The sequence below is a fragment of the Staurois parvus genome, unplaced genomic scaffold, assembly GCF_062004578.1.
Source record: "Staurois parvus isolate SC_StPar_1 unplaced genomic scaffold, SC_StPar_1.0 ptg000682l, whole genome shotgun sequence".
Classification (NCBI taxonomy): domain Eukaryota; kingdom Metazoa; phylum Chordata; class Amphibia; order Anura; family Ranidae; genus Staurois; species Staurois parvus.
The window spans coordinates 7,076,424-7,531,864 of NW_028318478.1; the positions used below are offsets into that span (position 1 = coordinate 7,076,424).

The 455,441-nt window shown below is 41.6% G+C and overlaps 1 protein-coding gene and 2 pseudogenes across 2 annotated transcripts; 1 reads left to right on the forward strand and 2 right to left on the reverse strand.

Annotated features, from left to right (window-relative positions):
- Positions 1-44,585: 44,585 nt before the first annotated feature.
- LOC149447573 (uncharacterized) lies at positions 44,586-46,342 on the reverse strand (annotated as a pseudogene).
- Positions 46,343-56,297: 9,955 nt separating this feature from the next.
- Positions 56,298-393,285, forward strand: OTUD7A (OTU deubiquitinase 7A). 2 transcript variants are annotated; one of them, XM_089652433.1, is made up of 14 exons: positions 56,298-56,428; positions 188,476-188,584; positions 207,146-207,294; positions 253,577-253,730; positions 293,978-294,160; positions 302,605-302,823; positions 327,892-327,993; positions 332,581-332,708; positions 334,579-334,691; positions 348,235-348,362; positions 351,000-351,149; positions 374,299-374,413; positions 377,575-377,659; positions 379,992-393,285. In XM_089652433.1, the coding sequence occupies exons 4-14, from the start codon at positions 253,646-253,648 to the stop codon at positions 381,411-381,413; spliced, it is 2,730 nt and encodes a 909-aa protein (XP_089508559.1). In that variant the 5' UTR covers positions 56,298-56,428; positions 188,476-188,584; positions 207,146-207,294; positions 253,577-253,645; the 3' UTR covers positions 381,414-393,285. The 2 variants fall into 2 exon arrangements, with proteins under 2 accessions (XP_089508559.1, XP_089508561.1); XM_089652435.1 differs by lacking the exon at positions 188,476-188,584 and having other exon boundaries at positions 56,307-56,428.
- LOC149447575 (signal recognition particle RNA) lies at positions 294,642-294,926 on the reverse strand (annotated as a pseudogene).
- Positions 393,286-455,441: the final 62,156 nt, after the last annotated feature.

Below are 455,441 nucleotides of genomic sequence, written 5' to 3' on the forward strand. Positions count from 1 at the left end.
CACATACACACATAATGAAACAGTTCCAGCATATAGTGGTGCATAGTTATTGGTGCATTTAGAAATGTTTTATCTTTCTTCCATAGAAAAGAGAACAGTGACTACTACTACTACTACTACAGAGATTTTGCAACAAGTCTGCCCTCTGGAATACATGTTATCTCTCTCTAGGGAAGGCCTACCTGTCCTAATCTTTATCTGATCAATTGAGGCTCAGTTAAGTGACGCTTAGATTAGGTACATCACTTGCTAAAATCAAGCTGTGGATTATTGGTCATAGTCTCGAAAATTATCCAATACCTCTAGACATGTTAAAGATTATTTACACAGGAGTATTTCTGCAGAAATGCAGTACAGTCCATTTAAAATGATTTCCTATGGGACATGTTCACATCTCCGAGTTTTCACCTGGTGCGTTTTTTGGAAAGGGTCAGGGACTTTTTTGATTTTGGTTCTATAGACTTCAATAGAAACACTGCAGAAAAGCATGTAGTGCGTTTTCACTGCATTTTAAATCTGCCTAGCAACAAGAAAAAGAAAAAATTCCAAACGCGGCAAAAACGCAAGTGCAAAATGCAACGCAAAACACAATGCAGAAACAGCTTAAACGCAACCTGCATAGGTGTGAACCTAGCCTTAGGTAGTCACAAACATTTAAACTCTGAAAGTCCCTTTCGTATGCCATATGTGAATTCTTTAGCACTTCTGGCAAAGAGAGATCATAGGCTTCCCAGGATAATTGATGCAAAAAGCAAACAGTTGAGGACAGGGGCGAACTGACCATTTGGAAACTCGGACACTGCCCGAGGGCCCAGGGTCAGTAGGGGGTACCATGAGATGTCCCTGGTACCTTTTTCATAGGCTTTTATGAGTTTGGGCAAGGACAGAGGGGCCCCATGATCCCCTATTGCCCGGGGGCCCCATGAGTTGTCAGTCCGCCCCTGGTTGAGGACCATCAGAAGATCCCCATCCCAGCTCATTATACTTTTCATTAACTTCTGGTGTTCAGTGATGTATGATGTGATCATCATGTAGGGAGGACTTCTATTACCCTGTAAGGCATATCTTTATTACGGCCTCCCAAATCAACTGACCAAGTGCTTCTGTGTCTTCAATATGGTCTTAGAAACTTGCCATGATACATCGGAACCAACAGTCATCTTCAGACACTGGTAGCCTGAACCTTCCTGTGTCGATCACAGATGTACATAATCCCTTGGCAGGGGCCACATCCTATTTCTCAGCCCCAGCTTCTAGAGACACACAAAGGGTTCTATCCCACCGAGGCAACTAGGCTGACAGCAGGTGAACCTCTGAGGTCTCAGTCTGGCCCATACCTATTCAGACAGTTTACTACAAGTAGCACAAACATATACCTCTTAGCTCATCTTTGCCTTTTTCTGTCAGGAAGCAGTCACACCTGGTTCCTGTTTAGTAGAATCTTTCTGAGACAATGAGGATGTACATCCAAACTACAAAGTTAAACAGTACTCCATTAGAAGATCCTAATGCTCATGCAGTTTCTTTCTCGCTTTTGCCCCCTTTTGGGGGTAGTCCCACTCCCCCAGGGGGCGGTGAAGTCCCTGGATAATGACATTTTTTTAAATACTCCAGCTCTCCATAAAGAATTCCTCCTCCATCTGCTTCTCCACTGTGCAACAAACCACCCAAACTTTCCCCACCTTTCATTATACATTCCCAATCCAGAAATGCTGAACGACTGCACCAAAGTGAAACCACCCCTTAAAGGTCCCTACATTCACGCCAAAAACAGTATCCAGTTATAGCACAAACCAGTTTAAATAATGGATACCCTTATATTTTCTTTTAGTTTTCTTGTTGCCTTAGGCCAGGGGTCTCCAAACTTTCTAAACAAAGGGTCAATATACTGTCCTTCAGACTGTAGATGGGCCAGAATGTGGCTGGCGGGAGTAGATAATGTCCCAGCATCAGTGGATGTAAACTATACCTCGTACTTGGTGGTCAGTGGGAATAAAGCGATTACATTGCACCTGTGGTCAATAGAAGTAGAAATAGTGCCCCATCATTGGTATCAATGGGAGGAACAGTGCCCCATCATTAGCATCAGTGGGAGGAATAGTGCCCCATCATTGGTATGAATGGGAGGAACAGTGCCCCATCATTAGCATCAGTGGGAGGAATAGTGCCCCATCATTGGTATCAGTGGGAGGAATAGTGCCCCATCATTTGTATCAATAGGAGGGATTGTGCCCCATCATTGGTGTCAGTGGCAAGAATTATGCTCCTCTGTGTCCAGTAGGAGGAATAGTGTCTTGTTGTAGTAGGAAGAATAGTGTCTTGTTGCAGTAGGAGCAATAGTGCCCCAAGGGCTGCATAATGGCCATCAGATTTGGCCCTTGGGCCACAATTTGGAGAACACTGCCTTAAGCCAATGTGAACAGTAATACTCTTTTGTGCAAATTCTGCCTTTTGCCCTCATCTGTTTAAAATAAGTAGTTTTAAAAATGTTAATGACATTGTCTGATATATGTCTAGAGATCAACACTGCAGAGAAAGAATGATGAAGAATGGTTCCATCAGCATCTACATCCCTCTCCAGTTTTGCATACATGGGAGAGACTAGCAGTTAGAGAAAATGAAGAATTCATTAGAATTTGTATTTATTCTAGCTTATTCTATCATTAACATTCTGACCAATCTGCAATTCAATAAAGATCTGTTTGTTGAATTTGGAAATATTCTGTGTAAGAACTAAATTCACTAAGCATGAGTTAGGCTACCCACTTCAAGTTTTCCATCTCTTGGATTGAAAATTACAAAGTTTGCTAAAGGTTATAAAAAGTAATAAGCAAAAGGTGTAGAATGCAGGAAATTGCATCCAGCGTTGGCACTGAATTTTTAGTATTTGGTAAGCTTTAGCAGCCACTTAAAACCACATTAACACACCGAGAATTCGGACTGCAACTCGGTGAAAGCATAAATATTACATTTAGTGCAGCCTACTTATCCTAAGTGCATTTATGATGAATGAAGCCATTAAAACTGGCCATAGACTCTAAAAGAGGATTAAATTTTACTTATCATTCAATAACTGAGTTTTTTTTTTACCTCAGACGCCCTGTTACACATATATGTTCTTCTCCTATGATCATTTGTATTTTTGTGGATTGCATTATCACATTACAGGGGAGAACTCTCCTGCTGCACAGGGATCCACGAAGAAGAGGGAGATTACTATTGTTGGGAGGAATCATATAGAGAAAGTGGACAGAATAGAGGAAGGCCCAATCTATATCTAATCTGGGCCTAATTTTTGAAAAAGACTTAAAGCTGAAGTTTATTTAAAAAACTCTTTATAGCCTTTGTCAGCTTAACTTAGCTACAGAAGATCCTGTGGAAATCTTCTGTGCAGGGGTGCCCTGTCCTCTTCCTGCTGCTGAAAGGCCGGCCTTGCTTGGTTAGTCTTCTCAGAAGCTGCTATGAAAAAGTTCCAAACAAGGGCCCACCTCCTCGTCTCTTTTCCATTGAGAAATATTCTTTCATTGGTTTTACTGCTTGTAACACAATTTGTGAACAGGGGAGATAATCCTGTGACTTGTCAGACTCTCCTCCATTCACAAATCATGTTACAGTAAGCAAAAGCAATGAAAGAACAAGTCTCAATGGAGAAGGATGGTGTCAGGAATGGGCTCCCCTGCCGTGTGGGCTGCAGTACCGGTGTTTGCCAGCGGGTGCTTTCAGCAGCCAGGATCTAACTCCTGCAATCAAGCCATCACCTGAGGCTGATTGCAGGAGGTGTATTTAAGCAGTACCAGGCCTGCAATCAGTGCCTTGGTGTTTTCCCATGAGCCCCTGTATCTGCATCCTGTTGTCTACCTGCCTGATTCCCCTGCTTGACTCTGACTCTGATGGAACTCTGCCTGCACCGACCCCCGCTATTCCTGACCATTCTCCTGCCTGTTCCTTTTGTACCTTATCCACCCGATTGATCCTGACCATTCTACTTCTCCAGCTCTGTCTACGCCTGTGTTCCTGAGCATCTAATTATTAGTTGGGGGTTTGGTTTTTGGTTGCATGTGCGTTTCTGTATATTGGTGTAAGCTCTTAATAAATTATCTTATTACATCATTCCTGCAGTCTGCTATTCCCTGTGTCCATCCACACATCTCTGGTCATATCCGGATCCTTGACAGAGGGAGGAAGAGGCAAGTCTTTAATGGGAACTTTTTCACAGCAGCTTCACAGAAGACCCAAAACTACTAACCCCCATAGTGCCGGACGTTTAGAGACAAGAAGAGAATGGGGCATCCCTGCAGTGAAAATTTCTCAAAGATCCAAATGCCTGCACAGTATGAGACATTTTTATTGCTAAACTTCAGCATTAACTATTTAGCTGCCAGAGCCATTTTTTTGCATTTTTTTTAGCTCACATTTTAAAAAATAATTTTAGGGCCTGGAGATTATTTAAAACTCCCCAAAATATTATATATTTTCTGAAAGCAGAAACCCTAGAGAATAAAATAGTTGTAGTTCCATTTTTTTATGTTAAATGATATTAGAGCATCGGTTTATAAAATGCTAAATTTAAGTAACAAATACACTAAAATTAATATTAGGGCACATAAACGCAATATATTACATTTTTTGGGTACTACATGTTGGTGAAAGTAAAAAGGTTAAGTAGAACTAAAGGCAAAACCTTTTCTCATTTTGGATATAGTAGAGGACATACCCCCTGTAAGTTATGTTTGCTTTTTTTTTGCATCTGTGTCACATTGGGGAGATTTCCCATCACTTCCTGTCTCGTAGCCAAAACAGGAAGTGAGGTAAAATCTCTACAAAGTGAGGGAGTCCTTGGGTATCACCAGGGTTACCAAAACTAGTGTCCCCACTGGAAGATTTCCCCTCTATTCCTGTTCTGGTAATAACTCAGAATTTGGGATATTCTTTCACATTCACTTTTGGTGATAATGGTAAACAACATAATACACATCACATGTTTGCAATTTCATAATGAAGGGCAAAGCAGTAATGAACCCTTGTAGAAATGGCAGAGAACAAATGCAAAATGTCATCAGACATTGCTAACTTTGTCTACATTTTTGTCAAACCGTATGAATGCATACAAGTGTAGAGCTACCACAGCAGGGGCCCCATGATAATGCATATCCCCAGTGGTTGCCCTTACCTTGCAAGCCTTCCCGACACCTCTGATATTCTGGGTTCAACAGTATAGAACAGTACAGAATAATAATGCAAGAGACACAATTCTTTAGTAACACCTCTATATTAGACTTGTTCAAAAGAGTAGGCTACAGAAATAATAGCTTTAGGATATACAACCCTAGTTAACACATAAAAACAGAACACTGGTAAAGTAGGAATAATCACTTAACAACGTTTAACAAGGTTTAACATGTTATACAGTACATCCATGAGTAGTAAGCTTCAACTTTAAAATTGCAACACCAGCAGTAAGAGGGGGAAGAAAAGACTTGTTGACTTATCATCTCCCTCTGTGCTACCAGCGCCACAGCGGAGCATGCAGAGATTTATGTAAATATGTACTCTGGCTTAAATAGATATAAGTACCCTACGTTAAATAACAATGGCCTTAGAACAGAAAAGGTCTTTTTAACTAGAGATTGCGACTTGAGTCCTACGATTTTTAAAGTTCCTGATATGGTGGCATCCGTTGTCTTCTGCTAGCAATGGTGGGGCCCATAAGCATTAGTGAATACTGGTATTTCAATGAAGTTAAATTGATAAGCCATGGTACTGCTCAAAGCAAAGGTCTCTTGGTAACTGAGATGTAAAGGTGTCTGCATGCAGTGTCTCTAGAGTGATGACAGAAAGAGGTTGGGCATCCACTTGCTTATTAATCCTATGGATAGCATGGTCTTCAAGGAACAAAAGTTCTTGCCAGGCTCTTGGCTGTTTGCAAGGATGTGCAGAGTTTCTGCTTGATGGCCTGTTAGCGCAGTGAGCAGAGGTGTCTGTGTGAAGACCAGACAGTGACACTCCCGAGGCAGAGAAGCTGATGCGATTCCTTTGTGGCGATCCCTGTCACCATTGTGCTGAACTGATGTGCAGAGTCTCACAGCAGCAGGCCAGCAATCTGTCTGTGAAGGAGAATAGCAGTCCCCCTGTGTTCAGCTCTAAATCCTGCACCAAGAGAGAGAGCCAGTCCCATGTTGTAGAAAATATCTGCTTTTCCCGCCTTCCTTCTCGTTTGCCAGCTCTCTGGTTATTGTAGTTCAGTCAGCACTGAGGAATACAAGATGTGTTGGCTATTGGACTACAGGTCCCAGGATCCTCTCCTGTCAGAAAATCTGAATCCACTCTGCTAACAGGAAGTGATGTAGCAGTCCCTGTACTGGGCACTAGGGTAAAAGGATTAATCATAGTCTCATTTGTAAATGTCAATGAATGGCATAATGATATAGCTGGCACCTGGTGCACAAGTGAGTATGTAATTGTACTTGGTACATGTACTTCATACCTCTAACAACAAACTTTGAACTTTGATAAGGAGAGTTGCATTTCCAGGCACAGTATATGGTACTTTAGCACTAAGGTCCTTCAGGGTGTCTACAACTGCTAAGGGTGACTATGGATACTGAAATCTTAATCAAGTGTTTAAGGTTACCTGGACATTTCTGTTCTGCAGGGTCTGTATAATTTTTATTCTCTTTACACAACAATGCCAGGGTCAACACGGGATGTCAAATGTACACATCTCATTTCTTCTACTTCTTCTGCATGTACAGTATTTCAGCTATACAGCATATTGACACAAAGTGATTGTGTATTAGAATCTTGATGCAGTTCTGTAATCTGTGTTGATGTAGTTACCTATAGCATAGATGCTTACTGTTCTGGATTTGCTGGGAGAATTCTGCATCTTGGCCTGTGTCCCAGGATCACAGCATCACCTTTATTGGAGTTACTGAATATGTAGGATAACTCAAAAAAGGGTATTAACTAAGGGGATGGTAGCCATGAATGGGCAGTTCCCGCATATTTAGGGGAGGAACAGTGCTAGAAAGTGGATTTAGTCCAGGCGTGGCTCTCATAAAGGGGGTGTGTTGAGTGTGGCCTGTGGGCAGTGGTACAGTGTCCTTAGACCTGGACTGATATGCTGGTAAGTATACTTTAGTATTTCAGTTTATTTAAAGTGCAACTAAAGGCAAAACATTTATTTTCATTTTGGAGTAAGGGAAGGTTACAACCCCTGGCAGTATTTCGTCATCTGTGTCCCATTGGAGAGATTTCCCTTCACTTCCTTTCCCATAGCTGAAGCAGGAAGTGAGAGGATAAGAGATCCATCTTTAACCACTTGAGCTACGGAAAATGTTACCCCTTTCATGATTTTTGTTATGAACTACTTTAACTGGCAATTGCACGTTCATGCAACACTGTAAGCAAATTACATTTTTAAATAATTTTTCTCACACAAATAGAGCTTTGTTTTGGTGGTATTTGGTCACCACTGGGTTTTTATTTTTTATTATATAAATGTAAAAAGACCAAAAATGTTTTAAAAAAAAAACAAAATTGTCTATTTTGTGATATAAAACATATCCAATAAAAAAATCAAAACATCAAATTTCTTCATAAATTTAGGCCAAAATGTATTCTACTACCTTTTTTGAAAAATAACTCAAATTAGTGTATATTATTTAGGCTGTATGAAAGTTATAGTGTCTACAAACTGGTAGACTGTCTAAAATGGTATATATATTTAAAAATTGATCAGTTCTGATGTACTGAAGGCCTATCTCATTTGAGGCCCTTAAAATGCCAGGATATTGCAAATATCCCCAAAATGGCCTCTTTTTGGAAAGTAGACAGTCTGAGGTATTTAGTAAGAGACATGGCCAGGAATCCAAAATGAGGGAATCACGGTGTGTCACCAGGGTCACCAGAACTACTGTAGTGTCCCCATTGGAAGATTTCACCTCTATTAGTGTTTCAATGTCAACTCAAAATTTGGGGTTTTCTTTTACTTTCACTTTCAATGATAAGAGTGAACAGGAGAAATAGAGACAGTGAATCTCCATAAAATATATGGTATGTCACAAATACAGCAAAAACCAAATAATTCATACAGTAAAAACCATAATAAAGAACATAAAATGTGTTATTTCATCCAAAAAATATATGTGGCCTTAAACTGTAATGAACACATGATAAACAATCAAAGTGCAAAGAAGTGCAAATAGTTTATCCAAAGGTCATAGCTAATGACACAAAACATCTCAGAAATGTGTTTAAAAGTGCAGAACCTCCTTATCTGTATCTTGGCACCACCTCTTGTGATCACCACTAAGGGACTTTGAATGTGGTATGGTTTTTGGTGCTACACAGGCTGGTCTGAGTATTTCAAAAACTGCTGATCTACTGGGATTTTCACACACAACCATCTTTAGGGTTTACAGAGAATGGTCTGAAAAAGAGAAAATATCCAGTGAACGTCAGCTGTGTGGTTGAAAATGCATTGCTGATGTCAGAGGTCAGAGGAGAAAGGGCAGACTGCTTTGAGATAATAGAAAGGTAACCGTAACTGAAATAAACAATCGTTACAACCAAGGTATGCCATCTCTGAATGCACAACACATTGAACCTTGAAGCAGATGGGCTACAGCAGCAGAAGACCACACCTGGTGCCACTCCTGCCAGCTAAGAGCAGGAAACAGAGGCTACAATTTGCACAGGCTCATCATATTGGATAATAGAAGATTGGAAAAATGCTGCCTGGTCTGATGAGTCTCGATTTCAGCTACGACATTCAGATGGTAGGGTCAGAATTTGGCATAAACAACATGAAAGCATGGATCCATCCTGTCTTGTATCAATGGTTCAGGCTGGTGGTGGTGGTGTAATGGTGTGAGGGATATTTTCTTGGCACGCTTTGGGCCCCTTAGTACCAATTGAGCTTTCTAAACACTATGGACTACCTGTTGCTGACCATGTCCATTCCTTTATGACTACAGAGTACCCATCTTCTGATGGCTGCTTCCAGCAGGATAATGCACCATGTCACAAAGCTCAGATCATCTCAAACTGGTTTCTTCAATGTGACAATAAGTTCACTGTACTTGAATGGCCTCCACAATCACCAGGTAGAACTGGAGATTTGCATTATGAATATGCAGCTGACAAATCTGCAGCAACTGCGTGATGCTATCATGTCAATATGGACCAAAATCTCTGAGGAATGTTTCCAACACCTTCATAAAAAGTGACAGTGAATTTACAAATTTAGCCTAATATACAATAACTGTGAGATATAATATCTCTATATACCTTTATCCCAAAAAATGAAAATTATTATTTTTTATATATCCAGTCCACTACAAAATAAAGTCCACTCAAATTTATATACAATCCACCAACTAAAAGTCCAAAAATTTCTTCCAACGATGTCCCAAAATATATCCACCTCAAAAAAAAGGAAAATCACATAGTGCATTACCCTTTATACATCACAATTTCCATATAATTTGTATAGTGAATATTAGTGGAAAATAGTGAAAAAACGTGAATCAAACGTGAATAAGTGAAAAATTAATGTATATAACACTCAACAGTGCCACATCAACGCCACAGCAAAGTTTAAGTGCACACTTCTATTTATAGTAAGGGTACCCTTACCAACTATCCCAAAATAATATGCTTCAAAATGCTTCAGGAACTTTCCAGACTAGTCCTCTCATAGATTTTACTTCAGACCTCTCTTGTTACCACGGTACTCTCTGATCTCCTCAGACACTCTGTTTGCATTCATCTCCAAGAGAACACACAGGACATAGTATAATACCGCCAGATAGATATATCAAATATACTTTAATGTAAACTGCTCACATGATAGAAGATTTAAAATCGCTTAATAGGTAATAGAAGGAGTCTCACGACCATCCAGGGAAACGTCCAAGTGTAACTCCACGATTTTCCCTTCTCCAAGATGGCCGCCAGTAAACTTCCGGTTCCGGTAAAACGTCTTGACGTCACTACCCTTGACGCGTTTCGTCATCGACTTAATCATAAGGGGTGTGACCGTCAAGCAAACAAGTTCTATTTATACCCCTCCTCCTCATGGCGTCAGACTGCTCGCCGCCATATTGGAACAGGGAGCAGTGCCAGCAATGTCCGATACATACCCATAAGGGTACGATATATACTTCTGTACAATACGCAAAAACGGCTTAATACATGGTCATACATCACCACTCTCGATAACATTATATAAGACCGTGGCTGGTATTATTACAAATAGATTATAAAAACATGTCATTCTATATACATATGCACAACCTACTCCAATCAAAATAAACATTATCACCTATTAGACTCTGAAAGCATTATATCCCTTATTACATCCATATATATTCAAATCTTACACTATCAGCCCTAAACCTCATATAATCATCCCCTTTACATCAAATACAGTCATTATTATTAATTAAAATCAATCATAAAAATTACAATCTACTCCTTATTGTGACAAATCACTATCTTTCTCCATCTAGACAGATATACATCTAATAGTACACTAATAAAACCCAAACAAAATTAAAGAGGAACTCTACTTGTTCACAGACTTCATTTCTATACTACTCATGCTCATTTAATACTATAAAATCATTATTAAAACTTTGTATAAAACCATACCCCAATACCTAATTTCTATATAATAAAATAGATAAATAATATACCACTCCCCCAATGTATCATCATTATATCAATTCTTACAAGATAATTAACACTAGAGTCTTATTTATTAAATTTATTTATATATTTATTTATTTAATTAATTACTTAAATATTATTAATTCCATTTATTTTCATATTTCTTTATAAATATCCACTATTTGAAGGCCAGTGCACTTTCATACTATCAATTTTTACAAAATAATTAACACTAAATATATCAAATTTATTTATGTATTTATTTATCTAATTAATTTCTTGAAAATTAATAATTCAATATATTTTTTTATTATATTTATTTATAGATATCCTCTGTTTGAAAGCCAATACAATTTTTACAAATACTTAGTCTCCCACTCATAAGTTCTGTAGGAGCCCTCTGCATCAAATCTACTCTATATTCAGGACCAAGGGCTTAAATCCTCTCAAAAAATTACCCAAATCAAATCCCTTATCCCCTACTACTTCAAACAATTATCTAAAAATCTTTAAAAACCATTAAAAATTCGAAATAAAACAATTCAGGTCCAGGTCTACATTAAGGCCATTAGGTTTTAGTGTCTGTAACTCAAAAATCCAAAAAAATCTAGGCCACTATATAAAAGGTTGAGTGAGCATGTCACTAATATTAAAAATGGTAAGAAGGATCATTGTCTTTCAAGACATTTTAAAGAGTATCACAATTGTGACCCTAGTGGCCTACGTTTTTGTGGGATAGACAAGATAGAGACACATTGCAGAGGGGGCGATAAGGTTAAGGCCATTTCAAAAAATGAAATGTTTTGGATTTTTGAGTTACAGACACTAAAACCTAATGGCCTTAATGTAGACCTGGACCTGAATTGTTTTATTTCGAATTTTTAATGGTTTTTAAAGATTTTTAGATAATTGTTTGAAGTAGTAGGGGATAAGGGATTTGATTTGGGTAATTTTTTGAGAGGATTTAAGCCCTTGGTCCTGAATATAAAGTAGATTTGATGCAGAGGGCTCCTACAGAACTTATGAGTGGGAGACTAAGTATTTGTAAAAATTGTATTGGCTTTCAAACAGAGGATATCTATAAATAAATATAATAAAAAAATATATTGAATTATTAATTTTCAAGAAATTAATTAGATAAATAAATGCATAAATAAATTTGATATTTTTAGTGTTAATTATTTTGTAAAAATTGATAGTATGAAAGTGCACTGGCCTTCAAATAGTGGATATTTATAAAGAAATATGAAAATAAATGGAATTAATAATATTTAAGTAATTAATTAAATAAATAAATATATAAATAAATTTAATAAATAAGACTCTAGTGTTAATTATCTTGTAAGAATTGATATAATGATGATACATTGGGGGAGTGGTATATTATTTATCTATTTTATTATATAGAAATTAGGTATTGGGGTATGGTTTTATACAAAGTTTTAATAATGATTTTATAGTATTAAATGAGCATGAGTAGTATAGAAATGAAGTCTGTGAACAAGTAGAGTTCCTCTTTAATTTTGTTTGGGTTTTATTAGTGTACTATTAGATGTATATCTGTCTAGATGGAGAAAAATAGTGATTTGTCACAATAAGGAGTAGATTGTAATTTTTATGATTGATTTTAATTAATAATAATGACTGTATTTGATGTAAAGGGGATGATTATATGAGGTTTAGGGCTGATAGTGTAAGATTTGAATATATATGGATGTAATAAGGGATATAATGCTTTCAGAGTCTAATAGGTGATAATGTTTATTTTGATTGGAGTAGGTTGTGCATATGTATATAGAATGACATGTTTTTATAATCTATTTGTAATAATACCAGCCACGGTCTTATATAATGTTATCGAGAGTGGTGATGTATGACCATGTATTAAGCCGTTTTTGCGTATTGTACAGAAGTATATATCGTACCCTTATGGGTATGTATCGGACATTGCTGGCATTGCTCCCTGTTCCAATATGGCGGCGAGCAGTCTGACGCCATGAGGAGGAGGGGTATAAATAGAACTTGTTTGCTTGACGGTCACACCCCTTATGATTAAGTCGATGACGAAACGCGTCAAGGGTAGTGACGTCAAGACGTTTTACCGGAACCGGAAGTTTACTGGCGGCCATCTTGGAGAAGGGAAAATCGTGGAGTTACACTTGGACGTTTCCCTGGATGGTCGTGAGACTCCTTCTATTACCTATTAAGCGATTTTAAATCTTCTATCATGTGAGCAGTTTACATTAAAGTATATTTGATATATCTATCTGGCGGTATTATACTATGTCCTGTGTGTTCTCTTGGAGATGAATGCAAACAGAGTGTCTGAGGAGATCAGAGAGTACCGTGGTAACAAGAGAGGTCTGAAGTAAAATCTATGAGAGGACTAGTCTGGAAAGTTCCTGAAGCATTTTGAAGCATATTATTTTGGGATAGTTGGTAAGGGTACCCTTACTATAAATAGAAGTGTGCACTTAAACTTTGCTGTGGCGTTGATGTGGCACTGTTGAGTGTTATATACATTAATTTTTCACTTATTCACGTTTGATTCACGTTTTTTCACTATTTTCCACGGATATTCACTATACAAATTATATGGAAATTGTGATGTATAAAGGGTAATGCACTATGTGATTTTCCTTTTTTTTGAGGTGGATATATTTTGGGACATCGTTGGAAGAAATTTTTGGACTTTTAGTTGGTGGATTGTATATAAATTTGAGTGGACTTTATTTTGTAGTGGACTGGATATATAAAAAATAATAATTTTCATTTTTTGGGATAAAGGTATATAGAGATATTATATCTCACAGTTATTGTATATTAGGCTAAATTTGTAAATTCACTGTCACTTTTTATGATTTTGCACACCCTTAGGGGAGGGTGTTGATGGTGTTATAGGGCATTTATTTTATTTTATTTTATTTTTGAGGTGGTTACTTTTTAATTATTTATTTAATTTCCAACACCTTGTTGAATCTATGCCACAAAGAATTAGACAGTTCTGAAGGCAAAAGGGGGTCCAACCTGGTACTAGTAATGTGTACCTAATAAAGTGGCCGGTGAATGTATATCCTTGCTTTTCAAGGCATGTGTACGTTCTTTATGTCAGGTATGCCAGCAATTATTGATGAACAACTTTCCAATGTTGGAAGATACAGTATCAATGTCAGGGAACGAGAAGATCGCCGCAGTGCACGAATCTGCGCATGCGTAGGATCCCGACAAGACATGCAGGCAGGCAGACACTAGGACCCATGCGCGCCTGTCACAAATGATGGTGCCAGGCAGGCACTAGGACCCAGGCGCGCTTGTCGGGCTATTTAAACTGGCCATTGCAATGTCCAAGTTGCCGTATGGTCTTTATCCTCTGCTTGTGTCCTGATCCTGTGTGTGTACCTTTATTGCCGAACCCAGCCTGCTCCTGATTACTGCTGACCGTCTCCTGCCCTGACCCCTGGCTTGCCTTTGACCACTCTTCTGCCTGCTCCTGATCGTCTTACCTCCTGTTGCTGAACTTGGCCTGTGACCCGACTATCCTTTGTCTGCTGCTCTGTTTCCGTTCTGCCTCCACAGTTACCGACCCGGCCTGTCTGACTCCGCTACTTGCTTCACGGTGTATCTGCATCCAGCCATCCTGCACGGATCCATCCGTTTACCGCTCAGGTCTTCCCTGCCTCTTTACGTCAGGCTCTTACCCAGCTACGTTCCACTAGCGTCCTCTCTACTACAGTTTGGGTGTACCCAGGGGCCGCGACCTGGTCTCAGCCTGCTCCAAGTCCATCCCCACCATCAGGGGCTCTGGTGAACAAGCAGACTGGGGCTTAGACTCCACGCCCTGGGGCATCCCAGACTGTGGATCCATAGAGCTACCGTTAGATCGTGACAATCAATGATTATGTTAATACTATCTGCATCAGCAATTGGAAGGAAAGATATCATCTGGCGCATATCAGATAGAACCAAGATTGCTATACCATTTTGAAATAACTGAAAGAAGATTCAAGGTTACATACAATGGAAAGAAAGAAAATTTTCTTCCAGTGTTATAGATAGATACAAGGAAAAATCAGCATAGAAAATTGTTTACATGTTTATAGATCATTGGGATAAGGTACTGTAAACCCGGGTGTCCGTTTGTGATATGTATTGTATCCATCTGTACTGAAGAAAATGCACCACAAATATTAGCTAGACATCTACATTCACAATTATGGGGAGAAATCCTTTAATGTATGGTATACATTTTCCCTTTATAGAACAATGGCACAGCTTTGCTCTGCAGCCAAGGAAACTATTGATTTACATTTAAATGTCCTTCTCTTGGAGTAGAGATAGGGAGGGGAGTAATCACATCAAGACAGAATTCTATACGGTATCTCATGAATTAAGCTTGCACAAAATGACTACTGAAGCCTGATAGTCTTCCTATGTAAAGCTGTCATAAACATCAGGGGGCAGATGGCTGCAAGGCACAATCCAACCATCTTTCTTTTAATAAAATCTTTCCAAATAAACATGGTTAGATCTCAGTGCAGAGAGGAGAGGAGAATCAAGGTGTTGGGGGATGGGTGTAATCTGATTGCACCCATAGATATAAACATTGGCCGCAATCATGCAATAATTGTCTATGCCTATAAAACACATTATTCTTTTCTGAACACAGAGACCTCCGATGAGTTACTTAGGGATCCTACCATTAGCATACTCACTGCCCTAGGGTGTCAACACTCACTCACTGCACTGTATCTATGGAGCTGTCACTCTAGGACAGGAAGTGTATTAGGACTACAGAACACCTCCCCTTCCTTCATCTCCATAACACGGGGAAAGTGCTCTGTAGTTCACAGTGAGATGCTGATGACGTTTTTTGAGATTTTAATGCAGAATTGTCAGCTCACTACAAGAAGTTATAGGCTCACTGGTTTTCTGGGAGGATCGACATATATTTTTCTACACATATCGAATGGATATAATAAAACACTTGTTATGGTGTATTTAGCAGATTAATTGGGAGCAAGTACTCATGTTATTAGCCTCAGTCCCATTGACTTCTATTAGATTGCCCAGTTTTGCCATGTTTTCTGAAAGTGCACCAAGTCCAGCATGTCGCATCTTTGGTGCGTGTTCAGAAAACACAGCAAAAACTAGCCACCTAATAGAAGCCAATGGGATCGTGGCTAAAAATGTATGTAAAATGCACATTAACCACACATACACCCACACTGCAGCCAAAACCGTCACAACAGTGTGAACCTGGCCTAAAAGCATAATGCGAGCAATTGTGGGCGTTTATTAGTTACGTGACCTCACTGACCAATGAGAATCCTTTAGAGGCTCCTTTCTTCTGGGACCTTGTCCTGTAACAAAGAAGAGATTCCCATTGGTCAGAACGGTTATGAGAACAGCACTGACCAATGAGCACTCACCAATTCAATGCACCAGTGCCTCCCACACTCCCCCTCCTAGAGATTGCAGCTCACTTTTATAGGGTTTCAGCAGTGCTGACAATCCAGAAATCTGTGGGCAGGACAAGCGGTGGCCAAGAGTTGATTGGCAAGCAACAGACTTTTGAATCAGCAGTGACAATGCTGACAATGTTCATGGCCACTACAATCAGGCACAGCCTACATGAGAGTGACAACTCTACTCTGACTTTGGGACAGTGCAGCTTCATTGCCACACCATCACAAGAAGTTGCATTAGGTGAACTTCACTGGCACGATCAATCTTTGTGGTATTTTGCTGTAAGTCCGGATTCAATTTTTAATGGAAGGTCATGGGAATACTTTAAACACTAACATACTAAACATAAAATATATTGTTAATTATGTTATCTGATACATTAATTTATAATTTAGTAGCAAAATTATTTTAAAATCAAGATATGCACCTTCAATGAAGCAAGATAGGTTTCCTAACTTGGCCAACATTATATAAAGCAGTGGTGCACAATTTCAGCCCTTTAGTTTTCTGTACAGCTATGAAAAGAACACACCTCCATTCTGTTTGCACATGGGTGGGGGAATGGTATGTTGGATTCCTGCCTGCCTTCCATTAGGTAGAAGCTGCACAACACTTAGTTGTCAAGAATGTGCTGATGCCTATGACCGAGAATGCTCAGACGAATATATCTGATGTGTTACCAAATAATGTTACTTCTTACTACCATGGGACATTGCTAAACCACTTTGAACCCCAATGCCAAATGCAACTAGAGCACTCACACATCTTTTTATTGACAATAACCTTTACCCCTGGTTCACATCTGTGAGGGTGGTGCTGCTGCGGAATCCGCACAAATACTGGCAGCGGCACCACCCACACAGGCAGGTGCCATTAATTCTAACGACACGCCGCCCACACTGGAAATCACAATTGTACTGAGAACCTCGTTCAAGTGCGGGCTGCGATTTCCCAAGTAGTGCAGGGACTTCCCTGCATGTCCCAGGGCACGGGAGTCCAGTCAAATGAATGGGCTCTTGAGATCCGGCATGACCGCACAGATGTGAACCAGGGGTTATACACACAAATAGTTTATAGTACATAAAAAATTTTTAGCTACTGAACTCTTTTTTCATTAGGAAGAGAAAAACATGTTTGAAATAGGGGCAGACTATATGGCCCATCAGTGGTCTCCACCTCTCCTACCAGTGCTATCACACCATTGTGGCGTCTTTATTAAGATTCACCAATGAACTAGTCTAGTGTTTATTAAAAGTTGTAATTTAAAATTTACAGTTCAGATGTACAAAAAAACTGCCAAATTCAGCAAAAATATACAAATAAATGCGGTGGGTGAAAAAAGGTGAAAATGTAAAAGGGTGACACCCTAATTCAAGAATGAAAAAATAATGTCATGGAAAGTTGTCTTGGTTGGACTACATTAGTCTTGCTTTTAGAGATTCTGTATACAGGCATACCTCAGTTTACTAACACCTCGGTTAATGTAATTTTCGGTTTACGAATGAAAATCCATTGAAAATAATGCTTCGGTTTCCGAATTGTTTTCGCAATACGAACGGATTAATTGGTTTTCAATGCATTTACAAATATTTTTGTAATCATGTCCTTGTACAGTACTATGCGTTTAAAGTGCATTTTATAAAGAGTTTTGAAGAGATAAGACTTTTTTTTCTGACCCCCGAAATGGATTAATTGGTTTCCAATGCATTTACAATTTTTTTTAATCATGTCCTTTTATACCTTTAAAGTGCACTTTATAAAGAGTTTTGAAAAGATAACATTTTTTACTCTTTTCTGATCTCCGGAACGGATTAATTGGTTTTCAATGCATTTACGAATTAATTTTTAATCATGTCCCTGTACAGTATTTATGCCTTTAAAGTGCACTTTATAAAGAGTTTTGAACCAATAAAAGACTTTTTTTTTACTTTTTTCTGACCTTCGGAACGGATTAAGTGGTTTTCAGTGCATTCGTATGGGAAACTGTGTTTCGGTTTATGAATTTTTCGCAATACGAAAAGACCTGCAGAACGAATTACATTTGAAAACCGAGGTACACCTGTATAGCCCTACAGAATAGACAGTGTACAGTCCTTGTGTGTTTATATACTGCTTCTCTGCAAATAGGAAACAAGAACTTTATTACAGAGAAAAGACATAAACACTGCCTATAAATACTAGCATCTACTGGTTGAAAAATATATCTCTTCTTAATACTGATAGTTGTTGCACAAAATAAATGAACAATGTATTCCAACACATGCATTAAAAAAAATCTTGCTCAAACAGATAGGAGCATTGGCTTCCCCAATATCCAAAATTTTACTGTACAAGCCATCTCAAGTGCATAGTCGACTAGAACATTCACAAATAATAAATTCATAGTGTGCAATTTTATTCAAATGTTATGGTCAACCTCTGGGTTAGCAGACATTGTTCTTTCATAACCTTCCACCTCACCATGGGGGCTTCTTTAAGGACATTCCACATGGTCTGAAAGAGAATTATGATCTTTTATATGATTACACCTCTGACACCCCCTGCCATTAAACCCAGAATTCCCTCCTGGCTAAGCCAGACGTTTTCTCTCCAAATAGCATCATGTTCCCAGACTCACAAAGACACATCTTGTCATTTAAGCACCCTTAACGCAATAAATGAGAACTGATGCCATTCTGGACATATTTCCAGATGCAACACTTTCTGACCTCCCCACAGCATAGATAGCAACAATTTGTACTTTTACGCCTTTTGAATCTTTGTGCATCTCCTGAACCTACTCTCCTATATGATATCAATAATGTATGCTTGCTCCAAACCCTGTCTCTAAAGGACCTTCTCTACTCTAGAGAATGGGAAACAGATATTGATTAGAGAGGAGATTCAAGGTCAGGTTGATGTAGAGTTTGACATGAACTTTGTTTGTTCTCTGTTCTGGAAAATGGCAAACTATCATGTTTGTTCTTCACTGCACCAAAACACAATTATTGTAAACAGGGAAAACTTGGTGGAAGTAGCACATGAGTGATACCAGTTGGCAGCAAAAGGTCCGCACTCCTCCTTCTTCTGTCTTCTCCCTTTTCACATTCCCACTACACGAGAATCTTCACTTTGAATCTGTGGCCTCAAGAACCACACGTTGATATCTGTGAGCAGTACAGGGATGTGAAGAGCCCAACGGGCACAGCTTCCAATGAGGATGGGGTGCACAAATTAAATCTGAGGGGGCACAGTCCTCCTCAACACCTCTCACTAGATCCAGCCATGTCTACACCACTTATGTATTTTCCACTAGGCACAGAAATAGCACAAAGCCTGAACTCTTTTACTGTTCAGGTGTTTGCCTGTTCAGTAGGTTTGGCCACATCTCCCAGTGCAAGAGGGACAGAAGGAGAGGGCGGATTTCTGAAGTTGTAACTGCCCCTTTTAATCTTTCAAACAGCAAACAGACTGTTACAAAGACCTATATGACAGACGAAGTGCCCCTGCTGGAAAACCAAAAGGACAGGGGAAAGAAATAACAGTTTATTCATCATTATGGTAATATATGTGAATTATTTAGCCTATCCCATACTTCTCCTTTAATATGAAAATAAGTGCTTTAACACAGCAAATCCAAAGTCCAGTGTCTAATCAGTGCATTAGTCCTTTGATTAGCTTTTTAATGTGCTCCACCACCAATTGACAGTTTCCACCACCAAATGCTCCAAAACCACTTACCAGATGGAGTTGCTTGTATTTATCTTAAACCAGCATACAGACTTTCATCGCACATAATTGTCTAATTTATCAATAAAAATTTAAATATTCACCAAACACTTACATTAAAAAGTGTCTTCACCAACACCAGTATAAACCGCATTGGGCTGTCAAAACGAGCCAAGTCCAGCCACTCCCCTGTAGCTGAAAGCTCTAGCCTGATCGACTGTCATGGTGTCACATCCACAGGCCACGCCCTATGGGTAGCCAGCCTGTACAATATTTCCGGATGCTGACTCTGAAATAATACACTCTAATTTTTATTTCTGTTAAAAAATATGGCTCACAGTATTTCATAGACTTGTCTTTTGCATTGGTACATGTCCCTCATAGCAGTGCATAGCTCCCCATGCCATTTGTTTGACTTTGTGTGCTTATTAGCCTTAAAAATGGCCAGAATTGATTTCCAAGATTTGCTCCCATTGATTTCTATCTGTTTTATACTGTATATATGGTGGCCATGTCCTGAGATTCAATCATTCTTGACTGAAGTTCATCATTTTAAAAAGATTACAGGTATTTTCAGCCAATGAGTCCAATAAGATTTAAAAGTCACATGGCCAAAATAAAGATGCTTTTTCCTTTGTGTTAAAGCTTTGTGAGTTGAGCCTTAAGCATTTTGTAGACAAAACACGAGAATCTATTTTGTCTATATAATCTGTTCAATATTTCAGGCAGTAAAGTATTCTAATGTGTTAATCACAGATATAAGTGAAGTGAAAATGGTGATACTTGTTTTTGCTTGCTGCACATATGCAGGATGCATCACTAATACCTGCAAATAGATATATTTATAAAGGATTAACTGGGAAATTCACCCACTGACAGAGCCAGATCATCCACAAGGCAACTTAGACAGAAACCTAGGCCCCAATGGATTTCAAAGGGACCCAGTTACAGCCTTAATGACCCTACAGTGAACCAGGGGGTTAGAGAATTTGGCCAAAGCTGTGCACCTACCAGTCATTTAACCTCTTGGTGCCGGCCGAACGCAAATGTGCGACCTCCCAGTGTTTGGGCCTAGATGCCGAGCGGCTGAACATTTGCGTTCTATTAACAAAAATATGTGCTGAGAGCACTCCCAGCACCCACGTTCGGTACTCACGAACCCCTAAAGGGCCAGGAGGCGCCGGCGCCAAGGGGTTAATAAAGGGGGATACACTTGTAGGCAGTTGGTGTTTGATGGGTCATGCTTGTACAGTTAATGCAGGTGTGGCATCTTCTCGGTGCCTATTGCTATTTGTATCAATGCCAATCACAAAAATGTGGTGGAAAACTAGGTACCTATCCTGGAGCTCCATTTTGCTTTAATCTGTCTTTGTCTAGTAAATGCCCAAGTGATATTTGACACTATTTACTGAAAATGCAATGGTTTGACAGCTCAAATTTTTTTTACAAACAGGTTGAAGTATTGTCAGTTAAATTAGCAGGGAATGTAACATTCAACTTTTCTTTAAAAATAGAATGATATGATTGAATGTTACAGTAAATTTCTTATTAAGGAACAAATGTTGCCAAATGTCAGGGAATGTAAATATTAGTGTGGAAATGTTCATCGGTTATACTTTATACATATGGTGAATGTTGGCCAAAAAATGTGGGCAAATGTTGGATCACTTGCCCACTGAATAGTTTACAAATATACCCCATAAAGTGTAGCACTGCTCTAATCAAATTGCCCAGCAGATGGCGCGTGTAATGTGGCACACATAAGCTGAAAATGTTGAATAAGGCGATAAGCATGAATGGAAGCACAAAAAAAAAAATTGCAGAATGCATGTCCAAATCACCAGCAGTGTTTTTTGTACATGTGAACTAAATAATCTTTAGAGATAATTCTCAGCTCTCTGGCTGTGTATGTCTTCCCATTTTTACAAAACCTAAGGTAAGGTATTATTAAACATAAAACTTGCTAGAGTAGAGGTTGATTCATATACTTAAAAGAGGCATAGAAAGAACATTTTATTTATAGAAAACATCAGAATGCAAAGGTTTAGGACATGTGCTAAAGTCTAGCTTTTTATTATTTTATTTGGAGAGAACCCTTCCAATGCAGCACACTTCTAATGTCATCAGGTGGCCATCTTTGAACATGGGTTTTGAACATAGGACTGAAACAACTAATCAACATAATCGATTATAATCGAACATGAAAATAGTTGTCATCTATTTTCATAATTGATTGCTTGGGCAACCGAAATGTTCTAAAAATAAAAATATTCAAAATAACTATTCATTAATGTATGGCCCTCATAAGTGAGAGCAAGCGCAGGTAGCTTGTATCCAGCTACCTACCTATGACAAGGGAGTCTGTCATGCATAATAATATACTACAGTCCTGTCTGAAAATCTGAAAAACAGCGTTTTAGGTTTTTTAAAAAAAACATTTCTTTCAATAAAAATGTTGATCTCTGAGTCTGATATGTACCAGATTCAGCCTCGAATAGTATGTACCAGGGGCGGACTGACCATTTGGAAACTCGGGCACTGCCCGAGAGCCCGGGGTCAGTAGGGGGCCCCATGAGATGCCCCTGGTACCTTTTTCATACGCTTTTTTGAGTTTGGGCAAGGACACAGGGGCCCCATGATCCTCTATTGCCCGGGGGCCCCAAGAGTTGTCAGTCCGCCCCTGGTATGTACGGTATATCTCTTATGTCTGTTATTCTCAGAGTGGATTAGATATTTTGTTCCCTAACAATAAAGCTGGTTGTGTATTTACGTGTATTATTTATGTGTATTGTTATGTGTATATAGATATTCACGTATAAATTGTCTTTTTTTTACAGTTTACATATTAAACTAAACTAAATTATATATAAGTAAACTGCAGCGCTAAACATTTACAGAAAATCACAAATATTCAATCAGTGTAAAAAGTCCTCCTGCAAATATAATGTAAGAGAATGGGTGCTCAGGTGATCAGGTGACTTGATCCTGGTATCCGTGCATGTATGTGATAAAGCAATGCACACTCACCAGACCCGCATAAAATATGCACCTTTGTATATAAATGATCCAGATGTCATCCGGTAATGGGTGGTCCTTCCTCAGCTGTATATGAGGCTGATGATCCTCTCCACTTAGGGGTCCCCCTTATAAAAGCAGCTAGTGCAGCGGTGATGGAAACCGTGGCAAGGAGACGGGACAGGCTGCTCCACACCATCTACGCAGCTCTGATCCACCAATCACAGAGGGGCCCGGCTTCCTAGCTGCTAAGCGCCCAAGTAGCCCTGTGATCGGACGACCATGGCACAAGGCGCGGAGTCCTCGTTCGGACTGTGCGGACTCCGCGCCTTGTGCCACGGTCGTCCGGCCAATCACAGAGCTACTTGGGCGCTTAGCAGCTAGGAAGCCGGGCCCCTCTGTGATTGGTGGATCGGAGCCGCGTAGATGGTGTGGAGCAGCCTGTCCCGTCTCCTTGCCACGGTTTCCATCACCGCTGCACTAGCTGCTTTTATAAGGGGGACCCCTAAGTGGAGAGGATCATCAGCCTCATATACAGCTGAGGGAGGACCACCCATTACCGGATGACATCTGGATCATTTATATACAAAGGCTCATATTTTATGCGGGTCTGGTGAGTGCGCATTGCTTTATCACATACATGCACGGATACCAGGATCAAGTCACCTGATCACCTGAGCACCCATTCTCTTACATTATATTTGCAGGAGGACTTTTTACACTGATTGAATATTTGTGATTTTCTGTAAATGTTTTGCGCTGCACTTTACTTATATATTTATTACGGATTGTTAGGGGTTATTGGTACCTCATCTGTGCATAGCAGCTTTACAATATAAAATACTAAGGCGCTTCCTCCCAATACTTTCATAAACTAAATTATACACCACATTTTTCTTTAGAATTTTATCTGATTAATCGAAACAATAATCGTTCAACTAGTCGATTATGAAATAATTGTTAGTTGCAGCACTAGATTATTATAAGAAAAGGGCAGATTCCTCTGGAGAATATACATAAAACATGGCTACATTCCTGCACTTAGGGAACCTTTTAGCCATGCTGAAAATGTTCTCCCTGAAAAATAAATTCTACATTAACCTAGTTTAGTATTTAAGGTAATTGTGGATATTTTATTTTGGCTTTCTCTTCCTTCCAAGGTCAGAGCTATTCATAAAAGCTGAAAAAAAAGAAGACAGGAACACAAGTGAACTTGTTCAGTGATCATTGATGTTTCAGCTATTTTCCCCTGAGAAAATAAAGCTAGGAATTGGGTTGGTCATAATGGGACACTCCTCCACCTTTACACACGTTTTCCTTTGTGCAGCACTATGTAATAAACAGATAAAATTGAACAAGCCATATAAAATGTCAATCATTTGCAAGAATTCTGTCTTTAATTGATATCATTACAGCCCATCTCAAGACAGCACCTTAAAAATTCCAGCCTGTGCCTAAAACTTTACATGTATTGGAACAAAGTGGTGGATAAATGAACAGAGCTCTACAATTAGACATAAATCTAGACCCCAAACAATGTATTCTTTGCATCTTAGATAAAAAGGTTCAGCAGGAACACACTATAGAGACGGCATCCAGAGCACTATTTCAGGCCCACAGGCCTATTCTGCCCAATTGAAAACCTGAACAGCCCCCAACCATACGTAATTGGCTCACCTGTATGGGAGATATGCTACGCTTTAAACACCTCATATATTCCATCTGGGGATGCCCAGGAAAATCTGAGAAGCTGTGGTAAGAATAGATGAATACTCCTGGCTTATCTCTATTAGATTTGATCATGGCCAGACTCCTGTAGTGGTTATATTGTTGTTTCTCTGGATGCCCCCTTTCTAAATGTACATTTTGTATGCCCTGTTTTCTGTTGACCAATGCACCCGCGACCTGTTCAAGCTCTGCAATGGATGATGTGCTGACTGGTCTCTGTCAATTATGTCAATTTGCTAACTGATACATGCTGTAATAACTGTTAATGTAATATGTTGCTGGAGCTCCACGCTGGATCTGTTTTCTTATGCAATCCCTTGAATAAAGATTCTATTTGTATTAAAAAAAATAACCCCCTTTCCCCCAATCCCCGCACAAAGCATCTACCTGTTTCTATATTTTACTTAATTTTTCATAGCTGGGTTTTTGTTTTGTTTTTTGTCTTCTTAGACCTTGTGATGTTACTACAGAGGTCCAAATGATCCTACAGCTGCAGCAGCCAAGAAGAGGGATTCACAATTTGATAGGTGCACTGGAAAATGTTCAGAAGATTGACAAGGGCAGAGTTATACAGAGTAAAGTGGTGTTCAGTGGTGAGAGCCTGTATATACTGCACCAGCTCCCACTTCTGGTCTCTGCCTATTGGGGGAAAAGTTAATGCCATAATATCTGCACTGAATTGATAGAACTGCAATGGGGTGACTGGTCAACCTGTTAAAAGAAAGTGGGCAGTGGCGATTGGTCACTATCACAGAAAACTGAGACATTGATAATAATATGCAGTACTGTTCCACCATTAAAAGAAGCATGGTTATGTGACAACTATGCATATATAACTAATTACCAATCTAGGAAATACTGTAGTAAGCTCTGCTTTAATACCAAAATCAATTAAGGTCATTGTTATGAATGAGTCTGGAGATGGGTTTTCTCTGAAAAAATGGGGGAGATTCTTATGTTGCTGTTCCCCAGTAAGTTACTTCTTGTCCATAGTTAATAAAGACTTAAATCACCCACTGGGCTGACGGATATGATTTGGCAAAAACAAATGTCTACTGGACTAAAATTGTAGGCTGCCCTCTTAACCAGATCTTTTTCCCACTATATGGAAAGAAAATGTAATTTTTATGTTTGCCAGCTTATATTAAAAAAATATTAGGATGAAGTCTAGGTATGTGAAAGAGATGCTGGTCAACTGACATCTGAATACAAAGATTGAGAGGTTTCTTTGCTGGACCTCCATGTCAAAATGGGATGCAGGATGGTGTCTTATTAATTAAAGCAGCTATTCTAAACCTTTTCAACACAGAGGAACTCTTGAAATAACTTTCTGGTCTCAGGGAATCCCTGCTAAAAATTACTATCTAAAACTAATGATACAATAGTATGATGGTCATTGGGAAGAATGCTCCTTGCACTTGTGGACATTGGGAAGAATTACCCCCTACAGAGAGCTAAAAAGATCAATGGTTCCAGTGAGAACTTATCTGAGAGGCAGAAATTGCTCATTGCTCAAGGAATCTCCAGCAACCTCTGGAGGAACCCTAGGGTTCTATGAAACCCTGGTTGAGAGACCCTGGACTAAAGGGTTCTTTGTGATTGCAATGCATGGTAATAGTGATAAGCACTAGGACTAGGGAGCTAGCAGCTTAAGGAAAGAGACTGGTAAAAAATAAAATAAAACCAATGGGGGTGTCTTAATAGGCTATAGGACATATAATTTAATCCTGACCAACCAACAGAATCAATGAAAAAACAGAAATTCCAGATTCTGTATACCAATGTTACCCATTATTTCAACACATGGACAAAAATTGACTGAAAAACAGAACCCTTCCCCCTCAAAGCACACTTTCCAATGTAAAAACAGGTGACAACATTTTCAGCCAGCCATTAACCAAACCTTCCAGCACACATTAGTGTCTCAATCCATGGTACAGGTACCTAAGGTGCTTATGCCAAATATTTCCCACATCCATATCCCTATCTCCCTAAGGGGTAAAGTGCAAACAGGACAGGACACTCAGTTCAGGATAGTGACAGTCATATGAAACAGATCACTGTTATTGCGATCATGGCTTCCAAACAAGAGAATAATGCATGCAGCTGAGCTAAGGCATTTCACATTGTGATCATTACAGATCATGCTATGAAATCCATAGAGACTGCATGATCTGTAAGCAAGTCCATTAAATGCGCGTAAATAGCCAAGCGTGCAACAACCTTGACATACACTGACCCAGAGTTCATAGGCAGATGATAAAGTGCAGCATAGGAGCAAAGCAGGATAAGTAGATATCAAGCAGTATCAAATGCACCTATCCGCTAAGGAACGCAGGTGCAAAGTGTTGTCACACCACTGTAAATTCAGACAGGCAGGCTTACATTGCCAGTATACATCACTGCCACACCAGGGACTCATGGAGCCCTTTAGTGAACAGGTGCAGCTTAGTCAAGCATAAAAAGCTCTCCTTGCTGCCATATATAGTTCCCCATGCACGTTCCCCCCTGACATGGGTGTCAAGGAAAAACACACTCACTGGGGCTCAATTTAAAGTGAAGTCAGGGAATGAGACTTTACAGAGGAACTACAATTCTTTTAAAAAGAAATGACTGTAGCTGCTGCCTTTTAGGAAACAGACATTCACTAGTCCAGGATTCCAGCCCTGTCTTCACCCAGGCCTGTTTTTTACCAGTCTTCAGATCCCTGTTGTTGCCATGTTGGCTGTGGGAGCTGGTTGTGACTTCCTACTTTTTCACAACCAACTCTCCATTGTTCATGTATCAGATCCTGCTGCGCTGTCACATTAGTCCCGCAGCCTCCAGAGGCATGTGATGTGTCCCAGGAGATTGTGGGTGGCCAAATTTCCGTAATTCTCACCTAGGCAAGAACAGCAGAAGTTGGAGAAGGTACCAGTTGGAAAAAGATATCCATCCTCACTATTCCCCAAAAACGCTTTCAAATATCCAAAGACATGCTGGTAGGCTAATTGGCCCCTGTCTAAATTGGCCCCAGTATGTGTGTGTGTATGAATGTGAGTTAGGAAACTTAGATTGTAAGCTCATAGAGGGAAGGGACTGATGTGAATGTACAATATATAGCACTGTTACATATACAGGTACCTGTAATAAATAAATAAATAAAATATGTTAGAGGAGGGGGAGGTGAGGCAGATAAGAGGTACTTACACTTTTAAATGAAGGTCCGCTTTAAGAAAAGAGATTGGTCTCTGGTGGTAGCTTGACAAACGATGACGATAGCTTTTCCTATGCCAAGTGTGTCGCTGAGGTGGACTTTACAGTAGATGCCAATCTTCAAAAAAAAGTTCTGAAACTGAACTCCTTTACATGTTGAAACAACATTATTCTACATATTTAAAGCAGAACTAGTCCGCAATACTCCCCTCCCCTTCACTAGACTGACATCAACAAGGTCCCTAGTCGGCGCTGGCAACTTTTCTCAGGCCTCTTCTGGGTGTCGGGTCTTTCGCCATCTTGACTGACCAGTGATTAATGACGTAACTCCTGCATATGGGCGGGGGTTCATTTATCTTAGGACACAGGAACCATACCAAAAATGTACCATGAGCTGTGCATGTGCAAGTGTACAATTTATAGGAGACTGCAAGCATGCAGGTAAATTATTTCACTGTAGTTTTTTTTTTCTTTTAGACTTTAGTTCCACTTTATGTGTAGTTTAAAACTCAGGAATGCTCTTTTTCCTGGCTTTAGGCTCACCTAAACTATGTAATATGAGGACCTGCTTAAAATATCTATTCAATTTGCAATCAATTAGGTAAGCCTTTGCACTTACAGACTTGTTGGTAGATCTAAAGGCAACTGTAATGTGTGTGTGTGTTGAGCCTTTTAGACACATATAAAGAAATAAGTAAACGTATCATACTTTTCTGGCTATTTAGTGGAAACCCATTACAACAAAATGGTAAAGGAAAAGCATTTGATGGTGTGGAAGGATTTGTGAAAGACATTGTTGGTGTCTCTAGGAGTGATAAATTGACTGTCACATGAAATCCAAGGAAAGAGAAATCTATAAACATCAGTTAATAGAAACAGAAAGGGTTCACAATATGCTGCAAAAGGGGATCACGCAGCAACAGAGAAGTGAATAAACTTGTCCAAGCATTGCAGTCAAGGCATTGTGACCAAGTCTGACCAGCTCAATAGACGGAGCAGCCTTCAGATGTTAGATTTTGATAAACTGATTTGATTTACTTTTTCATCAAACTGAGAATGGCTGCAAAACATTTAAGCTTGCATGATCATGCAATATGAGCACTCTATTCAGTGGGTCAATGTGTGGACACCATGTGCTGCTGGAATTGTTTTCTTAACCCCTTGGCTCCGGCGCCTCCCAGCCTTTTAAGGGTTTTCAGATGCTGGGAGGTGGGGCGGGGTTTGTGATCTTGTGACTGCCGTGAGTGGCTGTCACAGCGGTCACATGGTCAGAAAGCTCCCAATCACACAAGTAGAGATGGGTAACGGTAACTGAGCTGGGAGCACGCATGGTGCACGCTCTCGGCTCAGTTCTGTTTTTCTGGGTAAGCATATATGCAGCCTCTTGGCGTTAAGGCCCACCCACCGAGAAGCCACATAAATGCTTGCAGCCAGCAGGAAGGAATTAATGTTTCCAACCGTGTCTGGTTGTTATTTCTGGGTGGAATCAAGAGTATTAAAACCACACTATTATTTTAGTGTCATGTGTATTGGAATTTATAGTGATATCAAAGACTTGCTTCTTTTTCCTAAAATAAAAAAAAGATGTTACAATTACAAGAATTTTGCACAGAGCAGTCTCTTACCTCCTCGTCTAGATTCCCCCACTGGAGTGTGGAGTAGGAGGTTTGCTCTACAGTATATTTCTGGTAAACAGACTCAAAAGGGAGGGAAGCAAGGGATTTTGTGGAACCTCAGCTTAGCTTCCATCTATATTTTTATGGACTCCCAAGTCCAGAAATAGAGAAAAAATCTTCCAATTAGTGATGAACTGAACACCCACCTGTTTGGTTCACAGTCGAACATTTGAACCTACCGAAAGTTCAACCACGAACTTCGAACATGGACAATTTACTGAGCGGTATCTTACTGCATCTGAGTATGTGGTAAGATACCGCTCAGTTACTAAAATAACGCATGACTTTTATTATTAAATCATGCAGTATTTTAGTAGTGAAACATTCGTTCATGTTTAAAGGTTCCTCGCTGACTGCTGAATGTCAAAAGAATTGTCAGCATTGCCCGACAATTAAAACATTTAAGAAAAAACAGCATGGGGTCCCCCCTCCCATCCATACCAAGCCCTTCAGGTCTGGTATGGGTTTTGAGAGAAACCCTCCCGTGCCAAATTTTTTTTTAAAATGGTGTGGGGGGGTCCCGGGGGAGTCCCACCCAAAATCCATACCTTTATTATTATTATACAGCGCCAACAGTTTGCTCAGCACTTTACAATATAACGGGAGACAACACAGCAACAATACAGTTCAATACAAGAGGGTTAGGAGGGCCCTGCTCCTTGGAGCTTACAATCTAGGAGGGAGGGGCTAGTGGTATAAAAGGTATTAACTGTGGGAGATAGACTGGTAGGAAGAGTAGAAGATTCCATTATTAGCTGAGGGCAGGATAGGCTTCCCTGAAGAGATATGTTTTCAGAGATCTCCTAAAAGTGAGCAGAGTAGGCGATAGTCTGATAAATTGGGGTAGAGAGTTCCAGTGGATGGGGGAAGCTCTGGAGAAGTCCTGGAGACGAGTATGGGAGGAGGAGGGAGCTAGGGAGCAGGAGGTCATGCGAGGAGCGGAGAGTACGGTTTGGGTGATATTTGGAGACAAGATTGGTGATATAATTTGGGGCAGAGTTATAAATTGCTTTATATAGTATTGTTAATGTTTTGAATTTTATCTGTTGTGTAATGGGAAGCCAGTAGGGGGATTGACAGAGAGGGGTGGCTGATACAGAATGGTTAGTAAGGTGGAGGAGTCTGGCAGCAGCATTCATGATAGACTGAAGAGGGGATAGCTTGCGATGAGGTAGGCCAATGAGGAGAGAGTTACAATAGTCAAGGCGAGAGATAACCAGGGAGTGAATAAGTTGCTTAGTAGTTTCCAAGGTTAAGAACGGGCGTATCTTGGAGATGTTGCGGAGGTGAAGTCTACAAGATTTGGACAGCGATTGGATTTGGGGCTGAAAGGACAGATGGGAGTCTAGGATTACACCTAGCACCCTAGCATGAGGGGAGGAACTGATGGGTTTGTTATTGATCTTGATGGAGAAGTCAGGGGAGGGGGCACGGGCTGGAGGGTATACTAAGAGCTCAGTTTTGGAAAGATTGAGTTTGAGGAAGTGGAGTGACTTCCATGCCGATATGTCACTTAATAGGTTAGTAATGCGAGAGGAGACTGAAGGAGTGAGGTGAGGGGTAGAAAGATAGATTTGAGTGTCATCAGCATAGAGATGGTACTTAAAGCCATGGGAGTTTATCAACTGACCAAGGGAGGAGGTGTAGATGGAGAAGAGTAGGGGTCCAAGGACGGAACCTTGAGGAACCCCTACAGAAAGAGGGAGTGAAGAGGAGGAGCCAGAGTTATAGGTAACACTGAAGGAGCGCTGCGATAGGTAGGAGGAGAACTAGGAGAGAGCAGAGTCTCGGAGGTCAAGAGAGTGGAGTTTTTTGAGGAGGAGGGGATGTTCAACCATATCAAAAGCCGCAGAGAGGTCAAGTAGTAAGAGTACAGAGTAGTTGCCATTAGTTTTAGCAGTTAGTAGATCATTAGTGAGTTTTAGTAGGGCAGTTTCAGTGAAGTGTAGTGAGCGAAAGACAGACTGTAAAGGGTCGAGAAGGTTGTTGTCAGTGAGGTAGGAATTCGGGCGATTGTAGACTAATCGTTCTAAGAGTTTAGACGTAAACGGGAGCAGGGAGATGGGTCTTAGGTTGTTCAGGTTGGTGGGGTCCAGGGAGGGCTTTTTAAGTATGGGAGTGATGTGTGCATGCTTTAGAGGGGAGGGGAAGGCACCGTTAGAGAGGGAGAGATTGAAGATATGAGTGAGGGAGCATAGGATGGAAGCAGAGGATGACCATAGTAGTTGTGAGGGGAGAGGATCCAGGGGGCAGGTAGTGTGATGGGCTTCTGAGAAAACCTTAGTGACCTTTTCAGCAGTAGAAAGGTCAAAAGAGGAAAGTGTTGAGGGAGGTTTAGTATAAGGTATGCTAAGTTGGATAGATGTCTGTGCAGTGGAGATGCCCCTACAAATTGCATCAGTCTTGTTTTTGAAATGATTTGCAATCTCGTGAGCAGTGAGTGAGGTGTTGGGTGGAGGTGGAGGTGGAGAAAGTAGAGAGTTAAAGTAGAGAAGAGACGATGAGGACTGGATGATAAGCTATTGATGAGAGTGACAAAGTAGGCTTTTTTGGAACCATGGAGGGAGGAATTGTATACCAGACCCTTATCCAAGCATGCAGCTCGAGTGAGTGCCCCCCCTCCTGAACCATACCAGGCCACATGCCCTCAACATGGGGGGGTACTTTGGGACAGGGAGGGCTCCCCTCCCCCAAAGCACCTTGATCCCAAGTTGATGGGAACAAGGGCCTCTTCCCCACAACCCTGGCCGGTGTCTGTGGGTGTCTGTGGGCGTCTGTGGGCGGGGGGCTTATTGGAATCTGGAAGCCCTCTTTAACAAGGGGACCCCAAAATCCCGGCCCCCCCCCATGTGAATGTGTATGCAGTACATGGTACTGCTACCCATTCACAAAAAAAAAAGTGTGGTGTAAAAAAAGACAGAAGACAAGTTCTTTATTAAAAATAAAAAAAATGTCCCCCCCCAAAGTAGATCCAACGTCAATCATTATGCTTGCCACCACTACTGACCCGAAAAAAAGAAAAAAAAATCTGCTCCGCCCTTGATGCTGGCTCCCGCAATCTGAGAGCTGATGACAGTTCTTAAATAGGGTGATGGCGTCACAAGGGGCAGGATCACCCCACCCCTTGTGACATCATCATGCCCTGTGATTGACCAAAGCATTGTCAGGGGGCAGGATGCGAACAGCCCGCTGAACACCCGTACCGTTCATGTGTTAACGAACACATGAACGGCCCATGTTCGAGTCGAACGTATTATTACTTCCAGTGGCGACATATGTTCTGGTGACAAATTTCTAAGAGAGATTCCCTCTCACTTTCCAGTGAAATATCATTCATAGGCAAGCAGCAAACAAAAACTCTAACAAACTTTTTACTACATTCCATGCTCCATCAAAAAATTAAAAAAATTAAAAAAATATGAATTTCAACATACTTTAATAACTAGCTAAAGTGATATTATCCTGTGTATCAATAGTGACTATAACGACTGAAATCATACAAAGGTATGCAGTCAACTGGCAGAGTTTAAAAGATATTTAGTTTACCAAAAACTGAAAACCAATATCAATTTTAGAGTTATACAAAAAAAAGTGTTTTTCAGGGAACAAGTAAGCAGGGTTAACGACTTACAGCTTTTCTGAAGCAACAATCTCCTGTCTATCCAGGGTAGAGTGACTGTGCCTTCTGATAATGCACCCACCCAGCAAGATATACTGATTCCTTCTCAGCTACTCAGCTATATACTGAATGTTTCTTCTCAGCTTTGGCTCGACATGCCCTCCATTAAGAGTGCCATCCAGTTACGACTCGGCACACCGTCCATTAGGAGCGCAGTGCGCGTGCGCCGCTAACATCACCAGCATTGCTAAAGTAAATATCTTCTGAGCGGTGAAAGCTTAGGAGATATTTACTGTACCTACAGGTGAGCCTTTTTATAGGCTTACCTGTAGGTACAAGAGAAAAACATGACTTTACTACCACTTTAGGTATGTACTCACCACAAAAGTAGCAGAACTTATTCCAAAAGTAGTAGGTCATTCTGGCACTGATGAGACACTTCTGCTGTAACCAATCGTCCTATAGCAGGTTTATAACTGGCTTACTTGTTATGCAAATTACATGTGCATAGACAATGCTATGCCTTGAAACAATCACATCATAATACATAGTGTAGCACTACCCCTTAAAAAGCTGCTGGATTTTGGGTCCCCCTTTTTCCTGCACAGCCAGACAATGCACATTTTTGGCAAACACACGCAGTCAAGAATCCAGTCCATGGGCTTGTTGATGTTGTTTTTATTTAGGGGAAAATAACTTGGATAGCGATGAGGGGTTATGGGACGCCCAACTGTTTGAGGACACATTTCATGTGTTTATGTATCAAAAAATGGATCCTGGACTTTACCCCAGCCAGAGTGGTATCAGTCCCTTTAAAGTGTTACTAAACCCAGAATAGTAAAATCAGTCTGTATATGTAGTAAAGCATGCTTGTTATACTCACTGTGGAACCTAAGGGGTTAATCCTCTACATTGTGTAAAAACGCTGTTTGATCTTGTCTTCTCTGATCCTCCCCTTCTTCCACTGTCCCCCTCTTATCTCCTGATAAGACATATTGTGTGGAGACACCACGTTCTGTGTACTGTGGGAGGCCAGATATAGTGAATGCAGGGTCCTGGGTTTAGTAACACTTTAAAGCGGAGTTCCACTCACACTATAAAAAAAAATAAAAGTCAGCAGCTACAAAAACTGTAGCTGCTGACTTTTAAAAAACAGCCACTCAACTGTCCCACTAGCCTGCGGTGTGTCCCCTGCTGCCCATTTCACCGGCTGTCCTGTGTCCCAGGCGTCGGCAACTTTAGTGTGGGCACCTGGCTGTGACAGCTTGCGGCTGCACAGCCACGTGCCCACTGCGCATGCGCGAGTAGCGCTGCACTTCCTGAATGGCCCCGCAGTCTTCTGGGACCTGTAACGTGTCCCAGAAGACTATGGGGGGGAAGGGTAGGAGGACAAGTTCCACTTCCGATTGCCTAGGCAATCACAGCGGAAGTGGGAGCGGGTACCTGTCAGTTTCGGGTGCCCGCTCCCCAAAGGTGCCAATCCTTAATGGGGAGCAGGGGACCAGTCTTTAAAGCGGAACTTCCCGTTTTGGGTGGAACTCAGCTTTAAGGATCAGTAGCAAAGCTATTTTAAGGAGCACTGGGGTTTATTTATTAAAGTTGGAGAGTGCAAAATCAGGCTCACTTCTGCATAGAAACCAATGAGCTTCTAACCTCTGCTTGTTCAATTAAGCTGTGGCAATAAAACCTGGAAGCTGATTGGTTTCTATGCAGAAGTGAGCCTGATTTTGCACACTCCAACTTTAGTAAATTAACCTCACTATGTCCCCTCGTGTGAACGCTCCCAATGAGAAAATGCCAACCCACCTGGCCGTTTTGGATAAGTGTCCCGGAGCAAGGGATTAGGTTAACTGTGGCATTGTCTCCATGAAAGCAGGCTGGATATTGCATCTGGTAGCCTTCTGCCTTATAGGCTTTGGGGCTGTAGAGAGGTACTCAATCTGTCCCTTGTATCCAGCTGCTTTGGATAGACTGCTTGATCAGGCCTTTTTAGCTGTGCTAGTCTTCCCATGCTGAGCAGGGTGCCTTTTGGACAGGACTTGTAGTGAAGTTCCCTCTTACTACCCATATGAAAGAAAAATATATTTGAAATATATTTTTAAAATATTCTTCCCAAATATATTGACATATATTTGAAATACTACAATTTTGGCCAATTTCAATATATTTCAAAATATATATATATATATATATATATATATATATATATATATATATATACAGTATATGTACTGCATGTTGAAATTTGTTTTTATTACAAAATATGTGAAAAAAAATTTTAAACATACATTTCAAATATACTGTATGTCTTTAAAAATACAAATCTACATTTTTTGAATGCATTTACAAATATATGTAAACATATATGTTAAAATGACTTTTTTATATGTTAAAAAAATCTGAAGAATATATTTAAAAATATAAAACTCTTTATGAAGTGCACTTTAAAGACAAATACTGTACAGGGACATGATTAAAAATGAATTAGTAAATGCATTGAAAACCAATTAATCCGTTCTGGAGCTCAGAAAAAAGTAAAAAAAAGTTGTATCTGTTCAAAACTCTTTATAAAGTTCACTTTAAAGGCATGAAGGGACATGATTAAAAATTAGTTTGTAAATGCATTGAAAACCAATTAATCCGTTCCTATTGTGAAAAAAATCTGTAAACCGAGGCATTATTTTCAATGAATTTTCATTCGTAAACCAAAAATTACATTAACCGAGGCATTCATAAACCGAGGTACGCCTGTGTACATATATATATATATATATATATAGTATATATTATAGTATGTGTGTCAAGTTCATTCCTGGAATGGACTAAAAAAAAAGAATCTCGAACAGCTCTGCATTATTCTAAAGATCGGATGAAATTTGAAAATAATGTACTTTCTGATCTTTCTGGCTGCCCACTACTTACGTCATCGTGGACATCTCCTCGCCCCTCCGTAAACCATCTATGCCAAAAGCATTCACTGAATGTTCAACATAAGATAAAATTTCATTCACACTTTTGCCAATTGTTATGCAAAATTGGATGTTATTCTTCTGCTCCACATTCCTGTCACTTATTTTCCATCAATGCACACAAGTTATTTCCTCTACTACTCCGTAAAGACTGAGTACACTGGTCTGCAACCCAGGCGAGTATAAGTTAGAACATGTCAAAACACGCTTGAGTGAGAATGGCAGTGTGACTCACTCCCATAGTGGGAGTCTGGCATTCCAGGGATTAAATTGTCAAACCTTATATATATATATATAAATATATATATATATATCACCCTGTTCCAAACTATTTTGCAAATTATATATATATTTTTTTTACCTAAATAATTGATGTAAATAACAGTCAGCATAATTCTCATGTTATCAACTATTAAGAGTACAATTCACATTTTATTGAACAAACCTCCTAACGATAACAGTATTTTTTTTAAACATAAAAAACTTACAATGCACTGTTCCTAATTATTACGCACAGTAAGTTTCAAAACACTTTATAGGTTGTAAAGAACTGAAAATTGTCATTTGTTGTGTTTGCAGCATATTTACTGAAATCAAAAGCTATTTCAATCAAACTTTTTACAACATTTTAACTTTTTAAACATTTAACAGGTCACGTTACATTTTAACATAGGACCCCTTATTTGATAGCAGCGTCACAAGTCTTGCATCCATTGAATTTGTGAGTTTTTGGACAGTTTCTGCTTGAATTTGTTTGCAAGATGTCAGAATAGCCTCCCAGAGCTGCTGTTTGGATGTAAACTGCCTCCCACCCTCATAGATCTTTTGCTTGAGGATGCTCCAAAGGTTCTCAATAGGATTGAGGTCAGGGGAGGATGGAGGCCACACCATGACTTTCTCTCCTTTTATCCCCATAGCAGCCATTGATGCAGAGGTATTGTTTGCAGCATGAGATGGTGCATTGTCATGCATGAAGATGATTTTATTACGGAAAGCATAGTTCTTCCTTCTGTATCAGGAAAGAAAGTGGTCAATCATAAACTCCACATACTTTGCAGAGGTCATCTTTACACCTTCGGGGACCCTAAAGAGGCCGACCAGCTCTGTTCCCATGATTCAAAAAATGACTCCACCACCGCCTTGCTGACGTCGCAGCCTTGTTGGAACAGGGTGGCCGTCCACCAACCATCCACTACTCCATCCATCTGGACCATCCAGGGTTGCACAGCACTCATCAGTGAACAGGACTGTTTGAAAATTAGTCTTCATGTATTTTTCTGCCCAATGCAGCCGTTTCTGCTTGTGATCATTGGTTAGTGGTGGCGGAATTGAAGGTTTATGCACAGTTGCAAGACTCTGGAGGACTCTACACCTTGATGTCCGTGGGACTCCAGAGGCACCAGCAGCTTCAAATATCTGTTTGCTACTATGTAATGGTATTTTAGCAGCTGCTCTCTTTGTCCAATGCATGTATCTGGCAGAAATTTTCCTCAATGTGCCTTTATCTGCACGAACCCGTCTCTGCTCTGAATCAGCCACAAATCTCTTAATAGTGCGATGATCACGCTTACGTTTTCGTGAAATATCTAATGTTTTCATACCTCGTCCAAGGCATTGAACTACTTCACTGTTTTCGGCAGCAGAGAGATCCTTTTTCTTCCCCATATTGCTTGAAAATGGTGCTCTGCTTAATAATTTGTAACACCGTCCTTTTGTAGTTTTTCCTTAAATTGGGCTCATCTGCCATTCTAATTATCACAAGTGCTTGAGATTGTTTTCAGTGATCAAAAGAGCCCTGAGACACAATGCCATCCATGAGTTAAACTGAAAAACAAAATATTTAATCTTTGTGACACTTAAATAGAATTTGCATAATAATTTGGAATAGGGTGTATATAGGTCAAACCTCAACACCTTAAAATAACCAAATAAAAATAGATAGAAATAACGTCCATAATGTAGGGTGATCCATGCTTGGTGATCATCAACATTGGTGCCTAGAATTGGTGAGGTGATGCACTTGCCAGAAGTACATATAATATGAGCATTATATGTAAATCTTTATGATGGAGTCATCGGGACCTGGTCTGAGGCTGCGGTGTCATCAGACTCAGCAGTGGACACGCAAGATGATATCTCACACTCGGGGGTTTCACTCCGCTCACAGACTCATCACACAGCTTTAGGTATTAACTCCACACTCCAAAATGGCTCCACCTTGTGAGGCTCGCAATGAACAAGCCAGGGGCAGAAAATGGTACTAATAGTGTAGTATTGTTTTATTTAGATATGAAACATATCCAGAATAAAGGTAGACAACTCATATGTGATTAAAAGGATGGCCTTCCTGGTGGCCATGTATAGCTAGGCGTCAAACTGGAGGGCTCCTCTGACGCGTTTTGTGCAACAAGCACTTTGCCAAAGGGGTGAAGCCCCCCCCCAGAAGACGCCGATCTCGTGCGCCGCATAGAGGGACGGCGCATGCGCGGACACATCATTAGCCGCATATATATATATTAAAATGCCAAAAATAGATTTCTATAAAATGATATATAATATTTTTAATTACAGGTCATTTTTGTGAGTAGCAGCCAAAAATCTACAAGATACGCCCAAAATTGTTCAATTAGCAAAATCTTTGTTGTTCAGAGTTACGGTAAGTAGTGTAATTAATCCTGTAGAGAAAAAATGTTTTAGCTAAACTTTAACCACTTGTTGACCCGTCACATACCTGGTACGTCATTGATCATTAAGTGGTTGTTCCGGGATGATGACTGCAGCTGCAGGCATCACCCAGTACTGTTTGTTAGAGCTGACAGTCGGCTCTTTTGTAATAGCAATCGGAGTGGCTAATTAGCCACTCAATTGCTATTACAAGCAGCAGGAAAGAAACTTCACTTTTTCAGTCAACATGAACTATTTTTAATCCTTATGTTGCTATCATTAGTAAATACAGAGTAAAATATGTCATATTTACTTTGTTTTACACTTTTTTTTTACATTTATTCAGTTATGTCCTGGCTTACAGACCTAGGCAAATGATGTCCTACATCCCAGGAGTCTTCAGGAGAGAAGGAGGGACTTTCTCAGATAAGCACACCGTCCTGCCTGCATGCCTGAGCTTAGGGGAGATGGATTCCAGAAAGTAAATGCTACATGAATCATCTGCATGATACAACATGAATCAAGATGGCACAGAAAATCTAGGGGTATTTTTCAAAGTGATTTCTCAGCAAAATAAAGCACGGAGACACAGATGGATGAGGGGATTTTGCTTTAAATAGTAAAAATTAATTAAATAGCATTTTTGATTTGTGGTGCTCAGATGCAGCGTAGTGCTGCTTTAACTTTAATGCAATGTGTATCCAAAATTACAATGTTTCTTTTAAATAATGATGGTCACTACTTCCTGGAATTTAGCCAATGTGATTATTGAAGTCAAATAGATTGACTTCAGTTTGACAGATATCAGAGATTGCAAACTGCAAGTGTACCCATCAAACAGAATGGGACCTGTGAAAACTGCACATTGCATAAAACAAGTTGAAGTCTTTATTATAATGTATTTATTCTGCCAGTTTCACCTAACACATCTATCTAATGTGTTGATTTTTTTGTCTCTTTTAAACTAGGAAATGTTTTGTGATAGGTTAAAGATTTATAGTTCCAGCATATGCTTCCATTTTATAACATCAGCATTGAAATAACAATACAAGCAATAGTCTGCCTTTCTGCTAGACACTTCTTTCTATATATATATATATATATATATATATATATATATATATATATATATATAAGTTCATAGTGTTCAAAATGGATACTCTGAAAGGGGGGAAATTGATGAAAGATATTACTGCAGTTCTCTTTATCCACATCAGTCCCAAGCCATTTCTGGCACTTTTTGTTTACATTTTTAAATATGTATTTTTTGCTAGCAAATGTCTTAGAACATCCAAAAACTTTTTTTAAAGCAGTTTTTTCAAACGCAATTTTTGGAAATAAATAAACTTTTTTGTTTTATTGTAAAAGACGATGTTGCGCTGAATAAATACATAACAAACATGTCAAGCTTTAAAATTGCACACGCTCGTGCATCGGTGATAAAAAGCGTAAATTTTACTATTCGTAGGTGACGCTTTAAAAGCCTTTACAGGTTACCACTTTAGATTTACAGAGGAGATCCAGTGCTAGAATCACTGCCCATAATCTGACGATCGCAGCAGTACCGCAAACGTGTGAGACAATTGGTGTTTGCGTGTGTTCGACTTTTGACGCATGCACGGTGGGGGGCACCTAAATTTATTTTTTTAATTACTATTTTTTTTGTTACACTGTCACTTTAAATAACATTTTTTGATCACTTTTATTGCTGTCCCAAGGAATGTAAACATCCCCTGTGACAGCAATAGACATGACATGGAGGATCCAAACCCCTCCTCTGCACTTGAAAGCATTCATAACACCAAGATCGGTGTTTTTCAATTGTTTTCAGATTTTTAAAAATGGCGCAGAAAGTATCAAAGTAAAATGGAAGTGATGTCAGGTGATCGCTCCCGCTTTACAATAGAGGAGAGCCTATCAAAGCTAATTCCGGCTTTGCTCGGCTATCCCGCTGGGATGGGAGATCCTAAGAGAGCTGCAGGAGGGGGGGGATGTCCCCACCTGCGGCTTGTACAAGCAATTGAGCGGCTAGCTAGCCGCTCTGATTGCTTGTACAAGAAAGCTGCTGGCTGCCGGCTCTAAAAAACAGTACCAGACATCACAGGCATCACTCCGGTACAACCACCGAAAATCCAGCGACGTACAGGTACATTGCTGGTCCAGAAGTGGATATCAAGTTCTGGGATGAATCCTGGGAAGAATTAGTATGATCAACACTACATCACTTTATTGTCATTCCAACCAGCGAGTCTGGTGCTGCTCCACAAAGACTCACTGATCGGCTACTCCACATGTGTTTCTGCCATTGTACTGACCAACTACCCATGGCACTCTAGGATGGACATGAGCATCTAAGATGTAAGTGTGCTACAGTATGTTTCAATAAAGTGATGTAATATCAATCTTACTACTTTGTTTTCTTTTATGTGTTTTCATGAAATATAGATAGTCTTTAATCACTTGCCTACTGGGAACTTTTACCCCCTTCCTGCCCAGGCTGATTTTCAGCTTTCAGCGCTGTCACACTTTGCATGACAATTGCACGTTCATGCAACACTGTACCCATATGAAATTTTTATCAAATAGAGCCTTTTTTGGTAGTGTTTAACCACTTCAAGTCCAGACACTTTCACCCCCTTCCTGTCCAGGCCAATTTTCAGCTTTCAGTGCTATCACACTTTGAATGACAATTGCGTGGTCATGCAACACTGTACCCAAATGAATTTTTCAGCATTTTTTTGAGACAGATAAAACTTTATTTTGGTGGTATTTATTCACCACTGGGATTTTATTTTTTTGCTATATAAATGAAAAAGTCCAAACATTTTGAAAAAAAAGTGTTTTTCTTATACAATTTTGCAAATAAATAATCTTTCTTCATAAATCCTGGCCAAAATGTATTCAGCTATCTTTTTAGTAAAAAAAATAATAACTCAAATTATTACTATTATTATATTATTATTATTATGCAATATTTATATAGCGCCAACAGTTTGCTCAGCACTGTGCATTATAATGGGAGACAATACATGAGACAGTACAGTGACAATACAATACACGAGGGGTTCGAGGGCCCTGCTCCTTGGAGCTTACAATCTAGGAGGCAGGTACAGGGCTTATATAGCGCCAACAGTTTGCTCAGCGCTTTACATTATGGAGGGAGACAGTACAGTAACAATACAGTTCAATACAAGAGGGATTAGAGGGCCCTGCTCCTTGGAGCTTACAATCTAGGAGGGAGGGGATAGTGGTACAAGAGGTAATTAGTTGTGGGGGATGGAGTGGTAGGAGGAGTAGTGGATTCCAGTATTAACTGGGGGCGGGGTAGGCTTCCCTGAAGAGATGGGTTTTCAGAGTGCACCTAAAGGTGAGCAGAGTAGGCGATAGCTTGGGGTAGGGAGTTCCAGAGGCTGGGTGAAGCCCTTGAGAAATATTGGAGACGAGCATGGGAGGAGACAGGGGAGAGTAGGAGGTCTTGCGAGGAGCAGAGAGTATGGTTTGGGTGGTATTTAGAGAGAAGGTCGGTGATGTAATTAGGGGCAGTGTTGTGAACGGCTTTATACGTCAGTGTTAGTGTTTTGAATTTTATCCGTTGGGCAATTGGAAGCCAGTGGAGTTAGTTTATAACCAAAAATACGTTTATAACCAAAAATTATAATTTGTAAAAAAATGTTTATACATTTTGTTTTAACATACTGTCAACCTAGCAGTACAATGTCACCATAGTGACACTGTACTACTTGTGGGGGGTGATGAAGATTTTTTTTTTTTTTTACACTGATTGCTTTTGCACCCATAAAGGCTGTAAAAGCAATCATTTCTTCTTCTCTCTGGATGCATTCTTGCACCCATTGAGAAATACTGTGAGAGCTGTGATTGGTCACAGCTTGTCACATGGTACAAGGCTGTTGTGAATAGGCTTGTACCATGTGACCTCTGTGATCATTCACAGATTTTACAAGTAGTAAGCAATGATGTCAGGAAGTGACATCTTGCTTACTACTATTCATGTGATCACTGATTGGCCAATCAGTGATCACATGATCAGGACCTCACACAGAGGTCCTGTACAGCGATCGGTGTTCCGCTGTGTCCTCCGGACACAGTGGTCACCAGATCGCAGTGCCGCACGCTTCAGGCAGGGAATGCGGGAGGACATTTATAAATGGCCACCCGCTACTGCACTGCTCCCATCTGTCTGTTTATGTACACGGGCCAGACGGGAAGTGGTTAATCACCACTGGGGTTTTTATTTTTTGCTAAACAAACAAAAAAAGACAAACATTTTGAATTTTTTCTTAGTTTCTGTTAAGTATTGTAAATAAAGGATTTTTCTTCTTAACTGATGTGTGCTGATGAGGCTGCACTGATGAGCATTGATAGGGTGCACTGATGGGCACTGATAGGCTGCATTGATAGGCTGCACTGATGGGCACTGATGAGATGGCACTAATGGCCACTGATAGATGGCACTGATGGGCATTGATAGACAGCACTGATGGGCACTGATAGGCTGCACTGATGGGAATTGATAGGCGGCAATGATGGGAACTGATAGTTGGCACTGATGGGCATTGATAGGCGGCACTGATGGGAACTGATAGGTGGCACTGATGGGCATTGATAGGTGGCACTGGTAGGCACTGACAGGCATCACTGAGGAGGCACTGATAGCCAGCACTGAAAGCCAGCACAGATGGGCGCTGAAAACCAGCACAGATGGGCACTAATGGGCACTGAAAGCTAGCACGGATGGGCACTATTGGCCGTACTGATGGTGCTACACTGATGAAACACTAAGAAAATGCCACTTACCAGCTCTCCTCTCAGCACGTGATGTTAGTGTAAGGAGAGGACTGCCGATAACCAGCATTTCCTGTTTACATGTGATCAGCTGTGATTGGACACAGCTGGTCACATGTAAAAGGAAGCTCTGACTGGCCCCCTACTTGGACACCTGGTCAGTTGGCACCAACAGATGCAAGTCCCCACCTGCTTCTTTTAGGATGGAACAACAACCCTACCTCTGCCATATTGTGCCCATCTCTTTGTCAGAGGTCTTCCCTCCACATCCCCACCATTAGCTGTTATGATGAAAATAAAGGAATGCCCACACAAAAGATATACACAGATATACACAGAAGATGGCATTGTCAGATTACATCACATAGACATACCACTTGACCATCACATATAGTGGACAAACCACAGCAGTCATTATGTGAAAGCAGCACACAGTATGCTATACTCTTAACACAACTTCCCTTTTGCACAGTCTTTCTCCTTCCCAGGTCCACCAGGGAAACTCATTGCAGAGAACACTTGGCCTAGCCTGAAATAAAATGTTGCTACAGTGCAGTGTGAGCTGTAGTTTGGCATCAATTTGTTGTTGTATCTAAATCTGTTAGTAATTCTAACACTCCCCTCCCCCCAGACTGACAATGATGCTGTCCAAAAGTGTCCCCTGTGCGCATTCATCCAGAGTAGGGACACTCTAATACAAGAGGTGTCTTACTGGCCAGATCATAGGAGATAAAAAAAAGTCTTAAAAAAGAAAACTAATGCAGCCAACACATCTAAGGATTTGTAAGCTACAATATGTTGCATTTTTTGTTTTTGTTACAACTCCTGTATATAACCCTGCATAACAGACAGTCAACAGTTTGCATGTGTTTATCTGCTTGCTTCACTGCAACAGGAAACAGGGAACTTTTATTCAGTGAAAAGACATAGAGTTTATAGTACCACAGATGCAGCTACACACTTATAAACACTACAATCTACTGGTTGAAGAATATATCTCTACTGAATACTGATGTAGCTGTTGTATGTGAACACTGTATTCCAACACCCTCACTCAGCAACTACTCCTTATATTGGTCCAGTTTTGGATCTCAGTTTTATAACTTTGTTTCTTGTAAGTGGTTTTGTCAAATCATCTGAAATCATTTTATTAGTTTTACAATACATAAGCGCAATTACATTTCGTTTAACCAGATCATGAATGTAATGATGTCTGATGTCAATATGCTTTTTTTCTTGCATTGAACTCATTGGTGGAAAGTTTGATACATCCTTGGTTGTCCTCATATAGGATTGTAGGCTGAGACATTGGCTGTCCAAGATTTTCAAGCAATTGACGTAACCACACAGCTTCTTGACTGGCATAGGCAACAGCACTGTATTCTGCCTCTGTAGAAGACCAAGCTTCTGAGATCTGCTTGTTGCTAGACCAAGATATAGGACTGTTTCCTAATTTGAACAAGTAACCACCTTTGGATTTGGAAGTGCTTAGGTTTCCTGCCCAATCAGAGTCCACATATCCTACAAGGTTCAGGTCACCAACTGTAGACAGCTCCAGACTCAAGTCTTTCGTTAATTTGAGATATCTCATGACTCTTTTGATTGATGTCCGGTCTCTTTGACATGGTTCAGTCACACATCTACAAAGACGTGACCATGCAGCTGTGTTATCTGGATCTGTAGTGGTTACAATATATAGCAATGCCCCCACTGCTTGTTTGTACTGATCATCGGTAGGAAGAAGATCATCATCCCCTTCCGTTTTAAGGCATGCTGTGTCCATTATATAAATAAAAAAAGGAATGCGCTAAATAATAAATATTTAAAACTAAAACAAACAAAATAATTGTGCAAAAAATCTAAACAACACAAGTGTCCATATAATCCTGTGTAAAGTCCAACCACCATACAGAATACTGAAGTCTTGTGTTGAACCAATAACACCGTGATAAATCAACGACCAAATGAAATGAATAAACTCACCAGAGCTATATGCTGATCAAATTATAAATCAGCATAAGGTGTTGATTCCGCTCCGTGAGGACGTCGAATGACGAAACGCGCAGGGCGGGGCTTAATGGATGTGACATCAGGACGTTCCCTGTGACTGTCGGCTGCTCGTCCGCGCTGAGCGGGACTCGTCCCTTTCCTTTTCAATGCTGTTTATGCTGGTGTCGGCCAGGACACCTTCTTTGTGAGTGCATACCTTGTTTTAAATAAAAATTTAGTGGTTTTAAATGTGCTGCACCATCATGTCCTCTCTTTAATTCCCGAGTGCAGTCCTATTATATGGAGAAAAGATGATTATATGAATGAAAGGTTTCCATTTATGCTGGCTAGCTTGCTGCAGATTATTGCTCCTAGAGTCTGGATATTCTCTACTGCTGCAGATCATTGCTCCCAGAGTCTGGATATTCCCTACAGATCATCGCTTCCAGAGCAATAGTGCTTATGCTGATTTATAATTTGATCAGCATATAGCTCTGGTGAGTTTATTCATTTCATTTGGTGGTGGATTTATCATGGTGTTATTGGTTGAACACAAAACTTCAGTATTTTGTATGGTGGTTGGACTTTACACAGGATTATATGCACACTTGTGTTATTTAGATTTTTTGCACGATTATTTTGTTTGTTTTAGTTTTAATTATTTATTATTTAGCGCATTCCTATTTTTATTTATATTATTTACACCTTTTTTTGGGTTAGGTTTGCAGCTTGGTCCTGGTATAAATTATATTTTATTTATCTTTGTTTTTGGCGCTCTTCTGATATATCTGACATGCTGTGTCCATTGGAGTACTTGCTTCTTTGGCTTCAGTCATGTCAAACAGCTAAAGCACTGCCTGAATTTTAGATTTCTGATTTAACAGGAAGCTGCCATCTTCTTCATGCGGTATTTTAATTCCTAGGTAATATGTCACATCCTCAGGATCTTTAGTCTCAAAAGTCTGGTTAAGATCTGAAGTCAACTTTGCAACTTCTTCATTCTTTTTATGAGCAACAATCAAGTCATCTACATAGAGTAAAATATACATATATTCAGAATCTACACATTTTGAGCATAGACATGAGTCAGCTCTGATTTGTATAATTCCTTCGTCTAGCAAGACTTTGTTTATTTTTAAATTCCGAGCTGATTGCTTGAGCCCGTAAAGTTATTTCTGCAACTTGCACACAAGATGCTCTTCTCCATTTTTCACGTATCCTTCTGGCTGTGTTATATATATTTCCTCTTTGATATCACCATTAAGGCTGTTGTGATATCATGGCACTTCAAAACCATTTTGCGAGAAGCCAGTGTTCTGAAAGTACTTTTTATTGCAACTGGAGCAAAATTATCATCTTAATACTCACCACATTTTTGTGACTACCTTTTTGCCACTAACTGTGCTTTGTACCTACAGACCTTGCCTTCAGAGTTGCATTCCCATATAAGAAAAATATATTTGAAATATATTTTTTAAATATTCTTTCCAAATATATTGACATATATTTGAAATGCTACAATTTTGGCCATATTCAATATATTTCAGTAAATATATATATATATATATATATATATATACAGTCAGGTCCATAAATATTGGGACATCGACACAATTCTAACATTTTTGGCTCTATACACCACCACAATGGATTTAAAATGAATTAAACAAGATATGCTTTAACTGCAGACTGTCAGCTTTAATTTGAGGGTATTTACATCCAAATCAGGTGAACGGTGTAGGAATTACAACAGTTTGCATATGTGCCTCCCACTTGTTAAAGGACCAAAAGTAATGGGACAGAATAATAATCATAAATCAAACTTTCACTTTTTAATACTTGGTTGCAAATCCTTTGCAGTCAGTTACAGCCTGAAGTCTGGAACTCAAAGACATCACCAGACGCTGGGTTTCATCCCTGGTGATACTCTGCCAGGCCTCTACTGCAACTGTCTTCAGTTCCTGCTTGTTCTTGGGGCATTTTCCCTTCAGTTTTGTCTTCAGCAAGTGAAATGCATGCTCAATCGGAATAAGGTCAGGTGATTGACTTGGCCATTGCATAACATTCCACTTCTTTCCCTTAAAAAACTCTTTGGTTGCTTTTGCAGTATGCTTTGGGTCATTGTCCATCTGCACTGTGAAGCGGCGTCCAATGAGTTCTGAAGCATTTGGCTGAATATGAGCAGATAATATTGCCTGAAACACTTCAGAATTCATCCTGCTGCTTTTGTCAGCAGTCACATCATCAATAAATACAAGAGAACCAGTTCCATTGGCAGCCATACATGCCCACGCCATGACACTACCACCACCATGCTTCACTGATGAGGTGGTATGCTTAGGATCATGAGCAGTTCCTTTCCTTCTCCATACTCTTCTCTTCCCATCACTCTGGTACAAGTTGATCTTGGTTTCATCTGTCCATAGGATGCTGTTCCAGAACTGTGAAGGCTTTTTTAGATGTCGTTTGGCAAACTCTAATCTGGCCTTCCTGTTTTTGAGGCTCACCAATGGTTTACATCTTGTGGTGAACCCTCTGTATTCACTCTGGTGAAGTCTTCTCTTGATGGATGACTTTGACACACATACACCTACCTCCTGGAGAGTGTTCTTGATCTGGCCAACTGTTGTGAAGGGTGTTTTCTTCACCAGGGAAAGAATTCTTCAGTCATCCACCACAGTTGTTTTTCGTGGTCTTCCGGGTCTTTTGGTGTTGCTGAGCTCACCGGTGAGTTCCTTTCTATTAAGAATGTTCCAAACAGTTGTTTTGGCCATGCCTAATGTTTTTGCTACCTCTCTGATGGGTTTGTTTTGTGTTTTTCAGCTTAATGATGGCTTGCTTCACTGATAGTGACAGCTCTTTGGATCTCATCTTGAGAGTTGACAGCAACAGATTCCAAATGCAATTAGCACATTTGAATGGAACTCTGGACCTTTTATCTGCTCATTGTAATTGGGATAATGAGGGAATAACACACACCTGGCCATGGAAGAGCTGAGAAGCCAATTGTCCCATTACTTTTGGTCCCTTGACAAGTGGGAGGCACATATGCAAACTGTTGTAATTCCTACACCATTCATCTGATTTGGATGTAAATACACTCAAATTAAAGCTGACAGTCTGCAGTTAAAGCACATCTTGTTCGTTTCATTTCAAATCCATTGTGGTGGTGTATAGAACCAAAAATGTTAGAATTGTGTCGATGTCCCAATATTTATGGACCTGACTGTATATACTGCATGTTGAAATGCATTTTTTATATATTACAAAATATCTGAAAAATATTTTGGCCATATTTAATATATTTCAATAAGTAAGTATATATATACTGTATATATATATATATATATATATACTGCATTTTGAAATGCATTTACAAACATATGTAAAATTATATGTTAAAATTACTTTTTTATATGTTAAAAAAAATATTTTTAAAAATATTTTCAGATATTTTGTAATATATATAAAAAATGCATTTCAACATGTAGTATATATATATATATATTTATTGAAATATATTGAATATGGCCAAAATTGTAGCATTTCAAATATATGTCAGTATATTTGGGAAGAATATTTTAAAAATATATTTCAAATATATTTTTTTTCCATTTGTGTTTGGCCTTAAATATCTATTTGCAGCTGATTGTACACTTATCATGAGGTACAGTCAGGTCCATAAATATTTGGACATCGACACAATTCTAAAATTTTTGGCTCTATACACCAAGGGACCAAAAGTAATGGGACAGAATAATAATTATAAATCAAACTTTCACATTTTAATACTTGGTTGCAAATCCTTTGCAGTCAATTACAGCCTGAAGTCTGGAATGCATAGACATCACCAGACGCTGGGTTTCATCTCTGGTGATGCTCTGCCAGGCCTCTACTGCAACTGTCTTCAGTTCCTGCTTGTTCTTGGGGCATTTTCCCTTCAGTTTTGTCTTCAGCAAGTGAAATGCATGCTCAGTAGGATTCAGGTCAGGTGATTGACTTGGCCATTGCATAACATTCCACTTCAATCCCTTAAAAAACTCTTTGGTTGCTTTTGCAGTATGCTTTGGGTCATTGTCCATCTGCACTGTGAAGCGGCGTCCAATGAGTTCTGAAGCATTTGGCTGAATATGAGCAGATAATATTGCTCGAAACACTTCAGAATTCATCCTGCTGCTTTTGTCAGCAGTCACATCATCAATAAATACAAGAGAACCAGTTCCATTGGCAGCCATACATGCCCACGCCATGACACTACCACCACCATGCTTCACTGATGAGGTGGTATGCTTAGGATCATGAGCAGTTCCTTTCTTTCTCCATACTCTTCTCTTCCCATCACTCTGGTACAAGTTGATCTTGGTTTCATCTGTCCATAGGATGCTGTTCCAGAACTGTGAAGCCTTTTTTAGATGTCGTTTGGCAAACTCTAATCTGGCCTTCCTGTTTTTGAGGCTCACCAATGGTTTACATCTTGAGGTGAACCCTCTGTATTCACTCTGGTGAAGTCTTCTCTTGATGGATGACTTTGACACACATACACCTACCTCCTGGAGAGTGTTCTTGATCTGGCCAACTGTTGTGAAGGGTGTTTTCTTCACCAGGGAAAGAATTATTCGGTCATCCACCACAGTTGTTTTCCGTGGTCTTCCGGGTCTTTTGGTGTTGCTGAGCTCACCGGTGCGTTCCTTCTTTTTAAGAATGTTCCAAACAGTTGTTTTGGCCACGCCTAATGTTTTTGCTATCTCTCTGATGGGTTTGTTTTTTCAGCCTAATGATGGCTTGCTTCGCTGATAGTGAGAGCTCTTTGGATCTCATCTTGAGAGTTGACAGCAACAGATTCAAAATGTAAATAGCACGCTTGAAATGAACTCTGGACCTTTTATCTGCTAATTGTAATTGGGATAATGAGGGAATAACACACACCTGGCCATGGAACAGCTGAGAAGCCAATTGTCCCATTACTTTTGGTCCCTTAACAAATGGGAGGCACATATGCAAACTGTTTTAATTCCTACACCGTTCACCTGATTTGGATGTAAATACCCTCAAATTAAAGCTGACAGTCTGCAGTTAAAGCACATCTTGTTAGTTTCATTTCAAATCCATTGTGGTGGTGTATAGAACCAAAAATGTTAGAATTGTGTTGGTGTCCCCATATTTATGGACCTGACTGTAGCTCTGAAAGTATCCATGTCTGCAGTTCACTAAGACATGTCATCTCTTCATCAGTAGCTCTATTCCACTTTTGTTTCTCATGGGTTGGAAGTCTTTGCATCTCATCCCATGAATCTGGCTCTGGTTTTAATACTACAAGACCAACATAGGACAGATGTTTGGCTAGGATGCCTTTATTGCTTCTGGGGGATTTCCTGATTTAAGCCTCTTGTGGCTTGGTTTCTTCTTTCACAGTATTTAGATTGTCTGTTTTAATTTCTATTTCTGTGCCACTACAAGAAATAATGACCCCCTTTGGGACTTTCATGCAGCTGACATGACATCACACATATATTCATAAGAATGTTTGTATATACTTTATTGTACAAAAATATTATTCAAAAGTTCATTATATCCTAAAATCATACTAGTGGCTCTGATATACTGTTCTAGAAGTATGATCCCTTGCAGGGTTACAACAATACAACATTTCCAAAAAGCTCCGACGCGTTTCAATCATTCCAATTCAAGATTTTCTTCAGGGGGCATGAACACCTGAGAGCTCTCTAAATGAACACATCATGACAAATCATTGTAGTGCCATCAATAACAATCATATAATCTCCATTTTCATACTTACAAAACAACAGTTGAACAGTTGATGTACTGTATAGCAGAGCAATCTAGTAGAGATGAGTGGCCACGTGGACATCTCACAGTCTTTTTTTCTTCTGCTATACCTATCAGGCATTCAACCATTCCCAAGGGGTGCCTTATGTAATCCTGCATATACTGACCTTTCATCAGCTTGGTTTGGTATAGCTTTCTAATAAAGTTTATTGCTGAGATTAGCTCTTTCATGCACCTTTGTTGTAGTGTTACTGGCCATTTTATTTTATTCTGTTGCAGTCTTCTCTTTGTTGCTGTGTCTTGCACTTATTTCCTGTAGTGGGCTATGACTGGGAAAATGAGCCCATAACCTGTTAGAAATTCTGTATATAGCCCTACAGAACATACAGTGCACAGTCCTTGTGTGTTTATCTGCTTGCTTCACTGCAACAGGAAATGTTTAATCAGTGAAAAGACATTGAGTTTATAGTACCACAGATGCAGCTACAAACTTATAAACACTGCCATCTACTGGTTGAAGAATATATCTCTACTAAATACTGATGTAGTTGTTGCACAGAATACATGAACACTGTATTCCAACAGTTTTGGGTTGAGTACTGCTTTAAGAGGGGATATGATGGCAATAAACACATTTTTAAATGGTGATATGCATTTGGAGGAAACTATTTAGCCTAAGGTCTATAAAGAAGACACGATTCAATGAAATTGGATGCAAAACACGTTTCAATCTGAAATTGTAAAAGAGGTTCTTAACTGTTAGAGTGGTAGGGATGTGGAACGCTGACTCTGCTCGTGATTCCTAATTGCCCAAATGTGAACTGGCCTTACTTTAAAGTGGTTGTAAACCCTTACATATACCCAATGAAGTGACTAGCCTTAGATGATACATAGAAATGAAACAAATCCTCCTACATAAATTGTACCTGTTTATCTGCAGCCCTCTCTTCACTATGTAGCACTATCCCCTTAGGAATCACTAGAAGATTTGGGTACCCCTATAGTCCTGCACAGCCAGGCAACAGGCATCTTCACACAGGCTATATCCAGAGTCAGAAATCACTCCTTGAGCTTTGGTTTTGTTGGTTTATTTAGGGGGTTTGAACTGGGATAGGATCAGGGGTGTACAGGATGCCCAAGGAAACTGATGAACTGAGGACAACTTCACAGAACTATTTACAAGTATTCTCTGCAGCACAGTCTCTGCTGGAGAGCTGGCTAGCATCTTCTTAATGTACCACCCTAGACCCTATATTAACTTCTCCCCTTCACCCAGCAATCTGGAGGTATCCCTGAACAGGAAATCTGGTGCCTGTTACTTTAAAAATGGATAGTCCCAAATAGGCAGTGAATCTGGTTTCCCACCAGAGTACTCCTTCCTCTATCCGCCCAAGGGGGTGCAGGGGTACTCATTTAGGTTTTCTCCTGTACCGCAGGTGGGTTGGTGACTGCTTCCAGGCCTTTCCAGCTGGGTTGCTCCTTCTCTGCCATACAGGTGGTTTGCTCTGGGGGCCAGTGAACGTCTAAGTTTCTCCCTTTCCAGCTCCAGGCCTGCAGGTAGGCCCAATCCCACTGGGCCTCCTCGCAGCCTCCTGACTTCAGCCTCACATCTTCCTCCCTGTCTTCCACCTGAACTCTCCTGCAGCTGAGCTGGCTCCAACACTTGTAAGGGTGTCCTGGCCCCTGGGCCAGTGCTTCCACTAGGCAAACTAAGCAGCCACCTAGGGTGCACTGCCACCTAGGGGCACCTGGGCGCAGCACAAGCCAGCGCTCTCCCTGTGTGGCCCTTTGGAACTCTTGTATGAATTCCTAATTTCCCTGCAGAATCCCCCTCTCCTCAAACACAGCAAATGAGGGTATCTTTACTCTGCACAATTGTCTCACAGCCTGTCTACACACATGACCATTTAGTACATATATACACACATGACAGTATTCCATCTAGCAGGGAAGTGTCGGCTCCCCCTAGGATGGGAAGTGATGACTTTAGCCCAGGATCCCTGGCGGTCAGCAGTCTCTGAGCAGAAGATCGGTCAGCACATAACTCTGGTACACACACTGGTACACACAATTCTTTAGCTGTAACAAGGAGCCAGCCAGTGACTGAATGGGGCCAGTGTAGCAGCTGAGATGCTGCTCCTTCCAGTGTTCCTCTCCGACTCAGTCCCTTACTACAAGCCGTCTGGCAGCTGCTGATGCTGATCACTGTGGAGTTTTGTAACTGTTTCTTTTTTTTCTCTGTCTGATGAGTAATACAGTTAATTTATATTTGGGTAATATATATTTTGTCTTTAATATTGGTGCTGGTGGCATCCTATGGCATTTATTGTTGCAAATTAAAAGAAATGTAGCTGTTTCATGTTTTGTTGATTTAATGTTTTCTACCGGTTTAAATTTTTTTTTTGGGGGGGGGGTTGGCGCAAGTAGCTGGTCTTGCCCATGGCGCAAAATAGTCCAGCACTGGCCCTGCCTGGCCCCTCTCTGTCTGGCCAGAATCCCTCAAAAGTGCAAGCAAGCCACTCCTCCAAAGACCTAGAGCAAAGGGAAATTCAAGAGGGGCTGGTCTACAGAGCCTCTCAGCTCCTGGCCACAAATTGACCTTCTGGGTATTACACCCAGGATGCTACTCAGCCCTCCTCACTCAGGAGGAGCCACAATCAGGACTCTAACTCCCCCTAGCTAAACTAGGAGGGTGCTACATTTACACGTGTTGAGAGTACAGAATTTATAAAGCTTGTTTGAGCTGTCAGAAAGAAGGGGGTGGAGAGCTTAAATTACACACTGTGGAGCTCAGTGAGGAGAGCTCTGAGAGCTGATTGGAGGGAAGGGACACCCCCCTTCCTCATTACACAGCTCACAGGAACAGAGCTGAGACTGTCCCTCTATTGGAGTTCCCTCCCGTCACCCTTTTTCTCAGGAAAACTTGTCAAAATTAATTTATGCTGATAGAAGAGGAACGAAGCAGCAGACACTAAGACCCCATTCACACCTGAGTGTTTTGTAGCTTGTAGCTCAACAAGAGCACTCAACAAGCAAAAACCCAATAGGGTTGATTTACTAAAGACAAATAGGCTGTGCACTGTAAGTGCAGTTGCTCTAGATCTGAGGGGAACATACAAGGAACATAAACAGCATGTTTGCTTGCACATGACTGCAAGTGCAGTTGCTCTAGGTCTGAGGAGAAGCTCTGAAATGAGGTGAAGCTCTGCTGATTTCTATCATCCAATCATCTGCAAGAAAAAATGCTGTTTTTTTAAATTTTCCTTGCATGTTCCCCTCAGATCTAGAGCCACTGCACTTGCAGTACACGGCCTATTTGCCTTTAGTAAATCAACCCCATTGGCTTTCATCAGAGTTTAGGGGCATCTTTCTCCTGAATGCAGAAGGATCACGTTTAGGAGAGGAATGTTTTGGCCAAAAAACACCAAATGCAGCAAAAACGCATGAACTTGTGCCTAAGAGCTAGCTGCCTTTAGCACATGGGTGTTTATTCATTTCAATGGCAAGTACTCTAGCCAATCAAATGAATACAAATTCAAGCTCAAACGTGGCTAAACACATTTACACATGGTTTTGCTGCATTTAGCCTTTTTCCTGCTGCCAGTAAATACCCAAAAGCAGCTCCATTGTCCATGTAGCCTTTGTGCTCTGGATTGAGAAAAGAGCACACTATAGAGGGATGTGCTTTGTTCATGTTTCATATCTGAGGTTTACAACCAAGGGGTGCCAGGGAATCACATCCCATGGGGCCACTTTGTAATACTTGTGGGCCTGACAATCCCCTTGCTCAGTGTGCGGTTCCACATGTGTGTTTATATGAGTCTGTAATTTAGTTTATTTTTATTTATTGCAGGTACTTATACAGCGCCCTCAATTTACGAAGTGTTTTACATACACAGCTCCAAAAAATTAAAGCAACATTTTTTAATCAGAGTATAGCATCCAGTCAATTAAACTCCTGGGATATTGATCTGGTCAGTTAAGTAGCAGAGGGGGTTGATGATCAGTTTCAGTTTGGTGTTAATGAAATTAACATCAGATACACTAGATGGGCAACAATGAGATGACTCCCAAAACAAAAATGGTTTTACAGGTGGTTTTACTCATATTTTCTGTTTTTCACTAGTTTAGCATTTGGCTAGAGTCAGTATCACTACTGGTAGCATGAGGCGATACCTGGACCCTACAGAGGTTGCACAGGCAGTCCACCTCCTCCAGGATGGCAGATCAATACGTACCATTGCCAGAAGGTTTGCTGTGTCCCCCAGCACAGTCTCAAGAGCATGGAGGAGATTCCAGGAGACAGGCAGTTACCCTAGGACAGCTGGACAGGGCCGTAGAAGGTCCTCAATCCATCAGCAGGACTGGTATCTGCTCCTTTGTGCAAGTAGGAACAGGATGAGCACTGCCATCAGTCACATCACATCAGTCCCTGTCCTCAAGCAGCGTAATACATTTGCATTGTGCTTTTTATGGTGTTTTTAGTTGGTTACTGAATTACATTTACAATTTCTGTTGCGTTCACGGAAAAAACAAAATACGGCACGCTGCCGCGCTACTCTTTCTAGATACACCAAACCACCACAATGGTGTAAATGGGGCTATTGGATGAATCCATGTGTCCCTCGTATGAGTTTATACTGTGATTACACAGCTATGTGCCTCCATGTGCCCTCTACCCCGGAGATGAGGACTTTGCTCGGCTCACGTGCAGCACACATCCAGCATCATCAGACACCGGAGGACCAGCAGCGACTAGTTACGGCGTTCAAGGCAACAGCCAATCACAGCCTTTCTTTCCCCTCGAGCAGCCATCACCAAACCTCTCCCCTCCGCCTGTCAATAAATCCCGCCCCTTCTCTCCTCACGGGCGCCACCTACCGAGCAAGTGTTATGATCGACAAGCCGCTTAACCAATGGGCCGCCCCCGGCCGCTGTCACTCACAGGCGGAGGCTCGGGGATCTGGGCGGGGCCGGTCCGGTGTCGTCACACATCTTGAAGACAGGGGGGCGGTCCGCCAGTTCTGCAGGGTGAAGTAAGAAGAGATCGGATGCTGTGTTCGGAGATTGGAGGCAGACCCCGCTAAACCTGCTGCAGGGATGTGCCCGGAGGAGGCGGCGGGTGAATGACACAGGTGAGGGAACCCCGGCCGGGGAAGGATCGCATGGAGTGTGCATTGTGTGCGATGTGCCTGCACTGCAGAGATGGGGGACAGCGATCGGTGCCTGTGTCCCTGCACGGTCACTCCGCATTGTCTCCTCACCTTGAATGGATGGAGCGGGCTGCCAGTGTGCACTGCAGTGCCGGGGCGGCCCCGTCTAGGTGTCTGACCTCCCCGATGGACGGAGCCCGGTCCCCTCCACACCGAGCGGGGGGATCAGTATCACCCTCTGTGTGTGTATGGAGGAGACCTGAGCATGGACCCGATCATCATCACACCATCATCATCCCCATTATTATCACCCCCACTATTATCACCCCCCTGTGTCTGCATGGAGGAGGCTGTAATGGACCAGTGTCCATGGACCATGTCATGATCACAACCACCATCACCCCCAATGTTATTATTATCACTCCTCTGTGTCTGCATGGAGGAGGCTGTCTGATGGATCAGTGTCCATGGAACATGTCATGATCACAACCACCATCACCCCCAATATTATTGTTATCATCCCCCTGTGTCTGCATGGAGGAGGCTGTCTGTGATGGATCAGTGTCCATGGAACATGTCCTGATCACAACCACCATCACCCCCAATATTATTGTTATCATCCCCCTGTGGCTGCATGGAGGAGGCTGTCTGATGGATCAGTGTCCATGGACCATGTCATGATCACAACCACCATCACCCCCAATGTTATTGTCATCCCCCTGTGTCTGCATGGAGGAGGCTGTCTGTGATGGACCAGTGTCCATGGACCATATTATGATCACAACCACCATCACCCCCAATATTATAATCACCCCCTGTGTCTGAATGGAGGAGGCTGTCTGATGGATCAGTGTCCATGGACCATGTCATGTTCACAACCACCATCACCCCCAATGTTATTGTCATCCCCCTATGTCTGCATGGAGGAGGCTGTCTGTGATGGATCAGTGTCCATGGACCATATCATGATCACAACTTCCATTACCCTCAATATTATAATCAAACCCCTGTGTCTGCATGGATGAGGCTGTCTGATGGATCAGTGTCCATGGACCATGTCATGATCACAACCACCATCACCCCCAGTATTATTATTATCATTCATAGGATTGTTATTGTTGTTATCATCATCATCATCCACCTGTCATAGTCCATACCTGCAGCTCTCAGGGTCATTGATGAGGGGATCACATCCTCTAATATCAGGGTGATTGCCCCATCCTTTCATCATATCAGGGTGACCACTGTGGGTGTCAAATCAGGGCCATCCATGTGACACAGCGGGTGTCATTGCCTGTCAGTGCTGATCACAGTTGTCACTGTCGGGATTGTCATGGTAGACACTTGTTTTTGCACTGCCACCATTGCTGCTGTCATGTACAGTTACCGTCATGGACATCACTGTGTGCCGCGTGGGTGTCATTACAAGGGGACCCCTGTGGGCTTCATCACAACTTCATTGTAAATGGGAGTCACATTGTAATGTCACCTCGGAATGGCCCCTGTCATTGTCACCGGCAGTCGTGGTGTCATGGTGTGCACAGTCACAGGACATGTCATTGTGGAAGTTGGCACTGTTATCCCGGTGTGGTGAGACGTCCTGGCCATGGGAATGGTGGAGTCCATCAGTTTAAGGCCTCATTCACACAGCCATTAAAAAAAACACAATTGCAAGCAGGCTTTTATATTATTATTATTACTGTTGTTATTATTATTATTAACATCAACATCCACCTGTCATAGTTCATACCTGCAACTCTCAGGGTCATTAATGCGGTGATCACAACCACTAATAGGGTGTCTTCCTCATCCATTCATCATATCAGGGTGACCATTGTGAGCGTCATATCAGGGCCATCCATGTGACACCGCAGCTATCATTGCCTGTCAGTGCTGATCACAGTTGTCACTGTCTGGATTGTCATGGTAGACACTTGTTTTTGCACTGCCACCATTGCTGCTGTCATGTACAGTTACCATCATGGACATCACTGTGTGCCGTGTGGGTGTAAATGGGGGTCACATTGTAATGTCACCTCGGGATGGCCCCTGTCATTGTCACCGGCAGTCGTGGTGTCATGGTGTGCACAGTCACAGGACATGTCATTGTGGAAGTTGGCACTGTCATCCCGGTGTGGTGAGACGTCCTGGCCATGGGAACGGCGGAGTCCATCAGTATAAGGCCTCATTCACACAGCCATTAAAAAAAACACAATTACAAGCAGTTTTTATATTATTATTATTACTGTTGTCATTAATTTGATTGTTACTGTTGTTATTATCATTATTGTTATTAATATCATCATCATCCACCTGCCATAGCCTTCACCTGCAGCTCTCAGGGTCATTGATGAGGTGATCACATCCACTAATACAGGGTGACTGCCCCATCCATTCATCATATCAGGGTGAACACTGTGGGTGTCATATCAGGGCCATCCATGTGACACAGCAGGTGTCATTGTTGTCACAGTCGGGATTGTCAGGATGGCCCCTGTCATTGTCATCGGCAGTCATGGTGCACAGTCACAGGACATGTCATTGTGGAAGTTGGCACTGTCATCCCAGAGTGGTGAGACATCCTGGCCATGGGACTGGTGGAGTCCATCAGTTTAAGGTCTCATTAACATGACTGTAAAAAACACAATTACAAGCAGTTTTTGTATTGTTATTATTGTTATTATTGTTAACATCATCATCATCCACCTTTCATAGTATGTTTCTGCTGCTCTCAGGGTCATTGATGAGGGGATCACATCCTCTAATATCAGGGTGATTGCCCCATCCTGTCATCATATCAGGGTGACCACTGTGGGTGTCATATCAGGGCCATCCATGTGACACAGCGGGTGTCATTGCCTGTCAGTGCTGATCACAGTTGTCACTGTCAGGATTGTCATGGTAGACACTTGTTTTTGCACTGCCTCCATTGCTGCTGTCATGTACAGTTACCGTCATGGACATCACTGTGTGCCGTGTGGGTGTCACTACAAGGGGACCCCTGTGGGCTTCATCCCAACATCATTGTAAATGGGGGTCACATTGTAATGTCACCTCGGGATGGCCCCTGTCATTGTCACCGGCAGTCGTGGTGTCATGGTGTGCACAGTCACAGGACATGTCATTGTGGAAGTTGGCACTGTCATCCCGGTGTGGTGAGACATCCTAGCCATGGGAACGGTGGAGTCTGTCGGTTTTATTGTAACATTGGACATCTTACACTGATAATACCGTGTAAATGTCATCATGCCTGGTGATCATGGGGTGCCATTTGTATTACTGTCAGTAGAATGTCAGTATTGAAGGCCAGATTTTGACTTTTAAACTGGCATTGGTTAGAACCGGATTGGCGGCTTTGGGAAATACCAGCATCCTTTAGGGTCACCATACACATTATATTCTGAATCTTTGTACAATCATCTTTAGACTTACAATGATGATATAATATGAAGACCTATGTATGCTACGCTAACATTCTGCATCCAGTCAGGCAGGCCCTTGCACTTCATAGTTGATGGTAGATCAAAAAGAGATTGTACAATCAGATTGTAACATGTGTGGTGAGCTTAGTCTTGATACTTAGGCTGCATTCAAATCTAAGCTTTCCATGAATGCACCACATTCTGCACATATTCACAAAATGCATGAAAACACTGAGATGTGCGACAACCAAAAACACGCAGTTAAAAAAAAGTAAAAAAAAGCTCAACACCCAAAGAGGTACATGAGCTTCTGCCACTTGTAGGGAAGCCAATTCAAACCAATGGGTTACCATATGCATCTAGCACGAAAACGCACGGAAATGCGCACAAATAACACATGCAAAACGCACGTTTAGATGTCAGTGCATCCTTAAAGAGGACCCCCCCCCCATGTTTTTTTCCCCCCATTCCTGTATTGTTGGGTTTCTTCAAAACACATACCCGCCCAAAAAGTCCTGTGTTGTCCTGTTGAGATTTGCTCTTCCTGCATAATCCTGCGCCACCAGTCAAGCTCACCATACACCAAGTTGTGTGATAGAAATCGGACTACTAATGAATGTGGAGTGAAGGAGTTGGGTATTGCGTAGTGGAGCACTTTATGGGCATTTTATGTGTATATATTTTTCAGCACGATGGACAATTTTATTATGTGATGAAAAATGTCAGTTTTGAGCATGTGAATAACAGGCACTAATTGAATGTTATGTTTGGGGTGTATAAATATACTGCACTGTATTTTTATTTAGCCATGCTTGTTACCATCTGGTTGCACAATCTCCTTTAGATCTACAAACGAGTGCAAGGGCTTCCCTGATTGGATATAAATAATTGGACAGATCTGGTAGGTGCTCATAATACGTAGTTTTGGTAGCTCTACTGTTGATTGTACAGGGATTGTATGATCAGATTGTTACGTGTATGGTGACCATTACTGATGGAAGCTTGCTGCTCTTTGGGGTTTCTGGATGACATGCGTCGGGCTCACCCTTTGGCAGCTCTGTGCCCCTGGTGATGTAACGTGGTATCCCAGGAGGCTGCAGAACCAAGTACATGTCATTCTTGGCTACGTGAGAATGGCAGTTGGGGACTGGGCAAAAAAAAAAAAAAAAAAGTAAGGGGAGGGGTGCAGGTTGGACAGAAACAAACTCCATTTTGGGAGTGGAGGTCTGCTTTAAGTAGATAGGGCCCAGAGTGTTCCTAGCATGGGAGTTCCGGAGATTTCTTATGGTCTGTATTACTTGTATGTCTATCCAGGTACACCTACCTCCATGTCATCACTTAGGCATGGTATATAGTACACTTGGTACTTGCTAGGCCAACGCCGGCACTATATTATCAGGTCATGGAGTACGACAAGTGCACACAGAATCTAGGATTTCATGGTAGCATGGATCGCTGTGCCTTACATGTGATATATGGTCTGGTGTATCCAACAAACACACTGGATTGGTATTATCCCTCAACAGTTGGTCAGATTCAGACCTACCCCCTGAAGATGACCAGACCCAGAGGTTCTGATCCCATTGGCACAGATTCAGCACAGTGAAACAAAAAACAAGAAGCGCACCAACCTTGCGCATTACCTCAGTAACAGAATTTATTAATTGAAGATAGGTACTCACAAACAGCGCATAAAATCAGGCATGTAGTCCTCAAAGGGACTTCAAAGATAAGAAGCCAGCGCGAATCCCATCATGGGGGTAGACACTCAGTATAGCTGACGCGTTTCGAAGGCTATGCCTTCTTCCTCAGAGCTCTGAGCTATACTGAGTGTCTACCCCCATGATGGGATTCGCGCTGGCTTCTTATCTTTGAAGTCCCTTTGAGGACTACATGCCTGATTTTATGCGCTGTTTGTGAGTACCTATCTTCAATTAATAAATTCTGTTACTGAGGTAATGCGCAAGGTTGGTGCGCTTCTTGTTTTTTGTTTCACTTTGCAGTATCGATCGGCCTTCCCCAGCCCTGTTTTGGAGCTGCACAACCTTGAAATATGCTGGTGGTCACTTGCTCTGGTGTTGGTTCCATCTATTTGCCACCGGTCTGGGCCCTAGAGCGCAGGAGAAATCGCAGATGACAGATTCAGCACACAAGGACTATGTAATAGTGCAAGGTACAAATCAGTTAATCAAAGGATTTGATTTTTAAAAGGAGAATGAATTAGATCAGTACATTTTCAGCAGATGTTTAATCTGCCTATGTTTTTCTTTCCCGGGTTCCTCCTTCCCTTCCACATCAATATGCCACTTTTTGTTTTCATGATAGACCTTATTTTGGACCCAGTGATGTCATCAGCACTGGGTCTCTGTGCTTCTCTAGGCAATGCAAGCAGATCATGGCTGAGACGGTGCTGTACATAGCTTTATGATAACATCTGAAAACAGAGCATTCCTCAGGAGCCCTCAGCTCTGATTCAGGTAGTCAGCTAGCTTTTGGGAGGAGTTATGAAAATATGAAAATGCCTTGATGGGTGGGTGTCAGTTCAGAGTGGACGTTCCCAGGCAGACTACATTTGCATGCAGACTGCACTAGGTAATGCTAAGCTTCCAAGACTTTAATGCCATTGATGGAAAGCGGTGGACCAAGGACGGTAAGGTTGGAGAAGAAAGGACTAGAAGATTCTGGATGACCTCCAGCCAGGAAATGGAGTGGGCTTTATCTGACGTGTTGCAGCTTCTGATGCACACTGAGAAGCTGACATTGTGCAGTGAAATGTTAGTAAGCCCTTTCAGTACAGAAGAAGAACATGTACAACTGTGCAAGAGTGAAGGGAAGGCTGGAGTCCCTTCCAGTGGCAATTCTTAGGGCTCATGTACACTGCAGCTGATAAACTCACGTTCAGGAGCTGTTCAGTGTTTTTTTCAGCAGCCCCTGAACTCTCCCTAATGTTTTCCTGTGTGTTCATGTACACTATGTCGTTTACAGGCATTTAAGTTTACAGTCGTCTTTTTGAACGCAGAAAACATGCGTTCAGTCGATTTTATCAGTGTTTCAAACGCAAACTGCTTGTAAACGTGTGTAAACGCAGCTAAACGTGGCAAATCGCGGCAGATCGAATATATAAGCGTTAGGGTTTGAAAAGGTTTTTTTAACTCTTCCAGTTCCCAATGCTGTCCAGAGCCTTTTTTTGCATCATGAAAAATGCCTGCAAAGCGTTTTCAAGGTACTCAAATGGACAAAACACTGAACACAGGATGTTCCTACCAAGCTTGTCACACATTGTAATGACCAATTCACACCTCAGACCTCCCCCACCCTTGGAAACAAAAGATATGTTAATGACCATTCACACCTCAATGTCCTCATGAAGACCCCCTATCAGGTGCCCTTAATGACTCCCTCCACCTATCCCACCCTTGGAAACAAAAGAAATGTTAATGAGCAACTCACACCGAATTATCTCAACGCATACTGCTGTCTCTGCTTCTACTCTCTGTATTTCTCTGAAACAGTCTGAAATAATTAATAATTTACCACTTTTCAGTGCATTCTGGGCATTTGGGGGGTTCTCCTGTGCTTATCTTTAAAAAACGCTTCTAAATGCAAACACGCATAAACGCGTTATGCAAACGCAGCTAAACAGATGTTTTTTAACCTACATTTTCCAGCAGTCAGTTTCCATCGTTCAGAAGTGTCCCGTGTACATGGGGCCTTAATGTATCTCCAGACTGGTAATATATCAAGTATCACATTATATGTGCCAGAATATTTTTGTTTTTAGCATTTTTAATACTTTTGCTATTTACATCACTCATATGTTAGTAAATACATGTTTATAGGGCCGGGCTTAGGCAGTGTTACATCTCATTTTCTAAACGCAATCAAGATGGTCCCCAGATGGTTCAGCATTGTTGTGTAGCGGCAGTGTTGTATGAGCAATAGTCTCCGCCGTATTCCTGAATAGATTTTATTTTTATTTCAGTTTTAAAAATAATTGTTTTATTTTTTTATTTTTTCCATATTTTTCACAAAAGGATATATTATTATTATTATTATTATTATTATTATTATTATCTTTCCTAAATCTATATGCAATTTGAAATGTAAGTTCACCTTCAGCAGGATTTTCCCAAACTCCCCCTATGTAATATCCGTGTGCTCTGAATAGTACATACCAATGTTCCTCATGTTTTAAATGGTGAACATCTCCCATTACACATGAAGTTGTTGGGGGGCTTCTCTACACAAATACTGACCCCTCAATCCCACTATGTCCTGTTGTTTTCTGGACATTGTAATTGTGTGCCCCATTATGTTCCTTTAGTCTAGGGGGCTTGTAATAGACAGAAATACTTAAAGCCCATCTCTGGGTGAAAGAAATAACAGTTTTTTCATGCAGTGGAGCTGTGCCGGCACTGCATGGGTTAAAGTGTTACTAAACCCACAACTGTACAATGAGGCCGGTTCACACCATAGATACGCAGTCCAGATGCGTTCCGGATGCGTGTTTATGGCGTGTTCCGGTGCATTTTTGATGCTTCCCCGTTAATTTTTCCCCTGTCTTTTTCTTCAATTTAAATAGAGACATGTGCTTTCCAGTGCGTTTTTGGTGCATTCCTGGTGTGTTTTACTGTGTTCCAGTAGAGCTCTGTGCAGGAAAAATGCAGCCTGTTCTACTTTTTTTTCTGCAACCGGAACACACTGGAACTGCAAACACATTGTGTAAAACGAATGTTTGATCCTGTCTTCTCTGATCCTTCCCTTCATCTACTGTCCCCAATCCATCTGCAGATAGATCAGAGCTTTGGGGGTAAGCTGCACATGCTCAGTTTGGTGTGCATTGCTAGAGAGTTTTTTTGTTCTTTGGGAGCGTGCATATGATCAGCTCAGGGCCAATCAGCGCTATCCAGACAGGGGGTCAGTGGTTATGCAGACTTATAGGACAATCAGGGGAGAATGAAAACTCTTGCTACAAGCTTTAACCAGTGCTCTGATGAACACTGATAGAAGTCACAAGACTGTTTTAACTGCTGATGAGAAAAGGTATTTAGCAGTTTTTATTTACTAACATAATTGCATTTCCATGTCCTGTGTACTGTGGGAGACCAGATATAGTAAATGCAGGGTCCTGGGTTTAGTAACACTTTAACTGCTCATTTTTGTCAAGGGGAAAATGACTGGTTTGGCACTCTGTCTTGATTTGTGCAGCATTCCTGACGTCATGAAGCTCAGAGCAGGCTTCATAAACCAGGAACAGTCCACCGCTGGACCGTGGGGGAGCACTGTTTTCCAGTAGAATGAAGGATCAGGAGAGTATAAGCTTTCTCATCACCCCTAGACAAAACGAATAGTTAACCCATGAAGTGCAGGCCCAGCCGACATGCCTGCATGGGAAAACGTCTTTTTTGCCTGGAGTTGGGCTATAAGCTGGCCACGTGAAGATTTCTCTCATTCAGCCTCCTGGGCAGAACAAGAGAAATCAATCTATTCCTCCAGCCACCTATCCATCTACAGGCCACCCCTAGCTCAAATTTCAGCAAATTCAGCAGAAATCGGCTGAAATATGATCCATGTATGGTTAAATATACTTTATTCCTCATTCTTCCCCGCCAGATGATCAGTCCTTCCTTTCTACATCAGTCATGCAGCTGGCTCCTCAACAAAGTCATCAAGTACAATGTGGGACCAGAGGTCCTGCTCTGTATATGAGAGTGTCGAGGACCTACATACATTCAACGGCTGGAGCAGGATGGAATAAGGTAAGTATTCCCTCGGTTATATCCTCCAAACAACTTTTGGGCCCTTAGAGTGCATTCACACCTAATGCTTTGGACACTGATTACATAAGAGAACCCCCCGCGGGGGTTCCCGGCAATTAGCTGTGGGGGGGGGGTTGCCCCATTGAAATCAATGGGAAGCTGCTGACTCCCATAGCTAATTGCGGCCACTCTCTACATTTGCAGGTGTGAATGAACCCTCACTACACAAAAAGGAGATTTTTATCCTTTGACTGGCATTTAGCTGATAATCTATGCTTGTTCCAGGTCAGGGACTCAAAGTGTTAAAGCCAAAGCATCAACATGACTGGTAGGCTTCATAAAAACGATAGAACTAGGGCTTGATGGGACGTGAGAACAGATATGGAATGATCTTGTTTCATTTTCCCCTGTGCTTCAGATATAATAAGCTGGGAAAGGGTGCAACGTGACGTGAACTGTTACTTGGGTCCGAAGATATGCTCATCAGGTATCACTGGACCACAGAATTTTGAATGCACTGGTGGAACCAGTATAGAACTTTGGATGTCCACATCAGACTCATAGGCTAAACATTGGAGAGCAGGCTTTTTGAAGTCTTTTATTAATGTCTTTCTTCATTGTACTGAACATATCACATAGGAAGTATATGGAAGACATGAAGGAACTTGAAAACAGGACTTGGAGTTCCACTCAAAAACGGAAGCGCCACTTACTTGACTCCCCCCCCTTTCACTGCCATATTTTGGGGGGGACCAGATGCCTTTTTGACAGGTATCCGCTCCCACTTCCGGCTCAGTTCGCCGTTCGGCCCCCTCCTCCTTCCCGCAGTCTCCTGGGAACTTGCAGGTCCCAAAAGACTGCTGGACCAGTCAGGAGGCGCAGTGCGACTCGCGCATGCACAGTGGGCACCTGGCTGTGAAGCCGCAAGCTGTCACAGCCTGGTGTTCACAGTTGAGATGCCGGCACCATGGAGGAGAGAAGGGGAGAAGGGACAGTGCAGGTGAGTACATCTCTGGACTCTGGGGCAGGTAAGTGTGTGTTTATTAAAAGTCAGCAGCTACAGGTATTTCTTCTTGCATCACCATGAGTTGTGTGGCTTAATGCAACCTAATATTACGCTGACATTTCAAGTTGCAGGGCGGGCAGTGTCCTTCCATTAGATCAATGGGCACCATCACCAAAAGAGTTCTTCGATTTTTTGTGATACTGGAAAAAATATTTCAAACAAACCTATTTCAGATTAAGACTGTAGCTGGCCATACACTAATGGAAATTTGTGAAACATTTTTCATTTTAAGAATGTTCGTTTGATTTACTGATTGTTACTGGGGTCAAATTTGTTTTTTTACTGCAGTGATGAGAACATTCAAAGGACCAGAATGGAACATTTTTTCTAAACAAATCAATTTTAACAGTGAATGTGTTTTTTGTTTAGGAAAGTCCATTCATTCTGAAACTAAATGTTAAAAGCCGACAAAATTGTGAAGTACTATTAAACAATTTTCACCAAGCCATCAAATGTACTGAGAATGTTCGTACGACTATTCATATGATGGTTTGTTCAAAAATCCCTTTGAAAATCTACTAGTTTATGGCCAGCTTTACTCAACAAGTATTTGGAGTTTCTAATTGGTCATTTTATGAGTTTCTTGCAGTTTCCTGAATTAAAAGGAACATCTATTAAAAATGATGCTACTTGATGCAACCAAAGCCCCATCTAGTGCTGAAGCTGCTATTGCCTGACTCATTTAGAACACACCGCTTCAGCAAGAGACATTGGGGTTGATTTATTAAAGGCAAATAGCCTCTAAGGCAGCGGTTCTCAACCTGGGGGTCGCGACCCCTTTGGGGGTCGAACGACCATTTTCCAGGGGTCGCCTAAGACCATCGGAAAACACATATTTCCGATGGTCTTAGGAACCGAGACACCGCTCCTGTCTCCGGCGATGTGTGGGCGGGATATGCTGCCCCTGTCACCGCCTCCTCGCCGCTGATTGGCCACCGGAACTGTAGCTCAGAGAGGCACACAGGCGGCCAATCACCGGCGAGGAGGTGGAGCTCGGAGAGGAGGAGCCGAGCGGCAGCGCGCGGAGATGAAAGAAGATCGAGGGAGCTGCAGGAGCGAGTGAAGAGAGAGGCCAGAGAAGGAAGACAGCTGACAGGTAAGTGCAAACTTTGCTGCTGCAGGCTGTAGATGGGAGAGGGAGAGAGCGAGCCCAGGCTGGAGCTGGAGTCAGCAAGGTAAGTATCATTGGTGTCAGTGGGAGGGATAGTGCCCCATCATTTGTGTCACTAATACCAACGATGGGGCACTATTCCTCCCCCCACTGACACCAACGATGGGGCACTATTCCTCCCCTCACTGACACCAACGATGGGGCACTATTCCTCCCCCCACTGACACCAACGATGGGGCACTATTCCTCCCCCCACTGACACCAACGATGGGGCACTATTCCTCCCCCCACTGACACCAACGATCGGGCACTATTCCTCCCCCCACTGACACCAACGATGGGGCACTATTCCTCCCCTCACTGACACCAACGATGGGGCACTATTCCTCCCCCCACTGACACCAACGATGGGGCACTATTCCTCCCCTCACTGACACCAACGATGGGGCACTATTCCTCCCCTCACTGACACCAACGATGGGGCACTATTCCTCCCCCCACTGACACCAACGATGGGGCACTATTCCTCCCCCCACTGACACCAACGATGGGGCACTATTCCTCCCAATGACACCCACAATGGGGCACTATTCCTCCCCCTGGCACCCACAATGGGGCACTATTCCTCCCACTGACACCCACAATGGGGCACTATTCCTCCCACTGACACCAATGATGGGGCACTATTCCTCCCACTGACGCCAATGATTGGGCACTATTCCTCCCCCCACTGACACCAACAATGGGGCACTATTCCTCCCCCCACTGACACCAACGATGGGGCACTATTCCTCCCACTGACACCAACGATGGGGCACTATTCCTCCCAATGACACCCACGATGGGGCACTATTCCTCCCCCTGGCACCCACAATGGGGCACTATTCCTCCCACTGACCCCCACAATGGGGCACTATTCCTCCCACTGACACCAACGATGGGGCACTATTCCTCCCACTGATACCAATGATGGGGCACTATTCCTCCCACTGACACCAATGATGGGGCACTATTCCTCCCACTGACGCCAATGATTGTACACTATTCCTCCCACTGACACCAATGATGGAGCACTATTCCTCCCACTGATACCAATGATGGGGCACTATTCCTCCCACTGACACCAATGATGGGGCACTATTCCTCCCACTGATACCAATGATGGGGCACTATTCCTCCCACTGACACCAATGATGGGGCACTATTCCTCCCACTGATACCAATGATGGGGCACTATTCCCCCCACTGATACCAATGATGGGGCACTATTCCCCCCACTGATACCAATGATGGGGCACTATTCCTCCCACTGACACCAACGATGGGACACTATTCCCCCCACTGATACCAATGATGGGGCACTATTCCCCCCACTGATACCAATGATGGGGCACTATTCCTCCCACTGATACCAATGATGGGACGCTATTCCTCCCACTGACACCAATGATGGGGCGCTATTCCTCCCACTGACACCAACGATGGGACACTATTCATCCCACTGACATCAGTGATGGGGCGCTAGTCCTCCCACTGCAAAATTACGGTTATGAAGCAGCAACGAAAATAATTTTATGGTTGGGGGTCACCACAACGTGAGGAACTGTATTAAGGGGTCGCGGCATTAGAAAGGTTGAGAACCACTGCTCTAAGGGAATGTTCACTTTTTTTAAGCTCAGTAAATGTGTTGAAGATCTTCTGACTTCTATCGTCCAATAAATTTTTTTATTTTCCTGGCACTCAATTGGGTATTTTGTAAAGTGAATTTTCACAGCTTTCAATAAGCTATAGGAAAATTCCCTTGCAAATGAGCAGCTTATTTGCCTTTAGTAAATCAACTCCATCGTAATATACCTATCCTTGAATTAGCATTTTTTCTGGAAGCCAAGCGATTGTATTCTCAGGCCCCGGACGGGAGCCTTGCCTGGTAACAACCACCTTGAGATGCTCTCTTTAATTTTCTGTTAAGGAAAAAATATTTCAATACAATTCAACCATATCTATCTGTCTGTCTGTCTATCTAGTGATGATGATCACTGATGATCAGTGTAGCCCCAGCAGTACCACCTGTCAGTGTCCATCAGTGCCAGCTGTCAGTGCTCATCAGTGCCACGTGCCAGTGCCCATCAGTGCCACATCAATGCCACATATTAGTGCCTACCAGTGCACATCAATGCCACATATCAGTGCCCATCTGAGCTGCCTTTCAGTGTCACCCATCAGTGCCATTCAGTGCCACCTATCAATGCCAATCAGTGCCACCTATCAGTGCTGCCAATCAGTGTCGCCTCTCAGTGTGCATCAGTGCCGCCTATCAGTGCTGCCCATCAGTGTCAGTCGGTGCCGCCTAACAGTGCCAGTCAGTGCCACCTAACAGTGCCAGTCAGTTCCGCCTATCAGTGCCAGTCAGTGCCGCCTATCAGTGCCATATATCAGTGCTGCCTTTCAGTGCCCATCAGTGCCACCTACCAGTGCCTCCTCATCAGTGCCCATCAGTGCCACCTATCAGTGTCCATCAGTGCAGCCTATCAGTGCCCATCACTGCAGCCTCATTAACGCACATCAGTGAAGAAGAAAAATCACTTGCCCTGTAGGCTTGTGGTTAAAGTGGAACTAAACTCCCCAGTATACTCACTTCCACTTTCCTGGAATACAGTGGTTACATCCCTCTTCAGCCCCCTTCATCTTCTCCCTGGGAACCGGGTTTTCAGCCTCTCAATTGGCCAGCGGGGGATGTCCAGGGAGCCATTAATTCCGGTACAGCCAAAGTTTTCCAGGAATGCACGCTGAACTGCGAATGTGCAGCTCAGTGTCATTCAGTAGAAAACTGCGAGAAGGCAGGTAAGTTTGTCTGAAAGTTAGGTTTAGTTCCATTTTAACTGAAGAAGCTGTTCAGCAAAGGCATCAGTTAAAGGGTTGAGACAAATCAATTGACACTGACAGGGGCACTTACAGTGGTCTGCTTTTATTCATTTCTGTAAAATGTTTATCCCAAGGAAGGAAATATAAAACTATTTCTGTAACTGCTTAATAAATGTTAGCTGGAGTTTAATTTGTTAGTCGCTTATGTAAAGTCCATCTGGATCTACTAGTCCATCTAACACTACCCTCTCCACTGATTGACAATGGTGTTGTTCGATGGTGGCTAGGTTGCTCCTCCATAGATACAGTGGAGGAGTGAATGTAGCCACCCTATGACTGGTATTGTTACTTGCTTAGACTGCCACCTTAAGCTGTTACTGGCGGATAACCAGGTTAAAAAAAATAAATAAATAAAACCATGGAAAAAGAAGAAAACTAATATATCAACCACATTCAATGATTGGTAAGCTACAATATATTACATTTTTGTTTTTGAGTTTAGTTTGCTTTAACTTCAGAATTCCTTTAAATAAGGCCTGCCGTCTGGTAAGACGTTTTAGTTCCTATTTATGAAAATGTCTCCCAGAAGACAAATCAGTGTTAGTCAATGGTAAGAATATTTATTTTTATTTTCAAATATGCACTTCAAAAAGAACTGTTGGAGAGCTGGATTGTGGTCCTGTTGAAATTTTTTGGAATATAGTTGGTTGATGGGGCAACACAGAAGTTCTTTCAGATATTCTCAGAAATGAGACCATTAGCATCTCTGTTAGTAATTATAAAAGAATATCAGTTTATAAATATTTGAGATCTCTGGCACAGTGCTTGGTGTCCATTGTTGAGATTCTTTTGTGTCGTCTGTTTGCGTTCTTCTGAATACTGATTCGGGTCATTAAATGTCCTTCACTAGTGATAAATGTAAATGCGTTGCATTGGACACAGCTGTAGCCGAGCCTTAAGGGAACTTGTTGACTGCCCTATGATCATCATTGCTACAAACGACTTTATCTTCAGAGGGATTGAGACTTCTTTACCTCTGTGATCATCTCTTTCTTGATGCTCGCAGGAATAAAACATCATCTGCATAAATTCCAATGAGGGTCTTTGGTTCCTCTCCTAAAGCCTAGTACACATCATTAGAAAATCAGATGAAGATATCTGTATTCGGAACAATTGTTTGATTTCCTGTTAGCTAGTATACAGCTTTTGAGAGACCATGTGGACCTTTCAGATGAAAATTTCCAAAGGGATATGCTGGAAAAATTTTCTCGTTAGTTACCAGAACAAACGATTTACATTTAGTTAGTACAGTATTTGTCCTTAAAGAAACTGAATGAGCAAGACCACGTATGATTGTAACAGAGTACGACCCAGAAGAAGATGGCATTAAAAATTATTTTTGTAAACACAATCTTTTTTTTAAGGAGCTATAAACTGAAAGTTCTTTTAAGTGAATAGCAATATAAAGTTTACCAGTATTGAGAATATTCTTGGGACAACAAATAAAGGGTTATGATTATTAGTGATTCTTCTTCTTATTATTATAAATAATAGTTATTAAAATATGATTATTATTTTATTTTTGTTATTAATAATAATAATAATAATAATAATAATAATAATAATAATAATATTATTAAGGATCACTAATAATCATAACCCTTTATTTGTTGTCCCAGAGATAATCTGAATACTATTGGGGCATTAGGTAAGTTCTAGAGGGGCTGCTGCGCACAGAAGGTTTTTTTTACCTTCATGCATAGAATGAGCCTTTACAACCTCTTTCAATAAAATCTACCGTATTTTCCGGCGTATAAGGCGACTGGGTGTATAAGACGACCCCCTAATTTTCCAGTTAAAACATAGGTTTTGGGTTATACTCGCAGTATAAGACTACCCCCCTTCCGAGGCAATAAAATTTAAAAACATCAGATTTTTTAATTGAAATGGTTATGACTTACCGGTACTTAAAATCCTTCAAAATCCTCATGTTCATCCTCTGACATCATAAGTTCATCAATGACATCTTGTGATACATTTGTAAGACAGTCATCATATGGATCAAATTCCAAATCAGATGGTTACCGCTGGATGTGTGGTAATACGGTAGCTTCGGCTACATACAGTATACAGTATATATACAGCCCGCTGGATGTGCAGTAATGTACATACAGTATACCGCGCTGAGCCAAGCTGGCTCTGTCAGCCCACTGGATGTGCGGTATATACAGTATACTGAGCCAAGCTGTTTCAAAACATACCGGTACATCCCTACGGTAATCAGACCGCTGAATGTGTGTATGTACAGTAGCTGAGGCTACATACAGTATACACTGGGCCAATCACAGCGAGCAATGTATTCTACTATTGAATACAAAGCCTGCTCAGATTGGCTGAGGTTGTGACATCATCCTTCCACCTCTCTGACTCAGCCAATCCAAGCAGGCTTTGTATTCATTAGTAGAATACATCGCTCGCTGTGATTGGCCCAATGTATACTGTATGTAGCTGCAGCTACAGTACATACACACATCCAGCGGGCTGATTACAGTAGGGACGTACCGGCACATCCAGCGGGCTGACAGATTAATCTGTCATATGGACATTTGTTTTGAGCCAGCTTGGCTCAGCACGGTATACTGTATGTACATTACTGCACATCCAGCCAGCTTGACCCAAACAAACTCAAGTTTCACATTTTATACCCCGCGTATAAGACGACCCCCAATTTTTGGGGTATATTTTTAAGTATAAAAAGTAGTCTTATACGCCAGAAAATACTGTAATTAGATAGAAATTTTGATCCTATAAAATACAAAAAGAGGAAATAAATCATGGGAACAATAATAATAATATTTAGTTATTAAAAATATGATTATTTTATTTTTGTTATTATTATTATTGTTATTATTATTGTTACCATGATTTATTTCCTTTTTTTTTATTTTATAGGATCAAAATTTCTATCTAATTAGATTTTATTGAAAGAGGTTGTAAAGGCTCATTCTGTGCATGAAGGTAAAAAACCTTCTGTGCGTAGCAGCCCCTGTAGAACTTACCTAATGCCCCATCTCGATCCAGTGATGTGCACAAGAGCCTTGGCTCCCCTGGGTCTGTCCCACCTCTTTGGATGAGATAGCAGCGATAGCCATTGGCTCCCACTACTGTCAATCACAGCCAGTGAGCCAATGAGGAGGGAGTGGGGGGCCAGGCCGAGTCACGCTCTGTATGTGAATAGACACACAGAGCAGCGGCTCAGGAGCGAGCCTCTTTGGGTGCCCCCATTGCCAACTGCTTGCTATGGGGGCACTAGGCAGGAGGGAGGGGCCAGGGGCACCAGCGGAGGACCCAAGGAGTGGAGGATTGGGGCTGCTTTGTGCAGAACCATTGTACATGACATGTTTGTTATTTTTAAACTACAAAAATCAGCCTTTAATATCACTTTAAAGAGGGTTGAGACAAGCCATTTAAATCCCAACTCCAGGCAGCTAAAAAAGTATAATTTGCAGTGCAGCTGTGACTGCACTGCAAGGCTTATTTGCTTGTTTTTGTCTAGGGGAACAAAAAGATGATCTACTTACCCAGTCCTGCGCTCCTTCCCACAGCTAAACCGGTCCCCACTGCTTCTATTCCCCCGCTTCCCAGTGTCCTAGGGTCCTGACGTTACCAAGACCAAAGCAGACCTATAGCCCTGTATAGCCCCACTGCTTCTATTCCCCCGCTTCCCAGTGTCCTAGGGTCCTGACGTTACCAAGACCAAAGCAGACCTATAGCCCTGTATTGGACATGATAGTGCCAAGGCAGTCAGTCGCCAGACTGTGAGGGAGTACAACCTCCCGGGGGAGCTGAGGTTTATGTAAGTACTGTAAAACTTTTTCTCCTGTACCCTAGACAATATAGGTTATTAACCCTTGCAGCGCAGGTATAACCCCACTGAAAGGAACAATTTTTAATTGTATTCTTTCTTTTATTTTCACTTGGTGACCTTGCCAGTAAGTCTGTTATTTTTTAGAAGAACAAGCTGTCCTGACGAGTTAGCAGTTAAAGGGATGAGACAAACCGTTTACCACTAACAATGATAAGCTTTCATTCATTTATTTATATAAAACCGTTATCTGAAGGGTAAAAAAGTTTGTTGTAACCACTTAAAAAGTGTTAGCTGGAGTTTGACTTCAATTTGTTAACCATTTGCCGACTGTCCCTTAGCAGATATATTGCTACAGGGCGGATGTGCTGTGCAAAATCATGTATATATATAAACGTGTTTCTACACTTCCTGGTCGCGAGCGCGCATGTGCCGCCAGCCCACCACTTCTGCTTTGATTTGTCACAGCAGAAGCAGATCAATGGGTGACAATGGATGAGTTTCGGAAAACACACTGATCATGTAGGAGACTGACAGAACACAGCTCAACAAGGCAGAACTGTGTCCTGTCAGCGGCAATGGGCTGGATTTTCTTTACCTGCAAAGCAGGGAATAGAATCCAGCACATTACCTAGTGAAAACAGCACACATAGTACCCAATACACTTAGAAATTCACTTAGAAATACACTAGAAATTCTTTGCTATAAGCAATCAAATTGTGTAAAAAAATACTGATCACTTCCCCAAAGTAGTACAACGTTACTATGGTAACAGTGCAATTTGTAGAAAAATCTTAAAAAAAGAGAAAAAAGTTTATAAAAAATACAAACAAAATACAAAAATAAAACAAATTGGAAAAAAAGTATCACCAGTCAGTGGCCCTGTTCACCGCCACACCAGTTATATGATGACACTGTACTGCACTGGTGACAGCATGTAAAAAAAAAAATTTGAAAATAATTTTTTTCATTTCTTCATTTTCCCAAAAATTATGCCAAAAAAATTTGAACTTCAAAAAAACTCGCCATGTCTCTTATGAAGTACGTCGGACTGTCTACTTTGCAAAAAGTGGTCATTTGGGGGATATCTGTACTGTTCTGACATTTTTGGGCCTCAAGAAATTAGATTGGCCGTCAGTACTTCAGGACTGATCAATTTTCAGATACAGTATATCCCATACTTTATGAACTGTGTAACTTTCCTACAGACTAAATAATAAATACCGATTTGGGTTATTTTCACCAAAGATATGTAGCAGAATACATATTGGCCTTAATTTATGAAGAACAATTGTTTATTTGCAAACTTTTATAACAGAAACAAAGAAAAATGTGTTTTTTTTCAAAATTTTCAGTCTTATTTTGTTAATTTAGCAAAAAATAAAAACCCCAGTGGTGATTAAATACCACCAAAAGAAAGCTCTAGTTGTGTGAACAAAATGATAAAATTTTAGTTTGGGTACAGTGTTGTATGACCGCGCAATTGTCATTCAACAATGAGAATGCTGAAATCTGAACATTGGCCTGGGCAGGAAGGGGATAAAATTGCCAGGTGTTGAAGTGGTTAATATCGCTTTAAACCTCTTTTAGTAGACACAGCAGGTATTCACTGAGCAGTTAACAGCTCCTTAGCCACTTCAAGTCCGGACACTTTTACCCCCTTCCTGTCCAGGCCAATTTTCAGCTTTCAGTGCTATCACAGTTTGAATGAAAATTGCACAGTCATGCAACACTGTACCCATATGAATTTTTTAGCATTTTTTTGAGACAGGTAAACCTTTATTTTGGTGGTATTTATTCACCACTGGGATTTTTATTTTTTTTGCTATATAAATGAAAACATCCAAAAATTTTGAAAAAAGGTGTTTTTCTTATAAAATTTTGCAAATAAATAATCTTTCTTCATACATCTTGGCCAACATTTATTCCGTTATCTTTTTAGTAAAAAAAAAAAAATCAAATTAGTTTCTAACCAAAAGCTATAATTTTTCAAAAAGTTTTTATATTTTTATTTATTTTTTTATATTATTATTTTTGTTAACATACTGTCACCCTAGCAGTACAGTGTCCCCATAGTGGCACTGTACTATTTGTGGGGGGTGATGAAGATTGTTTTTTTTTTTTTTTTACACTGCTTTTACACCCATAAAGGCTGTAAAAGCAATCATTTCTCCTTCTTTCTGACTGCATTCTTGCAGCCATTGAGAAATACTGTGAGAGCTGTGATTGGTCTGTGATCATTCACAGATTTCACACGTAGTAAGCAATGATGTCAGAAGTGACATCTTGCTTACTACTAGTCATCTGGTCACTGATTGGCCAATCAGTGATCACATGATCGGGACCTCACACAGAGGTCCCGTACAGAGGGCAGTGGATTGCGGTGCTGCGCGCTCCCAGAGAGTGCGCACAGCCAGAAAGAGCGGGCGCCGTTTATGAACAGCAACCCGCTCCTGCACTGCTCCTGTCCGGTCCATGTACATAAAGTGGTTACAATCAGTGATCACATGATCGGGACCTCACACAGAGGTCCCGTACAGCGGGCAGCAGATTGCGGTGCTGCGCGCTCCCAGAGAGTGCGCACAGCCAGAAAGAGCGGGCGCCGTTTATGAACAGCAACCCGCTCCTGCACTGCTCCTGTCCGGTCCATGTACATAAAGTGGTTACAATCAGTGATCACATGATCGGGACCTCACACAGAGGTCCCGTACAGCGGGCAGCGGATTGCGGTGCTGTGCGCTCCCAGAGAGTGCGCACAGCCAGAAAGAGCGGGCGCCGTTTATGAACGGCAACCCGCTCCTGTCCGGTCCATGTACATAAAGTGGTTACAATCTTAGTTTTGAGTTTTTAGCCTAAAAAAACTTTAAAAAACGTAAAAACTTAAAAAATATGCCAAAGAATTCATGACATAGAGAGAAAGTTGGATTATGTGTTTCTCCTCGGTGGTACGGACATCTGTCATTTTATTACTCATTTGCTTGTTCTGTGTGTGTATTTGGTTGCTGTGTATTCTGATCCCCTAGGAATGGGAAGAATTGTTGAATCAAGATTGCAAAATGTATGCTTGAAATATCAAATGTCGGTATATAAGTAAACAAGTCTGTAATAAAAGGCCTAAAGTTGTGCAAAGTGTAAACATCTCCTCGTCTATGAACTCCAGTATAATAGCAGCCGGGGCTGATCTTGTAATTGGCTGCTGTTACAGGACTGATCAAAAACATGGCAGTACAACTATGTAACCAGAAACTGTTCGCCTCAGCAGGCTTGTGACTGCACAACCTCCGCCGGTGAGCACAGACTAAAATCTTGTGTTTCAGTGCCTGCAGATCCTGGCGTAGTGCCTGACTAGACACCCGAGTCTTCCATATAGTTCATAAATCACAGCTGTAATCGCAGCAAGGGTTTGTTATTTAAAGAAAATAGATTGAACACTATGTGAAGCGCCTAGAACAACCAGTAGGGTGGATGTAATCAAATACTAATTAAAAGGCACTTTTCCATGTATCAGATCCTGTAAGTACATTCTACCTCCACTGCAAATTACACACAGCTAAACCGAAAGGCAATGTTTACACTTGATTACATCTCGCTGCTGAATCTTCCACCTGATCAGCGTTTCTCTGCCCTTTAATGCGTATTGTATCGGTTATATACTGTAAGGGTCAATTAGAAAAATAAATGGTAATAAAATACATTGATATACAAAAAAAAAATACGTAAAGGCTATCACCCAAACCGTACTCTCTGCTCCTCGCAAGACCTCCTGCTCTCTAGCTCCCTTGTCTCCTCCTCCCATGCTCGTTTCCAGGACTTTTCCAGAGCTTCCCCCATCCTCTGGAACTCCCTACCCCAATTTATCAGTCTATTGCCTACTCTACTCACTTTTAGGCGATCTCTGAAAACCTATCTCTTCAGGGAAGCCTATCCTGCCCTCAGCTATTAATGGCATCTTCTACTCCTCCTACCAGTCCATCCCCCACAGTTACTATCTTTTGTACCACTAACCCCTCCCTCCTAGATTGTAAGCTGTAGATAAAAAACGCCAAAAAGCCAAAAACAGCAGCTATAAAAACATCCAGTGTGCATGAGGACTAATCGTGTGGGTTTAATACTGTTTTAAAGCTCAAGTGCAGCTAAAATAAAAACATCAAAATCAGCATAAGGGACATAATCACCGTCTTCTCCTGGCGGAGACGGCTCCCACCATGGGCTGGGAGAAGACAATAGTTCCACGGGACGAATTCCCCCATCAACACTACCTGTGTTTAAGGGGAAATTGAGCAATTTTCTTTCCTGAAATCCATGGAAAATCTCATCGTCTATGGCCGGCTTTACAATCAGTAGGATGTGTCCCTTGTGCTAATGCCTCTTCTGTTAGATGAAATCCTGCTTCGTCCATTTCCACTTTCCAAAAAATTAAGGTGGCAGGGGTTAATAGAACCGGGGGAGCTCTCACTGGCTCTCCTCAAGAGTGCCCAACAATGCCCTCCTTTTCTGCTAGCTTCTCCATTGATTGAAGCTGTACTCTATGAATGGAGGAGGGGCGGTTGATTGAAACCTCCATTCATAAATCATGTTTCATTCATAGAAGCTGTAGTGTGAATGGAGGAACTGGGCGAAAAGTGCGTGCATAGTCAGGCTCTCTTGACGAGAGTCTGTGACACCTTCTCCAGTTCTGTTAACCTCTCAACCTTAATCTTCTGGAAAATAAGTGGGGGGGGGGCATGGACAAAGGAAGATGTCACATAACAGAAAAGACAGCACAAGGGATACATCCTACTGACGGTAAGTTATGTTCCTTATGCTGATTTTTATGTTCTTATTTTGGCTGCACTTAGGCTTTAAAACAGTATTAAACCCAAAAACAAAAATTTATTATATTGCAGCGTACCAATTCTTAGATGTGCTAGCTGCATTCGTTTTCTACTTTCCAGGCTTTTTTCCTTTATTTTCACCTGGTAATCCAGTCAGTAAGTCTTATTTCTCAACTTCCTTTAACAGACTAAGCTGCCCAGCAAAAGTGGCAGTTAGAGGGTTATTCAGCTTTTATTTACTTATGTAAAACCTTTATTCTAAAAGGAAAAAAAAAACCTGGCACTGTTTTACTGCTTAAAAACTGTTAACAGGAGTTCACCTTAAAAGCTTGGTCATACCAATGCAATATCAGGTGCAATTTGCGAATTGAAATCACATCTGAAATCGCATCTAATGAATGTGAATGTCAGTGTCTTAACGTGTGATTTGCTGCAGCGAGATTTGTTAAGTAGTTCTTGCATTACTTTTTCTGCAGTTGCATGATTTCACATGCATAGAATATAATAGAAATTGCAAAGCAAATCGCAAGAAATTGTTGAAAATCTTCACAAGTCGCAATAAAGTCTTCAGAAATTGCACCTGAAATCACTCTAAAATCGCACACAAATTGCACGGTTTTAAAACGCAGCGGTGTGACCCTTGACTTAATTTTTTAGTCAAGTCCATCTAAATCTACTAGAGCATCTAACACTACCCTCACCACAGATTGACAATGATGTTGTCCAAAGGTGTCTCCATTGCTCCTCCATCCAGAGTGGAGACACTCTTAAAGGTGGGAATACATGATTAGAAAATCGACCGATCAGTCATCCAACGACCGAGAGGCGTTCGTTCGTTCGTCGAAATCGTGGCCCACATTAACCAATCTAAAAAAATTGTTTGTCGGGCAATACGTAGTGTTGACGTCTTCCGTACAAGTGGAAGTGATGCGGTGTGCGAGTGACCTTGTAGCCACGCCCTTCCGGCCAGAACGAGCGATATACACAACAATTAACAGCAATGAGTATAATATCGTTTATTACATTACCTATATACATAAATAGTAATACATAAAATTTAACATGAGAGAGTTTCATTATCTCATTAGACCAATCTACTTTTAACATTTGGATTTTTCGTTCGTGTTTACGAAAATTCCTTGGACATAAACATCCGGGTCATCTTCTGTTTCCGCTCATGCGTGATAGCGCTTGATAGATTTTTTTCGTACGACCGTCATACCACCGCATAGAAAATCGGTCATTCGTATGCGAAATGACAACATTTTTCACTGTTGTTCAACCTGATTTTTTCGTTTGCAATATCAATATCAGTTATAACATCCTGCTCATCAATGAAGAGAAAATCATTCGATCAGTGGTTCCGCAAAATTTTTCGTACGATTTTCTTATCGTGTGTATGGGGCATAAGACGGGAAGTTTACTGGTTCCATCACTAGGTGACAATAAATGAAAAAAGCCTAAAAAAAAGAAAACTGCCACATAAAGGATTGATAAGCTGCTATATATTAATGTTTAAATTTGGGTTTAATACCACTTCAAGGAATGTTCTCATGTAATTCATATTTTTCTTGCGCTTTTTGCATTTATTGCACTATGTTGTGTGAATTACATAAAACATAAGTATAATGTGTGATTTTTGCTAATAGGTTACTTTTGCAAAATGGGCTCTCAAGGTTTATAGCAACTGAAAAATAATGCTTGTTTTGCATTTATTGTCTTTGTAAGATCAATTTCCAAGTCTCACATCTGTTTTCTTTGTTTCTCCCTTACTAAGCGCTGTGCCATGTAAATCTATTTTGCAATATCCAGCACTCTGAGATATATAGAAGTCAGTCACAGCCCCAGAAGTGCTTACAAGTAGCAGAATAGCCACTTTCCGCCCTTAGGACATCATATGACGTCATCGGGTTGAAGTGGTTATACTGGGATGATGCCTGCACCTGCTATCAACATTTGCAGGAGATCTCCTGTAAGGCAGATGTGATTCGAGTGGCCAAATAGCTACTCAATCATTTCTGCGGATGGCACAACGGGGTCCCCCCTTCCTGCCACCGCCTTTCCCTGGCTATCCCGTCCAATCGCGGAGCCTGGGACTGCTGCAACCGGCAGCAATGGCGGCACTACACAGAGAAAGAGGAACTAACATCATTCCTCCCTGTCTGTGACACCAGAAGTGATGAAGATTTCAGCACTTTTGGTTTTTTGGCTCTTTGTCTACCTGACCGTTATCGGCCATATAAGCAGCTAGGCAGACTGATCTGTGTCTGTCGGCTGCATTGGTGCTAGAGGAGAGATTTGGGGTCTAACAGACCCCAGATCCCTCCATAAAGAGGACCTGGCAAGGCCTATGCTTCCAAAGGGGATCTTGTTCATCCTTTGTGAAAGCAATAAAGTAGAAAAAAATGAAAGAGACAGTGTAAAAAAAGTTTCAAATAATATTAATAATAATAAAAAAACGTAAAGTGCCCCCTCCCCCTGTTCTTATGCGCAAACGCAAAGACATACATAAGTCCCACACGTATATGTGAACGGTGATCGCACCACACTTGTGAGGTATCATCACAAACGTCAGAGCAAGAGCAATAATTCTAGCTCCAGACCTCCTGTGTAACTCTAAACTGGCAACCTGTAAAGGCTTTTAAAATGTCGCCTATGGAGATTTTTAAGTACTGTAGTTTGGCGTACAGACGTCCGCTATTTTAAAGTGTGACATGTTAGGTATATATTTACTCGCCATAACATCATCTGTTATATTTTAACAAAAAAAAAGGTTTTATATCGTGTTTGTGTGCATTAAAATTCATTAACGTTTATTGTTTACCAAAAAAATCGCGTTTGAAAAACTGATGCGCAATTACAGTGTGACATAAAAAGTTGCAACACCCACTATTTTACTTCCTAGGGCCTCTGTTAAAAAATACATAATGTTTGGGGGTTCTAAGTAATTTTCTAGCAAATAAAATACTGATTTTTCACATGTATAGTGCCTTGAAAAAGTATTCATACCCCTTGAAATGTTCCACATTTTGTCATGTTACATCCAAAAATGTAAATGTATTTTATTGGGATTTTATGTGATAGACCAACACAAAGTGGCACTTAATTGTGAGGTGTAAGGAAAATAATAAATGGTTTTCAAATTTTTTTACAAATAAATATCTGAAAAGTGTGGCGTGTATTTGTATTCAGCTCCCTTTACTCTGATACCCCTAACTAAAATTTAGTGGAACCAATTGCCTTCAGAAGTCACCTAATTAGTAAATAGAGTCCACCTGTGTGTAATGTAATCTCAGTATAAATACAGCTGTTCTGTGAAGCCCTTAGAGGTTTGTTAGAGAACATTAGTGAACAAACAGCATCGTGACGACCAAGGAACACACCAGACAGGTCAGGGATAAAGTTGTGGATAAGTTCCAAGCAGGGTTAGGTCATAAAAAATATCCCAAGCTTTGAAAATCTCATGGAGCACTGTTCAATCCATCATCCAAAAATGGAAAGAGTATGGCACAACTGCAAACCTACCAAGACATGGCCGTCCACCTAAACTGACAGACCAGGCAAGGAGAGCATTAATCAGAGAAGCAGCCAAGAGGCCCATGGTAACTCTGGAGGAGCTGCAGAGATCCTCAGGTCAGGTGGGAGGCTCTGTCCACAGAATAACTGTTAGTCATGCACTCCACAAATCTGTTCTTGATGGAAGAGTGGCAAGAAGAAAGCCATTGATGAGAGAAAGCCATAAGAAGTCCCATTTGCAGTTTGCGAGAAGCTACGTGGACACAGCAAACATGTAGAAGAAGATGCTCTGGTCAGATGAGACCAAAACTGAACTTTTTGGCCTAAATACAAACTGCTATGTATGGCAGAAAACTAACACTACACATCACCCTGAACACACCATCCCCACTGTCAAACATGGTGACAGCATCATGTTATGGGGATGCTTTATTTTTCACCAGGGACAGGGAAGCTGGTCAGAGTTGATGGGAAGATGGATGGAGCCCAATACAGGGCAATCTTAGAAGAAAACCTGTTAGAGTCTGCAAAAGACTTGAGACTTGGGTGGAGGTTCACCTTCTATCAGGACAACAACCCTAAACATACAGCCAGAGCTACAATGGAATGGTTTAGATAAAAGCATATTCATGTGTTAGAATGGCCCAGTCAAAGTCCAGACCTAAATACAATTGAGAATCTGTGGCAAGACTGCAAAATTGCTGTTCACAGACGCTCTCCATCCAATCTGACAGAGCGTGAGCTATTTTGCAAAGCCGGGGTGCTGAGTACAAATGCACGCCACACCTTTTAGATATTTATTTGTAAAAAAATTTGGAAAACCATTTATCATTTTCCTTCCACTTCACAATTATGTGCCACTTTGTGTTGGTCTATCACATAAAATCCCAATAAAATACATTTACGGTTTTGGTTGTAAGATGACAAAATGTAGAAAATTTCAAAGGGGTATAAATACTTTTTCAAGGCACTGTATATGAGAAATGTCAGACTTGGCCTATGTGGAAAGTTGATAGGGTATTGAAAACAAAGGGGATCATTTAGATTAGACACTTATTAGCCAACATTGCCCCAATAGTCTATTTAGTCTTTAAAGGGCACATATGGTCTTGTAGCAAAGAATATAAAGCAGAAAGTGAAGGGTAGGAGGACACTGCCCTTGTGTTTAGATAAAGGTTTAGCATAGTGTGGAAATGTATTGTTAATCCTCACTCCCCTATATATTTTCTTTATTTATTATGTTCAAGATTAAAAATAATTTTAGAAGAAATGTTTTACTTTTTCAATCAGTTAAATATGAAACATTTCCTAAGCATATTTCATATTTATATTTCCAGCAAACAGTTTAAAGTGGTATGAAACCAACTTTATAAAAACTGCTGCCCCTTTTGGACTCTGTCATAAATGCTTCCTCTGTCTGTCAGCTGTAATGTACACTTACCCATGCATGCGCGACTCAGCATACATCAAAAGCACCCGATCTGAGCTGTGATGATAAACTAGTATGAAATGCATACTAGTACATTATGACTTAAACCTGCAGGGGGGCCTTTTTTAAATTTTATTTTCTAAGTTTGCAACCACTTTAAGAGCTAGGCTTATTTTCAAATGCTTTCCTGTCTAGCTTTAGCAGCTCTGCTGAAAATACTTGATAGAAGCGCAAGCTGAATTACCTTAAGCTGGGCATGCATGATTCATTTTTGTTGTTCCCCAATCCACAGGCGGGGGCAGACGGGGGTAATTATTGTATTCTGACAGCGGGGAATCAGAATACAATGACTAGTGTTGCCAGCTATAGGCATTGATCGGTTGGGCAAAACCCAACATGCTGGTTGTACCCAAGTCGATCCATCAATCGACTTGGGTACAACCAGCTTGCCCATTCAGGGTTCGAACATTGGCTGTTTTTTGCTGGACTGGCTTTACACAACTGAATAGGTAAGTGAAGTGACTCATCCAGCCTGTACTACCAGGATGGGGTCTTTTGGAATTTCAAAGACAGAAAGTCTGAATGCAAACAGTTCCTGCTATGCTATTTTGAAAAGTCATGATGCATGTGTATCAAGGGTACACTCTGTATTAAATTTTTAATTCTGCATTGAAATTTTCTACATACAGAAATATAAAAATACATTTTGTTTAGTCTGGCCACAGCACATTCTCCCAAAAAGGTTTTGGCTTCCTCAGGTATTTTGGAACACTCTTCTTTCACCAACTGCTCCAGGTCTCTTAGATTGAAGGGGTTCCTTTCCCCAACTCTTGTTTGGGGTCTCTCCACAGGTGCTCTATGGGGTTGAAATCTGGACTCCATGGCACATAATGTCGTGCACAAGGTCAAGACATCCAGAGCCTGAAGCAGCAAAGCAACCCCAAAACACCAGTGAACCTCCTCTATGTTTGACTTTATTCTTTTCTTTAAAGATCTCATTTCTTTTTCTGAAAATGGTAGAATGATGTTCTTTACCAAAACACTGTAATTAATTTTTTTCTTTCGCCCATCCACAGGTTCAAGGCAGGGGCAGGAGGGGGTAGTTATTGTATTCTGACAGCGGGGAATCAGAATACAATGACCAGTGTTGCTGGCTATAGGCATTGATCAGTCGGGAAAAACCCAACATGCTGGTTGTACACAACCAGCTTGCCCATTCAGGGTTCAAAATGTGTCTGATTTTTGCTGGACTGGCTTTACATAACTGAATAGGTCAGTGAAGTGACTCATCCAGCCTGTACTACCAGGATGGGGTCTTTTGGAATTCCAATCAAAGACAGAAAGTCTGAATGCAAACAGCTCCTGCTTTGCTATTTTGAAAAGTCATGATGCATGTGTATCAAGGGTACACCCTGTATTAAATGTTTAATTCTAAATTGATATTTTCTATATATAGGTGTTAAAACATATAAAACTTCAGTTTACGGCTTGTAATCATAAAAAATAAAATTGATTTCTAAGTGTTGTAGTTTCTCCTTAGGTTCCATCTAATCCCTTGGTATATGCATGTTTCTATGGCAGCTCTAGGAAAAAAACTGGAGAGGTTAGCTGGCACTTTCAGTTATGTACTATGGAGAGGGAAAAAAATAATTAGGTAACATAGAGAAAATAGGGGAGAGGAATCCAGTGCTAAAACCAAGTGAAGACCTGATTCCTCCCCCTTCCTTCTTATAGCATCATCTTTACGACTAAAACCTAGTTGTACTCCTTCATATCCTAATAAACACTTTTTAACAAAGGAAGAATCCAAAAACATATTGCTGGAACTGAATGCCATTTTTTTAATTTAGTAACACATTTCCTTCACATCAGGTTTTCTTCTTTTTGAAGTATTTGAGAATTTTTTTTTTTATTGCATTGAAAATAAGTTAAATAACCGCTTATGGTAAGGAAAAAGCAATGCTGCTTTAATCCCTTGAGCTACATGCAATACCTTTAATTTTATATACTTAAGGTACAGATTATTATTTTGGTACATTATATGAAGTGTGAACTTCTGAGTTATTACTATTATTATTATACAGGATTTATATAGCGCCAACAGTTTGCTCAGCGCTTTACAATATAACGGGAGACAATACAGTAACAATACAGTTCAATACAAGAGGGATTTGAGGGCCCTGCTCCTTGGAGCTTACAAGCTAGGAGTTAAGTTATTAACTGGTACAATACATCACAGTACTTCTCACTGATTTATAGTCAAAACCACTTTCTATGTATTTGTTACTCTGGAACTGAATTTTGTGTTTCAATATATGTATAGTTTTTAAAGGAACTTACCCAAAGCATATATTTCAATAATTTTTTTGATTGTAAATTCTTTCTGATACCTTGTTGGTAAGATATCTGTGCTTGACGTCTTTGGTCTGCACATTTGCTGTCTCTTTTTTGATGGGTCACACTCTCCCTGTTGGATCATGTGTTATGGAGAATGCAACAGAAGGTTCAGAAGCAGCAGTCTCCAAACTGCGACCCGGGGCTTTATCCGGCCTTTTGCTTTACCCGGGGCTTTATCCGGCCATTGGGGCACTATCCCTCCCACTGATAAGAGACTCTATTCCTCCCAATGACACCTACAATGGAGCATAATTCCTGCCAAAGACATCAACATTGGGTCACTGTTTCTCCCACTGACACCAACAATGGGGAACTATTCCTACCCCTAATACCAAAAACGGGGCACTGTTTATTCCAGTTGACACCAGGTTTCTACTTCCACTGGCCACAGTCAAGCCCCCCTAAATTCTGCAGGATAGTATGCTGGGCTTTTGTTTAGAAAGTTTGGAGACCCTTGTTCTAAAGCAGTGGTCTCCAAACTGCAGTTTGGGGGCCAAATGTGGCCTTTTGCTTGCCTTATCCAGCTCTTGGGGCACTATTCCTCCCACTGACATAAACAGTGGGGAATGATTCCTGCCACTGACACCAATATTGGGGCATAATTCCTGCCAATGACACCAACAGTGGGGCTATATTCCCCCCACTGACACCAATAATGGGACACTGTTCCTCCTACTGTCACTAACAATGGAAGACTATTCCTCTCATGGACACCAATGATGGGGCCTTGTTACTGATGCTAGGACATTTTTACTCCCATTGGCAATAGTCCTGCCCCCCTAAAGTCTAAAGGACAATACACTGCTCCAAATTTAGAAAGCTTGGAGACCCCTGTCTAAAGCATGCAAAGGTGGAGTAGGAACACCTGAAACTCCCCAGGGGGACAGGAATATACAACCAAGGCCAAAAATATCGACACCCCTGCATTTCTGCCAGATAATGCACCGCTTTGCCCAGAAAATTGTTGCAATTACAAATGTTTAGGCATTCTCATGTTTATTTCTTTTGCTAGTATTAGTATGACACAAAAAAGCGGAGAAACAAAAGCCAAATCTGACACATTCCACGCAAAACCCCCAAAATGGACAAAATTATTGACACCCTCAGTTTAATATTTGTTAGCACACCCCTTGGAAAAAAATAACTGAAATCAATAGCTTCCTCTAGCCATCAGTGAGTTTCTTGCACCTCTTTACTGGAATTTTGGACCGCTCTTCTTTCACCAACTGCTCCAGGTCTCTTAGATTGGAAGGGTTCCTTTTCCCAATTGTTGTTTTGGAATCTTTCCACAGGTGCTCTATGGGGTTGAAATCTGGACTCCATGCACATAATGCCATGCACAAGGTCTTGACATTTAGTGCCTGAAGCAGCATAGCAACCCTAAAACACCAGTGAACCTCCACTATGTTTAACTGTAGAGACTGTATTCTTTTCTTTAAAGGTTTAATTTCTTTTTCTGAAAACGGTAGAATGATGGGCTTTACCAACACACTGTAATTCATTTTTTTCATTCCCCTATTCACAGGTTCAAGGCAGGTGCAGGAGGGGGTAGTTATTGTATTCCGACAGCAGGGAATCAGAATACAATGACTAGTGTTGCCAGCTATAGGCATTGATTGGTCGGTAAAAACCAACATGCTGGTTGTACCCAAGTTGATCGATAGATTGACTTGGGTACAACCAGCTTGCCCATTCTGGGTTTGAAATTTGTCTGGTTTTTGCTGGACTGGATGAATTTTGATCCATCTACGACTGGCTTTACACAGGTGAATAGGTTAGTGAAGTGACTTATCTAGCCTGTACTACCAGAATTAGGTCTTGGAATTCCAATCAAAGACAGAAAGTCTGAATGCAAACGGCTCCTGATATGCTATTTTGAAAAGTCAAGATGTATGTGTATCAATGGTACACCCTGTATTAAATTTTTAATTCTGCATTGAAATTTTCTACATACAGAAATATAAAAATACATTTTGTTTAGTCTGGCCACAGCACATTCTCCCAAAAAGGTTTTGGCTTCCTCAGGTAAGTTTGTAAGATTGTAATTGATACAATTACAGGAGCATCACAAACTTTGAATGTAATTATTTCTTACAATTTTGAGAAGCTGCCAATAATTTTGTCCAGTTCATTTTTGGGGTTTTGCGTGGAATGTGTAAGATTTGGCTTTTTATTTCTCCTCTTGATTGTGTTATACCAATACAAACAAAAAAATACACATGAGAATGCGTAGACATTTGGAATTGCAACAATTGTCTGGGCGAAGTGGTGCATTATTCGACAGAAATGCAGGGGTGCCAATATTTTTGGCCATGACTGTGGTTGTGAATTACAGCAGAAGGTTATTGTTGTTGGAGTATCTGAGATATATGTGATATAAAAGTCTGTGGGAATGCAAAACCCACTTGAGTCAGGTCAAATGTAGGCCAATTATAACTGCTAGTGAAATTCTGAATGCTCTCTGAAGCATTTCAAACTGTTATCAAACTGATGTCATTGCCACAAACCCATAGCCCATTGACACGGGCCCTTAATCTGGGTACACACTGGCTGGAAATTGGCCAGTTTGGTCAGTGATTACAGCTGTCTCTCCCAGGGGTGTATTTACCGCAAGACAAACAAGGCATTTGCCTAGGGCGGCATTTTTCAAGGGGGTTGCGCTGCACTGCCCCTTGGAAGAAAGGATGGAAGAAGGGACACATGGGGACCTGGTGGGTTCCGAGAGATGCTGTGGGTTTCATAACGGTGTATGCACAGCCCGACTCTCGTTCCTGGGAAAGTCCGGAGCTGTGAAGGTGAGTGTCTTTCTCTCCCTCACTATGGGGGATGGTGACTGGTGTATGGGGGGTAGTGGTAGTGGAAGGGCAGAGGTGTTCTTGGTTAATGTCAGACTCTTTCTGTGGGGGGGGGGGGGGCAATTTTTGTATTGCCTAGGGCAGCGCAAAACCTAAATATACCACTGGTCTCTCCAACAGAAGCTGATCTAACAACTGGCTTTTGTATTAGGGACATGCTGGAGAACCATCATCAGATCAGCCAATTATTTTTACAGCAGAAATATTTTACTTCTGTTTTGTCAGTCATTTTTATACACTAGTTAGGTGTTCTATCCACTACGCTGTCAGCTCTATTCAACTAGTATATCAGATATTCTTATTTTCAGCTGATTTTTGCTATATTCAACTGTTTAGTCATTGTGCTACATTGCACTTTAGTCCTTACTCAATGATGTGTATCTAAACACATTGGGTACCCTGGGCCGTTCTGATTCACATTATTGACCCTATGCATACATCCAAGTACAGTATATTTTTTTAACTCGCTTACTTGACCGTTGTGTGTTTGTGTCTTTCTTGCAAGGGAATGCTTTAACCCTTTGAGGACCAAGGGACGTATTTGTCCCATGTTTTTAATTGCGTGTATCATCTGATTAAGAACTTAAAACTCTTTTTTTTTTTTGGTTTGAGTCAAAATATTAGTTCTTATCAACAAACAACAAATGGATCTAGCTTTTTGCCAATTATTTCATGAAATGGCTTAGTTACAGCAACTGAAGTGTATGAATTTTAAAAACAAAAAAATTGATTCTTTTGGCGTTCCAAAATCTTACGGTCCTCAAAGGGTTAATATATTTTTCGTATAAGGAATAAAGTTTTGTCCACAATTTATGAATGCTACTCTGCATGGGTAATTTTATTACCGACTGTCTTCAGTCTGTTCTTTACAGTTGTTGTTTTTTGATACATTAATCCTGGTATTTACCCACATTAATATATTTTTTAGATGAGTCAAACAGCTATTATATAGGTTTGCCTGGCTATTTCTGTGGTGCATATATTGCGGTGTTCAGATCAGCCAATGAGTGTAAATGCTGATCAGTGTATTCTGTCGAGGGGAGGGGGGGAATAAAGGGAGTCCACCTAACGTTCTCCCTGTGCTTGTGTGGGTTTCCTCCGGGTACTCCGGCTTCCTTCCACACTCCAAAGACATGCTGGTAGGTTAATTGGATCCTGTCTAAATTGACCCCAGTATGTGTGTGCATATATGAGTGTAAGTTAGGGACCTTATTGTTATGCAGGATTTATATAGCGACAACCATTTTGCTCAGCGATTTACAATATAATGGGAGACAATACAGCAACGATACAGTTCAATACAAGAGGGTTAGGAGGGCCCTGCTCCTTGGAGCTTACAATCTAAGAAGATTGTCTTCCCTTTGAGGGTTCGGGACTGATGTGAATGTACAATATATATATGTAAATTGACGGTGCTATATAAGTACCTGTCATAAATAAATAAATAAATAACAAAATACAAAGACATAGTGGGGAAGATCGCTGCACCAGCATTACTTGTGTTGGTACGGCGATCTGCCAGGTTTTCTTCATTCATTCCAGCTGGATGAATAAAAAAAAAAATCTTGCACTCTGTACCGGGCTTTAATCTAATTATTTGCAAATGTAGTGTTGGCTAAATTTGAAATGGGCAGAGAAGTGCAACAATATTTAAAAATAAAAACAGTTGCAGGAAATGTATCGCACATTGCTTTCCTGTGCTGGAAAATAAGCCTGAGCATTAAAACCTCTCCAACCTAGTTACTGACTGATTATGCTGAAATTATTTGACGTTATGAAGAATGCATTGGGTGGTGTAAGGCTCTTTGCATGGCACAGTAAGGTCCCCAGTAGGGGAAGTACTGGGGATTTAGATTTCAACAGATGTAGCCTCAAGCTCTGTTTGTCTAAATATAACCATATGTAAATGATGGTCATGGCATCATTACTGAATTCATTTTTTGAGAATAAGTAAATCTAATACTGGCAAATGTTGTTACTTTGCAAACGCACCGATTACTGTCTTGGTAATTCTGCCCAAGAGGCAACGCGTGCATGGAGCATACAGAGATAACCCAATCAATCAGCCAGAATACCCATCTGTAGGACAGCAGTATTGAACTAAAATCACCCAACAGTACTGACTATAACCAGCCCAACTAACGGAATGACATTGAATCAGCAGGTAGTGATGGGGCCAGTGACACCACACTTTTGTATTTTAGATTACTATGGATTAACTTTACCAGATCCACTAGAAGGAACAGTTCATTGTTCATATTGCAGATCTACTGTAACCAGTTTCAGGATCATGACCAGGGGCGGACTTACCATTTGGGAACTCGGGCACTGCCCGAGGGCCCGGGGTCAGTAGGGGGCCCTATGACATGCAAAAAAAGAGAGGTTGTGAAAAGAAATTCACAAAGAAAGCGGCTACATTATGAACAGAATGTGATACTCAGAAAAATTTCCAAAAATTATGCTTTATTACACATACAAATTTGACATATGGGCAATCGCCCTGGTTTACCACCACCTCAGTATGAGACAATACACACAGACCTAAAACCATATAAAAAGACACCAGTACCGGTCTAAATACCTGTGCAAAAAGGACAATGACTACAAGAATCTAAAGTCCCTGTGGCACTGGCGCATAGGTGAACACTTCCCAAAGGAGGTGTATACAAAAAATTATACCATAGGTATACCATAACACGTGTTATAATATGTAGACTATGCTACTACCAGAGTGGTTATATCCCAAACAGGGAGTTTCAAAAAATTATACCATAGATATAAATATCACATGTATGCAGTACGGCAAGCACAGTATGCGTCAAAAAGAAGGCATGCCTCAAGGCCTATATGAAACAAAACATAAATGTCATGTAAATAATGCAGTACATTCCTATGCCGGCACAAGTGGTTGGGGCCCATTCATCTGTGATTATTACCAGCTGTTTCCTAGGGCTCTTGAAAAAATATGCTCCATTTTTACCAGGATGGAAGGGTAGATGCATAAAGCAGCGCACTGCTTGAAATGGTTTCTTCACCACTACATGTGGACTACATACCACTTTCTGTGAGAAAAACAAGACACATCCCAATAGATCTTCTGCCTGTTGAAATACATGTGGTATATCTTGTTTCCTATACAAAGCACCATGATGTCCCCATCCTGTAGTGAAACAGACAATATATGGAAAGTCACTGAAAGAGCTTACACTCTATAAAGGATATATAGGTCATATATGTCACATAGGACCATATATCTAGTGTCCCGCAACAGTCCACTCACCACCTGTGCAATGGATAATAGGAGAGGAAAGAATATCCTTCATAGGTACTGCCATACAAGGCCAAGGAGGCCAGGGAGCCACCGCTGACATCCGCCAATATACCGCGGGCTCCAGCCTCTTCTCGGCGCCTGTGCTGCCTAAGCTTGCCTCATGGCATGTGAAAAATGGCTTCCTCCTTGTAGGTCAGCGTGCGTTCCACCTAATGCGCATGACCGGAAGTGACGTATCTGACGTATGACGTTTTTCACATGCCATGAGGCAAGCTTAGGCAGCACAGGCGCCGAGAAGAGGCTGGAGCCCGCGGTATATCGGCGGATGTCAGCGGTGGCTCCCTGGCCTCCTTGCCTTGTATGGCAGTACCTATGAAGGATATTCTTTCCTCTCCTATTATCCATTGCACAGGTGGTGAGTGGACTGTTGCGGGACACTAGATATATGGTCCTATGTGACATATATGACCTATATATCCTTTATAGAGTGTAAGCTCTTTCAGTGACTTTCCATATATTGTCTGTTTCACTACAGGATGGGGACATCATGGTGCTTTGTATAGGAAACAAGATATACCACATGTATTTCAACAGGCAGAAGATCTATTGGGATGTGTCTTGTTTTTCTCACAGAAAGTGGTATGTAGTCCACAGGTAGTGGTGAAGAAACCATTTCAAGCAGTGCGCTGCTTTATGCATCTACCCTTCCATCCTGGTAAAAATGGGGCATATTTTTTCAAGAGCCCTAGGAAACAGCTGGTAATAATCACAGATGAATGGGCCCCAACCACTTGTGCCGGCATAGGAATGTACTGCATTATTTACATGACATTTATGTTTTGTTTCATATAGGCCTTGAGGCATGCCTTCTTTTTGACGCATACTGTGCTTGCCGTACTGCATACATGTGATATTTATATCTATGGTATAATTTTTTGAAACTCCCTGTTTGGGATATAACCACTCTGGTAGTAGCATAGTCTACATATTATAACACGTGTTATGGTATACCTATGGTATAATTTTTTGTATACACCTCCTTTGGGAAGTGTTCACCTATGTGCCAGTGCCACAGGGACTTTAGATTCTTGTAGTCATTGTCCTTTTTGCACAGGTATTTAGACCGGTACTGGTGTCTTTTTATATGGTTTTAGGTCTGTGTGTATTGTCTCATACTGAGGTGGTGGTAAACCAGGGCGATTGCCCATATGTCAAATTTGTATGTGTAATAAAGCATAATTTTTGGAAATTTTTCTGAGTATCACATTCTGTTCATAATGTAGCCGCTTTCTTTGTGAATTTCTTTTCACAACCTCTCTTTTTTTGTATGCCTTTTTTGGCTACTGAATGGAGACCATTTACTGGGTGATACGGGAATTTATTGTACGACCTCTTAATAACTATCTTTAACAAATGGCCCTATGAGATGCCCCTGGTACCTTTCATAGGCTTTTTTGTTTGTGGTTTGAGTGTGGGGGAGGACACAGGGGCCCCATGATCCCCTATTGCCTGGGGGCCCCATGAGTTGTCAGTCCGCCCCTGATCATGACTTGAGATTTGTGTTCCTGTTGTTGCTGGAGAGATTTGCAAGGAGATGGAAAGAAGCTGGCAAATTGACAGGAAGAACCATCAGTGGAATACAATGGCAAGTACAGCTTTGTGAATATGTTCTCCTTAGAGAAACAGCCAACATGCCTACTTTCTTTGTACTTCCATGCTGCATCATTGTCTAATACATAGCTTTAGAAAAAAAATAAGTCGTTGATTAGATCTCTTTGGCAAAGTTTGCACCTAAAGCTGTATTAAACCCAAAAGCAAACATTTATTTTATTGCAAACAAATAATATAAATAGATAGGCGCTACATATAAATTCTAGGTCTCCTTATATGACCAAAAAGTGCATCTGACCACCTTCATTGGGGTCAAAAGGTCTGGTGAGTGAGCAATTTTTATATTCCCTGCCGGCATGTGGTTAAGATATGTCATTTTCTTGGTTAGGGTCACAGCGTAAAGAAATTGAAAGGACTGTCACCTTTTCCCAAATATAAATTTACTTGCTGACTTTTATTATTTTTGTATTTTTTCTGTTTTTGATGTTTTTCGCAAAGGCAGTGGAAATATAGCACCCACCTCTAGGTGTAATACAATCTTATGTTATGATTTAGGGGCAAGTTGTGATACAAGCCTCTTATAACTACACGCACAATTTATAATTTGTATGTAGCGCTTGTCTATTTCCAGTGGAAATTTTCTAACAGGGAGGTTATACAGAAAGGCTAGCTTAAATCTACTGTGGTTTACTACTGATAATGGAGATAATTATGGTACATATTAACTCCTCAACCCCTTTTCATTCCATAGGAAAATCCAGTTTAGTGGTAAAATGTAAGCATAAAGCTGGCCATACATTAACCACTTCAATACCAGACACTTTCACCCCCTTCCTGCCCAGGCCAATTATCAGATTTCAGCGTTGTCAGACTTTGAATGACAGTTACTCATGCAGGCATGCAACATTGTACTTAAATTAAAATTTTTAGCATTTTTTTGAGGCAGATGGAGCTTTCTTTTGGTGGTATTTAATTTAACCTGTTGGATTTTAGACGCTCAATCAGCACTGCAGGCTAGACTGCAGCACTGATCAGAGTATCCTGAAAGTAGGGATGTTTCCCTGCTGTCAGAATACAAAAAAATACAGTGGGGAGGATTCCCCCATCCATCTCAAATGTGTAGCTGGGGGAATTAGGTCAGTTTTTTTTTGTTCAACTCACATTATTATTATTATATAGTATTTATAAAGTGCAAATAGTTCGCTCAGCGCTGTACATTACAAAGGGGGACAGAACATGTGACAGAACAATACCAATACAATGCAAAACATGAGGGGATTGCGGGCCCTGCTCTTTCGAGCTTACAATCTAGGAGATACAGAAGATCTATTGATTGAAGTCTCCTCATTCTGTATTATTTATATTTTATATATAATATATTTACTTTATGCAGTTTTGCAACATTAAAAAATATCTTTTAAATTTCCTATTTCCCCAACAATAGATATTGGGCATCAGATTCCAGGTTTTATTGTTAAAGCTTAAGGCTAGGTTCACATCTGTGCGGGTGGTGCCGCTGTGGATCCACACAAAAATCCATGCAACCGCACCACCCGCACAGAGGAATGCAGACCCGTGGGTGGGTGCCATTAATTCTAATAGCACACCACCCGCAATGGAAATCGCAACCATACTGGGAACCGAGGTTCCCGTGCGGACTGCGTTTTCCGAAGAAGTGCAGGGACTTCTTCCCTGCGTGTCCCGGGGCACGGGAGTTCATTCAAATGAATGGACTTTCATGCCCGTGTAAAATGCGGACCGCAGGAATGTGGATATGTGAACCAGGGGTAACTGAGCAAGCTGAAGTTAGAATCTGATTGGCTACCATGTGCAACTGCACCAGATTCTGAGTGCACCAGTTTTAGTAAATTCCCCCCATTGTCTCCAGATTTAATGTAAAAATGTTCTACTTCAGTAAAAAAAACAAAACTGCAACTGGGGCCCACCTATGAGTACACAGGTGTATGTGGATGCTATTGTGAATGATTAATGACTTTTATGTTTTCAATATAAAAAATGTAATATACCTTATTGTACACAGGTGCAATGCATTTTCTGAGAAAAAAAACTGAGTTATGGTCCAAGAAATTCAAAATAAAACCTGTCACAAAAATATTGGATTAAACATCCCTTAAAGAGCACCAACACGGGCCTTTACTTGCCTTCCATTTTAAGGATATAGTCTATGGGGTTGCTTTACTGAAGGCCAACAGGCTGTTTAACTAAATTAAATTTTCCCTTCTATTTCTGTATGTGGATGAACGGCACTGTAATTATTTTAGGAAAAAAAACAAACATCTAAATATCTTTTTCCTAATAGGTATATAGCTGTCACATGGCCCAGCTCTTTCCCAGCCAGGCAAACAGTGACAGGAGGAGCTTCTAGTCTTCTGCTGCTGGTCACATATTTAAAATAAAAAAAAAACAGCCTTTGGAATATGAAGTAAAAATAAATATATATATATATAATTATTTTTTTTTTAATCGAATCTTTATTATTTTTTGACAGCAACATGGTGTGGGTGGGTTTCTGCCAGTCGCAGGCTGTGTCACGCCCCTCCAGTCTGTGTCTGAGAATAAGAGGGAGGGGAAACCTCCATCAATCTATATATACTATCCCACCCCTGTTGTTTTTAGCTGGTTAGTGGGAATGGAGGAGGAGGGAGGGACTGGGCTGTCATTTATCAATGTGTATACGCCCACATGCTTGACTCTATAGTCACATGGGCTGCTCAGATGTTATAGGGAGGAAATGCTCAGCATAGAAACTCACCGAAAACTGAGCATGTGCAAAGTTGCCAACACTGCTCTGCAAAATCCCCAGCTGCATTGGTGACACAGACACAAGAGGGCGATAGAGAGCAGCAGGATCAACCAGGTTATTTGCAGGATATAGAAAACGAATCTCATAGTGACTAAGTATGAACAGCATGTAATACAGCATTTATTGATAGTTTTTTATGATGTGGGTTTAGTGACACTTTAAAGCGGATCTAAAGTCTCCATTTAAAAAACTGCAAGCAGGCTTTTTATTGTAAAAGAGACATGCAATACTGTGTATGGCCAGAATTATGCTGTATACCTATAGGCTTTGTAATTATATGATAAAGGGGCATTTTTATTTCTTAGTATTTTGGGTATTTTCTCAAACCACATCAGCTTCCTTTTTTGGCTGCTCTTTGATTAGCACTGCAATTGTAGCAGGCATATAGAACACTGTAGTTATCTCCATCCAGACATAATACATCCTTATCTGCAGACTCAAGGTTATGCAGAGGGTCATGTGTGCCAGCAGTGTAGCTGCTTAAGTGAAATATTTCCCATTCACTTAGATGGCCAAATTTCTACTGTAAAATTCCATAAACACTTCTTTTAACACCAGAATTCATTTAGGCAATAATTTTAGATCTTGCTAGGTAAAGACGGCTTTATAAATAATTCAGCATTGTGAAATAAATAATATTTGCATGCTCAAAATATCTCCTGTCTCTAAGGACAGGAGAGATCAGTCTCTCATTCATAAGCAATTATTTTTGCATTTTTGTATTTTTACCTGGAGCTCACTATATTTTTCCTGTAATTTAAAGCCTAAACAGTATGCAGGACTTCAACAGATTCGCCTACTGGGACCTTCCTTCTGAAGTAATTTATTTCTTAATTCCACTCTGTGTGTGGTCACCTAGTACATTTGCCATGTCTTGTAAAAAGCTGCCTCTGTACAATGTAAATTAGATTTAAGAAAGCTAGGTGCTTTCAGCTGTTTGAGAGATGCAATTCCCAGGAGCAGGACATGGTGGGACTTGTGTGGTTCTTTGGCACTTCGAGGACCACTAGCTGTCTGTGACCGGAGAACATGCACACTTTTCTCTAAAATTATATTGGTTAGTGTCATCACTTGGCATTGAGTTCACATAAGGGCCCCAGTCAGATGGACACACCCATTTTGTTTTTGTGCTGCCCTAGGCAAAAAAAAAATTGGGCGCCCCCCCAAATGAGAGAGAAAAACAGAAGAAGAGAGAGGGAGAGAGGAAAAAAAGAGAGAGAAGAAAGGGGGAAAGAGAGAAAGGGAGAAAGAAAGAAAGAAAGAAAGAAAGAAAGAAAGAAAGAAAGAAAGAAAGAAAGAAAGAAAAAGAAAGAAAGAAAGAAAGGGAGAAAGAGAGAAAGAAAGGAAGGAAAGAAAGAAAGAAACAAACAGAGGGAGGGAGGGAGAGAGGGAGAAAGGGGGCGAGAGAGGGAGGGGGAGACAGGGAGGGAGAGAGAGAGGGAGGGAGGGAGAGAGAGAGGGAGGGAGGGAGGGAGGAGAAAGGGGGCGAGAGAGGGAGGAGGAGAGAGGGGGGGAGAGGGGGGAGAGAGAGGGAGGGGGGAAGGGGGAGAGAGAGGGAGGGGGGAAGGGGGAGAGAGAGGGAGGGGGGAGGGGGAGAGAGAGGGAGGGGGAGAGAGGGAGGGGGAGAGAGAGAGAGGGGGTAGGGAGGGAGAGGGAGAGAGAGAGAGAGGGAGGGAGAGAGTAGGAGGGGGGAGAGAGAGGGAGAGAGATGTTGTACAATTGTTCCCCTCACCTGATTGCATAGAGAAGGATGAGCTGGCAAGATCCACTCCTCCAGCCACAGTCTCTTCTTAAACTCCTGTCATAGGAAATGTGCTGTGCCTGGATGTCTGCTCTCCGGCTCCTTGGTGATCTTGCTGCAAGCAGACCCAGAGGGAGATGGGGTGGGGCTGCAGTATGTGGCGACCATAGGGGAATAAAAAAAATCACCGATTACCCAGGGGGAGGACAACTGACAGCTGGGCGGTTGTCAGCGGAGGTATAAGCAAAGGATTGGGGAGAGATCAGCAGATATTGTGTGCTGGAGTTCCAGCACTTCCTGAATGTGTGTATGTGAGCTTTCCCTGCTCCCTGCCGTGGTCAGCTGTCTGCTATCAGATGAACACAACTCACCTGGTTGCCTGCCCTGTCTCCCTCCAGGTGGATTCTCCGCTCTCCCTAAAGATCGGCCCTGACACCTGCCCTGGTCACCTGGTACATGAGTCTCTTCTTCCGGGGGGGGGGGGGGGGGCAGTGCCCCCCTTAAAATACCTCCCTAGGCAAATGCCTTGTTTGCCTCGTGGTAAATACACCCCTGTCTGTACTCCTGTACGGAGGGCTGTGTTGATTAAAGTGTTACTAAACCCAGAACCCTATATCCGGTCTCCCACAGTAAACAGAACATGGAAATGCAATTATTTTAGTAAATAGAGATGTTTAAATACCTTTTCTCATCAAGAGTATATAGCAGTCTTGCGACTTCTATCAGTATCCAGCAGAGCACTGGTTAAAGCTTGTAGGAGGAGTTTTCATTCTCTCCCGTTTGTCCTTTGAGGCTGCAGGACCTGTCCTTTGAGGCTCTGTCTGGACAGCGCTGATTGGCCCTGTGTTGATCGCATGCACTCTCCTAAGAAAAGAAAAACACTCTAGCAAAACACACCAAACTGAGCATGTGCAGCTTGCCCCCAAGGCTATGTTCTAACAGCAGATGGATTGGGAACAGTAGAAGAAGGGGAAGATAAGAGAAAACAGGTACAGACATCCTCTTTACACAATGCAGAGGAATAACCCCTTAGGTTCCACAGTGAGTATAACAAGCATGCTTTACTGCATATACAGACTGATTGTACTTTTGTGAGTTTAGTAACACTTTAAGATCCAGTGATGGAGGGAAACATCTTAGAGCAGCCGTCTTACTAGGTGGACTTTATATGTTAGTGTACACTCTCCAGCGCTGCAGGAATCAACTGACAGAATGAAGCCGGGGAACCAGGGCAAAAGGTGGCTTATAGGACTTTGACTTTTAAATAAACCTTGGATAATGCACTAGGTGATTGCACCACCTGTTCGCTGTTTTTCCAGTTTTTGGACTTTGTATTTTGCATCTTTAGGCCTTGTACACACAGGACACACAAGCTTTAACCAATGCTCAGCTGGACACTGATTGATGTCACAAGATTGCTATACAGTGGAGAAAATAATTATTTGATACCCTGCAGATTTTGTAAGTTTGCCCACAGAATATCAACCAAAATCCAGAAAAAACACATGATACAAATTTTATCATTTTAGTTGCAGTTCAGTGAGTAAAATAAATATTTGATCCCCTACAAACCAACAATAATTCTGGCTCCCACAGTTTCGAGCTGAAACTTCGAGTTGCCAAGTGACAGCCAAGAAATCTTAAGGATTTATAGACGATCTGTAAAGAAGAGTTGGACCAAAACCCCTCCTGAGATGTGTGCAAACCTGGTAACCAACTACAAGAAACGTCCTACCTCGGTGGAGAAACCCTTGTTGGCAAGCACAAAGTACTAAGTCATGTTTTGCTTGGGGATCAAATACTTATTTTACTCACTAAACTGCAACTCAATTTATAACATATGTATCATGTTTTTTCTGGATTTTTGGTTGATATTCTGTCTATTATTTAAAATACACCTAAGATAAAAATTATAGATGCTTCATTTCTTTCTAAGTGGGCAAACCTACAAAATCTGCAGGGGATCAAATAATTATGTTCCCCACTGTATATTGCTGATGAGAAAAGGTTTTTAGCAGTTTATATTTACTATAATCATTGTATTTCCATGTACTGTGAGAGACCAGATATAGTGAATGCAGGGTCCTGGGTTTAGTGTTTTGAGTGTTTCACAAAATTATTATTATTATACAGGATTTATATAGAGCCAACAGTTTGCTCAGCGCTTTACAATATAACAGGAGACAATACAGCAACAATACAGTTCAATACAAGAGGGATAGGAGGGCCCTGCTCCTTGGAGCTCACAATCTAGGTTAGAGATACCAGTATATTGCATTGGGCTGAGATTATAATTCTTTATTATGTGGATATTGTTCTTTTAAGAAAAGAAGATGGATGGAGAAATTGTACTCACTGCCAGTGCTTGTTGATTGCTTGGATAATGCTCAGCTATTATTCATTTTTATTGACAGATAGATCTGGATGCTGATATCTTGTATTGGTAAAATGTGATATCTGTGAATATGGGAATATACTGTATAGGTCATGCATGTACAGTATGTAAAACATAGCTAATATATGTAGCCCAGGATGTTTGAACCATTTCTAAAGATATAGAATTTACAGTTATACCTTGGCCGTTGTTGTGTACTACTACCACTATGGTGGTGACAGATTCTTAAAGAATGAGGCCTCATTCACATGGGGCATTTTAGTCTGTGCCCTGTGCAGAGGCGTGCACCCCCATGTCAGCAGTCCCATAGCTGTCAGTTGGGACGCAGCGGCTTCAAACACACATCTGCTGCTCCCAATGTGACATCTGTTGCTGTGTTTGGGGCTGTGCATCCGCATTTTTGTCATATTGGGAGCAGTGGTGGTGTCCGTGCAGCCGCTGCATCCCAATAGACAGCAATGGGTCTGCTAACACATGGATATACCTCTGCATTCCCATGTCAGTAAAACACAGCCCTGCATGGGGTACAGATTAAAACGCCCCATGCGAGTGAGGTCATAGCCCCAACTTCACAAATTAAGAGCCTGGTGGTTATTGATCAGCTCTGAGTTGGCATACAGAGGTATGGCCAGACTCACAGTGGGCAAGCGCTCATGTATGTGGCAGCTTCTTGCACATGGCTGTATCCCCAGCCCCATTCAGCTGTTGTCTGGGATGTTAACAAAGGGGCCAGGCATACTGGTGATATCATTACCCAAATATGACATTGGTAAATGACTTGAGTGCAGAGGCGGACTGACAATTCATGGGGCCGTCGGGCAATAGGGGATCATGGGGCCCCTGTGTCCTTGCCCGAACTCAAAAAAGCCTATGAAAAAGGCACCAGGGGCATCTCATGGGGCCCCCTACTGACCCCAGGCCCTCGGGCAGTGCCCGAGTTTGCAAATGGTCAGTCCGCCCCTGCTTAAGTCACAAGGGAGGTGCCCTGATGGGAACTAGTCCCTGTTGCTGCAGCGCCTGTTAGGGGGGCAGAGCCTGATGGGGAACTGAAAGACTAGTTTTCCATCAGAGTAATAGGTCAAAAATAACAGCAGATGAAAATCCTTAGGAGTCTAAAGTTAAGGATTGAATACACTTTTCCCTTTCCGCTCTCTTTGACTTGATTGAATGTCTTCCACTGGGGGATTCCCATCTTAAAGGCAAGATTAGGCAATCTTAAAGAGGTGGAGATCTACGTGAACAACATGGGAGACGTCAAAGATCACCGGGCACAGTATCGCCCAGTGTTGCATCCTCACACCTGATTTAAACCTCTAATTGCCGTACTATCGTATCACAACCGCGTGCATTGCACGGCAATCATGGGTTTAAATCAGGTGGTGAGAAGGCAACATATCGCCTCCTCAGCACCTGCCAAACACACTCGGGTCACTTTGCAGAGGACCAGCAACGTCTGCTGCACCTGTGAATGAGCCCTTGGTTGCATTCGGTAGCGGCACTCTTAGGGCTCATTGAGGTGGGGGGTTGTAAAACCCTGCAGTTGAGTCACGGTTTTACTGCCCCCAATCCCTACCCCTTTTAGCTGCTGAGGCAGTAGCCAAAGATGTACACATGTCGCAGCAGGAATTAAACCCCCTGTTGCTTTTTGATGGGCGCTACCGCCTGTCAATCGAGACCCGTTCAAGTAAATGGGGCCGCTTGGCAAGTTCTCCCTCAACTTCATGCTTCTGTGGGGTCCAAGGGTTAAAGCAGGACATGAGAGAGCAACACACCGCTGCCCGTTTAACCCCTTGGTTGCTGTACTGCACAAAGTTGCAGGGCACTTGCAGAGTGGCTTCATTCACCTGAATGGGTCATGCTTGGTTGGTGCTGCACCCACCAACCTTGACAGAGCGTAGGAGCCGGCACTACAGAGGAGATATCGGCTTATGCGGCTCTTGCTCCAACTTTACAAGTACTCTGCATTGCACTCTGTTTGATGCCCTGAGATGGAGGGACAACAAGCCCTGACTGTGATCTACCATTCACCAGACCAAGATCTACTGGTTGCTGACCCCAGTTCTTGATGAACAGCAGATCGTATTGAGGTGATTTGAGAGTCTTTATTGAGATGCATAGCAGCTATGAATCTTCCCACCACCATATGCTGTCAATCACATGAAAGCAGACCTGATGGAGATCAGGCTGTGCCCACCACACTACAAAACTCCTTAGCCATGCACTGGTGTGTGTGATGGGCATAGTGGCCGGGGAGGGAGCGCACTGAAGGAGAGTCCAGGGTGCAGTATAGAAGCCAGATGGAATTTTAAAGGGTGGAAACAACACTCTTTATGAAAACCGTCCCATTGTTTTAGGCTTCCTTTTGTTTTTTTAACCTTGTGAACTGGCCTGTAAGTCTGTTGTTTATTTTTTTTATTTGTTGTTTATTTTGTTTTATTGTTCTTGTTTAATAATAAAAAAATAAAAAAGCTGTTCTGCAGATGTATTAGTTAGAGGGTTGAGGCAAACTATTTACCACTGATGGGTGCTTACAATGATCAGATTATATTACTGTAAAACATTTATCCCAAAAGGAAAAAAAAAAAACTTCGCTGTAACTGCTTACTGGAATTTAGTTTCAGTTTGTTAGTGTATCTAAATCTGCTAGTACATTTATCTTTAATCTATTAGTGAACTCTGTCTATATCTGCTAGAGCATCTAACACTCCCCTTCGCTCAGATGTCCATAGGTGTCTTTGTTGCTCCTTCATCTTGAGTGTAGGCATTCTAATACAGGAGGTGTGTTACTGGCCAGATCACCAGGTGTAAACAGGGGGAAAAAAAGCCTAAGAAAAGAAAACAAATGCAGCCACCACATGTAATGATTGGAAAGCAGCAATATATTGCATTTTTGGTTTAATATCGCTTTAAAGAGCGAATAGTTGTCTGTGCATCTCTTTTTCCAAGTACTAAGCCGATGCTTCCTTCTCTCCTAAACTCTTCCAATGTGAAGGATGACAGTGATTGGGAGGAACATACTGATAGATTCCAGAACGCCACTTTACTGATTGCAGATTAGGCTACACTTAATCAAACTGATAGATCTAAGATGAGATTTAAAAGGGTCTCACAGGCATCTGAATTGTGAATTACTGCAAACACCCTCGGCTCCCATTTTTTTTTTTTGCGGTGAATTGCATTGGTAAAGAAAATGTGCAAATTGTTACCTGGAACGAATCTGTTATTTGGTGGTCAGTGTTTGCAATGTGGAGGAAGCATGTAGAGAACCTAGATCCAGACTCCTGGCAGCCTCTAAAGCACAAGTGCCTACAGATGTGCTGATTCTGCAAAACAGACAGGTTGTGGCCCTGTGAGCCACAATATTGCAAAAAACAAATAGATTTCCATATTAAGATATCTTCTGAAAAGGATGATCAGATTTCCCAGAAAACATAGTGAAGAAATCCAATGTCCATATTTTTAAAGCTAAATGTCAGGCAGATGCCAGTGCTTTGATTCATGTGTTAATGTTTTTTGGCATTACATAATTTACATGTCATTGTGTTTATCTTTTTGGACTGCAGATATACTGATCAGAAGTCCTATGAAGTTCTGACACAAGCTGTTTTCAACAATTCAGCCTCTCTTTGCGGGCTAGTTTTATATCTTATAGTTTACTTTTTTTTTTTTTAACTTTTTTTCTTGTATTTCTTTATTTATTTTTTTTATCTAGTTGATCTGCTTCTCCCATTCCTGTCTACATGATATGTACATATGGATCTCATAGAAATCTCCTATCTCATGTACTAGCAGAAGTTTGTGCAGCAAAATAAAATGGCTGTAGAATTATATCATTGAATGTATTGCATTATATAAATGTATATTCTGTATGGGTGGGGGGGTCATTAATCAGTAGATCTTGGCCTGGTGACTGCTAGATCACAGTCAGGGCTTGCTGACCCTCCATCCCAGAGCATCAGAGTGCAATGCAGAGGGACTACTTGTAAAGTTGGAGCTGTAGTAGAGAGCAAGTGCCGCATAAGCCGATATCTCCTCTGTAGTGCCAGCTCCTACGCTCTGTCAAGGTTGGTGGGTGCAGCACCAGCCAAGCATGACCCATTCAAGTGAATGAAGCCACTCTGCAAGTGCCCTGCAACCTTGTGCAGTACAGCAACCAAGGGGTTAAACAGGCAGCGGTGTGTTGTTCTCTCATGTCCTGCCCCCCTTGGACCCCACAGAAGCATGCAGTTTTGGGGCACTTGCCAAGCGGCCCCATTTACTTGAATGGGTCTCGATTGACAGGCGGTAGCGCCCATCAAAAAGCATCAGGGGGTTTAATCCCTGCTGCGGCAGGTGTACATCTTTGAATGATGCCTCAACAACTAAAAGGAGTAGGGATTGGGGAAATAAAACCTTGACTCAACTGCAGGGTTTTACCACCCCCCAACTTTACATATCAATGAGCCCTAAGAGTGTTGTTGCCGGATGCAACTAAGGGCTCATTCACTGGTGCAGCAGGCACCACTGCTCCTCTGAAAAGTGATCAGAGTATGTGTGACAGGTGGTGAGGAGGCGAATGTTCCCTTTTCACCACCTGATTTATACCCATGATTGCCGTGCATTGCAGTTGTGATACGATAGTACGGCAATTAGAGGTTTAATTCTGGTGTGAGGATTTGGGTGACACTGTGCCCGGTGATCTTTGACTTCTCCCATGTTGTTCAGGTAGATCTCCACCTCCCAAAGGTTTCCTACCCCTGGTATAGGCTGTGTATTACACATATGCAAGGTTAGCTCTTCTTTAGTGATTTTCTTTACAATTTGACACAAAAAAAAACAAAAGTCCTTTGATTGTTCTTACCGATGATAGCAAAACACTTGGCGGTATTAATAATACTAGTAATAATGAGAGATGCAGAATAGACAGTTCTGTGGTCTTCTTTCTGTTAGGTCTGAGTGTGTATTAGAAGCAGGGCTTGATGGGTTTACATTGCACTGTCTGCTGTTGCTACATTACGCTCTGTGATGGAAAGTAAAGTTGGGGCTCTTCTTCTGCGTATGTCTTTGTGGCTTTCAGCCTCGTGTGCAGTGTTTCATCTCTGTACCTTTAGTAATGTTCAATGTGCAGCCAGCATTAAAGCAGATTTGTGGTCGTGGACCTGTGGGGGGAGGGGGGCTTGTCTTTTGTGCATAAAGTGGAGTAAAGAAACATAAAAAGATAAATATAGACATCAAAAAACAGAACTAAGCTAGGTTCACACCTATGCAGGTTGCGTTGAGACGTTTCTGCATTATGTTTTGACTTTTTGTACTTGTTTTTTTGCCGCATATTGATGTATTTTGCAGGGTTTTATTTTTTAATTTTTTAAAAGTTTTCTTGTCGCTAGGCAGATTTAAAACGCAAAACACATCAAGAACACATAAAAAATGCAACACATGCTTTTAGGCAGCATTTGCATTGAAGTCTATAGAACCACAAACGCAACTTTTTGCAGTCAAAAAAGTCCCTGACCTTTTCCAAAAAATGCACCAGGTGAAAACACACAACTGTGAACAGGTCCCATAGGAAATCATGTTAAATGGACTGTACTGCCTTTCTGCAAAACACTGCAGAAAACACTTAGGTGTGAACCTAGGGTTAAAATAAAAATACAAAAGACAAGTCCCCCTCCCCCCATAGGTCCACGACCAATAAAAAAAACGCAAGCAACCAATGGAATAAGGATGGGCAAGTTTAGGAGAGAAAGCTAAGGCTTCAGGCACACTAGATTAAAAAAATCTAGCAGCGGTGTTTAGGTTTTTGTTTTCTGCCTCTAGAAGCAAATAATGTTATCCTATATGTCCATGCACACTTTGTAGTCTAAAGGCGTTTTTTAAAGTGTTACTAAACTAACAACAGTAAAATCCGTCTGTATATGCAGTAAAGTATGCTGGTTATACTCACTGTGGAACCTAAGGGGTTAATCCTCTGCATTGTGTAAAAAGGCCGTTTCATCCTGTCTTCTCTGTTCCTCCCCTTTTTCAGGCGACCACCTCTTATCTCTTGATAAGACAGACTGAACCGTAGGCATTTGCACATTTTTTTTTTTTTAGGAGAGTGCATGTGATCAGCACAGGGCCAATCAGCACTGTCCAGACAGAGGGTCAGGGGTTTTGCATCTTCATTAAGAAGAAAGAAAACTCCTCCTACAAGCTTTAGCTAGTTCTTGGCTGGACACTGATAGAAGTCACAAGACTGCTCTAACTGCTGATGAGAAAAGGTATTTCGCAGTTTATATTTACTAAAATAATTGCATTTCCATGTTGTGTGTACTGTGGGAGATCAGATATACTGAATGCAGGGTCCTGGGTTTAGTAACACTTTTATAAGCTCAGTGTTTAGGAGCAGAAAAAAAACTCTCTGGTTTGCATTTTTAAGAGTGATTTTCTGGCAGAAAAAAAAACAATAAATGCTCCTACAGGCTCCTAACCTCTGCCAGTTAGAAGAAATGAAGGGAGGTGATCAGCGCAAAACTGCTCAAAGTCCTGGGCTATCCTGGTGTGAGGTGATGGTGATGCTGTTGATGTTAAGGAAGATTGAAATGTGGGGGCCATTTTCCATTTTTTCAATTTCTCCATTTTTTCAATTTTTTCAGCATCTGCGACTTTCCATCCATTTGCATTTTAATTCTCTTCCCCTCCACGACCTGAGCTATAAGTAGGTATTTTTACTGTGGCTCATTTCACAGGTTGAGAGCCACTTTTCCACAAACATTCACTCTTTCTTTCCGTTTTACCTCACCCTGTGCCCTCCCTCCCCTTTTTTTTTTTGTTGTTTTTCTATACTTACCTTTATCACCTCATTATTCTACTTACTAACTAACCTTCTCACTACCTGATCTCTAGCTTTCACCTGTCCTATACCCTACTCATATGTTCGTTTTCATACCATAAGTGATACCAGTGATATGTCCGACCTTGGATTCACATCTGTACATGTATTGTTATGACTGCTTTCTTCTAATAAAAATCTTTTTTGGAAAAAAAAAAATTCTCTTCCCCTACACATTGTCACCTTACAACAATGATTCAATTACTTGTGTACCCATACGATTGGTTAATTGAGTGATAATTAGCCCCCATCTCCATATATATACAACATCGGGCTTCCACCTCCCCCTGCTTGATAAAGGAGCGCACTTCCGCCTTTCCCGGCCAGCGCATGCTCTAAAACGCGTCGCAGTGCATCTTGGGTATCTGACGTCATCACGGCCACGTCGTTACTGCGTTCCAGCGTGCGTTCCACCCGGCTTTGAGTAAAGACGTGTGCCCCGGCTGGCTCCACAGCTGTCCCGCTCTGGCCACCACGCTGCTCTAGCGGCATACTGATTACTCCATACCGATGACAGCTCTTTACTCTGCATACCCACCTGTCCGATGTTTACACCATACCACAGTTTTTATGCTATTCCTTACCTCATTAATGTGAGTGTTCCTACCTTTGATTATGAATAAAGTGTTATGCTGCACTTAGAGGCGCTTCTTCTCCTTCTCTCATCCTAACCTCTGCCAACTGTTTCTAAGTAGCAGGTTGTTAAGGAGCGAGCATCTGCCACATCCTTAACAACCAATGACTCATCAGCTGTCAGCAGGATTCCCCTCCTGGTTATGTCAATTTTCTGACATCTGTTCTGTTTAAATGCTGTTGCTACCCTAAAGCAGGTAATTCTAGTAAAACATCAACTAACTATACATGAACAAAAAGAGTTTTCTATCCAGTAAAGGGCCAGAATACTTCCCAATAGATCTAATCAGCATCTGACGGAATCTCTGCCACATGTTTACGCCAACGACTTTAATTGTTTATGCTGTTTATTCAGAATGGATATATTGAGCCCTATACAGTGGATATAGAAAAGAATCACCCACCTTTGAAATAATCACATTTTGTTGCTTTGCAGCCTAAAATGAAGACACATTCTCTTTTTTATTTTCTTCTGACATGTTGGTGTTATATCTTTCACTTGGACGTTATAAGCTGAACTGAATAAGTACAGCTGGATAAAACAAAAACTGTGTCTGTCTTCATATCAACACAAAGTAACAAAATGTGATTATTTTAAAGGGGGAGGGGTGATTCTTTTCTATACCCACTGCATGTAGTATATGTAAACCCTCAGTTTAATCCATTCCGTTAAATATAGAAACGAAAGGCAAAAGTTTTGTGTATACATATAAAAAACCTTATAAAAAAAAAGAAAAGGTAAGGGATTTATAAGGTTTTTTATATGTATACACAAAACGTTTGCCTTTTGTTTCTATATTTAACGGAAGGGATTAAACTGAGGGTTTACATACTGTATACTACATGCAGTGGGTAGAAAAGAATCACCCCTCCCCCTTTAAAATAATCAGATTTTGTTGCTTTGTGTTGACATGAAGACAGACACAGTTTTTGTTTTATCCAGCTGTACTTATTCAGTTCAGCTTATAACGTCCAAGTGAAAGATATAACACCAACATGTCAGAAGAAAATAAAAAAAAATAAATCAAAAACAGAATGTGTCTTCAATTTAGGCTGCAAAGCAACAAAATGTGATTATTTCAAAGGGGGGATTCTTTTCTATACCCACTGCATGCAGTATATGTAAACCCTCAGTTTAATCCATTCCGTTAAAAATAGAAACGAAAGGCAAAAGTTTTGTGTATACATATAAAAAACCTTATAAATCCCTTACCTTTCTTTTTTTTTATAAGTGATCACATACCTTCTGTTTTCAGATGCATAAGGAGCTCAGAGAGCTAGGAGAGGAGAAACAGCAGATACTGATCTTCCAAGTGAATGGCTGTGCAGGGGGCGTGTCAGTACAAGAGTGATCATTGGAGGAGAGAAGGATGGGTTCTCTTCACAGATAGAGAACTGACCACACTGTGTTTGCCTGCCTAGTGTGCTCAGTTAAAAAAAAAAATAGGAGATCAAGGGGACTGGCAGCAACACCAGGAATTTCACACAAAGGAAGCAATACAAAGACAACTTGATACTTTCACATGGCACAGAAGGCACATATTAGGAATATGAAATGTTGGGTTTACATATTCTTTAATGTAAAACATTGTGTTTGCTCCTTCTTGTATAAGGCTGTTATCATTATTAATTAGACCAGTGGTAGTGAAATTAGTAAATAAAGCGAGCCTCAAGTGAGGCCCGCTCACTGGAGATCAGTGAATATACTGACCTCCAGTATGTTCTGAGCGCTGTATAATAGCGTTTGTCTTTGTAAATTTGACATTTCTAATATTTGTACCCCCTTATATGCAACACATCTTCAAGTTGTGTTTGTAGCAAAAGTTAATATGATGACAAAATTTTTATAAATTTGTGTTCATGATTTTCTGAATGACATTGCGTTCGTTTACATATGACACAGTAAGGCTACATTCACACTAGGGCGTTTAAAATCGTGGACGGAATCGACACGATTCTGCCCGCGATTTGAAAACGTGCTGTGAAAATGTGAACACGTACAATTGCTTGTTCAGGTGCCATTCATTTTAATGGCACCTGAAAATGCATGGTGTTTTTACCACGACTGCGGCATGTTTTTCAGTGCGGCAAATCACGCAAACAAATCTACGGGATGCACGACTTCCAAGAAAGGTTTCAGAACCGTTTTTGGGCGTTGCGCATCAATCGATTTTGCTTGCGCGATCACGGCGTGTTTGCCACATGGAAAAATGTGTTGCGATTGTGGCAAAAATGGCCTGCATTTTCAGGTGCCATTGAAATTAATGGCACCTGAACACGTGAGTGCCCCTTTTCACACTTTCACAGCGCATTTTCAAATTGCTGCGATTCTGCCCGCGATTTGAAACGCCCTAGTGTGAATGGAACCTAAAAGCAAAGGCCATCAAGAACATGCAATGTATTTGTTGGTACCTAGGAAGATTTTTATTATTTTTTTTAAGGATTTAATTCCTTTATTTGTTTATTTTTTTATTATTTATTATTTACTTATTTATATTTATTTAATTTATGAACATGGGATTTTGGATTGGATCTAAGAACTTTGTGTTGGACGCTTTTTATTAATTCCCTCTATAGATTTCCTTATGCTCCAATTGAGGTTACATTACTTACTAGCAAGACATTTAAATTTTCTCTGTTGCCTTCATTTTAGAAATGCTCGTATTTTATTTTAAAGTGGCGACAATTAAATCCTCTGCATCTGTCACCCTCCACTACAAAGCAAAAACTCAATCAAGGGTTAATGTTGAGTTGGAAGGCAGAAGTTTGACTCCTCATTTTCGAACCTCTGAGTGCCAATTGATTTTTGGAGTATGGGAAAGATCTGGAGAGATTTCTGAAAGGATACTGAGTGAAATGTAACTTTTTTATTGTCCATGGAGAGCCTATTTAATCCATGGGGCTCTAGTACTATTGATATTATAATAACAAGGGTGGGTTCAGGTGACTCATTGTTTGGAGTGTGGGAAAGGCAATACAAGGACAAGTAGAGAGAATTGTAGTCTTCTTCCTCAATAATTTTTGTTTTGGACCACAGTGGGATATACCAAAGGCCCATTAGAGTTGTTTTCAATGTTGAGATGATGAAATAAATGCTGTATGTGTTGCAAACAATCACTACTTATTTATATTTGAAAATTCTGTGATGCTCAAATAAAAATAATCTATTATACTAGCATGCTCACAAAAATATATAAATGTGTGTGAATTTTAAACAATATCCATTCATCAAGTGAGGGTTCTCTCCCTTAAGTGCGGTTAGACCTTGTATAGAGGTCTACGTTTCTGGTAAGAGGCTTCAGTATCCCTCTTGGTGGAGTGCACAGTGGTGAAGAGTGGAGGCACAGGATATCCAGGACCGTGTCTAGGCGCACAAATAGAGCAACACTTTGTAAATATTCCTCCACTTTTTTCATGAACTTTCATGTCTTTTGGGACTATTTATTTATTCATGTATTTATTAATTTAATTTATGATTTCAGCATTTAATAACATATGCATGCAATTATTTGGTTTATGCACTTTTAGACACATTTATTTTGCTAGATCTATTTGTATTGGTATGTGTAGTGAGTGCTGATATCTTTTATTTGGTGATTGTTTAGATTTTTGTCAGATCTTAAGCTATTTTTAAGCGACACTTTAATGCAGGATATTTTTGGTGTAATAAAAAAAAAATTACTGTTTTGATACACCCTCAGTTTATTGCTATCAGTTTTTTTTTGTTTACAAACGATTTTATTGCATAAAAGTAGACTGTAAAACAACAGCACATTGTCAAATAGAACGTTCAACAATAACAAGGCACTTTTGAATAGTACAATACAGAGAAGTATATTAATGTAAGAAAGAAAAAGAAAAGAAAAATTAAGATTGCAGAAACATGAAATGTGTAAATGATGAGGTAGATTAAATGATACATCTGTCAACAGTATATGCCATACGACTTTCACTGGGAATGTTATTAATCATGCAATAGATGTCTACAATCCCTCCATGACTCCCACTTTTTATCAAATAAGTGCATCCTATCCAATAGGGTATAATGAATGCGTTCCATGAGCATTACAGTATCAATTCTGTGTGAGACGGAGGTCAAGGGTACATCATTGGACTTCCAGTGCAAGGCAATAGACCATAAAGTGGCAATACATATAGTATGTATCAATCTCATAATGGCATCAGAGACCCCCGGGATATGAGCCCCCAGTAAGCAGGTCTGCATAGACAATCGTACCTGGGTACCCGCCAGTGAGGTAGCCACCTCAGATATCTTGCACCAAATCACAGATACCATCAGGCAATCCCAAAATATATGAACCAAAGTTCCCGTAAGGCCACAGCCCCGGAAACAGAGGGGGGATGTTTGTGGGAACAGTACATGTAGTCTTGATGGGGTATAATACCATCTGGTCAAAACCTTAAGGGCCGTCTCACGAACAGAAAGGGATCTAGAGCACTTACATATGTTATCCACCATGGAATCCCAATCCTCATCCGAAAAGGTGATGCCACTATCCACCTCCCATTTCTGTCTGTATAAAGGGGGTGTAGGAGAAAGTCAAAGATTGATTATAAAGATCAGAAATAAGGCCCCTTCCTCTGGGAGAGTCACGGCTGACACGTTCAAAAAAGGAAATCGGGGAGGATGGTACAAGGCCAAAATGTGAATCAAAAACGTGTCTAATCTGTCGGTAGCGATGGTACTTACGAAGAGGGATATCAAAAAGCTTGCGCAGCATATCAAAAGTAATGAACTGCTATCAGTTTTTTAAAACTACAATTGGGCTTTAACAGTAGCACAAAATGGCGTACAACGAGATACCTCTACATAACTATATTCAGTGAACAAATATAATATTACACTGTGCACCTGTAGGTGCAATACCCTGCTATCCAGTGTGCATCGTCTACGGAATCAAGATGTTGTACATACGATATTATCCATCCGTAAAATCCACTTGTTGTATCTGTCTGGGTCTGTGTGATTACAAAGTGCATAAGTCACCAAATTATATTAGTATCATATAGTAGATCCAGAGCAGCTGCAGAGTGCAGTTTAAACAAACCCACCTGTTCAATGTCACATTGATATGAACATGTGTTGTATAATTAAGAAATGGCGTTACTCTTTCTCTCCTTCCTTGCTCTCAAAATAATAGCCAGAACTATTGGGTGGACCGGGATTATAGGCTGCATTTGACCTGCTTTTTCCTGCAAGACAAGAAGATCCGAAATGACCAATTGTGTTCAGACAAATGCAAAACACAACAGGCCAAATACAACCTCAGAATGGCCATCTACCCAACACAATCAAAGTAAATTCAAATCTGTATTTTAAACCTACAAGTAAGGTCCCTTTCACACGGGCCATGTCCAGTCTGATCAACAGATGATCCGCAAAAAGGTCCTCTGCTGAATTGGAGCAGAATGCAGCATATGTGCATTTTGTGACATTGGTGTCCATCATTCAGTTTTTTTCTGCAGGAGCTTTGCAGACTCTTTGCAGATATTGGGTTTATGGGCAGCCGGATGTAAACAGATTTGAGTTTATTTACCTCTGACTACCTCCGGTCTAACACATTCAGACTGAAAAAAACGGAACAGGACGCAGACCTTTTATATTTTTTGCAGGATAGACCTGGAGGTAATCAGATGTAAGTTGATGTATGTCTGTTCACACCTACCTGCCCATAGACTTGCATGCAACTTCTGATCAGGACCACCTGAAAGTCTGACAAGCGAACCTGATCAAACCACCCATGTGAAAGGGATCTGAAGCATACTCTATACTCAAGTCAAACACAGTATAATAAAACGCACTTAGCTCTGAAGGGAAATACTAGTGGTGTAGTGGCCAGGAGGACAGTGCACACAACAGAAGAAGTACCGGTCTCTTTAAATCGGTAGTAGGCTTGACTTACAAAAAAAAAATCTCCTTGCAAGGTAATGTCATAATGTGCTAGTATGCATTATGCGCTGTCACCCCTGATAGGGCTTCAGTTTTCATCCGGTCTTCATTCCTGGTTCGTGGGCTTTGACACCAAGGCGTGATGACGTCTCTCCCATGGGAGTTCTGAAGCATGGGTATGCCATTCCTTCCGTGTCATCACCGGCTGCAGGACACTGAATATCTCCTAACCAGTGCACAGTTAGGAGATATTTCTTGTATCTACAGGTAGCCTTTAATATAAGTGTACCTGCAGGTACAAGTGTCCAGTGGGGTTTACTCCTAGTTTAAAGTGTTACTAAACCCACAACAGTAAAATCAGTCTGTATATGCAGTAAGGCATGCTTGTTATATTCACTGTGGAAGCTAAGGGGTTATTCCTCTGCATTGTGTAAATAGGCTGTTTGATCCTGTCTTCTCTGGTCCACCCCTTCCTCTACTGTCCCCAATCCATCTGCTGATAGAACAGAGCCTTGGGGGCAAGCTGTAAATGCTCAGTTTGCTGTGTATTGTTAGAGAGTTTTCTTTTTCTTGGGAAAGTGCATGTGATCAGCACAGGGCCAATCAGTGCTGTCCAGACAGAAGGTCAGGGGTTATGCAGCTCATAGGACAATCAGGGAAGAATTAAAACTCCTACAAGCCTTAACCAGGGCTCTTCTGAACACTGATAGAAGTCACAATACTGCTGGATAACTGTTGATGAGAAAAGGTATTCAGCAATTTATATTTACTAAAATAATTGCATTTCCATGTTCTGTGTACTGTGGGAGACCAAATATAGTGAATGCAGGGTCCTGGGTTTAGTAGCACTTTGAGTGTGAATCCAACATTTAATCCTTCGCCAGCTAGTCCATGGTACTAGTTCACCTAAAGTTCCATAGCAATAAGCCAGCATACCACGCAAAGAGAGTTCTGGATATAACAAAATTATAAGGCTACCTTTTTGAAACCATGGTTTGGATACTAAAATAGTGAAGTATTGGTAATTCTTTGCTTCCCCCGCCCATAACTGAGTTGCAGAGTTTTTGAGGGTGCCATTTTTTCTCAGTACCCACTCACACATTCTCAAGTCTTGCTTAGGCAAACATGACGTCAATCCAGCCCACAGCCTTCTGGGACACTTCGCACATCTCAAGAGGCTGCAGGACCAGTCTCCCCGCATGCGCAGTGGGGAGCTGGCTGTGTTTTATCAGGAAGTAACAGCCGGCTCCCAGATCCAAGTCGGTGGTGCCGGTACCTGCAGCGGATAGAACAGTCAGCTTTGAGAAGACTGCTGGAATCTATGGACTGGTAAGTATCCGAAAGTATTTGTAGCTACTGACTTGTAATTTTCAAAAAACATGGAAAAGTTCCTCTTTAACCAGTTCATCTCTTGCACCTGTATACTCTGCACCAGAGCAATTTTTACATTTCCACTAAGGACATTTTCATTTGACAAAGACATAAAGGATTTTTTTCCATTTCTTTTGTACGCGCAAATGAAAAAAAAATTAAGAAAATGAATAAAAATACAAATGTTTTACTATTAATTGCAAAAAAATAAAAATGACAAATATAACAATAAGGAAGGAATCAGAAGAAGGAGTTAAAGTATTTAGGGCTAAGTAATGCAGGCCATATATAATTCGAATTCCGAACGATTTTTCGTCCAAAAATCGAAAACGTTGTTTGCTCGGTAATCCGATGGTGCCATCAATGATTTCAAAAATCAGCTGACCAAGTCATAATGTTCACCCCATATAACAGGCGAAGCTTCTGTTCCTTCCAGGTTACAGCTCATGCGCATATTCTTTTCGGAAAAGTGATCGTACAATTTGACCATCATTGAGTCGAAAATCGGTCGTTTTTCATGAATTTTCCAACATGCCCGATCACTGAAAAGGGGAGGAACCACGAATATTGGCCAGTGCCATTGACCCACTAACAGAGCGTCCGATTATTCTTAGGTCCGATTTTCGGCCGAAAAATCTGACGAATGTATGGCTGGCCTTAGGTTGATAAGGGGTTAAATAGGAAACACATATTACTTTGTAAGGTTGCATTAATTAATGCCACATGCAGCTGAAAGGTCATTGCTTTACCCTAGGGTCACACCTAAGCGCTTTCTGCAGCGTTTTGCAGAACCGCACTACAGTCCATTTAACATTATTTCCTATGGGACACATTCACATCTCCGCGTTTTCACCTAGTGCTTTTTTTGGAAAGGGTCAGGGACTTTTTTTGAACGCAAAAAGTTGAGTTTTTGGTTCTGTAGACTTCAATGGAAACACTGCAGAAAAGCATGTAGTGCGTTTGTGCCGCGTTTTTGATGCATTTTGTGTTTTAAATCTGCCTAACAACAAGAAAAAAACCACAAAATGCATCAAAAACGTGTAAAAAAAACGCAGGTGCCAAAACGCAACGCAAAACGCAATGCAGAAACGGGTCAAACGCAAACTACATAGGTGTGAACCTAACCTTAATCAGGAAACAAGGTAACTAGTCTGTAACAATTATGTTCTTACATTGTACAGTATTTCTCTATGGAAGCTGCACTGATGGATGTTCTCTATGATATTGGAAATCTCTGTCAGGGTGAACAAAGACCAATTATTACATTTTTTGTGGATGAGAAGGCAACAAAGTGTTCACCGCACATGTGCTTCAAAAACACTTTTCTTTTTTCTCTAGAATTTTTTTACTCCATTTGCACAGAACGAATGTACAGGCACTTTCATTGGGTGAATGGCTATGCAGATTCTTTATAAATCAATTCCTTAGGCCCCATGTACATGGTACACTTCTGAACGATGGAAACTGACTGCTGGAAAGGTTAAAAAACGTCTGTTTAGCCGCGTTTGCATAACGCGTTTATGCGTGTTTGCGCTTAGAAGCATTTTTTAACGATAAGCACAGAAGAACCTCCCAAATGCCCAGAATGCACTGAAAAGTGGTGAATTATGAACTATTTCAGACTGTTTCAGAGAAATACAGAGAGTAGAAGCAAATACAGCAGTATGAGTTGAGATTAGCTTAGGTGTGAGTTGCTCATTAACATTTCTTTTGTTTCCAAGGGTGGGAAAGGTGTCTGGTGGAGGGAGTCATTAAGGCCACCTGGCAGGGGGTCTTCATGAGGAATTTGAGGTGTGAATGGTCATTAACATATCTTTTGTTTCCAAGGGTGGGAAAGGTCTGAGGTGTGAATTGGTCATTATGATGTGTGACCAGCTTGGTAGGAACATCCTGTGTTCAGTGTTTTGCACATCTGAGCACCTTGAAAACGCTTTGCGTGCATTTTTCATGATTAAAAAAGGCTCTGGACAGCATCGGGAACTGGAAGAGTTAAAAAAAAATTTCAGACGCAAATGCTTATAAACGCGATTTCCTGCGTTTAACCGCGTTTACAAACATTTTGCGTTTGAAACGCTGATAAAATCGACTGCTGAAGTTTTTTGCGTTCAAAAAAAGGACTGTAAACTCAACTGCCTGTAAACGAAGATGTGTACATGGACACATAGGAATACGTTAGGGAGAGTTCAGGGGCTGCTGAAAAAAACGCTGAACAGCTCCTAAATGTGAGTTTATCAGCTGCAGTGTACATGAGCCCTTAGACTTTTTAATTTGCATAATTCCATACTTGTCTCAGGTTAGTGAAGCAGAAAGTATTGGAGTCAGAGTCCTCCAGGCAACTGGGACTTTTAGATGGCTATGGCATTGGCCACTTCATTTCTCTCAAAGCCGGTTTTATTTAAGCTTTTTAGTTGTAGGTATTACCACTGATGTGGTGCAATTTCAATCCTGTTTCCAGTGCGATTTCAAAGGGCAGCTATAGTGCGAGTCAATGCGGTTCACATGCGATTTTGAGATGCCAGCTTCCTAATGCGACTCATCCTTGCTATCAGCCAGCCAGGATGAGTAATCTGTTGTTAAGGAGCTTCCTAACAGTGATTAGTCATCCCTGCTGTATGCGGGATTCTCCACTGACAGCAGAATATAAACAAAAGAGAATGCATTAAAAAAAAAAAAAAAACAAACAAACAGTGTGAGGGTCACCATGCCAAAAAAAAAATGCATGTCCCCCCAAAATCCATGTCAGGCCCTTAGGTCTGGTATGAATTTTAAGGAGAACTCCATGGAAAAAAAAATAGCATCAGAAATCGCCTCAGTGTGAAACCAGGCCTTAGGGCTTGGTTACACTTGCATTAGCCTTCTGAAGAGCACTCTATTGTGGATCACTTTACAGAAGGTGGTTGACAGGCAGTGAGGGGATGTTATGTCCCTAAAAGCCTACATCAATGTGCTGCAACTGTGTGCAGTGAATGCAGTTGCGGTGTGGCCCCATGCATCTGAATGGGTCACATTTAGTGGGCGGTACTGCTCCCAGACATAACGGGGGATCATTTTGCATCATGCAAAGCATCGTGGACAATCATGTGTATACCCCAGTATGGCTGCCTTTGCCTGGTTCACACCAATGCGATTTTTAGTGCTGTTTGCTTTTTGCAGAAACGCATTACAGTGCTTTAACATGATTTCCTATGGGACACGTTCACATCTATGCTTTTAGAGCTGCTGCGTTTTTTGAAAGGGTCAGGGACTTTTTTTAGGTGCATAAAGCAGCTTTTTTGCTACAATAGAGTTTAGTGGAGAAGCTGCTGAATGTGTGTTGTGCATTTTTGACATGGTTTTGTAGTGGTTTAGCCACGTGTTGCATTTTTTTCTGCTCACCAAAAAATGTCCACTTTAACAAAAAAAAAATGATAAAAAAAGTGGCAAAAACGTGTGCAAAAATGCAACAGTCACTGCAAAGAGCAATGCAGAAATCAAACACAAACTGCATTGGTGTGAATAACTGCAAATGTAAACCAGGCCTTAGAGGCTCCTTGTTGAGAACTGAAGAGGGATCATCAAAATGAAATGCTTGTTCACACTAGCGTTTGGTGTGCTTTAAAACCCTGCATTTGAGCTGTGTTTTTACTGCCCCCCCAACTGCTCCCTCTTTAGCTACAGAGGCGGTAGCCAAGGGTCTACACATGCCAAGGCAGGAATTAGATCTGCGGATGCTTTTGGTCAAGTGAACGGGTCTCAAGTGAACAGGGCCATGTTGTGGCATGCTAGTGCAATACAACGCCCTGACACTGCATGTCACATGCTCTCTGAAGAGTGATACAAATGTGGCTTACTATTTAGAGATCAAAGCATGTGTGAACGAGCCCTTAGAGCAGGGGTGGGCAACTGTGGCCCTCCAGCTGTTGTAGAACTACAAGTCCCATGAGGCATTGCAAAACTGACAGTTACAAGCATGACTCCCAAAGGCAGAGGCATGATGGGACTTGTAGTTCTACAACAGCTGGAGGGCCACAGTTGCCCACCTCTGCCTTAGAGGAATAAGTGTGTCCAGATGCAATTGTTTCCGTTCAATAATATCTCTTAGGAATGGTTTCCATTCCAAGAATCTCACGCTAAATTTGATCGATTAGAATTTGCTGTGTAATCTTTGTGTTTGCTGCCTTAAAAAAAAAAACTGTTGGTGGAAAGAAAAAGAGAAAAGCCAGTGATGTTATATGATGTGACACCGTCGAGCGATGACAGCGATTCTCTCCCCTTGCTTTGAGTCCGGTGGTGAGACAACCTGGGGCTGATGAACAGGGACTTCAGAAGCTACTGTGACTGGCTGGAGGCACATTTGCTGTGCGATTTCAATGCTCGATATGCTGCAAACAGCTGGGACGTCATTGATTTCCAGCAGAACATCACCTGATCACATCATCATCACTTTGACACTGCAGATTCCCATTCCTTTTTTTTAATTTTTTTTCTACATCTGTCTTTTTTGTCCTCGTTTTATTTCTCATTTCCCTTCAAGTCTGACACAGATACATTTCAAATATCAGGAAACCTTCACGTCCTCAGGGAGTGGAAAAAAATGAGTTATCACAGCGCGGTCATAGGTTACGGACATAATTCCCAAACGGCGTGCTGCATGACTGCAGAGATGACTGTTGACTGCTTTGCGGATCATTACTGTGCGTTGTGTTTTGCCTAAGGAATAGGAACGAGCAGATGTCGCTTTACCAGCACCTGCCATCGTATAATAAATGCTGCAAAGGATTGACAGTGAAGGCAGGCACGGCCCTGGCGACTTCCTCTTATAAGGGCATAGTATATTTTGTAGAGGCGGTATTAAGCCCCACCCCCACGAGCATTAAGCCCTGCCCCTTTGTGTACAGATTTTCTATGGCACCTCTGAACCAAACAGATATGACCCATGCAGGCACATTGGCACCTTTGCTGGTGAGTTAACACAGGCATCATGTACACTAGGGCCCCTTCCACACGGGCGTTCCATTTTTTTCAGTTAAGATCAGTTTTTCATCAGTTTATATCCGTTTTTCACCAGTTTACATCTGGTTTTTATCCTTTCTTCATCCGTTTCCATCTGTTCTTGTCTGCTTACATCCATTTTTCGGCCATTTACATCCATTTTTCATGGTTTTCATCAGTTTTTGTCCGTGTACATTCATTTTTCATAGTTTACATCTGTTTTTGTCCATTTACATCCATTTTTCATTGTTTACATCCGTTTACATAAATTTTTCAGCCTTTTTTGTCCGTTTAGATCTGTTTTTTGTCCGTTTACATACATTTTTCATTCTTTTTTTGTCTGTTTACATCTGTTTTTGTCCATTCCATTTTTTTAAAGAAAAATAGAGTTTTCTTCCGTTTGAAAAAAATGGATGTTAACGGATTCGGACATTAACGGATGTAAACAGATAATCATCCATTTTTCACCAGTTTACATCTGTTTTTCATCCTTTCATCTGTTTGTCTGTTTACATCCATTTTTCATCCATGTACATCCATTTTTTATCGTTTACATCTGTTTTTGTCCGTTTACATCCATTTTTCATCATTTACATCCGTTTTGTTCGTCCATTTACATCCATTTTTCATTGTTTACATCAGTTTTTGTCCGTTTACATCCATTTTTCATTGTTTACATCAGTTTTTGTCCGTTTACATCCATTTTTCATCGTTTACATCTGTTTTTGTCCGTTTACATCCATTTTTTGTCAGTTTACATCCATTTTTCATCCGTTTTTTGTCCGATTACATCCGTTTGTCCATTCCGTTTTTTTTTAAAGAAAAATAGTTTTCTTCCATTTAAAAAAAATGGATGTTAACGGATTCGGACATTAACGGATGTAAACAGATGATCATCCATTTTTCACCAGTTTACATCCGTTTTTCATCTGTTTACATCTTTTTTCATCAGTTTACATTTGTTTTCATCCATTTTTTATCGTTTACATCTGTTTTTGTCTGTTTACATCCATTTTTAATTGTTTACATCCGTTTTTCGTCCATTTACATCCATTTTTCATTGTTTGCATCGGTTTGTGTCCGTTTACATCCATTTTTCATCGTTTACATCCGTTTTTGTTCGTTTACATCCGTTTTTCATCTGTTTTTGTCCTGTTACATCCATTTTTTGTCTGTTTACATCCATTTTTCATCCGTTTTTTGTCCGATTACATCCGTTTTTGTCCATTCCGTTTTTTTAAAGAAAGAGTTTTCTTCCATTTAAAAAAAAATGGATGTTAACGGATTCGGACATTAACGGATGTAAACAGATGATCATCCGGTTACATCTGCTAGTCCATAGAAATACATGGGTATCTGTTTTTCATCCATAAACAGACATACGGAATGACCTTGTGAAAGGGGCCTTGGGGGTTTATTTATTAAAGCTGGTTCACTCAGAATCTTGTGCACTTCTGCATGGAAATGAATCCGCTTCCAGGTTTTATGGCTAAAGTTTAATTGAACATGCTGAGCTTAGAAGCTGATTGCCTACCAGGTACAGGTGCACAAGATTCTGAGTGAACTAGCTTTAGTAAATAATGCAGGCCATAGACGGGGAGAAAACCAGCCATTTTTTTAACAAAAAAATGAAAAATCGGTCATTCAATAGGCCGACATTACCACCAACAGTAAACAAAAAAAAAAAAAAACGGCCGATTTTCTTCCTGTCTACGGCCGGCATTTAATTACTTCTGTCCCTGCAGATTTTGAAGAAGAATTATTCCAGTCCGCTATTATATTTGACATTAAAAAGTATTGTGGTTGCAACGTTGTATCTATTTGTATCCATTTTGGATACAGATTTTTTTTCCGGATACAAATAGATACATTGTTGCAACCGCAATACTGTTTAATGTCAAATATAATAGCGAACTGGAATAATTCTTCTTCAAAATCTTCAAAATCTTCTTCTTCAACATCTTCTTCAAAATCGGCAGATTTTTTTCCAACTTTACTGATCAAAAAAATCTGACAAAATCCAGAAAAATGGCCAACCAATTAACCCATTAATGGTGCGGAAATCGGCCGATTTTCAACCCATCTATGACCTGCATAAGTCCTCATGCACACTGGATGTTTTTACAGCGGCTGTTTTTGGCTTTTGACATTTTTTTTCTACAGATAATAAACCCCCCCAGCATGTTATCCTATGTGTTCATGCACACAGAGACTGTAATCAACATTTTTTGGCTGGAAAAAAAGCCCAGGACTAGTGGGTTTCTAGAGGATTTTTTAGCTGTAAAAACGCTCTAACGCTGAAAAACGCGGTAAAATGCGGTTAAACACTGCAAACCGGCATTTTTGGACAGTTTTTTTAGCTAAAAATGCAAACATGGGAAAATGCCACTAAGCCCTAATGCAAAGGGGTAAACAGGACTGGGCGGAGCCTGAACATGGCGGCAGGGGAGAGCTCAATGTAGGAGCTCGTGGACGGAGCTCCGTTGTCTGACCTCCCCAGGCCTCCAAGCTTATCCCCTGGGGCATGTTAGAGCCCTGCGGTGGGGACGAGGGAAGAGAGAGGAGCGGCTGGTGACTGGTGAAGAGAGAGTCCCTGGACGCTGGGAGACGAGAGGGGCCGGCGCGATCACGTGACCGGCCGCAAGGCACCTCTGGGAGATCAGGAAGCCGGCCGGCCGGCGTTTTGCGGGGAGAGAGCAGCGCCGACCTGTTTGCCGGGGGCCGACACACTCTCCCCCTATCCCCCTAGTAACCCAGGAGCCTAAAAGAATGTGGAAGGAGAACCATTGAGACCTGGACAAGGAGTCTGAAGAGACCCTGGGGAGTTCCCCCCCATGAACAGACCCTCAGAGGAATCGACCGAAAAGGCACTCACTGGAAGAAGACATAGGAGGAGGGTGAGTGACAGACGTGAATTGCATTTGAAGATTTATTAGGCTGACATCCAAGAAATAGAGTGTATATGAAAGGGGGGACCCCTAGAGACTGTATAAAAGGTGGAAGAGGCTCGCAGAGAGAAGAGGAGAGGCTCGGGGGGAAGGAGGGGGAGAGGGGTGAAGGAAGAGGAGGAAGAGAAGAGAAGGAGAAAAACCAGCAGGGGGACAGGGCAGAGACTTGAAAGTTTAAAGAAATAATATCCCGCCCTACCCACAAATTTATAAAGGACTATAAGAAGGATAAGCGCCACAGAGAAAGATGAAAAACAAGAATGTAAAAGGAAGTGGGCTTAAAGGGTCCCAGACTGGCACAATTAAAAAATATACATCCCAAGGAAACGTAACCCCAGAAAGACCTCAGAGCAGATCTGAAAAAGGAGAAGCAGACCTTAGTATGGAAAGAAGCCCTAGAGTATCAATAGGCCCTGATACTAGTAACCAGCAAATATCAGGCAATACAGAGGCGGAAAAAGACCTACAAATACCTAATAAAAAGGAAATGGCAGAAATGTTTAAAGAACTGGAGAAAACAATAAAACAAGAAATGGTAAACATTCGCAGTGATCTGGGACACCTCTTGGAGAGAGTTGAGGAAACGGAGGAGAAAGTTAAAGGTCAGACCCAGGCTATCTCTGAACTTGAAAAAGAACTAACTAATATAGGGTAAATACAAGAAAAACTGTTATATAAGGCTGAGATACAAGAAAATAAAGACAGGAAAAGAAACATCTTGATACGTGGGGTCTCAGAAAACTTAAAGGGAGAAAGTCTGCAAGAGGTGGTTTGTAAAATATTTAACATTATAACAGACAGCTCTGAAATGGAAAGGTCTAAAATAGAAGGAACCTTTAGAAAAGGAAAAATCCTGAGAAACCTGGGGAAAGAAAGGCCGAGAGATATAATTGTTAAATTCTATGAACTTCGGGACAAAGAAAAAATCTGGAAGAAGACTAAGGGAAAATCAGTAATTAAGTATGAAGGAGGAGACATACAGATATATGCGGATCTGGCTCCAGAGACTTTGTGGAGAAGGAGAACTTTGAGACCCCTACTGGAAAGGTTGAAAGAACAAAATGTGCAATATAGATGGGGGACTCCCGAATGTTTAATAGGATGGAAAAATGGGACTACAGCATACCTTAGGTTTCCAGAAGATATGAAAAATTTTTGTGACAGTTTAAAAATTCAAAGAACGGAAATCCCTGGCTGGGAAGAAGAACGATGAGAAAGTAGAGCGAAGAGAAAAGAGGACTGGCAATGTGTGGGGGGGAGAGGTGGAGGGGGGGAGAGGGATGGAGGAAGAGAGAGTTTTTTTTTTTTTTTTTTTCTTCTTCTCCTCTCACCTTCTACCCCCACTCTATTGCCTTAGTTATGGATTTTTTCTTCTTTTTTTTTTTTTTTTTTTTTTTTTTTCTTCTCTTTTCTGCCGGTGATAAATCCAGGGAGGCTTGGGAGGTTATGGGGAGGTTAGACAAGGGGAAAGTCGTCCATGGACGGAGTTTTAGCCCAAGGACCAAATCAAAGGTGGATTTTTAATCCATAAATGATTAGTAGGCAAATGTTAGGCCTAAAAAGAGGGGGGAGGGGAGGGGGGAGGGAGGGGGTTGGAGGGTTGGAAGGGTGGGAAATGGGAGAGGGAGGTTGTTTTTCCTGCAAAATAAAAGATGATATAAAAGCAAGTGAGAAGGGAGAAGGAGAGAGAAATAAAAAATATAGATGGAGGAGAAAAGAGGAAACTTAAGGAAGATGGAAGAGATTCAGTTTATAACATATAACATAAATGGGTTGAACTGTCCCGGGAAAAGATATAGATTATTTAAAGAATTACACCATAGAGATGCCTCAGTGATATTTTTACAGGAGACACATCTTGAGATAAGTTCAAATGTTAGGCTGAGGTCTAAAAATCACCCAACATGGTATTATGCAGATTCCCCGGTTAAAAGAGCAAAAGGGGTAGCAATAGGCCTGGCAAAGAACGTTAGGTTCGAGTTGGAAGATAGAAAAACAGACCCAGATGGGAGATTTTTGTTCTTAAGGGGCAAGTTACAGGAGATCGAGTGTACACTGGCTAACATTTACTGTCCTAATAAAAAACCGGAGGAGTATCTGAAAAAGGTGTTGAGGAAGTTGATGGACTTTAAAAAAGGACGTTTGATCCTGGCAGGGGACTTTAATTTTTGTATGGACCCACAAAGGGACGCCACCTCCCATATAAAGACAGAAGGAAGTAAGGCCCTGAAATTATTGAAAAAAGAACTACACATAAGTCAATTGGTAGATGCCTGGAGAATTACACACACGCAAGATAGAGATTATACTTTTTTCTCAAATATGCATAAGAGATATTCAAGATTAGATTATATATTAATAGAACATCAATTAATTGACCACCTGACCCAGGTAGACATAGAGACAATATCTTTGTCAGACCACGCTCCAGTTACTATGAAAATGGAATGGGGGAGAAGGAAAAGCGGAGGGCTGGGATGGAAATTGAATGAGACACTTTTAGTGGAAAGGGAAATAGCTCAGAAAATAGGGGAGGAGATCGAACGCTTTTTTAAGGAGAATCAGACAGGGGAGGTGTCAACAGCCACAGTGTGGGAGGCACATAAAGCTTATATAAGAGGAATATTAATGGCGATTGGGGCAAGAAAGAAAAAAGAAAGAAAGGAGAAAATGAATGAGCTCTTAGAAGAAATAGGTAAATTAGAACAAATACATAAGAATAGAATAACAAAAGAAATAGAGCTGAAGTTAAAAAAACAGAAGGAAGAACTGAAAGAAATGATAGAAGAGGAGAGGAGAAAAGTATATAATAGAGTTTTAAGTGAGAGATATAGATGGGGAGAAAGACCTGGAAAGTATCTGATGAGAGCCTTGAGGAAAAAGAAAAATAGAAATTATATAGAAAAAATAAAAGATGCTAAAGGAAACATGAAACACTCAAATAAAGATATCACCAAAGCCTTCATAGAATATTACAGGAAACTGTATAATATAAGCCCCTTGGAAGGTTCAGAAACTATAGACAGTGAGAAAAATCAGAAAAGAAAGAAATATCTGGAAATGGCTAGGTTATTAAAATTAAATGAGGATCAACTAAACTCCCTAGATGCAGATATCTCACAGGAAGAAATAAAACTAGCATTAAAGGGGACAGTGTCGGGGAAAAGCCCAGGTCCAGATGGTTATACAGTGAGATACTATAAAAAATTTAGTGAAATCTTAGTACCAAAACTCAAAAACTACATGAATGCACTAGGTGGAGAGATGGAAGTAAGAAGAGAATCATTACAAGCCCAACTCGTGCTCATTCAGAAAGAGGGAAAAGATCCCTCTCAGTGTTCTAGCTATAGACCTATTTCACTATTGAACACAGATACTAAGCTGTACGCAAAAGTCCTAGCAAACAGATTGAAAGAGCTAATGCCTGGATGGATACATGAGGATCAGGTGGGTTTTGTTCCAGGGAGGGAAGGAAAAGATAATGGAGTACGATCATTGATGCTAATCCAAAAGAGTAAAAAGGGAAAAGAACCGGTGGTACTACTGTCTATAGATGCTGAAAAAGCGTTTGATAGGGTAAACTGGAGATTCATGATGGATACTCTGGAAGCTTTGGGAATCGGGCCTAGGATGAGAGAGTGGATAGGAAAGCTGTACAGATACCCCTCGGTGGTCATTGGGGTAAATGGGGAGAGGTCAGAACCCATTGAGATGTCAAACGGAACAAGACAGGGATGCCCATTGTCCCCATTGCTGTATGTTATATCTCTAGAACCTCTATTGTCAACAATAAGATTGAATAGAGACGTAAAGGGAATCCTGATAGGAGATACGGAACATAAAGTTGCTGCCTTCGCAGACGACTTGTTGTTCTATGTAGGAAACCCCAGGATAACACTTCCAAACTTAATGAAGTCACTAAAGGAGTACGGAGAACTATCAAATTTAAAGATAAATCCAACAAAAACGGAGATTCTAAATATAAACATCTTAAAAAACGAAAAAGAAAAGATACAAAAAGAATTTCCCTTTAAATGGAAAGACAGAGATATAAAATATCTAGGAGTAAAACTCACAGCCTCACATAAACATCTATATAAACTAAACTATATTACACTGATTAATGAGATTAGAGATGAATTAAAAAGATTGGAGGGAGGAACCCTGACATGGATGGGTCGTATTAATCTGGTAAAAATGGTAATAGTACCAAAAATCATATATAGATATCAAATGATCCCAATTAAACTCCCAGAGATTTTCTTTAAAATAATTAAGAAATTGATAACAAGATACATATGGAGGAATAAAAAACCAAGACTGTCATACGAACTGCTAAGTAGGAGGAAAGAAAGAGGGGGTTTAGGGCTCCCAGACTTTAAAAGATATTACAAAGCGGTAATACTGGCAAGAACCATAGATTGGATATTTAATAATAAAAAAAGCTGGGGGAGAATAGAGAATGAACTCAGCGGAATAGACTTGGGAAGAATGATATGGGTGCCAACACAGTATAGGGGTTTAAATGACAATGTAAATACATACACTTTGAATGTTTTAAAGATTTGGGATAACTTACACAGAAGTATGAAATGGACTTTTAATTCTACACTGATTCCACTAAAAAATACAGAGTTTTTCCCCCCAGGTAGAGAAGAAATAGGAGGGAAGTGGTTTAAAAAAGATAAGGTGCAATTAGGAGATATCTTGGTGGGAGACGAAATAGGAGCATTTGGCGAATTGAAAAAAAAAGAGGGAGAGATTTTCACTAAATTAGACGAATGGCGGTATTTCCAATTGAGGTGTTTTGTCGGAAGTTTGCCAAGACCTTTAAGGACAAGAGACAATTGGAACTTGTTCGAAAAGACATTGGGAACACAAGGTGATGGGAAACACGGGATTGCTAGAGTTTATAAAATACTCACTGAACTAGACACAAACACGAAACCAACATATTTAACAAAATGGGAAACGGATATGGGAGTTGTGATAGATGAGGAAAAGCAGAGGAGAATGTATAGATTAACTCACGAAAATGTCTCTATGAGAGAAGTAGAGATGAACTATAAGTGTTTGACAAGATGGCACATTTCATCAATAGTAGAAAATAAGATGTGTGGTGAGAGTACACCGCTGTGTTGGAGGGGATGCGGAGAAATAGGCACAATATACCATATATGGTGGGGATGCCCAAAAATCCAGATATTCTGGAAAACAATAATCCACTTAATAAGAAAATTGACAGGAATAGATATAAATCTAGATCCAGAAGTATGTATCTTGCACATCACGGATATAACGGTAAATAAATATAAAAAATCAGGGATATGGTACTATATAAATGCTGCAAAAGCCCTGATACCCAAGTTCTGGAGGCAAATAGAGGCACCAAAGGAAGAGGACTGGATTGAAAGAGTCGAGCAGATTAAAAAGATGGAAAGGTTGTGCCATACCCAAGAAGATAAGATGGAGGTTTATTATGGGAAATGGGAGAACTGGGAAAAAGCTAGATTATATATGAGATGTAGGAAAGAATAAAGATAACAGAAAAATTTCCACTTGCTGATACAAGAAGACGCAGAGAAAAGATAGAATAGGCAGAGGGGATACGGGGTGGGGGGTGGAGAAGGGGGGGAAAGGTTGCATAGAGTATATAAAGTAGAAATGTTGGTTAATATAATATTATAGAATATATTTTTATATATATATATTTATATTGTGATGATGAAATGTAATTAAAATGGAAAATTAATAAATATTTAAATTATAAAAAAAAAAAAAAAAGCCCTAATGCAAAACACTAAAAACACAAGTTTTTAACGTGACTTTACACAGCTAATGCTACCAGCATTATTAAAACGTCCAGTGTGCAATTATTATAATTATGAGGGCTTAACCTCATAATTAGTTGTGGGAAATTATCCACGTGCCTTGCAGAAGATTTACCCCCCTTCATGACCAGGCCATTTTTTGCTAAATGTCACTGTGTTACTTGAACTGACAATTGCGTGGTCATGCAACGCTGTATCCAAATAAAATTTATGTAATTTGTTTCCCATAAATAGAGTTTTCTTTAGTTGGTATTTGATCACCACTGTGTTTTTTATTTTTTGCGCTATAAACAAAAAAAACCAGACCATTAAAAAGAAAAACAATATTTAAAAATTTCTGCTATAAAACATATCCAATAAAAAAATCTAATTTCTTCATAAATGTAGGCCAATATGTTTTCCTCTATATACATATACTCTACAGGAGTATATTGATTGGTTTGCTCAAAAATTATTGCATCTACGAACTATGGTATATATACTGTAATTTTATTTATTTTTTTAATACTAGTAATGGTGGCGATCAGCGACTTATAGCGACACTGCGATATTGTGGCTGACAGTCTGACACCGACAGTTTGTGGGAACCAGTGACACTAATACAGTGATCAGTGCTAAAAATAAACACTCACTGTATTAATGACACTGACTGGGAAGGGGTTAAATATCTTGGGCAATCAAAGGGGTAACTGTGTTTAACCAGTGTTTTGTGTACATAGTAGTGTGATTTCACTAGGCAATCTGCTACATTTTATTCTCTGCTACACAGGGAAAGAAAATCTAGCAGATCACTGATTACCTAGGCAGAGCTGTGTCCTTCACTTTTCTCCCTGATCAATGGGTGTCGGCGCTCATCCATTAGCCGGCACCTGTTGATTGGCTTCTGCTGGGATTAGTCACAGCAACAGCATGCATGTACGCACGCACCCTATGCCACAAAGTGAAAACTTGTGTTTGTATATGTGATTTTGCAAAGAATGGCCACCCTGTAGCAGTAAATCTGCTATAGTGTGGTCTTGAACTGGTTAAAGTGGCTGTAAACCTCTGAAATGAAAAATCAACAGAGCACCACCCCCTATAGAGTGTACTTGCCCAGGGTCGGACTGACAACTCATGGGGTCCCTGGGCAATAGGGGATCATGGGGCCCTTGTGTCCTTGCCCACACTCAAACCATGCCCAAAAAAGCCTATGAAAGGTACCAAGGGCATCTCATGGGGCCCCTTACTGACCCCGGGCCCGAGTTTCCGAATGGTCAGTCCGCCCTTGTACTTGCCTCTATCCAAAGCACCAAGTGTGATTTCTGACCTCTGTTATCTGTATGACTCACTTCAAACAGGTCATGCTGATACCACAGAACCCTGCACCCCCTTCAGCACACAGCAGGTGATTGACAACCTCTGCTGTGCATGTTTCCTTATGCGAATGTGTAAAGGGGGGGGGGATGTCCATTCCTTCCACTCAGTTATCAGATTACACTCAGCTCTCCTCACTAAGCTGTGCAGTATGTGACATCATTTTCTATCCCCCTGCCTGCTGCAACTGAGAGGTAACCTTTGATATGTGTGTTTTAAAAGGCTGCAGAGGAGAGATATTTACAGATAAACAGGTACAACTTATGTAGGAGGATTGTTTTAATCTGTGTGTATCACCTCAGCCCAGTCACTTTAGTAGTTATATGTAAGGGCTTACAACCATTTTAATGGTACCCCAGCATACCTAAAGGAATGCACTCCGACACACCTGCAATAGTGTATGGCCAGCCTTAGTGCCCCCCCTCCCCAGCAGTACATGATACGTTTTCCTTTGTTCAGCTGCTGGAAATGAAGACATTAGCCATTGTTTCATGGTGTGGAGAAGCATGTGACTCACTGGATGTCATGCAAGAAATACTCGGTAGTTTTTTCTTTTCGAAATGGTTTTTACTTTCTAGATGGACAAATGGCTGAAATATATGTGAACTCATCTAACAAAGGATATGTCATGGTGTCTAGCCTCTTTTCTGATTCATACATTTCCGCCAGACAGCTCAGTCAGAAGGATGACACTATATTGTCTTATGGAGCTCGGTCACACGTACAGCAACCCTTGCTGCCCCACAGTGGATTGTTTTTCAGAGGGTGCTTGACAGGCAGTGTGAAGGCAATATGTTGCCGCCTAAGTGCCTGATTTAACCCTGTAAATGCCCCACCACTGGACCACAATGGCATGCATTGCATATGGTTGTGGGATGGTTTTGTTGCAGCCCCATAGACTTGCATGGGTTACGTCTGGCGGCAGTAACACACTTCAAATTTAACACGATGTTTAATTTGTGCCATGACAATGAGGCACAGCATGGCAGATGCGGCATGAGTATTGCCCTGAGTGACTGCATGCCCTTTTTTCAGGCAGGTAGTTGGGGGGAGTCTTGCAGTAAAACCAAAGCTCAACTGCCTGGTTTTACCGCCCCCCCAGCCATATGTGTGAATGAACCCTTAGTGTTTGTTCAAGTTGGTACACTGTACAGTAGGGCCAACACATGGCATGCATTGAGGTGCTTTGTGAAAAAATAATTGCATGCATCAAAATGGCTGAATTCCTTCGACTAGGTTCACACTAGAACATGGCACGGGAAAACCGCAAAACCATGAACGTTTTACGCATTGCAGTCAAAATGCACTACAGTTGCGATCTGCAGCAGGTGTCAATGTGAAGTTAACGACACCCCAAACGCAGGTCAAAAGACCATGCAATCCACTTGCAGTGCGTTCCCAAAGGTAGTGCATGCAAAATGAATGGGCGCAAGTCACACTGCACTGAATTGCATGTGAATTGCAGAGGAATGAGATTCATGTGCGATTCATAGTTTGAACCGAGGTTTAATGTGGAATTCTAGGCTGTAACTATTTACTATTAAATCTGCTCCCACCCCCTCCTTGCAGCTTGTATTATAACTACTCTGTAGAAGGAAGATGCTGAGCGGTGATATCACCCATATATTTACTATGGGGCATCCATTGTTGGCTGTCCTTCCTCTCCCCTGAAGCTGCTGCTGACCATGTGACCAGACAGGAGCACCCTGAGAATAAATGAGTATATGCATTCTTCCTTCTTAGAATAGGATTTAGAAAGGGGGTAGGAATGGATTTAAGAGTAGATAGATATAGCCAGAAATTCCAGTGACAGCTGTCTAACACCCCAATTGCACTGGGTGTGACTTAGCATACGATTTGCATGCCATGTGACTTGCAAATCGTATGCCAAGTCGCACCCTATTGTCTGCAATTACAGCGGTCATATCCAGAGGCGGACTGACCATTTGGAAACTCAGGCACTGCCCGAGGGCCCGGGGTCAGTAGGGGGCCCCATGAGATGCCCCTGGTACCTTTTTCATAGGATTTTTGAGTTTGGGCAAGGACACAGGGACCCCATGATCCCCTATTGCCCGGGGCCCCAGGGTTGTCAGTCCGCCCCTGGTCATATCGGTGTGGTTCCGACTTGGTTGGAGCCGCACAGATTTCTAAAGTAGTATATGCACTACTTTTCATGCAATTGGTATAGACACCCCATAGACAGATGGGGTGTTAGAAGGGAATTTACTCTAACTTGTTGCTTCTCTTGGGGGCTTCTCTGGGGAAGTGAAGGGAAATTTCCCAACAGGACAAAGACAGCAAAAATGAAATGGACATATTTTTTTTCTCTTTTCCCTACGCTATGCAGAAAAAAAAATGGCTATGCATAACATTAGCAAACCAGACAGACATTATACAAACTTAAATATTTATTCATATTAAACTTTAGGTCACTCCCATTGAAAGTCTGATTTACAGCGAAATGTCAAGTGTGTGAATAAACATTGTAACACTTCCCCTGTCTTTAATTATTTTAGGATTTCCATTTGTTTTTCGGTTACTAAATATTACAGGATTGAAATATCATTGTGCGTCTTGAATAGGAAATCACCACCTGTGAATCATAGCATTGAGAACTCACACTGCGGAGTAGTTAGGGTAGCAATTAGTCATGTATTTATGCCTTTTCAGAAAACGTTCTGTTTAACATTATATTAAAAGAAAAACGCCATATCGGTTGATTTGATGAAAGGGCCCCTTGTGACGTGACCCCTTGAATTGTATGGAAAGAATGACTCATTAAGCGGGAAGTTTTTATTGCATGTGTGTGTGCAGCTTTGGGATCACTTTGTGCTATGTTGTTAAAGTGGATCTTTGTTTTTTTTGGGTGGGGAGCGGATACAGGTACCTGCTCCCACTTTCTCCCAGACTGCTGAGTGAAAGTTCCGCTCACCCCCCTTTGCCCGCAGCATTCTGGGACACATAACAAGTTTCAGAAAGAGCAGCGCGGCTCGCGTATGCACAGTGGGAAGTTGGCTGCGAAGCTGCAAGGAATCAGAGTTGGCTTCCCTTAGTAAACATGCCAGCGCCAGGGACCCAAAGACTGGTGAGGACCTGGCAAAAATGCAAAAGAAAAACAAAAAAAGGGCGCACCGGACTAGTGCATTATTGCTCGTTTAGAGGCTAAGTCCTCGAAACGCGTCAGTAAGTTGGTCATTCAGGGTTCCATTGTTGTGGACTCAGATGCTAAATGGATTGCACACCTTTGTTCATTGTGATGTGCCTGTGTTTTATATGTTCATTGTGAGTATGATACCTACCTTTTTATTCTTTCAATAAATATTTTAAATAATAATGTACTAGGCCAGTGCACCCTCTTTTTGTTTTTCTTGAGGACATCCCTTGATCCCTGGATAGATAAGTGTCCTTTTAGTAAGAGTTTGCAGCTAGAGTATTTGTAACTGCTGCCTGTTAATTTTTTGGGGGGGACTGAAGCTCCTCTTTAACTGCCTGCTGACCGCGTCACATGTATGGCGGCGCCGCACCCTCACATTTATCTGCTACGTGATCCAGCACCTCTGAGTAGGGGGCGCACATGCGTGCTACCCTGGCTGTGCTGTTATTAGTCACAGCACAAGCTGATCAGCAGATGCCGGCCAATGATTGATTTCAGGCACCTACTGAACAGCTCCAACATTCAGGAAAAGGGAGCTCTGTGATGTAAACAACAAACAAGAGATCCCTGTGCTCAAATCCCAACAGCTAATGCATGCATTTATCCATCAGGTGCTAAATGGGTGTAACCACATATTAACACTAGAAATTCTGAAGACCCTCTGCACCCTGGTATATACACTTTCAAGCAGACTATGCAATAAATAGGGATATTTAGTTCACACATATTGCAATACATGCGTCAGCTGGCCAACTGCGTCAAAGTAATCCCTCTATGGCCAGTCCTACTCTGCCCTGCCTACGCAAGTGCTACGGTGGACACAATGCTGGTTTTTAACATTTTTTTTAGCTTAAAAAAAAAAAAAATAAAATCGCTAGTGTGCATGGAGCCTCATAACTAGATGCTAGGAGCTTAAAAATAAGATAGTGTGCATGGTTCTTAAAGTGAATAATCAGACTTAAAAAGTGTTACTAAACCCAGGACCCTGTATTCACTATATCTGGTCTCCCACACTACACAGAACATGGAAGTGGAATTATTTTAGTAAATACAGTTGCAAGAAAAGGTATGTGAACCCCTTGGGATTACGTGGCGTTTTGCATGAATTGGGCATAAAATGTGCTCTGAACGTCATCTATGTCACAACAATAGAAGAACACAGTCTGCTGAACATAATACTACACAAACATTAGATGTTGCCATGGTTTAATTGCACATAACATGTAAACATTCACAGTGCAAGGAGGAAAAAGTATGTGAGGTCCTAGCTTAATGACTTCTCCCAGAGCTAATTGGAGCCAGGAGTGAGCCAACCTTGACTCCAATCAGTTTGATGATATTGGATGTGTTGCTGACAGCTGTCCTGCCCTTAAAAAACACACACCTGTTTTGGGTTTACTGGTTTCAAGAAGCAATGTCTGATGTGAACCATGCCTCGCAGAAAAGAGCTCTCAGAAGACCTACGATCAAGAATTGTTGACTTGCATGAAGCTGAAAAGGGTTACAAAAGTATCTTCAAAAGCCTTGATGTTCATGTGTCCACGGTAAGACAGACTGTCTACAAATGGAGAAAGTTTAGCACTGTTGCTACTCTCCCAAGGCGTGGTCGTCCTGTAAAAATGACTGCAAGAGCACAGCGCAGAATGCTGCATGAGGTAAAGAAGAATCCCAGAGTGTCAGCTAAAGACCTACAGAAATCTCTGGCACATGCTAACATTTTTGTTGATATATCTACAATAAGGAAAACATTAAACAAGAATGGAGTACATGGGAGGACACCACGGAGGAAGCCATTGCTGTCCAAAAAGAATATTGCAGCACGTTTGAAGTTTGCAAAAGAGCACCTGGATGTTCCACAGCACTACTGGCAAAATATACTGTGGACAGATGAAACCAAGATTGAAATGTTTGGGAGGAACACACAACACTATGTGTGGAGAAAAAAAGGCACAGCACACCAACATCAAAACCTCATCCCCACTGTAAAACATGGCGGAGGGAGCATCATGGTTTGGGGCTGCTTTGCTGCCTCAGGGCCTGGACGGATTGTTGTCATTGATGGGAAAATGAATTCCAGAGTTTATCAAGACATTTTGCAGGAAAACGTACGACCATCTGTCCGCCAACTGAAGCTCCGCAGAGGATGGGTGATGCAACAGGACAATGACCCAAAGCATACAAGTAATTCAACAAAACAATGGCTGCAACAGCACAGAATACGCCTTCTGGAGTGGCCCAGTCAGAGTCCTGACCTCAACTTGATTGAAATGCTGTGGCATGACCTTAAGAGAGCGATTCACACCAGACATCCCAAGAATATTGCTACACTGAAACAGTTTTGTGAAGAGGAGTGGTCCAAAATGACTCCAGATCGTTGTGCAGGTCTGATCTGCAACTACAGGAAACATTTGGTTAAGGTTATTGCTGCCAAAGGAGGGTCAACCAGTTATTAAGTCCAAAGGTTCACATACTTTTTCCTCCCTGCACTGTGAATGTTTACATGTTATGTGCAATTAAACCATGGCAACATCTAATGTTTGTGTAGTATTATGTTCAGTAGACTGTGTTCTTCTATTGTTGTGACTTAGATGACGTTCAGAGCACATTTATGCCCAATTCATGCAAAACTCCACGTAATCCCAAGGGGTTCACATACCTTTTCTTGCAACTGTATAAACTGCTAAATACCTTTCCTTATCAGCAGTTAGAGCAGTCTTGTGACTTCTATCAGTGTCCAGCAGAGCACTGGTTAAAGCTTGTAGGAGGCATTTTCTTTCTGCTCTAGGAGGATGTAAAACCCCTGACCTCTGTCTGGACAGTGCTGATTGGCCCTGTGCTGTTCACATGCACTCTCCCAAGAACAAAAAAAAAAACCTCTCTAGCAATACACATTAAACTGAGCATGTGCAGAATGGCTATGGGTTCAGTCTGTCTCATCAGGAGATAAGACATTATAATTTGAACAAGAAGAGGAGCAGAGAAGTCAGGATCAAACAGCCTTTTTACACAATGCAGAGGATTAACCCCTTAGGTTCCACAGTGAGTATACCTAGCATGCTTTACTGCATATACAGACTGATTTTTACTGTTTTGGATTTAGTAGCACTTTAATCTGCAGTACAGAGCTTCATACGGAAGCACGATGTTATTAGTACTTCTTGTTATGCAATAATGGCAGCAAGCAGCATGCTGTCTGATTGTACCAATTTTATCGCATTTGTATTCTGAGACTGTATTGTAGAACAGCTGGCAGTATTTAAGAACCTTCTGTGTAAGTATATATCCCTGTCTTATAGGCAGCAAAACATATTTTTCCCAGTGTGCTATACAGGACACCCCTAAGGTAGTCACTGGTACCTCGCTTTTAAGACTGTTTCTAATTTATCTTAAATGCTGATGATATTTTTCTGTTAGAACTCAACACATTAAATCATTCACATTAGTTCTTGCATTATTAGAACCAGCACCCTAATTTCGCTGTCTAGTGGTTTTGCAAGAAAAGGCGGTCACCTTTTTTTCACCTATGATGCTATTATACCTCTGACATCTACATGTACCATCCACCCTCCCTCCCTTCTCCCCAACATTCCCCTAGGTGTCTCTGAATTCTGGCAATGTTTGACTTCAAATTCACAGTCCACATCCATTAATGCAATACTGAAGCTGCACCAGCAGATAGAGGTGTATATTGATGGGTTGGCAAGTGGAGGGTACAAAATCTCTACCTTTGGGGTTCCAGAAACATTCATGAAAATAATAGAATAAGAGATATTTGAATGTTTGAGGGACCACATGAATAATATTTTAACTATCAAAAATAATTTTATTTAAAGTGGTTTTACTAGCGGTGCATACTTGTCACTTACCTGACCAGAGGCTGCAATAGAGAGAGGGCTAAGTGCAGTGCGCCCCTGGAGGTGGAAACAGGAGGTGCAGTGCCCAAAGAAGCACGGGTTGCCAGTGGTGTTGCTGCTTGGAAATGTCTGATGAGATGGAACCCGTGGGTGCTCCAGTTGCAGGATGCATTTCTCCAGAGAACACGTGGATCCCAGAGGATGGGTAGTGTAGTCAGTAGCTAGAGCCAGGATCAATTTGAACAGCAGACAAGAGCAATGTCAGGATCAAGCCGGGGTCATACACAGAGTAGCAGCAGACAGGAGCAAGGTCAGGATCAAGCCGGGGTCATAAACAGAGTAGCAGCAGACAGGAGCAAGGTCAGGATCAAGCCGGGGTCATACACAGAGTAGCAGCAGACAGGAGCAAGGTCAGGATCAAGCCGGGGTCATACACAGAGTAGCAGCAGACAGGAGCAAGGCCAGGATCAAGCCGGGGTCATACACAGAGTAGCAGCAGACAGGAGCAAGGTCAGGATCAAGTCGGGGTCATACACAGAGTAGCAGCAGACAGGAGCAATGTCAGGAGCAAGCCGGGGTCATACACAGAGTAGCAGCAGACAGGAGCAAGGTCAGGATCAAGCCGGGATCATACACAGAGCAGCAGACAGGAGCAAGGTCAGGATCAAGCCGGGGTCATACACAGAGTAGCAGCAGACAGGAGCAAGGCCAGGATCAAGCCGGGGTCATACAGAGAGTAGCAGCAGACAGGAGCAAGGTCAGGATCAAGCCGGGGTCATACAGAGAGTAGCAGCAGACAGGAGCAAGGTCAGGATCAAGCCGGGATCATACGCAGAGTAGCAGCAGACAGGAGCAAGGTCAGGATCAAGCCGGGGTCATACGCAGAGTAGCAGCAGACAGGAGCAAGGTCAGGATCAAGCCGGGGTCATACGCAGAGTAGCAGCAGACAGGAGCAAGGTCAGGATCAAGCCGGGATCATACGCAGAGTAGCAGCAGACAGGAGCAAGGTCAGGATCAAGCCGGGGTCATACAGAGAGTAGCAGCAGACAGGAGCAAGGTCAGGATCAAGCCGGGGTCATACAGAGAGTAGCAGCAGACAGGAGCAAGATCAGGATCAAGCCGGGGTCATACGCAGAGTAGCAGCAGACAGGAGCAAGGTCAGGATCAAGCCGGGGTCATACGCAGAGTAGCAGTAGACAGGAGCAAGGTCAGGATCAAGCCGGGGTCATACAGAGAGTAGCAGCAGACAGGAGCAAGGTCAGGATCAAGCCGGGGTCATACAGAGAGTAGCAGCAGACAGGAGCAAGGTCAGGATCAAGCCGGGGTCATACAGAGAGTAGCAGCAGACAGGAGCAAGGTCAGGATCAAGCCGGGGTCATACAGAGAGTAGCAGCAGACAGGAGCAAGGTCAGGATCAAGCCGGGGTCATACAGAGAGTAGCAGCAGACAGGAGCAAGGTCAGGATCAAGCCGGGGTCATACGCAGAGTAGCAGCAGACAGGAGCAAGGTCAGGATCAAGCCGGGGTCATACGCAGAGTAGCAGCAGACAGGAGCAAGGTCAGGATCAAGCCGAGGTCATACGCAGAGTAGCAGCAGACAGGAGCAAGGTCAGGATCAAGCCGGGGTCATACGCAGAGTAGCAGCAGACAGGAGCAAGGTCAGGATCAAGCCGGGGTCATACGCAGAGCAGCAGCAGACAGGAGCAAGGTCAGGATCAAGCCGGGGTCATACGCAGAGTAGCAGCAGACAGGAGCAAGGTCAGGATCAAGCCGGGGTCATACACAGAGTAGCAGCATACAGGAGCAAGGTCAGGATCAAGCCGGGGTCATACGCAGAGTAGCAGCAGACAGGAGCAAGGTCAGGATCAAGCCGGGGTCATACGCAGAGTAGCAGCAGACAGGAGCAAGGTCAGGATCAAGCCGGGGTCATACAGAGAGTAGCAGCAGACAGGAGCAAGGTCAGGATCAAGCCGGGGTCATACAGAGAGTAGCAGCAGACAGGAGCAAGGTCAGGATCAAGCCGGGGTCATACAGAGAGTAGCAGCAGACAGGAGCAAGGTCAGGATCAAGCCGGGGTCATACAGAGAGTAGCAGCAGACAGGAGCAAGGTCAGGATCAAGCCGGGGTCATACACAGAGTAGCAGCAGACAGGAGCAAGGTCAGGATCAAGCCGGGGTCATACGCAGAGTAGCAGCAGACAGGAGCAAGGTCAGGATCAAGCCGGGATCATACGCAGAGTAGCAGCAGACAGGAGCAAGGTCAGGATCAAGCCGGGGTCATACAGAGAGTAGCAGCAGACAGGAGCAAGGTCAGGATCAAGCCGGGGTCATACAGAGAGTAGCAGCAGACAGGAGCAAGGTCAGGATCAAGCCGGGGTCATACAGAGAGTAGCAGCAGACAGGAGCAAGGTCAGGATCAAGCCGGGGTCATACAGAGAGTAGCAGCAGACAGGAGCAAGGTCAGGATCAAGCCGGGGTCATACAGAGAGTAGCAGCAGACAGGAGCAAGGTCAGGATCAAGCCGGGGTCATACGCAGAGTAGCAGCAGACAGGAGCAAGGTCAGGATCAAGCCGGGGTCATACGCAGAGTAGCAGCAGACAGGAGCAAGGTCAGGATCAAGCCGGGGTCATACGCAGAGTAGCAGCAGACAGGAGCAAGGTCAGGATCAAGCCGGGGTCATACGCAGAGTAGCAGCAGACAGGAGCAAGGTCAGGATCAAGCCGGGGTCATACGCAGAGTAGCAGCAGACAGGAGCAAGGTCAGGATCAAGCCGGGGTCATACGCAGAGTAGCAGCAGACAGGAGCAAGGTCAGGATCAAGCCGGGGTCATACGCAGAGTAGCAGCAGACAGGAGCAAGGTCAGGATCAAGCCGGGGTCATACGCAGAGTAGCAGCAGACAGGAGCAAGGTCAGGATCAAGCCGGGGTCATACGCAGAGTAGCAGCAGACAGGAGCAAGGTCAGGATCAAGCCGGGGTCATACGCAGAGTAGCAGCAGACAGGAGCAAGGTCAGGATCAAGCCGGGGTCATACGCAGAGTAGCAGCAGACAGGAGCAAGGTCAGGATCAAGCCGGGGTCATACGCAGAGTAGCAGCAGACCGGAGCAAGATCAAGCCGGGGTCATACAGAGAGTAGCAGCAGACAGGAGCAAGGTCAGGATCAAGCCGGGATCATACGCAGAGTAGCAGCAGACAGGAGCAAGGTCAGGATCAAGCCGGGGTCATACGCAGAGTAGCAGCAGACAGGAGCAAGGTCAGGATCAAGCCGGGATCATACGCAGAGTAGCAGCAGACAGGAGCAAGGTCAGGATCAAGCCGGGGTCATACAGACAGTAGCAGCAGACAGGAGCAAGGTCAGGATCAAGCCGGGGTCATACAGAGAGTAGCAGCAGACAGGAGCAAGGTCAGGATCAAGCCGGGGTCATACAGAGAGTAGCAGCAGACAGGAGCAAGGTCAGGATCAAGCCGGGGTCATACACAGAGCAGCAGACAGGAGCAAGGTCAGGATCAAGCCGGGGTCATACAGAGAGTAGCAGCAGACAGGAGCAAGATCAAGCCGGGGTCATACAGAGAGTAGCAGCAGACAGGAGCAAGGTCAGGATCAAGCCGGGGTCATACACAGAGTAGCAGCAGACAGGAGCAAGGTCAGGATCAAGCCGGGGTCATACGCAGAGTAGCAGCAGACAGGAGCAAGGTCAGGATCAAGCCGGGGTCATACGCAGAGTAGCAGCAGACAGGAGCAAGGTCAGGATCAAGCCGGGATCATACGCAGAGTAGCAGCAGACAGGAGCAAGGTCAGGATCAAGCCGGGGTCATACAGAGAGTAGCAGCAGACAGGAGCAAGGTCAGGATCAAGCCGGGGTCATACAGAGAGTAGCAGCAGACAGGAGCAAGATCAGGATCAAGCCGGGGTCATACGCAGAGTAGCAGCAGACAGGAGCAAGGTCAGGATCAAGCCGGGGTCATACGCAGAGTAGCAGTAGACAGGAGCAAGGTCAGGATCAAGCCGGGGTCATACAGAGAGTAGCAGCAGACAGGAGCAAGGTCAGGATCAAGCCGGGGTCATACAGAGAGTAGCAGCAGACAGGAGCAAGGTCAGGATCAAGCCGGGGTCATACAGAGAGTAGCAGCAGACAGGAGCAAGGTCAGGATCAAGCCGGGGTCATACAGAGAGTAGCAGCAGACAGGAGCAAGGTCAGGATCAAGCCGGGGTCATACAGAGAGTAGCAGCAGACAGGAGCAAGGTCAGGATCAAGCCGGGGTCATACGCAGAGTAGCAGCAGACAGGAGCAAGGTCAGGATCAAGCCGGGGTCATACGCAGAGTAGCAGCAGACAGGAGCAAGGTCAGGATCAAGCCGGGGTCATACGCAGAGTAGCAGCAGACAGGAGCAAGGTCAGGATCAAGCCGAGGTCATACGCAGAGTAGCAGCAGACAGGAGCAAGGTCAGGATCAAGCCGGGGTCATACGCAGAGTAGCAGCAGACAGGAGCAAGGTCAGGATCAAGCCGGGGTCATACGCAGAGCAGCAGCAGACAGGAGCAAGGTCAGGATCAAGCCGGGGTCATACGCAGAGTAGCAGCAGACAGGAGCAAGGTCAGGATCAAGCCGGGGTCATACACAGAGTAGCAGCATACAGGAGCAAGGTCAGGATCAAGCCGGGGTCATACGCAGAGTAGCAGCAGACAGGAGCAAGGTCAGGATCAAGCCGGGGTCATACGCAGAGTAGCAGCAGACAGGAGCAAGGTCAGGATCAAGCCGGGGTCATACAGAGAGTAGCAGCAGACAGGAGCAAGGTCAGGATCAAGCCGGGGTCATACAGAGAGTAGCAGCAGACAGGAGCAAGGTCAGGATCAAGCCGGGGTCATACAGAGAGTAGCAGCAGACAGGAGCAAGGTCAGGATCAAGCCGGGGTCATACAGAGAGTAGCAGCAGACAGGAGCAAGGTCAGGATCAAGCCGGGGTCATACGCAGAGTAGCAGCAGACAGGAGCAAGGTCAGGATCAAGCCGGGGTCATACGCAGAGTAGCAGCAGACAGGAGCAAGGTCAGGATCAAGCCGGGATCATACGCAGAGTAGCAGCAGACAGGAGCAAGGTCAGGATCAAGCCGGGGTCATACAGAGAGTAGCAGCAGACAGGAGCAAGGTCAGGATCAAGCCGGGGTCATACAGAGAGTAGCAGCAGACAGGAGCAAGGTCAGGATCAAGCCGGGGTCATACAGAGAGTAGCAGCAGACAGGAGCAAGGTCAGGATCAAGCCGGGGTCATACAGAGAGTAGCAGCAGACAGGAGCAAGGTCAGGATCAAGCCGGGGTCATACAGAGAGTAGCAGCAGACAGGAGCAAGGTCAGGATCAAGCCGGGGTCATACGCAGAGTAGCAGCAGACAGGAGCAAGGTCAGGATCAAGCCGGGGTCATACGCAGAGTAGCAGCAGACAGGAGCAAGGTCAGGATCAAGCCGGGGTCATACGCAGAGTAGCAGCAGACAGGAGCAAGGTCAGGATCAAGCCGGGGTCATACGCAGAGTAGCAGCAGACAGGAGCAAGGTCAGGATCAAGCCGGGGTCATACGCAGAGTAGCAGCAGACAGGAGCAAGGTCAGGATCAAGCCGGGGTCATACGCAGAGTAGCAGCAGACAGGAGCAAGGTCAGGATCAAGCCGGGGTCATACGCAGAGTAGCAGCAGACAGGAGCAAGGTCAGGATCAAGCCGGGGTCATACGCAGAGTAGCAGCAGACAGGAGCAAGGTCAGGATCAAGCCGGGGTCATACGCAGAGTAGCAGCAGACAGGAGCAAGGTCAGGATCAAGCCGGGGTCATACGCAGAGTAGCAGCAGACAGGAGCAAGGTCAGGATCAAGCCGGGGTCATACGCAGAGTAGCAGCAGACAGGAGCAAGGTCAGGATCAAGCCGGGGTCATACGCAGAGTAGCAGCAGACCGGAGCAAGATCAAGCCGGGGTCATACAGAGAGTAGCAGCAGACAGGAGCAAGGTCAGGATCAAGCCGGGATCATACGCAGAGTAGCAGCAGACAGGAGCAAGGTCAGGATCAAGCCGGGGTCATACGCAGAGTAGCAGCAGACAGGAGCAAGGTCAGGATCAAGCCGGGATCATACGCAGAGTAGCAGCAGACAGGAGCAAGGTCAGGATCAAGCCGGGGTCATACAGACAGTAGCAGCAGACAGGAGCAAGGTCAGGATCAAGCCGGGGTCATACAGAGAGTAGCAGCAGACAGGAGCAAGGTCAGGATCAAGCCGGGGTCATACAGAGAGTAGCAGCAGACAGGAGCAAGATCAGGATCAAGCCGGGGTCATACACAGAGTAGCAGCAGACAGGAGCAAGGTCAGGATCAAGCCGGGGTCATACACAGAGCAGCAGACAGGAGCAAGGTCAGGATCAAGCCGGGGTCATACAGAGAGTAGCAGCAGACAGGAGCAAGATCAAGCCGGGGTCATACAGAGAGTAGCAGCAGACAGGAGCAAGGTCAGGATCAAGCCGGGGTCATACACAGAGTAGCAGCAGACAGGAGCAAGGTCAGGATCAAGCCGGGGTCATACGCAGAGTAGCAGCAGACAGGAGCAAGCTCAGGATCAAGCCGGGATCATACGCAGAGTAGCAGCAGACAGGAGCAAGGTCAGGATCAAGCCGGGGTCATACAGACAGTAGCAGCAGACAGGAGCAAGGTCAGGATCAAGCCGGGGTCATACAGGGAGTAGCAGCAGACAGGAGCAAGGTCAGGATCAAGCCGGGGTCATACAGAGAGTAGCAGCAGACAGGAGCAAGGTCAGGATCAAGCCGGGGTCATACGCAGAGTAGCAGCAGACAGGAGCAAGGTCAGGATCAAGCCGGGGTCATACGCAGAGTAGCAGCAGACAGGAGCAAGGTCAGGATCAAGCCGGGGTCATACAGAGAGTAGCAGCAGACAGGAGCAAGGTCAGGATCAAGCCGGGGTCATACAGAGAGTAGCAGCAGACAGTAGCAAGGTCAGGATCAAGCCGGGGTCATACACAGAGTAGCAGCAGACAGGAGCAAGGTCAGGATCAAGCCGGGGTCATACACAGAGTAGCAGCAGACAGGAGCAAGGTCAGGATCAAGCCGGGATCATACACAGAGTAGCAGCAGACAGGAGCAAGGCCAGGATCAAGCCGGGGTCATACAGATGTAGCAGCAGACAGGAGCAAGGTCAGGATCAAGCCGGGGTCATACAGAGAGTAGCAGCAGACCGGAGCAAGATCAAGCCGGAGTCATACAGAGAGTAGTAGCAGACAGGAGCAAGGTCAGGATCAAGCCGGGATCATACGCAGAGTAGCAGCAGACAGGAGCAAGGTCAGGATCAAACCGGGGTCATACGCAGAGTAGCAGCAGACAGGAGCAAGGTCAGGATCAAGCCGGGGTCATACGCAGAGTAGCAGCAGACAGGAGCAAGGTCAGGATCAAGCCGGGGTCATACGCAGAGTAGCAGCAGACAGGAGCAAGGTCAGGATCAAGCCGGGGTCATACGCAGAGTAGCAGCAGACAGGAGCAAGGTCAGGATCAAGCCGGGGTCATACGCAGAGTAGCAGCAGACAGGAGCAAGGTCAGGATCAAGCCGGGGTCATACGCAGAGTAGCAGCAGACAGGAGCAAGGTCAGGATCAAGCCGGGGTCATACGCAGAGTAGCAGCAGACAGGAGCAAGGTCAGGATCAAGCCGGGGTCATACAGAGAGTAGCAGCAGACAGGAGCAAGGTCAGGATCAAGCCGGGGTCATACAGAGAGTAGCAGCAGACAGGAGCAAGGTCAGGATCAAGCCGGGGTCATACAGAGAGTAGCAGCAGACAGGAGCAAGGTCAGGATCAAGCCGGGGTCATACACAGAGTAGCAGCAGACAGGAGCAAGGTCAGGATCAAGCCGGGGTCATACACAGAGTAGCAGCAGACAGGAGCAAGGTCAGGATCAAGCCGGGGTCATACACAGAGCAGCAGACAGGAACACGGTCAGGATCAATCCGGGACGGTAACAGGAAATCAGCAGGAACACAGGAATGGGAGGGCTGACGATAATCCAGCAATCACTGAGCAGAGCTGCAGTCCTTATACAGGCCATTGAGTGTCAGCAATTAGTGCACCCTGCGTGTCCTGGGTGTTTTCGTGCACAGGAATGCTTTATTACGTGTCGCCCGCCTATGCACATGCGCACTTCTTTGCGCGAATTGGCGTGGCCATATTGCGCATTGGCGCATTTGCCCAGGCTTCCTCGTCTTTTCCTCTGACAATACTCAAACATTATCACATTAACCTGCAAGAGGGCTATTTTTTATTTATTTATTTACAGATTGCTACCACTTTAAGTGAATTCAGCAACTCCCTCAAAATAATAGAACCTCGTCTAGTGCTTTCCATTTAAAAGTATTTATTAATAAAAAAAGTACCATTTAATCTACTCATATCAGCAGAAATAAAGCCAGCACAGCAATAATAGTCATTTCCTAGGAGATCGGGAGCAGCGAAACCGGTGAAAATCACTACAAGCAGCCACTCGCTGATGCAGCCAAGCTGACATGATGACGTCACAGTGCGTTCCGCTCTTACGTGTTGCGTCCCATGGGAAGTACTTCATCTGATGTCCCTCCCATGGGAGGGATTAATTAATAAATATTTTTAAACAGAGGACACTAGATGTGGTTCTATTATTTTGAGGGAGTTGCTGCATTCATTTAACAAGATTTTAGGAGAGCCTGAGGGGTATACCAGAATCCATTTAAAGGTGGAGAAGCAGAGTTATTTTCTTTTGATACCTCAAAATGCAATGCCAGTTTTGACTTGAGGTTAAATCCAAGGTGAGCGTGGATTACTGGAACCATGTCCTGTGGTCTGATGAGACCAAGATAAACTTATTTGGTTCAGATGGTGTCAAGTGTGTGACAGCAACCAGGTGAGGAGTACAAAGACAAGTGTGTCTTGCCTACAGCCAAGCATGGTGGTGGGAGTGTCATGGTCTGGGGCTGCATAAGTGCTGCCGGCACTGGGGAGATACAGTTCATTGAGGGAACCATGAATGCCAACATGTACTGTGACATACTGAAGCAGATCATGATCCCCTCCCTTTGGAGACTGGGCCTCAGGGCAGTATTCCAACATGATAACGACCCCAAACACACCTCCAAGACGACCACTGCCTTGCTAAAGAAGCTGAGGGTAAAGGTGATGGACTGGCCAAGCATGTCTCCAGACCAAACCCTATTGAGCATCTGTGGGGCATCCTCAAACGTAAGCTGGAGAATCGCAAGGTCTCTGACATCCACCAGCTCCGTGATGTCATCATGGAGGAATGGAAGAGGACCCCAGTGGCAACCTGTGAAGCTCTGGTGAACTCCATGCCCAAGAGGGTTAAAGCAGTGCTGGCAAATAATGGTGGCCACACAAAATATTGACGCTTTGGGCCCAATTTGGACATTTTCACTTAGGGGTGTACTCACTTTTGTTGCCAGCAGTTTAGACATTAATGGCTGTGTGTTGAGTTATTTTGAGGGGACAACACATTTACACTGTTATACAAGCTGTACACTCACTACTTTACATTGTAGCAAAGTGTCATTTCTTCAATGTTGTCACATGAAAAGATAGAATAAAATATTTTAAAAAATGTGAGGGGTGTATTCACTTCTGTCAGATATTGTATATACAGTGATACCTCGGTTCACAAACGTACATTGCTGTATGTGCTATCTACTGCGGGTGTCAATGTTAAAATACTGACACCCCAAAACAGATTGCAAAACTCAGTGTGATTGCAATGTGATGCGATTCAGATGTGAAAAAAAAGAGTCTGGAACCATTTTGGTGTGGATGTGATTTGAGCCATACAAAATGTATGGCTCAAATCGCACTGCACAGACATCCCATGTGATTTGCACAGATATAGGGTGTGATTCCTATGTGAATCACATGCGGTTTCCCGCACCGCACAAGTGTGAACCTAGTCTCTAACAATTAAAATAGCTAATTATAGATAAAATCCCCATATAAAATCATGACATATCTTTGTGTTTATTGTTGATATAACAGCAACAACCGGAATTATTTTAACCTCACCATTTATCATTGTCCAGCTATCATATCATGTGTCCATAGAACTGTTCCTATATATATATATATATATATATATACTGAGCAGCCATAACTTTATGACCACTGACAGGTAAAATGAACAACACTGATTATCTTGTCACAATGGCATCTGAAAGTTGGTGGGATATGTTAGGCAGCAAGTAAACATGTTGTTCCTGAAGTTGATGTGTTGAAAGCAGAACAAAATGTTCATTGCAATTTGTTGTGTTTGCGGCTACATAGCCATAGACTGACCAGGGTTCCCATGCTGACCCGTGTCCACAGAAAAAAGTGCCTACAATTGGCATGTGAACATCAGAAGTGGACCACGGAGTAATGAAAAAAGGTGGTGTGGTCACATTTTCTTTTACATCATACAGATGGCCGGGTTGTGCGTGTGCGTCCCTTATGGGGCAGAGGTGGCACCAGAATGCAGTATGGAAAGAAGGCAAGCCAGCATATATTATTTACACTGTGTGTGTTTGTGTGTGTATATATATATATATTACACTGCTTACAAAAATTAAAGGAACATTTTTTAATCAGAGTATATCGTTAAGTCAATTAAACTCCTGGGATATTGAACTGGTCAGTTAAATAGCAGAGGGAGTTAATCAGTTTCTTCTGCAATTGGTGTTAATGAAGTTAACAACAGGTGCACTAGATGGGCAATAATGAGATGACCCCCAAAACAGGAATGGTTTTACATGTGGAGGCTACTGAGCTTTTTTCCCTACTCATCATTTCTGACAGTTTTTCACTAGTTTTGCATTTGGCTAGGGTCAGTGTCACTACTACTAGTAGTATGAGGCAATTCTTGGACCCTACAAAGGTTGCACAGGCAGTCCAACTTCTCGAGGATGGCACATCAATATGTACCATTGCCAGAAGGTTTGCTGTGTCTCCCAGCACAGTCTCATGAGCGTGGAGAAGATTCCAGGAGACAGGCAGTTATTCTAGGAGAGCTGGACAGGGCCGTAGAAGGCCATTAACCCATCAGCAGGACAGGTATCTGCTCCTTTGTGCAAGGAGGAACTGGATGAGCACTGCCAGAGCCCTACAAAATGACCTCTAGCAGGCCACTGGTGTGAATATCCCTGACTAAACAATCAAAACAGATTTCATGAGGGTGGTCTGAGGGCCCGACGTCCACTAGTGGGCCCTTTGCTTACTCCTGGGACTATGGAGCTCAGTTGGCATTTGCCATTGAACACTATAATTGGCAGGTCCACCACTGGCGACCTGTGCTTTTCACAGATGAGACCAGGTTCACCCTGAGCACATGGGACAGACGTGAAAGGGTCTGGAGAAGCCATGGAGAACGTTCTGCTGCCTGTAACATCGTTCAGCATGACCGTTTTGGTGGTGGGTCAGTGATGGTCAGGGGAGGCATATCCATGGAGGGACGCACAGACCTCTACAGGCTAGACAATGGCATTCTGACTGCCATTAGATATCGGGCTGAAATCCTTGGACCCATTGTCAGACCATATGCTAGTGCAGTGGGTCCTGGGTTCCTCCTGGTGCACAACAATGCCCGGCCTCATGTAGCGACAGTATGCAGACAGCTCCTGGAGGATGAAGCAATTGATCGCATTGAATGCCCCCACACTTGCCTGACCTAAATCCAATAGAACACCTCTGGGATATCATGTTTCGGTCCATACGACACCGCCAGGTTACACCGCAGACTGTCCAGGAGCCCACTGATGTCCTGGTCCAGATCTGGGAGGAAATACCACAGGACACCATCCCTCATCTCATTAGGAGCATGCCCCGACGTTGTCATGTATGCCTACAAGCACGTGGGAGCCATACAAACTACTGAGTACCATTCTGAGTTGCTGCAATGAAATTTCAGCAAAATAGACTAGCCTGCTGCATCATTTTTTCACTTTGATTTTCGGAGTGTATTTGAATTCAGTCCTCTGTAGGTTAATAATTTTCATTTCCATCAAACGACGGGGCATCCTTGCATTCCTAACACATTACCCAGTCCTTATCAGTGTAGATATCCAGCATGATATTTTTCCCCATTGAGATCTGATGTGTTTTCAAAGTGTTCCTTTAATCGCTTTGAGAAGTTTATATACGTGTCAAAACCTGTCCTGTTCTTGGTGGCTTCCACATATTGGATATTGCTTGCCGTTTAAATAGTTGGGAGATAAAAAAAAACTAAAAAATGTATGGATGCTCCTTGTTTGTCTGCAACAGTGGTCTCCAAACTGCAGTCCGAGGGTTAGATGTGGCCCTTTGCTTAATTTCATCTGGCCCTTGGGACATTATTCCCTCCACTGTCAGCAACAGGGCATAGTTCCTGCCACTGACACCAAAAATGGGGCACTATTCTTCCCACTGACAACAATGATGGGGCACTATTCCTCCCCCTAATACCAAAGATGGGGAATTGTTTACTGCCACTGACACCAGAATATTTTCTTCCACTGCTGGCCACAGCCTGGCCCCCCTAAAATTTGAAGGACTGTAAACTGGCCCTTTGTTTAGAAAGTTTGGAGACCCCTGGTCTACAATATTGGTTAAGCTTCTGTCCAGTGGTAGAAAGTGGTTTCTTGGGTTTGTTGCTGTGCCCATTTGCAGATTCGAAAATAATTTGCCAGCATGCTTGCTATCACTGCAGTACATTTTTGTTTTTGTAATTCCTTTATTTAGCATAAGTTGCATTATACAGTACAAACCAGGTAAACAATATTACATGGTACAATTACATAAGTGGGCAGGTGTCATAGACAGCAAACTGCAGTAAGTTATCACTTTTTGATGACCTAGCTTTGTCCCCCTGGGCCCCCGTGTGCCCCTGTATTTGCCACTGAGAGGGTATTTGGCATTTGGTGTTGGGCCTGTTGACAGTCAGTAATTGTATACATAGAAATACCCAATCACGTGCAAGGAAAATTAAAAATAAAAAGCCAGTTTTGCACAGGATTGGATGATGAGAGTCGTTAAAGCGTTAGCTCATTCACTAAGCTCTGGGGAAAATTCCCTTGCAAAGTGCAACTTCCCTTGCAAAGTGAACAGCCTATTTGCCTTTAGTAAATCAACCACACAGCATAAGAAAAAGGGGTTGATTTATGAAAGAAGAATAGGCAGTTTATTTAGCAAGGAGATTTTTCTTAGCTTAATGAATAAGGCTTAGCTCTGCTAACTTCAATCATCTAATCATGTAGAAGAAAAATACAGTTTTTTTTTATTTTCCCTGCATGTGATTATGTGAATTTCACAACATTCCCTAAGCTAAGGGAACATTCTTTTTCAGAGTAAACAGACTATTTGCCTTTTAGTAAACCAACCCCAAAATATCAAGTGACAATTAGATACATCTCAGGATATGGAGAAAGATCATTATGTCATTTTTCTACAGAGACCACATTTTGATGAAATTTTCTGCTGTGTGTAATATACCTGTCATCTATTCCATCCTTCCTATAAAGCCTACAGTGACTTTATTATTAGCAATATCGAATCTTTCAAATACTGAGAAACAACACAGCGAGAAGCTGTCAGAATATGGTTAATCATCTTTTGCGTTAGTGAATTAAAAGGCATTGTGTTTTCTGAAACGGCTTCTTTCCAGAAGTCACGTATTTTCAGACACAACTAAAATATGGTCTACAATGCCTTGTTGACCAGAGTTATGGAAAGGTGAATTGGGCATACCGGATTATAATATCAATGCAAATATTTTATATAAATGCTTTACTTAAAGCTGTACTCCGGGTATTTAAAAGAATTATTAAAAATGCCACCATCCCAGTTGATAAAGGATTTAAAGTGGTTCTAAAGCCTAACGGGTTTTGTTTTTACCTTAATGCATTCTATGAACCTTCTGTGTACTGGAATCCCCCCTTGTATTTAATCTGAGCTCATTCAAGATTCAGCTCTGTGCATTAGAGCCGTGGCTCTTCCAGGTCTGTACCTCCTCCTGGGCAGATTGTAGAAGTGGGAGCCATTGGCCTCTGCTGTTGTCAATCAGATCCTGTGACAAGGAGCAGGGGGCGGTGCCGAGCAGCCCGGTCTGTGTCAATTGATGCAGACAGGGTGGCTCGGGAGTGAGCCCGCATGAGTGCCCCCGTAGGAAGTGGCTTTGTATGTGGGCACTTGTCGAAGAGGAGGAGCCAGGAGCGCTGGTGGGGGACCCCAAAAGAAAAGGATAAGGGCTACTCTGTGCAAAACGATTGCACAGAGCAGGTGAGTTGACATGTTTATTATTTTATTTGAAAAAAAAAAATCTTTAATATCACTTTCACACTAATTTTATCTATGAGATAAATTTATGACATGAGGCATGACTTTGAGCCACGAGTAAAGGATAAGTTCACCTTTTACTAAAAATAATATTTTTTTGTTTCTGGAGCCTCTAAAGCATTGCACTAGCGATCAGCAGTTCAGGATGTATGGGCAAGCTGATATACTGACAGGAAGAATCAATGAACTATCACGGCGCTCTACAATGTTCATTGAGTACTACAAGGCGACAGCCGCAAAGACTGTCGGGATTTGTAGTTCATTCATTCAACCATGAATGAATGACGCAGCTGAGCAGATCCCTGCATGGCCGCATTTTTTTTTTTAAATTGTGACAGCTAGCGGGGAGAAGATTCCTTGCTATCTGTCACAAAGAGGAGCAGGGGCTGGTCTGCTCGTAACATGTTACATGTTACACCCTGAATATAGTGTAACATGTAACATGTTAGGAAAGGTGAACTTATCCTTAAAAGCCTGACTGGCGAAACGTGTTGGCTTTCTGTATGACTGTTTTACATGAATTATAAAAAAGAACACTAATTTTAACCAACACATTGTGGCGCCAGTTTCTCCGTTTGCAACTTTGTGGCAGCCATATGTCCGGTCCTCTTCTCTCCAGTGATGAAATGTATGGGTAATTCTACTATCTTTTAAAAATCCCCTCCCGGTCCCATCCCTCCGTGTGCAGCCTGGCATGGTAAAAACGTTCCTTCCTCCCCTTTTCAGCGATCTATTTTGTATGTCCTTGCCGGACATTGTTTCTTACACAAATGTCCCTGCTGGTTCCATTGAATGCACACACTTCCCGTGGACCTGTTCAGTCAAGACAGCTGGAACATGACTTACCCATAGGACCAACTGACATCACTCAAAGGACCAACTAACGTCACCCATAGGACCGACTGACGCCACCCATAGGAACTACTGACGTCACCTATAGGCCCTGAAGCCTATGGGTGACTTCACAGCTCCTGGAATTCCCAGCCATTGTCGAACATTTCCAGAGCTGGAGCTGCAGGATCATATGACTAGAACAGAGAGGACAAAAAAAAGGTAAGTATACAGATTTTTTTTTTTTATACATAGATACACAAGAAAAGTAGGAGGGGTGGAAGGGAACCTTTTGCGGAATAGTTATGCTAGCCTTGAATTCCACTTTAATTATAAGAAAATGCATTTTTACGTCTCTGTTGCTGGTAGAAAGTTCCCTTCACTTCCTGCCTGGTAAAATAGTTTTAACAGAACAAAAGTGGAGAGAAATCTCTAACATTTTAAAATATATTTTTTAGAATATCATATATACAATATTACAGTTAGATGTGAGTAATGTCTTTCTATAATATTATATACAGTCTTTGTTTAATGCTTGATTGTTCTTCCTTTTTATCATTTCTAATAAAATAGTTTGTAGCTGACCATTGCCTTTATTAAGTGTTGCCTTGGAAATGTTTTGTGCTGAATCAATGAGGATGTTCAAACAATAGAAGGGAGGAATGTCTGTATCAGCTACTAAAAGGAGAATAGTATATTTCATATTATACAGCATTTATTTCTGTAGATATTTCATCGAAGGGTCTGTCCAACTAAAACTGTTTAACTCTGGACCAGGGGCGGACTGACAACTCATGGGGCCCCCGGGCAATAGGGGATCATGGGGCCCCTGTGTCCTTGCCCAAACTCAAAAAAGCCTATGAAAAAGGTACCAGGGGCATCTTATGGGGCCCCCTACTGACCCCGGTCCCTCGGGCAGTGCCCGAATTTCCAAATGGTCAGTCCGCCCCTGCTCTGGACACTGGTAGGATGAACCCCTCCCTGGCTTCCTATCTCTTGGAGACTATCCCTGCTGTGTTCATGGGTCTTTTCTATTTTTCCATAGATATTTACTGCTGCTGTTGTACAAGGGGGTCTCATAACGGCTGCTGGATTTTTCACAAAACACACAATGAATCCAGCATGGAGATTAGAAAACCTTCACAATTGCCCTGGAAACTTAAAGTGTCACTAAACCCACATCGTTGAAAATTGTCAGTACATGCTATATTATATGCTGTTCATACTCAGTCACTATGGGATTGTTTTTTGTATTCTGTGAAAAACCTAGTTGATCCTTCTGTTCACTGTCCCTCCCTCCTTGCCTGTGTCCCTTCTGCAGCCAGAGATTGTGTAGACCAGCCTTTGCCACATCTGCTGAGCATGCTCCAGTTTCAGTTCCCTTCTAAGCTGTTAATTTCCTCCTTTTTCTTATCTGTGCAGCCCATGTGACTATAGAGTCACTCATGTGGGCGTATACACTCCAGATAAATGACGGCCCATTCCCTCCCTCCTCCTCTATGCCCACTAAACAGGTCTGCGCTCTGGGACGGGATTTTACATGTTGATTGATGGAGGTGTCACCACCTTTTTAATTCTAAGCACATAAAAAGAAAAGACCCAGGCATGAAACAGGCTGTGATTGGCAGAACCTCCCCCTAGATAGCCCACGCCATGTTTGTGTACAAAAATAATAAAGATTTGAGTTCAAATACATATTTGTATGATGATTTAAAACATTTATTTAATTTTATTTATGTATTTTCCCTCTGTATTCCAAAGGCATTTTTTTAACATGTGAAAAGCAGCAGAGGATTGGAAGCTTCTCTTGCTCGTGTTCCTTTGCAGACAGGCAGGGAAAGAGCTGGGTCACATGACAGCTGTATATATCCCAACCACGGCACCACCTACCTGGAGTTTGCATGTTCTCCCTGTGCCTGCTTGGGTTTCCTCCGGGTACTCCGGTTTCCTCCCACACTCCAAAGACATGCTGGTAGGTTAATTGGCTCCTGTCTAAATTGGCCCTAGTATGTGATTGTATGAATGTAAGTTAGAGACCTTAGATTGTATGCCCCTTGAGGGTTAGGGACTGATGTGAATGTACAATGTATATGTAAAGCGCTATATAAGTACCTGAAATAAATAAATATTGATCATGAAAAACGGTCCTTAGATAATAAATACAGTACCATCATCAATATACATAAAGAGAGGGATAGTGCCAATTAAACAGTGTGTGTTTAATATCACTTTAATGGACCTAGGAATTTAGTTACAGATATCCCATGGATGAATATACCAATAAATATAAGAAGCTAAATTCCATAAACGTTGATTGCGTCATGCGTTCCTGTTATAAGAGTGCATCATGTTAGATTATTAAGCCCCATTCACACTTGGGCATTTTTTTGCTTGTTTTCCTAAACCTGACTAATCCTAACTATGCCTGACTACTCAGAATCAAATTCTTTCTAATTGCCTCTGCTCACACTTGTACACTCAGTCGCCCTGTATTCTACACCCTGTGTTCAAAAAAGTCTTGAGCTTATTCAGGTGTTTTGAATCCCCTAGACTTCAAGGGGAATGATCATGTTTTTATGGCTGTTCTTTTCCTATAGACACTGCTTTATGTTGTGGGTATAATAACACTTAAAATTAGACCTTGCAATCCATTCAAGGTGAGTCTAAGGTTACGTTCACACTAGCTTTGTCAGCAGGTGTCAGACAGGTGTTTGGGAAGCATTTTTAACGATTTTAATGAAAATTCTGCACATGGCAGCACACAGTGGTGTTCACACTGAAGCTTTAGCGTCATGTCAAAACTGACGCCTCATGTTGAGTCAGGAGGAGTTGAAGCCTCCCATTCAAGTCTATGGTGCCGCTCCTCAAATGCCTGGCAGGCGTTTGCGGGGCGTTTGCAAGGCGGTTGCGAGGCATTTGTGGAGCTTCAATACCATTTAACTTCATTATAGGCGTTTGTGGTGCAGTTTAGGACGTTTGGGGAGCGTATGAGGAGTGTTAAAAATGCTTCCCAAATGCCTGTCTACCGCCTGTCAAACGCTATAGGGGTGTTTGGCAAGAGTTAGAAATAAGTCGTGTGAATGAGCCCTAATTGGTAAAAGCCCCCCTCATACATGGTAATGCCCTTTAAATTAAATTGAAAAAAACACCTTAGGGGAGAACTCCTTCAAGAGATATCCTGGGGAATGCTGAGTACCCTAAATCTTGTGAAATGATGCTGCAGCAGAGGATCAGTACAGTAGCATCTTCTCACAAGAATTTTGCTTCATGGCTTTCCCCAAGATATTACCAAAAAGTATGCTGATGTCACCTTTTGCCTTTTGCACAGTGGCTAAATGGTTAGCACTTCCATCTGGCAGCACTAAGGTCATTGGTTCGAATCCCAGCCACAGCACCACCTGCCTGAAGTTTGCATGTTCTCCCTGTGCCTGCGTGGGTTTCCTCTAGGTACTCCGGTTTCCTCCCACACTCCAAAGCCATGCTGGTAGGTTAATTGGATCCTGTCTAAATTGTCCCTAGTATGTGTATGTATGAATGTGAGTTAGGGACCTTAGATTGTATGCCCCTTGAGGGTAGGGACTGATGTGAATGTACAATATATATGTAAAGCGCTGCGTAAATTGACGGCGCTATATAAGTACCTGAAATAAATAAATAGGTACCACGGAAACGGCAATACGGTACTTATGTTAATTTTTTTCCCCATTTTTACCATCGTTTTGAGATTGGGTCCAAACATCAAATTTTAGTGCAAGGTCTGCTTTTATCAGACATTTGCAGAGACTTCTTAATGGCCTTACTAAAGTTATGTAACCATTGAAGGGGTTACTGGAGGGGTCTAGAGGTTTCCACATATTGTGGATTGGGGTGCAAAGACATCTAGTTACTCCCCAAAAGTATGAAGGATCATCAGAGGCCTCCCCAGCAGAGTAAAAGAATCCAGATGCTCCTCAGGTGCTTGTTCAATGGCATTAGCAATGTGGGGCCACATGTGCACTTTAGTGGTTCAGGGATGATGTACTTCTGGTTAGGCTGGTAAAAAAAAAATCTTTCCTGATGGCTAAAGATTAAAAGATTAAATGGCTTCTTGTGTATTTAAAAACCTATATTTTGTATGCCATCTGTTGCTTCTGCTAAGGAAATGGCAGTATACTGTATTTACAGTGTCGGGTGGGTGGAATATTGCTTAGAGATATTGTTACTATGCTTGAGACATAGAAACAGAGTAAAGGATCCCTATAGGATTAAAAATAGTGCACAGAAACAAATATGTATTTGATGAATGAAGACTACACAACTCAGAGTTTATTCTGACTCAGTGAAAACATTGATGCAACAATGCAATGAACTGTGCAACAATTAGAACTGAATTTACTTGAGTTTTTGCAGCCATTTTCATTAGCTTTTCACTATACGTCTGAGTTGGACTACCATCTCATGAACCCTTATGATTCTGTGTAGCTTCTTGTCACATGATTCTATACAGTGTAGCCTCCTGCACAATCACCTGTATGTTCAGAGGGCTCAGATATACGGCATCATTAGAGCGGAGTTCCACTCGCGCTGTCAAAAAATAAAAGTCAGCAGCTACAAAAACTGTAGCTGCTGACTTTTAAAAAACAGCCACTTACCGGTCCCGCGGTGTGTCCCCCGCAGCCCGTTTCACCGGCCGTCCTGTATTCCAGAAGGCCGGCATCTTCAGTGTGGGCACCCGGGTGTGATTTCTTGCGGCTTCACAGCCGGGTACCCACTGTGCATGCGCAAGTAGTGCTGCGCTTCATGAATGGTCCTGTAGTCTTCTGGGACCTGTCACGTGTCCCAAAAGACTACAGGGAGGGAGGACACCTTCTGCTTCCGATCGCCTAGGCGATCAGACTGGAAGTGGGAGCAGATACCTGTCAAATTGGGGTACCCGCTCCCCCTGCCCCCCAAAGGTGCCAATCGTTAATGGGGAGCGGGGGAGCAGTCCTTAAAGCGGAACTTCCCCTTTTGGGTGGAGCGCCACTTTAAAAATGGTAGGCTGAAATTCAGGGCCATCCAGAAAACAAGGCTACTAGCACTGTGACTTCGCTGATTGGGTTTAGTCATCACTGCTGGGGGAGAACACATCGATCACTGCTAGCGGCTATAGCCGCTGGTAGTAATCGTGTGCTAAAACAGGCTAGTTGAATCCAAGTTGATCGATGGATCATGTGGTTGAGAAACACTGCTTTAGCACTTTAATGGAATACCAACACCTAGCAACACCTGGCAGATAATGTACCTGATGGTCTTTATTCTATGGGCGGCACAGTGGCTTAATGGTTAGCACGTGGGCCTTTCAGTAAATGGGTCATGGGTTCGATTCCCGACCATGGCACCTCCTGCATGGAGTTTGCATGTTCTCCCTGTGCTTGCGTGGGTTTCCTCCCACACTCCAAAGACATGCTGGTAGGTGAATTGATTCCTGTCCAAATTGGCCCTAGTATGTGTATGTATGAATGTGAGTTAGGGACCTTAGATTGTATGCCCCCTGAGGGTTAGGGACTGATGTGAATGTACAATATATATGTAAAGCGCTGTGTAAATTGACAGTGCTATATAAGTACCTAAAATAAAATAAATTCTGTGTTCAAAATAAAAGACATGTAGAAAAAAAACCAAGCCACAAGAAATTCAATAAAGTCTGGAGAGTCTGATGAGGCTCAATTGCAACCTTAGACCCTACAGATGACATTATCATCAAAATATTGATTTTGGGAAATCTAGACCAAAGATGAGTAAAAAACAGTGCTGGAGGGAAATACATATGCTTCCATTTATGATCTCTCCTAAAACTGCACGCCATCTGGCTATCATACTGCTCCAGTGTCAGCTGTGTTTTATAAAGCTGCCTATACATGGATCGAAATTTAGCAAATTCAGCAGGGACTGGCCAAATTTGATCCATGTGTGGTACTCTGGTTGAACAGACGTTGATCTACTGTTTGACATTTGTTCAACTGTCCTGTCAGATTTTCGCCTCTCAATCATAGATCAGTGTATTCTGACAATGGGGAAGTCTCCCTGCTGTCAAAATACAGTGACACAGGAGGGAGGATTCCCCTATCCACCTCAAATGTGTGACTGGGAGAATCGGGTCAATTTTTTCATTCAACACGAATTGAAGAATAAACTGACTAATCCTCTCCTGTATTAAAAGAGGTATAGTCTCCAGAGAGAGAGATATCATATTACCCCTGTACAAATCATTAGTAAGACCTCATCAGGAATATGCAGTTCAGTTTTGGGCACCAATTCACAAAAAGAACACTGGGGAACTGGAGAAAGTACAGAGAAGGGCAACCAAACTGATAGGCATGGAGGAGCTCAGCTATGAGGAAAGATTAGAGGAACTGAATTTATTCTCTCTTGAGAAGAGGAGATTAAGGGAGGATATGATCAACATGTATAAATACTTCAGTGGTTCATGTAGTGACCTTGGTCTAGAGTTATTCACCCTGAGGTCATCACAGAGGACAAGGGGGCACTCTTTACATCTGGAGGAAAATAAATTTAATTTCCAAACACAGAAAGGTTTCTTCACAGTGAGAGCTGTGAGAATGTGGAATAGACTCCCTCAAGAGTTGGTTCTGGCCAGTTCAGTGGATTGCTTTTGATAGTTCCTGGATTGTTTCTAAGATACACAGAATATAACTGGATACTAACATTTATAGGTAACATTGATCCAGGGAATATCCCATTGCCTCTCTGGGGATCAGGAAGGATTTTTTTTCCCAGCAGGAGAAAATTGGATCATGTTTAAATAGGGTTTTTTGCCTTCCTCTGGATCAACTGTGGGCATAGGATTATAACATTTTCTTTTTTTTTTTTATAGTTGAATTGGATGGACTTTTGTCTTTTTTCAGCCAGACTAACTATGTAACTATATGTAACTATGTAACAGGCCGCTTAAGTCACTGGCTCCCGGTCTAGGCGTTCCCTTAGGGACAGTAGCTATGAGATAGCTTTTCCCTGTATAGGTATTGGCCAACACTTTTCCCATCTGTAGAACTAAAAGTTATTTTAACATTGTTACAATATTCTAAGCCAGGGTAAGAACAGTGGAAAAAGAAAACATTCTGTGTAAATGAGGGGATTCTGTCAGTGGGGTGTTACTTTGAGTGTTAATGAATGTGTGCTTATCGGATGATATACACACTTGTTTGAGTGCAGCAGGTCTGCATGACAGCCAGGCAACCAATATTTACAGAAGGAGATCAATAACTGCCTCCTACATTTGTTTCTCAGCGTAGGTGACCAGAGTATGTACATTAATATTTTTTAACATGATGCACTTTGCTGAGAAAATGTAAATGTAAATTTCCTTGTACAATTCTGCTCACTTTTAGCTTTGAACCTACGCTGTAACTGACAGCTTTTGGTCAGTGCTAGCCAAAGGGAACTAATTAGCATGGTTCTCCACCGTCGTGGTCCATGATCTGTTCACAATGTTAGCTAAAACACACCGATATGCTCCAGGTGTCAGTTTATTGCTTTCTTTTTATGAATAGAGAATGAAATGCAATTTTTGAAATTACAATTAGTATATACAGTGTGTATGTGTATATATATCTATCTATCTATCTATCCATTCAGTCGTATCCGACCCTTGGCGATTGCATGGACCGTCACTCGCAAGTGACTTCTTCCATGAATTCTCTTAGCAATTATTTTATAGGGTAGGTTGCCCTACCCTATAAAATAATAGGCAGGTCTTTCCTTAACCCCTACCATGCAGGAGATCCCGCATGGCCAGGGATGTATATATTTTTTTTTTCTTCTTTTTTTGGTCCATGTGGTAGACAGTAATAGGAAATATGAGCAGGGTATTTTGTAAAACATTGGAAGAAATCAGTGGAAAAATTAATTAGTCATAAATCAACCACCTCCTTAGTACTATAATTACCCTATAACACAATCAACACCTTCCCCTGAAAGTGTACCAAATTATATAAGTGACAGTGTTTTAACAAATACTCCAAAAAAAAATAATACTACAATCACCTTAATCCCCAAATTTTTACAAAATTATATAAATCCACTACCAATATAAAGTCCACTACAATTCTTTTTCAAGTTCACTAAAATATCCAATCAATTCTTCCAACGATATTCATAAAAAGTCCACCTCAAAGAAAAGAAAACTCATATAGTGCATTATCTTTTGCAAAATTATATATGTATATAAAAAAAACTTTTATATATACTTCCTACAGTGAATATAGGTGAAAAATGGTGAAAAAACGTGAACCAAACGTGATCAGTGAAAAACACATCAGTGTATATAACACTCTTTTAGTGCCACATCAAAAAACTCAAATTCAAAAAAGTGTACACTTCTAAATGCAGTAAGGATACCCTTACCAACTTTCCCAATATAATAGGCTTTATAGTAATCCAGAAACTCCACAGGCTGAACCGCTTAGGAATCTTTCCTCTGCTGTATCCTGCAGCCACCACACTCTCTGGATTCCTCAGACACTCTGCTCACAGTGTCTCCAAAAAAACATACAGGACATAGTGTGATACCGCCAATAAAATTAACAACATGGACTTTATTTAAAACTGCTCACTATGCCAAAGCTTTTAAAATCGCATTAGAGGGAGTAAAGGAATCTCACGGTCATCCAGGGAAAACGTCCAGGTACACCTGCTCGATCTCTCCCTCATCCAAAATGGCCGCCAGGTAACTTCCGGTTTCCGGGAAAACGTCTTGACGTCACTCCACCTTGACGCGTTTCGTCATCGACTTAGTCATAAGGGGTGAAAAATTAATTAGGTTAACAAATTTGTGGTACACTTATTGTCACACTAAGGGCCCGTTCACACTTGACTTTATTTTTAACTCTTGCCAAACACCGCTATAGCATTTGACAGGCGTTAGACAGGTGTTTTGGGAAGCTTTTTTTAACGCTCCTCAGACGCTCCCCAAACGCCCTATGCGCGGTTTTGAGGCGGTTGATAGGCATTTGCCAAGCATTAAAACTGCACCACAAATGCCTATAATGAAGTTAAATGGTATTAATGCTCCGCAAACGTCTCGCAACTGCGTCGCAAACGCCTGCCAGACGTTTGAGGAGCGGCACCATAGACTTGAATGGGAAGCTTCAACTCCTCTTGACTTGACCAGAGGCGTCTGGTCTGTATTGCCGCAACGCTAACACTTCAGTGTAAACAGCATGCAATGTGCAGAATTTTCATAGGCATTTGAGAAGCATTAAAAATGCTTCCCAAACACCTGTCTGACGCCTGCTGACAAAGCTAGTGTGAACATAGCCTAACTCAAGCAAACGGACAGCTAAATTTGGTCTGGACATGCACACATCAATGGCCTGTGGGCATGAAAGGCTTAAACTTTGCTTTCATTAACTCATGCTGTATTTTTACTAAAATGGTTAATCGCAAACCTGGTTGCTTTTGTCGTTTGGGATTGTTTGCACAGTCCACATGCTGTTCTATACCAAATCCTTTTCGTTCATACACAGAAATTATATTTGAATTTGGCTATTATTCTGTTTTTCATGGACGATCAATAATGTTTATGTTTATACACACTTTAATTATACTAGGTGAATAAAAGAAACTGCTAGATTAAAATTGGAGTTATCCATCATGCAGGTTTACCTAGAGTCAGTTTAAATACGCTTTGATGACTGAAACAAAGACATCATACTGTATGTTCATTGGTTTAGGCAGACACATCATTCAACTGTCAATTCAATTTAATATTAACATCTAAAAACAGGTGTTCTAGCATGTTACCTTTACTTTGCAATGATGCGCTTAGGCTGGGACTGGTGTTTGTACCTTTTTTTTGCCCTTGAATCTAAACTTTTTTTGTGTGTGTGTGCGCTGAGCAAACTATTTAAATACAATTATTAATACATCCTCGTACACTGTTTTTCTGTGTCATGATAGGTAATGCGCAGTCACCATCTTAATCCTTTGCCTGCCCCTGCTGGCTCTTAACTGCTATTATCTTGGCTGTTGTCCCCTGTGACAGCTCAATGAGCAATGCTAGAAGATTACATTTGACGAGGGCGCATTTTGAGAAGCGTTACATAATGGATGATTTTTCTATCATTATATAGTACGCAGCAAAAGTATTCCTCTCCTATCTGACCCGAATACTATTGAGATTATTTTGCCGTGATGGAACAAGTTAATGCAGTGTATGTGATGAAGATAGTTTTTCATTTTAATTAAAAAAAAAAAGCCAGAGATTGTTGTGTAGGATATAGTTAGATTTCTACACAATAGTTTTATACCAATTATGATACATTTGACTTTAGTAAAAAAAAAAAAAAAAATATATATATATATATATATATATATATATATATATTTTTTTTTTAATTATACACACAAACACAATATATATATATTAATTATACACACAAACACAATATGTGTTATAATATTAATTATACACACAAACTATATATATATATATATATATATATATATATATATATATATATATATATATATACAGTGGGGATCGAAAGTTTGGGCACCCCAGCTAAAAATTTGTATTAATGTGCATAAAGAAGCCAAGGAAAGATGGAAAAATCTCCAAAAGGCAGCAAATTACAGATTAGACATTCTTATAATATGTCAACAAAAGTTAGATTTTATTTCCATCATTTACACTTTCAAAATAACAGAAAACAAAAACATGGCGTCTGCAAAAGTTTGGGCACCCTGCAGAGTTAATATCTTGTACTGCCCCCTTTGGCAAGTATCACAGCTTGTAAATGCTTTTTGTAGCCAGCCAAGAGTCTTTCAATTCTTGTTTGAGGTATCTTTGCCCATTCTTCCTTACAAAAGTCTTCCAGTTCTTTGAGATTTCTGGGCTGTCTGTCAAGCACTGCTCTTTTAAGGTCTATCCATAGATTTTCAATTATGTTGAGGTCAGGAGATTGTGAAGGCCATGGCAAAACCTTCAGTTTACGCCTCTTGATGTAATCCCCCGTGGATTTCGAGGTGTGTTTAGGATCATTATCCATTTGTAGAAGCCATCCTCTCTTTAACTTAAGCTTTTTCACAGATGGCATCAAGTTACCATCCAAAATTTGCTGAAATTTTATTGAATCCATTTTTCCTTTACTCGTGAGATGTTCCCTGTGCCACTGGCTGCAACAGAACCCCAAAGCATGATTGATCCAACCCCATGCTTAACAGTTGGACAGAGGTTCTTTTCATTAAATTCTGTGCCCCTTCTTCTCCAAACGTACCTTTGCTCATTCCGGCCAAAAAGTTCAAGTTTAACCTCATCGGTCCACAGAACTTGTTTCCAAAATGCATCAGGCTTGTCTATATGTTCATTTGCAAAGTTCAAACGATGATTTTTGTGGTGAGGACGTAGAAGAGGTTTTCTTCTGATGACTCTTCCATGAAGACCATATTTGTACAAGTATCTCTTTATAGTGGAATAGTGTACCACAACTCCAGTGTCTGCCAGATCTTTCTGGAGGGATCGTGCAGTCAAACTTGGGTTTTGAATTGTTTTTCTCACAATCCTGCGAGCTGTTCTGTCTGATATTTTTCTTGGTCTTCCAGATCTTGCTTTAACTTCCACTGTTCCTGATGACTGCCATTTCTTAATTACATTCCGAACAGAAGATATTGACATCTGAAAACGCTTTCCTATCTTCTTATAGCCTTCTCGAGCTTTGTGAGCGTCAACTATTTTCAGTTTCAGTTTTCTAGACAACTGCTTAGAAGAACCCATGGTGCTGATTATTGGGGCAAGGTCAGATGAGTCTGGGCATTTAAAACCTTTGAGATTGACATCACCTGGTCTTCCCAGACAATGATTGAGAACAATCCATGACACTGGCAGGTCTCAGCTTGGCAAAGGGGGCAGTGCATGCTATAAATTCTGCAGGGTGCCCAAACTTTTGCAGACGCCATTTTTTTGTTTTCTGTTATTTTGAAAGTGTAAATGATGGAAATAAAATCTAACTTTTGTTGACATATTATAAGAATGTCTAATCTTTAATTTGATGCCTTTTGGTGATTTTTCCATCTTTCCTTGACTTCTTTATGCACATTAATACAAATTTTTAACTGGGGTGCCCAAACTTTCGATCCCCACTGTATATATATATATACGAGAGGCATTCAAGTCTTTTATTTTACAGGTATAAAGAGGATTCTAGCATAGTGGTACTACATTACATGCAGTAGTAAGTGGCAACTTTAGATTGTATGCCCCTTGAGGGTCGGGGACTGATGTGAATGTACAATATATGAATGTAAAGCGCTGCGTAAATTGATGGCGCTATGTAAGTACCTGGTATAAATAAATGTGTCCTATTATTGATAGGCAGCGCATGTGTCGCCGGTCAGTCCAGAGATCATTTATCCAGATCGCGAACAACAGTGTTAGTGCGTGCATGGAACAACGTGTGGTGATGAAGTTTCTTGTGAACGAAGGCGTAAAACCCGCGGATATCTCCCAAAGACTTCAAGCACAGTATGGTGATGAGATACTGACTCGCATTAAGACATCTGAATGGTGTAAACATTTCAAAGATTGCCGTATGTCCATCAGTGACAATCCCGGCCGTTGTGGTTCCCAGCCCACAGCAGTCATTCTTGTGACCATTTAGTGCGTGGAACGCCAGATCCTGGATACTCAATGCATAACCTGTCATGAAATTGCACAAAAGGTGAATCTTTTTGTGGGAATGGTGAACACAATTATTCACAAACGTGCATTTTTGCAAAATGTTAGTACACGCTGGTGCCACTATCAGCAGTGAATATTACTGTTGTGTTCTGAGTGATGTGCATATACATCTACAGAACAAATGGTCTGGTTTGATCACTAGGGGTGTTGTGTTTCTCCAGGACAACGCACAAGCTCTTACTGCTCACCACACTACATACACATTATAGACACTCGGCTGAGTGATTTCCACCTGTTTGGACCCCTAAAAGAGTTCCAGCATTTCAGCACTGATGGTGAAGTGAAGCAGGCTGTCCTAGGATGGTTCAGGTGTACTGACAAATCTTTCTGTGCTGAAGCTTTCCAAGCATTAGCTAAAAGCTGGGATACGTGTATAAATGTAGCAGGGGAGTATGTCGAAAAATAAATGCAGTTTCCACTCCTTGAAATTAGTTTTTTTATTACCGTATTTTTTGCCATATAAGATGCACTTTTTCTTCCCCAAAACTGGGGGGGAAATGTCAGTGCGTCTTATGGAGCGAATATGGAGCGGCCGGTTCGGTATTTCCACCGCGGCCGTGTCAGAATACCGGGCCGGCCGCTCAGCTCTGCAGCGGGACCTTACCTGTTCCTCTATCCAGCGGCGTGCTGTCTTCCCGGCTTCTGTAGTGTGGGCACTGGGCATGACAGCCGGGTGCCAAGTGCGCATGCGCAAGAAGCGGTGCTTTTTGTGAATGGTAAGGCGGTACCTGGGACACATGACAGATCCCAGAAGCCGCTGGACCAATCACAAAGCGCAAGTGCTTCTCGCTCATGTGCACTGGGCACCCGGCTGTCATGCCGAGCGCCATTACAGAAGCCGGGAAGACAGCGCGCTGGTCATCCCTGTGCTGTCCGCAGTCTCTGGTCATCTCCTGTACTGTGTCTGCAGTCCATTAGTTCAGAATTTTTTTTCCCTGTTTTCTGCCTCTAAAACCTAGGTGCGTCTTATGGTCAGGTGCGTCTTATACGGCGAAAAATACGGTATATAAACTCAAAAGTCCTGGTTTGACTTGAACACCCCTCGTATATATACTCACTGGCCTGTTTATTGGGTACACCTGTTCAAATGCTTGGTAACACAAATTGCTAATAAGCCAATCACATGGCAGCAACTCAATGCCTTTAGGTATCTACACGTGGTGAAGGCGACTTGCTGAAGTTCAAACTGAGCATCAGAATGGGGAAGAATGGGGATTTAAGTTACTTTGAATATGGCATGGTTATTGGTGCCGGAAGAGTATTTCAAAAACTGCTGATCTACTGGGATTTTTCACACACAACCATCTCTAGGGTTTACAGAGAATGGTCCAAAAAAGAGAAACTATCCAGTGAGTGGCAGTTGTGTGGACAAAAATGCTTTGTTGAGGTCAGAGGAGAAGGGGCAGACTAGTTTTATATGATAGAAAGATAACAGTAACTCAAATGACCACTCGTTTTATATTTTAAAATAGTTTATATTTTAGAATTAGGAAAATAATTTGAGATATATATTTTTTTATTTTATTAAAATGATTTTAAATAATTTTAAAAATTACTTTTACATTTTAAAATTATATTTTACATATCATTTCTGAACAGGTTTTCAGATACCAGATCTTTAGATTGTAGATATCAGATCTGGGGGCTCTTTGTGGGTATCAGGACTTGTATTAAGATTTCCTTTCATCGTATTGTCATGTAGATTTATGTGTCTGGGCTTCACAGGGTACTTTAGTGAAGGGACTACTTTCAATTGGAATTGCAGCCATAGTACACATTTGAAAAACAGTATAGATATTATATACGGGCTATGTCACTGTCCTATCCTATGCCAGTTTTTCACACCATACAGTTTACTCCAAAACAGGCAGCAGGTGCTCTTAAATATTTATCTGTTTAAAGTGACATTAAACTCTAGTTTAAAAAGGAAAACAATAAATTCAAGTATGTATTCTTAACTCAAAAAGGTACCACCTATTGCCCTCAGCCTCTTCCAAATCGCTCAATTTGTTACTTTTTTTTTTTTTTTTTGCTGCTGTAATCTGGCTTCCCAAGTTCTATGGTCCCATTGTATGTAAAACCGTTGCCACTGCCTCTTCTTTGCTCCCAAGATGGACTATGGATGCATAGAGCAGTGGATATAACTACAACTAATGTGCACTGCTTGTTCTAAACAAATAGAAGTGAAGGGGAAAAGGAAAAGTTTGGAAGCTCACAAAGGATGTTACAAACAGGCAAAAAACACAGTAAGAAACAATTTAATAAAAAACAGAGTACAGGGCCGTTAAGAAGTGGATGTTTTTTAAATGATTTTTTTGGAGCATAAGGATATTGTTTTGTGTCACTTTAAAACGATTCTAAAGGTAATTTTTTTTTCGTGGAAAATAACAAACATGCTATACTTACCTGCTGTGTGCAGTGGTTTTGCACAGAGCAGCCTGGATCCTCCACAGGTCTCCTGCAGGCTCTCCTGGCCCCTCCCTCCTGTCAGGTGCCCCCACAGCAAGCAGCTTGCTATGCCCCCCTCTCTCCTCATTGGCTGACTGGTTGTGATTGACAGCAGCGGGAGCTGTCTCAGCCAATGAGGAGGCAGAGACCGGGACAGCTGAGGCTGCCTGTAACATCGTTGGATTGAGCCTTTACAACCACTTTAACCTTTATCCACCCATACCTATATCTCTTCCCACCCATTTCTAATGGGTGCAGCTCATTAAAAGAGAAGTATGGGTTTCATAAAATTAAAATTCTACTCACCTAGGTGGATGCAGGATCAGTCAAATGATGCAGCTGTCCCCCTCCGCTTCTAAGACTGAGATGTGAGTGAACAAAAGCAGCTGATCACTCAGTTCTTGGTCTTCACCGAACAGAGAACAGTCACTGTCAGTCCCTGGCTCCCTGCTCTGCCCCACCAGCGCTCACTGGAGCACCGTGCTGTGGAGGGGGTGGGAGTGACTGGCTGAGGGTCTCTGCGGTACACTGAGAGGCTGATTCAGCCTACGGTCCAGGCATCTGGGTGGATCCCAACCATATTGTCGGGATACTTTCAGAGCCTGGGATGGCTTTGTGATGTCAGCTGACAGCAAACTTATATATGTTTGTTTATTTAACTGTTTGTGTAGCATTAACCTTTAACGTAGATCTAACCCTTAAGTAGATAGCATTTAGTTAGCTAGATTCAATTATACTATATATCATAATTCATTGTATTTTTTATATATAAAATACTGTTTTTACCTTTTTTGCAGTCTTTTACATCTCAGTGCTGCTGATCTCCTCCATAAGCTACTTTCTATATACATACTGTACACTTGCTCTAGCATTGACTCAACATCATTGTCCTGGACCGGCTTTCTGACAACAGTGACCATGCCTGTGTAGTGTGTGTGTTGATGTGACCTCTCATAGTCACCACCAGGGACACAGGAGCAGGAACTGCCTGAACAAGGGCCACCACTTATTATTTTAATGAAAAATACTGAAATCAACTTTTAAAATTACATTAATATGTTTACATTTATATGATTTTGGTGGTTAGGTTTATGTCTACTTTAACATTGGTTTTATTGCTCAGTACAGTTAAAGCGGGATCTCCACTCCCAAAAACTAGTTTGCACCCTTTGAATTCAACTTCCCTCCACAATTTTATAAAGCCACATTTTATTTAATTTTTTTCCTAAGGAGGAGCTCCAGTCCCCTCCCAAAAAATAAAGGTCAGCTGCTACAAATACTGTCAGCATCTTAGGTAAGGGAAACCAGCAGTGAAGCCTTCCAGCTTCACAGCCGATTTCCTACTGTGCATGCGCAAGCTGCGCTGTGGTTTGTGAATGGTCCCGTAGTCTTCTGGGACCTATATGTGTCCCAGAAGGCAGTAGAAGAAATGAGGAGGGGGGGGCAAACTTCCTCACAGATCGCCTTGGCGATTTGACCCAGAAGTGGGAGCTGGTACCTGTCAAAAACATGTACCGCTCCCCCCAAAAAAGTGCTAAATGTGGCAGTTGAGGGGGGGAGGATGCAAACAAGTGGAACTTCCACTTTTGGGTGAAGTTTCCCTTTGCTTCTAACACTAATCTGCCCCCCACTTCCATTCCAACCTAGGTGATAATGACGTGTCCTTTCCTCCAGTAGCCTCTTGGGATTTCTACATCAGATATCTCAGGAGGCATTGGCTTCTACAGTGTGGGTGGAAAAGGGCGGACCTATGGTCAGAGGAGGATGGACTTGTGGCTGGAGGAGGGTAGACCTGGTGATGCATCACAGCTGCAAAAACCCAGAAGACAGTCTGCTCCTATTAATCTAAAATTGAAGGTGGTGGTGCAGGACTCAGTGTGCATCTGGGGATCATCGGACCATAGCAGAACATACTGGATTTGCTGAGCATGAGAGTTTGGTACTTGTGGATAACCCCAATGACAATAGTGGAGTTCTTAAAAAAAAAAATGGGGGGGGTGAAGTTTGTGTATAAAATTTATCATGGACTGTTCTATTACTTGAGTTGGTAACAGCATAATAAGACCCTTAAAATGTATTGTGCTGCCCACCAATGCTTGACATCATTCATGTTCATTAATAGAAAGGTACAGTACATGTGTTAATGGTGAATGTGGTGTAGGTGGTTCTGTGTGTCAGCAGGTAGGTGACTGACAACTTGTTTGCTAGTTTAGAGATCTTTTGTGTAATGTCTTGCCTCCAACATTGGCCTTCTTCTGGGAGAGCTTCCAACCAAAGACCGCAAAGCAAAACATTGATTTAATTTGCCCTTTTGAGATATTTTTCTCCCTAGAGAAAGACAGATTAGCTTGGTGCCATAGATCCAAAATGGACAAATAATGTAATTAGTATTTGTCCTCTAGTCTCCACAATACAAACAGAGTAATTGAAATGGACATAAGTTCGTAATGGGAGATGAATCAACGTGTCTCAGTATTTCCAGCTTCTTATCGACAAAGCTGAAGCTCTGTATGTTTAGTGCTGTCAATATTTTGATTTGATCATTAAAGGTGGCATAGGTCTATCTGGACGCATGTCCCAAGTGGCCAAAGAGTGACGTGTCATGGTCATCAAGAGAATATCTTAATGAACTTCATTAGTGCTTGTGTAGTTTTGTAGCATTATGGGAATTAAGCTTTAGCATCTCCTCTGTGCTTTGAAATTGTAATGGAACACAGAAGAACGACCATGTAACGGTACATACTCTCGTTTGTGTCAAAGGTTTTATGAATCAACAGACAATTATTATTATTATTATACAGTATTTATAAAGCGCCAATAGTTCGCTCAGCGAAAAAAGGGGTTTAATACAAGATCTTTCTATAAGATGTTTATTATACCATTGGGTTTTTGGGAAGAATAATGTAGGAAATTAACAGTGCCTACATGAGCATTAGGATAAATCAACTACTTGCTTATTGTAGAAGATATATATCTATAGACAAAACAGACTATAAGAGGCATTTCTTCCCTCAGACATTTAAAAAATGAGGCCCAAAGTATCCAAGAAGTGCCTTACCAAAGACCTTCATGGTAGAACCACACGGTATAAAACAGAGAGAAAATATGTTGCCAGTACAAAAGTTTTTTATTGAAGAGATCACATATCTACAGATAGTGCAAATCAACACAGGAACCCTTCATCAGCATCGCATGACTGATGAAGGGGTCCTGACCATCCTAAAAATTTCCCTTCGCATAGCACATGCTGTCCTGATAGGAGCTGATGCGAAATCTCTCTGACTGGTGTTGGGTTTGCTGGCAGCTTGTTGCAAGCATGGATATAAATGGAAAGGTCTATCAGTTTGAAATTGCAGGTCATTAGATACAATCCGGAAAATCCAGTAAAGCTATAATAACACTTTTCTTGTGGTGGTTTCCTTAAGAAATACCTGAGCCTAATTCAGGCAGTCATTTTTGCCAGTGTTGGTAACATAACTAACAGGTGTGGCAAATTCAGGTAGTTCTTGCTATTGCCACTTTTAGAACCTGTCGCTATAGTAGTGACAGATTTGAAGAATTTCCGCCATATCTCAGCTTAGGAAGCTGGGGAATAATTAAGAGCAACTCTGAGTTGGCATACGGATGTATGTTCAATACTCAGAGCGGGACTTGTCTCTTCTGGGAAATTGTCATGTATGTGATAGCTTCCCATGAAGTGCTTTATCATGGCCCCATTTTGCTGTCGGTCGCAATGCCCGTAATTGGAAAGATGACTTTTCACTGGCTGGGTGCAGTAGAATGGGGAACTGAAAGACTAGTTCTCCATCAGGTCTACTTTACTTTTGATTGACAGCACATGGCAGTGGGCGCATTCGAAATCTACTATTGGAATAAATAACAGTTATGGATCTGCCCTCTGCTGTGTGCAGTCAATCAGAAGTAAAATGGACCTGATGAGAACTAGCCTCTCAGTCCCCCATCAGAATCTGCCCACCACTTGTACACAACTTCTGGACCATGTATCTGCCAGTATGATGAGCACAGTATTTGGGGAGGGTGGAAGTGCAGTGATGACGGAGTGTCCAGTATGTGACTGGTAGATACATCAATTGGGTGCAAGCACCGATATGTTCATTACTGCGCCCCAACGGAATCCTATGTCACCCTTCATAAATTCTCTCCAATATGAGTTTGTTAATACAGACTACAATAATAAGGGGTTGATTTATTAAAACTGGAGAGTACAAAATCTGGTGCAGCTGTACATGCTAGCCAATCAGCTTCTAACTTCAGCTTGTTGAATTAAACTTTGACAAAAAAACTGGAAGCTGATTGGTTTCTATGCAGAGCTGCACCAGATTTTGCACTCTCCAGTTTTAGTTAATCATCCCCTTTGTGTCTGTGAAAGCATAAGGAGTGCTGTTTTCCTTTGATGTAAGCCATGACTTCCTTATGGATATTGATATTTTAGAGAGGAAGTCTGTCCTACTTCCCACATCACTGACATGGATTAACAGATAGCCTGCTCTGCTGGTGGCTGAATACATTAAAGAAATCCCTTCTTGACTAGATGATAATTTTGAACTCGTTATTTATTAGTTTGGAGTGGGAGAGGATAAAGCATCACCAGAATGGTCAGAGACATGAAGAATATTTCAGGAAGTAAGAACACCAAGTATGTCTGATGTTGTAGCCTTCCAGTTTATGGCTGAGAATTAGGGCTGCTGCTGACAATGTTAGTGCCTTGCTGGGTTTACCGGAATGGAAATAACCAGGAATTATAGCTCTTAGCTGTCCCTGATTTAGGACTGTCCCTCTTTTGGAATTAAATTCCTCTAAATTTCTTTCCTCCTCAGTTGTCCCTCTTTTTTGGTCTGATGAATAGACACCTATAAATAATGCATTATTTAAAGTGATTGTAAAGCTTACTTTTTTTAAATTAAAATGATAAACATGTAATACTGACCTGCTCTGGGCAGTGGTTTTGCACAGAGCAGCCACGATTCTCTTCTTCTGGGGTACCCTGCTAATGCTTCTGGCTTCTCCTCTTGAGTGAGTGCACATAAAGCAGCTTTCTATGGGTGCACTCGTGTAGACTCGATCCTGAGCCACGCTGCCTGTGTCTTTGGACAGACAGTGCGGCTCAGCTCAGGCCCCTGCTCCCTCGTCAGAAAATTTGATTGACAATGAGGAGGGTGAGACAGAGAGAGCTGCTGCTCTCGGGCACAATGCTGGATCGAAATATGGAACAGAAGGTAGACAACCTTAAGACTGTAGAAACACTTTAATAAACAAATGTTATATGCATACTAAACTCTTCATCAGCTCTCTAAGGGCTCATGTACACTGCAGCTCCTAAACTCACGTTCAGGAGCTGTTCAGTGTTTTTTTTCAGCAGCCCCTGAACTCTCCCTAATGGGTTCCTATGTGTCTATGTATACATAGTGGTTTACAGTTGTTTACAGGCAGTTGAGTTTACAGTCGTTTTTTTGAATGTACCAAACTTGTGTTCAGGAGTAGATTTTACCGGCATTTCAAACGCTTGTAAACGTGTGTAAATGCAGTTAACCGTGTTTATAAACGTTTGCGTTTAGATGTGTTCCATGTCCAGATGCTGTCCAGAGCGTTTTTTCATCATCAGAAATGCATGTAAAGCATTTTCCATGTATTCAAATGGACCTAGGACACCAGCGCAGTTAGTTCCAGGTTTCGTGTGAAGCAAAAAGTGTTAGAAAGCGCTGCATTGTGCTCATGATGGGATCCATAGTGAATACAACCAGAAAAGACAGGTCATCTCAACACATACTGCTCTCTCTGCTTCTGCTCTCTCTATTTCTCTCAAAATGTCTGAAATAGTTAATATTTACTATTTTTCAGTGCATTCTGGGCATTTGGGAAGGTCTCCTGAGGTATCTTTTAAAAACGCTTCTAAACGCAAACGCACATAAACGCGGTATGCAAATATAGCTAAACTGAAGTTTTTAACCTAGGGTTTCCAGCAGCCAGTTTCCATCATTCAGAAGAGTTTTCCAAACGCCCCGTGTACACGAGCCCTAAATATTTGAATTTGCTGTTTTGAAAAGCCAATAAAAAGGCTGTGAATGGTGATGAACGTAGTTGTTGTTGTTTCATTTTCTGCCTATTATTTCTGTATGGTCTGTGCAACTGAGGAGTTGCTATTGTTTTGGCCTTCGCCTATATACTTTGAGCTAAAAGGTGTTCCTCTTTCCTATTTCAGAAAGTTGAGAGGTATGAAGAATCCAAACACTATTAGTAGAACCTGTAATAAATTGGTTCTGCTAAAAAGGTAGCTAGAATGCAAGTAAGGGGTGTAACCAGGAGAAGCAGTTGCTTGTGACTTCTCTGTGTTCCCAAATTGGTTTGAAAGAGTATCTAAAGCCAACATTTTTTTCATGTAAAGCGAAAAATAGTCTCCAAATTGAGATATGTCCCCTAGACAATTGTCTCCAGTACAAGTGTTCCCATTGGAAGGTTTTTGGTTCTGGTGACAACTCAAAATTTTGGATTTTCCAACACTTTCTGACTAGGTGACAGAGGTCACCAGGACACCAGAGTCCTCCTCACGTGAAAGGGGCCTTAGAGTTTCTAACTCCTCATCACTCTTTCCAAACCAGAGTTTTGGTTTTAAATACTGGCTGGCCATAGACAAAACAATTTTTCATCTAACCTGATGGAGATCGAACAGTACAAATAAGATCTACATTGTCATAAAAATCTTAAATTGAAACTATAACTGTTTGAAGTCAGTTTTATTTACATTTTATACAGAAAACAGAGGGCGAACTGGCCTAGTGCATTATCGTAAAAAACATTTATTGAAATGATAAAAAATAGGTATTGTACTCACAATTGACATAAATGTCAAAGGCACATCATTTATGTCAATTCTGAGTACGATACTTATTTTTTATCATTTCATTAAATGTTTTTTACGATAATGCACTAGGCCGGTGAACTCTCTGTTTGTTTTCTTTATATCCAGTGTATTTGGACTACCCCGGTCCATTGAGGACAGCAAGGAGTGCATATTCCAGGACATCCGAGATGTAGCCATAGCCCTAGCTGAGTCCAACCCCAAGTGCAGGAGTATTTGAGTTTGCTGTTATTTACATTTAACAGGGTTTAAAACACATTTTTTTGACAATGTCTCCTGACAGCAGAAGTATACCTTAGTTAAGCATTAGTGAAGGGTTCCAACAGAGCAGGAGGACAGCAAGGGAGCACATGAGTGACTATAGCTTGGTGGTTGGGTTGGTTCTCAGGAGGCATTTTGTCCTTCATGTGTAAGTGGACAGTATAACTTTATATGGAGAATATGTGGTCAGGCAACCTGACCTGCTTATCACCTGAGAGCGATGACAGTCTTTGAGGAAGCAGACTTAGAGACTAAGCAGTCCAAATAGCCAGGAGGCTGAGTTATTGCAGTCTATGTGCAGACAGGTTGTGGGTCTGTGTGGACCAAATTATCTAGGAGGCTGTCCTTTTCTTAGTATCCTGTGTCGTGTTGAACCCTTACGTGGGAAACTCAATGTAAAAGAACTCATGTTAATGAAAATGGGTGAAAAAGTCCTTATAACACAAGTTGGTGAGTGGACTGAACTCTTTATCGAAGTGTCCATTCATACTAAATTCTCCTTTTAGCATGCGGGCAGCTGTTAATTTTCAGCTGCAGTAAGCCGTAGCGGTGGAGTAGTGTGTTGAACGTTTCAGGACATCTCACAGTTTCTCTTTGTTTCTCCTTTTTTTTTAACTGTATATAAGTGCACAAAATGACACTTCATTCATGTCTCCAGACAGCAGTGCAGTGCGTTGCTGTGACATGCGGTGCCTACGTGTGCAGCCGACTGCACCTCACCTCCGGACTGCGTTCTGATGCGAACAGGGCACACCTATCAATGACTGGCGTTTATCCAGTACAGGCAGTTGCCAGGCACCACGCTCTATATGAACGAAACCCTTGATTACAAACATTTAGCTTTGATGAAGAAGGGATGCCCTTCGAAACGCGTCAGCTGTGCTCTGAGTGTCTACCCCTATGATGGGACTCGTGCAGGCTTCCTAACTTTCAAGTTCCTCTGAGGACTTACATGCCTGAATTATTTCGCTGTTTGTATCATTTTGTATTTAATACATTTTGGTTACTGAGGTAATGCGCAAGGTTGGTGCGCTTCTCGTTTTTGTTTCACTTTGCAGTACTGGTCGGGCTTCCCCAGCCTTGTTTGGAGCTGCACAACCCTATATGCACTGGTGATCGAATCTTACAGTTCTGGTTCCATCCATTCGCCACCCACCTGGGTCTCAGAGCGCAGGAGAGTTCATTTCTGGTTTACAAACATTTAGGGCCAGTTCACACCACATGCAGTCCAGTGTGTATTTTTTTTGCATCAAAACGCATTGATAGTAGGTTACATGGCTTACAATGGCATAGCACAGCAGCAGTGCGGTCAGTTCCAGTGCGTTCCAGTTCCAGAAAGAAAAGCAGAACATGCTGCATTTTTTCTGCACTGAACTGTATTGTAACGCAGTAAAATGCATCAAAAACGCACTGTTAGAACCTATCTGCACCAAAAAATGCACCAGAACACACGTGTCCTTATTTAAGTTGAAGAAAAAGAGAAGGGAAAAAATTAACCGGAACACATCAAAACGCGCATACAGGAACGTATACGGACTTCGTTTCTATGGTGTGAACCGGTCCTGAATACATAAAAACACCTTCTACACAGGACTACACTTTTGGAGGAAACACACAAATTTCCATAGAACTGTTTGTCATTACATTGACTGACTTACAATGACGTCATTACGCTGACTCCACTGCACACCGCTCTGTGATGTTGTTCACACTGATAACATCTTACGTGAACAATGCTGAGATTTGACATCCTGTTTGAAAACCGATGTTTGCCAGTTAGTCATTTTGCAGTCATTTTTGCGAATGAAACAACCCGATAGTTGTGAGTATTTGGCAAATCTTTGTTGTATTGGGAAAAAAAATGTTCAGCAGTTGGTGAGCCTGTGTTTCACGCAAGTGTTTAGAATTCACCTTTGCTTTAACCTAATTTGTAGATTTGGTTTGTCTACTAAACTTTATATTTTTTCTGGTTTTACAGTGAATGTTCGTAAGCTCTGGACATTCAGTTTCCGTACAGTTTGTTTCTTATGGATGGCGTCTTTAGAAAGCAGCCTTAGCCTAAGTAGAAAAGCCTGTGCCCTGCCATTATGCTGCAGAAGAGAGCCCTTGCTCTCCTTGTGGAAGCTGTGGTGTATCTTCAGAGGTCTGACACCCCCTGCTGTACCAGTGCTAGATATATCAAAGAAGGGTCCCTCTGTAAATTATTCTGGCAGGAGATAGGCTGCGTTCTAAAGAAAATGAACTGTAAGACTTCTCATCCTCTCCATGTTCCAGCTCAACCCTCCCATTTTCCTTGCATCATGCCTGCTAGTCCTCTGGGTTGTGTTGTCCAGCATCATTCATCTTACTTCCTGTGAGTTCGGCTGTCATGGCCACACCCCTTGGGGGTGCATCATCAAGCAGCTAGGGTTTAGAGGAGAAGACTGCAGAGAACAGTGTTCACATGTTGCAGATGAACACTGTTCTCTGCAGCCATAAAAACAGCCTATCACCAGCAACAGAGCAGACGAAGAAGGGTTGGGGTACAGGGAGAAAATAGGGGAGAGAGCTGAAGTTGCATGGAGAAAACATAAGGACATAACTTTAATGACATAAGTACTTCTGCTGTGAAGCTTATGGATGAATTGCTCCACAGTGCCTGTGGCTACAGAGGTCAGTGAAGGCTTGCTTTGAGCTCATTTACTGCCTTGTAAGAATAATGTATGTCCATAGCGTAGCCACAGGTTCCCTTTAAAGTAAATATCTATAGGTGTAATGGTAACTAAAAGTAACTGAAATGTGGTGAAATTGTCTGGGGACATTCAGGGGTAAAGATTTCTAGAAGCAAAACTGAAAACGTTAAAAGTTGTAAAAATAAAGATGTCCAATGGACACTATTTAAAGCTTCACTTGTTCTATAAATCATTTAAGAGCACATAATGTCTGTTATTTCTTCTTGTAATATAAAACTATGGAACATACCCATGGAAGAAGTCAAAATATTGCTAGAATTTATTTTAGGGGAAATTTGAAATAATGATGAAGCAGATATTGCTGTTTCTTCTTTTTTCTTTACACATCTATTTTCCTTTGCACATTATGTATGCAGCAGCACAAACAACTTGCCAGAAGAGGTTGGCGTCTTTAAATATAGCTCATCTTGTAGGAGGAAGGAAGTTAGCGTTTTCTTTCTCTGTCTTTTAATTCACCGTTTTATGGAAATAATGATTCTTCTTTACAAATAACTTTTCCAAGAACCAAGCAGTTGAAGTTGAACTGAACAAGTATTGGCAGTGTGTATAATAGATACAGCTTGTTTATATGATGTAACTATGATGTATATACATGTCCAAGACCGCATTAAAATTGACAAAGTATATGTAAACCCTCACCTTGTAAAACAACCCATACCGATTAAAATAGAAATTAAAGGTAAAACATTTGTGTGTAAATATAAAAAAAAATTATAAATACCTTTTTCCTTGTATAAGGAGCTAGGGGAGGAGAAACAGCAGGACACTGATCTTCCCAGTGAATGGCCAGTGAATGGGATTGTGTGTGGGGGGGGGGGGGGGCATGTCAGCACAAGCTTGATTATTGGATTATCTCCCAGCACAGCTACAAAACTGACCACACTGTGCTCTCCTGCCGAATGTGGTCATAGTAGAGCAGAGGGACTGACATCTTTTTGTGCCGAAGATTTCCAGACAGCAGATAAAGCAATTCTAAAGGTTTTTTTTTTTTTTTTGTAAAATAGCAAACTTGTCTATACTGTACTTACCTGCTGTGTGCAGTAGTTTTGCACAGAGCAGCCTGGATCCTCCTCTTCTCAGGTCCCCCGCAGGCTCTCCTGGCTCCTCCTTTCTGTAGGGTGCCCCCACAGCAAGGAGCTTGCTAGGGGGGCACCCGCTGCTCTGTGTGTTTATTCACACATGGAGCTGCTGCTTGGCCCTGCCCTTTCTCTCCCCATTGGCTGACTGGCTGTGATTGACAGCCAATGGCTCCTGCTTACTGTGTCAGTCAATGAGGAGGCAGAGACCCAGGACAGCCGAAACTGTCATTCACATCGCTGGATCACGATGAGGCTCAGGTAAGTATCTAGGGGGCTGGGGGCACTGCTGCAAACATTCTATGCATGGATGTAAAAAACCTTACGCCTTTACAACCACTTTAAATGCTGGAATAAGTGTATAAATGTCGCAGGGGAGTATGTTTAAAAACAAATGCAGTTTCCACTCCTTGAAATGTGTTGTATGTACACAGGCAAACAGAAGATGAGGCAGATAAGCATTGGCCAAGCTGAAATACTTTTTTTAGGTTATTCGAGAATAAATGGCTTCTGTAAGATCATTAGTTGGCTCAAATGTAAATCTGCTTTCACATATGGGTGGATTCCCATCAATAAAATAGACTTTTCTACTTTTAGAATTGTTGATTGAAGATCCATTACTCATTTATATTTCATATACATTGGTAACACTAAAATAGGAAACTTTGTATTAGGCAATTACTACTGCACAAGGCAGGACATTGAGGGAAGAATCAAAAATGGGAAAAGTTTGTCTCCGCTCATTAAGATTTATGGTTTGGATTGATTTGTCAAATGGTTTTAGTTAATTCTATGCAGGATAGACTGGTCACTTGTTTCCAACTTGACATTAAAGGATTGGATAAAAGCTGGCACTTCAGCCTCCTGGCACGTGAAGAGACCCTGTCATCAACTTAAAAACATAAAAACTTAAAAACATAAAAGAAAACATTTTAAATGCTTATCTGCAGTGATTTTCCTTTCAATAAATGCTTTTATTCACTTACAATGTGCCTTGCAATTTGCTAGAAAATGTTACTGCTTTAGGAGAGTCAATTTCCTAGCAAAACCCCCTCTCTCCTTGTATGTCATAGCCCCCTCCTCTTCTGGAAGTTAGTTATGACATGCCCTTTTATCTAACGTTCGGGGGAGGAGTGAAGGGTCAGTTCAGTCTGCTGGGTCTGCTGACATCACATTCAAAATTGTCATGCACAGCAGTAGACTTACAGCGGAGCTCCACCCAAAAGGGGAAGTTCCGCTTTAAGAACTACTCCCCCACTCCCCATTAAGGATTGGCACCTTTGGGGGGCGGAGGGGGGGGGAGTGGGTATCCGAATTTGACAGGTACCCTCTCCCACTTCTGGTCTGATTGCCTAGGCTATCGGAAGCGGAAGGTGTCCTCCCTCCCTGTAGTCTTTTGGGACACGTGATAGGTCCCAGATGACTACAGGACCATTCATGAAGCACAGTGCTTCTCATGCATGCACAGTGGGTACCCTGATGTGAAGCCGCAAGCTATCACAGCCGGTGCCCACATTGAAGATGCCAGCCTCCAGGAATACAGGCCGGCATGTGAAACGGGCTGTGAGACACACACCACAGGACCGAGGGACAGGTAAGTGGCTGTTTTTTAAAAGTCAGCAGCTACAGTTGTTGTAGCTGCTGACTTTTATTTTTTGACAGCATGAGCGGAACTCCGCTTTAAGGTTTTTCTATGTCTACACAAAAGCGGCTTTTAAAGTTTAATAACATGCCTAAAATGTGCTGTAGAAATAGGAAGAGATACCCTGACCGCCACACACCTCGCCCAACCACTGGTTAGCAGGTTAAAGCAGCCTTACATTTCTTCTAACCTTACCCCTTACATCTGTACTAACCTTCCCCCTTACATGTGTACTAACCTTCCCCCTTACATGTGTACTAACCTTCCCCCTTACATCTGTACTAACCTTACCCCTTACATCTGTACTAACCTTCCCCCTTACATGTGTACTAACCTTCCCCCTTACATGTGTACTAACCTTCCCCCTTACATGTGTACTAACCTTCCCCCTTACATGTGTACTAACCTTACCCCTTACGTCTGTACTAACCTTACCCCTTACATCTGTGCTAACCTTACCCCTTACATCTGTACTAACCTTACCCCTTACATCTGTACTAACCTTACCCCTTACATCTGTACTAACCTTCCCCCTTACATCTGTGCTAACCTTACCCCTTGCATCTGTACTAACCTTACTCCTTGCATCTGTACTAACCTTACCCCTTACATCTGTAATAACCTTACCTCTTACATCTGTACTAACCTTACCCCTTGCATCTGTACTAACCTTACCCCTTGCATCTGTACTAACCTTACCTCTTACATCTATACTAACCTTACCCCTTACATCTGTACTAACCTTACCCCTTACATCTGTACTAACCTTACCCCTTACATCTGTAATAACCTTACCTCTTACATCTGTAATAACCTTACCCCTTACATCTGTAATAACCTTACCTCTTACATCTGTAATAACCTTACCCCTTACATCTGTAATAACCTTACCCCTTACATCTGTAATAACCTTACCCCTTACATCTGTACTAACCTTACCCCTTACATCTGTAATAACCTTACCCCTTGCATCTGTACTAACCTTACCCCTTGCATCTGTACTAACCTTACCCCTTGCATCTGTACTAACCTTACCTCTTACATCTGTACTAACCTTACCCCTTGCATCTGTACTAACCTTACCCCTTGCATCTGTACTAACCTTACCTCTTACATCTGTACTAACCTTACCCCTTACATCTGTAATAACCTTACCTCTTACATCTGTACTAACCTTACCCCTTGCATCTGTACTAACCTTACCTCTTACATCTGTACTAACCTTACCCCTTACATCTGTACTAACCTTCCCCCTTACATCTGTAATAACCTTACCCCTTGCATCTGTACTAACCTTACTCCTTACATCTGTAATAACCTTACCTCTTACATCTGTACTAACCTTCCCCCTTACATCTGTAATAACCTTACCCCTTGCATCTGTACTAACCTTACTCCTTACATCTGTAATAACCTTACCCCTTACATCTGTACTAACCTTACCTCTTACATCTGTAATAACCTTACCTCTTACATCTATACTAACCTTACCCCTTACATCTGTACTAACCTTACCCCTTACATCTGTACTAACCTTACCCCTTACATCTGTACTAACCTTACCCCTTACATCTGTACTAACCTTACCCCTTACATCTGTACTAACCTTACCCCTTGCATCTGTATTAACCTTACCCCTTATATCTGTACTAACCTTACCCCTTGCATCTGTACTAACCTTACCCCTTGCATCTGTAATAACCTTACCCCTTACATCTGTACTAACCTTACCCCTTTCATCTGTACTATCCTTACCCCTTTCATCTGTACTATCCTTACCCCTTACATTTGAACTATCCTTACCCCTTACATCTGTACTAACCTTACCCCTTACATTGAACTATCCTTACTCCTTACATTTGTACTAACCCATAAGCAAAGCCCTATACACCTACCCACTTACCCAAGGCATAAACCCGTTTTGCAGCTTATTTTTTTCCTAAATCAAATCCTTGTGCACGTCCTGCTGTGAAATCAAATAGCACTGAGATCCCAGCACTAGAAACAACTTGACTGCAGCGAGCACATAATCATCTACTAATTGTATCAACATAATATTAGTTCAGTATTATTTAATGGCTATCAATGAATGGGAAAGAAATGCATGAGATGAATTACTAATTGTATTTATACTCTCCATTTTCTGTTAATTTCCCTTAGATATAAGACATTGTAAAACAAAATGGGTGTCTCAGCAAGGCCTGATTTGACCTTTGTGTCAATGGAAAAAGCAGCCTGCAGGGAACACTACTGGGAGTTTTTCATTTTCCTTTGTCCACTCACGGGGTTTCATATGACTTGTTTAAGTGTTACAGAGAATTGTTTGGTGTTCAGTTTGTTTTTAGTTCTTTTTAAGTTTATTATTACCATTGGTCATTTTCACAACATGCTTTATGGTTGCATACAATTTTTTCTCCTTAAGCAGGCCATAGATTATGCACTTTTCTTTCCTTCAACCATGGATGGAAGGAAAGAAAATTGCTTGATTCCCCATCACAGTCAGTGTTGATGGGGCAATCCCTCCCGCAGCGCTATTGTGTTCTGCTGGCGGGGAGCCTTCCCAACTGGCAGAACACAATGATCACTGCTAGCGACTATAGTTGCCGACAGTGGTTGTATGAACATAATCTGACTGGCTGGTTGAATTATAGTCAATGAATTGACTTCAGTACAACCAGCCTGCCCATAAATGGTTTGAATCTCAGAACGTGCTGAACTGGCTGAGATTCCATCCATCTATGGACGGTTTAATTTTTATAGGTTTCCTATGTAGTGTTATTACCCTATTGTCTCAGTTAAAGCCCTTGTTTTTCTTCATTTCTGGCTACTGCAGAGGTCATTTTTTTTCTAGTACTGGAGTTGAGCTTTAGACTGGGTTCACATTATTCCGGTGCGGGTCATCGCATGTACTTTACACAGGGATCACACTGCTTTGCTGTGCAAATTACATGCGATGTGTGTACTGTGAGATTTTAGCCATACATTTTGTATGGCTCAAATCGCATCTTATCTGCACCAAAAGGTGCAGGACTCTTTTATCCACGCACCTGAATCACATCCCATGGGTGTTCTCACCCATGCGATGGGATTTCTGGCAATCGCACTGCGTTTTGCGATCTGTTTCAGGGTGTCATTGATTTAACATTGACACCCGCACCAGAACGCATGAGCGCCATGTGTTTGCAATGCGGTGTGGGAAACGCATAGGATTTGCAGTTTCCCGCACCACATTAGTGTGTAACTGATCTTAAAATGAATGGGATCATGTAGCCTAAATGTTGCATGCATTGTTCGGGTCAATGTAGTTTAACACCATGTCCCGCGAATATTGAACTGTTCGACTTGTAAAAAGCTCCCTTTTCAAGCCTGAGTGTTACCTAAAGCTTCAATTGTATAGGCATCTCCATAGTTTCTGCATGGAATGCAGGTTCTTGCTGGCAGAGCTAGAAGATCCTGTGTAAAAATATGTGCCTAAAGTACATTTAGACATGTACAGCGTTTAGATGTATACAATCTTCTAATGACTCTATGCATGCATTTACATGCGTTTACATGCATTGACACAAGGGCTTAACAAATTTGCTTTAAATATAGGAGCCAGCTAAAAAAAGTTAGCAGCGAGTTTTGTTTTAGCTTGGGGCAGGTTGTCAGCGACCCGGGGCAAGGCAACTTTTGGGCAGCAAACTTCATGCGATGTGATTTGCCAGCACTGCAAAACCGCACCATGTTTTTATAATGATAATGGCACCTGAATTATGCATTATACAATAATGGCACCTGAACCTGTGTTTTGCCATCATGGTGATTCTGCTGCAATCCCAAAATGCCCAGGTGTGAATGGAGCCACCCTGGTTCACACGTGATTCTGGATGTGTTTCAAGATCACAGATTCACATAACAGGCTAGATATTATGTGTTCCTATTGAGGTGGTTCACTCAGATGCAATCCATACACATTGTGTTTTGAGTGCCATTACTAAAAGGGTCCTGTGCAAGTTTGTAGCCGTGTGTTACAGACTCGCAAGTGATAAAGTGGAGTGGCATGTGATATAAGTGTTCACAAAGGTTTGCTATTGACTGGAGTTTTGCATTGAAGTCAATGGGAGGCTATTTTGCATTGGTGGCAGTAGGGGGTGTTTTTGCATTGAAGTCAATAGGAGGCGATTTTGCATTGAAGTCAATGGAAGGCAATTTTGCACTGAAGTAAATGGGATGCAATTTTTCATTGAAGTTAATAGGAGGCATTTTTGCATTGCAGTCAGTGGGAGGTGTTTTATATTGAAGTGAATAGGAGGCAGTATGTGAACCTAGGCGTCAGGAAGCAATTTTTGTTGTCATGGCGATCTAGCACCTGGGATTTGTTGAGCCTGATTTACACACATATAATATGCAGATATGTATGGTCTCAGATGCAGTGGTGTCCTACTTTTTCTTTTTTTTTTTGGTAGCAGCGTACAATTTCATTTGTAGATGCAGATTGTGTTTATGGTCTCACTGATTTCTATAGTGATGTATTTAGATGCGTACAAAGCTATACGCTGTATGAATCTAAATGCTGCCTTTTAGATGTCCGAGCGAATGAGCTGTAAGACCTCTGTTCTGTTTGAGTAGATCAGATGGTAGTTGAGTGTAAACGGACAGCGAAGTCTGTTTACACCCCACCACCCATTGAGCAGAGTGGGCTATGTGTCATCTGTCTGCTCTGCTTCGATCAGCAGGGGAATACACTACGTCTGAAAGGGGTATTGGGGTATATATAGCACCATCCCACACACAAAAAAAACAATGTTTCAGAGCCATGTAGAGCTCTTTTCCCAAGGTCACCTTTTTTATTCTCTAGCATAGCCTTTTACAACCTTTTTACCCCAGAAGAACCTTTGAAAAAAATGTTACTGCCTCAGAAAAGCCTTCCTTAAACTAATTCGTTGGTGGTCAGTGGGAAAAAAAAAAACATCTTACATTGGAGGTCAGTGGGAAAAATGCACCCTTACAGAGGTAGGAAGAATGCTCCCCATACAGACAGCTAAATAGATCATTGGTGTCATGGCGCTGGCTCTGCCAAGTGGTGTTGGCCCTGGCCCTGGAACCTGCAAGATCAATCAGCCATAGCTCTGTGGCTTTGTGGAATAGACTTCCTCAAGAGTTGGTTCTGGCCAGCTCAGTGGATTGCTTTAAAAAAGGCCTGGATTCTATCCTAGATACACAGAATATAACTGGATACTAACATTTATAGGTAAAGTTGATCCAGGGAATATCCGATTGCCTCTGGGGGGATCAGGAAGGACATTTTTACCTGCAGGAGCAAATTGGATCATGCTTTGTTGGGTTTTTTTCCTTACTCTGGATCAACTGTGGGTATAGGATTATAATTTTTTATTTTTTTAATGGTTGAACTGGATGGACTTTTGTCTTTTTTCAGCCAGACTAACTATGTAACTGTGTAATAGCTCAAGGAACCCCTAACAATCACCAAAGGAACCTCAGTCCAGGTCAATAATGGCTGCTCAAGCATGTTTGGGCCCATTTGGGTTACCTGGCAAGACTTTATATTCCGTATACAGTATAAGAATATAGCATTTTTTAATCCAAATGACTGTTTTAACCCCCCTGGAGGTATTCCCGAGTGTAGCGCGGGGTAAACTTTCAGTACCACAAGCGGTAACCCTGACCTACACTCGGGAATACCCTGCAGCATTGCTCAGGGATTCCCTCCAGCACTTACCTTGTCCTGCGATGTCCCCCCTGCAGCGTCCCCGGCCATGTCCTCCAGCCGATGCTGGCATCTTTCTTCCAGGTTCTGTTCCCTGTGAGTGTCAGGACGTACGGGGGACAGAACCGGCGGGAAATTCAAAAATGTAAAAATGTGACATTCACTCAATACACTAAAATCTGATAGTATAACATTACTGTGTCAAACCATTTCACATACATTTTGTCCCTACTGCTTTGTCCTGTGCCCTGCCTGCATTTTTACTGTTCTTTCTGCCTGGAAACTGAGAAACGTCCATGGCGTCCAAAAAGCGCCCCTTTAGGTCAAAAGCGGTTTTAGACCAGCGAGAGAACAGCGATAGTAAATCAGAACCACTTGCAGAATTGAGTGATAATGATTTGTGGGGAAATTCGTCATCAGACACTGAAAACGATTTTGCGACTTTGCTCAGTGATGTGCGAACTTGGCGCTATGTTTCAAATTTCAGTGTTTATGGTTTGATTATATTATTGAATTTAATTTATTATTATTATATTATTTTTTTTATGATTATTTATTATATTATAATTTATGATTTCGTGTTTCAAATTTTATCATACCTGGGATGTTTACTAGACTCTTGTTTGGACAGATTTCAGTGAGTCATTTCTAAGCATTACAGGCCTACAATAATGCTTGAGGTGATTGTAGCCGTATTAGTGCATTTGCGACAGGAACAATTGAGTACTGACGTGATACTTTTTTTATTTGCACTAACATACAATTTTGAGGACAAGCGTTCGGGGAATGTCCCCTTCTTCAGGTCTAAGCAGTACTGAAATGATAATGAATAATTCTAGAATGATAATTCTATTTGACACAAGAGATAACGGCCTGAATTTGGACATGGGATTCCTCAATCATTATCCAACAGTATTATAACTATCAGCTCAAGCATGACTGCCTCTGCTAGTGTTGTCTTCCCCCCCCCCCCCCAGACTTTGCTTTTGCTGTGCCTTATTTCTGTTTTTTTTTCCCATCCCCTACATCTCTTCTAACATTCTGCTAAATCTTTGTTTCAGTTCTGCTTAGACCTGAAGAAGGGGACATTCCCCAAAAGCTTGTCCTCAAAATTGTTAGTGCAAATATAAAAAAAGGTATAACGGACAGTACTCAATTGTTCCAGGCCTACAATAAAAAAGCAACATATTTCCATGCAACAAAAAAGTACCGCTTTGAGCACAGAAATACTGACATAATCAGACCGCTAAGGAGGTTAATTGAACCAAGTTCTTGATTTCTTTATCTAAAGGTTTTTTCTTTTTATATTCATATCCGAATCCTTTGTACTGTCTTTGATTGTTTCCAGAAGTCTTTCATTGATTTGTTCAGTTTTAAAATCCATCACTCTTTGTTGTTTATGTTCTGAATTCCCATACAGGTCTGTCTTGCAGTCATCTGCTATTTTCAATTCTGGGTGCGAGTGCGGCTGTTCTATTTTTACTTTTCACACATTCTTAGTGAATGTGTAATTCAGCACATTACCGCAGCAGCAGCAGCTTCTCGCTCACTTCTATTTGTTTTCATACGCTTTGCAGGGCAGACAGCCTTCAAAACAATAGTTGGACGAGTGTCAATCCAGCTTCCCCTACGAGTGTAATCAGCCACCATGTCTGGGAAAAGCTAACCTGACAAAGACAACTAACAGTGAGTTCTCCCATGGAAGGCTGCCTTCCCTTCAGTGGGTTTTCTTGTAAGCATCTTATGTGCCGAATTAGCTCAGCCTCATATCTCATCCCCTGTGAATTGGCTGCAGCTCTGATTCCATTCATCTCAATACAGCGGCATTTTCACTTTTGTGATGAGTAACTCCACCTGCCAGTCCATTTTATCCTGGAGAGGGGCTTTAAATGACTAGTCTAATGTTGGCCGTGCACAAGACACAATTTGCAATTTCAAACACTTTCAACCATCAGTCGGTTGTCAAAAAACAACTGTACGGTTTAAAGCTGAACCTCTGGGCAGATAGAAAAGACACAAAGTAATGTTGCTCTGTATTCATTAATACATAATTAAATGTATTTCTAATTCAAGCAGTGTCAGGACCTGAATTTGACCTGCTCGGGAGGGAGAAGCCACACAAGGAACTAATAAGTTCATGTTCTGATAAGGAGCATGCTGACAGGAGGAGAGAGCAGAGTGACAAGGTGACCTCATCACTGTGCCATCACTTCTCTTTTCACTGGCCATTCATTAGCTGGGGGTCGGTTCAGGATGACTTGGACTCAGGAGGTGGTTTGAATAATGCCGGTCTTCAGATTGAGGAGATCTAGTGGTACTGCGGGGGAATCTCTGGATTGAAGGGGAATAGTGCAACAAATGCTGTTTCTGTTATTTTTACTTTTTAATAAGCTCTGATTTTAGGCAGGAATTCTGCTTTAAAGTGGTTGTAAACCACAGACATGAAATATGTAAAAAACATATCCTTCTATAGTGTGTACTTGTCTCAATTAAGAGCGCTAAGCATCATTTCTGTCTGCTACTTCATTCCTCTACTATCAGCATGAATCACTTCTGACAAGTTTTCCTGACACCAAGAGAAAAATGGTGACAGGGTAGGGACCTCTAGCAGATTGACAGCCTCAGCTCTGTTCCTGTGAGCTGTGTGGAGGGGGATGTGTCTCTTCCTTCCAATCAGCTGTCAGAGTTCTCCCCACTGAGCTCTGCAGTCAGTATGTAATTTCAGCTCCCCAACCCATTTTATGAACTCTCAGACAAGCTCTATAAATTCAGCACTTTGAGCGGCACCATAGACTTGAATGGGAGGCTTCAACTCCTCCTGACTCGACATGAGGTGTCAGTTTTGCCGCGACGCTAATGCTTCAATGTGAAGAGCACTGTGTGCTGCCATGTGCAGAATTTTCATAGGCGTTTGAGAAGCTACAATTGGGAATACCTCCAGGGAGGCTATGGACCCGTTCACACCAGAACTTGTTGCAGGAAACCTGCGTTCCCCGCACTACGTTCAAAACGCACTTGGTATGCGATGTGCTGCAGGTGTTAATGTATTTTAATGACACCCTACATGCAAATTGCAAATACAGTACATTTGCCTGCATCAGATTGTACGGTGGTTGTAGTACCATGCAATCCAGTTGCAGTTATTTTTTTGTTGCACCACTTTTTGTGTGATCCAATGCGATTTCAGCCCATTCAAATAAATGGGCTGACAATGGCACTGTGCTAAATCACACCGGGCAGAATGTGGAGCATGTTCCTGTGCGATTCCAGTGTGAACCGGCACTCAAACCTCCAGGATTCTGGATTGTCTGTTATGTATCGTGTTAGTACCAACACTAAAGGATAAGTTCACCTTTCATAACATGTTACACCCATATTGAGGGTGTAACATGTTATGAAATGAATGCACTGGCCCCCATTACCCCCTGCTTTGACAGCTATCGGGAGATCTTTACCCCGCTCACTAGCTGTAAATTTTTTTATTTTTTTTTTATCATAATTAACAGTTTTTATTGATTTTCACATGTATACATCACATTTGAAAGAGAAACAAGAGAAATAAGCACATCGATGGTAGAAATCAGCAAGGGTACAGAACATATAATGTCACAAAATAACAGTGGAGAAGCAGTTAAAACCGTACATTTTGGGCAGGTTGAGAAGAAATAAAGACATCCCTTGGGTTCCATACTGCCTCAAACACAGCAAGTCAAATGTTTTAAAAACGTGGCCATGCGGGGCTCCTTCTGCCCAGCTGCATACTCATTCATTGTGTTCTATGAATGAGAAACTACAAGTGCCAGATGCCTTAGCGGCTGTCAGCTTGTAGTCCTCAATGAACTAACATGGTGCTGTGGAGCGCCGTGGTAGTTATTTGAATCTTCCTGTCAGTATATCTGTTTTCCTGTACATCCCGTACGGGCAAGCAGCTATACCGACAGATCTGCAGGAGACCTGCATTGCACCAGGCTCCTGTAACAAAAAAAAACAAATACAGATTTTTTTTACCTGAAAAAAATATGCATTTATTATTTTTTGTACCTGAAAAAAAATATGCATTTATTTTTTTTTTTTATAAAGGTGAACTTATTCTTTAAGCAGACCCGCATATTGTAAAAAAAAAAATTGCAACAACACATCATGTGCTCTATTGGCGTGTTAATCAGCAGAGCGGTGTGAAATTCAGCAGTACCGTATTATAAAGTAATAACACCCACAGACCTGGAGCTCTTGTCATTCACCACTGTTGAAAAAAAAAAAATCAAATACATACATTTTTATAGACTCTATTTTTTCAATATCATCAGGGACCTGTTTAAAGCAGAACTCCAGACATACAGCTACATTGAAAGTTATATATATGTTTACCTGCCAAAGGACTTTTCTAATTAACATTTATTTTCCACAAGCCTAATGTGAGACACACATCGTTAACACCTCAGGAATTCAGCTTGTTATATTCTTCCAGCTTTGTCTCTTTTGAGAGCAGATTGCTCAGTCTCTATAGCTTTCCCTTGTTTGGTTTGACGTATAGGCCTCTTTAACCGCTGGCTGTCCGGAGCAATTTTGACATTTTTCATGTATATGTTGCTTGAGGTGATTATAGCCGTATTAGTGCATTTGCGACAGAAACAATTGAGTACTGTCCGTGATACTTTTTTTATTTGCACTAACATACAATTTTGCGGACAAGCTTTCGGGGTATGTTCCTTTTGCTGTATCTTATCTGTAGCCTTTTTTTTTTTTTTCATCCCTTCTAACATTCTGCTTAAACTTTGTGATTTGTAATAGTATTATTATTATTACATCGAGTTTATATAGCGCCAAAGGGTTTGCTCAGCACTGTACAATAGGGGGGGGAACAATACATGGCACAGTACAACAACAACAAACAACGTACGAGGGGTAAGAGGGCCCTACTCTTTCAAGCTTACAATCTAGTACTGCTCGGACCTTGAAGAAGGGGACATACCCCGAAAGCTTGTCCTCAAAATTGTATGTTAGTGCAAATAAAAAAAGTATCACGGCAGTACTCAATTGTTCATGTATATATTAAAATCTGGATTTTTTTTTTTTGTTGGAAAATTACATAGAAGTCCCAAACATTATATATTTTATGAAAGCAGGGGATCTGGGAAATAAAGTGGTGGTTGTTGCAATTTTTTATATTTTGCAATATTTGCACAGGCATTTATCAAACACTAATTTTCAGCCCTCATGAACACTTGACGTTTTGATAACGCTGGTAATGTTAGCTGTGTAAAGTCATGTTAAAAACGTGAGTTTTTTTAGCGTTTTTGCATTAGCATATAGCGGTATTTTGCCACGATTAGTGTCAGTTTCCCACGTTTTTCCACGCTTGCAGTTTTTTGGTAAAAAAAAGTCCAAAAACTACGGTTTTACCGCATTTTTCAGTGTTCGAGTGTTTTTACAGCTAAAAAAACTCCTCTAGAAACCCACTAGTCCTGGGTTTTTTTCCAGCCAAAAAACGTTGATTACAGTCTCTGTGTGCATGGACACATAGGATAACATCATGGGGGGTTTACTGGCTGTAGAAAAAAACGTCAAGAACCAAAAACAGGAGCTGTAAAAAACGTCCACTGTGCATGAGGACTCAGGAATAAGTACATTTAGTGCATGCAAACATAATATAGTACCCTGTTTTGTTTTTCTTTTATACAGTATAAAAGACAATGTTGTGTCAAATAAATACCAAACATGTCAATATTCAAAATTATGTGCACTTGTGAAATGGCGACAAACTATGGTACCTAAAATTGTCCCTAGGGCACTACAGGTTACCAGTTTAGATTTACACCCCCCTCTTCCCCGTCACATCAAGTTGTACCCCATGTGACCGGGGGCTTAAGATCTAGTTTGCACCACAAAAATGTACTCTGGATGCATTCTGGATATGTTTTTGCTTACAGTTCACACCGCACGCAGTTGCGGTGCAGTTTTGATGCAGTTTGCTATGTTCCAGTATGGTTCTGTGCAGAAAAAATGCAGCATGTGCTACTTTTTTTTCTGCACAGGAAACTGACTGGAACAGAGTGCACTGGTGTGAACTAGGGCCATTGGAATACATGGGAAACACTGTGTGCATTTTTGATGCAGAAAAAAAGCGCACTGAACTGCATCTAGTGTTAACTAGCCCTAAATGTGAGCTCTGCAGCCAGAATTATTGCTTTCACTCTTTCTTTTACTTTTTCTTTTACATATGCATTCCAGACCTATGCGCATCTGTGCATGAGCAGTCGGATGGGGTGCTTTAAAATCAAATCTTTTATTTTTATTTACATTTGTATTCTTTTACACTTTTAAAATTTTTTTTGTAATTTTATTGATATCACAAGGGGTGAACAAGACCCCTTGTAATAGTTTTGGGAATTACAGGTACTCTTTTTATGAAGAGAGCAGGGTTCTGTTAGCTCTGGTTCACACTGGTGCGACTTGTCATGCGATTTGCAACTGTCAAGTTTCACATTGCACCGTAGTGTCGGCAATGGAACCATTCAAAGCGGTTCAACTCTGACTTTGCGGTGTCACACCGATTTGAAAAAAAGGATCCTGCACTATTTTATTTGTGATTCCAGGTGTGACTTGCATAGACATCTGTGCATGAAAATGCACAGAGGTCACCCAAGTCGCACCTGAAATTGCACTGACATGCGGCTTTGAAATCGTGCAACTTCAAGGGAAGTTGCACTGTTTCATATTCGAATCCACATTGGGGCTAAGACCCCTGATCCTTCCTCTGCCCTCCATGGCAGCTAATCAAACAGATATATTTGATCAGCTTCCTCCCTGGCTTTAATGGCCAGGGAAAGACAGCTCTAAAACTGAAATCGAGGAAATCCTCATCATCTTATTGGTGGAGATTCGTCTCTTTTTACACCGAGTCCCTAAAAAGTCTAGGAGGAAGAGATCGCTGTACTCCTTATGTGGATGATGCGGATTGAAACCTACACAGCTTCATTCCTTATCAGACCACCTATAATTTGGGGCCTGCACATCTGGTAAGAGGCTTTTTTATGGTGGTGGATTCACATTTCACTGGATGCTATTGAATGTAGAACACTTTTATTCATGGAGAATTACTTTTCATGGACTTTAGTTTGAATGGTATATTTCCTTAAATGTTATTGTTTTAAGTCACTATAAGGCAGTGGTTCTTAGCCTTCCTAATGCCGAGACCCTTTAATACAGTTCCTCATGTTGTGGTGACCCCCAATCCTAAAATTATTTAGCCAGTAATTATAATTCATGAAGTGTCGTTTTACCTCCAATACTGCTGCTTTCAACACAGTAGCTGCTTTCAACAGAGTAGCTGCTTTCAGCACAGTAGCTGCTTTCTACACAGTAGCTGCTCTTTACACATCGGAAATATGTGTTTTCCCGATGGTCTTAGGCGACCCCTGTGAAAGGGTCGTTCGACCCCCAAAGGGGTCGCGACCCACAGAGTTGAGAACCACTGCTATAAGGGATAATATATATACATTAATTCACACAATACAACAAATTTGGTATTCACGTTTGAAGCATATTGTATTGTAGGTGAGTGCAGATGTGGTGGGTAATTTATTTACTTATTGAGCACTAAGCGCAGTGAATAGTGTACATTTTAGGAAATCCTCATCGCCTGAGATGTCATTTATCACAGAGGAGATGGAGAAATTGAAGTTCCTCCATCTCCTCTGTGTGCAGCTAACTCAACTGCTTACAGCAGTCCTGGGCTCTCCGGTGGAAACACTTTCTTTCCAGTACATATATATATATATATATATGTCCTAATGTGACAGGTGTGTGGGTGCAGGTGAACAGCCCTGAATGCAGACAGTGTGGGGTAGATTTACTAAAACTGTATAGAGTGCAAAATCTGGTGCATCTATGCATGGTAGCCAATAAGCTTCTAACTTCATCTTGTTCAGTTAAAGCGACATTAAAGCTTTGATTTAAAAAAAAAAAAAAAAACATGTTATACTTACCTGCTCTGTGTAGTGGTTTGCACAGATCAGCCCTGATCCTCCTCTTCAGGGGTGCCCTGCTGGTGCTCCTGGCCCTCCTCTTCAGTGGGTGCCTCCATGGAAAGCTGCTTTCCATGGGGGCACCTGTGTGGACTCGCTCCCAAGCTGCCCTGTCTGCATCCCTTGACACAGAGCAGGTGGTTTGGCACCACTCCCTTGCCACAGCATTTGATTGACAGCAGCAGGAGCCAATGGCTCGTGCACATCGCTGGATCGGATTTGGCTCAGGTGAGAATAAGGGGGGCTGGGGGAGATTGTGCAGCACAGATGGTTTTTCACCTTAATGCATAGAATGCATTAGCTTCCAGGTTTTACTGTCAAAGCCTAATTGATCAAGCTGAAGTTAGAAGCTGATTGGTTACCATGCACAGCAGCACCAGATTTTGCACTCTTCAGTTTTAGTAAATCAACCTCACTAAGTCTATTCTATTATATGTGGTTAGTAAAGGAACTTGGTAAGGCTAGGTTCGCACCTATGCAGGTTGCGTTTGAGCCATTTCTGCTTTGCGTTTTTGCACCTGCGTTTTTTGTGCGTTTTTGCTGCATTTTTAATTTTTTCCATTTTTTTTATTTTTCTTGTTGCTAGGCAAATTTAAACCACAAAACACGTCAAAAACACAGCAAAAACGCAATACATGCTTTTCTGCAGCGTTTCCATATAGAACCAGAAATGCAACTTTTTGCATACGAAAAATGCATCTGGTAAAAACGCCCTTTCCAAAAAAATGCATCTGGTGAAAACGCGCAAATGTGAACATGTCTCATAGGAAATCATGTTAAATGGACTGTAGTGTGTTTCTGCAAAACACAAAATGCTGCAGAAACGCTTAGGTGTGAACCTAGGGTAATTTAGGACAAGTTCTAACTGATAGCTTGTAGTAACAGCATTTCACTGTAAGAAAATGTTTGTCTTTTTCAGTTATCATTCTTTATGATGAATTTTATGCATATAAACAACCTTGCTGTTTCATAACCTATAGATTATTCCTGTTCAGATGTGTTTTGATAATGAAAATTGCCCATTTAGCGCTCCCCTTCCATTATTTTGTGCCCGGCAGTACAATGTATATATTGTATATTTTCTCTATTTATTATGCATTAGGGTGTCCTCTGTATGAAATCTAAGGCAGCCAAAGTCTCCCTGGAGAAAGCGGCTGCTTTAACCTGCTTTCCGGTAAACTCCTCGTCTATTGCTTTAACCCTTACAGGCACAGGCCTAATGGGTAAATGTGCCACTTAAATGAACATCAATTGGATATTTCTTTTACTGGCACAGCAAATGCAATAATGTAAGGTAATAAAAAATACATTTGTGAAAATGCTTTGCCGAGGAGAAAAGTTTGGATAGAAAATATTCCTTTGTCTTGTGTTCCGTTATAGTTGCATAACAGTTCATGAAGGATCTTATGGTCATGATTACCTAACCTAGGGGAATATGGCAGAGCCAGGGGTCATTACTTTTAAAAATGTAAGTTGATGAGAATAAAATTGATATGTTAATGGCCTTTACTAATTGGGTTTTCCATAACGGTTGAGGTGATGACTACTTTTGGAGATCTTTTGGATACACCTGTTGAATAGGATCATACATTCACAGGTTGCTGTATATTTTTTTGTTGTGGTTTCCCATCATCTAATTTTATTATCTGTCTAATGAAGCAGATGTTGTACTGGGAAACGTGTTGGGGTATAAAGGTATTGTATTCACATGTGTTGGGTTTCCATGTGCTGTTGATTTATTTGCTATTTACTGACAACAGTCCTTCCTGCTTCAAGCTGCTCTGTGTTCCAAAATTCTTCCAGTGCTACATTGGATATAAAAAGTCTACACACCCCTGTTAAAATGGCAGGTTTCTGTACTGTAAAAGAAATGAGACAAATATAAATAATTTCAGAAGTTTTTCCACCTTTAATGTAACCTATAAACTGCACAACTCAGTTGAACAACAAACTGAAATTTTGTAGGTAGAGGGAAGTAAAAAATATAAAAATAATTTAATTTGGTTGCATAAGTGTGCACACCCTTAAACTAATACTTTGTTGAAGCACCTTTTGATTTTATTCCAGCCCTCAGTCTTTTTGGGTATGAGTCTGTCAGCATGGCAATATTTTCCCACTCTTCCTTGCAAAAACACTCCAAATCTGTCAGATTGTGAGGGCATGTCCTGTGCACAGCCCTCTTCAGATCACCCCACAGATTTTCGGATTCAGGTCTGGGCTCTGGTTGGGCCATTCCAAAACTTTAATTTTCTTCTGGTGAAGGCATTCCTTTGTTGATTTGAATGTATGCTTTTTAATCGTTGTCATGCTGAAAGATGAAGTTCCTCTTCGTGTTCAGCTTTCTACCAGAAGCCTGAAGGTTTTGTGCCAATATTGACTGGTATTTGGAACTGTTCCTAATTCCCTTTGCCTTGACTAAGGCCCCAATTCCAGTTGAAGAAAAACAGCCCCAAAGCATGATGCTGCCACCACCATGCTTCACTGTGGGTATGGTGTTCTTTTGGTGAAGTGCAGTGTTGTTTTTGCGCCAAATATATATTTTCAAATTATGGCCAAAAAGTTCAACCTTGGTTTCATCAGACCATAACACATTTTCCCCACATGCTTTTGGGAGACTTCAGATGTGTTTTTACAAAATTTAGTCGGGTTTGGATGTTTTTCTTCATAAGAAAAGACTTCCGTCTTGCCACTCTACCCCATAACCCAGACATATGAAGAACACGGGAGATTGTTGTCACATGTACCACATAGCCAGTACTTGCCAGATATTCCTGCAGCTTCTTTAATGTTGCTGTAGGCCTCTTGGCAACCAAATTATTTTAGTTTTTTAATGTTTACTCTCCCCCCCTCTAAAAGATTTGTTTGTTTTTCAATTGAGTTGTACAGTTTATAGGTCACAGTAATGGTGGGAAAAGTTCTGAAATTATTTAACCTATGTCTCATTTTTTTCATCACAGAAACCTGACATTTTAACAGGGGTGTGTAGACTTTTTATATCCACTGTATATACAGTTTATAGTAACACCTAGAAATTCTTGTTTCAGCTTAGTCATACTGTTAATAGTTCTTGTAATTTTCAGAACTGACAATATTGTAAGTTTTGTGTTTTTTTGGTGAGGGTTAGAAGGTAACTAGTTTTGGTAGGTACCCGCTTCCACTTCTGGTATCGCCTAAGCAATTCCACCAGAAGTTGCCCTAAGGCACCCCACTCAAGATACTAAAGAACCATTCACAAAGTGCAGGGTGACTCGCACATGCGCAGTGGAAAGCTGGCTTTGGAGCCTCAAGGAGTCACAGCCGGCATAGCACACTAGATATGACAGGGCTGAAGACCCGAAGACCGGCAAGGAACCAGCTCAGGTGAGGACGGTGCTGGATCCTTGGACAGATAAGTTTCCTTATATTAAAAGTCAGCAGCTACAATATTTGTAGCTGCTAACTTTTTATTTTTTTTTTCTAGAGACTGAAGAATTGCTTTAAAAGCTGAACTCCCAGGTCTTGTCTGTATTGCATACATTCATTGGTTCAGCTCAGCCAAAATTCTAACAATGTATGGCCAGTTTAAAGCCCAGCTCTGGGAAAATTTAAAATTATTCCTTGCAGTACTCATTTTGTCTAGGGGAGAGGAGTACCTAATCCTCTGCTCGCTCGGCAGGTGGTGCTCCCCCATGTTCTGGTTGTGGACTGTCCTCATGTCCAGTGCAGAGCTATGAACCCTTTTCTGGTTTTGATGATGCTAGAACCTTAGACCAGAGTGGAGTGTGGGGGAGCAGGCACTGTGGTCTAGCACCGGGGAGTAGCAGATGATTGGGTAAGTAAATCTCCTTTTGTTGTTTGCCTAGACCAGGGGTCTCCAAACTTTCAAAACAGAGGGCTAGTTTACTGCCCTTCAAACTTAAAGGGGGGGCAGACTGGCCAGTGGGAATAGAAAATGCCTTGACATCGGTTGGAGTGAACAATGCCATAGGCTTGGTGGACATTGGGAGAAATAAAATGACATGATTGGTGTCACTAGGAGAAATAGTGCCCCATCATTCATGTCACTGGGAGGAATAGTGCCCCATCATTCATGTCACTGGGAGGAATAGTGCCCCATTATTGACATCAGTGGGAGGAATAGTGCCCCATCATTGGTATTAGTGGGAGGAATAGTGCCTCATAATTTTTGTCAGTGGGAGGAATAGTACCCCATTGTTGGTGTCAGTGTAAGGAATAGTTCCCCGTCTTTTGTGTCAGTAGAAATAGTGTCTTGTATCAGTGGAAGGAATAGTGCCCCAAGGGCTGGATAAAGTCAAGCAAAGAGCCACATCTGGCCCACAGGCCAAAGTTTGAAGGCCCCTGCCCCAGACCTATATAAGCAATTAAACCTTACAGTGCGGCCACAGCCACTCTGCGATAATTTTTAGGTTGCCCGGAGTTGGGCTTTAGCAGACCACTTCAATGCCTTTTCTATACTCCTTGTAGCCACATACCTCCCAGTGTGTTTAAAACCTACATGTTTAGTGGATTTATATTGCAGGTACACCTATTTGGTGTAATATATACATGGCTAAATTCAATGTGGTTATGAAGCATGGTGCCGCCCTCTGCCATACTAAAAATTTGCCATCCTAGGCCAAAGCTTGTGTGACCTTGGCCTATTTGAAGAACTAGATCTTTCATAAGCAACACAAGAAGACCCATGAAAGTCATCCTGTCAGATTCTTGCTTTATATCCAACCCCGTAGTGCAACACGTCTTTTTGGCTTATGACATAAAAGCTTGGTTGTTTTGAATTCTTTTTCCTCTGGAGGGTACTTCACAGAGACAACTTTGCTTTTGAGTTGCAGTTACCTGAACAAAGATGACTGGATTATTACATTAGTTTTCTTATATTGTAAGTTGCAGCCGTAACAGCTGGAGCTACTATAGAGATGTATACAAATTCTATTTTCTCATATAGAGGTATAGAGTGTGTCCTTTAGGAATCCATCATCCAGGATCTTCCCAAAAGCTAGGAAAACAAAGTAGTAAATAATTCATACTGTCAAGTAGTAACACACACTCATGATTACAAAGCACTTTCTCCTAGGATAATTATGTGAAGCATGGCTAAGCAGCTTGAAGAGCATAGTAATACTGGAAGGAGTGCAGAGAAAACTGTTTCTTTTTAAATGCAATTTTCTTTAGATGAAATGTCTAATGTAATGTTTACTTTTTACTTATTTATTTAATAAATTATATTCATAATTTTTTTAAATATCTTTATTCTACACGTGGTCTGTATGTATGTGCTTACAGTGCATCCAGAAAGTATTCACAGCGCTTAACTTTTGCCACATTTTGTTATGTTACAGTCTTATTCCAACATGGATTATATTATTTTTTTTCCTTAACAATCTACAAACAACACCCTATAATGACAACGTGAAAGAAGTTCATTTTGAAATCTTTGCAATTTATTAAAAAAAAAAATGAAAACAAAACACATGTACATAAATATTCACAGCCTTTGCCATGGCACTCAAAATTGAGCTCTGGTGCATTCTGTTCCCACTGATCATCCTTGAGATGTTTCCACAACTTGATTGGAGTCCACCTGTTGATTGGACACAATTAGGAAAGGCATAAACCTGTCTATATAAGGTCCCGCAATTAATCCCCTGTTCACATATATGTGGCTGTGCGGGCCACGTTTTGTACGGGCACGAGAGCCCATTCATCTGAATGGACTCCTGTGCCATGCAGGGAAGAAGTTCCTGCACTCCTTTGGAAAACACAGCCCGCACGGGAACCTCGAATCCCAGTACAGTTGCGTTTTCCAGTGCGGGCGGCGTGCCATTAAAACTAAGGGCACCCGCCCGTGGGTCCACATTTCTCTGTGCGAGTGGTGCGGCTGCATGGATTTTCATGCGGATCCACAGCGGCACCACCCGCACAGATGTGAACCTAGGGTCACAGTGCATATCAGAGCACAAACCAAGCCATGAAGTCCAAGGAATTGTCCATAGACCTCCTAGACAGGATTGTATCAAGGCACAGATCTGGGGAAGGGTACAGAAAAATTTCTGCAGCATTGAAGGTCCCATTGAGCACAGTGGCCTCCATCATCCGTAAATGGAAGAAGTTTGGAACCACCAGGAATCTTCCTAGAGCGGGCTGTCCGGCCAAAATGAGCAATCGAGGGAGAAGGGCCTTAGCCAGGGAGGTAACCAAGTACCCAATGATCACTCTGAAAGAGCTCCAGCGTTTCTTTGTGGAGAGAGGAGAACTTTCCAGAAGAACAACCATCTCTGCAGCACTCCACCAATCAGGCATGTATGGTATATTGGCCAGTTGGAAGCCACTCCTCAGTAAAAGGAAAATAGCAGCCGGCTTGGAGTCTGCCAAAAGGCACCTGAGGGACTCTTAGACCATGAGAAACAAAACTCTCTGGTCTGATGAAACAAAGATTGAACTCTTTGGCCTGAATGCCAAGCGTCATGTCTGGAGGAAACCAGGCACCGCTCACCACCTGGCCAATAGCATCCCTACAGTGAAGCATGGTGGTGGCAGCATCATGCTGTGGGGATGTTTTTCAGCGGCAGGAACTGGGAAACTAGTCAGGATCGAAGGAAAGATGAATGCAGCAATGTACAGAGGCTTCCTTGATGAAAACCTGTTCCAGAGTGCTCTGGACCTGAGACTGGGGCGATGATTCATCTTTCAACAGGAGAACAACCCTAAGCACACAGCCCACATAAAAAAGGAGCCACTACGGGTTGACTCTGTGAATGTCCTGGAGTGGCCAGCCAGAGCCCAGACTTGAACCCAATTGAACATCTCTGGAGAGATCTAAAAATGGCTGTGCACCGACGCTTCCCATCCAACCTTATGGAGCTTGAAAGGTACTGCAATGAAGAATTGGACAAATTGCCCAAAAATAGGTGTGCCAAGCTTGTAGCATCATGCTCAAAATGACTTGAGGCTGTAATTGGTGCTAAATGTGCTTCAACAAAGTATTGAGCAAAGGCTGTGAATACTTACGTTCCTTTTTCTATTTTTAATAAATTGCAAAGATTTCAAAACAAACTTCTTTCATGTTGTTATTATAGGGTATTGTTTGTAGAATGTTGAGAAAAAAATTAATGTAATCCATTTTGGAAAAAGGCTGTAATATAACAAAATGTGGCAAAAGTTAAGCGCTGTGAATACTTTCTGGATGTACTGTGTATAGTTATACAGACAGCCATGAGGATCCATTGCATTCCTTATTGATAATATAAAATTGGCACTGTGGTTTTAGGAACGATAGTTTTGGAGGCATAGAATTTATCGTAGCTGGAAATGAATTTGTTACACCTGAGTGCAACAGTTTATCACACCTCCAATTATATATAATACATTTTTGTGCGATCCAGTGCGATTTTACATCTCAGTGGAAACACACAGGAATTCCTGTGTAATTGAAGTGTGAACCAGCCCTTAATCCAGTGTTTCTCAACTCCAGTCCTCATGGACCCCCAACAGGTCATGTTTTCAGGATTTCCCTCAGATGAAACAGCTGTGGTAATTACTAAGGCAGTGAAACTGATCAAATCACCTGTGCAAAATAATGGAAATCCTGAAAACATGACCTGTTGGGGGTCCATGAGGACTGGAGTTGAGAAACACTGCCTTAATCTAATGCACTGAGTGTGCTGATGCTCCTTCATTGTCCAGTCATCCCAGTTAGAGTAGAGCCTGTCATTAGTCTCTATTGAAGTTGAGATAAAATGAGCTCCTCAACCTGGCTATGCTGTTTGACTGGCCAAGCTGTATAATTGATATTTAGACTCATAAAACAGTTCAAACAGTACAATACAGTTCAGTAACACAAACAATGTATTTAGCTGTTTGACTGAAGTTAAATTAGGAGGTAAAATTGTGAACTGGAGCCTATTAGGGTTTTTTTTGTTTTTTTTTAGGATTTACAAGTGTATTCTGTGCATTAGCTGGTTCCTGCACAATGCCTTCGTTCACTCCCATTGTATAGAAATCAGTGGAAATATCTCTAAAGTGAGGACTATGCATTTATCTTCAAGAAGTACATTTTGGGAACAAAACCATAGAGAAAAGTGTGGACTATACATTCCAGTCACCCCCACCCCATATTCTCTTTAAAGCGGAACTCAACTGTATCTGCGTGCCACAAACTGAAAACACTATGTATTTTAAACTCACCTATCCATCCATGTCTCCATACTAATCACTTTGAAAAACTCTCCCTTAGCCGTGGCCATCGTGAGTAAGGGCTGATGATTTGTGTAGCTTTTACTTCCTGGAATCCATCTACCCTTAGCTCAGGCATGCAAAAAGGTGTGCTTAGCTGAGAAAGCCCCTTCTCCCCTCCTCCAGATAAAAGATACAATGTGCCCAGGAAGACTGCTGAGATGTATGACATCACTTTGGTCTAGGCCAGAATCCAGGAAGTAACTAAAAAAAAAAGTTTATAACAAGTAAATATCCATTTGCCGACCACCCTATAGCAACTTTACTGCTACAGGGCGGCTGCTGTGTGCAGAATCACGTATATATACACGATCCTGCATTTCCGGCTAGGGGGCGCGCCTACCTGCTCTGTCATTGGCTTCCTTACATGACAATCATGAATGTCCAGGCCAGAGATTCATGGCCGGGTCCTGGCAATCGACAGAGCAACTGACGGGAGAGATCTGTGAATGTAAACAACACAGATCTCTTTCCAGTCAGCAGAGATGTTCTGTTTTTTTTAAAAACCAGCACATCCCCTAGTACAGGGGTCTGCAACCTTTAAGACATAAAGAGCCACTTGGACCCGTTTCCGAGAGGGAAAAAAAGACTGGGAGCCGCAAAACCATTGCAACATTTAAAACAAATCCGACACTGCATATATTGCAAAAAGCGCTCTGGTCATGAAGGGGGTTTAAGGGCCCAGTAAGCAAAGGGTTAATCAGGGCCACAGTGTATCGTCATAATCACAATCATAGCCTTAGGTCAGTGGTGGGCAACCTTTTTTTTCAACTGAGCCAAATCTCGCCAAAACCACGATTGAAATTTATTTTGAGAGCCACATTTTTAAAACTGAAAATACATCCCCCATATAGTAATTCATCCCCCATAGTAATTCATCCCCCATAGTAATTTATCCCCCATATAGTAATTCATCCCCCATAGTAATTCATCCCCCATAGTAATTCATCCCCCATATAGTAATTCATCCCCCATAGTAATTCATCCCCCATATAGTAATTCATCCCCCATATAGTAATTCATCCCCCATATAGTAATTCATCCCCCATAGTAATTCATCCCCCACATAGTAATTCATCCCCCATAGTAATTCATCCCCCATATAGTAATTCATCCCCCCTATAGTAATTCATCCCCCCTATAGTAATTCATTCCCCATATTGTGTCAATTCACTTACCTTTGCTCCGCGTGTTCCTCTCGCCGTGTTCCCGCGTCGTTCCGGTCTTCAGGGCGGACTGTGAGAGGAGAGGAGTTCGTCACGCTGCCCCGCCTACATCCTGACAGCCAATGTTTGCCATGCTCCGCGGGCCGGATTAAAAGGTCCGCCGGGCTGTAGTTTGCCCATTGCTGGGCTAGCTGCAGAGTCCTGACTTTTGGGGCGGCCGCCCGAGAGGAGGGAGGGGAGCGGGCGCCCGGCACACAGAAGACCCTATTGCAGGGGTGGGCAAACTTTTTGACTTGAGGGCCGCAATGGGTTCATATATTGGACCCGAGGGCCGGACCAAGAGTAGATGAATGATGTGTATGTGTCATCCATAGTAAGTATAGTAATATTCCCCCATAGTAAGCATAGTAATTAATCCCCCATATAGTAATTCATCCCCCATAGTAATTCATCCCCCATATAGTAATTCATCCCCCATAGTAATTCATCCCCCATAGTAATTCATCCCCCATATAGTAATTCATCCCCCATAGTAATTCATCCCCCATATAGTAATTCATCCCCCATATTAATTCACCCCCCATATTAAGTCCCCAAGTCCCCCCTGTGTCAATTCACTTACCTTTGCTCCGCGCGTTCCTCTCGCCGTGTTCCCGCTCCGTTCCGGTGTAGCATGAAAATCTGTCTCCTATGAGGATCTGTCCCCCTCGATGTATCTGCGCATGTGCCAGTTTCAGGCAATAGCAGCCGATCGGCGATCTCCGGCACATGCGCAGCTACGTCGAGGGGGACAGATCCTCATAGGAGACAGATTTTCATGCCACACCGGTCTTCAGGGCGGACTGTGAGAGGAGCCTAGCGGGAGCCTAGCTCCGCGGGCCGGATTAAAAGGTTTGCCCATTGCTGCCCTATTGCCTGTCACCTGGTGGGCAGTGTGCTCCGGAGCCGCAGCCAAGGTGAAAAAGAGCCGCATGCGGCTCTGGAGCCGCGGGTTGCCGACACCCACCCTAGTAAAACACCACACAGTAAAAACACTCCTTAGCACACATTTAACCCTTTGATTACCCCAGATGGATGGTAATCCCTCCCTTCCCATTGTCATTAGTATAGTGACAGCGCTTTTTATTAGCACTGATCAATGTATTAGAGTCACTGACGATACCAGTGGAATTTAGTCAGTTCCCACCCAGTGTCAGTTAGTGTCAGAATGCCCGCTGTACTATCACAGTCCTGCTATAAGTCACTGATCGCTACCATTACTAGTATATAAAAGAAAAAAAATTCCAGTATCTATACCATTGTTTGCAGACGCTATAATTTTCACGCAAACCAACTAATATATACTTATTGGTATATTTTTTTTACCAAAGACGTAGCAGAATATATACAATTTATGTAGAAATTGTATTTCATTTTTATTTTTTTACTGGATATGTTTTATAGCAAAAAATTAAAAATATTGTTTTTTTTTTTTGAAAATTCTTTCTTTTATAGCACCAACATTTAAAGAAACCCAGTGGTGATCATAAACACCAAAAGAAAGCATTATTTGTGTGAAAAAAAATTATATAAATTTAATTTGTGTACAGTGCCAGTTAAATAGCCCAGCGCCGTATAGCAAAAAATGGCCTGGTCATGAAGGGTGGGTAGCTCTTTCGGAGGGCAAGTGGATATAATATACTTTCCTATCTATTTACTGATGCTAGCAGCATAAGGATTAAAAATCGTTAAAAGAGAAGTATGGCTTTCTGAATAAAAAAAAAGTATGCTCCCCTAGATGTGATGCTGCATCTGTCCCTCGCTGGCTCTGCAGTGAGAACTGAGCGATCAAACACTGTGATCACTCCGTTTTCCCCTCCGCTCTGAGCAGGGAGCCATGACTGTCAGTCACTGGCTCTCTGCTTTGCCCCTCCAGCACTCACCGGAGCATTGGGCTGTGGAGGGGGCAGGAGGGGCTGGCTCAGTCTCTGAGAGTGGAGTGCTGAGAGGTCGAGCCAAGTGGCAGTTTAGGCTTCTGGGTGGATTTTGACTATAGGGTCGGCATCTTTCCAGAACCTGGACTGACTGTGAGAAATACAGCCAAAAAAGCTTTTTATATCACATAAATACTGTAAATACACACAAGAACCAGTACTTATTCTCTTATTTTCATCACTTGAGATGGTCATTACTTTATTGTATGCATCTTAAGAAACCACCTGCTTCATGTTGCATCATAGAATATTTTTTTTTGTAACCAAGAGTGTAATTTTAACATTTTCTTTAGCTTGAGGTGATTGTAGCCATATTAGTGCATTTGCAACAGAAACAATTGAGTACTGTCCATGATACTTTTTTTATTTGCACTAACATACAATTTTGAGGACAAGCTTTAGGGGAATGTCCACTTCTTCAGGTCTAAGCAGTACTGAAACAAAGATTTAGCAGAATGTTGGAAGAGATGTAGGGGATGGGAAAAAAACAAAAAACAAATAAGGCACAGCAAAAGCAAAGTCTGGGGGGGAGGCGGTAAGACAACACTAGCAGAGGCAGTCATGCTTGAGCTGATAGTCATAAAAATGTTGGATAATGAGTAAGGAATCCCATGTCCAAATTCAGGCCGTTATCTCTTGTGTCAAATAGAATTATCATTCTTAGTTCAAAAGTTTTTCTTTCCTGAATGGATCTGAAATTTCCTTTAAGAACTAAAACATTGAGGTCTTCCATAGTGTGGTCTGGTTGTGTGAAATGGTGTCCCACAGGTGTGCAAAGGTCATCTTCTTTATGTTCCTTGACATTAAATTTATAATTTTATTTTAACATTTTATTTATAATTTTAATTTCAGATCCGTCTTAAGAAAACCCTGACCGTAATCACATTGCCCGTGCCTGAAGGAAATCTACACCAGAGCACGATGGAATGTAAAATTCCACCATACAGCATGTTACCTGCTTGAAGCATTTCTTCATGCATCTCTTTCAAAGCCCAATTAAAGTAAGTGCAAGCTGCATTATAAATGTCTTTAAGGCTGGTTCACATCAGATGCAGTCCAGTGCAGGGGCGGACTGACCATTTGGAAACTTGGGCACTACCCGAGGGCCCGGGGTCAGTAGGGGGGCCCATGAGATGCCCTTGGTACCTTTTTCATAGGCTTTTTTGAGTTTGGGAAAGGACACAGGGGCCCCATGATCCCCTATTGCCCGGGGGCCCCATGAATTGTCAGTCCACCCCTGGTCCAGTGCATTTTAAATCTGCATCAAAAACACATTCACAGTGTTTTCTATGTATACCAATGGCCCTAGTTCACACTAGTGCAGTGCTTTTCAGTGCAGTCAACAAAAAGTAGAACATGCTGAAATTTTTCTGTATGGAACGCATCTGGAATGCAGCAAAACGCAGCAAAATGCATCAAAAATACACCAGAATGCACATGTACTGGATTGAGATGAAGATGCATCAAAAACGCACCTGAAAAAAGTAGAAATTGTGGCATGAACCAGCCCTTAATTATCTCCAGAGTCATTGCTGCCATGACTAACAGTCTGAAGGTCCTTGATTTGTTCCAGCTGAATGTGAACAGTTGCTATCTGCTGTTTAAAGCCAGTACACTTAACAAAGACTCCAAATGGTAGAGTTTTATCTGTTGGCAGCTGAATTGGCATTACGACTAGTGAGTAATAAAGGAAGTTTGTACTAATCTGTCATTAATACAGCTGTGAAAAATAACTGACATTAAATGGTTAATGCACCATGGGGGTAAATAAATTTAAGGGATTGCTGATTGGTTTCAGAGAAGGTAACAAAGGTTTTTGCAGTATTTATCCTTAAAAATTGGGGATAATTCATTTTGTTTAATCCAGATTTAATGCTAAACTGAACAGATACTAAAAACACTATTTAATACAGTAATGTATCCCTTATAAAACAAAAATCATCAAAATATTTTTTTTTCTATTTTTTTTTTTGCAACCACAAAATGTTCCAGAAACACAACTGTGATCCCTTATTTTCACTTCTTATTGCATTTATTATATATATATATATATATATATATATATATATATATATATATATATATATATACTGTAGTGTGTATGTATGTATATATATATATATATATATATACACTGCTCAAAAAAATTAAAGGAACACTTTTTAATCAGAGTTTAACATCAACATAAAGTAAATTAATAGCCTCAAGTAAATTAATCTCCTGGGATATTGATCTGGTCAGCTAAGTAGCAGAGGGGGTTGTTAATCAGTTTTAGCTGCTTTGGTGTTAATGAAACTTACAGCAGGTGCTCTAGATAGGCAACAATGAGATGACCCCCAAAACAGGAATGGTTTTACAGGTGCAGGCAACTATTTATTCCCCTACGCATTTTTTCTGACTGTTTTGTACTAGTTGTGCATTTGGCTAGGGTCAGTGTCACTTCTGGTAGCATGAGGCTATACCTGGACCCTACAGAGGTCGCACAGGCAGTCCTACCCCTCCAGGATTGTTTGTGGTGTCTCCCAGCACAGTCCCAAAAGCATTGAGGAGATTCCAGGAGACAGGCAGTTACTCTAGGAGAGCTGAACAGCGACATAGAAGGTCCTTAACCCATCAGCAGGACCGGTATCTGCTCCTTTGTACAAGGAGAAACAAGGTGAGCACTGCCAGAGCCCTACAAATTAACCCCCAGCAGGCCACTGGTGTAAATGTCTCTGACCAAACAATCAGAAACAGACTTCATGAGGGTGGCCTGAGGGCCCGACATCCTAGTGGGCTCTGTGCTCACTGCCGGCACCATAGTGCTCTTTTGGCATTTGCCATTGAACACCAGAATCGGCAGGTCCGCCACTGGCGCCCTGTGCTTTTCACAGATGATACCAGGTTCACCCTGAGCACATGTGACAGACGTGAAAGGGTCTGGAGAAGCCGTGGAGAACGTTATGCTGCCCGTTCAGCATGACCGTTTTGGTGGTGGGTCAGTGATGGTCTGGGGAGGCATATCCATGGAGGGATGCACAGACCTCTACAGGCTAGACAATGGCACCCTGATTGCCACTAGATATCGGGATGAAATCCTTGGACCCATTGTCAGACCCTACGCTGGTTCAGTGGGTCCTGGGTTCCTGCTGGTGCACGACAATGCCAGGCCTCATGTGTATGCAGTATGCAGGCAGTTCCTGGAGGATGAAGGAATTGATCCCATTGAATGGCCCCCACACTCGCCTGACCTAAATCCAATAGAACACCTCTGGGATATCATGTTTCGGTCCATCCGACGCCACCAGGTTGCACCTCAGACTGTCCAGGAGCTCAGTGATGCCCTGGTCCAGATCTGGGAGGAAATACCCCAGGACACCATCCGTCATCTCATTAGGAGCATGCCCCAATATTTTCAGGCATGCATACAAGCACGTGGGGTCATACAAACTATTGAGTACCATTTTGAGTTGCTGCAATGAAATTTCAGCAAAATGGACTAGCCTGCTGCATCATTTTTTCACTTTGATTTTCAGGGTGCCTTTGAATTCAGTCCTCTGTAGGTTGATCATTTTCATTTTCATCAAATGATGGGGCATCCTTATATTCCTAACACATTATCCAGTCCATATCAGTGTAGAAATCCAGTTGATTGATATTTGAATGATATTTTTCCCCATTGAGATCTGATGTGTTTTCAAAGTGTTACTTTATTTTTCTGAGCAGCGTATATATATATATATATAAATTGGAGGTACAGTGTTGGCCAGAACTATAGAAGAAAAAGACATGGGGTGCTTATTTCAGATGAATGCAAAATGAGCTGGAATGGGATTATGGTGTGTATCACTAGAGGGATCACCAGCTAGAAGGTCCTAATTCCAGTATATAGAGCTTTAGGCTAAGCACACACAGGCCGAATATCAGGCGGTATCGGCCTGTTCAACAGAAATCCGCCGACATTCGTCCCATGTGTACAACAGCCTGTCCAACAGAAGCCAGACGTTTGTCCGGCGTCTTTCGGAGGGACATGACCGAAAAAAGGTCTGCCGACTGCCTTCCGAACAGCGCTCTCAGCCAATGTCTGAGAACACTGACCATTGTGCTCGTGCAGGGGGAGCCAGTCCCCCTTTCAGAACACAATGGCACAGGGGGTGAGATCGCTATACTAACACCGCTTGTGTTAGTAGAACGATTTGTCAGTTATTTTGTGTTCGGTCCGCTGGGCTGGATGATAAAACACTAACAGTGCATAGGAGACGTTAGTGAGACATCGTTTGAAATACTGACCAGTTCTGGAGACCTCACTTAACCTCTTGGCACTGGCCAAATGCAAATGTGTGGCTTCCCGGCGTCTGGGCCTAGACGCTGAGTGGCCGCACACTTGCGTTCTATTAAAAAAACATATGTGCTGAGAGCGCGCGCAGAGTGTGCAGAGGTCCCGATCTCCTCTTTTGATCGGGACCCTTCCCGATCATGTGACCACCTTGACAGTGAATCATGGAGGTCACATGACCCTAAAACCCCCAACCACCTCCCGGCTTCTGGAATCCTTAAAGGGCCGGGAGGCGTCGGCGCCAAGAGGTTAAGAAAAGATATTGATAAGATGGTAACAGTCCAGGGACAGACAACATAAATAGTGTCTAAGGATTAACAAAATATCAGAAATTACAGGAGGAACTTGAAGTTGGGAGAAAGCTAAACTCTTGGATTTCTGTAAGAAATGCCCTTGCAGTGCCCCCCGCCTCCTGCACTAGAGGGTCAACTGCTTGTTAGGTATAGGTGTAGAATACCTTATTCGTCACACTGGCAGGCCCTGGCGCTCTCTTCTTCTCTCCAATGCTCCAAGATGTGCATGGGTCCTGGCTGTCCTCCTGACTACTGATAATGCATTGCATGTGATGACATCAGAGCTCGACCACTGGCCTTAGGCTAGAAGCACACCTCAACTGAGTTCAATGCACACAGGTGCAGCTCACTGGTTCATCCTTATTAGGGTTAAAACAGGTGAACACATGCACATGAGAACAAGCCAGAAGTGAATTTAAACAAACTTGAAATAAACATACAGTAGGTCTATACAAAAAGTCAAAAAAAAACCCAGAAGGGTGGATTCTGCGAGGGTCCTACCACTCTGCGATCGCCTAGGCCAGGGGTATTGAATTCAAATTCACAAAAGTCCAGTCAGTAAAATTTCCTTCCAGCAGAGGTCCAAATCACGTTTGATTCTTAAAGGCACCTATGTGCAATGGCAAAAACGGCGCGTTTGGTGCCACAGTGCCATGTAGCTCGGTATGGCGCCATTTAAAAAGATGGTCAGGGACTTCTTTCTCTGCGTTTCTGTGTATAAGGAACCTAGCCTCTGATCCTTCACATCACAGTTCTGTTATTACATCAGTGTTCTCAGTCCCCCTGCACATCATCCCTCCCTTCACATCACAGTCCTTAGTTCCCCTTCACATTCTTGTCCTCAGCCCCCCTTTATATCACCCCCCCTACTTCAAATTGCCGTTACCATCCCTCTTCATATCACCCCCCTTCGCGGTCTTGTTCTCAACCCCTTTATAGCACCCCTTGTTCACATTGCAGTCCCCAGCCCTCCTTCACATTCCTGTCCACACCCCCTTTATAGAACCCCCCTTCACATTGTAGTCCCCAGCCATCCTTAACATTCCTGCCCACACCCCCTTTATAGAACCCCCCCTTCACATTGCATTCCTTAGTCCCCCTTCACATTCTTGTCCTCACCCCCTTTATAGAACCCCTCCTGCACACTGCAGTCCCCAGCCCCCTTTCACATTCCTATCCTCATTCCCTTTATAGCACCCCCCTTCATATTCCTGTCCTCGCCCCCTTTATAGAACCCCCCTTCACTCTGCAGTCCCCAGCCCCTTCATATTCCTATCCTCATCCCCTTTATAGAACCCCCTTCTCACTCTGCAGTCCCCAGCCCCCCTTCACATTCCTGTCCTCACCCCCTTTATAGCACCCCCCTTCACGTTCTTGTTCTCACCTCCTTTATAGAACCCCCCCTTCACTTTGCAGTCCCCAGCCCCCCTTCACATTCCTCTCCTCTTCCCATTTATAGAACTCCTCCTTTACACTGCAGTCCCCAGCCCCCCTTCACATTCCTGTCCTTGCCCCCTTTGTAGAACCCCCCTCCTTTCATAACGCTCACTTCACATTCCTGTCCTCACCCGCCCCTTTTATATCACTCCCTTCCCTTCACATTAGTTTCTGAACCCCCTTCACATCACCCCCCGGCTTCCCCCGTACTTCATAGTAGTGACAGACCCCACTTCCCTGTCCTACGTTACCTCCGCAGAAGGCGAAACGCACAGAAGGTCTAGAGCTGAAATCGGAAGGGCAGCACAGTGATGGACAGAGCTGCCCCAGTTAACTGATTGGTTGCTATGATGCAGGGAAACCCTAGAAATCAATCAGTTAACTGGGCCAGCCACTGTCCTCTGTACATTGTTGTGCTGCTTCCGTATGTCAGCTCTGCAAAGAAAACAGTGCCAGCGGCAGCTGGTGGGGGGAGAACTGGCTCCTAAACGGCGTGACCGTTGCGGGTCCGGGAGGTACATTGGTCTTGGTCCGCCAGTTACTGATGGCTGGTCTATGCAGGAAGTGGAATTTCTCCAACCCCCCCCCCCCCCCCAAAGTCTTCTGGGACATGTGACAGGTCCCGAAGGACTAGGGGACCATGCCCAATGTGTAGCGCTGCTCACGCAGGCGCAGTGGTCACCCGGCTGTGAAGATACCACACTTAAGATGCCAGGGGCACATGACTGCTGGTGATCCTGGCTGCGGTGAGGACACCACTGGATCCTGGGAAGATGAGTGGCTGTTCTTTAAAAGTCAGCAGCTACAGTTTTTGTTTTATTTTTTATTTTTACCAGAGACTGAAGCTCTGCTTTAAGTGAATTGTTGTACAATACTATTATCTTGTATTTGCTATTTTATATTTCTTTTCTGTTTCTTTTTTTTGTATGGTTGCAAAATCTTAATAAATTCTAATTATAAAAAAAGGTGGACTCAATGAACCGCTTGGTCTTTAGCTGCTGTCAGTGTTCTGCGTTTCAATGGTGTTTTTTTTTTTACGTTAAGCTACCAAGTATCTGAAACGATAATATGCAGGCCACACAGAGCTTGAATTTCAGCTAATTCAGCAGGAAATTTCAGCTGTCAGTGGCCCTGTCAGCCCAAGAAACTTTGATCTAAAAATCGAAAGAACTATTAAAACATTCTGTGCCGAACAGTGACTGCAACCAATCAGATGTTGTTACTGATTGGGTATCCCGATAGCCACGGGAACAGCGGCTGTCAGAATACAAAAGCCAGGAGGGGAGACTCCTCCACACTGTTTCGAATGGATGAGGGAATATAATTATTATTTTTTTAGAGAAATTCTAACGTGTATAGCTAGTCCTAGCCTTGTGTAAGAGTTGGTACTGGAGCACTCAGACTTGGAAAGAAGAGGTTACACTCCATGTACACTGCAGCTGATAAACTCATGTTTAGGAGCTTTTCTGTGTTTTTTTCAGCAGCTCCTGAACTCTCCCTAATGTTTTCCTATGTGTCCATGTTGTTTCCTATGTGTCCTATGTTGTTTACAGTCGTTTACAGGTAGTTGAGTTTACAGTCGTTTTTTTGAACACACCAAACTTACATGTAAACGCGTGTAAATGCAGCTAACTGCATTTATAAGCATTTGCATTTGGAAAAATTTTTTAACTGTTCCATTAACAGATTCTGTCCAAAGCCTTTTTTCATCAAGAAAAATGCATGCAAAGTGTTTTCCCGGTACTCAAATGGACCCGGTACACTGTACTTTGAGGTTTCGCATGAAAGAAAATATGTGAGACATTGCTGCAATAATTTCTGCACAGAAATGAGCTGGAACACATCCAAACACCACAAAAAAACAAGACAGCTAATCTAAACACATACTGCTCTCTCTGCTTCTGCTCTCTCTATTTCTCTCAAAATGTCTGAAATAGTTAATTAATTACTGTTTTCACTGCATTCTGGGCATTTTGGAAGGTCTCCTGAGGTTATCTTTAAAAAACGCTTCTATACGCAAACAATCATAAACGCGGTATACAAACGCGGCTAAACTGACATTTTTTAACCTACTTTTTCCAGCAGTCAGTTTCCATCGTTCAGAAGTGTGCCGTGTACATGGAGCCTAAAACAGTCCATGGTTCTCGTGCTTACAAAGATTGTCCTATGAGCACACAGGATTGACCTCATCAATGTCCTTCTGCTTCTTTATTGACAGGCCTGTGGTGGACAGAAAGTACTGTGTATATGCAGTTGTAGTAGTCTGCAGGACTTGGACAGTCAGTGTTCTATATATGTCTCTATAAACATGTCTTCATGTCTCCAAGTTCTCTTACTCTTGCATGATTGTACTCCTAACATGTTGTACACATAGGCCGGTATTTAACCACCTTCCGTCCGCCATATAGTACAATGACGGGCGCAAGGTGGTTCTCTTGTTCTGATAGGACGTCATATGACGTCCTTCCATTCTCACCGTGCATGCGCGGCTCAGGGAGCGCGCAGCGCAGCGATCGCCGGTGCGCTGTGTCACTTGGACACAGCGGATCACGGAAAGAGCCGAAGATGTCGGCTCGGTCATGTGATCAGCTGTGTCCAATCACAGCTGATCACATGTAAACACGGAAATGACGGTTATTGGCATTTCTCTCCTCTCAAGCTGTCACGCTGACAGCTCGAGAGGAGAGCTGGTAATCGGCTTTCCACGGAGGGGACATGTACACTGATCATCAGGGCACTGATGATCAGTGTGCCCTGATGATCAGTGTGGCCCCAGAAGTGCCACCTGTCCATCAGTGTCCATCAGTGCCAGCAGTCAGTGCTCATCAGTGCCACATGCCAGTGCCCATCAGTGCCACATCAATGCCAAATATCAGTGCATACCAGTGCACATCAATGCCACATGTCAGTGCCCATCTGAGCTGCCTTTCAATGTCACCCATCAGTGCCAGTCAGTACCACCTATCAATGCCAATCAGTGCCACCTATCAGTGCTGCCAATCAGTGCCACCTATCAGTGCCAGTCAGTGTCCCCTAGTGCTGCCTATCAGTGCGCATCAGTGCCGCCTATCAGTGCCAGTCAGTGCCGCCTAACAGAGCCAGTCAGTGCTGCCTAACAGCGCCAGTCAGTGCTGCCTAACAGTGCCAGTCAGTGTCGCCTATCAGTGCCATATATCAGTGTCATGTATCAGTGCTGCCTTTAAGTGCCCATCAGTGATGCCTGTCAATACCCATCAGTGCCACCTACCAGTGCCTCCTCATCAGTGCCCATCAGTGCCACCTATCAGTGTCCATCAGTGCAGCCTATCAGTGTCCATCAGTGCAGCCTATCAGTGCCCATCAGTGCAGCCTCATTAGCGCACATCAGTGAAGGAGAAAAATCACTTATTTACAAAATTATATAACAAAAACTAAGAAAAATGTTTTTTTTTTCACATTATTCAGTGGTTTTTGGTTTAAGAAAAAATAAAAATCCCAGAGGTGATTAAATACCACCAAAAGAAAGCTCTATCTGTCTCAAAAAAATGATAAACATTTCATATGGGTACAGTGTTGCATGGCCGCGCAATTGCCATTCAAAGTGTGACAGCGCTGAAAGCTGGAAATTGGCCTGGGCAGGAAGGGGGTATAAGTGCCCTGTAGGCTTGTGGTTAAACAGGATGTAAGCAATAAGTGCTGTAACCCACAACAATCAATAACAGTCATCTTTCATTGTGTTGACTATCAAACTTTGAAAAATAAATTCTTAGTGGATCCTATGGACAACTGCAGATAACGGCTTTTCAGCTATTTTCTTATAAGTAATCTGATAGATGGACATTTACAATAATAAATTGTATATTTAAAAGGTGTACCGTGCCTTAGAAAATGTGTAATCTTCCTGTTAACTTATCAGAATTAGTATTTTTAACTGCTGATGTGTTAAAGTTTGTAAAGATTCATTTTGTTCCATAGTAACCATGATAAAAAACGATTTAGATTGTGCTTAGGCTCCATGCACCCTAGCGTTTTTTTAAGCTCCTAGAAACTGTTCATTAGCATTTTTTCTGCTCCTAGATCTAAATAGTGCTATCCTATGTGTTCACACACACTACTTTAAGCTATTAGTGTTTTTTGAGCTTCAGCATTGAGAGAAAAAATGATTTTTGTAGAGTTTTTCGGAGCATTTTTCCAGTAGGAAAAAAAATGTCAAACGCTCCTAACAGTTTTTTTCTACACTTACTGTAAAAACTTTAATAAAATGCTAAAGATCCTAAACGCTTCTAAACACTACTAAAATGCTACTAAAAATGGTATTGCCAGCGTTTTTTATCCAGTGTTTTTTTAGCTTAAAAAAAATGCTAGTGTGCATGGAGCCTTAAAGTGTATTTCCACTTTTGCAGTCAAATTTGAGAAAACTCCACTATATGTTTGATATGTATTTCCATTCACATAACATTAATACATTTTTTTTAATTCCTACCTTTTAGATGTTTCTGAGGAAAAGGCCTCAGTCTCACAGTGTCTCTGTCCCCACATGGACTGGGGACATACTGAGTTGTCCCTCATTAACATACGTTCATAATAAGTTTTTTTTTTTTTTTCCTTTTTGTTTTTTTTTTTGTTTTTTTGGAGGGGTTGTTTTTTGTTAACTTTTTTCATCTGAGTATAGATCTATGTTTGTCCCAAGCATGCCTGAAGCCATAAGCTTTGACCATTTGACAGAGGGTATTTAAAGCGGCCCAGCCCATAGATAATTCACTTTTTTTTTGTTCAACCAGCGTCCTCCCCACTGAGCTATTGTATTCTGACAGTGGGGAAACTTCCCTGCTGTCAGAATACACTGTTCAGCACCACTGACTAAAGTGATCGAGTGGAAATTTTCTAACAGGGAGGTTATACAGAAAGGCCAGCTTAAATCTACTGTGGTTTACTACTGATAATGGAGATAATTATGGTACATATTAACTCCTCAACCCCCTTTCATTCCATAGGAAAATTCAGTTTAGTGGTAAAATGTGAGAATAAAGCTGGCCATACATTAACCACTTCAATACCAGACACTTTCACCCCCTTCCTGCCCAGGCCAATTTTCAGATTTCAGCTCTGCCGCACTTTGAATGACAATTACTCAGTCATGCAACGTTGTACTTAACAGAAATTGTTTTGCATTTTTTGAGACAGATAGAGCTATCTTTTGGTGGTATATAATCACCACTGTTTTTTTTTATTTTTTGCTAAATAAGCGGAAAAAAAACTGAACATTCTGGGGAAAAAAACATTTTTATTAGTTTATTATAAACATTTGCAAATAGGTAATTTTTCTTCTTCACTAATGTGCGCTGATGAGGTTTCACTGATGGGCACTGAAGAGGCTGCGTTGATGGGCATTGATGAAGCTGAACTGATGTGCACTGATGAGGATGCACTGATGTGCACTGATGAAGCTGCACTGATGGGTACTGAAGAAGCTGCATTGATGGGCACTGATGAAGCGGCACTGATAGGCACTGATAAGCTGCACTGATGGGCATTGATGGGGCTGCATTGATAATCAGGGAACTGATGAGGCTGCACTGATCATCAGGGCACTGTGTATCAGTGTAAATTCTGTACTCACTGTGCTCCTCACAGATCGTCTCTCCTTTCTTCATACGCTGTCCCTGTGTGAGGAAAGGAGAGCTGATAACTGGAAAAAGGAATTCAGTCTGTTTACAATGTGATAGCTGTGATTGGAAACACATGATCACATGTTAAAGGGCTGCTATAATTGGCCTTTTAATCCGATCTGTAATCTGCTGTGTCCAAGGCACACAGCGGTCACAGAGCTCTGCTGATGTGCACTCCAGGGGAAGGATGTCCAGGGACTTTCTCCCAGAACTGGAGAGCCACTCCTTAGCTGTTTATTGGTTATAGCACAGTGTTAAAGTAGTTAATTGTTTTGTCTTTGGTTCAACCAGCGGGTTGAGTGAAAAAAATGACCTGATTCCCTTATCCTCATGCTTTATGGGGATGGGGGGAAACACTACTGCTGTATTATTACATTCTGACTGTGAGGAAATTTCCCCACTGTCAGAAGACACTGATCAGTGTTGACAGTTGTAGCTGGGGGCACTGATTGTTCAGGAAAAATCCGACAGGCTAGTTGTACAAAAGTCAATTGGTAGATCAATTTCTGTACAACCACCCAGCCCATACACGGATCAAAATTTTGCTGGTCCTTGCTAAGTCATTTGTTCCCATTGTCTTTCTAGCCAGTGACGAGGGAGAGAGCCTCGAGTTCAGGATAAGGTAAGTGTGAGGAAGGGCTGAGGGGGTGCATGCAGAAGGTTTGTTACCTTAATGCACAGAATGCATTACGGTACAAAACTGTCTGTAGAACCGCTTTAAGAGCGGGGTGCATTTTTGGCAGATGAACAGGTATTTTTTGTATTCTCAGGGTCTTTGAAGGCATAGAACATGGGAAAACATACTGTACATGTATTGCAGAGATGGACTGCGTATATACTTTTTTATTTTCTGCCCTGGAATACACCTTAAAGATATAGATGACTTGATGTTAAAATTCTCCTTTACTTGAATCAATAGGTTACATGTCAATTTTACCAAATCTATGAGACTATCAGTGGCCATTCATCTTAGATTGGCCATATGTATGCTGAATAAAAAAAATAAGACAAATGCATTCCTCCATCGACACTATACAGCACAGATGAACGATTCTTTCGCTATGTCTACTGTATTATGACAGCTGTCACTCCCCTTTAAATAGGGAGAAATGCAGAATAGAACATGGTGGACTGGGGTTGTAATTAATAGTTACTGGCTTTCCATTTAAATGACATGGCTGGTGTGCACTTATGCCAATGTAAGGTGAATTCCAGATAAGGTATATTTTTTCATGTTACATTGCTCTAGCCCAGACCAGTGTAACTCTGTATATATCATACCTGGAATCTGGTAATAACTGAGGTAGACATCGCAACATCACTGACCTCTATTTATTCCCTTATCCTGTGCTGATAGGCTGGCCTGCTGCATTGTGTACACAGGAGTGCCATTCAGAGAATGTTTTCCATTCAGAGTACCATTCAGAGAACGTTTTCCATTTTCTGAATGAATGCAAAGCGTTCTCTGATTGGTGGGGCAGCAATTTCATGCTATCCACTTCATCCAATCAAAGAATGATCTGCAAAGCATTCTCTGAATGACACCCGGGCTGAGTGGGTTCACAACACAGCAGACCAGCCACACAGCGCAAGACCAGAAGCAAATAGAGTTCACTGGAGTAGCAGTGTTGATTTCAGTAATTTCCAGCTTCAAAGGACATTGGTTAAGTATGGTGTATACATTGTTAAAGCGATTCTAAAGGTTCCTTTTTTCTTTTTTGGAAAATAACAAACATGCTATACTTACCTGCTGTGTGCAGTGGTTTTGCACAGAAAAACTGTATCCTTTTCTTCTTGGGTCCCCGGCAGGCTCACCTGACCCCTCGCTCCTGTTGGGTGCCCCCACAGCAAGCAGCTTTCTATGGGGGCATCTGCTGCTCCGTGTGTCCATTCACACACGGAGCTGTGGCTTGGCCCCTCCCCCCTCTCCTCATTGGCTGATTGGCTGTGATTGACAGAAGTGGGAGTCAATGGCTCCCACTTGCTGTCTCAGCCAATGAGGAGGCAGAGCCATTGTTGGACATCACAAACCCAAGGAGATGACACTAGGGAGGAAAGGATGACCCCTGACATAGGTCTAAAAAGGAACCACTGTGAAGGCCACAAGTTCTGAGTGCCAAAACAGCATGAGCCCGGTCAAGCTCGGTACCATCACCCATAGGTCATTGCCACTGAACAAACTGACATAGTAGGTGTATCTAGTAGAGACATATATACAAACATGAGTTCACAGAATAGTTTCAGATGATTGGGACAAAACCATTGGAAAACACAAAATATACTCCTAAACAAATGCAAAAGATGAGTGGAATAACCAAATCATATAAACAAAAAAATTAAACATATATTAAAAAACTTAAAGGGAAAAGGACCAGTGACATAAGGTTAGTAATCACATGCCATATTCTGACCCCCTGAGGAAAAGCCATCTAAAAAAGGCTTAAAACTGATCATATCGTTTAGTCCAGGGGGAGAGGTAGCCTTCAGGGAATAGATCCATTGCATCTTCTTTTGTAGTAGTAATTTGTTTAGGTTGCCACCCCTAGGTTTAGGGAAGAGCACATCCAGTGCCCAGAACACTAGTTCTGGCATACAGTACCTATGTGTATTAGCGACATGTCTACCAATTGGGGAATATATATTGCCACTAAATGCAGCTTGTACATGTTCCTTTATCCTATGCCAAATTTTCTGAAAGTTTTGCCAGTGTAAAATGCCCCACATGGGCACATGAGAATAGATACCATCCCCTGGGTTATATTGGGGATGGAAAATACGACCATTTTGGTAGTTGTGGCATAGCAGTGGGGCAGATGGAAGAACAAAAATTACAGGCATTGCAAGGAAAGATTCCTTTTAGTGCTCGTGATTTATCTATGTGATGAGTGCTGCAAGAACTCTAGACACGTTTGTCTTGAAGCCAGAGAGCTCGTCTATAAGTGATCAAAGGGACCATCGAAATATGCTTAGCAATCTTGGGATCTGAAGTTAATAGATGCCAATACTTTTTAATTTCTAACCCAGCCTTTCCCAACCAGGGTGCCTTGAGGTTCCTTCAGGGGTGCTTTAGCAAAATCTCTGAAAATTGGCCAAAATGTGTATACAAGCCAGCGGGTGGACAAGCCTGCCATTTAGTTACACAAAGCCACAGGTTTCCATTGTGCACCATTACAACCTTCTAGTTGCCAGTGTCCTGACAACCAATGACCTCATCAGTTGATTAGGAGGATGTCAGCTGCCTGCACAGCATCCTAGTTTGACCCTCCCCCGCCCCTCTCCATCAGTGCTGGGGTCACATTAGCTCAGTGATGGAGAAAAACTGAAGGAAAAGAGGAACACTGGGATACTAGGCAGTACCAGTGTGCAAAAGTGTATTTGCTTTGGAAGAATAAATCACCTCTAATGTTGGGTGTCCTACATGTGTGGATGTTGCTGCGTTCTATAAAGCTATTAGAATAGTTGTTCACATTTTAGAATGGGGTGCCCTTTTAAAATTATGGACAGTCTTGAGACATCCTATTTTACAATGAGGTGCCTCAAGACTGTCCAGAATTTTAAAGGGTGCCTTGACTGAAAAAAAGGTTGAGAAACACTGTTCTAACCAACATATGTTGATTATGATAAGAAGTAAAAATCCGAGCAGAGGGATCAACATTGTCTTTCCTACCAGATTGTCCAAAGTGAAGGTCTGTGCGTGATTTTCTAATGGTCCCGTTGTACACTTTGCAAGATTTTTAATGTTCTTGGTCCAAGAGTCTAGATTTCAATTCATTAGCAGCTAGTTTAAAATGTTCCTCCCTCTGACAATTGTGTCTTACCTGGATCAGTCCTGGATAGGAAAAAACCCAGAACCAGTGTGCTCACTGAATATATACAGTTACCCAGCATGCCTTAGAGCCTCTCTCTCTCTGGGATAGGCTGAGGCTATATCAATATTCATGCTGCCATCTGCAGAACTCCACCACCACCAATCATCCAGAAACTTCTACACTTTCCTGGATACAGAGAAAGCTAAGAAGCCTAGCAGCACCTGAGCACAGAGAGCAGACCTAACTAAACCACGTTCTTCCTAACAAATATTCACAGCCACTCTGACTACAGATTGACAACTAAATTTACCTATCAAAAACAAAACGAATTCTATCTATCTAACTCTGGCACCTACCTAGGAGGGTGATACGCCTGGAATTTGTCTTACCTAGGAGCTTATAGATCCCTTTTGAGTCTCAGACTGTAGAGGGTGAGAGAGAGCACTAAATAACGGGCCTGGTTAGAATATCTTTTTAAGGGAATGGTTTATTGACAGGCCTTTTTGGTGCTAGAGATGGATGAGAGAAGCTGTGTGAAAACATTGAAAGTGGATAAGGCTTGTTGCATATGGGAGTAAAAATTGCAGTTTTTTTACTGATCTGAGATGAGATGCATTGTTGTCTTTGGGACATTGCTCACAGCTGAGTAAAGATCAGTAATACAGCAATGAGTACAGAGCAGTAAAACAAAAATAGAACATTTTTCATTTGAGTGCAGTAATTTATAAGTGTAAATGAGAATATTACAATACTGGCAATGAAGAACAATTTTACTTGTCTGTACACTTCCACACATATACTTGCCTATATGCAACATTACTCAGGTCTTTACACACAGTTTTTGGCCCCTGGCACACGGGCATCACAAGTTCCTAAGTAAACATCAGTAAATTATGACGCCTGCATGGGGCCTTAGAATAGCAAAAGGATGCTGCTAGAGGTCAGGAGGACCAATGTAGAGGTCATCTGGAAGCAGATGTAAGTAAAACAAAAAGAACCTCTAATTGGGATTGCTGGAGGAGGGCAAGACCACCAGTAAAAGAGGTGCTAGAGGTGGACAAGAGGATTAGTACAGGGAGTGCTAAAGCAGGTTAGAGCCACATTACATAGAGGCACTGAAAATGAATGAGATGATTATTATGGGGAGCACCACAAGTGGGTGAGAAAAGCAGTAAAGAGGACACCAGAGGCAGATGAGAGGAACAGTACTGGGTGTGCTGGAACTGGATGTGAGCAGCAGTACAGGATGTGAGGAGGGTGCACATCCCTAAGACTACCCAAACGCTTTTGCAAATAATTCAATAAGTATTGAACATGTCACCATTTTTCTCGATAAATATATTTCTAAAGGTGCTATTGGCATGAAATTTTCACTACATGTCCGTAACAACCCATGCAATCCATATAAACAAATAAGTTCAGAAATTAAGTTGTATAAGAAAATGGAATGACACAGGGAAAAAATATTGAAAACGCTGCAACATGCTTTTTCTTCAGCAATGGAGTCTTGTGTGGTGAGCGTGCATACAGACCATGGCAGTTGAGTGCATTACTTACTGTTTTCTTTGAAAAAGTTGTACCTGCTAATTCTAGGTCTTTCTGAAGCTCTCCACAAGTGGTCCTTGGCTCTTGAACAACTCTTCTGATAATTATTTTTACTCCTCAGAAATCTTGCAAGGAGCACCTGGCCGTGTGAAATTATGTTCTTTCCACTTCCAGATTATGGCCTTAACAGTGCTCACTGGAACATTCAGAAGTTTAGAAATCCTTCTGTAACCCATGCCATCAGTATGTTTTGCAACAATAAGGTTATAAAGGTCTTGAGATAGCTCTTTGCTTTTACCTATCATGAGATGTTCCTTGTGTGACACCTTGGTAATGAGACACCTTTTTATAAGCCATCAGTTGAGACTGAACCAGCTGATATTAATTTGCACTGACAACTAATTACTGATAGATTTCAGCTGGTCTCTTGGCTTTCCATGCCTTTTTGATCCTTCCTTTCGTCATGTGGTCAATACTTTTTCCCTGTGTCATTCCATTTTATTACACTTAACTTAATTTATGAACGTATTTGTTTTGGTTTCTTTGTACATATGGATTGCATGGGTTGTTACTGACATGGGGTGAAAATTTCATGTCAATAGCACATTTAGAAATATATTTGCTGAAAAAAATGGTGACGTGTTCAATACTTATTTTACCCAATGTATATATTTATAACTACATATACAGTCCAATGTACAGAATATATTTTTAAAGGATTGGTGGTTCTATTGCTTTCTAAACCAATTTATTGGTTTGAAAGTCATAAACATGGGTGTAGCCAAATGTTCGTTTAATACTACCACCATGGAGGCGGCATATAAGATTCTCCTTCAATGGTACACGAACCCGTCCTGTGATGATCAATGATTTCGAGGCTGTGGCCTTCGTGGAGACAAGATTTATATATGGTGGACTTCCCCTCATTTGGTGGGCTTTTGGTCCCAGGTTCACGGCCTTTTATTGTCTCTATTTCATACTACCTTTTGCAGAGACCCCCCGCCATGCGCTCCTCCATTGCCCTCTCCCTGGCCTCCTGTCCCATCAGCAGAAATTGGCCACGTACCTCTTCATAGCGGCTAAACGGGCCACTGCTAGGACCTGGAAGAAGCCTACCGTTCAAATCACAGAAGTGAGGAATATTATGACCACCCTTATGATCCATGAGAAAATGTTGAGTGTACTTAATTATTTATTATTATTATACAGTATTTATAAAGCGCCAACAGTTCGCTCAGCGCTGTACATTACAAAGGGGGACAGAACATGCGACAGTACAGTAACAATACAATGCAAAACACTTAATGATTCCCACTCAAATTTTCTGAAAATATGGAATCCAGTCTGGGTACATCTCGCTATTAGGGGAAGCTCTTGCCCATAGGTTCTCTTGCCCTTGTTTCTATACTTCTTCACTTTCTCTCCTCCTGCAACTTCTTTTCTCTTCTCTATCTTCTCCTCCTCACCCCCCCCCCCCCAATTTTTTTTTCTCTTTGAAGCCCTCCACCATATTTTGTCACTTTTTGCATCTTCAATCAGATGGTTATACCCCCTCTTTATGAGGCAACCTTTGGTGAGGGACTAGCTTGTTTACATGTTTTGTTCATGTTTGTTTTTGTTTCCACTATGCGGGGCCATATTGTTCTGCTTGTACCTTGTTAAGTTTTTTTAAAAACAAAAGAAAACTAATAAAAATCATTGTACCAGAAAGTCATAAACAAGTAGTTCCTGAACATTATCTCACATTTTGTAATAGATAACTTATGTCCCAATTGTTTTAGCTTTTTACAACTAATCATTGCTGTTTCCTTTGGGAAGAATATAATAAATACATTTGGACAGGTCAACTGAAGAAGAGGTGCACTCAATAGTAATGGTGGGTCCATTAGAATTCTCTGCATCCCATTACATATCAAAACCGTCTCTGGTGACATATTTTCAAGATGTGTAACCCAACTAATTATGCATTTTTATGCTGTTAATGCCAGATCCAGGAACTTGAACATCTGTTTTATTCCTCTCAGGATTGACACATTAGGTATTGCCGACAATGTCTTCAGCTAATATTTTAACATCATGGGAGAAACTTGGACGAATAGTATTGTAGCCAAAATTGGAGTTATTTAGTTTGCGGTACAACTGCAAGTTATATTTTAAATATGTAGAAATATATGTTAAAAATATCTAAATACAAGTAAAATGCACACCATTCTCATCAAAGTTACATTTTCAGTTTTGAGCATTTTTTTTGTTTTGATTCAGTCTTCTGGAGCCAGCCATTTCACTAACTTCAGACTAAAAATCAGCTCTGCCTTTTACATAGTTATGTTAGCAAGTCAATAGTACTCCATGATCGTACTCAATGCATTTTCAAGGTTTATGCTGCCTGTCTAGTGGTGTGTTGGTTTTCCCTCTACAGCTGACATTAATCATCACACTTGTGATCAGACTGCATTTGTTACTGTCAGGTGTAGCCTGCTGCTGGCTAATGCTGAGTAGTCACATTACTGGTTTACAGTGCAATATTTTGATTTGTGTCTTTTGTCAGCCATATAGGATCCCCTGGGTTTAGGTAGCTGCAAGCTACTTCTGAACACAAATATTTCTTTGTAACATGCATTTTGTTACTTTCTTTAAAGCAAGATATATTTTCCAGTATCTTACAAATCTGATTATTCTTGTATGGTCTTTATGTAAATATGACAGTTTAGCGCTTAGCTGAATGCCATTTCAATGTAATGAAGTGCAGCAAAGCCTTATCTCTGCCTAGTATTGTGCTGTAACCAGAAAGATTGAATTTTGACTCTTTACATAAACAGAGATTTTGTATAATCAGATTTTATTAGTTTTAAAGTTTTTACATGGTGAATAAAATGCATTTGACAAAGATACAGCTTTGTTACCTTCTTTCATACAAGAAGAAATTCAAAGCAAAAGAACATACTTGTAGACTTGTCAGTATCAAATATATGCACAACAGAGGGTGTGACATGTTCGTATGGTAGATTGACATTGCGGACTTGACCAGGCCATTTATTGTGTGGGGGGGTCTTAATTAGTTCAGGGATACTGGGGATAGATACCTTCTTGTCAAGATTTGTATCAAGGAGGACTTGTTCCATGTGCCGAAGTTGGTAGAATGCATTGCTGGAGGAAAGACTGGGGTCATCAGGCCGAGGTTAGAGGAAATGACAAGGTTCTTGACCAAGTTGTCCCAAGTGCTAAGTTGATGATGGGTAAGGATAGGGAGTCAGATATGTAGGTTCATGCCATTCTAGGGCTCGTGTGTCGAGGGAGGAAGGGTTTTCTTCTATGGCCAATCAGAGTTCATATGATTTTTTGTCGAACCAGTATTGAGGCCTGGTAATAGAAGAGGTTTTGTGGAATCAGTCCACAATTCTCTGTATTGTTGAAGCCTGGTAGTAGAAGAGTTTATCCGGAGCTCTTGCCACTCTTCTCCAGTTAAGAAGGGATAGCGCTCTTTTATTAAGCCCAGGGGGACTTGTGCCACATATGAATTTTTTTAAAGCTTTCTGTGGAATGTCTTGGTGATAGAAGTTGGTAGTGTACAGAACTCTGGGCTTCCTATCTATTTCAAGCAAGTTTATATAGTCCACCATGAGAATTGATGCAGTTGTACCTGTGGATTGGTTTTATATAGCAAGGTTAGGTAGTTCAAGAAATTTGTGCATATTTTTAATCTAAAATTCTCCTTAAAGAGGGCATCCTAATGCTCTGTAAGAATTTCCGACTCAAATAGTTAACATTAAAGTTGCTTATGGAGCTAAACCATTTGGATTCTTAAATTATACATAGTATTGGTGTATGGGGTTGTGTTATGTACAACGAAAGGTCATCTGAAATTGGGAGAGTTTGGTGTGTAGGTGTCCCGTATGTATTCCTGACATCATTTGGTTGTTTCTGAAGGTGATGGCAAGATGATCCATTGTTACAAAGTACAGTAAGGGTGCTAATGTTTGGGCCAGCTTTAATATTTTAAGTCACAATATGTAACTGATATATCTGATATCTTAAGGAAGCTGTCATATTTTTTGTTGCAGTTCTGATCCCTATGGGACACAGTACATGTAGTACTTTGTCTCATGTTGTTAAGTGCTTCCTAACCATAGTTATGAGGTCTGACCTACCCCTCTTCCCTTCTTCTGCCGCTGATCCAACATCAACTTTGAGGGAGACGGCTGATTCATGTGCAGTTTGTCTTGGCTGTGAACAAGAGGAGTGCAGTATGAATTAGCTGTCTCCTTCAAAGTTGTTGGATCAGCTGCAGCATAAGGGAAGGGTGGTAGGTCAGATCTCATAACTATGGCTAGGAAGCACTTAACAACTTGAGACAAAGTACGGTAATACACGTACTTTGGCCCATAGGAGACAGAGCTGTAACAAAAAAAATTATGATAGATTTCCTGTATTAATACATTGTGTACAAGTATAACTATCTCATAAATTGTAAATCTGGATTTTTAAAAATGAAAATAATTCCACTACAAGACAAAGCATCGAGGATAAAGTTTTTTTCTAACTATTTTTATTCTAGTCTCTAATATGATTTTGTAAAAGGCTGAAATACAAATCACCTTTTAGTCTCCAGGACACTGCATGGCCATGCATTTGTTAGGGAAGGCCACTAATAAGGCTGTCTTCATAATATGTCAACCTCAATATATTTTCAATATATTTTTTACACACTGTATTTTCAAAACTTGGTGTTGGTAGTTATAAAATATTTATAGTATATTTCAGATCTGTCAATGTAGTTGCCAGTAGTGGAAATGAGTAAACAAATTCAGACAAGATCCCTTCTGAATTGGGCTTATTTCCAGATAGTCTGAATGTCCTCCAGTGTCTGTGAAAGCATTGGGCCATTGTATCAAAAGATAAGAGGCCCAAAGGAATTTTGTACCATTTCAAATACCAGCCAAGTGTTGTGTTCCTATACATAACTGGCAACAGTTATAGTTACAAATGCTTGTAGTTACTGAGTCAGAAAATGGAAAAAAATGGCATAAATGTTGGGTTTAGGGAGTAAGGTTAGGTACTGATGATGAAAACTCACAGATGACTCTTAATGCTGGATATCACTCTAGAATATTTTTTTAATGAGAATGAAAGTTCCAATTTTTAAGGGAATAATAATTGTTTGATGTTGCACTTAAGTTATGTGTTTCATTGTGATACCTATATTTACCATAATGTACAGTCTTGACCTGCAATGACTTGCCATGTGATTCACAGAGATAGTGGTGCCTGGTCGAAGTTGGGGATGGGGCTTGGATGGGCTACATTTCTCTGTGAGTCTGTCACAGGCCATTCTGTCATCAAACAATTACCACGTTGGTTCTCCCACTAGGCTGTCTCTCATGCAGTCTGCCTATGAGAAGTATCCTTAATGCCATTAGAGGTCGGCATGGATTGCGGTACAGCACAGCACTATATACATAGGGTTCAGTAGAGTAGCCTGAGCTGAGTCCACAAAAAGACATTCATTTTGAATAGTGAAGCATTGTGTTATTACAGAATTACAATCTCTGTGAAGGTTTTCCTAAGGCTAAGAATTTAATCCATTGTGTATCAATATACTGTACAAACCTGGTACCTGCACTGTAAGTTAAAGTGGGCCTTTCATCTATTGTCTTTCTATCAAGTGACCTTTTAAAAATAAGTCTGTTTAATCATCTATTATACCGTATAGAGTTGCTTTTTTCCGCGTTTTATTTCTGTTTGCTTTGACAAAATCGTTTAGCCTTATAGTGTATTGTAAGCTTTTAGCCTTTCAGTTTATAAGAAGATTGGAAGGATAACAGAGCAGTCGGCTCAAGGGGTTCATTTTATTATCACAATAATACATTTTAGTTTTCCTGATATTACTAACCAGTGAGTGATTCTATTTCTTCTGGCCCTGTAGACTTGGACTTCTAAATGGGATGTGTAACACATCAAAATAATGGATGTTTGGGATTGAGACAGGGTATTAAGTCAAATGACTGAAGCTGGCCATACATGACTCGAAATTTGGCTGGTTCTGCAGGGATTGCCAGAACCATGTATGGCCACTGTGGTTGAACATAGGTTGATCTACTGATCATTTTCAGTTTTACCATCCTGGCGGATTTTAGTCGCTCAATCAGTGCTGCAGGATATAGACTGCAGCGTTGATCTGTGTATTCAGAGATTGGGGAAGTCTCCCCGCTGCCAGAGTACAAAAACATTGCCCCCCCCCCCCCCGAATAGAGAAATAGGACACATGAGTTTGATAACAGTACAACTTTTATTCTGCAGCAAAATAAATTCTGGGGTGTTGTGAAGGGCAAGTACTTGTTTGACTGGTAGGACACTGGGTGGTTCTAGCAACCAAACTGCTATGACATTGGCCAGGGCGAGGTGGTACTGCAGTGGTGGCTGTTAAAAAAAAAACAATGGTCACTTTGAGACGGAAGTGCTATGGGAGTGCTATAGCATACCCATGCACCCCCCTGGTGCTGCCCCTGTGCACTTTTGACCAGCAGTGCATCCACACCCCTGGCAAGAAGAGCAGCCTGCCCACACTCTTCTTAAGCACCTGTGCTGAGAAGGAGAAGTCTGTGTTCTCAGCACAGCGCTGTCCTGTCTTCTCTCCAGCCCAAATTACACTGCTGCTGGAGGGAAGAGAGAGCAGAATCCTCCTTCCAGCAGCTATTGCAGGCCTGCACCATCCCTTGTTCTGAATGGCAGGAGTGAAAGCAGCATTACCTGTCAGCGTCCCCTCTCCACATAGTGCTACTGCGCCCAGGGCACATGTCCCATCTGCCCACCTCTTGTCCTGACTCTGCCCATCCATATCAAATGTGTGGATGGGGGAATCGGGTCAGTTTTTTCGTTCAGCCCGCTGATTGATAATCTATGGGCTGCCTTAGTACACACGAGTGTCTACCCTGCATTGATAGGAAAGGGGGCTTTAGCTTCTGTTCTGAAACCTCTTTTATTCAGAATGCTTCCAGGCCCTTCCCATGGAGGTGGAGGACACAGATGCACTGTCTAACTTGCGCCACACGTTTCAGATATTTATTTGTTAAAAATTTTGAAAACCATTCATCATATTCCTTCCACTTCACAATTATGTGCCAGTTTGTGTTAGTCTATCACATCAAATCCCAATAAAATACATTTACATTTTTGGTTGTAACAAGACAAAATGTGAAAAATTTCAAGGGGTATAAATACTTTTTCAGTGCACTGTATGGCCCTAAACATTTGTACCGCTAGGTGTACTGTTCAGTCCCGTCTTGTCACAGAAGCTGTCAGCCTCCCGTAGAGTTTGATAGGCTGTCAGAAGTGGGGCTGGATGGTGCACCAAGCAGTATGGGCCTAAAAGTCTATTAAACAATCTTTTTCAGCAACATATAGAGTAGTATAGTACAACAACGGCAAGAGTATTAGGCCATCACCTTTTCTCAAGCCAGTAAACAATTTGTTACAGCGAGTCACTCTTATATATTTAAGCACATCAAACTGGAATACATGTGTTCAAACTTCATCTTAAGTTGATACATCATAGCAATTACCAACATTGTAGTCATCCACAGTTCTAGTTTACAGAAGCCATTTACGTCTGCAAGGTAGTAAATCATAAAGATCAATCACAACATTTTGTTTTTGATTCCTAACACATATAGTATATCTTTATATAGATGATCATTATGTGTCCCAATTTTTGACTTCTATAGAACATACTTTATACCCTTTTACAATGTCTGTGGATGCTGTAAATAGAATTACAGATTACAAATGTTCTGCCCATGCCGGTTTTCACAGTTTAGACCGTCATTATAATGTTGTTTTTTTTCAGGCATGATTTCTCTCTATGATTCGTTGAAAGAGTTACTGTTCTGAATCCATTTGTAAGTTTTAGCTTGAGCTCTTGGCCTCTGTGAACAAGATACATTTTTCAACAGTTGGCAGGGAGAAACAGGAAGATATGATAAGCAGATGAGAATTCCACCTGTGTCTGTATGTAAAATGTAAAAGGTTTTCTAAAATAATAAGCATGTTATACTTACCTGCTCTGTGCAATGGTTTTTGTACTTAGCCACTGCGCTCCTGGCTGCCTTACGAGTGCTCCCAAAGCAATCTGCTTGCTATGGGGTCACTTGTGCAGGCTTGATTCGGAGCTGCACTGTGTGTGTCTATTGACACACACTGTGTGGCTTAGCCTTGACCTCCACTCCCTCTTCACTGGATTTGATTGACAGCAGCAGGAGCCATTGGCTCCTGCTGCTGCCAGAGTGAAGAGGAAGAGAGGGGAGAACAGTTGTAGCCATGCACAGGGCTGGATCTGTTCTCCTTTCTCTTCCCCTTCACAAAGGGCAAGGGAAGAACAGAAAGCTGTAAAACATTTTTTGCCTTTAGGTTAAAAATGTTTTGGCTTTGGAACCAATTTAAATTGGAATTCCAGGTAAACTAAACCTACTCCCACCTCCATTCTAATACCTATTCTTAAGCCACTCCGGTCCAGTCATATGTTCGGGTCCCAGTGCCAGTTTCAGTGTCATGTCATGTCTACCAGTGCCTTCCTGAGTGAACACTGTCAGTGCTCTGACCCCACCCCTTGTACTGCCCCCTCCCCCAGTAGTACCAATCCCCCCCCCCACACACACACACACACACACACACTTCTTGCAGTTCTGCTGGCCGGCATTCCCTCTTCTTCCTACCCCCTCCCTGCTGCTATGGAGGGAAATCGGTTTCAAGACAGAGAGCAGGTCCCCTTCCAGCCCCTGCCTGAATGAACACAGTGAGTGATCAATACTGATCGTTCCTCTGTTCATTCATCACTGAAGCATAGTAAACTGTGTTTTAGTGTATAATGATTTTAGTGAAAATGATGATTTGATAAACATTTGCCCAACGATTGTGGGCATGATTGTACATCATGAGCTTTCAGAATATATAAAGTTTGGGGGGGTCTTTTACAAAGCTGTAAGTGAAAAATGAAAACCTCCAGATTTTTAGGTTAAATTGCAGTTTTACGTATCTTCGATTTTTACCAGTCTCAAAAAGGCAAGATTTAAAATTTACAAATATTTGTTATTTATTAACTCAATACAGTTTTAGCTTTTATATTTAGTAGGAATTTAGGTAGAGTTTTGCCAGTTTTCCTGTGTTTGCGTCCACTAATAATGGTTTTAGTGTATTTTTAGCAAAAATATTGTTTTGATATACATTTGCGCACATATGAAGAGGCCTAAAAAAATCAGTAGCATCTTCTACTTATTCTACCGGTCCTATGCTTTCAGAAAATGTATGGTTTCACAAGCTGAAAGCTGTAAGTGAAAAATTAGAAAACCACAAAAAAAATGCAAAATTGAGCTGGCCACTTGAGTTTTAAGAATGTGTAAACCCAAATTTTCATATTCCTGATATGTGCCTTCTGTATCATGTACTTGTATGAAAAAGCAGCCTGTTCTCTTTGTATTTCTTCGTCATCGGTGTTCCTGCCAAACCCTCTGCTTTCCTATTAAAAACTGACCAAACTAGACATGAGAGCACAGCATGGACAGTTTTCTGGATGTGTTGAGAGCACAGCCTGCTTTTCTCAAATGATCAGACTTCTTCTGACACACCCCCTCTGCACCTCAATTCACTGGGAAGACCAGTGGGCTGCTGTTTCCTCCTCCTGGAGCTTCTTGTACACCTGAGCAGAGAAGGAATGTGATCACTTATAAAAGAAAAAGGGTATTTATACAGTTTTTTTAAATGAGTATACATAAATGTTTAGCCTTTCATTTCTATTTTAAACTCAATGGGTTGTTTTATAAGGTGAGGGTTTACGTATAATTAAAAAGTGGAGCACATGGCCTGGCAGCGAAAGGGTTTTTACAACTCGTAGATGTCATCTATTTGTGAAACTGCTGTGATACTGCTAGTGACAAATAATGCAGTATCACTACTTTTATAATGACAGGTGAGATGTCTGAGAGGTTTGATAACTTTACAGTGTCTTGCAATCCTAAAACATTAACATTTTCTGTAGAGAAGGACAGTTATGTAGACAGAAGTGTCATGCAGTAATTGTCAGCTAAATCAAGTGTGGACAGCCTTGTTTGCAGTGACATGACAGATAATCTTGTTGGTATGTTTTGTGTTTGAATGGTGCGTCTTATGTTATTATCCAGTGTCTATGGGGATCTAAAAACGGATTTGTTATATGTCTTTTGTCATTTAAGATGATGGTTTAAATCAAATCCAAGACGTAGTAGAGCGTTAAAGGATATTTCCTTTGTGCTATGTGAGTGTTAATAGAGAGCCTCATCAGAAGCTCTAACAATGATCAGTGGTATCTTCCTTTAGTCAGCATATTCTTTTGCTGTAAAAGAAATGAGCTTATCTATCTTCGGATGCTATATAGTAAAAATAAGATATTCTTAATAAGCAGGGAGCTGTAAATCTTTAGGTCTAGTACTACACATGGGTATTAAAGTGACATTAAACTCAAAAGCAAACATTTATTATATTGCAGCTTACCAGTTCTTAGATGGGATGGCTGCAATAGTTTTTTTTTAGGCTTTCTTTCTGTTATTTTCACCCAGTGATCTGGCCAGTAAGGCTAGGTTCACATTGTAGCGGGTGGTGCAGCTTCATTTCCATGGGCACAGCAGCCCATTTATTTGAATAGGATGCTGTACATAGTTATATAGTTAGTCTGGCTGAAAAAAAGACAAAAGTCCATCCAGTTCAACTATAAAAAAAATAAAAATAAAAAAAGTTATAATCCTATACCCACAGTTGATCCAGAAGAAGGCAAAAAAAACCCATCAAAGCATGATCCAATTTGCTCCTGCTGGGAAAACAATTCCTTCCTGATCACCCGAGAGGCAATCGGATATTCCCTGGATCAATGTTACCTATAAATGTTAGTATCCAGTTATATTCTGTGTATCTAGGATAGAATACAGGCCTTTTTTGAAGCAATCCACTGAGCTGGCAAGAACCAACTCTTAAGAGAGTCTATTCCACATTCTCACAGCTCTTACTCTGAAGAAACCTTTCCATGTTAGGAGTATACATTTCTTTTCCTCCAGACATAAAGAGTGCCCCCTTGTCTTCTGTGATGACCTCAGAGTGAATAACTCTACGCCGAGTTCACTATATGAACCACTGATGTATTTATACATGTTGATCATATCCCCCTTAATCTCCTCTTCTCAAGAGAGAATAAATTCAGTTCCTATAATCTTTCCTCATAGCTGAGCTCCTCCATGCCTCTTATCAGTTTGGTTGCCCTTCTCTGTACTTTCTCCAGTTCCCCAATGTTCTCTTTGTAAATTGGTGCCCAAAACTGAACTGCATATTCTCCTGTACCTGCAGGAGATGTAGGGAAAAGGTCCCCGATCCTCTTTCCAAAATGCATCTGTAGGGCAGCCATAGGGAACCGCATAGTGCTGCGGCAGTATGCAGTTTTGCGCACCTGAAAACATACTGCGTTGTCAGATGTGTGGGGGTGCCCCCTGTGTTCCTGATAAAGAGTAGCGTGTCTTGGCTGTGGGTACCAGTAGGGGTGGGAACATGTGCGATACACAACCTGCCACATTCGCAATAGTGTAAACAAGCTGCCCTGCAGATGTAGCAGTTAGAGAGTTGAGGCGAACCATTTATCGCTGACAGGGGTGCTCGCCATGGTCAACTTTTATTTATGTATGGAAAACCTTTATCCCAAAAGGAACAAATCTGTTGCTGTAACTGCATCAAAAGTGTTAGCTGGAGTTTGTGTAGGGTATCTTAATTTGTTAGGGCAACTAACACTCCTCCCCCCCAGAATGACAATGCTGCTGTCTAAAAGGTGTCTCTGTTGCTCCTTCATCTAGCGTGTAGGAGGTGTGGTATTGGCCAGATCATTAGGTGAAAACAGGAAAAATAGCCTAAAAAGAAAACTAATGCAGCCACCATATGTAATTATTGGTAAGCTGCAATATTACATTTTTGATTTTGGGGTTTAGGATCAATTTGAAGCTCAGAGATACCCAATGGCTGAGTGAAAAGCCTGACTCATGTTTGGTCAGCTTTACTAGTTACACTGCACTTACCTCTCTTATGCAAGGGCCCAAACTCCCATACGTGCCTAATTGAGAGCTCGATTTGGGGAATCTTTAGACCTCATGGATTGGTTCATGTCCATCTCAGCGTCTCAATGTCCTATATAACCTTTATTGTGAAACCAAACATGACATTTAGTGTTCTTATTCAGTGCTCTTCCTTCACATGTGATAATACCTTCTTATTCCACTTGTAACCTCAAAAGAAAAAAATAACCGCACATTATCGACGATACATAATTGCAAAAAGAAACGCACTTACAAAACGAATGCCATATAGTGCAAAATCACTCCAGCATGTGTCCACTTCTTAACGTCTGTCATCCTTACTCATATCCTCTATAAACTTGGAAATAGCTTTGACAAATTTTAATTTCCTCTACAGTGCACCCTCCTATTCCATCCTCCTCTGCATAGGAGATATACCTCCGAAGAAATAAAATATAGTGTGATATCTTCAAAACAATTAACACTGTCATGTGCTCTCCTCACTTCTCCCCAAATCACCAGTGTTCGTAAATGCACTCTCCACCACCTCATAGAGACCATGCACCTTACCAGACGATATAAATCCACCAGCATAGATAGGCATAGACTCTTCTCATTCCACAATAATTACGACTTCCAATGGCATCATAACACAGGTCAGAACAGATCAATATAGTGTAGTAGGTAATAATAGAAATATAGCCATTTATTTGTTAAAAATCCGCTTACAAACAAAAATAGTGTCTCAGCATATATCCAACTTTCAACACAGCATAAAAACCTTCTCCAAGATGGCCGCTCCCTAACTTCCATTTTACGTCCGACGTCACAAACTGACGCGTTTCGTCCCTTCCGACTTCATGACCTATTATTCCATGGCTGTGAGGCAATAGGAACTTATAGCGACAATGCCTAAAAGTTAAAAAATTCTGGAAAAGGATTTACAACATGATGCATACTATCCTGCACAAAAACCTGCTTCATGACTCTTGGGAAGCACAGGACGGTTCCCGACAGGTGGCTCTGTCTTTCAGCGCACAACTGTTCCTACCCCTCTTCTGTCCGGTGCTCCAGTGAGCCTTGGAGGAGCAGATCGGACAACGGTGAATGACAGTCACTGCTGTCTGCACAGACCAAGGACAGAGCAATCACCAGTCACGTGATTGCTCAGTTTTCGTTCGTAGAGCCAAAGGACAGCTTCAGCATCACGCTGTTGCTGCAGCATAGAGATGGATGTTTATTTTTTTGAAAACCCCAACCTTCTCCTTTAATGCATATTTGTGACTGTCTATATTGCACAGTGTTGTATACTCTGTATGTTATTTGTTACCATACTAACATGAATTTAATAAAATTATTGTTCAAGAAATTATTTATTTAAGAGCATCAAATATAGCCAATGCATTTTGGGGAAAAGCCTCGCTCTTCTTCAGGGCTGCAGCTACAGTCCAACTTCCAGATTCACTCATTCATCTTCCGGTCATGTATTTAAAGGAGCACCCTCCAGATTGTACCAGGGAGTACCTGAAAGGACCCAGCACTTATTGAAAACTGTAGATTTTGACAGGGGTTGCTTTTAGCACAGAAAGGGTTGGCATTCAACAGAGATTATCATGGAGAAGGGAGGGATAAGCATTCAAGTACAATATGTGGATGTTGAGGTTACATGGAGGGAACTGAAAGCTAATTTATCTGTGATCATAGCAAAATTTTACAGTAGATTTTGTGAATCCCAATTTAACTCTTTCATGTTCAGTCCTTAAAGTGTCATTAAACTAACATTATTAAAATGTATCAATAAATGCCATATTAAATGCTGTTCATACTCACTCAGTCACTATGGGATTTGTTTTCTGTATTCTGCAAAAAACCTGACTGATCCTCCTGTTCTCTATCTCCCCCCTCCTTTCCATGTCCCCAATGCAGTTGGGGATTTTTCAGAGAAGTGTTGGCACCTACTGCACATGCTCTGTTTTCAATCAGTTTCAATGCTGACCATTTCCTTACTATCACATCTGAGCAGCCCATATGGCTATAGAGACACACATGTGGGCATATTCACAGTGGTAAATGACAGCCCACTCCCTCCCTCCTCCTCCATGCTCACTAACCAGCTACACACAATGGATGTGGGATATTACATCTTGATTGATGGAGAATTCACCTCCATGTTATTCCAAAACACAGGTTGGAAGGGCGTGACACAGCCTGTGACTGCCAGAAATCCGACCACACTATGTTATTGCCAAAAAATAATAAAGATTTGATGTAAAATATTTAGTATGACAATTTAAAACCGTTTATTGATACTAATTATGTATTTTTACTCTGTATCTCAAAGGCTGTTTTTTTTTTTTTTTTTTAACATATGACTGGTAGCAGAGGACTAGAAGCTCCTCCTTGCCGCTGTTTCCCTGAAGACAAGCTAGGAAAGAGTTGGGTCATTTGACAGCTGTATATCGATTAGGAAAAAAGGATGATTTTTTTTTTAATTAAAATAATTACAGTGCCATCATCCATATACAGAAAGAGAAGGGATAATGTAAATGAAACAGAGTGTGTTTAGTATCACTTTGAAAGCAATATATCAAGTGCACTAAAGTCAGTAAATCCATTGTATAATTTGTCAATCTGAGTTTTAGAAATCCTCGGCATTCTGATGCTTCAGGCTCTCGCTGGTGCTTCTGCAGCCTTTTATTACATGTGCATCATCTCTCTGACACTCCAGTGTGTGTAGGCAAGACTGCAGTGGGTGCAAAATCAGGTGGATGCTAACAACAGGAGAAGAGATGATCCGACTATTTTCAGGCACATATTCAGACCCCTCCAGAGGAAAGAGTCTCAATGGAGGTTTACAGCATGGAGCAGTCTGGTGCAGAAGCAATTTACTACTTTTCTCACCCATTCCTTCATTAACGGGATCAAGGATAATCAGTGACTGCTTAGTCATCCCCTCCATTCTGCTGCTTAAAGGATAAGTTCACCTTTTGACAATAAATAATAAATGCATGTGCATTTATATTTTTTTGTCAGTTTCAGGAGCCTGGAAAGCATTGCACCAGTGATCAGCAGATCGCTGATGCCATGCAGGTCTCCTGCAGACCTGTCATCTTATTTGTGTGCTGGCACAACTTGGAGCCCCGCAGGGCCGCACTGTTTTTAGAAAGTGACAGCTTGTACGGGGAACTTCTCACCATGCTGCTGTCACAGGGAGGGGTGGGTCGGGCAGTGGCAGAGCACATTTCTAACCGTGAATGGGGTTTTCGTTCCGGAAAATCCATTTACTTCAAAATATAATGTTAAAAGCACATTTAAAAAAAAATATTGGAATGACATTAGTCAGATCATTGAGTGTGCTGATGAGAATTTTCATGTTCATGACAATATTTCTACAAATCCACTAGTCTATGGCCAGGTTAGCCCATAGCAATAAATCAAATTGCAGTTTATTTTAATTAAGACCAATTAAGGGATTTTTTTCTGACTCTTTGCTTTTGGTAACCATAAGCTTTAATGTTTTACTTTAATTATATTATTATTGTAGTTATTATATATAGTATCTTTTTAAAAAAAGAAGTCCGGGAATTAAAAAACAAACAAAGAATCATGCTCACCCAAATGTCTTCATTTTTGATCCATTGCTGCATCTGTTCCCCCGCTACATCTACACCAAGAACTGAGCAATATCAAAGACTGCTAATCGCTCAGTTATCAGGTCCGCTTTGAGCATTGATTGGCAGTCACCTCTTTTTGCTCTGCCCTTTTAGTGCTCACTGGAGTGCTGGACTGTAGAGGGGCCAGGAGCAGCTGGCTCAGGCTATCAGCAGCACACTGAGCAGCTGAGCCAGCTGCCGGCCAGGCATCTGGGCAGATATCAACATTATTGTCGGGGTCCCTGCGGACTCTAGACCATGGATGTGATTTCAGGCTTGGGCCATACTTCTATGTATTATACGTAGATTGTTGAGGTACCCAGTTAAGCCAATGTTCAGCTTGGACATTTGTAGAAACATAGTTGGATCCCAGGGAAGCTAGGCTGATTATCCAAAGTGGTATTGCTCCAGGCAGACCTATTGGTTCTTGTTGCTGGTGTCAGGGCCTGGATCTGAAAGAGGGGAGCTCTGCTTTTTCTGGTAGTAACTCTTCTTGCTGAACCACCTGGAATGCTGGACAACTCCCTGTCTGATCTGTTTGACAATCTTGCCTTGTACCTGTTTTTTCTTTGCTCTTCCCATGAACTTCCTATTTAAGCCATGCCTTTAAACCTCCTGTTTTGCCAGATTATTGTTCTCTCTCCGGCCAATCTTTCGCTAGTGTCATTCCCGCTGCCGTCCATATCTTCCCTACCACTCATTAGCGTCCTTTGTCTTATTCCTTGACTATGCTTCTGCTTGATCCCAACCTGCAACCACTTGTTACCGACCTTTAGTTTGTTTACTGACTACGCTACTGGAACCTGGCTTGCTCACCTCCTGGTGGGGCAATCCTGAGGGCTGTGATGCATCTCCACCATCAGGAGCGCTGGGGAATACCAGTTAGTACTTAGACCACACATTTCAGGTGAGCCCACATCATCTGCCAGGGAGACCTGCTTGTATACCTATCCTGCTGGTTGGTGGGAGTCTCTCTACTGCTATAGCTTCTGCTTTCCAAGCCTGACCCTTGACTGTGACAGCTGTTCATGGGTGCTCAGACCAAGTGGGAACTTTCTGCTTCCTGAAATTGAGTAGATATATGAAGTAGGTGCACAACGCTGTATTCTTTCTTGGCAATTTAAAAAACTTTGTTCATAGAGGCATGCATTTATGAAAAGTCCCTTATGGGATGAAATGCATTAGAGGAAGAGGACTGGAGTCCGGCAGGAGGTGTTATCCTCTATTAACAATCATGCTTTTTCAAAGCTTTCTAAGTACAAAAAAATACCAATTAATCCTGCATGAAAGATTGTGAGCTGATAACTTCCTATGCTAACTGATAAGATTGCATTGTACCCATCAGTCTGTATGGACTACAGAATGTCTCCCCATTGTGTTATAGAGAATGGAAGATGTGTTGTGTAGTTCTATCCTAGGGTGACACCAGTTGTACTCCATGGATACAGTATCTTGAATTAGCGTTGTCACCCTAGGGCTGGAGACTTGTTCCTTGCAGGATCACCAGGTACAAATAAAGAAAAAAGCATGAGAAAAACAAAACGTATGCAGCCACCAGGTCTGAATAATGATACGCTGCAAAATATTAATATTTTTGTTCTTGGATTTAAATTTGCATCAACTCAAGGAAATGGCAATCGCTATTGAGTTTAAATTATGTGTACACTTTTAAGCTGAAGTCCAGGAAATCTGAAAATTCTTCTTTGCAGTGGGGCATCAACCAGACTGCAAAGCTTACTTATCTGATCTTCTGCTCCCCAGGCAGACAGCACTTTCCTATGGTCTGGCAGTGGACTGTCCCTCAACATTCGCAGGTCCAATGAAGGACTGTGCATCAGTCTTGATGATGTCAAGACCTTAAACAGGGCAAGAGGCTGTGGGGACTAGTCTAGCAGAGGAGAGGAAAAATAGGTAGGTAAATTTTACCCATGCCACCTAGAACTAAGGCCCCTTTCACATGGGGCAGACAGATTTGATCAACAGGGGATCTGTCCCCTGATCCCCTGCTGATCAGAAAAGAACAGGTAGATGACAAGTACATGTCTGCTCAGTTTATGCAGAGTGGACACAGACAGAGCCCACTCTGCTTTATAGACGGCTGGGTGTAATTGGACTGTCTATTTGCACCCGCCTGCTCTCTGATCCAATCTTTCTAGATGGATTTTTTTCTTAGCTGACCAGATCAGATTGGAGGTAGTTGGGTGTAAATAGACACAATTCTATAGGGGTGAATGAAGGGTCCGATCATGCCCGCCTGTAAAACTGGCAGGCAGACCTGATCAGACCCTTCATGTAAAAGGGGCCTAAACGAGCCTAAACGAGCAATTAATTTTCAACTTTCCTGGAGTTTAGCTGTAAAGATGAATTCCAGGTATGGATATTTTATTCATATGTTACATTGGCCCAGCTTGGACCAATGTAACAATGTATATACTATACCTGGCCAATGCCCCTGGAAGCTGAAGATCACTGATGTCAACACCGCTACTGCAGTGATCTCCACTTGCTTCTATATTGTACACTGAGCGGCTGCTCTGCTGCATTCTAAACATAGGCACAGGGCCATTCATTCAATAATTAGCATTTTCTGAATAAAAGCAAAGTGTTCTGTTTGGACGAGGTGGAGAGGAGGGGCTGTAACCTCACCATTTTCATCTCGGCCAGTCAGAGAACAGTTCGTGTTCAGAATGCAGTAGGGCAGCCGCTCAGCGCGGCACCGGATGACTGGAGCAGCGGTGTCAACTTCAGTGATTTTCAGCTTTCTGGGACATCGGCCAAATATGGTATATACATAATTACATTGGTCTAAGCTGGACCACTGTAACTATGTATAACATATCCATGCTTGGAGTTCAGCTTTAAATTTCACTGCACTGAATACTGGAAATAGCATTCTTTCTGTCAGTAGATACAGTGTGGCTTCTGCTTTTCTTTCATTTGAAAGATTCATGCAGTTTATGGTGTAGGAATATAATCTGTTATTCTTTGAATGGGGTACAACTGTTGGGAATCATAGCCATGTAAAGGTCATAGCTTCACCTTGGCTGGTATTTGTCCTCCAGTGCCCTTGGCTGCCGTACCTGCTTAGTGAATTCAGTGGCATGTAGCTCGAACAGCTCTGAAGATATGAACTGTTGAGGTCCTCACCTGAATGCCAGATACAACAATAGATCATGCCGCTTCCAAGGTCTATCCAGCATTTAGTATTGTGTTTTTCATTGATATCAATGATTTGTATGCTGACAGCTGTTCACCCAATCTCTACTATAAACCGATGCCTGGAACGAATACATCTAAATAAAACCATTCTCCCAATTAGAACACATTGAGACGGAACTTGTTCCACAATGCTAACACCGAATGTCAAATTACCAAAATAATTGCAAATCCTTTGTGTCCACCCCTTCCTGTAAGCACTACATTCACCGCAAGTGTGGACAGCACTTTCTCAGTAATTAAACCCCCTTCAGATACAATGAAGCTTGACTGCTAATACGTTAAGTCGAACTGTCGAGAATCACAATTTCCGAGTAATGCTGAAAAACAAGTGTGTATTTGCATATGAGCCGCTATATCTGAGCTCCCTTCAGCTTTTCTGTTAGTTGCCAATGAGTCATTGTCACACAGAGCAGCATTTGTTGCTCTTCTGAGCAGAAGCAGCATGGTACAGGCAGCCCACGGTAAGCACTAACCATTGGCACACTGTGTATTTTCCCTTCTAATAGAGATCGGCTATTCAGCAAAGGAAACCAGACTTCCCAAGACTCCTTTCAGATCATTTCATGTTAAAATGTCCTTTTTTTTTGAAAGACACACTTAGCAGCTTCTTGGCAGCCGGCCTCGATTTGCTTTTCCATTGATAAACTACTCTGTTTGGATTGTACTTGCTTATTTTATTTGCATTACATGTTCCTTGTGTTTTAGTTTTTATTTTTGCTCTGCTTCAGCCCTGGCTTTAGTTATTGATATACGTAGACATTGAACTGGTTTGCATGGAACCTAGAATTTTTTTTTGCGTTTTAAATATATTTTAATTAGTAATATTTTTTTTCTTGGATACAGTACCACTAAACATTAGTTGTGTGTATTGGTGAGCAGGGGCGGACTGACCATTTGGAAACTCAGGCACCGCCCGAGGGCTCGGGGTCAGTAGGGGGCCCCATGAGATGCCCTGGTACCTTTTTCATAGGCTTTTTTGAGTTTGGGCAAGGACACGGGCCCCATGATCCCCTATTGCCCGGGGGCCCCTTGAGTTGTCAGTCCGCCCCTGTTGGTGAGCATTGTATTACCAGTAGTAACTTCTAATCAAAAACATACTAACATTTATAGGTAAAGTTGATCCAGGGAATATTCAATTGCCTCTGGGATCAGGAAGGATTTTTTTTGCCTGCAGGAGCAAATTGGATCATGCTTTGCTGGGTTTTTTTTGCCTTCCTCTGGATCAACTGTGGGTATAGGATTATAACTTTTTTTTTTTAATGGTTGAACTGGATAGACTTTTGTCTTTTTTCAGCCAGACTAACTATATGTAACTATGAAATGTTACGCTGCTCACCCACCCCCTCTTCTCACCTCCGCCATTCATAGAACTCATCTTACTACACTATGATGCATCAGTGTTCCATGAATGGCGAAAGAGTTGAATGACAGCATCTTCTGCACCCATTCACATAATTCGATGCATCATGGAGTGTAGAAAGACAAGTTCTATGATTGGCAGAGGGGGCAGGCGAGTAGTACAAGTAATGGTATACACACCATTACATATACTTAATATGCATGGCACTTTATCCCACCAAAAAATAAACTGTTAAGTCCAAAAAATAAATATGTATGATCAAATCGATCCAAAGTGTAATTCTTCAGTTTCACAGTGGGAACATTATATATCACCATTCCTCTTGATACAGTTGTGACCAAAATTATTCAACCCCCACTGAAATTGAGTGTTTTGGCCAGTTTGACATTGCTTTTGATCATTCAGTCATCTTGCTTACATTTACATTAAAGAGGCACTTGTAGGTCAGACAAATATAACATAACAGTTATAATGAAATAACCACAAATGTCTTTTCTGTGCTCACAGCATTATCAGTTTTATTCAACCCCCAAGTGACATTCAATCTTAGTACTTAGTACAGCATCCTTTTACAGTTATAACAGCTTTTAAACGTGAAGCATAGCTTGACACAAGTGTCTTGCAGCGATCTACGGGTATCTTCGCCCATTCTTCATGGGCAAAGGCCTCCAGTTCAGTCACATTCTTAGGCTTGCGCACTGCAACTGCTTTCTTTAAGTCCCACCAGAGGTTCTCAATCGGATTTAAGTCTGGTGACTGCGATGGCCACTCCAAAATGTTCCAGCCTTTCCTCTGCAACCATGCTCTAGTGGACTTGGAGGTATGCTTGGGATCATTGTCCTGTTGAAAGGTCCAACGTCTCCCAAGCCTCAGGTGTGTGACGGACTGCATCACGTTTCCATCCAATATCTCCTGGTACTGAAGAGAATTCATGGTACCTTGCACACGCTGAAGCTTCCCTGTACCTGCAGAAGCAAAACAGCCCCAAAGCATGATTGACCCTCCACCATGCTTCACAGTAGGCAAGGTGTTCTTTTCATCATAGGCCTTGTTCTTCCTCCTCCAAACATAGCGTTGATCCATGGGCCCAAACAGTTCTAATTTTGTTTCATCAGTCCACAGAACACTATCCCACAACTTTTGTGGTTTGTCCACATGGCTTTTGGCATACTGCAGTCGACTCTTCTTATTCTTTGGAGACAGCAAGGGGGTACGCCTGGGAGTTCTGGCACGGAGGCCTTCATTACGCAGTGTGCGTCTTATTGTCTGGGCTGAAACTTCTGTACCCACATCTGACAAATCTTTTCTCAGTTCCTCAGCAGTCACACGGGGACTTCTCTCCACTCTACGCTTCAGGTAGCGCACAGCAGTCGAAGTCAGCATCTTCTTTCTGCCACGACCAGGTAGCGTTTCAACAGTGCCCTTTGCCTTGAATTTGCGAATGATGCTTCCTAAGGTGTCTCTTGGTATGTTTAACATCTTTGCAATCTTCTTATAGCCATTGCCCTTCCTGTGAAGAGAAATCACCTCTTCTCTTGTCTTCCTGGACCATTCTCTTGCCTTCACCATGTTTGTAACCACACCAGTAAATGTCTAGAAGGAGCTGAGTATCACAGTCATTTTAAAGCTGCCTAATTGGTGCTTATTATGCTTGATTGCTGCTCGGTGACATCCACAGGTGTTTTCAATACCTGATGGAAAGCACCTGTATGAACCTCTGTTCTTCAGAGTGGTAGTCTTTAAGGGGTTGAATAATTGTGGCAATGAAGAAACCACATAAGAACCATTTACTACTGTATTACATAAACAATTGATGTCATTTTAGTTGCATTTGGGTAGTTACAACGTCCTTGTAGGATTTGATTCTGAATACAATTCCAAATGTACACTATAGTCCCTAAACCCCTTTACAGCATTGGGGGTTGAATAATTTTGGTCACAACTGTAGTTCCCACCACGTGACTGCAGTGAACACCACTCCCCACAGACTTGGGCTTACCAGAAATGCATACCTTTCATATTATTGATCGACATTACACATATGGTGGACTTTTTTTATCGGTTTTGTATTTTTTTATTTTCACCTTACATTTCTGATTAAGTTTATTTAATTATTGATTATTTTAATGGTGACAGCAGTGGTTTATTGGGAAATATTGACATACCACTAAGCTTGTCTATAGCGCGAAGTACTACTTGAGTGCTGTTATTGAGGCCTCCTAAAAAGTATCAATATCATTTTGTTAAAAACAAAAGCCTAATGTGGTTGGTGAAACTCAGATCAACCATGTGCCCTTCAAAGGTCCACATTTCTTCTCAGACTGTCAAAGGAAACAGTTTGCTAAAATGCATCCATCAGTTGTCATCATAAATTGGGTTTTTGGATGTGTCCTTTTCTACTTTAAATCAACTCATGGAGGAACTCAGGAAAGTGACTTACTTGATTTGGATGAATTTCCTAAGGAATTTATGTTTCTAGTAAAAAGAAGTTCCAAATTACATACTGGGAAGAAATATGAGTTTGAAGGTTAGGTGAGGGTAGAAAGCCTTAGAGTTGGAGGTAATTCGCTGTTTGTACATGGATGATACTTTTAATCAACTATTAACTAGTAACTATTAAAATGTGTAGTGCTTTAATTTGTTTTGTTTTATTTGTTTATAATCGTCAGGGCTAGAATATAGTGTTTTGCGTTTGTTATAGTCAAGAAAATATTGCATATTGATATTTAGCATTCTTTAGCCTGCAGGCTGAGCTCTCAGTTCCTTTTCATATTAATACAGGTTATTTTTGCTCCTTTGATGAAAAAAACATGCTGTGTACAGAGCTCTGTAGCTCAAGCTGCAATTTACACATACAATGACTCATCAGACTTACTCATTATTATTATTATTATTGGACGTAAAGTGGGAAGTTACTACAGTGCTGACATTTTAGCTAAGCCTCAGTGCTCTGAGCATACATTTTAATTGTATACTTATAAAACAAAGATTGAACACATATAGTGAAAGCAGTTATAAAATATCAGTTTGCTTGAGGTGATTGTAGCCGTATTAGTGCACTTGCGACAAAAACAATTGAGTACTGACGTGATACTTTTTTTATTTGCACTAACATACAATTTTGAGGACAAGCTTTCGGGGTATGTCCCCTTCTTCAAGGTCCGAGCAGTACTATTACAAAGTTTTAGCAGAATGTTAGAAGAGATGTGGGGGATGAGAAAAAAAAAAAAAGCAAAAAGAGACACAAGCCTAGGGTTAGCCTAGAGATAAGACACAGCAAAGCAAAAGCAAAGACTGGGGAAGGGGAGAACAACACTCACAGAGGGAGTCATAAAAATGTTGGATAATGATTGAGGAATTCCATGTCCAAATTAAGGCCCTTATCTCTTGTGTCAAATAGAATTATCATTCTTAGTTCAAAAGTTTTTCTTTCCTGAATGGATTTGAAATTTCCTTTAAGAACTAAAACATTGAGGTCTTCCATAATGTGGTCTGGTTGTGCGAAATGGTGTCCCACAGGTGTGCAAAAGCCATCTTCTTTATGTTCCTTGATGGTATGTCTGTGCAAATTCATCCTTGTTTGCAACTTCTGTCCTGTTTTGCCAACATAAGATCCTTTGCTACACTTTCTGCACTGGATAAGGTACACAACATTACTGGAGGTGCAGCTGTATGATCCGGAGATATTGAAGATCCCTTTTGAGTGTCTGACACTTTTTGATGGATTGATTTGGTTGCACAGTTTGCAGCGTTTTTTATTGCAGGGTTTGCTTCCATTATTTGTGACCTCATAATCAGAAGGAAGTTTCCTACTGATTAGTTTATTTCTGAGGTTGGGGGGTTGTCTGAAGGCCAGTATTGGGGGTTGCTGGAATATTTCTTTCAGAGTTCCATCCTCTGTTATGATGGGTTGTAAATCTTTGATTATTTTTTTTATTCCTTCTAGTGCTGGGTTGTATGTGGTTACTAGAGGTACACGGTTGTTTGTTTTTTTCTCTTTGTACTGAAGTAGATTTTCTCTTCGGATTCTCAAGGCTGTGTTTATGCAGGTGTTGATAGTTTTGTCCTTGTAATCTTTCTTATGGAAGGCGTCTGCTAGTGTCCCGAGATGTTTATCTCTGTCTCTTGGGTCAGAACATATTCGGTGGTATCTAATGGCCTGACTGTGTATAATGGCACGTTTTGTGTGTTGGGGGTGGAAGCTAGAAATGTGGAGGTAGTTGCATCTGTCAGTGCGTTTCCTGTATATTGATGTGTGAAGCGTATCATCCCTGATATATACTGTGGTGTTTAGGAAGCTGACGTGTGTGTTTGAGTATTCCATTTTTAGTTTGATTGATGGATGAAAAGTGTTGATCAATGAGTAAAATTGTTTTAGGTTTTCTTCACCTTCTGTCCATATGATGAAAATATCATCAATATAGCGATAGTATATGTATGGTTTATGTTCCATGCTGTTCAGGAATTTTTCCTCCAGGTCAGCCATAAATAAATTGGCATAATGGAGTGCCATTTTACTTCCCATCGCAGTACCCATACATTGAAGATAGATGTCTTTATTGAAGGCAAAGTAGTTGTGTGTAAGTATGAATTCAATGAGCTGTGTAACATCCTCAGCAGTGTATTTATGGTTTGGTGAGGATAATAAGGATCTGTGACATGCAGCTAATCCATCCTTGTGAGGGATATTACTATACAGGGATACTTACAGTAGAAAACTTCCTTCTGATTTTGAGGTCACAAATAATGGAAGCAAACCCTGTAATAAAAAACGCTGCAAACTGTGCAACCAAATCAATCCATCAAAAAGTGTCAGACACTCAAAAGGGATCTTCAATATCTCCGGATCATACAGATGCACCTCCAGTAATGTTGTGTACCTTATCCAGTGCAGAAAGTGTAGCAAAGGATCTTATGTTGGCGAAACAGGACAGAAGTTGCAAACAAGGATGAATTTGCACAGACATACCATCAAGGAACATAAAGAAGATGACTTTTGCACACCTGTGGGACACCATTTCGCACAACCAGACCACATTATGGAAGACCTCAATGTTTTAGTTCTTAAAGGAAATTTCAAATCCATTCAGGAAAGAAAAACGTTATATTTTCCTGCACAGAGCAGCCCTGATCCTCCTCTTCTCTGGTCCCCCACTGGTGATCCTGGGCCTTCCCTCCTGCCGCTTGCTTCTGGGGGCACGCATGCATGCTCAGTCCAGATCCTGTATGTTCACAAGACACACAGAGTATGGCTCTGCCCTTCCTCACTGGCAGTGATTGACAGCAGCGGGAGCCAGTGGCTTCCACTGTTGTATCTGGGCCAATGAGGAGACAGAGACCTGGGAGAGCCGATGCTCTTTTGCACATCGCTGGATTGGGATTGGGCTCAGGAAAGTATAAGGGGAGCTGAGGGGGGAGCTGCACTTTGAACTTTGAAGGTTTTTTACCTTACTGCATAGAATGCATGAAGGTAGAAAAAGCCTTTAGAACCACTTGAATGAATAAGTATTGGTGGTCAGTGCAAAGGCAGTGATATTTACCCCCCCCGTCAAATTTGGTAATGGTAATCAATGAAAACGAAGTGCTTTGCTCACAGGTGCAGCGCAGTCCCACAACGCAAAACGTATTTAGCAAAAGAAAAAGTAAAAAAAAACCCCATGTCATGAGGCAGCAGTAGCACCTCCTGAACGCCTGTCAGCCGCTGCAATACAGTCCCCTGGAAAGCAATCCACTGTGGATTGGTGAATTCACTGCCTGTCTGAAAGGTACCTAAAGATGACCGTTTTCTTACTTTTCTGATAACAACAACTGATCTGGTAATACAAAGCATTGGAAATAAACCTGAATCCCACTGATATCAGAGTGGATCAACAACATAATTTGAAATTTCAAAGTAAACAAAAAACAAAGACCAGGCAATACAGATCACTATCATCAATTCCTGAGTATCTGAAAACCCCGACTCATTTTTCAAACAAATATCTAAACACATTCACAGCGAGTGGCTAAGGTAATTTGATCACGTGGTCTGTAAGTGTCAGAGATTACTTCACTAAGACTACCTTCACACTGAGGAGTTTTTCAAGCATTTTTGCATTAAAAAAAGTGTCTGAAAAGCTCCAGAAAACTGCTTCCCTATGTATGTGAATGTATATCTTTGGGGCATGTTTGGGGAGGTAAAAAAAAAACGCCCCAAAAACACCTCTTCTCATTGAAATCAATGGAAAACACCTGAAAGAAGCCTTTTTGGTGCAGTTTTAAGTCACATGTCCTTTACAAAACGCGATAAAAACACCTATGCATTTTTTTTAGACGTTTTTGCGGCAGATCAGTGTGAAGTTGCCTAAGTTGGACGTATTTCGAAATCTATGTTATACAGATGTATCTAATTGTTCTTGTTTACCTCTTTTTTTTTTCTCTCCTGACTAATCGTGTATCTGGAAAATAATCTGATTGTAATGATTTATGTTATTGTTACACTTGTCACACATTATTGGGATCTTTGAAACAACAAAAAAATTTTAATGTATAAAAAAAAAATTCTGCTCCAAAATGTAATTGTAACACAAGGTATGACATAATTGGATAAATTATATGGATGTCATTTGTCGCTAGAAATGATATGCTTGCATGAACCAGAAAACATGGCAAAGGCATGTACCTTCAATGAAAAGTCCAAACAGAGTCTAGACAATCAGTAAAGAAGTTAAATTGCACCCAACATTCAAACAAGTAGTGTATTCAAACTGTGTATAAAGTAAATCCATTCACCAGCTATAAATTAAAGCAAAAAGTGAATAAATAATCACCCCTAAAATGTATATGTATTTGCTAACCTAAAAACAGTCAAAATTAATCACTGATAATTGTGCCAAAAAACTTCAAATATCAAATGTACATAAATCAAAGTGATGAAAAAATGCAATCATGTAATTAATATCCTGTATATTTGAAAAGACAGCGCTATCTACAATTTATCTAATAAAGTGTCAGGTGCATATGTATTACCTTCTACTCAAAAATAAATATATATTCTATGCATTCCATTCTAAAAAATAAATATAAATATTAACATTCCAGTTGCATATGCATTTTCAGCATCAAAACAATCTCCATATAAACGTTAAATATGTGAAATATAATGTGCAAAATCAGTTCATATGCAAAGTCCTTACTAATCCTTAACCACTTCAAGTCCAGGCACTTTCTCCCCCTTCCTGTCAAGGCCAATTTTCATCTTTCAGTGCTATCACACTTTGAATGACAATTGCGCGGTGATGCAACACTGTACCCATATGAATGTTTTAGCATTTTTTGAGACATATAAAACTTTATTTTGGTGGTATTTATTCACTACTGGGATTTTTATATTTTTGCTATATAAATGAAAAAGTCCAAACATTTTGAAAAAAAAAGTGTTTTTCCTATAAAATTTTGAAAATAAGTAATCTTTCTTCATAAATCTTGGCCAAAATGTATTCATCTATCTTTTTAGTAAAAAAAGGCGATCACAGCGGAAGTGGGAGCGGGTACCTGTTAAATTGGCTCCCCAAATGTGCCAATCCCTAATGGGGAGCAGGGGACAAAGCATTAAAGCGGAACTTCCCGTTTTGGGTGGAGCTCCACTTTAATTATGGCAAATGCAGCTCCCTGACCCCTCATAAACAAAAGAACTATAGAATCAAAAAGAAAAGCAGGATTTTTTTCAGTGCTATCAGTGTTTTCAGAGTTATCAGAATGAAGCATCTGAAATGGTAAGCAGCAATATTGAAATGTTTTTTTTTTAGTTATGCTTGGTGGATGGGAATATGTAACAAATATTAAGCAGGTGTTCTCCCAATTTGGCTGCAAAAGTGGAAATACACTTTAAGGGATCCTTGCTGGTTAGTTTTCCATTGTGTTAGCACTTTGTACATACAGTCATGGCCGAAATTGTTGGCACCCTTGATATTTTTCCTGAAAATCATGTATTTCTCACGAAACGTATTGCATTAACACATGTTTTGCTATACACATGTTTATTCCCTTTGTGTGTATTGGGACAAAACAAAAAAAGGGAGGAAAGAAAGCAAATTCGACATAATGTCACACAAACCTCCAAAAATGGGCTGGACAAAAGTATTGGCACCCTTTCACAACTGCGGATAAATAAGAATGTTACAAGCATGTGATGCTCCTGTAAACTCACCTGGGGCAAGTAACAGGTGTGGGCAATATAGAAATCACACCTGAAAGCAGATAAAAAGGAGAGACGTTCACTTAACCTTTGCATTGTGTGTCTGTCTGTGCCACACTAAGCATGGACAACAGAAAGAGGAGACGAGAACTGTCTGAGGACCTGAGAACCAAAATTGTGGCAAAATATCAACAATCTCAAGGTTACAAGTCCATCTCCAGAGAACTAGATTTGCCTTTGTCCACAGTGCGCAACATTATCAAGAAGTTTGCAACCCATGGCACTGTAGCTAATCTCCCTGGTCGTGGACGGATGAGGAAAATTGATGAAAGATTGCAACGCAGAATAGTCCGGATGGTGGATAAGCAGCCCCAAACATGTTCCAAAGACATTCAAGCTGTCCTGCAGGCTCAGGGAGCATCAGTGTCAGCGCGAACTATCCGTTGACATTTAAATGAAATGAAACGCTATGGCAGGAGACCCAGGAGGACCCCACTGCTGACACAGAGACATAAAAAAGCAAGACTACAGTTTGCCAAAATGTACTTGAGTAAGCCAAAAGCCTTCTGGGAAAACGTCTTGTGGACAGATGAGACCAAGATAGAGCTTTTCGGTAAAGCACATCATTCTACTGTTTACCGAAAACGGAATGAGGCCTACAAAGAACAAAACACAGTACCTACGGTAAAATATGGTGGAGGTTCAATGATGTTTTGGGGTTGTTTTGCTGCCTCTGGCACTGGGTGCCTTGACTGTGTGCAAGGCATCATGAAATCTGAGGATTACCAAAGGATTTTGGGTCGCACTGTAGGGCCCAGTGTCAGAAAGCTGGGTTTGCGTCCAAGATCCTGGGTCTTCCAGCAGGACAATGACCCCAAACATACGTCAAAAAGCACTCAGAAATGGATGGCAAAGAAGCGCTGGAGAGTTCTGAAGTGGCCAGCAATGAGCCCAGATCTAAATCCCATTGAACACCTGTGGAGAGATCTTAAAATTGCTGTTGGGAAAAGGTGTCCTTCCAATAAGAGAGACCTGGAGCTGTTTGCAAAGGAAGAGTGGTCCAAAATTCCGGGTGAGAGGTGTCAGAAGCTTATTGATGGTTATAGGAAGCGACTGATTTCAGTTATGTTTTCCAAAGGGTGTGCAACCAAATATTAAGTTAAGGGTGCCAATACTTTTGTCCAGCCCATTTTTGGGGTTTTGTGTGACATTATGTCATATTTGCTTTTCTGCCTCTGTTTTATATTTGTTCCAATACATACAAAGGGAATAAACATGTGTATAGCAAAACATGTGTTAATGCAATACCTTTTTTGTGTGAAATACTTGATTTTCAGGAAAAATATCAAGGGTGCCAACAATTTCGGCCATGACTGTATAGTATATGAAGTCATGCATGGCATATTTCCCAAATGTGGCCATAGGCGATAGGTGATTGCTGCCTAATCTGGACAATTTATTCTGAAATATGAATGGACCTCAAATGTGAGCTGACACTTCTGGTGAACCAACCTCAGTGGAGAAGGTTGAGTAGGATATCCCTGGTAATCAGAATGCAGGTGCTAAGATTTCTGATTAGTACAAAACATGCATTCTTTGGTATTGTGAATGTGCACATCATGTACACATCATTATGGAAAAAATCGTCGGTCCCCAATGCACTGCTGTTTAGTGAATTAGATGATTTGATTCAGTGACACCTTATTATTTTATTGGTATAAAGACTGACATGTCTGCTTTGTTCTGTATTTCAGATGGAATCAATTTACTAACATCATTCTGGTCCTGCTGCTGCTGGGCGAGCAGCGTCACTACATGATCACATGACTCTGGATATGGACTCAGTCCTGTCAGACTTTGTTCGGTCTACAGGGGCTGAACCTGGTCTGGCAAGGGACTTGCTGGAAGGTAAGATGACTTTTTTTGTATGTCATTTGTGGTTATTTTGCTGTTTTTTTCAAAGTGAACCTCCCAACAAATAATACATCTGTGAATACACATAAGGTATACATACACAGGAACTGATTTACTTGCCAAACCGCCTTCCTGCTGTATTGGATCGCTCACTAGTGTCACGCTGCAAAGCCAGCAAGGTGTCACCCCTGTCTCCTGATGCAGGTTTGAGGCAGTTAGTTTCCCCTGCCCTCTCATTGGACAACAAAGGAGCATAATCCTACCTCTGTGTTCTGCCTGTATGCTTCCTTAACACTTTCCTCTCCAGCCACCAGTGCCTGTCTGCCTTACAGTACATAAATACCCACTCCATTGGTGGAAACTCAGATATGAACTGTCAGACCAACTAAAGGTAATAATGAAACAGTCTGTGCTAGTATAAAGTATTTTCTATTATCAGCAGCTAAAAAAAGAACGATATACAGTATGTAGTGGATCTCCACTCTCCAAAACACTATCCCTCTGCTTCCCCATCTACGGTCCTCTACATGAATAGCAAGCTTTTTTCTTTATTTAAATTTTTTAATCTGGCCCTGCTCCCCCTTGCACATCATTCACCTAGGCAAATGATATGGACTGTGCTCCCTTTGCCTCATTGGATATGCACGTCACATATCCCAGGAGGCATCGTCTTTCATTAAAGAAAGGAGGAGGGGGGCAGGCCTATCGGCGCCTCATCGGGAACCCGGAACAGTTGACAGCCTATTGATGACATCACAGCAAAACATGGCAGCATGCGAGTGCTGCCAGAATAGAAGAGGATCTCAGCTGGACAAAGCTGGATCTGATGTTTGGGTATCTGAAATATGCTCCACACACCACCAGGTAAGTAGAGGTTTTTAAAAAAAAAATAAGGGATGGAGGGTGAAAATCCACTTTAAACTAAACTGCTTAATGAATGGCCTCCCCAGCCCTTCTTCCACACTGCCATTTTCAAATTCTGGTATGTGCACATACGTATGTCTCACTGGTGTCTTCCAGGCATCCATTACCTGGCATAGACCGGCAGCACATCTTTGCTCGGGCAGTAGATTTCTTTGCCTGTGCACAGCATTTGATAGATTCTGGCAGATCATCACGATACCCCATGGCAGCATTTGTACACATGCGCAGAAATCTGCTGAATGTGCGCAGATGCGCTGCAGCCTAGTAACACACTGCCTCTTGGAATAGCTGTGACGTATCAATCCCAGGGGGCAGCAGGGCCTGGCCTAGCCGGAAACCAGGAAGTGCTGCCTTGCTGCACAAAAAACTTCTGAAAAGGAAAAATTTTAATAATTATACTATTTGGGTAAGAGGGAGTGGGAGAGCTATAAAAAAAAGGCAAGTTTAATACTATGAGTTTCCACTTTAAATACACTCTTAAGCAACTTGTAGGTTAATTGACTCCTGTCTAAATTGGCCCTATCATATGCAAATAGGGACCTTAGATTGTAAATTGAGGGCAGGGACTGATGTTAATTTACAAAATCTATATAAAGAGCTGTGTAAATTGTGTTATATACAGTCGATACCTAAAATAAAGACAAATAAAATTGCAAGACTACTGCATGAGTTAGACTATCCAGGTTGAAATTGTGCCTTCCGCTTCCAATAGTGTACACACCTAATGAGTAAGGAAATTTACACCACTCATCAAATCTATGGACCCCAGCGTGTAAGAGGTCAACATAAGAATAGAGATTGATGAATCGCAAGCAGTAGTTTTCGTGGAGGTTAAACACCACCATCACCATGGACTGTAGATGATCATTCACCAGAGTGTAGGACCTTACCGCATCACAGAGGTCAATACATGCTCATAACTCCAAACGATCAGATAGGAGAAGGGAGTCCGGATCATATGAAGATCACTAGTGATGGATCATGCAGACAATCTCCCAAAAAGATGACCGCACAACAAAAACCTCCGATAGTGCAGTATCATTTTATTAAAATAACATGCCATAAATAAATTAACTACGCGTTTCCTCCAATACAGCATTCCTAATAAATAGTACCAACAATAAAGCTGGCCATACACTGTTAGTTTTTTTTTTTTTTTTTTCGTTCAGCCTGCAGACTGAACAAAAATTCAAACGTTTCCTCTATTCACACTGCTTGTGACAACTGTCTGAGGATATTTTCCTTACTTTAGAACATTTCCTCCCACTTTGTGTCTATAAGACAGGAAGTGAAGGGAAATCTCCCTAATGGCACACAGGTTGGATGTTCTGATTATTAGATATTAAAGAGTAACTCCGCTTTTGTTGAGAAAAAAAAAATTCCACTCTGGTTGATCTATGTACATTGCAAGGATTTTTAACAAACTTTGTTGCAGATTCCTACCTTTTGTTATTTGGAAGAAATAGCTGTTTGTTTGTCCATGTGCAGAGTGAATCTACTGGGAGTGATTTCTTAAATATCAATCAGCTGCTGTGCCTACAGGGCTCTAATGAGGAAAACTGCAGAGTCTGCATCCCTTTAGACATGATCTCCATTTGGGAATATCTCACCAAAAAAATGATATTTTTGTTGTAGGGGATGCCCAAAATCTGATTTGTATCTTGGTGCAGACTTCTTGGAAAATCAGTAAGCCAATGACACAAGCAGAAAATGACATTTCTGGGGTGTGTTCTGTACACCATCTATGGACAGAAGGCCTTCATGTTGCCATAATGCATTGCATTTTACAGAAAATTACAGTGCTGCAGATTGAAAAGGAAAAGCAATTTTTCATAACATTCACTTGCAATATGACTTGTGTTGCAATTGTATATGCTATATTTTTTTTATTTGATATTTTTTTTCTCCCATGAAAATGGAGTTACCCTTTTAGTCACATTTCATTGACCAATGTACGTGACAGGTCCAGTCAATCAGTAAACTATATAATATTTTAAAACTTAGGATGCTCTGCAGTGGAAATCCAATATCAAATATGCTCCCACAAAGGGGATATACTTGAAACCCCGGACAAAAGGAGCAAGGCAAGTATACAACCCTCAGAGGTAGAGAGACAAAGGGTGATTGACAATACATCTCAGGGTAATGTTCATGAAAATAAAGTCCATATAATATAAAAAATCCAAATGAGGAAACACATTGTTAAAGTGTTAGCAGTTTCTCCTTCAAGCAAGTTCTGGAGTTTTCCTGCCAATGGTCATGTAAACACAGGAAACAGGAAGGGGGAGAGAGAGCACCACTGTCTAAATGTACTAGTGATAGGAAAATCAATTAAAAAACTGTATGATTAGTACAATACTTATCATCCAGTTATTTAATTGATTTTCCTATCACTACTACGCTTAGACAGTGGCGCTCTCTCCAGGGCTGGCACTAGACCATTTTGCGCTCTAGGCGAGATCAGCTACTTGCACCCCTCCCCCCAACCCCCCCCCCCCCCCAAAAAAAAAACTTCACCTGTATTTCTACTTCACCCCTCCTAGCACACATCATCTTTCCCCTCAAATTTTCCACCCTAGCACAAATCCTAACCCCTAAATCCCCCTCCTAGCATACATCCCCCCAATCCCACCTCCTAGCACAAATCCCCCTAAATCCCTCTTCCTAGCAAAACCCCCTCCAAATTACCCTACCCAGCACAAATCCTTCCTCCCTCACCAAATCCCACCTTCTAGCAAAATCACCCCCTCTTAGCACAACCCCTCCCAATCCCCTCTCGTAGCACAATACCCTCATCCCCCATCCTAGCAAAATTCCCCCCCCCAATCCCATCTCCTAACATAAATCCCCCCCCAACATAAATCCCCCCTCACTCCCCTCTCCTAGCGCAAATCCCCCCCATCCCCTCTTCTAGTAAAAATTCCCCCTCCTAGCACAAATCCCCCCCAAAGCCTCCCTCCTAGCACACAAATTCTCCCCAATCCATCCTCGAAGCACCAATCCTCTTCCTTCATAAGACATATTTCCCTAAATCCTTCTCACCCCAGCACCTCACCTCGATCTGGCCATGGTGAAGAGTAGGGAAACCAGCAGCTGTTGCTGTGCCCTAGGGGTTGTAGTGTGCTCTAGGCGGCTGCCTAGCTTGCCTGGTGCTAGCACTGGCTCTCTTTCCCCCTTCCTGTTTTCTGTGTCTGCAGGACAAATCCTATGGATTACCATGTTTAATAGCAGGTACATACTGAGTTGCCACAATTTTTTGATCACGTGTACACTGATTTACCTACCAAAGTTAAAGCATATTACAAAAAGAATATACTTAGTACTTTAATTGTACAAAATACAGCAGATTATAGCACTCAAGATTTCAGTTTACTGCATCCAGATCAATTAGGATCAGATGGGAGGCTTTGGGTTACTGCACTTTCTGCAGAGTCTTTTCACTTTGCACTGCCTACATAAATAAGCACAATAAACTGAATTCAGATGGCTTTTTGAGGCTGGATTTACACTTGTACATTGCAGTAATAGACTAAGACACTGCTTGTGCTTTACTGCAATGCTCATTAACACATGAGTATAAGTGTGTTGTGGTGCCATCTGTTCTTAATGCCACCCTAACATACATAAGCAATTAAAAAAGCACCTGTACTATCACATAATCAGAATTGGTCTCCAGATCTGTATCTCTTGGTATGTGTTGTTACTTATACTGATATAATATGGTGATGCCATATCAATCAATCGATCGTTCCATCCAAGTGATTCAGAAGAGATGTAAGAAGGATGAGTGGCTTGTATATAGGAATTTTTGGTTTCCTCTGTTACGTCATTGGAGATTCCTATTGTTTGTGTGATATATTACAGATTTTAAATACCCGACATTAATTTCACTCATTGCTTTGTTGGTACACATTCCCATTGTTACAGCCGCATGGCCCTTCCGCGTCATGAAGTCTTGGTGTACATGGTGTTCTTAGTTGTTGTACTCTACCCATTTAGGCAGGTGTAAGAAATTCCTAACGACAGCTTGTATATATAACAGAGACCATTTCAGATGAGGTTGCAGGTTTACGGAAATGAGAATTCATCTATTTTTAATAAACCTACGTATGTACAGTACATGCATCAGTTGCTTTTCTGCTGAAAAAAAGCAGACATAGCATAAATATTTCCGTACTGCGATTCCTAAGGTGCCTTAAAACAGGTTATATTGTCGATTAGTGATTTATTTCATTTGATGTCGGTATTTCCAAATGCTGGTTGTAATGTTGTGAGAATTATACTTTTCATTTCCAGTTAGTTTAAGTCAAATATAAACATTTAGTAGAATTCTTGACAAAATTCCCGTTAAAGAGATATTAAACCCAAAAAGTGGAAAATATTGCAGCTTACCAATCGTTAAATGTGGTGGTTGCATTTGTTATGTTTTCCTGTGCTTTTTCCCTCTGTGTTCACCTGGTGATCTGGCCAGTAACACTCCTCCTGTATTACAGTACCTCCACTGTGGATGAAGGAGCACAGAAGGCACCTTTGGACAGCAGTATTGTTAATATATGGTGGGGGGGGTTGTATGTACTAGCAGATTTAGATACACTGACAAATTGAAGCTGAACTCAAGCTCACACTCTAAGCAGGTACAGGAACATTTTTTTTCCTTTTGGGATAAAAGTTTTACATAAATAAATGCTGAATTGTAAGCATCCCTGTAAGTAGTAAATGGTTTGTCGTTGTTTTGTTGAAAAACAGTATACTTACTGGCCAGATCACCAGGTAAAAAATGCAGCCATCACCTCTAAGACGTAGTAAGCTTCAATAATATAATTGTTTGTTTTTGGGTTTAATACCGCATTAAAGTCTGTATGGGGTGAATTTATCAAAACCGGAGCAGCCAGAATCTGCAGCAGTTGTGTATAGCATCCAATCAGCTCCTAACTTCAGCTTGTTCTGTTAATCTTTAAAAATGAAAGGTAGAAGCCAGTTGGTTGCTATACACAGATGGTCCAGATTCTGCATGCTCCAGTTTTGATAAATTCCCCTCTTTGTCTTGAAAGTTCTGTATAGTTGGTATGTGCTAGTAATTCTGAATTCATCCATAATGGTCATATGAGAGTGCCATGCTCTTGGTACGATTGGGGTTAATTCAGTGCTAATATCTATGCAGAACAGAACATTTTCTGTATGTCCCAATCTTGTCACACCCAAGTGAAAAATCTGTTATCGCAGACACGGTCCATGTTGATTGGAATTTTTATCATGTCCTATACTGTTTCAGACAGTGCTGGAGTAACATTTTGTTGTGTTTGTGCTGCTAAAAGGACTCGCTGCACACCATACATCACCTTTTTATTCTTCTGTACTTTGGGATTATTTGAAAAAATAAAATAAAATTTGTTGTGGATGCCGGAATTTCCCTTTAGGCTAGGATCACACCTATGCACGTTGTATTTGAGCCATTTCTGCATTGCGTTTTGCATTTTTTCACCTGCGTTTTTGCTGCGTTTTGTGTTTTTCTTTCCTTTTTTAATTTCTTGTTGCTAGGCAGATTTAAAACGCAGAAAAATGCAATACATGCTTTTCTGCAGCGTTTCCATTGAAGTCTATAGAACCAAAATAGACTGCATCGGGTGAAAACATGCAGATGTAAACACGTCCCATAGGAAGTCACGTTAAATGGACTGTACTACGTTTCTGCAAAACTATGCGGAAAGCTCTTAGGTGTGAACCTAGGGCAGTGATGGCGAACCTATGGCACGCGTGCCAGAGCTGGCACGCAGAGCCATCTCAGTGGGCACGCCAGGAAGAAGAGGAAGATGAGCGCACACGGACCGGCCATCCAGATCTTGTCCACACTGGACCCCCATCAAACTACATTTCCCTCTGGGGCCAGGGTGGGTGTGGACGAGAGGAAACAGCTCCAATGCGGCTCTGGCACCAGGGGTGATGTAGCCGGGGATGGGCGTGGAAGAGAGGAAGAGGCTCCCACACTGCTCTGGGGCCAGGGGCCAGGGGCAACGTGTTCAGCGTGGATGGGAATGAGCTGCTGGGTTGGAAGCCACACCGACGCTGCCAAAGGTGAGATTAACTGCTTGCAGTGTCATCCATCAGTGCCCAGAAGTGTCACCCATCAGTGCCCAGTAGTGTCTCCTGTCAGTGCCCAGCAGTGTCGCCCATCAGTGCTGCCCATCAGTGCCACCCATTAATGATGCCCAGCAGTGCCATCCATCAGTGCCCAGCAGTGTCGCCTGTCAGTGCTGCCCAGCAGTGCCACCTGTCAGTGCCCAGCAGTGTCGCCCATCAGTGCTGCCCATCAGTGCCACCCATCAATGATGCCCAGCAGTGCCATCCATCAGTGCCCAGCAATGTCACCCATCAGTGCCCAGCAGTGTCGCCTGTCAGTGCTGCCCAGCAGTGCCGCCCATCAGTGCTGCCCGTCAGTGCCACCCATCAATGATGCCCAGCAGTGCCCAGCAGGGTCATCCATCAGTGCCCAGCAGTGTCACCCATCAATGCCCAGCAGTGTCGCCTGTCAGTGCTGCCGAGCAGTGCCACCTGTCAGTGCTGCCCAGCAGTGCCACCTGTCAGTGCTGCCTATCAGTACCACCCATCAATGATGCCCAGCAGTGCCGCCGATCAGTGCCGTCTGTCAGTGCCTCCAGGTAGGCAAGTGGTTAATTGCAGTGTTGGCACTTTGAAATAAAAAAGTTGGTTTGTGTTGCAGTTTTGGGCACTTGGGCTCAAAAAGGTTCGCCATCACTGACCTAGGGTAAAAGTCAACAATTCAGTTTTTATTACTGTAAGGTTATTTGTAATTTTAGAAGATATTTTGTAGAGCAATTGTATAATGAAACTCTTGGTTTAGCTACTTGCCAGTAGCTGTATTTGAGAACTGTTTTATGATAGAATTTGGATATTTTATGACATACTAGAACACTTCTAGAGCAAAGAAAATCTGACTATTGGCTCAGCTGACTATGATGCACAACCTACTTATAAGGACAACTCCACATGTTGCACCATGTTATGTTACAGCTGTATTTAGGGTGTAACATGGCGCAAATGCCCCCTTCCCCTGCCACCACTACAGATGAACTGAACGTCCGTACCGTGGTATGGACATAGAGTGGAAGTATCATTTTGTGGTGCTAAATAACTTGTATGGAAATTGTTAAAGATAACCATAAAAGCAATAAATTCCCCAGCAACAGTAGATTTCCCCAGCAACAATTGACCCCCACAACAAAATACTACCCCAGTAACAATAGACCCCCAGCAACAACAACAGATCTCCCAGCAGTCAGCATCAATAGACTCTCCAAAAAGCAACAATAGGCTCCTCCCTCAACAGTAGATCCCTTACAGCAACAAATGACCCCCCAGCAACAACAGAATACCACACAAAAATAGATCCCCTCCAGTGACAATACGTCCCCCAGCAGCCAGCAGAACAGACCTTCCAGCACACCCCAACACCCCTTGCCATTACATACATTTAGTACGGGAAGTGCTGGAACTGCGTTCCCACTGAAAAAATGCCCTGATAGTATGTTAACATATTTAGTCTAGAACATCCTTCCTCATGTGCTATGATTCTCGGTTTTATGGATCTTTCCAAGTGCAGGCTAAATTCTATTATGGACTCCAAAAAGCATGTTAGTTTGTTACCATGCTTTTTGCCATGCACAAATGCACGTGTGTTGGCAAGATGCGTGTGGGTGCCATTAAGAATTAATGACAGGACCGTGTGTCTGCAGAAGTGTGCGTTTTTGTGCATTGCAGGAAAGTGCATGATTTGGCGCGCGTTCCTGCAATACACAAATGTGAACATAGCCAAAGATCCTGTGGGAGAGCCTGGCATTGCACCCATGATGCACTAATTGCAGTTGCAATGCTTGCAGACTATTTTGCTAAACAAATAAATAAATAAATACATTTTTTTTCCTGCAATTATATGTGCATTTATTATTGTTTGTAGATGGTACTTTTTTTAAATGTTCAGTTAAACACAAAACAAATACTTTTTCAGGAGGATATTAAACCATCGATATCCCCCATTTCCCATTATTTTTTTTCACTTAATATCAACACCTCCCTCACTGCTGAGACATCTCGGTGGGGAGGAATACCTAACACTCCCCCAGTGGTCAAGGAGCCTTCCATGTGGAGCTCACAAGTGATAATTGCCTCACTGTGCAGTTTCTATGCAGAATACTCTCCCAGCCAGAAGGATCTTTTATCTTTATGGGAATGGTGTACTTGGCCAAGTAATAAGTGTGGTTTAGCACAGATGCAAAAAAATATGGCTCCATATTAAAATATTTGAGAATGGTGGGGGGTGCCTGGCAGTGTACTCCTGTGAGGAATTAATAGCTAAGAGCCTTGCTCAAGGCAGAAGTGTAGTCTGTTTGGTCTCCGAGAGTGTACATCTCCTTGGTATCCCTTTGAGTCTCCTGAAGGATAGTGGGTAGACCTGAGGGGTGTGTTTCTGGGAGACTGTCATCCTTCGCACATACGAGGGTTCTTCAAAAACTTTCTGCACTTTTTTAACACACACATATATTATATATATATGTTGTATTTGTATATATATATATATATACACAAATACAACAAATTATTATGCAAATTCTATTTAAGTGTCACAAAGATTAAATATTTTGTTTTTCAGTTTAACTCATGGATGGCATTGTGTCTCAGGGCTCTTTTGATCACTGAAAACAATCTCGGACACCTGTGATAATTAGATTCGCAGGTGAGCCCAATTTAAGGAAAAACTACTAAAGGAGGGTATTCCACATTATTAAGCAGAGCACCATTTTCAAGCATGGGGAAGAAAAAGGATCTCTCTGCTGCTGAAAAGAGTAAAATAGTTCAATGCCTTGGACGAGGTATGAAAACATTAGATATTTCACGAAAACTTAAGCGTGATCATCACACTATTAAGAGATTTGTGGCTGATTCAGAGCACAGACGGGTTTGTGCAGATAAAGGCACATTGAGGAAGATTTCTGCCAGATCCATGCATCGGATCAAGAGAGCAGCTGCTAAAATAACATTACATAGCAGCAAACAGATATTTGAAGCTGCTGGTGCCTCTGGAGTCCCACAGACATCAAGGTGTAGAGTCCTCCAGAGTCTTGCAACTGTGCATAAACCTTCTGTTCCACCACCACTAACCAATGATCATTGGGCATAAAAATACATGAAGACTAATTTTCAAACAGTCCTGTTCACTGATGAGTGCCGTGCAACCCTGGATGGTCCAGATGGATGGAGTAGTGGATGGTTGGTGGACAGCCACCCTGTTCCAACAAGGCTGCGACATCAGCAAGGCGGTGGTGGAGTCATGTTTTGGGCCGGAATCATGGGAACAGAGCTGGTCGGCCCCTTTAGGGTCCCCGAAGGTGTAAAGATGACCTCTGCAAAGTATGTGGAGTTTATGACTGACCATTTTCTTCCCTGGTACAGAAAGAAGAACTATGCTTTCCGTAATAAAATCATCATGCATGAAAATGCACCATCTCATGCTGCAAAGAATACCTCTGCATCAATGGCTGCTATGGGGATAAAAGGAGAGAAAGAAATGGTGTGGCCTCCATCCTCCCCTGACCTCAATCCTATTGAGAACCTTTGGAGCATCCTCAAGCAAAAGATCTATGAGGGTGGGAGGCAGTTTACATCCAAACAGCAGCTCTGGGAGGCTATTCTGACATCTTGCAAACAAATTCAAGCAGAAACTGTCCAAAAACTCACAAGTTCAATGGATGCAAGACTTGTGAAGCTGCTATCAAATAAGGGGTCCTATGTTAAAATGTTTACAAAGTTAAAATGTTAAAAGTTTGACTGAAATAGCTTTTGATTTCAGTAAATATGCTGCAAACACAACAAATGACAATTTTCAGTTCTTTACAACCTATAAAGTGTTTTGAAACTTATTGTGCATAATAATTAGGAACAGTGCATTGTAAGTGTTTTATGTTTTTAAAAAATCCTGTTATCATTAGGAGGTTTGTTCAATAAAATTTGAATTGTACTCTTAATAGTTGATAACATGAGAATTATGCTGACTGTTATTTACATCAATTATTTAGGTAAATGAGAAAAATATCATTTGCATAATAATTTGGAACAGGGTGTATATATATATATATATATAAAAATGCAGAAGCTCTTTGAAGACCTTTCGTATATCTGTTTTCTTGAGGAAGCAGTATAATAAGGCTACGAAATGCGTTGAACCTCAGCCTCACCCGATTGGAGCTTTCAGCACTCAGTGAGCGGAAGTGAACTGTACCTCTGTGATATATATTTGTAATTCTCTGACTGGTGGGGTATTCAGTATAAATGTGGAAAATAATATTTTCTGCTAGACAATTTGTCTCAAATTAGAAATTGGGGAAAAATTGATTGAAGGACAGGGGAGAAAGGAGGATCACTGCTCAGATAGAACACAGTCCTTTTTCATGTTTAAATTTCAGTTATTGAGCTCTGTAAGCAAACATCTTTTCTCAGCAGCAAGTAATGAGAAACTGGAAATTGTGCAAAGGAGCCAAAGGCTAGCCATACACTAGTAGATGTTTGAATGAATGGTCGTACTCACAATCGTAGCAAAATTCTTGATGACTGGATGATTGCCGTTTGAACCAACCGGTACTTGAAAATTTTGTTTGCTTTTAACATTGGATTTTAGAATGAATTGACTTTATGGAACAAAGATCACATACACTGTTAGAAATATGTTCGTTTGAGAAAAATGTTTCATCCTGATCATGCACACAGATGGTGAGAGGTATAAAATATGCTGATTTTAAAATCCTGGGCATTTTCCCATGCCCCAGGAGCCATGCACAGCCTGCCAAACAAGTGTGAAACTACATGCAGTCATACTTTTGTGCATCAGCATTAAAAAGAGTACAGCTTTGTGCAGCCATTCACTTCTAAGCCAGGCTGTGCACCAGGACATGGGAAAACACCTGGAATTTTTAGTCCAGCATCTTTTATGCCTCTCACTGTCCATGTGCATGATTCCAAAAGCTTCACCTGCTGGCAGAGAAATCAATTTAACTAATAAATTATAATAGAAAAAAAATGCTTAAAATGTATTTTTTGGTTATGACCATAATATAGAAACTATATGTAAAACACTATACAGTCCCCTGAAGACAGGATTTCTCCCTAGGGCACCTTCCTTGCTAGGGCTTCCTTGAGCAATGAGCAATTTCTGCCTCTCAGATAAGCAACCACTGACACCAATGATCCTTTTACTGCAATTGTGAGCAGGGGTGTATTTTGGTTTTGTGCAGGCCTATGCAAGACTAATCCATTCTAAATGTGTCCCACCCCTTCCTGTCCCACCCCTTCATATGTAAACTCCACCCTTTCCTATTTAGGCTCCACCTCATCCTATTAGAGCTCCACCTCAGGAGTTGGTCAGAGACTGCAGATATGATACAGGAGTTGGTCAGAGACTGCGAACATGATACAGGAGATGGTCAGAGACTGCGGACCAGATACAGGAGATGGTCAGAGACTGCGGACAGGATACGAGAGATGGTTAGAGGCTGCGGACAGGATACATTAGATGGTAAGAGTCGATGAACAGGATACAGGAGATGGTCAGAGACTGTGGACCGGATACAGGAGATGGTCAGGAGACAGGAGATAGAGGCTGCGGACATGATTCCCCAGTAATGGTCATTCATGTTCATCACAGCGAATAGAAAAGTCTTATGTAATGCTTACCATTTTCTCACCTCTCTGTATAGTAGATGTTTTGACGGAAGTCACACATCACAGTGGTGTCCAAGGACAGCAGTACCCCGCCCCCAGGCTCCCAGCGCCAGCGGGCAGCACTCCTGCCTCCCCAGACAGTCCTGGCTGTTGCTGTAATTCATAAAAGGCGCCAAGCAACACCATTACATCAATGTGGGCCTGAACCCCTACCCAAGCCCAGCCAAGATGCCCATGCTCAATCCCAGTCGAGGCGGCATCCTTGTCCGAGCCCAGTCTGCCCCTCCTGCTCAATACAGTCCGCCTCTGGCGGGGGGGGGGGGGGGGTGGTCAGGGGGGGAGCAAATAATAACCTATCTGTCTTTTTTACAGTATTTTATGCTAGAACTGTTTTTCAAGCTTCAGCGTTTTTCAAGCTTCAGCATTTAGGAGCAGAAAAAAAATTTGTTTTTGTAGTTTCTGAACACCTCTAAACACTTCTAAATGCTACTAACACAGCCTTTTCAAGCTTTTTTTTTTCTTCATCTACTGTATAAATGCTAATAAAATGCCAACGTTCATAGAATGCCACTACAAGCCGGCACAAAAACGGTATTATTAGCGTTTTTCATCCAGCTTTTTTTGAGCTTGTGTGCATAAAATGATAAAATACAAGGGTTTATTAATGTAAAAAGTGTATATATATATATATATATATATATATATATATACAGTGTGTTGATGTTCTAGATGATTATACTGAGGTAGCCCTTGTCATTAATGTTATTAATGTTAAGTCATGGGAAAACCGCTCCGATTTTTTTTTTTTTTTATACACGTGAACGCAACTGAGCCTTTCTGGATTTTCAGCAAGCTGTTCCAAAATGTACTTCCTGATCAAAACTGCCAATTCCTGCCTTTTATGTCTTTAAGAAATCTTCCAATGTTTCTTGAGCCATTGATGTAATTGCTAGGCTGACTGGAAGGACTTAAATGAAAGGCATTGTGCAGTGATGGGAACTAATAATCTGCCAAAAGAGCTGCAAATCAGAAGCTGCATGCTTGTCTTCCTCTTGAATGGTTCTGGCTGTAGTAGGGCTCACTGAAGAGTCATATTCATAACGTGGAATAAATAACTACCTACAGTGTCTACTGACCTAAATGGTGTAAACTCATCCAGTCATTTAAAGGTCTGCTGTCATTAAACTAAGGGATCCATATGCATATAGTCTCCTTTTCTCAACAATTGTATAATGAGCTTTGTAATATTTCATCCCTCTTTCCACATCTGCCCAGATTTGCTTACACACAGAGGTACAGTATAATCCCATTGTTTGTGAAATCAGGTCTTTAGCTCCTCTAATCATATATAATTATTTTCTGTGCTTGTATTATTTCAGAGAGGGTTTCCTAGAGATGTAACATCAGCGGTAGTCTTGGGTAGTGATGTGAGGGTTAAGGCCAGAGAAGCCACTCTATATTACTTTATTGAGCTGCCAGAGCATTAAACTGAAAATTCACTTTAAAGTACTAGTCTGAATGATGTGTGAAGAGAAGCTGTGTGCAGGCTCTTCTCTGAAGATGAATAATGAATGCTTTGTGCTTGTGAGCCTCTCCTTATCTGTTGTTACCCTTCTCTATCCCCCCTTATCTTTTCCTCTGCCTGTGCTTTCTGTCTGTCCTTACCTGTGTGTGGATCCCCAATGGCTTCCCAAGTGTCTAATTGCTCAGTCCTCCCTGTGTCTCTGTTTCTGTCTATGTCCCTTTTGTCTAAAACTGTTTATGTGTCTTTGCTTTTCTATTCCCATCTGATTGTACCAGGTGGGTCCTTCTCTATCTGTCTCTGGACACCTTTTTCTGTCTGTCCTTATCTGTGTTTCAGCTTTCTTTCCTTGTGTTTATCTGTATCTACCTTAGTCCCTTCTGTACTTACCTGTCAATGTATTTTCCTACCTACCTGTGTTTGTCTTTGTGTCCATGTTACCTTTACCAGAGTCTGTCTGTCTGTGTCCCAACCTACTTGTCTGATTCTTTCCCTGTCTCTGTCTCTATCGGTTTTCTGCCTATATTTCTGTTCCTACCTACCTATTCTTGTCTATCCATGTTTGTGTTCATTCTGTCCCGGTCATAGTCTACTCTATATCTCTGTCCATGCTTGTCTATCCCTTTGTGGGTATGTTTTCTGATGTTTTCCCTATTCTGTTTCTCTATCTCTATCTCAATCTCTGTTCCTACCATTAACTACTCTTCCAGTAGGCTCTGTATACACGTGTCATGGTCTGTGTCCCTTCTGTCCTTACCTCTGTGTTTGACCCTGAGTATATCTCCTACCAAAGTGCCCTGTTTGTATATGTTCTTACCTGAGTATATCTCCTGTTAGAGTGTCCCTACTTGTATCTGTTCATGCCTGAGTATATCTCCTGATAGAGTGTCCCTACTTGTATCTGTTCATGCCTGAGTATATCTCCTGGTAGAGTGTCCCTACTTGTATCTGTTCATGCCTGAGTATATCTCCTGGTAGAGTGTCCCTACTTGTATCTGTTCATGCCTGAGTATATCTCCTGGTAGAGTGTCCCTACTTGTATCTGTTCATGCCTGAGTATATCTCCTGGTAGAGTGTCCCTACTTGTATCTGTTCCTACCTAAGTATATCGCCTATCAGAGTGTCTCTACTTGTATCCATTCTTTCCTGGGTTTATCTCTTAGTAGAGTGTCCTTCCTTACTTGTCTGGCACGAACAACCATACCATGTTCAAAGTCACTGAAATCCCCTTTGTTCCCCATTCAGAATCTCGGTTTGATCTAAATGCATTGAGTTGCTGCCAGGTGATTAGCAATTTATAGAATGTCCATTCCTACTTGTATGTGCACTTACCTAAGTATATCTCCTTGTGGAGTGTGCTTATATGTATCTGTTCTTACCTGGGTATATCTCCTCGTAGAGTGTCCACCCCTACTTGTATCTTGGGTGTAGGTATACTCTGGGTCTGTTTGGCCCTAGTTCCATCACTGCTGTTCTTATCTGAGATTTCTGTCCTTCCTGTTTCTGTTTGTATCCCAGATTTGGGAGTCTAGGGAGATATAAAAGAAACAGATTAATGCAGCTGTACATTAACTTGTACATCATTAAATTTGAAAGCATAAATGCAGCTAAGTGCCTGAATATGGAATCAGCCTATTGCAATCCCTGTATAGCAGGGCTGGAGTGTTTAAGTTACATAGTCACTTTAGTGTCTTTGGTTTAGTACCATCAATACCTACAAGTAAGCACATCAGGGGAGAAAATCATCAAATAGTGCCCTGCAAGAGAAGAGCTCTTTTACTCACGTGTCCTGTGGCCCATACCTCTTAACCCTCCTCCATTCCAGTTCTTCAGCCTTGAGAATTTAGTTCAGTATTCAATACTTCTGGTAATGTTGGATACCTGTGTCACTGTGGTTTCATCCTCTAAGCCCTATGTAACTGCTCAGTTATGTAGTGACTTTGGGATGATAAGCATGTACCAGAAATTGATGAGGGACACAGACATCCAACACTCAGAGAAGTGTTGAACTCTGATACTGATGGAGTCTGCAGCACTGGAACAGATGGGATGTGGTGGGAGACATGGGCACTGCTATTTGGACCCCATCAGTGGTTTTTTAGAAGTCAACATCAGTCTTTTTTAATTTTGAATCAGGAGGATGCATTAGACTCTTTTACAGCTTTTATTGCTCTCTTGGGGAGATTTCTCCTCACATCCTGCTCCAGTGACCATTGGTTACAGGAACAGGAAACAGCCCTTGATCCTTTTCTATAATGCATGTGATCTTCCTAATGTGAAAGTCTTTGGCTTGAGCCAGCAGACCCAAATCTTGCAGGTGGGAGAAGCAGTGATTTCATCCATCCAGATAAGTGCCAACACCTTTCAACTCTGAAGCTTATCCAGGATGAACTCCTACAGTTGGATGATAGTGAAGGAGAGAGGGCTGGGGTAGTTGGACTACCAGGATACACTGTCATTTTACCCATTTAGGATGTCCCTTTAACTTTTAGGTGCCCCCCAAATCAGGTGCAAATTGTTCTTTAAACAAAGTTTTATGGAAGACCCTAAGGCAGCATTGTGAGTTTTTAGACAACTAATATAGTTGCAGTAAATCTTCTTATTACAAGCATGAAAATTTGCATCTGTTCCAAGAGAAAGAGGTGCCAGTTATACATGATGTACTTTTCATGTTGTCAACTGCTTATTTCCAGTAATGGTACTTGGCAAAGCCCTCACAGTTCACACTGATTGCCTGTCTCCTAAATGTATTTGTATTCAAGCACTTCTCAAACAGAGTAAGTGGCAGAATACGTGTCACAGGCAAATTCAATTAGTTATTGATATGGATTTCCCTTGGCACATCTTGGAAGCAGCCCTTTAACAAACCTTGCTTGCCAGCACAACATATTTCACAGGTTTGATGTCAAGTGTTCAGAGACTTTTTTGCCTTGAGAGTTGGCACCTAAAGGTGTCAGTGCCTTAGCATCCCTTATTATAATGCACCAGAGTTTTGTTATATCACGCTCTGGTTGTGAGCTGACCCTTGGCCTACAGCTGTTGCTACCACCGGGTACTATGGTGTAAATGAAAGGCAAAGTTTAAAGTAATCCTGTGTTTCTCCCAATCAAGGAATACCCAAGGTGTGCTTTAATATGCCAGCAGTTTGGGTATTAGTGCCAGTTAGTGAAGGAAGTAACCAGAACCTCTTGGTATAGAGGAGCACGTGGCTTACTTGATAGGCCAATCTGTGCTGTCATATGAGGAGATTATAGACCTGTGTAAGCTACAACTCAGGTGGCTCATAGTTTACACAGGGATTTTCTTCGCTCCCACGGGGTGTGGTACTGGATGTTACCAACCACAATTGCTTAAGAAAATAGATGTCACCATATTAAAGAGGAACTTCAAGCTTATCCTAAAAACTACAACAAAGGCCCCTTTTAGAAATGCTTAGTAATGACAGTCTACAAAAAGATAGATCTAGTTAATTGCAAGTTTTTTTTATTCTTTGCATGCCTTTTTTTTTTCTTTCCCTCCCCATTTTTCTCACAGCGGCCATTTTTCACTAAGGGCAGATGAATCCATTCCCCTTTTCTGCCAAGAACGTTGGGTCTGCCTCCTGAAATATGTGACAGTTCACATCATCCGAGGGGCAGTGCACTGGTGATGTAGCCTTACCAGCAGAGCATTTTTTCAGCCATAACGTGGCTGAACGACTTTCTGCCTCCTGCGGCAGCCCTTTCCTATCCAGCCTGTCATTTAACAAAGAAGCTGGTAGAGGAAGTTTTTTATACTACTCACTTCCTCCATTGGCTTTTATGTGCTATTGCCGGCACCCCGGGCATGTGCTCCACATCTGTTGATGGGTGCCCCGGGCCCATACACCGCAACTATCATTTTTTTAATGGGGGATTCCAGAGGCAGCTTCTACCCCCAGCTGCTGTCTATCAGATCAGTATAGCATTGAGCCAAGTGAAGCACTCCGAAAGTCCACCTTGGCTCTGTGCTACAATGATCTGATAGGTGGCACTGCACAGATGAGACTGCACAGTAGTATGAGAAAAGAAATAAAAGCCCTACCTAACAGAATGGAGTCTGCACCATTCAAATGCAACTGTGAGAAGGGGGGAGACAGATACAGAGCGAAATGGGTGGGGGGAGGGGGTCTGTGCAGAGAGACATCTATGGAGTAGTTGTGGGTGTTCTGTAGAGGTGAGGGGGATGGGGGTAGATTGTGCAAAGTGAGAGCTGTGGGTGGGGGCATTTGTACAGAGTTAAGAGAGCTGTATGGGGTGCAGAGGTGAAGAATGAGAGGTTGCAGAAGTTGAGAGCTATGGATTGGGGAGAACTGTAGACCAGGGATATGCTTCCCTACCTGGTGTGGTCAGTTTACATTAAGGAAGAAGGACTGGCAGGATCAGCCAGGTATATGACATGAAAGAAGGCAAAGAAAAGAAAGTAGACTACGATGAAAAACATACGTATATATTGACAAACACTCACTTATATAAAAACATTTTTTGGGGTAACATACACGTTAAGAATATTAGTTTTTGTCCAAGTCACACAGAATGAATGTACATGTAGATTGGCTGGGTGAATAGCTATGACAAGTTTTCTAAATAGAACCATAAATGCCATCCAGTTGAGGTTTTCTGTGGATTTAGTATTTGTTTAGAAGTGTATTTTAGAGGTCCACATGCTCCTCACACTGTCTTAGTATTAGACTGAAGAGATGCATACCAAAACCGTGCACTTACTTTGCTTCAACTTATCTATGCTGAGTTTAAATGAAACCGAGACAAATACGATGGTAAAAGAGGTGAAAGGTCCACTTTACATGGTGTAGATACATACACAGATACATTCTGAACCAAGGTCCTGCTCTACTACTGTCCACTTTACCACTTCTGATAATTATTATTATTATTATTATTATACAGGATTTATATAGCGCCAACAGTTTGCTCAGCGCTTTATAATATAACTGGAGACAATACAGCAACAATACAGTTCAATACAAGAGGGTTAGGAGGGCCTGATCCTTGGAGCTTACAATCTAAGGAGGTAACAGCTTATGATACAGGCCGTGAATGACACTGAAGGAAAAGCGCTGCAATAAGATCCTCCATGCAATAACTGTGCAGAAAAGTTGCTGAAGGCCAGTATACAGTACCGTGATGCTTCAGCATGCATCCAGGCGCTTGATCTTAATATCTATTATATCACAAGCCCAAGGCTGTGGGGTATCCCCACTGTATCCTGCACCAGTCCTCATGGCTTCCTTGTACAGCACCTTTTAGCTCAGTGCACTATGCCTAATTATAAAAGTTCTTATTTACTGTGGGGCTTTCAAGGTGGATGTGGGGCCCTTGGTATGGGGGATTGTTTACAGCTGCAAATGCTTCAACACTATTTCCTACACTTCTGGTGCTAATACAAAGTATTCTTGTTCATTGCTTTTATATCTAAATACTTTATTCAATGTATTTAAGTGTATTCAACATGTCATTTGCACGTCATTTAAGATTTTTTTTTAATTTCTAGTGAAATAATTTGTCTTATGCATATACTGTACTGGCAGTGCGAAGTCACCGGGGCCTGATTTACAGCAACCACAGCAAACAAAATGTAGCTATAATCAAATATAATTTATATGCTCCCTGGTCTCCACCTCCCACGCCCGACTGCAGGACTTCTCCAGGACTTCTCCCATCCTCTAGAACTCACTACCCCAATCCATCAGACTGTCACCTACCCTCCTCACCTTTAGGCGCACCCTGAAAACCCACCTCTTCAGGGAAGCCTGCCCCGCCCTCACCTAACAGCCGATCTCCTCCACTCCTCCTACCACTCCATCCCCCACAGCCACTTCCTCCTGTACCACTATCCCTTCCCCCCTAGATTGTAAGCTCGAAAGAGCAGGGCCCTCTAACCCCTCGTGTTTTGTTTTGTTACTGTATTGTCTCATGTTCTGTCCCCCACTATAATGTACAGCACTGAGCAAACCTTTTAGCGCTATATAAATACTGTATAATATATATAAATACTGTATAATAATATGTAGGATGGAGTTGGAAAGCTAATTCCCGTCGTTGCTATGGTTATTAGGATTTTATGATTTTTTTTCTTGTGTTTCTGATTTGGATAGAGTGGGGTAGGGTTGAAATCGTATTATTGCTGTCTTTATCCCCGCTGGGGAAGGTATTTTTTTACTTCCTGTCTCAGTAATAGTGACCCATGAGATGGCAAATCTTTCCAACAAGGACTAAGATGACCATTTTTTTAATATTAGTATCGCACTCTTATTTGAATAGTAGTGTTTAATTGCTGTTTGCATCCTTATTAGTGGGATTCCTTCACTTCTTGTCCCAGTGACTTTGGGCATTTGGTTGCCCAGGGAGGAAGCAAGGATACATTTTTCCAATGGGGACCCAGAGATCAAATAAAGTCTGATGAAGGTTTTACTGCAAACTAAAAAAAAAATTGGCAGGAGTTGCACTTAATCTTTAATTTTGTAGCTTTCATGAAAAGCTTTTTTAACCATACTTCTCTTGTGGTTCACAGGATTGCACTTACTTCTGCTCTCCTGTGACCCAAAATCAGCTGGCAGTGGGCTAAATCCCAATAAAAAATGTGGATGCAGCCAGAATCCTGATTGGCAGATGACATGGCCTCTTTACATGCCTCTAAGAACCTGAGCCAGTCGCTGCCTCCCCCTCTCTTTTCCAGTGCTCCAGTGAGTGCTGGAGGGGCAGAGCAGAGAGCGGTGACTGACAGTCACCACTTTCTGCTCAGAACAGGCTGTGAGCTGAGTGATCAGAAGTCATGTGATTGCTCAGGTCAGGGGGATAGCTGCAGCATCAAAGCGATTCTGCAGCATGGAGGTGAGTATGTGTGTTTGTTTTATATATGCAGCCAATGCTGGAGTGCGTGTAGACAGGAATTGGCTGAAAAGGGCTGGAGGAGATCATCAGCCCTAACACTCAGCAAAGTATGACATAAGAGAAAACAGTATTTTATAGAAATAAAAATGTCAGCCTAATGTCATCCAGTTCGGGTTTAAATTTCGGGTTTAAATATTTCATCCTTGTTTCATCTACCATCAGGCACGTTAACAGCTCGACATTACATTTTTGCCAGTTCTGTCGGTTCACAACACTTCATGTCTTAAGATAGACTTGTATTACACCTGCTTGTTTCTGTGTCATTTACAGGAAGTTGAAAATTATATCCCAAAATAGAAGTCATTTTCTTAATCAGGATTGTATTTTCTCTGTTTCATTTAAACTCCGCATAGACAGGTTGAGGCAAAGTAAGTGCAGTTTTGGTATGCATCTCTTATCATCCTAATACTAAGTGTGAGGAACAAGTGGACCTGCAAAATACACTTATAAACAAACACTAAAGCCAAGGTAAATCCTAGCTGGATGGCATTTAGGGGTCAATTTAGAAAAAGTTTCATAGCCATTCACGCAGCCAATCTACATGTACATTCATTCTGTGTGAATTGGGGAAAAAACTGTTGTTCTTAAAGTGTTTTTTTTTTTGTAAGTTAATGTTTATTGTAGTCTACTTTCTATTTTTTTGCCTGCTTTCATGTCATATACCTGGCTGATCCTGCCTGTCCACTTTCTTCCTTGATGTAAACTGACCATGCTAGGCAGGGAAGCATACCCCTGGCAGTGTGATCAGTTTGCATCCCTGGGCTTGCTGTTCAGGAATACAGGACTCTGTGCCTGCTCAGGACGTGTCTGTATCTCCTGTAGTCTGTTTATTCACACTGCCCTCAGCCCAGTCCTGCCTTATTGATTGACAGGCACTCCCAGCCTGACCCTCAGTGTCAGCTGTAAATGGTAGGGCTTGGTACTGATAAAAAATGGCTCCAAGTGAACTCCAAACTGAATGATCACAGACATAAAATGATGCAGTTAGGTTTGGGACATCAGCTACTTTATATATTAACTTCCCTAGCGGTCTGATTATGTCAGTATTTCTGTGCTCAAAGCGGTACATTGTTTTCAATGGAAATATGATGTTTTTTAATCGTAGGCCTGTAATTCTTAGGAATAACTCACTGAAATCTGTCCGAACAAGAGTCTAGTAAACATCTCGGATATGATAAAATTTGAAACACAAAATCATGAATTATAATATAATAAATAATCATAAAAAATGATATAATACATTTAATTCAATAATGTAATCAAACCAAAAACACTGAAATTTGAAATATAGCGCCAAGTTCGCACATCACTGTGCAAAGTCGCAGAATCTTTTTCAGTGTCTGATGACGAATTTCCCCACGAATCATTATCACTCAATTCTGCAAGTAGTTCTAATTTACTATCGCTGTTCTCTAGCTGGTCTGAAACCGCTTTTGACGTAAAGGGACGCTTTTTGGACGCCATGGACGTTTCTCAGTTTCCAGGCAGAAAGAACGGTAAAAATGCAGGCAGGGCACAGGACAAAGCACTAGGGACAAAATGTATGTGAAATGGTTTGATACAGTAATGTAATACTATCAGATATTAGTGTATTAAGTGAATGTCAAATTTTTACATTTTTTAAATTCCCGCCGTTTCCGTCCCCCGTACATCCCAGGGGACGGACCCCGGAAGACGGATGCATCGGCCAGAGGACATGGGTGGGGACGCTGCGGGGGGGCATCGCGGGAGCGAAGGACAAGGTAAGTGCTGGAGGAATCCCAGAGCAACGCTGCAGGGTAATCCCAAGTGTAGCTCGGGGTTACTGCTTCTGGTACTGAAAGTTAACCCCGTGCTACACTCGGGAATACCGCCAGGGAGGTTAAAAGAGTCTAACCAACTCACCCCCAAATACTCAACATCTGTCCTTCATAGTTGGGTGCAAGATTTACATGCTCCAACTCTGAGTAAATGTTAAACAAGCACTCGAACTTAAAATCAATCTTTATTCAAAAACATCACATCTGGTGCAAGAACACACAGTCCTACAGACAGATGTGTTTTGACCCAAAAGTTTTTTGAATTCCAAAACTACTTACATACAGCTAGGTATCAATATCTTGGTCATAACTGCCCAGCTTACTCCAGGCCAAACCAAAATTAGGCTATACCTGGAAAGGACAGGATGGAAATTCTCACAATATTTAAAAAATACAAAATCATAAACACATTAAAATACATGTGTAGCTGTGAATAAAGTGATCAATGGAGAATGACAGTTAGCAAGGGAGATGTAAAGACCGAGCCACAACCACAGAAAAAAAAAGAGATTTTAGGATCTCATCCGTTTGTACCAAATGCTATGACCAAAACATAATCATAATGTAAGAATTTCCAGAGATACAAATAATCCATTTTATACTCTTGGAAACACCATGCATCAATAAAATGAGAATAATATGAATTTGTAAACAAACCAATATTCTATTTGTGATTAAATCCTTTTGGTATCCTGGTGTCTAATGAAAAGTCCAGTGTGCTTCTTTTACCAACAGTTGGGCCCTGGCATCCCCTCTTCTTGAATCTAAACTTATCCTGTCAGTAATCTGAAACCGGAAAAATGACAAATAACCAGGGTGCTGGATACAGAAAAGTTTCAAAACATTACAAGGGTTTTTTTGCATTGGAATTGGGGCGGAGGTTAGGTGGCAACTTGACCCCAGATCCCATTGTGTGATGGGAAATCATGGCTGAGGTGGGTCCTGATGGAGAGATAGGGTCATAAAAGGGAAGATCATAATATCTTAACCAGCATTGCTGGGGATGTCCAAATAAGAAAGAGACATTTAATGAAGGGGAGGAAATAAAGATGAATACACTGGTCTTCCCAAAAGATGACAGGTTTAAGGGATGGGATTTATCAAACATTGCTGGATAATTTTGAATTGAGAAGTATGTGAATATCTTGGATTACAATGAAACAGAAATATGTATCTATCACATACAAGAGTTTGGATGCCATCACCTGTTATGACCCGTGTCAGGAGGCAACACAGATGGGTCAGGAGGGCACACAGAGAACGCAGGAGGATATGGTACTGGGGGTCGGGGTGGGGGGGGGATACAAGTGGTTTTCTGATGCACAGCTACCTGTTTGCGTGTGCTGATCCCGCCGGTCCTCCTCTCTCAGTACATGTCACCCACAAGCACAACCACTGAAGAGAGCTGGAAAGGAATAGATCAGCGCACTACAGTCAGTGGGACGTGAGCCAGAACTTGCTGCTAGCAAATCCTAGGCGTCAGAGAAATTGCCCATCCCGCAGCCGCGAATTAAAGGGGCATTCTTCGGGGTGGAGAATGCCTCTGCCTGTGCTTCCCAGCGAGAAAGCTCAGGTGATAAGACTCCTGGGGTCATGCTTCTCTGTGCTGTTAGCCAATTGAGGATGCGAGGGGAGCAGCACATGTGATCAGCAGAACAGAGACTTGATCTACCTGTCACCTGCCTGCGGACGAAAGGCCGATCACAATTGACAGGTTGTTGACCCCCGCTGTAAAGCATTGCACCTTGTGATCAGTAGTAGTAGCCAGGCTCCTGCAGACTTTCAGTATAGCTGTCTGCCTGTACCTCCAATACAGGCAGACATTTACTGAAGTCCAGCAAGATCAAGAGAGTGCTCATCAGCACCCTCACAGTTCAATGAAACTACAAGCCATCTGCTGCGGTGGAAGATGGTAATTGTAGTTCATTCATTCACAGAACTCTGTTTTTGAACTGTGGCAGCGCGTGTAGGGAGAGGATCACCCTCCTGCTGTCACAATGGGTGGTCGGGGTGGAGGCAGGTGATTTAGTAACATGTTACATGTTACACCCAAAATATGGGTGTAACATATAACATGTTACTAAAGGTGAACTCACCCTTTAAACAATTCACAACCACAACACTTTGCTTTTAAAAAGCTAGAAAATTGCAAAATTGTTTAGGTTGGAAACAACTATTACTCTATAATAAGAGTTAATATTAATTATAATAATCTTTTCCCATTACATTTGATTTTTTTTAATCAAGTTGACCCAGAGAATATTAAAATAAATCTGTTTCCAGAATAAATAAGGAAACTGCCTTGTGAGCTTCACTTATTGCAGGCAGTTACTTTGTGAGAGGATCCAGGGTTTTATGAGTTCACTAGCACAAAGTAAAGCCACAGAGACAGTATGTGCCAACTACATCCTGCCAACAATTTGGAATTTTATAGCACTGTGAGCCAGATTTATGTCCTACAAGCCTGAAAGCACGTGGCTTCTGGTTTGTTAAAGGGTAATGTATAGTGGTTTCCTATATACTTTACTGTATTATGGTCAAGACTACTAAAATAAAAGCAAAAATAATTCTTTAGTTTTAGTCTAGCAAATACGAAATACTATGTGTTAATATGTTGAATTCTCGTTTACAGCCCACACATGGAGTCTTCTTTTCAGGTTTAGTCTGTTTCTTACAGAATTCAGTCAGTAGTTACTCATCCCTTATCAGACAGTAGAAGGTTTTATCCGGACAAAGAAAGCCTCTGCTTTGCTGCTGTCTTTTTAGATAGCCCATGGTGCACCAGTAATCCTTTTGTCCATTGACCATTATAGGATTCCATTACATGCCTTCTATCAAGTAATAATGGCCTAAACAGCTACACATTGCCGACACTGTATAAATGTTAGAAAACATTGAGCTTGATTTACCAAAACCCGAGAGTGCAAAATCTGGTGCATTGCATGGTAGCCAATCAGCTTCTAACTTCAGTTTGTTCAGTTAAGCTTTGATAAAAAACCTGGAAGCTGATTGGTTTCTCTGCAGAGCTGCACCAGATTTTGTACTCTCCAGTTTTAGTAAATTAGCCCCATTGTTTCAGACAGTTGAAAGTTACCATTCAATGAAACACCCATGAAAAAGCACCTTCACTGGTTTTGTGCTCTATTTTTCCATTTATTCCAAAGGCAGTACAAAGAGCAATGAGAATGCAAGACAAAGCAACCCATACAAATTAATCAGAAATGTATTGACTTAAATGAATCATCTAATTGTACAATACAAACTAAAATAATATATAAACTAATTGCTTTGTCTTACCAAAAGTTTTTAAAGTGTCATTAAAACCACAAAAACTGTCAGTGCATGCTGTGTTACATGCTGTTCATGCAGAACTTACTCAGTTACTATTGGATTAGTTTTCTGTAGATTACAAAAACCTGGTCGATTCTGTTGTTTGCTGTCCCGCCCTCTTGTCTGTATCCCCGCTGCATCCTGAGATTGTGTAGACCAGCTGTTGCCACATCTGCTGAGCATACCCCAGTTTCAGTTCCCTTCTAAGCTGTTCATTTCCTACTGTTTATTATCTGTTAAGCCCACATGACTATAGAGTCACACATGTGGGCATATACAATCCAAAAAAATTACAGCCCACTCCCTCCCTTCTCCTCTATGCCCACTAAACACAATGAAGGCAGGTTGTTAAATGTTTATTGATAGAGGCTTCACCTCTCTGTAATTCTACACACATACAAATAATAGACACAGGCTAGAGGGGCGTGAAATAGGTTGTGATTGGCAGAGCCTCCCCCTAGATAGCCCCCTAGATAGCCACACCATGTTTTTGAACAAAAATAATAAAGATTTGAATTGAAATACATACTTGTATGACAATTTAACCAACAGGTAACATCCTTTTTAAAAAAAAAAACAACTATCGAGCTCCCAATAAAACGATGGTATGAAGAACACATAGTGTGTCACAGTACTGTGTTCTGCCCCCCTTCACATCACCCCCCACAGTAGTGTCCTCAACCCCCCATCACATCACCTCAACCCCCCCCCCCACCCCACTGTAGTGCCCTCTGCCATCCATAGCTGTATCCTCTTCCCCCTTTGCCCCACGGTAGTGTCCTGTGCCCACCCCCTCAAAGCAGTGTCCTCTGTCCCCTTCACATCAACCCCCCCCATTGCAGCGTCCTCTGCCCCCTCCCCCCACACTAGTGTCCTGTACACCTCCAAAGCAGTGTCCTCTGTCCCCTTCACACCACCCTCCCCCCCCCCCCACGTAGTGCCCTGCTCTGCCCCCCATAACAGTGTCCTCTGTATAGTGCTGGGCGCAAGGCAGGAGCTGCCAGAGTTTATAATAACAAGCTAGTGATTGCTTGCTAAGACCACCTAGCAGCCAATCACTAAGGCAGTTCCCACCCTCGCCCTCCATCCAGCACTATGCTGCCTCCCGCTTTTCACTCTGCAGTTAACATGTGAGTGGCTTAGGAGGAGAGACAGAGCTGTGGTCACAATCCATCTGTCGGCTCCCCGCAGTCGACCAGTCAATCGCAATCAATGGCTTGCCAACCTCCGTCGTAGACTCTATAACCTTCACACAGAGTAAACAATATACACTTTTTACCAAAGAAATGTACATTTTGGCCTAAATTTATGAAGAAAGATTATTTATTTGTAAAATTGTATAACAGAAGCCAAGAAATATGTGGTCTTTTTCAGAATTTTTTTTTATATAGCAAAAAATAAAAAACCCAGTGGTAATAAAATACCACCAAAAGAAAGCTCTATTTGTGCGAAAAAAATTATAGAAATTTCATTTGGGTACAATGTTGCATTATCGAGCAATTGCCAGTTAAAGCAGCACAGTGCTGAAGAGCAAAAAAATGCCTTGGTCATGAGGAGGTAAAACCTTCTGGAGGTCAAGTGGTTAAAACATTTATTTGATATTAATTATGTATTTTTCCTATGTATTTCAAAGGTAGTTCTTTTTTTTTTTTTTTTAACATGTGACCAGCAGCAGAGGACTAGAAGCTCCTCCCACCAATGTTTCCTTGCAGATGGGCTGGGAAAGAGCTGGGTCACATGACAGCTGTATATTGATTATGAAAGGGTGCATAGATGTATTCTTTTCTTAAAACAATTACAGTGCCATCATCCATATACATATAGAAAAGGGATAATGTACATTAAATAATGTGTGTTTTAAATAATATTGCTTTTTTGCACTAAATAAGGCTAGTTGGCTCTTGATCGATAAATTAAACCTAAGGATTAAAAACACAGCTACATAGATTTGGACCATCTGTTCCCAAGTATTATATTTAATGATGTAGCACTACCCTTGTAAGGTCCCCCTAAACTTTGCACGGCCAGGCAACAAGTATTTTCCACACCTACACTTTAAGAGTAAGGTAAAACAGTCCTTGAGCTGGGGTTAACAACGTGCATAGGGTATAGGGGTATATGGGATGCCCAAGGAACTGTGAAACTCGAGAACAAACTTCTTAGTAGCTTTGTACAAAAAGTGTGGAGTAGCAAGAAAAAAAAATAGCAACAGTGTCTGTTAAGGCATGCTACAGTCCGTTTTGGTGTACCTCCGCAGACCTTGGATGAATCCTCCTCTCCAACCAGCTATACTGAGTGTATCCCTGAGCAAGGGGGTCCCAGGAGCTTGCAGTTAATCTGTCGCTAGTGAAGACTAGTTGGGTATTGCATATGAAGAAACAAAAAGAGGGTGCACGGGCCTAGTGCATTACCTTTAAAAACAAGATTTATTGATAAAAAGCAAAATACAAAGGAATAAAATCATATGAAGGGCATGTCACAAGAAATGCAGCATGGTCCAATCACCCTGATGGATGTCTGGAGGGGGACTGTAGACCTCTAAGTGGTTGTTGGCTGACGCGTTTTGAGGCTGTGCCTCTTCCTCAGAGCCAAAGGTAATGCACTAGGCCCGTGCGCCCTCTTTTTGTTTCTTCATATACAGTTCTTTTTGGATTTCCCTGGTCCGTTGAGGGCAGCAAAGCTTGCATTCCTTCTATACTTCATGTGGGGATACAGACATTGTGGAGTCCACTTTCCAGCACAGGAGTTAAGGTATTTGATTGCTTTTTTTTTCTTCCTGTCATTAGTTGGGTTTTGCACCTGACCGCCCTCTCCCCTTATCTGGCCCAGGGGATGTAGGAGTTCTCACACTGTCCTCACCTGCTATCGTGGTGGGTTGGTATCTGCTTTCAGGCCTTATGCTAGGCTGGCTCCATCCCTACTGCTCAGGATGTTCTCCCTTGAAGACAGAGATGGAGATCCCCTCCATCCAGCAACCAGCCTGTAGGTAGGATCCCCTCCCTGGGGCCCCTCCCAGGCTCCACACTCCAGCTTTCTCTTAATCCATTTTCCACCCCTCTCTCCCCAATCTCTGTCATATTTGAGGGTTGCCCTGGTTACCATGCCCAGCCTCCTGCCAGGGGATTGGCCAAGGTTCCTCAAACATGCAGATCTGGGCCTCCTCCCCTGTTCCAGAAAGTTCTTCAGTTTCTGGAAGGATTGGAGGGTCCAGAAGCCCTGACCTGTAGAACCTTCAAGCCTGTCCTGAGGTGAAGTATTGCCTCACTCCTAGATTGACTCTTCCCAGGCTGCTACTCAGCCTCTATCTAAAAAAAAGAAAACAATAATTGCACTTTTATGATTAAATGAACAGTTTTGTTGCATGTTTATACTGGTTGATTCAGCAGTTAAAACACATTGTTTCTATACAGCACATATTCTCATCCATTTGTTGGGAAGCATGCAAAACAAAAAATGTGCTGAGGGCAATAGGAAAAGATAGGCTGAACTGTTTTCCAGTGTTATGTGAAAAAAGTCATCCTTTAAGTTATGTATGCTCCTTGCTGGTCCCTGCTTTCCATTTCTGAGCAAGCCTGGGGAGCATTTATATGTAGAGAACTACTGAGGATTACTTCTTTCTTTTACTTTTGTATTCCTAGAGCCTTGCACCTGCTGACTGCTTTATTATCTAATAAAATGAAATCTGAACTGGCATTGTCCTTGATGAGCCTAGTAGAGATGTTATAGAATAGCAGTGTACGTGTACTAAATAATCTTAGATATTTTGAAAGTGCATTTCTTCGTTAACATATTTCTTTTTCCTCTGTGATGTGAGTGCAGAGTGCAATTTCACAGATCAAATGTAAATGTTTTCTCAATGTGTCAGAGAATCCAAGAATAGAAAGTGTTACCAAAAGGCACTGTAATGCAGTGTTAATGGGCATTTAGCTCAGGATATAGATCTGAATAATGGAAGCTAAATAGAGGAAAATGTGCAGGAAAAATAAATAGAAAAATATATACAGTATCAAACACTCCAGGTAGGAAGAGATCACATTGGAAGATAATATATAGAGAGCGCACAGCCCAGCTCTACCTTCTTTGGACAAAAAAATGGCTATAAGTGTTCATGCGCCTGCTGCCAGCAGACTGTACTAATCAATGCTAACCGCCAAAGCTAATGGCCACTACTCAGTCCTCTTACTCCTCGACCTTTCCGCGGCCTTCGACACAGTTGACCACCCCCTCAATAAACTACACTCCCTCGGCATCAAAGACTCCGCTCTCTCCTGGCTCTCCTCCTATCTATCCCAACGCTCCTTCAGTGTTACCTATAATGCTGCCACCTCCCCCTCTCTGTTGGGGTCCCCCAAGGTTCTGTCCTCGGGCCCCTTCTCTTCTCCATCTACACCTCCTCCCTCGGCAAACTGATACACTCCCATGGCTTCAACTATCACCTCTACGCCGATGACACGCAAATTTACCTTTCCACCTCTCGCCTCACCCCTTCTGTCTCTGCCCGTATCACCCACCTACTGAACGACATATCAGACTGGATGTCGCTCCATTTCCTCAAATTGAACCTTTCCAAAACCGAGCTCCTGATTTTCCCCCCAGTCCGCGCCCCCCCACCCTCTCCATCACGACCAACAACGCCACCATCAGTCCCACCCCGCAAGCCAAAGTCCTAGGTGTCACTCTAGACTCAAACCTGTCCTTCCAACCCAATGTCCAATCGTTGACAAACTCATGCAGGCTCCACCTCCTCAACATCTCCAAAATACGTACGTTCCTAACCCCAGACACTACTAAACAACTCGTTCACTCCCTTATTATCTCACGTCTGGACTACTGCACTCCCTTCTCACCGGCCTACCTCATCGCAGACTATCCCCTCTTCAGTCTATCCTGAACTCAGCGGCCAGACTCATCCACCTTACCTACCGCTCCACTTCTGCCACCCTCGTCTGTCATTCCCTCCACTGGCTCCCGATTGCCCAACACATTAAATTCAAACTACTAACACAGACATACAAAGCCATTCATAACGCTGCCCCAAACTACCTCACCGACCTGATACCCAAGTACCACCCAACCCGTACTCTTCGCTCCTCACAAGACCTCCTACTTTCTAGCTCTCTGGTCTCCACCTCCCACGCCCGACTGCAGGACTTCTCCAGGACTTTCCCCATCCTCTGGAACTCAGTACCCCAATCCATCAGACTGTCACCTACCCTCCTCACCTTTAGGCGCACCCTGAAAACCCATCTCTTCAGGGAAGCCTACCCTGCCCTCACCTAACAGCCGATCTCCTCCACTCCTCCTACCACTCCATCCCCCACAGCCACTTCCTCCTGTACCACTATCCCCTCCCTTCTAGATTGTAATCTTGAAAGAGCAGGGCCCTCTAACCCCTCGTGTTTTGTTTTGTTACTGTATTGTCTCATGTTCTGTCCCCCACTATAATGTACAGCGCTGATCAAACCTTTTAGCGCTATATAAATACTGTATAATATAATAATCAATGACAGGCTGACAGACATCCCAGCTGTGTGCATGTAACTGCACAAGTGATTACATGTGTACATGGATGTATGAGCATCCCTGGATACAGACTATCTCCAGGGCTTCTCATTCACCCCTGCCAGAATGTAACTGCTCGGATAGGCATTTTCATGCATACAGCTGCAGCGTCTGTCAGCCTGTCATTAATTTGTACAGGCTGCTGGTTGTGTGCACACACCTGTGTCTTCCAGGCACAGAATACACTTCTTTTTAGTGGAGTACGGCCCTCTGCAACTGTGCACCCTCAGATAGGACAAGGATATCATCAGTTTTATGGACTGTATTGGTGAAGAAAAGCATAAACAGGGCGCACTCTTTGTGCGTTAACGTGGTGAAACACGAGTTTATTAAAAAGCATAAAAGTGCATACTCACAAAGCAAAGAGGATTAAAACAGAGATAAAGAGTCAGTGGTGATGGTCCCAAGTGATGGGAGACCCTTAATGAGGTAGGCTGATGCGTTTTGGGAGGCGTACTCCCTTCTTCAGAGCTGAAGGGAGTACGTCTCCTGAAACGCGACGGCCTACCTCATTAAGCCTGGGTTCACATCTGTGCGGTACGGTATATCTCATGTGATTCGCACAGGAACTGCACCACATTTGTGTGTAGTGCGATTGGAGCCATACATTTTGTATTATTATTACATCGAGTTTATATAGCGCCAAAGGGTTTGCTCAGCGCTGTACAATAGAGGGGGGGACAATACATGAAACAGTACAGCAACAACAAACAGCACACGAGGGGTTAGAGGGCCCTACTCTTTCGAGCTTACAATCTAGGAGGGAGGGGGTAGTGGTACAGGAGGAACTGGCTGTGGGGGATGGAGTGGTAGGAGGAATGAAGGAGAACGGCTGTTAGGTGAGGGTGGGGTAGGCTTCCCTGAAGAGGTGGGTTTTCAGGGAGCGCCCGAAGGTGAGGAGGGAAGGTGACAGTCTGATGGATTGGGGTAGTGAGTTCCAGAGGATGGGGGAGGACCTGGAAAAGTCCTGCAGTCGTGTGTGGGAGGAGGAGACCAGGGAGCAAGATAGAAGGAGGTCCTGTGAGGAGCGAAGGGTACGGGTAGGGTGGTACTTGGGAATCAGGTTGGTGAGATAGTTATTTTGTATGGCTCCAATCGCACCTCACCCGCACCAAAAACGTGCAGGACCCTTCTTTGGATCCGCACTAGAATCAGATCGCATGGGTATTCACACCTATGCGATCCGATTCTGCACAATGCACCGTGTTTTGCGGATCGCTTTCGGGGTGTTGTTAACTTAACATACACACCCGCAGCGGTTTGCATGAATGGGGTGCGATTCTGATGCAGTGCGGAATTCAACTGAAAACACTGAAAATTCTACACCACATCAGTGTGAACCAAGGCTAAGGGCCTCCCGTCACTTGGAACCGTCACCACTGACTCTTTATCTCTGTTTTAATCCCCTTTGATTTGTGAGTAAGCACTTTTATGCTGCTTTTTAATAAACTTGTTTTTCACCACGGTAATGCTCGGAGGGGGTGCACCCTGTTTTTGCTTTTCTTCACCAATACCAAGGTTTCCCGATCTTCTAAGGGGTGCACCTCAGTGAATGACAGTTACAGTATCCCTAGTCAGCATGAAGATTTGAGCGCTGGTTTCGTTTTTTGGATAGCTTATGGACTGTATTGTCTGACCTTTGTTTGCATCAGAACTGCTTCTCTCCCCATACAAGTCTATGGGAATGCAACAGTAGCTTGAAGCTGACCAACTGCAGGTCAGAGAAAGGGAACACAAGAGCACAGCAGACTAAGTGTAGCAATATAAACCCTTTAATAAATGGAAAGACAAATAAAACTGATGAATGTTAGCACCTGTCGTCAGAAATCATAAAACCGCCAGCTCTGTAGTTCCAGGCTATCCCTTATTACAGGCCAGGAAACTATCACCACTGCAGCCTGGGCAGTATGGAAAAACCAGGAAGTAACTGGAACCAGGAAATGCGAGTCTCTGTGCACCGGACCGGAAGTGACATCATACGTCACTGGAGCACACAGGGCTCAGCTCCTTTGTCAAGCCAGCTGCAGATCAGATACACCTGACAATCAACTCTGAATAATCTCAAACTATTATCAAGAGCAAGCTGTATTTGCCGTCAACACAGGCCCAGTTTTTCACCTGTTACCATACTTTGCTTGTACAGGCTCTTGAAGTAGATTCAGCATGCCTTCTTAGTTTGCTGGAATGTTCTCCAAAAGGCCAGTATGTTTTTACTAATGTTTGTACACCTAGCACACCTTTGGAAAGGGTGAGTTTTTGTCTCTGCCACATGTGTCTCCTTAGGGAGATTTCACTTCACTTCCTGTATACACAAGTGAGGGTGATGTCTCCATAGACAATTTTGACCTAAACAAGTGTTCCCATTAGAAGATTTCTCATTTATTGAGGTTCTAGGGACAACTTAACTCACTTCCTGTAGACACAAGTGAAGGTCATGTCTCCATAGACAGTGTTGACCTAAACAAGTGTTCCCTTTAAAAGATTTCTCATTTATTGAGCTTCTAGTGAGAACTCAACTCACTTCCTGTAGACACAAGTGAAGGTCGTGTCTCCATAGACAGTGTTGACCTAAACAAGTGTTCCCATTAGAAGATTTCTCATTTATTGAGGTTCTAGTGACAACTCAATCCACTTCCTGCAGACACAAGTGAGGGTCGTGTCTCCATAGACAGTTTTGACCTAAACAATTGTTCCCATTAGAAGATTTCTCATTTATTGAGGTTCTAGTGATAACTCATTTCACTTCCTGCAGACACAAGTGAAGGGCATGTCTCCATAGACAGTGTTGACCTAAACAACTGTTCCCATTAGAAGATTTCTCATTTATTGAGGTTCTAGTGACAACTCAATTCACTTCCTGCAGACACAAGTGAGGGTCGTGTCTCCATAGACAGTGTTGACCTAAACAAGTGTTCCCATTAGAAGATTTCTCATTTATTGAGGTTCTGGTGACAACTCAACTCACTTTCATTCCCAGTCAAAGTGGTCACCAGAGGAAGCAGAGAAAGTAAATCGCCCTAACAGGGGCACAGACAGTATATTATGCATTGCAGGGGTTCAAACGCATGATCACTTCAATTCAAAGCTAATAAAAAAATGTCTTTGGATACAATTAAAGGCCGAATTAATAAATAGAAATATTTTTTGCTTAGCTCATTGTGAAAATGACTGCATACAACAGCAATTTATAGTCATTTGTAGTTTGCTTAGGTAGGCTTTCAAATTTCTACAATTATTAGTAGTCAGATATCCTGCAAGATACAAGAAGGAAAGCTTCATACGTACCATGGGATTTTCGTCTTCCCGAATATTGTAGACCATGTGTGTATGGACGTGTGAACAGCCCGCCACCTAGTGGATCGAACTGAGATTATTACAAAAGAATACATTGTGATACCAACCAATAATGAGAGGTTTAACATGAACTGTCAAAGTGCCGTAGACAGTAATAACCAATCATTATTTACCTTCCATTGATACTGATCACTGAGTTTGGCTGTTATGGGTTACCACAGCTTTACTCTTTACTTTTTATAAAGTTCAGCAATCCCTTTAGATACAGAAATGTACATTGTATACACAGCTGTTACAGCTATTTACCCCATTAGGATCAAAACAGATATTATATTTCAACATAATATATAATAAAATAGATTTCAGCCATTGGTTTATTGATTAGGTGGTATTGCTATAATTATTTATAGCACTGAAGAGCTAATGTTTGCATGTTCTCCCTGTGCCTGCGTGGGTTTCCTCTGGGTACTCCGTTTTCCTCCCACACTCCAAAGACATATTGGTAGGTTAATTGGATCCTGTCTAAATTGACCCTAATATGTGCATGTATGAATGTAAGTTAGGGACCTTAGATTGTATGCCCCTTGAGAATTAGGGACTGATGTGAATGTACAATATATATATGTAAAGCGCTGTGTAAATTGACGGCACTATATAAGTACCTGAAATAAATAAATAATAATATTGTTTGGGGGAGGGTTTTTATCTGGTATTATTGTTTTTTCTGAACTTTTTTTGTTTTTACTAAGCCTCATACACATGGGCAGAAAAAACACTGCTTTAAAAGGCTTCTTTTTTTTTTTTTTTTTAATGCATCTGAATGATTGATGCTGAATGATTTCAAGCAATGTGTCCATGTATATTGTGGTATTTACATTCATATTTTAACAGCATTCAGAGGCATAAAATAAAAATGTCCCAAATCTGCATTTGGAGAAGCGCTTACTGGCATAATTTACACACATAAATGCACAAATCTCATCTGGCCTCCTAAAATGGTAGAATGTGATCCTGGGAAATGCATTAAGGGCTAGTCCCACCATCAGCGGATATGTTATATATGTGATTTTTGAACATCAAGTACAATTGTTTGATGAACATTACATTATCTATATACACATATGAGGTTATAAGCTGGTAGTGTGATATGTCCCCCGGATGAGTTCTAGTTCATTGATGCTACATGTGATATGGGATATTTTTATCCCTGTATTTTAACCATATGTATAATAATAAAATTATCTGTTTTTGTGCGGGTGCCTGAAAGACCCGAAAGACTCGCTGGGTCGATTTGTTTGTTTTATTTTCAACATAAATGCACATAAATGCATGCATATGCAAGTAATTTCTTTCCAGTGCCTAGAATACATAAATATTCTGGCCAGTAGAATGAGATTACATTCATATGCTTCTAAACGCCATATGACTCTAAATGTGCATTACACACCAAAACCAGCTTTTTTACATTTGATTTTTCTGCTAGCTCCTGGGAGAAAGATCCAGCATAGATAGGAGTATTTTAATATGCCTGTGTGCATGCTGCCACATGTTTTAGAAATAATCTGCAGGGAAAAAAACAGATTAGAAGAATACAAGTGTATTTTGTCTTTTTTTGTAGTTAAGTCTATTATGGTGCAATGGCAGCCCGGTAAATAAATAGACTACCTTACCATAATGTATATTAATGTGCACTGCAAAGGTCTAAATCTGATCTAATAACCTAGGAGTGTTATAACAAATGAGTCAAATGAGAAAACAAAACATAAAAAATGTTTGCAGTATAAAAGCAATTAAACCTCTAATGCCAGAATAATTTCAGAAAGGTCAATATCCCTTAAAGGCTTCATGCACACAGTATAACAAAATCACTGATCATAAACACAGGGTGTTGCTGTTAGAAAGATCCTGCATATAAAACACAAGTATGGTCCATAAAGCTTTTTTGTATAGGTGCATAAATATTCACATGCATTTACACATGTGAATTTTTTTTTTGAAAGCTAGGATTTAAGTTTCTAGTATATATGTACATACAGTACACTTACACACAGTTTTGTGTTCCAAACTTGGGACGCTGTGTAAATCTACATAAAAACAGAAAGGAGTGATTTGCAAATCTCAGAAAGCCATATTTTATTCACAATAGAAAACATATCAAATATTTGAACTGAGAAAATGTACCATTTTAAGAAAAAAATTTAAATTTTAAATTTGACGATAACAACACGTCTCAAAAAAATTTGGACCTAGCTCTATTACATCTTACCATTGACAATATCCCAATACAATTTTGCACAGTAATCTCCAGTGTCCTTATAGCAGTCCATCTCACAATAGCTTCACACTGGAAAACAACTACAGCACTCAACATTTCAGACATTATCAATAAGTCAACACTTCTGCCCAACATAAAAGATTTTTTGCATATAGCTCCAATAACTTAAAATCATGTGACGACAAATGGAGCAGTTAGATCCAAATGCTTCCAAACCCAGAAAATTTGGATCTTTAATTGTAAGGTGGAACATTTTTTTTGCCTATTGGTGCCTAATGGTATCCTATTCTGTCTATTACTGTTTATTCTTGTTTATTTTACAGTATTTGTATTTTACTCCACCCTCATTTGGGTGAAGCTTATAGCGTAAGCTAAGTCTCACACACACACACATATATATATATATATATATATATATATATATATATACAGTATACTTCATAAGGTCTTTTTGAGTAAAAATGCAATTTATGATATTATATCAATATTGGGTAGAATAATATGTGAAATTTGTATATTGAGATCCGAATTATGTAATATCATTGGGACCTTTACAATAGTATGTACTACCTTGTTTATGCACGAGATTTATAAAAACTATTTGAAAAGAAGAAAAAAGTTGGGCCATGTTTACCATAGTGCATGCATCCCCTCTTCATTAAACAACACTCTGCACACATCTGGGAACTGAGGAGACCAGTTGCTGGAGTTTTGGGAGAGGAATGTTGTCTCATTCTTACCTGATATAGGATTCTTAACTGCTCAATAGTCCTGGTTCACCTTTGTTGTATTTTTTGTTTCAAGGTGCGCCAAATATTTTCTATTGGTGAATGGTCTGGACTGCAGGCTGGCCAGTTAAGCACCTGGACTCTTCTACTACGAAACAGTGCCAGCAGTGTGTGTGGGCATAATGCCTTCTTTTGTGTATGTGCGTGCAACATTGTGACACATTGAGTGATTTGCCCTCAGTCCCAAGCTAGTTCAGCCTGCTCATTCACGTGTCCAGCTCTCTTTCACTGCCAGATGCTAACTGTTTCCTCTTCCTTTTCTGGATTCTGAGACATCTGGGTTAACCCCCATCAGGACCAAAGTCCTTGTAATCAGGGTTTGGAGATTCTTCCCACCCAAACCTCTTCGACCCTCCAAAATCCTGGGTCCCTAATAAGGACTTAGCAATCAGGAGAATGCTGAAAGTTAGTCCTCACATTTCTAGCCGGACTACCCCGATACCTCTCACCCTGCATGGGGGAGAACCTCTGAGTACTCAACGTTATCTTCAAACTGCCCTCCTCAAAGTGACCACAACCCAACTAGTGCAAAATATACCTGCCATCCAGGAGCCATCCCTGGCGTCCTTTACAACACATAAAATAAGGGCACTGTTCCCTTGCACTAGAGCACACAAAGGGTCCTGTTACCTTTCACTGATGCACACTATACACTGGGCACACAGAGAAATCATTATATCCTGGCACAACCCTACCCTTTATAGACCATTTGCTGTACTCTAGCAGTGTCACAAACCATACACTTGCACAAGAAGGAATTGTGCCAGGCACATCTTATACACATCATATACACTGACACAGACTTTGTTGGGAACACCAATCCCCAATATATCCCCCGACCCTACTATCACGTACCTGGTGATGGAGGCCAATGGAGAGAGGGCTTCCCTTCCGGCTAAGTTCCGGACTCCCCTGAGAGTGGGACAGCGGGAGTCAGGCCCAAAGTTGCACAAGTCGCTTGTCGGAGTGCTGGTTGGTGGTCCACTCAGAAGCACAGCTGGTGCACGGAGATAGGTCTGCAGACAGGAGGCGCCTGTGCGTGGTATGCAAGCCCTTCCAGGATTTGGATGTTTACTGGGTAGTCGGTTCAAGCCAAGTCAGGTACCAGGTGGGAATCAGAGCGGATGTAGTCAGATGGGATAGCCAAGGTCATACACAGAGGAGCGAGAGAGAGAGTATCCGTAAGCCAAGCCGAGGTCAGATCAGGGGTAAAGCACAGTAGACAGGTCCAGGAGCAGGCCGAGTCGGTAACAAGAAATCACAGGTCAAAATCACAGGAACAGGGCATGGGGAGCTAGAGATCATCTAGAAACTTGAGGAAGTGATGAGCCTCCTTATAAAGGCCGTCTGGCACCAAACTGAGGCTGATGTGTACTTCTGCAGAAATGCAGAGTACTGGCAGAAATTCCAGATCTTCCAGAACTTCTGCCGTGGACAGGACCCTGACAGCTACTGTACCCTGGCACATGCTGTATACAATGAGCAATGCCCTCAGCAGTTAGCATGGTATGTATGTCACCCCCAACCCCTGTGCCGAATGTCGAGTCACTTGTCCTGTTAACCCCTGATTATGTGGTCGAACCACACAGTTCTCCTTACAGTACTGCAGAGTTGAGGTCTGGGGTCTCCAGTACCAGAGCCATGTTGAGACTGCCACTTATCACCACAGCCCAGCCAGTGTGAGACGCCTGACACTGCATTCCATATATCGTCTGTTTGAATTTGGTAAGGAAGGCCCTACACAGGCCTTCCAGTAACAGAGGCCTGGCTGTATGGCCTGGCCGTTACTGGTAGGCTCCAGCATCCGTCAGCACAAGTCTGACCTATTCTTAAGGCGTTGGTGAGCGGGAGTGACTGGTTCCTTTTAGGTTGGGTCCAATCCCAAGTTCAGACCAACCCTGTGCTCTTTCTTAGTCTTTACAACCCTTATAAATGCTGAAATAATTATTTTCTTGTGAAATATTGTACTAATGTTATTAAAATGAAAAGAAATAAATGAACAAAGGCCACAAGCTGTCTCTTTAACTGCTGCACATGTTGTTACTTGCTGTATAGTTATTAATCTGCTTGTTGAACGTTTCTACTTGTCAGGAAAGAACTGGGACCTCACAGCTGCTCTAAGTGATTATGAACAACTACGGCAGGTGCACACGGCAAATTTGCCTCAAGTGTTTAATGAAGGCAAATACTATAAGCAGCAGGACAGAGAAATCACCCAGCATATCAACAAGATCGACAGACCAAACCTCCAAAGACAGGATGATATCGCTCAAGGTACAGTGGCTTTCTTAAAGTCATTTATGGTGATCACACAGAGGATTGTATATTTAGCATTCTGTTGGCTTTGCTACCTTTTAAAGGGAACTGGTTACAGTGGATATATGGAAGCTGTCTTTGCCAAATTTATTTAATGCTAAATCACTTTATGTGCCGGTCAGGTGTTCCAACTTCTATGGCTGCATGGTTGTTCCAAGCCCGCGGATCACTAAGTTGTGAAGTAAGGATATGAAAAACCAGATTATTAAAAAATATACAGGATTTATATAGCGCCAACAGTTTGCTCAGCGCTTTACAATATAACGGGAGACAATACAGCAACAATACAGTTCAATACAAGAGGGATAGGAGGGCCCTGCTCCTTGGAGCTTACAATCTAGGAGATGACATCTAAAACAGGATGGCACTGACAGTTTCCATTTTTCCATCCTGACAGGCATCTCTTATGCATTTTTTGTTATTATTATTATTTTTTTTTTAGAGACTGTGTCTCACTGTATTGTACAGGCTGCTCTACACTGGCTATTCACAGGCGCAACCCCACTACTGATCAGGACAGGGGTTTTTACCTGGGCCGGTTCACCCCTCCTTAGGACAACCTGGTGGCCCCTGGCTCCCCTACCTAGGGCCACCATATTGATACCGAACGTAGTGCGGACACAGGATCAACATAGCGCAGGGTAGACCAGAACTCCTGGACTCAAGCAATCCTACAGCCTCAGGCTCCTGAGTAGCTGGGATTACAGATGCATGCCACTGCGTCGAGTTTCTTTTATACTTTTAATATGATTGTGTTACCCAAGATATTTCAATATACATTTAAATACACATTAAAGAGAGCCTGAAGGAAGCCCAATGCTGCAAAGCAATCAGGGGTAGGGGGTGGATTTTGCTTGTTTTTAAGTTCTAAAATTTTTAAGATATTTTGCAAGAGTGGAGCTCAGCACTACATCTTACATATATCAGTTACACCCAACCCGACAGTAGTGAAGTCTTGCAAACGTATCATTAAAAGGAACACATTGCAGTTTTGTGCATATTTTCTTTATTTATTATGCTCAAGGCCCACAAAAAAGTATTTCAGCTATAGTTTTTTGTTATTTTTCAGGTCCATATGAAGCTTGTATATTAATACATTTTTTTTTACCAGATTGTGGGGAATAAAAATAAATCAAAATCCCCTTATAAATGTGCAATTTGTACAGTAACAAATCCATAAGACTTTCCTGTAGGAGGAAACTCCTATGGACTTTTTACAGGCACATTGTGCATTGATGTTTGTAAGTGCATCTTGATTTTTATTGTAGGTCATCTAGAAATATTTGTTGGTATGTACTGGTGATATATTGTGCAATCCAATGCATTCTATTCTTTGTTATATTTGCTGGTATGTACTGATGATATATTGTGCAATCCAATGCATTCTGTTCTTTGTTTTCTAGCACTTTGTTTAAATGATTTTGGAAAAAACAGAGCAATATCTGTCAGGGTGGTGGGTGAACTGGTCTTTTGATTGATAAGTATGTTTTAAGGCTGTAGAAAAGAGGAAAGATACAGAGGACATGACCATCTAAGTGTAGAAGTTTATTATACAATGGGCTAAAAAGCATATGCACTCACATGCAGCAGAATAAGGTATTATGCTAGGATGATGTGCCTTACCTTTTTCAATTTCATGTGAGTGCATATGATTTTTTTAACCTGTTGTTTAATAAACACATACACTTAGATGCGCCCTCTGTATTTTTCCTTTTTCTAGTATCGTATTTCAGAGGATTTACCCCTTCTCTGAGCTAAGAGGAGCTACAAGCCATCCAAAAACATGACTGCTGATTTTATAGTGGACTTTTTAAACTATAGGTTATAGAAATACCTCGGTTTAAGAACGCCTTGGTTAAAGTAATTTTTGGTTTACAAATGAAAATCCACTGAAAATAATGCCTCGGTTTACAAATTTTGTATGAATTTTTTTTGCAATACGAAGTGTATGTCAGTGCTGATTTTTAAATGCAATTGCTGGCTCTTTTTTTTTTCTTCACTATAGCTCACAGAATTAGCTGTCACTTTCCCCAAAGTTAACGGAAATGTTGTTTCTTTTAGGAAACTAAAAAGAAACATTGTTTGCCCCCCCCCCCCTTTCCTGACCTGCCAGGCTACATGCTCTGAAAAGGGTCTGGTATGGATTTTGGGGAGGACCCCCACGTCATTTTGTTTTACATTTTGGCGTGGGAGTTCCCCTCAAAATCCATACCAGACACGAAGGGCTTGGTATGGATGGGAAGGGGGACCCCACTCAGTTTTTTAAATTATTTTTTTAAGTGCCGGCAATTCTTTTACATTCAGCTGTCAGTGGGGAACCTCGCTGACAGTTGAAATATTAACACATGGTTGTCACTACTAAAATGCCGCATGACTTGATAAAATAACTCATGCGGTATGTATTAGTGTTTACTTTTGTCTGATCTCCGGAACAGATTAATTGGTTTTCAATGCTTTCCTACGGGAAGTAGCGTTTCAGTTTAAGAATTTTTCGCTATAAGAAAAGTCCTGCAGAACGAATTAAATTCTTAAACCGAGGTATTACTGTACTTCATAGTGATTTGTGCCATAGAAAGCTGTCGTTTTAAGGATCTCCCTGGATTTTTTATTTATTGAACTCAGTAGCTCAAACTGCAATTTTAAACACATAAGTGAATTACACATCAAAAGTTACCTATCCCTCATCAAGCCTTCAGACAAGAAGCTGGCAGTCCTTGTCATATATTCAGTGTTTATTTCTAAAACAGCAGATTAAAATGTATTAGAAAAACTGACCTATGGCAATTGTACTTTCCCTTTATGTTCCACCTATTTTTTACATGGTCTTTGTAAGGGTTAGATGCAAAATCTTGATGTCACTTATAGCTCATTCAACCATTTCATATGATTTCAGTTGTACCGTATTTTTCGCCGTATAAGACGCACTTTTTCTTCCCCAAAACTGGGGGGGAAATGTCAGTGCGTCTTATAAGGCGAATATGGAGCGGCCGGTCCAGTATTTCCACCGCGGCCGTGTCAGAATACCGGGCCGGACGCTCAGCTCTGCAGCGGGACCTTACCTGTTCCTCTATCCAGCGGCGCGCTGTCTTCCGGCTTCTGTAGTGTGGGCACTGGGCATGACAGCCGGGTGCCAAGTGCGCATGCGCAAGAAGCGGTGCTTTTTGTGAATGGTAAGGCGGTACCTGGGACACATGACAGATCCCAGAAGCCGCCTTCTCACTCATGCGCACTGGGCACCCGGCTGTCATGCCGAGCGCCATTACAGAAGCCGGGAAGACAGCGCGCGGCTGGATCGAGGAACAGGTAAGATCAAACAAAAACTCTGCGAAAGTAAGAGCGGGTACCTGTCAAATTCAGGTACCCGCTCCCCACCTCCCCAAAGGTCAGCAGTCATCTGTACTGTCCGCAGTCTCTGGTCATCCCTGTGCTGTCCGCAGTCTCTGGTCATCCCTGTGCTGTCCGCAGTCTCTGGTCATCCCTGTGCTGTCCGCAGTCTCTGGTCATCCCTGTGCTGTCCGCAGTCTCTGGTCATCCCTGTGCTGTCCGCAGTCTCTTGCCATCTCCTGTACTGTGTCTGCAGTCCATTAGTTCAGAATTTTTTTTTCCTGTTTTCTGCCTCTAAAACCTAGGTGCGTCTTATGGTCAGGTGCGTCTTATACGGCGAAAAATATGGTATGTCTTTGTGAAAAATAAAATGTAATGTATTGATTGATAAACTGTTTTCATTCCTTTCTATGGCATTTTTTTTTTTTTGCTTTAAGATGCACAAATACAGTGAGGATCGAAAGTTTGGGCACCCCAGCTAAAAATTTGTATTAATGTGCATAAAGAAGCCAAGGAAAGATGGAAAAATCTCCAAAAGGCATCAAATTACAGATTAGACATTCTTATAATATGTCAACAAAAGTTAGATTTTATTTCCATCATTTACACTTTCAAAATAACAGAAAACAAAAAAATGGCGTCTGCAAAAGTTTGGGCACCCTGCAGAGTTAATATCTTGTACTGCCCCCTTTGGCAAGTATCACAGCTTGTAAATGCTTTTTGTAGCCAGCCAAGAGTCTTTCAATTCTTGTTTGAGGTATCTTTGCCCATTCTTCCTTACAAAAGTCTTCCAGTTCTTTGAGATTTCTGGGCTGTCTGTCACGCACTGCTCTTTTAAGGTCTATCCATAGATTTTCAATTATATTGAGGTCAGGAGATTGTGAAGGCCATGGCAAAACCTTCAGTTTACGCTTCTTGATGTAATCCCCCGTGGATTTCGAGGTGTGTTTTAGGATCATTATCCATTTGTAGAAGCCATCCTCTCTTTAACTTCAGCTTTTTCACAGATGGCATCAAGTTACCATCCAAAATTTGCTGAAATTTTATTGAATTCATTTTTCCTTCTACTCGTGAGATGTTCCCTGTGCCACTGGCTGCAACACAACCAAAAAGTATGATTGATCCAACCCCATGCTTAACAGTTGGACAGAGATTCTTTTCATTAAATTCTGTGCCCCTTCTTCTCCAAACGTACCTTTGCTCATTCCGGCCAAAAATTTGTGGACCTCATCGGTCCACAGAACTTGTTTCCAAAATGCATTAGGCTTGTCTATATGTTCATTTGCAAAGTTCAAACGATGATTTTTGTGGTGAGGACGTAGAAGAGGTTTTCTTCTGATGACTCTTCCATGAAGACCATATTTGTACAAGTATCTCTTTATAGTGGAATAGTGTACCACAACTCCAGTCTACTCCATCTTTCTGGAGGGATCGTGCAGTCAAACGTGGGTTTTGAATTGTTTTTCTCACAATCCTGCGAGCTGTTCTGTCTGATATTTTTCTTGGTCTTCCAGATCTTGCCTTAACTTCCACTGTTCCTGATGACTGCCATTTCTTAATTACATTCCGAACAGAGGATATTGACATCTGAAAACGCTTTGCTATCTTCTTATAGCTTTCTCCAGCTTTGTGAACGTCAACTATTTTCAGTTTCAGTTTTCTAGACAACTGCTTAGAAGAACCCATGGTGCTGATTGTTGCGGCAAGGTCAGATGAGTCTGGGCATTGACATTGAGATTGACATCACCTGGTCTTCCCAGATGATGATTGAGAACAATCCATGACACTGGCAGGTCTCAGCTTTGCAAAGGGGGCAGTGCATGCTATAAATTCTGCAGGGTGCCCAAACTTTTGCAGACGCCATTTTTTTGTTTTCTGTTATTTTGAAAGTGTAAATGATGGAAATAAAATCTAACTTTTGTTGACATATTATAAGAATGTCTAATCTGTAATTTGATGCCTTTTGGAGATTTTTCCATCTTTCCTTGGCTTTTTTATGCACATTAATACAACTTTTTAGCTGGGGTGCCCAAACTTTCGATCCCCACTGTACCTGAATATCTGGCCAGTGTTTTTCCTTCTGCTCCTGCTTCCCGCCCTGTACTGTCAATACTATGTACAGGTTCAGACATGTTGTAGTGTTGACAGGCATTCTCTGTTCTACTCTCAGAAGAAACAGACGAATGGTGTGCAACTGCAGTTCCCAAGTCAACCTGTGATGTACATACCTGGGAACTTGCTGGATTTTATGGTGCAGGATTTTCACAGGCACGGGGCTTGGTGCTTTAGCTGTGTGTGCTGCTATTAGCTCCACCCACTATCCCACCCCTTTCTCAAACCCACTGATTTACAAAAATTCCATGGTATGGTGATGTAGCAGGCTGCCACATCCATATTCCAGCACAAGGATGCTCTGCCCCAGAAGAAGACTCCACCCACCACCACCTGGGTATACAGGGATAAATAGCTCTTTTGTAGCCACTTTAGAACAGCTGAAAAATATATTTTCATGGTTTTTACACTGAATAATGTAGATCGCATCACAAAAGTATATGAAATGCATTAAAGTGATCCTAAAGGTACATTTAAAAAAAAAATTAACATGTCATATTTACCTGCTCTGTTTAATGGTTTTGCTTAGAGCAGCCCTGTTCCTCCTCTTCTTAGGTCTCCCACTGACACTCCTGGCTCCTCCTCCCTACCGAGTGCCCCCATAGCAAGTCCCTTGCTCTGGGACACTCGTATGTGCTTGCTCCCGGGCCCCGCTGCCTCCTCACTGGCTTCTGGCCTTCCACTGCTGTCTCTGAGCCAGTGAGAAGGGAGAGAGCCGAGAGAGCCTCCACTCTAATGCACATCGCTGGATCGAGATCTGGCTCAGGAAAATATTAGTGGGGGCTGGGGGGGAGCATGCAAAGAATGCATGAAGGTAAAAAAAAAAACCTTCAGCCTTTAGAACCACTTTATTAGTGCAGTTGAAGCATACATTTTGAAGCATCCTAAACCATTGCCAAAGTAAGTGGAGAGTTCCAATGGCGAGGATTTCATCTATGAATTTTTAAAGAGTTTGCTTTGTAAACAAAAAAAATCCACTTTTTTGTACAGTTTCCCGCAAACACATCTGCAAGAATGAATGATACCATGTGTAGAACACAGTACATGTGCATTGTACATGCATGTATAGTAAAGTGGAACTGCACTGCATCTAAACACCACAAACCAAAAATGCTACTTCATTTTTAACATTCAAAGAACCCCCCCCCCCCCCATCCATCCATCCATGTCTCCATGCTTTATTTTGGTGAGAAATCTCTTTGAAAAACACCCTCCTAGCAGGGTTGCCAACCATCATTAAATTTACGGACAATTTGTAAAAAACAGTGATTTTTACAACTGTCTGTAAATATCAGAGGCTGACAATTTGTCTTACTGTGTTAACTTTTGTAAGTGTAAACCTGTCAAATTGCTTGTTATGGGTATTGTCAGTATTTCCATATTGTGTTTATACTGTTTAAATATTGATTGTCTTAGTTTTTAATGTTATTTTTCAGGTTGTCAGCAAACAAAAATGTGTTCCATCAGTACATTTTCTATGTTCTGCGGGAGATTGGCACCACTGCTCCTTAGCATTTCTGGGCACGGCCACCTTGAGTAAGGGCTGATCGATTAATGTAGTATTTAATTCCTGGAATCCATCTGCCCTTAGCTCAGTCATGCAGGCAGGAGGGTGTGCTTAGTTGAGAAAGCCCCTCCTCCCCTCCAGAAGACTTAGAAGACTTATGGGATGTATGACATCATTTGTCTAGGCAAAAAGTAACTGAAGAAGTGTAAAAAAAAAAAAAAAAAAAAAAAAGTAAGAACAAGTATAATATACCTTCCTATCTCTATACCAATTGTAGTAGCATAAGGATTACAAATAATCAGTGTTGACTGAGAGAGTGAAGTTCCACTGTAAAGCATAGCAGTGTGAGTGAGTGATTTCATTGTTTTGACTGTCGCATTCTCCTTTATGCACACGCAGTAAAAAACATGCTATCAGTGTACATTATTGCAGCAGTTATGTGTGCTTTTTCACATTAATCTGCATTTATTTTTGTGTCAACACACATTTTTGGCACTCAATTAATTTTAGAGGGAATTCAAGAAAAAAATACACTAAAAAAAATCAGAACTTAAGATCAAATCCACCCCCTCATTTTCCTCCTCACACTTTTTTTTATTATTAATCATTTTATGTAGATCTTAAAGCGGAGCTAAACTCTCTCAATCAACATTAACTATTTGTAATCATTATGCTGCTAGCATTAGCGAATAGATAGGAAGATATATCATATTTACTTGTTTTAATTTTTTTTTAATTTTGCATTTTTTCAGTTGCTTCCTGGTTTCTGGCCTAGGCCAAAATGATGTCATACATCCCTGAAGTCTTCATGGACAATATTATTTCATCTGAAGGAGGGGAGGAGGGGCTTTATCAGCTAAGTACACCCTTCTGCCTGCATGCCTGAGCTAATGTATATGGATTGCAGAAAGTAAATGCTACATCATCTACCCTTAAATCTAGATGGCCATGGTTAGAAATGCTAGGAGGGTGTTATTCAAAGTGATTTCTCAACAAAATAAAGCATGGAGACATAGTCAGATGAGTGAGTTTGCTTTGAATATTAAAAAAAGAAATAAATACGGTAGCTTTTTCTGTTTGTGGTGCTCAGATAGAGTTTAGTTCCCCTTTAAATCCAGAGTCATATGACATTACGAGTCCTTCTTGGTCTTCTTCTCCAGTGGTGTCAGTGAATGGTCATTATTCCTGCACAAAGCTGCACTTGCGTAATGACATGTAAGTATCATTCTTTGCAGCATTACCATGGGCTTACAGGAAGTGGGTTGAATGATGCTGGGTATAATTCAACCCGAAAGAGAAGCTCTATCCAGTCAATGAATGGACACCAATTGAAACTGATGATTGCGGTGAAAGCTGCATCTTTTTTATTTAAATTAAGTGCAGGCAATATATTTTTGTTATTAGTGGAGTGGAGCTTTAATGAGTTCTGTATTTTTCCTTTTATGTTTCCTGCATGTAGAAAAAAGACTTTCGAGAGGCATATCACATGCCAGCTCAGCCATTGTGTCTCTGGCTCGCCTGCATGTGGCCAATGAATGCAGCAGTGATCCCTTTCCCCTAGAGATGCCCATTTATACATTCCAACTACCAGACCTCAGTGTTTACAGCGAGGACTTCAGAGTCTTCATAGAAAGAGATTTAATTGAACAGTCCACAATGGTGGCTTTGGAACAGGCAGGTAAGCAATATGTTTCATCCATTGTCGAAGTATTCAGCTTTTTTATTTTATATAGTATTTATATATTTTATATGCACAAGTGTGAAATATAATCTACTTTGTTTAATATTTTTATATTGCTGCTTTTTGCAAAGAAAACCCCATCTTTCTCTCGTTTTGATAATGTGCTTTTTTTAATTAATTCATTTTGTTTCAAGATTAAATATTTTAGGACAGGAAAACAGACATTGTTTATTTTATCACAGACATAGTACTTGTGTTTTGGTCTTAAAACGAATATATGTTTTTTTCATTAATGTAAATGTACAGTATGTAAAGCACTGTGTAAGGACTTGTTCACACGGGGTGCTTTACTGTGGGCCCTGTGCAGGTTTACCTGGCATAGGGATGCACACGTGTTGCGTGCATCCCCTGTGCTGGCATCCCATTCATTTCTATTGGGAAACATGGCTGCGCAGACACAGCCACTGTGTCCTAATATGACATGTCGGTGAGTATGGGTGCGGGTCCCAAAACGTATGCATTTGGGGATCTGCACCTGCACTCACCCGCACGTCACATTCACTTCTAGAAAATTGAATGAATATTCTTAAAATTATTTTTTTTGTGAGTTCTACTACTATTAGGCAGTGACTAATCTATTCTGTCACTTGTGGCTGAGCTAAAAATTTACATTAAAGCAGAATTCCGCTCAAAATTCGTTCATTATTTGTATCGATTTTTATTGTTACCTGCTCCCACTTCCACAACATTCATCCCTTGCCCCACCCACTCCCCTCCCACAGCATCCCAGGAGACTTCAGGACTATTCACAGAGCAGTGCTCATACATGCGCAGTGGGGAGCCAGCTGTGGTTCTCCGGAAGCCACAGCCGACTCCCATATCCAAGATGGCACCTATGAGCACACGCATCAGTAAGAAGAACAGGTTGCTCAAAAACAGCACTGGACTCTAATTTTTTTTTTTTTTAAGCAGCTACAGCATTTGCAGCTGACAAATAAAAAAAGAAAAAAAAACTGGAAATTCCTCTTTAAATACATTAACAAAAATATGCAAGACCAAGCATGTAAAAATGTGAAAACAACATGGGAAAATTACAAACAATGCAAAAAGAGTAAAAATTTAAGATTATAACCTTACTGAAAATACAGTATACTTTACCTTTGAAAAAATGGTATTTCTCTATTTTGCAACCATGGCATAGTATTATGTTTGTAGCAGAACCTCCGAGAACTTTCTCTTCCTTGAGCTCCTTGCTTAACCTGATAATCTGCAAATACTGTTGCTTGAGGTAAAATGACATCTAACCTATTTGCAATATTGCATCTTTTGGTGACAAATCTCATCTTTTGGGGAATTTGTTTGGTAAGATCACTTTGATGAGGTTCCTGGGTCTTTACACCTGCTATGGTTATTATGGGGGGGTCCCACTTTCCCTGTTTGGATTTTTGATTATTATACATAGAAGAATACAACACGAAGTGTAGAAAGCCCGAGGATGAGCAGGAACACCCAAAACTCAATATTACTGATGACGTGCCACACATCTCTTGACTTTTATATTGTACTGGAAGGGAGCTATAATTCTCCATTTTTTTGAGTTGTGGTCCCTTCAAGGGGCATGATAAGAGACATTTTTGAGTACTCGGGTTATCTCCCATGCAGGATGAGGGGTTCCTGGAGTTGTCTCAGGATTGGTAAGGTCTGAAATTCAAAGACTAGGAGAGACTTTGGGTGGGAAAGTGCCTCCAACCCTGATTACAAGGACTTTGGTCCTGAAAGCATTTGTCTGTGAGGGAGGGCTGAAATGGAAAAAGAAGGAGTCAGCACCTGTCTGTGAGGTGGAGTGGAGCAGTTCACAGCTGAGAGAAAGGCATGAAATGTCTTGCGACTAAGACATTGTTTGCTGAGCTCCTGTGACCTTTCTTGTACTGTAAAGTGGAGGGGAGCCTAAAACTCAGGTGTGGGACTGGTATACTGGTGGTGAGCCACTGTATTTTTTTCAATATACCAGAATATGGACTGTTTACATTTACTTTGCTGAAGAAAACTGTTTTGTTTGCTCAGTTTGAAATAAAAATAGTCTGTTTACGTTTACAGGCAGCTGGCTGGTGATCCCAGGCTTCCCATATTACAATATGTATTATTCACTACATAGATGAATATGAAATATTGAGGGGGAATAATTTGTTTTATTTGATGGTTTTTTTTGGGGGGGGGAAGTTGCATAGTAAGTTAAAGTACATCTGAAAGTACATTCTATAAATACAGAATGGCTTGTATATAGTATATTGAGGCTGATAAAATTTTACCATTAGGTATGCACCACGATGTCTAGTTTCCAGAGATAGAAAAAAAACTGCAGCATTTAAAGTTTGCAGAACAAATACCAGAAAGTGAACATTTCAGAGCATTTACAGTTAAAAAAAGCTATAATAATGTGAATGCAATGAGCTGAATAGCTACTTGGAAATTAAACATCCAAACATCTTGTTATAGCATTGTTTCCACATGGGAACTTTTGTTTTCTACGCCTGTGACAACATTTACTTGTCTCTCTGTTCAGAGAAGTGAGAAGAGAATGACCCAGTACACATGCACGGCTAACCTCTAGAAAACTGGCTCTTTTATGCCTGACCTAGTTTAGTTAACCTTCCGGCGTCCCACTACATTTCATATATCGAGATTTCTTCTTTAATTGGATGCCCCAACTAGGCACATTTTTATATTTCAAGGACGTATGTAAACAGTTATATCACCAACACCACTAGGGACACCAAGACTTACAAAAGTACGCCTGTTCATTAATTGGAAGAATTACATATGAAAGGGAAAAAGTGAGTGTATGGATATGCGAAACTGAAGTGTTTATGTTTTGGTGTATTGAGCGCATTCATTAAAAAGAACATGTATGCCAATTAATAAATGATCTGATTCCTATGAAAAAATGTGAAATTAACTTCATGTGAACCTGTGGGAAAGTTAACTGAACAAATTATCAGACAGCTGACAGCAAGACCTGCCAACAGTACTTTTTGTTTTATCACCCACCAGAAATGTTTGTGCTATACTACATTTTGGTAGGAATAGCCCTTCCCTTGCCAACTTCCAATGCTGAATGCCTAGGCATTCTTTTGCCAGGCCAGATCTTTCCCACATTGGGGGTTGCCTATGGCTAGGCAGACATTCACTTTGGAAAAGTTTATTGGCAAAGGTGCTCTGGGAAGGCTTCAGGTGCAACTGGAGGAACAAATCCTAAACCAAAAAGTATGTACTTGAAAGCTTGTCATACTGTCAACTGTCTGCTATATCTCCTAGCATGCTTGGTTTCTTCTGCCCACAGGCTCACTTTACATCCATACATGATTGAAAATCTGATGATAAAAATAAAACTGTGTATACACAGTATTTATGTTGGAGAGGGGCAGCATCATGGGATCAGAAGTGCTCACTAGTTTGGCAGAGGAGGCAAGAGGTGCCCAACTAAAAACTGTTAACTAGAGATCAGCCTAAAACTGTTACAAAAGGAGGATTGGACTACATACTACATACAGAAGGGACACATCCCTAATCCTGTTTACTAGTGGAGGAAAAGAGTGTCAGTACTGGTCTTAAAGTGGCACCATGGTGTTAGAGAAACTAAGGAGAATGAGTCTCCATGCGCTACCACCCACTAAGAAAATAATTGCGAGCTACTGCAAACACCCTAATGTGTTCCCACAAAAGCAGTCAAAGAAATATATAAATTAGTGCTGCGCTACTCACTCAAAACAAATATACTCAAACTCTTAATACAGGTAAAAAGTAAATAAATCAAATCCCAAATAACCTCCTAATCTTCATAACAACCATGCATAATCATATTAGTGATGAGTAAAAGTAAAAAACTTAATCAAATAAATAATATATTGTAATTTAATTTAGTAAACAGCCAGCTGAGAGCCACTGTAAATGGTGACACTAATGAATTTATGATATGAATAAAACAAAGTGCACATGTATGAAAATAATTTTCAAAAAATAAAATAATTCTTAATAATTCTTAACACCCAGCTGAGCACCTGACAACTACTAAGTGACATTAATAAATTGGTATTGTAAGAGCAATAAATAAAGTCCCAGTATATATTCAAGATAATAAAGTTCAAACAGTCTGTACACCAAAATCTTATGATCTTTATATAAATTCCACAGTGACCTTCTGCTTTATGGCAATCAACACTCGTGTTCCTCAACCTTTCAGCATGCACACTCACTTTATTGGTTGACCTATAGACTGTATAGGTCACATATGCTCTTATCAGATGAATCTCCAGGTAGATTTTTTAGGTGTCTCCACCTGGATTCCTTGTAGTCTCCCTCTAATGGCCCAATGCTCAAAACATAAGGAACAGAGGACATTTTAGAGTGTGGTAAAAAACTTTTAATTAATAAAATTGCAACTAAAAGCTAGTCACGTATTACAATTGTGTTCACAGACCATGCAAGCATGTACAGCAATAAACTTTGGGTGGGTGTAGCAAGATGGCGGCAGCTGTCTGCAACCAGAACAGCACCACCACGCTTCTGTGCTACGCGTTTCATCATGAGTCAGGGATAGGAAGCTGGTGACAGATGACACATTTATATGGGCAACAAACACGGTCAAAATGTAAATCAAAGCATGGCAGCCATTTTGTTGTAGACCGACAAGCACGGTATACATATGACTTTAGTATATAAGTCCACTAAAATCATATATAGATGATTCAATTATGTAAACAATAAAACGATCTATTAAAAGTCGTCACTCTGTGGCCATTTTGATGTGGACCACCTAAATGAAGGCTTAGTGGCCATCTTTTTGTGGATCAGCTATTTTATTATAAACCAGCCAAATAAAAAATCAGCGACCATTTTGTTATAGACTGGCTGTAAAGATGAAATCTAAAACTGGCCACTCCAAAATTATATTAAATATAATAAAAGACCAACTAAAATAAAATTAAATAAAAAGACTGCCATGTAAAAATGGCTATAATATAAAAAAAATAGTGAGTGATCTCCCCTGCCTTAACCTCACCATAAATGTACAAATACAAATGGCTAATGTATACATTCAACGCATACAATTCCCAATGCAGGAAACCTGAAGTAAAATAAACTCCATAAAAGAAAATGATTATGGACACCTAAAATACCTACAGAATCTGACCCCCCTAGTGGAGTAAAACTACACAAGAAACCTATCCTACTAAAAATAAAACCAACTCATGCTAACACCTCCTATGCACTTCGAAAGTCAATAATATAATAATTCAAGTCAGATTCAATACTGTGTCCCAAAGGTGCCATCGTTTGCATATTAAAAAACCATCTTGATTTGGTCTTGCTCAAAGCACGAATCTTATTGCTCCCTCTCCAATGAGGGTGGTATTTCTCAGTACCCCAGAAAATGAAAGAGATGAGATCTTTATCGTGGCATGCAGCAAAATGTTTAGAAACGCTGTGATTAGGAAAGCCCTTTTTGAAATTTTTCATATGCTCTCTCAGTTTGTTCCAAAGCAGTTTCTTCATTCTTCCAATATATTGAAGACCACAGGCACACTGAAGGGCATAAACCACTCCCTCAGTTCTACAAATGTTACAATTTCTAAATTTATACTCAGATCCTATAGTGTGTGAAATAAATGTTCCTCTCTACGTATATAATCCTTTGCTCCCTACGCAGACATAGCAATGCCTATAAATAAAGAAGCCATTTTTATTGAAAACAGCAACTTGTTTCATTCTGGGGGGATCTACCACATGCTCACCTATTCTATCTCTTAAGGTTGGAGCTCTCCTGTATGTACATTTCGGGTGCGTCATTAATACTGCTTTCAGCTGTCTATCTGATCGTAATATTGGCCAGTATTTCTTGAAGATTTTTTCAATCTTTTTATGCTGAGTATTAAAATCTAGAATAATTGCTACTTGGCCCACAACTCATCATATTTATGACTATCTTCAATCAGTTTTTTTCCGGTCTAATTCTCCCACTTCCTCAATTCTTTCTTCAATACATCCTGGATGATATCCTTTATTGATGAAACGCTGGCCAGTCAGTTTGACTTAAAAATAGTAGTAATTTTTGTTCGTACAATAACGCCTTAATTGAATAAATTGACCCTTACGTATAACCAGAAGCCATGGTGGATAGCGTCAACTATCAGAAGGAATATATCCGTTCCTATCAACAGTTTTAAAATAAGTCTTGGTAATCAGTCTTCCTTCCTGTCTGTGGATCTCCAGATACAGAAAATTAATCCTGTTATCATCAAATTCGCACGTGAAACAATTGTTCTTATCATTACAATTCAAACTATTCAGATATGATTCCAAACTTTTCATATCTCCTTCCCATATAATCATTACATCTTCATCTTATATATATAATTTTTATTCAGTATCATTTTATCATTCCTTACTTTTTACTTAAAATTTGTTTTTTGCCACTTTTTTTTTATACCCTTTATATATAATTAAATATGTGTATGCATTATTTTCCTTGATGTATACATTTGTCTGTGCTCCTATGGAGTTTTTCCAGTCTTCTTTATCATGACTTCGGACTGGATATGACGCCGTTAAAATAGCGCCGATACCGGAAGTCAACACAGTGCGCTCCACGTCTCCGGAAATTACGTCACTAAGATGGCTCCTGTTCCACAAGTGACACCAGAATCCAATTTTAGCTTGATTACAAATGGACGTTTCTTGTAGTTGGTTACCAGGTTTGTACACATCTCAGGAGGGATTTTGGTCCACTCTTTACAGATTTTCGCTAAATCCTTAAGGTTTGTTGACTGTTGCTTGGCAACCCGAAGTTTCAGCTCCCGACATAAATTTTCTGTAGGATTAAGGTCTTGAGCCACTTCTTTGTTGCCATGGTGGTATGTTTTGGGTCATTGCGATAACAGCTTTGGGCAAAATATTGAATTTGACTTGAATTGTTTTTTTAGTGACTTTTTAGTGGATAGGGAGCTGTTAGTATGAGTTGGTTTCATTTTTAGTAAGATATGTTTCTTGTGTAGATTCGTTATACACCACTAGGGGGGTTGGATTCTGTAGATATTTTAGGAATCCATAATCATATTAATTTATTGGGTTGATTTTACTTCAGGTTTTGGGAATTGTACGTGTTGAATGTATGAATTAGCCATTTGTATTTGTACATTTATAGTGAGGTTTAGGCAGGGGAGATCACTCACTATTTTTTATGGTATATTTATATTTTACATTTTATTTTAATTGGTCATTTTATTATATTGTATATCATTATGGAGTGGCCGGTTTTATGTTTCATCTTTATAGCCAGTTTATAGTAAAATGGCCAGGAATTTTTAATTGGCTAGTCTATAATAAATTAGCTGATCCACAACAAGATGGCCACCAAGCCTTCATTTAGGTGGTCCACATCAAAATGGCCACTGAGTGCTGACTTATATTATTAATTGTTTTATTGTTTACATGAATTGAATCATCTATATGATTTTAATGGACTTACACACTAAGGTCATCTGTATTCCGTTCTTGTTCATCTACAACAAAATGGCCACCAAGCCTCGATTTACATTTTGCCCATGTTTGTTGCCCATATAAGTGAGGCATCTGTCACCAGCTTCCTATCCCTGAAGAAGTCGCATGCTTCGTGATGCAACGCATAGGACTGAAGCGTGGTGACCTCACTTCCTGTTGCAGATGGCAATTCTGGGTTTTAATATTTTGTAATAAAACTATTATGTTTTATAAAAAGTATGCATGAGTATTTTTTTTTTCTGAGGGCGAAATAGCCTTCTATAAACTGGGAATTTATTTATTACACTCACTATACCCATTTATTAATATCACTTGGTTGTGGTGAGGTGCTCAGCTGGGTGTTTACTAAGAATTATTTTATGCATTTTGTGTTTTGAAAATTATTATGTTCATACATGTGCACTTTATTTTATTCACATCATATATTCATTAGTGTCACCGTTTAGGGTGGCGCTCAACCGGGCGTTTACTGAATTATATGACAGTATATTATTTATATGATCTTAAGTTTTTTACGTTTACACTTATCACAAATATGATTATACTTGGTTGTTATGAAGATTAGGAGGTTCTTTGGGATTTGATTTATTCACTTTTCACCGCATTGAAGTGTGGATACATTTGTTTTGAGTGAGTAGCGCAGCACTAATTTATATATTTATTTGGCACCATGGTGTTGCTGCAGGCACTTGCATAAGTGCCCCAGGAACCGCAAAATTCAAGGCACTTCATCTAAAACATCAGCATTTCACCCCACCCCTATTCCACACTATTAGTGAGAAAGTTAGACCATCACTTTTTTAGACCAATTACAAGGGTTGAAGAAAGCCAAAAACTGTTTTCCTACATCTGGGGTCTCTAAAATATTCAGTATGAAAGCCATATAGTTTATTTTACAAATAGAGTCTAAAAACTTTAATGAAAGAAATAACTTCATATCAGAAGTCCCCCTTCACATCAAAAGCCTCTGCGTCACATCAAAGACTGTCTTCAAATCAGAGTCCCCCTATCACATCAGACGTCCCTCATCATTTCAAAGCCCCCCCTTACATATCTGGGTACCCCCTTACATCATGGTCCCTACTGGAGTTCTACCATACATCAGGGTCTCCTTCAGAGTCTCCCTTCCACATTAGAAGTCCCCCATCATTTCAGAGCCCCCCTCCTTTATCAGAGCCTTCCCTTACATCAGGGACCGTATCAGAAGTGGAGTCCAATAGATTTCAATCCTCGGTCTGTGCACTGAGCCTAAGGATATGCCACTGACCCTAGCCATGGGCTAAATAAAATATCTAACCGGGACGAATGAGGCTGGTGGGCTGTAGTTTGAAGACCCCTGGCCTAGATGAATTTAGAGTTTGCATAACAGAACGCCCTACATTTAGGGCTTCCCAGGGCGCTTTGTTATACAAACTTTTAAGGTCCTGCAGTGACGTTTTTAGTATTCTTGTGCCAGTTCAAACATGTAAAGGTCAGTACAGGTATAGTTTAAGCCAGAGGGACTGTCTGTATTAGTTATTAGTCACAGGGGGCCATCAAGCAAGCAGACTTTGTGGGTTTTTAATAGAACATCTAGAATGCTTTGCACACACAGTGAATACACCTTGTAGCGTACCTTTTTATTTGTTTTTATAAGAATGGGGAAATTGGTATAAGGCAGACTTCAAACTTTCAAAACCAATATACTTTTCACTTATGAGTTTTGGAGGGCTGTCACTGTGCATAACTGTTCTGGCGGAGCAGGCAGGATATCACTGTTCAACAGGTAAAAAGTTTTGGGCATAAAATTAGCTAATCTTACATAATTTTGGGGTGCTGAAAACGAAAATGACCCTAAAAAATGTTGATTGGCTCTAGTTTCCATGATATATTCACCCATCTAATGACGTAAGCCATTCAAAATTATGATGATTTGTTAAGGCAATGGACAAGAATAAAGCAGGTTTCAAGTACCTGATTAGCAAATTTCCAGCACTTAGTGCTGCAAAAATAAATGAAGGAGTCTTTGTTGGGCCACAGATTCGTAAACTTATTCATGATGATGAGTTTCTTTCTCTGTTGCGTGGAAAGGAAAAGGCTGCCTGGACAGCATTTGTATCAGTGACATCAAATTTTCTTGGAAACAATAAAACACCAGACTACAAGAAAGTGGTAGAAAAACTCATCCAGACTTACAGAAATCTGGGTTGCAACATGTCTCTAAAAATTCATTTTCTACATTCGCATCTGGATTTTTTCCCACCAAACTGTGGAGCAGTGAGTGATGAACACGGAGAGCGCTTCCATCAAGACATTGCAGCTATGGAAAGAAGATATCAAGGTAAATGGAGCCCATCAATGCTTGCTGACTATTGCTGGACAGTTGTAAGAGATAGCCCTTTCCTCGAATACAAGAGAAAAGCCAAGAGAAGCAAAACCGACACAAACTGAAGACAAAACTAGTGAGAATCCTAAGTATTAAAATGATTCAACTTAGCTTATGGCTATAATTTTTCTTGGTAATCCTATGCAATATATTATGCCATTTAGGCTTTGTTATGTAGTCAATATCACTTGCTTTATATTTGTGGAAAGACATCTATCTATATAATTATTGTGCATTATGTAGTCATTACGCCTATAGTAGAAAACTTTCCGTTTACAGAAAAACTAGAGCCAATTGACAAATTTCATTGTTATATTTGAACTCAGAATGTGAAATTCATTAAATGGATCCTTTTGTTTCCAAAACTGGCAAAAAATAAAAATTTGTTGAACATCAGAGTGCCAAAGGCACAAGAGGCAGTCCCCATACATGACAGCATTCCCTGGCTGTTACACCTAAGGATGAGCACTAGCTGCTCTCCATTTCATCTCCTTTTATGTAAAGCATTGCAGTTCTCACCAGTGAGTCTTTAAGGTGCCCGGTTTCCAGCAGATAAACTCCAGTTAGTCAGTAAGTTAAAGTGTTACTAAACCCACAACAGTAAAATCAGTCTGTATATGCAGTAAGGCATGCTTGTTATACTCACTGTGGAACCTAAGGGGTTAATCCTCTGCATTGTGTAAAAAGGGCGTTTGATCCTGTTTTCTCTGCCCCTCCTCTTACTCCTGATAAGACAGACTTGGTCACATGCTCAGTTTAGTGTGTATTACTAGAGAGGTTTTTTTTTTTTCTTCGGAGAGTGCATGTGATCAGCACAGGGCCAATCAGCACTGTGCAGACAGAAGGTCAGGGGTTTTGCATCCTCCTAGAGCTTTAACCAGTGCCCTGCTGAATGCTGACAGAAGTCACAAGACTGCTCTAACTGCTGATGAGATTCGGTATTTAGCAGTTTATATTTACTAAAATAATAGCATTTTCATGTTTTGTGTACTGTGGGAGACCAGATAGAGTGAATGCAGGGTCCTGGGAGACCAGATATAGTGAATGCAGGGTCCTGGGAGACCAAATATAGTGAATGCAGGGTCCTGGGTTTAGTAACACTTTAAGGTCATAGAATAAGGAAATTCAGCTAAAATCTTATTGCCTTGCTACCAGGGGCAGACTGACAACTCATGGGTCCCCCGGGCAATAGGGGATCATGGGGCCCCTGTGTCCTTGCCCAAACTCAAAAAAGCCTATGAAAAAGGTACCTGGGGCATCTCATGGGGCCCCCTACTGACCCAGGGCCCCGGGCGGTGCCCGAGTTTCCAAATGGTCAGTCCGCCCCTGCTTGCTACTTTACAAGGATCACTTACAGTGGTTGTAAGCCCTCACATATACCCAGTGAAGTGGCTGGCCTCAGGTAATACACAGAGATGAAGCAAATCATCCTACATACGGTATGTTGTACCTGTTTATCTGCAGTCATCTGTTCCATATATCCATTCAAAGTGCAGAATTTACACAGGATCTCTGGGCTATGGAAAAGCAAAGGGTGGGGAGTTGAAGTTACATCAGTGAGGAGAGCGCTGAGAGCTTATTGGATTGAAGGGACACAGTACACAGGAACAGATTTGAGGCTATCACAGTCTGTGCCCTCCGCGTCACGTTTTTTTCTTCTTGGTGTCAGATAAACTCAACTCTGCCACTAGCAGAGGAATGAGGCAACAGACAGAAATGTCACTTAGTACTCTGAATTAAGACAAACATACACTATAGATGGATATGCTTTGTTCATATTTCATGTCTGGGGTTTATAACCACTTTAAATAGTTACCTGAGTGGGGCTAGAATCCCCTGTGGAAGGTGCAGGGTAAGGGAGGGGGAGTCTTACCCACAATTACCATTACTAGTGTGATAGATTGAGGAAACAGAGTGTTGGGTATATATAAAGCTACCAATGACATAATTTTGCTCTGAATCAGGTAAATAATAATGAACACCAAGGCTAATGCCACCTGCGTTTCTCTTCAGCTGTCTGTACAGTAATGAGAGAGTCCAGTAATTAATTTGGCAGTAACCAGACTCGTGAAACATTGTCTTTTTATTCCAACCCATGAGCATTATTGAGGTAGAAAATCACAATAACATATGTATTATCTCTACAGAGAACAGTGAGAATTTGGATGCACATTTCTACCCCAAAGATTGTTTACTAGTCTCCCAGGATAACCTCCAACTTTTATTTCTATCCCTCAAAAGGCACATGGCAGATAATACAGGTGAAACTCGAAAAATTAGAATATCATGCAAAAGTTCATTTATTTCAGTAATGCAACTTAAAAGGTGAAATTAATATATGAGATAGACTCATTACATGCAAAGCAAGATAGTTCAAGCCGTGATTTGTCATAATTGTGATGATTATGGCTTACAGCTCATGCAAACCCCAAATCCACAATCTCAGAAAATTAGAATATTACATGCAATCAATAAAACAAGGATTGTACATAGAACAATATTGGATCTCTGAAAAGTATAAGAATGCATATGTACTCAGTACTTGGTTTGGGCCCCTTTTGCAGCAATTACTGCCTCAATGCGGCGTGGCATGGAAGATATCAGCCTGTGGCATTGCTGAGGTGTTATGGAAGACCAGGATGCTTCAATAGCGGCCTTCAGCTCTTCTGCATTGTTCGGTCTAATGTCTCTCATCTTTCTCTTGGCAATGACTCATAGATTTTATATGGGGTGCAGGTCAGGCGAGTTTGCTGGCCAATCAAGCACAGTAATCCCACGGTCATTGAACCAGGTTTTGGTGCTTTTGGCAGTGTGGGCAGGTGGCAAGTCCTGCTGGAAAATAAAGTCAGCATCCCCATAATGCTCGTCTGCGGAAGGAAGCATGAAGTGCTCCAAAATCTCCTGTTAGACGGCTGCGTTGACTCTGGACTTAATGAAGCACAGTGGACCAACACCAGCAGATGACATGGCTCCCCAAATCAACACAGACTGTGGAAACTTCACACTGGACTTCAAGCATCTTGCAGTGTGTGCCTCTCCATTCTTCCTCCATACTCTGGGTCCTTGGTTTCCAAATGAGATGCAAAAGTTGCTCTCATCAGAAAAGAGGACTTTGGACCACTGAGCAACAGACCAGGTCTGTTTTTCTTTAGCCCAGGTAAGACGCTTCTGATGTTTGTTGTTCAGGAGCGGCTTGACAAGAGGAATACGACATTTGAAGTCCATGTCCAGGATCCGTCTGTGTGTGGTGGCTCTTAATGCACTGACTCCAGCCTCAGTCCACTCCTTGTGAAAGTCCACAACCTTTTCCTGACAATCCTCTCCAGGCTGTGGTCATCCCTGCTGCTTGTGCACCTTTTTCTTCCACACATTTCCCTTCCACATAACTTTCTATTAATGTGCTTTGATACAGCACTTTGGGAACATCCAACTTCTTTTGCAATTACCTTTTGAGGCTTTCCCTCCTTATGGAGGGTGTCAATGATGGTTTTCTGCACAACTGTCAGGTCAGCAGTCTTTCCCATGATTGTGATTCCTACTGAACCAGACTGAGAGACCATTTCAAGGCTCGGGAACCCTTTGCAGGTGTTATGGCTTAATTAGCTGATTAGAGTGGGACACTTTGAGCCGAGAATATTGCACCTTTTCACAATATTCTAATTTTCTGAGATTGTGGATTTGGGGTTTTCATGAGCTGTAAGCCATAATCATCACAATTATGACAAATCACGGCTTGAACTATCTTGCTTTGCATGTAATGAGTCTATCTCATATATTAGTTTCACCTTTTAAGTTGCATTACTGAAATAAATGAACTTTTGCACGATATTCTACTTTTTCGAGTTTCACCTGTATATGATTGGGTGCTCTGGGTAGCAGATTCTTTTTTTTTTTTAAGTAGGATTCCACTTACAATTCTATTTCAATCTGAAGCCTGTGGAATTTTCTACAAATATTTTTAAAAATGCAGTATGGCAGCCTAAAATAATTCTATACACAGAATGCCTAGTGGAAACATCATTTCCTGCTTGTGTGATTGGCTCACAGATTTTGGCAGAAGTCTGCACTAAGATACAAGCAACATTTTTGGCATCCCCTGCAATAGGAATTTCAATTTTGGTGAGTTACTTGCCAAGAGTTAATTTATTTTAAAGGGAATAGTTTTGTAAAGGTAAGCCTTGCACCACATCCCAACTTGACAGTAGAACAATACACAAAACAGAAGAAGTTGGACTTTTATCTGTGCTGTAATTTAATAAATTACACAACTAAAGATATTAGATTAAAAAAAATATATTTTGTGTACAAAAAGTTAAAACCATCCTAAAAACATTAATAAATAAATAACATGCCTGATGATATCCTAGAAAGAACATAAGTCTCACCCTGTATACACTACCCCTAAACAGACTAGAACCAATTGTCTGTGTATTATGCACTCTCCACAGAATATGTAAATTCACACAAAATGACAATCTTCAGCATATGGAGGCTGTAGTTCTGTGGGATGTAAAAGTGGTCTCAACGTGTTTTGCGGTTGATTGCTGCCTCAGAAGTCCTCAGGGTGAATAGTACATGAAAAGGTAAAAATGCTATAGGATTCAGGACTCAAAGCAAGGAGCCATCTCTTTATTGGTGGGGAAATCAAAGAAAACATAAATTTGCCAGATGGTAATTTCCCAAATGCCAATGATGGAACCCTGATTTACAAATGCAGAATCTTGTACTAAGCCACAGGGAACGATATGCACCACTATGTACACAGAGAGGCATATCATCTATGTGCACATAGTGGTGCGTGTTGTTCTCTGTAGTCCCCACTCCACAGCTAACATGCACAAGGGGGCAGGGTTACTTGTTGCATCAATGACATTATATGGGCACATGGTCATATTAGGTCAATGATGTCATGAGCATCCCCACCTGTTTGTATATGTGCAGCTGCACAGCAAGGAATCTCCTGCCCACAGCTCATTGCCCCAGCAATTACAGATAATTTCTGGGTTCAGGCAATCTTGGGTTTGAACCAAACTCAAGCTCATCCCTAGTGCATTGTGCGTTACTGCAACAAGCTGATGTGTAATGTTTATGTGCAGACAAAAGACTTGTCCTTTGATCTGCATATAATATTTACCTTCTGTAGTTTCCAGACTGGCAAAGCTGGCTAGACACGCATTGAGTTCCAGCCAATACTTGCCTAATTGGCCAAAATTTGCTCCATCTTTCAAGGTTGCCAAAGTAGCCAGGTAGAAAATTCTCATCTGAACAGCACCTGCATCAAGTCACTGCAGTCACCGTTTATTGTAAGTGAGGGGAATCAAGTGATTATTTATCATAATGTTAATGAAAACCTGGCTTTGTTAAACAAGCTCGCTTGATCATTTTGACTAACCAGTCATAATGAGCTTTGCCCACTTTAGATAATACACACTCTTATTATACTCCTATGGACCACCCTCCTGTTTGCAATGGACTGAAAGGTGGTGACTCTAGCTATGTAGTTCTCATGCTAATGTTCGACCTACAAAGACCTCTTAAGCATTTCAGTTTCTACAAATCCAGACCCTTTTATTGTGTGCTCAGCTGGTAGAGCTTCTTTGGAATTCTTCTGATACAAAAAAAGCTGAGGAATGGTGACATAACTTGCAGTCATGAGGCTGCTAGTAATGGCACAATTGAGCAGAGCATTGGGTGGGTCAGTCATTTCTAGCGGGGGGGGGGGGGGGGATATGCTTTGCCATTTGATTTTTAAGGTAGAAAATTGTGTTAAAGATTTAGACCTATACATCTAGAAAGGTCTGCTTTCCTGAAAGTATTTAGCAATGTAATTACTAGAAATATTCTGTCTGAAATGCTAGCCTGTATTGTATTCAAGTAAATGTTTCCTGGGAGAATTATGGAGGCTGCCATTGCTGACCTCCTTCTTAAAATGATTTTACCTAATTATTTTGCTCATCCCCTGACTTCAGTACTTGCATTCCAAGTATGCAAGTCTGGAAAGTCGGAGTTGTCGTGAACGTGCGCACCAGAAGCAGGACGCAGCCTCCGTTTTGTTAAGAATCTCCATTTTCTCCCCTCATACTTTCCCCCTCCCTCTCTGAGAGGCACAGTGACATATGGCAGTGTGTGTGTGTGTGTGTTGGGAGTGTCACAGGAGGCCAGAGCCCAGCAGGGGGCTAGGAGCTATAAAATCTCCAAGGGAGCTGGGGCCTCACTGTCCAAAGAACCTGTGCCATTTAACACTTCGTAAAAAGATAACGCAGCAGAAAAGAAGAACTCGTGAACCATTCAGTGTAGAATTTCATAATTCATATCTAATCAATCCTCAGACGTGTCTGCATAATAATCTACCCGCAGGTGGAGTGTCACTTATGCATATAGAAAGTTATAAACCAAAATATGAGTTAGGAGAGATTTTGCCTCTAGCTGAGGTATCCGCCCAGACCACCCCTCCCTAAATGAGGCATTGGTCCTTGGCTTTAGAGACACCCCCTGCTGGGGGACTACAAAATGGGCTGTCAGGCCCTAGAGATCTAAGTTGAAGAACTCTCCCATTTTAACATCAATACCACCTGGGGAGACCCGTACCCTTTCGCTCTTAAACTTGATCTGCTAACCCAGGACTTTGGCAAGTACTTTAACCCTTTAACCTCTCCCTGTTATCTCTTTGCTGTGCTGTTGTCCTCTGTACATTTATATATATATTGGTTACATCTTTTTCCTGTAAAGATTTTTATTGCACCCCTTTTTGACTTTTCAGTAATAAATCTTTCCTTCTGAAAGTGTTGAACTGTTTCTATAGCTCTTAATTGCAGTTTACGAATTCCTGCCTCTAAGAGAGACGCTACTGTGTTTGTTTAACCCTCTGTATAACCGGCCTGATTACCTCAACCATTATAGTGTTATTGCGGATATTGCCGAATTTCCTCTTTCGTTGTACAAAAAGGAGGTGGTGGCAGTGTGAAGGGTTAATTGCGTAATTAACCTGACCCAGTAACAATCGCTCAGGCTGCCGGGACATCGATTGTGGTCCATTAGCTGGAAAATCGTTGTGCAGGGTGCGGCTGGGTGTGGCATTGACGCACGTGACATCGCGGTTTCAGATTGGTCTATCCTTCGGTCACGAGTTTGGTGAGAAGGTCAGGGGTCTGACACCGCGTCCATCACATATTGGTGACAGCGATTGTGGGATCGTCACATATTGGTCGCAGCGATCCTGCGTCCGTCACAGGAGTAAATTCAGAAATCCCGATCTGTTTGCGGCTCAAAATACTGAAGTTGAGTCTGTATGACAATTAGACTACTAGATTTTGCAAAACGAGACGTCAGCCATTACAGCCTGCATACTTATTTCAGGAATAGGTTAATTTGGAGCCCATTGGATTTAAAAAAACATATTTCACAATACAGAGAACATGCAGTATGGATTTTCAATGGTCCATGTTACTATAAGCAGTGCTATCTATACCCACCCATAGGGAAGCGGCCCAAGATTCTACATACATAGCTGTCTGTCGTTTGTCCTTAAAGTATAACTTCAGGAGTGAAGCTTTTGCAAATCTACATTGGCTCAATGTAAGTATCCATATCTGATCTGGCAAACATTATTTAACAAATTGGTGAAAGCAGAACTCCAGGAATTACATTTCCTGCAAACTTATATTGGTCCCGCTTCGCTTGATGTAAGCATTTATATATGATATCTAGAGGGCCGTTGGGGATGCTGAAAATCATTGTAGTAGTCTGCGCTACATACAGTGATATTCATGATCTTCTGGTTGCTGCTCCAACAGCTTCTCCTCTGCACACTACACAATTTTTTCAGTTAATACAAGGCGTTCTCTGATTGGATGTTCTCTGCATGGCAGCAGTCACAGTTGAGTTACCCCCTGTGTGTGTGCTGAGGGGAAGCCGCTAGAGCAGCAGCCGGAAGATCATGACCATTTCTTTAGTGTGGATTGCAACAGTGATTTTCAGCATCTGCAATGACCCTCCAGATTCCAGATTTAAATACTTACATCGAGCGAAGTGGGACCAATATAAGTTTGCAGGAAATGTAATTCTTGCAGTTCTGCTTTAACCAATTTGTTAAATAATGTTTGCCAGATCAAATATGGATGCTTACATTGAGCCAATGTAGATTTCCAAAAGCTTCACTCCCGGAGTTTGCAGAAAAGTTTATTCGTGGAGTTATGCTTTAAACACTTTGTTATATAATGTTTGCTTTAAAGATAACTCTTTTCTTGAATAAGGGCTCGTTCACACTTGACTGTTTTTCCAACTCTTGCCAAACGCCCCTATAGCGTTTGACAAGCATTGGTCCAGTGTTTGTGGGGTGTTTTTAATGCTTCGCAAACGCCGCATGCGCGGTTTAGCGGGAGTTGCTAGGCGTTTGCCAAGCATTAAAAACGCCCCACAAATGCCTATAATGAAGTTTGAATGGTTTTACCAGTCCACAAACGCCTCATTGTGGAGCAGCACCATAGACTTGAATAAGAGGCTTCAACTCCTCCTGACTTGACCAGAGGCGTCCGTTTTGCCACGACGCTATCGCTCCCGTTTGAACAGCACTATGTGCTGCAATATGCAGAATTTTCCCCATCGTTTGGGAAACGGTAAAAGTGCTTCCCAAATGCCTGTCTGCCACTTGCTAACAAGGCTAGTGTGAACGTAGCCTAAGAACGCCACATGGTTAGGTGCAAATCCAGGTCTAGAAATGATTTGTGGTTAAACCGTACCACAATCAGTATCCTGGGCACTCCATCTCTTCCTCAGTTGAGAAAGCAAATCACAGAGAAATCCAACAATATTTTGTATTTCTTGAACCTAAGAATCACATGCCTGGGCAGCAAAGGTATTGATTGCTTCCTTCCACTTCAGGAATTATAAATGGATTTAAATGTAGACCAGATTATAGGAAACAATTTGTATCCAGGGCTTTGTAAGTTTTATAGCAGGTCTTTACCTTAACCACACAGAAAGAAATGACTTATTGATCTGTACGCAGTCCCAGTACAACCCAACAGCACACTGCATGCAGAGCACACGAGACAAAGAAACGTGATGATGTGCAGAGGACAGTAAAGCTGGCCATACATTGGCAGAATTTTGTTTAAGGAGTGATCCATTTTTTTGATGGTTAATGGGGTCAAATCAATATTTGTTTTTGACTATAGTTTTGAGAATTTTTTTTTTGAGCAGAATGGAACATTTTTCTCAAAGAAACAAAATTCTAACTGTAAATGTGATTTTCATTCACAAACAAATCACAAATATTGTAATGAAACCTGTTAAATACGTCTGGGATTCCATTCAAATAGCAGGTCTAGATGAAATTTGACAAACATCTTTTCTATGAGCATCAAATGAAGATCTAATCATGTATGATCAGCTGAACCCTTAGCAACCAATCAGATTTCAGTTTATTGCAGGCTTAGCATTTAAAGATATATCACTATGGACAGTAATACACAGATAGGGATGCACAATATTTAATTGTCATACATACTACCAAAGAAATCAGTTGAATACATATAGGAAAGCATAGTCACAGTTCTTAAGGAGATTCTATATCCAACAGAAAACAAAAGCAGCTTCAGGTATAAAGTGCAGACACCTAGAGGTACTTGCCGCAACCTGAAAAACATGTAGTTACGAGTAAACGATGAGCCATCCTATCAGCGAAGGCTCTGCCACTTCCTTATAACATGAAGGCATGATAGCTCCTTCCTGCCTCCTGCACATTCCTGTTGACCACTGGCAACTTTTTGTGTTGGGCCAAAAGAATGTGGGGAAGTAGGACTTGCTCTGAAACTACCCAGAGGTATCAGCACTTTCATACCTCCCAACAGTACCGGATTGGGTGAGACTTTCCCACATTTTCACCTTTTTGTTCCATGATCCCGGTGTACAAGGGCTTTGTCACGCAATACTTTATCTATTCTTTATGTACTAACTTCCAGCCGAGTAGGACCTGCAGTAGTGTGAACAGTGTGCACATCTAGAACAGACAGGGATTGGCGGGAAGGCCAGCGGGGCTTGCAGCCGCAATGAGTGAGAGCGTGCAGCTGTGTACTCCAACCTGTGATGTCGGGGATGGGTGGGGCCGATATGCATTTCTGGCCTTCCGCCCCCTTTGTTAAGCAAGCACTGCATAGACAAACAGCCAGCATTTATACATTGCTGGCTAGGGAATTTATACATTTATTTATACATTGCTGGCGGTGTATATTAAACCTGAATTATACACCGCTGCGGGTGCACATGCAGTAGTTCCAATTGGTCCTGCCCCTTGTGACCTTTTTCCTGGTTGGCACTGTATAAATGCCGGCTGTTTCCCTATGCCTTTAAAATGGGGTGGAGTCCCTGAAAAGCCCCTCTCATCCCCGACATCACAGGTTGGACCTGACAGTTGCACTCTCTCTCATTGGTGTCTTTGCAGTTTAACTTCTAAACCTTACACTATGTACGGAACGCATTCCTGAATCCTGCACTCTGTATGAAATGCATTCCTGAATCCTGCACTCTGTATAAAATGCATTCCTGAATCCTGCACTCTGTATGAAATGCATTCCTGAATCCTGCACTCTGTATAAAATGCATTCCTGAATCCTGCACTCTGTATGAAACGCATTCCTGAATCCTGCACTCTGTATAAAACGCAATCCTGAATCCTGCACTCTGTATGACATGCATTCCTGAATCCTGCACTCTGTATGAAATGCAATCCTGAATCCTGCACTCTGTATGAAATGCAATCCTGAATCCTGCACTCTGTATAAAACGCAATCCTGAATCCTGCACTCTGTATAAAACGCACTTTTGAATCCTGCACTCTGTATAAAATGCATTCCTGAATCCTGCACTCTGTATAAAACACACTCCTGAATCCTGCACTCTGTATAAAACGCACTCCTGAATCCTGCACTCTGTATAAAACGCATTCCTGAATCCTGCACTCTGTATAAAACGCAATCCTGAATCCTGCACTCTGTATGAAATGCAATCCTGAATCCTGCACTCTGTATAAAATGCAATCCTGAATCCTGCACTCTGTATAAAATGCAATCCTGAATCCTGCACTCTGTATGAAATGCAATCCTGAATCCTGCACTCTGTATAAAATGCAATCCTGAATCCTGCACACTGTATAAAATACAATCCTGAATTCTGCACACTGTATAAAACGCAATCCTGAATCCTGCACTCTGTATAAAACGCATTCCTGAATCCTGCACTCTGTATAAAACGCATTCCTGAATCCTGCACTCTGTATAAAACGCACTCCTGAATCCTGCACTCTCTATGAAATGCATTCTTGAATCCTGCACTCTGTATAAAACGTAATCCTGAATCCTGCACTCTGTATGAAACGCACTCCAGAAACCTAAACTCTGTGCATGATGCATTCCTCAATCCTGCACTCTGTATGAAACACATTCCTGAATACTTCCACACTTTGTGTAATGCACTCTTCCACAGTTTGTGCAAAACCATTTGTAATGGAGGCTTTTTATTATTTTTTTTAACTGATTGTGCTGGGGTTTGTGTGTACAAGACTCTTGCTTGTGGCACAGCAATCAAAGCACATTTTATAGGTTCAAGGAAGCTCAGATTTTGTTTAACCATGTCCATTAGGCCCTTCCCACTGTTAACCATTTGGCCACACCCATTTTTGCCACAGCACGCTACGCATGCCACAGGTCACTTCTTCCCTCAAGTGTCCCTCATTCTGAAGTTTAGAAGTTGGGAGGTATGACTTTGCCTGATAGAAGACCCCTGTATTCAGGTCTTTAGAGACTGGTAGAGGTATGTGCAGGCACCTCTAGGTAACTGAACTTTATACCTGGAGCACTTTTTTGTTTTGGCAGTATGCCTTTAAAAAAATGTCCCATGCCAGAGTCAAAAAATCCTTCCCGCTAGTTTTGGTAACTGTACCAAATCAGATTCAGGTCGTTCTTTAGGAGGGGTGGGCCCCCTCCAGGCAAACCCGCCCTAATCTATCTACTGCTCCATGTGCTCCAACTTTGGAGAACTTTGAAAATTACAGCATTAGAATCACAGTACACAGTGGAGCCTTGACGTAGGCACTGCAGCTTACACATATCTTTGCAAATGCATGCAAACAAAGCCCTCTGTTTTTAACATGAATTGTTAAGACTGGGTTAATTTGTTTTTTTTACAGGCTAGCTGGTATGTGTTCTAGGAAATCTTTGTGATACAAAGGGGTGCTATGGCTACACTAATTTCAAAAAGAATTACCTCCAGATAAATGATAAGAAAACTGAAGGTAATTAAGACATCTGTAAGTTGGCATACAGAGACAGGCAGAGTGATTATCTCTGTACACTTTGTAGCAGAATGGCATGTTTGCCACCTCTACCCTCTCCACCTGTTACTGGTTGCCAAGGATGCTGTTGGTTTCACAGACACCAGGCTCCTAGCAACCAGTGATGCTGACAATGGGTAGAGCCTGATGAGGAACCTGAGGGACTAGTTCCCAATCAGGTCCACTCCTCTTGTGAATGACAAATGGCAGTGGGCAGATTCTATAGCCAATAGCAAGATGTCTGTTTACTTTAAAATCCACATACTGTCTACTGTTAATCACAACCTGATGGGGAAATAGTGGGAATAGAGGGAAATAGTTGATTTACTAAAACTGGAGAGTGCAAAATCTGGTGCAGCTCTGCATAGAAACCAATCGGCTTCCAGGTTTTATTGACAAAGCTAAATTGAACAAGCTGAAGTTAGAAGCTGATTGGCACCATGCACAGCTGTACCAGATTTTGCACTCTTGTGTCTTAGCAAATCAACCCCAGTGTCTCTTAATCCCCATCAGGCTCCATCCATCCAGCTACAAAACTCCTCAGCCACTGCGCTGAGTGTGTAATAGGTGCAAAAGTGGGAGGGAGCTCAGCTGCACTGAGGATAGAGTGGTTGTATGGACACTCCAGCCTTGTTGCACCTTCCAACTTATTAAAATGTTTTCACTTATACACTACAACGTAACAAAAAAACAAAACTTGTTCCACAAATCAAGTACAGTATACAAAAGAGCGTGATATAGAAAAGACATATTACCTTTATTAACCTCACAGAGTAACTTCACTTTTGTTGAGAAAAAAATAACAACCCCTTCTTTGGGTATAAACTGCTCAAAAAAATTAAAAGAACACTTTTTAATCAGAGTATAGCATCGTCAATTAAACTCCTAGGATATTGATCTGGTCAGTTAAGTAGCAGAGGGGGTTGTTAACCAGTGTCAGCTGCTTTGGTGTTAATGAAATTGACAACAGGTGTCTTAGATGGGCAACAATGAAATGACCCCCAAAACTGAAATGGTTTTACAGGTGGAGGCCACTGACATTTTTTTCCATATTTCTGACTATTTTTAATTAGTTTTGCATTTGACTAGGGTCAGTTTCACTACTGGTAGCATGAGACGAAACCTGGACCCTACAGAGGTTGCACAGGCAGTCCAACTCCTCCAGGATGGCACATCAATACATGCCATTGCCAGAAGGTTTGCTGTGTCTCCCAGCACAGTCTCATGAGCGTGGAGAAGATTCCAGGAGACAGGCAGAGCTGGACAGGATCGTAGAAGGTCCTTAACCCATCAGCAGGGCCGGTATTTGCTCCTTTGTGCAAGGAGGAACAGAATGAGCACTGCTAGAGCCCTACAAAATTACCACCAGCAGGCCACTGGTGTGAATGTCTCTGACCAAACAATCAGAAACAGACTTCATGAGGGTGGTCTGAGGGCCTGACATTCTCTAGCAGGCCCTTTGCTCACTGCCACCATAGAGCTTGATTGTAATTTTTCATTGAATACCAGAATTGGCAGGTCTCCCACGGGCGCCCTGTGCTTTTCAGAGATGAGAGCAGGTTCACCCTGACAGACGTGAAAGGGTCTGGGGAAGCCATGGAGAACATTCTGCTGCCTGTAACATCAGTGATGGTCTGGGGAGGCATATCCTACAAACCTCTACAGGCTAGACTATGGAACCCTGACTGCCATTAGTTATCGGGATGAAATCCTTGGACCCAATGCTCACCTGACCTAAATCCAATAGAACCCCTCTGAGATATCATGTTTCGGTCCATCCGACACTGCCAGGTTGCACCTCAGACTGTCCAGGAGCACACTGATGCCCTTGTCCAGATCTGGGAGGAAATACCCCAGGACACCATCCATCATCTCATTAGGAGCATGCCCCAATGTTGTCAGGCATGCATACAAGCACATGGGGGCCAAACAAACTACTGAGTACCATTTTGAGTTGCTGCAATGACATTTCAGCAAAATGGACTAAGCTGCTGAATCATTTTTTCATTTTGATTTTCGAGGTGTCTTTGAATTCAGTCCTCTGTAGGTGATAATTTTCATTTCCATCAAACGATGGGGCATCCTTGTGTTCCTAACATATTACCCAGTCCATATCAGTATAGATATGCAGCATGATATTTTTCCCCATTGAGATCTGTTGTGTTTTCAAAGAGTTCCTTTAATTTTTTTGAGCAGTGTATTAATGCCAAAGTGAATCTGAGTGTGAGTGAATTTTTCATTATAAATAAGCTCATGCCCTTGCAGTGTTCTAATTAGGAAAGTTGCAATGTCTGCATCCCTTTAGAAGTAATTAACCCTTTAAGTGTAGCTCATGAAAAAAATAATTTTTTGTTGCAGAAGATGCCCAAAAGCTGACTTGTATCTTGGTGCAGACTTCTAAGAAAATTAGTGAGCCAATCACACAAGTAGGAAATTGTATTTTTGGGTGTGTGTGTGTACAGAAGGCCTGTACAAAAATGGAGTTACTCTTTTAATACTTATTTTTTGGATTCCTGCATAAGCCTGTGGCTGCTTGTTTCCCTTTAAAGAACAGAAGTGCTTTCTATAAAAGTTCCCGAACCTCCTTTCCATAGCCCCGATTACTTTTTCTTTCTTGAACCCAACTATTTACCTCAGGAAGATAGCTGCAGCTTTGTTTACATTGTCTGCCCAGGATCCTTTTCAATGCTGGTAGTGCCTGCACAGTGGCGGCTCTCTGTAGAAATTCTCCAATGATTAGACATCAGTAGATCTTGTAGAAACCTGGCCAGTGGTGAGCTGTTCCTTCTGGTGATTTTCTTTCCTTTTATCCCAGGGAGGCTGAACTGGTGGTCTACAACATGCTCAAGTTGCAAACGTCTTCTGCCTTTAGCAACAACTGGAGATGGAAACTGTCTACTTCATGCTGCCTCTTTAGGTAGGAGACAAGTCTTTTTTTTTGTTTGAGAGCCAGTGACTACTATTGTCAGTTTTATGCATGCATTTGTCCTAGAATTCAATCTAATAAACACAATTTATTGTGAATACTATGTTTATTAAAACAGGGATTTTCGCATCCCTAACATCCACAACTGTTAACACTCTCATCTTACTACCTTATATTGCAAAACCCCGAACCCTCATTAAAGTGCCTGCAATGGTATAAGTGTGGAAAGCATGACTGATCTGCTACCCTGCTAATATCCCATCCTAACCTGCTAACATCTTTTCCTGACCTACTACGCTACTAACACCCCATCCTAAACTGCTAACATCCCTTCCTGAACTACATCCTTGCTAACATCCCATCCTACCTTGCTAATATGCCATTCTAGCCTGCTAATAACCCTTTCTGACCTACCACCCTGCTAACATTCCTTCTTGACCTACTACCCTGCTAATATTCCTTCCTGACCTACTACCCTGCTAATATTCCTTCCTGACCTACTACCCTGCTAATATTCCTTCCTGACCTACTACTCTGCTAACATTCCTTCCTGACCTACTACTCTGCTAATATTCCTTCCTGACCTACTACCCTGCTAATATTCCTTCCTGACCTACTACCCTGCTAATATTCTTTTCTGACCTACTACCCTGCTAATATACCTTCCTGACCTACTACCCTGCTAACATTCCTTCCTGACCTACTACTCTGCTAATATTCCTTCCTCACCTACTACCCTGCTAACATTCCTTCCTGACCTACTACCCTGCTAACATTCCTTCCTGACCTACTACCCTGCTAACATTCCTTCCTGACCTACTACCCTGCTAACATTCCTTCCTGACCTACTACCCTGCTAACATTCCTTCCTGACCTACTACTCTGCTAATATTCCTTCCTGACCTACTACCCTGCTAATATTCCTTCCTGACCTACTACTCTTCTAATATTCCTTCCTGACCTACTACCCTGCTAATATTCCTTCCTGACCTACTACCCTGCTAACATTCCTTCCTGACCTACTACCCTGCTAATATTCCTTCCTGACCTACTACCCTGTTAATATTCCTTCCTGACCTACTACCCTGCTAACATTCCTTCCTGACCTACTACCCTGCTAACATTCCTTCCTGACCTACTACCCTGCTAATATTCCTTCCTGACCTACTACTCTTCTAATATTCCTTCCTGACCTACTACCCTGCTAACATTCCTTCCTGACCTACTACCCTGCTAATATTCCTTCCTGACCTACTACCCTGCTAATATTCCTTCCTGACCTTATACTCTGCTAGTATTCCTTCCTGACCTACTACCCTGCTAACATTCCTTCCTGACCTACTACCCTGCTAATATTCCTTCCTGACCTACTACTCTGCTAATATTCCTTCCTGACCTACTACCCTGCTAATATTCCTTCCTGACCTACTACCCTGCTAATATTCCTTCCTGACCTACTACCCTGCTAATTTTCATTCCTGACCTACTACCCTGCTAATATTCTTTCCTGACCTACTACTCTGCTAATATTTCTTCCTGACCTACTACTATGCTAATATTCCTTCCTGACCTACTACTCTGAGAACATTCCTTCCTGACCTACTACCCTGCTCATATTCCTTCCTGACCTACTAGCCTGCTAACATCCCATCCTGACCTACTACCCTGCTAACATCCCATCCTGACCTACTAGCCTGCTAACATCCCATCCTGACCTGATACTCTGCTAGCAACCCATTCTAATGTGCTTGCCTTGAAAACATCTCATTTGATCTGCTTTCCTGCTAACATGCCATTTGATGTGCATTCCTGCTAACAATTTATCCTGACCTCCTACATTGCTAACATTCCATCCTAACCTTTTATTCTGCTGTCATCTCATCCTGACCTTTTATCTTGCTAACATCTCATCCTGCCCTACTAATATTCCCATTATACGTTGCTTCCCTGCTGACATTCCATTTAATGTGCTTTTCACCCCATCCTTACCTACTGCCCTGCTAACATCCCATCCTGACCTGTTACCCTGCTAACATTCCATTCTGATCTGCTACGTTACTGGCTGCTAGATTCGTCTAAATCTATTATATGTGCTTTCATACATTGTCAAGACATTGGGGGTCATTTATTAAAACTTGAGAGCACAAAATCAGGTATAGCTCTGCATGGAAACCAATTAATTTCTTGGTTTTATTGTCAAAGCTTAATTGAACAAGCTGCAGTTAGAAGCTGATTGGCTATCATGCATAGCTGCACCAGACTTTGAGTGCACCAGTATTACTAAGGCTGGCCATACATTATACAATTTTCCTGAGATTTTTGCTTTAGGTTTACCAAAAACCATATCATATGAGGTCAAACCTAAACACTTTCAATTGTATATAATTAGGCATTCCCTTGCACTACATAGTGGAAGGTAAATCTAAAACAAATTGGGCAGAAATTGGTCAAAAAACTGTAAGAAAATTGTATAGTGTATGACCAGCCTAAATCTCTCCCATTCTGTATGTTATCATGGAGCTGCAGGCACTTCCTGTAACTATTTTACTTTACTGGCCAAATCTGTAAATTAAACATTATTTATGCATGGTTTTTAATTCGCTTTGTGTTCTGTTTAACCACTTGACCTCAGGAAGATTTACTTCCCTTCGTGACCAAGCCATTTTTTGCTTTTTGGCACTGCGTTACTTTAGCTGACAATTGTGCAGCCATGCAACGCTATACACAAATGAAGTTTATAAAAAAATTTCACACAAATAAAGTTTTCTTTTTGGTATTTTATCACTGGGTTTTTTATTTTTTGTGCTATAAATAAAAAAAAAGACCGAAAATTAAAAAAAAAAATTATTTACTTTCTGCTATAAAACATATCCAATAAAAAAATTTTAAAAATAAAATGTCTTCATAAATTTAGGCTAAAATGTATTCTGCTACATATTTTTGGCAAAAGAAATGGAAATAAGCATATATTGATCGGTTTGTGGGAAAGTTATAGTGTCTACAAACCATGGTATATACTGGAATTCTTATTTATTTCTTTTTATACTAGTAATGGTGATGATCAGCAATTTATAGCAGGACTGCAATGGTATGGTGGCCAATCTGACACTTTTGACACTTTGTGGGAACCAGTGACACTAATACAGTGATCATTACTAAAAATATACACTGTCACTGTACTAATGACACTGGCTGGGAAGGGTTAAACATCTAGGGAAATGAAAGGGTTAAATGTGGTGTGCCTAACCACTGTTTGGGGATGTGCCGGTTTTTATGCCCTGCTTTACAGTTAAACAAAAACCCCATTGACAGGACAGAGCTCTGTATTGTTTACAGAGCTTTGCCCTGTCTTCCTCCTCAATGATCAGCGGCAGTCAATCATTGGCCGGCACCTGCTAATCACTGCGCAGCCGGCGTACGTCCTACCCGGAAGTGCTAGATCACGTACTAGATACGCGATCTGGTACAGGAGAGCCGCTCTGCCACTTTACTCTTACAGGAGGTGGTTGGACAGCGGTTAAAATATATTTCCATATCTAAGGCATATGAGCATATTTATTAGCAGATTAAAGGGAATGTATAGTTTGATCAGTGTGTTTTTAGATATTCATTTAAAATAGACCATCTTGTTAATAATCTTATCACTATGTGGTAAATTTATAAAAAAAATTGCAAAGCAATTTACTTAGTGAAAGTGCATGTACATTTGCTTAGTGAAAGTGCATGTACATTTAGTTTAGATCGGCTTTCTCAGCTCTGGTTCCCCCAGAGGTTGCTTGGGGTTCCTTGCGAAAGGAGCAATTAATGCCACTCAAATAAGTTGCTACTGAAACCAATGATTTTTTAGCAATGTGTAATAAGGAAATTATTCCCACTGACCATAAATGTAAGGAACGTACTTCTCCATAACCTCAAACAAATGTACAATGAACTGTGGATGCAGTCATTTTTAGCAGTGGTTCCCTGTTCCCGAAACACTATTTCAAGGGTTCCTCAAAATTTAAAAGGCTGAGAAAGGCTGGTTTCGATTGGTGAGTGAAATCTGCTTTTATTCCTCAGTCTAGACCAAGTGTCTCCAGGCCAGATGTGGCCCTTTGAGTCCCTTTATCTGGCCCTTGGGCACTACTCCTCCAACTGACACCAATGATGGGGCATTGTTTACTACCATTGATGCCAAAGCATTTTTGGCTCTCACTGGTCACAGTCTGGCCCCCTAAAGCCTGAAACACCGTAATCTAGCCCTTTGCTTAGAATGTTTGGAGACCCCTGCTCTAGACTGAAAGTTGATTTATTATCGGTTTCTTTGGTTTGTGTTATTTCTAATTGATGTTTTCTTTATCTGTGTTATTATATAACCGGAGAAAGACCGCCTCATTGCTCTGAACTGTTCATACTTGATACACTATTAATTTAACACATTTCATATTTCTTTTATTGGTTCACAAGGTAATGGTCTCACATAACACTTTCATCGAAGAGGGAACAGTTAGATTGTTGCCCTTCTTGGTTTCCCCGATAGATCAGGCTTTGTATTTATCAGGACATTGTCTGCTTCATTGCTTGTGTCTTGTCTCTTAGGGATGTGGGGATTTCATGACCGAGACCTTGTTCTAAGGAAAGCTCTTTATACCATGATGAGAAGTGGAGCAGAGAGGGAGGCACTGAAGAGGAGATGGAGGTGGCAGCAGACGCAGCAAAACAAGGAGGTATTAGTGTCTGGCTGTTTAACTCCTGCTGCTGAGCACATAAAGACGTCTTCAAGTACCTTGTTACAAGCACTTTGCTGCCACATGAGAAGTTGAATGCTGACACCTGTCCAGAGCAACAAGCTCCTAATCTTACAATACACCCTAAATATGCTCTGGTGGAATAGTCTGCATTTCATTTTTTTTCATTGGTTCATGACCAAATGCTGTAGAGCCTTCTTGAAGTCCTGCCAAGGTCACCCTGAGATAACCCTCAAAAATCCCACCATTGTTTAATGTGCTTTTTTGGAAAGGCAAACAATATCACAGGCATCAAAAATGGGGTTAGCAATGAAAGAACATATATGAATTAAACAGCGTTCCCGTGGTATTTCATGTATAATAAGATAAACTGCTGCCCTCCAGCGCAAAGTTAACATAGAAAATTTGAATGCTGACCAAAGCTATACATTGCTTCTCCACTTCTCAAAGAAGTCATTCTAGGCAGAAAAGGAATATTGATATTTAGTAAGACAAGGGGAGTATATTAGTGTAGGAAATGGGAGATTGGATATAATGTAGGTAAGTCATTTTTAAACCATGAAAACATGGATTTATAGCATATAGTATTTTTTTAATTGGCCAGTGGGTTTCATGCCAACTCTTGGCCACTAAATAGGAGATTTACTAAAACTGGTTGACTCAGAATCTTGGGCACCTGTGCATGGTAGCCAATCAGCTTCTAACCTTAGCATGTTCAGTTACGCTTCAGCAATAAAACCTGGAAGCTGATTGGTTTTTATGCAGAAGTAGACAAGATTCTGAATCAACCAGGTTTAGCAAATAAACCCCTAAGTGTCACTAACCCCAGACCAAAAAATCAAATGCAATATTCCTTTCCTATATACATGCTCTACATACCTATAAATAGCAATGTCAGATTGTTAGTGAAATATATATGTAATCATTATGCTCAGCTGACTTCCTTTATGAAGATGGCTATGTTTGCCGTATATGGTCCCTCTATATATAGGATGTAGCCACCCTCCTTCGCGCACTCCCACTATAGACTACTTTCATATTCAGCACGAGAAATCCCTCCCGTTCATAATGTAAATTCTGTTTGTAGTGAGAAATGCAGTCCATTTATTATTGAGCCACCCTTACAGCATGGTAATGAATCTTGGAAGTTGAAATCTGTGTATAGCAGTGCATGTTCAGTTAATACACATGCTCATGCACTACTCAGAATACAAAACCAAAAGTTCAGCAATAGTGGGGATAGTGCAGTGAGGGGAGAATCAGTGTTCTGAAAAATGTAAGCACTGTTTACTGACTAAAAAATAGTTTTTGTATATAATGTAGCTGCAGGGCTTACACCTAGTACACACATTTAATTATTTTTTTTTTTCATTTAACCCAGCAGGCTATGCGATGTTAGTGCAGTGATCTCCCTCGCTGAACTATTATGTTCTGACAGGGGGACTGTGAACCCCCCCCCCAGAACACACTGATCAGCACTCACAGCCATTGACTGCCAGTACTGTTTGACTGCTGATCCGCTGCTGGTTTTCCAGCATGCCCCTTTGACAAAAGCCAGTCCTTGAATTTAAGGACAGGTAAAGTATATCTAAGCCAATGGTACTCAACTTTACGTAGTGGGCCTTAAGTGTGGCCCCTGAATTTTGCCAAAGGCCAAACGTAATATTCAGTGCTTTCATTCTTGGCACTGTACCACATTAAATGCATGAATGATGTTTGGCTTTTGACTAAAGGTCTTCTGGCAGATTATTTTATTCAGATCAAAAAAAAAAACAGCTCTCTCTGGTGTGACTAGACAGACCAAAACAAAGTATATATTCAAAATTATATCTATTTTTCCTTTGTACAGTCTGGACTGGTTTACACAGAGGATGAATGGGAGAGAGAGTGGAATGAGCTTCTCAAACTGGCATCTAGTGAGCCTCGGACACACTTCAGCAAGAATGGAGGCTCTGGTGGTGGGTAAGTTTTAACTAATACATATTTGAAATAACAATGCAAAGAAAATAATATTTAATTTGTAAAAAAAAAAAACCATCCCAGCCTTGTATAATCTAAATCCAGAATCTTCTAATTCTATCTGTATTAAAAGTGTATTTCCACTTTTGCAGCCAAATTGGCCTCTGCCATTTTATCACGGTAATGGTTAAAGTGTTACTACACCCAGGACCCTGCGTTCACTATATCTAGTTTCCCACAGTACACAGAAAATGAAAATACAAATATTTTAATAGTAAATATCAATTGCTAAATAGCTTTTCTCTTCAGCAGTCTTGTAACTTCTATCAGTGTCTAGCAGAGCACTGGTTACAGTGTGTAGGAGGAGTTTTAATTCTGCTCTGACTGTCTTATGAGGCTGAATGATCCCTGACACTCTGGACAGCGCTGATTAGCCCTGTGCTGATCACATGCACCCTCCCCTCCAAAAAAAACTCTAGCAATACACACCAAACTGAGCATGTGCAGAGTGCCTCCTAGTGCTCTGTACTATCAGCAGATGGATTGGGGACTTTGAAAGAAGGGGAAAATCAGAGAAGATAGGATCAAACAGCCTTTTTACACAGTGCAGAGGATTAACCCCTTAGGTTCCACAATGAGTATAACAAGCATGCTTTACTGCATATACAGACTGATTTTACTGTTGTGGGTTTAGTAACACTTTAAGGCTGTGGGAATTGAGCACTGATATCATCCGCTAGGTGGAGTGTTGCATAGTCAAGCTCTAAGCTCTTTATTCCACCATTCAGCCTATGGGAAGCACCATTCTGGTATTACTCTGGATGTTGAAGTTCACCATGAACCATCTGGTTTCCCATCTCATTCCACTGCTTGCCTGCTGTGACTTGGCCACCTTCAGCCTCCTGTGACTCTCATCAGCTTCAGTTTATTGGGTTTATGATTATGCAACACTTTGCCTCTCTTTGGGTCTAGTTGTTTTCAGGGTGCAACATGTCTTTTAAAAGAATCAGAGATCAGTCCATCTGCAATCATGGACCTCCCTTCATATTCTCCTACTGCTTCTAGGGACAACTACTGCGACTAGGGTCACCCCAGAAGGTGACAATGCCTTTAACCTGGACCCCTGGGACCCCTATTAATGGTTGTTCATCCTCATTGGAGTCTTATTCAGCTCCAGCGAATTAGGATGAAACCTCCCCCATATCCACAAAGCTTCTTATTTCCACTTTGATTTTTTGTCGATCTGTGCACAAATAATAGAAAAACCTGCTTGTAGAGGTCCTTAGTGCACTCTCGCACTATCCATGGCAGAATCTAACTCTGACCCTATTGGGCCTCCATCTCTAAAAACCCTGATGCCCCTATTACAATCTCTGTTTTAGATTCAAAGTCTGCACAGTTAGAAGAAGCTGTGTTTCAGCAAATTCAGATTTACAAGGGGTGGTTTTTAACCTAATTTGTTCTTGTATATTAGAGTGTTTCTTTCATTTGGTACAAGAAGTGGATTGCATCACGGAATCACTGAATATTTAATTTGTATTGTGTTAAATGTGGAACACTTTATAGATTTTGACAGCAGTACATATTACACTTTCTATACACAGGCACTAAGAGTGGTTGTACAGGAGTATTTTTATTTTAATTTTGGTTGATTCTAACTGTATATTTATTTTCATTTTGGTTGATTCTAACCTGATTGTACATACTACCTTGTATTTGCGTCACGCTTGGAGTATTTTAGAGTTTTTAAAACTGCTCAAAGCTTCTAAATACTGTATGCTCTTTGTTTAAAATATGCCTCTACGAGGACTTAAACAACCTTTTGCATCCTACCCTCCTCCTGACAATGTGAAGGAATTTTTTTCCTTCAAAAGTGGTCTTTGCCCACTGTAGAAATTCCCATCCACCTTAACAAGAATACAACCAAACAGGTTGATGGTGTTTTTTTACATCTGGGATTTCACTGACAGACACTTCCAACTCCCTACTTAGGTCTCAGTTTGAATTAAACCTCTGTTGGCTTACCCCTTCTTGTGTGGTCTATGTCCCTTTCAGTATCTCTATTGAGATAGAGAGTTTGGATTGTGGGTAAGGCACCAAGAAGTCCCAGATGCTATATGCTAGACTGAATGGTCCTGTCCCCCTTCCTGGGAGGACTTGCCAAATGGATGTTTCCTCTTGCTTGTCTCCAAAACAGACAGTTCCCAAGTTGTCATGAGGCCCCTCTGTTATTGATCTCCTGAGCTGACCTCCGGAGGGTTGGACAACATCTGGGTGCTGCAAGATCTTCACCTGTAAACAGCTTTTTTGAACTCTTCTTGTAACCAATTGCCTGACCTACTCTATGCACTAGGCAGCATTGAATATGTCATTCATGAGTACACTGCCTTTCCTAGAGTCAAAGTATTGCCTTCCGGAACCCCTCATCTAAGGACCCCCACATTGAAGGGTTAGGGTTCTGCATGTAAGTGCCCCTCCTATCTTCCTTGTAAGGAAGTATCCATCGCTGGAAGGTCCTGTACTCCCTTGGACAGTTAGCAGTCAGGACACACCATTACTCTGCTGCAGATTCCCCCCTAAGAGTGATAGTGCAAGTCCAGAGGCCTTAACGGGCCCTGATGAAGAAGATAGAGCCTTCTTTTTTGTGGGTGATCTGTGGGCCTTTAAGGAAGTCTGTTTGATTCTTTGCTCTTTTATATTTTCTATCAGGTGAATGTTCCTAGTGCTAGTACTAGGCTTTTTACTCAGAATCTGGTACAGCTGTGCATGGTAGCCAATCAGCTTCTAACTTCAGCTTGTTCAAGATAAGTGTCACTAAAAACACATCATTAAGACTATCAATACATGCTGTATTACATGTTGTTCAAACCAACTCAGTCACTATGGGATTTGTTTTCTGTATACTGGATAAACTTTGTTGATCCTGCTGTTCACTGGCTCTATGGCGTATACACAGTGGTAAATGACAGCCCACTCTCTCATGCCCACTAACCAGCTAAACACAATGGGGGGGTGGGATATTACATCTTGATTGATGGAGGTTTCACCTCACTGTTATTCTAAGACACATGCTGGAGTGGCGTGACACAGTCTGTGAATGGCAGAAATCCAACCACACCATGTTATTGCCAAAAAAAATAACAATTTTATGTCAAATATATATTTGTGTGACAATTTAAAACAGTTTATTGATATTAATTATTTATTTTTACTCTGTATCCCAAAGGCAGTTTTTTTTTCTAACACGTGACCAGCAACAGAGGACTAGAAGCTCCTCCTGCCACTATTTCACTGCAGACAGGCTGGGAAAGAGCTGGGTCATGTGACAGCTGTATATAGATTAGGAAAAAGGGTACTTAGATTTTTTTTTTGTTTAATTAATTAAAATAATTGCAGTGCCATCATCTACACCCAGAAAGTGAAGGGATAATGTAAATTAAATCTGTGCACAGAAACCAATCAACTTCCTGATTTTATTGTCAAAGCTTAATTTTACACTCCAGTTTTAGTAAATCTCCCCCATGCTTCCACATAGCATTTTTTTTTTCATCAGGAGTGGTTGATCAAATGAAAGTTTTCCAATAGTCTTGTTTGACAACTTGACAATAGACTTCTGTTGTACAGAGAGCGTTATTCCCTCTGGCCCACAATGAATACATTTTAGCAAGGGTTCCCTGAACCCTAAAAATATTTCAAGGGTTCTTTTGAGGGGGAAAAGGTTGCAAAAGGCTACTGTAGAGCAGGGGCAGACTGACAACTCATGGGGCCCCCGGGGCAATAGGGGATCATGGGGCCCCTGTGTCCTTGCCCAAACTCAAAAAAGCCTATGAAAAAGGTACCAGGGGCATCTCATGGGGCCCCCTACTGACCCCAGGCCCTCGGGCAGTGCCCAAGTTTCCAAATGTTCAGTCCGCCCCTGCTGTAGAGCATTATTTTTTATTACATTTTCACATTAATCTGAATGCTGATGCTGTACAAAGATGTTAACCTTTTAGTCTGATCAGTGAATTGCAAAATATGCTTGGTCTCTCATTTATATGTGACAGGTTCTCTTTAACAACCTTCCTTACCTAATCTATATTTTGCTTTCCAAGAATTACAACGAGATGTTGGAGAGTTAATGGTAGTGGTACTTTAAAAGCACAAGGAGTGTTGGAGTAAAACTCATTTAGCAGCTATTGAATTGAGCAGATATTTTTCAATGACATTTGCGCAAGTGTCGAGGGAAGCCCGACTGCATACAGATTAATCTGCACTGCAAATTGAAAATGAACAGCACTGCAGTAACTGCTCATCAGATAAACGAACAATGTTTCACAGTGAATCAGGCATAATTACTTAGAATAAAAATTTGTTATTATTACAATCATACTGGAAGACGTGCTGCTTTGTGAGCAATTTTCGATTTCACTCTGTGCCACAGATAGTAGATGCAGAAATTAAAATTCAGCATCTCTAGTAGGTCGTGTGTGTGTGTGATTTCAGGACTATGTTTTCAGAAGGATTTCTGTAGAATAGACTGCAGAATAGTACTTGTCTTGGTCAAAATAACCATTATAGGTGAATGCACTTAAATCAGAACGAAACGTAAAGATGAGCTCCAGCCTTACCTTCACAGTTGTACATGCTCCTCTCCTGCATTGACGATGCTAAGTCTGATTTCACTACACACTCCAAGCTTCTGCATGTGAGCATTAGATGCTGCAACAATTTATATAGAACCTCTCATTTTCTTTCTGGAAGACATCCAGCCTCATCTAGCTCCTAACTCCCCAGCCTTGGATGTCTCTATACTCATCAATGGTCAGGAACATCATCTATGTTCATTGCTGTGTAATTCATGCATATTTGATGTAGCCACATTTATACTTTTATTGTCCTTTTTTAATGGTTATGTAATAAAGTTATTGGAATTTTTACATCCTTGAGTTCTCATAGATGTTTTGCTATGATAGTCCCTTTCATTAAGAGGGTATATTTTTCATTGTTAACTCCCCAGCCTGACTATGTCTTTCCCTCCCCATTCATTCATTGGATTTCAGTTCTTTCAATCATGAAGTCTCAGCATCATGCGTGGGCACTACCTAGGGCAGTCTGCATTTTTAATATTTGCATAACTCCTCCCTGCCAGCCTGTATAGAGAAGCACAGTGGCATGACATAACTGAGTCTGGAAAAAGGATTGTAAAGAAAATGGAAAGATTAATTTTACAATTTTACTAGCATGCTGATGACAGGGAAAGTAGGAGCCAAGGATGGTTAAATATAGCTTTAAAGTATTTTAAAAGAGAAGTATGGTTTTTCTTTTTGTTCAAATCATCCTTATCTAGGTGGATGCAGCATCGATCTGATGCTGCATCTCTCCCCCACCAGCTCTATGGGTGAGAACTGAGCAATCATACATTGCTGATTGCTCAGTTCTCCCTGTTGGTCTGAGCAGAGATAGGTGACTGTCAGTCAGTGGATCTCTGCTCTGCCTTACCCCCTCCCCCCCTTCCCCAGTGCTCACTGGAGCGCAGGGTTATTGAAGGGGTGGAGAGCGGCTGGCTCAGGCTCTTAGCTTGTTGAGAGACTGAGTCAGCTGCTGGTCAAGACTCCTGAGTGCATCCCAACTGGGATTTTTTCAGAGCCTGGTACAGCTGAGTGACGGCAGTCGACAGCAGACTTTAGCCCGCTGTCGGCTGAAAACGGGTCACAGGTGATCCTCAGCTTTGGTTGTACTTCTCCTTTAACTATTTAAAAAAAATGTTCTCTTCCCCATCTTCTTACCAGTCCTACATACACTGTATAAAAAAAGATGAGTACTTAGCCTTTTTTAGTACGGTCACGTGATTCAGGAGCTGAGAATTCCCAAAGCTGTGACGTCACCCTGAGGCTTACATGGCCCATTTGTTGTTGGCGCCCCTGCAGCAGCCATTCATTGACACATGGAATAAGGTTATATTCAGCCTCATCTTCCACTTTAAATACAGTTGTTGTGTTTACTGAATTCTTAGTAGTGCAATGAAGGCTTTCACTTATTGCCTGCAATTGCCATTTAAGGTTGACCAAAAAGCATCAAGTTCAAGTTATCCTTATTAATGTGATCCAGCAGGCAAAGCACTTGTCATCATGGGCAGGCTTACCTTATATGTCAGTGGTGAAGCAATGATGTTATTGTGGGTACAGTTCATAGTAGGAAGCCTTTACATATAATAAAGCTTACCTGTAGGTAAAATTAATATCTCCTAAACGTGAACCGTTTTTGGCGCATGCACTCTGAAGGAACGGCATGCCCATACCGTTCCTTCAGAGCACTGAGTCGTGGCCCAGTGACATCATCGCAGCTCAGCCAGTCAGCCGGCCAGAGCTTGCAAACTCGGAAGGAAGACCGGGTGAAGATGGAAGCCCCGGGGAGCCGTGACAGCGCTCCACTGGCGGGCTTAGTTACAGTATAAGTCCTTCATAATGTTCTAGTATGCAATGCAATACTAACACATTATGCCTTTACCTTGCAGAGTTTTTTTCTTTTCTTTTTTTTTTATGCAGTTTACTACTGCTTTAAGAGGACACATAGCCACTCAGTGAAGTTGGAAGAGAAGCATTTTAGCCTTAAACTGTATAAGAGGTTCTTTACTGTCAAAGTGGTAAGGATGTGGAACTCCCTTCACAATCGGTGGTGTCAACTCTAGATGGGTATCTTAACAAACACAATATACAGGGATATGGGATATGGTTTTGACATAAACACACCCACACCCAAGCCGGTTGAACTGGATGGACTGGTGTCTTTATTCAACCTAACCAACTATGTAACTATGTAAGTGTGAAAAAGCCTCTGCAAGCTCAGACTTAATATTGAGGCCCACCGATCTAGGAGGGGGAGAAGTGGAGGTTGGAGTTTTTACCTGTGCACATTTTAAATGAACTGCAAACAGAAAAGCTGAATACAGTGACCACTTAGGCTGGTGTTGGTTTTTAGCTATCAAGGCCAAGGCAACTGGTTGAACAAAGCTCGGGATTTGTTCAAATATAGGTTGGGATCAGAAGCTTTAAAATACTAAGATTAACCCAGTACAACAGTTACAATGACCCATAGCTCCAACGGCAGTAAGCATAGGTTCTAGCAATGTTACTATTCCACCACAGTAATTGTTGCTACTGTTTTCCCTGCTAAGGCTGGCCATACACTATACAATTTTCTTACAGTTTTCTGGCCAATTTCCTTTAGATATACCTTCCACTATGTAGTGCAAAGGCCTGCCTAATTGGATACAGTTGAAAGTGTTGTTTAGGTTTGACCTCATATTATATGGTTTTTGGTAAATCTAAAGCAAAATTCTCGAGAAAATTGTATAATGTATGGCCAGCCAGACAGTGCAAAATATCAGATTCTGCAGTCTTATGGATGAATTTACATTGGCAGTCCAATTGCATGCGAGAACCCAGCTGGGGTTCCCTCAATTGTGAGAGGCAGCCCCATTGAAAGCAATAGGAGGCTGCTTGCTTCTGCAGCTAATCAGGCCCACTTGCATGTAATCTCTGGTGTATTGATCACATGTGAATAATCAGCCCAGGATGCAGATGGTGTCTGGCAGCGAAACGCGGGAACTCCCACTGGGGGACTGTGAGTGCATTCACCCGTGTGAATGCACCCTTAATTGTTTACACGGGATACATACCTGCTTAAGGAAGGTAAGGGACTGTAATGTAAGGTGATAATCCGGACCATGCCTTGCCCATGGCAACAGTAAAATTCTGGCAAATTATCTGATTGTTGAACACAACATCCAAAATGTTGAAAAAAAAGTGTATATTAGGTGTTTCGTTTTTTTTTACGAAGTGTTGATTTTTATTGTTTTAAAAAAAAGTTATGATTTTGATTTGAGCTATGCAGTTAATTTTACAAATACGCTTAAAGGCATTAGTTCGTGTTCTATTGGATTTACAGACATTAGGAATTATATAAAAAAAACATGCACCAATTGAAGGAGCCAGATCAAATGATAAAATAATCCAAATTAATTTACTGCATTACACTAGAAAAACAGCCAACATGTTTCAGGGGTCAGAAGAAACTCCCCCTTCATCAGAGCTTCATTTAAAATAAGAACCTTGATTGGACTCAAAGTAGGACTTTCCTGTGTAAATCTATGTAGGAAAGCTGATTGCTGGACTAGGAGAATTACTAGCCAGCAGCATCTGTGTGAGCAATCAAGCAAAATATATTCAGCTATATACTGTAAATCAGCTATCTTTTTTTGAAGGAGAAATACATTTTCTTTGGTAAAAATTCAAATTTGGCCTTACCTATCCAACCTGATTATCAGTAAAACATACTTAGGCACTGAGTGGGCTGATTTTGATACCTGAGGTGAGAAGAATGGGTTGGCAGTACTGAGCAAAGAGAGAATCACGATGATTGGCGATCTTCATCTGCTTTCAGTGCATGGATGTTAGAGATGCAGTAGCAGATCCGGCACAAACAATATTTGTGAAATTGTTTAGGACCAGGAAGAAACCAGCGACAGAAACAGCTGAATGAATTCCTCAGACGCAATCAGCGGAGCATGATTACCATCAAACACCCTGCTTGGCCTCAGCTCTGCTTTTCAGTATCTGCCTCCTGATTGTATGTTGTTTTTTTTTTTTTCTGAATCAATTTGCACTTGCTTGAAAGAATTAGCTTAGCAGCAGCTATTATATATGCATTCATTAAATCTCAAGCAAAATGTATTTTTAAATGCCTCAGATTAACTGTAATAAAGAGTGTACCAGGCTCCGGAGAATATTGTTCTGCATTATTATAAAACAGACATACCCTTATGGGAAAAATAAATCGTTTACTAATGGATGTATATGATGAATAAGGCCAGTGTGCTGGGATTGCTTATGGAGCCACATTTCTTCGAATCCCTTTTGTTGCTTGTGGGCAGATTCTATAACGATGCTTTTCTTTATAAAGCTTGTTGACTTTGCTCTCTGTTTGGGGTTGTAGAGAGACACTTCCTCTGCAGCTGCAGCAGTACATGCCGTTCAGACTAAGACCTTTATTTCATAGAGCAAAGAGTAATTACAAATTGTCTGAACTGTGGCAACCATTCGTGTCACGATTTGTACACATCAGAAGGGGTTTACTATTCGTGTCCAAAAACATAGTACAGGGATTGGGTAGATTGAATGTTCTTTCCAAAAATGATAATAAAGATATGGAACACGCTATACCTAAGGCCCCATTCACACTTTACGATTTGGAATCGCAAAAAGAGTCACATTGCTTCTGCCTGCGATGCCAAATCACGTGGCAATCGCTGCACGCGATGCAAGTTTGGGTACCATTATCGTTTATTGGCACCCTAAGCGTGATGTTTGTCTGGCGGCAGAATAGTGCAGCAAACTGCGCCTTTAAAAATCACATGAAAATTGTCAACCAAAAAAATTGCAGGAGCTTCTTTTTGGGCAACAAATGTGCATAGGGAAGCCCATTCAAGTGAATCAGGTGAGAATTTCGCTTTTTAAATCACGTAGTGAGAACCCCCCCCCCCCCCCCATACTTACCTGGGCTGTGTGCATGTCTGAACTGTAAGCTCCAAGGATCAGGGTCCTCCTTTCTCTCTTGTATTGAACTGTATTGTTGCTGTATTGTCTCCCGTTATATTGTAAAGCGCTGAGCAAACTGTTGGCGCTATATAAATCCTATGTAATAATAATAATGTCTGCAGCTCTTCTCTGCCATCACTTCCTGGTCCTGTCTTTGCTGAGGCAGCATGAGCCATTGCGATCTGCCACGGCTGTCAATCAAAGCCAGTAAGGAGGGGCGGGGCCAGGTCCCACTGTCTGTGTCAATAGATACAGACAGCAGGGCTCAGAAACAAACACGCAAGAGTGCCCCCATAGAAAGCAGCTTTCTATGGGGGTACTCAGCAGAGGGGAGGAGCCAGGAGCACCGGCGGGGACCAGAGAAGAGGAGGTTCAGGGCCACTCTGTGCAATTCTATTGCACAAAGCAGGTAAGTTTAAACTTGTTTGTCATTTAAAAAGAAAAACAAAGCATTTACAATCACTTTAAAGAAGATCTATCATTATAATTGTTTTTTACACTTTTGTTCCTTCTGGAACAAAATACATAGTACATTTGTCCCATGTTTCTAAGTGCTTTTTTATTCCAGTTTCACACTGCGGCTTGTCTACCACACGTGCTTTTTGTGTGATTAACCCATGGATCATGCGTTTTTGGCACGTTTTCTGAAGGAACACCTAAAATCCTGCATGCTGCATATGGTATACACTTTTAGAAAATACATGACCTAATAGCCTATGGAAAACCACATGAAAATCGCAGGTATACCTGCACTGCAGCCAAATCACCGCTCAACAGCCCTAGTTATGAGGTCCATCCTCCTCCTGCCACATCTGGTAACAGGTCTGAAGGAGACGACTGATTCATATCCACAGCTTGTCTTGACTGTGAACACTTTCCCAAGACAAGCAATGGCAAGAGGAATGCAAAAGCCGACATGTCCCTCCTCCCTCTGCACTCCTCTTGTCTTTGTCAATATCTACTTCCTGGGCAGAGATGCTGGTTCAGAGATTACTTAGTGTTTTAAATTCTGGTGTCTGTGTTCAGAAATGTCTGACACAAATCAGCCCTCTGTTGCAGTTTGTTATTTTGTAATAAGTTATCGTGTTGCAATCCGATCACAGTGGTACATGTTTCAACCTGCACACAGCAGACTGATGACATCATTGACATCATTCCATTATTTTTATGTATACTGCTGCACTGCGGCTTGTCCTGCCACAGCTGACCTGACAACAGGTCTGAAAGAGACAACTGATTCATATCCACAGCTTGTCTCGACTGTGAACACTTTCCCAAGGCAAGCAATGACAGGAGGTATACAGAGGCTGACATGATCCTTCTCCCTGTTTCCTTCTGCATGCCTCTTCCGTGTGTGTGTATATAATATATATACAGTGGATATAAAAAGTCTACACACCCCTGTTAAAATGTCAGGTTTCTGTGATGTGAAAAAAATGAGACAAAGATAAATAATTTCAGAACATTTTCCACCTTTAATGTAACCTATAAACTGCACAACTCAGTTGAACAAACTGATATCTTTTAGGTGGAGAAAAATAAGAAAACTAAAGTAATATGGTTGCATAAGTGTGCACACCCTTAAACTATTACTTTGTTGAAGCACCTTTTGATTTTATTACAGCACTCAGTCTTTTTGGATATGAGTCTATCGGCATGGCACATCTTGACCAGGGGCAGACTGACCATTTGGAAACTCGGGCACTGCCCGAGGGCCCGGGGTCAGTAGGGGGCCCCATGAGATGCCCCTGGTACCTTTTTCATAGGCTTTTTTGAGTTTGGGCAAGGACACAGGGGCCCCATGATCCCCTATTGCCCGGGGGCTCCATGAGTTGTCAGTCCGCCCCTGATCTTGACTTGGCAATATTTGCCCACTCTTTCTTGCAAAAACACTCCAAATCTGTCAGATTACAAGGGCATCTCCTGTGCACAACCCTCTTCAGCTCACCCCACAGATTGTCAATGGGATTCAGGTCTGGGCTCTGGCTGGGCCATTCCAAAACTTTAATCTTCTTATGGCGAAGCAATTCCTTTGTTGATTTGGATGTATGCTTTGGGTCGTTGTCATGCTGAAAGATGAAGTTACTTTTCATGTTCAGCTTTTTAGCAGAAGCCTGAAGGTTTTGTGCCAATATTGACTGGCATTTGGAACTGTTCATAATTCCCTCTACCTTAACTAAGGCCCCAGTTCCAGCTGAAGAAAAACAGCCCGGAAGTATGATGCTGCCACCACCATGCTTCACTGTGGGTATGGTGTTCTTTTGGTGATGTGCAGTATTGTTTTTGTGTCAAACATATCTTTTGGAATTATGGCCAAAAAGTTCAACCTTGGTTTCATCAGACCATAACACATTTTCCCACATGTTTTTTGGAGACTTCAGATGTGGTTTTGCAAAATTTAGCTCGGCTTGGGTGTTTTTCTTTGTAAGAAAAGGCTTCCGTCTTGCCACTCTACCCCATAGCCCAGACATATGAAGAATACATGAGATTGCTGTCACATGCACCACACAGCCAGTACTTGCCAGATATTCCTGCAGCTCCTTTAATGTTGCTGTAGGCCTCTTGGCAGCCTCCCAGACCAGTTTTCTTCTCGCCTTTTCATCAGTTTTGGAGGGACGTCCAGTTCTTGGTATTGTCACTTTTGCGCCATATTTTCTCCACTTAATGATGACTGTCTTTACTGTGTTCCATGGTAGATCGAATGCCTTGGAAATTCTTTTGTACCCTTCTCCTGACAGATACCTTTTACCAATGAAATCCCTCTGATGCTTTAGAAGCTCTCTGCGGACCATGGCTTTTGCTGTAGGATGAAAAATGCCAGGAAAGACCTAATAGAACAGCTGAACGTTATTTTGGGTTAATCAGAGGCACTTTAAATGATGGCAGGTGTGTACTGACTCCTATTTAACATGATTTTGAATGTGATTGCTTAATTCTGATCACAGCTACATGCCCAGTTATAAGAGGGTGTGTGCACTTATGCAACCACATTGTTTTAATTTTTTATGTTTACTTCCCCCCTAAAAGATTTCAGTTTGTTTTTCAATTGAGTTGTAAGGTTTATAGGTCACATTAAAAGTGGAAAAAGTTCTGAAAGTATTTCTTTGTCTCATTTTTTTACATCACAGAAACCTGACATTTTAACAGGGGTGTGTAGACTTTTTATTTCCACTGTGTATGTACGAATATATATATATATATATATATATATATATATATATATATATAGTTAGAAGACAGGAATTCATTTATGCAGAGATGTATAGTTACTAAAAGGTCCAGGTTACAGGTGACACATTAGGAAAGCATTGCTTGTTTGGCTTTAATAATTTCTGTGTCACAGACAAGCAGCAAACACCTAGCATTTTAGTAGGTTGGCAATGACAGCCTGCATATTTCCTTTACAGCAAGTTTAATTTAAAGTGAACCTGTGCTTTGTCTATGCAGGGCAAACCAGCAGGTTCACTTAGCTGAGGGCATCTCCCTTTGTTTTCTTTTACTTACCTTCCCTTTGCCCCCCGCCCCCAGCTCCATTCACCCATGAAAGAGAAGAATGTAAGCTCCAAGTCACTGGATAGAATTTATACAAGCCAAAGAACGTTTGATTAGTTGCCCAGTCACCCAGCACTGCAATCTCAGAGAAAAAAGTGAGTCTCATGCTTTGTATTCCTAGACGTGGCAGGCATTTCATTTTACTCCCAATGCCTTTTAAAAAGTGCTATCTTAGTAACATCATGCATCCAGAAGGTGATACTCACATAAAAAATATTTTATGATACAAGATCACATGTGATATAGGGTGTACAGTGGGCCTAAGTATGTGTATCCTAAAATGTTACTTCTCCCCTACTCAATTGACTAACTATAATTGATTTTACATACTGATTAGCATTTAAAAAAATAGTAGGCAATAAAAAACAGAACACTATTTATTTATGTTTTTGAATTTGTTAATTATATTTCCCTAGAGTGGAGAATGCTGAGGATCCAGTGTATGAAAGTTTAGAAGAATTCCATGTCTTTGTCCTGGCTCATATACTAAGAAGACCAATAGTTGTTGTGGCCGATACGATGCTGCGTGACTCTGGAGGAGAAGGTACATGTAAAAGAAATTTTCAGTTTTTTTGTTCAGCCCTTTAACCTTTTGTTAATCTTCGCAAAGAATATTAGATCACAGACAAATTTATTCCAATAGAGTACTTGAAAAATATGCTAGAATCGAGTGGGAGTAGGGTCAGTAAGTTCAGTGTGAATTCTGTGCAGTTGAAGATGAAGCAAGAAGATAAAGGATTAGAGCACTGAAGAAAGAATCAGGTAAAGCCGGCCATAGAGGGACCCGTTCAGCAGGGACCACCTGAGATTCGATCCATCTATGTGCAGGCTGATGGAACTGAAGTCAATTTATTGATCAACTTCAGTACAACCAGCCTGCCGGAATTCTAGCATGCAATCACTGCTGGCGGCTATAGCTGTTAGCAGTAATCGTGTTCTGCTAACAGAGAACTGCAGAACCCAATAGCTCTGTGGGAGGCTTTCCTCCATCAACACTGACTGTGCTGATGGGGGAATCATGCAATTTTGTTTCCTGCAACCCATGGCTGCAGGAAAGAAAATATCATCCTAAGGCTTTTCTAATAGTTTGGGCCAACTGTGGAAATCACATGGGCTTTTGTTTGGAAATAAGATGTCTCGGCTCATTGCCCAACAGTTAACATTACGTGGACTGTCAAGAGCTTAGGACAATACTACTGAAATAACCATGAATTATGAAGGTTACCTTGAAACGGTACTTACATTTATCACAGAGGTGACTTTCCTTGTAACTTTGTTCTTCATCTTTGACCACCAGAAAATTCATTAGAAAGAACAACATTTTTTCTAACCATCTTTCTATCCAAAATGCATGTGGCACTTTGTCATGTAGGAACAGAGATAGATAGGCATTTGTCCTTGAGAAATGACTGCTTATGATGTATTTGAGCTGACGGTGCTTGGGGTTATACAGTGAAAAGGCCTATTTATATCTTTCGATTGGAATTCCCTGTCTGCTAAATATTGAAACTTTAATTTGCCTTGTTCTTGTCAAAGACATGTAGGTTTATAATTATGGGCTGACTGATGCCTGCTATATGGCTGCCCCTAGCAGCCTGTTGGATGTTAGCTCTTATTTTCTAACTTTTTCTGGGAAAATGAAACCTGGAGTCTGATTGGTTGTTATGTCCAACACAGATAATTTGTTATTTTAGCTCCAAACTTCTTTGCAGCTTGTATTTAGTAACTGTTTAAATAACATTTGACCTACAGAAATAGCTTCACAGCTTTACAGTGCCTTGAAAAAGTATTCATACCCCTTGAAAGTTTCCACATTTTTCATGTTACAACCAAAAACATAAATGTATTTAATTAGGATTTTATGTAATAGACCAACACAAAGTGGCACATAATTTTGAAGTGGAAGTGGAAGGAAAATGATAAATGTTTTTCACAATTATTTACAAATAATTATCTGAAAAACTTTGTAGAACCACCTTTCGCTGCATTTACTGCTGCAAGTCTTTTTGGGGATGTCTCTACCAGCTTTGTACACCTAGAGAGTGATATTTTTGCCCATTCATCTTTGCAAAATAGCTCAAGCTCTGTCAGATTGGATGGAGAGCATCTGTGAACAGCAATTTTCAAGTTTTGCCACATATTCCCAATTGGATTTAGGTCTGGACTTTGACTGAGCCATTCTAACACAAGAATATGCTTTGATCTAAGCCATTCCATTGTAGCTCTGGCTGTATGTTTAGGGTTGTTGTCCTTCTGGAAGGTGAACCTCCACCCCAGTCTCAAGTCTTTTGCAGACTCTAACAGGTTTTCTTCTAAGATTGCCCTGTATTTGGCTCCATCCATCTTCCCTTCAACTCTGACCAGCTTCCATGTCCCTGCTGAAGTATTCCACCACACATAGCGTTTTGCTTTTATGCCAAAAAGTTCAGTTTTGGTCTCATCTGAACAGAGCACCTTCTTCCACGTTTGCTGTGTCCCCCATATGGCTTCTGGCAAACTGCAAATGGGACGACTTATATCTTTCTTTCAACAATGGATTTCTTCTTGCCACTCTTCCTGAAGGCCAGATAGTTGTCCTGTGGACAGATTCTCCCACCTGAGCTGTGGATCTCTGCAGCTTCTTCAGAGTTACCATGAGTCTCTTGGCTGCTTCTCTGATCAATGCTTTTCTTTCCCGGCCTGTCAGTTTAGGTGGATGGCCATGTCTAGGTAGGTTTGCAGTTGTGCCATACTCTTTCCATTTTCAGATGATGAATTGAACAGTGCTCCGTGAGATGTTTAAAGTTTGGGATTTTTTTCTATAACCTAACCCTGCTTTAAGCTTCTCTACAATTTTATCCCTGACTTGTCTGGTGTGTTATTTGGCCTTCATGATGCTATTTGTTCACTAATGTTCTTTACCAAACCTCTGAGGGCTTCACAGAGCAGTTGTATTTACCCACACAGGAGGACTGAAAGGGGCTGAATGCAAATGCACGCCACACTTTTCAGATAGTTGAAAACCATTTATCATTTTCCTTCCACTTTACAATTATGTGCCACTTTGAGTTGGTCTATCACATAAAATCCCAATAAAATACGTTTACGTTTTTGGTTATAACATGACAATATGTGGAAAATTTCAAGGGGTCTGAATACTTTTTCGAGGCACTGTATTTATAAATCTATTCTGCTTTTCCAGCCTTTGCACCTATCCCATTTGGTGGAATTTATTTACCCCTTGAAGTCCCTCCTAATAGATGTCACTGCTCACCACTGGTCCTGGCCTATGATCAAGCTCACTTTTCAGCACTGGTGTCCATGGAGCAGAAAGATCAACAACGTGAACAAGGTAGGAGTACCGATCCTTTGCTAAAAATATTTGACAACCACATAATTTAATCCCTTGAATATGTTTACGTATTCTGTGAGAGTTTCTGTAGAATGGAGACTTAATTTATCATTTTTCCACACCTCGTTTTTTCACATTTGTTCATAGACTAATTTGGTTTCCAGGATAATAGTACACTTTTTGTCCCTAAGCTTTATCTAAGGAAGAAATACTACAGAAAGGTGTGCATTATGCCTTCAATTGTAGTTTATGCTTTTGTTCATGTTAGTTTTTTTTGTTTGTGGTCATTCTGTATGCCTGAAAAGAACATCTCAAGAATGTGTACATTTTTACAGTTATTATTATACAGGATTTATATAGCGCCAACAGTTTATGCAGCACTTTACAACAAAAGGGCAGACAGTACAATTAAAATACAAATTAATACAGGAGGATTCAGAGGGCCCTGCTTGTTAGAGCTTACAATCTTAAGATTGGAAGGTAAAGTGGACTTAGACTCTGCATTTTTTTTGTTTTTTATTATAAGTGTCCCCCACCCCCACCCCCTGGAGCTTTATGCCATAATGTGCTAGTATGCACTGTATATTAGCACATTATGGCAAACTTACCTGTCAAACAATGCCCTCCAGCGCTGGTCTGTCAGAGCTGTCCGCTGTCACGGGTGCTCCCATCTTCTCTTGGCATCCCTTCTGGATTTGGTCTGTTCAGCTACTGGAATGGCTGGGCAGAAATGACATCACTCCTATGCATGCGCATGAGAGTCACATCATCGCGCCACACAGGGGGTGCTCTAAATAACAATACACATTACATTACATGTGCATTACCTCTAATAGACAGGGAGAAGCACCAATAGGATCTCTTCTGTCAGAAAAACCCTACCTGTCAGAGTTTTTTTTTTTTTGGGGGGGGGGGGTCAGTTCTGTTGTAAAGCCCAACTCTAGTGAAACGTTTTAATTATGTGGAGGAGAGTAGGCGAGGGATAGAGCCTTTGTCAGGTTTTTATTGCCATGTGAGTTCCCTTTGGCTAGTCAGTTCCTGTCAGGACGGTAAGTGAGATGAAAACTCAGCATGTGGGACACAGACAAAATAGTAAGAACATAAAAGTAAACAAAATCTGCTTTGGAGTGTTTAAAAGAAAAAGCAGCCAATAAGCAATTGTGATACCAGTAGTTAGAATAAAAATATAAAAAGCAGTGCTAAATCGCATTAATATCAAGTGTATTTAATTAGCATCCTATATATGAATAAAACATACACCAAGGAATTAAATTCATATATATATATATATATATATATATCTCAATAAGTGAAATATAAAGTCCCAAAGGGAAAAAAATTTAAAGCAAAGTCCTTTCTCAATCCAAATTATATGAAGAGTGTCCCCACACTTCAACGTCCTGCTGAACAAAGTGCTCATCCACCACCAAGTGACACTATTAGAGGGCCCCTTACCAGATGATGTAGACCGTTAAGTTATAAATGGTCTTAGGTACTTGGATACATCCTATCTCTCCTCCAATATTAGAGGTTAACCTTTCACCGATCGTGGCTTGGCCTGCTTCCTCTTGGACATGTCTCCGACTGCTGCCAACTCTCCCCACTTCTAATCAAGTCTGCGCAGGTGGCGGGGCCGGCTCCCTTGACTGATCCCTGCGGTTGGTTCCCTCCTTTTTGTAAAAAACTAATTTTAGTATAGTGGGGAAAGATTAGATCTTCTGACAAAGTTTCTATTTCTGTCTTTACCTTTCTGTCCCAGTGACAGCCACTGCCCCCATTCTTTGTGTGGCAGTCACATGGAAGGGAAGTGAGGACAAATCTCAGTGAGGTTACAAAAAGAAATTTTAACTCTTCTCCACTTTTTCCAAGACTTAAAACGAAAATTTAGCTAGAGTAAGGCGTTAACTTGAAATGTGCACAGAGAGTGTAGTCTTAAAGCAATGTTATTGAACATACTATTACAATAGGCAAGGTTATGGCAGATTTGAATGCACGGCCGTTTGATTAACGTCAGGATTCCAATGCCTTGGAGGGCAGAGGAGGGATAAGGGGTCTGATAGATCTCTGATCTCCCCGTAAAAAGTACCTGTCACTGCCCAAGCTATTACATGGGGTGTTTTTCTCCTTTTTGCGACAGCAGTAAAGTTTAGAGATCTAAAAAATACATTTAAATGAAATTTAAAAAAAAGTGATCTCTGTTTGATCAGCTGTCTTGGAGGGTGGAGAAGGGATCAGGGCTCTACTAGATCACGGATCTCCCCATGAAGAGTTCCTGTCACTGCCCAAGCTATCACAAGGAGTGTTTTTTACCCCTTGTGATAGCAATAAAGTTGATTGAATTTATGATTCCTGTTTAACTCTAAACTGATCATTTGTAAAGGCTTTGGATTTTAAAACATCACATATGGATAATTTTAGGTAATATAGTTTGTCGCCATTTCACAGGTGAATTCACATGCAGTTTTAAATCTTGACATGTTTGGTATCTATTTACTCAATTCCACATTATCTTTTTAAACTTTACCAAAACATTGTCTATTTTATTGTACTTGTATGCACTAAAATTCATTTAAATGTATTTTTATCTGAAAATTTGCAGCTGCACAAGTATCGTGTAACAAAAAATTGCAACAGCCACCATTGTTTCTCCAGAGGCTCTGCTTTCAGAAAACATATAATGCTTGGGGGTTTTGAGTTACGGTATTTTATAGCAAAAATATCCTGATTTTAACATGCACGTGAAAAATGTCAAAATTGCCCAGGACGGCAAGTGGTTAAAAAAACAAACATAAAATAGACATGAAAATTTTTCTCTTGCTGTCAATTGTCATAACATATGTGTAGCAAAGAAGCTCAGTGGGTTAGTAATGGATTCCATAGCATTACAAGTGTACAATAATAACATACACCTGTGGCCATGGAGGTGATTGGAACACCTGAATCCAATGATTTGGAGGGGTGTCCCAATACTTTTGACAATATAGTATGTTGTCCCTTTCCACATCTAAGGACTGGTTAAGGTCTTTAAATCTTTTAAAAGGAATATACCAACTGCACAGAATAATGACACCATATGAACAGGATCTAATGCACTAACCCATTGTCTCCAAAATGCCGACTGTGGGCCGAATGCAGCCTTTTGCTTGCATTTATCTGGCCCTCGGATACTATTCTTCTCACTGATACGAGGCACTATTCCTTCCACTGACACCAGTGATGAGGCGCAGTTCATTCCACTGTCACTGACAGTGGTGTATAATTCCTTCCACTAACACTAAGGATGGAACACTATTCCTCCCACTTACACCAATGATGAGGAACTATTACTTCCACTGACACCTAAAATGGGGTGTAATTCCTCCCAGTGATATAATAGATATAACACTATTCATCAAACTCACACCAAAGATAGGATATTATTCCTCTCACTGACTCCAATGATTAGGCACTATTCCTCCTTCTACTGACCACAGATACTTTCCTCCCACTGAAACCAACAATGAGGTACTGTTCCTCTCACTGACCCCAATGATGGGGCACTATTTTCCCATTGACACCAATGATGGGGGACTATTCCTCCCACTGACACCAATGTGGTTGCACTATTCTTTCTACTGACTGCAATGATGGGGCACTATTCATTACACTGACTTCATTGATGGGGCACTATTCCTCCTTCTACTGACCACAGATGTGGTAATTGTAAATTACTCCCACTGACCACCAAGCCCAAGGCATTATTTTCTCCCATTGACATTGGTCCATTTTCTACATTCACTGGCCACAGACTTTCCCCCCTAAATTTTGAAGGACAGTAAACTGGCCCTTTGTTTAGAAAGTTTGGAAACCTCTGCATTAGGCCAAAAGTTTTACTAATTGTACTGCCAGAACTCATAATTTCATTTTTTTGTGAAACGAGAGATGTTGACCTAAAATATTTACTTCTCTGTATAAAGCTGCCTTAACTCCAGTGCCTTGCAGCAATACTTGTTTCGGAGATATAGAAGCAACATTGGGAAATAATAGATCCATAGAAACAGTCGTTTTCTTTTAAGTGTTGATGATATGTCATGATTTGAAAATTTGTGTGTTTAGTGCTTATTTTATAGTTTGGTAACATAATCTTGATGTGCTTTGAAGAGAGATGCTTAGTTCTGTAGAACTTGTAAATAAGTTATCAGTTGTCATATTTATTAATGTTTCAAAAGGTTTTCAAGGTTCTTTGTTCTTGATTTTGTCAGTTATATGCCCCAATTTGTGGCAAAATCACTGCAGTTGAGTTAAACGGTTATGCCATGAAGAAAGCACTATTTTCTTAGAGATACACTGTAGAAAAAATAACAGGTATGGGAATAATTTTACCTGATCACTATGTCAATCATTGTATGTGGTAGATTCCTGTTGGCTGTCCGTCAGACTTTGTTACTGTACTTGATTGCTGGTAGGTAAAAAAATTCTTCAACTCTACCAGGAAAACTACTATTAGCAATCGTTTTGGGTGTTTTTTGTGCTTGAACAGCTTAAAACAGAGGGGTTGAGTTACTAAAGGCAAATAGGCTGTTCACTTTGCAAGATCGGTTGCACTCTTCAAAGGAATTTCCTCCAGATCTTAGTGAATAAGGTGAGGCTCTGCTGGCTTCCATCATCCAATCATGTGCAAGTAAAAATGAAGTTTTTTATTACTTGTACAATATTGGGTTTCTTTGCAATGTGAAGTATCATCGCATTTACTAAGCTCTGGGGAAAATTCTCATGCAGCGTAACTTCAATAGCCAAGTGAACAGAGTATTTACCTTTAGTAAATCAACCAAATGGTTTAATGGGAAGTTGAACTGATGGTAGTGCATTAAGCTACAATGGGAAGGCAATGTATTTTTTTTTGTGTGTTTTAATTACCTTATTTGTGTGATAGATGTGGACTTGTTTGCTTTTTGTAGGAAACATAACGTTTTTAGTTATGAAAAACTATGTTTTTCTCAAATTTAACCCTGTTACAACTACAACCAAGTAATAGGCAATCACCCGAGATACAGAGTTTAAGCACCAGCTGGTTTTCATTAAAGCTCCTGGCGGTGAGGATGGATATGGCTGCGTGCTGGAAACTGATTTGGTTCCCCCAGGATTGTTCCACCAAGGGATGAGCGGGGTCAAGAAAGTTTACAATGTTAAGCATGTACACAAGGTGATTTGTGAGAGAATAGTGAGGGTCAGGCAGGGGTTGAGGCAGGTGGCAATCAGGAGAGAACTCAGGCCCAGACTGGGATAGAGACAGGTGGCAGACAAGAGTACCAGGTCAGTCCAGGTGAGCAATGAAACTGGCAATCAGAAGTATAACATAGCTCTTTTACACATACGGGGTATCTGGCAAGAAGACACAGCACCAGCCAATTCCAGGCCTGTTGTCTATATAACCCTCTGGTTCAGAGGACACACAAAACATAGTTTCAGGGAGCACTGGAAGCCCTTACAAGGATTGTGTGAGTACCTTTGGAAGTACTGGCAATGATACTGGAAAGCCTGGCAGGAATTTTGCGATCAGCATTGGAAACGCTTGCAGAGATTCTGTGAGGGCCATTGGAAGTCCTGGCAGGGATACTGGAAGTCCTGGCGAGGATTCTGCAAGCAATTTTAGAAGCACTGGCAGAGATTTTGCAAGAGCCATAGGAAGTAATGTCAGGGATACTAGAAATTCTGGCAGGGATTCTGAAAGCAGCATTGGAAGTACTGGCAGGAATTCTCGAACCCCTGGCAAAAGTCCTGTTTATCAGATGGGAAGTGTAGAAGTATGGCCTACAGAAGCAGAGATATATGGTGAGACATGCTCTTAATACACCCAACTTCAAAAACATATATACTCTATATTATAAACACAATGCTCTTTCCAAAAAATGTGGTTATACAGCTTCTGAGCAGGAAACTAACCAGCCAAATGGGAAAAATGAATTGACCCATATTTATAAATCCCATTAAAGGTTCAGTGCGCACAATACTAATTGGCTGAATCACCTAAATTATCCCTCTTTCCCAGCCCACTATGGGGTCTGCAGGAGCTCTTTCTTTTCTCTTGCTGTATTTTCATAGCGTTAAGTAAATGAAAATGTAAATGTGGACATGCTGGTGTACAGTTTTAATCAGCAGTCTCTACCAGATACACTATATTGCCAAAAGTATCGGGACACCTGCCTTTATATGCACATGAACTTTAATGGCATTCCAGTCTAAGTCTGTAGGGTTCAATATTGAGTTGTTCCACCCTTTGCAACTATAACAGCTCCAACTCTTCTGGGAAGACTGTCTGCAAGGTTTAGGAGTGTGTCTATCAGAATGTTTGATCATTCTTTCAGAAGCGAATTTGTGAGGTCAGGCACTGATGTTGGATGAGAAAACCTGGCTCGCAGTCTCCACTCTAGTTCATCCTAAAGGTGTTCTATCTGGTTGAGGTCAGGACTGTGCAGGCCAGTCAGGTTCCTCCATCCCAAACTTGCTCATCCATGTCTTTATAGACCTTGCTTTGTACACTGGTGAGCAGTCATGTTGGAACAGGAAGGGGCAATCCCCAAACTGTTCCCACAAAGTTGGGAGCATGAAATTGTCCAAAATGTAGTGTTATGCTGACGCCTTAAAAGTTCCCTTCACTGGAACTAAAAGGCCCTGCCCAACCCCTGAAAAATAACCCCACACCATAATCCCCCCTCCATCAAACTTTACACTTGGCACAGTGCAGTCAGGCAAGTATTGTCCTCCTGGCAACCGCCAAACCCAGACACGTCCTTCAGATTGCCAGACAGAGAAGCGTGATTTGTCACTCTAGAGAACACATCTCCACTGCTCTAGAGTCTAGTGGCAGTGTGCTTTACACCATTGCATCCGTTGCTTTGCTTTGCACTTTGTAATGTAAGGCTTGGATGCAGCTGCTCAGCCATGGAAACCCATTCCATCATTCCTTGAAGCTCTCTATGCACTGTTGTGCTAATCTGAAGGCCAGAAAAAGTTTGGAGGTCTTTAGCTATTGACTCTGCAGGCAGTTGGTGACTACATGCTCTGACCCCGCTCTGTCATTTTACGTGGCCTATCACTTTGTGGCTGAGTCGCTGTTGTTCCCAGTTGCTTCCACTTTGTTATAATACCAATAACAGTTGATTGTGGAATATTTAGTAGGAAGGAAATTTCACGAATAGACTTATTTAAGCGCAGGTGGCAACCTACCATGGTATTACTCTTGAATTCACTGAGCTCCTGAGAGTGACCCATTCTTTCACAAATGTTTGTAGAAGCAGTCTGCCTGCCTAGGTACTTGTTTTTGCAGTGGTCCTCAGTCATGTACACAGCCTGCATTGACATTGAATCAATGAGTTGTGTGCTTCCCATTGGCTGGGGTTCCTTGGTGGAAACATAGGCCCACAGTACCTGCTCCACTGGATTAACACCTCTACCACCCATGGTTCTATTAACCAAAAAATACAAAAATACAATCCTTAATTTTCTTTTACTTCAAATGTGTATGTTGCTTGACCCTCTAGAGTAGTGTCCATTGTCCCATCTAATGTCCCTGCATCTACTGCTTCCTGGACAACAGGATCACCATCAGATTTATCCATAGTAGGTGCATGGCTGCATTTAGCGATCACATTTTTAATTACATCAATGGTGAGTCCCAGCCCTCTTTGTTGCGCCCACCTGTAAGTGGCTTTTTCTCCCAGGTGTGCGCCTTTCTCATGGGCCCAAGCCGCCAGTCCTTCCACCGCATCCATGTCCGGGGGGACGGCCACTTCAGCCACTTTGGCCCTTTGGTCAGCTATAGAATTAAACAGATATTCTAATGGGTCAGTCCCACAATGGGCATCTACATGATGGGCATCTACGTGATGGTATCCAGGGATGCTAAGTCCCAAATCTGCTGCCACAATTCCTTTCCCCACATTTCTTTAGAGTGAATCATAAAATTCTTGGCAACCCACATGGGCATCCATATGGCCAGGCCATTAGCCACTGACCATGAGTCTGTATACAAGTGACATTGACCAGGCATTTCTTTGGCAAGGGCTAAATACACTACATACAATTCTGCATATTGGCTGCTCTTACCTTTTCTTTCTTTCTGCAATAATTGTTTAACAGGCCCATAGGCCCACTGCTCCTTTATGTTTAGCAGAGCCATCAGTGAACCAAGCATGTTGCTGCTCCTCAGGTGTGAGTTCACTGAAAGGCTTACCCCATTTCACAGGTGATTCCACTTGCTGATGTGGATTATCTAAAGGGGTTGCTAGGGCCTCACGTGCTACCTGTTCATGAAGAGTAGAGACACATGCAGGTCCTACTTTAGCTCTATTTTGTATGTACCATTTCCATTTAATGACACTGGCCTCTTGGGCATGGCCAATCTTGTGAGACTTTGGGGAACTCATTACCCACTGCATAATTAGGATTTCTGGCCTCAAAATCACAGCATGATTCAATGTCATCGGTTCTGTGTCTATCAGTGCCCAATAGCAAGCTAGCAACTGTTTCTCAAATGCAGTATATCTTTCTCCTGCCTCTGGCAATTTATGGGTCCAAAATCCCAAAGGGGCCTGCTTCCTGTCCTGTTTCTGCCATAAGGTCTAGCTAGCCCGCTTATCCTGCACTGACACTTGCAATTCTACATCCCCGGGGCGTAAGGGCCATAAGTCCAGGGCTTGCTGGACTATCTGTTTGGATGTTTCAAAAGCCAACTGTTGTTCCCTATCCCAATCAAATTTCTTCTTTTTATGGGTAACCTGATATAGGGGCGCTAAAACATGGCCCAAATGAGGGATGTGTTTTCTCCAAAATCCAAAGAGCCCAATGTACCTTTGTGCTTCAGTTTTATTTTGAGGCTCTTTGAAATCTAGTATCTTTTGTCTAGCTTTCAGGGGCATATTTAATCACCGACTTCTGTACTTGAGGGGTTAATGGGCATATCATTAAATCTGTCAACCGGCCAACTTCTATAGCTAGTCTAGCAGTCTCATATTTCATCCACCTTATGCCATCAGATAAGCCATGCCAGGGCTCATCATTAACAGGCCAGTCAATTTGTGTAGGGAAGCGGTGACGAAGATCCCTCTATACTATGCTTAAAAGGCTTTCTACCTGATCTGCCTGTTCAGGACCCTCTCTAATTGCCCGCTGCACTACTGGTTCTGTAGTAATTGAAGCAAATTTATTGGAGTCATGTCTGTCTAACAGGACACCAGTTGCCCCTCCCTCATTTAAACGGACAGCCCAGGCATCCAGGGGCTCCCCTGGTCTCTGTTTAAAAGTTTCAATCATGTGTTGTAATTCCTGGTGACTGTAATCCTCAGTCACGTTCTTATGTCTAATAATGACAAAATCATCATTACAAACAGCTTTACGGCACTGAACAGGGCGTGCAGTCCAGTCCTCAGACTGGTTTGGTATGTCATTTTATAATGCTGTCATCGAGCCATGTTAATGGGGGCTCCTAGTCCTTGGGTACATCAGCTAAGAAAGCTCTAATTCTCTTGAAGTCCATCTTAAAAGACCTTTGAGGATGCCGAGATCGTGCTGCAAGAACGGCAAACATCTCGGCAGCATTTTGATACTTTGTCACTTGCTCCTCTAGCTGACTGCAGTTGGCATGCTGGTGCCGATAAGCCATGAGCAAAAGCCGCCCTTTATCTCCCGGGATTTTTTTTAGATGACTGGACAGCCTTAGCTTGCAGGAGCATAGCAGGCTCTTTGATGTCTATTGGGATCTCAGGTATGTCACTAAACCCCGTTGTATGTGCCCGCTCCCTAGCCAAATCCCAGTATGGTGTATTTTACCATCCTGGTATGTTAGGAATTGGCACACAGAAAGCACACTTGCAAGCCTTTTTCTTAAACATCTTATCTGAGAACTTAAAAACAATAATAAAACTTCAACTTATCAATACTACACACTTCTATACAATATATACACACATTTAAACATTTTCCCACTCTGAGACACATCCTTCGCTTCAACTTTCAAAAAACGAAATTTAAAGTAACCACACCTTTGGCAGACTCCAGAACCCCAGACTCCAGTGTTACGTATACACAAATTATCTTAACCCCTCCTAGACTTTCAGACTGCGTACTGTATGAAAACAATATATATATTTACATTCACATTATAGCATTATCACATTTTGGGACTTTAATAGCACAAAATGTTACTATCTTAAAAAAATGCCAACTACGCCAAATGTAATATAAGGCTGGACACAAAAAACAAAAGCAAGTCACACACAATACACAGGTACGATCAACCAGCCTTATACCGTTGTTTCTAAGCATGTAAGAGACACACTACCAAGTATAAAGCTGCCCTGGCACATCATGCAGCATTCACTCAGCACCCCAAGAGATAACAGATTCCAACTGCAGTATTCTTGCACTGTCAAAATCTCCACTTTTATTATCACACAACACACAGGAGGATAAATCTTATGGTCATCACAATCTGCATAATAACACACACTAATATAATGTGAGTTTCACAGTATGAAATAAAAACATCTTTTGACAGCATCACAGCATAGAATTAATACATTACCAAAGCTGCGGGAAGAAGGGAAGGAAAAGACCTCATCAAAATCATAGTGCACAGGAGACCATGATGAAGCCTAGGACACGATCGAGACCAATGAGTCCATGCAGCCTTGGCAAAAGTCCCAGCGTCAGAGCGTCCCCTTTCGCACGGGAGGGCTTCTGATCTCATCATGTTAGGGTCTCTCCTAAATATCCTGGTTCATTGCTTCTGGCCACACTCCCAAAATGGGCGGCGCCTTTCCCATTCCAGGATGCGTTTACTCAAAAACACCAAAAAGGTTCCTCGAGGTAACAGAGTCACTCCTAGTCACTTTACTGGACAAACAACTCTTATCTAATTTAAGCAGTTGTAATGTCTTGTGACTCTGTAGGTTTTCCTTAGCCTAGAAAATTACATCAATGTCATTCCCCATGCTTCTGGCATATGGGCAGCAATGTTTTATTGTAAAAATCCCCCAAGAAACAAAGGGCCAGCACATTTCATAGGCACTACAGGTGCATAGGTTGCATGTGAACACAGTGGTATTTTAAATTGGTCTGAGGGACCAGTCAAAATGTCTGTCTGAATTTGGGGCCCAAACAGTGTCACTGCCAAAGTGTGGCAGGTGGCTGAAGGAAGCCCCTGTGTATTCTACATCATTGACAGAGAAAGGCTAAACATCCCTGTGTGGGTAACTTTTATGTTGTTTGAAAGTGGAGTTGGAAACCCCTGTGAGGGCAACAGTTGGTTTTGATGAACTTTTACTTTTGTTTTAAATAAAAGTGTGCCATCAAGCCCTGAAAAATAGTTCTAGGCTACCATGAACTCCCCCAAATGTCACTATATACACAGTATATACTATGTGTGTGTGTGTCTCTTATTATGTACATTGATCCTCTGGTATACTACCCCTTCTTTATATACATAGAACCATGTTTTAAGCAGCTTACAAAATACACTAAAACATTGAATTCTGAGTTTCAGCAATTTCCAGATTTTTATGGTTACATGGATTCAGATTTATTCATCAGCAGGTTTCTGTTTATTACTCTCTCTTTGATTTTTTGTAGTGATAGTTTGAAATGTATTCATTCCCGTAAACTATGTGCAAGTCAAAACATTTATTGAACGGTTATATTGATTGGAAAATATTACTAACAATAATCATATTCCAGTTATACCTCACTGTAGAAGTAGGCACTCACTGCCTAAATGACACTTGGATCAATGAATGTTATATTCTACAGATGCTGTACAGAATGTTCTAGAATGACTGTATACATTATGTTATTATATATTAATTATATAGAGTGATGCATTCCAAAAGTAGATATTGTGGGTGATTGGCTCATAAATAATCCACATTTTTTTTAACTACTTTTGTTTTAATAACTTGTTTTCTCACACATAAAGTAATGCTATCCTAGTTGTTTTATACGTGATTGGATGCCTGTTTACCCTCTGGGCTCTTTGGTGGATTTTATGATATATAATTATATTAAGGAGGAAATGCATGGGTATTGCCCATAGTATTATGCATGCTTTCTTTTGCTGATCTACATGGCAACAGTGTCAGATGAAACCTGATTGGCTGCCACAGGAAACACCTTTACGGACTTTGTTGATGTGTAATTGTTCTCTTCAAATGGGTTTTGCATTCCAATGGTTGACGCAGGTCAACTGCATGTCAAATGCATGTCCCAATAAATTCTGAATGATATTAGAAGCATCTGAAACTAATATCAAGCTAATGTCATCAACACAAGCCCAAAGCCTGTCAACACAGGCCCTTATTTACAGATATTTATTAACTGCTTCCTTCCCATAGGATGTTCCCGTACATCCTCTGGTAGAAGTGTTTCTACCAGGATGATTCTTGCAGCTACAGGCATCATCCCCTTGTTTTTCAGCTGGTGATTCTCTTGAAAGTACAAGCCATCCTAGTGGCTAATTAACTGCAGTATTGCTTTTACAGGCGGCGGGAGGGGTCACCCCCCTCCCGCTGCCCGTCAGTGCCTCTCCAGGCTCTCCCATGCAAATGGAGAGCCAGCACTGCAGCCGGCTGCGGTGGCTTACCATAGAGGTTTTCGGAGATCAGATCGTCTCCGGTCACCTCTGTGGTATTTGGAACCAGAAACGGACAGTATTGTCACTTGCTGTCCTGGTCTTTTGTTTTCAAGCTATTACTAGCTTGTACGAGAATTGCATCAGACCAATCTTGGTCTGATCTGATGCTGTTACGGGCAAAGGAGACATCTGAGGTCTGATAGACCCCCAGATGTCTCAGTAAAGAGGACCTGTCACTGCTGATTGTTGTCACAAAGGATGTTTACATTCCTTGTGACAGCAATAAACGTGATAAAAAAAATAAACATTTAAATATTATAAATAAATACATAGCGCGCGACAGCGATTGCACCACGCATGTGTGTATTCATGGTGAACGTCAGAGCGAGAGAAATAATTTCAGCACCAGATCTCCTGTGTAACTCTAAACTGGTAACCTGTAAAGGCATTTAAAGCGTCATCTATAGATATTTTTGGGCACCATATTTTGCCGCCATTCCACAGGCATACACAGTTTTAAATCATGACATGTAAGGTAGCTATTAACTCAGTGTAACATCATCTTTTATATTTTACAAAAAAAAAATGGATATTAAATTCTGTTTGTGTGCAATAGAATTCATTGTGTGTTTTTTCCAAAACATTTGTGCTTAAAAGACCGCTGTGCAAATACCCAAAAATTGCAACACTCACCGTTTTATTCTCTATGGCCTCATATATATTGTTTTGGGGTTATAAGTAATTTTCTAGCAAAAAAATTATGATTTTTACTTGTAGGAGAGAAATGTCAGAATAGGTTTGGCAGCAGGTGGTTAATAAGTTTAAAATTCAAAAATAATTTTTCAAGGGCAGGTTAAATCTTCTTTAAAGCATTCCCATCCTTGAAGAATATTAGCCTGACCCATCAAGAATATAGGTTAGTGCCCTCACAGCAAATAGACCAAGTGCCTGTTGACCCAAAGAAAGGCCTCTATCCAACACCATAAGCCTGATGCTGACAGACATTGAGTGCCTTCTTGATGCTGAAAGACTAACATTCCCCTTACCCAGCTGTCCTAAGCAGCCACCCTATGTGGATATTGTGATATATTTATATTATAAAACTTAAAGAATCATTTGTAAATCAAATACATAACAGGTGTTCTTTCTTGTTTCTATATCAAAGTTAATGAGTTATTTTCTGTTTCCTGTAGACCTTTACTAAGTATTGTGCTCAATGTCTAGCCCACCGAAAAAAATTACGTGATGGAGCAATATTCTTTTCAGTTCTTGCATTCAAGGAGAGAAGTAAATTCTAATTGGCACCTGTCAGATAGCCCGCCTACATGAGCTTTCAGCTAGAATAGTTCACCGCATTGATTTCAAGCTGTCCTTTTCAGACACATATCCCATTGAGATCCTTCAAATAAAACCAATAATGCATCACAATTTTCTAAAACTCCCTGACCTGGATGAAGATATTGTCCGAGTATGTTAATGGATGCTTACAACTATATTTTGGTTATAATCTTAGATGTATTCTAGTTAGGAAACTATATGAATGAGTTCAGCAGTATGAAAATATAATCCATATAAGGTACAAATTCTGAAATATGATCTACAAAGAAGAGCCATTCTGCTTGACAAAATGTAATCCTTTGCTGAAATACACCCATCTGAGATGCCACACAGTGACATTCCAAAAAGAAATGTATAAATAGGTGCCCCATGGGTTACTGCTGCATATAGAAAAGTACCCATACGTTATACTGAATTGCTTTGAATACATGGCCATGGATAAACTTACTGTAGCTATACACTGTTCTTTGTTTAAGGATAGTCTCTTATTGGAAGCAGAGTTAGATCTATGGATAACCAAGATAGTTTGGGGTGCAGGGATCGGTCTGGCTGTTTGATCCTGAGTTCCATTCCCTGATAAGCACATGGCAGCCAGGCACATGAAATTTCCAATCACCTGAGCCACAGAACCGGCTCTGCATGTCTTTTTTGGTGTTTCTTTCTTTTTTGTGAGATGAAAAGGAATAGGGTGAACGTGAGCCGAGGGATACCCCAATAACTGTGAACTTTCAATACATGGCCATGGATAAACTTACTGTAGCTATACACTGTTCTTTGTTTAAGGATAGTCTCTTATTGGAAGCAGAGTTAGATTTATGGATAACCAAGATAGTTGGGGGTGCATGGATCAGTCTGGCTGTTTGATCCTGTGTTCCATTTCCTGATAGGCACATGGCAGCCAGGCACCTGGAATTTCCCAATCATCTAAGCCACAGAACCGTCTCTGCATGTCTTTTTTGGTGTTTTTTATTTTGTTAGAGAAAAGGGATAGATTGAGGGTGAGCCAAGGGATACCCCAATAACTGTGAACTTGAAAATAAGGACAATAACTCTGCACCAAGATTTCAGAGTGAAAACATCCCCTTTAAATCTTATAGATGAACGGTACCAAACAGGGACTCCCCAACAGGAATACAGTCCTGAGCATACAAGTAGTGACTGCTGATCTCCCAGAAAAGCCCAAGAAAGTCTTTAGGTCCAGAGGGTCGGTATTCACTGTTTGCCGATTCCTGTGCAGCCACTTGCAAATTCCGTCAACTTCTGTACTCCAGTTGTCTATATCCTGGATCTATGGGAGACTTTCTCTAAATGCTCCGGGAGAGCAGAACAGAGGTCCCCCAGCCAAACCATAGCTGGGACCCCCAAAAAGGTCCTTTCAGATCTAGGCAGATTTTTCAGGGATACCATAGCCCTCAGGCTGGGTCTTATTCCCCTAGGAACAAGAGACCACTGCCCTGGACCCTAGCCCATTGTACCACCCACAGCCCCCTACTGGTCACCTGCCATATTGACCAGGGTTGGCTGGGTAGGTATTACCATGCAGGCTGGGGTCATCATTCTCCCACACACTGTCCCACTATGAGCCCATACCAACAGAACCCTGGGCAGACCTAATTCATTAGTGCTTTCCTTGCCTACCGGGAGGCCAAGAACTACATTTTAACAACCAGAGCTTAATAGGGTGCTACACCACATATCATGATGCTGACTGTCAGTAATGCATCTCTGTATGTAGTGACAGTTGCAGATTGCCATTAGTGTAGTTCAGATAGGTCCTCAGGTGTTACTGTTTTTTTACAGGTTGTGCATTTTTGGTGGAACAGTGTGCCATGTACTTACGCTTCACTAACTTTGGTTCAGAGTAGGATGAGAGTTTGCTGACACAGATTGGACAAATGGTCTCTTCCAGCCTCTCTATCCACTTCCTCGGCGTGCTATGTGTGGACTTCTCCACTTGTCTATGTGAAAAATGTATAACAGGGAATGGATATTGCTTTTTGTCCTTCTACACACTGCAGGGTCCACAACACCTCCTGCATTTTATGGACCATTAAGAAAATGTAGGAGCCTGCAGTCTGCCATGGAGTTCAATAAAGTTGGAGGTGAGGTTGGTTACATGACTTTGACAGGCCACATGTCTGGTAACGTCTCCTGGCTCCCCCCCATTCATTTTAATGGAAGACCTTAAGCTAGCAAAGCATGCTAACCACATTTGGAAAGCGCATTGATTTGTATTAAATTAAGCTTTTTTTTTATTTTTCTGGAGCAGTGGTATCAATTCAGTAAGACGATACTGCTACTTTTTAAAGTAAAGCCCCGAAATGTAATTTGTTGATACAAAGGATAGGATAGCTTAGGAAAGGGAGAGGGTTGGCACAAGGCCTTATGGTGGTTAGAAGGCCAGAAATATACATGTGGGACTGAGCAGAAGTGATATTCTGAGTATGATTTTTCCAGCCGTACAAGAGCCTGGGCCTTCTCATATAGCTCCTCCACACTCCTGAGAGTCTTTTTTACTTATACATGCACACCTATACACACACTGTTTTCTTGATATTAAAGTGACTGTAAAGCTTCAGATTTGACTTTTTTTAAAATAACAAACATGCCATACTTACCTGCTCTATGTAATGGTTTTGCACAGAGCAGCCCCAGTCCTCCTCTTCTCGGGTTGCCTACTGGAACTCCTGACTCCTTCCCCCGTCAAGTACCCCCAAAAAAGCCGCTTGCTATGGGGCACTCGTGTGTGCTCTCTCCCGAGCCCTACTTTGTGTGTTCATTGACACAAAGAGCATGGCTTGGCCCCGCTCCCTCCTCACTGGCTGTGATTGGCAGTAGCCAATGGCTCCCACTGCTGTCTCTGTCCAGTGAGCTGAGGGAGAGCCAAGAAAGCTGCTGCTCTTGTGCACAGCGCTGGATTGAGATCAGGCTCAGGTAAGTTTAAGGGGGGCTGGGAAGAGCAGCACACTGAAGGTTTTTTAACTTATTGCCGAGAATGCATTAAGGTAAAAAAAATTCTCAGGCTTTGGAACACTTTAATGTTTATTGAGCCTTGATAAGTCTACTATATGGCTTGGAAAAGCGTATGTATAGCCAAAATTCTTGGTAAACCCCTGCCAGATTATATTTTTGCGGTCTGTATCCCATTGGGGAAAGTTCCTTTCACTTCCTGCCCCAGAGGTGAAACCGGAAGTTAAGGAAATGTCCCAATATGAGGGTAATTCTGGGGGCAGTTGTGGAAGATTTCCCATGACCTTTTTGTTTTTGAGGCAACTTTAAAATGTTTGTTTTCCCCTCACTTTCCTACTTGTTGACAATGCTTACTAGTACAAATAAAGGGTGAATCTCACCAATGGGAATGTAGACAGCAATACAAACTTGACCGAGAGTCTAACCCTTATCTTTTCTATCCAAACCTAAATATAAAAGATATATACATATATAATAAAGCCCATTTTGCTACATTTGTGGGGTGACTCATTCATTGGACAGATTTAATTTCTGAGTGTTGCTATCAAGGACCCAATAACTGATGCTTAACATTTCAAGCATCTTGACAAGAATTTGGTCATTCTAGACCCTCTAAAGCAGTGGACTCCAAACTACAGCCCGGGGACCAGATGCAGCTCTTTGCTTGCTTTTATCTAGCCCTTGGCCATTATTCCACCCACTAACTACAGCAGTGGGGCATACTGACACTGACAATGGGGCAGCATTTCTCCCACTGACACCAATAACAGGATACTATTCATCCCCCTAATATCAAAGATAGGGCTTTGTTTACTCTCAATGATACCAGGATATTTTTTACTCCCACTGGCCACAGTCCAGCCCCCTAAAGTCTGAAGGAAATTAAACTGGCCCTTTGTTTAGAAAGTTTGGAAACCCCTCTACAGAATAACAAGCCATACCTCTGGAGGTTGGAGGGATAGCTGGATAATCTACCTCTAAGGGGGCTTTTATTCTATAGTGGAGAAAAGTAAAGGGTCAAAGCACTGCAAATGGGCTTAAATCGCCAAACAAGAGCCTAGCCCATAGACTGCTGGCTGTACACAGGGCCATTAATCTTGGAGACAGATCTTACCGGTTACACCGCTGCGACTTGTCATGTACTTTGATAGTTTCAAATCACATGACAAGTCACACCCTATTATCGCGCGATTCCAACTCCGTCGGAGTCTCACCTATTTGGAAAGAACTTCATGCATTACTTTTTGCAACTTCAAGTGCGACTTGCATAGGCATCTGTGCATGAAGTAGCACAGATGTCTTCGAAGTTGCATCTGAAGTCGGACTGACATCTGACTTTGAAATCATTCGAATTCAAGTGAAGTTGCACGATTTCAAAGTCAGATTCAGTGTGACTGAAGACTTAGGGGTTGGTTTACTAAAAACAAATAGACTGTGCCCTTTGGAAAGTGCAGTTGCACTCTGCAAGCGCAGTTGCGCCAGAGCTTAGTAAATGAGGTAAAGCTCCACTTGCAAAGAATACCCAATCACGTAGAAGGAAATTAGAAAAACTGCCTTTTTGCTTGCACATGATTGGATGATGGAAGTCAGCAGAGTTTCTGCTTATTTACTAAGCTCTGGAGTCAATTGCACTTGCAGAGTGCAACTAAACTTTGCAAAGTGCACAGTCTATCTGCCTTTAGTAAATCAACCCCATAGTGTGCAGGGGAAGGGTTTGAGTAATTCTAGAACCAAAAAATTGTCTTTTTTTGTAGCCAATATTGAAAGAGTTTAGTAACTGCTACACTGCATTCATCCATCTGAACATAGCATATACATTTTAATGGCTTTGTATTGTTGTTTTATGTTCATTTTAAAGCTGAATGTGTTTTGAAATAATTAACTGATAGGAAATGATTGGGCTGGGAAGTCCATAACTTTAATTATTATAAAATTATAAAATAGGGCAGTGGAAGATTTTAGTATTTATCGTTGCACCAGGGATATACTATAGAGAATTTGCATTCCCCACTTGAGTCAGCAGCTGCAAAGTGATTGTCAGCACAAGGCATTCTCTATAGCAATGGACTTGTTATGGAGACAATAAGGAGTCCCTTCTGAGCAATAACCTGTTCTCTGCTGCCATCTAATGGAGCAAATCTATTACTGCAGAAAAATCCTAGCTTTTTAAAATCCCTAATTTAAGTAGTAGAGGATAAGTTTGCCTTTAGTAGCATGTTACATGTTTCACCCATATTTAGGGTATAACATGTTAATACGCAGTAGCCCCTTCACCCACCTGTGACAGCAGGTGATGGAAAAAGCTGGCAAGAGTGCTGTAGGAGCCTTTGCGATCCTCTGATACGGGTGCAATGCTTTACAGGCTCCAAGGTAAAGAATTAAGTGAACATTTTTTTCTTTTACCTGCGAAATCATGTGCTCTTCCCTTTTTTTTTTTTTTTAACTAAAGGTGAACATAGCTGTCAAATAAAGCTTTAACATTAGTGGCATTATGTAACGTTTTATCATTTACAGCAGTGAGGATCACCTTGTGTGATTTTGAATGCCACCATCAGGCCCACCCCGCAAGCCAAAGTACTTGGTGTCATTCTTGACTCCAATCTATCCTTCCAGCCCCAAGTCCAATCGCTAACGAACTCATGCCAACTCCACCTCTGCAACATCACCAAAATACGCCCATTCCTAACCCCGGAAACCACTAAACAACTCATCCACTCCCTCATCATATCACGACTCGACTACTGCAACTCCCTCCTCGCCGGCCTCCCTCACTGCAAGCTATCCCCGCTTCAGTTGATCCTGAATACGGCAACTAGACTCATCCACCTTACCAACCGCTCCGTTTCCACCACCCCTCTCTGCCAATCCCTCCACTGGCTCCCGATTGCCCAACGGATTCAATTCAAAATGCTAACACTGACATACAAAGCTGTCCATAATATCGCCCCAGACTACATCTCCGAACTAATATCCAAATACCACCCAAAACGCACTCTCCGCTCCTCACAAGACCTCCTTCTCTCTAGCTCCCTGGTCTCCTCCTCCCATGCCCGCCTCCAGGACTTCTCCAGGGCATCATCCATCCTCTGGAACTCCCTACCCCAATCCATCAGACTATCACCCACTCTCCTCTCCTTTAGGCGCACCCTAAAAACCCACCTCTTCAGGGAAGCCTACCCCACCCTCTGCTAACTGCCGATCTCCTCCTCTCTTCCCACCACTTCATCCCCCACAGCTTTTCCTCCCGTACCACTATCCCCTCCCCCCTAGATTGTAAGCTGCAGGAAGCAGGGCCCTGTATCACACTGTATTGTCATTGTACTGTCTCATGTATTGTCTCCCACTGTAATGTACAGTGCTGAGTGAACTATTGGCGCTATATAAATACTGTATAATAATAATAATTTTGTGGCCCTCAAATATGACCCCTGACATCTCCAAGGAGACCCACATAGTATTCGATAAATTTAATGATACAGAAAACTGTCAGAGACTGCAGACATGCAACTGGGGATGGTCAGAGACCAAAAGCATTCTCTAGGAGATAGTCAGTGACTGCAAATGTGCTATAGGAGTTGTTAGGGACTGAGGACATACAGGAGACTGTCAGAAATATATTACATATGACTGCTAGAGATCACTGCCATTACAGTACCTTTACAAATTAATGTTTTAACATGTGCATTCCTTACAGCCCCCTTTGGCCTCTGAGAGCTACTCAAGTGCCAAAGAGGTGCATGTAGTCCCCTGGGCACAGGTTGGGCACCAGGAATTTACATTCGTTGTTAATTTTTATTTGAAAACTAAATTCAGTGTGTCATGTAAGAAATATTGAGTATTAAGTATTTTTTCTTATCATCTATTAACCCGTTCATCGTCAGGTCTGGTAGCCATTTAAAATTTTGCAATTTTTAACTTTTTATTTTTTTGCACATACAGCTTTAAGAATTTAGAAAAAAAAAACCTAAAAGCACAGAACCAGTAAAATAAACAGATGGTGCTACTGATTTTGCAGGTCCTGTGATATTCATGCAAAATTTAATCAAAATGATATTTCTTTTATAAAAATACAATCATTATCAGTGCACACAAGCACAACGTAACTTACAAAATTTCTATTAAATCTAAAAGACAAAACTGAATTGATTTAAAGCCTTTTTCCAGGATACTATTTGTGAAACAGTGAAAATTGAAGGTTTGCAAGACTGTAAATAAACAACTTACACTAAAAATCTGGAGGTTTACACTAAAAATGTGTTGTGGTAACCCCTGATTAGCAATGCCGGGTGTGCACTGTACTGGTGCGTGTTGCAATAAAACAATGCTGGCATATATTTTTTGCAGTGTGTGGAGTTGCATTAATTTATATATATTAGCATTTTTCACATGGTGGTGTCAAAAGGCCCTTAGTGTGTTGATATTTACCAGTACTGGGAGCTTTGAGGAAATATCAGGGGTCTAAGCAGAGTCCCCAATCTCTCTGTTTCTCCTTTGTAGCCTTGCAGTCACGGGAAGTGCTTCCTATTGATTCAAAAACTGAACTGATAGTAAACATTGTTCACTGTTGCTTCAGTTACACATGCCTGATCAGTGCTCACTTGCTCTGTTAATTTATGTAAGTTAAGGGGATGGTAAACAAACATTAGAGACATGTTTACTAATCTTGACACTCGCTGTCCTGAGAATCCAATGCTCCATTCCTCCCTCCTGCTGTCCACTGCCTGCCTGTCACTTGATCCTCCCTGCAATTAGCTCAGCTCTGTGTTCCCTGCACAGCCTCGCTGTCCATGCCAGTGCATGTGTGGGGGGCGAGCAGCCGGGATCAGGGGGCTCACAGGGTACACTGAGGAAAGCAGGTTGTAATCAGAGAGTGGGGATGGTCACTGAAAGGTGTAGCATAGTGCGGGGCGGCAGAATGGTGGTTGAAGTGGAGTCGGTGGCATTCACATTTAAATGAATAGCTATGACCATTAGCCCTGAAACGCTTATAGGAATGTGTCGGAATGGACTCCTCATCCTTCTAGTCCCGATGTCCTTTTATTCCAGTTTACCCCTCTCTGTCCTTTAAAAGGATTCAGCGTTGCTACCCTTCCTTTTTTCCTAGCTTAAGAGTTTCTTTTCCCTGTTTTAATTTGATTTATATGCTGAGAGGGCTCTCACATCCATACATGCCTCCTTATGCGAATACTGGTGACATCATTTCTGTTCTAGAACTACCTCTCCCTTAAGTCAAAGGTCTAGGGGTTGTATGTAAGTCTGGATACAAATGTAGAAACAGAAAAAGGGTGCACTGACCTAGTGCATTATCGTTTAAAATAATTTATTAAAGAAACAAAAATAGGTATCATACTCGCAATGGACATAATAACACAGGCATGTCAAACTGAACAAGATGTATGTTGGCTCTGAGGAAGAGGTTGTGTCCTCGAAATGCGTTAGCCAGTTGGTCATCCAGGGTTCCATCGTATGGACTCAGATGTTGTTTGGATCATACATCTTGTTCAGTTTGACATGCCTGTGTTATTATGTCCATTGTGAGTATGATACCTATTTTTGTTTCTTTAATAAATTATTTTAAACGATAATGCACTAGGTCGGTGCGCCCTTTTTCTGTTTCTCCATTTGTATCCAGTGTATTCGGACCACCCCGGTCTGTTGAGGGCAGCAAGCAGTGCATATTCCAGAAAATTCCAGAACATTCCTATTGGGTCTACTGAGTCCTTTCCTAGCGCAGGAGTAAAGTGTTTGTTGTGTTGGAGTTGTATGTAAGCCTCCAGCTGTAGACTGGCTGGTCTTCTTGGACATAACTTGTTTATCCAAGTTTCCTTTCCCTGTAGTCAAGGGTTAGTTATGCTAGGCTTAGGACTTTCTACCCTAAAGTAAACATTGCTCGTGTTTGACCACCTCTGTCCATGCCCCCCACCACTCCCACCACCTTACTCTTCTGGTGCAGTGGGGGTTAATAAATCTGTGGGAGCTGTCAGAAAGTCTGTATTTCATTGGAAATTCAGGGGGTTTCAATAGTATTGTCAGGAGTATGATTGTAAGATCCCTTCACATGGGGCAGACTCCACAAAATGCAAGATGCCAGTTATTCAAGTTACAAGCGAATTACTCATTTTGTATTGCATTAGATCTTCACATATCCTTACGTGTACAGTTAATATGTATTCTTTCAATTATATTCAGTCATGTTTGCTTGAAAAATAATTGTTTTTTTTTTCTTGTTGATCGCAGCGGTTATTCCATTAACAGACTCTGAACACCGGCTTCTCCCCTTGCACTTTGCTGTTGATCCTGGAAAGGACTGGGAATGGGGAAAGGATGATAATGACAACATTAAACTGGCCAGGTAATTGTGGCTCTAAATCTCACCTTCATTCAGTGTCCATTTATTTAAACAAAGAACCTTTTACTAACCTTCTGGTGATGTTGATATTAATCAGTACCTCATACAGGGATAAAATGTGTTTAAAGCATGAAGCAGAATATTAGGAATTGCAGGAACTAGACAGACACTGCTTACAGAAAGAAATATGCACATATGGTTAATTACAGGATAACTGCAACCAACCACATACTTATTGAACTGGCAAATTAATTCAGCATTGGCCACAATCATTTCTGGCCCAGAGGGGATGAAGACAATTATGTGTTAAGATTGAAGGGCATTTGTACAATGTCTGCATGTGAATGCAGGAAACCAACCACAAACGTATAATCACCAGTGTTCTGTGTAGTTTACTGTTTACGGAATTAAGGCTGACCGTGCATGAGTTTGTTTTTTATGTTCAACCAGCTGGTTGAACGAAAGTTGATGACTCAGTCCTCCCATCTACACACTTGAAGTGGATGGGAAATCACTCCCTCTGTTCCATTGTATTCTTACACCATTGAGACTTTCCCACCATCAGAATGCATTGATCAGCACTGCCAGCTATAGCCAGCGGTACCGATCGCGAGGAAGTTTTCCAACAAGCTGCTTTATGATCCAGATTTTTATGTAGTTTTTATATTACGTTGGTATTAGGATAACTATGTGTATTGATTTTTAGAGTACTGATAGAGAAAGTGGTGTAATATTTACATTTTGGTAGTTTGTTTTTCTGTCATTTTTCAATTGGTGTTATTTATTCTATGTAGTGTTTAATAGCATGATATAGTTTACTACAGTACTGTATTAATTTCGTTTTATTTGGTATTAATTTTTTGTTATTGGTAATTTTATTGTTGTTTTTGTGTTTTGTTTCTGGTCATTATTGTGATTTTGTGTTGTCTTTGTTGAATGTAACTATGTATTAATAATTTACCTTTGGGATTAATAAAGTATGCAGAATCTGAATCTTAAGGCACCAGTAGATCAAATTTAAAGTCTGGTTTATTTAATTATCCAATGTAACTTCACAAATAAAAGTTAATAAAGTTTAGATTTTTCAGGAGCCTGATGGAAGACAATATACTGTAATTTAAAAGAGAAGCCAACAGAGGGACACTACATAATGCAGTCCTTAGGGGCTAATAGGAAATCAGGAGCTTTCATTTGGGTAGTCAATATACATACATGTCCGATTTCAGATACATCCAGATATTGACTCTCTTTTTACATATACAGTGGGGCAAAAAAATATTTAGTCAGCCACCAATTGTGCAAGTTCTCCCACCTAAAAAGATGAGAGAGGCCTGTAATTGGCATCATAGGTAGACCTCAACTATGAGAGACAAAATGAGAAAAAAAATCCTGACAATCTTATTGGCTGATTTGGAAAGAATTTATTTGCAAATTATGGTGGAAAATAAGTATTTGGTCAATATCAAAAGTTCATCTCAATACTTTGTTATATATCCTTTGTTGGCAAGGACAGAGGTCAAACATTTCCTGTAAGTCTTCACAAGGTTGGCACACACTGTTGCTGGTATGTTGGCCCATTCCTCCATGCAGATCTCCTCTAGAACAGTGATGTTTTGTGGCTGTCGCTGGGCAACACAGACTTTCAACTCCCTCCAAAGGTTTTCTATGGGGTTGAGATCTGGAGACTGGCTAGGCCACTCCAGGACCTTGAAATTCTTCTTACGAAGCCACTCCTTCATTGCCCCGTGGTATGTTTGGGATCATTGTCATGTTGGAAGACCCAGCCACGTTTCATCTTCAATGCCTTTGGCTGAAGGAAGGAGGTTTGCACTCAAAATCTCACAATACATGGCCCCATTCATTCTGTCCTGTACATGGATCAGTCGTCCTGGTCCCTTTGCGGAGAAACAGCCCCAAAGCATGATGTTGCCACCCCCATGCTTCACAGTAGGTATGGTGTTCTTTGGATGCAACTCAGCATTCTCTCTCCTCCAAACACGATGAGTTGTGTTTCTATCAAAAAGTTCTATTTTGGTTTCATCTGACCATATGACATTCTCCCAATCCTCTTCTGGATCATCCAAATGCTCTCTAGCAAACTTCAGATGGGCCCGGACATGTACTGGCTTAAGCAGGGGGACACGTCTGGCACTGCAGGATCTGAGTCCCTGGCGGCGTAGTGTGCTACTGATAGTAGCCCTTGTTACATTGGTCCCAGCTCTCTGCAGGTCATTCACTAGGTCCCCCCTGTGTGGTCCTGGGATTTTTGCTCACCGTTCTTGTGATCATTTTGACCCCACGGGGTGAGATCTTGCGTGGAGCCCCAGATTGAGGGAGATTATCAGTGGTCTTGTATGTCTTCCATTTTCTAATTATTGCTCCCACAGTTGATTTGTTCACACCAAGCTGCTTGCCTATTGCAGATTCAGTCTTCCCAGCCTGGTGCAGGTCTACAATTTTGTTTCTGGTGTCCTTCGACAGCTCTTTAGTCTTCACCATAGTGGAGTTTGGAGTGTGACTGTTTGAACTTGTTATCAGTATAAAAGACACCTGTCCACAACCTCAAACAGGTGCCATTGATACAGGTAATGAGTGCAGGACAGAGGAGCCTCTTAAAGAAGAAGGTACAGGTCTGTGAGAGCCAGAAATCTTGCTTGTTTGTAGGTGACCAAATACTTATTTTCCACCATAATTTGCAAATAAATTCTTTCCAAATCAGCCAATGTGATTGTCTGGATTTTTTTTTCTCATTTTGTCTCTCATAGTTGAGGTCTACCTATGATGCCAATTACAGGCCTCTCTCATCTTTTTAAGTGGGAGAACTTGCACAATTGCTGGCTGACTAAATACTTTTTTGCCCCACTGTATATCTGTGTTTCTATATTGTAGTTTGCTTATGAATATCAGCAAATAGAGGCAGTTGACTGTAGCAATCTGTCAGATTTACATTTTCAATCTCTATTCTGCCCAGGGAACATGATATAAAGAATCTGATTGCTGGGGGTGACAGTTCCACTTTTCTCTGATCCAATCTTCATAAATCAAAAATGCTGTTATTACAACAACATAATTTTTTTTACTATGTTAAATGTGTCTCTTTATTATTACAGTATGCTGTCATTTGTTTAATATTTCCTACTGTGCTTTTGTTATTCCGTCAACAGTTTGATTCTGTCCCTGGAGGCTAAACTGAACCTTCTGCACAGCTACATGAATGTAACCTGGATACGCATACCCTCTGAGACACGGGTAAACCTCCACTGATTTACCAACCCAGTACAATTTCCTTTGCTTCCCTTTCCACAAGTGTATGTTGTTTATTATTTGAAAGCAAGTAATTCAGTTTTCCATACCCATACTCAGATATGAGTATTTTCAACATTCTTTTTTCTCAATATAGAAACAGTTGGCTGAGAGTCTGGCCTACGGTGACATCCTTCTACCTACGCCAGTTCTACATTAATGTAAAATTCAATTTTCCTAATTAGTCCTAGCAAACCCACAAAGGTTAGGTACCGTATTTGCCGGCGTATAGGACGACTTTTCAACCCGTGAAAATCTTTTGAAAAGTCGGGGGTCGTCTTATACGCCGGTATACGGCGAGCCGGTGTCAGGGCGGCACTTTTTCGAGGGGCGGCGCCGCCCCCCCTCCTCCTCCAACGGACACCAAGTACAGGGGTGGGCAGAGGGGCTGCTGTACCTTACCTGACTCCGGTCCCGGTCCCACGACGATCCGGTCCAGGAAGCGCGGCTGCTCCTTCTTTCAGTTCGGCCGCTCGATGGTCCCGCCGCCCGCTCGGCTCCGCCTCCTCACCGGTGATTGGGCGCCAGCACTGGAAAGGCACACAGGCGACCAATCACCGGCGAGGAGGCGGAGCCGAACGGCCCCGCGAAAATCAAGCGGCCGAACTGAAAGAAGGAGCAGCCGCTCCCCTCCCCCACTGACACTAACGATGGGGCACTATTCCTCCTCCACACTGACACCAACGATGAGGTACTGTTCCTCCCCCACTGACACCAACGATGGGGCACTATTCCTCCTCCCCACTGACACCAACGATGGGGCACTATTCCTCCTCCCCACTGACACCAACGATGGGGCACTATTCCTCCTCCCCACTGACACCAATGATGGGGCACTTTTCTCCCCACTGATACCAATGATGGGGCACTATTCCTCCCCCACTGACACCAATGATGGGGCACTATTCCTCCCCCACTGACACCAACGATGGGGCACTATTCCTCCACCCCACTGACACCAACGATGGGGCACTATTCCTCCTCCCCACTGACACCAATGATGGGGCGCGTTGGAAGAGGGGTAGTCTTATACGGCGAGTATAGCTCAAACCCTATATTTTAACAGGAAAAGTAGGGGGTCGTCTTATACGCCCAGTCGTCTTATACGCCGGCAAATACGGTAGATATCAAGTAACACTGATGTAGAGCAGATCTGTGTTGGATTGATCTCCTAAATTTAGACCTGACTCTTACCTGTAAACCTTTCTTTGGAAATAGCTAGTGTCTAAACTAGCAATATCTGGAAATGTTCTGTATATTGTGGGGGTCACTCAAATGTAGTGCTTTTCATGAACTTCAGTCCAGCCTGTGAAGTAAATTTCAAGGCCTTTTGCCCACTTTTGTAAAAAAAGTACAGTTCAAAAACTCTCAAAGTAGGTTACCCATGTAGGGAATTTCAGCATCACAACGACAGATTGACATTTCCTAGCCTCATGACTATCTGGACAGCGTAGCCCCTGAGTCTTTCTCTAGCTTGGGGCTGCACAGGTTCCTGTATATTTACAGTGTCAGTCCAGGTGATAGCTTGGTCAGATAAGAAAGCCTCATCATGAGGCCAGACTGGACACTCTGACAGTGTCTGTTTACACATGTTGCTCCTGCAGCAGCTTGTTTACCAAGGAAAGTTCCCAGAACTATAGACAGCCCCTATACTAAAAAGGCTGTGTATGCCTGCACAATCAGGATGCTGGTTTCCAATAAAATGTGGACACAGGGTTAGAGGCTGAATCCAACCCAATCCTCTGGCCTGTAGAACCCAATCCAGTAGCTAACAGTCCTGAAGGAAAGTGCAAACCCATTTTCTCCACTCAGAACAGACATCCTGGAGTCCCTCAACTTGCATAAATGAGAACCTTGGGTGACATTCAATCCTTCTGACACTTTGGAAAGACACAGCAGTGTCAGAATTTATATCAGTAAACACAAAATGCATAGTGAAGAATCCCAATCCAAATGCCAATCCCAAAACTATAAAATAATTACCTCACAGATAATACCTTAAACAGACAGATTATAATTTTATCTTTATAATGATCTGGTTACATTATTTATTATTCTGTCCAAGAACAGGACATTCTCATTGGCACAATCTGTAAATCATCTTGTTACTGGTACCCCACTTGGCATTGCAGTAAATATTAGATTTGTCCAGTTTGGCAGTCTATGTCTTTCTTCAAATTACAAATAAAATACTGTAAGTGTTTATTGCTGCCAAGAAAGCAGGGTTAGCCAGTGTTTGGCAAAGCTAATATCTTTATTGTTTTTGCTTTTATTTTAGGCTCCTCTGGCCCAACCAGAATCTCCCACAGCGTCTGCAGGAGAAGACGTGCAGTCATTGGCTGACTCTGTTGAATCGGATCGTGAGTCGGTCTGTAGTAATTCCAACGTTAACAATGGAAAAAATGGGAAAGAAAAGGAAAAACAAAGGAAAGAAAAGGAAAAAAATAGAACTGATTCTGTGGCAAACAAACTGGGAAGCCTCAGTAAAACATTAGGTATAAAGCTTAAAAAGAACATGGGAGGTCTTGGCGGCCTAGTGCATGGAAAGATTAACAGAGCTAATTCAAGCAATGGAAAAAATGGAGATTCCACTGAAAAGACGAAGAAGTCAAAATCTCGAAAAGGGAGCAAAGAAGAATCTGGTCAGTCTGCTAGCACATCGCCTTCAGAAAAAACGACCCCATCACCCACAGATAAAGCTAGCATCTCTCCCATTGAAAAACTCACAAACAAATCACTATTAGATAATAAGTCAGACCCTTGGAAGTACAGCACAGATGTTAAACTCAGCCTTAATATATTGAGAGCTGCCATGCAAGGGGAGCGCAAGTTTATTTTTGCAGGTCTCCTCCTAACCAGTCATCGGCATCAATTTCATGAGGAGATGATTGGTTTTTATTTGACCAGTGCCCAGGAAAGGTTTAACGCTGAGCAGGAGCAGAAGAGGAAGGAAGCTGAAAAGAAAGCTGTCCTCAATGGGTCATCTTGTAGGAAACTAGACCAGGAGGGATTTGTCAAAGAAAAGCTGGACACATCTCCTCAGGACAGGGCTTCTCCAGTCTTGCCTCAAAACCATACCACGCCACTAGTTCTAAAATTAAAGGATCGATCTAGCCCTACACCTGCATCTTATCCCTCACCCAGCAATGGTGCTAAGAAAAGTGGTCCTGTACCAGTATCTGCTCATTATAGCCATACACCACCAGTCCAAAGGCAGAGTGTTATCCATCTACATGATGTCAGCTCCAAGTCATCCAGCTTCCAAGATGATCCTTACAAGCCATTGGTTGGCTCATTAAAAACATGTGCAACATATCCCCAACAGAACCGTTCTTTGTCTTCGCAGAGCTACAGCCCAGCTCGGTTATCGGGCATCCGCACAGTGAACACAGTGGAATCCCTTTCATATGAAAAACCAACAGAACATAAATCCCAAACATACACAAATGGTTTTAACTCTACTGACATTAGAGACTGCTTGGAGTATGCTGATGAGGAGTCTCCTCAAACATGGTTGAACAATGATAAAAACAGCAGAGGCAGGAATACAGGATGCCCTATATACTCACTCCACCAGAGCAGGTGTAAGAAAGAGAACTGCTCTTTCTATGGACGCCCCGAGACTGACAATTTCTGTTCTTACTGCTACAAAGAAGAGCTGAAACGACGTGATCGGGAAAATAAAGTGCACAGGCACTGAATTCATTTGAAGGGTTCTGACCTCTTAGAAATATAATTTTTTACATGCAAAAATTAAATACTAAAATCACTTTAATTGCAATGGAACAAAATAGCCAAAATCAGAGAGCGCAAGGGAGAAATTATAGTGCTGCTTGTTGTAATACAGGTCAAGCTTTTATCTGACAGCTTAGTTTGAGGAGGGAGGAAAAAACTTTATTATATTTTTTTTCTCTAATTACATTTCATATATTTGAGCTGGAAGGTCGATCATGTCACAGTCAGTGCTATGTATGACTTAACTACTAAGGTGCCTGATTTTCCTTTTTATTTTTTTCTTTGCTATCACTCAGGTAAGTAGGAAGGATCATTAAAGAGGTCCTATTGTCAAAACACTGTTTATGCAGCCATTTTGTTTGCTTACCAGTATTCACCCTATAAGGTTGCTTGAAAATAAAAACAGGACAAGCACACATGGACAGATCACATAAATGAACTATAAGGCTTGAGCATCCTCGACTGAATGCCCAATACTGCTGTCCATGTTGCTCCATAATCTGTACTCAAAGCAATCAGAAGTACTTTTAATGCAAAAAAACAGAACCCCCCCCCCCCCACTCTCTTTTTCCCCAGCCTCTGTGGAAAAAGCCTTTTTACCCCAGAGGAAAGAACCATGTACACTGCTTGGGGCACAGTATTTATTAACTCCCATTAGAATGAGTGAATACATATGAAGATGGGGTCTGGTCATATGGAATAATGTGCCCATGTGATGACAGGGAGAGGACTGACTGACCATTACACTCTATGGTCACACCATATAGGCATGTATTGAAATCTGAAAGGAAAAATGAAGCTAGTAAACATTGCATCAGACCTACACAGGCCTGGCAGTGATCAGGACAAGTTCTTTCTTAAGAAGGTAATATCTATTGGCAGGGGTGGGGTGCGGGGGGTAGGATTCATTTTGTTTGTGTAAAACATACTTATCCTTTAAATTTGACAAGAGTACAGTGAAAAAAATAATTGAAAAATTAAAGTTGAAAAATTTGTCCCAGTAATATGAAATATTTTTTTGAATAACCTTGCACTTGGTCTCAGTCACAGCTTAACTCAGACATAACCCATTTATTACTAGCAATGAGAAAATTATTTTCATTGCTAGTGAAAATTGGGTAATGTATAGCCAGCCTTATAAATAAGGACCAGAGTATTTTACTAGTATGTGGTCAACTTTATAGCTGGCATCCACATGAATATTGTTTTTTAGCTACTAAATGGCTGCTTTACTGTGTGTCGATGATGGGTCCGGTTTAGGTTTTGTACAGCTGAAGTACCTTTAATGCACTTTGGCTATCATATTTGTCTTGATGTATTAGAATAATAATATATACGTTTGTACTAACTTTTTTAGGCTCTGTTGCTTCATGTGTATTTTCCATCAACATTTTGTAATTAATGTGTATGTGATGCATCTCAGCAACAGATTGAAGAACATAGTGTAATGTCTAAATTGCAGGATGACTTTGAAGTCTAAAGCCATTGTAGACAAGAAATGACTATTTTACCACCAGGATCTGTTTGGAAAGATTGTGGTGTGTTTCATAAATAATGGAGGGGAGCTATGTGTTGCGTCCTGTACTGTGGTGATACATTTATACAAACATTGTCTTACAATTTTTAGTAACGCTTTTATGTCTGCGGGCGTCGCTGTAACTCTTTCAGATTTGATTTTACATTTTGTATGGAGCTGTCTATTCATTACGAATAATAACTGAAATCATTTTCACATGCTCTATGGAATCAGATGGTATTTTGCTAGAGGTCCTTTTTGTTTGGCATTGCATTGGCTGGTTACATTGGCATTTTGTATCACTACATTTTTTTTATAACTCCTGCTATTACATTTTTTTAAACAGAATACCTCTTCTGTGTGTTTTTTTATTTAGCCTGACTATAGTGGGGATCAGCTTTTCCTGAACTGATAGGTGAGCTCCGCCAGCTAATATCCATATGTCAAGTCAGAATGTCTTTACCGGCCACTGAGGCAGTCTCCTTTAACAATGAAATGGTACTTTGCAGGGAATAGCCATTAGGTAAGAAAAACAATCCCCAGTAACAAAGGGAAAGTTATTCAGAGAGATACGCAGAGGATGGTTTCGTGGCTCAAAGTAATAGCAAACATCTTGGCATGAAGCCTTCTTTTCAATGTGTGAAACAGAGTACAGATTTTAAGCAAGGCTGTTGAATTTGGATTTTTGAAAGTTTGCAAAATTCAGTAGGTAGGCACAGATCTATTTGGGGTCTGCAAAACAAAACTATACTCTAAAAAAAAAAAAGCTTACAGGAAGAAAGTGGTGGTCCTATGAAGTTGTTTAGAAGAACTTGCTAGCAAAGGATTCAATGATTGTGCAAGAGCAGCACAGTTTTGACTTTAACCATATGGTTTATTAAACCATATGCATTGTAAAAAGCCATCGTAACTTTCAATTTGGACACATAATGTAGCATCAGAATATACACTTTTGTTAACTTATGTTAACAGGAGTTACAGTCAATAATTTAAAATTAGCGGAGGCACACGTAGCCATTGTAGTGTCATTTATTGTTTACATCAAATTTATTGGGAGTTTTACTTGAAACCTACTGTAAAACACAGTCTAGCTCCACTTAAAGTATATTGTCTGTATATTGTAGCATTAGATTAAACGAACATAAGATCCTAACATATGTCTTTATACAATGTTTGATAATGTATGCCTTTTGCTAACCCTGTTTCTGCTTCCTTGTGGCCATAGTGGTTTTTGCAAAGATATCTTAAAAAAAAAACACTGATAACCAGAATACAGATTTAATCCCCTTAATATAGTAAGAATTTCACGTGACCATATTCTTGATATAACAAACAATAATGTTAAGTCACTTGTGCAGGAATGTCCTCTGTATATTAACAAAATGTGTTACAAGTCAGTAATGAAGATGCTTTATTTGGGCAGTTAGGTCTATAGACATAAAGGCAATGATATACAGATACTTAAGGTGGTTCTAAAGCCTCAAGGTTTTTTACCTTCATGCATTCTATTCATGAAGGTAAAAAATCTTCTCTGTGCAGCAGCCCCCCCAATACTCACCTAAGCCCCCTCTCGATCCAGCGATGTGCACTGGAGTCTTGGCTATCCCGGGACTCCCTCTCCTCATTGGCTGAGACAGAATCGGGAGCCACTGTCTCCTGCTGCTGTCAATCATAGCCAGTGAGCCAATGAAAAGAGAGAGGGGTGGGACCAAGCCACGACTCCATCTGTGAATGGACACACGAAGCAGCGGGTGCCCCCATAGCAACCTGTTTGCTGTGGGGGCACCCGACAGGAGGAAGGGGCCAGGAGTGCCGGCAGGGGACAGAGAAGAGGAGGATACGGCCTGCTCTGTGCAAAACTGCTGCACACAGCAGTTTAGACATGTTTTTTATTTAAAAAAGATAAATAAGAATTTAGAATCACTTTAAAACACTAATTGTTCAGCTGGCCCTTTAATGATACCATACTTAAAGTGAACGTGTACTCAGGCAATGCATAATAAAGTAAATAATATATTCTGAACAAGCAGTAAATGCACTTTAAGGCTCTCATTCTAATCTGTAGAGGCATTGTGGAGAAATTAATCTTTAAAGTGTACAATAGAGACACTAAAATCAGCTCCTTTCCCCTTGCTTCCTACTGAGAATAGAATCTTGACAGCCTGCTCCCCTTCTGTTGTAAACACACAGCAGATGTTTCTAGGCTGCTGAAACACAGATTTAGTCATTGACCTTTGATGACCCTTGAGAATGAATACCACCTGCAGCTAGGGGGGTCAGGTATGACTTGTTTTAAAGAACTTTTACTGCATGTTAGGAATATGTAAATACTTTACATCTATAGTCTGGACATAGGTTCACTTTAAAGGGCAAATGCACCCAAAACATGTCCACATCACAAAAATAAATTGAATGAAAAAGGAACCCTTGAAATATTTTTCTTGTCTCATGGAACCTCTGCTACTAATTACTATATCTACAGTTCACAGTACATCAATGTGATGGTCAAAAGGAAGAATGCCTCTTACATTTAGGGTCAGTAGTAAAAATCCCCCATTACGGATAGCTTAAAATATCGGTGTCAGTAGTTACTCATCTGAAAGATAGAGGTTGCTCATTGATCAAGGAACCCCTCTCAACCCCAGGAAGAACCCCAGCGTTCTATTGAACCCTGGTTGAGAAATGCTGCTGTATACATCCATAGCGTTCAAAACCCCCCAAAGCCATGCCACCAGTCCCTCATAAATAAGGGAACTCATACTAATACTAAGTTGAACACACGCAAATCAGTTCAAAAGAATATTGAACCTCATGTGCACAACACTGCATGGGTGCAGAAATGGGAGATGTCATACAATGCTAAAACCCAAAAGATCAAAAATAGGAAGGAAAGAAAGTTAGAATGCTTATAGAAGTAAGCTGGACCTCCGGGTGTAGAAGACATGGCACATACCCTCCCTCTTAAATTGTAAGCTCTAACGAGCAGGGCCCTCTGTTTCTTCTTGTACCAAATTGTATTGTAACTGTAATGTCTACCTTCATTTTGTAAAGTGCTGGGCAAACTGTTGTATAATACAGTATAATAATAATCCCAGATCAGTCCATTTTATCAGGGAAGCAAACAAGAAACTGCTGCCACCTGGACCAGTTTACAATTGTATTACATTCATCATATTTACAGTGTTGTGCACATGTTTATTAATGAAGGACTGGTGGTATGGCACTTGAGGTATTAGAATGTTTTGTTTTTTTTTATATTGTGGGCTAATTCGAAGGATGCTATGAATATGTACAATGATTGTTATGAGTAGTGTAAAAAATAAATGCTGTGCTAATTCATAAAATCCAAAACTCATACAACAAACTTCATTATAGATAATTAAAAAAGAAGCCCCGCAACTAAACGTGCACATAAATAAAGCCTTATAATTAATTATGTGCAAATAAACAAGATACCGCAATTGATAATGTGCAAGTAAATAAATTAACTTCCCACAATTGATCTTGTGAAAACAAAACAAAATCTAAACGTCCGACACTTGACTAAGTTAACGTCCACACTATGTCGAAACATCCACCCACAACGTCTTAGAATAAGATTCAGGATAGATTCAAAGCCTCCATCAGGTTGCAGGTTTACCAGATACATATGATCCCCTAATTATAGAAAATTAAAAAATGGCACAAATAATGGTTACCTACATCTCTCCCACTCCTCTTCTGGATCCACAGACAACCTGGCTAATTGGAATCATCTTCCAGGATCTCTTTCCAGCCTGCTTGTTGCTTCCAAGGATCCTGGCAGATGACTCCATCATAAAGAAAGGTCCATCCATTTTGTTTAGGGGTGGGTTCTTATCTTTGTGTGTTCAGGGTTTTAAATTGGTGGCTCACACTCTCCGCACTCAGTGCCTCTGGTTTGGTACAGTCAAAGCATACTGAAAAAATCTAAATTTACTTCTGTTCAGGGGATCCATTTCTGTCATACAGCAAGCAGTTGATCTTTAGCCTTTCCCCAGCCAGAAATTACCAATAATATAGCCATTTGCAAATGTTAATACAGTGATCTTTACAACAGGCTTTCACAAGTAATACTTGTTCTTTTAGGGTACCTCTAACACTTTTAAAGGGTAACTCTTCTATTCAGTGATAAAACACTTTAGTTCTAGCAAATAAAAAAAATCTTCTACTCAACATAAATATATGCATTCGGTACTTTCCAAGCATGGACAGGGGTTACTGACAATGATCATACTTTTTACGGAGGATCTCAGAGAAACTTATACACATACACAGAAAGCACTCAAATTTTTGGAAAAAAAGAAAGCACTCAAATTACCTGTCACAATGGTGTACTTAATACAGAAATATAAGAATCAGTGTCCTATAATATGAATATTTTACAAGGATATTTAAAGCCTGCCAAAGATGAGGTTAGATCACTGCTGAACTGGCCAAGAGTTGAACCATATATCTGCAGGCTGAATGTACCCAAGCTGATCAATAGATCAACTTGGGTACAACCAGCCTGTTGGAATTTATATTACTATTATAGTAGCCAGCAGTAATTACTTTTTTCTCCTGGTGGGGATGGCCCCCCTGCCGGAAGAACATAATGGCTCCCCAGGAGGGATTCCCCCATCAACACTGACTGTGTTGATGGGGGAATTGAGCGATTTTCTTTCCTGCAAGCCATGGTTGCATGAAAGAAAATCGCTCCATCTATGACTATCTTGAGTGTTCATTGGTGGCTTTTTCATGTTTAGTATTTATAGGTTAGGTAATGCCTCAGTTATGCTGCGATTCCCTTGATAAGTGTAGCACCATGCTGCTGTGCTAATTACTTAAAACACAAGAGGTTGAATTCATTAATGCAAGAATAAGGATCTTTATTTTAGTCACGTGACTGTAATTTTTCAAATCTCATTGGACTAAAAGTAATCATCACTTTCTTGATAATAATGATCCTGATCCTGGTGTGTTATCTTTGTTAATTCTGCCTAGGGTCGGATTTCATATAAGCAGTATTAAACCCAAAAGCAAATTTTTATTATATTGCAGATTGCCAATTCTTAGCTTCTTTTTTAGGCTTTCGTTCTACTTTCACCTGGAGATCTAGCCAGTAAGTCTGTGTTTTAAAAGAACAAGCTCTCTTCCAGATGTATCAGTTTACAGAGATGAGATAAACCATTTAACACTGGCAGGGGTGCTTACATTGATAAGCTTTTTATTTATTCATGTAAACTTGCATCCCAAATCGAAAAAAAACTGTTGCTGTAATTGAGTATAAAGTGTGAGATAAAGATTGACATCAGTATGTTAGTGTGTTTATATCTGCTAATACATTTAATACCCCCTACCCCCAGAATGAAGATGCTGGGGGGGAGTGTGGGAACTCTAATTCAGGACGTGTACTACTGGCCAAATCATCATGTGAAAACAGAGGGAGAAAAAAGCCTATAAAAAAACAAGTGCAGCTACCACATCTAATGACTGGTAAGGTGTAAGATGCTATAATTTTGATTTTGGGTTTAATATTGTTTAAAAACCGATTTCCTTAGTCATTCAAAATAATACCTACATTTTTTCAATAGCCCCACAGTATTCAGTACGCATTTGGCTTTATTCAACAGTCGCCACAAATGATTATGTTATACTATTTTATTTCTTTTATATGTTTGTCTTTATATGTAATTTCATGCAATCTTTCTGAAAGCCAGGAAAAAATGAACAGTGTTGCTGTCTGACAGGCTTTTGAAGATTTCCAAGTTATGATATGAGCTGTATTTTTTTTATGTTTTCTTGTTTTTTTTTCCTCTATAGGGACATGACTAAATTTGCAAATTGCACAAAAACTGTAAAGGTCTGTGAATTATATTGATGTGCGCTAACACTTTCCTGTATAATAAGAGTCGCTATGCAAATGTTTACCTTATATACTGCCAGCTGTGTGAGATACAGTATTGTAGAAGGGATTTTCATTTTTTTTTTTTGCTATTATATTAAGTACTTTGAATGTGAAATGTGAATGCATTATTCACTGATTGGGATATGCTGAAGAATATCTGTGAACATTTATTGAATGCAGTTAGCAGTGAAAAGATAGACTGAGGCTTTTTCAATTGCTGGGAATATGCTAAACTTGACTTTCTGATGGGCTTATTTAATTGTGTAGTGCAAAGGGGATTGCTGTGGATTACGTCTTAGCAATGAGTAATGGGGGTACAGTAATAAAATATGATTGGATTTTGGTTGCTATTGGTTACTATAAACTATTACGCTGTGTACCGTGTTGATGGAAGCTGTTTTGAAATTCCATCCAGCAGGACTGGAAGTCAGAGAGGCTGGCATGGTCTGTAAATTGTACTCTGTTCCCCTCTCCTTTTAGTCTTTGATCAAATATAAGGGAGTTCCTAACCTTGTCACAGTGCACTTCAATAGCCCTTTACAAGATGACACAAGATGAAATTTTTTTGGGAACTCAAAGGCTCACAAGAGACTGGGACACATTGGGGAACATTGCTCACACTGAGACTTTTAAGTGGTACCTAAAGGTTGGGTGGGATTCACTTCACCCACTGTCCTGTTTGATTTGTATACATTGTAAACATTTCTAAACCTTGACAATTGACAAACTGAGTCCATTGGTGGACTGAACCAATATAAAGTACATACAAATAGGGGGTATCTGTTCCCAAGTGCATTATATAATTATATCTAACATTCAACAGTGACTGTGAATGTGTTAACAGACTGGTTATAGAAGACTGGCTGATCGAAAAAAAAACAAACAAACGGATTCCCCCATCCACACAAGTGAGGTAGATGGAGGAATTCTCCCCAATGTGCCATTGTATTATGACAGTGGGGCTCCTCTGCTGTCAGAATACACTAATCAGTGGCCGTAACCCATTGGCTGCAGCTGCTGATCGAGAAAACAGAAGTTGATCATTAGATTGACTTCTGTTGAGCATAAACATCCACACATGGATTGAAATTCTGCTGGCACCTGCTGGATTGGCTGAATTTCAATCCATGTATGGTCAGTTGGTTAAGTCTATATAATGTTTGATTGCACTGAGCGTAGACCATCTCCAGGCAAAACATTTTGCTAGGGTTAGAACCTGTCTGTATTCCCATTGGAGACATTTTCTGTAACTTTCTGAATCCCTGTTATTGGGACAGAAAATGAAGGAAAACCTCTTCAACATGGACAGAACTGCATTAAACAAAACTCTTTTGATAGAATGGAGAAGGGTTAGGACATATTTCAGGTATTCATTGCTATTTGTTTCATATTGATGAGATTTGAATGACATTGTGTACATTCGGGTTTTGACAGGGTGAATCTAAGGCAGGAAATGAGGGTAAACCTTTCCAGTGTGGACAAAGAAGTAAAACCTTACTTCTTATCATTCCCAACTCTTTCTAAGACCCCTTTCACATGAAGAATTCGACCAGGTCTGATCAGACAGTCTATTCACCTTCCTACCTCCAATCCAGCCCGGTCCACTAAAATAAATGGAAAGGGATTCATCCTCCTCCTTCTAGGCAGATTGAATTGGATAACAGTCGGGTGTAGAGGAACAGTGGCCACCCATAGAGCAGCGCAAGCTGCATCTGTGTCCTCTCTGCATAAACTGAGCAGACACAGACCTGTCATCAACCTGCTCTGCTCTGATCAGCAGATATCCCCTGCTGATCATAATTGAATCCACCCCCTCTGAAAGGGGCCTTAAAGAGAAAAAAAAGGACTTTGTTTAAATGCAGCATACCAGCAGTACTTTAACACAACCTGTCTAACAAACCTTCCTTGATGCCTACCTGTAACCTACAGACAGAGGATGTAGCCATGCTGGAGGCTTATCCGATATCCTCTACAAAATTGTGAAATTCTATTTCTGCAACTTTTTTTGGGGGGGGGAAATTGATAGGCTGTATTTATTGGGTGACATACAGCCCTGCTCATATGACAAACAGTACATGTGAGCAAATGCAGCTACCTATAACAACTAATTAGTAATGGTGCACCGATATATTAACCACCAAAAATTATCGGCCAAAAATAGGCTTATCAGCATTTGCCTATAGGAAAAAAAAGCTGCCAATAATGATAAATGACTTCAATGCAAAATGACGTCCCACTGACTTCAATGTAAAATCGCCCCCTATTGACTTCAATACAAAAACGTCTCTTTTTTAATTTTATATGTATTTCATTTTATTTTCTGTCCAATTTTTTTGTTACTTTCAGTAAAAGTTATTTTGTTTATTACTATTACTGGATTGTATTTTTTAAACTCATATTAGTTTAAATTCATGATATTAATTAAAAAGTTGAATATAATACAATTATATATAAAATATATATATTTTTTAAAAACTGTCCGTTTTGGTTTTGGGCCAAGTGCATCCTGAAGTTTCAGTCCAGAATTTTCATTTCGGTGCACCACTACTAATCAAGATTCACTTTACTAAACCACAGTAGCAGAAGATGAATTCTTAGGTACATTGTAAAATTATGTTTTCTGCAACAACTGTTACACCTGACACAGACTTTATTTGCTGCATAGGGTGAAATACAGAGTTCTTCAAAAAGACAGTGCAAAATGAATACATGATGTACACAGTGTAGTAATATATGGAAACCCACAGATTCCATAATACTTCAGTGAGATTGCTGAAAGTTGAATTCTGCTATTTGGTAGTTCACTTTGCTCGCAGATTTAAATAAGCCCATGCGACTGTCTCCCTGTTATGTGTTTATTATGAATGTAGTTCAAAAGCTGACAAAATTGTAGAACTGTACTGCTTTAAATTTGACTGCTCTTTTATAACATATGATGCATTTGCACTTGTCCCAGTGGCCTCTACAAAATGACACTGATAAAAAGCACTGTTTCCAGGAATACTGACAGCACCCTCCTGGCTTTGACTACTTCCTGCTGTGCTGTTAAAAACTGATAGAGACAGATTGCTCATTCAGCTCAATGCAGATCAAGTCTTCCATCTCCAAGCAGTACCCTCTAGTGATGAATAGAAACAGTCTGAAGCATAGATGGCTGGAAACAGGAATTAAAGAGGGTCTTCATTTTCCTATGCTTTTTCCCACCCATACCCTTTTACCTGGGCTGTCATCAGAAAGTATATTCCCCTGCCCAGCGGATCTAGCAATGTTCTGCTGTGATCCACTGAACAAGTGGCACAGCCCCATCACTGTCCCACACTGCCATCTTGATGTACTCAGTCATCGGGAGCCAGGCTACCTCTTCCAGAAACTCAGAAGAGGCAGCCAGCCCCTCAGTAATGCACACTAGATCTGCCAACCATCTGCTCTGTGTATGGGCTTCCACAGCCTCCTGGAATATGCTCCTGTAGGATATGTCCTGGAATGGTGGCTGGGGAGAGGTTGAGCCAGAGAAAAAACGATTACAAAAAAAAAAGAACAAGCCCAAGAAAAAAAGTTTAGATAGCAGAGGGAGTGGCTGAGGCGGGGACTTAAAGTCCTCTTCCAGGATGAAGGTCCACTTTAACTTAAGTAAAGGTAACCCACCAGAAACTGTATTCATGGGCTACAAGGACAAATGTAGATGCATAGTGTTTACTGAAAATGCAGTTATTCGTGAAGATGACAGCATCCTTTTCATTTTAATGTCTTCTTAACCTGTTCCTTTAATTTGCCTGTGTTATCCCTTGAAAGATCTGACCTTGATTGTATGTGACTTTGTTTCATCTAGGCCTGTTTGTGTGCTGTGCAGATCTCTTTACAACTGCTGTAGATAACTATTTATATTGGCCAAAGGTACCATTGTTGCCATTAGGAACAAGGAATCTAAAATGGCCTTTTTCAGCCTGTAAAGGAAATACATATCTCATATGCTTTTCACCATACTGACTTACAAAGATCTTTTTTTTTCTTTTGCCGTTTTCACAATTTTCAGTTTATTTGCACATCGCATAATTAAAAGTATGGTTAAAAATAAACTAGTATATTGTTGAGAAAATAAAAGAAAGTTGTTTGTATGTTTTCTGTTTGTAGATTAAAGGCTGTATTATGTTGAAATTTTACAAGCCAAGTTTAAATTGTAATATAGAACTTATTTTTATATTATTTTCAAAATATGCTATAGAGCAATATTTTGCGCCTTTATTATATACAGGGTTTGTCATTTTAGTAGGTTAACTGCAGAGCCGTTGGTAGAATAACCATGACATGAAGAAGCTTTGTAAACAGTCTAGTAAGTTATGAATGCTATTTATTGTTATGCACTCAAAATGTTTATTGAAAGTTGAAATATATGAATGGTTTCTATTAAAGTTATTTGGTGTATGCCTTTTTGTTCTGCAAAACCCCTTCATCGTGCCTAAATAAATTAAAACTTGGTACTAGTAACAAAAGCCATTACTAACAGGGATAGTCATGTGCAATAAGCAGCTAGTAGGCCTTCAACATAGCAACATACTGTAGGTCAGGGAGCTCCCAGATTTTATTTCCCCAGCTTCCCCGTGCTTATCAGAGATTAATTAAAGAGTTAAAGCTTTTCCTTAGTTTATAAATTAAGGAGGTTTAGACACTGGCAAACAAAAAATGTTAAGCCCATATAACTCCGTCTCCAATCACCAAGCCTTAGTTATATGTTAGAGTCCTAGGATGCTGGTCCCCTCTTCTTTAGCTCTGCTGAGAAAAACTCTAACTATAATTTTACCTTTAATGTTTTTCTTCATTTAAGATGCTCTTCTGGTATTTTTTTTTCAATTCAAGGACTTCAGATAAGAATTAAAAAATGCTGCTTGAGCTAGTCTGTATACACCACCTACCTGCATCAGTGTATCTTTAGTAACAGCTTTGGAGACTTTACTTTGATCACACTGGATCAAAGATTGTAGGTATAGCCATGAATTTGACCTTTGAGCATTGGAATCCCCATTGTTGTACTTTCCAAACCTCTGTGTACTGTGTTAATTAGCCTCTGGTGGGACCCAATCTCTGAGGACCCAAGTGCTGAGTAAGGCCTTGTTCACACTGCTGCAGGTGAATTGCATCTGTTCCCCCACCGGCAGCCAAAACACGCTACTGTTTAAAAACGTATGGGTTTGCCATTTATTCTTAATTGCACCCCCATGCATCTAAAAATGCAGCGTGTTTGCTGGTGCTGGAACCATAGTAGAATACACATAGGCCCAAAATGTGCCAAAGCATTGCAGGCAGTAATAAAGTCTCTGAAGGTGGGCAGTGGAATGGAACCAAAGACAAATTGATCCACAAGGTATCTGAGAAGAAGGAGTAGTAACTGAATATGGCTTTCAAAAGCCAATATACATCAGGCCAGATGATCTTTCTCATTGTGCAAGTCTTCAGAGACTAGGGCTGTGCCCGGCTTTGGATCCAGACAGCGCTCTGTGGCTAACTATCTGAGGAACAGAAGCCGCAACTGGAAAGCACTTTACAAGAATCATTGATGTTCTGGTTGATACAGTGCATTCTATTATGCAATTGAAGGGTCAACCTGCTGTTCCAGGAGTAGGATCTTTTGGAGCTGTTGCATTAAACATATTTCCAATACACTCTCTGAGAACTTGAAACAACCTCTGGATTCACGACTTCTTCCTGACAATCTAAAGGAGCTTTTCCCTTTGAATGAGAATTTACTACAAAGAAGTCTGTGCCCAGTGTAGAAGCTCCAGTCATCACCTTAACAGGCGTACTATCCAAAAGGTTGATGATGTTCTAACCTTTAGAGGTTTCCCTGACACACAATTGGATCCCTACTTAAGTTTAAGAGTTACCTGCTGTAACTGTCAGGGCCCTTATTAGCAGTGACTCTTTTGTGTCCATGTGGATCAACTCTCTTAAACAAGACTTCAATTTCATGAATAAGCCTTTGTGTTCTGAAGCTTTTGGAACAATTATCTGGTGCCCTTCATTTCAACTGTGATGATCTCTAAGCATCTAAGCTTGAGTCTTGTATGAACGTAGTGTTTATTCAGATGTGTAGGGTGATTTGGCTTCATGTCTGACACTCCATCGTTACACTAAAGGAACATTTGATTTACTCACCCTTTAAGGGTAGGCATCTCTTTGTTTATGCCTATGACACTGTTATGTATGCCTCAAGTGATAAGGATGTGTGCCTGCCTCAATACTTGAGATATTTGGATGAGATGGAGGAACCCCATTCTTCATCTACAACCACAGTAGTACCAAGTAGATGAGCACAATCTGCCTCCCCCCTCATGTAGCAGATCTTGAGGCAAGAGGTCCTCTAACTTATCTGCTCAACCTTCCGTTTAAAAGGAACATTTTTACTTTTATAAGTGGGAGGTTGTTTGTTTGTCCTGCTCGGATTCCTTATAGGTTTATGTCCTAACGCTTTATTGATGCTCAGGTTTCCCTTAGAGTCCCACTTTTAATATTTGGATCAGTCATCTTTATTCAGAAGCTCCTTCTGGCATTACTGCACCCCATTGAGCATTATTTTGAGAATTTTTTAGGTTCCTGACACCCTAGGATTTCTGATTACTGCCCTGGTAGGAATCTATCTTTCAGAGTGGTCTCCTGTTCAATCCCACCCTTTTCTCTGCAGTGTAGTCCTTTTCCACTATCTTGGGTTGCACTCCTTGCAATACTTGAAACTCTTTTGGCTCTTTCCTTCTATGGTGTAATATTGTCACTTGCTAGATTGACAGGAATCAGTTCCCACTATTCCCTTGTCTTTGTGAGAGACAAACTTTTTTTTTTAACTTTCAAATGTGATTTATTGAGAGGAAAAGAGTACACAACCATAAAAGATACAATATGGTAAAGGCACAATTGCATAAGCAGGGTCCTAAATCCAAGACAACGCAGCAAGAATAGTTATATAAGGATTGCGCAATACATGTTACATGCAGAAGAACATCAGCGGTTACATTGTAATACAGAAGTGCACTGGCAGGAGAAAATAGGGTGCTAAAATAAACACCATTCAGGGACAGCGTATATCTATGAACAGGTATCCGTAACAGCCAGTCATCTTTCCCAGATTTTAATGTACTTAGCTGGGCAGCCTATATGTACAGTCATGGCCGAAATTGTTGGCACCCTTGATATTTTTCCTGAAAATCAAGTATTTCACACAAAAAAGGTATTGCATTAACACATGTTTTGCTATACACATGTTTATTCCCTTTGTATGTATTGGAACAAATATAAAACAGAGGCAGAAAAGCAAATATGACATAATGTCACACAAAACCCCAAAAATGGGCTGGACAAAAGTATTGGCACCCTTAACTTAATATTTGGTTGCACACCCTTTGGAAAACATAACTGAAATCAGTCGCTTCCTATAACCATCAATAAGCTTCTGACACCTCTCACCCGGAATTTTGGACCACTCTTCCTTTGCAAACAGCTCCAGGTCTCTCTTATTGGAAGGACACCTTTTCCCAACAGCAATTTTAAGATCTCTCCACAGGTGTTCAATGGGATTTAGATCTGGGCTCATTGCTGGCCACTTCAGAACTCTCCAGCGCTTCTTTGCCATCCATTTCTGAGTGCTTTTTGACGTATGTTTGGGGTCATTGTCCTGCTGGAAGACCCAGGATCTTGGACGCAAACCCAGCTTTCTGACACTGGGCCCTACAATGCGACCCAAAATCCTTTGGTAATCCTCAGATTTCATGATGCCTTGCACACAGTCAAGGCACCCAGTGCCAGAGGCAGCAAAACAACCCCAAAACATCATTGAACCTCCACCATATTTTACCGTAGGTACTGTGTTTTGTTCTTTGTAGGCCTCATTCCGTTTTCGGTAAACAGTAGAATGATGTGCTTTACCGAAAAGCTCTATCTTGGTCTCATCTGTCCACAAGACGTTTTCCCAGAAGGCTTTTGGCTTACTCAAGTACATTTTGGCAAACTGTAGTCTTGCTTTTTTATGTCTCTGTGTCAGCAGTGGGGTCCTCCTGGGTCTCCTGCCATAGCGTTTCATTTCATTTAAATGTCGACGGATAGTTCGCGCTGACACTGATGCTCCCTGAGCCTGCAGGACAGCTTGAATGTCTTTGGAACATGTTTGGGGCTGCTTATCCACCATCCGGACTATTCTGCGTTGCAATCTTTCATCAATTTTCCTCATCCGTCCACGACCAGGGAGATTAGCTACAGTGCCATGGGTTGCAAACTTCTTGATAATGTTGCGCACTGTGGACAAAGGCAAATCTAGTTCTCTGGAGATGGACTTGTAACCTTGAGATTGTTGATATTTTGCCACAATTTTGGTTCTCAGGTCCTCAGACAGTTCTCGTCTCCTCTTTCTGTTGTCCATGCTTAGTGTGGCACAGACAGACACACAATGCAAAGGTTAAGTGAACGTCTCTCCTTTTTATCTGCTTTCAGGTGTGATTTCTATATTGCCCACACCTGTTACTTGCCCCAGGTGAGTTTACAGGAGCATCACATGCTTGTAACATTCTTATTTATCCGCAGTTGTGAAAGGGTGCCAATACTTTTGTCCAGCCCATTTTTGGAGGTTTGTGTGACATTATGTCGAATTTGCTTTCTTTCCTCCCTTTTTTTGTTTTGTCCCAATACACACAAAGGGAATAAACATGTGTATAGCAAAACATGTGTTAATGCAATACGTTTCGTGAGAAATACATGATTTCCTGGAGAAATATCAAGGGTGCCAACAATTTCGGCCATGACTGTATATAAATATGTTTTTTATAAGGTAATAGAAAATTTACTTTATGACACCTAGCTTGAAACGTAGTGGAAGGACCTGCATCCAACAGCTGGTAATAGGCTATCTGGCAATAAAAAGCACTTCTTATAGAAAGAGTGTCGCCTATTTGTCATTATCTGGATTTTGAAAGAGGCCCAGTAGACACAGCTTTGGTCAGCAGTCAAGGGTGAACCCATTTTGTCATGGAGGAATTGGACCACCTAGGACCAGTAATCATGTACTGAAAGATGTGGAAGATGTTCCCTCAGGGGTCAGAACACCTGGGACATGTGGGAAAGTGTGATGGTCAATACCTAGCAATGCATACTGGGGTCAAATATGCTCGATGTAGGATATAAAGCTGTGTAAGATGGTCTGAAAGCTTGGGAGATACCTGTTTGCAAGCCTGAAATATCTTGCCCCAGTCCCCGTCCTCCAGGTCCCCAACATCCTGCACCTTGATTTGAGTTGGTATGCCAACTTAGTGGCCAAAGGGATGAGGAGGTCATTATAAAATAATGAGATCATCATCTTGGGATCCTTTCCTAGGATAGTATCCAGGATAAGGAGCAAGGGAGGGGGACCAGGAAATTGAGTGTGTAGAGCATGCTGCAGTTGTAAGTAGCAGAAGAGCATATGGAAGGGAGAACTCATTCTTAAGTTCCTGAAAGGATTTTAGACCAGCTCCAGTGAAAACCTGATATACACATAGGACACCCATGGAAGTCCAGAGGGAGTGGACCGGTATCCTACTAAGAGTTTGGGCAATTGATTATTACATCAGGTACATGAGCATGAACAATAGGTGCCCCAGGTATGTGCAGCGTAAGGTCTCAGACCCGTAGGTGGTGGTAAGCCATACTGGATCGGTCAGTGTTCTCCCGCACCCTGCATAATATAACCTGTAGAGGGTGGGTGGCCAAATGGGTAGCTGGATGGCAGATCAGGACCAAGTATCTTTGTTTATCATGTTTGTCAAGGTTATAAAGGTGATAAAGCTGGGAGACCACATAATAAAAGCTGCAGTCAGGCAGGGCCTCACCCCACAGGGAAACAGGATTTTTCAGGGTTCACTAGGACAACGTACGGCAACTGGTTCCACAGACAAAAGAATTAAGAAGAGAGTCCATAAGTCGTAAAAATATGGAAGGAAAATAGATTGGGGCATGCCACAAGAGGTACAGTATTTTTGGAAGTAGGATCAGTTTAATTAAGTTGATAATCCTGAGTTTTGGATCTGATTACAACAAACAGATGCTCAATGTTAAGAGCTATATAGTCAGCTGGAGAGCAGATAATTTGTACCCCTAATTATCTAAAAACACCCCCCTATCTAAAGGGTGAGAGGACTAGAGCGGACCAGTGGATCTATAAGCAATACTTGAGATTTCTCCCAATTGATTTTAAGACCTGAGTATGTTCCTAGGTCATCAATAACCTGGAGATCTGCCTGTGTTGAGGGCCCTGAATCCTGTAGATAGAGTAGCATATCATCAGCATATAAGCTGATGGTTTCCACCAGGGAGCCACTCTTAGCCCACAGACCTCTGAATGGCTACATAGGATGATGACCAGGGGTTCAACAGCCAGTGAATAGAGCAGTGATGAGAGTGAACACCCCTGGCATGTGCCTCTGTAGAGCGGGAAGGTAGAGGAGATATGGCTATTTATTGCTATCCTTGCCACTGATTCCTGATATAATAGTTGAAGCCACTTTATAAATTTGGGGTCAAAACCGTAACAACGCAGGCACGCCTAAAGATGATTCTACTCTACAGAATTAAGGGCTTTGGCTACATCTAGAGCTACCAGTACACAGATGCCAATTTGATCTTGGGGGGGGGGGGGGGGGGGTGGAGCGTCATAAAAACATGCCAAGTGTTATAGTTTGTGTTCTGTTAGGCATGAAGCCCACCTGGTGTGGGTGAATCAAAGAAGCTATTACCTTATTGAGGCGCATAAAGCCAAAATTGTAGCCAATATCTATATCTACTTGTTGCAGTGATATTGGTCTATATGACTTAGGTAGAAGTGGGTTTTTCACTGGTTTAGGGATTAGGATGATAAGAGCTTCCTTAATGAAGGGTGGTAGGACAGCTGTATCAAAAATGGAGGAGAAGAGTTCTAATAGCTGGGGTATAAACACTTCACCATAATGGGTATAGAACTCTAGGAGCAGACCATCAGAACCCAATGCCTTCGACAGGGCAGTAGGAGGAGAGGGCCTTGCCAATTTCATCTATGGTAATGACCTCAAGGATATCTACCTGGGAGGCTGACAATTGTGGGAAAAGTAAGACTATTCGCAAATAATCGATTTCCACAGGGGAAAGAGATGCAGTGTACAGAGTAGAGAAGAAGTTATGAAATTCCTTGAACACTAAGGCAGGGTCTGTAAGAATAGCCCATGAGGGGACTTGTAGGGTCACCACCACTGGGGGCCTGGAATATAAATGGGTGAGATATGCCAGTAGTTTGCCATGCTTAAATATTCCTTTTTTACAAAAAACTGTTTCTGTTTGGCTTTCTCTATATGGAGCTGGTCCCCCAATATGGAATGTGTTTTAAATAGGGACGCATTAGATAGGGAGGGGTATTGACTAAGGTTCTTCTCTAGGTATGTTAGTTGGGTTTCTGCTTGTTACAGGAGAACCGAGAAGAGGCTTTATAATGGGCAATGCGGGGCCTGAACAAACATGCATTTTAAACGTTTCCCATATTGAGGTAAAGGAGTCTGTGTTATTGTTGGACTCAAAGAAAAAGAGTCAGACTGTAAAGCGTCCAGGTCTGGGATGGTAGACAGCCAGAATGGATTGAGGCACCACCCAGAGCTGGAAGAGGCAGGTCTCAATGTAAGTGTAACCCAGTAAGGTGATTGGTCCGAGAGGATCTGAGTATCAAAGCCTGCATAATGAGTTGCGACCAGAGGCTCCTGGATAACAATATAAGATCTATATTGGAATGGAAGTGGCTGAAAAGCAGGAAAAAGCTCTAATAGTAGGGTTTTTGTATCTCCAAGAGTTCACCAGTGCAAACTCTGTGAGCATCCGACTGAAGTGAGTAGGTAGGAATGTAGGTCGTTTGGGTTGGTCCAGTCCCACCCTGTCCAAGTCTGGATTATGTACATTATTAAAATCGCTCAACCAAATAGGGAAAGTGGGGCACTGGGCTACAAACTCCAACCCCTCCTTTACCACTGCACACGTGTAATGTGGGGGAATGTAACATGCCAGGATCAATAGAGAAACTCCAGAAATCTGAGCATGCATAAATAGAAACCGACAGTGGGGATCAGAGCGGAGTGACAGCAATTCAAACTGAACTGTTTTAGCGATATGTATAGCAACTCCCGAGAGTTACAGAAAAAAGGTCCCTGATAGGCCCAGCCTACCTAAGGTCTCTTGAGAGAAAGTTGCAATTGCCTGGTAATATGAGTTTCAAATAAATCCATGATATCCTCCTGAAGCGACTTTAGGTGGGACAGTACAGCTATGTGTTTGCGTTTGTCATGGATACATGGATCATGAACATTCCACGTAAGAAACGTGGAGTCATCATGTAAATAGGGATTACGTAAAGCCCCAGGGCCAGCTCAAGGAGGAACCTGAGGCTAGTATATAGCAATGTAGCACATATGAAGTATGTAACAGTAAGGGATCTCAGCCCATATGATGGGATAGAAGTAAGGGGGGGAGATTGCCCTCACCACACATAATAGGGTCTTGAAAAGCCTAAGTTCCCACTGGACATTCTGGGTAGACCCTCGGTATAAATGGGGCATCGCATTTGGAAAACAAAGCATAATGAAAAGAACCAAAAAAGAGAACACTTTCAGGTAGGGAAAAGGCACTGGTCGCCAGTTCTTGCTGGAAAAATACTGGTTCAGCCAACTTGCTGCAAACCAGCAACCTAGGGCTGTCCAGGGCTATAACACTTAATCAGGCAACAAATTATAACAGGTAAATGTTTGCCTATGGGGGCGAATGTTCACTGATAGGTACACTTGGTAAGGAGGTGCACAAGGCAGGATGGCAATCCTGCCACAGTGAAGCGACACGAAACCACATAGGCGGGGCACTCGTGTGGGTCAGGATTCATGGCAGTAGTCACTCCAGATAAAGTCCCACAAACAAAAGTAGGGGGGTAAAACTAGCAGAATTACGGGAGCAGTCCACTGCTCATATAGTAGGGGATTGTGTAGGAAAATCATACAGGGTGCTGAGAAGTAATCACAGCAACCAAGACAGTGGAGCAGTCCAGGAGTCGAAGAGTAGCCAAGCATACATAATAACTGTAGTAGAGTCAGTAATACTTGTGAGGAGGAAAGTACAGGAGAGATGAAGAGAGAGCAATAAATAGGGTTTCCATCCAAAAACAGAGTGATAGGCAATTATGGAAGGTCATATAATAAACATGGCCATTTGGCCAGTGCACACCCAGGTGACCAGCTCATGCCAATTCAGTCGGACGCTGGGGGATTCACAGCTTGGCATTTCAGCCAGGAGATAGCAGCTTCAGGATCCTCAAAAAAGTGGGTTTTGCCTATCAGGGAAGAGCATAGCATACGTGAGATGTTGAATACGCAGGTGGTATTTAACTTCCATGAAGCATGCTCGTTGGCTTTGCACTTCTGCTGAGAAGTCGGGGAATACTGCAATCTTAACATCCGAATCCAGGAGAAGATCCTTTGCCTCACTTGTAATAAGGGCAGCATCCCATTTCACAAAATGAAATGCTGCCCTTATTACGAATGAGGCGAAGGATCTTCTCCCGGTAGTTTAGGCTTAGCGATGAAGGTGCGCGGTGGGGCCCCAGAAGGCGGTTGGTGGGCTGGCAAACGATGTGCGCACTCCACCGTAAACATGGCGGAGAAAGTCTTCCTGCCAAAGTTCCTGATAAGGAACTCCTCCAGGAACGTAGCAGGGTCAGAGCACTCATCCTCAACCCTGCTGATTCTCATCTTGGTCTCTGTTACTCATCATTGGAGTTTCAATTTTAGTTGTTAGGGAAGCTTGGAAATCGCCTCCAAGACTTTAGCCGTATCCCCTGCGGGATGCTCCACGTCAGAAGAGGACTGGGCACCATCTTCTCCCTGTCAATTCTTTTCCTGACGGCGGAATCTAGCCAGGTTAGCACTAGTCCCCATGGTTGCTTGAGGGTGAAGAGACAACCGTCACCCCAGGCAGTGGTGTATGTTGGTTTTGTGCTGCCCTCGGCAAAAGTGAAATTTGATGCACAAACCCCCCCCAATCCAAATTGGAGCCAGTAATAGCATAGTGATGGATTGGGGGGGGGGAGTTGTTCCAGAACTCACTGGCACAGCTCACAGAATGACATCCGCCGGACACAGTTGAAGCCATAACCAGGACATGGTGGGAGGGTCTGGCACCATCCAGCAGCCCACAGCCTCTTGTGGATCCCAGTGGAGACTGCTGCAAACATAATGGCTCTTGTGTGAGGAGGTGTCTCTGGAGATGACTCATGTCCTCTACACCATCCTCAGGAGCTCCTGCAGGGTCTCATCTGCTTCTCCTCCCTCTGTCACCTGCCATGTGTGTCCATTTTGTCTGGGGGCTCCTTGTTTGCCTTGCTGTAACCTGACCCCAGGGGTAGGTTTCAGCCAGTGGGTGCTCACAAGAATGGGAAAATGGGATAAGCACAAGTGGAGCTCCTAGATTGTGTACCCTACGCCATGCTGCTCCAGGCCACGCCCCTCGAAAGCCAGACTTTTAAGTGTAGTTTTGCACTCCACCCATAGCACGAGCTAGCATGTCCATCCTAATGCCCAGAAAACATTATCCCTGAAAATGCAAAGGGGTTGATTTACTAAAGACAAATGGGCTTTTTGCTTTGCAAGGGCATTTTCCCGAGAGGTTATTGAATGTGGCTCAATTGCACTTTGCAAAGAATACTTAATTACATGCAAGGAAAATATAAAGCATTTTTGCTTGCATGTGATTGGCTGATGGAAGTTAGTGGAGCATTATTTCATTTGCTAATTTCTTGGGAAAATTCCCTTGCAAAGTGCAATTTCACTTGCAAAGTTAACAGCCTATTTGCCTTTCATAAACCAAGCCCTTAGTGTTCTAGCTTTTTTGCAGTTCTGCTAAGCCATGGATCATACTCCCTTTGTGTATAGCAGATGCCTGCACTCATGGGATTGTGGGGGAAATTCCTTCTTAAAAATCCAGAATGTGAGCAATGCACAAACTAATATTTCAGACCACTTAGTCTGGCTATTTGCCAAAATGTACTCCGGGTGAAAATGATCCCTTTCCTTTTTCAAACATCCTGGGAGGAATTATGGGTGTATGCTTTTTCCTTATTCTTGAATCTAGTTCATCACAATGGTCATTATTTCCCAAGTTCGAGGGATCTCACTGTTGGTAAGTTGTTTATGTTGCACTGTGTTGGTTTTTATATGGACGATGTGAGATCTTTACCCCTAAAACACCCTTCCTATAACTGATTTGGTTACTGACTTCCTGCTCTGCAGAGTTGAGTGTGTCTTCAATAGTCCACACTATTTCTATTCTAAATTCGGGTATCACTTCTACATTCCTGCATCTGATGTTCCCTATTTTAAAGTGTGGGGCTCATGCATGTTGTGCTTCCTTTCTGCCTTACATATCCACATTTTATAAGTCCTGTTTTTCATTTAAGGTAAGCAGATAGGACATTATATTACGTGTCTGCAGCGTTCCCTCAGTGGCATAGTGTTAGTCAGGAGACCTTGTGGGTTCTACTTGTTGGAAGATAGATCCTGTTTCTTCCATATATCAGGCTATTTGTTCTTAGCACTAGTACATGCTTTCTAACTTCTAGCTCAGTGTAAAGAATTTTGCCCTCTCTAGGGCAGTTGTATGATTCCTAGAATCATGTATTTAATAAATAGTCTGTCAGTCTAACCTGTGGCCATCACACCAATAACACCCTATGGGTACGATTTGAAAAGTCTTCTAATCTTCCTAATCCATTCTAATGTCTTTGTACTCCAAATTGCGTTACTATGTATATCTTCCTCCCTGCCAATTCTTTTAGATAGGTGCTACATATTACCTCACACATTCTTTTCACGGGATTTAGCATTTCTACTCCCCTTTTTTCAAGATCATGGTTTCTTCACTCTCTCCATTTATGATTGCTTTTAGGCAGGCTGTTATATCCAAGCAGGTCTCTTGGGAAATGATTTACCTTTTTGGTACATCCTTCAGTTTATGGACCTCCCTCTCCCTGAACTCAAGGGTTAAGGCTGTTCTAATAAGCCTCTGGCTGTTAATTGATTAGTTTTTTGTTTGAACATTCCCTGTTTATCCAACTTTCCTTCACTTGAAGTTAAGGGTTAAGGATGTTTAGTCTGAGCTTTGGCTGTTACCTGGTTGGTCTTTCTGTTTGGGCATATCTTTGCTGTCCAGCCTTCCTTTCCCTGCAGTTAAGGGTTACAAGTAAACACTTTACTTTTTACCACCTCTTACCACTTACTTACCTCTCCTGTTGAGATAGTCTTTTTGTTCCATCTGCATAATTGGTGGTCCTCCGCATTTAGGGTTGCCACCTTTTCTTCAAGCCAAACCTGAACACTTTAGCAGCACACAGCTTTTGGAGTATCAACTATAAGCTTGTAAAAGACCTAGGACACTTTTGGGTGCCCCAAGGAGAGTAGTATTGTGGTTTAGCTCACCACGGCAAACAGTGGTTGTGACCAAATTGTGAATGTTATGCATGGAATGCAGAGGTCAGGAATAATTAACGTACAGAATGCAAGGAACAGGAGGAGAAAAGTAGGAGGCAGGAGGCAGGGATGTGTAGCGCACAGTGTAGGGGTAAGGAGAGTGCAACAGTCCCTCCTTGAGCAATACTCTCCCCCACTTTACCCTTTTATCAAAAATCCCCACTCCTTCTCCTGCATAAAAAAAAAAATCAAGCATTAATTTTTATGCTTCCCTCCCCCCCCCACCAGCAAAAATGATTTCTCCTGCAAAATAAAACAGTGCACTGTTCACTATAAATATTCATAAATAAATGATCTGTGCAAAAATAATCTGTCCACAATTCATATACATATATAAATATGTGTGGCATAAAACTTCATTCAAATTAATACTAAATACTTCAGATAAATAAAGGAAAGTCCCGACATCCAACGTAAAGAAAAGTGTTCCATGCTGAGGCATACTTCCAATAAAGTGCTTCAGTGTTCAAAAAGTGCCCCTTAAAAACAGGCAAGCCTCTTACAGGACCAAATTGATCTCAAGAGGTCATACTAACTTATGTATCCCAACTCCAGGCTGACACTCTCACTGACAAATCCAGGAATGGTACTTCCGTGCAGAAAACAGACACGTATTCCTGCCGGGTACCCCACTTCCATCCCAATCCTCCCACCCAAATCCTCCCTCCTAATACAAACTCTTCCCTCCAAACATAAATCCTCTCCCCCCCTTCTAATACAAATTGGTACCTCCCAAGCGTCCTTGTTTGCATGGCCTTTCCTGAGATTTGAACAAAATCTCTGCGTCCCATGAATCCAGGCAGGATGAGTCCTGGAACAAGTTCTGGCACTTGGTTCCACTAACTTGCCCAGCAGGAGGGCACTAGCAAGGGCATCTGGGGCAAATGCCCTGCCTCTCTTGGGGTGCCGGGGTTCCAGATGCCATGATCATCCCCTCTAGCAGCAGGTATCTCTTTGATTTGGAAGAGGGGGGACGATATGTGCTAGGGTGTGCTTTGACAGGGTAGAAGGCTAGTGCTAACGTTGGGGGTCTGATATGTTCTGGGGGGGCTTTGGGAAGGGAGAGGGCTAGTGCTAGCAGGGGGGTGGAGGGAGTTGAATATTTGCTGGGGGTGCTATAGGAGGGGAGAGGGCTAATGCTAGCATGTGGGAATTAGATATGTGCTGGGGGGGTTATAAGAGGAGAGGGCTAGTGCTAGCGGGGGGTAGGGTGTCAGATATGTCCTTGGGGGGCACTTTGGGAGGAGAGAGAGCTAGTGTTAGCAGGGGGAGGGGGTTTGATATGTGCTGGGGGGTGCTTTGGGAGGGGAGAGGGCTAGTGCTAGCATGGAGGATGGGGGGGGTCGGAAATATACTGGGAGGCACTTTGGGAGGGGTGAGGGCTACTGCTAGTGGGGGGGGGGGGAGTTGGATATGTGCTGTGGGGTGCTTTTTGATAAAGATGGCTAGTGATAGCGGGGGGGGGGGGGGTAGGATATGTGTTGGGGAGTGCTTTGGGTGAGGGAAGGCTAGAGCTAGCGATGGGGGTCAGATATGTGCAGGTGGGGTGCTTTGGGAGGGGAGAGGGCTTGTGCTAGAAGGGGGGGGCGAATTCCACCCCACACTTCTAGCATAAGTCCTCTTTCCTGCCAAAGTGCCCCATCAGCACATATCCAAATAAGCCCCAAGCTTCCAATCACTCCACAAAAAGTACATCTTTTTTAACTTGTTCCCCTTTCCAGCCACTCTGTCTCCCTCCCCTGTCCATCTACAGGGTATAATAAACCTTCTACAGACCACAGATCAGCGTGTGTCCCTCTTCCTGTGAGTGTGAACAGATCCGAGAAGGCAGCTTCGGTTGGTTCTGCTGGAAGTGAGACAGGCTGCTGGTGATGGATGAGCAGGACACTGTGAAATGCAAATAAGACTTGTCAAAGGTTAGTATGCCTCTGCTGAAGGTCCAGGGACAATCCGTTCTGAATAATGTGTCTGGATCTCAGGCAGACGGAAACCTGGACACATCATTCAAATCCCGGACTATCCGAGTGAAACTGAAATGTGGCAACCCTATCCACATTGTTAGCTGAGGTCCACTATTCAATCAGGTAGCAGTTTTCCCTTAGTGGTGATCACCTATCCTGCCTGGAACACCAAGTTGATCCTTGAAGCCTTTTCTTGCTTTTGGCAATTTGCATATTTGCTTTTTTTTTGGCCTTTGTTCAGGTGTTGACTCCTTCATTTATTGCTCATAGTAAGATTTCCACATCCGTTAGATTCCCATCCCTCAGTTGGTTTGCTTTTGGATGCCTCGGATGTTTAAGAATTTCTGCATTCCTGTGTCCCTGATTGAACAATAAAGAGAATAATATTGATGTACTTACAGTAAAATCAGGACACAGGCCCTGTCCTTTTGTGTTATCACCCTTATGTACTGCTTGTTCACAAACATAGTCATGATGGCTGGAGGCAGGGTTATTGCTTGCCAATGTCCAAACCTCCTACAGGTGGCAGTATAGCCCAAATGTCTAGGAATTACTACTTTCCTGTTTACCTTATTGGAATTTAAATTAAAAAAAAGTATAAGTACAAAAATCTTATTTTCCATTTCAGTGTGGCAGCTATAATTTTTTTAAGGCTCCATGTACATTGCAGCTGATAAACTCACGTTTAGGAGCTTTTCAGCAGCCCCTGAGCTCTCTCTAATGTTTTCCTATGTGTCCATGTACATTATGTCATTTACAGGCAGTTGAGTTTACAGTTTTTTGAACACACCAAACTTGCGTTCAGGAGTAGATTTTATCAGCGTTTTAAACACTTGTAAACGCGGCTAACTGCGTTTATAAGCATTTGCATTTGGTACATTTTTTGAACTCTTGCATTTCCAGATGCTGTCCAGAGCCTTTTTCATCATTAAAAATGCATGCAAAGTGTTTTCCCGATACTCAAATGGACCTGGTACACCATAATTTGAGGTTTTGCATGAAAGAAAATATGTTAGACACTGCTGCAATAATTTCTGCACAGAAATGAGCTGGAACACATCCAAACACCACAAAAAAAGAGCTAATCTCAACAAATACTGCTCTCTTTGCTTCTGCTGTCTCTATTTCTCTCAAAATGTCTGAAATAGTTAATTTTTTACTGTTTTTCAGTGTATTCTGGGCATTTTGGAAGGTCTCATGAGGTTATCTTTAAAAAACGCTTTTAAACGCAAACGCACATAAACGCGGTATGCAAACGTGGCTAAACAGACTATTTTTAACCTACGTTTTCCAGCAGTCAGTTTCCATCGTTCAGAAATGTCCCGTGTACATGGGGCCTAAGGCTTACAAAAATGTCAATTCCTCTTTCTTATGAACGTGTTAACAGAACTTCTTGGAATTCCCATCCCTCTGCTTATTTAACGGTTGCTTGCATTTCCAGAATCCTGCACAGAGCTTGGAATCAGATTACATGCATCCACTGCATTATCCATTTTGGTGAAACCTTGAATATGTTCAAGAACTTTGATTCAGTAAAAGAGCAATATATATAAATGAACATGACTATGCTGTATGTGCAAACATACTGTAGCAACATTATGTGTGACTGCTAAGAGCTGCATAAGTCCTTTACATGCTAAATAGCTCCCTTTAAAATCTTAAAAAATAATAATTACAGTAGATGTGAGCATCCTCTTTGAGAAGGCTGGGAGAATTCTAATATTTCAGCATCTGTTTTTCCTATTGGTGGTACAGATCATGTCCATACTATATGCATGGCGCCATCTAGTGGCTGAACCTGAAATGTACATCTAGGGAAGCAAGAAGCAACATTCATTTTATTTCTAGGACTCAGATCTGTCTGTAGCTACATACTGAGTAGGTGGGGGAGGGGCACAGAGATTGTTACAGCTGTATGAACTCCAAACACAGGTATTTATTTAAAAGTGCAATAAAGTTTTCAAAAAAACTTTGTACTGTATTATTTGGAGGTATATACCGGGAGGATATTTTCTGTCAACCAAACTGGAATGTTACTTTAATTATGTGTCTTGCAGACTTGTGTGTTATTACAAATTACCAATAACTCTGCACATTTGCCAAGAAGGCTTGGAAGAATTAAAAAGAATTTTCTCCAATATATGGAAGATGCCGATTCTGCGGACCTTGTCAGACTTATCTCCTTGGAATCCGTCTCATTATCTTCGGTAAAATATTGGGCTTTTTCTGGTGTCATAGGATTGCTGTCACAATTGAGTGCCAGTTTTGGCAGGGACAATGCCTTCAGTCCGCACTGTTATGGCTATCCTTCTTGTGTTTGTCAGTTATAGAACGAGTCCAGAGATGGGCAACAAAAGTGGTGAAAGGTGTGGGGGATAAAACATATCAGGAGAGACTTCAGGAATCTAATATGTACAGTCTAGTGCACATGTGTCAAAGACAAGGCCCGCAGGTTGAATCCGACACCCCCCCAGGCCATTTTATATGTCCCTCACACCTCTCCTGCAGCTGTGACACCCCCCTCATCTTCACCTCTACCTTGTCCCAGCAGTCGGTAGCAGAGAGGAGGACAGAACTCCTCCACCAGATCCTGCACTTCTGCATGCAGGCACAGAGAGGCTCATCTCTGCCCCTCGTCTCAAGGGTCAGCAACAGAAAGGAGGACAGTACTCCTCCTACAGATCTTGTGCCTCTGTGCAGCAACAGCACCCCCTCATTTCTGCTTCCCCTGGTCTCAGTATTCAGCAGACTCCAGCCCTTATCTGGTCCTCCTCCAGTCCCTGCACTTTTTGCTTTCCAGCTCCACCCAAGCTTCATATCGGCAGCAGCATAAGGAAAGGGGTGTGCACTGTGATGTAGGGGAGGGTTGGGGACTCTTGATTTCTGATGTAAGGAGGGGGGGTTTGCTCTGGACATCTGCTTATAATTATTATGAGACTAATACAATTCTATGCCAGTTGAAAAGGGGGGTATGAACTGGCATCAACTGGTATCACCCACAAGAAACATTTTTTGAGACTGCACAGACAGAACACCATGGCAGAACCATATTCAGTCTCCAATAAAGTTTCTTGTGGATAATACCTGCGGTGTGCTACCCTCCTATTGAGACTTGCATCATCTGCTACAGGAGTGTGAGTGGGCTTCATGATGGTCTTCACTTGCCTTTCAAAGCATAAGTCTTAAGTAATTACTAAAACCAGTAATAATCGAATGCAGAGGCAATTATTTATTATGATAAAGAGTAGATACATTTATAGAGTTTTACAGATACAACCAACCCTTTTAGGGCAACCAGAATGCTGATGTGCCTGCAATTAAATTGAGTTTGACACCCCTGGTCTAAAGGAAGGAAAGGAATGGGTGGGAAGACATGACTGAAACCGTTAAAGTGCAACTAAACCCACAACAGTACAATCAGTCTGTATATGCAGTAAAGCATGCTTGTTATACTCACTGTGGAACCTAAGGGGTTAATCATCTGCATTGTGTAAAAACGCTGTTTGATCTCAACCTCAACAATCTCTGCACATGCTCAGTTTAGTGTGGGCCAATTAGCACTGTCCAGACAGAGGGTCAGGGGTTCTGCATCCTCCTAGAACAGAATGAAAACGCCTCCTACAAGTTTTAACATGTGCTCTGCTGGACATTGATAGAAGTCACAAGACTGTTCTAACTGCTGATGGGAAATTGTATTTAGCAGTTTATATTTACTACAATAATTGCATTTCCATGTTCTGTGTACTGTGGTAGACCAGATATAGTGAATGGAGGGCCCTGGGTTTAGTAACACTTTAAATACATTAAGGCTGTGAATAAGGTCCTGGAGGGAAGTATTTTAAATATGAAGATCAAGAATACAGTGATATGACCTCAAACTAGCAGAAGGAGAGTTCAAAACTAATCTTAGAAAGTATTATTTTACCAAAAAAGTAGCTGATGCTTGGAATAGACTTCCAGCAGAAATAGTCAACATTAGGTGGATTCAAACATGCTTGGGATAAACATAGATCTATACTCAGTAAAAGGTAAAAAATGAACAAAAGGATCATTTAATCTTTTTTTCCTGATGTTACTCACTATTGTTACACTACACATGGTACTTGGCGCTTCAAATACAGTATATTACATGGGCTCTTCGTGATTTTAGTGGGCTCGTAGAAGTTTGCAAAATTCCAGATTTATTTGTAGGTTTACTCTAGATGACAAGTGTGTAACATTTTGTGATATACAGTGAAAGAAATAAGTATTTGATCCCTTGCTGATTTTGAATGTTTGCCCACTCACAAAGAAATGGTCAGTCTAAAAAATCGAATGGTAGGTGTATTGTAACACTGAGAGACAGAATAGCAACAAAAAATTCAAAAGAAATGCATGTCTAACAAATGATGCACTGATTTGCATGTTCATGAGGGAAATAAATATTTGATCCCCTTCAAAAAACATGACTTAGTACTTGCTGGCAAATCCCTTGTTGGCAATCACAGAGGTCAGACGTTTCCAGTAGTTAGCCATCAGGTTTGCACACATCTCAGGAGGGATTTTGGCCCACTCCTCTTGACAGATCCTCTCCAAGTCATTAAGATTTGGTGGTTGACATTTGACAACTCGAACTTTCAGCTCCCTCTACAGATTTTTGATCGGATTAAGGTCTGGAGACTGGCTAGGCCACTCCAGAACCTTAATGTGCTTCTTCTTGAGCCACTCCTTTGTTGCCTTGGCCGTGTGTTTTGGGTCCTTGTCATGCTGGAACACCCATCCACAACCTATTTTCAATGCCCTGGCTGAGGGAAGAAGGTTCTCACCCAAGATTTGACGGCACATTGCCCCGTCCATCGTCGCTTTGATGTGGTGCAGTTGTCCTGTCGCCTTAGCAGAAAAACACCCCCATAGCAGAATGTTTCCACCACCATATTTGACAGTTGGGATGGTGTTCTTGGGGTCATAGGCAGCATTCCTCCTCCTCCAAACACGGAGAGTTGAGTTGATGCCAGAGAGCTTGATTTTGGTCTCATCTGACCACAACACTTTCAACCAGTCCTCCTCTGCATCATTCAGATGTACAGTGGCAAACTTCACACGGGCCTGGACATGTGCTTTCTTGAGCAGAGGGGCCTTGCGGGCACTGCAGGATTTCAGCCCTTGTCGGTGTAGTGTGTTACCAATTGTTTACTTGGTGACTGTGCTCCCAGCTGCCTGGAGATCATTGACAAGATCCTCACGTGTAGTTCTGGGATGATTCCTCACTGTTCTCATGATCATTGACACTCCACGAGGTGAGATCTTGCATGGTGCACCAGACCTAGGGAGACTGACACTTGTTTTGTGTTTCTTCCATTTGCGAATGATTGCACCAACTGTTGTCACCTTCTCACCAAGCTGCTTGGTGATAGTTTGGTAGCCCAGTCCAGCCTTGTGTAGGTCTGCAATCTTGTCCCTGACATCCTTGGACAGCTCTTTGGTCTTTGCCATGGTGGAGAGTTTGGAATCTGATTGTTTGATTGCTCCTGTGGACAGGTGTCTTTTATAAAGGTAACAAAATGAGATTAGCAGCACTCCCTTTAAGAGACTGCTTTCACACAAACCAATCAATATACACTTATTGGAATTTTTTTTATTACAACAGACATGTAGCAGAATACATTTTGGCCTAAATTTATGAAGAAATTAGATTTTTTTAATTGTTTTATTGGATGTCTTATAGAAGAATTTAAAAAATATTGTTTTTATTTTCAACATTTTCTGTCTTTTTTCATTTATATAATAGAAAAAACCAGTGGTGATCAAATACCTCTATTTGCATGCAAAAAATGATAGAAATTTCATTTGGATACGATGTTGCATGACTGTGCAATTGTCAATTAAAGTAGCACAGTGCAGAGATCAAAAAATGCCCTGGTCATGAAATGGGGGTGAAACCTTCCGGAGCTTAAGTGGTTACAAAAAATAAATAATTTTACTTTTACAGTGCTACAAAGGAAATCATTGGAGTTTGTTATAGGCCTCCCAGTGTTAATGAGGAGATGGAGTTTCCGCTCCTTGCACAGATCGAAAGGGCTGCAAGGGCTGGGAAAGTGATAATGGGGGATTTTAACTATGCGGAAATTGACTGGAGTAATGGTACTGCAGGTACAGTTAAAGGGCAAAACTTTTTAAACTTCCTGCAGGACAATTTTATGGTACAGTTCATAGATGCCCCTACTAAGAATGATGCTCTGCTGGACCTGGTAATCTAAAACCATGGAGAGCTTATTACGAATGTCCATATAAAAGAACATCTGGGTAGCAGTGACCATAACATGATTTCATTTATTGTTAGCTATAAACAGCAAGCACATACGAGAAGATAAAAATGTTCAATTTTAGGAGAGCTAATTTTCCAAGGCTGAGAGCTGCTCTCCAAGACTTAGACTGGTAGAGAATATTGGCATCAATGAACACAACACAGAAATGGGAATTCTTCAAAAAGACTGTATGTGAACACACTGCAAAATATATTCCCATGGGCAACAAGTTTAAAAGGCTAAAAATCAACCCTATGTGGCTTACAGCATAAGTTAAAAAAGCTATAGATAATAAGAAAAGAGCTTTTATTAAATATAAAAATGAAGGAACGCTACCATTGTTTAAAAATTACAAAGGATATAACAGAATATGCAAAAAGGAAATAAAGGCTGCAAAAACTGAAAACGAACAACAGATTGCAAAAGATAGCAGGACCAACCCCCAAAATTCTTCAAATATATTAATAGTAAAAAGGTCCGGTCTGAGCATGTAGGCCCTTTACAAAATAATCTAGAGTGGGTGACTGGGGACAAAGAGAAGGCAAATGTATTAAATACCTTCTTCAGCTCTGTGTATACAAAGTAGCATGGGGGAGCTCTTGTCCATAATGGGCATGGTATTGACACAGCTCCAGATGATCCACATTGGCTCACAATTGATATGATCCAAAAATATTTAGACAGAATAAAGATGAATAAAGCACCTGGACCAGATGGCATACACCCATGGGTCCTTAAAGAATTGAGCTCTGTCATTTCAAAGCCATTGTTTCTCATTTTTAGGGACTCTTTAATGACTGGCATAGTACCACTGGATTGGCATAAGGCCAATGTGGTGCCAATATTTAAAAAGGGGTCAAAATCTTTACCAAGTAATTATAGACCTGTTAGTTTAACTTTTATAGTTGGGAAGATACTGGAGAGTTTAATAAGACCAAATAGAGTTCTTGCTGGAAAAAAATATTTTAACCTCTTCGCGCCAGCACCTCCCGGCCTTTTAAGAGTTTCAGAAGCCGAGAGGCGGGCGGGGTTTTAGGGTCATGTGGCCGTCGTGATTCGCTGTCATGGTAGTCACATGATCAGAAAAGGTCCCGATCGAAAGGGGAGATGGGGACCTTTCCGTGAGTCACGAACATATGTGCTAAGAGCGTGCAGGGCTCGCGCTCTCAGCACCTATGTATTTTCTAATTGAACGCAAATATGTGGCAAGTCAGCGTCAAGGCCCAGATGTCGAGAGGCCGAATATTTGCGTGCGCTTGGCGTCAAGGGGTTAAGCAACAGAAAGCATAGATTCATGAAAGACAGAAGTTGTCAAACAAATCTGATTTATTTTTATGAGGAGGTGAGCAAAACCTTGGACAGGGGTGGCGGTGGACATTATATACTTGGATTTTGCAAAAGTGTTTGACACAGTTCCCCACACATAGCTAATGTGTAAGGTAAAGTCTACAGGCTTGGAAAAATCTGTATGTAAATGGATAGAAAACTGGCTAAAAGATCGTATTCAGAGAATAGTGGTTAATGATTCATACTCTGAATCGTCTAGGGTTGTCAGTGGTGTACCCCAAGGTTCAGTGTTGGGACCCTTACCTTTTAATATATTTATAAACAATATAGAGTCTGGGATTATAAATCCCATTTCAGTCTTTGCAGATGACACCAAGCTGTGCAGTGGAAAAACGTCCTTACAGTATGTCTCAATTTACAAGTCGACCTCAATGGACTGTTTAATTGGGCAACCATGTGAAATGAGGTTTAATGTTGATAAATGTAAGGTTATGCACTTGGGGGCTAAGAACATGCATGCATCATACATACTAGGGGGGGTACAACTGGGGGAATCAATGGTGGAGAAGGATCTGGGAGTTCTGGTAGATCACAAGCTTAATAATGACATGCAATGCCAAGCTGCGGTTTCTAAAGCGAGCAAAATCCTCTCTTGTATTAAAAGAGGTATAGACTCTAGAGAGAGAGATATCATATTACCCCTGTACAAATCATTAGTAAGACCTCGTCTGGAATATGCAGTTCAGTTTTGGGCACCTATTTACAAAAAGAACATTGGCAAACTGGAGAAAGTACAGAGAAGGGCAACCAAACTGATAAGAGGCATGGAGGAGCTCAGCTATGAGGAGATATTAGAACTGAATTTATTCTCTCTTGAGAAGAGGAGATTAAGGGGGGATATGATCAACATGTATAAATACATCAGTGGTTCATATAGTGAACTCGGTGTAGAGTTATTCACCCTGAGGTCATCACAGAGGACAAGGGGGCACTCTTTACGTCTGGAGGAAAAGAAATGTAATCTCCTAACATGGAAAGTTTTCCTCACAGTGAGAGCTGTGAGAATGTGGAATAGACTCCCTCAAGAGTTGGTTCTGGCCAGCTCAGTGGAATGCTTTAAAAAATGCCTGGATTGTTTCTTAGATACACAGAATATAACTGGATACTAACATTTATAGGTAAAGTTGATCCAGGGAATATCCAATTGCCTCTCGGGGGATCAGAAAGGAATTTTTTCCCCTGCAGGAGCAAATTGGTGCTGCTGGGGTTTTTTTTGCCTTCCTCTGGATCAACTGTGGGTGTAGAATTATAACTTTTTTTTTTTTAATGGTTGGACTTTTTTAATGGATGGACTTTTGTCTTTTTTCAGCCAGACAAACTATGTAACTGTGTAATTATGTAAGTGTGAAAATTAACATTAACCACAACAATTAAACTGTCTGGCAGGTATGGGTTAACTGTTGAGGTCAAATAGGAATAAACATGGGGAAGATTTACTAAAACTGGAGCACTCCGAATCTGGTGCAGCTGTACATGGTAGAAAATCAGCTTTCAACTTCAACTTTTTCAATGAAGCCTTTGGTGAACTAGTGCAATGTCAGCAGAGGTATGCCCCTCCTAGCCATGTCCATTACAAGAGACCTGTCAGGAGCTGCAGCAGCGTGTGGCTCGCCGCAGGCGCAGTGTGCTGACTCGCACTGGTGTACGGGCACTAGGTCCTGGCCGGCCGCGGTGACAGAACTCACGCATGCGCACTCTGGACCGCGGGTGTGCGCCTAGCACCAATGACAGCGCAGGGTGCGGTATTTAAATCTGCTCGGCACTGACACTGGTTGCCATATGGTCTCTTCTGTTGTTCCTGCTCCTGTATCTGTGCTGATTGATCATTCCTGACCGGGATTGTTCCTGACTGTGCTGTATTCTCTTGCTCTGACCCCTGGCTTGCCTGACCTCTCTTTTGGATGCCCCTCATTGGATCTGACCTTCCGTTACTGACCCGGCAAGTGACCCGACTATTCTCTGCATGCTGCCTTGTACCGCGCTGTCCCCACAGTTACCGACTCGGCCTGTCCGACCATGCTTTTTCTCAGCCATCCATCCTGCTCTGACCCATCCACCTTTTCACATCAGGCTCTCATCCTGCAGATACCTCTACCACGGGTGGGTGTACTCAGGGGCCGCGACCTGGTCTCTGTCTGCTCCAAGTCCATCCCCACCATCAGGGGCCCTGGTGAACAAGCAGACTGGGACTTAGACTCCGCGCTCTGGGGAATCCTATTCCGTGGGTTGCTAGAGGTACCGCCAGGCGGTTCATTACAAGACCAGTGACACAATACAAGAGACTGTTGAGGTCACTGTCGTGTTGGAGGACAGTACTCGAGGCCATTGATGTCTTACAAAAAAACAACTGTTGCAGTGATTGACAAGGACTCCCTGTACCAGAAAATCTTACTTCTACTTTTCCTTTTTGGAGGAGAGAGAAGGAGGGAGAGAAAGAGGGATGGAAGGATGAGAGAGAGAGTAGGGAGGGAGGAAGTTACCCAAATAAAAACAGCTGTTTTGGCCCATAGAAAACCTTTGCCAAGTTTTCTGCAGATGATCTATCCAGAGCATGAGGCCCAGCACGGCATTTTAATGTAAAGCATGTTTAAATCAATATTTTTGTTGACATAAGGTACAGTAGTTAAAGAGTCCAAGTCTGCCAGACTTTTACAATGCACACTAGCCAGTTATTTCACCTCTTAAGATAAACTTTTGTGAGCTTTAAGAGTTCAGCTAAGGTTCTGTTTTGCTACCTAATGTAATTGCTTTGGACACTAGCCAGATCTGATATAGTAAAAGCTTGCACACATATATTTTCCACGCGGCTCTCCACGTTCCTGTTTATAATTAAATATATCCAGCTAGCAGCTGTATGAAGAAGTACTGTTAGTTACATCAGGGCTAAATTATTATAACTGCTGCGGCAATTATGTTTTCAGGTTCTTCTTATAAAATGTTTAAGAAAGAAATATTAATAAAATACACTTTTAATATAAAAAATGAATTTACCTGAATTTTGACATTAATTTTGCAATATGACAAACACACAGATACTCATTATTTCATTTCTTCTGCTACATTTTAGTAATGTGGACTTTTGAGCACTTTGTAGAAGTTACTCTGGCAGACTCTAAACACTGTCTGCTTCATGGCGGCTACCGAGGAAAAGATTAAGCACACCTTGGCAGCTAACAACTTTCAGCAGCTGCTAATACTGCCAATTCTTTAAAGAACAACTCCAGCTTCATTACAAATGACATGTCAATGTTGTATGAGCCGTTTCAGGATTTAATAACAAAATAAAACTCTTTATTTTAATATGCAGTCAGCTTGATCTTCTATTAAAAAAATCTTCCTGGCTACCATTGTAAACATTTTCATTTTGTGGACAGGGCTTCCCAGAATCCTCATCACCCTGTTACCATAACCATCTTTCCCAGCGATTTCCAGAGAGGTTGTGGTCAAAATTACAGACAGCCCGTTCTTTGGAGTATTCACCCTGTGGGCGATGTCCTGAGAATGAGATAATTGTTGTTCAACAGACTGCTGCGAGCAGTGTTACTACTACTTGCTACAAGAGACTGATAATGGGATCATTGTAAGGGAAGAACATCCTGCTTGATGCTTGTTTTAAAATGCTATCTCTGCTGAGCAGAAACAGGTAAGTATCTTCAATAAGAAGAAACATTACAATGTATAGTGTTGACATGGAGTGGATTTTGTCCTCTCAACAAAACTGTAATTTGCTCGGTTCTTTTCCAGGACAGCACATGAGAGAGAGAGAAAGACAGATACCCTCCCGCCTAAAATCGGAAACACAAGGTTTACAGATTATAACTGTTTTCACAGAAGCCTCTTGCTGAGCAGGAATACTGTGTTCATATTATCATAATAATACAGTACAGGATACAGGCTTAATATTCATAGATCCTGGGTTATAGGCTAGTACCTTTAGGAGACTGGACACTGGCCAGCTTTTGGGGACTTTACCCCTAGGTGCCCCCCTATAACCCTACCCCACTCTGTGAGTCCTCAGTTTTTGCCAGTGTCCTAAGGTAATCCACCTCTTCTCCCTTACAGAGAAATCACCCTTAGCTTAACCCCTTGACACCAACGTAACACAAATATGCGGAACTGGGCTTTTTTCCTGTGGGGCCTCATATTTGCGTACCTGTCTTTGTGCTGGGAGCGCACCGCACGGTGTGCTCCCAGCACAAAAACCGTGGTGTCACTGAGAGCCGAGTCCTGTTATAAGGATCGGGAACCGGGACTCGCGATTCTAGGTCACATGATCGCTGTGATAGCCTCTGATTGGCTATCACAATGTGAAGCTTGCCCTCCTTGCTTTTTGTTCTCTCTGAATGGAGGAGAGAGATACATTATATCTCTCTCCCTCTCCTTGCAGAGAGAAAAAAAATCTAAGAAAAAAATAAATAAATATTAAAAAATAGAGAAAAAATACCTAGATCAAGTCATAAAACCCGTGGATATTTACAGAAGACTTCAAGCACAGTACGGTAATGAGATGCTCAGTCCCAGTAAGACATTTGAATGGTGTAAACATTTCAAAGACGGCCTTACGTCTGTCAGTGATGATCCAGGCCATGGTGGTTCACAGCCCACAGCAGTTATTCCTGTGAACATTCAGCCCATGGAACATCTGATCCTGGATAATTGATGCATAACCTGTAATGAAATTGCACAAGAGACAAATCTTACTTTGGGAACAATGAACAAAGTCATTCATGAACATTTGCATTCTCAAAAAATTAGTGCAAGCTGGTGCCACTATCAACAGTGAATATTACTGTCGTCTTCTGACTGAAAAAACAGCTTGGTCTGATCACTAAGGGTGTCTTGTTTCTGATTTCCACCTGTATGGACCTGAAGTCAACATTTCAGCACTGGCTGCAAGGATCTTGCAGCAGCACCCTGAAGTTGGATCTGTTGATCCTTGTTGTTGGGCCTGTTGGGACAGTTTTGTTTGTCTAGTTGTTGCCCACCCTTGTCGTTCATTGTTTGGGGATGTCTCAGGATCTATGAATATTCTGCCTATGTCCTGCACTGTATGATTACCTAGTTCCTATTATACAAAGATGACCACGGGACCTCTCTCACTCTGGTAGGACGTCTTATACTGTCCTCCCATTCTTGGCGTGCAGCACGGTGATCAGTGTTGAGCTATGTACCTCGGACACAGCGCATCACTGATCAAGGTAAAGAGCCAATGATGTTGGTTCATCACCATGTGATCAGCTGTATCCAATCACAGCTGACCATATGTAAAGAAATGGCGGTTATCAGCATTTCCTTTCCTCAACGCTCTCTGAGGAAAGAAAAAACAATAACCAGCTTTCCTGTGACAGGCACATATACACTGATAATGAGGGCACTGATCCGTCTCATTGCTGCAGCTTCATCAGTGATCAGTGCCCATTAGTGCTGCTTTATCAGCGCGGTCTCATCAGTGCAGCCTCATCAGTGTCCATCAGTGCAGCCTCATCAGTACAGCCTATTAGTGCCCATCAGTACAGCCTCATCAATGAAGAAGAAAAATTGCTTATCTGCAAGCTTTTATAACAGAAAAGCTTTTTTTCAACATTTTGGGACTTTTTTCATTTGTTCATCAAAAATTAAAAAAGCAGTGGTTATTAAATACCACCATGAGAAAGCTCTCTCTGTCTCAAAAAAATGATACAAATTTAGTTTAGGTACAGTGTTGCATGACCATGCAATTGGCACTCAAAGTGCAACAGCACTAAAAGTTGAAAATTGACCTGGGCAGGAAGGGGGTGCAAGTGCCCGGTATTGAAGTGGTTAAGCTAAGAGGAATTTGTACTTATCTGTAAGTTCCATATCTTGTAGAAGTATCTTGCTACAAAACTGAGGACTCCCAGAGTAAGGAAGGGTCATGCTGGGGGGGGGGGTTCTTAAAAGTTCACTTGTGTCCAGTCACCTGAAGTTACTGGCTTATAAACTGGGGTCTGAGAATATTCAACCTTTGTCCTGTACTGTACTCCAAGCTATAGAATTTACAGGTAAGTTAAAAGTTCCCTTTTTTGGTCTGTGTCAGCTACACCATCCTACTATGGGGCGCTTAGCAAATTCCCATACTAATCCTGTCAGAGTGGCATTGAATTTCCCCTGAAAAAACCAAGGCAACAAGCAGCAACACCCACGGTAGCCCCACTGCATAAGGACATGAAGTGGCTGCCAGTTTTGTCAACTACTCACAACTTTTCTACTGACAAAACTGGAAAATTTACTGATGGTGCACATTTTTTATGTACGTAAAAAAATGCTAAAAACAATTGCAAAATAAAATAGTCAATAATTTATGTACGTAAACAAATGCTAAAAACAATTGCAAACTAAAATAGTCAATAATAAAACAATCAATTCAATGCCTACCACAAGTAAGCTGATGTTTAAACTAAAAAAGTCAAGCAGTGAGTGTAAAACAATAAGCGTGACTAAATGATTAATTGTATGCTTTAAAGCTGGGGTCTCCAAACTTTCTAATCAAAGGGCCAGTTTATTGTCTTTCAGACTTTAGTGGGGCTGGACTATGGCCATTGGGAGTAGAAATTGTCCTGCGTCATTGGGAGTAAACAATGCATCTTTGGCATTAGGGAGAAATAACGTCCTATTCTAGGTGTAAGTTGGAGAAATAGTGCCCCATCGTTGGTGTCAGTGGGTAGAATAATGCCCCGTTGTTGGTGTCAGTGGGAGGAATAGGGCCCCATGGTTTGTTTCAGTGAGAGGAATAGTACTGTTGTTTATATCAGTAGAAGGAATTTTGCCCCGTTGTTGGTGTTGGTGGGAGGAATAGTGTCTTGTATCAGTACAATAAAAAGTGCCCCAAGGGAAAACAAAGGGCCACATCTGGCCCCCAGGCTGTAGTTTTTAGATCACTGCTTTAATGTGATATCTAGTCTGCTATTTTCATTTTGTTTTTGCTGCACTGATTCTCATATCTGGGAATGTTTAACCCTTTGAGGACCAAGGGACGTATTTGTCCCATGTTTGCAATTGCGTGTATCATCTGATTAAGAACTTAAAACTCTTTTTTTTTTTTTTGGTTTGAGTCAAAATATTAGTTCTTATCAACAAACAACAAATGGATCTAGCTTTTTGCCAATTAGTTCATGAAATGGCTTAGTTACAGCAACTGAAGTGTACGAACTTTAAAAACAAAAATATTGATTCTTTTGGCGTTCCAAAACCTTACAGTCCTCAAAGGGTTAAAAGTCAGTAAGACTGAGAGGGACAGCGCAAAGGACAATAACGGCTCAGAAATAGGAATTCCTGCTGCTCTTTAGGCACCACTCCAAAAGAAAAGCAATGGCTGCAGTGCCATTAGTACACCACAGCAAACTGAAGGGTTTAAAGCAGAGTACATAGTGTACCATAGTGAACAGAGGCAGAGGAAAGACATGACCTAATATCAGTAGTGCCAGTAGGTGGAAACAAATTCCCCAGTGTCTGCCGTGCCAGTGGGAAGACAGAACTGTATCCTGTGGTTTAGGGTGTTGTGTATCAGCAATATTATACATACCTGTCTAGGAGATGCTGTCAAGCACCTGCAGCTACACATTGTACACAGGTGCTGATTTGCCAATCTTCTAAACTGAAACATGTTCTCAACAGGTAATCCAGATGTCAGATGTCATTAAAGGTACTATTTGTATTGTTGAGCTGGCTAAAAGCATGCAGCTATTTTCCAAAGATGCAAATCCATCATCTCCATTTGTTAGTGCCAGAAGATTACTTTAAAATTCCAAAATGTTATGTTTCCTGAAAGCAGAGGGAGAATTAAATGGTAGTAGTTATCATTTTTATGTCACGATATTAGCTCAGGGTTTATCAAGCAAAAAATTTCATTTAATTTTAAGGCTCAAACATTTTTGGCTGGAAAAAAACTCCCAGAACTAGTAGGTTTCTAGAGTTTTTTAGCTGGAAAAAATTCTCTATTGCTGGTAAACACGGTAAAACATGGTAAAAAGCGGCAAACCAGCATTTTGGGGTGGTTTTTTTTAGCAAAAATGTTATTAATTTTTTTGTGTAAAAAATGCAAATGTGAAAAAACACGGATAAATGCATATAAATGCTAATACATAAACATTAAAAAATGTGGAAAATCTGGATCTTTTAACGTGACTTTATACAGCTAACACTACCGGCGTTTTTAAAACACCCAGTGTGCATGAGGACTAAAGGTTGAGTTAATGGAAACAAAAACAAATATGGCACTGTCCCTTCAACCATGAATAATATATCAATTATGAGTTACATAGTTAGTCTGGTTGAAAAAAGACAAAAGTCCATCCAGTTCAACCATTAAAAGAAAAAAGTTATAATCCTATACCCACAGTTGTTCTAAAAAAAAAACCCCAGCAAACCATGATTCAATTTGCTCCTGCAGGGGAAAAAAATCCTTCCTGATCCCCTGAGAGGCAATTGGATATTCCCTGGTCAACTTTACCTATAAAGTGACTCAAAGAATCTAGTATGGATTTCCTGGGTGACTGCATACTTTTTTTTTTGCAGTAGATACCCCCTTACAATCCATCCTAGACTAGTTGCAGTTGCTAGTTGAAGTTGCACTAGATGAAGGAAAACTCTGCTGATTTCTATCATCTAATCATGTGCAAGCAAAAACGCTTTTTTTTTTTTATTTTCCTTGCATGTTCCCCTCAAATCTAGAGCAACTGCATTTGCAGTACACTTGCATTGCACAGCCTATTTGCCTTTAGGAAATCAATCTTTATGTCTGGTAAACATTTTTGGGAGGACTCTATGCAATTTTTTTTCAACCTTGCTACAGCAAAAGTGACATTTACAAAATATGACACAGTTTAAATAAAAATCCTTTTTAAAAAAAGCCAGAAATTTAAAACTCTTTTTCCTTTGTAAATGTCAGTGCTTTATAAAAATCACTAGTCCTGGCCACATGCATATTATAAAAAAAACATTAGCCCTAAAAAAGGGCATTTTTAATTTGGCAAATTCAGCTCCCATTGATTTTAATGGGGTTGGGATTCAGCATGCAAACTTCTTAAAGTTTGCTGAGCCCTGATCGAACCGAACCCAGGGCAGCCTGGCTCCTCACTAGACAAGAACATGGAAGCAGTCCTTCCTATGCTAACATATTTGGTGCTTAACTTTGCTAACTGATTTCCTGGGCAAAAGCAAGTTGCAACAGACATATTGGTCTGTGGGTTGAACTGGATGTGCCTTTTTTCAACCAGGCTAACTATGCAATAGTCCTTGAATCAGGAGGTCTTATTAAAGATCACAGCCAAATGGGACACCCCTCAGATGCATCTTCCAGTTAAATTCCAGGGAGTAGAAATTCTTTTCACTATACTCAAAAAGTAGCTGTCTAGAAAAGAATACTCATGCATCTCTGGACCCTTTCTCTAAAATAACCTTCTCCATTACTACCTTTAGTGCCCCCAAAGAAACCCTAGTTAGCCACCTTTGTTGAGTTGACACTGGTCACCCCTTAGATCCTTCCTACCATACTGGATCTGATCCATCAGGGCCAATATCTACACCTACACCTTCAAGAAATTTTTTGACACACTCCTTTGAAACTGTAAGAATGTTGCCTCTAGCATTTACAGTACGTCAAAATGCCTAGCTTTCCAAGAGTTGGGTTTCTTCTCAACCATGGGTCTCCTGTATTTTTGTACATTCAGGATAGGGTTGACAAAATATTAGCAGCATGATGCAGACAGCAGTCCTGACGGTCACTTTGGATGTAAATTTGTCAATGCACATTTAGAACTCATTGAGGAACTGAGAAGTTAATTATTGTGAATCCCTATTGGTCAAACTCTCAACCATGTTATTAAAGATACAGACTTTTGAAAAACCTTAGGTTTCTTTACCAGGCTTAAACCAAATTCTGTTCAGAAGTTTTGAAAACATCTTTAGTAACCTAAAGGAGAAGTATTGGAAAGGCAAATTAAATAATACATATTACCTTCATTCTTCCATGATTTTTCTTTTTTTCCTAAGTTCTTTAATTCGTGAGGTACAGGCACATGGAGTGTCAGGAACAAGCCAGTAATGGCTCCTTCTCTGTTTAAAAGTTCGTAGCGGTTGATTCTACTCCAGCAATCCACCCCCTGTCTCAGTTCCTTCTTTCCTTGAACATGTGGCCACGCTTGGTGAAGGTGTGCACATCTGAGCTGGTAGCTAGAGCATGCACACTTTTCATGAGGCTTTGTTTCCATGGCAATGTGTCACCATGATAAAACCAGGAGGCTGAGGCAGTGTGACAAGCTGTGCACTCTCTTCAGCAGCTCTCCTATCCTGTGTTCTGGGCTGCACCTTCAGCTTTGTTTTATTTCCTATCTCCTTTGCAGCTCCTCACCACCTCCACTCATCCTCCATGACCTCCCCCTGTCTGATTCCACCCCCCCCCCCCATCACTCAGCAGCACTCAAAGCCTGGATGGAGTTTTTGCTCCAGCTGCTGACAGTAGGGGAAGGGGGAAAGGGGGAGAGGGATTGGGTTGGCTGGAAGGTGAGTGGGGAGTGGGGTGGAGTGTCAGTGAACACTTTTTATGCTCAGTGACCCCTGTATGTATAGAGCAGCCTTTGTCAACCAGGGTGCCCAGGCACCCTGGGGTGCCTTGAGGTTTCTTCAGGGGTGCGTGGCAAAATGTCTACAAATTGCCCAAACATTGTATACAAGCCAGTGGGTGGAACAAGCCTGCCTTTTAGTTTTCTTTGTGCACCATTATGACCTTCTAGCCGTCTGCATCCTGACAACCAATGACATCTTCTGTTGATAAGGAGGATGTCAGTTGCATGCACATCATCCTAGTTTTACCCTCCCTTGTCCCTCTCCATCAGTGCTGGGGTCATATCAACTCAGGGATGGAGAAAAACTGAGGGAGAAGAGAAACAATGGAATACTATTCAGTACCAGTGTGCAAAAGTGTATTTGCTTTGGAAGAATAAATCACCTCTAACGTTGGGTGTCCTACAGTGGGGCAAAAAAGTATTTAGTCAGCCACCAATTGTGCAAGTTCTCCCACTTAAAAAGATGAGAGAGGCCTGTAATTGGCATCATAGGTAGACCTCAACTATGAGAGACAAAATGAGAAAAAAAATCCAGACAATCATATTGGCTGATTTGGAAAGAATTTATTTGAAAATTATGGTGGAAAATAAGTATTTGGTCAATATCAAAAGTTCATCTCAATACTTTGTTATATATCCTTTGTTGGCAATGACAGAGGCCAAATGTTTCCTGTAAGTCTTCACAAGGTTGGCACACACTGTTGCTGGTATGTTGGCCCATTCCTCCATGCAGATCTCCTCTAGAGCAGTGATGTTTTGGGGCTGTCGCTGGGCAACACGTACTTTCAACTCCCTCCAAAGGTTTTCTATGGGGTTGAGATCTGGAGACTGGCTAGGCCACTCCAAGACCTTGAAATGCTTCTTACGAAGCCACTCCTTCATTGCCCGGGCGGTATGTTTGGGATCATTGTCATGTTGGAAGACCCAGCCACGTTTCATCTTCAATGCCCTTGCTGATGGAAGGAGGTTTGCACTTAAAATCTCATGATACATGGCCCCATTCATTCTGTCCTGTACATGGATCAGTCATCCTGGTCCCAGCCCCAAAGCATGATGTTGCCACCCCCATGCTTCACAGTAGGTATGGTGTTCTTTGGATGCAACTCAGCATTCTCTCTCCTCCAAACACAACGAGTTGTGTTTCTACCAAACAGTTCTATTTTGGTTTCATCTGACCATATGACATTCTCCCAATCCTCTTCTGGACCATCCAAATGCTCTCTAGCAAACTTCAGACGGGGCCGGACATGTACTGGCTTAAGCAGGGGGACACGTCTGGCACTGCAGGATCTGAGTCCCTGGTGGCGTAGTGTGTTATTGATGGTAGTCTTTGTTATGTTGGTCCCAGCTCTCTGCAGGTCATTCACTAGGTCCCCCCGTGGGGTCCTGGGATTTTTGCTCACCGTTCTTGTGATCATTTTGACCCCATGGGGTGAGATCTTGCGTGGAGCCCCAGATCGAGGGAGATTATCAGTGGTCTTGTATGTCTTCCATTTTCTAATTATTGCTCCCACAGTTGATTTCTTCACACCAAGCTGCTTGCCTATTGCAGATTCAGTCTTCCCAGCCTGGTGCAGGTCTACAATTTTCTTTCTGGTGTCCTTCGACAGCTCTTTGGTCTTCACCATAGTGGAGTTTGGAGTGTGACTGTTTGAGGTTGTGGACAGGTGTCTTTTATACTGATAACAAGTTCAAACAGGTGCCATTGATACAGGTAATGAGTGCAGGACAGAGGAGCCTCTTAAAGAAGAAGGTACAGGTCTGTGAGAGCCAGAAATCTTGCTTGTTTGTAGGTGACCAAATACTTATTTTCCACCAAAATTTGCAAATAAATTCTTTCCAAATCAGCCAATGTGATTGTCTAGATATTTTTCTCATTTTGTCTCTCATAGTTGAGGTCTACCTATGATGCCAATTACAGGCCTTTCTCATCTTTTTAAATGGGAGAACTGGCACAATTGGTAGCTGACTAAATACTTTTTTGCCCCACTGTACATGTGTGGATGTTTCTGTGCTATATAAAAGTATTAGAATAGTTTTTCAAATTTTAGAATGGGGTGCCTCAAGACTGTCCATCAGTTTACAGGGTGCCTTGGGACTGTCAATAATTTTAAAGGGTGCCTTGACTGAAAAAAGGTTGAGAAACACTGCTATAGAGAATATCTGTATTGAATACTTGCTCTATACACATGGCACTGTGTTTATTGAGAACGGAATACATGATAAATGTCAGCTACCTGTTTACTTTTTCTTTCTGTTTTGTGAATGAACCTCAGTGCCATGTGTATAGAACCATGTGTGTTCAATACATTGCAGGTCTACAGAGGAGAGGGAAACTGCAAACTCCCTGACCTCTAAATCTAAAGGGAAATATCAGAGGTCTTTTAAGAGCTGTAAATAAATGTTAAATATATACAGGTGAAACTCAAAAAATTAGAATATCATGCAAAAGTTCATTTATTTCAGTAATACAACTTAAAAGGTGTATTCAGACCAGGGGCGGACTGACAATTCATGGGGCCCCTGGGCAATAGGGGATCATGGGGTCCCTGTGTCCTTGCCCAAACTCAAAAAAGCCTATGAAAAAGGTACCAGGGGCATCTCATGGGGCCCTCTACTGACCCCAGGCCCTCGGGCAGTGCCCGAGTTTCCAAATGGTCAGTCTGCCCCTGGTTCAGACATAAGTCCAAACTCACCTGAGCTATCCCCTCAAGAAGCTGTCACTGTGGACAGTATAATTGCAAAAAAATGTAGCGCTTCCCTATTTATAATCAATTAGTCTCTTGTGAATAGAGGTGGAACCCTCCTCCACTTAGGAAAATCAATATACCATCCAAACACTCTTATGCAAGTCAGCAAAAGTAGTGCAGGAAGTACTTTTCAAATCGAAGTTGAAGTTGCACCGATTGGAATGGTTCCATTGCCGATCATTGGATGCAACTTGTCATGCAATTTTAATCTCATGGCAAGTTGCATCAGTGCAAACGGAGGCTAAAAGTGGAAGTAAAGTCCACTTTTGAACTTGTAGCTACAGGTAAACCTATAATAAGGCTTACCTGTAGGTACAGTGAATATCTCCTAAACTTGCACTGTTTAGGAGATATTCACATTGCATGCAGCCAGTGACATCACCAGCACATGCACTCTGAAGGGACAGCATACTATGCCAGCTCTCTGCCAGAGCCAAGGGCTCCCTCACACTTGCACAGGAATGATGTCATTGTGGCCCCAGCCATTCATATGGCTGGATTCCGCAAACCCAGAAGGAAGACCAGGTGAAGATGGCAGTGCTGGGGAGCTGTGACAGCACTGCGCTGGAGGGCTCTGTATACAGGTAAGTCAATCATAATGTACTAGTATGCAGTGCATACTTGTACATTATGACCTAAACCTGCAGGGGACCCATTGGGTTTTTTTTCTGGCGGTTTGCTACCACTTTAAATATAAAAAAAATTCTATGTAAAACCTCTTTATACATAATACTCAATTATAAATACTGGTGAAAACACCTATACCCAAACTTATACAATTTATAAAGGCTGCAATTATGAACAGTGGTGGTGGTGGAAACTTCTTAGGGTAAAACTTCAAATATCATGGGCAAAAATGTGCAGATTTAAGAAAAGTCCAACTATATGTGAATTGTCCGTGCCAAATAAAGTTCCTAATTCAACCACTATTCACAAGAGACTGATTATAAATAGGGTGGCGCTACACTTTTTTGCATTTATAGTTTTCATTGGGTGTGGGAACACATAACAATGTCTAGCAGCAAGTCCGTCACATATAAAGATTATTGCATACAATTCTGGTTTTGCACTATAATATCAGAAGGACTCAATTCTGCTTGAAATTTTAGCATGGTGGTAACTGTATTTACAGGGGTTAGACAAAAAATGGGAACACTTCATGATTTGCAGGTCTGAAAGTGACGACATGTTTGTCAGTGAAAGAGGAAGTGATGTAACATTCTTTTGCTTCTGCTGTGTGATGAGACACCTAGCTAAGAAGTGGGAAGCCTCACTTTTGTCATTCAGTGTGTGCGCTGCTAGTAATGCTGAGTCATATCAGAGCTTACTGAGCTTCAGAGAGGGCAAATTGTTGGTGCTGCTTAGCTGGTGCCTCTCTGACTGAAGTCAATTTATTTTCTGTGCCACACGGTACAATGTCAAAGGTTGTGAAGACATAAGAAGTTTCCGGGAAAACGTTGTCTGATAAGCATAAGCACAGTCCACATGGTCATCTGACCGAAAGAGATGAAAGGACATTGCACAGGATTGTGACCCGGAATAAGAAAACAATAAAAGTAACTGCAGAGTTCAATCTCAATAGCGTTTTGGTACATTTTCTGAAAGTTCTTCATGCTGCATATTTGGTGAGTTTTTGGAAAACATGCCATAAACATGGGACCTAAATGAAAGTCTAAAGAAAACCACTGGTGAACTGCACGGAAACTCAGGTACACCCATGCTGCATCCAAATTGCAGTGCAGCGGTGTGAAACCAGCCTAAGCAGAAGTGAGGGGAAGGTTTCATTGTCTTAATCACATATACTGTAACAATCTGAATAGCAGATAAAATGTACTCACAGTATTAGCTTTGATTTTATTGTATTTTGTTTTGCTGTAACAGTAAATATAGGCAATGCTGCTTTGCTGATAAAAGCTAGTGTTGTATTTTACTTTAAAAATGTATTCTTTGGATTATAATTTTAACAGAAATGTAGAATATACAGTGCTCGGCATAAATGAGTACACCCCAACAGATTTGTCAGAAAACCATTACTTTCTTTTCAGAATCAACATTTTCTATGGGACACTATGCTACAAAACACTCCCACAAATGCCGGCCATTGATTTCAAACATGATTTGTTCATTTGCACACACAAAAAAGTATTTTTCTTAACAAATTCATTCAAGACCATGTTGCAAAAATTTATACACCCCAATGAAAGTCTTAGGAACAAAACTAAATTTTAGACAAAATCCTAATTAACAAGAATTCAACTACAGGTGAGTCTAATTATTCATTCTACAGGTTGTACAAATTGGGCGCAATAGAGACATGGAAGCTGTATGTAACAGCCATCTTGTTAAGGTCTCAGAATTTTGGTTTCATGAGCAGTGTTTCTATTATTCCCCCTACCCATTTGCAAACTATGTAATTTGGAGCTGTAACTTTTAACAAACTTCAAAAGAGCCTCTTATCTTAATTAAAACACAAATAGACAGCCAGCGCCCAGGGCTGTAAACAGCTAAATAGTCTTGGCAGTATGTCTGTTTCCAGGAACCATTGAAAACACTTTCCTCTGCCCTATGGTAAAACAATAATAACTCAGTCAAGCAGTCACACTTGACCTGTAAGGCCATTAGAGCTCTAGGAATGCAGAGCATGCCATAAAACGTCTATTCCACGTGTAATAATTCCACATACATTTCATAAAATTCAACAGGAACAGGGCACATTAAGATTAGGTATATATTTGAATAGGGAATATCATACCGAACAAACCAAGGTCATACATGACTATGTTAGCACATATGAAAGGGGAGACAGCAGTCTTTTCCCTCCTGGGTGACAAGGTGCGCTGTGTTTGGTATCCCTGGGTTCGAAATATAATTCTGAATATTAATCTGCCAGTTGCTAGAAAACCACCTGCACGTATTGGAAATTGCAAAAGGTGAGCAGTACAAAGAAAATGCATGGTGCCTACAGTGAAACATGGTGGTGGCAGTGTCCTTCTGTGGAGCTGCATGAGTGCTGCTGGTGTCAGGGAGCTGCATTTCATTGATGTTATCATGAATTCACAGATGTCCCTCTCTATATTGAAAGAGAAGACACTGCCATCATTCAGTGCCCTTGGTCATCGTGCACTTTTTCAACATGAAAATGATCCAAAACACACATCTAAGGTCAGCACACCAAGACATTTTGAAAAATTTCATGCTCCAAACTTTGTGGGAACAGTTTGGGGATGGCCCCTTTCTGTTCCAACATGACTGCGCACCAGTGTACACAGTGAGGTCCATAAAGACATGGATGAGCAAGTTTGGGGTGGAAGAACTTGACTGTAGTGACCTCAACTCGATAGAAAACCCTTGGGATGCATTAGAGGGAGACTGCAAGGCAGGCCTTCTCCTCCGACATCAGTGCCTGACCTCACAACTGCGCTTCTGGAAGAATGGTCAAACGTTCCCATAGACACACTCCTAAACCTTGTGGACAGCCTTCTCAGAAGAGTTGAAGCTGTTATAGCTACAAAGGGTGGGCCAACTCAATACTGAACCCTACGGACTAAGACTGGGATGGCATTATAGTCCATGTGCATGTAAAGGCAGGAGTCCCAATACTTTTGGCAATATAGTGTATATGAAGAGCACTTTCAGTTACTTCTCCTACAGTCACCAAAGTACTGCTGCTAATATCAAAGACTTAAAACAATTCTAAAGGTTAATTTTTTTCTTTTTTGTATTAACAAACATGTCTATACTTACCTGCTGTGTGCAGTGGTTTTGCACAAACCAGTCTGTATCCTCCTCTTCTTGGATCCCCCGCAGGCTCTCCTGGCTTTTCCTGTCTGTCGGGTGCCCCCACAGCAAGCAGCTTGCATTGGGGGCACTCGGTGCTCCATGTGTCCATTCACACACAGAGCCGTGGCTTGATCCCACCCCCTCTCTCTCCTCATTGGCTGACTGGCTGTGATTGAAAGCATCGGGAGCCAATGGGGAGCTGCTGCATACAGAAGGTTTCTTACCTTCATTCATAGAATGCATAAAGGTAAAAAACCTTCAGCCTTTACAACCACTTTAACTTGACAGTGTGTTCAGGACTGAAGGGAGGAGGAGGGGGGAGACAGAGAGCTGTGCAGTGTGAAGTCTCAGGAGCAATCAGAGAGCCCAGAGCCAACGTCAATCACAGAAAGTAGAAGGAAGGGTGGTGGATCCCGACCAGATTGTTAGCATGAAAATTCTGGAAAGTCTATATCCCCTCCCACAGATAATTAATTTTATTGTAACAGAAAGGATGCACTTTTCAGAGGGCAGGAAAGATCTGTAGGTGCTAGCAGCTCTTAAGGATTAGGATTAAGCAAAAAAAAAAAGAATCCCATACTTCTCTTTTAGGTTAGCCACCACATGATATTACTGAAAGTGTGATATTATTAAAGGAATCATTAAAATACACCCTGAAAAGAATAGACTGGGCTTACTTCAGGAACTCCAGTCACCACTGCTATCAGACACTTCTGGGTGTGTCAGATAGCCTGTCCCCTGTAGGATGCTGTGGTTCCTTCCACCAATCTCTATGTCACTACAGGATACATCAGTACTAGAGATGAGCGAATTATTCAAAAATTCGGTTCGGCTGATTCTCCGAATTCGCGGAAAAAATTCGCTTCGAGCCGAATATATTCGCTGCGAATTTAACTTATAAAAAGGGTGTTTCTAGGCTTCAGAGAGCCTTTATATTAGTGCAGAACACTGTACCTTTAATTTAAATGCCCTTGGAGTCTGCTGGGGAAGAGAAATAATACTGTCAGTCAGTATGACATGCAGATGAGTGCCGTCGATCTTAGAATCACCGCACACTTCACTCATTTGGGCAGTCACGGGGCCAAAACCAGAGTGTGGAGCCACAGTGTGGCGGTGGAGGCAGCAGCAATGGGAGGCCATACAGCACCCTATGACAAAATGGAACCCACCAGCAGTGTGAGGAGACCTGAAAGTGGCACATGGCAGAGTGTGGCGATGGAGACAGCAGCAATGGGAGGCCGTACAGGGACCCATGACACACTCTGGACCTGGCAGCAGCATGAGGAGGCGGTACAGGGGCCCATGACAGATTACGGGCCTGGCAGCAGCATGAGGAGTCGGTACGGGGGCCCATGGCAGATTACGGGCCTGGCAGCAGCATGAGGAGGCGGTACAGGGGCCCATGGCAGAGTGGCGGAGCGTAAGCAGCTAAAATTGAAGGCCATACAGAGGCCTATGTTAAAAAGTCCCCCCAGCAGCAGCGTGGGGAGACGACTATCAAGAGTCCAATGGCAGAGTGGCGGAGCAGAAGCAGCTTCAATTGAAGGCCATACACAGGCCTAGGTTAAAAAGCGGAAGCCGTCAGCAGCGTGAGCAGACGACAGAGACACATGGCGCAGGGTGGCGGTGGATGCAGCAGTATTCGGAAGCCAAACACAGGCCTCGGTTAAAAAGCGGAAGCCGTCAGCAGCGTGAGCAGACGACAGAGGCACATGGCGCAGGGTGGCGGTGGAGGCAGCAGTATTCGGAAGCCATACACAGGCCTAGGTTTAAAACTGGAACCCAGCAGCGTGAGCAGACGACAAAGACGCACATGGCAGAGGATGGATCTGGCAGCAGTATGAGAAGGCGGTACACGGGCCCGTGGCACAGTTTGGTGATGGGGGCTACAGCAACTGGATGCCAGAAAGTGGCCGATAGGGCTATATACTGCATGGAATTATAAAGTTGTAAAGACAGCGGCCTATAAGGCTATACACACTAAAACAATCATGACTTGATTGACCATTGGCCTATAAGGCTATACACAGCATGAATATCATGACTTATTCTGAGAGTGGTTTGGAAGGCTATATACAAAAAGTAATTCATGAGCTGTCCGGACAGCGGACAATAAGTACATATATACAAATCAATTCATCAGCTGTCCAGCCAGCGGCCTCAAAGGCGACACATATAGAAAGCAATTCATGAGCTGTTCAGACAGCGGCCTCTAAGGCGACAGATATACAAAGCAATACCCGAGGTGTTCAGGGAGCGGCCTGAACGGCTAGGTTATTAGGTCAGTTGTGTCAGGAACTGGTGGTTTGAAATCCAGACTAATCCACGCCTGATTCATTTTTACAAACGTGAGTCTCTCCACACTTTGGGTGGACAGTCGTGTCCTCCGCGGAGTTACAATACCTCCTGCCGCACTAAACACGCGCTCCGATGCCACGCTACTGGCCGGGCATGACAGCCTTTCAAGGGCAAATTCAGCTAGTTGGGGCCAAAGGTCAAGTTTCGTTGCCCAGTAGTCAAGGGGATTGTCTACCTCGGTTGGCAGGGTGCTGTCCAAGTAGGCCCAAGCCTGTTGTTTGAGGTCCTGCTCCAGGTCCACCTGATGCTGCTGCTGCTGCGGCTGGTTAGTAGTTTCCTCACTGCGCTGGTGAAGAAAGCTACTCATCATCGACTGCAGACTGAGGCAGCCGCTGCTGGTGGAGCTGCCACTGCTCCTACCACCCCACCCCTCCCCTGCTGCCATGGCAGCGGAACGCGAGCGCACAGGGCCCACAGTGTCCGAGGATGGACGTTGGCGCAGAAAGGCAGAGACCAACTGACTACATAGGTGGTTTTTATAGTACTTTATTTTGGCCTCCCTCTCAGCAGGTGTGAAAAAGGCCACCATTTTCATCCCTCTGTCTGATGGTTATTATTCGGCTGTCGCTACGCAAGCAACCGAGCATGCTATGGGCCATTTGTGCCAAGGAATGCGAGGGACTCCCTGCCTCCATCTCCACAGCATTCTGCCACAGTGCGTCTGGGTCCTCTGTCTCCTCCTCCTCCTCTACCAGATGCTCCTGCTCCTCCACTCCTGTCCGCTGAGTGGAAAAACCACCCATTTCACTCAATAATTCCTGAGCACCAATGTCCTCCTCTACCTCCTCCTCTTCTTCCTGTCCTGCCCCCACAGGGGTCATGTGGCGTTGAGATCTGGGCGCCACGTCTACCGCACCCTGACCAGCATTTGTTCCAGGACGTGCAACAGAGGAATGACGTCGTTCATCCCATAGTCCTGCCGACTCACGAATAGCGTGGCCTCCTCAAAGGGCCTGAGCAAGCGGCAGGTGTCACGCATGAGCTGCCAATGGCTGACATCTAAGTTACACAGGGGAGTACCTTTATCAGCTTGTAACATCAGGAAATCGGTGATGGCCTTTCGCTGTTCGTAAAGGCGGTCTAACATATGTAGGGTTGAATTCCACCTTGTTGCAACATCGCAGATCAGGCGATGCTGTGGAATTCCGTTCTGCCGCTGCAGCTCAAGGAGGGTGTGCTTTGCGGTGTAGGAATGGCTGAAATGCATGCAAAGTTTACGTGACATTTTAAGGATGTCTTGCAGTGGGATGGTGGATTTTAGGAACCGCTTGACAACCAGATTGAACACGTGAGCCATGCATGGCGCATGGCACAACCTTCCTTGACGCAGAGCAGACACCATGTTCTTTCCATTGTCGGTCAACATGGTTCCGATTTTCAGTTTGCGCGGAGACAGCCATCTGTCGATTTCTCTGTTCATTACACTCAGAAGTTCCTCCCCTGTGTGACTACGTTCGCCAAGGCATACCAGGTGCAGCACAGCGTGACACCGTTGCGCCCTGTACATGTGATATGCCGGTCGGGTAATGGGACTTGGCACGGGGGTGGCGGCTGAGGACACGGCGGAAGAAGAGGTGGTAGAGGCGGACATCTTTGCTGGACCAAGGACGTGCAAACGTGGAGGCAAAAGCGGCGTGACCTGTCCAAGTTGCTGGTGTGGCTGTGCCGGCACCACGTTCACCCAGTGGGCCGTAAATGACATGTACTGTCCCTGACCGTAGTTACAGCTCCACACGTCGGCGCTGCCGTGCACTTTGGCAGAGACCGACATGCTCAAAGACTGGCCCACCATCTCTTCTACATGTGAATGCAGGGCTGGCACTGCCTTTTTGGCGAAGAAATGCCGGCTTGGCACTCTCCACCGCGGCTCGGCACAAGCCATCATTTCTCGGAAAGGTGCTGAGTCCACCACTTGGAAAGGGAGGGACTGCAGCACCAGCAACTTGGACAGGAGGACGTTCAGCTTCTGCACCGTCGGGTGCATGCTCGCAAACTGTTGTCTCTTGGAAACGGATTCCAAGAAAGACTGCTGACGGAATCCGTGAAGAGGAGTAGCAGGAGAAGGAGCATCTGAACGAGCGGAAGATGCCAACGAGCGACAACTCCCCTCAGCAGAGGTGTTGGAGCCTTGACTGGCTGATAGAGGGTGATTGACGTCGGGTGACGGAGCAAGTAACGGAGCGGGTGATGGAGCGGGGGCTGGGGCAGGCAGAACCGCCGTATCTTTATCACGGTTTTCCCAGGCCACCGAATGGCGACGCTGCATATGCTGACGCAACGCTGTAGTCCCAACATTGGCCCCCTGGCCACGCTTGACTTTCTGGCCACATAGTCGACATACGGCTACGTTTACTTCCTCGGGCGGCTTGACGAAAAATTGCCACACCGCCGAGTAGGAAACTTTGCCCCCGCTACTCCTCACTGGCTGACTGCTACTTCCTCCGTGCACACTGGCACCACTACTGGCCGTGGTGGTAGGCTGCAGTGGAGCTGGTGCTCTACTCCGTGGCCGTTTGGCTCCACTGACACTGCTGCGACCCTGCTGCCTCCTGGGCAACCCACCGACTGTTTTGCTCGCTGGCAAGCTGGCACCCTCTTCTCCTGATGATGCGGAAGCAATAGCCTGATGATGACGAGGCTGCCAAGTGCGATCAGCCTCATCATCATCAATTAGGGTCTCCGCGTCACTACTAGCCCCCTCGGCTGCGTGTGGGTCAGGAGACAGACCTGTCTCTAGACCGGCTACCGAGCCACTCTCCTCGCCAGTACTTCTTCGCCTGGCTGCTGAAGAGGCGGATGTCTCCCCCCGTTCCTGACCGCCCTCTGTTAGCTCTTCCTCACTGTACAGTGGGGCTGAGCCCACAGCATGCGATACTTCGCTTGGTGAGGGAACACCAAAGGACAGGGGCAGGTCGAGGACACGTGATTTCAGTGGGCTTGCTCCCGGGCCATGCCAACTAACGGTTGTGTCTGACGTACCCACCGACCGTTGGCTGTAGGTGTCAGAGGTGACCTGGGAAGAGGAAGACGACCGAGTCAACCAATCGATGACGGCAGGGTTGTCGGTGGAGACACGACCGCTGGATGACACCGGGAGCACTGGCCTCTGGCTGCGACTAGTGCTGCCTCGACCCCTTCCTCTGCTGCCACGTCTGCTCGCTCCTGAAACATTGCCTCCTCTGCCACTCCTCTGCGTGTTGTCTGACATGCTCTTTAATTCAATAAGCACCCCAAAAATAAAACTGGATTTAACTCTTTGAACGTACAATAGTGGTTGTGAAGCAGAAAGTCAGTTTATTTAGCACAATCGGTCAATTGCAGCTTGCCGTTGGCTGGAAACTGTACGTTTATGTCACTGGAATGCACTAATCACCCAAAAAATATTACCGCCACCCGGCGTGTATATGGATTTAACTCTTTGAACGTACAATAGTGGTTGTGAAGCAGAAAGTCAGTTTATTTAGCACAATCGGTCAATTGCAGCTTGCCGTTGGCTGGAAACTGTACGTTTATGTCACTGGAATGCACTAATCACCCAAAAAATATTACCGCCACCCGGCGTGTAAATGGATCTAACTCTTTGAACGTACAATAGTGGTTGTGAAGCAGAAAGTCAGTTTATTTAGCACAATCGGTCAATTGCAGCTTGCCGTTGGCTGGAAACTGTACGTTTATGTCACTGGAATGCACTAATCACCCAAAAAATATTACCTGTTATTCTGTGTCCCTGAGTAACGATTCTGTGTCCCTGAGTAACAATTCTGTGTCCCTGAGTAACGATTCTGTGTCCCTGAGTAACGATTCTGTGTCCCTGAGTAACAATTCTGTGTCCCTGAGTAACAATTCTGTGTCCCTGAGTAACGATTCTGTGTCCCTGAGTAACAATTCTGTGTCCCTGAGTAACAATTCTGTGTCCCTGAGTAACAATTCTGTGTCCCTGAGTAACGATTCTGTGGCCCTAAAGTCTCTGTGGCCCTAACTCTGTCCCTCAATACACAGAGGTCTGTCTCTCTTGAATGACCGGAGGCTAATGGAGAATTCTAAGATGGCCGCGATTTATAGCTCCACCATTACACAGTGCTGGCTGGCTGGCTGCTGATTGGCTAATGCGATCACATGTCATGACTCATGAATGCATTATGGGTCAGCGCGCCTTGTCTGCGCGCCTTCCCAGAGATCCCCGCCCCATCTTCTCTGTCCATTTTCTCCTGTCGCCACACATGTCGCCGCCATTTTTGGGAAAATTCGATTCGTGCATCCGAAGTTTGCTAATCTTCGGATTCGTCGCGAATAGAATTTTTCCAAATCTTCGGAACGAATTCCACTTCGTCATGTTCGATTCGCTCATCTCTAATCAGTACTGCTGGCAGGAGGAACCACACAACACTGCAGAGGGCAAGCTAATTGACACAACTGGCCTTTTGTCTTTTCAGACTGACTATTCTTTCACAGGAGGCATCTCATTAAATCTCTTTGGGATAGCAACAGGGTCACTTTAAACATCAAAGTTTTTGCATTAAACTATGTCTAATATGCTACAACACTGCTACTACTGTAATTTGTTTTAATAGGAATGGTTTGTGCAGATTGTTTCTCACTTTATCTCTGATATTGACTGTATTCATGTATTCCCCACCATCCTAAATGAAAGTTGCTTGTAGAAAGTAAAAATAGACAGTTATGTGTAATGCCCCTTTTTAATCATTGAAACCACTAAGCAACTTATTCCCTCCCTTGTTATCTCTCCCCTTGACAACTGTAACTGCCTCCTCATAGACCTACCTCTTCTTAGGCTATCACCTCTACAGTCTGTCATGAATGCTGCTGCCAGACTCATCCATTTTACCAATCACTCAGTGTTTGCCACCTCTCTCTGCCAATCCCTCCACTGACTTCCCATTGCCCAAGGAATAAAATTCAAAACATTAACAATACCATACAAACCCATTTACAACTCTGCCCCACGCTACATCACCAAACATGTCTCTAAATATCATCCAAACCATCCTCTCTGCTCCTCCCAAATCCTCCTGCTCTCTAACTCCCTTATCTCCTCCTTCCATGCTCGTCTACAGGAATTCTCCAGAGCCTCTTCCATCCTCTGAAACTCCCAATCTGTCTGGCTATCTCCTATTCTGTCCACTTTTAGGTGATCCATGAAAACTCATCTCTTCAGGGAAGCCTATCCTGCCTTGAGCTAATAACAAAATCTTTTATTTCTGCCATCAGTTTTTCCCTCACAGTTATTACCTTTTGTTCCACCAGCCCCTCCCTATTAGATTGTAAGATCCCAGGAGCAGGTCCCTTCTAACCCTCTTGTTTTGAATTTGTATTATTGCTGTATTATCACCCTTTATATTGCAAAGTGCTGCGCAAACTGTTGGCGCTATATAAATCCTGTATAATGATAATAATAATGTATAAACCTGTATGTTGAACAGAGAGAACAATTTCTGTTAAAAGGTTGCATCTCCCATCATTGCTAAGTCACATTACCTCTAGAAAAAAACAGGCTGTATCCTGATTGCTGTAATTACTGCTTATACCTGAATAAACTGGGAGCAATTGTCTGTAATTTGAGCTTTGGCTGTTTTCTCTGGGACTCCAGAGTGCCATCCAAGGGATCCAATGTCAAACCTGTAACAGAGATTTACAGTATATGGCAAAATGAGGCAGCAGATCAAATACATTCAGGTACTGTATGTTTAATATGTAATGCACTACAAATACAGATGAGAGCATCATTTTTCCTTTGCATAGAAAGTTTTTAAAATTGTTTACTGAAACATATTCTAGAAATTATGCTCTAGAAATGAGTATGATGTTCTAGAAATGAGTATTCTAGAAATTAGTATGATGTAGGGAAACCAGGGCTCCCCTATTTTTTGTAATAGGTTCTCCTTACACTTTTTTCGTTCTTGCAGAATCTTTTTTTGACTCTTTATATAGTTGCAGAATTTTATGAAAATCAAATGGTTATGTAATAAGGGCAGAATAGGAAATGTTTTAGCAGATGTCAAATAAAAAAGTAGCACAGCAACAATTCAGCTGAAATAACATATATATTGAAGATATAGGATTAACATTTAAAAAAATATATTTGTACTGCAGGACATATGGGCAGTACTACAAGACACAAGGATTGGAAGCCCTTGGAGGAGGATCTGCATATTCACGATCCTTCGCCCAGGTAATATTTTTTTATTCTAATACAAATTGTATTAAAAATATTAGAAGATAGTAATATTAGAACATGATTGGCTTCAGAAGCATTTCAAGTAAATTGGTCAAGTAGTAAATTTTTAATTGTTCGTTTATCTGTAATTAAGGCATAATTGCTCTGCTAGAGATGTTGAGCCTAAATGTAATATTATCTTTATTCTAGCAAATGTTCTATTTATCGAATTGTGAATGCTTATGTAGTTTCTGAAATAGCATTAATTAAGAGTTTAAAACTATTTTTGTCCTAATGCTAAGCTGTCTAGCAGTGCAGCAGTAACAGTTAAAAACAACATATGATGTATTAAACCTTTGTTTCACACTAAAACAGGAAATCAGGGTACCAGTGTTGGAGCTGCCACTGCTTGCTTCATATCAAAAGACGGTGCAAAATCTGGAGCTCTAATACTTATCCTTCCTTCCCTACTTAGTAAGTCCCTGATTTGGGAGAAACATGTGCATGTCATGTGTCCCAACCGTTGATTGAGAAATTCTTGTTTCGGGTCAGTGATATGTACGGAAGGAATTTTTAAAAGATGAAAACTCCAGAGCCATCATCATTAGGACCAAGTCAAAATGTCCGCTCCACTAAATTTATTTCCAAGTCTCTCCTCATTGGAAGGAGGAGATAAGTTGTGTGTACATGCCCCCCTCTTACTTGGCTTGAAACAAATACAATAATAGTGCTTCTACCCATATGACTTGATGTCAGGGAGACCATGGGTGCCTGATCCACAGTTGCTCAGCTGTGTACTTAGTAGAAAAAGGATCTGCATGACCGTAGTTGATCTTTAGATTTTATTTCTTGAAAGACCACAGTGTAAAAGTTGCAAATACAAAAAGTTGACACGTTTCAGCCTACAGGGCTTTAGTCACAACAGTGACTACACTGCCTCCTGATGACAAGAGATAGTAGAGACCCTAGTGGCTGTCAGAATGGAGCACTCCATTTTTGACCCAGTTACATTTTGAACTTTAAAATTAAATTAAAAAATGTAATATTGTATAGATAGAGCGGCTAAGTTATTTTTACACTACCCCCTTCCCTTCTCTCATATTTCCTAAAAGGCAAAGCTTTCCAATAATTACCCTTCAGTTGTCAGCACCAGAGTACAGCAAAGCTGTAAGTCACATGGCCACTGTCAAAGAATGGCATCAAGGTGGGGCCAGCCAATTATTGACTCTGCCTAAACATAGATCCCTTTGGAATCATTTTGACTAGTCGTAATCAGAATACACAGTGTCCAGTGCATATAGTGAAACAAGGGTATGATTAATTGTAGCTTTGATGTTGTTTTTATTTTATATGCATAGCAGAGCATATGTGTAGTATAGCTGACAGGACCTTGCTATAGGGAATGTTTATCATAATTTTATTATGTTAATGTTGTAAAAAATATTTTATGTAGGGGCATTGAACTTCAATTAGGGATTTGTGTATAATAAGGGAATGAGGTGATTGTAACCTTTTTTTATTTTTTTTTTCTCAATCCCTTCTAACATTCTGCTTAAACTTTGTGATTTGTACTAGTACTGTTTGGACTTTGAAGAAGGGGACATACCCCAAAAGCTTGTCCTCAAAATTGTATGTTAGTGCAAATAAAAAAAGTATCACGGACAGTACTCAATTGTTTCTGTATAATAAGGGGACACAGAAGTGTGTATGCAAGGGACAGGCTTTTGTACTGTTTGAAAATTTGTTGAACTTGTTGAAGAATGACCAGCATTGCTATGGTAAGATTCCTAAATCTTATGTTAAATTATCCCATATTAGCACTCCTGGCTCTCCTAATGTGTTAAATTATATAAGCAAGCTGTGCTCAACCTAATTAGTGTGTTCAATTACTCTATTTAAGCATTCAGCACTGCCCTAATTAAGTGTTAAATTATATTAGTTCACTGTTACAGCAACGCACATTGAACAAACAATATGTTAAATTAGTGCGGCACAGAAAATTTCCTTCAGTTTGCTGTTCGTCAAGGTTATACCAAATGTACCAGTACTCTGGTTTACATGTCTACTATAAAAAGAAATGTTGAGCTTCTTGTGACATGAAGGGGAATAAGTATCATTCACACTTTTTTGAAAGGGGTATCATTTGCATACAACAAATGTAGTTTATGATATGGGATAGGTAGGCATGATATAATGAGGCCTTATTATAACTACATATCATACCATCCTAAGCTCACCAAAATACTGGTACCCAGTTTTCATGCTCCACCACTTATGTCATGTGATTTTCATTGCAATAGGAATGAGCTTGGGTTCGGTCCAAATCCAGCCACACCATATTATTGTTCCAAACACCCTGCCCCTGTGTGTATGTGCAGTAATGAATTGGATAATTCCCACGCATAGCTCATTGCCTCGGCACTAATAGCTGCCTTCCAAGTTCAGACCACACTCCGGACCGAACCCAAACTCGCCCCTACTTTTTAACTGTACAGACCACCAAAACAAAAGATGGTTTCTTCTTTCAGGAACCATGAAGATGCTACTATTTATTACCCCCATATTCCCTACAGTTCTCTTGCTGAAAATGTCCAGAGGTAATTAAAGGTAAATAAAAAGTACTTTGTACATTTTGAATCTTGGATCCATTATCTCGCGTTCCCTGCCTAGGCACTGACAGAGTGGTGCCTTAGAATAAAAACAGTCCTCAGGTGAACTTAAACCTAATCCATCTATAACATGTGGCATAATGACAACCTTGTAAACTACTAAAGGCTTTTATAATTGAGCTTAGTGGGCTATATAGTCTCACAAAAACCTTATACACTACCATCGCACACTATTACATACCCATAATAAGGCAACTGAGGTTTTCAAGAATACTCTCTGTTTTGGCATCTATGATTGTGTACCTGAAAATAAAATCCATCCATACCCTTGTTAGAGTTTTTGCTTAAAATTTCAGATAGCTGGCAATAAAGCTTCATCAGGATAAGATAAAGTTCAATTTGGTAACAGTATCAGGGAAAGAACCAACAATACTACCAAACTGGCATAAAAAATCAGTACTGAAAAGCCAACTAGCATCAGACAAGTGGAGTAAAAGTACCTCAATAAGCACAGAACGCCCTATGCATCAGTACCAATAATTAATTTCCCTACAGCTTGGTCTTCAATAAGATAAAATCTTCAGCTGTCTAGAACAGATTTAAATCTGATTGGTGGTTGTGGTGGAATAACCACATTTCATATTGCAACCATAAAATAATACTTTTTTATTTTCATAACTCTTATTGGTGCTTCTCCAGACTTTCTATTAAAGCTACTTGTTTTTTAAAATACTGTTTTATATATTTTCTAACAAATTCTTGGTCTTTACAGTAAAAGGGACATGGGATCCTTTAGGCTCTCATCAAGTCTGCCACCATGACATGCTTGCAAATACACCCCAATAAACTCAGTTTTAAATGTTTTTAAGTTTTTTGCATATTCAGTTTTCTTACTAAACATTTTGATTACCAAAAAATTCCTTTATTGGCTAGAAGGTTTTATTTTTCACTCAAATAAACACAATTCACAGTCACTCTTGTGGCATTCTTTAAGCATAACTCCAGTTAAAACTTTTATTTTCTCATGCAGTGGGGCTTTGCCCGCACTACATGGGTTAAGTGCTCATTTTGTCTAGGGGCTCAGGGTAAAGCTACACTTACAGATTCCTGCAATCCTCTGGAAAACCACGCTCCCCCACGTCCAGCGGTGGACTGTTCCTGCCGTTCTCACATCCAGAGCTGGTCTATGGGCGTGATGATGTCAAGAACAGCCCATTCGCAAGACAGCTAGCATGCGGGGAGCAGGACCAGTCTTGTGCTTGGAGGATCATCAGATTCTCCTAGATTGTAAGCTCTAACAAGCAGGGCCCTCTGCTTCCTCTTGTACCAAATTGTATTGTAACTGTTATGTCTACCTTCATTTTGTAAAGAGCTGCGCAAACTGTTGGCGCTATATAGTTCCTGTATAGTAATAATAATAAAAAAATAATAATAATTAGGTAAGTATATCTTTAGTTTCCGAGCCCCTAGACAAATGCGAGCATTTAACCCATGCAGTTTTCCCAGATTTCTTCTTCTGGTAGAAAAATAATTGTCAGAACATTATTTTTTGCCCTCTTTGAGTCAACTCATTTTGTTCAAAAGCCCTTATAATTTCATTCAGACATGTTGTTTGAATGAAATCTCCAATGTGCTAAATAGGTTTCATTATAATATGTACGATTTTTCCTGAATGAAAACCACATTCACAGTTAGAAATGTGGTTGTTCAAGAAAAATGGTATATCCTGCTCCTTGGAATTTTCTTGTCACTATGGGCAAAAACAAACAATTTTACTCTTCTAACCATTAGAAAATCAAACATAAATTTCAAAAATGAAAATTTTAGAACAAAATTATACTGGTGTATGGCCAGCTTTAGCCCACATTCACAGGGTAGAGTACAGTATGTTAGGCAATTTTGAGGTTGGGTTATTTTGCATGTTTTTTCGCACATTATAAAAAGTGAAGTGCCATACAGGAGCTTCTTTTTTGGCCCCATAGACCTTAAACACTTCAAAACTGGACTGTTCCTGTCCAGGCCATTTTCAGAATTCTGCGCTGTCACACTTTGCATGATTACTCAGTCATGCATCACAGTACCCAAATAAATTTTATATCATTTTTTGAGACAGAGTTTTCGTTTAGTGGTACTTAATTACTAGGTTTTTTATTTTTTGCTATACAAAAAAAAAAAGACTGAAAGTTTAGAGAAAAAAAAACATTTTTCTTGTGGCCCTTTCATTTATTTTCCTAATATGTCAGGACAGTACAAATACCCCCCGAAAGGGCCCCTTTTTGGAAAGTAGACAGTCCAAGGTATTTAGTAAGAGGCATCATGAGTTTTTTTAAAGTTGTAACTTTTTTCACAATTTTTTGGACAGTAAAGAAATTAAATAACATATGTTATGTTCCACAAAGTTCTCATTTTAACAAGTTATTTCTCACACACAGCATAAGCATACTTACAATTACACTCCAAAATATACTTTGCTATTTCTCCCAAGTTTGGGGATATCACATGTGTGAAACTTCATCACAGTCTAGATGTAAAGAGAGGCCCAAAACTCTATGAGCACCTTTGGACTTTCAAGGAGTGCAACTTACACATCTAACTTACATATCAAATTTCTTGAGTCCTTGAAGTGCCAGGACAGAAGAAATTCTTACAAAATGACTACATTTTGGAAAGCAAACACCCAAGGTATTTTTTTAAAGATATAGTTAGTCTTTTGAAAATGTCACTTTTTGCCATAGGTTATTGGAAAATGCAGAAAACCATTCGAAAAAAAATGTTTTTTAACACAAAGCATACTTAGAATTACAACCCAAAACACATTCTGCTATTCCTCCTGAGTGAAGCCCTTGGCTCTGTACCATGTGATCCATGTGACCAATCACAGATATCACAGTAGTAATCAATGGCTGCATGATTGAAAGCCTTTATTTACTCCTACTGCTGTCATCAATGTGGTTGGTCACAGTGATCACATGGTACAGGGCCTATGGCATTGGCTCTGTAACCTGATCTGTGATCCACTGTGTACGAGGGACACCTCAGTCAAGAGATCGCTCTGCTAGTGGCAAGAGCAGTAGGACATTCTGGTACATCCTCCTGGACTGACATAGCTCCTGCTCAGCCATTTATGGGCAGTGCCTGGGCAGGAAGTGGTTAATTATGGGAGAGCCAGTAGGGCCAAAAATGCCCCTTTCTGCTTCAAAAGTAACCCATGTATTTTTCTAAACTTCAGGCATTGAGCTACAGGCTGCTGAACACTCAAATGTGAACAAGGGAAATTTAAAAGCATGACAATTTAAAAGGACTATAGCAGGGCAATTTAAAAGGACAAATATGACTTACAACCTCACAATGCCAAAGAATATCCTAAAATCCTAACCATGCTTGGGGTTACCATGTCTGTTTGAGGACTCATGGGAATATTACCCTGGATAGCCCACAAGGTCCCAGCTAAATGATTTCTTCCAACCGGTCCCAGATATATGTTTTTGCCACCTTACAAACAATGGTTGAAACCAGAGTTGCTTAACCCTGCTCAGATTGTGGAGCAAGTGGTCTGAGACAATTGCTTCATAGACTTGGAAATTAAGATACAATGACCCATTAGGCACACAGGCCCCAAGAGTGTGGATTATTATTATAATACAGGATTTATAAAGCACAGCACTTTACAACATAAAGGAAGACAATGCAGTTACAATACAATTCAAAACAAGAGGATCAAAAGGGCCTTGCTCACGAGAGCTTACAATCTAATAAATGGATGATGAATATATCCCTATTTGCCAACCCTATGGACTCCAGGTTTGACTCAGAATGGTTGTATCTTGTTGTGAGCACTGCATCTGTTTTGGTTTTTCCTAAATTCCTAAAGTATTACCAAGTAAACATATACCCGAGGTTAAGAGCTCAAAAACTCTGCTACTAAGATTTAGGAGATGAAAGAGTTCTTGCAAAAAAATCAAGAGTTGTTTTCATAAAAATCTGGCCAAACTAACAAAGTGTAACATGACGTAGCAGAGTCTCACATCAAAGTAAAATCGGATACCTGAAGCAGTACATAAAATGTTAGACATTGGGGCTATAGAAGAATTTCACCTACGGAAAGTCCAGGCAGTTTTCGATTCCCTTCATAAGATCAGTTTAATGACCCATCCAAGAAAATGCACTATAGGCCTAGAAGAAAGCAAGATTAAAGCAATGAAAAGATGACCCCAGCCAGTGTAAAAAAAACAGGTTACAGTCTTTCTAGGGATTCTAGGATACTACCAGAGGTTTGTGCCTAACTTTTATAGGAAAGCAGCTTCCCTTATTGATCTCACCAAAGGAGAAATTCCATCATAGTTAAAAGAAGGAAGAGGCAGAGAAAGCATTTCAAGAGCTGAAGGCAGTATTGTGTAAGAGGCAAGTGTTAACCACCCCCAACTTCAGTTGAGAATTTCTTGTACAAACAGATGCCTCTGATGTTAGATTGGAAGCAGTCATTTCCCACTAAATTAATGGAGAAGCAAATCCAGTGGCATACCTTAGCCAGAAACAAACCCCTGCAGAGAGCAACTATACAGTAGTGGAAAGGGAGTGTCTGGCCATAAAGTGGGTGTTAGAAATTCTGCTACTTGAGTTATATATTTGTGACATGCAAGAGACATGTGGTTGTAATTACCTTGCAAATGATTCCAGTAAACAGACTGAAATATAAGGTAGATTGAGAATTATCTTTTAGGCAGCCAGTTCTGATTAATTACAGGCAATTCTCCGCTACAATGGATGGCCCAGAAGAAACGGAACATTGCAAGAGTTATAAGATGGTTTTTGGCTCTGCAATACTTTAAAGGTTATGTAGAACACAGGCCAGGGTCCCAACAAGGAAACGCCATGAGCTTTTACATGTCCAATTTATGTTGGCAAAATGTGCTCCACCTCAAAGGATTGAACAGAGGGCTAAGATATTTGAGACACTGACTGGCAGAATTATGAACAGTGTTTATGGCTCACCTAGGTTTCTCACCTACACATGGTGAGGGGTATGAAGATAATGAGATCTGATAAAGAGCAAACTAAATGGGAACAATGGACAAGCTGTATTAAACACAGTGCCACCTTTATTTCTCCAAAATTCTCTAGTCAGTGACAAAAACGTTTCTATCTTAAGTTTCTATCTTAGGTCTGTTATTGAGAGGTGACTTTAAGGCCCTTTTCAGACGGGGCGGACCCATCAGCGGATCCACTTGCTCAGCGGGGGGATCTCTCCACTGGTCCCCTCTGAGCAAGTGGATGACAGGTCTGTGCCTGCTTTGCTGCTACAGAATGAACACAGACACAGCCCACTGTTTTCTATGGGGCAGTCAGATGCAAATGAACCATCTGTTTCCACCCAACTGTCATCTGATCCAATCTGCTGGACAGATGGGGAACAGATCCACATTCGTCTGGTTTTAGCATACATGATTGGATCGGATACCAACAGGTGTCAGCAGACACATGTGCGTTGATACCCGCCGCTCCATAGAGAGCTATGGATTGTCCAATCAGATCTGTCTGGAAAACTGACAGGCGGACCCAATCGGACCGTCAGTGTGAAAGAGGCCTAGTACTTTAATAAACTACATGCAAGATTAAAAACCCTTCAAAAATATATTTCAGTTTACAGCTCAATAGGTAGAAAGTGGAGCAAGAAAAAGTAGAAAGGTGCCAGGCAGGGGCATAAAACTTCTAGCAGTGTAATATATAGCACTTAGTAGAATCTGGAAAACCTCTTAATGAATGTGGTAAATGTTCTGTCGTAAATAATCTGGAGCAGGGGCGGACTGACCATTCGAGCACTCGGGCACTGCCCGAGGGCCGGGGGTCAGTAGGGGGCCCCATGAGATGCCCCTGGTACATTTCATTGGCTTTTTCATAGGCTTTTTTGGGTGTGGGCGAGGACACAGGGGCCCCATGATCCCCTATTGCCCAGGGGCCCCATGAGTTGTCAGTCCTCCCCTGATCTGGAGGAATACACATCTGTCAGAGTGGGGTTAATGATCTATACTACTGATATACAGATGAACTGTGCAGAGTTTGCTATCATACAATTTCCAGAATTTTGACCATAATGGAGATAGCTTTATAAAACATGGCTACACTAATGCATAGGAAAATACCAATCAGATATCAAACATGCCTATGCTATATACTATACTCCTGCAGGCCAGTTGGTCACATTAGATCTCCTAAGTGATCTGATTTATATCAAGTTCAGTCTTAGAACCACTTGCAGAATTGAGTGATAATGATTCGTGGGGAAATTCGTCATCAGACACTGAAAATGATTTTGCGACTGAGCTCAGTAATGTGCGAACTTGGCGATATATTTCAAATTTCTGTGTTTTTGGTTTGATTATATTATTGAATAAAAAATTTTATTATTATTATTATATTATTATTATTTTTTATGATTATTTATTATAATATAATTTATCATTTCGTGTTTCAAATTTTATCATACCCAGGATGTTCACTAGACTCTTGATTTCAGTGAGTTATTCCTAAAAATTACAGGCCTACAATAAAAAAACGACATACTTCCACAAAAAAATGTACCACTTTGAGCACAGAAATATTGACATAATCATACCGCTAGGGAGGTTACACTGAACCTCTAAATGCTCTCATCAGAAATGAAAGACTCCTTGCCTATGAAGAAAGCTACAATATTTTAAACTTTGGTACATTCCTATATGTAATGGCTGCAAGTGTCAGAGAAATTAACTCACCACAGCAGATGCGGTGAATGGTGTATGTTTCTGCTAAAGCATGTGGTGGCAAGCTAGCATTTGTGTGTCTATAAGGCTCACCATGGAGTTACCCAACCCTAGTTATGAACATTTTCAGTCTGCTGCAACCTAGATTTTGGTTGAGAGCACAATCTTCACATTCTGGTGGCAGTCACACAGGGCTCTAGGGTTTGTGTCTGATATGAAGGAAACAAATTTTGTATTTCTTAGAATTATTTATTTATTTATTTCAGGTACTTATATAGCGCCGTCAATTTACTCAGTGCTTTACATATATATTGTACATGCACATCAGTTCCTAACCCTCAAGGGATGTACAGTCTAAGGTCTTAACCATTTCTCCTCTAGAGCCTTTTGTTTTTTTGCACATGTGAAAATCTGCATTTTTTGGCTATAACATTACTTAAAAACCCCTAGGATATTATATACTGTATTTTCTGAATAGAGAGGCCTTATAGGATAAAAACATGGTGTTGGAATTTTTTGCTGGATGATTTTCCTCAACTAGTTGGCAGTCCTGACGAAGTCACATGTTAGTGTGACGCAACGTGTCGATGCTACAGCGTGGTGACGTATCTTCCGGTGTGACACACTTCCAGCGCGGCGCCATCTTTGAACACCCTTTATTCATTCCAATACACCCACACATAGGTAATGCTTTCTGACATCTGCTGAAATACACCAGACCATCAGGAGTACCCATACAGGAAGGATCCAGGAGAGATCCACAAGGCTCTGTGGCCCCTAGGGGTCGCTGAGTGGAGGTCAGAGGCCATTGCAGCCATTTTTTAGGAGCACCTACCGGTGGCTCACGGTTGTTTGCATGATCCAGAAGACTGAAGCACTGCAACTGTGTTCATATTTTACACTCATTGGACTTTGCCATATTTATATTTGATGAGCACTTCAGTTGTTGTCATCCCTCCACAGGGATTCACGTATTCATAGGTTGCAGTCCCACCTGTGGGGACTAAGGGTCACTTGTCCATTTATCCCTCATTGGGATTGGGTCACTATTTGTTAGTCACCTATTAGGTCTGTTTTTGACCTTGATTTGGTTTGGAGCACTTTGTGTCACCCACTTCGCATATATTTTTTAAATTTGTATTACTTATTATCATTGTGTCATCAAGCTCTACACCATTGATTTTCACCTAGTTAATAAATCTATGTTTTCAGGAAAAAATATACTAAAACACATTTTGGTGCACTCAAACCCAATTTTTTTTATCATTTTCTTATATTCTAATTTTAACACTTTTTTAATTAAAATGTTTTCAATTCATTGTCATCAGCCTCCTGTGGGAGAACTAAGGGATTTCAGATTCTCACTGTGCAGAGCAATTCAGGGAAAGGATCTTCTCAGAACTCCTCCTGCTCGCTATCCTGACAGTGTTAGTTGTGGTCCTAAATAGCCTGGGAACCACCAAGCGGGGTCCAGTGCATGGGGTGGGGCTTCACGCATCAGTATAGTAATAGGGCTTAGGTAGCTCTACAGTTATGAGCTTGTTTCAACCTGTTCAGATTTTGGACAGACTAGATAATAAATTCTGGTCTGAATCCTGTTGCCCAGAGGCTTTGTAGAGCTTTGGATGGAATAAAGCCTCCATTCCTAGGTCCACATCTTACCTGTTATCCAGAAGTTATTTATTAGTGCACTACTAGTGAACTTATTTCATCTGTGCACAGGCCTTTTGATATTTGAGCTTCCTGATGCTCGTAGCTCTCTCTGCTTTAAGCACACACCATAATATAGTTTTAGGCGATAAGGAGTACAATGTTCTGTATTGTGCTATGTACCTTGCAGAAGGTCAAACATCAGTGCAGCAATGAGAAGGTTAACTGAGCTTCCATGTTTATCTCACATCCATTAAAGTAGCCTATAAAAAGAGCAGAGTGTACTGCACATCTCCAATGACATCACCAGCAGAAAGGATCAGTAATAGGCACTACTGCCCTAATGGAATTCATCCATATTCATTTGTAAGTGCAATTAAACTGATTAGTAAACATTTCCTCAACAAAAATTTCTTGCAGATCATTAAAAGCTGCATGTGCTTCAATGTGTAACCGCCAGAGTGGTCTATAGTGTCATTTAAAAGCATCAATGAATGAGCTGATGCAAGAAATAAATAGACAAGGTTTCTGGCACAGTAGAACGAGCCTATCAATGTATTAATGTTGCTCAAATTAGTTTGGATTTTGTCCCAACCTAGAACGCATATCTGCTAAATGGATATTGTGCACTGAACACAAGGCTCTACATGAAATGAACTGATTTACAATTAGATCATTGACTTATGTAAGCCATACAATCTGCTACTGGAAAAATGTATTTACATATGACAAAATTCAGATAAATGACTCTAGAGCCAGAGAAAATATGGTAAAAAGCAGATCTGCTAGGAACGTCTTTCAAATTACCATATTTGTGCGTGTGACCAATAGTTTGGCTTGACGTAATACTGAACTTTCCCTACGTATTATGCATATTTACTGCCTTCTGTGTGGATTTGTCTCATATATCACTGGGTTATATTTTCTTAAGATAAAAACAGTTTCTAGCAACATAGCTTACCCCTTTGTGGACATTCATCATTATAGGAAACAAGCTGTTCTCTGCCATCATTAGAGGGTGCTGTTTGCTAGACCTGCTCTGCACTGAGCTAAAGGAGCAATTGCCAGGACCCAGGTCTGAACCTTCAACCTGTAGAAGGAGCAGTTATCTCCGAGCGCGTAGCCTTGTTGTTGCTCTCTCTGGTTGCCAACCTTCCTCCTGTGTGATGTTACGACCCCTGGCTTGCGGTTCACGCTGGTCACAGACACTTTTGGTTCCAGCGGCAGTGTCCTGAGACTCCTCACCATCCACAGTGCTCTGGGACCTTCCTTACCACCTACAGCAGTCATCATCCTAATTAGACAGATCCCTGCAGGATATGGATGATGGCTGCAGAGATTTTCTTCATTGATGGTCTTTTAACTCACTTCAATATTGTGAGTTTTTTTACCATTTTTGGCTTATTAAACTGTTATACACTGCACTTAGAAGGCGCCTCTCTCTTTTTTTCTCTCACATACTATGCTGTGTCTGGCAGTATCTCTTCTTGCTGACCTACCTGAGATGCTGGATGGCTTCCTGCCTGATTGCTTACACAACCTTGGCTTGTTTCATTTGAATCTTGAACCCTTTGCGCCTCACATGAACTTCCTACTTAAGCCACGCCTTTGCACTTCTTGTGCGCCAGATTATTGTGTTTTCTCCAGCCAATATCTCACTCTTGTCACTCCTGATGCCATCTATATCTTCGCTACCACTCATTACCAAACTTTGGCTTGTTCCTCGACTATGCTTCTGCTTGATCCCAAGATGCAACCACTTACCGTCCTTTGGTTTGTTTACTGACTACGCTTCTGCTTGATCCCTACCTGCTATTGGACCCCAGCTTGCTCACCTGCTTGTGGGGAAAACCTGAGGGCCGCAACTGGCACTAACACTCAGCAAAACCATCTCCACCATCTCCACCATCAGGAGCTCTGGTGAATACCAGTTAGTGCTTAAACCTGAGCCTCGGGTGCGGCAGCGTCATCTGCCAGGGTGACCTACTTGTATACTTATCCTGCTGGTTGGTGGGAAATTCTCTATTGCTAAAGCTACTTGTCTCCGAGCCTGACCCTTGACTGGGACAGTAATCCTTCTTCCTGGAATAGATTTTTCATCCAAAAACCATTTCAGATCAAGAAGGCCACGGGCAGTGTTGCTATATGCAGGAATTCTCTTCCAAAAAAGGTAGACTATTATATTGGCATTTTTTTCTAAGGCTTCTGGGACATATACAATTGTATGATTTATTTGTGAGTTAACAATGGTTGTATGTTGGAATCATTGGCAACCTGGATTAGGGGGCAAGTGAAGAAATATGATTTAGCTCAGTTTAACCTTTTTGGAGAATATGGCCTGTTAGAATGGTTCGCACATAAACTTTATAAGTCTTTGGTGTGACTTATTAACCTAGTATGTCTCTGATTTTGCAGATTATCCAAGCCACGTCTTCCGTTTGGTATGTTCTTGACACTCATTAAAACCAAAGAAGCTGCTTGAGTAAGCTCTAATATGTTTTTAACATTGAAGAACTAGTGAAATTTGACTAATTACTAGTATCTATCTGTCTAATACACTAAAACTCTATATACATACATAAGACTATTTTTTTTATTGGTTTCTTTTTTACAGATATCAAAACAATAATTGAGTTTGTAAAGAAACAATGTCATCTATGTCTCTTCCCAGGAGCTGCTTCTACTAGAGACGACAAAGGTGATCAGTGCTGCACTAGACTGGTTACCAGTAGACCCTACTACTGGACTGCCAATAGGAAGATTCCACTTTATCCACGCAGTGAAATGGACACTCAAAAAAGAAAAAAGACTCAGCATTTTGGGCACCATATGACATGGATTTAGGAGAGTATCTTCAGCATTTTGAAGATTTTTTTTTAAAACTAACCCACCAATTAGTTGGGAGATAGGGACAAGGAGTGGAGGGAAAGGACAATGCCCAGAGTTTAGCTTTCATGAAATGTCCTCCTGCTCATTTGCATTCTATAGTTTGCCTTTACTATTTCAGTCTTTGTCTAGCATTTAGGACCCTTCAATGGCTTTGAGATGAATGATGTGTTACAAGACATTCCATTCCATTCCTATGGCCAACCTGAGTATTAAATGATGGTGACACCTTATACATGAGGCTATAAGTAAGGCTGTAAGCGTTTTGCTTACTGCATTGTGAAACAAATTTGCTCATGTCGGGGAAACACATTTCAGTGGAGATTGCAGTACTTACAAAACTATAAAGGTTACATTCATTTAACCTTGTATCAGTATTTTTTTTATTATTTTCACCTTCATCTGTCTATTCAAGCATTTTTTTTCCATTCTAACATGAAGCGTGAAATTAAAGTGACAGCATCATGAATGGAGAATATGCTGTTAATAAAGGAACATTTAAATGTAAATTCTAAATCTAAACTTCAGAAAAGTATAAAAGTCACAAGTGAATGCAGATCTCTATCCATTAATACATAATAAATGTATTTTTAAAATTCAAGAAGTGTAAGTACCTGAATTTAACCTGGTGTCAGTAATATTTTCAGCTGTGCTCTGCTCAGTCTCATCACAAACCTGAAGTGCCAGCTGGGATGATAAGTGAGATCACAATTAGAGATCCCAATGCCCTTGCGCAATCCTTTGACCTCATAATTTTCATAAGGGCGTAAGCACTTATAAAAGCAATACTTCAGTTCCCTGGGAATATCATCAACAAGTGAGACATTCCAAGTAACATCCTTGATTCTTATTGGCCTCCACAAGTAATCCACAAGAACTCCTGTAGTGGAAATGTAAAAAAATAAAAGACTCAATAG

Bases quoted from the DNA above. Each gene is read 5' to 3' on its own strand.
- OTUD7A (XM_089652433.1), top strand. From the start codon at position 253,646: ATGACTCTGGATATGGACTCAGTCCTGTCAGACTTTGTTCGGTCTACA. The intron at 334,692-348,234 runs GTAAGTTTTAAC...ATATTTCCCTAG, and splicing joins AATGGAGGCTCTGGTGGTGG to AGTGGAGAATGCTGAGGATC. The intron at 377,660-379,991 runs GTAAACCTCCAC...CTTTTATTTTAG, and splicing joins GCATACCCTCTGAGACACGG to GCTCCTCTGGCCCAACCAGA.